At 42.3% G+C, this 568917-nt stretch overlaps 4 protein-coding genes, 3 long non-coding RNA genes, 1 other non-coding gene and 3 pseudogenes across 19 annotated transcripts; 6 read left to right on the top strand and 5 right to left on the bottom strand.

The window, feature by feature from the left end:
* Positions 1-32752: 32752 nt before the first annotated feature.
* Positions 32753-33766, top strand: LOC147370422 (UDP-GalNAc:beta-1,3-N-acetylgalactosaminyltransferase 1-like; annotated as a pseudogene).
* A 67593-nt stretch (positions 33767-101359) lies between these two features.
* Positions 101360-185448, bottom strand: LOC147370423 (uncharacterized). Of its 4 annotated transcripts, none has more exons than XR_015165264.1 (4): positions 185407-185448; positions 127782-127927; positions 116411-116634; positions 101367-102224 (listed from the first exon to the last, which is right to left on the bottom strand). It is a non-coding gene; the product is annotated as an uncharacterized LOC147370423 (long non-coding RNA). The 4 variants fall into 4 exon arrangements; XR_015165263.1 differs by lacking the exon at positions 185407-185448 and adding an exon at positions 162620-162906; XR_015165266.1 differs by lacking the exons at positions 127782-127927; positions 185407-185448 and adding an exon at positions 121890-122024 and having other exon boundaries at positions 101360-102224.
* On the top strand, positions 108094-108781 carry LOC147370424 (mitochondrial coenzyme A transporter SLC25A16 pseudogene; annotated as a pseudogene).
* A 32186-nt stretch (positions 185449-217634) lies between the features above and the next one.
* CCNG2 (cyclin G2) lies at positions 217635-227411 on the bottom strand. 3 transcript variants are annotated; one of them, XM_086405200.1, is made up of 8 exons: positions 227388-227411; positions 225663-225800; positions 224778-224915; positions 223091-223341; positions 222885-222963; positions 222706-222804; positions 220413-220618; positions 217635-219071 (listed from the first exon to the last, which is right to left on the bottom strand). In XM_086405200.1, exons 2-8 carry the CDS (start codon positions 225798-225800, stop codon positions 218948-218950), a joined length of 1035 nt encoding a protein of 344 aa, XP_086261326.1. In that variant the 5' UTR covers positions 227388-227411; the 3' UTR covers positions 217635-218947. The 3 variants fall into 3 exon arrangements, with proteins under 3 accessions (XP_086261326.1, XP_086261324.1, XP_086261325.1); XM_086405198.1 differs by lacking the exon at positions 227388-227411 and adding an exon at positions 226789-227072; XM_086405199.1 differs by lacking the exon at positions 227388-227411 and adding an exon at positions 225893-226282.
* A 23643-nt stretch (positions 227412-251054) lies between these two features.
* On the bottom strand, positions 251055-291932 carry LOC147370426 (uncharacterized). 2 transcript variants are annotated; one of them, XR_015165268.1, is made up of 3 exons: positions 290874-291746; positions 286839-287492; positions 251055-252736 (listed from the first exon to the last, which is right to left on the bottom strand). It is a non-coding gene; the product is annotated as an uncharacterized LOC147370426 (long non-coding RNA). The 2 variants fall into 2 exon arrangements; XR_015165267.1 differs by lacking the exon at positions 251055-252736 and adding an exon at positions 274886-276679 and having other exon boundaries at positions 290874-291932.
* Positions 291933-300155: 8223 nt separating this feature from the next.
* On the top strand, positions 300156-338961 carry CCNI (cyclin I). The gene is made up of 7 exons (XM_086405209.1): positions 300156-300696; positions 307242-307398; positions 325665-325793; positions 328565-328639; positions 328790-328930; positions 329479-329709; positions 337378-338961. The coding sequence occupies exons 2-7, from the start codon at positions 307285-307287 to the stop codon at positions 337819-337821; spliced, it is 1134 nt and encodes a 377-aa protein (XP_086261335.1). The 5' UTR covers positions 300156-300696; positions 307242-307284; the 3' UTR covers positions 337822-338961.
* Positions 338962-343868: 4907 nt separating this feature from the next.
* On the bottom strand, positions 343869-482250 carry SEPTIN11 (septin 11). 6 transcript variants are annotated; one of them, XM_086405204.1, is made up of 10 exons: positions 442105-442290; positions 390881-390995; positions 380298-380493; positions 372036-372222; positions 367983-368144; positions 365405-365501; positions 363850-364018; positions 355169-355301; positions 353009-353196; positions 343869-344292 (listed from the first exon to the last, which is right to left on the bottom strand). In XM_086405204.1, exons 1-10 carry the CDS (start codon positions 442129-442131, stop codon positions 344289-344291), a joined length of 1278 nt encoding a protein of 425 aa, XP_086261330.1. In that variant the 5' UTR covers positions 442132-442290; the 3' UTR covers positions 343869-344288. The 6 variants fall into 6 exon arrangements, with proteins under 6 accessions (XP_086261330.1, XP_086261329.1, XP_086261333.1 ...); XM_086405203.1 differs by having other exon boundaries at positions 343869-344944; XM_086405207.1 differs by lacking the exons at positions 343869-344292; positions 442105-442290 and adding exons at positions 345558-349508; positions 482045-482250.
* Positions 368990-371193, top strand: LOC147370429 (small ribosomal subunit protein eS24 pseudogene; annotated as a pseudogene).
* LOC147370430 (uncharacterized) lies at positions 443915-456859 on the top strand. The gene is made up of 2 exons (XR_015165269.1): positions 443915-444067; positions 456399-456859. It is a non-coding gene; the product is annotated as an uncharacterized LOC147370430 (long non-coding RNA).
* A 150-nt stretch (positions 482251-482400) lies between the features above and the next one.
* Positions 482401-486410, top strand: SOWAHB (sosondowah ankyrin repeat domain family member B). The gene has a single exon (XM_086405201.1). It carries the CDS (start codon positions 482661-482663, stop codon positions 484992-484994), a length of 2334 nt encoding a protein of 777 aa, XP_086261327.1. The 5' UTR covers positions 482401-482660; the 3' UTR covers positions 484995-486410.
* Positions 486411-509621: 23211 nt separating this feature from the next.
* TRNAA-UGC (transfer RNA alanine (anticodon UGC)) lies at positions 509622-509693 on the bottom strand. Its single transcript has one exon. It is a non-coding gene; the product is annotated as a tRNA-Ala (tRNA).
* Positions 509694-568917: the final 59224 nt, after the last annotated feature.

The raw sequence follows: 568917 nt of genomic DNA on the forward strand, positions 1-568917 counted from the left end.
TAAATATTTTCTGATTTATTTTTTCCAAGAAGAGTCCATGCTGCTGGTGCTGCTGCTAAGTCACTTCAGTCGTGTCCAACTCTGTGTGACCCCATAGACAGTAGCCCACCAGGCTCCCCTGTCCCTGGGATTCTCCAGGCAAGAACACTGGAGTGGGTTGCCATTTCCTTCACCAATGCATGAAAGTGAAAAGTGAAAGTGAAGTCACTCAGTCGTGTCTGACTCTTAGAGACCTGAAAGAAAAACCAAAAAAGTGCACAAGATACCAAATGAATCTCTCAGCAATTCAACTGTTACATCTTCAGGGTAAACAAAGTCATGAGTCATTCTTCACTGAGTCATAAGAAAATGTTTATTAAGACTGAGCAGGGACAGACTCTTTTTATGAAAGCTTCCAGGGCAGCCCAAGTCAGCCATGAACCAAGCCCAAGAATGTACTGCCCAAGAATGGAAGGAATGACTGTGTTGCTGACCAGGGGAGAGTGGAATAGTGCTGTGATCTAGAGAAAGTCTTCCCTCGTTCCTTCCAGGAAAAGCCTGCATGGGTCACTCTCATGCTACTGTCTGCTTCCCTCTCTAGTGAATGAACTGTGTGTTCAGTGTTATTCAATTTCATGGAAACTTTGTGCTCAAGATCTAAATAGAGAAGAAAACATGATGAAAAAGAAAGAACATCCCAGTTTTTGCAGAGGATGGAGAGAAACAGATGCAAAACAAAATACGTCTGAGTTGGCTTTCTGTCTCCAAGAGGAGATAAAATGAATCAGGAAAGATGGTCATTTGTGTTTGTCAATCCTCATTTAAGCCATATTGAGCTTCAAACATCTGAGTTAAATTCACCCATTCCAGTCCATTTTAGTTCGCTGATTCCTAGAATGTCGACGTTCACTCTTGTCATCTCCTATTTGACCACTTCCAATTTGCCTTGATTCATGGACCTGACATTCCAGGTTCCTATGCAATATTGCTCTTTACAGCATCGGACCTTGCTTTTATCAGCAGTCACATCCACAGCTGGGTTTTGTTTTTGTTTTGGCTCCATCCCTTCATTCTTTCTGGAGTTATTTCTCCACTGATCTCCAATAGCATATTGGGGACCTACTGACCTGGGGAGTTTCTCTTTCAGTATCCTATCATTTTGCCTTTTCATACTGTTCATGGGGTTCTTAAGGCAAGAATACTGAAGTGGTTTGCCACTCCCTTCTCCAGTGGACCACATTCTGTCAGACCTATCCACCATGACCTGCCCATCTTGGGTGGCCCCACAGGGCATGGCTTAGTTTCATTGAGTTAGACAAGGCTGTGGTCTGTGTGATTAGATTGACTAGATTTCGTGAGTATGGTTTCAGTGTGTCTGCCCTCTGATGCCCTCTTGCCACACCTACCGTCTTACTTGGGTTTCTCTTACCTTGGACGTGGGGTATCTCTTCACGGGTGCTCCAGCAAAGTGTAGCTGCTGCTCCTTACCTTGGACGAGGGGTATCTCCTCACTGCCGCCCCTCCTGACTTGAACATGGAGTAGCTCCTCTTGGCCCTCCTGCACCCGTGCATCCACCACTACTGTGGGCAGGAATCCCTTAGAAGAAATGGAGTAGCCATCATGGTCAACAAAAGAGTCAGAAATGCAGTACTTGGATGCAATCTCAAAAACGATAGGATGATCTCTATTTGTTTCCAAGGCAAATCATTCAATATCACAGTAATCCAAGTCTATGCATCAACCAGTAACACTGAAGAAGCTGAAGTTGAACGGTTCTATGAAGACCTACAAGACCTTCTAGAACTAATACCCAAAAAAGATGTCCTTTTCATTAGAGGGGACTAGAATGCAAAAGTAGGAAGTCAAGAAACACCGGGAGTAACAGGCAAATTTGGCCTAGGAATATAGAATGAAGCAGGGCAAAAGCTAATAGAGTTTTGCCAAGAGAACACACTGGTCATAGCAAACACCCTCTTCCAACAACACAGGAGAAGGCTCTACACATGGACATCACCAGATGGTCAACACCAAAATCAGATTGATTATATTCTTTGCAGCCAAAGATGGAGAAGCTCTCTATAAAGTCAGCAAAAACAAGACCGGGAGCTGACTGTGGCTCAGATCATGAACTCCTTATTGCCAAATTCAGATTTAAATTGAAGAAAGTGGGGAAAACCACTAGACCATTCAGCTATGACCTAAATCAAATCCCTTATGATTATACAGTAGAAGTGAGAAATAGATTTAAGGGACTAGATCTGATAGATAGAGTGCCTGATGAACTATGGACAGAGGTTCGTGACACTGTACAGGAGACAGGGATCAAGACCATCCCCATGGAAAAGAAATGCAAAAAAGCAAAATAGCTGTCTGGGGAGGCCTTACAAATAGCTGTGAAAAGAAGAGAAGCGAAAAGCAAAGGAGAAAAGGAAAGATATAAGCATCTGGATGCAGAGTTCCAAAGAATAGCAAGAAGAGATAAGAAAGCCTTCCTCAGTGATCAATGCAAAGAAATAGAGGAAAACAACAGAATGAGAAAGACTAGAAATCTCTTCAAGAAAATCAGAGATACCAAGGGAACATTTCATGCAAAGATGGGCTCGATAAAGGACAGAAATGGTATGGACCTAACAGAAGCAGAAGATATTAAGAAGAGATGGCAAGAATACACAGAAGAACTGTACAAAAAAGATCTTCACGACCCAGATAATCACGATGGTGTGATCCTGGAATGTAAAGTCAAGTGGGCCTTAGAAAGCATCACTACAAACAAAGCTAGTGGAGGTGATGGAATTCCAGTGGAGCTATTTCAAATCCTGAAAGATGATGCTATGAAAGTGCTGCACTCAATATGCCAGCAAATTTGGAAAACTCAGCAGTGGCCACAGGACTGGAAAAGGTCAGTTTTCATTCCAACCCCAAAGAAAGACAATGCCAAAGAATGCCTTTTCTAAAACAGCTTGAACATCAGGAAGTTCACAGTTCACATATTGCTGAAGCCTGGCTTGGAGAATTTTGAGCATTAATTTACTAGCGAGTGAGATGAGTGCAATTCTGCAGTAGTTTGAGCATTCTTTGGTGATTATCTGTGCCAGCCAGGAGAGAATAAACGTGCCTGTATTTCCTATGGCTCCTCCAGTCTTCTTCCAGCCTCTTAGCTCAAGCCTTGCCTATCCTGGGTTCAGCAACAGTGTAAACAGCAAGACAATTGGCATTGTGGACAGGATCAGCCAGACAGATACTATTCTCCTTAGTGGCTCTAACAGTTTACATTCCCATCAACAGTGCACAAGCTGTCCCTTTTCTCTACATCCTCTCCAACACTTATCTATTGGTTTTTGATGACAGCCATCTAACAGGTGTGATGTGATATCTCACTATGGTTTTGATTTACATTTCCTTGATGATTAGTTGAGCACTTTCTCATGTACCTGTTGGCCATTTGTGTATCTTATTTGAAAAAACAAAAATCTATTCAGGTTCTTTGCCCATTTTAAAATCAGATTATTTGGGTTTTGGCCATTGAGCTGTATGAGTTTTTATATGTGTTGGTCATTAACTCCTTATCAAGATATATGATTTGCAAATATTTTTCTCCCATTCTATAGTTTGCCTTTTCATTTTGTTGGTTGTTTCTTCTGATATAGTTATGCTTATTAATTTTTGTTGCTTGTGACGTTATATAAAAAATTGTTACTAAGACCAATGTAAACAAGGAGCTGTTCCCCATGTTTTCTCCTGGGGTTTTTATGATTTCAGGTCTCACGTTTTAAGCTTTTAGCTCATTTCAAGTTAATTTATTATTTTTTAATTTAAAAAATGTATTGAAGTATAGTTATTTACAATGTTGTATTAGTTTCAAGTATAGAGCAAAGTGGTTCTGTTTTTTTTTTTTTGCTATACAGTAGATCCTTGTTGGTTATCTACTTTCTATATAGTAATGTGTATATGGTAATCACAAACTCCTAATTTATCTCTCCTCCCTTTCTGCTTTGGTAACCATAAGTTTGTCTTCTGTGTCTGTGGATCTATTTCTCTTTTGTGTGAGTTCATGTGAATTTTTTTTTTTTTTTAGATTCCACATACAAGCGATATCATGTGGTGTTTGTCTTTCTTTGGCTTACTTCACTTAGTATGATAATCTCTAGGTCCATCTATGTTTTTGCAAACAGCATTATTTCACTCATTCTTTGGCTGAGTAGTATTCCATTGAATATACATATTGCTTCTTTATCCAGTCACCTGTCAATGGACATTTAGGTTATTTCCATGTTTTGGCTATCGTGAACAGTGCTGCTACAAACATAGGGGTGCATGTATCTTTTTGAATTGTAGTTTTGTCTAAGTATATGCCCAGGAGTGTGATTGCTGGATCATATAGTGATTCTACTTTTAGTTTTACTGTTTTCCATAGTGGCTAAACCAACTTACATTTCCACCAACAGTGTATTAGGGTTCTCTTTTCTTCACACCCCGTCCTGTACTTGTTATTCGTAAACTTTTTAATAATGGCCATTCTAGCTGGTGTGAAATGGTACCTCACTGTAGTCTTGATCTGCATTTCTCTAATGATTAGTGATGATGAGAATCTTTTTAGGTACGTACTTGCCATCTGTAGTCTTCTTTGGGGAAATGTCTATTAAGGTCTTCTGCCCATTTTTCAATTGGGCTTTTGTTGTTGTTGTTGAGCTGTATGATCTGTTTGTATATTTTGGAGATGAAGCCCTTGTTTATTGCAAAATTTGCAAATATTTTCTCCCATTCTGTAGGTTACCTTTTCGGTTTCTTTTTTCTAATGGTTTCCTTTGCTGTGCAAAAGCTTGTGAGTTTGATTAGGTCCCACTTCTTTATTTTTGCTTTTATTTATATTGTCTTGGAAGACTGACCTAAGAAAACATTGGTACAATTTATGTCAGAGAATGTATTACCTATGCTCTTTTCTAGGAGTTTTCTGGTGTCACATCCTATGTTTAAATCTTTAAGCTATTTTGAGTTTATTTTTGTAGATGGTGTCAGGCTGTGTTCTAACTTCATTGATTTACCTGCAACTGTCCACCTTTTTAAGTACCGCTTGCTGAGGAGACTGTATTTTTCCTGCTTTCTATTCTTGCCTCCTTTGTCAATGATTAATTGACTGTAGATGTGTAGGTTTATTTTGAGCTCTCTATTCTGTTCCATTTATCCATATGCCTGTTTTTGTACCAGTACCTCACTGTTTTGATTACTGTAGCTTTGAACAAGGCTGGAAGAGCTATGCCTCCTGTTTTGCTTTTTAACCCTCAGGATTGCTCTAGCAATTCACGGGCTTTTCCTAGATATTTTATTCTTTTTGATGTGATAATAAGTGGGGTGTTTCCTTAATTTCTCTTTATGATCTTTTGTTGTTAGTATATAGAAATGCAGCAGATATCTGTGTATTAACTTTGTATCCTGAAACTTTGCTAAGTTCATTGATGAGCTCTAGTAGTTTTCTGGTAGCATCTCTAGGATTTTCTATGTATAATATGTTATCTGTAAACAGTGACAATTTTACTTCTTCCTTTACAATTTGAATTCCTTTTATTTCTTTTTCTTCTCTGACTGTTATTGCTAAAACTATGTTAAATACAAGTGGTGAAGGTGGACATCCTTGTCTTGTTCCTGATCTTAGAGGAAATGCTTTCAGGTTTTCATGGTTGAGTATGATGTCAGCTCTGAGTTTGTCATATAAGGGCTTTATTAGGTTGAGGTATGTGGTCTCTATGAGCACTTTCTGGACACTTTTTTTAATATAATAAATGGTGTTGAATTTTGTCAAAACTTTTATCTGCATCTATTGAGATGATCATTTGGTTTTTGTCCTTCAATTTGTTAATGTGGTGTATCACACTGATTGATTTGTGTATATTGAAGAATCTTTACATCCTTTGGATAAATCCCACTTAATCATGGTGTATGATCCTTTTAATATATTGTTGGATTTGATTTGCTAGTACTTTGTTGAGGATTTTTGCATCTATATTCATCAGTGATATTGGCCTAGAATTTTCTTTTCTTATGGTATCTTTGTCTAGTTTTGATTTTATTATGTGGTGGCCTCATAGAATGAGTTTGGAAGTGTTCCTTCCTCTGCAGTTTTTTGGAAGACTTTCAGATAGAATTTGTCTTTGAAGCCATCTGGCCCTGGACTTTTGTTTGTTGGAAATTTTAAAATCACAATTTGAATTTGATTATTTATGATTGATCTGTTCATATTTCATTTCTTCCTGGCTGAGTCTGAGGAGATTGTACTTTTTTAAAGATTTGCTCATTTCTTCCAGGTTGTCCATTTTATTGGCATGTAGATGCTCGTAGTAGTCTCTTGTGGTCCTTTGTATTTATATAATAACAGTTGTAACTTCTTCTTTTTTATTTCTAATTTTATTGATGTGGGCCCTCCCTTTTTTTCTTGATGTGTCTGGCTAAAGGTTCAAGGTTCTCAATTTTGTTTATGTTTTCAGAGAACCAGCTTTTAGTTTCAATGATCTTTTCTATTGTTTTCTTCATTTGTATGTCATTTATTTCTGCTCTGATCTTTATGATTATTTTCTGTCTTTTGACTTTGAGTTTTGTTTGTTCTAGCTCTAGTTGCTTTAGGTGTAAGGCTAGGTTTTTATTTGAGATTTTTCTTGTTTCCTGAGGTGAGCTTGTATTGATATAAACATCTCTTAGAACTGCTTTTGCTGTGTCCCATACATTTTGGATCAAAATGTTTTCATTTTCGTTTATCTCTAGGCATTTCTTTATTTTCTCTCTGATCATTTCAAGCTAGCTTTTGTGAGTGGCGTAAGACAGGGGTCAGGTTTCATTCTTCTGCATGTGATTGTCCCAACACCACTTATGAAGAGACTATCCCTTCCCTTGAATATTCTTGGCTCCTAAGTCAAATATTAGTTGACTATATATGTAAGGGTTTGTTTCTGGCCCCTTAGTCCTCTTCCATTTGTCCATGTGTCTATTTTTATGCCAGTGCCATATTACTTTGATTACCAAAGATTTGCAGTATAGTTTGAAACCAGGTAGTGTGATTCCTCCAACTTTCTATTCTTTCTCAGGATGGCTTTGGCTATTGGTGGTCTTTTGTGGTTCCATATGACTTTTAGGATTGTTGTTGTTGTTTTCTATGAAAATGTCATTGGAGTTTTGAAAGAGATTGTACTGATTCTGTGGGATGGCTTTGGGCAGTATGGAGTCTATGCTGTTAATGATTAAGCTTTGGTAGTTTTTCATGATAAATGCCAGAGCTGAAAGACAACTTTGAAGTTACTTGCTTCAAACCCCTCGTTTTATAGATTCAACTAACGGATGGTGAAAGTACTGCTGTTTACTATTTATCCTATCCTGGCTCAAATTTAGGCATCCCAACTCTCATCCTGTTTACTTTCCATCATTACTGAAAGAAGGCAGTGTGTAAATGAGACTCCCAACTGTGCTGGTTGTCTGCCAATCTCCCCAGATGCTCATTCCACCTTGCTTACTGCCCCAGGAAGCTGATGTACATAGGCTGCTTCAATGGGATCCCTTGCCTTGTGATTTCCAATAGAGTTTGACCATTGCAGGGGTGGGTAGGGGCAGAAGATTCAGGGAAGAGGGTGAAGCCAGGGTATTTATTCTAACAAGCTCTAGAGTTATTTATTGCTGCTTAACAAACAATCCCAAATTTAGTGATATAAAATTACTATTTTATTAGGCTCACTAATTTTGTGAATCAGGAATTCAGACAGAGCACAGTGGGGATGGCTTGTCTCTGCTCCACTATGTTTACGGTCTTATTTGGGACTCAGTGGTTAATGTGGCTTCATAGCTGGGAGCTTATTATCTAAAGATATGTCCACTCATGTGTCTAGCAGCTGATATTAGTTATTGGCTGGGACTTCAGCTGAATGTATGGCCAAAATACCTCCATATTGCTTCACCATTGACCTCTCCACCTGGGTGAGTTTGGGCTTCTTCACAGTATAGCATCTGGGTTCCAATAATGAGGATCCTAAAAAAATAGAAACATATTTGGGGGAGAATGGATATACGTATATGTATGGCTGAGTCCCTTCACTGTTCATCTGAAACTATCACAGCTTTGTTAATTGGCTATACCCCAATACAAAATGCTTTTAGTGTTAAAAAAAAAAAAAACAGATAGAAGGCATGGTATTTTTATATTCTATCTTTGGGAGTTGCACACTGCCACTTCCATCTGTTGGTCAAGGCAGACACAAAGCTCTGCGAAGATTCAACAAGACAGAATAGAGATGCCAACACTTTATGGAAGAAATATCAAGGTCAGACTTCAAGAAAAGCATGAGGGGTGGGAAAGATTTTGCAATCCTGTTTGGAAAATAACAGGTCACAAGAGTGAGATCTGAGGACTAAGTCTGTATACACAAATAAAGCTTAATTAGAAAGGCATGCTTAACAGGGAAAGAAGTATATTATGGAATTTATGAAAATGTAGAAGAAATAGTATATTATAAAACTGTTATTCAAGGTACACCCAGGGCTTAAAAATAAATAAATAATTGAATTTAGAACAGAGTCCCTAAAATAACCCACAGTTCTTCCTGTTCTTGACCAAATGAATGTTCTTGACCAAACTGTGTCCTCAGAAAGCACTTCTTTCCTCCCTGTTCCTGGCTCACTCCCTCTGGAAGAGGATACTGTGAGGACAACATGGGTGGAGAGATCTCTTGGAACAGGAAAGAAATTGGTCAGTGCTTCCCCTTTTACAACTGCAGTAATCTTGCCACAGTATGCAAAGCAGTCTTTGAGGGTAAGAAGGCGAGATCTACTTCTTCTGGAATAATACTAGAAAGAACCTGCTGTTTCCATGAAGGTTTTCAGAAGGTCATCAATAAATATGAAAGTCCTGAAAACAAGGGTCCACAAACGTATATAGCTCACTCTACGTATGAGATTTGTTCTTGCCTGGAGAATCCCAGGGACGGGGGAGCCTGGTGTGCTGCTGTCTATGGGGTCGCACAGAGTCGGACATGACTGAAGCAACTTAGCAGCAGCAGCAGCAGGTATGAGATTATAGAAGAAAAAAGATATTTAGGACCTATTTATGGCCCAACCCCATTATTCTACAGGCATGGAAATTGGAAATGAGGGGGTAAGTGACACATCTAAGGTCCACACTGCTTGGACTTCTGCCATTTATGACAAAGCTGAAATAGGTCCCAACTCAAACTCCCCACCATTCTCAGAGGTATATATTTTAAATTAAAGTTTGTATTTTGAGATAATGCTAAATTCACATGCAGCTAAAAGAATAGTAGAAATCTCATGCTGTCCAGTTTCTCTCAGTGATAATATCTTGTAAAACTATAGTGCAATATCATAATCAGGATACTAACATGGATGCAGTCAAGATGCAGAACATTTCCATCATGGCAGGGGTCCCTTATGTTGCCCTGAAATAACCACACATACTACTTCTTGCCCCACCCTCTTCTTAGCCCCTGGTAACCATTCATTTGTCCTGTATTTCTATTATTTGTCATGTAAAGAAACTTATTTAAGTGGAATCATACAGTAAGTAAGCTTTTTGAGATCAGTGTTTTCCACTTGGCATAATTCTCTGGTGATTCACCCAGGTTGTTGTAAATCAACAGTTTGTTCTTTTTATCACTAAGCATTATTCCATGGTAGTATTCCAAATTCAGACTTACGAAGAGAGTATGGAAAACCACTAGACCATTCAGGTATGACCTAAATCAAATCCCTTATGACTATGCAAAGGAAGTGACAAATACATCAGGGATTAGATCGGATAGAGTGCCTGAAGAGCTGTAGATAGAGGTTCGTGACATTGTACAGGAGGCAGTGATCAAGACCATCCCCAAGAAAAAGAAATGGAAAAAGGCAAAATGGTTATCTGAGGAGGCCTTACAAATAGCTATGAAAAGAAGAAGCAAAAGGCAAAGGAGAAAAGGAAAGATACCCATTTGAATGCACAGTTCCAAAGAATAGCAAGGAGAGATAAGAAAGCGTTCCTCAGTGATCAAAGCAAAGAAATAGAAGAAAACAATAGAATGGGAAAGTCTAGAGATCTCTTCAAGAAAATTAGAGATACCAAGGGAACATTCCATGCAAAGATGGGCACAATAAAAAACAGAAATGATATGAACCTAACAGAAGCAGAAGATATTAAGAAGAGGTGGCAAGAATACACAGAACTATGCAAAAAAGATCTTCATGACCCAGATAATCACATGGTGTGATCACTCACCTAGAGTCAGACATCCTGGAATCGAAGTCAAGTGGGCCTTAGGAAGCATCACTATGAACAAAGCTAGTGGAGGTGATGGAATTCCAGTGGAGCTATTTCAAATCCTGAAAGATGATGCTGTGAAAGTGTTGCACTCAATATGTCAGCAAATTTGGAAAACTCAGCAGTAACCACAGGACTGGAAAAATCAGCTTTCAATCCAATCCCAGTTCAGTTCAGTTTAGTCACTCAGTCATGGACTGCAGCATGACAGGCCTCCCTGCCCATCGCCAACTCCCGGAGTTTACTCAAACTCATGTCTGTTGAGTCCATGATGCCATCCAATCACCTCATCCTCTGTCGTCCCCTTCTCCTCCCAGCTCAATCATTCCCAGCATCAGGGTCTTTTCAAATGAGTCAGTTCTTCCCATCAGGTGGCCAAAGTATTGGAGTTTCAGCTTCAACATCAGCCCTTCCGATGAATATTCAGGACTGATTTCCTTTAGGATGGACTGGTTGGATCTCCTTGCAGTCCAAGGGACTCTCAAGAGTCTTCTCCAACACCACAGTTCAAAAGCATCAATTCTTTGGTGCTCAGCTTTCTTCACAGTCCAACTCTCACATCCATACATGACCACAGGAAAAACCATAGCCTTGACTAGACAGACCTTTGTTGTCAAAATAATGTCTCTGCATTTTAATATGCTGTTTAAGTTGTTCATAACTTTCCTTCCAAGGAGTAAGCGTCTTTTAATTTCATGACTGCAGTCAACATCTGCAGTGATTTTGGAGCCCCCAAAAATAAAGTCTGACGCTGTTTCCACTGTTTCCAATCCCAAAGAAAGGCAATGCCAAAGAATGCTCAAACTACCACAAAATTGCACTCATCTCACATGCTAGCAAAGTAATGCTCAAAATTCTCCAAGCCAGGCTCAACAGTATGTGAACCATGAACTTCCATATGTTCAAGCTGGATTTAGAAAAGGCAGAGGAACCAGAGATCAAATTGCCAACATCTGTTGGGTCATTGAAAAAGCAAGAGAGGCCCAAAAAACATCTACTTCTGCTTTATTGACTATGCCAAAGCCTTTGACTGTGTGGATCACAGCAAATTGTGGAAAATTCTTCAAGAGATGGGAAAACCAGACCACCTGACCTGCCTCCTGAGAAATCTGTATGCATGCAACAGTTAGAACTGGACATGGAACAACAGACTGGTTCCAAATTGGGAAAGGAGTTTGTCAAGGCTGTATATTCTCACCCTGCTTATTTAATTTATATGCAGAGTACATCATGAGAAACGCTGGACAGGATGAAGCACAATCTGGAATCAAGATTGCTAGGAGAAATATCAATAATCTCACATATGCAGATGACACCACCCTTTTGGCAGAACGCAAAGAAGAACTAAAGAGTCTCTTAATGAAAGTAAAAGAGAAGAGTGAAATAGTTGGCTTAAAACTCAACATTCAGAAAAATAAGATCATGGCATCTGGTCCCATCATTTCATGGGAAATAGATGGGGAAACAGTGGCAGACTTTATTTTTGTGGGCTTCAAAATCACTGCAGATGGTAAATGCAGCCATGAAATTAAAAAATGCTTACTCCTTGGAAGAAAACTTATGATCAACCTGGACAGCATATTAAAAAGCAGAGACATTACGTTGACAACAAAGGTCCATCTAGTCAAAGCTATGGTTTTTCCAGTAGTCATGTATGTATATGAGAGTTGGACTATAAAGAAAGTTGAGAGCCAAAGAATTGATGCTTTGAACTGTGGTGTTGGAGAAGACTTGAGAGTCCCTTGGACTGCAAGGAGATACAACCAGTCCATCCTAAGGGAAATCAGTCCTGAATATTCTTTGGAAGGGCTGATACTGAAGCTGAAACTCCAATCCTTTGGCCACCTGATGGGAAGAACTGACTCATTTGAAAAGACCCTGATGCTGGGAATGATTGAGCTGGGAGGAGAAGGGGACGACAGAGGATGAGGTGATTGGATGGCATCATGGACTCAACAGACATGAGTTTGAGTAAGCTCAGGGAGTTGGTGAAGGACAGGGAAGCCTGGCGTGCTGTAGTCCATGGGGTAGCAAAGCGTCGGACACAACTGGCCTGAACTGAGTATTCCATGGTGTGAATGTGTCACTATTTAACCATTCACCAGTTGAAGAACATCTGGTTGCTTCCAGTTTCATGCTATTACAAATAAACCTATAATAAACATCATATTCAGGTTTTTGTGTGTAAACGTAACCTTCCTTTTGGGGGGATTAAATGCCTAGGAGTGCAATTGCTGGGTTATATGGTAGTTGCATATTTAGTTTTTCAAAGAAACTGCCAAACTGTTTTCCATGGTGGTTGTATCTTTTATCTCCCCACCAGCAATGTGTGAGTCGTCTAGTCTTTCCATATTCCCACCAGCATCTGATATCATAGCTGTTTTTCATAGGTGTGTAGTACTATCTCTTTGTAGTTTTCATTGGCATTTCCCTGTAGACTAATGCTGTTGGCATCTTTTCATAGGCTTAGTAGCCATCTGATTCTCTTCTTTGGTGAAATGTATCCAAAGTGTTTAATACGAGCAGTGTATCTACCCACTCTTCCATTCATCCTTAGGGTCTTGTTTGCCAAAGTTCCTCTTTCACGAAAGGAAACAAAATTGGTCACCATTTTCGGCCCCACTGGCCTCTGTCAGCATTGTTAACATGTCAAACTCTTCATATTTGACTAGCAAGCAAACAAAATAGCTCTACAACCAATCTGCTTGTTTCCCCACATGGCTGGCTCTTTTCGAGTCTTGGCTTCAAGACTGCTTCTTCAGAAAGACCTCCCTTGATTCCTTAAGCTGATTCTCTGTTGGTCTCTCTTGTAGCTCGGTTTTCCTCCCTGATATGAACCCCAGTCTTCAGTTTTACTTATCGCTTTGCTTGTCACTGTCTTTGCCTACATCATCTTACATAAACACCATCCGTCCAGGGACCTTGTGTCTTTTCTCACTCGAAGCCTTAGCACCTGGGCTGAGTGCCAAGTGTGTAATAAATCTGTAGATTTGCTGAATGAATGGGTACAAGTCAGTGTCACTTTATCCAGGTTTCAAGTTACCACAGACTTTTCCCCCTTCAATGTATTTCCTATCATTTCCCCTTTTTATTTACCTATAGTCAGCACCATCACCAGCCTTAGGATTAAGCTAAGACATACATCATATTTTACCATGTAAAACACTTAATAGTATGAAGGTCTATTTTAGATTATGTTGGCATTTAGTCACTAAATGTATTTCATGAATATTTAACATAGAAAAAATTTATTTAGTGTATTAATGTATGTTATTTGGGCTTCCCAGATGGTGCTAGTGGTAAAGAATCTGCCTGCCAATGCAGGAGACATAAGAGACACGGGTTTGTTCCCTGGGCTGAGAAGATAGCCTGAATGAGGGCATGACAACCCACTTCAGTATTCTTGCCTGAAGAATCCCATGGACAGAGGAGTGGGTTACAGTCCATGAGGTCGCAAAGAGTCAGACACAACTGAAGTGACTTAACATGCACACACTTATGTTATCTGGTGCACAATCCAGTTTCATAAACTCAAAATGTTTATGTATGATTGAATATATACAGGAATATATACTTTAGTTTCATAGACTGAATTGTGTCCCCTCCCAGATTTATATGTTGAAGTCCTAACTGTAGTACTGCAGAATGTGACTGTATTTGGAGAGGTATTACCCTGGTCGCTCAGCTGCTAGAAAATCTGCCTGCATTGCGGGAGACATGGGTTCAATCCCTGGGTTGGGAAGATCCCCTGGAGAAGGGAATGGCTACCCACTCCAGTATTCTGGCCTGGAGAATTCCATGGACGGTATAATCCATGGAGTTGCAAAGAGTGGGACACGACTAAGTGACTTTCACTTTCACTTTAAGGTTAAATGAGGTCCACTCCAGTACTCCTGCCTGGAAAAATCCCATGGATGGAGGAGCCTGGTGGGCTGCAGTCCATGGGGTCGCTAGGAGTCAGACACGACTGAGCGACTTCACTTTAACTTTTCACTTTCATGCATTGGAGGAGGAAATGGCAACCCATTCCAGTGTTCTTGCCTGGAGAATCCCATGGACAGAGGAGCCTGGTGGGCTGCCGTCTATGGGGTCGCACAGAGTTGGACACGACTGAAGCGACTTAGCAGTGAGGTCATTAGAGTGGGTGCTAAACCACAGGTGTCTTTATAAGAAGAGGAAATTTAGATACAGATACACACAGAAGGAAGACCTCATGAAGACATAGGGTAAGACAACTAATTACATACCAAAGAGAGAGGCCTCAGAAAAAACAACCCTGCCAGCACCTTGATCTTGGACTTCGAACCTCCAGGACTCTGAGAAAATTAACTTCTGTTATTTACGCCACTCCGCCTGTGGTATTTTGTTACGGTGGCCCTATCAAACTGATGCAAGTGGTAATAGCAGCAATATGTGATGGTAGAATTATGGGATTTACTATTTGATTCTCTTTTTTAATTTCTATAAAATTATCTACAAATTTTGTTATTAAAATTGTAGTAATGCTACCCTACCCTGAGCCAATAGATGGAGCTGGTCTGAGGTGAAACAAATGAGAAAATAATAAATGAAGAAGAAACAAATTGGCTAATTAATCCCCTTGTCATTGAGGAATATGAAAATAAAAAATCAAATTCATAGACGAAGTTGCTTAAGCCTTTAAAGTCTTGGTCAAAAGAAAATGTGCTACTGAATGGTTGGTCCTCTGACCAGAGTATGATCACCCAGGTAAAAAGGGCTGCATCCCTTAAGGGGATCTTCAGTGTAGTCTATGGCACAGTGCTCCAGGGATGGTGTGTGGAGCTTCAGACCCTTGATCTGAGGCTCCCAGAACAAACTAACCATATACATTCCTTACAAGTTACTTGGAAACAAGTTCCAGACGCGGCTGCCCATGCCAAGAGGGATGATGGACGTCGGCTCTGGAAGTCAACCAGGCAGTAGAGTATGTGGGACTGACACATTTAACCTCTCACCTCATTAGCAGGGTCAGTTTGGTCATACATCTTCTTTCACTTCCTTGAAGAAATATAACTGGCCAAGAGTAGCCAAAGATGATCAGATAAAATCTGCTGGACTCAAGGACCTTCATCAACTGGGCCAATCCTCATTTCACAAGGGAGAAAACTAGGACCCCAAAATGCTCAGAGCAGGGTTCACAGTGCTCACACATGTGCATTGAGAATATTTATAGCAGTCTACCTCAGTCTGAAGTTAGAGATAAAGACTCCTCAGAGACGTACCAAGCCTTATTGTTACGTACCAAGGCGTAACATTTCTCATGCTATGAACAGCACTTTGGATTCCCTTGCTAGGCCTTGTCTAAGATCTCAGAGGGAAATACATTTAAGGGATGTTCCAAAATTAATTGCTTATCTTATGACTTTGGGCTAGAAGTTAAAATCCTATCAGTACTACATCTGGAAAATATAAAGAGATTGATTAACGGCTGGAGAAATCTCTACTATCACTGACAAGTAACTCACTCTCACCAGTGAATATTGTTCAGTGATTACTCTTTTGAAAGATTATTTCCTCTCCTCAGTGTGCACAGGTACAGGTATTGGTTTTACAGTACTCTGGAACTGACAAAGCAGGGAGCAGATTCATCTGAGATCCAGGTCCAAAGGATTAAATATGTACTTAATTACCATGTATTTCTACCATATATACTGTCTTAGGCCTTATTTAAAGGAAGTACAAGGATAAAGGAATAAGTGACACCAACAGAAGGAAACAGATAAATCCAAAACAGGGAACTTTTTGAGGAACTGACTCATTTTCCGCAAAAAATACGATGGGGAAAAATTGGGAAAAGGACAACTATATGCAAAAGACAGCAATCAGATGTGACATGTAGACTTTATAGCTGATGCCAAAGAATTATTAATAACTTGATTAGGTATCATCCTGTACTGTGGTGAAGAGCTGCAAACTAAAGTATGCAAAGGAGAAATGACACAATGCTTGGTGCTTACTTTGAACTACTTTGGCAAAGAAAAAAGACAAAAGGGATAGTTAAGCTAAGATGGAAAACTTTGATAATTGTTCAATTAGGGTGGTGGGTAATTGTAATTCATTATTCTCTCTAATTTTGTTGATGTTTAAAATGTTTTGTAATAACCCTCCCGCCCTCCCCAAATTCATTGCTTGTGTTTCCAATGTCGGTGGGTTGATTTTCTCCTGATAATGCATTCATCTTGTGGTTCTGCTGCACCATAGGGCCTGTGAGTTCTTTGCATCTAAATGGGTAGAGGAAAGAAGAGAGCAGTGAAATTCACAGACTCATTTTCAAGGACATCCCATTAGCAAAAAAGGTGTCCTTTGGCTTCATCTAGATACAAAGTAGTTCCTGAGGGCACCGTCCCTTCCAGCTTCTACACTAAGAAAATGGGGTAAAGCTCTTTAGTGGATGGTTCATTGTCTCTGCCCCAGGTGGCTTCCTAGGAAGCTTCCTCCAACCACCCAGGGATTCTGATGTAGTAGGCACATGGGCCTCAGTAAGTCCCACACGATACAGGGCTCTCTGAATATTTTCTATTTACTCTCCCAAGCTGGTACGTTCCACCTTGGGTCACCCTGTGCTCCACCGAGCAGATGGAAGCTTCTTTGCCTGTGGCTTCAAGTGGGGTTCAGGCAAAGGTGGGCATTCCTGAAGGCTGTAAGAGGAGGGGATGGAAAGGAGGAGACTGCGGAGCTGAGACTTTGTCCCCCAACTTACCCGCAGGCAGAATTACCACCCTGCAGTTTTGCTGGCTCTCTGTAACCCTTTCTGTCTCTAGATTCTGATAAACATTCCCTCCTCTCACTCCTTCCAGCCTAGGGCCAGTATCAATGCCCCATCAGAATATTACTTTATCCATGTGATTTCTCTATACCTGTCCACACCCTAATGTTCTTGTGGTTTAGACAGAAAGTTGTGTCTGACTCTTTGTGACCTCATGGACTGCAGTCTGCCAGGCTCCTCTGTCCGTGGGATTTTCCCGGCAAGAATACTTGAGTGGGAAAATTCTTCCCACTATTTCCTTCTGTAGGGGATCTTCCTGACTCCAGGATTAAACCCGCATCGCCTGCATTGACAGGAGGATTCTTTACCACTGAGCCATCAGGGAAGCCTAACTCCCTAATAAATTGTGCTTTGATTCAATTTGCCTCAAATTTCCATCTGTATTTGCTGGGACCCTGGCTCATACACAGAGGATCTGTGGACAGCATTGTGAAACACCAGGTCAAGGCAGGACATGCCACATCTCCTGGGGAACCTGAATGACACATTGGAACTACAGGATGTCTAGTGCAGCTGGAGCAAATGTGAGGAGTGCCAGGTGAGAATGATGAAGTGAGAGGCATCCACACCATTGAAGGGCCTTTCTCCCACACTAGGTCTCTCTGACAGTAGCAGCAGGATTATTCAAAGAGGCTTTGTAGTAACCGAGGTGAGAAATGACAGTGTCGACTGAAAGACAGGAAACAGACCAGAGAAGGAGAAAGTCAAGGTCTTACTCTTGGACTCTACCTGCAGTGTTACTAGAGCTGCATTGTGGACCAGTGAATCCACAAGCAAGAAAAAATCGCCTCTGGAGAGGGAAACGGAGGTGGTAGGTAAAGGAGGAGCCTAGTTTTAGGGATAGTACAAGTTGAAAGGCACTACCAGGACCATAATGTCCCTTATACCACAAATCTAACCTCTACATTGATCACCAAAATGTTAATCTCCAATTTTGGAGGTTATTTTTCTCCCTCATCAGAATAAGATTGCCTATCATAGGATTATTTGTTACAGCAAAGAAAATGGAATTTTTGTGTTAGTCAGCTTTCCTAGGCTACACTTGTGGCAAGTGAGAAATATCTAAAACTGGAAAGACTAAAAGCTAATGAGAAATATTATTTGAAAAACAGCGTTAGTGACAGTGTTGCAGAGGCCCAATGTTATAGAGGGCTTTTCTAAAGTATTCTAAAGACACCCAATATATATGCCAAACTGGAAAGAATTCAAGACAGAAAGCTTATAATTCATTTAGTTGGCTGTGCCGGATCTTAGCTGCAGCGCGTGGGGTCTTTGATCTTTGTTTGGCATACAGGATCTTTAGCTGAGGCATGCGGGATCTAGTTCCCTAGACCAGGGATTGAAACCAGGGCCCCTGCATTGGAAGCTCAGAGTCTTAGTCACCGGACCACTAGGGAAGTCCCAAGACAGAAATTTTTATTTCCTCACTTTCTCTCATTCTCTACTTAGAAACTGACTTTATTACCTCAAAGTAAAAAACTTGTATTTTTCTTCCCTGATGCTTTAAACAGTAAAGAATCTGCCTGCAATTCAGGAGACCCAGGTTCGATCCCTGGATTGGGAAGATCTCCTGGAGAAGAGAATGGCTACCCACTCCAATATTCTTGCTTGGGAGATCTCATGGACAGAGGAGCCTGGTGGGCTGTAGTCCATGGGTTTACACACAAAGAGTCAGACATGACTGAGCAACTAACACACACTTCATGATCATGTATTGTTACACATTTGCATAATTATTTTCGATTAATTGCTTTGGGGTTTTTTTTTTTTTTTTTGCTCTTTCTTCATTCTGCCTAGAGTATCTTTTGATCTTTTAAAACAGAATCCAACGTGTACCCCAATGTTCATCGCAGCACTGTTTATAATAGCCAGGACATGGAAGCAACCTAGATGTCCATCAGCAGATGAATGGATAAGAAAGCTATGGTACATATACACAATGGAGTATCACTCAGCCATTAAAAAGAATACATTTGAATCAGTTCTAATGAGGTGGATGAAACTGGAGCCTATTATACAGAGTGAAGTAAGCCAGAAGGAAAAACACCAATACAGTATACTAACGCATATATATGGAATTTAGAAAGATGGTAACAATAACCCTGTATACGAGACAGCAAAAGAGACAGATGTATAGAACAGTCTTATGGACTCTATGGGAGAGGGAGAGGGTGGGAAGATTTGGGAGAATGACATTGAAACATGTAAAATACCATGTAAGAAACGAGTTGCCAGTCCAGGTTCGGTGCACGATACTGGATGCTTGGGGCTAGTGCACTGGGACGACCCAGAGGGATGGTATGGGGAGGGAGGAGAGAGGAGGGTTCAGGATGGGGAACACATGTATACCTGTGACGGATTCATTTTGATATTTGGCAAAACTAATACAATTATGTAAAGTTTAAAAATAAAATAAAATTTAAAAAATAATAATAAATAAATAAATAAAACAGAATCCAAGGAGCAGGTATGTAAATTTTAGATAACATGTTACCATCAGGTTTGGCCCTAATGCTAGGGCATTAGAGAATATTTTGGCTTCCTTCATTAATGCAAGGTGGTCCTTTTGTGATTGGGAAAGTACAAGCCTGCTTGCCTACTTTGTGTTGTGAGTATCATGAGTTCAATAAGATTTTCTAAGTTTCTAGGGCTCCAAACACTAAAGAAAGTCTTTTCTACTGCTACTTTCTATGTTATTTCAGTACTAGATTGGGGAGAGGAGTGATGGTACCAGCATCACTCTTCACTGGACTAAAGTTTGGTATATTTATTTCAAAACATGCTACATTTCTCATTTGAAGGTATCTTTTAAATCTTCAATTTGGCCAGGGTATGTAGCCTAATGGACATGTGCTTTTAAAAATTCAGGCCATGTTCCAAGCTGGAACTTAATTAGGATTAGAGAAGAAATTCAAACCATGTATCAAATTCATCTACTGAAAATGTCAGTACCTGCCCTACTTATAGCCCATGATGACTGGGCAGCTTTAGGTGATCATGCTTGGTATCACATGGCCAGTTGAGTACACAAAGATGGACACCCAGTGAAAGGGCCATCAATCCAAGAGCTAGATATTGATACAGCTCATCTTTTATCCAGGCCATGTTATAATCATGGTCTCTCTTGGGAATTTGAACTAGGAATTACTACCAAGGGGAGGGGATAAACAGCAGTAGCAGCAGCGGAAAGGTTAGAGTTAGAGGTTATAGATAAGAATTTACCTACTTACCAGAGTTACCTACTTTATAAACCTGAGGTAACCTTAGCAGTCAGAAGGGTCAAAGCAAGATACTATTCTTTTGTAATATCTCAGTCCTTTACTGTGTATAAAAAGGTTTGTTTAATGTCTAATATGTGATCTATTCTGGAGAATGTTCCGTGAATTCTTGAGAAGAATATGTTTTGCAATGTATTAGGTGTAATGTTCTGTACTTGTTCGGTCTTGTGGGTTTAGAGTATTGTTCTAGTCTTCTATACCCTTGCTGACATTCTAAGTAATTGCTTTATCCATTATATAAAGTAAGATATTGAAGTTTCCAGCTATTATTGTTGAATTTTCTGTTTCTCCCTCTAATTCTGTCAGATTTTGTTTCATGTGTTTTATTTAGGGTTCTGTTGTTAATATAATTATTTTATTTTCATGATGAATTGACCTGATTATGATCTTAAAATGTCCTTCTTTTGCCTTGGTAACATTTTGTTGTCTTAAAGTCTATTTTACAAGACATTTCTGTAGTCACACTTTCTGTCTTGTGGTTGATGCGTGAATATGTCTTTCTCTATCCTTTTATTTTCAATCAATTTGTACCTTTGACTCTAAAGTATATTTCCTGTAAACCCCATACAACTGGATATTGTTATTTTTCATCCAGTCTCTGCTGTTCATTACATTGTAAGTATTATTATTGATGTGGTTGGAATCATATCAGTTATTCTGGTTTTCTTTTTCTATCTCATTATTATTTTAGTCCTCTGATTCTCTTTTAAGACCACATTTGAATTTAAGCAAATATTTTCTAGGGTATAAATTAAACATTTTTTAACTATTAAAAATGGAAAATATAGCCTTTAAAAAAAGAGGCTTTAACAGATGGCTTCTGCAAACTATTCAGCCATTCTCACCCCCCACAAAAATCACAAAGTGAAATTAGTTCGAGCCAGCCACATTACATCACCTTGTCTTACCCAAAGTACCCGCTAATTCGAGGACTTCTTAAATTAGATATTCACCATACCTTTGGAGTACAGATTTTAAAATATATGTATAAAACCACATTTAAACATTTAAATGGAAAATAAATGAGAAAATACCTAATTACTCATCATTGCTTCTGGTCAACTCAATAGAATCACTGTTATCAAGGTATTCCCATCATTCCAGGCAAAAACAATATTTGAGGTTACTTATGAAAAAACTGTCATTGTTCAGTCGCTAAGTCATGTCCGACTACTTGTGACCCCATGGACTGCAGCACACCAAGCTTCCTTGTCCTTCACTATAAATGCTAATAAATTCATACACTCTTCTGTTTGAAACCTAGATGATGGACCACAATACAGTTTGGGTTCCTGGGAAACAAACTCAGAGATGGAGTCTAACATCCAGGATGTTTATTAAGAAGCACTCTTGAGATTCAAAAGTGTGGAAGGGAGGGGAGGAAGCAAGACTGAGAAAAGGGAGAGGTCTAGCTGTGATACAGGCTCAGATCGTCCCACAGGGAACCTCCAGAGCTAAAAAGTTCTTCAGAGATGTCCTAAGTGGGGACCAGATGGCCAGGTCTGTGTACTCCCTCACAGATCAGTCATGGGATGCGAGCCATGCAGAGAAGGAACATCCTTAATGCTGGATGGGTCTCTGCACCTGAACTGCTGAAGGTCCTGACAGCTAAAGACTGTCTCATAAGGTGTCCAGATTTCCCAGGACTATCCTGATTTCAAGCACTGAAAAATCTCAAGCAAACCAGAATGGCTGGGTACCCTACTGTCTGCCAATAGCACTTAGGCAGCTGAGAAAACAAATCTTTCATTGAATAGCTGTGTCCATCACAACAGCTTTACCATTCCCTTGGATTTTAGGGACCTCATGCTGGAGTCCAGTATTTGCCAGAGTTGTTAAAAGCTCCAAGTGTTAAAGGTAATTGATGTGTTTCCATGATCATACCGACTGAACTTGCTTAGAAGCAAGGAATAACCATAATATCTTCTCTCCTACCTCCCACGGATTGATGATCACATAAATTCAGATCATTTTGGAAAGGACTCAGTGGATCAGGAAACAATACAATATCGAAGTCTGATCCTCTGTCAAGTTACTCTGCAGGTGTGTTTCCCCATGACAAAGTCTCCTCTGCTGTGCATTTCCTGCTCTCTGCTGGGCATGGCCTGTCCCTCTAAGACAGCCTGAAAAATAGCAAATATGCCTGGAAACAGTTATTAATATTATATGTCAAAATTTAGAAGAAAACAGCCTGTCATAATGTCAAGAGAGGACAAACTTTATAGTTAAAATTTGCCGTATCTCACTGAATTCGTGATATTTCAGTAACTAGTGATGTTCCTTACTGTGCTTAAGTTCACAGAATTGATTTTGAGTTTATAATAATGACAGATGTACAGGTTGATAAAAGAACACGAAACAAAAACTAAATGAACCATTGATTGGTTGACATGTTACGAGAACACCTTTGGCCACAGAGGTGGGAGTTCAGAACAGAGTTTGACTCCCCTTCCTACCAAAGCATCCTGGCCTAGACCACTTCCCAGTGGTTGGTCTCCATTCAGCTCCTCATACTGAACCCAAGAAACCACTCTTTTATGCAATGTTTCTTCCTGGTGAACTGCAAGAGTTAGATCTGAGAAACTCAAGGAAGCAATAATCATTTACTAGTAAATAGCTAAGTGACATCCAGGGGAGAACTTAAAATAATGTGCCTCCCAAGTAAACTAGCAAGTCAAGATGCTCAAAACACTTCATTGATGGTTCCTTAAATTCAAGCTTAATTGGCTACCAATAAATGAAACATTTCTATAGCTATGAGAAGACATTGTGTGTGTGTGTGTGTGTGTGTAGGCTTTTGGGAAATGAATATTGACAGGAACTTGTATTATCAATCTTGGGAAGTATGTGCAAAAAATAAAAACATTTTCCCTGTTTGTCTTCTCATTCTTAAGATGATAGATATCCAAATAATTTTCTATTGAAATAACTATGAATGTAACTCAAAATGGTAAGTATATCTACAAGGATGAATCTGCAATTTTCATTAGGTTAATGTTTTTGGTGGTGTTTTTTTGGTTATAGCCTTTCTTTTTCAAACCTATGATTCAAATAGCAGCATTAATTCTAAGACACAAACCCTTTTTAACAAATGCTACCCTACTGTTCATTCTAGATGTATGAATAATTCATCATAATCACTTCAGTGAAAAATGAGCCTGCTCATAACCTTCATTTTTAAGAGATGGAAAATGAATTGTAATTCAGTGAATTTGGAGAGCAATCATTGCTTTTAAAAGGAAAACTAAGTTCTGATATTATAATTATAAAGAGAAAAATATAGAAGTGAAAATATTAAAAATTTGCATTTTGGGGTTAAATTATGAGAAACTTAGAATACTGCAAAACTGTTCTTTAACAAGAACAGAGAACAATCTTGTCTGATGCAGGAACTTTTACTCATTGAAGTCTTTTAAATTTTTTTATATTGAAGTATAGTCGATTTACAATGTTTCAGGTGTACAGCAAAGTGATTCAGTTATACATATATATATTTTTTCAGATTATTTTCTATTATGAGTAATTGAAAAATATTGAATATAGCCCCCTGTGTGACACAATAGGTCCTTGTTATCTATCTGTTTTTATATAGTAGCATGTATTTGTTAATACTAAATTCCACATCACCCCTTTCCCCTCCCCCTGCCCCTTCCCCTTTGGTAACCATGAGTTTGTTTTCTATATTTGTGAGTCTTTCTGTTTTGTCAATAAGTTCATTTGTATCATCTTTTTTAGATTCCACATATGAGATATCAAATGGTGTTTGTCTTTCTCTGACTTACTTCAGACAGTATAATCCTCTCTAAGTTCATCCATGTTGCTGCAAGTGGTATTATTTATTCTTTTTATGGATGAGTTGCATTCATGTACCACATCCTCTTTATCCATGCATCTGTTGATGGATATTTATCTATGTCTTGGCTATTGTAAATAGTCCTGCAAATAGTCCTGCAATGAACACTAAGGTGCGTGTATTTTTCAAATTATGGTTTTCTGCAGATATATTCCCAGGAGTGGGACTGCTAGATCATATGGTAACTCTATTTTCAGTTTTCTAAGGAACTTCCATACTGTTCTCCATATTCATTGAGTTTTAAAGCTGATAAAAATTGAACTTTCTAAAAAGTTAATTTTGTTGATTCGTATCAAGCAATTATATATTGGGAAGGTTTTCTTTCCCTTTTTTAAATGTGGTAAATGACACATAACATAAAATTTACCATTTTAACCATTTTAAAGTATATGGTTCAGTGGTATTAAATCCATTCACGTTGTCATGCCACTATCACCACCATCCACCCTGTAACTCTCTTGATCTTGTAATACTGAAACTACATCTTTGCTTTTAAATAGTAAATCCTCATACTGTTCTCCCCCACAGGCCCTGGAAACCAGCATTATGCTTTCCATCTTGATGATTTTGACTGTTCTAAATACCTCATACGAGTGGATGTAAGTGGAATCATAATGTATTTGCTTTATGTGTGTGACTTGCTTATTTTACTTAGCATGAAGTCCTCAAGGTTTATTCATGTTGTATATACTTCTTTTTTGAAGCTGACTAATATTCCATTCAATGTGTACACCACGTTTTACTTATCCATTCATTTCTTAATGGACACTTGGGCAGCTTTCATGTTTGTCACAGTGAATAATGCTGCTATGAACATGGGTGTACAAATATCTCCTTGAGACATTGCTTCTCAATTCATTTGAGTGTGTGCCCAGAAGTGCGATTGCTAAATCATATAATTCCATTAAAATTTTTTTGACATATTATTTACCACAGCAGCTATACCATTTTATATTCTCATCAATAGTGCACAAGTGTTGCAATTTCCACAAATCCTCACCAAGACTTGTTATTTTCTGTTTTTTGATAGTAATCATCTTGAAAGTGAAAGTTGCTCAATCCGTGGAATTCTCCAGGCCAGAATACTGGAGTGGGTAGCCTTTCCCTTCTCCAGGGGATCTTCCCAACCCAGGGATCGAACCCAGGTCTCCTGCATTGCAGGTGGATTCTTTAACATCTGAGCCACAAGGGAAGCTCTAGTCATCTTAATGGGTGAATATATTATAATTCTCAGATGCAGGGATTCATTTAAAAGAAAACAGAGAAGGAAAACAATGAAAAAGCCAGTACCACATTTGTATAGTATCGATAAGAAAATGTAACTATAAAATGATTCAATTAATATTACTCACATCAATTTAATTATACAGTTGTCAGAGTAATGTGTAATATCAATGAAGAAATATTTGTAGCATGCAGATGGCTCTGTTTCTTAAAAAATAATGTCATAGGGCTTTTAAATTTGTATTTTTTAATTTAAAAAAGGGGATGTTATCTCACTGGTGGCTCAGACGGTAAAGCATCTGTCTACAATGTGGGAGACCCAGGTTCAATCCCTGGGTTGGGAAGATCCTCTGGAGAAGGAAATGGGAACCCACTCCAGTACTCTTGCCTGGAAAATCTCATGGATGGAGGAATGTGTTAGGCTACAGTCCATGGGGTTGCAAAAGAGTCGGACACGACTGAGAGACTTTGCTTATGTCTCCTGCATTGGCAGGTAGGTAGGTAGGATATTATCTCATACATTTGATTTGCATTTTTTTAGTTATTAGTCATGTTGAACATCTTCTCACAAACATATTGCTATATATCCTTGTATATCTTCTTTGGAAAAATGTCTAGTCAATTCCTTTACCTATTTTAGATTGAGCGTTTTGTTCTTTTGTTGCATTTTAGGAGTTATTTATATGTCCTAACTATGAATCCTTTATCAGATATGTGATTTGCAAATATTTTCTGCCATCCTGTGGACTGCTTTTTTATCCTGTTGATAGTATCCTCTGATCCACAAAGCTTTTCATTTTGAAAAAGGCCAATTTGTCTAGTTTTTCTTTCTTTCTTTCTTTTTTTTTAGTTTTTCTTTTGTTACCTGTGTCTTTGGTGTCATATCCAAGAAATCATTATCAAATTCAGTCATGAAACTTTTACTCTACGGTTTCTTCTAAAAGTTGTATAGTGTTAGGTGTTAAATTGAGGTGTTTGATCCATCTGTCTTTGGTGTTGAGTAAAAGTCCAACTTCATTTTTTTTTTTTCATGTTTTATCTAGCATTCCCAGCAGTATTTGTTGAAAAGATTGTCTTTTCTCCATTGAATGCCCTTGTTGAAAATAATTTGGCCATATATGCCATTATTCCTGGGATTTCCATTCTGCTCCATGGTCTATGTGTCTTGTATACCAGTGCCATAGTGTTTTGATTACTGAAGCTGGGTGATAAGCTTTGAGACCAAGGAGTGTGAGTCCTCCAGTTTTATTCTTTTCAGGATTGCTTTGGCTATTTAGGGTCCCTCAAAATTCTATATGTATTTTTAGAATTGATTTTTCTGTCTCTGCCAACAGCATCATTGGGATTTTGAGAGGGATTGCATTAAATCTGTAGTTACTTTGGGCTTTATTGAAATTTTGATAATATTAAGGCTTCTAATCCATGAACATGAGATGTTTTCACTTATTTACATTTTTATTTTTTTGAGCAAAGTTTCATAGTTTTCATTCTACAAGTCTTTCACCTCCTTGATTATGTTAATGTCTAGGCATTTTGTTCTTTTTGATGTTATTATAAATGTAATTATTCTTGTAATTTCCCTTTCAGATTTTTCACTGTTCAAGTATAGAAATGCAACTGACTTTTGTGTGTTGATTTCATATCCTACTACTTTGATGAATTCATCTACTAGTTTTAAGAACTTTTTTGTGAAATCTTTAGGATTTTTTTATACAAAAGATCATATCATCTGGAAACAGATAATTTAAACTTTTCCTTTCTAATTTGGATATATTTTATTTATTTTTCTTGCCTAATTTCTCTCACTGGAACTTCCAGTACTATGTTGAAGAAAAGTGGCAAAAGCAGGCATGTTTGTCTCATTCCTAATCTTAAAGAAAAAGCTTTCAATCTTTCCCTATTGAGTATGTGTTTTCTGTGGGTTTTTCACGTATAGCTTTTATAATATTGAGATAGTTTCCTTCTACTCCTATTTCATTGACTGTTTTTATCATGAAAGTGTGTTGAATTTTGTCACATGCTTTTTCTGTATCAATTGAGATGATCATGTGTTTCTCCCCCTTCATTGTATTGATGTGGCCTATGATATTGACCAATTTTCATATGTTAATCTGTTTCTGCATTCGAGGAATAAATCCCACTCAGTCGTGGTGTATGATTCTTTCTATATGCTGCTGAATTTTGTTTGTTAGTATTCTGTTGAGTATTTTTTAATCAATATTCAAAAGAAATTTTGTGTAGTTTTCTTGAGGTGTCTTTATCTGGTTTTGGTATCAGGGTTATGATAACCTCATAGGATGAGTTAGGATGTGCTCCCTCCTCTTCAGTTTTTTGGAAAAATTTGAGAAGGATTAGTGTTGTTTAAATGTGTGGCATTTAAATTTATTCACTGGTGAGGTCATCTGGTCCAAGGATTTTCTTTTTCAGGAGATTTTTGATTACTGATTCAATCTCCTTACTAATAATAGGTCTATTCAGATTTTCTAATATTTTTATGTTTTGTGTTTCTATTTGTCTATTTTACCTAGATTATCCTCTTTTTTTTTTGGTATAGAATTGTTCATAGTATTCTTACAATCCTTTTTATTTCTGTAAAATTGATAGTATGTATGTGTTATTCGCTCCAGTTGTGTCTGACTCTGTGACACCATGGACTGTATAGCCCACCAGGCTCCTTTGTCCATGGAATTCTCCAGGTAAGAATACTGGAGTGAATAAGCTATTCCCTTCTCGAGGGAATCTTCCCAAGTCAAGAATCGAATGCAGATCTCCTGCATTGCAGGCGGATGCTTTACCATCTGAGCCACCAGAGAAGCTCCCAGATTGCTAGTAGTCCCCACATTTTCATTTCTTACTTCAGTATTTTCATCTTGTCTCTTTTTTCTTAGTCCATTTAGCTAAAGATTTGCCAATTTTTAAAATCTTTTCAAAGAACTGACTTTTGGTTTTATTAATTTCCTGTTATTTTTCTATTCTCTGTATTGTTTATCTCTGCTCTACCTTTTTATTTGCCTCCCTTTGATAACTTTGAGTTTGGTTTGATCCATAGTTTAAAGTTAGTTTGTTGATTTAAGATCTTTTAAATTTTTTAATGTTTTTCTAATGACTAACCTACTGGGGTATTGGGAGAATGTAATTAATAACATACATGGATGCAAAGTATTTATAGCTATAAACTTGCTCCTCAACACCACTTTTGCTGTGTCCTATAAGTTTTCAGATGTTGCGTTTTCATTTGTTCCTCAGTATTTTCTAATTTCCCTTGTGATTTATTTTTTGATGCATTGATTGTTTAAACTGTGTTGTTTAATTTGTATAATTTCATGAATTTTCCAGCTTTCTGTATGGTACTGATTTCTAATTTCATCCTATTGTGATCAGAGAAGATATTTTGTATGATATCTATCTTTTTTAACCTATTGAGTTAATTTATGGCCTAACTTATGGTCTATCTTGGAAAATGTCCCTGTGCACTTAGGAAGAATGCATATAATGGAATGTTCTATATAAATCTGTGAGATCTAGTTGATTTATTGCATTAAGTTCTCTTTTCCTTACTTATCTTCTGTCTTTCATTATTATGAGACAGGTATTGAAGCTCTCCAACTATTATTGTAGAACTGTTTATTTCTTTCCAAGTCTGTCAATTTTTGCTTCATATATTTTTATTGTTCTTTTATTAGGTAAGGGTGCATTTGTAATTGTTGTAACTTCTTGCTATATTGAAACTTCTATTAATATACAATGTCCTTCTTTGTCTCTTGTAAATACTTTTGATTTAAGTCTATTTTGTCTGATCTTAATATGGCCATTCTAGCTCTCTTGGTTACTATTTACATGGAATATCTTTTTCCATCATTTGCAATCTGTTTTGTGTCCTTGGGTCTCAATTGTATCTCTTGTAGATAGCATGTAATTGAGTCATGCATTTTTATCCATTCTACCAGTGTCTGTCTTTTGACTGGAGTCTTTTGACAAGACTCTTTTGGCAAGAGTTTACATTTACAAATGTAAATCCATTTACTTTTAAAGTAGTTACTTATAAGATGAGAGACTATTTGAACCTCTGTGGTCAGAAGCAGCACTCAGCAATCAGAGCACAGATCTTCAATATTTGGAGGATAAGGTACTTATTGCTCATCTTGGTTCCTGCAAGCTGTGTGAAAGGAACACATATACAGCTGCCTGCCATGTAGAGGGAGGGTAGGGGTGTGGGTGGGTGGCAGATGCTCCTGTGCTAAGAGCTGAAAATGACCAAAATTAATCACAATTTACCTTAGAAGTCTTATCCAGGAAGTCTAAGCCTTCTACAGATCCCAGAGTTATAAAATATTTACATCAGAAAGATTCTGCCTATGCAATTGTTGGGAGACAGATTCCTAGGGTCCCCTGCTCTTCTCTCTGCTCAGAATCCTTTCTCCTGGGTGAAGTTATATTTAACTAAAATATTTTTCCTTTTCATTCAGACATAAATATCCTTCACTTGGCACTAAGGGAAAACAAATGTAAAACTTGTTTGCCATGTAAAAAACCAAGCAATTTGAGAAGCCTTATACATACACACAAGATAAACATGGTTCACTGTAATCATATCAAATCACAGTCCATTTCTTATTACTGATGAGGTTGGTGTTCAATTACCAAGCACAAAGAAAGCCGAGTGGAACCTCTGGATTGAAGCAGCATGGATATCCGAACAACTCATGGAGCTGGAATCAGTTACTTACTGAGTTTTACATTCTAAGAAAAGATGATGGAGAAAAATAAAGGTGGAAACAGTCTAACCGTGCAATTGTCTGCACTCTTAAAATTTGCTGCTTAATAAGTATTTGATAATGCAATCTAGACAACTTATGGAAACAAATGTTTTGGAAGTACAAGTTGTTTATATCCCCTTAGTCAGCAAATAAGAGTACCTATGGTGTAGTAGACACTGGAGATACAGAGAAAATAGGACAAGAGGGCAATCTCTGACCTCAGGGAACTAATAGGAAAAGTAAATAAATGAGAAAAACCCTAAAGAAGGGAACTCTATAAATGAAAATGGGGTTAATAGCAGAGAGCTTGTCAGGAAAATCTGACTTTCTAAGAACAATAATACTTGATCATAGTATAATTACATGAAATACTCTGAAATTAAGGCACTGGATGAAGGGTAGCATTTCAGGCTGAAGATATGTGTGTTTGGGAAAGTTGCAAACATTTTGGTATGGCAGGAGCAAATGGTGCAAATGGAAGTATGACAAGAAACAAAACTGAAGAGGCCACTGAACTCAAACCCCAAAAGGCCTTTTAGAGCACGCAATGGAGTCTTGTGCAATTCCGTAGACATAGGTGAACTAGGCTGTGGTTTATATGCAAAGCAAGGTAGGTTAGCTATTATTCACCCTTTCTGTTCTATCCAAGAATATATCTGAAACAGGGCAGGATGTGATCCTGTTCAAAGTTCAAAGTTATTAACCAAGCAAGAGGAAATGGCTGAAGATTTGAAGTATTTATCTTAATAATAACTAACTTGTAACACCACGTTGTTGCTCATGACTTAGGCAATAAGTGTGCATTTGAGCTGAGACTGTTGTGGCTGTTGAAAAAGCATTAAAAGGATGACACAAGAGAATCAAGTGATGGAATTTGAGTAGTTGTATATTACCCACCCCATCCTCAGTTTCTTATATCATGTTTCCCAGATGAACCTGAGCAAGTGGGGAAGATGAAACTGGTCGTGGGTCTTTTTCCCCCATATCCAACAGGGCTGACTCTGAGGAATCCCACCCTACTTCCCAACTCACCCGGACTATCTTTCCCTGCCCTCAATTTTCTCCTTCCATGTCTCACCCAGGATCACTTAGATTTTTTATCTACTTGCACTTTGACAAGAGAATGGAAGATTCCAGTCCTAATAAACCCACTAGGCAATAGCAGTAGCCTGGGGGCAGGAGGAAAAGGGGACGGCAGGGGATAAGATGGCTGGATGGCATCACCTACTCGATGGACATGAGTTTGAGTGAACTCCGGGAGATGGTGATGAACAGGGAGGCCTGGCGTGCTGCGATTCATGGGGTCGCAAAGAGTCAGACACAACTGAGCGACTGAACTGAACTGAACTGAACTTGCCCTGCAGAAGACGCCACCTTGAAAAGGACAGCCCCTTAACTCGGAGAAGGCATCTCTGACCTTAGGATGTCAGTTCCCAAGGCTGCCTAGTCAGGGACTACTGTGTTGTGAGTTGAGTGGGTGTAGCTGGGAGGGAGGGATGCTATTTCTTCCGAGCCTCACATATCACCATCATTAGCATGGAAATCATCACTAACATGAACCTCCAGCCTTGGAGCTGTTGAATGTTCATGTATTCAGTTTCTCTCCTTTTGCAGCCTCTGGGCCTGCTGGCCATCCCTGATGTGTGAGTAGTAGGCTTTGAGCCAGTGAAGTGCTGCAGAGTGCTATTTAGGCATTCACACATGTCAGATGATGTGCTTTTATGCATTGTGAACAATTAGTCTGATAATGTGTCCTCCTGAAGCATCCAGCAAGGGCTAGAAGTGGATCAAGCTGTGGGCAGACAGGAAATGTGGAGGCAATAGCTATAGTGGAGGAGATAAATGACACACTGACAGCTCTGATAAAAATACCCTCATGGAGGGACACCGGGCCAGGGCTGATTGGCAGGGAGGCAGGCAGGGTGGTGCCACCTACTCCTCAGGCCCCTTCCTGAGCCCTGCTGGGGTGGAGCCATGATCAGCCAAGCCCTGGGGCTCTGGCCTTGGCAATGTTCAGCTGCCCCACCAGGGCAAATCTTATAATTAAAGCATGGAATGTGAAAAACAGAATACTTCAGCTGGTACTTTAGTCTCATCTGAAATTCTGCAGGCATGTATCTTATAAGCAGTATAAGCAGAAGCAGAATTTTAAGCCAATCTGCGAGTCTCTGTTTTTCAGTAGAAATTGCAAGCATTATTTTGACTGCTACTTGCTATCAAATGCTCAGTTCAGTTCATTTCAGTCACTCAGTCATGTCTGACTCTTTGCGACCCCATGGAGTGCAGCATGCCAGGCCTTCCTGTCCATCACCAACTCCCAGAGCTTACTCATATGCATGTCCATTGAGTCAGTGATGCCATCCAACCATCTCATCCTCTGTCGTCCCCTTCTCCTCCCACCTTCAATCTTTCCCAGCATCAGGGTCTTTTCAAATGAGTCCTTTGCATCAGGTGGCCAGAGTATTGGAGTTTCAGCTTCAGCATCAGTCGAAAGCTCAGTTGCTCATATCAAATGCTCAGTTGGTGAAATTGAAGGTCTTTCACTCAGAAGAGAAAAATCAAGAAGAACCTGAGGCTTGCATGCTTCTGAGCTGCTGTGAATGGCCCCAGCACTCCTGACCACCCTTCCAGCTAGGATGTCACTGAGATCCCTGAACAGCCTCCTGCTGCTGTCCCTGCTGAGTTTCCTGGTGATGTGGTACCTCAGTCTGCTGGTATCAGTCTACAATGTGATCGAATGTGTGAACTGAATGTACTTCTATGAGTATGAACCCATTTACAGACAAGACTTCCGCTTCACACTTCAGGAGCATTTGAATTGCTCTCTTCAAAACCCATTTCTTGTCATCCTGGTGACCTCACACCCCTCAGATGTGAAAGCCAGGCAGGCCATTAGAGTTACTTAGGGTGAAAAGAAGTCTTGGTGGGATATGAAGTTCTTTCATTTTTCTTATTAAGCCAACAGGCTGAAAAGGAAGACAAAGTGTTAGCATTATCCTTAGAGGATGAACACCTCCTTTATGGAGACATAATACGACAGGAGTTTTTAGACACATACAATAATCTGACCTTGAAAACCATTATGGCATTTAAGTGGGTAATTGAGTTTTGCCCCAGTGCCAGGTATATCATGAAGACAGACACTGATGTTTTCATCAATACAGCAATTTAGTGAAGTATCTTTTAAATTTAAACCACTCAGAGAAGTTTTTTGCAGGTTATCTTCTAATTGGTAATTATCCTATAGAGGATTTTACAAAAAAAAAAACCCATATTCATACCAGGAATATCTCTTCAAGGTATTCTCTCCTTACTGCAGTGAGTTGCCTTATATAATGTCCAGAGATTTGGTGCTGAGAATCTATGAAATGATGAGTCATGTAAAACCCATCAAGTTTGAAGATGTTTATGTTGGGATCTGTTTGAATGTATTAAAAGTAGACATTCATATTCCAGAAGACACCAACCTTTTCTTTTTACATAGGATTCATTTGGATGTCTGTGAGCTCAGATGTGTGATTGCAGCCCATGGCTTTTCTTCCAAGGAAACTATCACATTTTGGCAGGTTATGCTAAGGAACACCACACGTTATTATTAATTTGACATTCTACCCAAAGCCTAGAAAAGGGAGGGATATTTTGTGGAAAGTGTTAACGTTAGACTATGAAATCTCCAATGAAAAACTCGTGAGAAGGTCACGGTCTGGCTTACACAAAGCTGAAACTCATGTCAAGCCTAGAGACTGGAGGGTTGCACTTGATCTGTGGTTTATTTTGACAACAATCAAGTCAAGCCTTTTAAAGGTGATATTCAGAGGAATTAAACATCTTATAAAGGAAGGGGAGGTTTTTGTTAATAAAATTAATAGGACCAATAGGACCAAACAATTTGAATATGTCATTCTATAGACTAGAGCTTCTTAAATGGGTTTCATTGAATTATAAGCTCATTTATCCATAATAGCAAAACAGTGTGGAGTATTATTCATTGAGCAATCTAGTCAGTTCAGGGTTTTGTGTATATCTGGATTACTAGTTTTTTTAAATATACCGTTCTGTGTAAAAGAAACTGAAGTTATTTCTGAACAAAATTTAATCTGTTTTTGGTCATTTGGAAAGTATTTCAAGATGTTGCAGTATTAAAGAGTTATCAATTATTATTTAATAATACTTAGAGTTTTGCACTTTATGGATGTGTGAATGTTTTGGTTGTTTCAATACTGTATAAACAGAATAAATTTCTTTTCCAATTACTTCAGTGATGAGTTTATGATGAATAGCTCCATTAATGTGTAGTCATTGTTGCATATCAATAATCTCTTGGACTTTGATAAATATTTCACCAAGTTAATATAGAGAAGAATTAAAACAAGAAGGTCAAAATTACTGTCTTGTTTTTAAAAACATAATCCCTGGTGTTTTTAGATGTCACTTCATTTGTCTTATTTTTCCTCCTGGAAATTTGGAGTAATATAGAATGCCAGGTAGCATATTTCCTTTAGGAAAGGATTCTGAAGCCAAAAAAGAACGAACAAACATGATGGCCAGAATATCATGAAAAGGAGTATCCTATTTCGGTGCTTGAGTTGGAAAGAGAAGACTAATATTTGAGTTGCATTGTTAACTGCTCCATGTTTTTTCTCATTAGCAATCAGTTTGAGAATAAAAAAGAATAAAAAAAAAACACAAAACACTGTTGCTGGTGTTACTAGCTTCACATCAAGAGGAAAGCCCTACTATATGGTCTAAAATCAATTCTGATTTCCATGTCATAGAGAAACACATTATTTCATAGGAGTGGTAACGTAGGTCACCTTCGACCTGCTGGTTGGTCCAAGAAGAGCACTCCTTGTCCCGGTATTCTTGGGGTTGTGCAGTTTCCTGTTATGTCTGATAGGACAAGTGATTCTTCTTCTCTGGATTACATGATGGCAAAAGATCAAATCTGTTGGGAGAAAATGTGAACTTGAAAGTATATAGTCAGCTCTTAGAACATTCATACATTTGTAATTTTCCTGTAAAAAAGCTTAATTTGAATTAGAAGTGTTGTAATGTATGATTCCTTTGTAACAAGGCTGTTTCCATTTCCCTCATCTCAGACCTGAACCTGTCACAATAAAATCATAAAATAAATGAAATATTCTGTGGAATCTTTCCATGCCCTTGCTAATTCCCACCCATCCAGGAGTCACTTTCTCTAAGACAGATGGTGGTTATATTTGTAGGATTAGATTTGATTGAATTTGTGTAAATTTATATTGGTGTTTGGGAAGCTAACTCAAAGAAGTTTTAAAGAGAACTTGTGAAATAAAAGATAGCGTCCCTTCATTTTTAAGACTAAAAAAAGAAGTAAAATGTGAATAATTGCCAAGTTTTAGAAGACTGTTCCTTTTCAACTACAGATTGGTGCTTAATTATCTAAAGAATTAAATGATAATGAAAAAAAAAATTACTCTCATGGGAATGGGCATTTGACCCTCTCCTTCCCTTCTTTGCTATTCAAGAATTTGGGATCACAGACGGAGAGGTTAAACTATATTTAGACTCTAGATCTTCGAAGATGGTATGTACTGAAGTGAAAGTGAGCAGTAGATGATTGGCATTCTTAAAGGAGTTCTACTGTGTATGTCATGGTAGTGTACAGAATCAGCCACTTTTTTAAAAGCTTTATCTGTTTCAAGTAAGGACAATACAGAGCTATTCGGAATCCCAGATTCATAAAAAGCTCATTGCTTTATGTTGGTGCCATATTCTGGAACCTAGATGGAAAAAAAAAAAAAAAAAAGCCTTGAAATGCTGATGTATTGTGACATTGGGGGATTTTTGAACTCTTTCTAAGTTACACAATACAGTACTATTAAGAACCATCCATCAAAGTAAAGATACCCCAGGGACCACCAACTAAGCAGTGAGCAGTCTCTTGACCATTAATTGTGACTGCTAGTATTTGTTCCTTTTTATTTTTCTTTTAAACTTAAAACCCAACAATGTTCGAACAGTACCAGTCATCACAGGACTCAAAAATAAGAAAAGAAACTAAAGGAAAATGATACCCAGTTTTTCTCTTGTTTGGCAACAAATAAGCTTCAATTTATAAGGAAGTTATCTTCTAATGCATTAAGTAAAGCAGAGTGGCTTTTGAAGGAGAGTGCAAAAATGGCTGTATTGGTTAGGGTATTGGTCCATCCTAGACGGCTTGTCCCTGTGTGTTTCTAATAACTGGCAAATACCTAGATATAAAATGTTGTAGAAATTGTGGTCCCTGCATGGCCAATTCTTTACTGCCTGAGCCATCAGGGAAGCCCCAACTTCCAGATGTATGCATGAAGTCACAGTTTAGTCAAGTGACATTTATACCAGACTGTTTATGCATCTTTCCAGACTGCTCAACTCCAATCCCAACCTTGTTCAGTGGTCACTGCTACTGTAGCCTCAACTCTAAATACTACCAGTCATCTCATCCTCTTCCGGGGCACAGCTTCCATGGTGCCATCATAACAGCACCTATAGAAGACCTCTTATCAAGGTTTAACTTAACCAGATTCATGGAGGCTCTGGCTCACTTGGTAGGTACTTGGAGTGGCCAAGTAACATAGTCTGGTGGTGTGGGTAAGTTACTCTTCTATAGGAAAATTTTGACCAATGGGAGGTAGAAGGGAGTTGACACATTTTACATCCTTCCTCCAGATTCCCTATAAGACATTTCTCAGACCCAGTGGCACTTTTCACATGGCCTTCTCACAGATGTCCTCTGTATCCAAGTGACTCACTATGCATTTTTGTGAATTTATAGCTTGCTTATTAATATACCAGTTTCTAGTATTTCTTTCCCTATTTCCTTTTTCATGTCCCTATGTTGCCCTGGGATGGCAATCTCTAGCATTGTGTTTGCATGCAAACTTTGCCACAGTCTCTTGTTTTGACAGCTAAGACACTTATACTTTCTGTGTTTACCTTAAGTTTGAATTAAATACAATAAGTATGTATGTAATCAACTTTTTATCCCTAGATTTCTCCAAGCTGGGAATGCCAAGAGTACCCAGTCTGTGGTAATAGAAAAGGGATAGTTTAAGTCCATTGGGTATTTAGCTATTCATTAAAGCCATTGCACCAAAGGCATAGCTTTTCAAATCTTGGAACTGATGTGGTAGCTCCAGGGAAAACAAACTTGGAGTTCCCTTCTAGCATGTAATAGGGTCCTTTACTTTGAGATACAGCTGATATTGGTATTAGTTTCCTCTTCCTATATACCAAGAGCAAAAGCTCCCAATTAGGGATACCTTGTAGGAGACTGCTGAATTTGGCGAAGAAAGTGTAATCTTGTCTGTTCTTCTTTCTTAAATGCATGTGCTTTATCAAGAAGTAAGAGACTTCTCTGGTGTCTCAGATGGTAAAGAATCTGCCTGCAATGCAGGAAACCCAGGTTCAATCCCTGGGTTGTAAGATCTGAAGAAGGGAATAGCTACCCACTCCAGTATTCTTGCCTGGAGAATTCCATGGATAGAGGAGCCTGGCGGGCTACAGTCCATGGGGTTGCAAAGAGTCGGACCCAACTGAATGATTAACAATTTCACTATCAAAAAGTACAGTTTCAATGTTAATTTAGGAAATACCAATGGATAAAACCTATATAAACAAAAGTTTTTTGGAGTCCTCGATAAATTTTGAGCGTAAAGGAATCCTAAGACCAGCAAGTTAATAGATACCTCCAGAGCCCAGCATCAGAGAAGGCAATGGCAACCCACTCCAGTACTCTTGCCTGGAAAATCCCATGGATGGAGGAGCCTGGTGGGCTGCAGTCCATGGGGTCGCTAGGAGTCGGACACAACTGAGCGACTTCACTTTCACTTTTCACTTTCATGCATTGAAGAAGGAAATGGCAACCCACTCCAGTGTTCTTGCCTGGAGAATCCCAGGGATGGGGGAGCCTGGTGGGCTGCCGTCTATGGGGTCACACAGAGTTGGACACAACTGAAGCGACTTAGCAGCAGCAGCAGCAGAGCCTAGCATAATATCTGGAACAAAGGAAAGTCTTGTAGCACAGCCTTCTGGTGCCCATGTGGTGGCCCTTTAACCTACTTCAGTTAACCACTATTTTATGATGCTTCGCAACTTACAAATAGCTAATAAAGAGCAGAAATGCCAAGTTACCATGCATTGCTATGCTTATATATCTTCTTGCTAACAAAACTAGGGAAATTATTACTTTGAGATTTTAATGCTTCACAATTACATATCTAACCTCCTCTACTGTAAGACTTTTTAGTGTTTTTGATGCTGTTTTTCTTGGTACTCTAGTAGTGTAATAAGTTGCTTTCAACTACAAGTAGCAAAGGTCCTGATCTAAAAGAGACAAATATTTGGAGTGTACTTTTGCCCAGTAACAAGAAACCCAGAAGTAGCTGGTTGCAGTGTTGGTTTGAAAGCTCCACAATATCATCAAGAACTACAGAGTTTTCTGTCTTTTCTACCAACCACAGGGGCTGGTCAGAGCTATAGGATGACTGCAGTAGCTCCAAGCATGGTATCCTCACCTGACAAAATCCAAAAGCAGAAAAGGAGACTGAGGGTCTCTTCCCTGGCTTCTCTCCTTTTATCAATTAAGGAAACATTTCCGAAATTTTTTCTTACGTTTCCTTGATCATGACTGGGTCACTTAGCCACAAATAAGCTAGTTGTCAAAGAGGCTGGGTAACCAAGTATCAGCCTCAAATGAGTAAAGAATCTGTAGGGGAGTTGAGTACCCACAGGGCAGGCAGTCTACAGTATTTGCCACAAAGGCACATTCATGTTTGTCACATGAAATTCATGGGAATATATGGTTAAAAATAGACTGAAATAAAGGATGAGACAGTGACTTGGATGATGAATGTTTCTTGGGATGACTGGAGTCAAGTCAAAGAGTAGGACCATATCTAGATTACCAAATCCTCAGTGAGTTTGTAAGCATTTGGAAATTGAGGCAGAGGGAGGTTTCGTAAGATGATAGAAATAATGACAGGCATAACATGACACTCCTGATGAAGGGGATCAGAACAGCTAAAGCTCCATGCTCTATCTGTGGACAGGGCAGAGCCGGGATGTTAATACTGAGTTCAATGCCAAATTCTGAGGTCTTCTGTGAGAATAAGCAGATTCCTCTCTAATGAGTGACCAAGAAATTAGCATGTCCAGGTTTCAGTTTGAGGAAAAAAGTATAGAAGTAGTCTGTTTTGCTGTGATGTATATAGGAAAGCTTATTTATAGGAAAAATGAGAGTTCCAGTCAGCAGTGGACACGGTTGAAAGAACAATATCATAAAGATGTGGCTTGGAGGGTGTAGAGAAGCAGGCAGGAAGGAAACCAGGATAAACACATGGGCAAAAATCAATTTCCGGCAAGATTTCTACTCCAGACCCTGGCAGGAGTTCAAGAGCTTGAGAAGTCAGGATAAAGAGGAAGCTTACGGATAAATTTAACCAGCTCTATAAGTTATGACCCTCTAGTGTCAAGTAAACCAACTGTAATTTTTGTTTGTTTGTTTTTAAAGTGCGATGATGTTGAACAGACTCTTGCCGTAAGAAGTCAGCTAGCCCTCAGAAAGTGACAAGAATCTAAGCCTGGTAAAGTGCCAGAACTCTCCTATCTCTGTTTCTGTATGTCCAGATAATTTTTCTCTGTTCTCCTAGGCTTATTGATGGAATACAGCTACTCCACACTCCACACTTCTTAAGTTTACATTGTTATATTTCCAACCATCCACTCACATGCTGACTTAATTTAATGTTCTAGAATATCTTATTGATCCTCATTGGGTTAGACAGGGTCTATCCAACCTCTAATAATGCCAGGGAGACAGAATTATATAAGTATGGCTTCTATGAGTTTATTCCTAAAATGGGAAGAAGGGACAGTTTAAGAGAAGAGGATTATTAAGTGCTATGGAGACATCACTGGAGAAGGAAATGACAACCCACTCCAATATTCTTGCCTAGGGAATCCCATGGACAGAGGTGCCTGGTAAGCTGCTGTCCATAGGGTTGCACAGAGTTGGAGGCGACTGAGGTGACTTAGCATGCATGCATCCATTGGAGAAGGAAATGGCAACCCACTCCAGTATTCTTGCCTGGAGAATCCCATGGACAGAGGAGCCTGGTGGGCTGCCGCCTATGGGGTTGCACAAAGTCGGGCAGGATTGAAGCAACTTAGCAGCAGCAACAGCAGCGTGCAGACATCACAGTTATCTATTATAGCACTAAAACCAGAAACGTTTGAAATGATATGACTTGATATAGCTTTGTCTTCAGGAAACTCTGGTGACTACTGAGGTTGACAGTGGGATTTGAGTCTAACCTGTCCTTACATTAGATTTCCATTTCATGCAAAGGATGACCTAGAAAGAGAAGTCAAACATGGAACAGTTAAATCTAACTCCCAAGAGTTTGTCACCTGTGTCGCATAGAGGAGGAGTTCGGGTAAGAGAGGTGAAGGAGAGGTTGGAAGGAAGGGGAGAACCACACGGACACTAAGAACAGAGGTGATACTGACTCCTTCACCAACAGAGATCTCCGACTGGGCAGTCTTTCTACCACAGGGGGGAAAAAAAATGCATGGGTCTCACTTTAAGGATCATACAATATAAATACTAAAGGCAGAAAATGGTATTTTGGAAGTGGTCAATAACTGACTCCATAATCCTGAAGGTTTGTGCGTGCTCAGTCGCTTCTTCTTTTTTTTTTTAATTTTATTTTATTTTTAAACTTTACATAATTGTATTAGTTTTGCCAAATATCAAAATGAATCCACCACAGGTATACATGTGTTCCCCATCCTGAACCCTCCTCCCTCCTCCCTCCCCATACCATCCCTCTGGGTCATCCCAGTGCACTAGACCCAAGCATCCAGTATCATGCATCGAACCTGGACTGGCATCTCGTTTCATACATGATATTTTACATGTTTCAATGCCATTCTCCCAAATCTTCCCACCCTCTCCCTCTCCCATAGAGTCCATAAGACTGTTCTATACATCAGTGTCTCTTTTGCTGTCTCGTACACAGGGTTATTGTTACCATCTTTCTAAATTCCATATATATGTGTTATTATACTGTATTGGTGTTTTTCTTTCTGGCTTACTTCACTCTGTATAATAGGCTCCAGTTTCATCCACCTCGTTAGAACTGATGCAAATGTTTTCTTTTTAATGGCTGAGTAATACTCCATTGTGTATATGTACCACTGCTTTCTTATCCATTCATCTGCTGATGGACATGTAGGTTGCTTCCATGTCCTGGCTATTATGAACAGTGCTGCGATGAACATCGGGGTACACGTGTCTCTTTCAATTCTGGTTTCCTCAGTGTGTATGCCCAGCAGTGAGATTGCTGGATCATAAGGCAGTTCTATTTCCAGTTTTTTAAGGAATCTCCACATTGTTCTCCATAGTGGCTGTACTAGTTTGCATTCCCACCAACAGTGTAAGAGGGTTCCCTTTTCTCCACACCCTCTCCAGCATTTATTATTTGTAGACTTTTGGATCGCAGCCATTCTGACTGGCATGAAATGGTACCTCATAGTGGTTTTGATTTGCATTTCTCTGATAATGAGTGATGTTGAGCATCTTTTCATGTGTTTGTTAGCCATCTGTATGTCTTCTTTGGAGAAATGTCTGTTTAGTTCTTTGACCCATTTTTTGATTGGGTCATTTATTTTTCTGGAGTTGAGCTGTAGGAGTTGCTTGTATATTTTTGAGATTAGTTGTTTGTCAGTTGCTTCATTTGCTATTATTTTCTCCCATTCTAAAGGCTATCTTTTCACCTTGCTAATAGTTTCCTTTGATGTGCAGAAGCTTTTAAGGTTAATTAGGTCCCATTTGTTGATTTTTGCTTTTATTTCCAATATTCTGGGAGATGGGTCATAGAGGATCCTGCTGTGATGTATGTCAGAGAGTGTTTTGCCTATGTTCTCCTCTAGGATTTTTATAGTTTCTGGTCTTACGTTGAGATCTTTAATCCATTTTGAGTTTATTTTTGTGTATGGTGTTAGAAAGTGTTCTAGTTTCATTCTTTTACAAGTGGTTGACCAGATTTCCCAGCACCACTTGTTAAAGAGATTGTCTTTAATCTATTGTATATTCTTGCCTCCTTTGTCAAAGATAAGGTGTCCATATGTGCGTGGATTTATCTCTGGGGTTTCTATTTTGTTCCATTGATCTATATTTCTGTCTTTGTGCCAGTACCATACTGTCTTGATAACTGTGGCTTTGTAGTAGAGCCTGAAGTCAGGTAGGTTGATTCCTCCAGTTCCATTCTTCTTTCTCAAGATCGCTTTGGTTATTTGAGGTTTTTTGTTTTTCCATACAAATTGTGAAATTATTTGTTCTAGCTCTGTGAAGAATACTGTTGGTAGCTTGATAGGGATTGCATTGAATCTATAAATTGCTTTGGGTAGTATACTCATTTTCACTATATTGATTCTTCCAATCCATGAACATGGTATATTTCTCCATCTATTAGTGTCCTCTTTGATTTCTTTCACCAGTGTTTTATAGTTTTCTATATATAGGTCTTTAGTTTCTTTAGGTAGATATATTCCTAAGTATTTTATTCTTTTTGTTGCAATGGTGAATGGAATTGTTTCCTTAATTTCTCTTTCTGTTTTCTCATTATTAGTGTATAGGAATGCAAGGGATTTCTGTGTGTTGATTTTATATCCTGCAACTTTACTATAGTCATTGATTAGTTCTAGTAATTTTCTAGTGGAGTCTTTAGGGTTTTCTATGTAGAGGATCATGTCATCTGCAAATAGTGAGAGTTTTACTTCTTCTTTTCCAATTTGGATTCCTTTTATTTCTTTTTCTGCTCTGATTGCTGTGGCCAAAACTTCCAAAACTATGTTGAATAGTAATGGTGAAAGTGGGCACCCTTGTCTTGTTCCTGACTTTAGAGGAAATGCTTTCAATTTTTCACTATTGAGGATAATGTTTGCTGTGGGTTTGTCATATATAGCTTTTATTATGTTGAGGTATATTCCTTCTATTCCTGCTTTCTGGAGAGTTTTTATCATAAATGGGTATTGAATTTTGTCAAAGGCTTTCTCTGCATCTATTGAGATAATCATATGGTTTTTATTTTTCAATTTGTTAATGTGGTGTATTACATTGATTGCTTTGCGGATATTGAAGAATTCTTGCATCCCTGGGATAAAGCCCACTTGGTCATGGTGTATGATCTTTTTAATGTGTTGTTGGATTCTGATTGCTAGAATTTTGTTAAGGATTTTTGCATCTATGTTCATCAGTGATATTGGCCTGTAGTTTTCTTTTTCTGTGGCATCTTTGTCAGGTTTGGTATTAGGGTGAGGGTGGCCTCACAAAATGAGTTTGGAAGTTGACCTTCCTCTGCAATTTTCTGGAAGAGTTTGAATAGGATAGGTGTTAGCTCTTCTCTAAATTTTTGGTAGAATTCAGCTGTGAAGCCGTCTGGACCGGGGCTTTTGTTTGCTGGAAGATTTCTGATTACAGTTTCAATTTCCGTGCTTGTGATGGGTCTGTTAAGATTTTCTATTTCTTCCTGGTCGAGTTTTGGAAAGTTGTACTTTTCTAAGAATTTGTCCATTTCTTCCACGTTGTCCATTTTATTGGCATATAATTGTTGATAGTAGTCTCTTATGATCCTTTGTATTTCTGTGTTGTCTGTTGTGATCTCTCTATTTTCATTTCTAATTTTATTGATTTGATTTTTCTCCCTTTGTTTCTTGATGAGTCTGGCTAATGGTTTGTCAATTTTATTTATCCTTTCAAAGAACCAGCTTTTGGTTTTGTTGATTTTTGCTATGGTCTCTTTTGTTTCTTTTGCATTTATTTCTGGTCTAATTTTTAAGATCTTTCCTTCTACTAACCCTGGGGTTCTTCATTTCTTCCTTTTCTAGTTGCTTTAGGTGTAGAGTTAGGTTATTTATTTGACTTTTTTCTTGTTTTATGAGGTGTGCCTGTATTGCTATGAACTTTCCCCTTAGGACTGCTTTTACAGTGTCCCACAGGTTTTGGGTTGTTGTGTTTGCATTTTCATTCGTTTCTATGCAAATTTTGATTTCTTTCTTGATTTCTTCTGTGATTTGTTGGTTATTCAGCAGCGTGTTTGTTCAGCCTCCATATGTTGGAATTTTTAATAGTTTTTCTCCTGTAGTTGAGATCTAATCTTACTGCATTGTGGTCAGAAAAGATGCTTTGAATGATTTCTATTTTTTTGAATTTACCAAGGCTAGCTTTATGGCCCAGGATGTGATCTATCCTGGAGAAGGTTCCATGTGCGCTTGAGAAAAAGGTGAAATTAATGAATTTTGGGGATGACATGTCCTATAGATATCAATTAGGTCTAACTGGTCTATTGTATCGTTTAAAGTTTGTGTTTCCTTGTTAATTTTCTGTTTAGTTGATCTATCCATAGGTGTGAGTGGGGTATTAAAGTCTCCCACTATTACTGTGTTATTGTTAATGTCTCCTTTCATAATTGTTAGCATTTGTCTTACATACTGCGGTGCTCCCGTGTTGGGTGCATATATATTTATAATTGTTATATCTTCTTCTTGGATTGATCCTTTGATCATTATGTAGTGACCTTCTTTGTCTCTTTTCACAGCCTTTGTTTTAAAGTCTATTTTGTCTGATATGAGTATTGCTACTCCTGCTTTCTTTTGGTCCCTATTTGCATGGAAAATCTTTTTCCAGCCCTTCACTTTCAGTCTGTATGTGTCCCCTGTTTTGAGGTGGGCCTCTTGTAGACAACATAGGTAGGGGTCTTGTTTTTGTATCCATTCAGCCAGTCTTTGTCTTTTGGTTGGGGCATTCAACCCATTTACGTTTAAGGTAATTACTGATAAGTATGATCCCGTTGCCATTTACTTTATTGTTTTGGGTTCGAATTTATACACCATTTTTGTGTTTCCTGTCTAGAGAATATCCTTTAGTATTTGTTGGAGAGCTGGTTTGGTGGTGCAGAATTCTCTCAGCTTTTGCTTGTCTGAAAAGCTTTTGATTTCTCCTTCATACTTGAATGAGATCCTTGCTGGGTACAATAATCTGGGCTGTAGGTTATTTTCTTTCATCATTTTAATTATGTCTTGCCATTCCCTCCTGGCTTGAAGAGTTCCTATTGAAAGATCAGCTGTTATCCTTATGGGAATTCCCTTGTGTGTTATTTGTTGTTTTTCCCTTGCTGCTTTTAATATTTGTTCTTTGTGTTTGATCTTTGTTAATTTGATTAATATGTGTCTTGGGGTGTTTCGCCTTGGGTGTATCCTGTTTGGGACTCTCTGGGTTTCTTGGACTTGGGTGATTATTTCCTTCCCCATTTTAGGGAAGTTTTCCACTATTATCTCCTCAAGAATTTTCTCATGGTCTTTCTTTTTGTCTTCTTCTTCTGGAACCCCTATGATTCGAATGTTGTAGCGTTTAATATTGTCCTGGAGGTCTCTGAGATTGTCCTCATTTCTTTTAATTCGTTTTTCTTTTATCCTCTCTGATTCATTTATTTCTACCATTCTATTTTCTAATTCACTAATCCTATCTTCTGCCTCTGTTATTCTACTATTTGTTGCCTCCAAAGTGTTTTTGATCTCATTTATAGCATTATTCATTATATATTGACTCTTTTTTATTTCTTCTAGGTCCTTGTTAAACCTTTCTTGCATCTTCTCAATCCTTGTCTCCAGGCTATTTATCTGTGATTCCATTTTGATTTCAAGATTTTGGATCAATTTCACTATCATTATTCGGAATTCTTTATCAGGTAGATTCCCTATCTCTTCCTCTTTTGTTTGGTTTGGTGGGCATTTATCCTGTTCCTTTATCTGCTGGGTATTCCTCCGTCTCTTCATCTTGTTTAAATTGCTGAGTTTAGGGTGTCCTTTCTGTATTCTGGCAGTTTGTGGAGTTCTCTTTATTGTGGCGTGTCCTCGCTGTGTGTGGGTTTGTACAGGTGGCTTGTCAAGGTTTCCTGGTTAGGGAAGCTTGTGTCGGTGTTCTGGTGGGTGGAGCTGTATTTCTTCTCTCTGGAGTGCAATGAAATGTCCAGTAATGAGTTATGAGATGTCTATGGTTTTGGGGTGACTTTGGGCAGCCTGTATCTTGGAGCTCAGGGCTGTGTTCCTGTGTTGCTGGAGAATTTGCTTGGTATGTCTTGCCCTGGAACTTGTTGGCCCTTGTGTGGTGCTTGGTTTCAGTGTTGGTATGGAGGCATTTGATGAGCTCCTGTCAATTAATGTTCCTTGGAGTCAGGAGTTCCCTGGAGTCAGGGTTTGGACTTAAGCCTCCTGCTTCCAGTTATCGGTCTTATTTTTACAGTAGTTTCAAAACTTCTCCTTCTATACAGCACCATTGATAAAACATCTACATTAAAGATGAAAAGCTTCTCTACTGTGAGGGTCACTCAGAGAGGTTCACAGCGTTACATGGAGAAGAGAAGAGGAAGGAGGGAGTTAGAGGTGACCCAAATGAGATGAGGTGGAATCAATAGTGGAGAGAGTGGGCTAGCCAGTAGTCACTTCCTTATGTGCACTTCACAACTGGACTGCTCAGAGATGTTCACGGAGTTATACAGAGAAGAGAAGAAGGAGGAAGGAGACAGAGGCGGCCAGAAGGATAAAAGTGGGGAATGAAAAGGAGGGAGACAGATCCAGCCAGTAATCAGTTCCCTAAGTGTTCTCCACCGTCTGGAACACACAGAAATTCACAGAGTTGGGTAGAGTAGAGAGGGGTTAGGGAGGAGACACAGGCGACCTGGTGGAGAAAAAGGAGAGTCCAAAGGGAGAGAGAGCAGTCAAGCCAGTAATCTCGTTCCCTAGTGAAAAATGGGTCCTGAAGATTGGGTTCTTAAAGGTACAAAATTGGTAACAAATACATAGAAGCAAAAATTAAAAATCTAGAGTAGAGTTTGGAATTTCAAAAATACGATGTTGTAGAAAAGAAGAAGGAAAAGAAAGAGAGAAAAAACGAACAAAGAAAAACAAACAAGGTTGCGAGAATTATAAAGAAAATACAGGTACAAAATTGATAACTAATACCAAAAAGCAAAAATTAAAAATCTAGAGTAGAGTTTGGAATTTCAAAGATACAATGTTAAAAAAAGGAAGAAGAAAAATAAGGAGAGAAAACAAACAAACAAACAAACAAAAACAAACAATGTCGCAAAAATTATAAAGAAAATACAGGTACAAAATTGATATCAAATACCAAAAAGCATAAATTAAAAATCTAGAGTAGAGTTTGGAATTTCAGATATACCATGTTATATAAAACAAGAAGAGAAAGAAACAGAGGAAAAAAAAAAAAAAAGTCACAGAAATTATAAAAAAACTATAGGTACAAAATTGATAACATATACCAAAAAGCTAAAATTAAAAATCTAGAGTAGAGTTTGGAATTTCAAAAATACAATGTTAAAGAAAAGAAGAAAAAAAAAAAGGTCAAAAAATTATAAAATATATATATATGAAGTTTGCTGAAGAAGAAAAAAAATAGGGTATTTTTTTTTTTTGCAAAGTAGTAGGTTATAAAAGTGAAATTAAAGGAACAATAGAGGACTTAAAAAATATTTTTTTTAATTAAGAAAAAAAAAAGAAAGAAAGAATGATCATAAAAATAGTAAAAATATATCTAGGACTTTTTCTGGTTTTGTTGTGAGCATTGTGGGTTCAGTTCATTTTTAGCTAGTTCCTTGGTCCGACTTATATTTCTCAAGATCTATACGTCCCTTCCTATGTAGTCCGTAGTAACCACAGGGTTTTCATCTCCGAGGCGTTTCCCTCTGTTATAACTTCTTCTGTTTGCTGGTCTCTTCAGTATCTGGTTTCCGCCCTGACACAAAGGGGACGGTAGAGGACACTTTTTTTTTTTTTTTTTTAGGCTCACTTGTTCAGTCGCACTGTGGGGAGGGAGGGAGGGATGCTGAAAACAAATAACACTGGCGTGCGCTCGCAGTGCCTCAGCCACACTGGGTCTGCCCCCACTCACGGCGCGTGTAGCCACCCTGCCCACACTGCTCGGGCTCTAGGTTGTTCCACCGGGAACAATCCAAGGCCGGCCCTGGGCTGCATGTACCTCCCAGGTCCAAGCCGCTCAGGTTCAGGCACTCAGGTAGTCCTCAGAGGCGCAGACTCAGTTGGGCCTGCGTTTTGTGCTCTTCCCAGGTCTGAGCAGCTCAGGTGATGAGGTGTTTGGCGAGCGCCAATGCTGTGATTTATCGCCTCCCCGCCACTCGGTTATCTGGGTGTAAAACCGGCGCACCTTCTCAGGCAGATGTTGACCGTCCAGACCCCCAAGAAGTTTTGGTTAGCAAAGAAGCCTGCTTACAGTTTTATAGATAATGTCTCTCTGGGGCTGCGATTGCCCCCTTCCGGCTCTGGCTGCCTGTCACCGGAGGGGGAAGGTCTGCAGCCGGCTATCTCTGTTCAGTCCTTTGTTCCGTGCGCGGGCCTGGCGGTGTCTTAGGTTAGGGCTGGCTTTTCGCGTGGTAGATATCCCACAGTCTGGTTTGCTAGCCCAAATTATTTCGCTCAGATAGCACTCAGGGTATTCAGGCCAGATTCTTACTCTCAGCGATGCAGCCCGTGCCACGCCTCCCTGCCCAGCCCCCGCTTGCCAATGGCGTGTGCAGGCATCTGCGCTGCTTCTCCGCTGGGGGAGTTACCGTAGGGCTCACAATCTGCGAGTTTTAATTGTTTATTTATTTTTTCTCCCTGTTAAGTTGCCCTCTGTGCTTCCAAAGCTCGGCACAGATTCGGCAGTGAGAAGGTTTCCTGGTGTTTGGAAACTTCTCTCTTTTTAAGACTCCCTTCCCGGGACAGAACTCCGTCCCTCCCTCTTTTGTCTCTGTTTTTGTCTTTTATATTTTTTTCTACCTCCTTTCGAAGAGTTGGGTTGCTTTTCTGGGTGCCTGATGTCCTCTACCGGCATTCAGAAGTTGTTTTGTGGGATTTACTCAACGTTTAAATGCTCTGTTGATGAATTTGTGGGGGAGAAAGTGTTCTCCCCGTCCTACTCCTCCGCCATCTTGGCTCCTCCCTCCTCAGTCGCAACTGTCACGTCCCATTGTTTGTGACCCCATCAACTATAGCCCGCCAAGCTCCTCTGTCCCTGGGATTTCCCAGGCAAAAATACTGGAGTGGGTTGCCATTTCCTCCTCCAGGGGATCTTCCCAACTCAAAGATCAAACCTGCATCTCCTATGACTCCTGCATTGCCGGCAGATACTTTACCACTGGGCCCTAAGGGAAGCCCAATCCTGAAGACACTTTTTAGTAAATACCATAGAGAAAACATCTTTTAACTTTAAATTTCCCTGGTGGCGCAACTGTAAAGAATCTGCCTGCCAATGCAGGTGACCCAAGAGATACAGGTTCAATTCCTGGGTTGGGAAGATCCCCTAGAGTAGGAAATGGCAACCCACCCCAGTATTTTTGCCTGGAAAATTTCATGGACAGATGAGCCTGGCAGGCTACAGTCCACTGGGCCTCAAAGAGTCAGAGACAACTGAGTGTACACACACACAAATATATTCTTAAACACGTGGGAGGAAATCATGTAGTAAGATAGCATGAAACAGTGGGGAAAAAAAACCTGGATTTGATATAAGTCAGACTTACATCTTTGTGTAAGACATTAAATAGGTCAGACTTGGAATTCTAGTTAGACAATTTGAGTTACCTTGAGAAATCACTTATTCTTTTTTTTATTAAACAAGTAAACTAACAGAGAGATTAAGATCTTTTTGACTTAGGACTTCACATCGTTGTGAGGATCAACTAAATTGTCATAATAGCAGGGGGGAAATAACTGAACTCTATGCATATCACAGTAATCCAAGTCTATGCCCCAACCAGTAATGCTGAAGAAGCTGAAGTTGAACAGTTCTATGAAGACCTACAAGACCTTTTAGAACTAACACCCAAAAAAGACGTCCTTTTCATTATAGGGGACTGGAATGCAAAAGTAGGAAGTCAAGAAACACCTGGAGTAACAGGCAAATTTGGCTTTGAAATATGGAATGAAGCAGGGCAAAGACTAATAGAGTTTTGCCAAGAAAATGCACTGGTCATAGCAAACACCCACTTCCAACAACACAAGAGAAGACTCTACACATGGACATCACCAGATAGTCAACACCGAAATCAGGTTAATTATATTCTTTGGAGCCAAAGATGGAGAAGCTCTATACAGTCAACAAAAACAAGACCAGGAGCTGACTGTGGCTCTGATCATGATCTCCTTATTGCCAAATTCAGACTTAAATTGAAGAAAGTAGGGAAAACCACTGGACCATTCAGGTATGACCTAAATCAAATCCCTTATGATTATACAGTAGAAGTGAGAAATAGATTTAAGGGCCTAGATCTGATAGATAGAGTGCCTGATGAACTATGGAATGAGGTTCGTGACATTGTATAGGAGACAGGGATCAAGACCATCCCCATGGAAAAGAAATGCAAAAAAGCAAAATGGCTGTCTGGGGAGGCCTTACCAATAGCTGTGAAAAGAAGAGAAGTGAAAAGCAAAGGAGAAAAGGAAAGATATAAGCATCTGGATGCAGAGTCCCAAAGAATAGCAAGAAGAGATAAGAAAGCCTTCCTCAGCGACCAATACAAAGAAATAGAGGAAAACAACAGAACGGGAAAGACTAGAGATCTCTTCAAGAAAATTAGAGATACCAAGGGAACATTTCATGCAAAGATTGGCTTGATAAAGGACAGAAATGTTATGGACCTAACAGAAGCAGAAGATATTAAGAAGAGTTGGCAAGAATACACATAAGAACTGTACAAAAAAGATCTTCACGACCCAGATAATCACGATGGTGTGATCACTCACATAGAGCTAGACATTCTGGAATGTGAAGTCAAGTGGGCCTTAGAAAGCATCACTATGAACAAAGCTAGTGGAGGTGATGGCATTCCAGTGGAGCTATTTCAAATCCTGAAAGATGATGCTGTTAAAGTGCTGCACTCAATATGCCAGCAAATTTGGAAAACTCAGCAGTGGCCACAGGACTGGAAAAGGTCAGTTTTCATTCCAATCCCAAAGAAAGGCAATGCCAAAGATTGCTCAAACTACCACACAATTGTACCCATCTCACACGCTAGTAAAGTAATGCTCAAAATTCTCCAAGCCAGGCTTCAGCAATACGTGAACTGTGAACTTCCAGATGTTCAAGCTGGTTTTAGAAAGGGCAGAGGAACCAGAGATCAAATTGCCAACATCTGCTGGATCATCGAAAAAGCAAGAGAGTTCCAGAAAAACATCTATTTCTGCTTTATGGATTATGCCAAAGCCTTTGACTGTGTGAATCACAATAAACTGTGGAAAATTCTTCAAGAAATGGGAATACCAGACCACCTGACCTGCCTCTTGAGAAACCTGTATGCAGGTCAGGAAGCAACAGTTAGAACTGGACATGGAACAACAGATTGGTTCCAAATAGGAAAAGGAGTACGTCAAGGCTGTATATTGTCACCCTGTTTATTTAACTTATATGCAGAGTACATCATGAGAAACGCTGGGCTGGAAGAAGCACAAGCTGGAATCAAGATTGCCAGGAGAAATATCAATAACCTCAGATATGCAGATGACACCACCCTTATGGCAGAAAGTGAAGAGGAACTAAAAAGCCTCTTGATGAAAGTGAAAGTGGAGAATGAAAAAGTTGGCTTAAAGCTCAACATTCAGAAAACTAAGATCATGGCATCTGGTCCCATCACTTCATGGGAAATAGATGGGGAAACAGTGGAAACAGTGTCAGACTTTATTTTTCTGGGCTCCAAAATCACTGTAGATGGTGACTGCAGCCATGAAATTAAAAGATACTTACTCCTTGGAAGGAAAGTTATGACCAACCTAGATAGCATATTCAAAAGCAGAGACATTACTTTGCCAACAAAGGTCTGTCTAGTCAAGGCTATGGTTTTTCCAGTGGTCATGTATGGATGTGAGTGTTGGACTGTGAAGAAAGCTGAGCACCGAAGAATTGATGCTTTTGAACTGTGGTGTTGGAGAAGACTCTTGAGAGTCCCTTGGACTGCAAGGAGATCCAACCAGTCCATTCTGAAGGAGATCAGCCCTGGGATTTCTTTGGAAGGAATGATGCTGAAGTTGAAACTCCAGTACTTTGGCCACCTCATGCGAAGATTTGACTCATTGGAAAAGACTCTGATGCTGGGAGGGATTGGGGGCAGGAGGAGAAGGGGACAACAGAGGATGAGATGGCTGGATGGCACCACTAACTCGATGGAGGTGAGTCAGTGAATTCCGGGAGTTGGTGATGGACAGGGAGGCCTGGCATGCTGCGATTCATGGGGTCGCAAAGAGTTGGACACGACTGAGTAACTGAACTGATGCACATTTAGGAATGACCCAGAACTTGGAGGAGAAATGTTATATATGAATGAAAAGGGAAGATTGTCACTTTAGCTAATAGTTGCTTCTATAGCAGCTGAATGCCCTGGGGTTGGGGGTATGGATGGTGAGTACTGAAAGTACAGGACCCACAGCAGGTATCAGCTCTAAAACTTTATAAGAAGTATTTTTCTTAACCACCAAGCAGGCCTCTTTGCAGGATTTTTGGAGACACAAAACCAAGTAGAAACACTTGCAAGCTTGCGTAGTATAGATGGGACCCACTTGGTCAATAATACAGTTGACCCTTGAACAACTATGGGTTAGGAACCCTGACCCTCCCTGCAGTTGACAATCCACACTTAACTTTACAGTCAACCCTCTGTATCTATGTCTTGGATTCTACCAATCACAGACTGTACTGTAATAATACTAATACAATACTAATAGTACTGTAATACTATTTAGTGGGAAAAAATCCACGTGTAAGTGGACCCATGCAGTTCAAACCTGTGTTGTTTGAACTAGATAAGGGTCAACTAGATAAGGACCTCACAGAACAGCCTGATGGTTTGGAATAGAGAATTTTGTCCTCAAAGACTGAATTTGTGGGGGGTAGAGAGAGGGGGAGGGAAGGGTGGGAAAGCCCACACCCAATGTCTCTGCACCCGTTGTGCTCGGAAGCCTGTGAATGGGGATGATGTCCTATAAATAAGTGCTTGGGAACTTTTGGAGCCTACATCTGTTTGATCTAGAGGTCAGCTGGGCCACAACAGGAACATCTAAAAACAAATAGGTTTGTAGTCTACAAGAAAGAACCTTGCCTGGGGAGATCTGTTTGCTGGTCTCAGCTCTGCCAGGAGCTATTTGGGTTTGTTCAGGTGAGCCCCTAGAACCCACTTAGGATCAAGCCATGCATACTTGTTAAGTTTTCATTTTATATTTATAGTCAAGGATTTCAGGATCCTTGCTTAAAAAGTGAGATACTTGGAGTGGATAGAGCTTGAAATACCCAGGCCAACAGAGTCTCCTGTGATTCTCTGAAAAGTTTACTGGCCATAAATAGGGTCTTCTCTGAGAGTATCCCTCTCAAGCAAGTACAGTAGGACCATAGAACTCTCCTCACAAGATGCCACAGGACACTCTCACCCACTCCCCCAACCACTACTCCATCTTAGTCCCCTTCTAGCACCCGAAGCTGGGGTGGCATGAGTGGGGTGTTCACACCAAGATGTTTGGTGAATGATCTAACCACTGGACAGGGACAGGCCCATAAGTGCAATCTTGCTTTGTTTATTTTATAAAAGGAAAGAGGCAGGAAGGGTTGAAACAGGAGAACTGGAGAGGACAGAACATTATGTTTAGAACAAAGGCTTAAAACTCCACCGTGAGCCAAAAGGGGAATCCCACTCTTTTTGCATGAGACTAGTTCCTCTTTTACATATTTGAAACAACAGTATAATTAGCTGAGGACACTGAGCAACCTCAAGGCGTTTGGAAGTCCCCTCTGGCCCCCAATTCAAAAGGAGGCTCTTGATTTGGTTCAAAGTCCTGACCACGAATGTGCTGAATCAGGCTCTGGATGCCTTGTGTCTGCCAGCAGGAACGGGACTCTTGGAGGTACCCATTAGCAGGAAGCCTTATTCATTTTCTGGTAAGGAAAATAAAGGGAATGACCCTAAATTTTGGATTATACAAGCATGCTCAGATGATGGTCTGTCAACTGCTGGTTGTATGGTTGAACTTCTGCTTCAATCATTGCCAACTCTTTGTCAATCAAGGGGCTACATCCTCATTTTTAAAAAAAATATATAAACACACACACACACACAAAGATGCAATGAAAGTCAGACCCAATGAGTTTTTTTTTTTTTTAAGTTTTTGAATATTTATTTATTTTGGCTGTGCTGGGTCTTTTTTTTTAATTTATTAATTTTAATTAGAGGCTAATTACTTTACAATATTGTATTGGTTTTGCCATACATCAACATGAATCTGCCACTGGTGTACACATGTTCCCCATCCTGAACCCCCCCCCCCCTCAACTTCCCTCCCCATACCATCCCTCTGGGTCATCCCAGTGCACCAGCCCCGAGCATCCTGTATGATGCATCAAACCTGGACTGGCGATTCATTTCACATATGATATTATACATGTCTCAATGCCATTCTCCCAAATCATCCCTCCCTTGCCCACAGAGTCCACAAGACTGTTTTATACATCTGTGTCTCTTTTGTTGTCTCGTATACAGGATTATCGTTACCATCTTTCTAAATTCCATATATATGCATGAGTACACTGTATTGGTGTTTTTCTTTCTGGCTTACTTCACTCGGTATAATAGGCTCCAGTTTCATCCACCTCGTTAGAACTGATGCAAATGTTTTCTTTTTAATGGCTGAGTAATACTCCATTGTGTATATGTACCACTGCTTTCTTATCCATTCATCTGCTGATGCACATCTAGGTTGCTTCCACGTCCTGGCTATTATAAACAGTGCTGCGATGAACATCGAGGTACACGTGTCTCTTTCAGTTCTGGTTTCCTCAGTGTGTATGCCCAGCAGTGGGGTTGCTGGGTCATATGACAGTTCTATTCCCAGTTTTTTAAGGAATCTCCACACTGTTCTCCATAGTGGCTGTACTAGTTTGCATTCCCACCAACAGTGTAAGAGGGCTCCCTTTTCTCCACACCCTCTCCAGCATTTATTTCTTGTAGACTTTTGGATTGCAGCCATTCTGACTGGCGTGAAATGGTACCTCATTGTGGTTTTGATTTGCATTTCTCTGATAATGAGTGATGTTGAGCATCTTTTCATGTGTTTGTTAGCCATCTGTATGTTTTCTTTGGAGAAATGTCTGTTTAGTTCTTTGACCCATTTTTTGATTGAGTCATTTATTTTTCTGGAATTGAGCTGCAGAAGTTGCTTGTATATTTTTGAGATTAATTCTTTTTCAGTTGCTTCACTTGCTATTATTTTCTCACATTCTGAAGGCTGTCTTTTCACCTTGCTTAGAGTTTCCTTTGTTGTGCAGAAGCTTTTAATTTTAACTAGGTCCCATTTGTTTATTTTTGCTTTTATTTCCAATATTCTGGGAGGTGGATCATAGAGGATCTTGCTGTGATTTATGTCAGAGAGTGTTTTGCCTATGTTCTCCTCTAGGAGTTGTATAGTTTATGGTCTTATGTTTAGATCTTTAATCCATTTTGAGTTTATTTTTGTGTATGGTGTTAGAAAGTGTTCTAGTTTCATTCTTTTACAAGTGGTTGACCAGTTTTCCTGGAACCACTTGTTAAAGAGATTGTCTTTTCTCCATTGTATATTCTTGCCTCCTTTGTCAAAGATAAGGTGTCCATAGATGTGTGGATTTATCTCTGGGCTTTCTATTTTGTTCCATTGATCTATATTTCTGTCTTTGTGCCAATACCATACTGTTTTGATGACTGTGGCTTTGTAGTAGAGCCTGAAGTCAGGCAGGTTGATTCCTCCAGTTCCATTCTTCTTTCTCAACATTGCTTTGGCTATTCGAGGTTTTTTGTATTTCCATACAAATTGTGAAATTATTTGTTCTAGCTCTGTGAAAAACACTATTGGTAGCTTGATAGGGATTGCATTGAATCTATAAGTTGCTTTGGGTAGTATACTCATTTTCACTATATTGATTCTTCCAATCCATGAATACTGTATATTTCTCCATCTATTAGTGTCCTCTTTGATTTCTTTCACCAGTGTTTTATAGTTTTCTATATATAGGTCTTTTGTTTCTTTAGGTAGATATATTCCTAAGTATTTTATTCTTTTTGTTGCAATGGTGAATGGAATTGTTTCCTTAATTTCTCTATTTTCTCTTTATTAGTGTATAGGAATGCAAGGGATTTCTGTGTGTTGATTTTATATCCTGCAACTTTACTATATTCATTGATTAGCTCTAGTAATTTTCTGGTGGAGTCTTTAGGGTTTTCTATGTAGAGGATCATGTCATCTGCAAACAGTGAGAGTTTTACTTCTTTTCCAATTTGGATTCCTTTTATTTCTTTTTCTGCTCTGATTGCTGTGGCCAAAACTTCCAAAACTATGTTGAATAGTAGTGGTGAAAGTGGGCACCCTTGTCTTGCTCCTGACTTTAAGGAAAATGCTTTCAATTTTTCACTATTGAGGATAATGTTTGCTGTGGGTTTGTCATATATAGCTTTTATTATGTTGAGGTATGTTCCTTCTATTCCTGCTTTCTGGAGAGTTTTTAATCATAAATGGATGTTGAATTTTGTCAAAGGCTTTCTCTGCATCTATTGAGATAATCATATGGCTTTTATTTTTCAATTTGTTAATGTGATGTATTACATTGATTGATTTGCAGATATTGAAGAATTCTTGCATCCCTGGGATAAAGCCCACTTGGTCATGATATATGATCTTTTTAATGTGTTGTTGGATTCTGATTGCTAGAATTTTGTTAAGGATTTTTGCATCTATGTTCATCAGTGATATTGGCCTGTAGTTTTCTTTTTTTGTGGCATCTTTGTCAGGTTTTGGTATTAGGGTGATGGTGGCCTCATAGAATGAGTTTGGAAGTTTACCTTCCTCTGCAATTTTCTGGAAGAGTTTAAATAGGATAGGTGTTAGCTCTTCTCTAAATTTTTGGTAGAATTCAGCTGTGAAGCCATCTGGACCTGGGCTTTTGTTTGCTGGAAGATTTCTGATTACAGTTTCAATTTCTGTGCTTGTGATGGGTCTGTTAAGATTTTCTATTTCTTCCTGGTTCAGTTTTGGAAAGTTGTACTTTTCTAAGAATTTGTCCATTTCTTCCACGTTGTCCATTTTATTGGCATATAATTGCTGATAGTAGTCTCTTATCCTTTGTATTTCTGCATTGTCTGTTGTGATCTCTCCATTTTCATTTCTAATTTTATTGATTTGATTTTTCTCCCTTTGTTTCTTGATGAGTCTGGCTAATGGTTTGTCAGTTTTATTTATCCTTTCAAAGAACCAGCTTTTGGCTTTGTTGATTTTTGCTATGGTCTCTTTTGTTTCTTTTGCATTTATTTCTGCCCTAATTTTTAAGATTTCTTTCCTTCTACTAACCCTAGAGTTCTTCCATTTCTTCCCTTTCTAGTTGCTTTAGGTAGAGTTAGGTTATTTATTTGACTTTTTTCTTGTTTCTTGAGGTATGCCTGTATTGCTATGAACCTTCCCCTTAGTACTGATTTTACAGTGTCCCACAGGTTTTGGGTTGTTGTGTTTTCATTTTCATGATTTTCTATGCATATTTTGATTTATTTTTTAACTTCTTCTGTGATTTGTTGGTTATTCAGCAGCGTGTTTGTTCAGCCTCCATATGTTGGAATTTTTAATAGTTTTTCTTCTGTAATTGAGATCTAATCTTACTGCATTGTGGTCAGAAAAGATGCTTGGAATGACTTCAATTTTTTTTTAATTTACCAAGGCTAAATTTATGGCCCAGGATGTGATCTATCGCAGAGAAGTTTCCATGTGCACTTGAGAAAAAGGTGAAATTCATTGTTTTGGGGTGAACTGTCCTATAGATATCACTTAGGTCTAATTGGTCTATTGCATCATTTAAAGTTTGTGTTTCTTTGTTAATTTTCTGTTTAGTTGATCTATCCATAGGTGTAAGTGGGGTATTAAAGTCTCCCACTATTATTGTGTTAATGTTAATTTCCCCTTTCATAATTGTTAGCATTTGTCTTACATGTTGTGGTGCTCCTACGTTGGGTGCATATATATTTATAATTGTTATATCTTCTTCTTGGTTTATCCTTTGATCATTATATAGTATCCTTCTTTGTCTCTTTTCACAGCCTTTGTTTTAAAGTCTATTTTATCTGATATGAGTATTGCTACTCCTGCTTTCTTTTGGTCTCTATTTGCGTGGAATATCTTTTTCCATCCCTTCACTTTCAGTCTGTATGTGTCTCTTATTTTGAGGTGGGTCTCTTGTAGACAGCATATGTAGGGGTCTTGTTTTTATATCCATTCAGCCAGTCTTTGTCTTTTGGTTGGGGCATTCAACCCATTTACGTTTAAGGTAATTATTGATAAGTATGATCCCATTGCCATTTACTTTGTTGTTTTGGGTTCAAGTCTATACACCCTTTTTGTGTGTCCTGTCTAGAGAATATCCTTTAGCATTTGTTGGAGAGCTGGTTTGGTGGTGCTGAATTCTCTCAGCTTTTGCTTGTCTGTAAAATTTTGATTTCTCCTTCATATTTGAATGAGATCCTTGCTGGGTACAGTAATCTGGGCTGTAGGTTATTTTCTTTCATCAGTTTAAGTATGTCCTGCGATTCCCTCCTGGCCTGAAGAGTTTCTATTGAAAGATCAGCTGTTATTCTTATGGGAATCCCTTTGTGTGTTATTTGTTGTTTTTCCCTTGCTGCTTTTAATATTTATTCTTTGTGTTTGATCTTTTTTAATTTGATTAATATGTGTCTTGGGGTGTTTCGCCTTAGGTTTATCCTGTTTGGGACTCTCTGGGTTTCTTGGAGTTGGGTGATTATTTCCTTCCCCATTTTAGGGAAGTTTTCAACTATTATCTCCTCAAGAATTTTCTCATGGTCTTTCTTTTTGTCTTCTTCTTCTGGGACTCCTATGATTCGAATGTTGGGGCGTTTAACATTGTCCCAGAGGTCTCTGAGGTTGTCCTCACTTCTTTAATTTGTTTTTCTTTTTTTCTCTCTGATTCATTTATTTCTACCATTCTATCTTCTACCTCACTAATCCTATCTTCCGCCTCCGTTATTCTACTATTTGTTCCCTCCAGAGTGTTTTTTATCTCATTTATTGCACTATTCATTATATATTGACTCTTTTTTATTTCTTCTAGGTCCTTGTTAAACCTTTCTTGCATCTTCTCAATCCTTGTCTCCAGGCTATTTATCTGTGATTTCATTTTGTTTTCAAGATTTTCAATCATTTTCACTATCATTATTTGGAATTCTTTATCAGGTAGATTCCCTATCTCTTCCTCCTTTGTTTGGTTTGATGGGCATTTATCCTGTTCCTTTATCTGCTGGGTATTCCTCTGTCTCTTCATCTTGTTTATATTGTTGTGTTTGGGGTGGCCTTTCTGTATTCTGGCATTTTGTGGAGTTCTCTTTATTGTGGAGTTTTCTCACTGTGGGTGGGGTTGTACCGGTGGCTTGTCAAAGTTTCCTGGTTAGGGAAGCTTGTGTCGGTGTTCTGGTGGGTGGAGCTGGATTTCTTCTCTCTGGAGTGCAATGAAGTGTCCAGTAATGAGTTATGAGATGTCAGTGGGTTTGGAGTAACTTTGGGCAGCCTGTATATTGAAGCTCAGGGCTATGTTCCTGTGTTGCTGGAGAATTTGCGTGGTATGTCCTGCTCTGGAACTTGTTGGCCCTTGTGTGGTGCTTGGTTTCAGTGTAGGTATGGAGGCATTTGATGAGCTCCTGTCAATTAATGCTTTCTGGAGTCAGAAGTTCTCTGGTGTTCTCAGGATTTGCACTTAAGCCTCCTGCTTCTGGTTTTCAGTCTTATTTTTACAGTATCCTCAAGACTTCTCCATCTATACCATACCGTTGATAAAACATCTAGGTTAAAAATGAAAAGTTTCTCCACAGTGAGGGACACCCAGAGAGGTTCACAGAGTTACATGGAGAAGAGAAGAGGGAGGGGGGAGATAGAGGTGACCAGAGTGAGATGAAGTGGAATCAAAAGAGGAGAGAGCAAGCTAGCCAGTAATCACTTCCTTATGTGTGCTCCACAGTCTGGACCGCTCAGAGATGTTCACAGAGTTATACAGAGAAGAAAAGAGGTAGGAAGGAGACAGAGGTGGCCAGGAGGATAAAGCGGGGGATCAAAAGGAGAGAGACAGATCCAGCCAGTAATCAGTTCCCTAAATCAGTTCCTTTGTGTGTTCCGGACTGTTCTCCACAGTCCGGAACACACAGAGAGAGTCACAGAGTTGGGTAGAGAAGAGAAGAGGGAGTGAGGGGGAGGAGATAGAGGTGACCTGGTGGAGAAAAAGGAGAGTTTAAAAGGGGAGAGAGCAGTCAAGCCAGTAATCTCGCTCCCAAGTTAAAATGGGTACTGAAGATTGGGTTCTTCAGTTCACTTCAGTCGCTCAGTTGTGTCTGACTCCTTGCTACCCCATGAATCGCAGCACGCCAGTCTTCCCTGTCCATCACCAACTCCCGGAGTTCGCTTAGACTCGTGTCCATGGAGTCAGTGATGCCATCCAGCCATCTCATCCTCTGTCGTCCCCTTCTCCTCCTGCCCCTAATCCCTCCCAGCATCAGAGTCTTTTCCAATGAGTCAACTCTTTGCATGAGGTGGCCAAAGTGCTGGAGTTTCAGCTTTAGCATCAGTCCTTCCAAAGAAATCCCAGGTCTGATCTCCTTCAGAATGGACTGGTTGGATCTCCTTGAAGTCCAAGGGACTCTCAAGAGTCTTCTCCAACACCACAGTTCAAAAGCATCAATTCTTCGGTGCTCAGCTTTCTTCACAGTCCAACTCTCACATCCATACATGACCACTGGAAAAACCATAGCCTTGACTAGACAGACCTTTGTTGGCAAAGTAATGTCTCTGCTTTTGAATATGCTATCTATGCTGGTCAAAACTTTTCTTCCAAGGAGTAAGTGTCTTTTAATTTCATGGCTGCAGTCAACATCTGCAGTGATTTTGGAGCCCCCAAAAATAAAGTCTGACACTGTTTCCACTGTTTCCCCATCTATTTCCCATGAAGTGATGGGACTAGATGCCATGATCTTAGTTTTCTGAATGTTGAGCTTTAAGCCAACTTTTTCACTCTCCACTTTGACCTTCATCAAGAGGCTTTTGAGTTCCTCTTCACTTTCTGCCATAAGGGTGGTGTCATCTGCATATCTGAGGTCATTGATATTTCTCCCGGCAATCTTGATTCCAGCTTGTGCTTCCTCCAGCCCAGCGTTTCTCATGATGTACTCTGCATAGAAGTTAAATAAGCAGGGTGACAATATACAGCCTTGACATACTCCCTTTCCTATTTGGAACCAGTCGGTTGTTCCATGTCCAGTTCTAACTGCTACTTCCTGACCTGCATATAGGTTTCTCAATAGGCAGGTCAGGTGGTCTGGTATTCCCATCTCTGTACAAAATTGATAACAAATACCAAAAAGCAAAGATTAAAAATCTAGAGTAGAGGTTGGATTTTCAAAAATACAATATTAAAGGGAAAAAAAAGTCACAAAAAATTATAAAATATATATATATATATGAAGTTTCCTTTAAAAAATAGGGTTTCCCCTTTTTTTTCCCAAAGTAATAGGTTATAAAAATGAAAATTAAAGGAGTAACAGAGGACTTAAAAATTAAAAAAAAATTTTTTTAATTAAAGAATGATAGTAAAACTGGTCAAAATGAATCTAGGACTTTCTTTGGTGTTGTGGGCTGTGTGGGGTCAGTTCATTTTCAGATAGTTCCTTGATCCGGCTTATATTTCTCAAGATCTATAGGCCCGTTCCTAGTAGTCGGTACTAACTACAGGGTTTTAATCTATTGCATGTGTCACTTCCAAGGAAGTTCCCTCTGTTTTAGCTTCTGTTTGCTGGTCTCTTCAGTGTCTAATTTCTGCCCTGACTCAAGGGGGCGGTGGTGGACACTTTTTTAGGCTCACTTTTTCAGTCGTGCTGTGAGGAGGGAGGGATGCTGCAAACAAGTAACACTGGCATGTGCTTGCAGTGTCTCAGCCACACTGAGTTTGTCCTGCTCACGGCGTGTGTGCTTTCCCTGTGTACACTGCTTAGGCTCTAGGTTGCTCTGCCGGGGACTGTCTGAGGCCGGCCCTGGGTTATATGCACTTCCCAGGTCCAAGCCACTCAGGTTCAGGTACTCGGGTAGTCCTCAGAGGTGCAGACTCGGTTGGGCCTGCGTTTTGTGCCCTTCCCAGGTCCGAGCAGCTCAGGTGACCAGATGTTTGGCAAGTGCAGTCGCTGCGACTTATGGCCTCCCCCGTCCCTGCCACTCGGTTTTCTGGGTGTACAACTGGTGCACCTTCTCAGGGAAATGTTGACCATCCAGAATCCCAAGAAGTCGTTGTTAGCAACGAAGCCTGCTTGCATTTTGGTAGATAATGCCTCTCTGGAGCCACAATTGCCCCCTTCGGGCTCTGGCTGCCCTCTCCTGCCTGGAGGGGGAAGGGCCGGTCTGCAGCCGGCCAGCTCTGCTCAGTCCTTTGTTCTGTGAGCAGGCCTGGCAGTATCTTAGGTTAGGGCTTTTCACGTGGTAGCTATCCCACAGTCTGATTTGCTATCCTGAGTTAGTTTCCTCAGATTGCCCTCGGGCCATTCAAGCCCGGTCCTTACTCTAAGCAATGCAGCCCGCGCCTCCCTGCCCAGCCCCCACTTGCTAGTGGCAGGTGCAGGCATCTGCGCTGCTTCTCCACTGGGGGAGTTACCATTGGGCACGTAATCTGTGGGTTTTAATTATTTATTTATTTTTCCTCCCTGTTATGTTGCCCTCTGTGGTTCCAAGGCTCCCCACAGACTCAGCAGTGAGAGTGTTTCCTGGTGTTTGGAAACTTCTCTCTTTTTTAAGACTCCCTTCCCAGGACAGATCTCCGTCCCTACCTCTTTTGTCTCTCTTTCTTTTATATTCTTTCCTACCTTCTTTAGAAGACAATGGGCTGCTTTTCTGAGTGCCTGATGTCCTCTGCTGGCATTCAGAAGTTGTTTTGTGGAATTTACTCAGTGTTCAAATGTTCTTTTGATGTATTTGTGGGGGAGAAAATGGTATCCCCGTCCTATTCCTCCGCCATCTTAGCTCTCATGAGACCCAATGAGTTTAAAAGAAACCTTGCTTGAATCACTATCTAAACATTTGAAATTATGAAATTACATTAACATATCATAACCTTAGTTTCTACCCCAAATCTTCATTCTGAGTATTGTCTATCTAGAGACTTATGTAGAGCAGCAAAGAAGTAAATGTTGCTTCCGATCATTTGAGAAATTAGATTTCATAGGGTAGAAAACTCGGGAGAAATTGACGGATAGAAGCAAGGCAACTTGAAAGGGACCCCAGTAGACCATATGAACATAGTGGTGGGCACATGGACTCCTCCAAACGTGAAAGGGCTCATCTAGGAGCAAGTGTGCATCCCTGGTGGAAGAGCAGAAACAACTGTTCTATCTGGGAGAAAAAGATAGTGTCATTTGGGGTACCACATCCAACTCCCAAGTTAACTGAGTCCCCAGAATATTGTTCAGTTGGCCGTACCCAAACAAACTTTTTGGCCAACCCAATAAATTATGAAAAGGGTAGCAAGAGATCATGGTTTCCCGTGAGGGCAATTGACATCACACTTTTGCTCATGTGTTCCTGATTCTTTTTTATTATCTATGTTAAACAGTATCCTCATGGGTATGCTATTTTGTATGAATCATCCCCAGAGATGACTGTGGGTCAGGTCTCCCTGATGGTCATCCAACCTTTTGCCCATTATGGTCATTATACCCACTTTGTTTAGAGGGTTAAGTGTGGTCACTTGATCTCTGCTCTTCCTGGGTCCTATCATCCCCATCACTTTCAGGAAAGCATAACAGCATCTCTTACTGTCCATAACAGCATCTCTTACTGTCAGTTCTAACTCATAGAGCATACATTTCCATCAAGGTTGGTGCCCTTTTACTGGTACACTCATTATCACTTTGTTAAACAGAATGTCCTGCAGACCTGGCTTAGGAACATGATTAACTCTTATCAGTTCAGTTGCTCAGTCACGTCTGACTGTTTGTGACCCCATGGACTGCAGCAGGCCAGGCCTCCCTGTCCATCACCAACTCCCAGAGCTTGCTCAAACTCATGTCCATCGAGTCAGTGATGCCATCCAACCATCTCATCCTCTGTCGTCCCCTTCTCCTCCTGCCTTCAATCTTTCCCAGCTTTGGGGTCTTTTCCAATGAGTCAATTCTTCGCATCAAAACATCCAAAGTATTGGAGTTTCAGCTTCAGCATTAGTCCTTCCAATGAATATTCAGGACTAATTTCCTTTAGGATTGACTGGCTTGATCTCCTTGCAGTCCAAGGGACTCTCAAGAGTCTTCTCCAACACCAAGTTCAAAAACATCAATTCTTCAGCACTCTGCTTTCTTTATGGTCCACCTCTCACATCCATACGTGACTACTGGAAAAAAATCATAGCTTTGACTAGACAGACCTTTGTCATTGTCAAGTCTTTTGAAGTAGATCTGTTTTAGCACTATTCCTTCCTCAATAGGCTATCTGGGCAGTCCTGCCATCCCTACATCATTCAATATGGGCTGTCGTTTTTTCTATGCTTCCAAAAGCCATCTAGCACTGTCACTCAGTGTTCTTTCTAGGACATTAAGTCCTGTGTCAAGGGAGAGTTTGTTTATTTTGACCAAATCCCTCTTATCCAGATTTATATTCTTCCTCAGCTGGCCCTGGTGGCTCAGACAATAAAGAATCTGTCTGCAACACAGTCCCTGGGTTGGGAAGATCCCCTGGAGAAGGAAATGGCAACCCATTCTAGTATTCTTGCCTGGAGAATCCCCAAGGACAGAGGAGCCTGGCGGGCTACAGTCCATGGGGTTGGAAGAGTCGGACATGACTTAGTGACTACACCACTACAGGTCTGGTGGGCAGGAAATTAGGTGGGAACAGATGCTGAGGAGGGCAAGTGTCTTATCAGGCATGCATCTCATTTGAGGCTTCTGCCTAGTCTTCAAGGAAGGGAGGGAATTCCACCTTTGAACAAAGGGCATGAACTACTTCTAGAAGCCCAGAGGGCTCAGAGGGAACAGAAGATTCAAGTTTTTCAAGTCCATCTCCACAGATACTCTCATTCCAAATCTCAAAGTCTTATGTGCTTGCTCAGTCACTTCACTCATGTCCACTTCACTTTGAGACCCTATGGACTGTAGCCCCCCAGGCTTCTCTCTCCATGGGATTCTCCAGGCAAGAATACTGTAGTGGGTTGCCAGACCCTCCTCCAGGGGATCTTCCTGACTCAGGGATCCAAGCTGTGTCTCTCACATCTCCTGCATTTGCAGGCAGGTTCTTAACACTAGCACCACTAATCCTTCCCTATTAGGGGCCCAACTTTGGTGCAGGATTCTTTTTTTTTATTTTAACTATTTATTTGGTTGTCCTGGGTCTTAGCTGTGGCACACAGGCTCTTCAATCTTTGTGGCAGCACATGGAATCTTTTAGTTGTGGCTCATGAACTCTCAGTTGTGGCATGTGGGATCTAGTTCCCTGACCAGGGATTGAACCCTGGCCGCCTGCATTGGGAGCATGGAGTCTTAACCACTGGACTACCAGGGAAATTCGTGATATAAGATTCTTGATGAGGCAGGAATTCAAACTTTTCTGAAGTTCTGCTTCTGATAAAATTAACTCCTGTGTTTGATTTTCAGCTATAGTTTAAAGACTAGGCTGAGGTAAATGAAGCCCCTAGGGTACAATTTAAGGAGGTGCTCATACTCAAGGTCATGCAAGTACTGATGAATGACCTTGAGTGTAAATTTTATGCCCTGTGGACCTCTATTACCACCCTGGCCCTGACCCTGTTCACCTGTATCTACCCTTCAGCTGCAGAAGATATGGGTCTTTTTAAATGTTGTTGAGGCCATCTGACTCTTGAACCTTGCTTTTAAATCATTGATGAGTATATCTGAATCTGTCTTTCTTTCTTTCTTTCAGTTGCTAAGTTGTGTCCAATTCTTGCAACCCCATGGACCGTGGCCTGCCAGGCTCCTCTATCCATGGGATTCTCCAGGCAAGAATACTGGAGTGGGTTGCCATTTCCTCCTCCAGGGGATCTTCCCAATCCAGGAACCAAACCTGGGTCTCCTGCATTGCAGGCAGATTCTTTAATGACTGAGCTATGTGGAATGAACGTTTATTGCTGTCTCTACTGTAACCCCTCAAACGCCCAAGGCACTGTGCCAACTGAAGCATCCCCTTCCATCCCTACCTCATTCCAGTTAGTTTTAGCAATCCCATAGCTCCAGCATGCCAGGAACTATTACCATGTCACATTCTCAGTGCCATACAGACAGTGAGCAATCCAACTTCAGAATCTTATCCTTAGGGTCTGCTTCCTCTACCAACTGTCTTAGTTTGAGTTCCTTAGAAGCCGATCTATAGTGGGGATTTTTATGTGATTAATTGGGTGAGTATTCTTAAGAAAAGAGAATGAGGGAAGCAAGATAGAGCAGATGAAAAAGCTAAGCAAGAATGCGATCTCACTAGAGTCTCACTTAAGTGCAATCCTACAGGAATTCTGAAGCATAAATTGCACTGTAAAACTGGTTGCACCTCAAGGCAAGGGGACTGGCCTTTTATGCCCTGAGCTTGTCTTTGGCTAAGGTCTGGCCCAGGTGAGGGGCTGGAAAGAGGGAGAAGGCGTAATGCAGCCTCCTGTGGGTTTCTGTTTGCCCAGAAGCAATTCTCTGGGGAAGGAGCAGCCATGAACTTCACTGGCCAACATTCAGAGCATCTGGTGAATGGGTGCACAAGCCAGTAAAGGGACAGAGCACCAAGAGGATCAAGAACACTATCCACCTTAGAGAAATTATCTGTGTGATTGAAACAGAGGGCTTCTATTATACCTGAGCTTCCCTGGTGGCTCAGATGGTAAAGAATTTGCCTGCAATGCAAGTGACCCGAGTTCGATCTCTCATTGGGAAGATCCCCTGGAAAAGGGAACGGTTACCCACTCCAATATTCTTGCCTGGAGAATTCCATGGACAGACAAGCCTGGCAGGCTACAGTCCACGGAGTTACAAAGAGTTGGACGTGACCAAGTGACTAATACAATAACACAATTATACCTGGACTATCAGAAACAGTACTAGTCACAGGACTTATTTCAGGCTTAACTTTGCCATTAGCTAGCTGGAGGACCACTTTGGCCATGTTGTTTGACCTCAGTTTCTAAATCTTTAAAAATTAAAAAGAAAATACAGCAGACTCAGAATTTTGCAGTGATTTCTAACTTCATTGCTTGTGGTGAGTGGGATGGATGTGCTGTAGCATCACAGTCACTAAGACTCTCATCTGTGACCCACTGGGCAGGGATACAGGTAGGAGGGGATGCAATGGCTCATGCAATGGACAGAGATATCAGGACAATGATAAGTTTAGGGACCATGGAACCTGTTGGTTAAGTGACACTGATGCTCTCAAGGAAGAAAATGACAGATTCAGTTCAGCTAACTACCAACTTAGTCTGAAAGCTAAAGGGCCTCCCCAAGCAGCCTTTAAAGAAAGATCAGCTTGAGAGCAGACTGTGATGAAAACCAGATCCAACATCTGGTTATACAAGAGCAGAATTATAAACTTGTTAGGGAGAGTACTATTTGCCACACAATAGGCCAATTATCAAGAGACAAGTTGTTGGGATACGAAATAATGACTTTATCTGGAAAGGCAACAAACTTTCTTTGGGGTCTTGTGCCCCCAAAGAACCCTCTTGCCTGAGTTAGAATTCAGACTCCTTTTGTACTAAAAAGGGAGGGAGTAAAATCAAACAATTCCTGGTACCTCTCAGCCTCTGGAGGGCACATGTTAGTTTCTTCTGCCTGCAGTGATCACAGGTGGGTCTGGTTTAATGCTCATTACCTGGGAAGCAAGGTTCCTAGAAATGGGCTATTATGTATAATTTAAGCTTAGAGGCAACACCCCTTTAGAGATTAACTGGTAACAGAATACAAAGGGTTCTTCTCTGTTACAAACTTACAGTCCCAGAAAATTGCATATGCTAAAGTCTGGTCCTATGAGAAAGGAGTGAGTAAAGACCTGTGATAGGAACATCTAGAGGGATGCATTTAAGAACTCCCATCCCCACATTCCCCTGAACACTCGGGATGGTAGATTTGCCCCATGGCTCCCTGGTGGAGCATATAGAACCCCCACTAGCTGGAAACATGCAAAGGGCTCACCTGAGGCAGATGCCTTGCTAGATAATGCTTGTCCTAAATGTTGATTCCATCTCTCTTCATGGCTTCTAGACCAATAATGAGGATCAAGAGCCAGCATGGCCCAGTTAAGGAGGTACTACCCATGCTTCAGGAGCCAGAGCAAGAGAAGGCTCTGTAGCATATTCAGATTTGGCCCTTCATCTCATTGCCATGGGAATAAGGTTGGTTGTAAAATGGGGATGGGTAAAAGTACCAGAGAGTCAATATTCCCAGCAGTGGTCCTCAATCAGTGAGGAACAGAGGCAGATGGGTGAATACCCCCAGTTTCCTTGTCCCTCAGTAGAATGCAGGTGCATCCCAGGCAGTTCTTTGAGGGTCTCTAGTGGGACTCAACCCCAGTTGCCCACAGTAGTAACCCAACTGCTAAAGCACCTGTTGTTTGTTTATTTGTTTGTTTTACTCACTTCCCTGTCTCATCTTTTCTCTCTTCACTGTGCTTACTGGGATCCCCTCCAAAATAAACTAGAGCTTCAAATCCTTGTCCTGGCTTCTGCTTTCAGGAGCACCTGGTCTAAGACTAAGCTCGTAGTGTCAGGAATTCAGTGAAGGAGGGGAAATGGGATGAGGTGAAGTGAAGAAGCAGGTAGAATCCTGCAGGGTTTATAGTACTTTATTTTTTATCTGATTTACAGTGCTGTGCTAATCTCTGCTGTACAGCAAAATGATTCAGTTATATACATACACATTCTTTTTGTAGTATTCTAAAAGCTTGCATTTAATTTTAAGAGCAATGGGAAGTCAGGATATGTTTTAAATAGACAGATATCATGAATAAATTTAAGTTTCTAAAATAAGATTATGCTGGCAGCTTTGAGGAGAATTGTTTCAATGGAACAATAGTGGATGCCAGAGGGCCAGTTATGGAGAAATGACGATGCTTAAGTGAGAAAAATGGCAGTGGAGAGAAAAGAATGAGCTGATCCTAAATACCTTAGAGTTAAATTCTACAGGACTTGCTGATGGACCAAGGGATAAAGACTGTGGCATTCATTGAAATGAGGAAGATGGGACAGGGTATGCTTCAGATTAAATATATCTTCTCTATTCTTTAACTTTTCTGCCTAAATAGGTCCAGAATCCAGGAACTTCTGGCCAGATTGAGTTGGTGGGGTGTCAGAGCTCAGTGGGGCTTCCCTGGTGGTGCTAGTGGTAAAGAACCCACCTTCCAAACAGGAGACACGAGACACAGGTTCGATTCTCTGGAGAAGGTAACGGCAACCCACTCCAGTATTCTTGCTTTGAGAATTCCATAGACAGAGGAGCCTGGCGGGCTACAGTCCATGGAGTTGCAAAGAGTCTGACATCACTGAGTGACTAACACAACAACAACAAGAGCTCAGTGGGCACTGCCTGAACTTCTTTCAGAAGGTGGAGAGTTAAGTGGGCTGCAGATACCTGTGTTAATATTTTTTTTTCTGTCCTACATACTTCCTAGGTATAGTGATAAGACACAGTTGCCTTCCCCAAGTTCATGTTATTATATAATTACAATTTCTTCAGGACAAAAATAGTTGGAAACTTTACCTTGACTCTTAGCCAAGTTATTCCACACAGACTACTGGTAGTACATATTCTAAGAATGGGAAAATAATTACAAACTGACCATGTTCTCTTCATGCAGGAAGAGGAACAGTCGGTTTCCTGGATAGCACAGATGGCTCGTACATTATTAACCCTACAGGGCAGAAGGACACTGGAAAATAGTCCAGAAACCACTGCTTTCTAGGCAAAACACAGAAGTACTTCAAGCAGTCTGCCTCCCCAGCCAGCTGTTTAAGCCTCCCTCTCCACTGGATCCATGATATCCTGATTTCACAAGAAAGAAAGAGTTCCCTTTTCAACACTAGGGAAGACAACGGTCCTGCTGGCATCAGCTATCAGCCAACAATCACTTATATTTCAGTCACTAGAGATGTGGATTAAATGGATAGAAATTCTAGAGGCTTAGACATAGGAGTGGTGGGCCATTCAAGAAGCTCAGCTTCTGGAAACTTGTAGGCATTCACACATGTAACGTTCACTTCGGCGGATCACACCACCTATGGAGAGGTTGGGGAGAGAAGGGCTGCTGTGAGACAACCCCCAGTGAGCTGAGCACTTCAGGTTCAATCCCTTTCAGGATTTCTTTGCTGCGTGGTACAAAATGGCTAATACTGAACTCCTAGATGACTAGGAAGAGGCCAAACACTTCCCAAAGTCAAACATGTGTTCTTATAGAGTAGCCTGAACATCCCTACGGAGAATCAAAGATTGTCCTCAATGCAGCCTGAATTGCCCAGACGCCTGCCCTCAATGGGGCTAAGATCTCATATCACCCATGGCCCAGTCAGTTGTTATTCACACTCTTTTCATTCTCTGCTACTGAAATGAATATCAGAGCTCACATTTTATGGAACTGGACCAATCGCAGAATGGCAGACCCATTGGTTACAACCCCAAAATGCAGCAGAAACTCAAGATGCTATTTAACTTCACCATAGAACAGATGGCGTTGCTAGGCATATTCACGGATATGGCAGATGCTGGTCTTAGATCCCACTCTGCATCCCCCGATCTCTTCCAAGCTGGTCTGTGGCTGCAGTGGGCAGCCTCCCACCTCAAGCATCTTGTCTGAGCTGCTCTGCCTGAGGGTTTTCTCTGGTGCTAAAGGTGCTTGCCTGGAAGCTCCAAGGACTGAATACTCCTCGGGGTTTCCCTCAACGGATGACGGATGGAAGTCAGTAGAGAAATACTGCAGCCCTCCCATCCCTGGGTAGGATACTTCTGAGGCATAGTATTGGCAGATGCTCAGTGAGTCCCCAGGGGAATTGAACCATGGTTGCTACCCAGTATCCTGCTCAATTGTATTGGCTTTCCTCCTGTGGTAAATAACACAGTGTCCTGATCCAGAGAGTCAGACCAGCAGCTCCAGATGTCAGCACCTTCAGGATCTACCTTAGTCTCACAATTGTCTCATTTGAGGTCCCGCTCTTCCTGGGAAGCCTAGAGTCTGACGACTATGTGAGATGAGCGTACAAAAGTGTGACCATTTTGGTGCCATTCAGGCTAAGGCTTTGGGCAACATTTGCTCCAGAACACCCTCCCAGGCTGGGCTTGGCTTTGTTAGGCCTGCATCCACCGTGACTGCCCAACCCCACGTCCCCTTCCCTTTTGCAGGCATTGATCCCTAAGAAACATCTTACACCCCAAACTCTGCCTAGAACCTGCTTCTAGGAAAAAAACAGTCTGCAACATTTTCCCCGTCTTTCTACTCACACGTTCACTTCTGCTCCAGACACCACAAATGTACACCACCCTGTACTCAAGTCTGGTGGGAACTCAGACTAGAACCAGAAGGAAAGAGAAGGGTCCTCCCTTGCTCCTGATCTCTCCATGTCTCCTGCAGCTCAAGCCCTCTTGACTTTTCTCTCGCCACTCCTCCCCACCTCCCTGAAAAGGTAGACTGGGGATGAGTAGCCCAGCTTGTTCCTTTCCGTTTGGGAGTGAGGCTGCCCACAGGAAACGTGTTTTCCCCCATTCCTGCCTCTGTCTGTTTTCTAGAAGTAACTCATGATTTAGAGTCCTATAGTGATCAGTGTTGCTGGAATAGCTAAGTGTCTAATTCTGGGCCTCGTTTTGAGATGCCCACTTTCCTGCAAATCTAAGCCACTTTTTCCCATACTTGGCTTTTCAGTAGGAAAGATGGCATTTTGCCTACCGCCTGCTGGCCCTTGTTCTGTTTATATATTAAGAATTCAGGCAGGAAAGAAAAACATAATTTGTTAGGTTCCACCAAACTCGGTCACTCATCTAGAGAACAAACTCCAGCTTTGTTGTGAGTCACCTGGATTGTATCCAGGCAAGGAGGGTGTGATGGCCGTGAAGGTGCCTCACTCTGATGTTCCATCAAGAAACCAGCTGCGGGGACTTCCCTGGTGGTTCAGTGCTAAAAATCTGCCTTGCAATGCAGGGGACTTGGGTTCAGTCCCCGGCTGGGAAACTAAGATCCCACGTGCCATGGAGCAACAAGCCCCCAAGTCACAACTAGAGAGTCCACGGGCCATAAGGAAAGAAAAGATCCCACAGGCTGCAACTAAGATTCAATGCAGCCAAATAAATAAATATTTTTAAAAAGAAAGAAACCAGCTGCAGAAAATATAGTTGACTGGCAACCCCAGCTGCTACCTTCTGGATCTACCATGGGGATCACCCAGAGGTCAGGGGTTCTGAGGCTTCCGAAGCCGATGACAGGGCACATCAGGAGTTCTGAAGCCAGCCAGTCCTGCCAGATGCAGGTTTCATCTCACAGGCAACTTTGGCTCCAGAACCACATCTGCCTGGTCACAAATTGTCAGAGCTGTACTGCAGGCTAAGAGGCTCTTCCTAACCAACGCTTGCTTCCCTCTCTCCTTTCACAGGTGTCATGTGATGGTCTGAAGGCTCTCCTGCATACACCTGCTTCTTAGTAGCTTCTATACATCACCATCCCTTGACCGCCTGTACCCATTTTTGCCCTTCCCACACCCTTCCTCTCTCATAACCATTACTCTAACAATGTGTTTGTTTTTGTCTTTTGTTGTTGTTTTTCATTTATATTGCTTTGTTTTTTTTAATGAGGTCTCTTTATACACACCCATATCCTACCTAGAGAGATAGCCAGCTTTGGTCTGCTATGGCACTTCTCTCAATTTCTCTTATGCACAAGGAACCAGGGAGCTCAGAATGCACTTTTGGGATTCAGTAGGTGGAGGCAATGTTGCACGTTGGAGGAGAACTTCCCTGAGTGGAGTCTCCTTCTGCAAGTACCCCAGCAGGCAGAGGTCCACAGCTCTGGGCAAGAGCTATCTTGAGGACAGTGACCCTCCATGACCTCTGTCCTATGGGAAAGTGGCAAAAGATCATTTCAGGCAAAGCTCCTCATCTCTGAAGGAATGGTTTAAATGTCACTTTAGCTGTTTCACAACCTCCTCCAGAGAGAGTGTCCCTTCTGTAATAGACGAATAGATTCAAGAGGGGCTGGTGGAGCAGAAGGCTGGCTCTATCATTGAAATGAGAAACCAGAGTGGAGCTGTCCATGTAATAACTTACACATCCAGTAATGAACTTGGTTAGAGCAGCATCCTGTGTGGAGGGCAGCTTCCCTGCTATCTTCCATTCTAACCATTCAACCCAGTTCCCATCTGAATGGTGTCCCATAGCTTTAGTATTTTCACAGTATGCCCCTTAATCTCTTTGGCTTTGTTAACATTTTATCACTATTCAGTCTCCGCTTGAGAGAGTTGCCAGGGAGATGTTGTCCCTCCCCCTCAGCTGTCCATGCACACAAAGAGAGAGACATTCTTGCTCCAAGCTAGGTGCTATCTTCCCTATCTTATCGTGAGCAGAAAGAGTCTTGGCCACATGTTTCTTGTTACCTAATCATGGCCTGTGTAAAATTCAGATGTCTTGAGTTTGAATCTCCTCTGTTTCTTCTGAACCATGTATGTTTTTGGATTGATGGAACAATTTATGGAGAAGCAAGATCACCACCACTTGAATGTCATCTTAGTGTGACCACTGCGTGTTCATGTTCAAAGCAGACCAACCATAAGTAGAATATCTGGGGACTCTTGTTTCAAGGTTCATGGAGTATAGATCTATTAGATTTATTTTGATTTTGAATGATTTTAATCTGACATAATATTATTCCTAAACAGGAGCAAAAGTTATTGCGGTATCTCTTGTGTTCTCTAGGCCAATCTCTTAATTTGGGGGCCCCCAAAGCAGACTATGGAGGCTAGAATGCAAGTTATTTAAGAGGTAGACAGAACCGTGATAGGACCATGGGGAATGGAAACAGGGAAGCAAAGTAACCAATAAAGAGCATATATCAAGCCAGAAACCACTGAGGGCAACTGGAGAGTAATGTCAAGCAGGAATTTTGTGCCCTAGTGGCCATGATAGTTTGTAGTTCACTGGGACCTTTTCTGTATTATCAGGCAAGAGTGCTCCTACTTTGGAGACCAGGAGTTCTGAAATAGTGGAGCGATGAGAAGATGAGATTTGTGAGGATGAGATGCATCATGTTCCCCAGTGAGATATTGGAGATGATGATGAGTAAAGCCATTTCTGCTTCCAATTCTTGGCTCCTGGTCCAAATGTGCTCCCTGTTGGAGTCACCATGCCATCTAGAGCTCTCCCAATAGTATGTGCAGTTTATTCTGGAGCAAGGTACCTCATCTGAGCTGGAACCTTGGTTCTGCCTTCAGTAACCCTTTCCAAAGCTCTCTGAGAGAGGCTGATTCTGGGTGGTGCAGTGTCGTGTACCTAGGGAATCCCATGGTCAAGGCTCGCTCCCATATCTCCTTCACTGTAATGGGAGACCTTGGTCAGATACTGTGTTGTGGGGATCAGGAACTCTGTGATACTCTGGAGAGTGATGCAAAATGAGGTTCAGAAGGCAAGAAAGCACACCCACAGCAGGAGTGTCTTTTCCTGTGAGAGTGATTCACATGTTTTTCTGAGACAGAAGGGTTGAAGTGTAATTAATTTGCCTCCAAATGACTGGTTGGTCTCCTTGAGAAGAGCTCTATCTCAGGGGCTCAGTGTTGGTCTGTGTTGGCAGCAGGTTGGACATTCAGAAGCAGCAATAGCAGCAATGGCCTTTTGAATGAGAATCCATGTTGCTGGGTCCACTCATAGCCTCCTTGCCACTGTGGGCCCTCTGTCTGTATGCCTATGTGCTGTGTCTGGTTTGGCAGATGACAATGGTTAACAAACATCAATCAACTGGCAGAGTCATTGTGGCTCGATCTGGGGACAGGGGAAGCAACTATGACTTTTTATTGAGGTAACCACCATCAGCCTTCTTCTCATTTGTTTGTTCTTCTTCTTATAGGTAGTGATCAGTGCCCTCGCTGATTCTTCTGTATATTGCTTCTATGAATGCCATGTTCTGTTACATATCTCAGAACTCTCAAGGTCATTTCTGCATGGCTGTCATTCCAGCCTTGCCTGGCTTTGTAATAATCATGGCACCCTGACTTTTGCTGGTTGAGGGCTGCCACTTAGCCTCTTTTGCTTCAGGAACCCCACCATTCCATTATCAGAAATGAGCCAAGATCTTTAAATGCTCTGCCTAATGTCTGTAACTAGCTTTCAGAAGAGTGACTATGGGGCTTTTTACTGAGGCTGGTGTCCCTCTTGCCAGTAAACTACTAATGACCTTGGTAAAGGAGGGTCTTTTGAACTGTTCCATAGAACATCATTCCATGTTTCCAGGTAGGTCTTTTATCATCACAAAATCGATTTAATCCAGTATGCCCATGGGCTGTCCTTGGGCTTTATTAGTTCCTTCTTCTACTGTCTGTTATTGCAATTAAGGTGTTTCAGCTTGACTCAGCATGGGCCCTTGCATTTTCCAAGCTTCTAGAAGCCACCATGGAGAAGGCGATGGCACCCCACTCCAGTACTCTTGCCTGGAAAATCCCATGGACAAAAGAGCCTGGTAGGCTATAGTCCACGGGGTCGTGAAGAGTCAGACATGACTATGGGGTCGCACAGAGTCAGACATGACTGAAGCGACTTAGCAGCAGCAGAAGCCACCATAGAAGTAAGTTCACCATCCTCTGAAGCCCTTACCAGGGTGTTAAATCCAGTATCAGTGGTAGTACCACCAGTCAAAAAAAAAACTCTCCGTTATCTTGTCTAATGACCTGGTTCTCTAGATCAAGTACTCTCAAGCTTAAATCTAAATCCATGGTGCTCTCCTGACCCCTGCCAGTTCTTGGCTAATTTGCACAGGCCCATTACCTACCTGGCTGTGTTTTGCTTAATCCCAGTTATCTGCCTGGCTGCCAGAGGAAAATGACAGCACACCTCTGTTGCCTTACGGAGGGTGGGGGTGGGCTTGGGATAAGAGGTAACTCTCTTTATAGGAAAGGGAAGGGTGGGCTAGCCACAATCTGAAGTCTCTAAAGAATTCAGGGGATATGAGGAATAACAAAGACCCATCCCATACTAACGGTCTCAAGGGTATACAACCAGGTCTTGACCTTGGTATAAGAGAACTGCCTCTGCTGAACATTCCGTCAGCTTTGTCCTCTGTGCTCACTGCGTCTGACTCTTTGCGACCCCATGGACTGTAGCCCACCAGGCTCCTCTGTCTATGGGGATTCCCCAGGCAAGAATACTGAAGTAGGTAGCCATTTCCTTCTCCAGGGGATCTTCTCGACCCAGGAATCAAACCCACGTCTCCTGCACTGCAGGCAGATCGTTTACCGCTGAGGCAGCTGGCTTCTCAGCAACTCTAACTATGAAATCCAGAGTTTGGTCATCTACTTCTTTTGCTCTAAGGGCTTGTGGAAGGCAGTAAGGGCCTTTGGAAGCTTCTGAAGTTCTCTGGAATCAATCTCACAATTGATTTTTTTTCCCCTTCACACTTTTTAATGGGTTGTTCATTGCCTCAGCTTGTCACTCTCTCTTTCTAGTGGCTCACTGTGACTTAGCCCCAACCAGACAGTGCTATTGTTGTTTTTATTTTCTTTCATATCTACCCATGCCTGCTTCTCAAACGGTTAAGATTTCTCTGGCTGGGAGAAATGCTACTAGAGCATTCTACCAAGTCAACCCGGAGAATACTTCAACAATTGGGCTGCCACCTCTGCCCAGACAGGAGTCAGCAGACTCCCAGTCAAGGGCGAGATGGTAAGGACTTTGGGGCTTTTTGAAAACCAAACAGTATCTGCAACTCTCTTGTTTTAGTGCAAAACTAGACAATATGGAAACGAATGCATGTGGCCAAGAGCCAATACAACATTAAAAAGAAGAAAATAGGTGGTTGCATCATTCCAACTCTATGACTCTGGTAAAGGCAACAGTATGGAGACCATAAAAAGATCAGTGGTTGCCAGGAATTTGGGGATGAATAGAAGAAGCACATGGGATTTTTAGGGCAGTGAGACTGTTCTGCCTGATACTATAACAGTGAATACATGTCATTATACCTTAGTCAAAAGACATTGAACACACTGCAGAAAAAGCAAACCATATTGTAAACTATGGCCTATCTTTAATAAGATTGAGCCAGTACTGCCTCATCAGTTGTAACAAAAACACTGCCTTAATGCAAGATGTTAACAATAGGGTCAAGTTTGGGGGGAACGTGAGAGGATTCTGCTCAATTTTTCTGTATACCTAAAACTGCACCTTAAAAAGTCTATTAATTTTTAAAAACCTGAAGTTAAATTAAAGACTTTTGCATACAGATTAAAACAACAGCAAAACAGGTGGCAGGTGGAATCTGGCCCTTGGGACTGTAGTTTGCCCAACCCCCTCTCCCCAAACCTCCCCCCCGCAACACACACACACCCGCCCCACATAGGTTGTCCATGTGTGACATAACAACCAGCATAAGGTTTGCATTGCCAGCAGGGAAATGAAGGATCCAGTTCCCACCACCTATCTTGCTTTCTCAGACCATCCTTGATACTATGCCAGTTCAGATACCCTGGGAAAGAGACACTGAGATGGAATTTACAGTGTAAGAGGCTTATGGGAGGGGCGGGTAACACCTATGAGAAATGGAGGGGGAGAAAACAGGATTGGCAGGGAAGGTTTTTGCACCACATTACATAGCCAGAGAGATATTGGGCAACTCAAGGGGACTCTGGAGCCAAAATTATATCCAGAGGAGGTGGCTGCTCAGAAATGGCCAGGCAGGCCCTTGTGTTTGACCTGTACTGACCCACTGGCTGGGACCTGCTTCACTATGGGGTTAGATCCCAAAGCACTGCAGAGAGACTGTCAGCAACTGCTCTCCTCAGAGCTCCTTGGTAAGCTCTTTCTTGAAAGGTCTGAGACGGCATCCCCAGGGCTGTGGAGGGTGCCAGTTTCTCTCTTTTTTTTCTTTCCAATTTCACTGAGGTATAATTGACATGTAACACTGTACTACTTTAAGGTACACCACATAATGATTTGATATGTGTGTCTACTGGAGAATGATTACCGCAATCATGATTATGTAATACCCATCCTTTCACACAATTACAAAATTTTTTCTTGTTATAAAAACTTTTATGATCTACTCTCATAGCAATTTTCAAATATACAACACCGCAGTACTAACTGTAGTCACCATGCTGTGTATTACATCCCTGGGAGTTATTTATCTTATAACTGAAAGTTTATGCCTTTTTGACAACTTTCACACATTTTGCCCATGCCCTGCCCCACCCCCTCCTGTCTGGCAACCACACATCTGTTGTTTCTATTAGGTTTTTGTTTTTTTTTTAACATTCCACATAGAAGTGATAGCATACAGTATTTGTTTTTCTGTTTGTCTTTATTTTACTTAGTATAATGCCCTCAGGTCAATCCAGGTTGTCACAAAAGTCAAGATTTCCTTCTTTTTCATGGCTAAATAACAGATGACCCTTGAAAACATGGGTCTGAACTGTGCTGATCTACTTATATGTGGATTTTTTTCAATAAATAACCATGAACAGAGAGGGCTGTTATACACAGATTTTTTAATTAATTTATTTTTTAATTGAAGGATAAATGCTTTACAGAATTGTGTTGGTTTCTGCTAAACATCAACATGAATCAGCCATAAGTATATATATGTCCCCTTCCTAATGAACCTCCCTCCCACCCCATCCCACCCCTCTAGGTTGTTACCTAGACAACCTAGTTGTTACCTACTCCGTTTGAGTTCCCTGAGTCATACGGCAAATTCCCGTTGGCTCTCTATTTTACATATGGTAGTATAAGTTTCCGTGTTACTCTTTCCATACATCCCACCCTCCCCTTCCTCCCCAACCCTGCCCCCATGTCCATAAGTTTGTTCTCTATGTCTGTTTCTCCACTGTTGCCCTGCAAGTAATTTCATCAGCACCATCTTTCTAGATTCCTTGTATATGCATTAGTATATGATATTTGTTTTTCTCTCTCTGACTTACTTTTCTCTGTATAATGCACTCTAGGTTCATCCACCTATTTAGAACTGGCTCAAATGCATTCCTTTTTATGGCTAGTAATATTCCATTGTATATATGCTTCTTTATCCATTCATCTGTCAATGGACATCTAGGTTGCCTCCATATTGTAGCTATTGTAAATACTGCTGCAATGAACATTGGGGTACATCTGTCTTTTTCAATTTTGGTTTCCTCAGAGTATATGCCTAGTAATGGGATTGTTGAGTAACATGGTGGTTTTATTCCTAGTTTTTAAAGAAATCTCCATACCGTCTTCCAGAGTGGCTGTATCAATTTACATTCCCACCAACAATGAAAGAGGGTTCCCTTTCCCCCACACATTCTCCAGCATTTATTGTTTGTAGACTTTTCGATGATGGCCATTCTGACCAGTGTATACACAGAGTTTTGACTGCAGGAGGTTGACACCTCTAACCCCCATGTTGTTCAAGGGCCAGCTGTTTTCCATTGTATGTTTTTTCACTTGCTTTTTACCCATTCTTCTGTCCATGGATGTTCCCGTTGTTTCCATGGCTTGGCTACTGTGAATGATAATACAGTGAACATGGGCATGCAGATATTTCTTTGACATAGGAATATCGTTTTCTTCACATATATACCCAGACATCAAATTTCTGGATCATAGAGTAGTTTTTATTTTTTAATCTCATGTATCTTATTTAAGTCTCTGTGTGATCATATATCTGAAGTGAATCTCTTATAGGCAGCATAATTGGATCTTTTCAAAAATCTATTTAGCCATGCTATATCATTTCACTGGAGAATTTACTTCATTTACATTTAAAGATGTTATCAATAGGAATGGACTTACTATTGACACATTGTTCATTATAAAGCCTTCATTCTTATTCTTTTTCTCTTCCTTTGTAATTTAATGATTTTTCTGTAGTGGTATGCTTAGATCCCTTTTTCTTTATCTTTTGTGTATTTTTTATAGATTTTTACTTGTGGTACCATGAAGCTTATATAAAATATATTTGTAAGAGTATATTTTAAGCCAATAACAACTTAAGTTTGAACACATAATATAGCTCTGTAATTTTACTTTTCCTCCTCCATGTTTTATGTTTTTGATAGTACAATTTATATCACTTAGCCTTATATAGCCATTAACAAATTATTGTGGTTATAGTTACTTTTACTACTTTTTAGGTTTTAATCTTCATACTAGATTTATAAGTGATTTACTCTGACCATTACAACATTAGAATATTCTGAATTTAACTATATATTTACTTTACTGGTGAGAGTTATTCTTTCATATGTTTTTCAGTTACTAATTAGTGTCCTTTAATTTCAGTTCAAAGATGTCCTTTTAATATTTTGTAGGGCAGGTTTAGTGCTTGTCTAGAAAACTGTCTTCCTTCAATTCTAAATCACAAGTTTGCCATGATAAGTATTCTCAGTTGGCAATTTTTCCTTGCACTTTGATTACATCATGCCACTCCCTTCCAGCCTGCAAAGTTTCTGCTGAAAAGATCAACTGATAGTTTTGTGAGGTTCCCATATATGTAACAAATTGTTTTTCTCTTGCTGCTCTTAAGATTCTCTCCTTGTCTTAACTTTAGTCATTTAAATCATAACATTTCTTAGCAGAGTCTCTTTGTGTTTTCTTATTTTAAATTCTCTGGGCTTCCTGGATCTAGATGTCTGTTGCCTTCCCCAGGTTAGGGAAGTTTTCAACCATTATTCTTTAGGTAAGTTTTCTGACCCTTTCTCTCTCTATTCTCCTTCTGGGATCCCTATAATGCAAATGTTGATCCACTTGCTATTGTCCTGCTGCTGCTGCTGCTAAGTCGCTTCAGTCATGTCCGACTCTGTGCGACCCCATAGATGGCAGCCCACCAGGCTCCCCTGTCCCTGGGATTCTCCAGGCAAGAACACTGGAGTGGGTTGCCATTTCCTTTTCCAATGCATGAAAGTGAAAAGTAAAAGTGAAGTCGCTCAGTCGTGTCTGACCCTCAGCGACCCCATGGACTGCAGCCTCCTAAAAGGTCCCTTAAACTATGTTCATTCTGTTTATTCTTCTTTTTTTTTGCCTGCTGATGAGATGAATTCCTCTGCCCCATGTTCATGTTTGCTGATCTTTTCTTCTACTTTATCTAGTCTATGGTCAAACTGCCTCTATTAAATTTTTCAGTTCAGTTATTATATTCTTCAGCTCTGTGATTTCCAGTTGGTACTTTCTTATATTTTCTCTCTCTCTTGAAATTCTCACTTTGTTCATGTATTGTTCTCCTGACATGGTGAGCATCTTTGTAACCATTTTTGGAACTCTTTATCAAGTAAATCACCTTTGTTTCATTAAGGTCTGTTTCTGGAGTTTTATCTTGTTCTTTTGTTTGGAAAGTGTTCCTGTTTATTCATTTTCCTTGACACTTTGTGTTGATTTTTTCACTTTAAATAAAACAGCTACTCCTCCCAGTCCTAAAGGAATGGCCTTATGTAGAAAATGAAACTTATCAGCCCTAGTCCTTAATTCTCTCTCAAATATTTGTGGTTGTTTAAACTGACTCCTTTGTTTTAGTGGCTCTCAATATTTTTGAGTGTACCAAGACCTGTCAGTGTCCCAGAGGGAGGATCTCAGGCAGCACCTACATGCTGGTTGATTGGAAGCTGGAACCTCAGGCAGCAGTTTCTAAAGTGTGCGAGTAGATCTCTTTCAGAGAAAGACTGGGAGCTGGATGTTTTTGTCTGCTCCCACTGCACTGAGTCCTAGGGGAGATAGCTGGTTAAGAGCTGATTCTTGTTGGCTACTGTCCGGTGGGACCTGTGAACAGGAGCCCCACTGGCTACCATAGCCATGTGATCAAAGAGTGCATCTTCTGGCCAAGAGACAGAAAAGTCAGTGCTCCAGACATATGCAAAAGCATCTTTCAGGAAGTTATTAGTGACCTGTAAGAGGGCAGAGAAAGGATCCAGAGATGGCTCCCAGTGGCCTCCCTGGTCTCCAGAGACAACCTCTGTCACCCTAGATGTGTGCTAAATTAGGAGATTAACCCTCAGGCTGTACTGTTTAAGAATGCAAATAGGCCTCTTTCAGGAAAACACTTCAGGATGGGCATTTCTAATTGCTGACTCTGTACTGAGCCGATGGGATGTCCACGGGAAGTCCTCAGGGGTCTGTTAAGAACTGTTTGTTTGCTATAATCTGGTGCACCTCGTGGATGCAAGCCCTATTGGCTTTCTGAGCTAGGTATTTAGGGGGGCCTCCATAGCGCTTCCCTGGTGGCTCAGGTGGTAAAGAATCTGCCTGCAATGCGGGAGACCTAGGTTCAGTCCCTGGGGTGGAAAGATTCCCTGGAGAAGGGCATGGCAACCCACTCCAGTATTCTGGCTGGGAGAATCCCATGGACAGAGGAGCCTGGCAGGCTACAGTCCATGGGGTCGCAAATAGTTGGACACGACTGAGTGACTTTCACTTTCATCTCCCAGGTGGAAATATTAAAAGTTGGGCCACTTGATGTTGGGTCTAAACCATTCCACCTCAGGGAGAAACTGAAAATTGGGACCTCCCTTCTGATTGCAGGGTGGAGTTTATGGTGAGTATGTTTCATCCTGTCCTTTTTGATGTAGGTCTTTTTTTTTTTTCCTTATTCACCTAATGTACAGGAGCCACTCAGTTTCTGGAGGTTTTTTCAGAGGAAATTGTTCTGTGTGTCTGTGGGAAAACACGAGTTCAGGAGCTTCTGATGTCACCATCTTGGATTGGAACAGTCAACTAAAAAATAGTCACAATCTGAAAGTAGAGAGTTTTTTATTTTATTTGGTGGGATTGTTAAGGACTCCAAGCCCAGGAGACAGCATCTCAGTAGCTCTTAAAAAACTGCTCTGAGGAGGCAGGAGAGGGAGTCTGGCTACATAACAGTTTGCAACAAAGGGGACAGGCAATCTGAACATCAAATATTATTCATAAGTAGTGAGAGCTGGACCGTAAAGAAGGCAGAACGCCAAAGAATTGATGCCTTGAAACTGTGGTGCTGGAGAAGACTCCTGAGAGTCCCTTGGACAGCAAGGAGATCAAACCAGTCAGTCTTAAGGAAGATAAATCCTGAATATTCACTGGCAGGACTGCTTGCTGACGCTAAAGTTCCAGTATTTTTGGTCATCTGATGTGAACAGACGACTCATTGGAAAAGTCCCTGATGCTGGGAAAGACTGAGGGCAGGAGGAGAAGAGGGCATCAGAGGATGAGATGGCTGGACAGCATCATTGATGCAATGAACATGAATTTGGGAAAACTCTGGGAGATGTGGTGAGGAACAGGGAGGCCTGGTTGTGCTGCAGTCCATGGGGTCACAAAGAGTCAGACACGACTGGGCGAATGAACAGCAACAACAGTAAGGAAAACCGGATATCAAGCTAAGGAATTTAGCATTCTTCTATATATGGGAAGACGCAAGCCTCTGGCTCACTGAATTCATTCCTTTCATATGCACTTCAGCTATCTGGGGCCAAATCCTGTTTCCTGCCCCCATAAGGGGTGGCAAGTGTGGGGCTACTGCTTGCATCTGCTCACCAGCTCCTCAGCAATCATGGTGAGGGGTGGCTGGATCGCAGGCATTGTCTTCCCTTTGGAGAGCCCTCATTCACACTGAGAGGCCAGAAATCGCTGGTGTCTGTCACATTTCTTGCCTACCAATATGGCAGGAAATATTGCATTTCACAGAACTCTTTGCACAGGACACCAGTTTCTTAAGACAGTCTCCCTCAGCCTTTCAACCAGAATCATATAATCCTAGATCTACTTTATAATTGAGGCAAAAACTACCCTTTAAAAGAATGAGAGAAGAGCAGCTGCAGGGGGCAGCAAAGACAGGGTAGACACCAGAAGTCACCATTTTTTTCTATTCTTTTACTAACGGAGGAAGCTTAAAATATTGAACGGAGGTTCCCTGAAGTCAAGAATTATCCTCATCTCTAGTCTCTTCTTTCATCACTGAGTGATGCTTTACGGTGGTTTATAGCTCATGATGTACTTTTCCCTCACCCAGTTTTTAAAATTATAGGCTGTCTTTTCTCCTGAGTGATCCAAATTTCCTGAAGCTGGAGCCTGAGTCTTAGTTTGGGTTTTCCTAAAAGCTGAACCTGAGATAAGAATTTGGGATGACATCCTGTATAAACTGCCCCACACCTGGAAAACAGGAGTGTATGAAGGGAAGCATCAGATAGGGATGAAGGAAGCGCCACCTTGAGGTGCAGTATCGAAGTCCATGATCCAGCTTGTCACCCTTCTGCAAAGGTATGCTTCTCAGTTGTTCCTGAAAAACAACTTAGCTCTTCCAAGCTGCACATAGAAAAGGGTCTGGACTGGCAAAAGCCAAGCTCCTCAGAAGTCCGGTGTGAGCCTGGGGAGCACACTGCCAGCATGAATAAGACATAAACAGCTCCTCAGGTGTGAAGTCATAAGTGGCTGAGAGCATGTACCATGGGCATCTGGAAACTGCTGTGGCACACTTGCCTAAACTGTAAATATTCAAAATAGGTCATTCCTTTGGTTTAAAACTGTTTTGTTTAAGCAGAACATAATGGTGCATGTAAGGAATGCCACATTGTCTGGATGTGAGCTGCCGCAGTGGCTTAAGGAATCAGAGTAAGTTCAACAGCTTGGCAAGTTAAGGTAAATGTGAGGACAGGGTATTCTGAAAGCAAAGCACGAGAGACTCTTGATGTATGTTTTATTCAAATCTGGCCCGACAATGGGGCTTTCTAAAGTTACTACCAGGATACCCCCAAAGACCCCTTGAGTCACTAATTGCACGACCAATTAAAATTTCCTTGTGTCCTTGGGGGCTGACTATTTTGCTTCATTGTCTGGCTTCCTGCTTGGTGCTGGATCCTCCCCTAGGGGCTTTTCCATTTGCCTGACAACCATCTGACTCTGAAATACAAGTATCTAAGGTCAAGATCTGGTCTTCCATCTTGACATGAAGAGAGAACAGTACCTACAATGGGCATTGCAGTATTTTGGAGAGGCCTCAAGAATGACTGATAGTCTACAGTTGGGTGTCTAGAATGACACCCCGTGAAGAACTGCTAGGCTAGGACTGGGAGATGGAGCACCAGTTTCTTCAGTCCCATTGCCCTGAGCACAGTTCTGTGTCAACACAACAGTGCAGGTTTATTCACCTAGGTTTCCTGATCACCATCCAGTACCTTCTCACACAGGAATGTTACACAGAGTTTCAGTTCAGTTCAGTTCAGTCGCTCAGTTGTGTCTGACTCTTTGCGACACCATGAATCGCAGCACGCCAGGCCTCACTGTCCATCACCAACTCCTGGAGTTCACCCAGACTCACGTCCATCAAGTCAGTGATGCCATCCAGCCATCTTATCCTCTGTCGTCCCCTTCTCCTCCTGCCCCCAATCGCTCCCAGCATCAGGGTATTTTCCAATGAGTCAACTCTTCGCATAAGGTGGCCAAAGTATTGGAGTTTCAGCCTCAGCATCAGTTTACTAATGTTCAAAACCCCTACAGCTTAAAGTATGAACCCATGGGACCTGAAAGAGTATATGGGTACAGTTTCTGCCTGCATAAAGTAGACTGTAACACGATGTATGAACAAAGTTCACTGGACTGAATCAGGAGTTCTGGGACCCACAGCAAGTCCAGCTCTCAGAGATGACTTACTTTGGACAAATCATTTACTCAGATGCTCCAGATGAGGTTGTCAGTGTTAGAACAAGTGCCAGCAAGTCACTGATTACCAAATGGAGTTAAATAAAAACCAGTTTATAAGTATAAACCACTATTTTTAATAAGTATTGAGACTTTCTTGGTGGTCCAGTGGTTAAGACTTTGCACTCCCAGTGGAGGAGGTCTGAATTTGATCCCTGGTCAGGGAACTAGTCCCATCACTTCATGGGAAATAGATGGGGAAACAGTGGAAACAATGTCAGACTTTATTTTGGGGGGATCCAAAATCACTGCAGATGGTGATTGCAGCCATGAAATTAAAAGATGCTTACTCCTTGGAAGGAAAGTTATGACCAACCTAGATAGCATATTGAAAAGTAGAGACATTACTTTGGCAACAAAGGTCCATCTAGTCAAGGCTATGGTTTTTCCAGTGGTCATTTATGGATATGAGAGTTGGAGTGTGAAGACAGCTGAGTGCCGAAGAATTGATGCTTTTGAACTGTGGTGTTGGAGAAGACTCTTGAGAGTCCCTTGGACTGCAAGGAGATCCAACCAGTCCATCCTAAAGGAGATTAGTCCTGGGTGTTCATTGGAAGGACTGATGCTGAAGCTGAAACTCCAGTACTTTGGCCACCTCATGCAAAGAATTGACTCACTGGAAAAGACTCTGATGCTGGGAGAGATTGGGGGCAGGAGGAGAAGGGGACGACAGGGGATGAGATGGCTGGATGGCATCACCGACTCGATGGACATGAGTTTGAGTGAACTCCGGGAGTTGGTGATGGACAGGGAGGCCTGGTGTGCTGCAATTCATGGGGTCACAAAGAGTCAGACATGACTGAGTGACTGAACTGAACTGAACTGAACTGAACAGGGAACTAGACCTCACATGCCGCAACTTGAGATCCACATACCACAACAAAGATCGAACATTCTGTGTGCCATCACCAAGATCCAGTGCAGCCAAATAAATAAATACTAAAAATATATATATTGATATTATATTAATAAGAAATGAAAGTGAAAGTATGAGCCACTCAGTCATGTCCAACTCTTTGCGGCTCCCAAGGACTACAGCCTGCCAGGCCCCTCTGTCCATGGAATTCTCCAGGCAAGAACACTGGAGTAGGTAGCCATTCTCTTCTCCAGGGTATCTTCCCAACCCAAGGATCAAACCCAGGTCTCCTGTACTGCAGGCAGATTCTTTACTGTCTGAGCCACCAGGAAATAATCAGCACCCAAGGCCATTAAGTATTAGTTTTTAATAAGTAAAAGCATATTTAATAAGTATTTTAAAACCATTGTTTCATAATTATAAACCACCATTCTAAGTTATTTTCTTAGACTTATTTCTTAGATAGTTTAGTTTCTAAGAAAGTTATTTTCTTAGTTTAGTTTCTAAGCGAATCACCTAAAAGTTTACTGGGTTTATATTTTAGAACCAAAGTTGCTATGGTATAGTAGGTTGTTTTCTTTCTGTGGAACATAATATCTCTTATCTCATAAAAGTCCTCCCCCCCATCACCACCATTTCCATTTTAGTAGACCCCCAAAGCAGTGCATATAAGCCAGGGACCATCATGCTTTTGGCAAGCAGCACCTCCAAAGAAGAGGGATCCATACAGAAAAGATTGCTGAACTACAGTAAGGAATACCCCTCCCAAGGCAAGTAAAAGAGGTCACGTGCCTTAACCAGAAAGCAGAGATCCAAGAGGGTAGGGACAGTCTATGTCTTACCCACCTGTTTCCAGGTATGCTCATTCAGTATATGTTTGGGGCATAATCTATTTTGCAAGAGTTATTATTGTTCTTCAGTTGCTAAGTTGTGTCTGAGTCTTTATGACCCATGGACTGCAGCATGCCAGGCTCCCCTGTCCTTTACTCTCTCCCAGAGCTTGCTCAAATTCATGTCCATTGAGTTGGCAATGCCATCCAACCATCTTGTTCTTTGTCACTCCCCTTCTCCTCCTGCCCTCAATCTTTCCCAGCATCAGGGTATTTTCCAATGAGTTGGCTCTTCACATAGGGTGGTCAAAGTATGAAGCTTCAGCATCAGTCCTTTCAATGAATGTTTAGGATTGATTTCCTTTAGGATTGACAGGTTTGATCTCCTTACTGTGCAAGGGACTCTCAAGAGTGTTATCCAACACCACAGTTCAAAAGCATCAGTTCTTCAGTGCTCAGGCTTCTTTATGGTCCAACTCTCACATCTGTACATGACTACTGGAAAAACCATAGCTTTGACTATACAGACCTTTGTTGGTAAAGCAATATCTCTGCTTTTTAATATGCTATCTAGATTTGTCACAGCTTTCTTTCCAAGGAGCAAGCATCTTTTAATTTCATGGCTGCAGTCACCATCTGCAGTGATTTTGGAGCCCAAGAAAAGAAAATTTTTCACTGTTTCCACTTTTTCCCCTTCTATTTGCCATGAAGCAATGGGACCAGATGCCATGATCTTCATTTTTTGAATGTAGAATTTGAAGCCAGCTTTTTAACTCCTCTTTCACCCTCATCAAGAGGGTCTTTAGTTCCTCTTCACTTTCTGCCATAAGGGTGCTGTCATCTGAGTATCTGAGGTTATCGATATTTCTCCTGGTAGTCTTGATTCTAGTTTGTGCTTCATCCAGCCTGGCATTTCGCATGATATACTCTGCATATAAGTTAAATAAGCAGGGTGACAATGTACAGCCTTGTTGTACTTTCTCACTTTGGAAGCAGTCCATTGTCCAAGTCCAGTTCTAACTGTTGCTTCTTGACCTGCATACAGGTTTCTCAGGATGCAGGTAAGGTGGTCTGGTATTCCCATCTCTTTGAGAATTTTCCACAGTTTGTTGTGATCCACACAGTCAAAGGTTTTAGTGTAGTCAATCAAGTAGACATAGATGTTTTTCTGGAATTCCCTTGCTTTTTCTATGATCCAGTGGATGTTGGCAATTTGATCTCTGGTTCCTCTGCCTTTTCTAAACCCAGTTTATGTATCTGCAAGTTCTCAGTTCACATACTGCTGAAGCCTAGGTTGACAGATTTTGAGCATAATCTTACTAACATGTGAAATGAGTGCAACTGTATGGTAGTTTGAACATTCTTTGGCATTGCCCTTCTTTGGGATTGGAGTGAAAGGGGAGCTCAACAGAGCCATGTATGCTGGTGTTTTGAAATGCGGTCCCCTCCACGTTGCCGTTGACAGAACCGGTCTTTCCTCTGGCCTCCCTGGGATTCGTACTCTTCTGAGACCTACACCTGTTAGTCCAACTCTTTCCTCTTCTCTGGTTTATGTTTGCTCTGCTTTGGCCTTTCAGCCTCTCCTCTCCTTCTTGGGGTCCTCTGTTAGTCAGCCTCTGATTGGGCCGATTAGCTTAAAGCGGTCCTTCTCCTCCCAAGAACTATGTATCTTTACCCATAGTTGTGGGACCCCAGATGTCCTAAGACTGCATGAATCAGTCACATGCTGATCATTTCTTCCCAGGAAGCCCTCTCAGAAGCTACCCAGTTGCGGCTCCATCCAGCCAAGGTATCTCACGGCTCTGTGAGCTCTGCTGTGTGATTAGACACTGCCATCTCCTGGTCGAAGCACTGAGCCTGGTCCCAGCTGGTCTGTCCCAGCAGTTAACTCTTGGGCTTGTTACGTGCTCCCCGTCTACAGTGCTAGCCAGAATTGAAGAGATACTCCTGACCCCACCTCCCCACATCTTATAAGCCTTATGACTTAGAGAATTACTGCTGGTATTGCCCTGTGTGGTTGTTGTTCAGTCACTAAGCTGTGTTCAACTCTTTGCAACTCCATGGACTGCAGCATGCCAGGCTGCCCTGTCCTTCACTATCTCCTGGAGTTTGCCCAAACTCATGTCCGTGGAATCGGTGATGCTATCTAACCATCCCATCCTCTGTCACCCCCTTCTCCTCCTGCCCTCAATCTTTCCCAGCAACAGCGTCTTTCCCAATAAGTCAACTCTTTGCATCAGGTAGCCAAAGTATTGGAACTTCAGCTTCATCATTAGTCCTTCCAATGAATATTCAGGGTTGATTTCTCTTAGGATTGACTGGTTTAATCTCCTTGCTGTCCAAGGGACTGTCAAGAGCCTTCTCCAGCACCACAGTTTGAAAGCATCAGTTCTTCGACGCTCAGCCTTCTTTATGGTCCAACTCTCACATCTGTACATGACTACTGGAAAGACCATAGCTTTGACTATACAGACCTTTGTCAGCAAAGAGATAGATATCTTTGCTTTTTAATACACTGTCTAGGTTTGTCATAGCTTTCCTTCCAAGGAGTAAATGTCTTTTAATTTCAGGCAGTGACTGGCAGCAGTCACCGTCCGCAGTGATTTTGGAGCCCATGGAAAGAAAAGCTGTCACTGCTTCCACTTTTTCCTCTTCTATTTGCCATGAAGTGATGGGACCAGATGCCCCGTGGGCCCATCTAAAATCCATACCTCCCTCAGAGTCCAAGTACATCGTCCCCATAGAGGGACATTGACTTTGGATCCAGACCTCATTGTTTTATCATCAACTGAGCTGGTGAAATGAGTCATCTGAAAGGGATCTTAAAATGCACTGTTTTAATTTGGATGCATACTTGTCTTCATGTGGATTTCTAAGCAGTCTGTCTTAGTAACCAGGGTTAGATCAGGTTTTTATACAGTAGCTTTTAGAGTTAGCTTTCTGATGGATAATTCCATATAAATAGAAAACAATCTCTTGTGAAGTTGTTAATCTGTTTAGTAGATAAACTCCGCCAGGCATAAAAAGCCTACTTTGCCAAAAGAGAAACTAGCTAAATGGGATATTCAACATCTCTGTTGAAGGTAAGGAGCTGAGACCAAATGTGCTAAATATCCTCTGTCATCTAAACTCTTTAGCCGAACCTGTAGATACTATCCTCTCTCATTCTTCATTCCTAGACTTTCATGGCACAGGGGATCCTCATGGGCGGAGCTAGCTCTTTCCTGGCTTCCCTGGTGGCTCAGACAGTAAAGAATTTGCCTGCAATGAGGGAGACCCGGGTTTGATCCCTGGGTCCGGAATATCCCCAGAGAAGGAATTGGCAACTGACTCCAGGATTCTTGCCTGGAAAATCCCCTGGACAGAGGAGCCTGGCAGGCTACAGTTCATGGGGTCCCAAAGAGTCAGACACAACTGAGCAACTAACACTCACTCACATGGAATCACCAGCTCTATTTCAGGAATTCACTCAGGATCATAATAGGGAAAGATTTCTGTTCCTTTGGTCAGAAATAACCAGATACCCAAGGGCAGATATAGTCCCTGAAACCAAGCAGGCTTTCAGGAATTAAAAGAAACTGCCAGACATGTGTGTCTAGAACTGGGTAAAATGAGCCTTTAGCCTGAAGGTCTAAATGTATAGGAAGTTCTTTCCAGCTTATAACAGATTATTCAGTAAACTTGGGACATTAAAAACTTTGCCTTAGCCTGTGTGGACCTCCAAGTCTATCCCAAACAAAAGAGAGATGGGAATTCATCTGGATCAGAGGCTTCAGTTAATCTGCTTAGTTACTACGATGTTGGGTATTAACTATACCCCATGCTCATTTGATTCTTTGAAGGACTGGATAAACTTTGAACAAGCAAAACAATTCTCCTCTGCACCCTTAATAGAGATTAATTTCAACTTACCTGCTGCCGCTTTCCAAAAGACTAATTGAGAAAAGTGGTATTTGTAAAGAACTGATTAGTGGTTATGCAGCACATCCAATTCTTGTTATTCTACATTCCAGCCTCAGATTGAAAAGAACCCTCATGTACTTGGACGATATTTTCTTGGCCTCTCACACAATCACGTTTGCTGTGTTATATTTTGGTGTCACGCCTTCAGCTTTCATCAAGGGATGCTATTTAAAAAAAAAAAAAGAAAGAAAGAAAAAACAAACCCAGGCTAATGAAATCCCTCACTGTCTTTGCTCCAGGAATATGGAAGAGGTTGCTCACTGTATCCCTTAGCTCTTGCTCTAAAAACGTCCTCATGAAAATTGTCTGACAAATTTGCCTGCTCAGAGAATCTTGGCATCCCTTAAGTAACAGGCATCATTTTTCCTCGGTTGATAAGAGTGTAATAAATAACTCTTCTGGTACGTTGCCAATCAGGAACTTAGAGCCTTATTCAAAGGTCAGAGATGCAGGCACCAGTGGGAGGATATGGCTCATCTAGCCCTGATGGGGTTGTTTCCTCTATGGGGTTGGAGACACCAGACACAGGAGGCTAAAACATCTTGCTTTGGGCTGCCCAGAATGAGATCTCAATTGTGAGGCTCCTGAACTAAGTGATCATCAGAGATCATTTTGGAGGAATCTTTCCCTGCTAGTCTATGAAGTTACTGATATTGGGGCTTGTACAGGGTACACCATCAAGGTCCCTAGCTTGTAGCTATGTTATACTCTCCATAAAGGCCAAGTTATTGGCCTATCCCCCACAGGTTTGTTTTGGTTTTGTTTGTTTTTGCCAAATATTGCAGGGAAGAGGACACTGATTTCTAGCTATTTGCAAATGTACTATCTCACATGTCCCTGGAATAATTATCTCAAGTTTTTCTCCTCACCTGGCCATTGCAAGCTGCTGCTTTTCTGTTACCGATCCAGCTGTCTCTTGGTGACCCCCATGACCGTCTTCCTCCCAAACTCAGGAAGGCAAAGCAATAATTACATGTCAAAAATGCCAGTCTTGCTACTCAGTAGCAGGATCAGAATTCAGACCAAGGCCCTTGAATCTGGGGCCCCATGGTAGAGGCTGCTGCCCTGCGTCCCAGCTGCTCAGGAAGAGGTGTTTCCACAATGCCATTTTTGACACCAAGAGGATATTTGTGCATTCCCAGCACTCTTGTCTGTTTCCACATGGATCTCACCTCCACCCGCAGAAGTACTCCAAGCCTCCTTACTTCCCCTAGTCTAAAAATACATCTCATCCCTCACCCCAGAATTAACATGGAAATGTCTTTCCCCAGTACCTAGGACTCATGGTATAGCCTCATGGGACTGCTGTGGTGTGGTCTTGTGGCATTGGGCTTCCCTCATAGCTCAGTTGTTAAAGAATCTACCTGCAAAGCAGGAGACCCCAGTTCATATTTCTGGGTTGGGAAGATCCACTGGAGAAGGAATAGGCTACCCACTCCAGTATTCTGGCCCGGAGAAGTCCATGGACTGTATAGTCCACGGGGTCGCAAAGAACTGGACACGACTGAGCGACTTTCACTTTTCACTTGCATTTGTGGTACTTTGACATATTTCCCCAAACCTGGGTCATTCCACATTGACTATGGTTAGATTGTTATCCTACAAAAGGTCTCCTAGAGATGGATCAAGGTTTCAACAAAATAGAACTCCAAGTATGTAAATGTTTATATGTAAATCCAATACTTCCTACCTTAAGTATATCCCAGTATCAAACTATTATGTGATTTTAAATTGATCATTATACCAACTATGATCTTTTTTTGGATCATAGTTTTGATTTGGATCATAATTTTTCAATTAGTACATTGACATAATAAGCAAATTCTAACACAAGAATGAACACTATTAATCTCCATCATAAGCTTGACTGCCATGACCCCCCCAACAGAGAGTATCCTTTCAAAGATATTCCAAGTCTATACAATTTGATTAATAAGTTTTTATTAAAACCTTGTAAATTCATGATGAAATTATTGAATTTTCTGTAGTAAGGTCTAACTTTTAATATCTTGGAATGGGATACTTCCTTAACAAGAGTAGCTGACATAATTATTGGCAACCAGCCTGTAAAATTACACAGATATTATTTATGAACTGGTCAGTTGTGGTAGCCCCATCATTTTAGATATCCTTTGCCTTTTATCACAGTCTTCTTGATTTCATACTTTGGCATGCATTTTCCAGAAGATTAAAATCTTTAACTTACCCTTAGGGCTTGATGAGTAAATGAACAATAATTATAAAATATACTTGATTAATAGAGTTCATCCAAAAGCAGAGTGGTGCTCAAAGTTAATTTATCTGGAATCACTTTAATGTCTCAAGTTGTGTAATATGAAAAAGCAATGTGGGTTGTGATTCTTATCAACATTTTGTTATTGCCTGATTAAATACCAAGCAAGCCCTAGATTTAAAGAGATGCCAGTTGATGATTAAAAGCAATCCCACTGTCTAATGAATTCCACAACCAAGTTAGTTTCCTCTTGAAATATATACTCATGGGATTAAAATCCCCTCAAAGCCAAGTCAGTGATGGAGCTACCATCTTGTCCCCACTATCTGGGACAAATAACCCTTGGTCTTCCTCACACTGGATGTTCTGGCAGGATAAGCAGGGAGGTACAGTAGCTCAAGGACTCTTCACTAGCCTTGCCAAACTTTCCTTAGAGTTGCACTCAGTTTAAGAAGCTTCCACGCAACCTTACTTCTTTCCACAGGAGATTAGACATGCAATGTAGCCTACTGGCTCTCTCAGCTTCATCCAGCTCTCTCTCCATTTTCTCTGATAGGCGTTTTCTCTAATGTCTGACTTCATCCATATATAGTGGGCTATGTCACATTCTTCAGGGTGTCCTTCATGCACTTCGTGTCCTCGGGTCATGTCCTCATGACCTCAGATCCCTTTGAGCCAGACTGTAACCCTCTGGCTGCCACTCTGACCATCTGCTGATGACAGTGATTGTGTCCCCTAGGTTTCTGATGCTTATGCACTATTGCCTGCCTCTACTGTTTCAAAATCTGATCCTGCTCTTTGCTTCCAGTGGCGCCAGTCTTAGAGTGGCATCTCCTACTGTCAACTCTGGCTGGGGCAGCCACCACCGAACTTTTTAGTGATGCTGATGCCTTCCTCATTAGCTCATACTCAGTGCTTTGGTAGACAGTGTCTCCACCATGCCATCCTGTGAAGCAGTTTAGGCTGGCTGAAACTCTTCAAAGGACTGACATCTTTATCTGGTCATAAGGGACCCTGATGCTACCTAGGGTATGACCCTAGGGAACGACACAAGTGCAATAGTAATGAATGACCTGGAGGTCTGGCTGTCTATTTTGCTGTCTGTCCTCCAGCCTCATTCATACTCAATCCTAGTTGTACCATTCCATCCATCCAATCCAAAGAATTTGTGGGTTCTGGTTTAACCCAGTTTATGAAGGGCAATGTTGGCTGCATCGTCACTTGATATACCATGTTAGATGCTCTGTCTACAGCGAGGCCCAATAGTGAGCCAGAAGCTGTTTTTCAAACAGTAATTCTCTGCTGCAAATAACCTTGTCCAGAACCCTAGTAGACTAGGTTATGATTCTCCCATTGAGGCTTATGTGAATTCCCCATGGCATCCTTCTGGCCCAAGAAACTTCCTTTGGGGTAGAGTTCCCTTTCTCCCTAATCAGCCTAGCACTCCCCAGCTGGGTTATACTGTGACTGAAATCTAATTGACTGAGTATAGGTCTGGCAGGGGGTTGGGGTTCTGCACCATCATGAACCCCATTAATTAATCTTTAATAGGGAAGACTGCCCCTGGAGAGGGAAATGGCAGCCCACTCTAGTATTCTTGTCTGGAGAATCCCATGGACAGAGGAGCCTGGCAGGCTATGGTCCACAGATCACAGGGAGTCGGACACGACTGGGCAACGGAGCACAGGGAAGACTGGAAATGTTCTGCAGGATCATGGGTTCCCAGGGATCCAGGAATTTGAAAGTGACCCCATTCTGTCCCAACCAGAACCTTGACCTTGGTCTTCCATACTTGCCTAGCTGAGAACTGAACCTTCTTTGGAGCTCTGCTACCTTTATGATTAAGTCCAGGGCCTGGTCCTCCATTTGCTCTGCCTTCTGGGGGTGATTCAGACGGTAAAGAATCTGCCTGCAATATGAGAGACATGGGTTTGATCCCTGAGTTGGGAAGATCCCCCAGAGGAGGGCATGGCAGCCCACTCCAGTATTTTTGCTGGAGAATCCCCATGGACAGAGGAGCCTGGTGGGCTACAGTCCATGGGGTCACAAAGAGTTGGACATGACTGAGCAACTAAGCACACAGTGCTGGTGAAAGAGAAAAGAGCCTCTTCAAAAGCTAAGTGTGAAAGCCAGAAGTCCTCTTTATAGTATCTGATTATGGATTAAACACTCAACTTTTGGTTATTTTCCCAAAATACTAATTGTGTTTAGCAATATGTGGTTAGTATTTCCCCATATTTCTCAAATGCCTGATCCAGGGCACCCACTAGTTCATTTCCTTCCATTTCACCATCAGTGAACTTTTTAACAATTTCAGCCTTTGAATAATTCAGCCTTGCGCCAGGCGTTATCAGTACACTGCCTATCACCAGTGATGGAGTCTGTACTAGTTTTTAGAACTGTTGTAACTGCAAACAGGGCGGCTTAAAACAACAAGCATTTTATTTTGTCATAATTATGGAGGCTAGATCTGTCCAAAAGCAGTGTGTCATCAGGGTTATATTCCCTCTGAAGGCTCCTGGGAAGAATCCTTCCTTGCCTCTGAGTTTCTGATGGCTCCAGATGTTTTTGGCTTGTGGTAGCATCACTCCACTCTCTGATTCTATCTTCATATGGCCTTCTCTGTGTCCTCTTTGTCATTGGATTTACAGCCCACCCTAATCTACCATAATCTCATCTCAACCCTTAACTAAAATTATACCTGCAAGTACTGTTTCCAAATAAGATCACCTCCTGAGGTTCTGAATGAAGATGAATTGGGGGACAGTGTTCATCTCACCACAGGGTCCTCATGGCCAGCTGGCTGGTGACAATGTTTCTTAGCACTGACTTTCTTGGATCATTCCTGGGGACCCAACTTGCAACAGCTGGGTCCCCAGGGACATAATATGCTATTATTATGATACAAATAACAGCATACAGGAAGTTTATTAAGTGTTGCTCTTAAACTAAACACATGGGGAAGGGGTGGATAGAAAGAAGGAATCGGCATAAGGGGAATTTGGACCACCCTTGGTTATATAGCTTCCCTGATGTCTCAGACAGTAAAGATTCTGTCTGCAATATAGGAGACCTGGGTGTGATTCCTGGATGGGGAAGATCCACTGGAGAAGGGAATGGCTATCCACTCCAGTGTTCTTGCCTGGAGAATTCCATGGACAGAGGAGCCTGGCAGGGCTACAGTCCCTGGGGTCACAAGAGAGTCAGACACGGCTGAGTGACTAACACTTTCACTTTTCACTTTCATAGTTTCGAAAGGCCTCACCAGTGTTCTCGGGAATCTCTGAAACAGAGAGGATCCCTTGCTGTGGTTCTGAGTTGGATCAAAGAGGCAAAGGCATTAATGAGTAGGATAATCGGTCATTGAATGTGGACTGTTCTAGGGAGACTGTGCTGTCAGAGAAACTGCTTCTCTTCAGGCAAGACTTCAAGACTGACAGCTGAACATTCTCAGTAGTGGGTGAAAAGTACTTCACTCCTGAAGTACTTCTGGGTGACATAGGACTCCACCCACTATACCTATCGTTGATCAAGATTAAAAATTAACTTATTTTTATAAAATTGAAATATTTTAGGCTATTGTTTTCATTTCCAGAAAGATACACCAGAAGGGGGAAAAACCTAAGAACTCTTGAAAAGAAATGAATATTAGATGGATGAGATGACTGAAGGCAAGTTTTGAGACATACACATTGGAAAGTGGAGGGAACACTCACCCAAAATGGAAGTTGCTCCACCTGAAAACTGGGAGGATGGAGATTGCGCACTGGTGATAGAGGAGTTTAGGGGAAGGATATGGGAGATGCCTTAGCACCTCTTTCTCTGGTCTGTCTGTCTCTGAGAAAGGTATGTGCTCTCATTTGTTCTGCTTCTCTATACCATAAGCTTTTCAGGGGCTGGACCTTGTTAGGGAAACCTGCCAGAATCCAGCTTAGCCTATGCTGAGTGGGTAAATGTAACTTTGGGTGCAATATTTGCAAGTCTTTTTGACCAAAAAGCTAAACTGCATTTCTCCCAACAGCTTTATCAGCTTAAAAAAAAAGATTAAAAAAAAAAAAGTAATCTCTACATCAACCTTTCTATGTCCCAATCTGTTCTGAAGTCAGGTGAAGAAGAGTGGTTCTATTCATAGGTCCCTCCTTCAAACTCCTACATGGTCATCAGTATTAGTGATGAAAGAAACACTTTCTTTTCCTTTTCACTTTTGAAACTCTAAAATGTTGCTGTAGTGAAAGTTGCATCTCAGTCCAATAACCATGTGTATCCACTCAGAGTGAGGCACAGACAATTGAGCCTACTTGAGCTTGAAAAGTAGGCAGGGACTGAAGAGTTTTCTCTCATCAGCTCTATAAATCATTTGACACAGATTCTAGGGCAAGCTTCCAGCTATGATTCCAAAAGCCACACCATAGATTTTCTTTTTAGATACAATCAAAATAACATTATAATTAGTTTCAGGTGTACAAGGCAATGATTCGATGTTTGTGTATATTGCAAAATGATCAACACAATAATCCAGCTAACATCTGTCACTATACATTGGTACAAAGAATTCTTTTCTTGTGATGAGAACCTTCAAGATCCACTTTACTGCTGCTGCTGCTGCTGCTACTGCTGCTAAGTCGCTTCAGTCTTGTCTGACTCTGTGCGACCCCATAGACGGCAGCCCTCCAGGCTCCCCTGTCCCTGGGATTCTCCAGGCAAGAACACTAGAGTGGGTTGCCATTTCCTTCTCCAGTGCATGAAAGTAAAAACTGAAAGTGAAGTCACTCAGTCGTGTCCAACTCTTCGAGACGCCATGGACTGCAGCCCACCAGGCTCCTCTGCCCATGGGATTTTCCAGGCAAGAGTACTGGAGTGGGTTATCATTGCCTTCTCTGATCCACTTTACTAGCTACTTTCAAACAAGCAATATAGTATTATCAACTATAATCATCAGGCTATAAATTACATCTCCATTACTTACTAACTAGAACTGGAAATGTGTACTTCTTGGCCCTTTCACCCATTTCACTCACCCCCACCTCCACTCTGGCAACCACCAGTTTGCTCTGTTTCCATGAACCCAGGTCTTTGGTTGGTTGGTTGAAGATTCTACCTGTAAGTGATAACATGTGGTATTTGTCTTTCTCTGTCTGACTTATTTCACTAAACATAATACCCTCCAGATCCACCCATGTTGTTGTAAACTACAAATTTTTATTTTTTTATTTTTGGAAGAGAAGTATTCCATTGTGTATGTGTATATATGTGTGTGTGTGTGTGTGTGTGTGTGTATCTTTTTGAATAAGTGTTTTCATTTTCTTTGGATATATACCCAGAAGTGGAATTACTGGGTCAGATGGTAGTTCTCTTTTTCATTTTTGAGGAAACCCCATGCTGTTTTCCACAGTGGCTACACCAATTTACATTCCCACCAACAGTGTACAGTTTAGTTCAGTAGCTCAGTCGTGTCTGACTCTTTGAGACTCCATGGACTGCAGAATGTGAGGCCTCCCTGTCCACCACCAACTCCCGGAGTTACTCAAACTCATGTCCCTTGAGTCGGTGATGCCATCCAACCATCTCATCCTCTGTCATTCCCTTCTCCTCCTGCCTTCAATCTTTACCAGCATCAGGGTCTTTCCCAATGAGTCAGTTCTTCACATCAGGTGGCCAAAGTATTGGAGTTTCAGCTTCAGCATCAGTCCTTCCAATAAATACTCAAGACTGATTTCCTTTAGGATGGACTGGTTGGATCTCCTTGCAGTCCAAGGGACTCTCAAAAGTCTCCTCCAACATCACAGTTTGAAAGCATCAATTCGTTGGTGCTCAGCTTTCTTTATAGTCCAACTCTCACATCTACACATGACTACTTGAAAAACCATAGCTTTTACTAGGTGGACCTTAGTCAGCAAAGTAATGTCTCTGCTTTTTAATATGTTGTCTAGACAGTGTACAAGGGATCCCATTTATCCACATCCTTGCCAATGTTTGTCTTTTGTGGTCTTTTTCATGATAGCCATTTTGACAGATGTGAAGTAATATCTCATGTGGTGTTGGTTTGCATTTCTCTGATAATTAGCAATGTTGAGCATCTTTTCGTGTGTCCATTGGTCATCTGTGTGCCTTCTTTGGAAAAATGCCTGTTCAGGTGTTTTGCCCATTTTAAATTGTGTTGTTTACTTTTTTGAAGTTGAACTATATGAGCTTTTTATATATTTTGGATATTAACCCCTTATCAGTAATATCATTTGAAAATATTTTCTCCTTGTCCATTGGTTGTCTTTTCATTTTGTTAATGGTTTCCTTTGCTGTGTAAAAGCTTTTAAGTATAATTAGGTCAAATTTGTTTTTTATTTTTGTTTTCTCTTTGGAGAAAGATCCAAAAAAGATCTTACTACAATTTATGTCTAAAACCTATACAGCATATTAAAAAGTAGAGACTTTACCAACAAAGGTCCATATTGTCAAAGCTATGGTTTTTCCAGTAGTCACGTACGGATGTGAGAGTTGGATCATAAAGAAGGCTGAGCACTGAAGAATTGATGTTTTTGAACTGTGGTGTTGGAAAAGACTCTTCAGAGTCCCTTAGACAGCAAGGAGATCAAACCAGTCAATCCTAAGGGAAATCAGTCCTGAATATTCATTGGAAGGACTGAAGCTGAATTTCCAATACTTTGGCCACCTGATGAGAAGAGCTGACTCATTGGAAAAAAACCTGATGCTGGGAAAGACTGAAGGCAGGAGGAGAAGGGGATGACAGAGGATGAGATGGTTAGATGGTATCACCAACTCAATGGACACAAGTTTCAGCAAGCTCCACAAGATGGTGAAGAACAGGGAAGCCTGGAATGCTACAGTCCGTGGGGGTCACAAAGAGTTGGACATGACAAAGTGACTGAACAACAACAAATCCCTACCTATGTTTTCTTCATGAGTTTTATGGTTTCCAGTCTTATATTTAGATCTTTAACTTGTTTGGAATATTTTTGTATACACTGTGAGAAAATGTTCTAATTTCATTCTTTTACATGTAGCTGCCTAGTTTTCTCCCCAATACTTAGTGAAGAAACTATCTTTTCCCCACTGTATATTCTTGCATTCTTTTGTAGGTAAAGTGACCGTAAGTGTGTGGATTTATTTCTAGGCTCTCTGTTCTGTTTCACTGATCTGTGTGTCTGTTTTTTTCCAGTACTATACTGTTTTGATGACCAGAGCTTGGTGATAGAGCCTGAAGTTAGGGAGCATGCTACTTCTAGCTCTGTTCTTCTTCAAGATTCTTTTGCCTATTTGGGGGTCTTTTGTATTCCAAACAAATTTTAAATTTATTTGTCCTAGTTCTGTGAAAAATACTGAACCACAAAAGACCCCAAATTGGCAAAGAAATCCTGAGCAAAGTGTCCAAAGTTGAAGGTATAATCCTCCCAAACTTCAGAGTATACTGCACTGTAATAAAAGCGGTGTGATATTGGCACCAGAATAGACATACAGATCAGTGGAACAGAATAGAGAGCCAGAGATAAACCCACACACCTATGGTCAATCAACCTATGACCAAGGAGACAAGACTATACAATGGAGAAAAACAGTCGCTTAAAAGGTGCTGGGAAAACCAGACAGCCACATGTAAAACAATGAGATTAGAACATTTCCTCACACCATATACAAAGAAAGATACACTCAAAATGGTCTTAAAGACCAAATGCCATAAAACTCCTGGAGGAAAATAGATGGAACACTCTGACATAAATCATTAACAATATTTACTTGAATCAGCCTAAGGGAAAAGAGATAAAAGCAAAAATATGCAAACGAGATCTAATTAAACTTAAAAGTTTTTGCACAAAGGAAATAATAAACAGCTCAATAACAACCACAAAAAAAAAAAACACGCAATTTTAAAAAATGGACAGAGACCTTCTGAGAAATGTCTCTTCAGAAGACATACAGATGGCTAACAGGCACAGGAAAAGATGTTCAATAGCACTATTAGAAAAATGCAAGTCAAAACCACAAGGAGGTATTGCCTCATAACTGTCAGAACAGCTATCATCAAAAAATCCGGAAACAACAAATGCTGGTGAGAATGTGGAGAAAGGAACCATCTTGCACTGTTCATGGGAATGTGAATTAGTGCAGCCACAACGAAAAACAGCATGGAGATTCCTTAAAAAGCTAAAACTATAACAGCCATACGATCCAGCAATTCCACTCTTGGGTCTGTATCTGGAAAAAATACAAACACTAATTTGAAAAGATACATGCACCCCAATGTTTGTGGCAGTGCTATATACAATAGCCAAGACACAGAAGCAATCCAAGTGCCCATCAATATCTGACTGGATTAAGAAGATGTGGTATATATGACATAAAATATTACTTAGCCATAAAAATTGAAATACTGCCCCTTGCAGTAGCAAGGATGAACCTAGACAGTGTTATGCTTAGTGATATAAGTCAGTCAGAAGGGCAAAAACTGTATAACCCCACCTACAAATTCATATGTATGTGCAAAACAGACTCACAGATATAGAAAACAAACTTGTGATTACCAAAAAAAGAGAAGGAAGTGGGGAGGGAAATATTAAGTGCATGGGATTAACAGATACAAACTAATATATATATATATATATATATAATAGATAAGCAACAAGAATACACTGTACAGCATGGGGAATTATACCTATTATCTTGCAATGACCTACTATGGCGTGTAGTGTGCAGTGCTAAATCATTATGCTGTACACCTGAAACACAATATTGTAAATCAACTATACTTCAATTAAATTTTAAAAATAAAGGACAGTAATAGATTGTAATGCACTGAATTATATAAGCACATACTAATATAAACACATTAGAGAAAAGAAAATGCCTGCCCTTATAGTTGAATGCTGCTGCTGCTGCTGCTAAGTCACTTCAGTCATGTCCGATTCTGTGCGACCCCATAGATGGCAACCCACCAGGCTCCCCCATCCCTGGGATTCTCCAGGCAAGATCACTGGAGTGGGTCGCCATTTCCTTCTCCAATGCATGAAAGTGAAAAGTGAAAGTGAAGTCGCTCAGTCGTGTCCGACTCTTAGCAACCCCATGGACTGCAGCCTACCAGGCTCCTCCATCCATGGGATTGTCCAGGCAAGAGTACTGGAGTGGGATGCCATTGCCTTCTCCGTTACAGTTGAATATCAACTAATAAATGTAGAAGAAATGTGAAAAATACCAAACCATTTGGCAACCATTATAATGCTGATTGATTCAAGTAGGAATTGTCAATAGATGCTAGGGCTGGTGGGTAGATATTTGAAATTGGGCCAGGACCCCATTTCTTATTAGAAAACGTACCACAAAGGACTTTCCTGGTGGCTCAATGGTTAAGACTTTGCCCTTCAATGCAGAGGGTGTAGGTTTGATCCCTGGTTTGGGAGCTAAGATCCCACATGCTTCTCAGCCAAAAGTCAAAACATAAAACAGAAGCAATATTTTAACAAATTCAATAAAGATTTTGAAACTGGTTCACGTTAAAAAAAATTTTTTTTAATATAAATCTTCACTCAAAATACTTCTCAATTGCTAAGGAGGAAATGGCAGGCTTCTCCCTGTGTAAATTCACCAGACACCAACTCGAGCAGGTGATCAGAGTTAACATAGACAGTAGTGGGTGGGTCAATGTCATGTGCCTCCTGATGTGATAAACTGAGAAGAGCACACCATCACTTCTGAATAGTATTTTCTATCAGTGTTGACATCCTAATATAAAGCCACAATGCAACCATTCATAAGTAGGAGAGAGTCTTTGTATTCTAGATTTAGAAGTGAAGGTGCATCATGTTAGCAACTTGCTTTCAAGTGGCTCAGAAAACAAGTAATGGCAATAGATATTCATATAAAGTTGCTTACACAGCAAATACATGCATAATTGGGAAATCTTGATGAAAGGGATATGGCAGTACTTTACTGTCTTTGCAACTTTTCTGTACATTTGAAATTTTAAAATTTACTGAAATACCTTTTTAAAAATCATATTTGTAGTATAAAATGGTTTGATGATTGACATTTTGGCAAGGAATTGGAAAAACAACTGCATAGATTTCTAGGTGGGAAAGTACATAAAAGTACTATTTCTTATGGAGGGCAGTTCGTCACTATCAAATTTTTTAAATGCATATACACTTTGACTCAGTAATTCTACTTTTAGGAATTAATGCTACAGATGTATACATCTATGAATATGGGATATACTTCAAGTTGCATAAAATGCAAATAATCAAGTACAAAGTTGTGTGAAAATATAACCATTTGTGTGAAAAAGGACCCATGCATGCATATTTACCTATAATTACTGATAATATCAGAATAGAAAAGAAGCTGGTGGCTAGGTGGCTAAAATTAAAAAAAAAAATCAGATATAGGAGAGGTGGAGAATTGCGGCTGTTTTAGAATTAGTCTTAGATTCTACCTCTTCATGGGAGAAACTATAATTTCCCCATCCCTTGAATCTGGACCTTGGCCAGTTGAGTGTGGTAGAACTGACAGTGTGCCAAGCCTGGGTATTAGACCCATGCAATTTCCATGAGAACTTGCTCAGGGAATCTGGTTGGAAGATGAAATACATAGAATAGAGCCAATAACCCCAGCTGAGATCATTCTTGACTAGCCAGCACAAGCCAGTCACCAGACTAAGCCTAGCCAGGACCAAGTGAACTGCCAAGTTAAACCCAGCAGAACTACCCAGTGGACCCATTCTCTTGTGATCATAATAAATGGCTGTTTTAAGCCACTAAGTCTGTGGTAGTTTTTAATACAGCATTAGTGTGGCAACAGATTATACCCAGCACGAACGCATTCTTATTGGGTCCTAAGTGAGCCTTGGTATCTAACATTACTTACATCCTGCTGCAAATCTAGAAGTACTCAATTTTTCCTTGTCTTCTTGGCAACCAGGCATGGGCACATGACTGGGCCCTGCTTTGCTACATCCACTAATGTAAGTGTCAAAATTCTCCAGTGCCTTATTTCTTGGTGGTGTTTGTTCCAGATATACTGATTGCGGAATTGCCACCCACATGAGGTCCTAGCACTAATGCATTTATCTTCAGTTGACTCCTGTGGGGAGCTTTCAGCTCTGCCCCTATTTACACATTTTCTCAGCCTGATGCTTCTGCTCCTGGAAATAAGAAGGTATTAAGTAGCTCATGGAATTAAGTTTATTTTCTGTTTACAAGGGCCAGTGGGCCTTTTTGCTTTTAAATGGAACATCATTCATTTAGATTTCTGAAGTTGATTAGTCAGGAATTTGCTGGTGTGGACAGTCCAAACTATCACACTGGTGAAGTTAGAAAAAGAAGGTAGGAGAGAATTTTAGGAATGGGGATAGTATTAATGTTCCTCTATGTTATTTTCCTTTGAAACAAACATCTCAATTACTATGATACAGTACAAAGCAAGAGAGACATCATTTATTGTTGGCCTTTGCAATGGAAATACACTGTACCAAGACTCAAGTCCTAGCAACCTTTTACACTAGGATTGACCAGGATTCAACCTTTGAACTCTATCTTTAACCCATTACTTCAGGATTGTTTTGTAAATTTTAACTACTCTCACACTTTCCTGAAAAGCAATTTAGAATCCCATACACTGAAATGCCTTTTATTGTCCCTGAGAAAGTGCCTTGGACATGGATATATCAAGTAACTCAGGAAATCTTGAATCAGACAAGAAATTGGCTAACTACCAATTTTCCCATCTCTTGGCTAACTTTGTTTCCCAATTAGTTTGAGGCTCAACAGAACTAGGACCCTGGCTAAGTTTCAGCTGGCATTGATTCAATCTTTAAATCTCTCACATCTATCCTGTCTCATCCCACAGTTTAGGCCCTCATCTTTCAGCTAGATGATTACTGCAACATGAGACAAGATTGGAGGCAAGAGAGACCGAGTTTTTTCAGGGGACAGGCCTTCTGTGATTTGGTTTTTCTTACTTCCCACTGCAACTCCTGCCAATCCCAGGATAGAAAATAGACATTTGTCTGATTGTACCAATTATTTTCAGAACACCAAGCGCTTACATGCTGTTCCCTATGATTAGCATGCCTTCCCTACTTGAAAAATGTCTACTCATCCTTCAATTTTCAACTCAAGCATTACCAGCAATGTCCATCTCCAAGCAGAAAAGACTCTTCACCTTCTCTTATGGCCAAGCTATCCATTTAACCCTATCCCTACTGTAGAGTATTAACTTCCTTGTTGTCGCTCCCATTGTTCAGAGTTCTTTTGTATCCCCATTACATAGGCTAATGTACTAGAGTACTCAGATTATGCCTATGGGCAGCCTTGGATAAATAACCAAGAAAAGAAAAGGGAAAAAGGAAGAGAGGAGAGAAGAAAAGAATCTGAAGACCCAGGGCCTCAATTCTCTATTCCAAAAAAAACTTGTAATGTTCATCCTCCCAACAAAAACATCCCTGACGTTTAAGAACCATACTTAGCAAAAGAGTGACAAGATGAAAATACATGACAGTTACTGCCTTGGATTTCAAAAATTACTCAAGACATCTATCAATCACATTAATAAGAGTCCATTCTTCCTTATTAAGTATATAAGCTGAAAGGCTGGCAGCGTTTCATGGAAATTTTATGATCACTGGCGTCAGACATGGTTTAAATCTGGCCTTAGATAAATTTCTTGCCCTCTGTATCTCTCAGTTCCTTGAACTGAAAGGATTGTATTGCACTGCTAGCAATCTTTCATACATACACACACACACACACACACACATATCCTTAGTTTTGTAACTTTTCCAGTGAACAGGCTTACAAGAGCAATGAATTGGGCACAACCAAGATTTTCATTACATGGAGAAGTGTTGTTTTTTTAATCACATTGTCCATACTATCCAGTTTTATATAGCATTTAAAGAATACTGAAGTATAACTGAATGTACTGACTTAGAAACCTGTCCATGTGTTCTTTCATAGGAAAAATATTGAACATATGCAATTACAATCTTATTGATCATCTTGAAAAATATCTGTATATAGAGGTACATGTATATGTAAAGTGCTTAGGGATACAATCATCAAGACCAAAGTGTGTAATACATGAAGGAGGAAGAAAGCACTACCAGAGAAAAATAATTTCAATAAACAATTCTGTTTTAATTGATATAGTCCATTCAAGATGCCATAGCAAAATACCACAAATTGCATGGCTTATAAATGGATATTTTTCACAGTTCCAAAACCTAAAGCACCAGCATGGTCACATAGCAACTGCCAACCAAGAAAAGTTTACCCAGCAAAATTATCCTTCAGAAATGAAGGGTAGATAAAGCTTTTCATAACAACCAAAAGCTGAGGGAATCCATCACCACTATACCTGCCTTACAAGAAATGCTGAAAGATGTTTTTCATATTAATATGAAAGGATGCTAACTTCTAATGTAAGCTTATGAAAGTATTCGTCACACGTGTAGAGGCTTCCCTGGATGCTCAGTGGTAAAGAATCCACCTGCCAGTGCAGGAGGCATGGACTCCATCCCTGATCTGGGAAAATCCCACGTGCCATGGAGCAACTAAGCCCATTCACCACAACTATTGAGCCCGCACACCCTAGAGTCCAGGAGCTGCGACTACGGAGTCTATGCACCCTAAAGCCCGTGGTCCACAGCTAGAGAATAGCCCCCATTCATCACAACTAGAGAAAAGCAACAAAGATCTAATACAGTAGGTCTAGTGCAACGAAGGCCCAGTACAAAAATAAATACACACACATGCATCACACTGGTAACACTAAGTATATAGTCAAATTCAGAATACTTTCAATACTATAACCACGTAACTCTAGTATGGCAGTTAAAGGACCCTTGTGGCTCAGAACCTGTCTGCAATGTGGGAGACCTGGGTTCTTTCTATCCCTGGGTTGGGAAGATCCCCTGGAGAAGGGAAAGACTACCCACTCCAGTATTCTGGCCTGCAGAATTCCCTGGACTGCATAGTCCATGGGATCACAAACAGTCAGACGTGAGTGACTTTCACTCACTGCCCTACCTGCCAGTCAGTCAGTGCCCTGTCACTGCCCATTCTGGCCATGGCTAATGCCCTTGGGTTGTAATTTGACCAAAGCTCCCAAGGCAGCCCTGGTTTTGGCTAACCCATCTCGGCAGCTGGAACTTGGAGGGCCCACTGCAGTCCAGGACTTCTGGTTTTGCTTCTTCCTGGCTAGAGGTGTTGCAAGATGCTATGCCAAAACACTTGCCCCTGTGGATCAAGTAAAAGTTTTATTACAAGCTCACAGTCAATGCTAAAAACATTCAGAAGTATTTTCTGCATTGCCTGCTATTTCCCAAAGGATGGATACCTTGGATTGTATTAATATAAAGGGATTATTGCAATGATGATCTGAATATTTCCCTATGGTGCAATCCAGTTTATCACATTTGAGCATGATGGAACATTTACTACTACAAAGCTGAGTTTCTGGTCTGTACACAGATTAATGGCTGGATCTGTGGCAGGTTTAACGGCAGTTATCAGTACTTACCCTCTACACATGGTTAGAGTACACCGAACACTCCAAGTGAAAGAGGAACATACTTATACAGGAATTAGTCATGCTTTCAAAATTGTTTGAGCAAAGGAAAGTGATTACCTTGTATTTTACAGAGGCCTGATACCTGCTGTATTGGGAATGGTTCTTTCTATAGGCATGTATTTGGTTGGTTGGTTGCTTTTTTCCTTCTGGTACCTTTCCTGTGCTCCTTACATTCTTGGCAGAATTTCTGATAACAGTAAGTCCCCTACATACAAACCTTCCATTTGCAAACTTTCAAAGATGTGAGTGTGTGTTCACATGTCCAATCATGTTAGTTCCTGTGTCTGGCGTGCATTGTCACATGTGTGCATCTTCTACAAGTGGTTGTGATCGCGTGTACATCACTGTGTAGCACTGTAGAGAGTACAGTAGCACAGTATCTTTAGTTCAAGCCCAGGATGTCTAGAAGCAAGCATAAAAGCAGCAGTGATATAGCTGGTACTACTGATACAGCTGGTAAGTACTGTACTGTAAGATTAAAAATATTTTATTTTTGTGTTTTTAAGTGTATTTGTTTGCAAAGTTTTATAAACCTATCATAATACCGTACTACTATATAGCCAAATATATTAGTTGGGTACCGAGGCCTACTTTGTTGGACTTAACGAACAAACTGTGCACTCAGAATGGAACTCATTCATTTGTAGGGGACTTGCTGTATCCTAATGTCTTTGTTTTGAAAACTCACAAACTTACATTGCAGTGGTGTTACTGGAACAAAAACACAGAGTAGTTGTATCCTACTCATTTGTTGTATTCTTTGGTAATTGTAGTTAGGAACTGCTCCTTCAGAATTTGAAAAGTGCCTTACCAGGAAGGTGACTATAAAGTATGTCTATGGACACCATGGAATTCAAAGGGATCGTGGTTTCTCTCTTAATTATACCCACTGTGTTCTTCCTCACACAGTGGCTTTTACAATACATGAACTTATGAAGCAGTTTTTTCACCTCAACTAAAAAAAGTTATGATTTCCTTAAACTCTTTGAGAGAAAAATGAAATCTTAATTTGTGGGAAGAACATACTTGGAGGGAGACATTTACCCTGTCACTGAAAACCACTGGTATTTTAGCACTTGATTTTTTTGTTCATCATAATCAAAAGTGCTTACTATGCTTTCTGATGCTGAAAGTTATACCTTGGAATATTGGGGGGGGGGGGAATTTATAAGCTGATGCTGGCTAATCAATAGGTTAATTGAAATAATTTAAAAGTATTATTTGGAAATAAGGTTAATTTAAAACGGGATTTAAGAGGTTGCCATTAAGGTTACTTAAAATATGAAAACAGAGCTACTATTATATGATCCAGCAATCTCACACCTGGGTATATACCCAGAAAAGACAGCTAAAAGATACATGAACCCCAATGTTCAGCACTGTTTACAACAGCCAAGACATGGAATACACCAAGTGCCCATCAACAAATGATTGGCTTAAGATATGTTGTGTACATATACACCTACACATATGTATGTGTGTATATACATACAATGGAATTAGTATGGATTTCTCAAGTGGCGCAATGGTAAAGAATTTGCCTGCCAATGCAGGAGATGTAAGAGATGCGAATTCCATCCCTGGGTTAGAAGATTCCCTGGAGGACAACATGGCAACTCACTCCAGTATTCTTGCCTGGAAAATTCCACGGACAGAAGAGCCTGGCGGGCCACAGTTCAAGGGGTCACAAAGAGTTGAACATGACTGAGCACACACACATATTAAATATATACATGCATACAATGGAATTATTACTTAGCCATAAGAAAGAATGAAATATTGCCATTTGGAGCAACATGGACAGATTATCATGCTAAGTGAAGTAAGTCAGAGAAAGACAAATATTGTATCACTTAAATGTGGAATCTAAAAATGATACAAATGAGTCCATATACAATACAGAAACAGACTCAGACAGAAAGGAAATTATGGTTACCAAAGGGGAAAGGGGAGGAGGAAAGGATAAATTATCAGATACAAACCAGTTCATATAAAATACATAAGCAACAAGGATTTACTGTATAACATACTGAACTGTATTCAATGTCTTGTAATAAGCTAAAATGAAAAGTAATGTGAAATATATAAAGTCTTTATATATATATTCAGTTTTTCCATATATCTGAATCATTTTGCTATACACCAAAACTAGTACAATATTGTAAATCAACTAGATTTTTTTTTTAAAAAGTGTTACCTTTTTCTTTATCATGCTATTCCAAGCTTTTAATTGTAATCATGATGTTCAAAGACTGACATTGGTTCTTATCATAGACAGGCTTGGTTATATTGCAGCAGAATGAAGAGAATTGGAAATTTAAGGTATATAAAACATAGCTTAAAGCCAACATTGAACTATTATTCTTAATATTGCTCTTATGTAATTCTGCTGTACTCAATAAAAGGACATTTTCTCTTAATTTCCTTAATAAAAGTTGTATTGAAAAAGTAGCTGTGTAGAGAGACTTAACATGGTAGCTCAGATGGTAAAGTATTTGTCTGCAGTGCAGGAGATCCAGGTTTGATCCCTGGGTTGGGACGACCCCCTGAAGAAGGAAATGTCTACCTACTCCAGTATTCTTGCCTGGAAAATTCCATGGACAGAGGAACCTGGCAGGCTACAGTCCATGGGGTCACAAAGATTTGGACATGACTGAACAGCTAACCCACACAGACTCAACAATAAGAATTTTCAGGTATTGTGCAAATGTTACTTCCAGTTTCTATGAGTGATTTAAAGGTGTTTTTTAAAAGTCAGTGTATTTCCCAAAGGCAATAAAAATATTGAGTATCTTTTCTCTTGAAATAGATTAGTTATAGATTTGTTTTCATTAAATATTTTGGTATATACCAGATCATCTAAGTCCACTGTAAAATACCTACTAATATAGATATGAATATCAAATAATGTTTCTAAGGCATTATGTCATGATACATCAAATAGTTCTTCCTTGTGAAATAATTTTAGTGCAATATAAACTTAAGTAGAAATGCAACCCACTCCAGTATTCTTGCCTGGAGAATCCTATGCACAGAGAAGCCTGGCAGGCTACAGTCCATGGAGTAGCAAAGAGCCAGACACGACTGAGTGACACACACACACGGAAATGTAAAACATGATTTGAATTGCTATCCTTTGTATTAAAATGGTTTAAAATGTGAGAATTCCACTTATTGTGTTGAGTTATTTTTAAGTTTTATTATAAGCATGACAAAAATGCAAGGGAGAACAGTTATGGTTTAGGCTTCAGAAATAGCAATTTATAGTTTGCTAATGTTAAAAATAAAGCTCAACATTCAGAAAACGAAGATCATGGCATCTGGTCCCATCACTTCATGGGAAATAGATGGGGAAACAGTGGAAACAGTGACAGACTTCATTTTTGGGGGCTCCAAAATCACTGCAGATGGTGATTGCAGCCATGAAATTAAAAGATGTTTACTCCTTGGAAGGAAAGTTATGACCAAACTAGATAGCATATTCAAAAGCAGAGACATTACTTTGCCAACAAAGGTCTGTCTAGTCAAGGCTATGGTTTTTCCTGTGGTCATGTATGGATGTGAGAGTTGGACTGTGAAGAAAGCTGAATGACGAAGAACTGATGCTTTTGAACTGTGGTGTTGGAGAAGACTCTTGAGAGTCCCTTGGACTGCAAGGAGACCCAACCAGTCCATCCTAAAGGACATCAGTCCTGGGTGTTCAATACAGGGACTGATGCTAAAGCTGAAATTCCAATACTTTGGCCACCTCATGCGAAGAGTTGACTCATTGGAAAAGACTCTGATGCTGGGAGGGATTGAGGGCAGGAGGAGAAGGGGATGACAGAGGATGAGATGGCTGGATGGCATCACTGACTTGATGGATGCGAGTCTGGGTGAACTCCGGGAGTTGGTGATGGACAGGGAGGCCTGGCATGCTGCAATTCATGGGGTCGCAAAGAGTCGGACACGACCGAGCAACTGAACTGACTGACTGAACTGAATGTTAAAAATCGTAAGTTGAAAGTCTTATTTCTGCTTCAGTTTTTATTTTTTGCATAAAATATTTTTGTCATACCTTGGTAAGAAACTAGATAAACTGGTTTCATTTGCAAACTCTTAATTTTAAAATAAATATGTACCTTTGTATGATTTATAAGTGGATCTATACATAAAAATACATGCATTCCTAGAACTATTTTGTATATTTTCATTTCTGGGTTACAATGTATCTAAATACTGTTATCAAATCCTTAGATAATTTAAATGTATAAAATAAGTATCTCAGGTTACCAATTAAAGGACTGCAAATTTTTAAAATAAAATTTTACATTCTGTGTCTGTTACAGAATACATAGTATATTAAAAATAAATTTTACTCAAAAAGGTCAAAGGACAAATATATGAATAGCTATAGCTACGTAAGTCTTAATAAAAAATATGCAATATAAAAAAGATGTAATTTGTGAAATTAAAAACGGAATGTGTTTGGGGGAAGTAAAAGGGTAGAGTTTTCATATGCGATCAAAGTTAAGTTGCTATCAGCATAAAATAGACTATTATATCTATAAAATATTTCAAGGAAGCCACGGAGTAACCACAAAAAAAAAAAAACCTGTAGTAGATAAACACAAAACTATAGAATACATACACAACATAAAGAGAAGAGTATCAAAGCATACCACTATGGCAGATTATCGGTTCAAAAGGAAGATAGCAAGAGACCAAGAAAGGAACAAACAAAAAACTAAAGCACAGAGAACAGTTAACAAGATGGCAACAGTAAGTCCTGACCTACCACCAATAGTTACATTAGATGTAATAGATTATTCTCCAATCAAAAGGCACAAGGTAACTGGATGAATTAATAATTAAAAAAAAAAAAACTAGACCCAAACATAAGCTGCCTACAAGAGACTCTTCAGCTTCAAGGACATATGTAGGCTCAAAGTGATTTCATGCAAGTAGAAACTGAAAAAGGAGGGTTATCCTTATATCCAACAAAACAGACTTTAAGTCCAAACTGTAACAAAGAAGGTCATTGTGTAATGATAAAAGGGTCAACCCATCAGGAGGCTGTAAGAACCATAAATATATACGTACTCAACATCAGAGAACGTAAATACATTAAGCACACACTAATAGATACTGAAGCTGAAGCTCCAATACTTTGGCCACCTGATGCAAAGAGCCAACTCATTGGAAAAGACCTTGATGCTGGGAAAGATTGAGGGCAAAAGGGGAAGAGGGCAGCAGAAGATGAGATGATTAGATAGCATCACTGACTCAATGGACATAAATTTGAGCAAACTCCACAATAGAGTAGAGGATAGAGAATCCTGGCATGCTGCAGCCCATGGGATCACAAAGAGTCAGACAGGACTTAGCGACTGAACAACAGATATGGAGGGAGAAATAGACAACATACAATAATAGTAAGGGACTTCATTACCTCACTTTCAACACATGGTAAGTCACAAAACAAGTCCCAGAAAATTTTAAAACATTGAAATTATACCAGCTATCTTTCCTGTTCACAATGGCATGACTAGAAATCAACAGGGAAACTGGAAAATTCAAATATGTAAAAATTAAAACAGCCCTGAACAGCCAATGTGTCAAAAAAGCAAGAAGTTAAGAAAATCTTGAAATGTATGAAAATGGATACATGTTCAAGGAGGGGAGTATATATTGAAAAATGCTTACATTAAGAAAAAAGTCTCAATTTATTACTCAATGAACTGAAGAAACAATCAAAGCCCAAATTGAGAAGAAAATAAAGATCAGGAGGAGAGTAAATAGAGACCAAAATAGAAATTATCAATGAAATAAGAACTGGTATTTCAAAAAGAAACAAAACAAACCTTTACCTAGTCTAAGAGAAAAAGGAAGGTTCAAATATGACCAGAAATGGGAGATATTACAACCAATACTACAGAAATATAGAAGGTCATGAGCGACTACTCTAAGCAAAAATGTGCCCAAAAAACTGTGGAAACCTAGAAAATTAAGGGACCTGAGTCCCGCGGACTGCAAGGAGATCAAACCAGTCAATTCTTAAGGAAATCAGTCCTGATTATTCATTGGAAGGACTGATGCTGAAGCTGAAACTCCAATACTTTGGATGTTTTGATGTGAAGAACTGACTCATTGGAAAAGACCCTGATGCTGGGAAAGATTGAAGGCAAGAGAAGAAGGGGACAACAGAGGATAAGATGGTTGGATGGCATCACCGACTGGATGAACATGAGTTTGAGCAAGCTCCAGGAGTTGGTCAAGGACAGGGAAGCCTGGTGTGCTGCAGTCCATGGGGTCGCAAAGAGCCAGACACGACTGAGCAACTAAACTGAACCTAGAAAAGCTGGATAAGTTCTTAACACACTTAAACAACCAACCAAAACTACATAAGAAATAGAAAATATGAACAAACCAATAAAAAGGAGACTGAATCAATAATAAACACAGGAAAGCCCCGGACTGATGGCTTCACAGATGATTTCTACCGAACATTTAAAGAATTAATGCCAATCCTTCCAAACTTTTTGGGGAAAAAAAAATTTCTAAAAATGAAAACTCATTTTAAGAGGCTAGCATTACCCTGATACCAAAGCCACATAAAGGCATACAAGAAAACCACGGACCAATATCTCTGATGAATACAGATGCAAAAATTCTAAAGAAAATATTTTCAGACCGAATTCAAGAGCACATTAAGCAGATTGTTCACCATAACCAAGTAGGATTTACCCCTGGGATGCAAGGATGGTTCAACACAAATAAATCAATAAATGTAATACAGCACATTAATAAGTGAGAGACAAAAATCATAAATTCATCTCAATATATTCAGGAAAAGCATTTCAGAGTTTAACATCCTTTCAACATTACAAAAACACTCAAAACTTGAGCATATAAGGAACATACCACAACATAATAAAGGCCGTATGTGACAAATCCATAGCTAACCTCTTATTCAATGAACAACATTTTAATGCTCAGCTAAAGCAGGTCTCCTTGCGACCCCATGGACTATACAATCCATGGCATTCTCCAGGCCAGAATACTGGCTCCCTGATACCTCAGTTGGTCTTTACCTATAATACAGGAGATCCTGGTTTGATTCCTAGATTGGGAAGATCCCCTGGAGAAGGGAAAGACTACCCACTCCAGTATTCTAGCCTAGAGAATTACATGGACTGTATAGACCATGGGGTTGCAAAGAGTCAGACACGACTGAGCGACTTTCACTTAAGGCAGGTCTGCTATGCTCAAGTCAGGGTCCTGTTTGGAAAAATATTATCCACATTTCCCCATCCAGAGTCCCTTGAGGGGGTTGGTTCTGCAGACCCCCTGAACTCTTAAGTACACAGAGGTGGCCCACTCTTCCCTAGTAAGAACTAGCACTTCACACTTGAGCACTGTGTCACTAAGGCCATCAGGAATGTGTGGGTACATGGGAAACCAGCATCGCTCAGAACTTCCTTCTCCTGCAATATGTGACTTTGTTTGAAAGTCAGAGCTGATAGTAGAAGTAGTGACATGGCTGGGATCATATCTATGCATAGGGAAATAGCCCCTTCTGGTAATCAGAAACTCGGGGTAAATGTCTAGGCCACCGGACAAGTGGTCTAATCCAGCAAAAATACTAGCCAAAGGGGCAGGTAATCTAGAGTGTGTAGTAATGGAAGGAAAATGATGAAAATTATGTATGACCTTGGGACCACGTGCAGCAGTGAGAGTTAGAGCTAGTCTACTGACCCTGTTACAGGTTTCCCCCCAAATTGTGACCACCTTGTACACTTCTCACATCTGTTTGAGTCCCACTTTAAGTTTATCCTTACCTGTCACATTTTCAGGATGGTTCTTGGACTCTATCTAGAAGATGCTATGGGCATCCCACCCAGATTCAGTCGAACACTTGTTTAGCATCTCTGTCTCTCCCAGTCTCAGTATGCACTGTTTTCCTGGTGTCCACACTCATCTCTTCCGAGGCCTGTCACTGGACTCTGGTCCTGGACATGTCGGCAAGTTTGCATCCCTTGTGTTGGCCCTTATCCAGTGATTGCTGTTCAGCATGGGCCCACAGAAAGAGAGGAAACTCTGTGTAAATATACCCATATTTATACATGTATCGATTTAGTATATACACTTATGAAGTTATGCATTGTTAACATGAAATACAGGTTTATCAGGGCATCCTGTATTATGTGGGGTTTCTCTGGTGGCTCAGTCAGTAAAAAATCTGCCAGCAGTACAGGAGGTTTGATCCCTGGGTTGGGAAGTTCCCCTAGAGAAGGATCTTATCTGGCAACCTACCTTTTAGTAGAACGAAAGGTTCCCACTTTCTCCCTCTCTCATGACCTTATTAACCATCGGCAAACAATTTGGCCAATTTCATAGCCCATTTGTGCCTCAAAGGAGTATGTACGTACCAAGAAGGGCAAGGTCAACATTGAGAAGTTTCCTAGAGGGGGTGATGCTTGCCTTTTTCAGAATGAGATGATAGCACCTAATTTATCGGGTCAGCATGAAGATTAGTTATGTTTATGTACATGGTAAATGGTATACATCTGAAAGGTTTAGCCATTTCTTATTTGGCTTTTATAGCATATCCATCTTATGGCATTTATTTACATGGCCCTTCTATTGCAAAGAATTTGAGTTGAATCTCCTTAGTTCAGGGTAGTGAACTAGTACACTGAAATGAAGGCTGTTACAGCTCAGTTGGTAAATCATCTGCCTGCAATGCAGGAGACCAGGGTTCAATTCCTGGGTCAGGAAGATCCCTTAAAGAAGGAAATGGCAACCCACTCCAGTATTCTTGCTTGAAAAATCCCATGGACCGAGGAGCCTGGCAGGCTACCATCCATAGGATCAAAAGGGTCGGACACAACTTAGCGACTAAATAACCACAACCAAGATCACCAGCAGTGTTGAGATGTGGTTCGAAACACCAGTCACAGAGGCACCACTGAGAAAATCTTGCCCTCCCGGTTCAATTATCTGCCTTGAAATCAATGCATATAGCAGCTCCTGAGAATCGAGGTTCCTCGAAGGAGTCTGGTGGTGATTTGTCATCCTCTACCCTCTTCCCATTAGATTTCCCTTTTACCGTCTTAATGTTATCACCTTCTGACCAACAACTTTCTGCAGCAAAATTCATAAAGTCTGGGCAACAATCATCATGGCTCAGGTTTAAGAATGACATCAAGACCTTCTGAGCTGGTCGTCTATCAAGGAGAAGATGAAATGATGGTTCATTCATACAACACAGTACTGAGTAGTATGTAGTTCATACACAACACTTAAGGAATAAGCCACATCTTCATTGAAGAATGATCATGATATATTGAGTATAAAACGAAATTACATTTTTAAAAGTACATTGTAATTAAACTTTTGCAAGTTAATTCTTATGTTTCTCAAATCCTTTATGTTCATTTTGCATTTGCTCAGTCGCCTGAACCATGACCTTAGGTGACCTTTTGACAACTGAACACCTGTTGAGAGGGATGGTGAGGTAGATAGTGAGAAAGGAGGGACTTTGAACCTCAAGAGAGAAATTCATTAAGCTTTTCTACAAAGAAGGTGTTGCTTTTCTAATTCTAAACTTTTGATATAAAAATATTCATTCTGACTGTTGCCACAGATGTTCACATTCTAAAGTATGCTGTTTTCAGATAGGAACTTAACACACTGTGTGTTTAGGTACTCAACTCCCATCACTGGCAAAATAGAGAAATGTATATCACCTGATTGTAACCCTGGCATCATTCCCTATGAGATGGTAACTCAGCAGAATTGCTTAAGGATTTTCAGGAGTGTTCCTTGAGCAGTCATCACTGTAAATGTTCAAGTATCACCACAAGATGGCAGAAGAGGATTAATCATGGGACGCGGGTGCATGCTAAGCCGCTTCAGTCGAGTCCTACTCTTTGTGACCCCATGGACTGTAGCCCACCAGTTTCCTCTGTCCGTGGGATTCTCCAGGCAAAAATACTGGAGTGGGTTGCCATGCCCTCCTCCAAGGGATCTTCCTGACCCAGGGATCAAACCCACATCTCTTATGTCTCCTGCACTGGCAAGCAGCTTGTTTACCACTAGCGCCACCTGGAAAGCACAGCCAGTGCTGAAGGCTCAGACCTGTAAGGTTATAGAAATCCTTTTCACTCTCCTCTCTGTGTGGTTGGAATTACTCTTATTGAAAAAACTTATTTAATCTTGGAAGTTATGTACTTAAACAAGAGCATGTGTTCATTATGGTTCAACCAGAAAAACAGCCAGTAGGAGATATATATTAAGGTACTGATTGCAAGAAAATGAGTTATACAGTGGTAGTAAAGCAGATCCAAAATCTGTTCAAACTCTGTCCACAGACATCTTGAGAAATGTCTCAGCTCTCAGATCATTTAATCTGGTTGAGTCGGGCTCATAAGATTACCTAAAACAATCTACCTGACCTACAGACAACTGACTGTGGAACTTTAATTACTCCATAAATCACTTGCTTGTTTTTGCTCATGTTCAGTGATGTCCGACTCTTTGCGACCCCATAGACAGTAGCTGCCAGGCTCCTTTGTCCATGGGGGTTTCCCAAGTTAGAATACTGGAATGGGTGGCCATTCCCTTCTCCAGGGGATCCTCTAGACCCAGGGATTGAACCCTTGTCTCCTGCGTCTCCTGCATTGGCAGACAGATTCTTTACCACTAGTGCTTCCTAGGAAGCCCTACTCTATAAAAAGCTGCACAAAAACATCTAATGTTTAACTGAACAACTGGGGACTGTAGCCTGGCCAAGCTGACACATCGGAAGACCAGCATAGTCTACCCCTTGTCAATTCGGCACAATACAGCTGACCCTTGAGCAATGTAGGGGTTAGGAGCAGCCACGCTCCGCCCATTCAAAAATGCACATATAACTTTACAATCGGCCCTCCTCACTGCAGTTCTGCATCTGCAGATGCAACTAACTGGTGATCCTGTAGTACTGTATGCATGTATTCAGTACTGTAGTATGTATTTAGTGAAAGAAATCTGCGTATGTGGACCTGCACAGTTCAAACCCGTGTTGCTCAAAGGGTCAGCTGTACATCACTTTAAACCATACTAAATCTTGAGTGACATCACCAAAAATGACAATGTAGGAAACTCCACTCTGTCCCCCAACAGAGGTCAACCATTAGGCAGCTATCCATGAACACACAGCTCTGGGAGAGCTCTGGGGCCCACTTAGCAGCTTTAGTAATACAGTAGAACAGAAACTTCAATGGTAACTACACAAAAAGAAAGATGCTTCGATCAATCCATCCCCCAAGCTGGTGTTGCCCAGCACGAAGTGCTAAGTCCTCAACTAGAGTTTCCCTTGCTGGGAAATGAAAGCAGGGTGAACCATCAGTTTCTGCAGCCTTTGGGGCACTGTACGAATGTCCCGCTCCATCCCACCCCCCCCAGAGACTGGCAGACCTGAGATGTAGAGACAGCTAGGAACAAAGGCAGCAGGTGCTGTCAACAACAGCCATGCAGCAGGAGCAATGGTGTTCTCAGGGACCTGCTCTGCAGACAGACCCAGCTGACTTCACCACCGAAGAAGCTGACAGCCAGCAGCCTTTACAGAGCCCTGCAGATTCTACCCCACAAGAAGTTTTGTTGGCTGATGCAGCTACCCAAGCCCCTCCTTGCTGCCCTAGGGGAAGCTGGCACCCACACCAGCAGACACCCAAGGTCTCTGCAGCCACACAAGTGTAAAACGCCAGCCGCCTGAGTTCCTCCCTGCCCTCACCAGAGACCAGCAGTTGGTTTGGGCTTGCTGTTGTTAAGTCCCTCAGTCGTGTCCCACTCTTTGCCACCCCGTGGACTATAGCATGGCAGACTTCCCTGTCCTTCACTATTTCCGGAGTTTGCTCAAACTCATGTCCACTGACTCAGTGATGCCATCCAACCATCTCATCCTCTGTCATCCCCTTCTCCTCCTGCCCTCAATCTTTCCCAGCATCAGGGTCTTTTCCAATGAGCCAGCTATTTGCATCAGGTGGGCTGTGTGTAAATGAAAGAAGCCAACCTGAATCCCCCCATAATGACCCCCACTGCCATGCACACACTCAGGGCGAGCCCTCCAGCTGTACTCCTGAATGCCACCACCCTGATGCCTGTAATAAGCCTCCACGGCTGCATGCGTGCCCTGATTCGGGGCGTGTGAGCCACAGGTGAGTGCATGGGAGCCAAAGCCCCCTGAAGCTGCCTGTGGGCCTTCTGTACCTGGCTGGCACCACTGCGCCCACCTGTAGTGACCCCCTCCAGCCGTCACCTGCACATCCCCAGCCCAACACAGGTCACCTGCCTCCACCGCAGTAGGTGTGACCTGGGCAAGGCTGACAGCCAGGGCCCTGTAGCTGCCAGTGAGCCCAGAGCTGGTCCCAAGCCTTGCTGCCCCATCACTATGGGTTGGTGATAAGACAGAGGTTTAAAGGCCTGCAGCTGGCGCCTTGCCACTACATGGGCACATTCTGCGGGCCCCCGCAACTGAGAATGTACCAAGCACTGGCTCTGCAATGAGTGCTATCTACTCTGGTCCCTGGCTGCCAGACACGGAAGTGCCCTTAGAGCTCTGACAGTGCTGCAGCCTCAGAGAGTCCCTGCAGTGTGCGTCAAGGACCCATCAGTGATGCTGTGGATCCCAGAACCCTAAGCCAAAGAGATATCAAGCAGCAGAGGAATATGTTCCAGACAAAGAAACAAGATAAAATCCCAGAATAACTAAGTGATATGAAGATAGGCATCTACTCCCAAAGAGTTCAGATTAATAAAGACAAAGAACTTGGGAGAATGAGTGCACAGAGTGAGAAGCTAGACGTTTTAAGCAAAGAGTCAGAAAATATAAAGAATAACCAATTTAAGAATACAATAACTGGAATGAAATACACACTAGAAGGAAACAATAGTAGACTAAAAAAAGAACAGATTGAGTCATGGAAATCACTACCACAGGACAGAGAAAAAGAACAAAAAGAAACAAGGACAGTTTAAGAGACGTCAGGGACAATATCAAGGGGACTAATGTTTGCATGAAACAGGTCCCAGAAGGAGAAGGAAAGAGAGAGCCTGAGAAAATATTTGAAGATGTAATAGCTGAAAATTCCCTAACCAGGGAAAGAAAAGAGTCACCCACGTCCAAGAAGCACAGACAGTCCCATACAGGATGAACACAGTAGGAAGACCCTTTGGCCCCCAGAATTGAGAGGTAGGAGCTTGAGCTGTACTGCTCTCCATCTTGCCAAGAGACAGACCATATCATCTCATGAGTCAGAATTGTTACAGGCATACCTGACTGATCATCAAGAAGCTGGGCTACTTTTACATGATGGGAGCAGGGAATAACATATGTTAAGCCCAGGAGATCCTCTTGACCATCTCTTCAGACTTCCTTCCCTTGCCTCACTGTAACTCAGGTACGGTCAGCAGCTCGGGCTTGATGAGGACCCACTAGTGAGGGTTCAGACCACACTGACGATAGTTAGGATCACACCACACCAATCTTCAGATGAGGTGAGAGCCAAGACTGAAGAGAATTTTGAGGGGAGAAGGGAGAAGAGGGGTAGCAGTTGTGACCCAAGATCAAGCCCCCCAAGGAGAGCTGTATTTCACCTCACTCACACCCTCTGAAAGGGAGGAGTTGGGAACCATGATGGGCTGCTCTGCAGACCTGGTAGAGAAGTGGATCTGTGAGCACAAGGGGGCCTCTGATGACCATCGGAGCCACACCCCATGGGCTGTTTCCAACCAGTGACCGAGTGCAGCAGGGACCTGGGAAAGGTCCCTCCCTGGGAGACCTGGGTCTCCTGTGGGGTCATTTCTGGTCTCTTAGTTGCCATTGATGACACCAAGGCACTCAGTATTGCAGCACGGTCTAGCTCACGTCCTATCCAACATTTATTCCCTTTCCTTCACAGGGTTAGACCTGCACTGTAATTGATGGCTCCTACAGATACTCCAGTTCCCTCTGAATTTCCACTGCAGGCTTGTTTCTCACCACAAAAAAAATAAAAAGTTTCCAAATATCAATCCCCTCTTTGCATCTACACAGCACAGATTACAGAACAGTTTAAACATTTAGATCCCACTTAAAATACTAACAAATATATATAAGACACCTTTATATCTGTATAACTTATGCCTGCAGATGCCCCCAAAGCTGCTCCATTCAGAGAGACAATGACCACCAGGGGAGGGAGGTAGCAGGGATACTCCTGAATGACCTCATCACTGTGGATATTCATTCACCCCATAATGAGGGGATAAGCCTGAGATAAGAATACTTCTTTCCCAAAGTTTATCAAGAATAAGGATTAGGAGATAGGGGAACAATTTGCCAAGTTTCATCATGTTTTCTTGGGTCCATTTATTTTCGATTCTTCTGTTCTTGCCTTCTCATGTTCCACCATATGCAATTTCATTTTTCTATTGACCCAGACGAGCTACATCAGGGATGGTTGTGAGCTGTCAACTTGTGGCAGCCATCAATATCTCCATCCTGCCTCAAAAAGAGGCAGATCACTGAGCATCTGAAATTTAAGTCGCTGTAGGACTCAGCCTTCAGACCAGGGAAGCCAGGACTCAGATCTGTTTCTGTAGATAGGAGGCTCACTGGATCCAGGTTGACTGTTACCTAGGCAACTCTATAGATCAGTGCTAGCACAAGGGTTGATGTTAATATCCATGAGATTACTCAACTAATCCTCTCTTTGGCATACTTTTTTTTAAGCGTTCTCCTTCCTTGCTGTAAGTTTTATCATTTCTAGACAGAAGTCCTAGAAGTAGTAGTGGATTCCTAAATTTTCTTGACTTCATTTATTCATGACAGACTGTTTCCAAAGCACTACTAACTACCTCGTCTCAAAAATGGCACCTATGTTGGTAAACTCAACTGTAAGCAGGATAGCCATATGGACATAGAACTTTTTATATTGGCCTTAGAATAGATTTTCCAGCCTCTTTTGGGTTTTTTTTTTTCTTTCTCCCCTGACCCATTGTGACTTAGTCTGAAAAGCCTTTAAAACACATTTCTACCACTTAAATCCCCAAATTTAAGTTGCAAATTGGTTTTAATACTGCAAACAATGGATAAATCCAGTTTACTCAAATACCCACATCTTTGTGATGGTCCACTAAGCTCTATCACTTAGGATTGTTTTGCTTGCAAGTGACAGAAAAGCCCAATTATAATTTCCTTGAGACAGGAATACACTGGCTTACAAAATGAAGGTTCAAGGTGTTTGATCCACTGAAGCTGAATCAAGACATTAGTTTTTCCAAGAACCAGACAGCTTTCTTTCCTCCTCTCTCTTCAGCTCTCAGTGGTTTTTCACATTCACTCCTCAGGGTCCACATGGGGACCCACATGAGACCCCAGCTCCCACCTTCCAGGAAGTTCTCCCTTTCTAACAGCAGATGCTCTAGCCTTCATTATCATTCAAATATATTTTCCAAAAGGCCTTCTCAAAAACCAAAGTGGACCTTTCCAGCAATCTCTTCTTGGATTATAGGGGCTGATTAGACAGCATGTCCCCCACCCTGGGTTAGTCATTGTGGACATCGTCTATGGGAGGGAAAGTGGATACTCTAATGAGCTAGTCATACCCATGACCAAGACTAACAGACTAGATTGAAACCAACTCACAACTTAGATGATTTCCTAAAACAAAGTCAGGGATATATGTGACTAAAAATGTGGGAATAAACACGGAGGAAGGATCTGACAAGTCTCTTCTCTAAAACACAAGCTCAGTAGGATGGCTGGCCTCTGAGTTCACCACTCCTATCTCCCTGAGGTGATCCCACTCTGAAAAGCCCAGGTCTAACTTTAACATTAACTCTCATCCTAAGGGCTTCCCAGGTGGCCCTAGTGGTAAAGAACCCACCTGCCAATGCAGGAGATGCAGGAGGCACAAGTTTGATCCCTGGGTCAGAAAGAGTCCCCAGAGGAGGACATGGCAACCCACTCCAGTATTCTTGCCTAGAGAATCCCATGGACAGAGAAGCCTGGCAAGCTACAGTCTGGGGTCTCAAAGAATCAGGCACGACTGAAGTGACTTAGGATGCATGCATGCATCATCCTTTGAGACCTGTTGGTTAGCCTCCATGATCAAGGGCAAGGAGACAAAGTCTTAACTACCATTTGGTATTGGTTTACCTACTCAAAGACATGAAGTTCAGCTTTATGATCTATTTCTAAGTTAACTGGATAGGAGCAACATAGTTCAGCAACACCTAAGAAAATTATAGATAAACTACAATAGTTACTATGAGTTCTCTCATTCACATGGCCCGAAAGATGACCCAATAACAAAATCTGCAAAACATCTCAGAACAAAGCTTGCATTGTGTTTCCAATAACTTTCCCAACTACACATCCAGCCACTTGACCAGTTTTACAGAAGACTTACCGAGTTTAAACCTATCACACCAGGAACTGAGACATAGAACTAAGAGGGAAAATGTCTCAATTTCAACTACAGCTGGATCAGGAACCGTTAAACCAGTTGATAACTCCTGATCCCCTGGGCTCGAGGAAAACTTGAAGATTCAAACTTTCCCTCAGAGGTAAGCAGGTTTCTAAGCCTCTTTGGGGGAACTCAGCAGTTGGCAACACAGCTCTAAACTTCTTACACTTCACGCCCTATTCCAATGTCTACAGATCCATGTCCATACCAAGAGGGCCCCTGTAATAGACATAAGAGCCAGATGAGAGCTGGCAAATATTAATAGTTTGGGCACATGTAAAGGGAACTGTGAGACAGATACAGCCAAGGTCACTTTCTCTGTTCTGCCACCCTGCACTGGGTCCTAAGGAATCTCCTGTGAACCCTGAGGGCAGACCCTACACTTGCACTCAGGCCTCTGACCCTCTTGCCTACCAGGAACAGGAAGGAGGACTTCTCCCTAACCACGAGGCAGGGTCATGTCCCATGAGCACCCATCACATGGAGGTGCTGCCCAAGGTTCCCCGACCTCCTTCAGGGAATGAACTGCCTCATGTCCTGTGAGGTCATCACATGTTACACCCAACATGACTGTACCTTCAGAGGGCCTTGGTTTCTCCAAGGAAATCTGATATTCCTTTCAGCTCCAGACCAGAGAGGAAAAAAAGGCATTTAGTCGCATCACATCATAACCGACAGTGAGTTTCCCAGAATAGCTTCTGATATGTTAAATCGAGTATTTAAAAACACAACTAACTCTTGCCTCTTTCATTCCTCACACACCTTCTCTGCCAAGGTTTAATTTCTGCTAAGGACCTCAGATCTCAGACTTCAGGTCTTGGTGCACAAAAAGGTAGTATTCATAATGGTGCTGGATGAGATCGCCACATTCCAGTGCCACATGCGTGGATGTCGGCGGTGGCCACTCCGTCCTAACAGCCAGTAAATAACTGAGACTGAAGAGGAAAAAAATAGACAATCCTTCCTGGATGGTCTCAAGAGAGGGAGGTCCAGGGCAAACTGCGACCCCCTAGATTGGAGAGACAGGTAAACAGACGGAGCTCCTGCTCACATGAGCAGGGACTCAAGGGAAAAACCCAGGGAGAACCAGCAGAGGGAGGAAAACCTGAACTATACTTGAACAATTTCTGAAAGTTCAGTGCAGACACACTTGAGATTTAAAAACTACAGTGGGACCCAGCCATAGGAGGTCTTCAGAATATCATGAGATTTCCATGGACAAGTCAATGGGGTTGCAAACAGTCGGACATGACTGAGTGATTTTCACTTTCACTGTTCTCCACAGGACCTCAGCTGGGTTCCCACCGCGAAAATCTGAGTACAATCTGCTCTTGTGTCTGGCAGGGAAAGGAGAAAAAGCCATTTAGAAAGGTCAGTGCATTCTGTTAATTTTTTTTTTTTTTTTTTTACCAGTAGACAAGCAAATAATTTTAATTAGAAAGTAAAATGCACAATATACCAAATGAAAATTCCATTGTCTGATATTTTATGGCTGATTATTCTGATAAAGCCCCAGCGTAAGCAGGTATGTCCTAAGCCAGCCTAGTGATTGGTTGGTGACCCCCGTGTTCTGTGTTGAAGGCGTAACACTCTGCAGTCAGCCACATATGCTCAGGGAACTAGTATACCAGATTCTCACCTTCACATGAGAACTTATGTGACCCAGAGGGAAATACCCAACTCCAACTCACTTAAGCAGCTTGGTCCACCCTCAGAGGGAGAAAAACTACTGGGTAACTCTTGTGAAGGTCATAGTTCCAAAGCACAGAAACTGAAACCCTTAGACCTCATCCTATGATAAGGGAATACTTCTCCCATTGTTACCCAACTAATCAAAGTTCTACTCAGAGTATTTTTACCCCATACATCATATCTTGCTATCACACACACAAAAACCGCAAGGTATAGCGAAAGACAAAATGATATAATATAAAAGATAATGTGTTTTTTCTTCTATCTATTATACCCCCCTTTTCTTCTGTCAATCCCCTGCAAGGCATGGTTTCCACCACATGGGTATTCCTCAGAACAAGCTTTCCAGAGAAAAATCTACTCATAATGGGCAACATGTGGGCACATTGGACCTCAAAGTAGAACAAAATCCTGAGAATTTCAGCAACAAAACCAAATCATTCTTAATTCTACAGCAACACTAAGATATGAGACAGTGTTGAAATCTTAAATTGAAAATGACTTCATTATTACAAGAAAAATGAAAATGACTTTCAAGAATAAGTTCAAAAGCTATAACATATACGCAGAATCCTGCTCCAACAAGCCCTTCCTTTGGAATATTCTACAGAACAATCTTCAGAGCAACCAAAATGACTCTGAGATGCCCATATTTAGACAACAGATGGTCTCCAACTCATTAATACTACAGTTACACATGTGTTCAGTGGAAACCACAGAATGAACCACTTTCCCTAGTCCCTGGAAGAAGAAAGTAATGAAGATATCCTGTAGTTGCTGAGTCAGTCAATTAACTGTACCATCTCCACAGAATGGATGAGGTCACAGTTCATTTACATAAACATCTGAACCTGACCCTGTTGAATCTACATACCCACACCACAGATATATGCCCATCCCTGTGATGACATGGAGAACCACTTTCTGAAGATACAAAGCCTTAAGAGGAGTGGCTTCCTAAGCAGACAGTGCAGATAAGACAAGCCCCAGACTAGCTGGGAGAGGCCTTTCAGAGATACTCAACCTCAAGTTGAACAGGGTCACGTAGACTCAGCACAGTTCAACACTGTATTTCCTGTCTTCGTCTGACTGTTGTCCAAGATCTTAGCGGTTTAGCCTCATGTCCACTGGGTATATGATGCAGCTGGTTTCAAATCAACATTTCAATATCTGCAAGACCATAACCAAATTATATTCTATTATTTGGTATTTTGGTTATGAATATAGTACTGTAGCTCTGGAACAAAAGACAGAAGAGCAGCTTTTCTCACCATTTTACCCTTTGATCCGCTAGGAGGGGAGGTGCTTTCTGTCCCCACAACTTCAGGCCCTGCAGGATTAGTGGTTCGGAACCCCCAAAGAGGAAGACTTCCACCAGGAGGTACAGAATGGGATCCAGAGACCTAAAGCCATAATTGGTCAGGCTACGGACCTCATGCCAGGAGGCAAGTAGACCAAAGGAATGGTAAATAAAGCAGAGGTCACTGACCCTGAACATCATGAATAAACCAGCTTCTGCTACACAAAGGGGGACTGTGTATAGACTCGTTGGGATTAAGTGGCTCTGTTAGTGAGACTGGTGACAAGTACACTTATGCAGGAACCATCATGTGATTAGACAAAGTAGCCAAGTGCTTGGATGCTCTGTGGATATGTAATATATGTGTCCTCATATGAACAAACAGAGGGACTGGCAGAGGATCAAGAGGGATATAAAATGTGTAGTTAAAGAGGGAGATGAGTATCGACTGCAGTCTAGGAACTCATCATGGCAGCTGTGGGAATAGGGACTTCTCACACTAATCACCTTGTTGTCAATTTCCTTGTACAGGCTGGTTCCTCAAGTCAAGAGAAGAGAAGTGCACTCAACATGGGGCACAAGTGGTTCCAAATAGAATAGTGGTTCCAAAAGTGAACCAAGTAGACTGAGCAGACACTCGCTCCTCCTGCTGAATTGCTCAGCCCACCCAGAGGAAGCCTACAGACACGTCCACATGCCAGTGTTCCCTGTGTGTCTGTTCTGCCACAGGTCAATGCTGTGCAGGGCAGGCCAAGAGTCCTGGAGCAAGTGGCCCAGCAAGAACCCTCAATCAGTGAGGAGAAGTAGGTGGCCTTCCCTTTCAGAGTCTGCTAGATCATTCCTCAGAATTGTTCCAGCAGAGGTGGCCCAAGTGACCCCCAGTGGTCATTCCACTCGTGTGTGTAGTGGTTGACCTGCCTTCCCTGATTTGCTTTCGTAACTCTGTGTTTCCTGGCATCACCTTCCAGGAATTGACTTGCACCCAAATACTCGTCTCTCCTGGTTGCTTTTTAGGAAACCTAACTAAGCAGAAGCGAATCTGAATTGATTGATGGTAATTAAATCAGGTTTTAACCCAAATGTGACTCAAATAATTGATATATTTATCTGGGACTCAAAGGTAGAGGTCATTTCAAAGGTAGAGGTCATTTGGCCATTTAGAAATCAAGGATGCTGTATTTTTCCTAGCCTAGTAGAAGAATCATAAGCATGCTAGGCCTGGCCTGTCTGCTTCTTGCCTGTCACATCCAAGTAATCAGTCTCATATGAGACTCACATGAGACTGATTACTTGGATATGCAGATGACACCACACTTATGGCAGAAAGTGAAGAGGAACTAAAAAGCCTCTTGATGAAAGTGAAAGAGGAGAGTGAAAAAGTTGGCTTAAAGCTCAACATTCAGAAAACAAAGATCATAGCATCTAGTCCCATTACTTCGTGGCAAATAGATGGGGAAACAGTGGAAACAGTGTCAGACTTTATTTTGGGGGGGCTCCAAAATCACTGCAGATGGTGATTGCAGCCATGAAATTAAAAGACGCTTACTCCTTGGAAGGAAAGTTATGACCAACCTAGGTAGCATATTGAAAAGCAAAGACATTACTTTGCCAACAAAAGTCCGTCTAGTCAAGGCTATGGTTTTCCCAGTGATCATGTATGGATGTGAGAGTTGGACTGTCAGGAAAGCTGAATGCCGAAGAATTGATGCTTTTGATCTGTGGTGTTGGAGAAGACTCTTGAGAGTCCCTTGGACTGCAAGGAGATCCAACCAGTCCATTCTAAAGGAGATCAATCCTGGGTGTTCATTGGAAGGACTGATGCTAAAGCTGAAACTCCAATACTTTGGCCACCTCATAGGAAGAGTTGACTCATTGGAAAAGACTCTGATGCTGGGAGGGATTGAGGGCAGGAGGAGAAGGGGGCAACAGAGGATGAGATGGCTGGATGGCATCACTGACTCAATGGACATGAGTCTGGGTGAACTCCGGGAGTTGGTGATGGACAGGGAGGCCTGGCGTGCTGCAATTCATGGGGTCGCAAAGAGTCGGACACAACTGAACGACTGAACTGAACTGATGTTCATTTAGGAGACAAGGGCAATTGGAACCCTGAAGATCAAAGAGATCAAACCTATGTAAGCAGAAAAATCACACAGAAACCAGAAAAACATGAATGCTTGGTTATACAAAGCTAAGAAGATGGTCAGGCTACAGAGGAAGAATTTCAGCACCTGTCCTTAAGTCCGAATGTTCTGTATGCAGATACAAGAATGAAAAGTAATAGATCTAATAGCACCTCAAATTACAGCCAGACATTTGAAGAGGTAGGAAATATAAGGAAATCTCAAGAAAAGCTCATAGGACAAAGGAAAGGAAGATCAAAGAAGGATCATGTCCTTCTTCCAAGAGTAGCCACAGACTCTGGTACACAGATCTGTCCTTTCAGTATCCATAGGAACCAAGCTTTGGATTTGATCTCTACTGCAACGGGAGTGCCTGGCATGTATCCCACAGGAAGTGTCTGCATAGCTAGTGGACCTCAGTGACTCCTTCATGAGCACCTGTTCTTTCCAGGTAGAGACTGCTTCCCATTCCCTTCTATGGTAGAAGAATGGCCCCCCAAGAGGTTTACATCCTAACTCCCCAAAGCCATGAACAGATTAGGAGACATGGAAAGAGAGAATTAAGGCTGCAGTTGGAATTAAGGTTGTTCATCAGCAGAGCACAGAACAGGAAGATTATCCCACATTATCCCAGCTGGAAGGTACAGAGTCCTAAAACTAGAAGAGGGAGGCAGATGAATCAGAGTAATGGAATTAAGTATGAGTATGAATCCCACACAGGATAAGTGAAAAAAATACAAGAAGGTAGGCAGCTAAATAGACCTAGAATTAAGAATCTAGACCAGCCATCACTGGTGTTAAAAACAGATGCGGCCAGGAGCCAAGGAACTCAAAGCCACTGTAGCTGGACAAATGAAGAAAATGGATTAATCTCCCATCTAAAACCTCCCAAAAGAATGCAGCCCTGCCTACTTATTCGTTTTAGCAAAGTGAAACTCTCCTCAGACTTACACACAAAATACTCTTTGTAGTTTGGTTCTACTTTGTGGAAATTGAAGTGTACGCATAGAACATCTAGAAGGAAAGAAAGAGGGTTTCTTCTAGATGAGAGAATTGGTTTGTCTGCAGAAAGAATAGGGGAAAACTACATGGTTTCCATCCCACACAGGATAAGTGAAAAAAATACAAGAAGGTAGGCAGCTAAATAGACCAAAGCAAGTGAATTGAGAGAAATGTGATACACTCATGTCTAGTAGTCCTAATATAAAAAAATATTACAAATAAAATGTTTAACGTAAAATGTCAAAGGCCTGGCATAGGTCATTTTTAAGTACCTATTAAGCACTTTAAAAGCACTCAATTTCCTTGTAGCAGAATAGTCTCATTTCAAATTGAAGGACAGAAAAGATTAGAGAATGATGCAGAGTACTGACTTGCTTTCAGGAATTCTTAAATGCCCTGGTAATAGGAATGCATGAGAAGTTACTAAAGAATTGGAAAGTGCACCTACATTTTCAACATTCCACTCAAATTCCTTCAAATACTCACCCAGATATACTAGAGATCAGGTACAGTCTCTCAGAGAAAAACACAAGGACACTCAAAGTTTCCACAATCATACCAGACACTACACTGCTATGGTAGTAAAACAGCTTTCTCAGAGAACACTTCCAGCAAAGATGAGGACCTAGTGTTCTTGAGGAGTCGGAGCGGCTTCCCTGAGGATAAGAATCTAGAAATGGCTAAGTAACCAAGAGCAGTGCAGTTTACAGCTCATTCACTGCACAGTGGATCATTCTCCCTATAGGAGTCTCCATCAAGTGCTTCTACTTTTGAAAATAGTTGTCTCTGCACAGAGATCAGATCTCCTCTCCAGATCTTCCCTTGGTAGAGAAAACCATCACTCCCCAATATTCCCTGCTAGGAAACCCAGGAGTTCAATCAATGAGTTTTCCCACAGTGGCTACACCCACGACCAAATTCTGCTGATTACACCTCCTACTCAGTGGGCCATCACTTCTGCGGGTGCTGCTAATGTTCTGCTGTGGTCCCTATGTGGGCACTGCATCTCTTCTTAATCTTTTCTGCTTGTTAGGTCCTTACTGTTTCTGTCCTTTATCATGCCCATTCTTGCATGAAGTGTTCCCTTGATATCTCCAATTTTCTTGAAGAGATCTCTAGTCTTTCCCCTACTGTTTTCCTCTATTTTTTTTTTTTTTTTTGCATTCTTCATTTAAGAAAGCCTTCTTATCCCTCCTTGCTATTCTCTGGAACTCTGCATTCAATCGGGTATATCGTCCCTTTTCTCCTTTGTCTTTTGCTTCTCTTCTTTCCTTAGCTGTTTGTAAAGTTTCTTCAGACAACCACTTTGCTTTCTTGCATTTCTTTTTCTTTGAGATGGTTTTGGTCACTGCCTCCTGTACAGTATTATGAGTTTCTATCCATAGTTTTTCAGGCACTCTACCAGCTCCAGTCCCTTGAATCTATTTGTCACCTCCATTGTATAATCATGAGGAATTTCATTTAGGTCATACCTGAATGGTTTAGTGGTTTTCCCTACTTTCTTCAGATTAAGCCTGAATTTTGTAATAAGAAGCACATGATCTGAGTCACAGTCAGCTCCAGGTCTTACTTATACTGATTGTATAGAGCTTTTCCATCTTTGGTGGCAAAGAATATAATCAATCTGATGTTGGTATTGACCATCTGGTGATGTTCATGTGTAGAGTCATCTCTTTGGTTGTTGGGAAATGGTGTTTGTTCTCTAGACAAACTTGTGTTAGCCTTTGCCCTGCTTCATTTTGTACTCCAAGGCCCAACTTACCAGTTATTCTGGCATCTCTTCTTGACTTCCTACTTTAGCATTCCAGTCCCCTATAATGAAAAGGACTTCTTTTTTGGGTGTTAGTTCTGGAAGGTCTTGTAGGTCTTCATAAAACCATTCAATTTCAGCTTCTTTGGCATTACTAGCTGGGACACAGACTCAGATTACTATGATATTGAATGGTTTGCCTTGGAAACTAACAGAGATCATTCTGTCGTTTTTGAGATTCCACCCAAGTACAGCACTTTGGACTCTTTTGTTGACTATAAGGGCTACTCCATTTCTTCTAAGGGATTCTTGCCCACAGTAGTAGATATAATGGTCATCTAAGTTAAATTCACCCATTCCAGTTCATTTTAGTTCACTGATTCCTAAAACGTTGATGTTCACTCTTGCCATCTCCTGTTTGACAATTTCCAATTTGCCTTGATTCATGGACCTAACATTCCAGGTTCCTATGCAAATTGTTCTTCACAGCATCAGACTTTACTTCCATCACCAGTCACATCCACAACTGGGTGTTGTTTTTGCTTTGGCTCAGTCTCTTCATTCTTTCTGTAATTATTTCTCCACTGATCTCTAGTAGTATATTGGGCACCAACTGACCTGGGGAGTTCTTCTTTCAGTGTCCTATCTTTTTGCCATTTCATACTGTATGCAGGTTTTCCTGTATTAGGGCTTCCCTGGTGGCTCAGACAGTAAAGCGTCTGCCTGCAATGCAGGAGACCTGAGTTCGATTCCTGGGTCAGGAAGATCCCCTGGAGAAGGAAATGGCAATCCACTCTAGCACTCTTGCCTGGAAAATCCCATGGACAGAGGAGCCTGATAGGCTAAAGTCCATGCGGTTGCAAAGAGTCTGACACGACTGAGCAACTTCACTTTCACTTTTCACTTTCACTGTATGCAGGTCAGGAAGCAATAGTTAGAACTGGACATGGAACAACAGACTGGTTCCAAATAGGACAAGGAGTATGTCAAGGCTGTATATTGTCACCATGCTTATCTAACATATATGCAGAGTACATCATGAGAAACGCTGGGCTGGATGAAGCACAAGCTAGAATCAAGATTGCGGGGTATTACTCAGCCATTAAAAAGAATTCATTTGAATCAGTTCTAATGAGATGGATGAAACTGGAGCCTATTATACAGAGTGAAGTAAGCCAGAAAGAAAACCATCAATACAGTATAATAACACATATATATGGAATTTAGAAAGATGGTAACAATAACCCTGTATACGAGACAGCAAAAGAGACACTGATGTATAGAACAGTCTTATGGACTCTGTGGGAGAGGGAGAGGGTGGGAAGATTTGGGAGAATGGCATTGAAACATGTATACTATCATGTATGAAACGAGTCGCCAGTCCAGGTTTGATGCACGATACTGGATGCTTGGGGCTGGTGCACTGGGACAACCCAGAGGGATGGTATGGGGAGGGAGGAGGGAGGAGAGTTCAGGATGGGGAACACATGTATACCTGTGGCGGATTCATTTCGATATTTGGCAAAACCAATACAATATTGTAAAGTTTAAAAAAAAAAGATTGCCGGGAGAAATATCAATAACCTCAGATATGCAGATGACACCACCCTTATGGCAGAAAGTGAAGAGGAACTCAAAAGCCTCTTGATGAAAGTGAAAGTGGAGAGTGAAAAAGTTGGCTTAAAGCTCAACATTCAGAAAACGAAGATCATGGCATCCGGTCCCATCACTTCATGGCAAATAGATGGGGAAACAGTGTCAGGCTTTATTTTTCTGGGCTCCAAAATCACTGCAGATGTTGACTTCAGCCATGAAATTAAAAGACGCTTACTCCTTGGAAGGAAAGTTATGACCAACCTAGATAGCATGTTCAAAAGCAGAGACATTACTTTGCCAACAAAGGTTCGTCTAGTCAAGGCTATGGTTTTTCCTGTGGTCATGTACGGATGTGAGAGTTGGACTGTGAAGAAGGCTGAGCACCAAAGAATTGATGCTTTTGAACTGTGATGTTGGAGAAGACTCTTGAGAGTCCCTTGGACTGCAAGGAGATCCAACCAGTCCATTCTGAAGGAGATTAGCCCTGGGATTTCTTTGGAAGGAATGATGCTGAAGCTGAAACTCCAGCACTTTGGCCACCTCATGTGAAGAGTTGACTCTGGAAAAGACTCTGATGCTGGGAGGGATTGGGGGCAGAGGAGAAGGGGACAACAGAGGATGAGATGGCTGGATGGCATCACTGATTTGATGGGCATGAGTCTGAGTGAACTCCGGGAGTTGTTGATAGACAGGGAGGCCTGGCGTGCTGCGATTCATGGGGTCACAGAGTCAGACACGACTGAGCGACTGAACTGAACTGAAAAAAAAAAAAAAAAATGAACTGAACTGAAGTACAATATCTAAGGACCAAATCATGGTTTTCTGTTGGCAAAAGTTGAAAGGTAAGTTCCTTTTTTTTTTTTTAACTGAAAAAAGAGAAACCTCTGTTAGCATCACTAGTAGTGGTTTGGTGAAGAGAGTTATGTTACACTTGGTAGGTGAATACTAACTCTAATACCAAAGCATCTTTGATCCACACTACACGTGCAGCAGCCTTGACAATGCATCTCTGGGTCTTCCTACTTAAGGGAGAGTAGTTGAGCCATAGCTCCAGCTGCCGCTCTATAAACCAGCTTCATGTAAAAGATACGGTGAATATATACTGATTTCTGGGCGGTGGGCAAAGGCCCAGCCATCTAATCAGGATCTGGGTGGAGAAGGACGGAAGATTAAACAAGATGCAGGGAAGGGCATGTGGACATTCAAAGTATGCAGATTTTCATATCCACTACAAAGTACCATCACAGAAGAGGCATACTATGACCAGACAGAGAAAATGTCTCTGCCTGTTGACATCAGCAAGCCTTCAATGGGCAAATGAATGCAGTGGTCATGATTGCAGACATGGGGGTACTTTAGCACTAAACAACAGAGCTAGACTTTCTCTAGAACATTCTGCCATTCCCTCTGAAAGTCAAACTGGTCAGGCAATGTTTGAGCTCTCAACGTGGCAGGATTTGTAAAGACTGCCAGCCTGTAACTTGGTAGCAAGCTAACTACTTCAACTACATGGAGGCCTTTCCATTAGAGAAAAGCCATATATGAAGCCACCCACGAATGGATTCCTAATCTTGATGTGGGTTAGTATTTCCTACCTGTAGAGCCTCAAGCAGTACCAGTCTCTGGGGGCTTCTGCAATGCTCCAGCCACAGGCACATACCCTATTAAAGAACACACCTTACCAGTTATCAGTTCAGAAAAAAGAAAGTACAGAATGGGCCCCTGATCATGGAGTTCATGGCCCTATCACAAAAGAGCACTCGGAAGAGACTACCCTTTAAGTAGAAAGTTGAAAAAACTTCAGAAAGCTTGGTAGATGCACTAACTTAGGTAACCTAAGTTGTAAGTTTAGGATTGTCCTTTAGGAAGCAGCCTTTACAGTAAAGAGCATTTATGTGCTCTTGTATCCCTACTAGAAAGGCCTTTAGGGTCCAGTAATCAGGAGGTAAAACCTTGACCTGTCTACTACCCCTCACTTCAAATGACATGAAGGGGCATTTCATGAGTCATTGTTGTTGGCAAAACTGACTGATCAAGAGGCTGGGTTACATTTACATGATGGGAGCAGTGAGTAATGTGTATTGAACAAGAGTGATCCACTTTTCAAGTGATCAGACTTCCTTTCCTTGTGTCACTGTAGCTCAGATGCAGTCAGCTGTTCAGGCTTGAAAAGGGTCTACTAGTGAGGATTCTGGAGAAGGCAATGGCACCCCACTCCAGTACTCTTGCTGGAAAATTCCATGGACGGAGGAGCTTGGTGGGCTGCAGTCCATGGGGTCACTAACTGTCGGACACGACTGAGCGACTTCACTTTCACTTTTCACTTTCATGTATTGGAGGAGGAAATGGCAACCACTCCAGTGTTCTTGCCTGGAGAGTCCCAGGGATGGGGTCACACAGAGTCAGCCACGACTGAAGTGACTTAGCAGCTTAGCAGTGAGGATTCATGCCCTACAGATGATACTTAGGGCCACACCACACCAATCTTCAGATGAGGTGAGAGCCAGAACTCTCTTCAGCAGAGAGTTTTGAGGAGAAAAGGGAGAAGAGGCCTATCAGTCGTGACCCAAGACCAAGTCCCCAGGGGGAGCTGTATTTCACCCCACCCATACCCTCTGAAAGGGAGGCCTTGGGAACCATGATGGGCTGCTCTGCGGCCCTGGTAGAGAAGGGTGAGCACAAGGGGGCCTCTGGTGACCATTGGAGCCACACCCCATGGGCTGTTTCCAACCAATGACCGAGTGCAACAGGGACCTGGGGAAGGTCCATCCCGTGGAGACCAGGGTCTCCTGAGGGCTCATTTCTGATCTCCCAGTTGCCATCGATGACGCCAAGGCACTCAGTATTGCAGCACAGTCTAGCTGACTTCCTATCCAACATCCCTTCCTTCTTACCTTCACAGCATTAGACCAGCATTAAGGTTATGCTGGTCTACTAATATTCCAGTTCCCTTTAAATTCCCACTGCAAACCTGTCCCTCAACACAAAAAAATTTCTCATCCCATCTTGGCATTTGCCTCTCAGAGAATGCAAACCCACAGTAGAATTCTTCAAACCTCACCAAAATCTTAAGCAGCATATACAGGACAAAGCTATATCTGAATATATTGTACCTGAAGATACCCAGTCACTGGGACAGTGACCACCCAGAGCAGGGGGGTGCAGGTGTAACTCCTGAATGACCTCATCACTGTGGATATTCATTTATCCCGTATTGATGGGATGCCTGAGATAAGGATACTCCTTTCCCAAAGTTCCTCGAGGATAAGGATTAGGAGACAGGGGAACAATTGGCCAAGTTTCCACCTCACTGTGCTTGGGTCCAGTCCTTTTGGGTTATTCTGTGCTTGTCTTCAGTTTTCACCAGGTGCCACTTCATTTTCCTATTGACCCACGTTAACTCGCAACCACCCCAGATGTAGCTGTCAACACGTGACAGCCATCAACATCCTCATTGTGCCTCAAAAAGAGGCAGACCGTGGACATCTGAAATTTAAGTGGCTAGAGGGACCCAGCCTGACCAGGGAGACTGGATCAGAGCTGTTCCTTTAGATGGAGGCTCACTGGATCCAGACTGACTGATAGCTAGGCAACTCTATAAGACCACAGCTAGCACAAACCCTGGTGTTAGTAACCATGACATCACTCAGCTCATCCTCTATTAGGCATCTGTTGTTTCTATTTGGGGGCTTCCCAGGTGGTCTAGTGGTAAAGAACCCTCCTGCCAATTTGAGAGACTTGAGACATGTGAGTTCGATCCCTGGATTGGTCGGGAAGATCCTCTGGAGGAGGACACGGCAACTCACTTTCTATTTTAAGATTTTTTTCTTCCTTGCCTCAAGTTTCATAATTTCTAGACAGAAGTCCCAGAATCAGGGATGACTTCCCAAGTTTGCTAGACTTGTATTAGTCAAGACACGCTGTCTTTATAAAAATAGCACCATTATTTGTAAACTCAGTTATAAGTAGGATAGCCCTATGGATATAGGCTTTTTAACACTGGTCTTGGACAAGACTTGCCAGCCTCCACTTGAGGGCCTTTTCATTTTCCCCCTGCCCCACTGTGAACTTACTCTGAAAAGCCTTTAACATACATTTCTACTACATATCCCAAGTTTCTTAAGTTGCAAGTCGGCTTTCATATTGTAAACAATGGAATAATCCAGTTTATTCTAATACCAACATCTTTGTGATGGTCCACTGAACTCTGTCACTTAGGATTATTTTGTTTGCAAGTGATAGAAAACCCCAACTATAGTTTCTTTGAGTCAGGAACATACTGGCTCACAAAATGAAGAGTCTAGGTGTTTTGTCCACTGAGGCTGGATCAAGACATCAGTTTTTCCAAGAACCAGACAACTTTCTTTCCTCATCACTTCTCAGCTCTCAGTGGTTTTTCATATTTACTCCTCAATGTCAACATGGGGGACCCATACAAGGCTCCAGCTCCCACCTTCTGGGAAGCCTCTCCCTTCCTAACAGCAAATGCTCTTTTTCATTTTCATTCAAATATATTTTCCAAAAGACCTTCTCAGAAAACAAAGTGCACCTTTCCAGCAATCTCTCTGGGTTGTAGGGGCTGATTAGACAGCATATCCCTCCCTGAGTTAGTCACTGAGGACATCATCTGTAGGAGGGAAATGGGACACTCTAAGAGTTGAAGCCAGTCAGACCCATGACTGAGACTCACTGGGACTGGAAGGAAACCAGGGAACAGATGGTTTCCTAAAACAAAGTCGGGGGTGTGTGACATAATGTGGCAATAATGTGGAAGAAGGATCTAGCATGTCTCCTCTCTAAAACTAGCTCACAATAGGATAGCTAGCCTTCTGAATTCACACCTGCTATCTCCCTGAGGAGATTCCCCTCTGAAAATCCCAGGTCTAGCTTTGACATTAACTATCATCCTTTGAGACCTGTTAACCTTCATGATCAAGGACAAGGACACAAAAAATCTTAACTACCTTTCGGTGTTGGTTTACCTACTCAAAGCCATGAGGTTCCATTTTGTGATCAATGTCTAAGATGATTTTGGATGGGGTTATCATACTGCAGCAATACCTCCTAAGGAAATTGTAGATAAACTACAGTAGTTACTGTCGGTTTGCTCATTCATACAGCCCCAAAGATGACCCAGTAATGAAATCTGCAATACATCTAAGGCAGAACAGTGACATTCAGCCGCTTGACCAATTTCAGAAAAGACTTGAGTTGAAACCTATGAGACAAGGAACTCAGGCATAAAGGTAACATAAAATTTCTCAGTTCCAACTACAGCTAGAACCATTAAAACAGCTTGACCCCATGGGATGGAGGCCATGTGAAGTTTCAAACCCTCCCTCAGAACTAAGGCTTTCAACTGTCTTTTGGGAACTCAGTGGTGGTCTAGGAGACTTAAGTTCCATGCCCAGTTCCAAAGTCTGCAGATCCAAGTCCAGCTCAAGAGGATCCCAGTAACAGGCATAAGGGCCCAGACAAGGCCTGGCGTATAGAATATCTCAGACAGTAGTAAAGATAACTTGAAACAGATACAGCTCACAGCCAAAGTTGCTTCCTCTGTACTCCCAACCTGCACTGGTCCCAAAGAATCTCCTCCGCACCCCTGAGGGCAGAGCCTCAACTTGCACTCAGGCCTCAGACCCTCTTGTCCACCATGAATAGGAACAAGGACTTCTCCCTAACCACGAGGCAGGGTCATGTCCCACATGTACCCATCACATGGGGATGCTGTCCAAGTTTCCCTAAGCTCCTTCAGGGAATGAGCTGCCTCATGTCCTGTAAGGTCATCACATGTTACACCCGACACGGCTGTACCTTCAGAGCAGGGCACCTTTGCGTCTCCCACAAAAGCTGGTCTTTGTCTCAGTCCCTGCCCAGAGAGAACGAGAGCACACAGTGCCACCAGGCTGTAACAGAAGCTATTCTGGGAGGAACCCTGCTGATATGCACAAATATTTTCAAAGAAAGTCATCTCTTTGACCTGTCTACTACCCATCACTCCAAATGACACAAAGGGGCATTTCATGAGTCCCTGTTGCAGGCAAACTATTGGCCAACTATTCCTTCTTTTGTTCTTCACATTTCTTTTATTTCAAGGTTTATTTTTTGCTGAGGAACACGGATCTCAAGACTTTTGATCATGGAACACAAGCAGTTAGTATATTGAAGATGGTGGAAAAAGAGATTCCCACATTCCAGGGCCACATGCATGGAGACTAGAGGTGGCCACTCAGTCCTAACAACCAGTAAGATACTGAGAAGGAAAAGAAAAAGACAGTCCTTCCTGGATGCTCACAAGAGGGGAAGGTCCAGGGCAGACTGCTGACCCCTAGGTTGGAGAGACACCCAGGTGAATATTGGGAGTTGCTACACTTGGGCTTTCTAGGTGGTGATCATGGTTAAGAACCCACCGGTCAATGCAGTAGATGTAAGAGATGCGGGTTCAGTCTCTGGATGGGGAAGATCCCCTGGAGGAGGGCATGGCCACCCACTCCAGTATTCTTGTCTGGAGAATCCCATGGACAGGGGAGCCTGGCGGGCTATAGTCCATGCAGTTGTAAAGAGTTGGATGTGACTGAAGCGACTGAGCAGACACGTGCAGGCACTGCCCTTGTACTGAGAAGCCACAGGGAGAACCCCAGGCACTGAAATACCCAGCTGCAGGGAGCCCCACAATCTCATGAGGTTTCCTTGCAGGACACTAAGTTCCCACAGCAACTGCCTGCAAAAAAAAAATCAGCTCTTGTGTCTGGCAGGGATAGGAGAAGTGGAACCAACTAAAGGAGGTCATAGCACTCTGTAAAGAATATAAGAGAGCTTAAGGCAGATGGTTCTATAATAGAGCCTGGACCTACTTTTGGCCAAAGGCAGAGAAAAAACATCTTCCATGTTAGTCCCGACTTCCTGGCTCTAAGAAGAACATATTGATCTTAGTCATTCTGTACAAGCTCCAGAAGTGACATTTGAGAGGAACGCATACCACTGTTGAAGTGTTCTCTAAAATGGTCCCCCAAATTGGAATCCTACAGATGTAGTTCTTCTGCAATAGTTTCTTGATTCCCTAACATGAAGTGGGTTAAGTACATGGCAGTTGCAACCTGCTCCCCTGCGAGTCTCCAAGTCCTACTGGGAATAGGATTGACTCTAGTTCCCACGTAGCTCCTTTCTGCCCTGCCAGCATCCAGTAATGAGCGCTCCGATTCCATAGTGGGGGCTCTGTAGGAAAGGCAGGGGCTCTGGGGAAGACACCTGAGCTGAGCACACCCCTGTGAAGAGCAGGCCAGAGACTATGGAGAATGCTCCTGTTCACAGAGTCGCTAGATATGGAGGACTTGGAAATGCACCCCCAGTTCTTCTTCAAAGAAGGGGTCTTCCAGCTGCTGAGCTGGATGGCAGCTGCCTCCAGTTCTCATCTCCCTCAGGGTTTGCTTCACCCCAAGGATGTGCCGTCCCCCTGACAGCCCACATCCAATCCCTGACTGCAGAGCCCAAATGACAGCCATTTCAGGCCACTGTGGGGCAACTCTAATGGGTCATATACATGTTGATGCCCCTCTGGGTCCAGTGTCAGTGAGGACCAACACAGCCAGTGTGAGTAGCGGGAGTTGAGTGTCCAGATCACCACATTCCTACAACTAGAATATTCAGTAATGGAAACTCTATACCTCTCTCTTCCATGAGACCTGAAATAATGTAGATGCGCTTTCTGCCCATGTAAACTTCATGGTGTCTATAAAACCACTCTCAACAAGTCAGAACTGGGCTGTACACTTAGACCAACACCCGAGCTCAATTAACTTAAGATATTTACCTCTCACTTCCAGACTTAGTAACATTTAGATTCTAACCTCCTAGGCTGTCAAAAAAAAAAAAAAAAAAAAAAAACCACGAGGATTTTACAGTATAAAAACTACTCTAACTCATATAGAGCACTGTACTAGCATTCTTAATTTTCCACCCTCTTGGGAAGAGCTAAAAAATTTATTCTGAATCAATAGAGACATCTCTTCCACAGAGATACTGCTAACAATCTGAATTCACCATGCATGTTTTGTTTTAATGATTAGCATACCATTCTAATGAAGAGTCACTGTGCAAACAAAATGCACCTGGAGGAGCCTGGGATGTGGGGGTGGGACCCGTGAGTTCAGCTGTACACAGCACAGCACTGGGTGGCGTGGAGCAGGAGCCTGGGATGCGGGGGTGGGTCCCAGTGAGTTCAGCTGTACACAGCACAGCACTGGGTGGCGTGGAGCAGGAGCCTGGGATGCGGGGGTGGGCCCCAGTGAGTTCAGCTGTACACAGCACAGCACTGGGTGGCGTGGAGCAGGAGCCTGGGATGCGGGGGTGGGACCCCAGTGAGTTCAGCTGTACACAGCACAGCACTGGGTGGCGCTGAGCTGCAGTCTTCTGTTTCCCATCACGGGCCCCACCTCATGCTCCCGTGGCTTAATTTGCTGTACTTTATCCACAATTTTCCCCACGTGAGAGAATTGAATGAGCTCTGCTGCTGCTGCTGCTGCTAAGTCGCTTTAGTCATGTCCGACTCTGTGCAACCCCATAGACAGCAGCCCACCAGGCTCCCCCATCCCTGGGATTCTCCAGGCAAGAACACTGGATTGGGTTGCCATTTCCTTCTCCAATGCATGAAAGTGAAAAGTGACAGTGAAGTCGCTCAGTCATGTCCGACCTCAGCGACCCCACGGACTGCAGCCCACCAGGCTCCTCCGTCCATGGGATTTTCCAGGCAAGAGTACTGGAGTGGGGTGCCACTGCCTTCTCCGAATGAGCTCTAGAGGATAAGAAAACTCCCATGTCTGTGGAAGTGTTATATTTAGTAAATATCTGAAAGGTAGATGTATAAAAGACATTTAGCCACACACTGAATTCCTTCTGATGCCACATTTTTTTCTATGTTTAAGAGGAAAAGTTGAGTGATGAAAGAGCGTTGGACTCTGTGGGAGACGGTGAGGGTGGGATGATTTGAGAGAATAGCATTGAAACATGTATATTACCGTATGTGAAACAGATCACCAGTCTAGGTTCAATGCATGAGGCAGGGCGCTCAGAGCCGGTGCACTGGGACAACCCTGAGGGATGGGATGGGGAAGGAGGTGGGAAGGGGGTTCAGGATGGGGGACATGTGTACACCTGTGGCTGATTCATGTCGATGTATGGCAAAAGCCACTACAATATTGTAAAGTAATTAGCCTCCAATTAAAATAAATAAAAAATTTTTGAAAAGGTGAAAGAGTTGGTTTTTTGAAAAGGAATCAGACTTCTCAAGCATGGGTGCTTTCGAAAATGTGACATCCTCTGCTACGGTGACACTATAGCCACTCGTCTAGGTGCATCCCATTGTTACCTAAGAGCTCGCTCCTCCTCCTCAAATCCTTGGCTCTGCTCTAGGCTTCAGAGGCTATGCCCACACTGAAGTGTTCTTTCTGTTAAAGAACTTCAGCTTTGCATTAGTACCCTGAGAGTCAGTTTCCTTTTAGCTTATGCTTCATTTTTTTCCCCTCCAAAACCACCTCCATCCATGGTTGTATAACCAGGATATCCTTTAGGGTTGAGGATTCCCAGCCTCTGGGATCTAATGCCTGATGATCTGAGGTGGAGCTGGTGTAATAATAGAAATAAAGTGCCCAATAAATACAATGTGCTTTAAAATAAATAAATAAATACAGTGTGCTTGAATCACCCCGAAACCACCCCCTGCCTTTCCCTCCATTAATGGAAAAATTGTCTTTCATGAAACTGGGCCCTGGTGTCAAAAAGGTCAGGGACCACTGCCTTAGGCCATCATAGTCAACCACACCCCGGAAAACCTCCAGAAAGGGGCCCAGCTGAGACTTTCAACTCAGCTGCTCAAGGAACACAGCTCTGCTGTGTGATCCAGTGCTGCCATCTCCTGGCCAAAACACTGAACTCAGTCCTAGGATGTTAATTCCACACTTGACCTTTGGGCTTCCCGGGATTCCCCAATCTGCTCTGCCAGCTAGCAGGGGAGAGGAACTCAGGTCCACCCACATCCCATGAGGCATAGAACATCTTACAGTAAATTAATAGCAGCTTGAACCCAGAAACCTCATTTTTTTTTTTATTCTTAAGTCATTTCCCTCACTGAGGAAGATGAGCGTTATATATTGATCCCCTGGTCAGAGGAGCCAAGTGAAGGGGTCAAGAGAAGTGCTTTCTGGCTTTGAGGTGTGGCCTTGCTAACAGGGACTTCCCTGGTGGCTCAGATGGTAAAGAATCTACCTATAATGCTGGAAAACCAGGTTCAATCTCTGGGTCAGGAAGATCCCCTGGAATGAGGAATAACTATCCATTCAAGTATTCTTGCCTAGAGAATCCCATGGACAGAGGACTCTGGTAGGGTATCGTCCATGGGGTCCCAAACAGTTGGATACAACTAAGCAACTGACACTTTTTCCTTCACCTAGAGTACAAGCTACATTCACGGTCCTTTGAAGGTAAAGTTGATTGCTGAATGATAACATATGGAAAACAGATACTTTGATGTAAAATCTGATACAAATACAGAGCATCTCTTATGGATCTGACTGCATAGGTGACTTCTGCTTCCTCCAAAGACAATGAAAGGCAGCATTTCATTACTACCTAGGATCAGAGGATCTTCTACCAGGTATCTATCTTAACCAAGGCTGAGTCTTTAACAGCCCACTACATATAAGTTCAGTTTGAAATGTAGGTACAAAGGACTTTAAAAAAAATTTTTTGCACCGCATCAGTAACATCAGGAATTTGCCATGCCATCATTGGACAAAAGTGGCTTAATGGCAGCACCCCCATGTATATCCAAGCGTCCATTGTAAATGAATGAGCCCAGGCTCCTCCAACTAGACTCATAGGCATACCTGTGATCTAGGATTCTTCCAGGGACCTAGAAGTTCTCAAGATGGTTTATAGCACACTAATTCAAGAGACTAGATAGGCAGGTATGTTGTATTTCTTCCAAGACCACACAAGTCTGCTTATACCTCTTATAGAAATCTACCCAGCCTTAGAAACCTCATCTCTCAGGAAATTTGGAATAACCAATTCTGAGCAGCAGGAGGCTGGGCTTCTTTTACATGATAGGAATAGGGAAGAATGTGTGTGGAAACACACAAGTTTGGGATCTCAATGAGATACTAAAGCTGTGATCCACTTGGGTATGTCCTTACACTTCTTGCCCCATCATACTTGACACGCTCAGTAGCCCGGACTTGAAAGGGTGTGAATAGCAAGGATTCAGGCCCCTTATGATGCTGATTCTGGTCACACCAGACTTTAGATGAGGTGATAGCCAGGAGTGACAAGAGTTTAGGCTGGAGAAGGAAGAAGACAAATATCAGTTGGGACTCAAGAACAAACCCCCCAAGGGGAACTGTATTTCATCCTCTGCAAGGGAGGCCTTGGGAACCATAATGGGCTGTTCTGTGGACCTGATAGAGAGGTAGATCTGTGAACACCAAGGTGGCCATTAAAGACCACGCCTGTTTCCAACCAATGACTAAGTGTAGCAGGGGCCTGGGGAAGGCCCATCCTTGGGAGACCTGGATCTCCTGAGGGGTCATGTCTGGTCTCTTAGCTGCCAAGGCACTCTCCACCGTTTCTCCCTTCTTTCCTTCATAAAGTCATACCTGCATTGTTCTAACATCTCTACTAGAGTCCTCCAACTCCTTCTCCTCAGTTTCCTTTATTCTTTTCTGAAAATTTTCCTTAATGAATCTCATTTTGACACCTGCTCCTCAGATAACAAAAACAGTATACAATTTTGGGATCTCAATGAAAGACTAAATCTGTTCAACATGTTCAGCTGTGACGACAAGTTTCTGTGTCCCTGTAGTTGTTTAGAAGGCTATTTCATTCAGAGTGAAGAAGATCATCTATCTAAGGCAGAAGAGGAGGCCAGGCACAGTTCCCAAGTTACCTTGACACTACGGCTATTAACTTTACCCCATACTGCTGTGTTATTTGAGGTATGTGGGTCCTCCTTTGTAAAAGTTATTCTCTACCCCTTCCAATCCTAATATTGTGCTATTGGCCACATTACCACTTCACATTTGCACATGACCAATTATCCTGGATTCTTCTGTTCTAGTCTGCTCATTCTATCATCTGCCATTTCTCTCTGCCATTGACCTGATCAACTCATGCCTTTCCTGGGTGCAATTATCTACTTGTGGCCATCCCCCTCAGTGTCTACATCCAGCTACAAGAAGCTAATCACTAAGTATCCAAAAAAGGGGCTAGAGGAACTCAGACTGACCAGGGAAGCCAGGACTCAGATCTACACACTCAGGTTGGAAGCTTACTGGATCCAGGCTGATGGGGCCCTAGGCAACTGTATACCTTCAATGCAAGCACAAGGACCAGTATTATTAGCCATGATGTCACTCAGTTAATCCTTCATTTTTGTTGGATGTTTCCATTTCAAGCTTTTTCCTTCCTTGAAAACTTCTGGACAGAAATACCACCAGAAGCGGTGGTAACCTCCTAACTTTTGAATCATATCCCTCATGGCACTCTTTGAAAGCATCATCTTTATCAGATCAGATCAGTTGCTCAGTCGTGTCCGACTCTTTGCGACCCCATGAATCGCAGCACGCCAGGCCTCCCTGTCCATCACCAACTCCCGGAGTTCACCCAGACTCACGTCCATCGAGTCAGTGATGCCATCCAGCCATCTCATCCTCTGTCGTCCCCTTCTCCTCCTGCCCCCAGTCCCTCCCAGCATCAGAGTCTTTTCCAATGAGTCAACTCTTCGCCTGAGGTGGCCAAAGTATTGGAGTTTCAGCTTCAGCATCATTCCTTCCAAAGAAATCCCAGGGCTGATCTCCTTCAGAATGGACTGGTTGGATTTCCTTGCAGTCCAAGGGACTCTCAAGAGTCTTCTCCAACACCACACTTCAAAAGCATCAATTCTTCGGCACTCAGCTTTCTTCACAGTCCAGCTCTCACATCAATACCTGACTACAGGAAAAACCATAGCCTTGATTAGACGAACCTTTGTTGGCAAAGTAATGTCTCTGCTTTTGAACATGCTATCTAGGTTGGTCATAACTTTTCTTCCAAGGAGTAAGCGTCTTTTAATTTAATGGCTGCAGTTACCGTCTGCAGTGATTTTGGAGCCCAGAAAAATAAAGTCTGACACTGTTTCCCCATCTATTTGCCATGAAGTGATGGGACCAGATGCCATGATCTTTGTTTTCTGAATGTTGAGCTTTAAGCCAACTTTTTCACTCTCCTCTTTCACTTTCATCAAGAGGCTTTTTAGTTCCTCTTCACTTTCTGCCATAAGGGTGGTGTCATCTGCATATCTGAGGTTATTGATATTTCTCCCAGCAATCTTGATTCCAGCTTGTGTTTCTTCCAGCCCAGCGTTTCTCATGATGTACTCTGCATAGAAGTTAAATAAGCATGGTGACAATATACAACCTTGACGTACTCCTTTCCTATTTGGAACCAGTCTGTTGTTCCATGTCCAGTTCTAACTGTTGCTTCCTGACCTGCATACAGGTTTCTCAAGAGGCAGATCAGGTGGTCTGGTATTCCCATCTCTTTCAGAATTTTCCACAGTTTATTGTGATCCACACAGTCAAAGGCTTTGGCATAGTCAATAAAGCAGAAATAGATGTTTTTCTGGAACTCTCTTGCTTTTTCCATGATCCAGAGGATGTTGGCAATTTGATCTCTGGTTCCTCTGCCTTTTCTAAAACCAGCTTGAACATCTGGAAGTTCACGGTTCACATATTGCTGAAGCCTGGCTTGGAGAATTTTGAGCATTACTTTACTAGCGTGTGAGATGAGTGCAATTGTGTGGTAGTTTGAGCAATCTTTGGCATTGCCTTTTTGGGGGATTGGAATGAAAACTGACCTTTTCCAGTCCTGTGGCCACTGCTGAGTTTTCCAAATTTGCTGGCATATTGAGTGCAGCACTTTCACAGCATCATCTTTCAGGATTTGAAATAGCTCAACTGGAATTCTATCACCTCCACCAGCTTTGTTCGTAGTGATGCTTTCTGAGGCCCACTTGACTTCACATTCCAGGATGTCTGGCTCTAGGTCAGTGATCACACCATCATGATTATCTGGGTCGTGAAGATCTTTTTTGTACAGTTCTTCTGTGTATTCTTGCCATCTCTTCTTAATATCTTCTGCTTCCATACCATTTCTGTCCTTTATTGAGCCAACCTTTATAAAAAGTGGCAAATACACTGGTCAAGACGATAATTAAAAAGGACAGTCCTTTGGCTATAGGATCATTTCCTTTTTGTTGGCCTTGGCATAGCCTTTCCAGCTCCCTCTAGGGAATCCTCTCTTCTCTTCTCCTCCCCACCCCATTTAGAACTACTAATACATAGTCTGAAAGTTTTTTGTATTATGCTACTGCCTAACTACCCAAATATATTAATAAGCAAGTTGGCTTTGACATTGCAAGTGATGAAAAATTGGCTTATTCTGATACCCACATCTCAGGGATATTCTACTGGACTCTAACTGTTGGGATATTTTTGGTAGCTAGTGCCAGAAAACCCAAACTAATTATCTTAAGATAGGAATACATTGGCATGAATTGAAAAGTCTAAATTTAGAGTTGTCTCCACATATGACTGGTTCAAGTGGCTCCAACTTCTGGGAGGTTTGAATTTCCTCCTTGATGATAACAAGTATTCTACCTTGTTATCATTGATGTATTTTTTCCAAATGCTCCTCTTGAAAGTGAGTTGTTCATCGTCAGCAGTATTTCCTTGGGTTTATAACTAGTGAATAGATAGCATACCCATTTCTGAACTAGTCACTATAATCATGGGTATATGGGTAGGAAAATGGAATAAGCTGAAGACAGACCTATGCCTGAGAATGACTAAGGTTAGAGGGAAACTGGGGAAATCATTTCCTAAAAGAAAATCACGGGTATGCATGTCTGAAAAGGTGGAAATAGATGTTGAGGAAGGATCTGACAAGTTTCCTTTAAGACTCAAATCCAGAATAGGATAACTAGCCCTCCAAGGTCATGACTCCTTTTTCTTGAGTTCTTACTCTGAGAATTCCAGGTCTGACATTAGTTATTATTCCTTAAGAACTGTCCAGTTTACCTCCCTGATTAAGGGCAAGGGAACAACAACAACAAAATGCTAGCTAGCCATTTGGTGTTCATATGCCTACTCAGAAACATGATGTCCAGCTTTATGAACTATTTCTGAAATGATTTGGGATGAAGCTATTATACTGAAGACAACTTCCTAGACAGCTAAGGAAATTGTGAGTATTAATGTATTCCAATAGTTACTGGAGGTGCTCTCCTACTTGACACCAACCCTGCTAAATGACCACCAACTGATTCTGCAGTAATACCTCCAGGGCAAAACAGCAATTGTATCATATGTTTAGTAAGTTTCCATTTGGCAAGATTCTAAAGACTTGTGAGTTGAAATCTATGACACATTGAACTCAGGCATATAGGCCATTAGTAACGTTTGTCAAGTCCAAGTGCAGCGGGGACCAAGAACTGTTGAACCAGCTGATTACATTCATCCATGGAATCTAGAGATAGCAACTTCAGGATTCATACATACCCTTCCTCAGACATAAGTGGTTTTTATACCCTCTTTTGGGGACCCAAATATCGCCAGCCCATTTTCTAGGCTTCTTGCACTTCATGTCATGCTCCATTGCCTAGATTCATGTCCACACTGAAAGGGCCTCCATGGTAGAAACAGGGAACAGCTCTGGAGACCACAGAAAACTCTGGAGACCGCTCAGATCTCCTACAATGGGCAGGGTAATTGATGGGTCCAGTCCATGCCCTGTGGTAGGGAAACTAAGGCAAGCCCATCTCTACAAGACACAGGACCCCAGTCTCAGGCAACTTTGAAAGATTCCCTATCAGCCTACCCAAACCTGTTGTACAACTTTATTAAGTCTGAGGCTTTATCTCCACCTAGCTTCCCTCCTTCCTTGCATGATGAGAGCTCTACTGCCTTCTGAGGCTCCTTTCTTCCTTCATAGGAGTTTCCTTCACTGAGGTTTTGCCCATCCATTTTCTCCTAGGATTTTACTTCTAGGATATCTCCAGTTTTCCCCTAACCTTAGCTCAAGACCCTAGAAACAAGTCCCTTATACATCCCTCAAACCTACAGCTTTAGGTACCTGGCTCTGACAGAGACTGTGGTCCTAAATTCTCACTAAGTCTCTGACTTATACCAAATACAACCCATGCTGACCTATTCCAGTAGCTCACATCTGGAGATAAAGAAATACATAGATGATGGGGGTGATTCTAAAGCATTGAGAAGATGAGATCAAAGTTATGGAGAGGCCAACAAATGCATTTCATGTTCTGCTCTAGTGTCTGTGGATCCATGTCCATACCAAGAGTCCTAGTAGTAGAAATAAATGTGTGGACTACATTCAAGGGCTGGTAAGTGGAAACAGCTCAGGCACAAGTGAAGAGAACCATAACACAGATCCTGCTCATAGCCAAGGACAACTCCAGCCCCTCACTCCCTGTGTTAGTACCAGGGAATCTCTGTACTTGGTCAAGGCAGAGCCTAGAGTTGCACAAAGGCCTTGGGCCCTGTTGTCCACTAGGGAAGAACTTCTCCCTGACCACTAGGCAATCAAAAACCTGCACCACCATGCTGTGATACAAAGTGCTCTAACATGCTTCATCTCACCAGTACTGCCACAAATTTTACACGCAGTGTGGACACGCCTTCAAAGCAGAGCTCCCCAGATCTAGTCTTCTCAGGTCCCCAAACAGAGAGAACAGGAACATTTAGTCCTAGAGAACATTTAGTCCTCATAAGAGACAGTGTTCTGCCCAGATTAGCTTCTGACTTTTAAAATCGGATGTTTTAATAGACAGCATTTTTCATTCTTACATTCCTTCTATACCAAGGTTTAACTTCTTCAGTGGATGCAGATCTGACTGTTTTGGTTGTAAAGGGCAACCAGGTGGTATTCGAAATGGTAGAAGAGATTCCGCTTCCCACTTCTAAAGATATTTGCTTGGTCATCACAACTCTATCCTAACAAGTTGGAGATCAAAACAAACAAAAGAACACCTTGTTCTTCTGGGATTCACATGAGAAGGGAAGACAGAGAAAACTGCAGCCCCCTAGACTGAGGAGACAACAGGTAATCAGGGAATCCTAGGTTGTAAGAGGAGAGTTAAGGGGAAACCACAGTGGGGAGGATAATCTACACTGGTGTTGACAGTTTCTGGAAGTTTAATGCACCCAGTCTGAGAGTTAAAAACAGGGGGACCTAGCTGTAGGAAGCCCTGCAGTATCATGAGGTTTACTACCCAGAGATCAACGCGGTCCCCACAGTTAGGAACTAAGACACGCCCCTTCCTGTTTCTGGCAGGGGGAGAGGCAGAAGATTCATTTAAAACATGCCAGAGCACACTGTTCTTAACAAGGCCTGCCCTCATGGAAACAAGTACATCAGAGCCTTACTTACTGACCCAAAAGGAAAATACCCAACTCCAACCCACTCAAGCCATCATGTCCCACCTACAGGGGAGAAAAACCACTGACACACTTGTGAAGAGCATAGTCCCAAGACACGGATTTATCAAAACCCTGATACCTAGTCATGTGACTCTGAACCACTTCTCCTCACCTCACTACCACATTACCAAAGTCGTACGGTAATTCCTTTAATCTGGCATATCAGTCTATCACTGCAAGGCATACAAAAGTTAAATCAGAAGAAAAAGCACAAATTTTTACATGGTCTCCCATTTTATTCCCCCGCTTGGTATGACTTCAACCACTTAGACAAAACCATCATGACACCTACCCTCAGTTGGAAAAAAAAAAAAATCTCAAGAAAACTTACTCATAATGGCAACGCATGGGAGTAGTGCATTTCAAAGTAGAACAAAATCCTCTGGGCGCTTCAGCAACAAAGCCAAGTCACTTCACTTCAACAGGAACACTAAGCCAGAAGATAGTACAGAAATTTAAAGAAAGTATTACCCAAAGGTTTTGTAGAACAAAGAACTGACTTCCACAAATAAGTCCACAAACTATCATTAACATGCAAGGCTTAGGGACTTCCCTGGCAGTCCGGTGACTAAGACAGGGTGCTTTCACCACACAGGGTGTGGGATTGATCTTTGGTCAGGGAACTAAGATCCCCTAGGCTGCTTGGTATGGCCAAAAAAAACACAAGGTTTAGAATGCTGCTTTAACAAGCCTTCCTTAGACTCCTCAGAACAGAAGCGACAGGTGAGAGGCCAGTATTGAGACTCTGGTCCCCTCCAGGGAGCAGTGCCAGGATGGGCACTGAACAACAGGAAGTGCTTCCATATTGGCCTGTTGTCTCCCTCTCTCCCATGATGACCTGCCTCAGCTTCCACTTTCTAGTGTCAGTGGCCCTGACACGAGATTCTCTGGAAAATTCTCAGCCTGCAACTGATTGAAATTTCAGAGCATTCAAGAAGATGGTGAATTAGTTCTCTTCAGACCAGAGCAAGGGACTTCAGGAGTTTACCTGGAAAGCATTGCTTATGATTAAACCTAAAGGCAAGCCTCTGCACCATGAGGGGTCAGGTTTCTAAGACAGGCATGTAGGAAGGCATTGTGTGAAGGAGCAGAGGCAAGGAATCTTACCTCCCACTTATTAGTCTTTTTTCTCCTCTAACCACGGGCTTATAAGGGAACCATGTTAAGGCCACACCTCTCTAAGTTCCTGTCTATCATTTCTCTGTATCCCCTCAGCTCTGCTTTTTATGTGACTTCCAAGGCCAGCGCCCATGTTTCTTCCTGAACACTGGCCTTAGATTATTGCACCTGCCTGGCCTATACACCCTAAGATCCAGCTCTCCCTGAGGATTTACACTTTCCAGTCTCCAAATAAAGGGCATATAAACTAATCACTGTCAGAAATATGACTTTGAAGGTCCAACTCACAACTGATGTAGCTTGTAGTCTAGCGCTCCCCCGTGGGATCCAGGTGGATAACACAGAGAACAGGATTTTGCCTGAGATCAGCTGTCCTTGGCTTACATTCCAACCCCTACCTTGCCTCCTGTTCCTTCGATGATTTCTCCTGGGAATACTTCCATAATTACTTCTGTGCAAATCTTTCAAGATCTTTTTCTGAGGAGTCCAAACTAAATGACATTTCATCTCATTTAAAATTCATAACACTCATGGCACTTCTAGTTTGGGAGCTCTACTTCTTTATTTAGTCATTTAGAGAATGAACAGACTAGGAGTTTCCCTTTCTAGCTTCGGGCTTCAGAGAAATGCTTTCAGAAGCTGTCAACACTCAGCCCATACCTCCCTTCCATACCTCATCCCAAATTCAGGCCTAACAGTGCCTGATGATTTGACTGCCAGCAGCCAGGACTTGTGTCTTTGTTGTGAGGGGATGGGAGAGATGGGTTGTCTAAAGACAACCCAAGGGCCTGGGGATTTCTGTCACCCTGGTGACAAGCTTTAGTTCAAAAGGTACAAGTGAGACAGTATCAATACTTTGTTCTTTCCCTTGATTGGAATAACTGAGGTATGACCAGTACTGTCTCCAGAGGTCCTCTGCTATATGCCTGTTTGCCATCTATGGGACTCTGCTTGATATCACAGCACGTTTTCCCTCCTCTTGCCCATCCTACTTCACCACTTTATGGGGTTTTGCCTCATTATGTGTCCTGAACCTTCATGAATTCTCCCTCTAGGGTCTGCTTCTAGAAAACCCAAACTAACGCACACTCCTAACTTTGGTCAGTACTTTCTCTAAGTTTTACACACACAGCACCTGCCTCTCACAAGCTTCCACATATTCCACAGCAGTTCCATCTAAGCAGATGGTGCTGCCAACCACCTGGTCCCTTTGCATCTCAGCACCCTCTATGGGCTTCTGTTTTGTGCACAATGATGTTGCAGTAGAAAGCATGAGCCATTTTCTTTGATACCTGGCAGAAGAAAGTTGTGAATATATTGAGAACTGAAAATGTGTTGAAGTTGCTAAGTGAGTCCATCAGCTGCACCCTCTTCCCAGAATGAATGAGGTCACATCACATTTAAATGGACAAACATCTGAACCTAACACTGCCAGATCTATGAAGGCTGGGGTCTGAAAACAGTGAATATGACCAGCTCTATGATTACCTGGCATATCACTTCCTGGTACTTCCTTTGACTCTGTGGATAACAACAAACTGGAAAATTCTTAAAGATATGGGAATACCAGACCACCTTACTTGTCTTCTGAGAAACCTGTATGCGGGTCAAGAAGCAACAGTTAGAACCGTACGTGGGACAACTGACTGGTTCCAAATTGGGAAAGGAGTATGACAAGACTGTTTATTGTCACCCTGCTTATTTAACTTATATGCAGAGTACATCTTTCAAAATGCTAATCTGGATGAATCACCAGCTGGAATCAAGATTGCTGGGATAAATAAACAACCTCAGATATGCAGATACTACTACTCTAACAGCAGAAAGCAAAGAGAAATTAAAGAGCCTCTTGATGAAGGTGAAAGAAGAGAGTGAAAAATCTGGCTTAAAACTCAATTTTCAAAAAAAAAAAACTAAGATCATGGCATCCAGTCCCATCACTTCGTGGCAAATAGATGGGAAAAAGGTGGAAGCAGTAACAGATTTCCTCTTCTTGGGCTCTAAATCACTGCAGATGGTGACTGCAGCCATGAAATTAGAAGATACTTGCTTCTCGGCAAGAAAGCTATGCAAAACTAAGCATTTTAGAAAGCAAAGACATCACTTTACCAACAAAGGTCCATATAGTCTTTCCAGTAGTCATGTATGGATGTGACCATATGTGGACGATAAAGAAGGCAGACTACCAAAGAACTGATGTTTTCAAACTGTGGTGCTGAAGACTCTTGAGACTCTTTTGGACATCAAGGAAATCATACCAGTCAATCCTAAAGAAACTCAACCCTGAATATTCATTGGAAGGACTGATGTTGAAGCTACAATACTTGGGCCACTCGATGCAAACAGCCGACTCACTGGAAAAGACCCTGATGCTGGGAAAGATTGAAGGCAGAAGAAGAAGGTGACAGAGGATGAGATGGTTGGATGGCATCACTGACTCGATGGACATGAGTTTGAGCAAACTCCGGGAGTTGGTGATGGACAGGGGAGCTTGTCATGCTACAGTCCATGAAGTCACAAAGAATCAGACATGACTTGGCGATTAAACAACAAATGGCCAAAATTAGTGCTATGCTTAGGGATCAAGCAAAAGTGTTGGTGGCCTTTATATCTCAGTTCGCTTCTACCCTCTGGCCCATGAATAAACTAAATCAATACTGGAGAATGACTAGACAACTTCAACAAGTTCAGTTAAGTATTAGTCCTGGCTCCCAAATGGTAAGGTTTCCAGCAGTGCATTTGGCCTATTTCATATGAAGGGGCTGAGGTGAGAATGTACATAACACATGGGCAATAGCCTACCAGCCTGGTTACCAGTTTAGAAGGAAAACTGAAGGATCAGAGACAAGCAGGTATTGGTAGAGGAATATGGATTCATGTGGGAGAGAGCATGCAGAATGAAGATACTTTTATCTCATGTTAATAACACCAGAAAAGTTCCACAGGTCCTAAATAGCCAAAAATGTACAGTAGCTACTACCTAACATTGGCCAGCCTTTGAGTTGAACCACATGCTTGAATTAAGTGGTCACAGTAGCAGAGACACACTCTGAATATGTTTACACACTTCTCTTACTAGAGCCAGGCTCGCTACTGCCTATGGTCGTCCAACCTGCCAGCAATAGACATCAATACTGAAACCCTAGATTGTCAGCATTCCTTAATCCCTTGAGTACCAAAATGCCACTCTGCGGCAAGTCAACTTCATTGAGTACCTTTCAATGTAGAGAGGGCCAGAAGTTGCCTCTCACAGTAATAAACATCTGTTCCAGGCAAGAGGTTGCCTTTCAGCCAGGAAGGCTCCATCAGCACCCCATCTTGGTGTTTATGGAATCAAAGAACTGCACATGTCACAGCTAACAACCAGAGGACCCAATTCAAAGCAAAGACAGCATGGGATAGTTCCTGAGATCCACTGGTCACTTCACATATTGAACCATTTAGAGGCTGCTGGCCTCAGTGTTAATACATCCTACTGGAATAAAGCACAAAAAGCAAAGTCTACCACCTCGAAAGCACATCTCTGCATAGATGTGGTGCTATAGATGTGACATAGATGTGTGTGCTTCCTCCAGGAAGCAGTGCAGACACTAAATCAGAGGCCTAGATGGTGCTTTGTCTCCAAGAAGACAACTAAGTGGGTCCTAGAACCAGGGAGTACCTGACCTACCATCACTCCCAGTGACCCACAGAGGGACTTCAATTCTCATCCCTCCAACTCCTAGAACTGCAGGGTTATAGATCACTGATCACAAAAGGTATGTAGTCTTACCAAGAGACCCAGGATGGGATTCATTGAAATACAAGCTATAACCTGCAATCTGAGTACTTTTGTTCCCAGGAGCCAGCCTACAAAGAGTCACCATTTTGGCAACAAGAGCCATCAACTTTGATCATAAGGATGTAAGGCTGCTATTACAGTGATGACAAAGAATAATGTCTATTTAACTTAGGTGATCTAACTGGACATTTCTCTGTATACCCTAGGCCCAGTTGTAACCAAGTAGGTAATTATGGAAACCCTGGCCTGAAAAGAGAATGGTTTCTATTACAACAGATCCTCCAGGCATGAGGGATTCAGTCTTTACCACCATGACCTGTAGGGGTGATAACAGAGGGGGAGGAATGAGAATGGCCAGTGGAGGAGGAGGTAAGTATCAGTTACCCTAGAGAGTAGTTCCAACAATAAAGCTGTTATGCTGTGATGAGTTCTGCCCGCTCATCACCCCACCTGTCACACTCCTCTCAGGAAGAGGGGCCCACACACTGTGGAATTTCTTCCCAGATAAGTATGGAGAAGTGTATGTGTACAGAACAAAGGATGAACTTCTACAGTTAAGAGAACATGCCACTCAACTCCCCCCTCAATGCAGAACCTGCTTTGAACATTGGAATCAGCTGCAATGTTTCAGGATCTGCTGTAGCAAATCAAGCCTGAGTTATTCTTTCTGGGGAGCAATTAACCAAAGACTGAACACAGGGCAGTACTGGGGCGTCACCATTTCTACCCAACCCAAGTTTCCTCTCCTGGCTATCCCTGCACCCATCTCCCTCTTAGAATGGCTGAGACTCTACTGCAGAGCCATGCTGCTGTCTCACACCTTGTCCTTCTTCTTTCTCCGGTGTTATAATGAAATGTGAAGGTGTTCTCAGCCTGCTCCTCTGTAGAAAAATAATGGTTGGCTCAGATGGCAATGGTCAGGCTCTCTCGCCCCATGTTATCTCGTTCATGCCTCACAGTAAACAATGACTTAACATGGTTATGTAACAGCTGAGACCTTCTATAGCAATGCACATACACATCATGATGTAATGGCTTGGCAAATTGCTACTTTTGGTCATGTATACCAATATAAGCACCACCTGAAACATCCCTGGCAGCTACATCAGCCACTAAAGAATAAAGCATGTCTGCAGTTTCTATGAATCCTTGTATTTCCTTTCAGCTTCCCCACTTGAACCTTGCCTACCCTGAGTTCAGCAATCAGCAAGACAGTTTGTGTAACTGACAAGATTCCCAGCAGATAGAGGAGCCTAAGGCTCCAATGATTGGATGGAGGAAGCCAGTGCCCACCACATTATATGTGGTACCCGGTGGCCCCAGTGGAAGACTGGGAGGTGGTGGATGGGTCACCAGATAGCCTTGAAAAGGCATTACATGCAGTGAGTTCCCATTTGCCAGACAAACTGGCATATATACTGCTGCTGGCACAATGGGGTGGATTTCCCTGTCTGCCCTGGAGGCTAATACGGATAGTGTCCTCCGTGATGTTGTGCAAGTGTGTGAATTACAGAGACAGGAGGAAGAACTAGAATATTGTATACATACTCTGAAGCAAGAGATGTGTGACCTGGATGAAGCCAGTGCCTCAGACAATGAGGTAATAAGGGGTGGTAACAATGAATGTTATGAGACTGTGGGTTCCTGCTTGTTTGCAAAGACAATCATGCAGCAGCAGGTGAAACATGAACAGCCTTTGACCCAGGGTGGGCAGCCCCAAGGGGCCTCCAATGTGACTGAGTACACAATATATTGACCAAGTACCCAGGATTACCCAAGTCAACTTGGGTAATAAATTTTGGCAGAAGCAAGGAGGACCCCTAGCAATTTGCCTATTGTGACTCTAGGACAGAAGAGTAGATGGTATTGTTTGTTCCAGAGATGAGATAGAACAGTTGGCATTTGTAATCACTCACCCCTCACTGAGACAAAGATTACAGAACCTTAGGCAATTCATGCAGGGGCCACCTAACCACACACATACCTTGGTGGAATGGATTACACTGCCATCTGCACTCTGTGGTCGAATGCAGGAGAACTCCCAGACACTGAGTAAGTGGCATAACTTTTCCAAGTTAACCCAAGTTGTGAGAGATCTGGGCATGAAACAGTCTATGGTTAACCTAAATACTCAAGGCCCAAATGACGAGCGTTTTACAGGCAGCATTGAGACGCCATTTTCAACAATGCCCATCCACATTTTTCAGGTCCTTACCATATTCTTATGCCCTATGTGGGCCACACCATCTACGAGGTGACCTTGATCGTTGCAAGCTTGGGAGAAGTAGAAGGATAGTGGCAGACAAAGGGCATTAGAAGTGTGAAGACCCCGAATAGGGGCCAAGCTGGTAATGGCCCCATCTGGGTCCATGCAAATGCAAATGTGGGCCTGTTTGCTGGCATCAGAGTTGACAAATAAAATTGATAAACAGCCCAATGCTATGCTCCTAGAAACAGGAACAGCAACGTACCAAAGTGGGAAGCACCCACACAAGAGACACAGGCGGTTCAGTCAGAAGATTACATGGCACCCAAGAATGTTCCTCCAGATGCCCTTTTCCACTCTGAGTAGGGCTCAGGCAAAGGTACCTGCCCAAAGAGCCAGAGCAGTGACCAGAGGCCCCACGTACAGCTTGCAAGTCACTGGTCATCGGCTAATGTACAAAGAGTAATGGCTCTCATTGACACTGTTGCCATATGCAGCCTTATTTATGGCAAGCCAGAAGAGTTTCCCAGTCCTACTGCACGAAGTGATGGCTATGGTAACCACACAGTTAAGGTAAAGGCTATGACCTGGCCTTTGGAAATTGGATGACTCCCTGTGTGGTTGTATGCTGTGTTTGTGTCCCCGATCCCAGAACGTACTGTGGGGAATAGATGTTTTACAAGGCCTAATGTTGCAAACCACTGTGGGGGAATTTTGTCTCTGCGTGTGGTGAAGGCCATTGTGAGGAAATATGCCAAGCATCCACCACAGTTACTGCTGGCACTCAGAGGGTCAGTATCATTTACAAGTGGCCCTGAAGAAATAGGTGCCATCATTGCTGAGCTGGTGAAAGTGGGCATTGTACGACCCACTTATAGTTCGCTTAACCCTGCTGTGTGACCTGTTGGGAAGCCTGATGTTTCGTGGTAAACGACTGTAGACTATAGAGAACTGAATAAGGTGGTGTCATCTATGCATGCTGCTGTGCCATTGATTCACGACCTGATGGACCTATTGACCACAGCATTGAGCACTTATCACTACATGGTAGACTTAGCTAATGTCTTTTTCTCTATAGCTAAAGCTGATGAGAGCGAAGATCCATTTGCATTCACTTGGGAGGGACACCAATGGATGGTCCAGATACTTCCCCCAAGGGTACTTGCATAGCCCAACTGTATGTCACAGGCTGGTTGCAGAAGACTTAATAAAATGGAAGCAGCCAATTTCAGTGAAACTGCTCCATTATATTGATGATGTGCTACTAACCTCTGACCCTCTTATGGATTTAGAACAGTGGGCACCAGAGCCTATAAAGCATTTGGAATCATGTGGGTGAGCTGTGAATGCCACAAAAATCCAAGGGCCTGGATTGTCCATCGAATTCTTGGGCATTGTCTGGTCAGGTATGTCATGTCTGGTCAGATGTGTCATGACCAAAGTGATTGTAGATTGGGTACACATCTACTACACATTGGTACAAATTGTATTGGCATGTTGAATCTGCACCAAGCTCCCTGTTGGAGCTGCCATGGGGCTTCCCGGGCACATTCAGACTATAACTGTGACTAATTGGACCTGAAGACAAAGCACCTTTGGGTGAGATCAGAAAATGGGTGAATAGGAGGAGACAAAACGCCTGATTATACAAGATGTGAAGAAATGTTGGAAGTCCCTCTTGACCCTCAGCCCTTCCTGCTTCTTCCACAACAGGGCAGTCTTTCCAAGAGTATTTCAGATATCTTGCCACTGTGATCCCTCCTGCCTAGACTTGGCCACAGCAAAAGTATTCTTCCAAGTACTTCATTCAGTTCAGTCGCTCAGTCGTGTCTGACTCTTTGCAACCCCTTGAATCGCAGCACACCAGGCCTCTCTGTCCATTACCATCTCCCAGAGTTCACTCAGACTTACATCCATCGAGTCAGTGATGCCATCCAGCCATCTCATCCTCTGTCGTCCCCTTCTCCTCCTGCCCCCAATCCCTCCCACCATCAGAGGCTTTTCCAGTGAGTCAACTCTTCGCATGAGGTGGCCAAAGTATTGGAGTTTCAGCTTTAGCATCATTCCTTCCAAAGAACACCCAGGGCTGATCTCCTTTAGAATGGACTGGTTGGATCTCCTTGCAGTCCAAGGGACTCTCAAGAGTCTTCTCCAACACCACAGTTCAAAAGCATCAATTCTTCGGCGCTCAGCTGTCTTCACAGTCCAACTCTCACATCCATACATGACTACTGGAAAAACCATAGCATTACTGTCCTCAATTTAACCCACCAATCTTACTTTCTCCCTTACAGCAGAAACCCAAGTCTGTAAGACCTTAGCAAGAGTGTTTCCTTGAAACAACCCCTCAGATAGACTCTTCTCTTATGGATTTATTCTGACAGGAGAGTTGAAAACTGAATATAGCATGGGCAGTTGAACTGTGAACACCATCTTCAACCCACACACTGGCACAGGAAGCTGTTCAACACCCTAAGACCTTCTGAACAGACCAGACTTGGCAATTAAGTCTGTTCTCCAAGGGGATTTGAGTCAGATCCTAGTAGGCTGACAGGTCATGACACAACAGCAATTCAGATGCCAGCTCAGAGTTTGGTGTGCCCTTTGTCTCCCTTCTGCCAGTTGGTTCTGAAACAACTGAAAACTGGACCATGAGTCAGACTACCTTGGTGACCTGAATCAGAACCAAGCTTGGGAGAAGTGGTACCCCTGAACCAGGCTGAGGGAAGCTTCTGCCATCAGCTGGAGTTGGTGAGCTTATCCCACACAAACTGGAGAGGGCACTACTCTGAAAACCAAAGCTGAAAACCAAACAGCTACATATGTCCTGTGAGTTGTTCTCCATCTCATTAACCCAGTTTCTCTTCTTCCCTTGGATCAGACAGAGGAGACACGGAGGTGAGCAACTAAGCAAGAACTCCCCCATATTTCAAAGAGAAAAGGAATTCTACTTCACAGGGACAGCAAAGCCACCCTGTGAGCCACATTTTCTCCCAGTCTCCCAACTCACATGCCCAACCCCACTGGCCAGTTCATGGGACCGCTTTAAGGTACTCTGGGTGCACATCTCAGTGGGTCCTGGGAAAGCAACGCTGACATCACTCACAGTGAAGCCACTGCAGTCAGAAGCCTGCTCACTGCAATTAGAAAGCCTGCAAACAGCAATGAAGACCCAAGGCAGCCAAAAGAACTTCCTGAAAATGGCAGAAATGAGAGGATCCATCACTAAAATTTGACAGCATTCAGCAGAAGACAAATAACAAATCTCACTTAAAGCTAAGTGACCATTACTGGCCTGTTACACCAGAAAAAAAATTGCTCTAACACTAGATCCCGAGTTAGAGCTAAGAAGCTTTTATCTGTGAAGATACTGAGGAAACAAAGCCAAGCAGGTCATCTTTCCTGCCAACGCCCCATCTCCAACCACTAGCAGTAAGCATGTTTAAGAATGACTGACCTCCAAATTTCTCTAGCACGCAGAACGTAGTATGAACTTTTCTAGCAAGTTCTCTCCATGTTCATAGAGATCTTCTCCAATCAGTAGAGCACCTTGGGCAGTGCTTCCTACCTAGTTAGCCACAGGATAGCAGGTAATGTTCCTAGGTACACTATACAGCTCTCTCATTCCTCAAGAGCACTGGGCCTTCAGCCATGAGCAGCTTCATCTCCTTTCCAATCCCCTCCAGTGGGGTGCTACAAGTGAACGGAATCAGTAGATAGATCCATTGCACCTGGAACCTGCCTTCACCCATCAAGTTTGTTTTAACTGTTGCCACAAAAAAAAGACTTGCATGTGTTCCAAGTCAGAAAAGGCCTAAATGAGATGTTTGCCTGAGTTTTTTTCTCCAGGAATTTAGAGTCAGCTGTGTCTAGTGCAAGCGGCTAAGATTGGATGGGACCGACAACCTTCCAACTGGGCATGCGCAAGTGTCCAATTCCTAAATTTTTGATGTCAGGGAACCAAAAACTCAACCCTCAGGCCATTCTAGTGGCCTCATGCAGAGGCTTGTAGCTCAATTACTCCTGCTCAGAACTACAATTACCACGCCTTTCCCCAAGCACCTCCCCCAACACTCATTAAGCTCCAAGCCTCAGATGGTCCTGCTTCTTCATTCTTTATCCCATCAATACCCTGAGCCCTTGCCTTCAGGAAGGAATGTGAGATTTGAGAAAGTGAAGGATTGTGAGAACTCTCTTTTCAGGACTTCCCTTGTGGCTCAGCTGGTAAAAAATCTGCCTGTAATGCAGGAGACCTGGGTTTGATCCCTGAGTTGGGAAGATCCCCTGGAGAAGGGGAAGGCTACCCACTCCAGTATTCTGGCCTAGAGAATTCAACGTTTTGGCTTACTGCCTGCAAATCTTGCAAGATCAACCTGGTTCGGTAAAAGGTCCATGTGGGCCTTAATGGCAAATGTTTGGAAAGTGTGGTACTAGAAATATTCTCTGGGACTCGGTTTTTTGAGTAGCATGTTATAAATATCTCCTGTGTAGGCTCTGGATTTTAGCCATTCTGTCCTCTCCCCTTTGCTATTAAAAAACCTTATCTTAGACAGCTATAGCTGTAAGACATTAAGTCCTGTCACAGGCCAAAAACTTCCTCACCTTCTGAAATGAGCAATGTTGGTCATCCTCTGCAAAGTAACCTCTATATACTAATCCTGACAACTCTAGCATCTATTTCTAACCAGACAACTGAGGCTTGGGGAGGATAACTGATCTGCCAATAAGTTACACAGGCAGAAGATGGAAAACCTGGAATTCCAGCTCAGCCCAGGGTGCCAAGTCTTTTCTCCTCACTAGGTTATGTCATCTCCCAGCACGGCTCAGACTATTCCTCTGGAAAAGCAGCATCTCAAGAATTCCTATGTAGGATGGGTTTAGGTAGTGGTAGTCTGGTCTGCAGGGAAGTGCACTCATGGCTTGAAACCAAGTGTACATAGAACCATATTAAGCAATGACCAGAGGGCGGGGTATCATGGGAGTGGGGTGGCAGGATTCTTCAAGCCAATCTTTGGCATAATCACTTAAGGAACTTTGGAGACCTGGCATCCAGAGTGTAGCCATCTCTAGGATTTAGCCACTTTGAAATCTTTCCATAGTGAAATCTCAGCAACTTCAGTTCTCCAGTTTTAAAAAGTCCATTCCATATATTTTAGTCCTCTCTCAGCCACTTCAGACTCCAAAATTATAGTTTCCATAGTAGTAAATTAAACCTTAAAGTTGACAAGAAGATAAATCAAGGGAAGAGAAGTTCAGAATGTTTTAGCTTTACTTCTGCCCCCAAATTAATGTACAGCCATTTGGTTTTTGTTAAGATCAAACATTCCATATACCTATGAGTATTAAACATTATGAAAGTGTAAGATGTCATAAAGTATACCTTACTAAAATGTTAATTTTCTTTTTTAAAAGAATCTTAAATATTCAGTCTTTAATTAACCAATGCTTAGATAAATCCGTTCTGGCATATGGAAGTCTAAATTTTTCTGTATTGTGTATTTTTTACCCAGGGCTTTTTATCAAGAGATCCATGCAGGCAAATTCAGATCTGGAATCAATTTATCCTGAAGATAACCATCACTTTAAAGGATATGTTTGTAATTGGCTAGTGATGAAGGACTGAAGATGTATTTAGTACATTTCTTGATTATTTTGGCCAAATTAAACATCCCAGGCCTGCTGTGATGGTTTTAAAATCCTCCATTCTGATCAACATGCCTATAAGAGACTAGTCTTCCTATTATGAGTTATTAAAATGTAGTTTAGTTACATTATCCCTTGTGAGTAGTGTTGCTGTCAATCCAACATAGATTCAGTAAATTAAGGAAATTCATTGGTCATGTTAGAAACTGAGCACTTGAAGTACTGATGGTCAGTACTCATTCCATATCGTTTAGTGAAGTTTTCTTCAATATTTTGATTCTGCATGGATCTCTTTAACTGGAAGATAATTTCTTTACCATGAGTGTTGGTTTCTGCCATACAACAACTTGAATCAATCATAATATATATATCCCCTGCCTCTTGAGCCTCCCTCCAACCTCTCCCGCACCCCACCCAACCTGGTCATCACAGAGCACCAGGTTGGGCTCCCTATGATATATAGCAGCTTCCCACTAGTTATCTATTTTAGACATGGTCGTGTATATATATCTTCCCTTGTAGCTCAGTCAGTAAAGAATCTGCCTGCAATGCAGGAGACCTGGGTTCAATTCCTGGGTAGGAAAGATCCCCTGGAGAAAGGCATGACAACCCACTCCAGTATTCTTGCCTGGAGAATCCCATGGACAGAGGAGCCTGGCAGGCTGTAACCTACAGGGTCGCAAGAGTTGGACATGACTTAGCGACTAAACCACCAAACCACCACAATGTATGTATGCCAGTGCTATTCTCTCAATTTGTCCCACCCTCTCCCCTTCCCCTGGGTTTTCCTGATGGCTCAGTGTAAAGAATCCATCTGCCAATGCAGGAAACACAAGTTCAATCCCTGGGTTGGGAAAGATCCCCTGGAGGAGGAAATAGCAGCCTCCTCCAGTGTTCTTGCCTGGAAAACCCCATGGAAAGAGAAGCTTGGCGGGCTACAGTCTACACTGTCACAAAGAGTTGGACACGACTGAAGATGAATGCATATGTATGTTTGTGGACTGTGCCCACAAGTCTGTTTCCTATGTCTGCATCTCCAGTCCTTCCCTGTAAATAGGTTCATCAGTATCATTTTTCTAGATTCCTTATATGTGCATTAATATTATTTCTTTTTCTGACTTACTTCACTCTGTATAACAGGCTCTAGTTTCATCCAACTCACCACAACTGACTCAAACTTGTTCCTTTTTACAGCTGAGTAATATTCCATTGTGTATACGTACCACAACTTAATCCATTCATCTGCTGATGAACATCTAGGTTGCTTCCATGTCCTGCCTATTGTGAACGGTGCTGCAATGAACATCAGGGTGCATGTCTTTGACTTTTGGTTTTCTCAGGGCATATGCCCAGTAACAGAATTGCTGGGTCATATGGTAGTTTTATTCCTAGTTTAAGGAATCTACATACTATTCTCCACAGTAGCTGTATCAATTTACATTCCCACCAACAGGGCAAGAGGGTTCCCTTTCTCTGTATTTTCTCCAGCATTTATTGTTCATAGATTTTCTTGATAATGGCCATTCTGACCGGTGTGAGGTGATATTCATTGTAGTTTTGATTTGCATTTCTCAAGTAATGAGCAATGTTGAGCATCTTTTCATGTGCTTGACCATCTGTATACCTTTTTTGAAGAAATATCTTTTTAGCCTTCTGCCTATGTTTTTATTGGGCTGTTTATTTTTCTGATTTTTGCCAAAATGTAATTTTGCCTATTAAATCTAGTAAGATTTGGCTATAATTTTCTGCTAATTCTAATTTTTATTGGAGTATAGTTGCTTGACAATGTTATGTTAGTTTCTACCATACAGCAAAGCAAATCCAGCTATACATCACCCTGCTTATTTGACTAAAATGCAGAGTACATCATGCAAAATTCCAGACTGGATGAATCACAAGATGGAATCAAGATTGCTGAGAAAAAGATCAACCTCAAAAATGCAGGTGATACCACTCTAATGGCAGAAAGTGAAAAGGAAGTAAAGAGCCACTTGATGAGGGTGAAAGAGGAATGAAAAAGCTGGCTTAAAACATTAAAAAACAAAAACAAAAAAAAACTAAGATCATGGCATCTGATCCCATCACTTCATGGCAAATAGAAGGGGAAAAGTGGAAGCAATGATATATTTTTATTTTCTTGGGCTCCAAAATCACTGCAGATGGTGACTGCAATCATGAAATTAGAAGACACTTGCTCCTTGGGAGGAAAACTATGACATCTAGGTTTATCATATTAAAAAGCAGAGACATCACCTTGTCAACAAAGGTCCATATAGTCAAAGCTATGGTTTTTCCAGTAGTCATGTATGGTCTTGAGAGTTGGACTATAAAAAAGGTTGAGCACCAAAGAATTGATGCTCTTGAATTGTGGTGCTGGAGATGACTCTTGAGAATCCTTTGGACAGCAAGGAGATCAAACCAGTCAATCTTAAAGGAAATCAACTCTGAATATTTACTGGAAGGGCTGTTGCTGAATGGGCTTCCCAGGAGGTGCTAGTGGTAAAGAAGCCACCTGCCAATGCAGGAGATCTAAGAGACACAGGTTCGATCTCTGGGCCAAGAAGATCCACTGGAGGAAGGCATGGAAACCCACTCCAGTATTCTTGCCTGGACAATCTCATGAACGGAGGAAGCTGGCAGGCTACATTACATAGAGTTGGGCTTCCCTGGTAGCTGAGACAGTAAAGAATTTGCCTGCAATACAGGAGACCTGGGTTTGATCCCTCCATCAGGAAGATCCCCTGGAGAAGGGCATGGCTACCCATTCCGTGTTCTTGCCTGGAGAATTCCATGGACAGAGGAGCCTAGTAGGCCAAAGCCTGCTGCTGCTGCTGCTGCTGCTAAGTCACTTCAGACTCTGTGCAACCCCATAGACAGCAGCCCACCAGGCTCCCCTGTCCCTGGGATTCTCCAGGCAAGAACACTGGAGTGGGTTGCCATTTCCTTCTCCAATGCATGAAAGTGAAAAGTGAAAGTGAAGTCGCTCAGTCGTGTCCAACCCTCAGCGACCCCGTGGACTGCAGCCTTCCAGGCTCCTCCATCCATGGGATTTTCCAGGCAAGCATATGGGAGTGGGTTGCCATTGCCTTCTCCAAGGCCAAAGCCTACAGGGTAGCAAATTGTAGGACATGACTGAGCAACTAACACACTGTTGCTAAAGCTCCAATATTTTGGCCACCCAATATGAAGAGCCAGCTCCTTGGAAAAGACGTTGATGCTGGGAAATATTGAAGGAAATAGAAGGGGGAGGCAGAAGATGAGATGGTTAGATAGCGTCACTGACTCAGTGGACATGAATCTGAGCAAACTCCAGGAGATAATGACGACTGGGGAGCCTGGCATACTGCAGTCCATGGGGTTGCAAAGAATCGGACATGACTTAGTGACTGAACAACAACAAATACATATATCCCTCTTTTACGGATTTTGTTCCCATTTTTAGATCACTATCACTTTTAGAGCTTTAAGTAAAGTTCCCTGTACTCTACAGTAGTTCTCAGTTATTTTATATATAGTATCAATAGTGTATATATGTCCACACCAATCTCCCACCTCATCCCACCCTCTTCTTCCTCCTTGGTATCCATAGGTTTGTTCTCTACGTCCATGTCCTTGCTTCTGCTCTGTAAATAAGATCGTCTATACCAAATTTTTCGGATTCCACATATGCTAATACACGAAATTTGATTCTTTCTAACTTACTTCACTCTGTATGACTGTCTCTAGGTCCATTCACGTCTCTACAAATCACCTAATTTCATTCCTTTTACTCTATTTGAGGTGTTGGCCTATGATAGATTAGGAACAAACCAGTCCTGCACCAGATAGTCTGAGACACTCATCTGGGGCATGCCAGCCTTGTAACTCATGATAAAATCACTGCCTAGAAAATTAACCATTTTACTCCTGGCATCCCATTAGGCCCAGGTTTTAAAATTTCCACCTCAAAATAGGAGAGTTATTGGGGAGAAAGGGTTTATTAAAGACCAAGTGTGTTTACTCAAGAAGTCAGTGTGTACTGGGCCCCAACCAGCCCAAAATTTCCAGCTCGACCTATCCTCAGGTAATTTCAGCAGATGAGAACAAAGCAACTAGCCTTGAGTGGAAGATATGGAAGGATTCTGTTGGTAAGTATCAATACCAACTCTAAATGCATCACCCTCAGTTCAGTTCAGTCGCTCAGTCATGTCCAACTCTTTGCGACCCCGTGAATCACAGCACACCAGGCCTCCCTGTCCATCACCAACTCCCGGAGTTCACTCAGACTCATGTCCATCGAGTTGGTGATGCCATCTAGCCATCTCATCCTCTGTCATCCCCTTCTTCTCCTGCCCCCAATCCCTCCCTGCATCAGAGTCTTTTCCAATGAGTTAACTCTTCGCATGAGGTGGCCAAAGTACTGGAGTTTCAACTTCAGCATCATTCCTTCCAAAGAAATCCCAGGGCTGATCTCCTTCAGAATGGACTGGTTGGATCTCCTTGCAGTCCAAGGGACTCTCAAGAGTCTTCTCCAACACCACAGTTCAAAAGCATCAATTCTTCGGCACTCAGCCTTCTTCACAGTCCAACTCTCACATCGATACATGACCACTGGAAAAACCATAGCCTTGACTAGACGGACCTTTGTTGGCAAAGTAATGTCTCTGCTTTTGAATATGCTATCTAGGTTGGTCATAACTTTCCTTCCAAGGAGTAAGCGTCTTTTAATTTCATGGCTGCAGTTACCATCTGCAGTGATTTTGGAGCCCAGAAAAATAAAGTCTGACACTGTTTCCACTGTTTCCCCATCTATTTGCCATGAAGTGATAGGACCAGATGCCATGATCTTCATTTTCTGAATGTGAGTTTTAAGCCAACTTTTTCACTCTCCACTTTCACCTTCATCAAGAGGCTTTTTAGTTCCTCTTCACTTTCTGCCATAAGGATGGTGTCATCTGCATATCTGAGGTTATTGATATTTCTCCCGGCAATCTTGACTCCAGCTTGTGTTTCTGCCAGTCCAGCGTTTCTCATGATGTACTCTGCATATAAGTTAAATAAGCAGGGTGACAATATACAGCCTTGACATACTCCTTTTCCTATTTGGAACCAATCTGTTGTTCCATGTCCAATTCTAACTGTTGCTTCCAGACCTGCATATAGGTTTCTCAGGAGGCAGGTCAGGTGGTCTGGTATTCCCATCTCTTTCAGAATTTTCCAGTTTATTGTGATCCACACAGTCAAAGGCTTTGGCATAGTCAATAAAGCAGAAATAGATGTTTTTCTGGAACTCTCTTGCTTTTTCCATGATCCAGAGGATGTTGGCAATTTGATCTCTGGTTCCTCTGCCCTTTCTAAAACCAGCTTGAACATCTGGAAGTTCACGGTTCATGTATTGCTGAAGCCTGGCTTGGAGAATTTTGAGCATTACTTTACTAGCATGTGACATGAGTGCAATTGTGTGGTAGTTTGAGCATTCTCTGGCATTGCCTTTCTTTGGGATTGGAATGAAAACTGACCTTTTCCAGTCCTGTGGCCACTGCTGAGTTTTCCAAATTTGCTGGCATATTGAGTGCAGCACTTTCACAACATCATCTTTCAGGATTTGAAATAGCTCAATTGGAATTCCATCACCTCCACTAGCTTTGTTCGTAGTGATGCTTTCTAAGGCCCACTTGACTTCACATTCCAGGATATCTGGCTCTAGGTGAGTGATCACACCATCGTGATTATCTAGGTCGTGAAGATCTTTTTTGTACAGTTCTTCTGTGTATTCTTGCCATCTCTTCTTAATATCTTCTGCTTCTGTTCGGTCCATACCATTTCTGTCCTTTATCGAGCCCATCCTTGCATGAAATGTTCCCGTGGTATCTCTAATTTTCTTGAAGAGATCTCTAGTCTTTCCCATTCTGTTCTTTTCCTCTATTTCTTTGCATTGATCGCTAAGGAAGGCTTTCTTATCTCTTCTTGCTATTCTTTGGAACTCTGCATTCAGATGCTAATATGTTTCCTTTTCTCCTTTGCTTTTCGCTTCTCTTCTTTTCACAGCTTTTTGTAAGGCCTCCCCAGACAGCCATTTTGCTTTTTTGCATTTCTTTTCCATGGGGATGGTCTTGATCCCTGTCTCCTGTACAATGTCACAAACCTCAGTCCATAGTTCATCAGGCACTCTATCTATCAGATCTAGTTCCTCAAATCTATTTCTCACTTCCACTGTATAATCATAAGGGATTTGATTTAGGTCATACCTGAATGGTCTAGTGGTTTTCCCTACTTTCTTCAATTTCAGTCTGAATTTGGCAATAAGGAGTTCATGATCTGAGCATAGGGTTAGAGAAATGGCAACCCACTCCAGTGTTCTTGCCTGGAGAATCCCAGGGACGGGGAAGCCTGGTGGGCTGCCGTCTATGGGGTTGCACAGAGTCGGACACGACTGAAGCGACTTAGCAGCAGCAGGGTAAGAGACCAAGATTTGGAAAGGCCCACAAGCAATCAAGACTGTAGCAAATACTTCTCCAAGAACACAGGGAGATGACCTAATGGGGCATAACCTTCAGCCCCATTGTTTTTGGAAACTTGGCTTCTGTTCAAGGACTCAGGCTCTGGCTAGTTAAGCAAGACAGGGTTCCACCACCAATTAGAGCTTTAAACACATCCTCCAACAGGGGGCACTTAATAACCATAGAAAAAGGAAAGCTTGACTCAGTTATGAAACCTTGACTGCTTTTGTAAATTTGCCTGAAAACCAGATTGAGAGTGTGGGTTTGCAGGCATGCTCAGTCTTGTCTGACTCTTTACGACCCCATGGACTGTAACCCACTAGACTCCTCTGTCCACAGAATTTTCCAGGCAAATGGGTTGCCATTTCCTCCTCCAGGGGACCTTCTTAGCCCAGGGATTCAATTCTTGTCTCCTGTGTCTCCTGAACTGGCAGGCGGATTCTGAAGTGCGGATACTCTCATTTTAAAGAGGGAATGCTCTACCACAGTGATATTAAATGCAGGGAAACATTTTTAAATGGAGTCGACCAGAACATCCTTGTCCTCTAGACAACTGAAACGGAGAACAGGTAAGCAATGGCTGTCTGCTGAGCTGATTAGAAAGTTACCCAAGCCTTTTTTTTTTTTTGGCTGCACCAGGTCATTGTTGCAACTCGAAGGTTCTTAGTTGCCTGACCAGGGTTCCAACCCAGGCCCCCTGCACTGGGAGCACAGAGCCTTCATCACCAGGGAAATCCAAAGCCCTCTTAGGACAAGAGGTTCATAGCTGTGGAACCTCTTATTCGGAGGCCTGAGGTCTCTGGAACCACTTTGGAGAGTTTCTCACATTATGAGTCCCATCATCCTAAAGGCCCTCTCTCTTAGTGTCCCTGCTCACAGGGACACAGTCATGAGACTCCTCTCAAAGAGACTGATCCAGAGAAGGAAGTCAGTGCGTGGAGCCCATCTTAGAACATGGCAGCTACTTAGCGTGCTGAGTTTTATAAGAATTGATGAGAGTAAATGAAAACAAAATGTGAAATGTCAGCTCATGCTACATTGATTTGTAGCTAATAATGCACGCTTACCATCTTATCTATAATCTTTGAAAGCAATGGAATGCTATTAAAAGAACAAAGCAAAAGTTACCTGACATTTGGGTTTAAGAGAAATCTAAGCTCAAGATTGCCCAACAACTGTTTTTCTGGCTTCTCTTCCTCCCCTCTGTGACATCTGGCAGAGATCCTAAAGTCAGTGATGAGTTCAGAGGCACAAAAATACCTTGGTCTTTATAAATCCAGCCCAACTCTAGTCTTCCAGCATTAGGACAAAGTGGACACCTTGATTCACACAGGGTTAAAGTTTATCAAAAAGGACTAAAATAGAGGCACAAAACTGTTACTTGGGAGAAAAGACATGCTAACAAGAAAATTAAGGATGCAGCTAGGATACGGAAATAAAGGGGTCAACAGACTGGAGGTCATATGGAGACAACCATCGTAGTGGGAGTGAGGTGGGTAGAATTGAGTGAGCTGGAGAGAAGATCATTAAGTGAAACAACTAGATTACTTATTGGGGAAAACAAAGTGCATGGTATTAGTCACCTATTCACAAGGAAATTGAGTAGAAGCTTTCGGGAGTAAGGTTGAGTCAGGCTGAATGAGGTGTTTTGAAAACCATCCCAGCATCTCTTCATTCAATAAAACTAAGTACTTGACTTTGGAATGAGATCTGAGGTTCAAATTCCAGTACCTCTTATGAGGGAGACTGGGCAGTTGGCCTCAGAGCGTCACCTATAAAAGTGTATAACTGTCTGAAACTGAGGAATCGAGATTCATTTATCTGGCAGTGAGCCAGTACTTCAGTGTTTTCTCAGGTAAGTCAGAAGTAGAAACTGACTGTTGTAATACCTCAGAGTAAGATTTCTACATCAGTTCCAGTACATCAGGTGACAGCTACTGCTTGCTTCACTGAATCAGACAGGTATTCTGTAAAATGAATCTAAATCTTACTGTTCAGGAGAATTAAATACATGCATTTGTTAATCATAGATGACAAACATCAGACCTTAACTGATTTATTGAAACAGCCCAGAGATCTTAGGTAGAGTTAAGCCACCAAAAAATGCAAGGGAAAGACAGCAAGATATGTTCTAAGTTATGACGGATCTATTCTTCCTTATATCTATTTGGTCATTTAGTCTGACACAAACATGTTCGTGACTAAGCTCATGACATTTAACCCGTCATCTGGCCACACCAAATTTCTGTTCACATAATGATAGAAACCACACGTTACCCACAGTTGACATTTGAGTCAGTGTACACAGAAGCTGTGTAAGCAGACAGGACATTGTGATACAGGAAGTGACTGTTGTTTTAAGACAACTAGCTACTCACTGAGCAAGACAGGAGTGACAGCTTCCCGACTATGTGTAGTTTGGGGCTAAGATTCAGTCTGATATTTATGTCTGATATTATTAGTCTGATTTATTATAATACCTAACCCTTAACTATAAAATTCAGTATTAGATAAAAGGTTTGTTCTACAGGCCCATGATAGCAAATCACTGTAAGGGCAATTTAATTGTGTACATAAAGACACTTCCTAGATGGAGAGATTGAGAAAGTGGCAAACTCTAGGCCTCCATTTTTTTTTTTTAACTTAAGAAGTGTAAATAACCACTCTTTAGGAGTTACTAAAATCAACCAGTGTATAAAGCTTTCGGAACAACGGTATAAAGGCTCAGCTGCTGCTGCTACTATTGTTTGTTCATATGCACAAATTTTATAATTAGTCATGACTCTGATCTACTGCTCACATAACCACCACGGTCCCGTGTATTTGAGCAATGGACATGTGTATAGACTGTTTACAACACAAGGAAAATGGGGAACCAGAACTGTCAATACTCCTTAGTCTTTGTGCCATGCCACACAGCTTGAGGATCTTCCTGAACCTGCACCCTCAGCAGTGAAACTGCAGCGTCCTAACCACTGGGCCACCAGGGAATTCTTCCCACTAGAGTTTAAGGCAAATGGTAAAGCAAAGAATAGAAAGCGAACATAAGAGGTCAAGAGAGGTGAAAGAAAAGGTGATAAGATTAGGCAAGTGTGTAACTAGTAGGAGCATGAGACTGGAACCAGGAAAATGTTATAGAGAACCCAAACAAGAAGGGTCCTATGACCATGAGACCGACAGGGCGTTTAAGATCCCTGCTTGGAGTCAACTGCTAAAGAAGGGTAACTTCCGCTTATGTGAAACCTAGTAGGAATGTGAGCAGAAGCTGCAATCAGTGGGGAAATTCACCATGAAGTGCACTGAAGATAAACATGGTTTCCTCAGCCTGAAGAGGCTCCCATGTGTTCTTTGGAATGTTAACATTGAGTAGATTGGCATGTAAATGGCACTGTTTCAGTTGTCCTACTTTAAGATCATCTGGGAGTTTGTGTCTATTAATCTGATAAATCTTCCCCACCCCAGTGAGGTACAGAAAACTTCAACATTCTAAAACACACCCGATTCCAACAATGGGGATGGAGAATGAGAAGGCACCCAACAGCTAGCACTTCATGGATCTTCCAAACTCTCTCAACAGGTGAATCTGTTCATTCAAGGTTTTAAGTGTCCCCACAGAACCATTGGCTGGACATACCAGCTACCAACCAGGTTACAAACATTCAGGCTATTAATTTAGTACACAATTATAAACAAACCAGCTTTTAGGTTTGTAAACTAAGAAAAAGCCCAGTGAATCATGATTTTCAGTATCTCTTTGAAGAAGCTTAAAATCAGATGGGGTCATTACCCATTTACCTAGAGCTTATATATTTTTGGATGAAGCAAAATATTGACCAGACTTCATCTGTTTGCATTGCCTGACCTGAGGTGACAAGCCAGGTATTTGACAGCGAGGACCACAGCAGATTGTTTCTTTCAGCCTGCTAAGTGTTGAGTCAAGTCAGATACAAGTTTGCCCAGTTATCTTAAAGCCTGCGCCCTTTGTGTATTGCTGGGGCTTAGGTATTTACACTGAGGTATTTTCAATAGGCAAGAGCAATTATATAAGATGACATTTAAGAACTGCCTTCCATTCCATCAGAAGGTTCTAGCCAGTCTTTGATTTCATCTTTGAGTAATTAGTTAAATGAGCTCCGAAACACAATTGGCATTTGCAGACTCATTTTAGACCTTTTTTTTTTTTTAACTGCCGAAGTAGTGGCCAAAGTTTAGCTTAGGAAAAACATCAGAAGTGTGTCTCAAGACTGAGTAGAAGGGACCACTGTTATTCTATGGAGTTTAAATTTCTAAATTTTTGAAAGAACAAAGTGCTGCCTATAAGAACAGTAACTTCTCAGAGGTTAAGGTAACTTGCCAGGTGGTAGTAACTCTTCCAGTTGCCATGAAATAATTCTTGGTTGTCTCTCTAAGAGCCTAACCGCTGATGACCCACAAACAGCTCTTGCTACTAGTTTGGCTGGTCAGTTGGCTCCTAGTCACAACTTGGCCTAGTCATTATACAAGCTAATGTTGAATTCATTTGGAAGGCGCTTTAAGTATTGTACATAATTTTAAAAACTGAGCCAGACAAAACTAGGCACAGTGTTTGCTGAGATTCTTCACTAGCTTTACTATCAGCCACACGAGGATCAATCTAGCATATAGAGGCAGCAGAGTGAGGAGAAATAAGCATCTGAGCTTCCAGGTTAAGAGGAGTTAACAACACTTGGTAAGGTCATGGGATCCTGGCTTCCTTAGATATGTAATGTATATGTAAATAAGAGGCATATGTACATATATGAGGCATATGAGGCATATTTGCATATGTAAATAAGAGGTTAAGGCACCTCTTACAAGGTTAAGATCTAATTAACTAGGGATATTGCTCAAGGTTTAGTAACCAGATCAGCGATGTTATAGTAGTAATAACACCAAGTGATAAACCATAGTTATTCAAGTGTTTGACTCCCAGTCATTCATGAGTTTTATAGTATAGCTACAGGTCAGAGTGATGTTCCCATCTCGCTCTGATATAACAACGAAAGCTACAATTACCTCCACGTGACCTTGCAATTGGCCTCATGATCATTAGACCTGAGGATTTATTGCATCTGGAGGGTGGCTGGGCATTTGGCACAGAAGGTGTGACAAGGTGTGGACTGCTTGCTTGCAGATATGTACAAGGTCTAGACTTTAAAATCTGTACCTCACCACCACCTGAGGATACCCCCAGTCTCTCGTGCTCTTCACCCTCACCGTATCTCCTTGATGTAGGTCTGAGGAACAAATACCTTCTGTCTTCTCCAGCTTCCTGCTCCAAAGACAAAAGCTTCCTCTTGGGAAAGGTAGATGCTGCCAGTAAATATAAACACCTAGGGAGGGCGAGTGGTGGGGGAGCCAGGCCAGCTGTGCTAAATTCCAGTCCAGGCTGGATAAGTTTAACTTGAAAGAAGTTTTGAGTAAGGAGCTGTGTTGCAAGCGGAAGACATTCCCCCCCGCCCCCACCAAAGGAAACTTAGTTGAGTTAGATATCCATTTACACTGGTCCTTATACAGGTACATCATCTCGGGTCGCCTAAGAAGGTCCATACCCCTGTTGGTTTATGAGAAGTCTCCTTGACACAGCCCATCCTGAAAAGCACACTCCAAGCCCAATTTGAATGTAGCACAGTAGTAAGCCACATGATTCCTCCGCTGTGAGGAGACTCTAGCCGGGTTTTGAAGAGGGGTGGAGGGTGAGGCCCTGACGGTAGATATCAAGAGCTTAAGTACTTGATCTATGGGCTTCCCAGATAGCACCCGTGGTAGAGAACCTGCCTGCCAATGCAAGAGACTTAAGAGATACAGTTTCGATCCCTGGGTCAGGAAGATTCCCTGAAGGAGGAAACGGCAACCCACTTCAGTATTCTTGCCTAGAGAATCCCATGGACAGAGCCTGACTGGCTATAGTCCATGGAGTCACAAAGAGTCAGACACAACTGAAGTGACTTAGCATGCGAGTACCTGATCTATAGATTACCACCAGCTCAAATATAATAAAAAGGACTTCCCTGGCGGTCCAGTGGTTAAGAATCCACCTATGGGGACACCAGTTCAAACACTGGCCCAGGAAGATTCCACCTTCCATGGGGCAACTGGGCCCATGCACCACAACTTCTGAAGCCCACATGCCCTAGAGCCCATGCTCTGCAACAAGAGAAGCCACTGTGATGAGAAGCAAGTGCACTGCAACTAGAGAAACTCCACCTACAGCAACCAAGACCCAGGACAGCAAAAAATACATTACCCCCAATTCAAGTTGGAAAATAGTCAAAGATTTCAAAGGTAAGAGGTACTTGTATCTTCCCAGTGTCCTATCCATAGGATAGTCAGGAGTTACTAAAATAAAGCTGTGGAGTGTGTGCTTGGGTCCATATAATGTAGAAGATTCCAGGACAAAGTCTGCCAGCAATAATCAAATAAAGTTACTCCTTGGAGTATGGAAGACATATTGTGGGTGTAGGCTGGTGTTAAACACAAAGGCAGTCATTCTTACAAAGTCCAAGTAAACAGTTTATGTGATTCCAATATTCTGGTTCCTGGGAACTCTTGTTAAAGGGTTTGCACTCAAGTGACAATATTCAAACTGCATTCTACCTAAGTCATTTTAGACTAGTGTATCTCTAAATGCATGCTCAGTTGCTAAGTTGTGTCTGACTCTGCAAAACAGATGGCAAATGAGGTTAAACAGTAGGACCCAAGGTTATCTTTTACCTAGCCTAACATGACTAGACACTAGCCATTGAGCACTTAAGATGGTGCTAGATTTGATGTGGTATAAATTTAAAACACATACCAAACTTCAAAAACTTAGTACCAAAATAAAGGCTTATTATTTTATATGTTGAACTGCATCTACTGAGTTAATACTAAACTTCAGTGTTCTGTTAATTTTTATTGGAGTAGTTGCTTTACATGCTGTGTCAGTTTCCGCTGAACAGGAAAGTGAATCAGTTGTATGTTTACATGTAAACCCTGTTTTTTGGATTTCCTTCTTGTTTAGGTCACCACAGATCACTGAGTGGGCTTCCCAGGTGACAGCGGTAAGGAATCTGCCTGCCAATGCAGGAGACACAAGAGACGCTGGTTCAATCCCTGGGTCAGGAAGATCCCCTGGAGTAGGAAATGGCAACCCACTCCAGTTTCTTGCCTGGAAAATTCCAGTGACAGAGGAGCCTGGCGGGCTATAGCCCTTGGGGTCTGAAAGAGTCGGACATGACTAAGCATGCGCACACACAGAGCATTGAATTTCCTGTGCTATACAGTAGGTTTTCCATTAGTTATCAATTTTATACATATTGGGTTGACCAAAAAGTTTGTTGTTTTTACTGTTACAATAATAGCTCTAGTAGCAGTTAGTTGTCTTTAACTTCATTCAAAACAATTTTGTTAGATTGTATTGTGATGGCTGTCATATCAGCATGTATTTTAAAAAACTTATCAAAACTGATAAATTTATGTGTAGCCATTTTAATATTTAATATGGAATAAAAAAGCTTTATTACTTAAGAAAGGTAAAGATACAACTGAAACCCCAAAAAAAGACTTGTGCAGTGTGTGGAGAATGTGCTGTGACTGACCAACTGTGTCAAAAGTGGTTTGTGAAGTTTCATGCTGGAGATTTCTCACTGCAATGTTCCCCACTCAGGCCAGTTGAAGTTGATAACGATCAAACTGAGACATTACCTAAAAACAATCAATGCTATACCACGCAGGAGATAAATGAAATAATATCCACATCAAATATTGAAAGTCATTTGCACCAGCTTGGTTATGTTAATCGCTTTGATGTTTGGGTTCCTCAGAAGTTAAGCGGAAAAAAACATTCTCAACCATATTTCTATATGCAATTCTCTATTTTAAAAAAATTCATTTTTAAGACAAATGACAGGTGATGAAAAGTGGATATCATACAATAATGTGGAACGGGAGAGATCATGGCACATGAATCACCACCACCACCAAAGGTCGGTCTTCATCCAATGGGGATGTTGTGTATATGGTGAAATTGGAAAGTGAAGTCGCTCAGTCGTGTCCGACTCTTTGTGATCCCATGGACTGTAGCCTACCAGGCTCCTCTGTCCATGGGATTTTCCAGGCAATAGTACTGGAGTGGATTGCCATTTCCTTCTCCAGGGGATCTTCCTGACCCAGGGATCGAACCTGGGTCTCCTGCATTGCAGACAGACACTTTATCGTCTGAGCCACCGGGGAAGTCCCTCTATTGTGAGTTCCTTCCAGAAAATCAATTACTTCCAACATGTACTGCTCCCAAATAGACCAAATGAAAGCACACTCAGTGAAAAACGTCCAGCGTTAATCAACAGAAAACACATAATCTTCCGTCAGGATAACACAAGACTGCTTCCCAGGTGGTGCTAGTGGTAAAGAACACAGTTGCCAGCTGTGAGAGATGAGGGTTTAATCCATGGGTTGGGAAGATCCCCTGGAGGAGGGCACGGCAACCCACTCCAGTATTCCTGTCTCGAGAATCCCACAGATTGAGGAATCTAGCAGAGTCGCCCAGAGTCAGACACAACTGAAGCGACTTAACACGCACGCGCACTGCCAGCCAATCACTGGCTCCAGTCAGCGGGTCTCACGATCTAGTGTGTGAGGTGGGGAAAGGGGAAGTCACTTGACCTGGGTAGCCTCTCTCACCTCAGGCTTCTAATGGATTCCTGCAGAAGATACCAGCCATTCCTGTGAAACAGAATCACATCCCTGAAAGGGATGGTAAGCAAACTTGTTGGTAATCAAACTGCTTCATGGATCAAAGAATTCAGAGTTGTATCTAAGGCTCAAGTTCCTCTGTGAAAGCATTTTCTCCAGCTGTACCCCCATCCCATTTAAGACCTCAGACTTTTGATGTACCAAGAAACAGACATCATGGAAGCCATAAGACCCAGGGGGTGACTCAGTTCTCAGTTTGATACAGGAATAAAGAAGATTATGCCTAGATAAGGAGTTTCCCTAGGAGAAGCCCGAGAATTTGGAGAAGTGAAAGCCGTGACCACACTTACCAGCTTGAGGTGTTTCCCTTAATAGGAATGATTTTTAAGCACTCAAGTAGACAAGCATCTTTCAACAAGTATCATGTTTAGGCACTTTCAGAAGTATCATTCTCCCCAGCATCGTGGGCATTCTCTAGGCCAGTTACGACAGTAGGCTAGTAGAAGATTTCTGCATCTGTTCTCCCCTGCTACTCCTACAGTGGGCTTCTATTTTGTCATGTATCAGGATTCTCAAAGTTTGAAGCCATTGGCTTCAATTACATCATCGAGTATTAGCCTCCTACATGTAGGTTTATAGGAGGAGTGTCTTGATCACAGACAGCTGTCCTTAAGAAATCCCTCTAAAGAAAATAACAGCTTCTAAGGCACAGGTTTTAGCTCACCTGATTCCAATTTCTATCATTAAATTTTCTCACCTTTGACTATTTTCTTACTATACCCCTTTTCAATATTTAATACTTGTCTGAGTGACAATATAATTAAGATAAAGATAGTGTTCAACTAGACAGTTTGAGTTTCCCTAGGAGCTCAGCTGGTAAAGAATCTGCCTGCAGTGCAAGAGATCCCAGTTCAATTCCTTAGGTCAGGAAGATTCTCTGGAGAAGGGATAGGCTGCTGCTGCTGCTAAGTCACTTCAGTCATGTCCGACTCTGTGTGACCCCATAGATGGCAGCCCACCAGGTCCCCCATCCCTGGGGTTCTCCAGGCAAGAACACTGGAGTGGGTTGCCATTTCCTTCTCCAGTGCATGAAAGTAAAAACTGAAAGTGAAGTGGCTCAGTCATGTCTGACTCTTATCGACCCCATGGACTGCAGCCTACCAGGCTCCTCCGTCCATGGCATTTTCCAGGCAAGAGTACTGGAGTGGGGTGCCATTGCCCTCTCCAAGGGATAGGCTACCCACTCCAGTATTCTTGGGCTTCCCTGGTATCTCAGACAGTAAAGAGTCTGTCTGCAATGCGAGAGTTCTGGGTTCAATCCCTGGGTTGGGAAGATCCCCTGGAGAAGGGCATGGCAACCCACTCCAGTACTCTTGCCTGGAGAATCCCATGGACAGAGGAGCCTGGCGTGCTATACAGTCCATGGGGTTGCAAAGAGTCAGACACAGTCGGAGCAGGTAAGTACAGCACAGAGACAGTTTGGTGCTAAGACAGATCTGGTGCTAAGAAATGATACATGGCTACATCCAACCTGCTGGAAAGGTAGCCATTGTTCTTCGGTGTCGGTGTTGACCAGCTCTAGGTGAACAGTTAATACTAAGAAACCCAAAAAATGAGTTGAACTCAAAGTGGCCTTGGCAAAACTGAGGAATTTTTGATTAAGGCCTTCCAAGTTGGCACTAGTGGTAAAGAATCTGCCTGCCAATGCAGGAGACACAAGAGATGTGGGTTCAATCCCTGGGTCGGGAAAATCCCCTGGAGAAGGGAGTACCAACCCACTCCAGTATTCTTTCTTGCCTGGAGAATCCCATGGATAGAAGAGCCTGGTCAGCCACGGTCCATAAGGTTGCAAAGGAGTTGGACACACTGAAGTGACTTAGCACATACACACACAAGGGTTAGTCAGGGTCTGAGCTTATAAGAGCTGAATCCCAGACAAATTTTAAGAGGAGTCATAAGCAGAGATTCAGGCTGGACTGAGCACAGTGGCCAAAAAGCAGGCAAAATGCACATCATGCCAAAGCTCAGAGGGACATCCACACAGAAATAGCCTAAGGCATGGCCAAATTCCCATGGGCAGAGTGAAATCCTGTACTATCCCGTGTCTTGTTGTAAAAGTTTACAACTGATGTGATGCTGTTTAACCTCTTCTCTCTACTCCCCAGTTACGGCTACAGCTACAGTTGCCTCCTCCTAATCCATCACACCATAGTTTGATATCTAGAGCCACATGACAGACCAGAAGCCTATGCAGTAACACCACCTATATAGAGACACCAGTTTCACAGGACTCAGCTGCAGTGGAGTCCTTTAATTGACTAGCTAATTAAACAAGTGAATGGCAATTGTGCTGCCCTGTGTTTCTAAGGTGGGAAAGACAAACTTCTCAGTACCCCACTGTTGGTTTGCTATTGGAGGTCAGTATTTTCTTTGCCAACAATCCAGTGAGGGAGGTATTTTGTAGCTCTGAAGGACACTTATGTATATAGGTTGACTTTGTTTCCATTTCCCTTGGTTTTTAGAGTGGTTGATAAAGTTTATAGAAAAGGAGGGGATTGGTAGACAAAGCATACACACCATGTATTTAATACCTTAAAATTCACACTTAGATTTAACCAGATCCTTGGTTCACAGAATTAAGTCACTGGTATACCAGCTTTTGAATTTAGAAGCAGAAAATTTCAACCATAAATAGGTAATTACAAGTGAGAGCTCTCTAAGATAAGTAGTCATAAAATTGGTTTTCAGTGTTAGGCAGCCAGAGAGAAGGGGCACGCCTGTCCCCAGGCTTAATCTTCTGGGAGGCCCCCACATGCTCTAAAACCCCTCAGACTCCTTCATTCCCATTTTAACTACAACAGCGTTGCTTGGAAAGGCTGGGACTCTCTCAAGATCCCAGATCTCCTCTGTCAAATTATATATCAAGCAGACTGCTGGCCCAGAAATACACATTTCCTGAGCAGGGTTATCTACATGAAGCCAAAAATTTTTCTCCTTGAACCTTGCTTCTTTCATGAGTACCATGGAAACAAGATAACCCCCTCCTGGTGAGGAAGACAAAGGTTTATGTCTTTACTTTCAGACTTTTTCTCCACCTTTCCACATTTTTCTTAAGGCAGTAGGCCCAGGTGTTCGATTATAGGATGATTTTTAGCAGAAATAAATGCATGTGGTTGACATACAGAAGCTTCAGTGGAATTTGCTATGTAGCAGTTGTAAAGTCAGTCAAGATAATGAACACAGAATGCTCTTGATGCGTCTGTCACAAAGATGCCCTTTATCCCCATGATATTCATCTTGATAAGCTCAAGGAAGCCTCACAAGCCTCAATGATCTAGGTCACCATCTAACCAGATGAGATTTCCTCACTGCTGCTGCTGCTAAGTCTCTTCAGTCGTGTCCAACTCTGTGTGACCCCTTAGACGGCAACCCACCAGGCTCCCCCATCCCTGGGATTCTCCAGGCAAGAACACTGGAGTGGGTTGCCATTTCCTTCTCCAATGTATGAAAGTGAAAAGTGAAAGTGAACTCAGGCATGTCTGACTCTTATCGACCCCACGGACTACAGCCTACCAGGCTCCTCCACCCATGGGATTTTCCAGGCAAGAGTACTGGAGTGGGTTGCCATTGCCTTCTCCAGATTTCCTCACTACCAACTGCAAAAGCCTCCTCATGACAAGTCACCTAGCAGACGAGTGCTTTCAGGTGAGAATATTTGACACTGAAAAGCCCAAGGTGAAGTGATACATCTACCTGGATGTGGGGGAGGTTGGGGGTGGAAGGTGTCAGCCCTCAGGTTTTTTATTTTCTTCAGATCAGATGATTGCTGTCAAAAGGAATGTGGTTACGACTAACTCCCTGGTAAGAGGAATTCACACCATGCTTGAATTTCACTTTAGTTCTATCCTTCACTAATAAAAAAGGACATTTCCTTTCCTCAAAGAAGTCTAATTCAAAGGTGATAATCACACTTTTCTCCCGAGGCTTTCACCCAAGCTAACTCAATTTCTAGAGCTGGGAGGAGAGAAGCAAGTTTTTCCTCAATTTCTGGTTACTGTAACCAGGAGTTTCTCTCCAACAGAGCTTTTAGGATTTCAAATGAAGGGCAGATGAAAAGCATTTAGAAACTTCATGAAGAAATCAATGTTAGTGAGTTTTAAGTACAGAAGCCCTAAACCTATCTTTCATTGAAAGAAGGCTTGTACAGGTGCAGTCGCTTAGTTGGAAATGTGATTTTCCTGAAGTATCTATTATGCTAGAGATTAAATAAGAATAAGAAACAAGTGACTTCTCAGAAAGATTTGCACATAAGAAACTTCAAAATTCAAGATCCTATCTTAAGCTACTCCAAGAACTAACTCCTTTAGAGATCTCTTTAGTAACTAGAGACATCCTTATTGCCAAGTTCAGACTTAAATTGAATAAAGTAGGGAAAACCACTAGACCATTCAGGTATGACCTAAATTAAATCCCTTATGATTATACAGTGGAAGTGACAAATAGATTCAAGGGATTAGATCTGATAGAGAGCCTGAAGAACTATGCACAGAGGTTCATGACACTGTACAGGAGGCAGTGATCAAGACCATCTCCAAGGGGAAAAAAATACAAAAGTGCAAAAAGGCAAAATGGTTGTCCAAGGAGGCCTTACAAATAGCCGAGGAAAGAAAAGACGTGAAAGGCCAAGGAGAAAAGGAAAGATATACCCATTTGAATGCAGAGTTCCAAAGAATAGCAAGGAAAGATAAGAAAGCCTTCCTCAGTGATCAATCCAAAGAAACAGAGGAAAACAATAGAATGGGAAAGACTAGAGATCTCTTCAAGAAAATCAGAGATACCAAGGGAACATTTCATGCAAAGATGGGCTTGATAAAGGACAGAAATGGTATGGACGTAAGTGAGTTTAGGAAGTTGCCATAAACTCCTAAGAGGCATTTTTCTATCTGCACAAGACAGGATTCCCTTCTTTGCTGCTGCTGCTAAGTCGCTTCAGTCGTGTCCGACTCCTAGCGACCCCATAGACGGCAGCCCACCATCCCTGGGATTCTCCAGGCAAGAACACTGGAGTGGGTTGCCATTTCCTTCTCCAATGCAAGAAAGTGAAAAAATAAAGTGAAGTTGCTCAGTTGTGTCTGACTCCTAGAGACCCCATGGACTGCAGCCCACCAGGCCCCTCCGTCCATGGGATTTTCCAGCCAAGAGTACTGGAGTGGGTTGCCATTGCCTTCTCTTAGCGTTCCTCAATCTGCTTGCTCCCGTCTCTAGTCCTTTTTCTTTATTCAACCTTCACTTCTCAACTAAGCTAACCAAAACTTCCCTTGAGATCCAAGAAATTTGGTTCTCTCCGCCCACCATCTCCCTCATCCTATCATAAGAGAACTTCTTAGGACGCAGTAGTCTGTTAAATTCTAGACTATATTTCCCCACCAACCTCAGACCACACCGAGGAGCAGCAGACCAACCGAGGGCCACCACCACCGAACTTCCTCTTTTTTATACGCGAAGCCCTGCCTGCTTCTCATGTGTGGACCAATGAGAACGCTCGGAGGTATCTTCAGTTGTACAATTGGTCCCTGACTTCTCGCAGGTGAAATATAAGCCTCCGGAGGCCTGGGTGCAGAAGCTTCTGTTGTTTAGGCTTCCTATTTCAGAGGCACTGCTCACTCCTCCCGCCACCCCTTTTTTTTTCTTTAACTACGTTGTAAAGGATGATGATGGTTTAGTCACTAAGTCAAATCAATTCTTCGTGATCCCATGGACTGTAGTTCATCACACTCCTCTGTCCATGGGATTTCCCAAGCAAGAATATTGGAACGGATTGCCATTTCCTTCTCCAGGGAATCTTCTAACCCAGAAATCAAACCGGAGTCTCCTGCTTGGCAAGCCAATTCGTTGTAAAAGACGCAGTTCTTAAAGACACGGTTTAAGGAAATTAGAATCACAATTAATATGTGGCTGAATAAAAAAAAAATATGGCTGAATCATCTTCCCTTTTAGTACTAAGTCTTAATATGGAAGATGTTTAGTGTGCCTAGAGGAATTTCAAAAGAACTATGAATAGTTAATTGGTCAGACACAGGTGTTAGAGTCAAATTTCCTTACCTGCAGGCAACCCTAGTGGTTTTTATAGCCCACCTGTGTGTATCATTCATTTATTCTTCCATTTGCAAGTATCACTAAGAGGGGCTTCCCCAGTGGTAGCTGAGATGGTAAAGAATCTGCCTGCAGTACAGGAGATCTGGGTTCAAACCCTGGGTTGGGAAGATCCCCTGGAGAAGGAAATGGCAACACACTCCAGTATTCTTGCCTGGAAAATTCCATAGACAAAGGAGCCTGGCAGCTACAGTCCATAGGATTACATAGAGCTAGACACAGCTGAGTGACTAGCACATTCCCCAGTGGCTCAAGCGTAAAGAATCTGCCTGCAGTGCAGCAGACACAGGAGACTCGGGTTCCATCTGTGGGTGGGGAAGATCTCCTGGAGGAGAAAATGGCAACCCAGTCCAATAGTATTGCCTGGGAAATCCCATGGACAGACGAGCCTGGCCGGCTACAGTCCATGGGGTCGCAAAGAGTCAGACACAACTGAGCGACTCAACACACACACACACGTGATTCAAAGAAAGTGAGGATGTGGCCTAGTGGGGCTTTGGTTCTGTCTGTGCTTCTCAAGCAGTGTGCCGGGGGTATAAGAATCTTCAGGATACACATGTTTCTGGAAAATCAACTCCACTTGTAGATTTGGGGGTAAAAAGTGTTGTTTTAGGTTAAGAAAATAGCAATCCAAATCAACATAAATAAATGATTTAATTAACAAATAAGGGAGAAGAGACACATCTTCCTTGCAGAAGAATTTTAAATAACGTTTGTTCATACACCCTCATCCAGAAGCTAGAGTTTAACTCCCCTCCCCTTGAGTGTGAGCTGGACGTAGGGACTCAATTCCAAACAGCAGGGTAGGGAAAGCGGAAAATAATTTTACAGTGAAGAAATCTGGCAAACACTACCTTAACCAAATGACCCAGGTTAGCATGGTTATCGGAGAAGGCAATGGCACCCCACTCCAGTACTCTTGCCTGGAAAATCCCATAGACAGAGGAGCCTGGGAGGCTGCAGTCCATGGGGTCGATAAGAGTCGGACACGACTGAATGACTTCACTTTGACTTTTCACCTTCATGCATTGGAGAAGAAAATGGCAACCCACTCCAGCGTTCTTGCCTGGAGAATCCCAGGGACGGGGGACCTGGTGGGCTGCTGTCTCTGGGGTCGCAAGAGTCAGAAACGACTGAAGCAACTTTAGCAGCACCAGCAGCATGGTTATATTGGAGTAGCCAAAAAGTTCGTTTGGATTTTTCCCTAAGATGTTATATTATGGAAAAATCCAAACAAACTTTCTGGCCAACTCAATATAAGATGTTAATATTAGGAAAAACTGGGTGAGGGGTGTTTGGAACTCTTAAGTGCTTATTCAACTCAGTCGTGTCAGGCTCTTTGTGATCCCACGGACTGTAGGCTGCCAGGCTCCTCTGCCCATGGGGATTCTCCAGGCAAGAATACTGGAGTCGGTTGCTATTTCCTTCACCAGGGAATCTTCCCAACCCAGAGACTGAACTCAGGTGTCCTGCATTGCACGTATGTTCTTTACTGTGTGAGCCACCAGAGAAGCCCCCATGGAACTCTTTACTATCCTTGAAACTTTTTGGTAAATCTACAACTCTTCCTAAATAAAACATTTATTTAAAATAATAACAAGAAGAAAAGTGGAATAGATTGTAAAATTGCATGATTTTTTAAGATAAAATGTGAGCCTTCAAAGAAATCTTAAGCTTAAAGCAAACTGCTGTAAACTGTGCCTCTCCCCAACCTTCCCTGAGACACTTTTCCATGTTTAGGGTAATAGAGAGCGAAAGTTTGACAAGCAGCATATTTACCTAGATGACTCACAAAGCTGCACAGAGCATGCTTGCAAGGGGGATAAGACTAGAGGTGAGGGGTCAGCCAGAATCAAGGAAGGCAATAGGTCAATAGACAGCTACTTAGAAATTGCCTACTTATTCCTGTGATTACTACCAGTGCTTTCTGGGAAGTTACTGTTTTCAGCCATTCACTTTCATCTTGAGTTTTCATATATCTATAGTCAGGAGAAAGGAGATCCTCTCCCATGGTACAGCAGCAACCAAATTACCAAACACACTTGAGAATGTGTTTTTAAAAAACACCTAGGGACTTCCCTTGTGGCCCAGTGGTTAAGATTCTACATTTCCAATGCCAGAGCCCCAGATTCAATTCCTGCTAGTGAAACTAACAGCCCACATGCTTTACAGCGTGGCCCCCCCACAAAAAAAAACCCTAAAAACAACAAAATACAATTTCACAGTCTCTTTGATGAGGGACAGGATAAGTCATGGTTAAGAACGTGTGTTTCAGAATGAAACACATCTGTGTTTCATTCTGAATTCTATTGTTTACTTGCTCTGTGATCTCACATTAGCTAATTTCTCTAAGCTTCTGTTTCCTCCTCATCTGTGAAACAGTGATAAAAATAGTGCTTAGTGGTAAGACTGTTGTGAGGGTGGATTAGTAATATGAATGAAAAGTGTCTAGAATAGATCATGGTACAAACACATACAGCCCTACTCTCACCCCACTACCTCTCTGTGCAACACTTATTGGCTCATCTAATCCTCACAACAATCCTAGTATGGATCCTTACATTCCACATGAGAAGGGTGAGCCACAGGTGGGTGACTCGTTGGCCCAAAATGACAACATACAAGTGCATGCGTGAAAGCTCAGTCACTTCAGTCATTTTCCAACCGTTTGCAACCCTGTGGAATGTAGCCTGTCAGGCGCCTCTGTCCATGGGCTTTTCCAGGCAAGAATACTGGAGTGGGTTGTCATGTCCTTCTCCAGGGGATCTTCCCAACCAGGAGATCAAACCTGGGTCTCCTGCAACTCCTTCATTGCAGGCAGATTCTTTACGGTGGAGCTCAGCTCAAACCCAAGCAGTCTGGCTCTAGAGTATCTGCTCTTAGCTAGCGCATTGCATTGCCTCTTCTGTTATCAGAAAGGAAGGAAGAAGAGTACACCTGAAACTCATATAAAAGTGTAAATCAACTCTACTTCAATAAAACACTTTTTTAAGAAGTAAATTTTTTTAAAGCAGGAAGAAAGAAGAAAGGAGACAAAGTGTGCTGGGAGGTGTGAAAAAAGAGATGCCTTTATAAAAGAGAAATGGCCAGCCCTACATTGCAAATGTATAAATAATACAAGCATGAACTGGCAACAATAGCAAATTCATGTCCAAGAGCCATATGGAATAGTAGCCTTTGCTTCTGCAGGCCCAAACATCAGTGAGAGCATTCTCCTAGAAGTTATGTCATAACATGACAAAAGAAAAGCCTAACGAATTGGAGAAGCCACCTCCCTCCATGCTTGCCCCAGTGCTTTCTCAGTTGATCTCCTGGACACGAAGCTCAAGCACCAGATATTCCAGTTCAAACCTGGGCACATGACAATCCTCACTGCAGAGAAGCCAGCCAACATTCCATAATTAATCATCATTCTTCGAGGCAAAAGCCAGCCCAAGCCTGAGGCAACATTCTTGAAGGCTGCCATTGCTCCCCAGCCTAAGTGGGTGACAGCTGTACAAACAGAGATCCAGCTTGGGCTCCTAATTTGCCCACCCCATCTCTGATTTACTATTCAAATATTAAAAGTTACCATCCTTTGAGCCCCTACTCTGAGCGAGGTCATCTACATTCTTTGGTTCACTTAGTCTAGCTTGATCCCCATGAGCTAAATATTGATGTTCTAATTTGTGAATGAGAAAATTCAGGTTTAGAGAGATCAAGCAACTTTCCCCAAGTTACACAGCTAGCGAGAAGCAGAACCAGGATTTAAACCCAGGTTTTTCAAATTCCAAGGCCTTGCTCTTAAGCATTAAATGAACCAATCGAGGTTGTCAAGAAAGTGAGTTTGAAGGGCTGTTGTTTGTTGTTCCGTGGCTAAGGTGTGTCCAACTCTTTGTGACCCCATGGACTGCAGCACATCCGGCTTCCCTATCCTTCACTATCTCCCAGAGTTTGCTCAAACTCATGTCCATTGTGTCAGTGATACCATCCAACTATCTTGTCCTCTGTCATCCCCGTCTCCTCCTGCTCTCAATCTTTCACAGCATCAGGGTCTTTTCCAATGAGTCACTTCTTCCCATCAGGTGGCCAGAGTATTGGAGCTTCAGCTTCAACATCAGTCCTTTCAAAGAATATTCAGGGTTGAAGGGCTGTAGGGGGTGGCAGAGCTATTAACATCATGTGACCCTGTTTTTCTTTTTTCCAGTGAGAGATCCATGACCCACAAGAGAAGACAAAATACTCTTCCTGCCATGGGAGCTGTCTTTAGGGTCAGAGGCACAGAGGGAAAAGATGTTGGGAAAGCACTCTAATTGTTATTTCAACAGCTTTACTTCAATTCTATTACTTTTCAACCAAAGCAAATTGCTCCAGAATCCTAGTCCTACCCACCCGTTTCCTTTCCTGTCTCATTCTCCCTTCCCACCCCCTTACCTCCTACCTAAAAAGGAAATAGGGTTTCTGCAGAGGATAATTCCAATTTTCTTCTCTTTTTATATTTATTTATTTGACTGTGCTAGGTCTTAGCTGCAACATCTGACCTTTTTGTTGTGGCATGTGAGATCTAGTTGCCAGAACAGGGATCAAACCTAGGCCTCCTGCTTTGGGAGGACGGAGTCTTAGCCACTGGACCACCAGGCAAGTCCCGCAATTCCAGGTTTCTTAACTGGTATTCTGAGCTGGATGAATTCCAATAGGTTATTCACCAGAACCAACTGCCATCTCATTGTGTTCTGATGCCTGCCTGGATCCTGGACTTATTCTTTGGAGAACAATAGCAGCCAGGGGAACAGGTGGTGGAAAGCAGCTACCGTCCACACCAGCGCAGCAGAAGGACTCTGTGCTGGTGGTCTGCCCTGTGGAAGACTGGATTTGTTGCTCTCTGACTCATCTCAGGCATACCTCATTTTATGCCATTTTCATTTTTTACAAAGGGAAGGTCTGTGGCAGCCCTGCATTAAGTAAGTCTTTTGGCACTATTTTTTCCAACAGCACGTGCCCACACTCTATCTCTGTGTCATATTTGGGTAATTCTCTCAATACTTCAGCCTTTTTCCTTATTATGGAAGTTAATGGTGATCTGTGCTCAGTGATCTTTGACATTGTATGCCATGCTAAGTCACTTCAGTCATGTCCGACCCTTTTCACTGCTGTGGACTATAGCCCACCAGGCTCCTCTGTCCGTGGGATTCTCTAGGCAAGAATACCAGAGTGGGTTGTCATGCCCTCCTCCAGGGGATCTCCCTGACCCAGGGATCAAACCTACATCTCTTAGGTCTCCTGCACTGGCAGGCAGATTTTTTACCACTAGCACCACCTGGGAAGCCCCAGTCTTTGACGTTACTATCTACAAAAAGATTAAGGCTCAGATAATGATTTGCAGTTGTTAGCAATATAGTATTTTTAAGTTGATATATGTACATTGTTTTTTTTAAACACACTTAATAGACTACAGTGTACTGTAAACATAGCTTTTATATGCACTGGGAAACCAAAAAAAAATACGTAACTCGATTTATGGAGATACTTTATTTCGATCATCTGGAACTGACCCCACATTATCTGCAAGGTATGGTTGAATAGGGCTGGTGTTGTTACATATACAGTTATACCATAGCATGTATTTGATCTTTTACAACATTAATTGAACCTCAAAATGTACAAACCTAATTTGGAATATAAACAGATGGAGAACTTTCCAATACCTTCCCATGCCTATGTTTCTATATTCCCTTTTAAAACTGGAAAGCAGCTGCAAGTGATGACCCTATGGATTATAGCTTGCCAGGCTCCTCTGTCCATGGGATTCTCCAGGCAAGAATACTGGAGTGGGTTGCCATGCCCTCCTCCAGGGGATCTTCCCAACCCAGGGATTGAACCCATGTCTCTTATATCTCCTGCATTGGCAGATGCATTCTTTACCACTTGTGCCTCCTGGGAAGCCCCAGCTTAAGCCCTTACTTCTCACTTAATCCTTTATTCTACCCTCCCAACTGTCTTCACTGCTTCCACAGTCCCACTCCACATTGCATCCACAGAAATTTTTCTAAAATAAAAAAATCCTTCTTTGGCTCCCATAATGTTTGGGATCAAGACAATTTATTCCACAGCCAAAAACACAAGTTATTATATTGACTGATCCAGTCTAAAATCACTCATTCAAGCACCATCTGAACACTGGCCCCCTTCAGTCGGTCCTCCTAGCATTTTTCCAATGCTGTTTCTTCTAGTACATCCTGCTGTCTCTATCACCTTTACCAGACACCCGGCTAATTCCCACTCTCCCTTCAAGGATCAACACATTTTTTTGTCTCCTTCAGAAAGCACTTCTTTGCTAGCCTTCCCAAAGTGATTCAGGAACCTCCTCATGTCCTCTCAGAACAGAAATGCTCTTGCACCTCTTATCACAACCTCACTGTCACCATCTGCTCACTTGTCTGTTCCTTCACCGGGACTGAGCTCATAGAAATTAGAATATCTTATTCTCTTTTGTGTCCCAGTCCCTGGAATAATTTCTGGCCAGAAATGGTTACTCAATTATGATTTTTGAAGGAATGAAGGGAGGAACAAATGACTAGCTTGCTATATCTAGAAAAAAATGGTACACTCAAATGATATAATTGAGGAGATTTAAATGAAGGAATTTGCCTGGAGAATCCCAGAGACGGGGGAGCCTGGTGGGCTGCCATCTGTGGGGTCACACAGAGTCAGACACGACTGAAGCGACTTAGCAGTAGCAAATGAAGGAGTTACCGAGTCCAAGCTCTCTCTGCTTACCACACAACAGCACAATGAAGAGAAGAGGTGTTGAGGCAAGGAATACAACTTTATTTGGAAAACTACCTGACCAAGAAGATGGCAGACTAATGTCACAAAATAACCATCTTATTGGGATCTGGATGCCAGGTTCTTTTATAGATCAGAGATGGGGGAAAGTGAGGAAACAAAGTAAAAAGGCCATTAATCTTGCAAATATCTCCTAGAATGGCAAGCCTCAGGCAGGGAATGTGTTAATTTCTTCCTTCCTACCATCCACAGGTTGACAGGGTCCTGAACAAAGGCACTTTAACAGTCATGACCTGTATGCAGGTCAAGAAGCAACAGTTAGAACTGGACATGGAACAATGAACTGGTTCAAAATTGGAAAAGGAGTACATCAATGCTGTATATTATCACCCTGCTTATTTAACTTATATGCAGAATACATCATGCAAAATGCCAGGCTGGATGAAGCACAAGCTGGAATCAAGATTGCAGGGAGAAATATCAATAACCTCAGATATGCAGATAACACTACCCTTAAGGCAAATAAGGGTAGTGAAGAACTAAAGAGCCTCTTGATGAAGGTGAAAGAGGAGAGTGAAAAAGCTGGCTTAAAACTCAACATTCAGAAAACAAAGATCATGGCATCTGGTCCCATCACTTTATGCCAAACAGATGGGGAAAAAATGGATACAGTGACAGACTTTATTTGGGGGGGCTTCAAAATCACTGCAGATGGTGACTGCAGCCATGAAATTAAAAGACACTTGTTCCTTGGAAGAATATCTATGACCAACCAGACAGCATATTAAAAAGTAGAGACATTACTTTGCTGACAAAGGTCTGTATAGTCAAAGCTATGGTTTTTCCAGTAGTCATGTACAGATGTGAGAGTTGGACCATGAATAAGGCTGAGTGCTGAAGAATTGATGCTTTTGAACTGTGGTGTTGGAGAAGACTCTTGAGAGTTCCTTGGACTGCAAGCAGATCAAACCCATCGATCCTAAAGGAAATCAACCTTGAATATTCATTGGAAGGACTGATGCTGAAGCTGAAGCTCCAATACTTTGGCCACCTTACACAGAGTTGACTCGTTAGAAAAGACCCTGATGATGGGAAAGATTGATAGCAGGAGGAGAAAGGGATGACAGAGGACAAGATGGTTGGATGGCATCACTGACTCAATGGACATGAGTTTGAGCAAGCTCCGGGAGTTGGCGAAGGACAGGGAAGCCTGGCATGCTGCAGTCTGTGGGATCACAAACAGTCGGACACAACTGATCAATTGAACAATAAAGTTTAACAGTCAGGCAGAAGGGCAGGATTCTCTGAGGCAGGCCATTATGTATGATTATAATAACAAAAGCAACAAAAAGCAAGTCAAGGGAACACGGGTACACCCGTGGCGGATACATGTTGAAGTATGACAAAACCAATACAATATTGTAAAGTAAAAAAAGTAAAAAATAAATAAATACAATAAAAATTAAATAAATAAAAAGAAACAGCTCCAACAGGGAGTCAGAACTGACTTTTCCTTACAACAAAGGGACTATTTGTAAAGGTGTAGACAAGGTAAAGGAAACCCATTAAAAAAAAAAAAAAAAAAAGGCATATCTATAGTAGGCACAAGGACCACCTCTAGGCCAGAAGTTAAAAGGATAAATAAAGTAGTTCTCAGAACACAGAGAGAGTCACTGAAGGGGAGGACCAGCTGAAGGGGGATGTGGACACATCCAAAACATAGTGACCTGGCATGATGGAAGCTGGGGGAATAAATACCTAAAGTCACTTTCCTCCCATCCTCCAATCACTTGCTGCTTCCTCTCACTAGCCAAACCAATCAGAAGCCAGAAGGCAAGAGATCTAAGGGTATAATCAGCATGGTCAACCTCTCAGGGCACAGAGCAGGGGATGAGGGTGGGGAAGAGACCTGGAAGTGCAAGTGGAAACTACCCAACACAGCTTCTCTTCAACGAAAGAGTCTTTGGCTGATCGGAGAAAAATATATCTTCTTTAAGCTGATAAGAGAATTGGCTCTAAGGAGAAATACTTTGATAAGCCAGTTGTGATAAATATATCAAAAGACTGACACCCAGGTTTCCTGCAGAAGCTACGCCTTTCTCTGGAAAATGAGGAAAAGGGAAAGGTAGTGGGATTGAATGCATTTGGAAGCAAGTTTAAGAAGAAGAGAGGGGATTTCCCTGGTGGTCCAGTGGTCAAGAACCTGCTTGTCAATGCAGGGGACACTGATTCGATCTCTAGTTCAGGAAGATTCCATGTGCCATGGGACAAGTACGACACAACTAAGCCCTTATGACACAACTACTGAGCCCTCGCTCTAGAGCCTATAAGCCACAATTAGAGAGTAGCCCCGCCCCCATTCACAACTAAAGAAAGCCTGCATGCATCAACAGAGACCCAGGACACCCCAAAACAAATAAATAATTAATTAATTATTTCTTAAAAAGCACACACCTAAAAAAAAAAAAGAAGGAAAAAGAGGAAGACGGTGGCTGAGGACAAGGAAGAAAGAAAGAATTGGGAGAAGAGAGAAATCTAATGGAGTTTTCCAAGAGAAATGGTGGGCATTCTCTGTGATCTCTTCCTACGACCATTATGACCCACAGTAAGAATTAGAAACATGACGATGACCTCAGTGTGAATGGAGTTCTTGTGAAAGTTAATGAATGGATTGAATGTGTCTCCATCAAGACTTGTATTGGGCTGCCACAGACAAGGGTCAAAGAAGACACTCTTCTTAGTCAAATAGAGAAGGAACTGGGGTTCAGAGAATTAAAGTGGCTGAATGAAGGCACAGTGTCAGAGGAGACAGCAGGACTCGCCACCTGATCTGACTCCAACTTCTAGGCGTCTCCCTCTACCAACCCACCTCCTTGCATTATGTCTCTGTCATGGACAGGCAGAGGTGGGCACTGGAGAAGACTCAGGTTTCCCTGAATATAGAAACTGTGACTACATAACTCTTATAGTTTATAGACGCATACTAATCTAAGGGTTAGAATTTATGGAGTATGTACTCTATGCCAAGGGTTAACTTGTCTAATCAAAGTAACCAAAGAAAATTTCTGTTACTATTCCGCTTCACAGAGGAGCAAATAGATCAGAAAGATGAAGTGCAGAGTTTGAATTCCAAATTCAGACTCAGGCAATCTGTATTTCTAGATTTCTCTCAATCTGTATTTCTGTATTTCTCTCAACAGCAACCCTGAGTACATGTTTAAGCATTTGAAAAGCATTTATACCTTTCGATATGACAACCTGCACATCGAGGTAGTTTTTGAAGCTGAGTTGCTGCTGCTGCTGCTGCTAAGTCACTTCAGTCGTGTCCGACTCTGTGTGACCCCATAGACGACAGCCCAGCAGGCTCCCCCATCCCTGGGATTCTCCAGGCAAGAATACTGGAGTGGGTTGCCATTTCCTTCTCCAATGCATGAAAGTGAAAAGTGAAAGTGAAGTCGCTCAGTCGTGTCCGACCCTCAGCGACCCCATGGACTGCAGCCTTCCAGGCTCCTCCATCCATGGGATTTTCCAGGCAAGAGTACTGGAGTGGGGTGCAATTGCCTTCTCCGAGCTGAGTTGCTACCAGTTCCGAAATCCTATGGGTCTGTTACCACAAGTCTCCTTGATTTTTAGCCCAATTCCTCGTGTCTTGCAAACCACAGTAGCAGTTGTCTTTTTCACATTTTCTCTCTGAAATAAGAGAAGCAGTTTTGGAATCCCACAGAGCTTCCTCAGGATCTATATGTTAGAAAAGGCCTCCTGCAAGGATTTCGGTGACAGCCTATCTCAGCACTTGATCCTCTCCGCAAGTGCCCCTCATGTCCAGGAGTCAAAGACAGACAGGTTCTTTGAGAAACAGAAAAGAGGAAGCCTTATTATTCTCTATGATTTGTGTTCCTAACAGTCATTTCTCTGCATTCTTAGATTTTGGTAGTGTTTAATCCCACTCTTACTTCCTCCAATAGAAGTGATGTTCTGCCTTTATCTGGAATGTTCTTGGTGGGTACCATGGTAAAAAACACTCGTTTAAGCTTTTCCTTGCAACACCTTATTCATGGATATTAAAGCATTTGTTAACACTGTCCTTACATTTTACATCATCTATGTTCTGATTATGTGGATTATTTCCACTGTATAGATAATAAAAAAATCATACTAAAGAGTCAGAAAGTTCAAGTCACTGGCAAAACTAGAACCAATATCCAGTGTTTCTGACTCTAGATGAGATTAATTCCTTCCCTAAAAATACCCTGGTTTGTTTTTTCTCCATTTGCCCAAAGCCATCATTACCTACAGAATAAATGTCAGTCCTTTACCAAGTACCAGTATCTACTAGGTATCAAATAAACCAGTATTTCATCACTACATGTTAAGGTAAGAGGGCTTCCCTGATGGCTCAGTGATAAAGACTCCGCCTGCAGGGCAGAAGATGCAGGAAACATGGTTTCGATCCCTGCATCAGAAAGATTCCCCTGGAGGATGGCATGGCAACCCATTCCAGTATTCTTGCCTGGAAAATCCCATGGACAGAGGAGCCTGGTGGGCTATAGTTCATGGGGTTGCAAACAGTCAGACACAACTGAGTGTCTGAGCACACATGTGTTAAGCTAAGGGGCCAGCACCAAGCTGCCATTGCTACTCAATATAGTACTGCAGGGAAAATGCATTTACTTTGAAGTCCAAAAGGGAAAAATCCGAATTCCAGCTTCATCATTGATTAGCTTTTAATTTGGGGATAAATTCCTTCACATCCATGAGTCTTAGTTTTCTGTCACATGGTAGACATTACTAGTTGCCTGTCCAATAGCCATCCCCTGTCTTCTACCAAAAACCTGTCTTCGAGCAGAGCCTCCATGTGCTTAGGTGGAAACACTTGTTTTCCCAGACTCCCTCAGAGCCAGTGGTGCCCACCCTCATGTGACAAAGCTCGATTGGAGCAGTGAGTCATCAGCTGAGGGCTTGGAAAGCTTCACTTCCCCCAGTCAGTGCCCAGCCCTACATCCTCTCCCTACTCGTTCCCATTTTCCTTTTCTTCAACACTAATTCATTTCCATTTATTTTTGCATTACATTCTTTCTTGGCTGGAATAACAAGTTAACTAGGTGAGAGTTCTTCCTTTCATATCAGCCAAAAGTACATTTCCAAAAACCCCCTCAGTGCTTCCCCTCTGAGCCTACTGAATCTAAACCTACTGTGAGAGACTGAAGCTTCTCCTGATGCGGTTTCAGAATCTCTCAATTATGGAGGAACGAGTTATACCATCTTCAGATGATCCAGATGCAGTTTCTTTATCTTTCTCTTCCTTGACTTGGTCCTAGAGATGTTCAGTGCCACCTCTGTAAGGAGATAAAGGAAAGCAGTCTATCTTCTCTTTGTCCTTCAGACCCACTCTCAGCTCTTTGCCCCGTGCTTTCTTACCCAGGAAATGGAATTGACAGACTGTATCAGTGAGGCTTTCCTACGTACTCTCCGGCTTCTGGTCGGGGCAATGGGGAACCCTCACAGAAATTAGAGGAAGGGCAGAGTATGAGGTCAGAATATTTTAGTGCCCAGGCTCCTACAGCAAACAAAGGCACAGAGTCTCCCTCAAATCATCTTTTTCTACACAACTCTTTCCTTTAGTTTCTAGAAACCATATCCTCCTTCATCTCTTTGGGTCTAATTTAGTTACAACTTTGCTATTTCTGGCTCTGGCTCATTGCTCGGTCCCTTGTGCTTTCCCCACATCCTACCTTTACCTTTGAAATAATCCTTTTAGTAAACCCTCTTTGAATTATTCTAATTAGAATGTGTCATCTGTTTCCCTGAGAACACTGACTGGTACAGATGAGAACATCAAAACAGGCTCTTTTTGCTCCTAAACAGCACCCTCAGATGTCTCAGGCATCCAAGGTCCTCATTCTAAGGCACTGATATCCAGAACACCTCCTGCCACAGCCCAGGAACATGGTGGTCTCCAAACCCTATTCCCGCCCCATGCTTTCTTCAACCATGGTGAAAACTTAACCTTAATTTTCTGTATCCTTTTCCCAAGACCCTATCTTCCAGTGTGACAATTAATGAATTTGCTCATGGGTGCTGATACATTGATGAAAGAAGGCTAACACAATGCTTGTCTTACACACACACACACACATTACATTCACTACTCCTCTTCCTAGACAGTGCCCATCAGCCTTCATAGTGTGCATTCCATAGCATTCTATTACTGTCCCACATACTATAATTAATCAAACCTAAAGATGTACCTTAAAAGTATAGGCTCTGCTTCATGTCTTCACTGCAGAAAAGCCTCAGTTCAGTTGAGTTCCGTTCAGTTGCTCAGTCATGTCCAACTCTTTGTGACCCCATGGACTGCAGCATGCCAGGCCTCCCTGTCCATTATCAACTCCCAGAATTTACTCAAACTCATGTCCATTGAGTCAGTGATGCCATCCAACCATCTCATCCCCTGTCATCCCCTTCTCCTTTCACCTTCAATCTTTCCCAGCATCAGGGTCTTTTCAAATGAGTCAGCTATTCGCATCAGGTAGCCAAAGTATTGGAGTTTCAGCTTCAACATCAGTCCTTCCAGTGAACATTCAGGACTGATTGCCTTTAGGATGGATTGGTTGGATCTCCTTGCAGTCCAAGGGACTCTCAAGAGTCTCCTCCAATGCCACAGTTCAAAATCATCAGTTCTTCGGTGCTCAGCTTTCTTTATAGTCCAACTCTCACATCCATACATGACCACTGGAAAAACCATAGCCTTGACTAGATGGACCTTTCTTGGCAAAGTAATGTCTCTGCTTTTTAATATGCTGTCTTTGGTTGGTCATAACTTTTCTTCCAAGGAGTAAGCGTCTTTTAATTTCATGGCTACAGTCACCATCTGCAGTGATTTTGGAGCCCCCAAAAATAAAGTCTGCCACTGTTTCCACTGTTTCTCCATCTATTTGCCATGAAGTGATGGGACCAGATGTCATGATCTTTGTTTTCTGAATGTTGAGCTTTAAGCCAACTTTTTCACTCTCCTCTTTCACTTTCATCAAGAGGCTCTTTAGTTCTTCTTCACTTTCTGCCACAAGGGTGGTGTCATCTGCATATCTGAGGTTATTGATATTTCTCCCTGCAGTCTTGATTCCAGCTTGTGCTTCCTCCAGCCCAGTGTTTCTCATGATGTACTCTGCATAGAAGTTAAATAAGCAGGGTGACAATATATAGCCTTGATATACTCCTTTTCCTATTTGGAACCAGTCTGTTGTTCCATGTCCAGTTCTAACTGTTGCTTCCTGACCTGCATACAGATTTCTCAAGAGGCAGGTCAGGTGGTCTGGTATTCCCATCTCTTTCAGAATTTTCCACAGTTTGTTGTGATCCACACAGTCAAAGGCTTTGGCATAGTCAGTAAAGCAGAAATAGACGTTTTTCTGGAACTCTCTTGCTTTTTTGATGATCCATTGGATGTTGGCAAGTTGATCTCTGGTTCCTCTGCTTTTTCTAAAGCCAGCTTGAACATCTGGAAATTCACGGTTCACGTATTGTTAAAGCCTGGCTTGCAGAATTTTCAAGCATTACTTTACTAGCGTGTGAGATGAGTACAGAAAAGCCTAGTTGATTGCAAATAGGTTACTGGTTTCAGGCTTTTAATGTTTTTAAAATTATAGCTGACTGGAACACGGAGCTTAGTTTACCCTGGGGCTTGAATAAATACATTTGCTAAGATTGGAAAGCACAAGCTCAGGAAAGACACTGAGTGAATACAGATTGTCACCCTTTCCCAGGTGCAGTCTTTATCTTTTCAGGCCTCAAAGCCATTTTCTCAGTGCGCTCAGAGGATGTTGATTTCGTAAAGACTGGCTCACTCTACGTGAGAGAATAAGAAATGGATATGTAAAGCAGAATGCCAACTTGCTAATTTAAATGGGAATATATACATGCATGCTGTACGTTACGGGAACCAGGCAAGAAGTGTATCAGTCAGCTGCAAGTAACAGGAAAAATAAATGGATTAAACCATAAGTACATTATTGTTTAATCAACAAGAAGAGAGACCAGTGTCATCAATGTCATTGAAGAGCTATACCCTTTAGCATGTTTATTTATGGCCTCATTGCTGTAAGACTGCTGCTACCCCAGATATCAGTACTGCATGTAAAATCAGAAAACAAATAGCGGGTTGGGGGAGAAGGGGAAATGCTTTCTTTTCATAAGGCTTTACCTTTTTGCCCAGTTAACTTCCTTGAAGCCCCATTGACCAGAATAGGGTTGCATGGTCACACCAGTTGCCAAGGAGGCTGGGAAATCAACAGTGCTCTAGCCACTGTTCTTTATATATATATATATATATATATAATATTATTTATTTATGTTTGGCTGTGTTAGGTCTTCATTTGCTTTGCATGGGCTTTTTCTAGTTGCGGCGATCGGGGACTACTCTTGGTTGCCATGAGTAGCCTTCTCATCGCGGAGGCTGTTCTTGTTGCAGAGCACAAGCTCTAGACACGAGGGCTTCAGCAGTTGCAACACAAGGGCTCATTAGTTGGGGTTCACAAACTTAGTTGCTTCATGGCTTGTGAAATCTTCCTGGACCAGGGATCGAACCCATATCCCCTGCATTGCCAGGTGGATTCTTATTCACTGCACCACCAGGGAAGTCCCTTTTTTCTTTTATTAATTTTTATTTTGTATTGGAATATAGTTGATTGACAATGCTGTATTAGTTTCAGCTGTACAGCAAAGTGACTCAGTTATACATATATATACACGTGTATCTCAAATTCTTTTCCCATTTAGGTTATTAGAGTATTGAGCAGAGTTCCCTGTGCTATACAGTAGTACCTTGTTAGTTATCTATTTTAAATACAGTATTGTGTACGTGTCAATTCCAAATTCCCAATTTATTTGTCCACCCCATCCTTCCCCCCTGGTAACCACAAATTCTTTCTCTAGGCCTGTGAGTTTATTTCTGTTTTGTAAATAAGCTCATTGGTATCTTTTTTTTTAGATTCTGTGTATAAGCAATATAATATGATATTTGTCTTTCTCTCTCTGACTTATGAGCTTCTCAGGTGGTGCCAGTAATAAAGAACCTGCCTGCCAATGCAGGAGCCGTAAGAGACGCTGGTTTGATCCCTGGGTTGGGAAGATCCCCTGGAGAAGGACATGGCAACCCATTCCAGTATTCTTGCCTGGAGAATCCCATGGACAGAGGGGCCTGGCAGGCTGCAGTCCATAGGGTCACAAAGAGTCAGACATGACTGAAGCGATTTAGCACCCACTCCAACTTATTTCACTTAGTATTACAATCTCCAGGTTCAGCCACATTCTAGCAACTGTTCTGGAATGAGGGTTGGCATGGAGTAAGAGATATGGACATGCTTTGGAGAGTGTGGCAGCTGTGACGGTGTGCCACACCCATCTCCCTTCAAGGAAGTTTGCTATCCAGCTTCAAGGCAGGCAGTTGACTGGCAGCTTCGAACTGCAGTGCCTTCTGAGTCTGTCACACGTTTGAGCTGAGGCCAGGTTTTCTCCAGGTAGCCCCCAGCCAATACTGTACAAGCTGGGATTACCAGGGTCCATCCGGGTATGCCCAACACAGGACTCCTCTGACCTCTGTTCCAGAGCTGCCTTTTGAGTTGTTTAGAGACTTGTTCAGACGTTCATCACAGTCTGAAGCTCTTCCTGCCCAATCCTGCTTCCCCCACACTCCGCCCTACCTTTCATGGCCATTACCTCCCAATCCACCTCTTATACCGCTAACTCCACCTCAGGAGCTGAACTGCCTAGAGGAGCTGAGCTGACAGCAAAGGGCCGTGTCAGCATTTTTGTTCCCTGTAAGGAAATCTCCATGGAAATCAAACAATATTTGTGCTAAGAGAATACAGAATCAGAACAAGGCTACTCTGACTAATCCATTTTCACTGTGAAGACATTCCTAATGTGAGTGCTCTTTCTTTTCTCAGAAAGGATATCCACACCCCCAGCCTCCCCTGGTGAACACTGGCAACAGCTGGTCTCTGATTCTCTGACTCCCGCCTTTGGTTTCCACTCAAATCATTCCTGTTCTGTTGGCTCATTCGTCCTTAGCCATGCTGATTCCAACACAGAATGCTGTAGCCAAGCCCTGTTTTCTCCACCTTGGGACCCAGAAGACCTTGTTTTCCTTGTTAATCATTTGTTAGCTTACTTTGTTCTGCTTTAAGGAGAATTCTCCCCTCCCAGAGTCAGCTCCCTTCCATTATGTGTGGATTTCACAGTTTGAATTTTCAGAGTTCTGAAAGTACATCCTGCCACTCCCTTTTGCTTCATATGTAGTCCTGCTGTAGACCTTTAAAATAGCATCAGTTCTAGAGTGTGATTTCCTCTGAGAACCCCTCGAATAGCTTCATCTGTTGATTTGTTCATTTGACTTTCATTTCTTAAGCAGCTACTGTGTGACAAGCACTCTTGTAGGTGCTGGCCATATAACGATGCAGAGGACACAGGCACTCTCCCAAGAAGCTTCTGGAAACTGTTTCTAAGTTAAGCCAAGCTAGGAAAAAAAAATTGGAAGATATGAGGTTTAAGGCAAGGGAAGAGTGAATCGCTCATCAGAGCTTTGCTACAACATAAATATTTTAAGCTTTCCAGGCTCCACGAGACATAACATCAGAGATTTTTCAGACCAGCCTAGCCTCTCCACACATGATGGATATTAAATATGGATGTGTTTTATTTTCTGCTGGTCTACACTGCTCTCCAATATCTGGCATCACCCTCATATCCTCTCTGCTCAGAGCTACCTGCCTGAGATGGCCTTTCTCTCACCCGGGCTTGAAAAATAATGCAGCTGCCCACATGGTGCCTACTTCTACACCAGGCCCACCTGCAGCACAGCCCCAAGGACATCTCTGTTAAGTCTTTATCAGGGTCTTGGTTTCAGATGATATCTGTGCTGAATGGTTTCACCCCATTTATAAATGCTTATCATTCCATTTCCCACCAGAGATGTTTATGTGATCATGTATCAGTTCTGTCTTTCTAAGTGAAAGTTAACAGAGATCAAGATAAACTGCATTGGGTGTGATCCAGAGCTTAAAACAGACTCAACTGGATCACAGACCAGAGGTGGCCTTTCATAAAATGACAACCAGAAGTAATGATAATCCTCCAGCCTGGGATTTAAGAAACTCTTTCCCAGAAGATCAAAGTCTTGAGTTTCTCTAGCATTTTCTTCTTGACTTTAGAATGAGGATGACAAAGCTCCACTGGACCTCAGAAAGTTACAGAGCCCCATCCCCTCATTTTATAAGCAGGAAAGTCAACTCCAGAGCAATAGAGTAAATAGGTTAGGTCAGACAGCTGTCAACCATCTGGGGCTAAAACCCAAGATTCCTTATTCCCATTCCAGGTTCTTTCCAACAGCTGGTCCCTGCTGAACCTGCCTGAGCTTGCTGGCTCTCACAGCAAATTCCTCTCCTTTCATATTTTAATCCTCTTTCTTTCATCTTTTTTAAAAGCCTTTGTTGAATTTGTTACATTTCTTCTGTTTTATATTTTGGTTTTTTGGCTGGAGTATGTGAGATCTTAGCTCTCTGACCAAGGACTGAACCCACGCCCCCCATTGCTGCTGCTGCTGCTGCTAAGTCACTTCAGTCGTGTCCGACTCTGTGTGACCCCATAGACGGCAGCCCACCAGGCTCCCCGTCCCTGGGATTCTCCAGGCAAGAACACTGGAATGGGTTGCCATTTCCTTCTCCAATGCATGAAAGCAAAAAGTGAAAGTGATGTCGCTCAGTCATGTCCGACTCTTAGCAACCCCATGGACTGCAGCCTACCAGGCTCCTCTGTCCATGGGATTTGCCAGGCGAGAGTACTGGAGTGGGGTGCCACTGCCTTCTCTGCACACCCCCAGCACTGGAAGGCAAAATCTTAACCGCTGGACTTCCAGGGAGGTCCCTCTTTCTTTCAGTCCTTTGTCATCTGCAGCTTCCCTCTTCTTTCTCTCTCCACAAGAATTTTTACATTCTTTTTAGTCCTGTGTTTTTCCCTCTTCCTAAATTCGTTGTTTTTTCTGCCTTTGCTATCAGTAAAAGAAGAAAGCCAGTATGCATGTCTATGTTTGTGCCTTCCACATTTAGCACTAAAAAAAAAAAAAAAAAGCTGGGTATATATGAAAATTCTGAGCTATCTTTCAAATTACAATTCTATGAGTGTACTATAAAGCCAACTGGAAAAATAATACCAGAAAATTCCTGAGACTTAGTACTAAAGCACTTCTGAGTGGCAGTATAGGTTTTGAAATGGTTGCATACGGGTCCTCAAGACTTCAAGAAAAGATATAAAGTCTCTGTAGAGGAATTACAGTCTTCTGTAATATAGTCAGATCAAACTGTAATGGATGATATTAGCTCTCTAGAGTAGCAATAGAAATCAGTGACCAAAGGGAATAAGTAGAAACAAACCTACGACAAAAATAACTAAGTCCCATCAGGTTATCTGGAGAGGACTGCTTAGGGACAGGCTGATGGACCATATTTCATCAGCCCTGGATGAGACTGATGCTCAGAACCTCCCCAATTGTTCTCAAATCCTCAAACCTCCCCATGATTGTTCTCAAATCATGCTCTCCAAGCATGGACTTTCTGATCATAGTCAGTATCCTATGTATCCTGCTATTGGGAAGGGCATGCTTTGGATGGCAGGCATTAACATCCTAAATCCAAGGGAAATCATCTAAGACTAATTAATTAGTTGGTACCCCCACTTCCTTTCACTAAAGGCTGTCCTACTCCATGTTTTAGACTCTAGCTCTGGGCCTGCAGAGCTGAGGTACTGACCTTGAACTCTGGTAACCCCATGAAAGTGTTGCCACCATGAGCTCTGCTATGAAGTCCAGCCAGCTTCCCTCTTTAGCATTTGGGGCCCTGTCTAGCTTCTACAGTTGATAAAATAACAAATAGCATAATTGCGTGGGTTTGACTATGGTTGGCTAGTCACCCTCCAAGAGTGGGCAATCTTATTGATTTAAAGAAACCAGGATTTATGGGTATTAATGATCTGGAGAAACAGATAATTCGTGCCACCTTCCCTTTGTGCCATCTTCTTCTAATAGCATCAAGAAAGGAAAGGAAAGTAGCCCTAAAAATCTGCTGAGGCCAGCCCGGGGGTAAGCAAACACACAGTCAGTCCTCTCTGCTCCCAGACAAAGGAGAAGTGCTTTTCATAGGATCCTTTCACTTCTTTCTTGAGCAACCCTGACTGTTCCTGGATCTCAAGAGTCCTGGAAACTGCATTAAAAAACTGTGTCAGGACTCTCCTGGTGGTATAGTGAATAAGAATCCACTTGCCAATGAAGAGGACTTGGGTTCGATCCCTGCTCTGGAAAGATTCCACATGCCATGGAGCATCAAAGCCCTCATAACACAACTGCTGAAGTCCGTGCACCCAGAGCCTGTGCTCCACAGCAAAAGAAGCCACTGGAATAAGAAGCCCACACACTGAAACTAGAGAGTAGCCCCCACTCGCCGCAACTAGAGAGAGCCCATGCAGCAACGAAAATCCAGTGCAACCAAAAGTTAAATAAATAAGTGAAATACTTTAAAAAAATACTATAGCTCTGTAGTAAACCTTAATAACTGACATGGGAAATCTCCACCCTATTCTTTAAAAGAAAAAAAGAACTACGTCATGGAGTCTCAAACAGGGCTCCTGCTCTAAGTCCAGTCGACAGCTGTTAGGCAGCTGCACTATTATGTTCTAAAGCTGCTTGATGTAAGATGCAAGGGGCTAGCTCTCTGATGCTATGTGGACAATACAAACCCCTGTGACAATAGCTGGCAGGTAACATATATCATGAAGACATCTGTGGCATGAGAAAGGACTCATACTGGATAACCTTTAGAGTTGTGGGGGTCTTTTTCCCCATAAAAGTTATGCATTCATTTGCTCAGTTGTGTCCAACTCTTTGGGACCCCATGGGCTGTAGCCCACCAGGCTCCTCTGTCCATGGGATTCTCCAGGTAAGGATACTAGAGTGGGTAGCCATTCCCTTCTCTAGGGGATCTTCCGAACCCAGAAGTCAAACTCAAGTCTTTCGCATTGTGAGCAGATTATTTACCATCTGAGCCACCAGGGAAGCCCAGTACTGTGTTTCCCCTTTTCATGACAAAGAAATGAAGCCATTCTTTCCTTCTCTTCCATTTAAAAAAAAAAAGAAGAAGAAGAAGAAGGGAAAACAGAAAAAAAGGAAAGGGAAGAACCTGGTAACCTGTACAACAGAGGCATGGAGCCAGGTAAAATGGGACTGCCTGTTATCCCTCACCTCCTTCCCTGACCAGTTGTTCCACCCCAAAGAAAAAAGCATGAATGTCTTCCCCGGAGCAACCAAGATAAATGTCTGATGCTGGAGACAGGCCCAAGTTCAGGCACAGCACCCCTTCTGAGACTTGGCAGCATGTCTAGCCTTTGATCGCCTTTCCTTTGTGGGACACGTCAACCTTGCTCCTCTTTAATGTACAAGATGGGATGAGAGCTCGGGCCAGGCGAGTGTAGCTGCAGGCAGGGCTTTCTCCAGCACTGCGCAAGGGAGGTTTTTGCCTGCCCAGGCTCAGGGGGAGCAGCTGCAGCTGCTTGCCTGCCACATGCTATGGAAAGACCTTCAGTGTTCTGGTGGCTTAGCAAGCGTGATGCCCAGTGGAGGGCAAGCTGGGACTTGGGAGCCAGTGGAAGGCAGGCAGCAGGCTCCTTTCTGAGCCCAGCTGGTGTCTCTGCCCCTGCTATCCATTTTAGTGACACCTTTCTCTGGGTTCTTCGGGAATCTAATGATCCATCCATTCACTTTTTCTAAGTCAATCCTACTCCCACCCTCATCAAAATCCTCCAGCGCGAAAGTAAAGAAACTGTCACTGGTGAGCATTATGAGTGGAAGTGGAAACCCACATAACTTTTCAGGGGAGCAGGTCAACAACATATAAATTTTAAATATGTATTCCTTTGGAATAGACCCAGGAATTTCACTTCTAGAAAGGTATCCCAAAGAAATGACTAGATGGGTAAGCAGAAATGTATGTTCAAGAGAGTTTATTGCTGCTTTAATTAAAAATAATAAACACGGGACTTTCCTGGTGGTCCAGTGGCTAAGAGTCCATGCTCCCAATGCAGGGGGCCCTGGTTTGATCCCTAGTCAGTGAACTAGCTCCCACAAGCCCCAATTAAGAGTTCGCATACCAAAATGAAAGATCCTGCATGCCACAAGTAAGATCAGATGCAGCCAAACAAATAAATATTTTTTAAAACCACTGAAAACTTGGAAACAATGTAATTATTCACTAGAAGAGGACTTTAAGCAAATTACCACACGAGCATAAAATGAAACACTCCATAGTCATTAGAAATAAGTAGATCCTTATTAATTGACACTGGTATATGCCTCAATATATTGTTAAGTGAGTAAAGTGGGTTGTAGAAGAGTATATAGAGTAGGAGCCCACCTATGGAAAAAAAAAAAAGGTTATGTATTTATCCTTGCCTAAAAAGAATGAAATTATAAATGCCATTAAGTTGACAGCAGTATCTCCGAGGTGTAGCATTGTAGGCATTATCCACTTTCTCTATATCGTTTACATCTACATGTGGTTTACATTTTTAGGGAGGAGATATACAAACAGAAAAGATATTTTGATGTATTTTTCAAAACCTTTCAGGAAAATACATTCAATGCCTTCAAACTGGCAACTTGCACTTGTAAAGAGCTTCGCAGTTTACAAATGCTTTTTTTTTTTTTTCTCCATTAACTTCTTCAGTTCTCACAGCCCTGGGAGGTAGGAAAGTCAAGTTGTAGTATTGTCGATGATAAGCAAAGCTGGACGTAAGTGAAAGTGGTGAAAGCAGACTCTGGAAGGAGAAAGAGCTGGGTGCCCTCCACTTGGGCCAGAGGCGATGGGAAGTTTTAAAGGGAGAGAGAAGATGAAGGGAGGGGAAGTGAGTGGAGGCTCAATGAGAAAATTCAGTGTTGGTGACTGTGGATTTGGGCAATGTGTTTATCTGGCCACTATGGAAGTTAGGATTCTACCCCCCCCAACCCCAACAGAGACTGGGAGACAGAGACCCAGTCCTTCCTGATGGCTATGCGTCAGTGTAATGGCTTTCGGATCCTTTAGAAAGACCCTCCTGAGCTGTGGGAGGTACACGTCTCAAACCGACAGAAATAGGATTCACAATTCTAAACCTTTTTAAAGAAAGAAGGAAAGGGAGGTCGGGTGTCAGCTAGAACAAACAGAAGATTCTGTAGACAGCCCTGAGCTTTCTTTCCAGCATGCAAGGATGCTACATCGCTTCAGTTGTGTGCAACTCTTTGTGACCCTTTGGAGTTGTAGCCCTTCAGGCTCCTCGTCCATGGGATTCTCCAGGCAAGAATGCTGGAGAGGGTTTCCATTTCCTTCTCCAGGGGATCTTCCCCAGAGGAACTCAAAAGGCAGCAGGATTGTCCCAGGAATGTGGCCTCGGGCTGCGAGAAGCCAGCTAAACTTTGGCCAAGTCTCTTAGTGTGGGATTTGAACGGAGTGTTCTTGCCAAGAGTTCTTGCAGTTCTGAGTGTCTCTTTGCAGATTAAAAAACTAGTTCTCAGAGAAGTTATGGGGTGAGGGCCTTGGAGATGCACCCCACAGATCTCCCTTCTAGAAAGAACCACACTTTCCATAGCCAGGACAGCCTCCACCTGCAGCCTTTTCGGGAAGCCCCTGAGCATTTGAGCTGAAGCCACACTCTTCTTGAATAATCCTGTCAGTGACTGAGCACTGAGGGTACTAGACCTGGCCATTCCCACCCAACACAGAGCTCTTCTAATGGGCAACCTGTGTTCCCAAGGCCCAGGTTGGCTAAGTCTTGTCAGATTTGCCAGTTCTAGGCTCTCCCTGCCCAACCCTTCTTCCTCCCCATTTCTCATTCACATCCCCCAGCGTATTTATTGCACTTTTTTTTTTTTTTTTATTGAAGGATAATTGCTTTACAGAATTTTGTTGTTTTCTGTCAAACCTCAACATGAATCAGCCATAGGTATACATATATCCCTTCCCTTTTGAACCTCCCTCCCATCTCCCGGCCCATCCCACCCTTCTAGGTTGATACAGAGCCCCTATTGAGTTTCATGAGCCATACAGCAAACTCCCATTGGCTATCTATTTTATACATAGTAATGTAAATTTCCATGTTATTCTTTCCATACATCTGACCCTCTCCTCCCCTCTCCCCATAAGTCCATAAGTCTATTCTCTATGTCTGTTTCTCCATTGCTGCCCTGTAAATAAGTTCTTCAGTACCATCCTTCTAGATTCCGTATATATGTGTTAGAATACGATATTTATCTTTCTCTTTTGACTCACTTCACATGTGTTAGAATACGATATTTATCTTTCTCTTTTGACTTACTTCACTCTGTATAATAGGTTCTAGGTTCATCCACATCATCAGAAGTGACTCAGATGCGTTCCTTTTTATGGCTGAGTAATACTCCATTGTGTATATGCACCACAACTTCTTTATCCATTCATCTGTCGATGGGCATCTAGGTTGCTTCCATGTTCTAGCTGTTGCAAATAGTGCTGCAGTGAACAATGGGATACACGTGTCTTTTTCAATTTTGGTTTCCTCAAGGTATATGCATAGGAGTGGGATTGCTGGGTCATATCGTGGTTTTATTCCTAATGTTTTAAGGATTCTTCCATACCGTCTTCCGTAGTGGCTGTATCAATTTACATTCCCACCAACAGTGCAAGAGGGTTCCCTTTTCGCCACACCCTCTCCAGCATTTCTTGTTTGTAGGCTTTTTGATGATAGCCATTCTCACCGGTGTGAGGTGATATCTTATTGTAGTTTCTATTTGCATTTCTCTAATAATGAGGGATACTGAGCATCTTTTCATGTGTTTGTTAGCCATCTGAATGTCTTCTTTGGAGAAATGTCCATTTAGGTCTTTTCCTCTGCACTTCTGACTTCATCTCAGTATCTACTTCCTGGGGCCCCAAAATAATCACATGTGGCTTGTCCAAAACTATACTCACAGCAAATAGGTGCTTAAATCCTGACTCACACCATAGTTTCTGAATCCCATTAAGGGGAAAACCCTGTTGGAGATACTTGAATTTTAACCACTCAAAATCTTGAGCTAAAGGAAAGACTTTCTAAAGGTAGAAATGACAGAATGAGCTAGAAGAAAACAGGGATGTGAGGGGCACTGAAAAGAGGATGGATTATCAGGGCCTCCCTGGAATGACTGAAATCATGCCAAATGATCTTTTAATTCCAACCAGAAGACTAGAGAACCCATGCAGAGGTGACGCCAGGATACTAACCCCATGCCTTGTACTTATTTCAATGACTGTTTCTCACATTGCCTGGTAACTGACGTCTGCTTCTCCCTTTAGAGGCTGAGCTTCTCAGTGGTATGGACTGTAGTTTGATTCTCTATTGCATCCTCAGTGCTTAGAACAAAACTTAGCACATCATAGTAGCTCAATAATAGTTGGATTAAACAATTGAGTCTTAGCAAGGAAATAAGAGGATAGGGACAGGAGTGGGGTGATCATTTTTATAACCAGTGTTTACATAGGTACGTATCAGGCACTGTTGCAAATTTTTTAACATGTATCATCATGTCATTCAACCCACACAGGAACCCCACAAGGCAATATTGTAGGCAGTGATATCTGGGAAGCAGACTCTGAGAGAAAGTTTAGGGTGCAGAATATTCATTAGGAAACAGCACTGTGATCAACACCTATGGCAGAGAAGGGAAGGAAGAAACAAGCTTGGGTGGAAGCAACTGAGCTGCAACACAGTGGCTCAAATAGTAAAGAGTCTGCCTGCAGTGCCAGGGACCCAGGTTCAATCCCTGAGTTGGGAAAATCCCCTGGCAGAGAGCATGACATCCCACTCCAGTATTCCTGCCTGAAGAATCCCATGGACAGAGGAGCCTGGTGGGCTACAGTCCATACAGTTGCAAAGAGTCAGACACGACTGAAGTGACTCAGCACCAGCACCAAACCAGCGGCCCAGTAGCAGCCTCAGCTACCCCATGTGCAGCTCTGGGACCAGAATGATCCAGCTGAGTTGTCCTATGTTGAACCAAGGTAACCAAATCTTTATATTGGATTAGCCAAAAAGTTCATTTGGATTTTCCTGTAACATTCTACAGAAAAACCCAAACAAACTTTTTGGCCAACCCAATAGGTCCTCCAACCTCAATCAGTCATCAGATGCAGGTCCCCCTAGGAGGGTATGACTTTGGGTAAGGTTGCTGTCTGGGTCAGTAGTCTCAAAGGGGCTGTCAGTTGAAGACTGTGTGCCAAAAGCCCTCGCAGCAGCTAGGGAATCAAGGCAGTACATTTTTATGTCTGTCCATCCATTATCAACCCCTTTATCCAGCTGAAAAAGCAGGCACAAACACTTTAATAGGGGCTTCTCTGGTGACTCAGATAGTAAACAAACTGCCTGCAATGCAAGAGACCCAGTACATTTCTGTGTCTGTCCATCCATCGTCAACCCATTTATCCAGATAGAGAAACTGAGGTGCAAACAATTTAGCTAACACTCAATCAGCTCAGACAGTGAGTGGTCAAACAAGGATCAAACCCTGACAGTCCACTGGGAGCCTGTGTTCCTGTTCAGTACTGTTACTCTTGACTGAGGCATACTCAATGCTAGCAGTGGAAGTAGCCCTCCACATGCCCTAATAATGATGTGAAATCCTAACCTGGGAGAGAATGTGACTTCAGTCTTGCCTGCGTGGAGATTCACCTTTGTCAACTATGAATCGCTGTGATCAGGAATGGAAAAGACACACTGTCCGGTGTGGTACAAGTAGAAAAACGTTGATACACGCCCTTACCCAGCATTATGCCAGACACCGTGAAGGATATAAAGGTTTACGAGAAGCTTAGGATTTAGGCAAAAGGATAAACCAGACACACGAAGTAATTATTGGGAAAAAAATCCTAGAACAGTAGAAAGTAAGTAGCAGGTGATTGCTAAGTTGGATAATGGTAAAACAGGCAAAGGGCAAGCAAACCTTTAACAAGACAGTCCTCTGCTGTTACAAACTTCCACCCCCTTAACACTGATGACTGTGGGCCCTGGAATGCAAGATCATGATAAAGTATAACCTAAGTGTAAGAGGCACTTGATGTACAAGGATTGCAAAGGGCCCACAAACCTGAGTTCAAGTAAGTTTCCAGATTTTGATGAGACCTCCTTTTTTCTGCCACTATACAGCCTTGAACTTGACATTACCCTGTATGATGAAAGACATTTTAACTCCAGAGTGATTAAAGACATTTTAATTCTAAGTTTTTAGCCACTTATCCTTCATATGGGTGAGAGCACTTAAAAACTGAACAACAGGAGAATACTGTGGTTTACTTTACTGGTATTATCAGTAGGATTTCCTTTATAGGAACGTTTATTTTTTATTATTTCTTTCATTCCAGAACTGCTTAATGAGTACCATCAACACTGAGGTAGTAGTTTAGCACATGGTTTGGCAGACAGATGTGGTTTGAATTACAGCCCTGCTACTCACCATATCTGCGTCAAAGTACTTCTTTAATTGTTAGTTTCTTCATATGAAAAAGTGGGACTAAAACAGTTCTTGTCTAGTAGCATCGTGGGAAGGACTAAATAATTCATGTAAGGTGCCTAGAACATATTAAATGAACAGTGAAATTATTTTTTACCAGTAACAACAACAGTAGGAGGCATTTGGCCCAAATATTATACTGGGTGCTGGAGCTTCAACAATGACAAGAAAGACAAACATTCCCTGCCTTTCCAGGTCAGACAGGTAAGATAAGCAGACAAACAAGGTATTAACCACTAGGATAAGAAAAATAGCGAGTTTTATAGAAATATGTTGCACTGGCAAGGAGAGGGAAGTTAAGGTCCAGAAAGATTTCTTGGAAGAAAACACATCATCAGATCCTTCAAAAATATTATTTGCTGTATATTATTTGGTTCTGGACTAGAAAGTAAGTTACATGAGGGCAGGGATTTTGCACGTTGTGTTTGATTTTGTAATATCAAGCCCTTAATGTGGTGCCTGACACATAAGAGGCATTCATATAGCTGGTGGTGAATGAGAGAACAAAGCCACTCCTAAGGTGATAAGTAGGAGTTTTCCAGATGAGGAAGACAGGAAAGGTATTCCAGACAAATGCAGGAATGTGCAAGAAGTCACAAGAGGGAGTGAAAGCACAGTGAACGGGAGGAACTAAGACACAACCAGGTGAGATGTGTGTGGATATGGATACCATAAGAGATGAGGCTGAGAAGAGGCCAAATCAAGTAGGGTCTTGGAAGCTGTGCTAAGGAATCTGCACTTGATGCTCAAGAGCAATGGGAAACCAACAAAGATTTTAATCAAAGAAAGAGTATAATCAATGTGTGTTTCTTAGAGTTCATTGTTTATTCTGTCAATACACTAATAACTCAAATTTGAAGGAAAAAAATAGACACCACACATAAGCATCAGTTCAGTTCAGTTCAGTTCCTCAGTCGTGTGTGACTCTTTGCAACCCCATAGACTGCAGCACACTAGGCTTCCCTGTCCATCACCAACTCCCGGAGCTTGCTCAAACTCATGTCCATTGAGTCAGTGATGCCATTCAACCGTCTCATCCACTGTCGTCCCTTTCTCTTCCTGCCTTCAATCTTTCCCAGCATCAAGGTCTTTTCAAATGAGTCGGTTCTTCACATCAGGTGGCCAAAGTATTGGAGTTTCAGCTTCAGCATCAGTCCTTCCAGTGAATATTCAGGACTGATTTCCTTTAGGATTGGCTGGTTTGATCTCCTTGCAGTCCAAGGGACTCTCAAGAGTCTTCTCCAACATCACAGTTCAAAAGCATCAATTCTTCAGCACTCACTTTTCTTCATGGTCTAACTTTCACATCCATACATGACTACACATAAGCATAAGTAGAGGGGGAAAAAAAGTCACCTGTAATCTTACCACTCAGAGATAACCACCGTTTGATTCTAAATAAAAAGCAACCTGTCGCGGTTATCTACTGCTGTGTGAGAAACCACCACAAAAACTAGTGGCGTAAAATAACGAGTCTGTGGGTTAACTGGGATCAGTTGGGTGGTTCCTCCACTTCCTGTGACTTAGCTGAAGATGCTCACACAAGCTGCTGAGCTGAAACATTCCAAGATGGCCTCTCATTGCCAAGAGCCTCTCTCTGCGTGAGCTCTGACATTCAGTAACCCAACCTGCTTCTTTGCAGCTCAGTGGCTGGCTTCTAAGAAAAATAAAAGGGAAGCTCTTGAAGCCTAGGCTTGCACATGCATTGAACTTCTTCTACTGCACATTAGTAAAGGTAAAGCCAGGCACAAGGTTGGCTGAAGTTCAAGGGGAACGGACTCCAGCATTGATGTGAAGAGAACCATGTCTGCACAGGGATGAGAGGACTCATTGGCTATTGGGAAGCTATCTACCCCACATCCAATTTGCTAATCACAAAGTCAGTAAATATGTGGACTGTTTCTGGTACAAATAATTAGAGAAACTCAGTTCAAAAGGGACAAATGCAAAACACATGGTTTGGCCATATAATAATCTGATAAGTGGGTTGCTTAAATAAACTTGACACTTGGCACGCATGCAAGGGGAAGTGGGAAGCAGGGGAGAACATCATATTATTTAGAATCCAGTGTGCATGTACATCGGAGAAGGCAATGGCACCCCACTCCCATACTCTTGCCTGGAGAATCCCAGGGAAGGGAGAGCCTGGTGGGCTGCCGTCTATGGGGTCACACAGAGTCAGACACAACTGAAGTGACTTAGCAGCAGCAGCAGCAGCAATGCATATACATGGTCAGTCGAGTCCGTCATGTCCAACTCTTTGCAACCCTATGAACTATAGCCCACCAAGCTACTCTGTCCATGGGATTCTCCAAGCAAGAACATTGCAGTGGGTTGCCATGCCCTCCTCCAGGGGATCTTCCCGACCCAAGGATTCAATCTGGGTCTCTTGCATTGCAGGCAGATTCTTTACTGGGGAAGCCCAGTGAAAGAAACTGAAGGAAAATGGCAGATCCTAGACCAAGAAAATGGTTAAAATTGTTGTGATAAATATTCTGGAACCAATGCCTCTGTACTTAACCTGAATATTAACTCTTTTGAGTGTAACAGGTGAATGAAACATGTTATTTGTCCAATCTGGCTTCCCTAGGGTCAGATGGGTGGCAACCACAGGATCAGGGAGAGCCACAGTTCAGCACCATTCACTGACGGAAGCAGTGAAGTATGTGCACCACATCCTGGGAAATAATAGAATCGAAACCTGAAAGGCTAAATCTCTTGCCAAATCAAGGGGCAAGGATGAGACCAAAATGGCAGCCTTTTCCTCACCTCTGCTGTGAACGGGTCAGGAGACTTGATTTTCAATTTTATTCCTATTATGGGAAGCCACCTTGTTGAGTGGACCAAGAAGGGCTTAATCACGCTCTTGACCTTGTCTGTGAGTATACTTGATAAAGCCTACAAAGGACAGTGCCTCTCAAGTCCCACTTTGATTCTTCATCCCATCACCTTCATCACTTCTTGGATTTCTGCAGGACTCCTGAGTGGTCTCTTCCTGCTCCACTCCGTCTCCCACACAGCTGCCAGTTACTTCTTTTTAATACATATTTTGTAGCTCTAGGAAATGGCAAGGAAAAAAAAAAAAAGACCAGAGAGAGATGCGATGTTCTGATTAGGAAAAGACTTCTATGTCACAACATGGACTTTACCCTAATTGAGAGGTAGTTTTTCAGGACAAATTTGCATATTTGCATAAGATTTGCATATTTAAAAGGATATCAAGGCAGCGAGGGAACCAGAAGAAAGCCTTGAGTCTGACAGATCAATAAGATATGGTAGTATTCCTGCTGATAGAGTACAGGTCTGAACCAAGCTAGAGGAAGAATAGTGGCAACAGTAGATACACAGTATAAATAAATGGTGGCCTCCATGCAGGAGGCAAGAGGAAACAAGGGGTCAAAAAACCAAAACATTTTACAGAAGCAGCATTGTAACTCAATGAAGACTTTAAAAAAAATCTTAAAGTAGAATATATTGTCTACTACTTGCCAAAATTACTTGGTAAGAGGTTGAGGGTTACAGAGATTCTCCACCAGGAGGGTAGGAAACCATTTCCCTGTCTCCAGGGGAGAAGAAGTATTACAAGACAACCATATTCAGTACATCTCATTTTCTAACTAAAGAAAACAAAAGCCTACATACCAAACCAGCTGAAGACCCCATGCAAAAAAACAAAAACAAAAACCTACTACTTGCTTATCAAGCCTAAAGCTTGGAAAAGAGATCAGAAGAGCCAGAAGCTGCCTAGGTCCAGAGTTGACACCCCTGGTGTGCATGTTCACCAAGTGACCTTTTGAAGACAATCTGGCTTGGCTGCAGAAGACTGTACACACCTGCCAACCTGAGCGTTCTGGTCTCCTTGGTATCTGTTGGCTTCACTAGAAACTAACAGGCATTCAGGCTAATATGTCACTCTTTCATTTAATATGAGTTCTCCCCAGAGAGGTCAACTCTCCAATGACAGATGCAGTATCTCCAAGGCTCAGGGCCAAACTGCGGTGAGGAAACACTACCTGAGGGACTTGTAGTAACCAAGGGAGAGGGCTCTTTCCGTAGGCACTCCAGGCTTACCTCAAGCCTCCTCACTGAAATAGAGCACGCACTTTTTCACCAGAGTTAAAAATTAAAATGTGACTGCAAACACGGAGTAGCATTTGTTAATATTTTTATTTTGAGTTGTAATCTATTACTTCAAAAAGATTCACTTCAAAAGACATCCAATGGATGTTGATTTACCAGTAAAAAAGTCAGTCATCACTATGAGTTATAATACAGGATACACAATAAATTATATTTACATGCAATGACTAGACTATCACACACACGGTAAAAAAATACAGTATTTTATGTACATTTTTAAAGATTTACACTTTCATATACAGTTTATAAACTTTAAAAAAGTTCTCTGTACAAAATCTCATGTGTACAGAGTTCATAAATCCCTTTTCTTATGGCTGTACCACCACACAAATATGCTTAAAACTATAATACTACAAACACTTAGGTTTCTTTTTTACAGTTCATATTCTTGGCACCCATACACAATACCATTATTTTTGAAATGTGAATTACAAAGGAAATAAAACATAATCATGCAGACTTCTCTAAGAGAAGAAAATGAGATAAAATGTGCTACGAGATCAACATTTACCCATTCCATAGTTACCTAGTTCTGTTCAACCTGCTGCACTGCTTTCATACAAGTACATGCAAAACGAGCAGATTGTGGAGTGCTTTAAAAACATTAAAATAATACTACAGTCTGACAATACTTAAGCATTGGGAATGCAACTATCCAACTACTCTAGTCTGCTGCTTACTTCTGCTTTGGCAGAAACCTCAAAGAAATGAAGATACTACACACTAAAATCACAGAAATGTCAATATTCTAACTCCTACTAAATTTCTAAAGTCTGCATCAGAGAGTACATTGATCATTTAAAAGACAAAAACAACCAAAAAGGTGTTTGACAATTAAGAGTATATTCTCTGCTCTGAGAATGGGGGGGAGGGAGAGACCTAAGAGAAACCGTTAAAGGATCAGCCATCGCGCCTGCTAAAGCAGCACTTCCACACTCCCAATCTGTTTCCATAAAGACACCTGAAAGCTTTATAAAAAGTGGACGCTACACTACTCATCTTTTAAAAATCATCTTGAAAAGTAGTAAATTGAAGGTATCAGCACCTTCCCTCCTCCCCCAAGTAGCTAAAGATCAATGAGAAAAATAAAGTGCCAATGTCTAAAGTATTGTTATTATTTAAGAGGCACGAACCCATTTGATGGCTTAGGATTAAATATGAAAATAGGCCATATCTGATCTGAATAATTGACAGAAGGTAGGTATTCCAGAGTCGATGCAATTCCTGCCTGGATGGGGGTGGACCAGGAAGCTACCTACTCCATTTATTGCTTTGAAACCTGTACACACACTTAAAACTCGGGCCCAGGACAATGAGATTTCTAAGACGGAAAGCACAGTGTCTGTGCCACTTTGAAGCTGAAGAAGAACGTGCACTCTTGATCCCTGTGAGGGGAGCTGCTGAGGCTCTCTTCTCCACAACTCATGTCTTCACAAGAGTCCTCGCTGAAAGGAAAAACAAAGAAGAGAACCCCGTTATTTAAAACACACTCAAATGTCGCACAGGCAAAATTAAACTGCTGAACAAGTAGTTCTAGTCTCAGGATTTTTACATTCAAAATTTAAGCACTACAGAGACGAAATTTAACTTAGAAGGCCTTCCTAAAGGGAAGTCTATTGTAATCTCCTTAGAAAATACAGATTCGCTTAAGGGGTTTAAACTAATTACCTCTTGCCAAACTAATATTCTTTTACCAAGTAATACTAACTAGAATTCGAAAGTATTTTAAGCATTTTAAATCCAATGAAAAGTGAAGTGAAAGTATTAAGCTGCTCAGTTGTGTCTGACTCTTTGCGACCCCATGGATTGTAGCCTGCCAGGCTCCTCTGTCCATGGAATTCTCCAGGCAAGAATACTGGAGGGGGTAGCCATTCCCTTCTTCAGGGGATCTTCCCAACCCAGGGGATCAAACCCAGGTCTCCTCTACTGCAGGCACATTCTCTACCATTTGAGCCACCAGGGAAGCCCTTAAATCCAATAAATACAGACTAATGACAAAGTCCCATCACATGTCTTTCTCGCATCAATAATCTCATAACTGATCTTCTCAAATATCAAACCAAGAGACCAAGAAGCTATTAAAATGGTACTTCTGGTCTTTTCTCCCTACAGCATGAAATGGTCAAATTTAATAAAATTAAGTTCACTTTACTAACAAAAATAAATTCTGAACAAGACAAAGGCATCTGACAAAACTAAAAATATCCTCAGAACTCGGCTGCATCAGTGATGGCAGTTCCCTTTAGTTTCCAGTCATTTAACCCACAGCCTCTTCCCACAGTACCATTTTAGGAATTCATACTAATGTTAAAAGCCCAGAATGCTATTTGCTTGTTTTCTAACTAAACTGAATTTCAAAGAGCAACGGAGATGGGAAACAATCAGTTTTTAATAAGGGAGGAATGAAATAAGTCAGAGAACAACACAGTATGATGTCACCTATATGTAGAGTCTAAAAACAAAAAACAGAACTCACAGATGCAGAGAACAGATGGGTGGGTGCCGGGGGTGAGGGGAGAGGGTGGTAGCTGACGATGGCCAAAAGGTACGTGCTTTCAGTTACAAGCCCTAGGGAGGTAAGGATGTATAGGATGCTGGTTTCTGTTGTTTTTTCATAAAGTTGGGGTGAGGGGGTAGGATGGTGTACACTTCCCAACTACTACCTATAAAAACTATTTCTGGTTAATTTTCTCAACCAAAGAAATGATGCCATAGAGGTGCGGGCTGTGATATACAAAAATCAGTCTTAGTCTGGGGAAGTCTAATTAGTCAAGGAACCTGCTTACCTTTCACTTTCATCAAAACACCCCCCCTCTGGTATTGTTGGCAGCTCAGGAACACTGTAATAGCTGTTGTGGAGGTTCTGGGCTGTGCGCCTTGAAACGATCCAAACCAGCTTCTTAAGATCTGGTTTGCAACATTCAGGAGAAGAATATTCGGCTAGGCATTTAGAAACTAACTCCCTCCAGTAAACAAACTCGGAGTCATTCACCTGAAAAAAAAAAAAAATTTAACTGAAGAGGTTATGACAGTGGTTCCCAAACCTTGCTATACCTTGGACTTACTCCATGATTCTTAAAAAATACTGTGCCTGGCTCCCACCCCCTGATACTTTTACTTAATTGGTATGGGGGGGGGGGGTGTCAGCCAAGATTTTTTTAAAGCTCCCCAGATGATTCTTATATGCAGTCAAAATTTGGTAACCACTGCTTCATGCGAGGAGCACCACAGGTATAAATACTTCCAGAGGATTCGGCCTATTTTAAGAAAACACACTGCTTATAAACAACAGGTCTGTTAATACACCAATTATCAAGTATATTCTTTGATAGTCACAATGCAAAGGAATTTAACAGAATTTAGGTTTCTGTAACATAGCTTTAATTGGACTGCTAAAATATGCATTTACATTAAAATACCAGATATATGTGAAAGGAGAAGTTGGAAATACAAGAGAAGAGGAATTTCCCCAGACAGGCACAGTTCCTCCACCACTGGGGAGTGCCCCAATTTATTTCAAGGAATCAATTTTCACTGAAGATTGTTTCCAAATAATAATACTATAAAAGGTTTAGATCCAAATTAATAAATTCGTCACTAAAATAGCAGCTGGAAGTCAGCTGTTAAAATGCTTCACGCTGCATGTACCTGACCACAAACGGATGAGGATTTTGTGTCATCTTGGCTTCCATTTCCACCGAATCCAGCCACATCTTAATCCCCTTGCAACGTGGCTTCTATCTTTCTCCCGACGTCACCTCCTACATCCCAACTAAGCTCCTTCAATTCTCATTACACTGGGCCTCTCACCAAAATTCAATACTCTTGACCACTTCCTTCTTGAAAACCTCTTTCCCACCTGAATGCTTGTACTTGTGTACTTCACATTCCTTCACTTGGATCCTAACAGGGAAACTGCCAATACTGAAAACGCAGAGTTTTAACTGACCCCTAAGCAAGGGACTCTGAGGTTTCAACTAATATTCCTCATGAGAAATTCCTAATCTCAATCTCCAACTATAATTTAGACTGGCAAGAATCTGCTAGACACCTACCTATCGGGCAGGTATGAAAGAAAGTGAAGTCACTCAGTCGTGTCTGACTCTTTGCGACTCCATGGACTGTAGCCTACCAGGCTCCTTTGTCCATGGGATTTTCCAAGCAATAGTCCTGGAGTGGATTGCCATTTCCTTCTCCAAGTACCTAAAATCATACTCCTTTGACATTAACTTCTTTGAAATTTCCCTCAATGATGCCAGTATTCGCTACACCGTTAGGCCCACATCTTGGTCGTCCATGACTCCTTATTTCCATGCTTGGCCTCTAAAAACTAGAGTTAGATGCCCTTATTCCTGCTTGTGATTAGCACCTAGACATTCTATCTACAAACCTACCCTGAACTGATTCCCAAACTTTCAGTGTCTAAGATTCTTTTTGGTACAGCCAGGCTCCCAGTCGTCATGCCTCTCATGGTCTAGCTTACTTCTCTGCTAACCAAACTTTCAAGTACATCCTCTGTTTAGAGACACAGACCCTGCCTTGTGTTCAGTTCCATATTTCTCCAACCAGACCACCAGTTGAAGAAAAAGGACTGTGATTGTTTGGTTTACACCTCTTTCTGATTGAAAAAACTTATTAGGCTGGCCCGACAAAGCAGTTCAAAAGCAAAAACGCAGTTGATGTTATTTTGGTAATGCTACTATGGGACAATGTCTCAGTCCTACAGATGTACTGGGATGCTGTTGGTGTATTTACTGAGTTAACTTCTTAGTACGCATTCTAGAACAACGTGTGCAGGACAATACAGACCACTGTACTACCAACTGGCAAGAAGACGAGGGAAGGGATGTCTGAATACAGAAAGCGGCTAGGCTAAGTGATCAGATTCCGCTCCAGCTTAACACTGTCTGAGTTGAAGCTGCATTTGGAGAAGAACATCAACACTTAAGATACAAAGAAAAAATGAATAAAAGTTAAGAGCCCCATAAAGTGTTAATAATGATTAAGTCACCACAGAAAAAATAAAACACCAGGAAGAAAGCTGCTATAAAGAACAAGTTCTGAAGATACTTAATTTACCTTGGAATGTTTTTTAACAAGCAGGAGAATTTCCAACAATTCAATGGATTTCAAAGTTTCTACTTCCAAATTGAGAAGGCACAAAGCTAGTATGGATGGCTACAAGAAAAAAAAGAAAAATAAATATTTTTTAATTCAAAATAGAAACTGAGATATATATAAGTAAGAAATTGACTTACTTTTGCTTTTGAAAAGGTAAGTCGGCAGCAGCAAGCTTTCAGCTGAGCTTCTAATTTATCAAGGCTCAGTATTTCTTTCCTATACAATGAAAAAGAAAGAATAAAATGTTTATTAAACTGGAAGGTATAAAAATATTCACTGGCATTCTAATTCTTTACTTACAGCAAAGCTAAAGTACAAAATTTTCATTTTTAATCCCACTGACCTTTCTGAAGTATGACAAAGTACAATAGTATGGTATAAGTGCAAAAAGTTTAAGGCAGTAGTAGCTTCGAATTCATAGTGCAATTTTTCTGAAATTATTTTTTCCATCCGCTTTATGTCAGAAGCAGTACATTTACATTGGCTAATCCGGATCACGTCATGAGTAGACGGAATATTGCATTCTTCTTCAACTATTCTAGCAGCCAGCAAAAAACAACAGACTCCAATGCAAGACAAATGCTTAGGTTTCACCTGAAAAACAAGGAACAAAAGGTTTCTTCCAACAGTTGTCACTTTAACTTCGCAAAGCGGACACTTAAAATACCGTAATGAGCCCCTACTCTTAAGACAGAACATGATCAAACTGCTTCCTTGTATTTACCCTTACATAAAATTAAACTTAACTGTTTTTACATTTTAAGCTGTCTTAACCTCCCTTTAAAAAACAGAAAAAACATTTTGAGCATTTAATTTAAACACGGCTTAAAAAAAAAATTAATGCAAATTCAAAAGCTAGGTTTCTAAATACACTGTATTTCTAACTTACAAAACTCATAATAGTACAATCTCCCCCAAAATAAATTAAGCCTAACACCAAGAAAATATACTTCTTTGAATATAAAAGTAACATAGTCATCTTTTTATCTTCTTATCTATTTAAGAATCATCCTATGCCTCAATGCAAATTTGCCCCCAAGAGAGCTACTGCATCAGATGTGCAGAGTGGAGCAGATGTAAAAGCTGCCATGGACAGATGGCTGCCCTTTTCTTTTCAGTGCCCTGAAAATTGACCCAGCAGCTGACAAGAATCCTACTGGCAGAAGAATAACATTTTTCTAACAGTTACTGATCGATGTTTTTTTAAATTTATTTTTAAGTGAAGTATAGTTGAATTACAATGTTATATATATATTACTGCTATTCAGCAAAGTAACTCCGTCAGTATACACACATATATACGAACATACATTCTTTTTCATATTATTTCCCATTCTGGTTCATCACAGGATATAGAGTTCCCTGTGCTACACAGCAGGGCCTCGTCATTCATCCATTTTGTAGACACCACTTTGCACCCGCGAATTCCAAACTCCCAATCCAAGCCTCCCCCGCCCCTCTGGCACCCCCCAGTCTATTCTCTTTGTCCTTCGTTCTGTTTCTGTTTCATAGACAGGTTCATCTGTGTCATATTTTAGACTCCACAAATAAGTGAAATCTTATGAGTCGCTGGTAACTGTTAATAAGACTGTGGCTCCCTGCTTTGAAAAGGTTTCTCATAGGGAAGGCACTAGGTCACCTTTAACATACTGCTATACTGCTATTTGGCATGTTTCAGGTGTTTAAAAATACCTAGGCTTAACAGAAACATACTGGGAAATGAAAATATGAAAATCTTATTTTGAGAGCTGTGTAGATACAAAACACCCAAAAAAAAGTAGTTTTCATTGTGTCACATCTTCAAAGAAAAGTTATGTAGGAGATACATCAAAACCTAAGATACAACAATACACTGACTTTTGTAGTCTCTTAATCTGAACTAAAGATCACAACTCTGATCATTAAAAATGCTTATATATAATAACAAATACATTCATTTACCAAATAGTTACAGAATCCTTTATGCTAGGTATTGTGCTGGGCACCAGGTATTAAACAATGAAGTTGTGTTTACAAAAATGATTAAATACCTTCATAAGAGCCAAGAATCTGTCTAGAATATTGACAGCCAAGACAAAAGTTTCAGTGCAAGATCCAAAAAAGTTGGTCAAACTCCTCAAATCTTCGACTTTGGCATTTCTCAATCTTGGACACAAAGTGTTATCCGTCTGCAATAAAAACCAAGAGCCAAAGTTTATGCCCGTCTTAGAACTAAAATGGGTAATACACACAGATTCAAAGAAGGTAATTGTTTCACTTAATCTTCAAGAATATGGGGGGCAGAGTGCCATCACTGAATCAAAGTGCTGCAGTTTTTCAGACAGAAAATGTGTATACATCACCAATTTTTAAAAATATACATCACATAATTGGGCAAATCACACAAAAAACATATATACATCATCAGACATTTAGCAACTCAATATACTTCTGGAAGCCACACTTCCAGAGGGTTACATCAAACAGAATCCAATTCCCTTGTAATGGACACATAGAAGGTTCCTTGTTTCCTTTTATTAAAAAAAGAAAAACCACTTAGGAGTCTACAATACAGAAGTATTGCATAGGCAGAGGGTATTTCCACAAATGACCTGCTCAATTTCCAGGGACTCTCCCACTCAGAAGCCGGAGACTCGGGGTGTCACTTCTGAAGACACACTTCCCTAGAGTTAGTATCGCTCTCGTTCTTGCTAAGAAACAAAACCAATGACCCGGTATTAAGATTTATCGTAATATTCTAGGAAGATCGATTTTGGTCTTAAGAAACTTTGCAGCCTTTAATCCAGACTCAACTAAAATAAAAAAATAAATATGTGTCTGTGTGTGTATATATATATACACTCACATGTATTTTTAAAGTCACCTCCCCAAGCCCCGTTAGCGGCTGCCGCAAGATATCTTTCCTGGGAACTTACCTCCGGGGTAGCCTCGATCAAGCTCAGCCCTTTTTCTCGAGGTTGGAATCTCTGTTCCTGCTCTAGGTAGAGGTTCAACAATCCGAAGAGCTGGACACCTTCGCAACCGGCCAAGTACTCTGCTCCCAAATCCTTCATCTGCAGCAAAGACACCACACACACACAGTTCAGTGTATCCTGGGGGTGGCCGGGGTAAGCGAGGGAGAGCACAAAAGAGCAGGGGTTAATACCTCCAGCGAGGGGCGCACCAGCACACCCCGGCGAGAAGCGGGTGAGGGGACCAGTCACGTCCAGCCGAACCCGGCGGAATCCTCCCCCGCGGCCAGGGAGGTGTGCAAGGGGGAGGGGCCGTGGGCACGTCCGCCGCCAGCGCAGGGTCAGGCCGGCCAGCCCTGGCCTCCCGGCCGTTTCACAAGCAGGAAACTGTACCCGGGGCTGCGGTGTCCGAACGGCCCGCCCCACCTGAAGTCGTGGGGCCAGGGGCTTCTGCCCAGTGGACCGCACCCGGGGCTCCGAGAGCAGCGGATCCCTGGGGTAGGGGCTTTGCACAATGCGGGGGGATGGGGAAAGAAAGTCTCGCGACTGAACAAAGAACCGGAGGGAGGAGACTCCCAAGCCCCGCCCCTCCCGCGGAGCCCGGCTCTAGAAGCCCCTCTCGCAGGAGTCCAGCCCCTAAACCTTCCCCATGAGCATCGACTGCGCCTCCTCGGAACAAAACCGGAGTGCCGGAGACCTCGGTTCCAGAAAGCGCTGGCGGCGCGGCTCAGCCGATAGGGGTCCGGGGGAGGGCAGAAAATCCAGCCCGTCCCGTGCCCAGACAACACCTGTCCATCCATGCCCGATTCCGCCAACTGTGCGGAGACGAGGAGCTGTCAATCCAAAATCCACCCCAACGAGCCCGCTGTGACAAAATGGGGGGGGGGGGCGCACCAAAGAACTGCCTCCAGCTTCCTTGACACTGCACGCATCCCATCAGCATCTCTCCGCCCCCGGGTGCCCACTGCCCCAGGGCTGAGGGGCAGGACGGGAACTGCTCCCCAGGCTGAGGGGTGGCCACTCTGACATCAGTCCCCGCAGCTCCGACCAAGAACAAAGAAACTCTGCAATCCCGGTTGGGCCCACTCACCGTGCTGGAGCCGCGCCTCCACCGGCCCGCGGTGTCACGGTCGGAGGGGACTGGGTGCGGCGGGGGCGTCCGGACCAGTCTCCGAGGTCAGAGACCTGCCGCCTCAGCGGTCCCCCCAGACCGGCATCCGACCCTTCCCACCCCCTGCCACCGGCGCTTGTGGCCTCACAGCCCCGGCTTCATCCTGCTGCCCGCGCGCCCACCCTCCTGCTGGGGCGCTGCACCGGCCCCTTTAGCCCAGGCCGACTGCGGGCTCCACCGCCGCCACCGCCACCGCTGCGGATGCCGAAGCAAACCCCTTGTTTTTGTTTTGAGTTTCCGACGCCCCCAAGGGGGTGGGGCATGTGACTCCCCGCGGAGGGATCCGCCGCTGTCGCAGCAGACTTGGAAAAAGAGTCCCGCCCCTAAGCGTCTGTCTCCAGTCAGCTTTGTGGCTTCCTCGACTCGCTATGGCTTTACCGAACCAATCCTCCCTCTCGGTTCCAGGGCGCAAGATGGAATCTGGGCACCGACTTTATTCGTCGATTGATCCCAAAAAAGAAAGAGAGGGAGTGTTAGGAGCGAGGGGCGGAAGGAGATAGGTTGTGGCCGCATCGCACCTTTTAAAGGTCCCCGATTTGTTTTGTTTTCGGTGTTTTGAAAAGTCCGCCCAAAGTAGCCAGTTCCCTGATTGGATACTGGTGGGGCGAGCAGAATGCTGAAGCTCCGATTTAATCCCAAGTCTCGATTGGCTAACTGATTAGCCCTTGGGCCCTCTGATTGGTTGTTACCGTATCTTGCGCCTCTCTCTGCCTTGGGGGCCTTAGTAACTCTGAGGTCTGGATTGCGCATGCCTGAGTGGACCACTTGAGAGGAATTACTGACCTACCCTCGGGTCTGCGCATTCCTTCCCGCATTTCCCTCAAGCCCCTTGCCTGCACCGGTCTGCGGAGAATCTCACGTTGGGCTCTCACCTCCCCGTAGAGCTGAAACAGCTAGCCTTTGTGACAACCTCTTCCACCACGGGAGGATTTTTCTCCGTTCCTTCTTTGTTTTGTCCTTCAGGTCCATTTTGCATCAGTCAAATTATTGTAAAAATTTTCAGTATTTACTAGTAAAATGCTATCATCTTTGATTTAAAGTTTTCCTACCAAAAGGAAAAAAAAAAGATTTGTAAAACACGATTGGCAAAAAGAGTTGTTGAAACAGGGTGATGCATACAAGAGGGTTTGTTATTCTAGTCTTTATATTTGTGTGTACCTTGAAATTTTCCTGTAATAAAAATAAATATTCAGTGAAAGGACTTAAAAAGTTACCTGTGCACACTGATGGTGGCAGGCAATTGTCTTAATAATAGCACACCTCCTGAGGTTGTACTGTTGTTTTAATGAAGACTTGGAGAGGCTTCTTGGTCCTTGGTCACCTGTAAATTATCATTTATTGTCCATTATAATTAGACTTGTTACTAAGACGAGACACTTCTCTTAAGGCGGGGCAAAAAGCAAAGCAAAGAATGCCTTAGGCCGGAGAAACTTTCACACGGAATATCTCTGAGAGATGTTAAGATGCTCCCCTCCAACATTTATAGTTACTTTCTTTACCTTCTCTTGCTTGCTCCCTGGCCATCTGCTCAACAGGCAAATCAGTAAATAGCACATTCTCTTGTTCTACTCTAAATAATAATCAATTGGCCCCTAGGAAGTTATTTTTCTGCCCTTCTGTATATTTTCTGTGAATTGTTTGGTTATTTGTAAAATATGGGAAGGCATGTGACAGATTTCACAACAGCTTGCTCTTTTTTCCAGAGTAGCTAAGGAATTTTAGAAATAGATCCCTTTGCATATAAACCAGGGCTAGACATAGCAGCACAGAGCAGCTGCGGGGAGGCCAGCTCCAAGAACTAATCCTGCTATTTCAGAGTTGTGACTTTGTTCACGGTTTTGGAAAATTAATACAATTACATTAAGAGACTGCTTGTGATTAGCAGTTTCCATAATTTTATTCAATGTGTGTTTGATCTATAAGACTGAAAACAACTTTTGTCTGATATAAACTTGCTGGAAATCTATGCTGAAAAACATAAAAGAATGCATGTAACTAACATGGAAAATAGAACTAAGATTAGAATTACATATATATACATGATAGCTTGTTTTACAGTGTACAAGGAGACTCAGCAAACAGTTCAGAGAGACATAAAAGAGCCGAATGGAAAACATGCACCATGAAAAAGGAGAGTATGCTCTCCTTGAACATGATGGAGATTGTGGACTTTTCTTCAAGTAGAAGGGCAAAGATAGAAGAGGAACATAAAATATAGAGTAAGTGATATGAAGCAGGAAATGTGAATCTTCTATGTGGTAGAAGACTTTTTAAATAATAGAGAAGATATAAGACAAAAAGGAAGAGATGGAGATATTGACCTTTGCCTACATCACTGTTACAAAGGTCTACAAAATGTATAGAAACAGTATAGACAATGTATACTATTTATAATTGTGGTTTTATGTGTCTTCTAACAGGCAGCTTCTTGAATGATAAGCGATTCTCTCCAGAAAGCTTTGTAAATGGTGTTGAATTTCCTGCTCTTTAGAGGCCCTGTTCAGTATGGAAAAGACTGATCCAGTTGTCCGATATGGAGCCTCTTGTCCATTTTAGTCCACTTATCTTTTTAAGATAAAGGAAAGCAATCATTAAAAAATAATTAGTCCAGTATTAAATCTTCCTTAAAAAAAAACCTTTTAAAAAAATTTATTTTTAATTGAAGGATAATTGCTTTACAATATTTTGTTGGCTTCTGCCATATGTCAATATGAATCAGTCATAGGTATACATAGGGCCTCCTCTTTCTTGAACCTCCCTCCCACCTCCCACCCCATCCCACCCCTCTAGGTTGTCACAGAGTGCCAGTTGGAGTTCCCTGAGTCATACAACAAATTCCCACTGGCTATCTATTTTACATATCGTAGTGTTTATGTTTCCATGTTGCTCACTCCATTGGTGCCCCCCTCTCCTCCGCACCCCCTGCCCCACAAGTGCCCACAAGTCTGTTCTGTATGTCTGCATCTCCACTGCTGCCCTGCAAATGGGTTCACCAGTACCGTCTTTCTAGATTCCATATATATATGTTAATATACAATATTTGGGGGGAAAGAAAAAACAGACCTCTTTTTAACAATGATTATCTTCTGGAATAGAAAATGATACAAGTCTTCTCTTTTTACTCTGCTGATTTTTCTAGATGTTTGTGAATTTTTTTTAATTTTCTTAATGACAGCCTTTCTCCAGGCTCTATTTGTTCTTACCACATTGACTTACTTTACTGCAGCTTTAAGGTAAGTCGCTCACTCAGTCGTGTCCGACTCTTTGTGACCCCATGGACTGTATCCCACCAGGCTCCTCCGTCCATGGGATTCTCCAGACAAGAATACTGGAGTGGGTTGCCATTTCCTTCTCTAGGGGATCTTCCCGACCCAGGGATCAAACCCAGGTCTCCCGCATTGCAGGCAGACGCTTTAACCTCTGAGCCACCAGGGAAGCCCTGCAGCTTTAGATCTTAGGTATTAAAGACATTCTCCTCTAGGCTAATCAACCTTTATCTATCAGCTGCCTTTCAGTCTTTCCTAAGCTTTCTTAAGGGCAACTTTTCTACATTGTGTGTGAATGCAAAATAGGGAATCAGAAATCCAGCAGTCCTCAAGAAGGGGATTGAGGGGATGTGTCTCATTATAGACACGTGGTCTACAGCATAGTGATGGGGGTGCAGTTGGGTTGGGTGATACTCTATGCCCCATGAAGGCCTGACAGGGAATCAGCCGTCCTCAGTGACATCTGAAACTGTAAAAAGAGAAGATGGGCACAGAGCAGGAAGTAAACAGCAGCAACACCCACGTAGAAACAATGCCTCCCTTCAGCAAAACCTTGACTGGTGAGGAGTGTCCTTCAAACCTACCCACATTTAAGTTTCCACCTTGAAAAGAAAATAGAACATCCCCAAGCAGCTGCTGCCCTGGCTTCCCCAAATGCCTTAAACGTGACTTCCCTGAGCTTTGTAAGACATCAAAATTCCCACAGATCTATCTAGATAGCATCTTTCTTCTCAGAAATGAGAAGTTTTAGATAATACATCCTACTTTTATAACAGATGTTGAATGACTACAACACTAGATGCCAGACATGTTACTAGGGAGAGATAGAAAAACAGATAAATAAAACACAGTCCCAGAATATGCCCTGGTGTATCTAAGGTGTAGGGCAGATGCTCTAGAAGGTGATTGGAATGCCTGATTTGAGACCCAACTTTCCTATTCACTGGAGATAGTACCTCGAACGCTTTCAATAATTTGCTTTGTCCAGAGTGTCAAAAGGGGGATTACCATCATACATGGGACTTTGCCAATGCTGTGACTTCAGGAAGAAAGCAAAGTGATCATCCCTAACCTCATCAAAGGAATCAGGTAGAAAGCAGCCCTACGAGGGAAAGAAATTCAGGATCAGGATGGGAATGCTGACAAAAGACCCCATTTCCCCTTCCCCTCCACTCACTATGTCTAACTCCCTGCCTAGGCTGTTTTCTGTCCTTGAGGGTGGTTTGCAGTTCCAAATTTCCAATGCTTAGATTAACCTTGCTAGCAGAACCTATAAAGGAAACAGGAATGCTTGTCAGAGACAGAAGCATTGGAAAAGCCTAACCTAACTCGGGGTGCCATCTTGAAGTAATTTAGATCTTTTAACCAAGATTTCATTTTTGAATCTGAATTGGAAAGAATGAGACAATGTACAGGCAGACAGTTCTTTTCTTTTCCAAGTAATCAGAGACTAAATCAGTGAAGGGCTCATATATTCTGCTTTCTGACTTTCTCATGGACAAGACTTCAAATCTGAAATTAGCAAATCCAATATTCTATTTATCCCATAGTGTTTTGTTGCAGTTGTGTTTTAAAAATAGAAGTATGTTGCATCTTTCCGAGGGAGTGTCTGCTTATCTCTGTAAGGGTTCAGTTCAGTTCAGTTCAGTCGCTCAGTCGTGTCCGACTCTTTGTGACCCCATGAAATGCAGCCCGCCAGGCCTCCCTGTCCACCAACTCCCAGAGTTCACCCAGACTCACGTCCATCGAGTCAGTGATGCCATTCAGCCATCTCATCCTCTGTCGTCCCCTTCTCCTCCTGCCCCCAATCCCTCCCAGCATCAGAGTCTTTTCCAATGAGTCAACTCTTCACATGAGGTAGCCAAACTACTGGAGTTTCAGCTTTAGCATCATTCCTTCCAAAGAAATCCCAGGGCTGATCTCCTTCGGAATGGACTGGTTGGATCTCCTTGCAGTCCAAGGAACTCTCAAGAGTCTTCTCCAACCCCACAGTTCAAAAGCATCAATTCTTCAGCACTCAGCCTTCTTCACAGTCCAACTCTCACATCCATACATGACCACAGGAAAAACCATAGCCTTGACTAGACGGACCTTTGTTGGCAAAGTAATGTCTCTGCTTTTGAATATGCTATCTGTAAGGCTTAGGGATATTTATTCACACGTTGATGTGCTCGGCCTTCCCAGGTGGCACTGGTGGTAAAAAACCTGCCTGCCAACGCAGGAGACATAAGAGACGTGGGTTCAATCCCTGGGTCATGAAGAGCTCCTGGAGGAGGGCATGGCAACCCACTCAAGTATTCTTGCCTGAAGAATACCGTCGACAGAGGAGCCTGGGGGGCCATAGTCCATAGTGTCGCAAAGAGTCAGACACGACAGAAGCAACTTAGCACATACTCACGTTGATGTGCTCAGCTTTGGAACTGGGGGATTTATCGACACTGTAGGGGCTTCCCCAGTGTCTCTGTTGGTTAAGAATCTGCCTGCGGTGCAGGAGACCCTGGTTTGATCCCTGGGTTGGGAAGATCCCCTGGAGAAGGAAATGGCAAAGCGCTCCAGTATTCTTGCTTGGAAAATCCCATGGACAGAGGAGCCTGGCAGGCTACCTTCAATGGGATCACAAGAGTTGGACACAACTTAGCAACTAAATCACTAAACCACCACCACCATCAATACTGTAGAAACCCTGTGAATGACAAGGCTTTTTCCAGGTTAGCCCCTGCCAGCCCTGCTGGCTTGCAAGTGGGTGGTACGAATTATCTCTGAAACCAGAGAACTCAAAGCTCACTAGCCTGTATGGCTGACTCTTGTCTTTAGTATCCAGAGCATCTTCTGTTATGTTGAAAGTCAACTGGGATAAATGGGGTAGCCCTGACAAGTTGTGGAAAGACTAGGTCGGAGCAGGTGCAACTGAGAACACAGCAATTCCTGAAATCAGAGCTGACTATCTCAAAATGGTGGGTCTGTCCCAAAGCAAATATATTTGAAGTAGCCCAGGCTGCACTCTGGGACATTGTACATTATTATTTACATAACACATTCCTCTTTTATGATTTGTCCCAAGAACTATAACCTAAATCAGATACTTCCTGTCTTTTCTTGACATCACAGAGCTATGGGAAGTTGACACAGAAAAGAATCATTTCAGAGACATCTGTTGAAAATATCATCTTATTTCTAAAGGAAATCTTTATTTTCTGTGAAAGTAATTATCCCTTATGTTGATCCCAAATGAAGAAGCAGTTGACATTTAAAGTGATATGAACAAGTAACATAAGCTTAAATTTTGCTTTTGTTAAAATTTTTTTTAAGTGTCTTCAAAATGAAGGTTTTTATTTAACTTCTAAAAAGAAAGATTGCTTTATTTCAAGATTCTCAGGTCTGTTTAATTGCATGTATTATTATGTTTTTTCAACAGAATTCTGAACAAGAAATTATGGCTGCATGCAGGAATGGAACTAGATTTTTTTTTTTTTTTTGGTGATGAGCGGGGAGGAGGATTGAAACTTTACAATGCAGAGGGGGTCTCTGTAGGAAAAAGAGAAGAATTTAGAAATGCAAATTAGATATGAAAGTGAATATTTACTTTAAATGAGACAAATCCAGAAAAACTACATTTTCAAAAGCTGACATAGACTCGTGTTCCAGCTATCTGCTGTTGTGTGATGAATCACGCAACACTTAATGGCTTAACCAACAACAATAGATGTATTATCACCTGCCATAGTTCTGGCGTTGGCTGAGCTCAGCTCGCAGTCCTTGTTCAGGGTCTTTCATGAAGTTACGTTCAGATGGTGGCTGGGGCTAGAGTCTCCTTGTGGCTCACTCCTTATGTGTCTCCAGTTGATACTGACTGTGGGCTGTGACCTCAGCTAAGGCTGGTGGCTAAAACTCCTACTTACATGGCTTCTCCACATAGCCTTTCTACTTCCTCATGCCATGGTGACAGAGCTCAGAGAAAACCAGGTGAACACTGTATCTCCTTTTAGGAACCAGACCTGGCAGTTACACAGTTTCTACACTAGTTTTATATTGCTACTGTGACAAGCTACCACAGATATAGCAGCTTAAGACAACATATTTACTATTTTATAGCTCCAGAGCTCAGAAGTTTGAAACTGGTTTCACTGAGCTAAAATCAAGGCATGGACAGGGCTGTATTCCTATTAGAGGCTCCATGGAAAATACATTTCCCTGCCTTTTCCAGCTTCTAGAGGCCACTGCATTCCTTGGCTTATGGCTCCATCCTTCATCTTCAAAGCCCACATTGTAGTCTCTTCAGATCTTTCTCAATTCTGATTTCCCTGCCTTCCTTTTACACTTATAAAGATCTTTTAATTACATTGGGCTCACTTGGATAAACTAGGATACTCTCTCCATCTCAAAGTCAGGCAATTCCATCTTGGGCTTCCCTGGTGGCTCAGATGGTAAAGAATCTGCCTGTAACGCAGGAGACCTGGGTTCAGTCCCTGGGTCAGAAAGATCCCCTGGAGAAGGGAATGGCAACCCCCTCCAGTATTCTTGCCTGGAGAATTCCATGGACAGAGGAGCCTGGAGGGCCACAGTCTAGTTGGACATGACTGAGCAATTAACACACACACACCAAATTCCATCCACCCCCCTCCCACCTTGCCATGTAACATGACAGGTTTACAGGTTCTGGGGAAGAGGACATGGACATCTTGGGCAGGGGGCATTATTTTGCCTTAATCAACATTCCTTCAGTCACAGCTACAAGTCTGCTCATGTTCAAGTTTCAGGGGGAAAGAATATAGACTCCGCATCTTAATGAGAGGCATGTTGATTACATGGTGAGAAGAGCTTCTGAGATGTGAGATACTGTGGAGATAGTCAATGAAAAGTAAAATCTTCCACACTCACAAACATCAAAAGATTGAGGAAATTCCATGATAATTTGTATTAATAAATTTCCTGACCTATGGCTATAAAACTTTTGGTCAATAGTTTTGGCTGCAAATTTTCTGATCACATCTTCATAAGAATATTGTAATATACTTTTCTATGGAGAAAACAAATTTTAGTCTTCCCTAGCATGATGGATCCATTTTTTTTCAATCATTGCTATATTAACATATTTCTTTCAGGTTTACAGCTCATTATTGATATCATCTTTCAGTGTCATATCTTTTTGCATTTTCATACTGATATGACACTGAAAGATGATATCAATACTTTGGCCACCTGATGCAAAGAACTGACTCACTGGAAAAGACCCTGATGCTGGCCAAGATTGAAGGCAGGAGGAGAAGGGGACAACAAAGGATGAGATGGTTGGGTGACAACACTGACTCGATGGACATGAGTTTGAGCATGCTCCAGAAGTTGGTGTTGGACAGGGAAACCTGGCATGCTGCAGAACATGGGGTTGCAAAGAGTTGGACACAACTCAGCCACTGAACTGAACTGAACTGAATTGATATCATATGATATTTTAGAATTGACATCTGAGAAAATTTTTATCAAAATTTTTTCATGTTTAAGCTGTAAAAGTTCAGGTCATCAGTGAAGGCTGGCCACACTCATGATTAGCTGATATGTTTCCTTATTGAAGAAGCATATTTTGAGCTTTATGTTATCTTTGTCAACATCAGTATATCAAATCAACAAGAGATTTCAGTATTCTTCAAAATATTGTGATTCCTTCCCCTTCAGTAATGAGACTATCAACCAATCCAAGAGATCATCTATTACTTTTATTAGAAAGTCCCCTCTTCTTTTTAGGGAAGGACCACCTTTAGAATGATCTGGAAAAAAAAATTAGTGTCTTGATGTGCAAGTACATTCTGTTGTTTTATCATGCATTTCTATCACTTTTATTTCATATCTCAATTTTTTAATCAGAATTTTATCTTAGATCTTAAATAAAAATACAGATGTCAAAAGAAGCATCTTTCTTTTACATTCAAATTAGAGGTTTGTAATTTCTCAGTTGTTTTATTGGAATATTCCAAAATGTGTTTCTAAATTTCAAGTAAAGTGGTATGTCCCAAACTCAACTTCCCTTTAGCCAAATTCCCAAAATACTGGTGGACCCCAAGCACTTCCAAACACAAGGGAAAATGGTACAGGGAAATTTGACATGGAGAGAAGCATCAGTCTTGACTGCAGTTAAAATGTCTTACTTTTGGAAAACTCAAAAAAATGCATATGTGAACACTCTGCTATGGCCCCTCCTGAGATCTCAGAAAGAGTATGGGCAATGAGGAGCCCAAAACTACATGTCACTAGCTTCACAATAAATCTACACTTGGTAATAATTAGCTATCTAGCACTGTACTGAGTGATTTACACAAAATGACGTAATTGTAATGCCCACAACACACAGAGATGCAGACATGGAAATCCAGAGAGTTGAAGTAGCTCGTCCCCACAGTCAGACAGCAGTGGAGTCAATAGTCAATAGCAGACAGTCTGACTCTAGGACCCACATTCTTAACCATTACTTTACATAGTGATTCTGGTATGCAGGAAGAAGGAGAATAAAACTGCAAATTGGACATAAGCTTGATCCATTTGTCTATACTTTCTATTAAATTTACCCAAAATGGTTGTGTCAGTAGTTTACATTAAACCAAGGCAATTTGGATTTGGATTTTTTATTTATTTTGACTGTCATGTGCACAGGCTTTCTCTAGTTGTGGTGAGTGGGGTTGCTCTGTAGCTGTGGTGCATGGGTTCTCTTGTGGAACATGGACTCCAGGGTGCGTGGGCTTCAGGAGGTGGCAGTGCCTGGACTCAGTAGATGCCTCATTGGCTCCAGAGCAGAGGTTTAGTAGTTGTGGCACGTGGGCTTTGTTGCCCCTGGCAGATGAGATCTTCCCAAACCAGGCATCAAACTAGTGTCCCCTGCATTGCAAGGCAGATTCTTAATCCTTGACCACCAGGGTAGTCCTGGATTTGGATGTTTTATTAGGATATTTAATCAATGAACTATACACCTGCATGCTTTTGCGTGTGTCTTTTCTCTTTTTTTCTTTTATAGCAAGTGAATATATTTTTGAGAAATTTGGTTTCTCTCTACCAAGCAAATCTACCTATCCAGATAGAGACCAGACTTACCAGGATTAACTGCTCTTGCCCTGGAGTTTTGAATTAACATATTCCTAACAAAGCAGGCCAAGTGTTTCAGCATGGTTTTACCACTCAAATCTCAATAAAGCTGGTAGGAGAAGACTAAAAAGAAGTTTTCTTTTCTGCCTTCCTTTAGATATTCCAGGAAGATGTCTAAAGACTTTTGAACGTCACATGAGTATGTCATGTGAGTAGTTTGCAAATGTCTAGGCACCAGAGGGAAATTGCTATTGTGTTCCTATGGGTCCTGCTAGGGGCTATTTCGCAGTTGTTTGAGCTGTTTTCCATCTTATGACATGGAAGCTTTTTTTTTTGTCTTTTTATAATTGAAGATTATAACCAGCAAATATTTTGCCCTATCACAGCTGGTTCTTCTCTTATGTTCTCACCTGAAAACCATCCTTCTAGATGGAAGTCAAGCCCCTGTGATCACTCCCTGCTAAAAATAACAGGCTTGAGCTTTACAGCCTGTGTTGGACAGGAGGGTGGAGATGGGGAGGGGTGGAACAAACACAATACCCAGAAGTTACCAATTTACTTCTGTTTATAGTGCTGTGCAATGTTTGTAAGTTTTTATGATGGACATAATAATATTATCTCTAGAGCTTCTATTTAAACATTTTGGAAATGTGTTGACTCTTTCTGCACAAAGATTAGCCTCCTAAATATTCAGATTTCCATAGCCATGTGTTTTATAAAGGCAGACCATGCTGCTTTTCAAACGTTTTGTTGCTTCTTTTGTTTATTTTCATAAACATTATCTAGGCACCTACTCTGTTGAGGCACAGTGGTGGAAATTGGAGATGCAAAGTGACTATAGCTGGAAGCTGCCCACAGGGTGCTCAGAGCCCTAGGAGGGGACAGCCCGATTGGCAAATAACATTATAGTGTGATCTGTGCAACCATATAAGTGTGCAGAAAGCATAGCAACAAGATAGGGAGAGAATAGTTATCTCAGTCGGGGGAGGGAGATTAGATAAGTCTGTCCAGAGGAGGAGATTCTTGGCTGCTTCTAGAAAAATTGTTTCTACTGTGTGACTGTGTCTTCTCCCTTCAACTCAGAATGTTATATTCATTTTTTAAAAGGAATTCTGCTCTGAGAACAGATTAGCAGCATCTGAGCCACTCAAGACTACATGTTGCTAGAACTTGCATCTTCAGAATGTACTTTTAACATGGGCATTTCTCAGATATTTGTGAAATTCATTATCCTAACTAAAAGCACTTCATGTTATATTTTGTGACTTACTTTGGCTAAGTTGGAATATTTCCATTTCCCTATAAGTGGATTATTTAATATATTTTATTAGATTTAATATATTTAAATTATGAAGCAATTAAAACATATTACAGAAAATATGGAAAAGGGAAACAATTACATATAACCAAACAATCTAATACAACTAACATTATTACGGTGATGTAATATCTTCTGGTCTCTTTTCTGATAGATATTTTAATTATATCATGAAATATACAAGGGAGTGTATATGTATAGTGTGTGCTTACTTTAAAGGCCATTGATGAAACAAGGGATTGTTTATCCACCATCCAAGCTAAATAATTGAATAAAATCTGTACCTTGAACCCTCTGGATACCTTGCTCGGACCACATCCCCACTCTCTCTCCCTAAAAGTAGCCCTAGGAATATTTTCAGTTAATCATTCCCTTACTTTTAAAAATAGATTACTGGGACATCCCTGGTGGTTCAGAAGTTAAAACTTCCCCTTCCAATGCAGAGGGTGCAGGTTTGATCTCTGGTCAGGGAACTGATCCCACAAGCTTCAGGGTGCAGCCAAAAAAGAAATAAATAAAAATAGATTACTTTACATGGATCCCCCAATAATATATTGTTTAGTGTTTGAACTTCATATAAGTGGAGTCACATGGAAAATACTTTTCTGTGACTCCTTTTCCCCCTTAACATTAAGGTTGTTAATGTCGTTTGTTAGCTTGGGAGAGGACCTGAGTGGGAACCTGCCTGAGAATAAAGGTGCTGTGAGCTTTTGCCACCGTCTCCCACTGCACGTTATGTTTTTGACCTTCATCCATGTTTGCCTATAGCCATAGAAATTGTTCTTGCTATAAAATATTCCATCCTTTTATACCTTTATACACTCTATTTATCTGTTCCTATTGTGAATGGACTTTAGAAAAGTTTCCAGTATATCACTTTTATAAAAATTGCTGCAATTCATATTTCCCTTCCATCTCCTTATGCACACATCTAAGAGTTTGTCCATAAAAGATAGCCAGAGATGAAAGTTCTGGGTCCCAAGATATGTGCATCTTCAACTGGACGGAGCTGAGTAGCATTAGTTTCCAGCAGTTCTTTGTGAGTTTCTGCTGTAACACAGTTTCACCAACATGTGTTAATTATTTTCATAAAACTTAAAAACAAGGGTCAGAGTGACTTATACCTTTGTATCCTCCTCTTTACATAAAGCCAAGTACAGAAAAGATGCTCAGTAAAAATTCTCTGGTTTCTTGATTCTGGAGAATACATTTTATCAAGTTAAAGACAACTATACTTAAACATACAATTGCTATTTTCATGTATAGGAGAAAGCTTTGCTTTTATTTTTAGATTAATATATACATATGTAAGGAGTAGGAAATGACAACCCACTCCGATATTCTTGCTTGGAAAAATTCCATGGACAAAGGAGCCTGGCAGGCTACAGTCCATGCAATTGCAAAGAGTCAGACATGACTGAGCATTTGTCAGCAGCAGTAGCATACATATATATAAACATATATTCAGACATATGCACACAGAGAAACACATAAAAACAGAAATGCTTGTTTAGTAACACAAAACATGGGAGCAAGGAAATAGTATCTCTTCTAAAAAGAAAGAATTCTGAAATGTTTCTACCTTGCACACACACACACTTACAAGCACTGTGAGTAGGCGTGTGTTGGTGCATGTGTGTATGAGTGTGTGTACCACCTTTGATATTTGCATCTGGGAATAAAATGGGTTTTAAAACACTGTCATTTGAACACAGTAATCCATTTCAGAAGCTTATCATTTGGAACCACTGATTAGAGGTTCTTAACTGTCAATTTGTGTAGAAAACCAATTAAAAAGACACACTTTAAAGTGAGCTTAAATATACACCTATCCAACAGAAATAAGGATTTGGTAAGTTACTTTAAACTCTAAATTTACTTCTTCCCTATCTATAACAGATTTTCATCTTCCTACCATCCCCAGAAAATTTTTTTTCAAATGTTGAGCTTTTATTTTTAAACCAGTTTTGTTTAGCTTTGGCCATGCCATGCAGCTTGCAGGATCTTAGATCCCCTACCAGGGATTGAACCCTGGCCATGGCAGCAGAAGCACAGAGTCCTACCACAGAACCACCAGAGAAATCTCAGACCAGTTTTGCTTTTATATATATGTGTGTGTATATATACACACACACACACACATATATACTTTTATTCATTTGTCAAGGCAATCAATTTCAAGATAAACTGAGGTTTTAAGGGTAAAAATTGTGTACTAGTATAATTTCAACATATTTCAAAATCAAAATATAAAAATTTAAATCATAGTTCTAGAAAAGGAATGAAATAAGATTTTTTTTTTTTTTTTTGGCTGTACCAAGAGGCATGTGGGATCTTAGTTCCCCAAGGAGAAATTAAACCTGGAAGTGTGGAGTTTTAACCACTGGACCACCAGGGAAGTCCCAAGAAGTCATTTCTTACAGTTCAAGTACATAATTTTTATCTAAAGTATAAATAGCTGCTACATGATAATACATTAAAAAGGGTAAGACAAACATTTATTATGTAACAATATTAAGAATTATTAGAAAAACAATTCTTTTCAGATAACTCAATTGCATAGAAGTTGCATTCCATCAGTTAGGACACACAATAAAATAAGCAGTAGAGAGTATAAGCTTTCCCATTTCACACCTGAGGTATTCTATTGGATCGAAGGTTTATATATATGTATTATATATGTTTATTTTCATAGGTAACACTTCATGTTTTTAATTTCATTAAGCAAAAATGAAGTGTCTGCACCCTATAGGGCCTGAATAATCTGGATAATTATGAAATCCACATTGCATTTTGTACTGCACAGACTTTAACTTCACTATAAATATACATATGCCTGACCTCAGCTGTCCAAGAGTGGAAAGACCCTGCAATGTGAAATCAGCAGACTCAGCTTTGAATAGTGTTCCTGATACGTACTCACTGAGTGACTTCTCAAAGTCTCCACTCCCACATTTGTAAAATAGGATAATAACACCTAACTATCTCACGGAACTGAGATAGTGAATGTTGTTTTTGTCGTTTAGTCACCAAGTTGTGTCTGACTCTGAGCCAGGCTACTTTGTCCATGAGATTTCCCAGGCAAGGTACTGGAGTGGGTTGCCATCTCCTACTCCAAGGGATCTATCCAACCCAGGGATCGAACTTGCATTTCCTGCATTGTTGTTGTTGTTCAGTGGCTCAGTCCAACTCTTTGCAACCCCATGGACTGCAGCATGCCAGGCCTCCCTGTGGCAGGCAGATTCTTTACCACTGAGCCACCTGAGAAGCCCATAAATTGCCTTTCGTCATCGTTATTCAGTCACTCAGTCGTGTCTGACTCTTTGCAATCCCATGGACTGCAGCATGCCAGGATTCCCTGTCCTTCACCATCTCCCAGAGTTGCTCACTCATGTCCATTGAGTCGGTGATGCCATCCAACCATCTCATCCTCTGTCATCCCCTTCTCCTCCTGCCTTCAATCTTTCCCAGCATCAGGGTCTTTTCCAATAAGTTGACTATTCTCATGAGGTGGTCAAAGTATTGGCAGCTTCAGCATCAGTCCTTTCAATGAATATTCAAGGTTGATTTCCTTTAGCTTTGACTGGTTTGATTTCCTTGCTGTCCAAGGGCCTCTCAAGAGTCTTCTCCAGCACCATAGTTTGAAAGCATCAATTCTTTGGTGCTCAGCCTTTTTATTGTCCAGCTCTCACATCCATACATGACTACTGGAAAAACCATAGCTTTGACTGTGAGGACCTTTGTAGGCAAAGTAATGTCTCTGCTTCTTAAAATGCTGTCTAGGTTTGTCATTACTTTTCTCCCAAGGAGCAAGTGTCTTTTAATTTCATGGCCATAGTCACCATCCACAGTGATTATGAAGCCCAAGAAAACCAGTCTGTCACTGTTTCCATTCTTTCCCCATCCATTTGCCATGAAGTGATGGGACCAAATGCTATGATCTTTGCTTTTTGAATGTTGAGTTTTAAGCCAGCTTTTTCACTCTCCTCTTTCACCATCATCAAGAGGCTCTTTAGTTCCTCTTCACTTTCTGCCATAAGGGTGGTGTCATCTGCATATCTGAGGTTATTGATATTTTTCCTGGAAATCTTGATTCCAGCTTGTGCATCATCCAGCCCGGCATGTCACATGATGTACATAAGTTAAATAAGCATATAAGTTAAATAAGCACAGTGACAATATACAGCCTTGACGTACTTCTTTCCCAATTTGGAACCAGTCCTTTGTTCCATGTCCGGTTCTAACTGTTGCTTCTTGACCTGCATATAGATTTCTCAGGAGGCAGGTAAGGTGGTGTGGTTTTCCTATCTCTTTAAGAATTTTCCAGTTTGTTGTGATCTACACAGTCAGAAGCTTTAGTGTAGTCAATGAGACAGAAGTAGATTTTTTTCTGAAATTCTCTTGGTTTTTCTATGATCCAATGGATGTTGGCAATTTAATCTCTCATTACTCTGCCTTTTATAAATCCAGCTTGTACATCTGGAAGCTCTTGGTTCACATACTATTGAAGCCTACATTGAAGGATTTTGAGCATTACTTTGTTAGCATGTGAAATGAGTGCAATTGTGTGGTACTTTGAACATTCTTTGGCATTACCTTTTTTTGAGATTGGAATGAAAACTGACCTTTTCCAGTCCTGTAGCCACTGCTGAGTTTTCCAAATTTGCTGGCACATTGAGTGCAGCACTTTAAAAGCATCATCTTTTAGGATTTGAAATAGCTCAGCTGGAATTCCATCACCTCCACTAGCCATTAGTAAACCATAAAATGGGCAGAGGATGAGACAGTTGGATGGCATCACCAACTCAATGGACATGAATTTGAGCAAACTCCAGGAGATAGTGAAGAACAGGAAAGCATGGCATGCTGCAGTCCATGGGGTTGCAAAGAGTCAGATACGACTGAACAATAACAACGAACCATAAAATGCTAAACAAATATAAATTATTATTTTTGTGGAGGAGTTCAAATTCCAGCTTTATTGTTTAATATCTGAATGACTTATATGGCAAGCTACTTAACTTTTTTAAAGCCTGTTTCCTCACCTGAAAATGGCAGTTTGGTGAGAATTAAGTGAGACAATAGTTTAAGCACAGTGTATGTGGTAAAGGGCTCAGTAAGGCTAAGTATTATTTCCTATTGTTACTTATTTTGTTACCCATTTCAGGAGGAAAATTGCTTTAAGTTGTTCTCCCAATGATTATAACTAGCCATAAGATCAAAGACCTATGTTTGGGATAGACCTGAATTTTTTTTTAAAGAGACCTGAATTTGATAGCTCACAAGCTACTCCAGAGAAAGAGATCATTTCTCTCTATAGAGCTAACTGGCCAATCTGAAAACTAACCTTTGTTTTTATTAGGCAGCTGGGTGAACCAACCTGGACATGAACTGCGTAAACAAATTTCACATGCCAAGAACATTGTCACAAAGCCCAAGAATCAGCATCAGTGTAATGTGACAAATATTACACTCATAGAATGTTTGGATAAGAATTAATATTGCTTGTTTATTTCATAAAAGGATACTTCAATTATGACCTATTTCTTTCTCTTTGCTTTTGTTTTCATGTCGCCTGTCCTTGCAAATCTGTACACCATCTTTCCTTACCACTCATTTCTACAACCACATGGCTTTGCCTGTCCACCCAGTTGCCTTTTTTGCCATGTTTTTCTGAACAAAGATGAACAAAGTGGGTCACCATGGAAAAGAGCCATGTGCTGCTTCTCACAGGCTTAATTCACTTTATTTACTGCCCTAGAGGTCAGACATTTCCAAGATATTTATTTATGATCCCAATACAGAGGAGGAACATGCCAGGGAAACCAGACAGCTGTATGGACAATTCTGGCTCCAAATGATGCTAGCCCTTTGTTTAATGGCTCCATTAAGCAAAACAAAACAAAAACCTAAAGCAACACACAACTGAGAAGTATGAAGTTTTTGGTGTGCTGTAGCATGTGACACATAGAACAAGAGAAATGTACACCAAGTAGTTATCATGTTCTTCCTCCCTCGGTATACAGTAGCAGTGTGTGTTCCCAGAAGCCACTGAATCATAGCGACTGCTGATCTTATCCCAACCACTTGCACAAGTACTAGGAATCAAACACCTGTTTATTTGTTAATGCGACCGAGGGAACTCGATCACTGGGTTCCAATGACTCTAAACTATATACACGCATTGTATTTCAGACCAAACGTATTTCCTTTCATTCGTGGGTTCTTGGTGATCATTCCTTACTTGAAAAAAATCAGCCAGATTCATATGCTGCTGATAATTGCTTTTTTGTTATTGTTCTCAGGAAACAATATAAATTCTCTACAAATGCTATCAGCCAATTTGTAAGTTTTAGGAATTGTATGTGGTTTCAATAATTGACTTAGCATTCCTTAGGGGTGCAAGAGAATCAAATAAAGGCATTTACATTAGACCATATACTAATAGAGGAAATACAATCTTAGCATGCACATTATGGGCTTCCCAGGTGGCTCAGTGGTAAACAGTCCTCCGGCCAATGCAGGAGACTCCGGAGACAAGGGCTCAAGCTCTGGGTTTGGAAGATACCCAGGAGTAGGAAATAGCAACCCTCTCCAGCATTCTTGCCTGGAGAATTCCATGGACAGAAGAGCCTAGCAGGCTACAGACCGTGGGGTGGCAAAGAGTAGGATATGACTGAGTGACTGAGCATACATGATGCACACTATAAATTAATTATAAATTCTGACCTGTCCAATATGAGGAGAAAGAAGGTTTTCCCTCCTGCCCACAGACAGCTTATTTGGGATGTTAGGCATGGGGCCAGTATAGAAAATATAGGGGTTGCTCTCTGAGTTAGATGTCAGCTCTCACCATACCTGATAGCTTAAAAAAAAAAAAAAACACAAAAACATTGATAAGGAGAAAAACATTTACTTTGGCCCAATAAACACTTGATGAACAACTACTCTGTGCCAACCACAATGAACGATGAAGAAAAGAGAAAAAAAAGACACAGACCTTTACAGGTTGGTCAAAAGGCAAGTACATAAATAGGTCACTCAAATGAAACATAGTAAATACTGTGACAGAGGTGAGCACAGGGCCATAGGGGTACAGAGGAGGGGCTAGATCTTCTTTGCTGAATTTCAGAGTCACTAATTCAACAGTCTACTGAACGTCATTATCTTCTCAACACATTCAAAGCAGGACTCAGAAACTTCCATTCAAATAACTTTCTTGCAACACTGCTATATATAAAACAGATAACCAACAAGGACTTAGTGTATAACACTGGGAACTATAAGGGAAAAACATCTGAAAAAGAATATATATGTGTATGAGTATATATTTCTATATTGTTTACATATATATGTGTGTGTGTATATATGTATAACTAAATCACTTTGCTATACACCTGAAACAAACACATTATAATTCAACTAACTTTTTTAGAAAGTAAATGAATTAAATAATTTCAAACAAACAAACAAACAAAATAACTTTGTAGCATACACTGCAGGTGCCCTGTTCATTTTCTCTGGCCTCCAAAGTCAGCTCTGCCTGTATGTGAGAACAGCCCTCAACCAATGACTGAGTGGGTAGATACATAACCCAGCTCTTTCCTAACTCATGTGAAATAACTCTGCTATATACTCTACAGTAGTCTCATTGAATCTCTGCCCATTGAGGACTGTCATGGTAAAAATAGGTCAAGTGAAAAGTGTTAGTTGCTCAGAGTCTGACTATACAGCCCCATGGACTGTATAGCCTGCCTGGTTCGTCTGCCCATGGGACTCTTCAGCCAAGAATACTGGAGTGGGTTGCCATGCCCCTTCTCCAGGGGATCGTCCCAACCCAGGAAACGAACCTGGGCCTCCTGCATTGTAGGCGGATTATTTACTGTCTAAGCCCAGGTCAAGTGAAAGGCCCTGGAAATTCCTGTCTTTACCAGGATTGTAAACCAAAGCAATACCTCATATCTGATGGGACCTCAGAGCTGAGCACTACCAGCAACGATTTAACAAAAAACAGGGGTGTGAACCAGAGAATAGGTAAAACCTCGGGAAAATTCAGGGACCTATGTGAGATTCCTATGAGTCAAATCGTATGTTGTGACTGTATGTATGGATTGTAGCACGCCGGGCTTCCCCGTCCTTCACCATTTCCCAGAGTTTGCTCAAACTCACATCCATTGAGTCAGTGATGCCATCCAACCATCTCATCCTCTGTCATTCCCTTTTCCTCCTGCTTTCAATCTTTCCCAGCATCAGGGTCTTTACTAATGAGACAGCTCTTTGCATCAGGTGGCCAAAGTACTGGAGCTTCAGCTTCAGCATCAGTCCTTCCAATGAATATTCAGGATTGATTTCCTTTAGGATTGACTGATTTAATCTCCTTGCAGTTCAAGGGACTCTCAAGAGCCTTCTCCAACACCGTAGTTCAAAAGCACAAATTCTTTGGGACTCAGCTTTCTTTATGGTCCATCTCTCACATCCATACATGACTACTGGAAAAACCACAGCTTTGACTACACGACCTTTGTCAGCAAAATAATGTTCATGCTTTTTAATATGCTGTCTAGGTTTGTCATAGCTTTTCTCCCAAGGAGCAAGTGTCTTTTAATTTCATGGCTGCAGTCACTGTCCACAGTGATTTTGGAGCCCAAGAAAATAAAGTCTGTCACTGTTTCTACTGTTTTCCCATCTGTTTGCCACACAAATATTATTCAGCCAGAAAAAGGAATGAAATTGGATCAGTTGTAATGAGGTAGATGAACTGAGAGTCTATCATACAGAATGAAGTAAGTCAGAAGGAGAAATGCAAATATTGCATATTAACACATATGTAATCTACAAAATGGTACTAATGAACATATTTGCAGGGCAGGAATAGAGGTGCAGACATAAAGAATGAACTTGTGGACTCAGAGGGAGAAGAAAAGGGTGGTAAGAATTGAGAGTAGCATCAACATATATATACTACCGTGTGTAAAATAGATAGCTAATGGGAAGCTGCTGTATAGTACAGGGAGCTCAGCTTGGTGCTCTGTGATGACTTAGAGGGGTAGGATCGGGGGATGAGAGGGAGACTCAAGAGGGAGGGAATATATGTATACATATAGCTGATTCATACTGTTGTAAAGCAGAAACTAACACTGCATTGTAAAGCAATTATGTTGTCATTGTTTAGTCTCTAAGTCATGTCTGACTCTTTGTGACCCCATGGACTGTAGCCCACCAGGCTCCTCTGCCCATGGGATTTCCCAGGCTAGAATACTGGAGTGGGTTTCCATGCCCTCTTCCAGGGGATCTTCCTAATCTAGGGATCAAACCTGTGTCTCCTGCATTGCAGTCAGATTCTTTACCCACTGAGCTTTCGGGGAAGCCTAAGACCAACACTGAGTCCTCAATAAAGCTCCACACTCCAGGGGATGAGTCAGCTACCACACAGCATCACTCTGGTCAAAGTACTCATTTCACAGCCAAAGAGGTGCAGCAGGCAATTCACCACTCATCATACAGCCCATCACCCAGAAGCAGTCAGCTGAATAGAAGAGTAGAGTAGCCTCCTGGACTCAAAATGCCAGGTGAAGGATGGGGTTCTAGCTTACAAGATGAAAATGCTCTTTGAATCCACAACCAGGTGCTACCCACCCCGCTTCAGTAACCAAAATAATGTCTTCAGGGATCAAGGAGGAGAAGTAACTGGATCCCCTCAATATTACACTTAATGACCACTTACAGAGGTTTTTGTCTCCATTCTTGCAATTTTCAGTTCTGTCGATGTAGAGGTTTTGGTGCCAAAGGGCAGAATATTTTTGCCAGGACTTACAACACTGGCTCCATTGAATTAGAAGCTGAAACTGACATCTGACCCTTTGGGGCTTTTTGTACTACTGGCTGTACAATTTATACTACTGAAATGACTGAGCCAGGTTACTGAGGAAAAATTGAGTTGCTGCCATACACTGGGGGCTGGGAGGACTACATGTTGAACCCAAGGGGGTTCTCTGAGGAGCCTCTTAATGCTTCCATGTACAATAACGAAATACAATGGAAAACTACAGCTGTAATATAAAGTCAGGACCGCTGAACAGTCAGATGCTTCAGTATTAAAAGTTTAGATTACACTCCCAAAGAATCCTTATCAGCTGAGGTCCCACCTGAGGACAAATGAAAACTAGAAAGGAAGAGAGAAATAATAAATATCAATTATGGCCTTATGACCAGTTATAGAAACAAAGACTATGGCAGCTTTGTAGATTCTCTTCCTTGCTTATTGTGAATTGTGTTGGTGTATGTATACAGTTAAAGACAGGTGATTTTATTCTCTCTCCTTCTCCCACTTATTATTTTACACAAGTTTTGCTGGAGATTAGCTTTACAATTTAGTCTTCAGTAGAAGAATATTCTGGCTTCCCTGGTAGTTCAGTGGTAAAGAATCTGCCTGCCAATGCAAGAGATGTGGGTTCAATCCCTGGGTCAGGAAGATCCTCTGGAGAAGGAAATGACAACCCACCTCAGTACTCTTGCCTGGGAAATCCCATGGACAGAGAAGCCTGGGGGGCTACAGTCCATGGGGTAGCAAAAGAGACATGACCTAGCAACACTAAACCACAACAAAAGACTATTCAGGCAAGGCAATGGCTGAGTTTGACACAGTCCAGAGGTGGGTAGTTGTTTCAATGATTGTGAGCGAGAAGGAAAATGTGTCTTCATTTATATATAGGAATTGAATCTTTTTGGGTGGAAATATAGAAGATGTATACATGTAGTTGGGTCATTATGGATGCCGACTGGCCAGGAAGCACAGTGCAGCAGTTACTAAGCCATTATACTGTAGCTGCAAGTGCACGCTTCTATACTCTGCTTAATGATGCTGGAACAGGAACCCAAATCACATTTGTGCTTTGCAGCTGGCTTCCTGTTAGGCACCACCACGGGTGCTCTAGAAGGACACTGCAAGGCTGGAGGATAATGAACTGACTTTCTGCATGTGTTTTCTGTCTGCTTTCTGTGCCTTTGAACTGTGCTCTTACATCATTTCTTTACCCTAGGAGCATAATTCTTTTTCCTCCATAGTAGCAGCTTAACTCAGCTGGCTATTTTTCCTGTACTGGTAAACACCATCCTCAGGTTGTTCCACTTTAGAGACAATGGCACTAGTCAGCAGGTACCTCCTTCTCAGGGATTTGGCTCCCAGCCTAAAGGGCTCCTGTTCCAAACTCAGAGACACTGGCACCAACTGAGCAGGCCCCAAGCTCTGAGTCTCTCAATTTCAGCTTCATGGGCCCCCACCCAATTTTCTAAGTTTTAATAGTTCCAACCTCTTCTCTTTATTTCACCGACCTAGTAGCTGTCTCCCATTGCGCTTCCCGAACAATTTAGCAATTTCCTTTTGCCTTTTCTGTTACCTAGCTAGCAACTTTGTACCTGGTTAACAATTCCTTGTGTTAAATGTTGGTGCAATTTCTATCTCCTGACAGGATGCTGACTGATATAGACACCTTCCCAGGATTCCTTCACTTGCTCCCATCCTCCACTCCAGGTTGGAAATTTTTCTCCCATTTTACTGTTATTAACAACAAATCATCACAGAATTTTGTGATTGATTCCTAATATCCCAGCTAAATGGAGAACTTGCTACTCATCTTGACCTCTCTCTTTCCCAACATATTGTCTAGAAAATAGAGACAATCTGTGATTATTTATTGAACGAGAGAAAGAATAATTCAAGAAGATTCCTGTGGAAAGATGACAGAGGAGAGAGAGGGAGGTTGCCACTAGACCAGTAGCTTGCCCATTTTTTGATCTCAGGAGTTCTTTACAGAGTAGTGTACTGGTAAATGTTTAATAAACATTTTTTTAATCTCTATGTATTTCCTGATTTCTGTTTATAAATACGTTCCCCGTGTCCAATTTTAAGTCATCAATATGATGCTACTGAACTCAGAGTTGAAAAGAGATGCTCACCTTGGCTGCTGGGAGCCAGTGCCAGCCAGCCTGCACACAACTGCTTCACACTCAACCTCTCTGAGGACCTTGAAGAACTTTAGTTTATGTGGATTATATCGATAAATACTTACAGCATTAGAAATTAGAACTGAAATATTCTTTAAATTTTCACTTGTAAATTCTATCATAAATAACAATAATAATCCTACTACTTATTAGCCTAAATGCCATTTTTAGAAAGCATTTTTACAAAACAAAAACCAGTTAGTGCAAAAAAGGAGGTGTTGTTTTACATTTTGGCAGTTTTCTTAATGTCTGGATTCCTCGAAGACTTCTCATATCTCCTCAAATATTCATTCCATTATCATATGTTATTTTAAGCATATGAAGAAAATCTGGCTCAACACAGATATGTTATTAGAAAAGAGAGGAATACACACATTTTAATAAACCTTTTAGATAGTTGTCAATATTTTTCATTGATGCTACACTAAAACTCAACGAGCGGCCGTTTCCTAAAGGTTAGTTATAATGTGGAATCTGAAACCACAAAATGAGCTTTTAAACTCAATCACGATAAAATCCACTGGTCTAGCTTGCATTTTGATTGGATCTTTTATTGAGCATGAAACATTGGTCATTTGGAAAGGATTGCTTCACTGAGTTAGGCAGATCTTCAAAATGTTAACATAGTTCATTATATAGAAACAAAAATTCCATTCACTAATATCACCACCAATCTCATTAGTAAAGTCCTTAAGGGTTGGAAAACTATCAGGCTACAAGCTTCCTCAAATTCTTATTTTCACTCCTATTTTTCTCATTGGCAACAAACACTGTCAACTGTTTTCCATGAAGTGACAATTTCATTTCATGCATTTGTAGTGAAATATCTGCCAAGTGCCCGAGTGTGAATAACCATAGTTTTTCTATCATTTTTTTCCAAGTGAAAATGATGTCCCATAAGAAAAGCAGCTAGTTCAGCTTCAGTCTCAAACAGCCACACAACTGCTTTTACTCAAGACAACTACTCTATTCTTCTGTGTGCAACAGAAATGCTTCATGCATCTTTCCCATTTTTTAAACATAGAATAAATGTTTAACCAAGTGTCAAGATTTAATAATATACATTATTTTATTGCTCCATCAAGGACATTCTTAAAGGAAACTGGCTTTGTATTGGGGTGGGGTGGGGGGAGGGGGTTTGGTTTTCACTGCGTGTGCATGACAATAAGAAAACAATGATTTCTAGTACAATTTGTGACTGCTGCCTTGAGTCACACTGAGATGCCAGCAATTTTAACCACCATTGCTTTCCACTACTGGTGCAGATGTCAACCATAAATAAGATTGTACCATCTTAGCACTATAATAAAAGTAATTTTGACCCCACAGACTCCAGAGAGGATCTGGAGATCTCCCTAAGTCCACTGACCACACTTTCAGAAAGTGTTGCACAAAACAATGAAAAAACCACAAGTCATCTTGCATATATATAAGCCCCCATACCAATATGAAAGACAGAACATTTCTAGAAAAGGTATCTCCCCAGGTCACTATGCTGGAAAGAAAAGGAAAGAAAGAAAGAAAAGGCTTATTGAGAGCTGTATTAATCAAGGGAATTCTGTCCACGGTTTCTCCTGAGGAGGCAGCTCTGGGCCGCCACGACCTACCATGAGCCCTTGCGGCTCTTCCGTTCACACCCGTCATCCCTATTACCATTCAGCTTGGACTTCGGACTTCGGACAGCTAACATAGAGACTCATAAAAAGCAAGGTGCTATGAGGACAGTAATATAAGAGCTCCTCTGAAACCAAGATTAACTAGCTAAATCAGATTCCTTTCCACAATGTAGAAGGGGAAAAAAGAAGAACAATCAGCCAGGTGTAGGTGGGGGAAAAAAAACCACCCAGATAAGAAATGGTTCAGTTCAGTTCAGTCGCTCAGTCGTGTCCAACTCTTTGCGACCCCATGGACTGCAGCACGCCAGGATTCCCTGTCCATCACCATCTCCCAGAGTTTACTCAAACTCATGTCCATTGAGTCGGTGATGCCATCCAACCATCTCATCCTCTGTCATCCCCTTCTCCCGCCTTCAATCTTTCCCAGCCTCAGGGTCTTTGCAAATGAGTCAGTTCTTCACATCAGGTGGCCAAAGTATTGGAGTTTCAGCTTCAGCATCAGTCCTCCCAATAAATCGTAGTCAGGGCTATAAAAGGGCGGTGCACCTGTGGTTATGACGCCCGGCTTCCACTGCAGGGGGCACAGGGTTCAATTCCTGGTGAGGCAAGTAAGATCCTCAGAGGTGCAGGGTGCAGCCAGAAAAAAAAAAAAAAAAAGGCAAAACCAAAAAGAAAAAATAAGCAAAAATCTGAAATTCAGGTCAAGTTGGGAAGACAAATAAAATTACCACTAAATTTAAAAAAAAAAAAAAGGTCACAGACATTCAGAAGTTATAAGCTAAAGCTACAAGAAAGGAGACAAAATGAGTGAAGAGAAACAGCGAAGGAGGGAGAAGGGGGCTGAATAGACCATGAGCAAGTAGGTCAGCAAAAGCAGTAAATACAAAGAGGAACCAAGTCACCTAATAGTGTAAGGTCAACAAATTTCTGCTACTGAGTGGCTAACAAGAAAATCCAGTTCTTAGAGTTGCCAAGCCAGGCCTCAGCTCTTAGCTGAGATTCCTTCTGTCTATTAATATCCTTCCAAAACCCCACTGTTTAAAATAATAATAACTTGACTCTGTTCCTTGTATCCAGTGGAACTTAATTACCACCTAACTACTGGGAAGACATCATTCTAGATGCTTTCACATCATTATCTCAGTTTTAAACCATATTTCTTGACTTAAGCATAAGTACCAACAACACTCCCACACATCAGGTGAGTTGGGAATTAGCAAAGCTGATGTGATTTTCACGTTCCATCAGCCATAAAATACAGAGGCCACAAGCCAGAAGAATTTGTTGCTTTTTCCTCCTGGTTCAAAATGAGAAAACAAACTATAGAGCATTAAGATGATAAGAGAAAAGGGTGTATCAAGTTGAGATTCCTTTAATTATAATTTTTAAATACAGGTGAATTAAATTAAGCAAACAAGGAGACTATAACACTGCAGAGGGGACTCAGAAACATAATGGGATGCTCAGTCTCAGAAGAGCCACGCCTGAATTTCTTCTGTGGCTCTCTGTTTCTCTCTGTGTAACCGTCGCATTGTTCTGTTCCTGCACCCTGGCTTTCTCTGTTGCCCAATCTGTCTGGCAAGAAGTCTATGCACATCTCCTGAGTTTGCAGGTCATCACTCTACCTCACAAGGAAATTGAATCCATCTTCTCCTCCCTCTCTTTTTTCTTCCCTTTACTCCTCATTCACCTCAATTCCATATTTATAGGGAAAGTGCTCTGATTGTTCCAGATTGGGTCAGATAATCATCATTGGTACAGTGAACTGCAGCTGAGAGGCAGAGTGAAGAAAGCACCATATATGAAATGAAAATGATCGTAGACTAGCAAGGGGGTTGGGGGTGCTTGGTCTGGTCTTAACACTGTGGATCATCAGAATGGGGCAGTTGGGTAGAGGGTGGGTGCTTATTGTTAGTTGACTGATTCCAAAGAATGACCACTACAAAGGGTTAACCATTTGTCTCCACCACGTTAAAACAAAACAGCTCTTAAGTGATTCCAAATGGACACGGCTGCATCTCATGATGTCCTTGGAAAAGGACATTTGAGAGCCACTACCATCAAAAAAAAAAAAGGCTGCTGATCTCCAGCAAAGTCAAAATGTATTTTGAGAAATCTCTCCCTTTGCAGATTTCCTCCTACCATGTACTTTATGATCTCAGCCACTTCATCATTCAACATGGGTAGATCATCCCCTACATAATACCCTACATCTCCGACCTGTTCTTTATTTTTTCCTTTCACTCAAGCAAATCTATCTGTTCTGTATTATACTCTTTTGCGCCATTATAGTAGCTGCAAAAGTTACCTGTGTTAGAGCTTTAATGGTCTAATACTGTTAACCATCCCAAATAAAAGAAATGTAATAAACACACAGATATAAATATAAGAAACATAATTTCTTACTTTAGAGGAGTGGTTCTGATGGTAGCAATGACCTTGGACTAATTTAAGAAAAAAGATACATTAAGAAAGAAGGTCCATCACTGGGCGTATTACTTACAATACGACCCATTTCTGCTAAACTGTGGGGCTTGATACTGCGTTCTGTTTCCTTTCCAAACTGGTAATCTTGTTTTCCAGACCTCGTTTGTAACTGCTGTCTCTGTGCTTTCAGATTATAGCCGTAATACTGTGCTTTTTGTATAATAAATGACATTGTAAACCAGAGGCACTAAACACAAAATCCTAATGAGGCTGCATTTGTGCAACAGCTTCTAATGCCCTAAAGAATGAAAAAAAAAAAATCAGTTTTTAATGAGCCCTTAAGAGAGTTTTCAAAGATGAGCGGTTTCTAAAATTTGCAGTTCCTGTCCTCTTAAAATGCAGATATACAAATGTCCAGTAAGAGCTGTTTTTCTTAAAGGAAACATTAGTGTTCATCTGCATTTTAATAAGTATTACGCTACTGTCAAAATATTTTCAATTAAAAATTAAGTAGTACCCACCGCTTTCAACTCTCTTCATTTAAGGGGCTGCAGGTCATCTTAGAAATTGACCTACTTAATCTAAAATTCTGCCTGTAACGATGGTACAGTAACCAGCAAGAGGAGATTATAAATTATTCTACCAGACCTTCCAGCTCACTCTGTCAGCTATAAAACCTATCTCCAGATCTTTCGCTTTAATTTTTCTCTCACATACAAAAAGGCAGTGGGTCTCGATGGTTAGACCACGGACTCAGTAACCAGACTTCCTACTTTCAAATCCTTCAGCCAACAGTTGGGAGATTTGGGGAAATTTGCTTGAGTTCTCTGTGTCTCAGTTTCCTCACCTGTAAAATGAAGGTAATAGTAATTTCTATGGATATATTATTGTGACAATTAAGGCCAGGCCTGAGGCTTCACTCTCTATCCTTGTAGAGGCCATCTGAGCAAGAATCCTGCTGAATCAGTTTACTGAAAATTTCCCACTCTTCAAATTTTATCACTCTGTCCTGCCTTTAGCAAGAATTCTGTCAACCCTTCTCACATGATTCTACTTAACGCTGATGATTTCTCCTAGTAATTTTCCATCCACTAACCCCCATCCTCCTGCTTGGCTATAAATCCCCGCTTGTCCTTATTGGAGTGGGAGTTGGGTCAGAACCTCACTGAGTTAGCCTCCCGGGAATGAAATCTGCCTGCCTGTCGTGAATAATTTTTTCTTTAACACTGCCCTGTCTTTGTCTTTAAATAAGCAACCATCTCTTGGGCAGAGTGGGAGGAGAGGCACGTTTTGGAGATGGCTCCAATATTTTAATCTTGTCTCTAATAATCTAACCTCATTTATTAATATTTAAGGTGTTGGTGGCAGAACATTCATACCTTAGCTACATAGGAAACTGGAAAAGAAAAATGTGGTTGTTTAGAGGAATCAATCTGTGAGGAGAGTTAGGAGAATGGACAGCAGGAGCTACCCTCACCATAAAAGCTGGTATTGTAAGAAAAATATGTTTAATTTTAATAAGGGTGGCATTGATGTTGTTCCTTATCATGTCATCACAGTTCATTTGTTGAAATGCATGGATAAGGAATGCAATGGCTGAATCTCTTACCAAACATCTGATTGGAGGTTTGCTCAGGATGATTGCCCCAACAGTAAGATCAACAGTTTCCCCCTTGAGAGTTTTTATTCCACTATTCTATTCTATAATGAGAAAGGGAAACTTTTTTTTTTACAGAAATAGCTTTTAATGATGCCACAATTGTGCTGAAAATGCTAAAACACACATCATTCATGTAGCTACATACATATTTATGTTCTATTCTGTCAGTCCATTCCCCACAGAATGTCTCTTAACTGCCAAAAAATAGTCACTGAAAGGTCACATTGAAAAACCAGTCTGTTCAGTCTTTAGAAGAAAAATGGAGAGAAGGTGGGGTAGCATACTCAGTGTATGTGTGCTCATAGATAGTAGAAAATGCTGGGGTCTTTTGAGTTTGTGCAAACCTATGCAGGTTGTGCTGTGCACTGTCATGTCCGACTTTTTGCAACCCCGTGGACTGTAGCCCACCAGACTCCCCTGTCCATGGAATTTTCCAGGCAAGAATACTGGAGTGAGTTGCCATTTCCTCCTCCGGAGGACCTTCCTAACCCAGAGATCAAACCAGCAGCTCTTACAACTCCTGCATTGGCAGGATTCTTTACCACTGCACCACCGCAGACCTACATAATATTACTAATCCTATGCTAGACAATGCATCTAGGAGGTTACTCTGTAACCTAAAGAAACACCCGTGTTTAAGATTGGCTTTTATAGATGAAGAGCCTGAGAAAGGGGTTCTAGTACATGTACTTTATTGAGTGAATATGTTCTTTAGAAAAAGCTGGAGGGGGGAAGAAGCAGTATGGGAAAGAGCTGAATGAGGATATCTTCCTAGGTTGAGTCTGGGAAGGAAGATGAAAGAGAGGAAGTGAGTCAGTCCTGGTTATTCTTGGACTGGGATACTCCAGTGAAGTGGCTCCACTTGGCCAAGGTCAAGACTCTGGAGAAAGTCACAGGGATGAGCCCTCGAAGCTGTGAAGGGTGTCTGGGCTGGGCTGCAATGCATACCACATGGCTGTTCATTGTTCTGTGATGATTTTTAACACATGACGATAGGAACTTCATTTTGTGCATTCTTTGTATCCCTGGCACTTATCAGTGCCTAGCACATGGTAGGTTTTTAATAAGCTGTTTCCTTCACTTAAATTACATGGAGAGCCTCCTATTGAATTTACATAGTGACTTCTCAAAAGAGCCATCTAAATTCAGATTTGCTTTTGACTCCTGTGGAATACATTGTGTTTTCCTTCATGCCCTTGTCACCACCCTGGCTGCTTACATCGGCCAGTCTCCTCTGCAGATCAATGGGAGCGGAAGGAAGTGTGGTCTTGTGGTCGAAAGAGTAGCTAGCTTGAGAACCCGGAGATCTAGCCTCATGTCTTATTGGATGCTTTAAAGAAGTCACTGAACCTCTCAAAACTTCCCACTTGGGGAAAGGAGACCTACACGGTCTGTCTTACTTCCGTTTAGCTACTTCTGTCTGTTTTACTTTGCTGTTTAGGTTAAAACCTTTAATGTTACACATTGTGAATGAGAAATCTCTAAAGCACCTTCCTGCTGGAGAGAGAAATTTGGAAGTTGTGATGTTTAGAGAACGGATTCCTGGAGTCCTAGAATCCTGAGATGCTGGGCTTGCATGCTCTGCTGTGGGAAGAAAAGAGCTAAGATTCCCTGGTGGTTCAGCGGTAGAGAATCTGCCGTGTAGGAGACGTGGATTCGATCTCTGGGTCAGGAAGATCCCCTGGAGAAGGAAATAGCAACCCACTCTAGTATTCTTGCCTGGGAAATGCCATGGGTGGGAAGAGCCTGGCGGGCTACAGTCCATGGGGTCTCAAAAAATTCAGACATGACTTAGCGACTAAACAACAACTAGCTTGTCTTGGCTCATTCACCTTAATGCATGTGTGCTAAAGGACCTCATTTGGTAGCTACAGATGTATGAAAGTCATTCAGTTGTGTCCGACTCTTTGCAACCCCCATGGACTGTAGCCCATCAGGCTCTTCTGTCTATGGAATTTTCCAGGGAAGAATACTGGAGTGGGTTGCCATTTCCTCCTCCAGGGGATCTTCCCAACCCAGGGATCGAACCCATGTCTCCTGCATTGCAGGCAGATTCTTTACCACTGAACCACCTAGGAAGCCCAGATGTATAGAAGTGGGCAAAGAGGGACCTGAGGAGTGGAATCTGATGAGGTTACTACCAAAGGGACATCACTCCCTTAATAGAGAGGCTGTTGCTCCTCTTCAAATTCCTATTTAACTCTCCTTTAGATTTCAACCAACATTCTCGTAGATGTGGAGAAATTATCTGCTATTTTCTCCCTGTCTGCAGTCAGATGACTGCATACCCACTAAGTAGGGATCTGGCTCATGGTCAAGAAAGTCCAAACTTTTCAAAGGAATGGAAATAGGTTGCCAAAAATTATGGTATTGAAACTGTAACTGAGGGTATTAAATCATTGAAAACTAGGGAATAAGGACCAATGAGGAAAGCACAAAAATCTTGTTGCAGAGGATATATAAATCCAAGCACTCCAATGGAATTAATAGCCTAATTAAATTGTTTGCTCACAGATGACATCTAGATTAAACTATGAATTAATGAAGGCTTTTATAACCACAAATTATACCTGTCATTTACCTCATGGATAATCATCTGGCTCAACCAGAGCTGAGGAAAGTTGGACTTAGGGGGAAAAAAGAGGAACTTTGGAAATTGATTTGGGGAGAGGATTTCTGAAGCTGACTCTGAGTGTGTGTGTGTGCACGTGTGTGTGTTCACTATGAACACAGCTAACTCTGTGAAGCGGGAGGGAAAGCTGGGGTGGGGAGGCAGAATAAAGAGGCGTACGATACTTTAGACATAAATAAACAGAAAGTTCATAGACCTCTACAGATAAATCTTCAGTATTTCAAAAATTCTCCTACATTATTATCTATTCTCTTCTCAAGGGCTAAGCAGAAATCAGATACTTCTCTCTAGAAATTGATGCTTACAGGAGAAAACTGCACAACCCCCTTATTATACAGTGGGAGAATCGGATAGAGAACTCTATTAACCTGTCTACTGCACCATGGTAGGGCTGGATGGTAAACAGGTTTGGGGAGAGGAAAGTTGATTTCTGTTGGCTAGTCCCTTCTCATGGATGGGGATCTTACCACTCAAGAGATTTCATTCCTTCCTTATATCACATTCACAATCCAAATCTTCTCCTTTCGTAGCCTCTAATTTGCCTCAGAGAGCTTACTGCTCAGGAATGGGTATAGAGATACCAACAAACAAGTAGGACATTTGAGATCATCCTGGCTTAGTGTCAGGGCTCTAGGTCTGAAAAAACATCAAGGAGAGAGGGAATATGTAGAAATTTAGCAGTGGCATCATAGTTATTTTTCTTCTCGTTCCTGGGTACACAGGAAAACTTCCTAGCCTCCCTCAAAGTTCATTTGTGGCCATGCACAGGGTTTGGCCAACGAACGGGAAATGGAAGTGATGTGTGTCATTTCCAGCTTTCAACACTTGAGAGCATGTGTGAATTCACTCAACCCCTGCTTTAGTGTCTGAAAGTCTTGTGTTCCAGGTGGAGTAGCTGTAAGGTGAAAGCCGCCTGCATTTGCAAGTCATCACTTGGAAGGAAGCTGCCCGGAAAAGCTGCTGAACCTGCAGTAGGTTCAGCACATGTGAGTTGGGTGAAGTTTGAGGAGCTGTTTATTGCTGCAACAGAACATAGCTTCTCCTGACTAATACCGGAAAGGATACAGAAAGAGGTATGAGGAAGGGCTCAGAGCCGTCCCTGCTCGCCTCACCACTTCCCAGAGCCACAAAGAAAGGGCCTGTCTTCTGGAAAAGGAGGCATTAAAAAATATCCACAGAAGGTGAACTTGAATATACTTCTGTATTGTCTTTTTAAAAATATTTATTTATTTATTTGGCTGCCCACCAGGCTCCGTTGTCCCTGGGATTCTCCAGGCAAGAATACTGGAGTGGGTTACCATTTCCTTCTCCAGTGCCTGAAAAGAGAAAAGTGAAAGTGAAGTCGCTCAGTCGTGTCCGACTCCTAGCGACCTCATGGACCACAGCCCACCAGGCTCCCCCATCCCTGGGATTCTCCAGGCAAGAACACTGGAGTGGGTTGCCATTTCCTTCTCCAATGCATGAAAGTGAAAAGTGAAAGTGAAGTCGCTCAGTCGTGCCCGACTCCTAGGGACCCCATGGACCGCAGCCCACCAGGCTCCTCCGTCCATGGGATTTTCCAGGCAAGAGTACTGGAGTGGGGTGCCATTGCCTTCTCCTTATTTGGCTGCACTAGGTCTTAATTGTGGCATGTGGGATCCAGTTCCCTAACCAGGGATCAAACCCAGGCCCCCTGCACTGGGAGCACCAGGGAGGTCCCTCTATACTGTCTTTTACAATAAAAATATACTTCTTGTGTCATTTAAAAAATTTTTTTAAAGTAGGAAAAAAAGGTTTGGGGTAGCTTTGAGAAGAAAGCTTTGTGGTAAGGAATTTGGAAGACTGCCACCAGCCCTCAAAAATGTCTCTTGCGTTTATATAAAGATTTATTTGGGTTACCAAGTGCCCGTTTAAAAAATGACTCAGTGAGGCAGCATAAACAGTGAATTCCTGCAGTGGTATGATTAAAATCACAAATGCTGGTGGTTGCTGACTGAAGACACTCAGCCTGGGTCAGGTCCACTGGGTAGATTGACAGCATAGAACGCCAACTCACTCTGGGTGGAAAAACCTGACTTTTGTTCCCTCACAATGATAAACAACAAGACCCAAAACTCTTTCAGTAAAATGGGATGGTTTGTGTTATGAAGTGTATTTCTTGCAAGTAGCCTGAAGTGCTTTGTAGAAAGAGAATGTTAAATAAGATAGTACCTATTAACTAAGTGCTGCTGACACAAAAGATGTGGGATGACTACTCTTCTGAATAAATCATAAGAAATCAGAGAAGCTGGTTTGCATGCATCCATTGAAACATCAGTTCCCTGTTCTCTAGGAAAATGAACTTCTTTATTCATGCTGTCGGTGACACCAGGAACTGAATGAGACAATAATGAAATCAGTTTCATAAATTCTGCTTCATAACCTTGGTAGCCCCATGGGGCTTAGACACGCCCATCAAGTCTGCCACATAAACATACCTTCACAGTTGAAACATTATATACTACCATGTGCAAAATAGCTAGCTAGTGGGAAGTTGCTGTATAACACAGGGACCTCACCTGGTGCTCTATGATGACCTAGAGGGGAGGGATGGGTGAGGGGGGGTCAAGGGGGAAATATATGTATGTGTGTATAGATATAGATGTAGATATAGATATAGCTTCCCTGGTGACTCAGATGGTAAAGAATCTGCCTGCAGTGCAGGAGACCCAGGTTTAATCCCTAGGTCAGGAAGATCTCCCAGAGAAGGGAATGGCAACCCATTTCAGTTTTCTTGCCTGGAGAATTCCATGGACAGAAGAGCCTGGCTGGCTACAGTCCATAGCGTTGCAAAGAGTCAGACATGACTGAGCATCTTCCACTTCATAGCTGATTCATGTTGTTGTACAGCAGAAACCAACACAACATTGTAAAGAAATTATCCTCCAATTAAATTTTAAAAAATCACCATACAAAAGTACCTTCACAGAAACTTCTATTTGTCACCAAATACTCAAGAGAAAGAGGCCCAGATAGAAAAGAGAATCTTGAGTTCTCCTCTCACCCCACCCCTTGACTTCCTCTGCCACCTACACTTCCTAAACCAGGACAACCTCTGTTGTCAGTCACCGAGTCTCCTCAGTGATCAACTGTTCACACATGGGTAGGAACACGGTGAATTTTCCCTGTAAGCCTTTTATCTCTCATTGTGGGGCCATGTCCGTTTGACCCTTGTTTGGGGGACTAAAGGCCTATGAAATAGCATGAGGATTATTAACAGGTTGATCTAGAAATGGAAACTAATCAAGATCATTTCATGCTGTTGTGGTGGGGTAAAACAATCACAGCTCTGCCAGTTTCTCTTCTTCAAGTCATCTCACTCTCCTAAATGGAGACCTAGAAGGCTTCCAGGAGGCCTGTCCCCATGAGACTGTTGGTGGTGGCCACACTTTTTCCCTTGCCCTTCATAGATTTCTCTAGAACATCCCTTCTTCTAACTCCAGGCCCCTCCCTTTTCTTAGCCTCCTGAGCAGGAGTTTGGGCTCCCTTCCCTACTTTCAAATTTTAACATTTCCCCTTCCTATGCTTTTGGCTCAGACAGTAAAGAATCCTCCTGCAATGCAGGAGACCCAGGTTCAAGCCCTAGGTTGGGAATATCCCCTAGAGAAGGGAATGACCACCCTCTCCAATATTCTTGCCTAGAGAATTCCATGGACAGAGGATCCTGGCGGGCTACAGTCCACGGTGTCACAAAGAGTCGGACATGACTTGAACGACTAACACACACCCTACTTCCAAATTTTAACATTTCCCCTTCCTAGGCTTTTAAAACAGAGCTGGATACTTCACTTTTTCTAGGAAGCTTGATTTTGTTTTCACTATGGAAATATATTTTCATCCCACCTCTTTTCTGAAATTTTGTAAGGCTCTGATTTAATAAGGAAATGCCCTAGGTCACTCAGTATAATAACTTGAGTTTGTTATTATTTTTTAAAGCCTCATTTTAGGATTCACTCATTATTAAAGGGCCTCAGAGTTCCCAAACTCCCCAATCAAATGTGTACACATATCATCACACTCTTTTCGCATATTGTGAGGACACTTTCATTAAGCCTGAGTAATTATACTGAAGTTAAATTGGTCTGAAAGAACAGAAACTGTGACTCACTCAGTACTTAGACCCAATTCTGACTTACTCTGATAAAACAAGTATTTGTTTTTGATTCTCCATCTGTTTCTGTGTTACATCTAATTGTCTCCAAAAATGATCTGAATTTTTTAGAAAATTCTTCCTAAGATTTCCATTGAGTAAAATTGATTCATTGCCTATGTTGTAAATTTTTAACTAATAGAAGTAACAAATAGCAATTCCTTTAAGTTTTCTAAGTTTTTATTTTGGGAACTAAAATTCCTAAAATTAGATGGGCTGCTGCTGCTGCTAAGTTGCTTCAGTCATGTCTGGCTCTTTGCGACCCCATAGATGGCAGCCCACCAGGCTCCTCTGTCCCTGGGATTCTCCAGGCAAGAATACTGGAATGGGTTGCCATTTCCTTCTCCAATGCATGCATGCATGCTAAGTCGCTTCAGTCATATCCAACTCTGTGTGACCCCATGATGAGCAGCCCACCAGGCTCCTCTGTCCACAGGATTCTCCAAGCAAGAATACTGGAGTGGGTTGCCATTTCCTTCTCCATTAGATGGACTAATGGGTGGTTTTTTAAATTTAAAATATCTTAATGATATAACTATTGAATATAACCATCCTGATGGTTTCTCTGTTGCAATTTTAAGTTGTTGATGCTATTTGAGTAGCTTGAAACCTTCATGGATCTTGAGCAATATACAATGCATTGTAGGTTGAACATTGATGTATGTAGTATCATTTATAACCAATAAAACAAGAGGCTGTATTATCGAAATATTTAGGGTCATACAGAATAATACATAGGGTTATGCAAAAACTGGACTTAGCCTGAAGTTTCCTCCCCTCCATTATCACACTAATAACATGGGATGTTAACTAGGAGGTACAGCAGAAGAACTGGGGTTTTTTTTTCCTCTATGTTCCTCTCCTGTGAGTGTTGAAAAACCATGAAATGGTCAAAAAGGAGACAGCAGGGACTTCCCTGGTGGTCCAGTGGTTAAGAATCTGTATTTCCAATGCAAAGGATATAGCTCCAATCCCCAGTGAGGGAACTAAGATCCCATATGCCGTGTGGCAAGGCCAAAATAAAAAAGAATAAAGAGAAATTACATATTTTAAAAAGGGAGATGGCAAGAGAGGTTAGAAAAAACAGAAGTTGCAAGAAATACAAATTGAATAGCGTATCCCTTAATTAACCAAATAAGTGAATGCAGTGGAAAGTGAAGTGAAAGTGGTGTAGACTCTTCATAACCCCATGGGCTATACAGTCCATGGAATTCTCAGGCAAGAATACTAGAGTGGGTAGCCATTCTCTTCTCCAAGGGATCTTCTCCACCCAGGGATCGAACCCAGCTCTCCCACATTGCAGGTGGATTCTTTACCAGCTGAGCCATCAGGGAAGCCCAAGAATACTGGAGTGGGTAACCTATCCCTTCTCCAGCAGATCTTCCCAACCTGGGAATCGAACCAGAGTCTCCTGCATTGCAGACGGATTCTTTACCAGCTGAGCTACTAGGGAAGCCCAAATGCAATGGGGGTTTCCTTTATTAGTTTGCTTGGGCTGTCATACAGAGTACGTCAGATTGGGTGCCTAATCAACAGAAAATTATTTTCCTGCAGTTTTGGAGGCTAGAAGTCGAGGATCCAAGTGTTGACCTCGTTGGTTTCCCTTGAGGTCTCTCTCCTTGGCTTGTAGTCTGCCTTCTCTCTCTGTCTTCGTATCATTTTGCCTCTGCACTTGTCTGTGTCCTAATTTCCTCTTCTTAAAAGAACACAAGTCATATTTGATTAGAGCCCACTCGAACAGGCTCATTTTAACTTGATCATCTATCTTTAAATAGGTGACTTTAAATCTTGTCTTTGAATATAGTCACATATGAAGTACTGGAGGATAGGACTTCAACATATACATTTTAGGAGGTACCAAAGCTCAGCCCACGACAGGGTCCTGTCCAAGCCATCTGTTGAAAACCACCAAAAATTCCATTTATCCTATGCAAATCATCTTTTTAAATGCATCAAAGAACTGAGAGGTTAAAAAATTATACATATACACACATGGGCCAAAACCCAAAGTGAAATGAGAAACTAGGCAAATAAACAAAGCAGTGAAACTGGTTTCACTTTGAGGGCACTTGTCAAAACCTGGTGACTTTAAGCACCTTAAGTTTTGATTTTTCTGTAATTTTAAGGGAGCAAAGAGGAGAATAGAACCTACCCAAAGTGAGGAGTCTAATTAAAGCGCACCTAAACCAAAGGGATGGACACCCAATGTAAGGTGAACTAGAAATAAGCCAGTCCCCTACTCATGCACCAGTTCATGGGATCACAAGGAGAACTGTCACACTTAAACCATGGCATTGAGTAGAGGGAAAATTATTCCTTTTAATCATACACAGTTACAAACCAGCCTCAAGTAGTTCTCTAGCCTGTATTTATAATTCTTCTGTTGCCCTTAAACCCATAAACCCTAGAATTTAAACTAGTCTGAGCTTGGTCTCACCCCAAGGTGTCTGGCAGAAGTGTTCTGTTATTGACTGCTGGATAAAATCCATGTTCCTCCCAACTTGGTATCATACACCAGCAGGATTATTGTACTCACAGAGTCTCCAGGTTAAGAATTTGGAAAAAGCACAACACAGACAATTTACTTCTTCCCCCAATGTATCTGTTGGCTATCAGAGAAGACTTGAAGACCAGGAGGTGACTCCAAGGCTAGAACTGTAATTACCTGTAAGCTAGTTTATCTGAAGTTCTGGTGGTTGATACAAGTTGTTGGCTAGGACTTCAGCTGAGAATTCTCTTGGTGAAAATACCTAGATTTGATCTTTCCATTGGCTACATGGGCTTTCTCACAGCATGGTGGCTGCTTCAGAGTGCAACACATCTATAGACAAGTAGGGTTAAATTGTTCTGCCTTTTATCTCCCAGCCTTGGAAATCACATGGAATCACTTCCATGGACATTACAGATCTTCCCAGATTCAAGGAGAAAGAACAATGACTTCGTTTCTCCGTGGGAGGAATGTCAAAGTCACATTGTAAGAAAAGCATGTGGAATGGGAGATATTGTGACTGCTATCTTTGAAACCTAAAATTCACCATCCAGAAGGATATGAACCAATAAAAAAGATACCAGCTGACAGTTTTAGAATTAGCCATGAATTCCAAGCCAGATATATAAGAGGAAATCCAGGCCTAGATATATCATAGTGTGGCAATCCAAAAACAAAGAAAATATTTAAAAGTCTATCCTTCCCAGGAGTAACAATTACACTAACATCACACTTCTCAGCAATATATGAGAGTCCTAAGGCAGTAGAATAATGTCTTCAAAGATGTCATCCTAAAATTATAAACCTGGCAAAACTATCATTCAATAATGATGATGAAACAAACACATTTGCAAAAACAAGAATATGCAGAGTTTATCACCAATAAATCTCAACAGAGGATGGTCCAAAAGATTGAAAGAAGAAAAGTGAGTTGAAATGGAAAGACTAAAATGCAAGGATGAATGGTGAGCAAAGAAAGTAGACAACTCTAGATAAATATTGACTGTGTATTATAAAATATATTCATATCACATATAAATATATTTACCTATAAAACAAATATACCCAACATAAATCAGGAGAGGGTAATTGAGCAAAACGTTTCAAAGATCCTCCTCTTGTTTAGGAGGGAGTTAAACATTCAGAAAACTAAGATCATGGCATCCGGTCCCATCACTTCATGGGAAATAGATGGAGAAACAGTGGAAACAGAGTCAGACTTTATTTTTGGGGGGCTCCAAAATCACTGCAGATGGTGACTGCAGCCATGAAATTAAAAGAAGCTTACTCCTTGGAAAGAAAGTTATGACCAACCTAGATAGCATATTAAAAAGCAGAGACATTACTTTGCCAACAAAGGTCTGTCTAGCCAAGGCTATGGTTTTTCCAGTGGTCATGTATGGATGTGAGAGTTGGACTGTGAAGAAAGTTGAGCGTTGAAGAATTGATGCTTTTGAACTGTGGTGTTGGAGAAGACTCTTGAGAGTCCCTTGGATTGCAAGGAGATCCAACCAGTCCATTCTAAAGAAGATCAGCCCTGGGATTTCTTTGGAAGGAATGATGCTAAAGCTGAAACTCCAGTACTTTGGCCACCTCATGCAAAGAGTTGACTCACTGGAAAAGACCCTGATGCTGGGAGGGATTGGGGGCAGGAGGAGAAGGGAATGACAGAAGATGAGATGGCTGGATGGCATCACCGACTCGATGCACAGGAGTTTGAGTGAACTCTGGGAGTTGGTGATGGACAGGGAGGCCTGGCATACTGTGATTCATGGGGTCACAAAGAGTCGGACACGACTGAGCAACTAAACTGAACTGAACTGAAAGATACTATTGCTGCTGTTGTTTAGTTGCTAAGTCATGTCCAACTCTTTGTGATCCCATGGACTGTGGCCCTCCCAGCTCCTCTGTCCACGGGATTTCCTACCACTGAGCCACCAGGGAAGCAAGATGTTATTGGGTTGGCCAAAAAGTTCATTTGGGTTTTTTATGTAATATATTATGGGACAAGCCTGAACAAACTTTTTGTCCAATCCAGTACATGATAACTTTCTAAAGTCACCACTAAAATAATAGAAATGGAATGAATAAGATAAGAAAAATCACTCAAGTATTCAAAAAAATAGTCAAGACAGGAGAAAAAAAAACATAAATAGTGGGAGACATTATCTAAAATAACATCTTAGAACTAAATCATTCTGGTAATCTCAACAAATATAAGTAAATGGGCTAAATGCTCCATTTAAAAGAAAAAACCCACAACCCAGCAGACTACATAACAGCAACAAAATCCAGCTATGAGCTGTTTACATGTTTGCTGGCTCTTCTCAACTCTATCCTGCCTGGCTCTGGGGTCAGCTCTATGCTCTGCATCCCTGGAAATCTTTCGCGGTCTAACTTCTGCTTGGGTTTGGCCAGCAGCAGATAGTGGTAATAGACCACAGGTCAGGGGAAGAACGAAGTAGGGTATCAGTTCCCCCCGTTTCCCTCCCTGCCAGGACAGTGTTTTTCAGTGGTTGTGTTATCTCTACTGAAGACCACTGATCCTGCAGGTGCCCCTCTCCCAGTAACAGTTTATACTGGGTTCCACTATTACTGTTCCCTTTCTTTGACCTTTTTGTGCTTAGAGTACAAATGCTTTTCCCTGTTTCTAGTGCCTGGGTATGTCACTGTCTTTTATTGGTTCCCTTAATGCTGTCCACACCTCTGTAAAGAATTTCTTCATTAAATTGTCTTCAATTAGCATTTTGAGTGCACTGCCTATTTCCTGCCAGGATCCTGACTCACAGAAGGAGACACACCTAAAACATAAGGATTCTAAAAGATTGACAGTAAGATGTTGAAAATGTTACAGCATGCAAATACCAACCCCCAAAACATTAGACTTTAAGATGAAAAAACAATATGAGATAAGAGATACATGATGAAAAATTCAGTTAGTCAGTGATAGAGCATTACTATCATAGCGTCAAATGATATGAAGTGAAAAAAATTGAGAGGAGAATTAAATAAATCTTTCAAACCTAGAGTAAAAAAGATAAAAATGATCTGCAAGTAACAATTTGTTTTTTTAAAGTACACTAAACATGGAGACTTCCCTGGAGGTCCAGTGGTTAAGACTCCATGCTTCCACAGAGGAGACATGGGTTCAATCCCTGATCAGGGAACTAAGATCCCCTATGCCATCCAAAAGGAAAAAAAAAAAAGTACACCATACATTTGAATAGCTTTATAAAAGGCATTTATTTTTTCTAATTTTATGTTTTTTAGAGTAATATAATCCTTAGTTTGTATTTACCTGAGCAGAAATTGGTTGGCAGCAGAGATACGAAAGCAAAACTGTGGAGGTGGTCAGAAGAAACCAGTTATACCGGAGCACAAATGGACAAGAAAATGGTAATTTATGATAGAGAAGCTAAAAATGACTAAATAAACAAATGGGAAAATGTTCAACCTCACTAGCAAAGAAACAGAAAATAAAACCATACATTATTTTCACCGATAAAGTTAACAAAAAGTTCTTTTAAAATTAGATGTAATACCCAAAGCTATCTAGGATAGAATAGACACTGCTATGTGCTGCTGGCAGGAGTAAAACTTAAGTTATTTAGCTTATGACAGTTGACCCAATAATTCCATTTCTGGGAATCTAGAAAATAGTTTGAATTAATGATAAAGATTCATGTACAAAAAGGGAATGCTGTTGATAATATACATATTTTTTAAAATAGGAATGCTCTTCTCTTTCTTTTCCCCTTTCCATATCTTTCTCCCTGCCATTCAGTTGTTCACTTCTTGAGCAATTCAACCACAAGCCCATTAGATTGAGGCTATACAAGGTAGGTGTCCCTGTGGGTGAGTTGGGGGAAAGCCATGGTAGCCCTTATGGAATGGCAGACAAGCACTGGAGAAGAGGGTCACTGTAGTTCATTGACTCAGCTCAGAATGCAAGAGCCCCAGCAGTGAGAGGAGAGCATCTGTGGGAGGGAGAGAGAGAGCCTAGAGCAGGGTGTCATAGCCCAGTCAAGGTGAGGAGGGCATTTACACGGGTAAGAGTGTGGTGGCTATTAGGAAAAACAGTTGCATATAGGGGATTGATCAAATAAGTAAATATACTGAAGATAAGGAAGCCAGGTTTCTCATTTCTAGAGAAACAAGTTACAATTATTACAATATATACAGGCAGAACATAAGAATGAGATATTGGCTTAGAATTGGGGATATTGTTGTCAACTCCTGGCTCTTATAAAAATAGATACAAAACATAAAAATAAACACAGATATAAACACATGTATGTATACATACATAGTCTGTTATGAGGGTCTAGGAACAGTGTCACCCTTATAGCAAGGAGCCCACTAGTGCCTAGATGTTGGTTTCTAAATATTCTTTTCCAGTAAAAGGAACCAAGGCTCTTGAGAGAAACAGATGAGTCCAGTGCTGGGGCAGGGAATGTACAATAAGACTGGAGTATCTCTGCCAGAAAAAGTGAGGGTGGGTTCAGAGAGTAATGGGAACATTTCTAAAGAACACATAAATCATTGACGAAGCTACGAGTCCATACTTATTCAAGTGATATAAACAATTGGATGAATTGACTCTTTGAAAAGAAATGACTCTTTAAATATTCTCTAAGTATCTCCATACAAAATATTTATTATTTATAAGGGGGAAGAAAAGTACCTGTGCACTGGAAAAGCCTGGCAGACATCACCTTCATAAAGTTATCAAAGTTAATATCACCAGTGATGGGGCAAATTGAAATCATGTATCTGATAGGGTGCAATGAGAGGAATACAGCATTGCTTCTGAAAAACACCTACCAAAGATGCATGATTGAATCCAATTGTGAGGAAAGATCTAACATACTCACTTGGAGGGGCGTTTTATAAAATAACTAACTTGTAATCTTCAAAAGGATCAAGGAAATGAAAATCAAGGGAAAGGTGAGGAACTGTCCTGGGTTGAAGGAAACTGAAGAGACCTGACAACTAAGCATAAGGATTTATTCTGAACTAAATCTTTTACTATAAAAAAATATGGTTTTTCCAGTGGTCATGTATGGATGTGAGAGTTGGACTGTGAAGTAAGCTGAGTGCCGAAGAATTGATGCTTTTGAACTGTGGTGTTGGAGAAGACTCTTGAGAGTCCCTTGGACTGCAAGGAGATCCAACCAGTCCATCCTAAAGGAGATCAGTCCTGGGTGTTCAATGGAAGGACTGATGCTAAAGCTGAAACTCCAATACTTTGGCCACCTCATGTGAAGAGTTGACTCATTGGAAAAGACCCTGATGCTGGGAGGGATTGGGGGCAGGAGGAGAAGGGAACGACAGAAGATGAGATGGCTGGATGACATCACCAACTCGATGCACATGAGTTTGAGAGAACTCCGGGAGTTTGTGATGGACAGGGAGGCCTGGCGTGCTGTGATTCATGGGGTCGCAAAGAGTCGGACACGACTGAGCAACTGAACTGAACTGAGTGGATCAACATTACTTTCTTAACTGAGTGGATCAACATTACTTTCTTAATGTTGGTAGTTGTATTAAGGAAAATGTCCTTGTTTGTGGATATTATACACACTAAGGCATTTAGAGAGACGAGATGATTAAGCATCATGTTGGCAACTTATTCTCAAATGATTCGGGGGGGGGAGTTATTTGTTCTATTCTTTCAACTTTCTCTAAACTTGAAGTTGTTTGCAAATAGTTTTTAAATGTAGAAACAATCTAAATATCAAATAGACCAGTTCCATAATCTGGGTCCAACTTCTCTAACTTCATCTGTCATCGATCCACCAGGCACCCATCCCAACATTCAATCACCCCATCAATGATCTCACATACTACACATGTAGTTCAATTTGGCTTGACCATATTTTGTCTCTTTACACAGGTGAATAGGTTTTATTTCCTTCAAAATTTGACTCAAAAGACTTCCCCTAGAATATGGTTCTCTCTTCCTCAGTGTGATTAGTTGTCCCTTCAGCTCTCACAGCATCTGGGGCTTCTCTTGATCTTACAGGGTGCACTTCTCACTTATCATCATGAATGCACTCAATTCTATTCTTGCCTGAGCTTCTTGAAACAGAGATTATGTCTTCCTTCCTTTTTTTTTTTTTGGGCCACATGCAAACATTCCCTGAACCAGGGATGAAACCTGAGTCCCCTGCAGTAGAAACACAGAGTCTTAACCACTGGGCCACCAGGGAAGTCCCAGGGGCTATTATTCTTTGTCCAATAATCCTCATTGTCTGACATTGAGTAGGTTCTCATAAAACTTTGTGAAATCAAAGGATAAACAAATAAACTCATCTTCCTGCAAATACAGTCAGTCCTTCCTTCATAATCCATTCCCAATGGAATAGCCAGACTGACTCATGCCTCTTTCTCCTGAAATGTCTCTCTAGGGCTCTCTACAAAGCCTAACATTATGCCAGTTGCAAAAGGAAACTGTTGAGATTCACTTTCATTGAGCAGGCTATGAAGGGTGAATTTGGAGCTAAGAGGCAATAAATTAATAACTAACATAGAGTATATAGTAATTCTTTTAGGATTTATTAATTAATAGAGTATAAAGTACCAAAGACTCTAACTTCAGAAACCCCTTAAAGTACGTTGATATTTTATTAATTAGAATCAGATCTATAAGAATCACAGCATGTATCTGAGCCACTGTGCTTTTTTAATAGACAGATACTACTTGATAAGCCTACGGATTTGGAAATCTCTGACACACCAGCAAGAAGATCACCATTGCTGAGTGTGGACAAATTGAATATCTTTGACTTGTAGGGAAAAAAACTTCTGATTGTATATTTACAGGACTCTCTTGAGGATTAAAATACTTAACCCATGTAAAAAAGAACTCAGGATAGCAGTCAACACAGAGCAAATACTCAGAACATATTAGTTGTTGATTTTGTAGTTCTTACTGATTGGAGCCACATTCTAAGTATTTATCTGTTTGGCTGTGCCAGGTCTTAGTGGTGGCAGGCAGCACCTTTGGCTGCAGCATGTAGATCTAGGTCCTTGGCCAGGGATTGAACCTGGGCCCCCTGCATTAGGGGCATGGAGTCTTAGTCACTGGACCACCAGGAACTCCCAGAGTCACATTTTAGAACCACATGATATTAGCAATATTCTAGAAATCTTAATCCCTCCATAGGAATGGGGGAACCTGGAATTTGAAGACAAGTTAGGTGACTGTTGAAATAATCTTGGCCTATGAATGGCACCCCACTCCAGTACTCTTGCTTGGAAAATCCCATGGATGGAGGAGCCTGTTAGGCTGCAATCCATGGGGTCGCTAAGAGTCGGACACGACTGAGCAACTTCACTTTCACTTTTCACTTTCATGCATTGGAGAAGGAAAGGGCAACCCACTCCAGTGTTCTTGCCTGGAGAATCCCAGGGTCAGGGGAGCCTGGTGGGCTGCCGGCTATGGGGTCGCACAGAGTCGGAAACGACTGAAGTGACTTAGCATAGCATAGTTAAATCGGGGTGGGGTGGGGGGGGAGTACAACAATGAGAACAGAAAGAAAGAACTCTGAGAAGTGAGTTTAAGAAAAAATAATTGAATTCAGAAAGTAATTGCAGTTGAGGGGTCTAGAAAATGGAGGCATTTAAAAATAACTTCAATAATTTAAACTCTTGAGATCAAGAACTATAGATTCCATTGGAAAAAATACTGACAAATGGGAGGAAAAATCTACTTGAGGAGAGTGAAATCATATTGGATTTGAGGAAGAGGAGATCATTGGAAATCCAAGTAAAATATTTAGTCTAATTGGAGAGATAAAGGACTGCACTTTAGTTAAATGAATAGGACAGCAAGTATATAAAAATTATCTGAATATAAGTAATAAACAAAGTAGTAACAATTGATAAGCTTTCTGCTTTTAAAAAAATTGTTATGGGAAAAACCAAGGTTTGACACATCAGGAACACCCAGAGTTAAATTGTAGGAGAAGGGAGAAGAACCAATAAAGGAAAAATGTTCTCAGAAGCAAGAGGAAGACAGGGTAGAGCCCTGCTATGAGCAAGATACACTGTGTACTCTGAGAGGCAAGATTAGACATGAGAGCAGGCCATTATATAGACTACTTTTAGTAACCTGATGATACATGGCCATCTGAGGAATGCAAAGAAAGCTGATACAAGACCTTCTCAGTAAAAAAAAAAACAAAGAAAAGAATGAGGCAAGGCTATTTGCTGAGAGAGATGAAAGAGGATGTGATTGAGTGCTTAGTTGTGACCTTGTAAGAAAAGATATGGAAGTTTTGAGGAGCGTTAGTGGCTCAGCTGGTAAAGAATCCACCTGCAATGTGGCAGACCTGAGATCGATCCCTGGGTTGGGAAGATCCCCTGGAGAAGGGAACGGTTACCCACTCCAGTATTCTGGCCTGGAGAATTCCATGTACTCTATTGTCCATGGGGTTGCAAAGAGTCGGACATGACTGAGCGACTTTCACTTTCTTTCTTTCTATAGAGTTGTGAGCAAGGATGAAAAAAAACAAAGGATGGCATGCTCCCCCAGGACTAGTGGGCGGGAGAACTATTACCTTTCCCAGGCCTGGAGAAGAGGGAGGAGAGAGCACTTACCCAGAGAAAGCTTTTGGGAGAGGACCCCCTGCAGGAGTTGTGGGCCTTTAGGTAAAGGGATATAGCCAACCTGCAAGACTGGTAAGGAGGAAGCTGGGAGTATAAATGATCTGGCCTCATTTTCTCTTGCCCTGTAGATTTCAAGTAAAGGTTGAAACCTTTGGTATCTAGAGGACCAGGGAGCCAGATTGTTGGAATCTCATGGGACAGCTTCTTATGGCACGTGCATATGTACATGCTAAGTTGCTTCAGTCATGTCTGACTCTTTGTGATCCTATGGACTGTAGCCTTACAGGCTCCTCTGTGCATTGGATTCTCCAGGCAAGAGTACTGGAGTGGGTTGCCATGCCCTCCTCCAGGGGATCTTCCCAACCCAGTGATCAAACCCAAGTCTCACACGTCTCCTGCATTGGCAGGTGGGTTCTTTACCAATAGCGCCACCTGGGAAACACTTCTTATGGCACAGAGGAGGGTAAAGATGGTGGGAAATGGATCCAGTGAGACTTTAAAAAGAGTGGAGAAGTTTAAAAAGAGTGGAGAAGGTTTGGCAATGCCACTGTTAGAATGGAGTTGCAAAGAGTCAGATACAACTGAGCGACAAACACACACACACACACACACACACACACACTGTCAGAAAAGGGATGGGGAGCCAAGAGATGAAAAAAAACTGCCAACCTTCTCTAGAAGATCAGATTGATGATAGTCAATACTTTAAAATAAAGGTACTTATAGCAGAAATCAACACAACCTTGTAAATCAAATATACTTCAATAAAATAATTTTTAATTTAAAAATAAAATGAAATAAAGGTAGTTATTTTTATATTATTACAAGGATCACATGTAGTCATTGTAGAAAATTTCAGAAGTATTAAAATCAAAAAAGAAAATGAAAATTACCCCAAATCCCACTCTTCAATGGTAATCACTTCTAATATTTTTGAACACACATCCATTCTTTTTTATACACACAAAAAAATTTTAAAACAAAAGGAGACTACATTGTACACCCCTGAAACCATCTAAAGTTCTTTGGAAATAATAATAAACAGAAACCAAATCAGATCAACTTAAGTATTGATTAATTAAATGTTTATTGACTGCCTACAATGTATAGAGTTTCATAGCACTTAAAAAGATAGATTGTGATTTTATGGAATTTACATTCTAATGGAGAGAGACATTCAGTTCAGTTCAGTTCAGTTGCTCAGTCGTGTCCGACTCTTTGCGACCCCATGAATCGCAGCACACCAGGCCTCCCTGTCCATCACCAACTCCCGGAGTTCACTCAGACTCACGTCCATCGAGTCAGTGATGCCATCCAGCCATCTCATCCTCTGTCGTCCCCTTCTCCTCCTGCCCCCAATCCCTCCCAGCATCAGAGTCTTTTCCAATGAGTCAACTCTTTGCATGAGGTGGCCAAAGTATTGGAGTTTCAGCTTCAGCATCATTCCCTCCAAAGAAATCCCAGGGCTGATCTCCTTCAGAATGGACTGGTTGGATCTCCTTGCAGTCCAAGGGACTCTCAAGAGTCTTCTCCAACACCACAGTTCAAAAGCATCAATTCTTCAGCACTCAGCTTGCTTCACAGTCCAACTCTCACATCTATACATGACCACAGGAAAAACCATAGCCTTAACTAGACGAACCTTTGTTGGCAAAGTAATATCTCTGCTTTTCAATGTGCTATCTCGGTTGGTCATAACTTTTCTTCCAAGGAGTAAGCGTCTTTTAATTTCATAGCTGCAGTCACCATCTGCAGAGATTTTGGAGCCCAAAAAAATAAAGTCTGCCACTGTTTCCACTGTTTCCCCATCTATTTCCCATGAAGTGATGGGACCGGATGCCATGATCTTCGTTTTCTGAATGTTGAGTTTTAAGCCAACTTTTTCACTCTCCACTTTCACTTTCATCAAGAGGCTTTTGAGTTCCTCTTCACTTTCTGCCATAAGGATGGTGTCATCTGAGGTTATTGATATTTCTCCCGGCAATTAGTAAGCAAATAAATTATACAGAGTATTTTAGGGGGTCATAAATGATGTAAAAGAACAAAGTTGGGGCTGGGACTTTTTTGGTGGTCCAGTGGCTAAGATTTCGCCTTCCAATGCAGAGGGTGTGGGTTCAATCCCTGGCCAGGAAGTTAAGATCCCACATGAATTGTGCCCCAAAAAACAAAACATAAAACTATAAGCAGTACTGTAATGAATTCAATAAAGTCTTTTTAAAAAAATGGTCTGCATCAAAAAAAAAAAAAAACCTTTAAAAAGTAAGTAAATAAAAAAATAAAGCTGGGGAAATGAATAGAAGCTAATTCAGTTGTCCAGGTGAGAAACAGTGGCTTGGATCAGGAAGAAATAAGGGAGGAAGAGCTTGAGAGCTGGATTCTGGATGTATTTCCAGCAGAGCAGACGGACTCACTGATGAGGGCACACAGGGAGTCCAACTGTCCCTTCAGATGCACCTGCTCCTCCCTCCTGGGCACTGGTGATCTGACCTCCGTGGACCACACACTTCGACTCTCCTATCCTCCTTTGGTTGGGTTCAGACAATGAAGTGAACTGGAGGGCGGGAGACCAAGACAGAAATGTTTATTCGCCTGACATCTGCCCTGCCAGGCTACAGTATGGCAACACTGCCCTTCTCTCCTGTCAGGCAGCTGTCTAGGACACCACAGCTCTTGCTGGTTCTGGTAAACCCTGCTCATCCCTGCTTTGTTCCGGCTTTGGGTAGCAATGGCTTCCCACAGTGATCCCTTTTGGGTGCTTCATCATTCCTTATTACTTTCCCTGACCACAAGGACTTCCCAAGTGGCTTAGTTGTAAAGAATCCACCTGCAGTGCTGGAGATGCAGGAGACATGGGTTTGATTCTTGGGTCAGGAAGATCCCCTGGAGAAGGAAATAGCAACCCGCTCTGGTATTCTTGCCTGGAGAATCAAACAGACAGAGGAGCCTGGCAGTCTACAGTCCATGAGGTCACAAAGAGTTGGATGTGACTGAGCAACTGAACAACAACACCTTTTAGTGTGCTAATTGCATTCTGCCAGGACTCTGAGTGACACAGGATGTGAGAAAAAAAGAATCAGAGATGACACCCAAGTTACTGGTCTGAGCAGCTGGAAGAAAGGGTTGTTATTTGCTGAACTGAAGGAAAACTTGATAGTGTAAAAATGAATTCATGGGAAAGACAGGGAGTAGCTCACAGAATAGAATCAAAGGCAGAAATACAAAGGAGTGGGTTGAAGCCCCTGGCCTGCCGAGAGCTCAGGATGGAAGCTGGCGATGATTGATCAGAGCTTCTAAAGGGGAAAAGGGTTCAAAGCCTTTCATTGAAGGGAAGAGGCCAGATGTAGGCTCTAACTGTTTAAAGGTGGGAACAAAACTATTGATGACTGCTTGCCTGGGCTGTAGCATTTAGCATGCTTGAGGCCTTGAAGAAACTTGATACTGCTAAACTTCCTTCAGTGCATGAGACAACTCTTTGACAAAGAATTACTCAGTATATAGGTTATCGCAGAGTCATGAAAAAGCTCAGCTATATGTATATGTGTAACTGAATCACTTTGCTGTACACCTGAAACTAACACAATATTGTAAATCAATTATACTACAATCTCCAGTACTTTGGCCACCTCATGCGAAGAGCTGACTCATTGGAAAAGACTCTGATGCTGGGAGGGATTGGGGGCAGGAGGAGAAGGGGACGACAGAGGATGAGATGGCTGGATGGCATCACTGACTCGATGGACGTGAGTCTGAGTGAACTCCGGGAGTTGGTGATGGACAGGGAGGCCTGGTGTGCTGCGATTCATGGGGTCGCAAAGAGTCGGACACGACTGAGCGACTGAACTGAACTGAACTGACAATATAAAATAAAAATAAAAAAAGAAAGAAAACTTCAAAAATCAAAATAGATGACAATGAAAAATAGATAAATAGGGAATTCCCTGGCAGGTCAGTGGTTAAGACTCTGCACTTTCACTGCTGAGGGCACGGGTTCAATCACTGGTTAGGCAAAAATATAAATAAATAAAAAGAATTAGCCCAAAACATCCATAGGGTTCAGGCTGAGAACCCCTTCTCTGTATGAAGGTTGCCAAGGACTGTTTCAGTTCTTTTTTTTTGGCCGTGAGGCATGTGTTAGTTCCTCAACTAGGTATGGAACCCATGCCCCCTGCAGTGGAAGCAGAGTCTTAACCACTGGGCCGTCAGGAAAGTCCCTGTTCTCCAGTTTCTATGTCTTAGAAGCCAGGTCAGATTATGCTAGATACAGGGCCTCAAACTTTATTGGAAACCAATTTTTAAAGTGACTGTGGCAAATATATGGGTACTGTCCGAACAGGCTCAGTAAACAGTTGGAAATTTTTGTCTGAGAGCCTGGAGCTGAACTTGACAACACGATGGCAAAGTGCAAGTGTGCAAACAGACACAAAGCCCCTCCGTGTAGTGCAGGTTTATTAATCGCTTAAACAGAGTATTCTGTATGTGCTCAGTTTGCAACTGAAATTAATAAGGTTGTAAATCACATTACAGCTTTCAAACTCATGCAGGAATCTTTCCAGGGAGCGGAGAGCTATGGCATTGTCTAATGACGGGTTCTAAAGCAGGCCTACCAAGAAGGCTGCATTCATGGGCCACAATATGCTTTCTGTGTCCCAAGGATTCTCCTGGGACAGCCTGACTTACCTGGAGGAGGTAGACAGACTCACTGGAGAAGGCAGGCTACGCTCCAGACGTGCCTTTGTTCTTAGCACAATGGTAAGTCTGAGAACCCGGGCCTGGCCCAGGGCCAGGGAGGCTCTGAGAGCAGATTAAGAAGGCGCACTCTGCCAACGAGCCTCAGGGCTTAGATGGCTCAGTGGTTTCCTAACATTCTGCCAGAGAGAAATATTTTTAAAGTAAGAATTTTTTTTTCTTTTTTGCCATTTGGAGCTAGAAAGTTTTCTGTTGAAAATAAACATGATTCATGTCCCAAGAAAGCTCCGTTCTAGAGAATGCTACAAACTTCCTTGACTGACATATCTCCCCAAACACTTAGAATCTGATTTCTGATTCCCAACTCCGAGGTGATGGTTCTTCCCTTTATTTTCCTGGTCCAGGAAGACCTGAATCCTCAGGAGGAACCAGTCTTCGGGGTAGAGAATATGCAGCTGTGTCCCAAGAATTTGAATTCCAATTATTAGAAAAGTGTGATAATATGATGGTTTCCCCCGTCTCATTTTTGCTACCTCTGGAAGTCCCCTAAATTTACTCAAAAGTATTTCCCTGAAGCTATAAAGTCAGGCTTTTCCCCCCTCCTTAAGACAAGAATGTTTTAACTGTAAATATGAATTCTACAGAGATTGTGCTTGAGTACTACAGTTAACCCTGTCAAATTAGTTCTGTAATTCAGTAAACTCCATTAACTGATATTTTTCTATCACAAATAAATATGTAGGTGATTTCTTCAGATATGTATGTTTTGAACTTTATGCATATTAGCAATCAGTTAATGTGATAAGACCATTAATTCACTCACAAAATTGTTCTTAACTCATAAGCCTAAGCAAAGTTTATTTATACTATTATTAAATTGCTGTGGGTGTGCATGTATTATACATATACATATACATAAAAATTTGTGAAACACATGCAATAAAGTACAGTCATCACAGTATTGGAGTTTTTTAACTTAGTCTCACTTTTTAAAAGTTACATTTAGTATTCATATGTTTACTCTTATTTTATGATATGGAAAAATGACATCCTTGGGGCATTTTCTCCTTCAAATAATGTAAATATCCTGTGAAATATTATGATATTGATTATTATCTTTGTCAGCTTCTGCTTTTCCTTCTTTACATTGGTTTATTCTTTCTGGTTACAAAACAGCTAAATTAAAATGTAAGTTTATGACAAATTTCTGTTAAACCTTGTATACAAAAATCGTAGTCTTTCTTTCACACAGTAGGAATAACTGAAATTCCTAGTAAATGCACACACAAAAATATATCATTAAAATCTTATTAATTCACTACAATAGTCACTTCGTTCACTTCAAAATGTAGCCTTCAGATTACCAGCGGATGCAGGTGCTAACATGTAGGTTTAGAAACTTACCCCAGAAATTCTGATTTAGTTGGTCAGGAGTGGACCCAGGAATTTGCTTTCTTTTTTATTTTTTCTCTCAGTGTGGTAAGTAGCACTCTTACAACATCTTTTTTACATGTGTGGGTTTTTTTCTAACTTAATTGAGGTATGATTGACAAATAAAATTGCAATATATTTAAAGTGCATAATGTGATTTGATTTCACTTTAATTGTGAAAAGATTCCTACACTCAAGTTAATTAACACATCTGTTACCTCACAGGGGCTTCCCAGGTGGCATTAGTGGCAAAGAACCCACCTGCCAATGCAAGAGATGCAGGTTTGATCCCTGGATTGGGAAGATCCCCTGGAGGAGGAAATAGCAACCCACTCCAGTGTTCTTGCCTGGAAAATTCCACGGACAGAGGAGCCTGGCAGGCTACAGTCCATGGGGTGGCAGAGAGTTGGACATGACTGAGCGCGCGCGCACACACACACACACACACACACACACACACACACACACGGCTTATATCACTTAGCATAATTCCCTTCAGGTTCATTCACGCTGTCACAAAAGGAAGGATTTCCTTCTTTTTTTAAAAGGCTGAATAGTATTCCTGCATGTACACACACACACACATTTTCTTTATCCATTATCTGTTGTTTAGACTCTTAGCTTGTTTCCATACCTGGCTATTGTGAACATAGTTGCAATGAACATTGCTCTGGCTAGGATTTCCAGTACCATGTTGAATGAAAGTAGTGAGAGTGGTCATCCTTGTCTAGAAATCTGTATTTTAAGAAAATGACTGCATTGTATGCCCAATGAAACTTAAGTACCATTTATTTAAAAGATTTCTGTTGTGTTCCTTTGGTCATTTGAAATAGAGAATTAATTTCATACCTAATTTTGATGACTTAATAACTTTATATTCTTATTTTTCTTCAAAAGAGTTTCTAAAACTGTATAGATTTCAAGCCCACAGAAACCTCAATCTACTCCTGCTGTAGGTAAATTTGTAATATATACTTTTGTGTTTCTAAATGATATCCATGGGTAATTTAAGAGAACATGATGGAAAACATGAGAGATTTCAAAAGGAGATATGAAAAAGCAGTGTTCAAAATAAGAAATAAGCCAGGGATTAAATGTACCACATGTCCAGAAGCTGATACCAATTTACAAGCATCTACAGCTGCCAATTCTTGAACATGAATGCGTGAAAGCAGTAGGCAGCAATTATCTGGTCAGGGGAGCAGCTGACCTAATTCCTCCGAAGGATCATCCCCTGGTACCAGTTATGGTAGTTAGTCAGACGATATTCTGCAACAGATGTTTAACTCTTATCATCCCAGGACTAACTCTGTTCAGCCCAAATTTGGACTTGAGTTAAAAACATAAAAAAGATGATGTCTTTTCTAGATCTATTGGTCACCTTTCCACTTACTATCCATTCTAAGAGACTGCCTTCTACGCTTTGGTCATTATTTCAGATGAATCTACTTTCCTGGTTACAACTGCTTGAACCAGGTAAAGACAGGATTCAGACTGAGCTGACTGGATGTTCTCAGTTCAGAAGTTGGACCAAAATATAGATTGAGGCTGTTCATATTGTGCAGAGGAGCTCTCAGCTGTGGGAATGTTGGTGCAAACATGATGCTGTGGCAAATAGAAGCCTCGTGTGAGAATTGGTGAGGGGGAGTGAACCTCAAAAAGCCGTAGAAAAATCAAAAATGCCTGGAGTAGAGGAGAAGGAACAAATGGATACACCCAGAGAAGCAGAGATGAGAGACCATCTGATCCCAGAAGCTATTGGATGACTTTCTCATTCCTGTGAAGCAGGACTCTGTATTCTTCAAAGTATAGATATCCTTCAATAAATACCCTTTCTACCTCTACTTAAAATGCTGAGTTGAGGGAATTTCTGTTCCCATCAGCAGAGATCCCTCATGGAGACAATGGTGTACTTATCAGCCTCCGTTTTCAGAGTAGTTAAGGAAGGAAGCACGCATCCTGTGGAATGTGCTAACGTCTGCAGGCTTCCTGTGCGATGCAGGCAGAGTGCTGAAGCTCGGCCTGATGAGCATCAAAGAAGCAGGAGGTTGAGGGTCAATAGGGCATGAAGCTAGAATAATGAGGACCCCGAACAGGAAGGCTCCCTACCTACAAAAAGTAAAGTGAAAGACATTCAAAAGTATGGAGATTTTAGTTACATTAGCAAAGGGACACATTCAGCTTCAGAGTCTTACTTGTATTGGTTATATCTTTAATATGTTATAGTGTTAATGTACATTCAAGGTATAGTGGCTAAAGGGTCATAATCTGGCTCTTTGTGACAGTACAGAGGTTACACTTTTTTGCAGGGAAGTCAGCATGGTTAAAACTCAGTATTAAAAAAATAAAGATCATGTCATCTGGTCCCATCATTTCACGGCAAATAGAAGGAGAAAAGGGGGGAACAGTGACAGATTTCCTTTTTTTGGGCCCTAAAATCACTTCAGATGGTGACTGCAGCCATGAAATTTGAATATGATTGCTTCTCGGTAGGAAAGCTATGACAAACCTAGACAGTATGTTAAAAAGGTCCATATAGTTAAGGCTATGGTCTTTCCAGTAGTCATGTATGGATGTGAGAACTGGACCATAAAGAAGGCAGAGTGCCAAAGAATTAATGCTTTTGAATTCTGGTGCTGAACAAGACTCTTGAGAGTCCCTTGGACTACAAGGAGATCAAACCAGTTAATCTTTTTTTTTTTTTTTAACTTTACAATATTGTATTGGTTTTGCCATATATCAACATGAATCTGCCACAGGTATACATGTGTTCCCCATCCTGAACCCTCCTCCCTCCTCCCTCCCTGTACCACCCCTCTGGGTCATCCCAGTGCACCAGCCCCAAGCATCCATTATCGTGCATCGAACCTGGACTGGTGACTCATTTCATATATGATATTATACATGTTTCAATGCCATTCTCCCAAATCATCCCACCCTCTCCCTCTCCCACAGAGTCCAAAAGACTGTTCTATACATCAGTGTCTCTTTTGCTGTCTTGTATAAAGGGTTATTGTTACCATCTTTCTAAATTCCATATATATGTGTTAGTATACTGTATAGGTGTTTTTCTTTCTGGCTTACTTCACTCTGTATAATAGGTTCCAGTTTCATCCACCTCGTTAGAACTGATTCAAATGTATTCTTTTTAATGGCTGAGTAATATTCCATTGTGTATATGTACCACAGCTTTCTTATCCATTCATCTGCTGATGGACATCTAGGTTGCTTCCATGTCCTGGCTATTATAAACAGTGATGAACATTGGGGTACACGTGTCTCTTTCAAGTCTGGTTTCCTCAGTGTGTATGCCCAGCAGTGGGATTGTTGGGTCATAAGGCAGTTCTATTTCCACAAACCAGTTAATCTTAAAGGAAGTCAACCCTGAATACTCTGGGAGGACTGATGCTGAAGCTGAAGCTCCAATACTTTGGTCATCTGATACAAACAGCTGACTCAATGGGAAAGACCCTGATGCTGGGAAAGATGGAAGGCAGAAGGAGAAGAGGGCAACAGAGGATGAGATGGTTGGATGGCATCATCAATTCAATGGACATGAACTTGGGCAAACTCTGGGAAATAGAGAGGGACAAGGAAGCCTGGCTTGCTGCAGTCCACAGGGTTGCAAAGAGTTGGACACTGCTTGGCAACTGAACAGCCACAGCAGCAGCATAGTTATGACTATTGCACCTTGGACTGAGATCAGATCAAAAAGTTTTGCTTTATTTTTTTCTTCCTACCTGCACCCCTACCCTACTCCAAACACTAGTAAGAATATCAGGGGAACTAGGATGGACATTATGCATCTGCCAAAATGCCAACTGCTAGCTCTTTTATTTTTTATTTGTTTTTATTTTAAATTTTATTTTGGGCTGTGCTGGGTCTTCATAGCTGCCCTCAGGCTTCCTCTAGTTGTGGTGAGCAGGGGCTACTCTCTAGATTTGGTGTGTGGGCTTCTCATTGTGGTGGCTTCTTTTGTTGCAGCTCTTGGGCTCTAGAGCGCAGGCTCTGTAGTTGTGGCAATGAATGGGACAGCTGCCCCGAGGTATGTGGGATCTTCTCAGACCAGGGGTCATATGCGTGTCCCCTGCATTGGTAGGTGGATTCTTAACCACTGGAACACCAGGGAAATCCAGCTGTTGCTTTTTATAAACAAATTTTTAATAGATCTAGATCATATTAGTGTGGGGCAGAGTTTGCTAATCATCTTCTCAATATCCTTTATCTCCCATACTACTAATAACAGTTTAAGCTGGATGCAAACATACCCAAAGACTGCATAGGAAATAGAATATAAGCAGAACTGATGTATGCAACTTCTGGGCTATGTGCTTCTTCACTCTTACCCCTCCAAATGTGATGGCTTCAGTATGTGATTGTGAGCTAGCTCATTCTCAAGCACAAAAATGAAGCTAACTCCTTAACGATGGGAAAGCAACAAGATGGACAAGGCTCTATATGATAGGGCCTCTGGTGTTTGTATTTTTGAGTATGTTGTTTCAACAGCCTAACCAGTGTCCTAAACAAGGCCATCATTATGCAGGCCTTCAGATGATTCTCTCCATATATATTGGCACCTGACATAAATCTAGGAGACAAGCACAGAATATTTCTAGAGAGATGATTGACATCCCACTCTACAGTGAGCCTATATCAAGGGCAGTAGACCAAGGTCTGGGAGTTGAGACAGATGTGCTAAGCCTTCCATAGGATCTTAGAATAAAAGAGTATTTAACAGTCCTTAGGAAAGTGGGAACTCTAAGTATGTCCTAAGAATACTTCTGGAAGTGTGATAAGAGGTACAATTTTAAGTAAGTTCAATATGACTAAACAAGGGACTTCCCTGGTGGCCCAGTGTTTAAGACTAAATTCCCAGTGCAGAAGGCAGTTCAATCCAGTTCAATCCCTTCTTGGGGAACTAAGATCCCACATGGAAAAATTAAACAAGAAGATTAAATAAGGAGAATAAGAAAATAAGGAGAATAAAAGCACAAAATAGTTGACAAGTTACATAGTTTCCTGATGATGATAAATTTTTTTATGATGTTTTGATGTTTCCCTCAGGGAAGAAATAATTTGGGATCTCCAAAAATGTATAACCTAGTGAAGACTTGGAGAAGGCAATGGCACCCCACTCCAGTACTCTTGCCTGGACGATCCCGTGGACGGAGGAGCCTGGTAGGCTGCAGTCCAGGGGGTCGCTAAGAGTCAGACACAACTGAGCGACTTCACTTTCACTTTTCACTTTCATGCATTGGAGAAGGAAATGGCAACCCACTCCAGTGTTCTTGCCTGGAGAATCCCAGGAACGGGGGAGCCTGGTGGGCTGGCATCTATGGGGTCACACAGAGTTGGACATGACTGAAGCGACTTAGCAGCAGCAGCAGCAGTAAAGACTAGAGGCCAAGGTCCTATTAGAAATGCAATAGGAAGCTTTTGCTTTACTTAGAAAAATTTCAAACCAGGCCACTGGAAAATGGTAGACTTGCCTATGAGTTTGGGGCCATTTGCTTCCTTTCTATCTGGTCTACCTCCAATTCTGAAGAACAGTAAGTACAACAAGCCCAGTCCAACACTGGGCCAGATGAAAAACGCCTTCTGAATTAAGAGCTCTATGACTTCCTGGATAATTTCATTCCAGAGGTATACAGAAATTTCTAGTTTTGTTGCACAAAATATTTGTATAGTTGTTCCCAACTTTCCCTTAAAATCAGGATCACTGCATATATCCCAAAAGGCATATACTTGTTTTTGTAACATTATCTCCTGGCTTTGTGGTCACTTGATATGTAGTCCAAGGCCTTGGAGAAGGGCTTCCCTGGTGGCTCAATGATAAAGAATCTGCCTGCAATGCAGGAGATGTGGTTTCGATCCCTGGGTCAGAGAGATCCCCTGGAGAAGGAAACGGCAACCCTCTCCAGTATTCTTGCCTGGGAAATCCCATGGACAGAGGAGCCTGGTGGAATACAGTCCATGGGGTCACAAAGAGTTGGACACAACTTAGCCACTGAACAACAACAAGGCCTTGTAGACAGCTGATGCTCAGTAAATATTCAGCTATTTGTTTACTGAGTCAGAAAGAGTTTCACATAACTCCAGCTTTTACTAGTAAATGTAGCTGGCAAAATCAGCTGAAACCAGCAACAGTCTATACCATACCATGCCATGTTTCAATTGTGCCTTTGAGAAATGATTGCATGCTGAGTCTCAAAGAATTTGCTGCTGCTGCTAAGCCACGTCAGTCATGTCCGACTCTGTGTGATTCCATAGATAGCAGCCCACCAGGCTCCCCCTTCACTGGGATTCTCCAGGCAAGAACACTGGAGTGGGTTGCCATTTCCTTCTCCAGTGCATGAAAGTGAAAAGTGAAAGTGAAGTCGCCCAGTCGTGTCCTACTCTTTGTGACCCCGTGGACTACAGCCTACCAGTCTCCTCCGTCCATGAGATTTCCCAGGCAAGAGTACTGCAGTGGGGTGCCATTGCCTTCTCCCAAAGAATTTGAAAGGTACTTAAAATTCACTTTTTAAAATGTCTAGTCTCAGAAGAAGAAGAAACAGAGACTCTACCAAAATGACATCATTTCATCGACTTACCAGCAAATACAACGTGGAGTGGTGTTGCTCTGGCCAGGATACTTCATCCCAGGAGATAATTCTTCCCAGGAGCTTCTCTGAGGGTCTAATTTAGAAAAGAGACTTGACAAAAAAGCTACTCTGTTGCTGTTGTTGTTGTTCAGTCACTCAGTCATGTCCCACTCACCCCATGGACTGCTGCACAGCAGGATTCCTTGTCCTTCACCATCTCCCAGAGCTTGCTCAAACTCATGTCCATTGAGTCGATGATGCCATCCAACCATCTTATCCTCTGTCACCCCCTTCTCCTCCTGCCCTCAATCTTTCCCAGCATCAGGGTCTTTTCCAATGAGTCAGCTCTTCGCATCAGGTGGCCAAAGTATTGAAAGGACTATAACACCAGCCAAGAGAGGGCCCCTTCTTCACTTCACACCGCCTTTACCTAGACCAACGTAGACATTGACCACAAGGGACCGGATCCAACATCAGTCAGCCACTGAGAAGGGACGATTGTAAGTCCAAACTCTGAGACAGTGACCCCCAAGTTTTGTGCCGAGGTCAGTACATATCTGAAGAGAGCCTGCAGGGCAGCTGTGCCAAAGGAACCAAGCAGATAACAAAGAGATGGGATTCTTTTGAAGACTGGCAAAGAGATCAATTGAACTCCTCTAGGACCTGCCAAGAGAAAAGAAGAATTTGGAGTTCTGGAGGAATTGGGGTGCCTCCAATTATATAGGGGGATCTCAAAGCCAGAAATTACTGTTGTCATTACATTTACCCCCCAAGCTGCTGTGGAAGATAAGGATACACACTAACTGCAGTGTACTTTACTGAATTTGTTTTTACTGAATTTTTAAATGTAAAACATAGACTTTTACATTACATGTTTATAATAAATGTATACATTTACTCAACAATACAAAAAATAGAGTATTGAGTAGACACTCTACCCAAAAAATCTTTTGAGAACCTTTCCCATTGTTGGTTTTTATACTAATTTAAGGCTTTTCCGGTGGCTCAGTGGTAAGGAATCCAGCAAAGCAGGAGACGGAAGGAGAAGGATTCCATCCTTGAGCAGGGAAGATCCCCTGGAGGAGGGCATGGCAACCCACTCCAGTATTCTTGTTTGGAGAATCCCATTGACAGAAGAGCCTGGTGGACTACAGTCCATGGGATCACAAAGATTCAGACATGACTGAAGCGAATGAGCATGTGTGCACTGTAACTCTTAATGTTAGGCATAATTTTAGTATTATGATAAAGGATCCTGGCATTGTTAGCATGGAAAATTACATTTTTGTCTCACTTCCTCTGTTTAATGTATACCTAACTTATTGTGGCTCAGTTTGATCCCTGGGTTGGGATGATCCCCTGGAGAAGGGAAAGGCTACCCACTCCAGTATTCTGGCCTAGAGAATTCCATGGACTCTATAGTCTATGGGGTCACAAAGAGTCAGACAAGACTGAGCAACTTTAACTTTCAACTTTCCTTTCAACTTATAAAAATCAACATATACTCCCTAACATCATTTTATAACTTCAATTTTAATTTAGCGACTAATGAGAACTTGGTGAATAATCCCTTGGCTTTTGAACAGTTTTAAAACTAAGGCAGTAACATATTTTAAAGTCAGGTAACGAGACACTGATACATACAAGATGTATAAATATAAAAACAACGTTATTAGTAACATGGGCTTGTTTTTTTTTCATTTGGACAAGATTCCATTTCTATGACCTTAGCTGTAAATTTCTATAGTAGAGAATATGGTGCATATATTATAATGCATGTGGGAGTAGCTGTCAAAGGAAGCCTGTTCTATATTCAACAATTCTCTGAGTGGGAAAAAAAAACTGACTTGGCATTCAAATCAATCTTTTAATATTCATTACTGATTTGTATGTACACTGTAAATTCCTGATAGTGGTCAGGAGGCCAGGTTACAATGGACTTATAAAAATTGATCAGTGGGCCTCTCTGAAAGTCTTGATGGAAGAGTTCTGATATAGTGGGAGAATGGGAAAGTCCATAGAAAACTGCAGTTTCTTTAACATAAAGCTTGATTTCTCTCACAATACTTCTCCAGCATTATTTTTTTCTCCTTACCCAACACTATTCTTAAACATTCAGAAGACATTTTGGATTCAGGAATGGAAATTATAGAGTAGTGAATTTTGAGTATGTAATTTTTAACTCTAAAATGCAGGTGGTTATATGATTTATGTCAAAATAAGCTGATCATTTTCTAAGATTTAAGTCAAAATTAGCTGGGTTGATGCAAAGAGTACCTTGTATGGTTAGATCTTTCGGAGACCTGGGTTCGATCCCCGGGTTGGGAAGATACCCTAGAGAAGGAAATGGCAATGCACTCCATTATCTTGCCTGGAGAACCCCATGGGCAGAGGAGCCTAGCAGGCTACAGTCCATAGGGTCCAAAGAGTAGAACACAACTGAGTAACTCAACACTTTCACTTTCACTTTCACTTTGGATCTTAGTTTCCATTATCATGGTTCAAATGAGCAGTATATTAAAAATAACTCTCTGAAATATGCAAAGGAACATATCTAAAAGGGGATCATTCCTTTGGAATGGAGTACTTAGAGAATTTATAAATATACCTCCACTGGCAATCTTTCAAGGCAAAGTAAGAAAACTATCAATATTTCTCCAAGATGGTTTAAGTATAACTTTATTAAAAATAGAACGATTACATAAACTATCAAAATCTCCTATCATTGACATATTTGTGTTGATATAAAAGAAAATAAAAGAAACTGATTTTGGTAAAACCTTTATTTGGTCTTTCATGCTATTAATGAAGCCCTTCTCTGAAGACGGAATTCACACTTGACTGAGTTTGTAGGATGATCAGTATAGCAACAGGAGATAGAGGAGAAAGAGAAGGAACACAGAGAAACACTGATGCATTGAATTTTTCCTTTTTTAGGAAACTAGCTTCTCCTCTGAATGGTGTTGATGTCTTTACTCACACAAAATCTGCTCATCAGCTGCTGCTGCTCCTGCTAAGTCACTTCAGTTGTGTCCGACTCTGTGCGACCCCACAGACAGCAGCCCACCAGGCTCCACCATCCCTGGGATTCTCCAGGCAAGAACACTGGAGTGGGTTGCCATTTCCTTCTCCAATGCATGAGAGTGAAAAGTGAAAGTGAAGTCGCTCAGTCGTGTCCGACTCCTAGCGACCCCATGGACTGCAGCCTACCAGCCTCCTCCGTCCACGGGATCCTCCAGGCAAGAGTACTGGAGTGTGTGCCATTGCCCTCTCCGGTTCATCAGCTAGAACTCACCAAACCACCTAGTGGTGTTATCCACCTGCTGGGTGTTTTGAAGCTCACAAATTATATCCTGCTGTTCTTAAGAAGGAAAGCTGAAAATGTGCTATTATCTAGAGCCCGAACTTTAGCTCCCAAACTCTCTTACCTTGCTTTATATTTTACTAGCAGGTCTCAGCTCCTATATATTTTGCAAATCGGGTTCTGCCTTCCTTGCCAACTTGTTGCACCCTTTGCTCTACGGGTGTTCTAGATTTTGCTCTTTCCCAGGTGGCGCTAGTGGTAAAGAACCCGCCTGCTAATGCAGGTGATGCTAGAGATATGGGTTTGATCCCTGGGTCAGGAAGATCCCCTGGAGGAGTGCATGGCTACCCATTCCAGTCTTCTTGCCTGGGGAATCCCATGGACAGAGCAGCCTGTCAGGCTACAGTCCATAGGGTCGCACAGAGTCAGATATGACTGAAGCGAAGCATTGTTCTTCTCTCCTGGTAGGCTGTATCCATAGATTTACATTCCATATCACTTTCAGATGGCTTCATAACACTCCCCAGCCCACTCCTTATCTGTGTCATGTCCTCAGTGGGGACTCAGACTGAGTAGGTTAAAGAAAAAGTTGGGACCATTGCATTTTTAAATTCTGAGGCTCCACAAAAAAGTTTCCTGCTCTGTGTTAGTTACAAAGAGAAATATCTCCACCAGCAAGATTGAAACAGTTTTTCTTATGCATCAGCAGCAAAGAAATGACACTTGAACAATATTTATACCTTTGGAATCACCAAGTCCAGCTGGTCCACAAACTGGTTTCTCACCCTCATTTTTGTCTTCTTTCCTGATGTCACATTTCACTGTGGTAGGAGGTATGACTAAAAGGAAACCTTGACGGCTTCCCCTGTGGCTCAGTTGTGGGGAATCTGCCCGCCCATGCTGGAGACGTGGGTTTGATCCCTGGTCCAGGAGGATTCCAGATGCTGAGGAGCGGCTGAGTCCATGTGCCACAACTGTTGAGCATGCACTCTAGAGCCTGTGAACCACACTACTGAGTTCATGCACTGCAACTACTGAAGCCCATACACCCTAGAGCCCGTGCTGAGCAACAAGAGAAGCCACCGCAATGAGAAGCCTGTGCGCCGCAGCTAGAGCATGGCCCCTGCTTGCTGCAACTAGAGAAAAGCCGGTGCAGCAACGAAGACATATCACAGCCAAAAATAAATAAATACAATTTTAAAAAGGAAATCTTGAAATAAGGCATCAAAGGGAAGAAAAGAGAGAAAGGTCCAAACGGGAGAAAAATACTTCTCAAATGAAAGTCATTTCGAAATATGTGAAAGGCAGATAGAGGGCAGGAGGAAAAGGGGATGACAGAGGATGAGATGATTGGATAGTATCACTGACTCGGTGGACATGAGTTTGACAAACTCCGGGAGTTGGTGATAGACAGGGAATCCTGGCGTGCGGCAGTCCATGGGTCACAAAGAGTCAGACACAACTGAACAACTGAACTGAACTGAATTACTGAAAACACATGGACTAAAAAAGGAAAACACTGAAAGGAAAAAATATAATGTTAATAAAAACCATATTTGTCATTTGTCAAAACATGATTGAAGATCAAGCATGATAGACAAATATTCCAACAGACATTTCCTAAATGAATTACAGTATTTCATGGGAACACCCCACCCTTGAACATCATATGTTCAAGGTTATATTGCTCACAGAGAGCTATTGGTTCATCTTCTTTTTTAACTTTTTAATTTTCTTTTTTACCTTGTTATTTTATAGAGAAGTAAAGCCAATTAACAATGTTGTAATAGTTCCAGGTGGACAGCAAAGGGGCTCAGTCATACATATACATGTATCCATTCTCCCCCAAACTTCCCTCCCATCCAGGATGTCACATAACATTGAGCCCAGTTCCCCGTGCTATACAGTAGGACCTTGTTGGTTATCCTTTTTAAATACAGCAGTATGTACACATTGATCCCAAACTCCCTAACGACCCCTTCCTCCATCCTTTGCCCCTGGCAACCATAATTTCTTTTCTGTGATCTGTTTCTGTTTTGTAAATAAGTTCATTTGTATTATTTCTTTTTAGATTCCAAGTATAAGGGATGTCAAACAGTATTTCTCCTTCTCTGACTTACTTTACTAGAGTATGACAATCTCTAGACCCATCCATATTGCAACAAATGGCATTATTTCATTCCTTTTAATTGCTGAGTGATATTCCATTGTATATACGTACCACATCATCTTTATCCATTCCTCTGTCAACAGACATGTAGGTTTGGTTAATTTTCCTAAGTCCAACAAACTGCTTAGTATGACATTCAGGGCCATTTGTGATCTGGACCCCAAGTTGTCATCTTTGTAGAGGGTAGTATAATTTCATGTGTTGATTTCATGTGTCATCTTGGGTCAGCCATGGTACCCAGATACTTGGTCAATGATTATTTTGGAAGTTTTTATGAAGATTTTGTTTGTTTTGGGATGAGATTTATCAACTAAGTTGGTGGACTTTGGATAAAGCAGATTACCTTCCATAATGTGGGCAAGCCATATCCAACCAGTTGAACATCTCAATATAACAAAGGCTGAGCAAGAAGGAATTCAGCCAGCAGACTACATTTGGACTTGAACTGCAGCTCTTCCAGAGAGCTGCAGTATTCCTCTGCAAATTTTGGACTTACCAAGCCTCCATAGCCATGAGCCATTTCTTAAAATAAATCTCTCTCTCAAAATCCCTCTATATATATAGAAAAAGAGACAGAGATGCAGCCTCTTGGTTCTGTATCTCTGAAGAACCCTGTCCAATACAGGTAGTGATAAGACTGTAGACTCTATAATCGGAATTATATGGATTTAAGATCTGGCTCTGCCATTTACTAACTGCAGAATATAAACTGGGAAAGTTACTTTACCTCTCTAAGCCCATTTTCTCTGTATAAAACCAGGAGTAAAAACAGCCCCCTCGATTCTTTAGCCATGGCCAGATTACATGTCATGAAACTTAGATCTCTCTACTCCTTTGTTTCTGCTGCTCACTGGCCTTTATAAATGTTTTTCTGTGCAGTGAGCAAAATGGTTACTTTTCCCTCCATACCTGCAGTGGTTTTAAAACTATGTTCACAGATTCTTAGATACTCTTCCCTTCAAGAGTATCTCCCCTCCTCTTTACTACAGGCTGGATTTACTGAGTTGCTGCTGCTTCTTTTTTTTCTTTTTAGTATTTACTTATTTAGTTGGCTGTGTTGGGTCTTAGTTGCATGTTGCATCATGTCAGATCTTTCCTTGTGGCACATGGATTCTCTAGCTGTGGCGCAAAGGTTCAGTAGCTGTGGTGCAAGGGCTTAGTTACTCCCGAGCATGTGGGAGTTTAGTTCTCTGGCCAGGGATCAAACCCACGTCACCTGCATTTCGACGCAGATTCCTAACCACCGGATCATCAGAGAGGTCCCTATTGATTTGCTTCTAGTAAACAAAATATGGCAGAAGTGACCGTAGAACATGTCCCACATTAAGTTATAAAATGACTGCAGTTTCCATCTGGGTCTCACGCTCTGTCTCTCTCTCACCACCCGTGCAGTCACAGGCGACTGTGGTCACTTGAGCAGCCCTATGGAAAGGTCTAGTGGCAGTCTGAAGCCTCCTGGCCACAGCCGACACTGAACCTGAAAGCAGATTATCCAGTCCCATGATGACTTCAGCTCCTGTCAACAACTTTGTTGTAGCCTTATGAGAGATCCTAAATCATAACCACCCAGCTAAGGAACTCACAGTTCTTGAGCCTCAGAAATGGTTTGAGATACTACATACTTATTGTTTTACACAGCTAAGTTTCAAGGTAATTTGATCAATAGCAAGTAATTTATGAAACTCCAGTACTTTGGCCACCTCATGCGAAGAGTTGACTCATTGGAAAAGACTCTGATGCTGGGAAGGATTGGGGGCAAGAGGAGAAGGGGACGACAGAGGATGAGATGGCTAGATGGCATCACTGACTCGATGGATGAGTCTCAGTGAACTCTGGGAGTTGGTGATGGACAGGGAGGCCTGGCGTGCTGCGATTTACGGGGTCGCAAAGAGTCGGACACGGCTGAGCGTCTGATCTGATCTGATCTGAATGCCACATTCAAGTCTATAAAAGCCTTTTCTGACCAACATAAAGAATTTCTCCTCTCTGTTTCTTCCCTTGTACAAGGCAGGGAGCTCATGGAGGGTAAGCCATTTTTAACTCTATTAAGTGGGAAAAAATAACCAAACTCAACCCTGGTACATAAAGGGTTAGAAAAGTTAAGCTAACAATTAGTGTTTTCTATGTGTCCTATGCTGGTCTAAGCCTATTGTAAACATTATCCCATTTAGTCCTCATAAAAACCTAGGAGATATACTATTATTATTCCGTTTTACAGTTGATGAAACTGAGGTGAAGTTACAGAGAAGCTGGTTAATTTGCTCATGATCACACAGCTAATAAATATTGAATTAAGAAATGAATGAATACAAGTTTCTTACAAACAGGACCACATATGCTTCTTTGAACCTCATACAGTTTCTAGCCCAATATTCAACTGGGTCTCAAATATTTACTAACTCACTGTCTGCTAACAAAAGAAGCTGATGTATGTGAAAAAGAAGTCTTGGAAACCCTGATTGTGGATAATTTAAATTGATTTCCCAAATATAATTCTTTTCCTTCAGTGAGAAGAAATAAGGATTACAGTAAATATATGCTGTGACGAAACTAAAAACACACTTTGGAAGATGTTTACCTGTCTCTCCATACCTCCCACATAAGTGCTTCACAAGAAATAATGTGTATTGGTAGTTTGATTACATAAGATACACAAAAATATTTTTTGGTGGTTCAGGATTCAAAACAGTTTGTGAGAGTAAAACAGTGTTATTTTAATGGTTTATTTTCTTCCCAAGAACTACAAGGAAAGAATGTTTCTACTGAAGTCTTTTTGATTTGTAAATTTCAAATAGCAGCTTCTGGGGCTCCTTTTAGGAAAGCGTGCAACCAATGGTCCCTCCTGGTGAAGTCTTTCTCAATAAGCACTTATATACCAAGAAACCTAAAGCAAGTTTTTATTCAGAGTTGGTCAAACTCTGGAAAGCAGCTTGTGGTTTCCTATTTTAGAACTTTTGACTTGTTTTCTCTGAGCACTTTCTCTCCAGTTAATAGTAAGTAGGAGGTATAAACAAACGACAAGTACCTACTGTATAGCACAGAGAACTATATTCAATATCTTGTAATAACCTATAATGGAAAAGAATTTGGAAAAGAATATATATATGAAACCAAATCACTTTGCTGCATACCCAAAACTAACACATTGTAAATTAACTACACTTCAATTAAATAATAGTGAGTAGGTGGTCTTTTATATTATTTGGTGAATGTGGATTCCTTTTCTCTTAATGTCTATTTGACATTTAGAGAATGTCAAACTTTACATTTGTTTACTTTACTTTTTACTCCTTTACTCCTCTTACATTTTCTCTGTAGAGATTAAAGAAAACAAGTAATTTGGAGGCTGTAAAAAGGATCTTGAAGCTAAACACTAAAGATAAGTAATTATAAGGACATTAAATCACTTCTTTTGATCTTTTGGGGTTTCTCTTATAGGATGGTACCTTCATAAATTGTCTGCTGAAAACATTACCCTAAAATTTCATTTAAGACAAAGGAGACTAGAAATTTCTCTCTTTAAAGATTAAACAAAGCCTTATCTTCTATATTCACAAAAAGGTAAGCAGTCTGTTTCTAATTATTTTTCTTGAAAGATTATAGATAGCAAACGACTTTGCTCCTCAACTTGTCCTAGATTTCTGGAGGGGGGTCTTACTTCACACTATACTGCATTTCAGAGCAGAGCTTTTATTTTGACAGCACTCTGCTTCGCAGCTTCCTCCTTACTCTGTCACTCTGCACTGGAAGCAAGGCACGTTTCTATTTCAAGATCCCATATTTTAGTCATGAAATAAAACAAATGTAAGAAAATGTTAATAACCTGTTTTCAGGCAGAACTCAACTCTCTAGAAACACAAATATGAACTACTCACTAAAAACTTTTGTTTGAATATTTGTTCTAAGCTTAAAGGCAAGGCAAAAATAACCAGAGGGTGAGTATTTTTGTTCAGACTTCCACACAAGCCAGAAATACCTGTAGGGGAGGCAGTAAAGACTGGTAACTAAAAACACTTCAGACTCCGGAGTAAGACAAGCTGGAATCCTGGCTGTGCCTCTCCAAGCTGTGTGACCCGTCTTGAGGATTTACTTTACCTCTTATTTTATTATTGCTGTTGTTTTTTACTTTTTACTTTACTTCTTTATCTTCTGAAAAATGGGGATGACAAAAATACCTATAGTAGAGGACTGCCGTAGGAACAAACACAAGAGAATGCAATAAAAGTGCTCAGTGCCTGGTACATAGTGAGTAATCAATATATTTCATTTATTAGTACTTAACATGCAGGAGCTTCCCAGGTGGCTCAATGGTAAAGAATCTGCCTGCTAATGCAGGAGACTTGAGTTTGATCCTGGGTGGGGAAGATCCCCTAGAGAAGAAAATGGAACCCACTCCAGTATTCTTGTCTGGGAAATCTCATGGACAGAGGAGCCTGGCGGGCTACAGTCCATGGGGTCGCAAAGAGTCGGATGCGACTGAGCACACACACACACCATGTGCAGAAAGGTAGTTTATTATTTGGGACAAAATATTCCTAAAAATTTTTAATTGAAAAAATATGAATTCCCTATCAATACAGTAGTATTAACTTTTTCTTTATATGCCTTATTTTCTCACAGAATTTCAAAGACTTTTCATTTGTTATAACTTCAATTCATTTTAAAAATGATATTAGTTATTAATAAAAAAGTGATGGTAATAAAATGTAAATTCTTGTGAATGCATAATGAAGAAAAAGAATGTCCATATTTTTTGTTAGGACAACTGGAACAAGTTCCTTACTTACCAATTACTTATAACTACAGATTAAACTGTCATTGGCAATCTCACAGACAGTAAGACAGTTTTATTAAAACTAAGTTTCACAAAGGCTATGTAATGAAGTAAGAGCTCTTAAATACTCTGGGTTAAATTTTAATTGAGTCAAATCTTCTGCCAAGCACTTTGGCAAACTGGTATTCATCAAAAGCCATAAAAATGCAAATAACCCAGAAAAAAGTTACACGTGAAGATGTTAATTGTTCTTTTTGTTTTTTCCCTTGGTTTTTTGGTAACGGCTTTATTGATATATAATTCACATCTCAGATAATTCACCCATTTAATGTGCACCATCCAGTAGCTTTTAGTAACTTAGAGTTTGCAACCATCACCCCAATCAACTGTAAAATACTTTCATCAAAAAGAAACCCCAAAACTTTTACTCATCATTTCCCAATCACATCTCCATTCTTAAGCAACCACTAATCTACTTTCTGAGGCTTCCCAGGTGGCACTAGTGGCAAAGAATCCGCCTGCCAATGCAGGAGAGGTAAGAGACATGAGTTTGATCCCTGGGTCAGGAAGATACCCTGGAGGAAGACATGGCAACCCACTCCAGTATTTGTGCCTGGAGAATCCCATGGACAGAGGATCCTGGTGAGCCATGGACCAGAGGGTCATAATGAGTCGGACATGAGTGAAGCCACTTAGCACCTGCACAATCTACTCTTGTCTATAGATTTGCCTATTCTGAACATTTCATATAAATAGAATCATTATGCTAAGTAAAAGCAGCCAGCCACAAAAGACCGCACATTGTTTACAACGGTTATCCATGTTACACCATGTATCAGTACCTCCTTATGGCCAAATATCATTTCACTGTACAGACATTTGACCATGCATTCACAATTGTGTGTGTTGTCTGTGTTGTCTCCCTTTTCGGTCATGATAAATAATGCCCTTCTGAACATTTACATACAAGTTTCTGCATGGACATGTTTACATTTCTTTTGACTACATACCTGGGAATGGAATTGGTATTATTCTTACAGTACTGAAAATCATAAGCAATTTCACTGTCCAACAAAGAATGGTATTATGCAAAATAAATGTTGCCTATGTAGAAGGAAGACCATGCAGCCATACAGACCATGCAAGAAAAAGGATGTGAGTGTGCTAAGCCGCTTCAGTTGTGTCAGACTCTGTGCAACCCTATGGACTGTAGCCAGCCAGGCTCCCCTGTCCATGGGGATTTTCCAGGCAAGAATATTGGAGTGGGTTGCCATGCCCTCCTCCAGGGGATCTTCCCCAATCCAGGGATTGAACCTGTCTCTTCTGTCTCCTGCATTGGCAGGGGGGTTCTTTACAGCTAGTGCCACCTGGGAAGTCCGGGGTAAAAAAAAAAAAAAAGCAAAGTACGACCTTCTTAAAATCCTTTCTGGGTTTCCCTTCCCTGTTCTGTCATAGGGACCTGCCCTCTGCCTCTGACCTCAGAGCTCTCCCCCTCAATTCTCTGAAGACCAGCCACACTGCTTTTAGAGATTTTTTAAAATATCTAAGATCCAGAGTCTTTGCATTTGTTTCCTCTGCTTGTATCACAGTTTCCCCACTTTGATGACCACTGGTTTCAAGTATCATCTTAAATGTCTCTTCCTCAAAGAAACCTTCTCTGATATCCCTAACTAGTCTAGGATTAGGTGTTTCCATAGCAGCCTGCAATTTTCCATCTTAATACTGCTAACTGTTTATTCAGTCAGTGATCAAGTATTGAGAGCCTTTTACATGCAGGAATACACGGTAAAATAAAACATGCAAGACCCCAGACATCCTAGACCTTATATTCTACAGAGGGAATGCAACATACAAGTAAACAAATCACCCTACTGGGTGATTTTAGTTAATGATAATTAGCTCCACGGTTTTCCTCTGTGTTTGGATAGTAAACTCCACGGAGGTAGAAGCTATTTGTCTTAGTTACTTCCAGTTTGCTAGAGCTTATTAGCACCTAGCTGGCTGAATAAGCTAAAAACAAATTTAAGTGACTGTTAAAAACAGGCATATAAAAAACAGAAATGGAAAACACAAATGTAACTACTTCTGTAAACAGTTCAGTTTGAGGGTTTTTTTCCTTTTTCAAAACTTTCTGTAATTCTATTCTTTTTATAACTACAACAATTTTAAAAGATAAGCAAAAAATCACCAAAGTCCGTAAAGAAACCCCAAATAAAACACATTTATATGTTATCACACACTCATTAACAGACGTGGTAGTAAACCTACACTGAAATACTCAGATGCGTTGGTTAACAGTATAGAATTTCCTTGGCGCCTTACCAAGTAGGTTCCCGGCTGCCAGCAATGTAATTTACAAAAAAAAGGTGCTTAAGAATATGCCCCCCGCAATTTCCCCGATCTCTAATACACTTGAGAATCTCCCTACCCTGGACGTGGCAGCAAAAAAAAACAAAAACAAAAAAACCCTGAAATTCTATTTTTCTGTCAACGATGAGAAGAGAACACAGAACTTTTTGCGAGGTCAACAAAGAATGCAAGACTTTTACACAACAGATCGCCGGCTTTTCCCCAAAAGATCCTTTTACAAGCCCCAAAGACAAAAGATGGGCTGGTAAAACTAGGTAGCCCTAGGTTTGGCCAGGAGAGCATCCAGATAAAACCCCACCCCCTACCAGAGCACTCAGCCTGGTCTTTCTTTCCCCCGGGCGCATGCGCAGCGCACTCTCCTGCCTCCGCACGCCTTTTCCAGCGAGACGAGGAGGCGCTTACGTCACCATGCCGTCGAAGAGAAAACCCTTCCGCTGCTCCACGGGAAAACGAGTCCACGCACCTTTAGCTTTCCTTACCCCTCCTCCTACCCCAATGCCAAAGACTTTCCCAGTCCGTTGCCAACATCCCAGCTTTTTGCCGAACTTCTGAGTATGTTCGTTGGACGGAAAAGGCGGCGGAAAGGGAAAATGGGAGGATGAGAGACCAGACCAGGGTTGTTTACGGAGAGCGAGCGAGTCTAGGAATCGGTCCGCGAGGGCGGAGCCGAGGAAGCCGGCACTTCTTTCTCTCTTCCCCTCCCTCCCCAGCCTTCCCCGCGAGCGGACGCGGCATCGCCTCTGTCTCGCTTTTTTCTTATTTTTCTCCCCCCTTTCCCCTTCCTTTTTTTTTTTCTTTTCATTTTTTCCCCCTTCCCCCCCTTTCACCATTTCCCCTTGGAGGCGCTTCCCCTGGGCAGGGGCAGAGCCGGTCTCACCCCCCGCCTCTCCCCGGCCCCCGCCGCCCTATGGCGAGAGGGAACCCCCTCCCCACCCGGGCACAAGCGGCGGCGGTTGGAGGAGCGGGACCGGCGGCGGCGGCCTCAGGTCCGGGGGCGTCATGGAACTAATTCGCTGACCAACCCACCGGCTGCAGCCGTGCGTCCCGCTCGAGCGCCAGCTCCCGCGCCCTCCGGCCCGCTTCCCCCTCTTCTCCCTCCTCAGTCGGCCCGGTCCTGGTCCCGCGCGTCTCGTCGCCGCGCGCAGAGGAAAATGAGGTGGTAACGGGCCCCCGGATGACCCCTCGTCACCACTTTGAGGTCTACAGTTCTGCCGGGGAGGAGGAGGAGGAGGAAGAAGAAGAGGAGAAGGTGAGGGGCGGGGACGGTCCCCGCCACCCGCGCGCGACCCCCTCCAGCGCCGCGCGCTCCGTCTGGGAAATCTGCCGGACACCCCCCACCCCACCCCTCTCACCAACAACTCGGCACCTGCCCAGTTTGGAAACAGCTCCGCTGGGTTCCCTTTCGGGCCAATTTTTTCCGTCAGCGCGTAACTTTTTTTGTAGCTGCAGCAAATCGCCTCCTAGTGCGCGTTCTAGGCTCCGCGAGCCCGGGGGATACACAAAGAAGGGGACACACCCCCAACCCTAGACCTCAGGGGGCCCGGGGGAAGATCGTTCACTTTGCAAAGCAGGCGGTGCCGGGGACGGGACGGGACGGGGCGGGGCGGGGCGGGGTGGGGTGGGGGGGCAGATGATGGGGAGAACCTACGGGAAGGCGGGGGAGAGGAACGTTACCCTTGGTTTTGGGTGGTGGGGAGATCTGGCGAAGGAGCTGAGCTTAGAGTTTGCACCCTAAGGGCAGATAAGAAGACCGAAAAGTTGAAGAGGGCGGAAGGCCCTCTGCCGAGCTAGTGATTCCACTGCAGATCGTTTGGGTAGGAGTTGCGAATTAGATAGCAAAGTAGTGGAAGTATCTTTCCGGAGGTAGGATGGCATTAGACTGGAGATCTTTGAATGTCAAAAGTATTCAACTTTTATTCTGTCGGTGGGAGCCACTCAGCGTTTGAACAACAGCAGTGTGACATGATGTTAATAGTAACACTTGTTGAGGCTTACTATTGGACAAGCATGGTTCTAAGTGGTTTGGAACTTACTGAATCTTAACAGGGGTAGGTGGGTCAGAAACATTTTACAAATGAGAGAAACTGAGGCTCCATAAAATTAATTTTTCCTACTAGATGACAGCCAGGACACGGTGGCCAGAATTCCATCCTACACAGTCTGACTGTGCTGTACAGTCTGTATCTCGGAAAAAATTAAAGTAGTGTTATCTGCTTCTAGCTTTTCCAGGTCATTTGTGGCAGACAAAGTAGAAGGGAACAGACAAGGAAGAATGGACAGGATTCAGATTTGCTAGTCTGGGACCAGACATGAGAAATTCCGAGCTTCTGAACTAGAAGTTTCTAAATACTGATGAAGAGCAGACCAGTAGAATCAGCGTGTTTGGGGAAGGTGCACTTGGATGGTTTGCAGTTAAACTGAGTTAATTGAGTTTTCATGGCAGTGTGACATACTAGTTTAGAATAGAACTCTCAAATGTTTCTTGGTTAAGATTGGAAGCTTAACGGTGTGTACGTGTTTTATTCTGATTGTATGCCACAATCAAAGGTGAAAAGTATTCACCTTTCTGTGCATGTTTCTTCGTCTTTAAAAGAGGCTTAATAAAAATACAAACTTAATAATGTGCTTCCCTGGTAGCTCAGTCCGTAAAGGATCTGCCTGCACTGCAGGAGACGTGGGTTTGATCCCTGGGTCCAGAACATCCCCTGGAGAACAGCAAGCCCATGGAGTTGAAAGAGTTGGGCACAACTTGGTGACTAAACTCCCACCACCAAACTAATACCGTTCTTTGAGTTTGAGGAGTTAATATGGCAGTATTTTGAACAATACCTGGCCAAGTGATAAGCACTTAACTATTTTTTAGCTAAGCACTTAATAAGTGTAAACTATTACTATTATTTATTTAGCACAGTGCTGAACTCTGGAGAGTGTTTGCCATCAAGGTTAATAGGAGAGACCATCCTACAGATAATCAGTTATCACAGTAAAGTTATCCACTTCAGTAAACTTAACATTGATACTTTTACTTTTGTCATATCTGTTGGAATTCTCATTATATCAGTTGACCCAAAAGTGACCCTCTCTCTACAGGATCCAGATATTGAGTTTATATCTTATCTGCAATAGCCAGATCAGATACTGCAGTTTCACTTTTCTGTAGGTTGGAAAATCTGGAACATCCCTACGAATGTTCTCCATGCTTGTATTATTTATATCCCCTTTTTTTGAAGTTTAAGGAAATATGACATCTTTGTTATGTTTCCCTGTTGTGTTTTGTTTTTTCTGTTGATATGGTGTAGGGCTTCCCTTGTGGCTCAGCTGGTAAAGAATCCACCTGCAACACAGGAGACCTGGGTTCAATCCCTGGGTTGGGAATATCCCCTGGAGAATGGAAAGGCAGCCCACTCCAGTGGCAGAATTCCATGGACTGTATAGTCCATGGGGTTGCAAAGAGTCAGACAGGACTGAGCGACTTTCATTTCACTTCGTGGCGTGTTACATTGATTTCTGAATATTAAACCAACTTTGCATTCCTGGGCTAAATCCCACTTGGTTATGGTGTGTAATCCACTTTTTATGTTTTCAGATACAGATTGCTAGTATTTTGTTGATGAATTCTGCCTCTGTATTTAAAAGAGATATATATTGGCCTACAGTTTTCCTACTGTAGTCTTTGGTTTTGGTAGCAGGATCATAACTGGCCTTATAAAATGAGTTGAGAAGGGCTCCTCCTCTTTATTTTTAGGAAGAGTTTATGAAGAATTTGTCTTAATGTTTCTGTAAATGTTTGGTAGAATTCACCAGTGAAGCTATTTGGGCATGGGGTTTTCTTTAGTTTGTCTTACTAATTTTATTTTATTTTATTTTTGTCTTACTAATTTTAGAAAGCTGGCAGATCCTAGTGAGCCACCCTGGTGAGAGTACCTAAAGGAATGAAAAAAGTTTTGACAAGAGATAATTAATTACTGATTAAAATTAGGTTTAGAAGAAGTCTTAGAACCTCAAGAGTTGAGTCTGTATCCCGTATAGGTATTTCTTCTAAATAACCTCTTGACAGGTGATTATCTAGTTTACACTCGTGTTTCTGAGGTTGATATTTATGTTTACTTTAAATGAAATTATAGTGAGTCTGTTTATCTCAGATTGTGGAGAATTTGGAAAAGTACCAAGGCAACAAAATTGGAATCTCAGAACATCTCAGCAGAGTATAACAGTAAATGGAATTTGACAAGATGACTTTGTTTAAAGAAAGAATGCATTTAAAGTCCTGAACAAAGATGTAATGTCCTCCCCCAACCCCAAAAAAGGCACCAAAAGCCCCCAGCACAATGAGGCGGGGAGGTAGAGAAGTTTGCCTGAGAGTGTACCTTAGAAAGTCTTAAGAGTTTTAGCTGAGCATAAATTTTGTCTCAGTAATTCAATAGTTTCTTTAAAAAAAGTAGCTAGTGATCTTAGAGGGCATTAATAATTAAATTGGTGCTAATTTTGAAGCGCTAAAATCATGTCACATGAGGAACTCTTGAATAGTTTTTCATTTCTGCAGAGGATGAACTGATGAGCACGATAACAGCCTTCAAACATTTGAAGGCTTGATCTTTGAAAGAGATCAGACTTGGGTTTGTTTTGGTTATAGTTTTTTGGTTTTGGCCCCAAGGGCTGAAATGAGCCTTTGATTCTATTTCTGTTTCATCAGGATGCTGCTGTGGGCCCAGTGGGTTACGAAAACATGATATTGATGGATATGATTGCAAAGGAATTTATAGGGAAGATAGTTCTTGGAAGAAATTACCTTTTAGATGGATCTTTCAGGATAGTCTTTCAGGATAGTTTCTATTTTCCACTAAGTTACTTAACTTGTTTCTTAAAAAAGCGCTTCATGCTTGGTATAAAAAATTTGCAAAAATCCAGAAGTTTAAAGAAACAAAAACAAAATCACTGTCCTGTTAACCAGAGGTAGTTTGCAGTAGGTTAAGCAGTAAGTTAGTGAAATATGTGGGGTGATTCATAGGGAAGAGGATATTAGCTAGAGTTGGGGCAGAGGGAACACAGAAATTGAAGATTAGGCTTGTATATTTTGTTTTTTCAAATTTTAATTTTTATAAAAAATTAGGGACTTTGTTAAAACTAGACATTAAAACATTTTTTTAAAGAATCCCTGGAATCTGAAGCAAATAGGTAATACAGGTACGTAGTTGATAAAATGGAATAGTTATTCGAGGTCTTCAATGAAAAACAGCATTCCCCTGCTGCTTGACTTCCCCACTCTCTTCTCTCCTCATTTCCTAGAGGTTTTCTCATTCCATAGAGGTTAACCACTCTTAGCTTTTTCTCTTGTTATTTAAAAACCATACTTTCAAATAACTACTGCTGTTTTTTGATGTTTGAGTTTTAGATATTATTTATGTTTTCTTCTGAAATATAAAGATGAGGCTCTCTTTCTGCCTTCTAGCTCCCTCATCCTACCAGTGTAGTTTTATCACAGTGTTTGTGTTGAAATCTCTATTCAGTATTTTCATTATTATTGCTTTGTAAATATTGTGGTATATTATTATATTTCAGTTCAGTTGCTCACTCGTGTCTGACTTTACAACCCCATGTACTGTAGCACGCCAGGCTTCCCTGTCGATCACCAGTTTCTGGAGCTTGCTCAAGCTCGTGTCCATTGAGTGGTCATTGATGCCATCCAACCATCTCATCCTGTTTCGTCCTCTTCTACTCCTGCCTTTAATCTTTCCCAGCATCAGGGTCTTTTCTAATTAGTCAGCTCTTCACATCAGGTGGCTGAAGTATTGGAACTTCAGCTTCAACATAGTCCTTCCAATGAATATTCAGAACTGATTTTTTTTAGGATTGACTGGTTTGATCTTGCAGTCCATGGGACTCTCAAGAGTCTTCTCCAACGCCACAGTTCAAAAGCATCAATTCTTTGACTTTCAGCTTTCTTTATGGTCCATCTCTCACATCCATATATAACTACTGGAAAAACCATAGCTTTGACTATACGGACCTTTGTTGGCAAAGTAATGGCTCTGCTTTTTAATATGCTGTCCAGGTTTTCATAGCTTTTCTTATTATATTTTCTTATATTTACTTTCTTGCATAATCTCTTTTTCTGAATTTAATAACCTTTTTTAGTTGCTTTGTTGTTGTTCAGTCACTAAGTTGTGTCCAACTTTTTGCAGCCCCATGGACTGCAGCATGCCAGTCTTCCCTGTCCTTCACTATCAGCGGGAGTTTGCCCAAAAAATCTATCTGCCAGTGCAGGAGACTCCAGAGATGCAGGTCTACCCCTGGGTCAGAAAGATCCCTTGGAATAGGAAATGGCAACCCACTCCAGAATTCTTGCCTGGAGAATCCTATGGTCAGAGGAACCTGGCTGGCTACAGTCCATAGGGTTGCAGAATCTGAGCATGCATGCACATACATGTCCATTGAGTTGGTGATGCCATCCAACCATTTCATCCTTTGTTGCCCCCACCCCCTTCTCCTCCTAGCCTCATTCTTTCCCAGCATCAGGGTCTCTTTCAGTGAATCGGCTCTTCACATCAGGTGGCCAAAGTATTGGAGATTCAGTATCAGTCCTTCCAATGAATGTTCAGGGTTGATTTTCTTTAGGATTGACTGGTTTGATCTCTTTGCTGTCCAGGGGACTCTCAAGAGTTTTCTCTGGCACCATAATTCGAAAGCATCAATTCTTTGGCAGCTAACTTTCATCAAATCTAATTACGTTTTCTTCACATCCTTCCACAGTGTCTCCAGTTTTCTACATACAGTTAAATCTCTGTGGTTTCCTTTTTTTTTTTTTTTTTAACTTTAATGTAGAAACATCTCTCAGACTCTCAGATGCTTTGTGCTGATCTAGACTTTGCTTTTTAGACTTGCTCATTTTAGAGTGCCAGTTACCTTGCATGCTAAGTCACTTCAGCTGTGACTGACTCTTTGCAGCCCTATGGACTGGGGCCTGCCAGGCCCCTCTATCCATGGGATTCTCCAGGCAAGAATACTGGAGTGGGTTGCCATTTCCTCCTCCAGGGGATCTTCCGAACCCACGGATCAAACCCATATCTCTATGTCTCCTGCATTGGCAGGTGGATTCTTTACCACTAGTGCCAGTTACCTTACTGTTGGGCTTTCTAGATTGGCATTGTCAAGTAGAAATTACTGCCTTGATAGAAATGTTCCTTTGCCGTACTGTCCAGTGCAATATTCACTGTCCACATGCAGCTGTTTAGTACTTGAAATATGGCTAGTGTGACCGAGGAATTTTAACTTTATTCATTTCTGATTTTAATAGCTACTTGTGTAGCTAGTGGATACTCTATTGGGAAGCACAGTTCAGGATGGTTTCATACTTAAGGGGATAGTTTCATACTACGTGGAAATGGTTTTTTTTTTTTTTTTTAATGAAGAGACTGTTTAGCCCTTATCTGATTAGATTTTAAACAGGAATATTTGGGACAACTAGTTCTAAAAATTTCTAGTTTAAAAAGCCTATGACTTAGTTTTGACACATTGATGTTTTGATCAAAGTCCAAAGATTCTGTCAATTATATGGTCATGTTTTTGTCTCTCTATAACTGAACTTCAGATTTAAAGGGAGAATGTTTTAGATAACTGATGATTATTGTAAACATTTTAATATATGGTATTTTAAAGAGTTGTAAAATCCTATATTGCCTCATAACATTTTTATTTTATGAATTGCTTAATAAGTACCAACATATTTATACAATGCTACACTTACTATATATGTGTAATTAAATATAGAACATTGTTTTATATTTGCTTTTATAGGTAGCTACATCAAGCTGGGTGGCAGGCAGATCCATAGGATATCATGAAGTTTCCAGGGCCTTTGGAAAACCAGAGATTGTCTTTCCTATTGGAAAAGGCAATCTCTAGGGAAGCCCAGATGTGGAAAGTGAATGTGCCGAAAATACCTACAAATCAGGTAAAGATTTCTCTCTCTTCACTCTAGATAGGTGGCTTTTATTACCACTATTATGTGTAACAGTATCTTGACACTGAATTGGAGAAATATGTATATAAATATGTATATAATACATAAAGATATTCTTTATATGAGAAAAAATGAACTGTTTGCTTTTTTGTTTTATCTGGGTTACACCTTTAGGAATATAAGTATGTCCCTTCCCTTTCCTTGTAGCACAATACTTAGAGTAGGAGGCCTTCTTTATTTCTAGGTACATAGCTCACCTTAGAGGCTGAACATAATCACATCCTTATCTTTAGTGATCAAAACCTTTTTCCTTCATAAATATTAGTAGAGAATTACATAACCTACTAAGGTCGTGTCAGTGTTGAAAACTTCTAGAAAGATAATCACCAGCTTACCTCTTAATTACTGTTGGCTATATGCCTTTTGCTGAGCACTGAAGAATTGATACTTTTGAACTGTGGTGTTGGAGAAGGCTCTTGAGAATCCCTTGGACTGCAAGGAGATCCAACCAGTCCATCCTAAAGGAGATCAGTCCTGGGTGTTCATTGGAAGAACTGATGCTGAAGCTGAAACTCCAATATCTTGGCCACCTCATGCGAAGGGTTGACTCATTGGAAAAGACCCTGATGCTGGGAGGGATTGGGGGCAGGAGGAGAAGGGGATGACAGAGGATGAGATGGCTGGATGGCATCACCGACTCGATGGACATGAGTTTGGGTGAACTCAGGGAGTTGGTGATGGACAGGGAGGCCTGGCGTGCTGTGATTCATGGGGTTGCAAAGAGTCGGACACGACTGAGTGACTGAACTGAAGATATGCCTTTTCTCTTAGAAATTTCATATAATTAGAGTTTTTATTTTTTTAACAAATAGCTGTGAATATGTCTACTCTCCAAAATTTACTGGTATAACATGAGAGTGAAAAACTTGGCCTAAAACTCAACATTCAGAAAATGAAGATCATGGCATCCAGTCCCATCACTTCATGGCAAATAGATGGGGAAACAGTGGAAACAGTGTCAGACTTTATTTTGGGGGGCTCCAAAATCACTGCAGATGGTGACTACAGCCATGAAATTAAAAGACGCTTACTCCTTGGAAGGAAAATTATGTCTAACCTAGATAGCATATTCAAAAGCAGAGACATTACTTTGCCAACAAAGGTCCGTCTAGTCAAGGCTATGGTTTTTCCTGTGGTCATGTATGGATGTGAGAGTTGGACTGTGAAGAAGGCTGAGCGCCAAAGAATTGATGGTTTTGAACTGTGGTGTTGGAGAAGACTCTTGAGAGTCCCTTGGACTGCAAGGAGATCCAACCAGTCCATTCTGAAGGAGATCAGCCCTGGGATTTCTTTGGAAGGAATGATGCTAAGGCTGAAACTCCAGTACTCTGGCCACCTCATGCAAAGAGTTGACTCATTGGAAAAGACTCTGATGCTGGGAGGGACTGGGGGCAGGAGGAGAAGGGGACGACAGAGCATGGGATGGCTGGATGGCATCACTGACTCGATGGACGTGAGTCTGAGTGAACTCTGGGAGTTGGTGATGGACAGGGAGGCCTGGTGTGCTGCGATTCATGGGGTCACAAAGGGTTGGACACGACTGAGCAACTGAACTGAACTGAACACATCGTTTATCCCTAGTACCTAGCTTTGTGCTTGGGATAAAGAATATGGCGAATAAATTTTCAGTATGTGTAAGCAAATGACAGTATCTAAGCTTCCCTGGTAGCTTAACAGTAAAGAATCCCCCTGCAATGCAGGAGACTTGGGTTCAATCCCTGGGTTGGGAAGAATTTCTATCCCCTGGAATAGGAAATGGCAACCCACTCCAGTATTCTTGCCTGGAGAATTCCATGGACAGAGCAGCCTAGTGGGTTGCAGTCCATGGAGTCATAAGAGTTGGACATGACGTAGTGCTAAACCACCACACCATAGGTTATTGATGTCTATGTGCTTTTTCTAATTCCAGCCTACTTTTATCTTCTTTCCCACAAGCTGAAGAAATACATGTTTTGCTTTTAGTGTTACTTAATTGTTGTTTTGGGAATTGGGAAATTAGTTAATCTGAAAGCCTTTTATACTAGGACCATTTGCATGTGTTATCAAATACATTTAATATCTTACTTGATCCTTTGAGGGCTTCCCTTATAGAGTCCATAAGATCGCACACACTTGATCCTTTGAAAAAGGCAGTAGTCCCAAATTGCTCAGGATTTCAAATAGTAAGTAGTAGAGTTATAATTTTGAACTTGAGGCAGTTTTCTTCCCATTATACTTTTTATTTTTATATGCTTGTGTGATTCAGTCATTCAGTAAATGTTTAAGTGTGATATTCTGAGCACTGTTCTAGCATTGGGGATACAACTGTGAGAAAAACAGAAATTTCTGCTCTTATGTTCTGACATTCTAATAAGCCTCAAAGCTTTATTACATCTGCTTTTAAAACCATTTTTTTCTCCTATTATCTCAAGTCAGCATGCAACCAGCATGCATGATAAACTTTTATAACATGGTCTTTGAAGGTGATTTCTATCAAGATGATAGTATATTGCTATATTGTCACTTATTCTGACCTATTTTTATAGCTATTTTAACAGATATTATTAATGTGTAATACCAGAGAACAGAACAGGATCAGAACTTCTAAGACGGATCTTTTTAAGGTTTTGCCTTTGGTAATGCCAAGTAGAAGCCCTACTTAGTGTTAGTCACTCAGTCGTGTCTGACTCTTTGTGATTCCATGGACTGTAGCCCTCCAGGCACCTCAATCCACAGATTCTCTAGGCAAGAATGCCGGAGTGGGTTGCGATTCCCTTCCCCAGGGGATATTCCCAATCCAGAAATTGAACCTGGGTTTCCAGCCTTGCAGGCAGATTCTTCACCATCTGAGCTACCAGGCAATCCTAGAAGCTCTACTTAGTTCCTGTAAAATGTATGTGGGCTTAGTCTGATGGTGATAGGAAATAAGATAGAGATGGGAGTGAAGAGCTATAGGGGCTTGAGCTGCTTGACAGAAGAACCTCAAGGACACTTACCTGTTCTAATTCTTTTATTTTCTTCTGCAACTCTCAGGGACTGGTTTTCTACTTCCCTTTTCACAATTTCTTCTAACTGTGATTTCCCTCCTTTTTCACTCTTTGTGTAAGAGAAATAGTCTTGTCTCTAAACCAATTTTTTTATTTTGGGGCTTTTTTTTTTTTTTTTGGTGCTGGTTAAAGCGGAAAAATAAAATATTTTTAAGCTTTTTCTCCTCTAGTTTTCTTCTCCCCACCTCTACTTTCACCTAAACACTACTACAAGGTCATTTTCTTAAAATTTTCATCTCCTGTCTTACAGTTTAGGACAGAGTAGAGTGGTCACGCAAGAATATATTACACATCTATCACTTCCCTTCAGTTTGCTTCTACAACACTCTGTTCTTCACATATGATAGCACACACTATTATAATTTCCTGATGATTTGACTTAAGTTTCAGTTCAGTTGCTCAGTTGTGTCCGACTCTTTGCGACCCCATGAATCCCAGCACACCAGGCCTCCCCGTCCATCACCAACTCCCAGAGTTCACTCAAACTCACGTCCGTCGAGTCGGTTATGCCATCCAGCCATCTCATCCTCTGTTCGTCCCTTCTCGTCCTGCCGCCAATCCTTCCCAGCATCAGAGTCTTCTCCAATGAGTCAACTCTTCGCATGAGGTGGCCAAAGTACTGGAGTTTCAGCTTTAGCATCATTCCTTCCAAAGAACACCCAGGACCCAATCTCCTTTAGATGGACTGGTTGGATCTCCTTGCAGTCCAAGGGACTCTCAAGAGTCTTCTCCAACACCACAGTTCAAAACCATCAATTCTTTGGCGCTCAGCCTTCTTCACAGTCCAACTCTCACATCCATACATGACCACAGGAAAAACCATAGCCTTGACTAGACGGACCTTTGTTGGCAAAGTAATGTCTCTGCTTTTGAATATGCTATCTAGGTTAGACATAACTTTCCTTCCAAGGAGTAAGCGTCTTTTAATTTCATGGCTTTAGTCACCATGTGCAGTGATTTTGGAGCCCCCCAAAATAAAGTCTGACACTGTTTCCACTGTTTCCCCATCTATTTGCCATGAAGTGATGGGACCAGATGGCATGATCTTCGTTTTCTGAATGTTGAGCTTTAAGCCAACTTTTTCACTCTCCTCTTTCACTTTCATCAAGAGGCTTTTTAGTTCTTCCTCACTTTCTGCCATAAGGCTGGAGTCATCTGCATATCTGAGATTATTGATATTTCTCCCGCAATCTTGATTCCAGCTTGTGCTTCTCCCAGCCCAGCGTTTCTCATGATGTACTCTGCATATTAGTTAAATAAGCAGGGTGACAATATACAGCCTTGACGTACTCCTTTTCCTATTTGGAACCAGTCTGTTGTTCCATGTCCAGTTCTAACTGTTGGTTCCTGACCTGCATATAGGTTTCTCAAGAGGCAGGTCAGGTGGTCTGGTATTCCCATCTCTTTCAGAATTTTCCACAGTTCATTGTGATCCACACAGTCAAAGGCTTTGGCATAGTCAATAAAGCAGAAATAGATGTTTTTCTGGAACTCTCTTGCTTTTTCGATGACTTTAGTTTACTGGCATATAATTGGCTCACAGTAAATGTTTGTTAAATGAACGTTTATTATCATTTTTTTATAATTCATTCAGGCTAGAGAAGTTCTTTTATATATTAATAGTACTTTCAAGTACACAAAAATTTTGTTACAAATTCAGGGGAAAAAACTGAAGACTGGTTAAAGTGACATGTACTTTCAGACATATTTTTTTTTAATAGATACAAAGATAAATCTGCCTCAGACTGTTTATATAAAGATGATTTTCATTAGAATTTTGAAAATCTAAGGATCCTTAAAGGCCATCTAATTTTGTGTTTCCAAATGTAGGATCTTGAATCACTGGGCTCCTCGGTGTATGAGAATCACCAGGAGGTGTCCTGCAGATTCCTCTCCCAGACTACTGGACTTGGGTGGCAACTATGGGAATTTGTATTGTAAAAAACATCATAGTTTTGTTATAGCTCAGTTGGTAAACAATCCGCCTGCCAGGAGACCCCAGTTTGATTCCTGGGTAGGGAAGATCCACTGGAGAAGGGATAGGCTACCCACTCCAGTATTCTTGGGCTTCCCTTGTGGCTCAGCTGGTAAAGAATCCGCCTGCAATGTGGGAGGCTGGATTCAATCCCTAGGTTGGGAAGATCCCCTGGAGAAGGGAAAGGCTGTCCACTCCAGTATTCTGGCCTGGAGAATTCCATGGACTGTGTAGCCCGTGGGGTTGCAAAGAGTCGGACATGACTGAGCAGCTTTAACTTCACTTTGTTAATATGTGTTAGGTCTGGGAAATACTGATTCGGTCTAATCACATAATAAAAAAAGTTTTTTGACATCTCTGATAAATGATCCTCTACTTTGTCTATTCCACCGTAGAAAAGCTCTACCAGTTATTGGAGATTTTTTCCTGAATTGAATCTGAAAACTGCTTCTTTCAGTTGGCTATCTGTTGGTTCTAATTCTGTACACTGAAGCAGTACAGGATAAGTTTGTTCTCTTTTGTCTACTTATAATCCTTTTAAGCTTGAAAAGTCCTCTCTTCCAATTATATATCCTTTGTTCTTGAACCATTTTTCACTTGACAAGGTTTCCCCTTTTTACCATCTACTTTTTTCCCCTCTGCATACACTCTTTTTACCATGTTTCTTAAATCATTGATATTCAAGTTGTGCTCATTAATAAGCAGTGGAATGAAACTATTACCTCACTTTATCTTGGCTTGATAATTTCATTAGTATAGCCCTAAATTAAAAAAAAGAAATTGTTTTGGCAGTAATGTCTTGTTGTTGGCTTATTATACTGAACTTGTTTTTAAAACCTTTTCTGTTTTGTTTCTCTGCTTTTAAGTAGAATTTCCCTTATCCTGGATGTACTTTTTAAGTTTTTGACTTAGATGCACTGTTTCATATTTATTCTTAAAATTTTAAATTGTTGACATTTATCTGTTGATAAATTGATGCTGGCCTATTTTTCTAGCTTTAAAATTATTACCTAATATATTGGAGCTTCTCTGGTGGCTCAGCAGTAAAGAATCCACCTGCAGTGTGGATCCCTGGAGAAGGAAATGGCAACCCACTCCAGTATTCTTGCCTGGGAAATCTCATGGACAGAGGAGCCTGGTGGGCTACAGTCCTAGGGGTCACAAAGAGTCGGACACGACTTAGTGACTAAACAACATCATCATCTAATATATTCAGTTCAGTTCAATCGCTCAGTCGTGTCCGACTCTTTGCGACCCCATGAACTGCAGTACGCCAGGCCTCCCTGTCCATCACCAACTCGAGTTTACTCAAACTCATAACTATTGAGTTGGTGATGCCATCCAACCATCTCATCCTCTGTCATCCCCTTCTCCTCCTGCCCTCAATCTTTCCCAGCATCAGTCTTTTCAAATGAGTCAGCTCTTCCCATCGGGTGGCCAAAGTATTGGAGTTTCAGCTTCAACATCAGTCCTTCCAATGCACATTCAGGACTGATTTCCTTTACGATGGACTGGTTGGATCTCCTTGCAGTCCAAAGGACTCTGAAGAGTCTTCTCCAACACCACACTTCAAAAGCATCAATTCTTCGGTGCTCAGCTTTCTTTATAGTCCAACTCTCACATCCATACATGACTACTAAAAAACCCATAGCCTTGACTAGATGGACTTTTGTTGGCAAAGTCATGTCTCTGCTTTTGAATATGCTGTCTAGGTTGGTCATAATTTTTTTTCCAAGGAGTAAGTGTCTTTTAATTTCATGGCTGCAATCACCATCTGCAGTGATTTTGGAGCCCAAAAAAATAAAGTCTGCCACTATTTCCACTGTTTCTCCATCTATTTGCCATGAAGTGATAGGACCAGATGCCATGATCTTTGTTTCTGAATGTTGAGCTTTAAGCCAACTTTTTCACTCTTCTCTTTCACTTTCATCAAGAGGCTCTTTAGTTCTTCATTTTCTGCCATAAGGGTGGTATCATCTGCATATCTGAGGTTATTGATATTTCTCCCGCAGTCTTGATTCCAGTTTGTGCTTCCTCCAGCCCAGCATTTCTCATGATGTACTCTGCATATAAGTTAAATAAGCACGGTGACAATAAACAGCCCTGACATACCCCTTTTCCTATTTGGAGCCAGTCTGTTGTTCCATGTCCAGTTCTAACTGTTGCTCCCTTACCTGCATATAGGTTTCTCAAGAGGCAGGTCAGGTGGTCTGGTATTCCCATCTCTTTCAGAATTTTCCACAGTTTATTGTGATCCACAATAACAGTCAAAGGCTTTGGCATAGTCAATAAAGCAGAAATAGATGTTTTTCTGGAACTCTTGCTTTTTCGATCATCCAGCAGATATTGGCAGTTTGATCTCTGGTTCCTCTGCCTTTATCTAAAACCAGTTTGAATATCTGGAAGTTTATGGTTCACGTATTGTTATATCCTGGCTTGGAGAATTTTGAGCATTACTTTGCTAGCGTGTGAGATGAGTGCAATTGTGCAGTAGCTTGAGCATTCTTTAGCATTGCCTTTCTTAGGGATTGGAATGAAAACTGACCTTTTCTAGTCCTGTGGCCACTGCTGAGTTTTCCAAATTTGCTGGCATATTGAGTGCAGCACTTTCACAGCATCATTTTTTAGGATTTGAAATAGCTCAACTGGAATTCCATCACCTCCACTAGCTTTGTTCGTAGTGATGCTTCCTAAGGCCCACTTGACTTCACATTGCAGGATGTCTGGCTCTAATATATTAACTTTGTCATTTTTGAACCATCTGTAGATTTGGTAAATAAATATATCTGTTTTGCCCCTAGGTTGGTTTTTTTCTTTTCCTTAAGTAAACAGTTTTCTTAAAGTATATATAGATCATAGAGTGTACAACTCATAAATTTTCACAAAATGACACTAACCACATTACCAGCACCTTCAGAAGCTCTTCTTATGTCTTATATTTACCATCATCTATCTTTTCCCCACAAAGAAACATTAGCCTATATATATCAGAGATTAGTCTTTCTTTGTTTTGAATTATATTTATATATGGAATAATAAAATATGTCCTGGGCTGCTTTGCTCAGCATTATTATTTATTTTATTTTTTTTGTTGTAACATCTCATCATAGGGATTCATTTATCCATTCTTCTATTGATGGTCATTAGAGTCTTTTTGTGTATGTCTTTTGGTGAACATACTTGTACATTGCTGTTGAGTATGTTCTTAGAAGTGGAAATGCTAGAACCTAGAATATGTGTATTCTCAGGTTTAGCAGATACCACCAATTGTATTACTTACCCCAGTCGTTATACCACTTTTACACCCCATTTTTTTCTTTTTACTCTTACAGCAGAGTATGAAAGTCCCAGGTTGCCCTGCATCCTTGTGAACCTTGATATTGTCTGTCTTTTTCATTTTAATTATTCTCTCGTGAGTGTGTTAATAGTGTCACATTGGGTTTTATTTTGCATTTCCTGGGTAGCTAATGAAATTCAGCTTTTCATGTGCTAATTGGCCATTGACTATCTTTTTTGGTGAAATGTGTGTTCACATCTTTCACCTGGGTTCTGTTGATTTCCTTTTTAAATTGTTAGAAGTTTTTTGTTTTGCAGGCTCTGTGTATTATACATATCTTCAGCTCTGTATATGTTGACTTTTGATAAATAGATCTTAATTTTTAATGACCAAATATCAGAAATTTTTTCCTTTTTGCTTAGTCCTTTTAAAGAAATGTTTGCCTCACCCAAAGTAGTAAATTTTTTTTTCCCTTTGTGATATGATGTGAAGTAGGAGTCAAAAATAATTTTTCTCCATTTAGAAAACCAGTACTATTGATTAGAAATACAGTTTGTGCCACTGCTCCATAATGTATTTTTGTTATTAATGACGTGACTGCTGTATATGAGTAAATACATTTGTGGGTCAGTTTCTTGCCTCTCTTCATTGATCTCTTCACTTCTCTTAAATACCACACTGCCTCAGTTATTGTAGCATAATAATGTCTTTGGTGGCATATACTTTTTTTTTTTTTCCTTAACAGTTGTCTTGGCTGTTTAAAGCCCTTTGCTCTTCTGTATGTATCAATACTTTTAATACACTTGCCAGTTTTCAAAAAACAAAAAAATTGTGGGGTTTTGGTTTTACTGAATCTGTAGATTGATTTGGGGAAGAATGAACATGTTTATGAGTCTTCTAATCCATGAACATAGAGTATTTCTCCATTTTTCTTTAAAGATGGTCTTCAGTTTCTTTTAATAATGTTTGATAATTTAGGTTTATTCCTGGGTATTTGAGACTTGTTGAGGCTATTACAAATGGTATCATTTTAAATTTTTTATGTGCTTGCTTCTGTATGCTGGTGGATTTTTATATAGACTGTACTAAATTAACTAACTTAGTAGTTTGCAGAGTCTCTAGGATTTTCTGTCTAGTATACTCTGTCATGTCAAATGTGAATAATCGTGGTTTTATTTCGTTCTTTCCAGTCCTTACAACTTTCTTTTTTTCCTGTTTGTCAGAATTAGCTAGGGTTTCCAGAATACTGCTGAAGTCTCCATTTGAGGAGAAAGCTTTCAGTGTTTTACCATTAACTCTACTAGTTGCTATATATTTTTTAATCTTTATCAGACTAAGAAATTCCTTTCTCTGCCTTAGTTTGCTTGGAGTTTTTTTTATGAATAAGTGTTGAATTTTTATACATCATTGGATTTTATTAACATTTTGGCTAGGAGTCTTCCATCTAAGGTCATGGGTAAGATTGGTTTGTAATGCCTTTATTAGATTTTCATGATACAGTTATGCTGGCTTTGTAAAATGAGTTGGGAATTATTCCTGCTTTTTTTCCCCCAGTGCTCTCCATTTGTTTAAATTGATACTATTTCTTTCTTAAATGTTGGATGGTTTCACTTCAAAGCCCCTGGGGCCTAGAGATTTATTTGTGGGTAAAACATTTACTAAGTAATATCTTTGGTAAGTATGAGGCTAATCGGGTCTTCATTTAAATGTTGTCTCAGTTTTGGTGAATTGTGTTTTTTAAGGAATTCATTTCATCTAAAGTTTCAAATTATTTGTATAAAGTTATTCAGAGTATTCTCTCTTTAACATTCCCTTTTTTATTCCTTAGTTGGCATGTGGTTTTTCTTGATCACTCTTTCTAGAGGTCTGTCAGTCTTTCAGTTCTGTTGATTTTTCCCTATTGTACATTCTTTTTTTTTTTTTTAAGTTTTGCTCTTTTTCCATTATTTTTACTTTTTTGGTATAGTTTTCTGTTCTTTATCTTGAGATATAGATGCTTTATCTCAAGAGAAATGTTTTCTTTTTTAATTCATTTAGCGCTATAAAGCATCGCTGTCTACTCTTACTGAGTTTGTTGTTAGATTTCATATTAGGTTCTTAATTTGAGTTGTTACATGTCTCAGTTCTAAAATTTCCCTTTTGGATTTTTTATAGATTTCATTTCTTTAGTGAACATTTTCATCTTCTCATCTGTCTTCCTTCCTCTCTGTGTATCAAGTCCTTTTCTGATAATGCAAAGACCAAGATCTTTGTTGTCCCCCTTTTTTTTCTCCCTTGTTTTTGATTACTTGGTTCTTTGTCTTGTCATGCCTGGTTATTTTTGATTGGTTGCTGAACATCATGAGAAATTGTAGAGGCTCTAGATGTTTTTTTTTTTCTGCAGGAGGGTTCAATCTTCCCAGTGCTGGGCAAACTGAAGAAGAAGCTTGAATCCATTGAAGGACTGTGCTGATGGGAGGCTGGGTTGCTGTTGAGTATGGCTTCATCTATTTCTGGTTGTCCCCAACTTCTAGAGAGTATCCAAGGATTCCAGCGGAGAGCTTGGAGTGTTTACTAGTGCCCTTATTCCTGGAAGGGTGCTACATTCTTCCCTGAGCTCATTCTTACTTTTCAGAGACTTTCTGCTTAGCCACTTAGAGCCTTGTCCTTCCCAACTTCAGAATTTCATTCAGAAGATTAATTAAGAGGAAAATCAGCTGAGTGTCACATTCAGATTTCTGACCCTCCCTCTTCCCACTAGGTTCTTGGCTCTTCAAGTCACCAAATTTTGACTCTTGCCTTGTAAGACTCCCCAAAACTCTGTTGGTTTCTTTGCTCATACTTTACAGCTCTTGCCATACTCACAAGATGGGCAGATGCCTGAAAGGAGAAGCTATGCAGAGTGTTGACTCATCTCTAATTGTTGCCTCCTCTCTGGAGTCTCGGCTCCTCAAGGCCTGGCTGTCCTAGCAGTTCTGATGCCTTTCTGTCAGTGTTAGTGGCCTTTTTAGCTGTTCTCAACTAGAGTGTAGGTTTGCTGCTCCCTACTCAGTCATAGCCAAAAGCAGTAAGGTGATTTTTTTAAAAGGTATTGAACAGTCGTGACAGGAGATGATGTGGGAGCACAGGAAAGTACTTAGCCCAATTTGAGTAATCAGGAAAAGTGTCTGGTAGGAAGTGATGGTTGAAAAAGCTCTTAAAGGATAAATAAAAAAGCAAGTAAAAGAGCAAGAAGTGTGTTTCAACCAGAGGGAGCAGTGATATAAAATACCATTACAGGAGTAAGGAAGAAACCCTAGATAGAAGTACTGCTCTTGCGCATTTTAAGGCAGAAAGGGATGGAAGGTGAGTGAGGCTGGAGAGGTAGGTCAGAGAGGGATTTGCATGCCCTGCCTGGGGGATTATACTTCATCTTTTAGGTAATGGTGAACCTTTTAGAGTTTAAAGCTAGACAGAATTTGTGTTTTAATAATCAGAATAGCAGAAAGCTCTGTGTTTTACCATGTTGAATCAAACCATTATAAATTCTCTTTGGGATTAGTTGTTCAACAACTATACTGAATTCTCTTAACCCTATTTGAGCAATCCATATAAGAGAAAACAGATCTCTTGATTAGGAAATATGAGTGAGTCTTTGCAAACTGATCTTTTGTGGGAGTTTTTTGGTTTCTGTTAGTTTTGGCTAGTAATGATAATACTAGCCATGCAAGAATGCTTTCTTGGCTCCATTCTCAGATTTTTTAATACAAAGTATGTTAAAGTCCAAAGAGTGTCATGTTTTCTTTCATAATTATTTGCATTATAATTGGTTTGAAAGAACTATTTATAAGTAACATTTTGTAAATTTGTTTCTTCTGGCATCACAAACCACTGGGTATTTGTAGAGGAAGGAAAGGACAAAACTAACGTTTAACTGCTGTTTGCATTCTCTGTGTTTCACACAAGTTAAATCACTTAGTTGTAATATGTAAATCTCTATTTAGCTATGTTCTCGTGTGTTCTACCTCTCCTTACAGCACATTATGTCCTCCTCCTGTGAGACTTCTTACAGTTATATGTTTGTGTTATTTGTTAACAAATAACACGATGTCAAACACGGATAGTCACATTATGTGACTATCTGTAAACATAATGTCAAACACAGATAGTCACATTATGTAATGTAATCTGTTATTTAGGGATTTTTCCCCCCTATATCCGACCTGAAGGTATTGAATTAATGCTGTTTTTGCTCCTTATTGCTCTTCTAGATCACTATTCTTTCACTTCCCTAAAAGCCTACCCACTTTCATCAGATTGTATCACCCTCTGCCTCTCCTTGTATTAATTTATTTCATTTTCATTGAATTGTTCGGATGGCTTAATTAACATTGCTATTTTTGTTTTTGCATTTTTAAATAAAAGCTCCCCTTTGTAGAAATTTAATTTCTCTTGAATGTTTAATTATCTCCATCTAAAAGTTTTGTGGCTGCTTCAGTTGGTTCTCAGGGACCTGTGGGGCTCCTGGTCCAGCTCCTAAAAGTAACACCTCACGGCTCTGTGGAAAATGGAATATTTTAAAACCAGTACCGAGGGACTAGCTGTAGGGCTGTGTCTACTTCTCCCACCTCTAGAGAAGCCATAGATCCAGACAGTATTTTGCTGACTTTTTCAGACTCCTTCTGTGAGAGTGAGGATCCAACTGCTGGCTTTAATATCCTGGCTTTAATAACCTAACTCCAGGTTCCTCTGTCAAGTTGGAAAGTAGTCTCTTTAGGACGTTATTTTCCTGTTACCCGGTATACCCCAAGCATTTCAAGCCCACAACTTCAGTCCCATGAGCAGCTTTATGTTTCTTTTCGATTCATTGAATTGTATCACTAGTTGTTAGAGTATCCATTCTAGCGGTCTTTTCCATCCACCTTGATTTTTATTTGCAAATCTGAGGAGCTTAACACTAGGTTATTGTGTTGACATTAGTCCTGTTGACATTAGTTGATTCCAGGTTGACATCAGTCCTGTCCTTCAGAGTAAAGTTCACAGGTTTAAAATACTTAGTTCTTTTCCTTGCCTTGTGAGTGATCACCCCCTGCCCTCACTCTTAAGACACAAGGTAGTTGCTGTCTTCTCTTAGAGCCTTTTGTCCTGCACCCACACTGGGCCAGGCGCCCTTCCAGTGTCCCCCCTCACCCTGTGCATACCTCTGTTCTCACGTTACCATATTTTATTAATGATTTCTGATTGTTTGCCTCATCATGAGGCTTTGCTTTAAAGTTCAAACAGGGAGATTGTCATTCTTCATTGTATTCCCATGGCCTGTTGTATGATCCACACTTAATGTTCATTATTATGAACTGAGTTAAATGTCTTGAGTATCAGATGTTTTCAAATTATTGTTCATAGTCTTAACACCACTTTGGTGGTGAGATATTAATATAAAAGGTTGTAAACCATCTTTGTCTCATTTTCTTGTCAGTATTTCTTGTGTAGTATTCTAGAGTCAGTTTTTATATAACAAAAGGAATTGACCAGGAGGCAAATATATATGGCAGCTAACCATCATAAATGCCAGTGATAACTGAGTTTAGAGCTAAATATAAAAATTATGTATGTGTGATTAGTTGGTTTGGCCACAAAGAAATACTTTACTTTTGGGGTCAAAGCTGAAAATTGACAGAGGAGTTGGAATAAAGGAAACTGGCCAGTGCACTATCAGAGGTTACAAGGAGCACCTGGCACTGTTCTTGCAACGCTAAAGAAAACCAAGAGGAAGGAGAGAAGGAATTCTAGCTGAAGTGCCTATTTGAGGAGATCCACTGTCAAGATGTACAGCCTTTCATACTTTAATAACTCTTAATGCATCTCTCTGTGATAGAGGAATTAATTTCATAAAGTTGACTCTGAGTGATCAGGAAAAAGGTTTAAGCTGTGGTCTCTGTGCTTTCTGAGGAATGAGATGAATAATATATTTTTAAAGAGATTTCCATCCAAAATGGTTATGATGGTGAATCCTGCAGTGCTTAGGTTAAACCTTTACTTGTCTGGAACCTTCACTTATTGAAAATGGTCTTTTCCACTAATCACGGAGCCATTTCTGTACTTTTGTGTGTTTACCTGACAGCAATACTTACCCACTCCAGTGTTCTTGCCTGGAGGATCCCAGGGACGGCGGAGCCTGGTGGCTGCCGTCTGTGGGGTCGCACAGAGTCGGACACGACGGACGCAACTTAGCAGCAGCAGCAGTACTTACGTATATCTGTTCTATTTATTAGTAGTAAATTAAGTATTACTAGGTTTGTTTTGTTTTTATGGTTCCTATAAAACTGAAGAGTAAATAAATATTGCTTTAAAGTATGTACCTTTTGAAAATTAAGCCTGAATCCAAAACTTAAAAATAATATGTAGGAAGATTAAAATGATAATAGTGTTTGTATAGTAATCTCTAATGATAAATTCAGATTCATTTCCCCTTCAGTATCCTTTCATCTTTAAATGTATATTCATCTTTTGTCCCTGGTATCTTTCATTTATTCCTGTTGAGTTTAGTTTTGTTTTTAATGGACTATCAATCTGTTATCATGGCCCATTTAAGATAGTTTAATGTCTGTTTGCTGCCTTAGAAAGAAATTCTCTTATTCTTACTAAATTTTCTTATTCTCAGGAATTGAGAAAACTTAATTCCAAAATTACTATAGTTTGTAACAATGTTACCTAAACTTTAAAACCTTAATTTGATTATATAGATTTGTGGTGTGATGACATCGTGAAAATTTTATTTAATAAATAAGAGAATACTGGATATTGATTTCTATTAAATGCTGTAACTAGTACACTGCAGTTCAAAACAATCAATTCTTAGGTGATCAGCCTTCTTTATGGTCCTACTCTTATATTCATATATGACCATTGGAAAAACCTTAGCTTTGACTACATGGACCTTTGTTGGCAAAATAATGTCTCTGCTTTTGAAGATGCTATCTAAGTTAGTCATAGCTTTTCTTCCAAGGAGCAAGCGTCTTTTAATTTCGTGGCTGCAGTCACCATCTGCAGTGATTTTGCAGCCCAAGAAAATAGTCTGTCATTGTTTTCATTGTTTCCCCATCTATTTGCCATGAAGTGATGAATCCGGGTACCATAATCTTAGTTTGTTGAATGTTGAGTTTTAAGCCAACTTTTTCACTCTCCTCTTTCACTTTCATCAAGAGGCTCTTCTCTTCCTCTTTGCTTTCTGCCATTAGGGTGGTGTCTTCTGCATATCTGAGGTTATTGATATTTCTCCTGGCAGTTTGGATTCCAGCTTGTGCTTTATCCAGCCTGGCATTTCGCATGATGTACTCTGCATATAAGTTAAATAAACAGGGTGACGGTAGCCTTGACGTTCTCCTTTCCCAATTTGGAACCGTTGTTCCATATCCGGTTCTAAGTGCTGCTTCTTGACCTGCATACATGTTTCTCAGGAGGGGTATAAGGTGGTCTGGTATTCCTATCTCTTTAAGAATTTTCCACAGTTTGTTGTGATCCACACAGTCAAAGACTTTGGCATATTCAATGAAGCAAAAGTTAGGTATTCTGGAATTCTCTTGCTTTTTCTATGATCCAGTGGATGTTAGCAATTTGATCTCTGATTCCTCTGCCATTTTTAAATCCAGCTTGAACATCTGGAGCTTCTCAGTTCACATACTGTTGAAGCCTAGCTTGGAGAATTTTGAGCATTACTTTGATAGCATGTGAAATGAGTGCAATTGTGCAGTAGTTTGAACATTCTTTGGCATTGCCTTTGGGATTGGAGTGAAAACTGACCTTTTCCAGTCCTGTGGCCACTGCTGAGTTTTCAAATTTGCTGGCATATCGAGTGCAGCACTTTCACAGCATCATCTTTTCAGATTTGAAATGGCTCAGCTGGAATTCCATCACCTCCACTAGCTTTGTTCATAGTGATGGTTCCTAAGGCCCACTTGACTTCACCTTCCAGGATGTCTGGCCCTAGGTCAGTGATCACACCATCATCATTATCTGGGTCGTGAAGATCTTTTTTGTACAGTTCTTCTGTGTATTCTTGCCACCTCTTCTTAATATCTTCTGCTTCTGTTAGGTCCATACCATTTCTGTCCTTTATTTTGCTCATCTCTATAGACTTGTGTACTCTGGACATTACATGTAAACATGATCATATAATACATGGTCTGTTGTGACTGTCTTCTTTCACTTAACATATTGTTTTCAAGGGTCTTCCATGTTATGGCATGACTGTACTTCATTCTGTTTTTTTTTTTAAATATATTTATTTATTTAATTTGACTGCTCCAGGTCTTAGTTGTAGCATGTGAGATCTTAGTTGCAGCATGTGGGATCTAGTTCCCTAACCAGGAATTGAACTTGGGCTCTTGCACTGGGAGCTCAACGTTTTAGCCACTGGACTACCAGGAAAATCCCAGCACTTCATTCTTTTTTGTTGATGAATAAATTTCATAGTATGGATATATCACACTTTATTTATATCCATTTATCAGTTGATGGGCATTTGGGTTGTTTCTGCCTCTTAACTATTATGAATAGTTACTGTTGTAAACGTTAGTGTACAAATACTTGTGAACATTAGTGTACAAATACTTGTTTGAATACTTGTTTTAAAATCTTTTTTGTATATGCTTAGGAGTGGAATTCCTGGGTCATATGATAATTCTGTGTTTAAACTTCTGAGGAGCTGCTAGATTGTTTTCTGAAGTAACCGTACCATCTTTCATTCTTAGTAGGTGAATGAATGAGGATTCTAATTTCTCCGTATCCTTGCCAGAATTTGTTGTTACTAATTTTTTTTATTGTAGTCATTTTTGTGGGTGAGAGGAGATACTGCCTTTTGATTTTGATTTGCATTTCCCTGATATGTAATAATGTTGAGCATCTTTTCAAGTGCTCATTGGCGACTTGTGTATTTTCTTTGGAGAAATATCTATTTAGACCCTTTGCTCATTTTAAAATTTGGTTTCTGTCTCTGTTAAACTCTCAGGAGTCTTTGCATATTCTAGATATAAGTACCTAATTAGATATATGATTTACAAACATTTTCTTCATTTTGTGAGGAACCATTTCACTCTTCCCATCGTTTACATGTTGTTTGCTTATGAAAAGCTGAAGATAAAATAAAGATATTTGCTTTGTTATGACTCTGACAGTAACTAAGTCAACTTTGTACTCCATAGCCAAGTTACACGAGTTTTATATTTTCTATAGTTATACTGGAATGACTTAAATGATAGATTGAGAAAAGAAGTACTTGGGACATTTTTAATTCTCTGATTTCACATTAAAAAAGAGCAATGCTTCATTTACTTTAAAAACTGTGTGAATGACTCAGTTATTTATTTACCAAAGTAGCAGAAGGGTATATATTTGTAAAGTAATTTAAAGTGAGCTGTATCACCCGAAAGTTGATACCCTTTTTTAGCTGATTGAGATATTGATTACTGTGTTATATCAGCATAGGGTTCTTAACTGGGGCCAGTTGTGCTCACCAGGCAACATTTGGAAATGTCTGGAGATATGTAGGTTGTTCTGCTGGAGAAGTATCTAGCATCTACGTAGCTTCGCTGGTGGCTCAGAATCCACCTGCAATGCAGGAGACCTGGGTTGGGAAGATCCCCTGGAGGAGGGCATGGCAACCCACTCCAGTATTCTTGCTTGGAGAATCCCATGGACAGAGGAGCCTGGCTGGCTACAGTCCACGGGGTCACAAAGAGTCAGACATGACTGAGTGACTAAGCACAGCACAGCAACTAATACATAAGGTTTTATCTTCCTTTATCTCAAGTTTGTTAGATTTTGAATAAACTTAGAAACATTTTCTAACATGTAAACACATATTCCATAGCATTTGCTAACCTTTTATAAGTGAGAATTGCAAATATATCTTGATGATAACTTGAAACTTATTCTCTTTTATTTTTTAATTGTTCCCTTATAGAATGTTTCTCCATCGCAGAGAGATGAAGTGATTCAGTGGCTGGCCAAACTCAAGTACCAATTCAACCTTTACCCAGAAACATTTGCTCTGGCTAGCAGTCTTTTGGACAGGTTCTTAGCTACTGTAAAGGTAAATATTCTAGAATATACTTACATACAACTTCTGTTTTAATGGTTTATATGCCGCACCAGGGGCAATTAGTAGAATATTCTACAAGGTGGAAAGGAATGGAAAACCTTCTTAAAGATAAGATATATATCTGTAAGAAGACATGATGTCTTCTAGTATTGCTTTAAGTCTTCAGAAATGTTTCCGATTATATTCTGTAAGTATTCATAGCTTATACTTAACCAATGAAATTTATGTCTTTCTTTTATAGCATTGGTAGAAAGTTTAGTCATCTTTTTAACACGTTGAATACTAGTTGTGAATAGTGAATCAGACTAGAAAAGTATAATAAGCCTATTGCATATTTTTCTGTCACTACTTATTTATTGAATCTCTTTTTTGTAGTTTTCTGAACAGCATATAAGTACTTTCTAGCAGCATACATTTGGAGTATAACAAGATGAAAACTGAACTGTTTTACATAACTTTGGTGTTTTTTTGTTCAGTGGCAGTATTACAAATAAGTTTTATGTTATCCCTATTGGTATATCATTGGTTATATGATGTGAAATCAGTCATGGAGGCCCTTAGCAGATCTAAAGCAGAAAGTCAACATTTATTCAATAGCAAGACATGAAACAAAAAAGCAATTCAGTTATCGTTTGTATCCCTAGGAATATATATATGTTGCAGGAACTATGAGTTCAGTGCTGAGGGTACTGTATTTTTTGTTATTTGGTATAACAAATAGAAGCCAAAGAATTATGGAATGGAAGAATTTGGATGGCCACTCAGTTACCTTTTTATGTTTCAGACTCCTACTTTTGAGAGACTTAAATTATGATGATCCTAATTGCCTGAAGTCTGGGTTAACTGAGATGCCAACAGTTATTTCAGCATCAAGTCCTCCTCCCCTCTCCCTGTTCCCCTGCTGTAGCTAAGCTCCCTTTCACAGAGAAAGATACCATGGGGCCTGATGTTACTAGCATCAGATGCTTACTTAGAGATGGCTAATCTATATTGAAACAATTAATTTAAAATGTATTCATAGTTTAAAGGTGCTTAAAGCAGACCATAAAAGGATTGCAACAAGAATGGAGCCTCAAGTCTAGCTGTGCAGAAAAAGGTGCTATGAACTTTAAAAGTACAGACCTTGAACCTTATCCCAGACCTACTAAATCTGAATCTCTAGTAGGTGAAATCTGAACATTTTTATTTAAATAAAGAAACTACATAGATGATTCTGATGTACATCCAGGATTGAAAATTACTGTCTGTTTAAACAAAAAAAACCCCACATATTTGCTGTTGGGGTTCTTTACAGTACTAAGTTTACTCTTGGTGCCCTTGTTTTGGGGATTTCATTGCCTACCCAGAGTTGCTAACTGTTGGACTGTCTGTAATGAACTCTGATTTCCTCAAGGATATGGAGTTGATACGTTGTTACACAGGGAGAAATAAGAGAACCTGAAAAACTGTCAGAGCCACAAGATCTGACTTCACTTTCTGGATCACTTGTGGTATCTCTGTTAACCTCTGAGACTGTTTTCTCATCTGTAAAGCAAGATATAATATTTATGGCAATGTTTTCTAAACATAGTATTCTGATTAATATTAATGATTACTTTAAAATATTGATAGAATTGAACTGGCTTTTATTTCTCATATGGGCTTCCTTGGTGGTTCAAATGGTGAAGAATCTGCTTGCAATGCAGGAGACCTGGGTTCGATCCCAGGTCGGGAAGATGCCATAGAGAAGGGAATGGCAACCCACTCCAGTATTCTTCCCTGGAGAATTCCATGGACAGAGGATCCTGGTGGACTACAGTCCATGGGGTGCAAAGAGTCAGACATGACTGAGCAACCAACCCTTTATTTCTTATACAGGAAGAGGGATGGAAGATTCCTAGACTGTATGCTACTTCCATTGAGGCATTGGTTATTGACTGGCCTATTTATTAAATAATTAATCAAGGCTAAACTATCATGATTATTCATTTGGCCACACCATATAGCTGTGGGATCTTAGTAACCCAACCAGGGATTGAACCCAGGACACAGCAGTGAAGGCACCAAATCCTAATCACCGGACCTCCAGGGAAATCCCTGTCCTGATTATTTAAAACTGAATTGGCAAACTCTTACTCTACCAGTTGGGTAGAAAGTTATTATAGATACGGAAAACAGGCAAACTCGAGCCCTCCTAAGGGTGTCAAATCTAAGAAAGATTTTCCCCACCGTGATTGATTCTGTATATATTTAGGAGCCTTTCATTCTTATCATGGATTTGAATATATAATTTTTTGGGTGAACGTTTAATTAGAAAATTGGCTAGCATGTCACTTTGTAAAGTATGCAATATAATAGCCTTCATTTTATATTCCTTTCTTAATTCCCCTAACATCTCGTATGTTAATCTTAACTGATATGACAGATAAAATAAAACCAGCTTTAAAAATACACAAATATATTTTTAATTGGGGGAATTTTATAAGTAAAAAAATGTCTTCTAAAATCAAGCTCACCTCTGATGGATAGAAATTAGCTTTGGCTAACTAGCATTGGTTGAACTTGGAAGAGAATGATCTTAGTATTTCCGTAGAGTGTGTAATATGGCTGGGGTTATAAGTTATCTCTGATCCTAGAAAGCAGTGAATGAAAGCCAGATTAATTTGAATTCCACAGGGTTGTGTGCATACTTGCCTCGTCTGCATATCTAGTTTCCAAAAATAAACTCTTTTTAACTTTTTGACAAATCACTGAAGTTGTTTTTTCTCTCTTCCTTGTTTTAGGCCCACCCAAAATACCTGAGTTGTATTGCAATCAGCTGTTTTTTCCTGGCTGCCAAGACTGTTGAGGAAGACGAGGTAACTATTTTCAAGATTAGTCATGTCTCTTTGTTGAAAGTTTTATCCATTTATTAGCTTGTTTTCTGTTTACCAAAACAAAAACTGAAAAAACGAGTTAATTTTTTTCTGTCCTGCCCTCCCTGCCTCCTCCCCTTTTGCTTTGTCTAGAGAATCCCAGTACTGAAGGTGTTGGCAAGAGACAGTTTCTGTGGCTGTTCTTCTTCTGAAATTCTGCGGATGGAGAGAATTATTCTGGATAAGTTGAATTGGGATCTTCACACAGCCACACCATTGGATTTTCTTCACATTGTAAATTCACCTGAAGTCTTTCAATTTCCTACTTGAGTATATAGTCCTGTTTTAGTAACTTGAAAAGTAGATTGCCCACTCTTTTGGCGGGGACGGAGAGCTGCACTGAGTCTTTGTTGTTGCTTCAGCTTTTCTCTAGTTTTGGGGAGCAGGGGCTGTAGAGCGTGTGGGCTCAGTAGTTGTGGCTCCTGGACTCTAGAGCACAGGCTCAGTAGTTCTGCTGCACGGGCTTAGTTGCTTTTACAGCATGTGGGATCTTCCCAGAGATCAAACCCATGTCTCCTGTATTGGCAGGCAGATACTTTACCCCTGAGTCACCAGCGAAGTCCTTTTTTTTGTTGTTCTGATTTTTAGGAAAAGGAAAATTACTGCAGTTAGCCAAGGAAAAAGTAGAAATTAAGATATATGTCAAATCACTGAAGCTAAAATTGCAAACTTAGAAATTGAGTAATACCTGAGATTACATGAACTTTTGTACATAGCTTATCTAGACATTTAAGTAACTAGAATGATGTTCTTGTGATTTAATTTTAATTTTTTTTTTTTAGTTCCATGCCATTGCAGTGTCAACTAGGCCTCAGTTACTTTTTAGTTTGCCCAGTCTGAGCCCATCTCAACATTTGGCATTCCTTACCAAGCAATTACTTCACTGTATGGCCTGCAGCCAACTTCTGCAGTTCAAAGGATCCATGCTTGCCCTGGCGATGGTTAGTCTGGAAATGGAGAAACTCATTCCTGATTGGCTTCCTCTTACAATTGAACTGCTTCAGAAAGCACAGGTAGGTGTCAGTCTAATTAAATGGCATTCATTTGTCTCTTACTGGGAAAATAGGGTTAGCAGATAGTTATAAAAGTAAGATATTTTTAATCTTGTAATGGCAGCTTATTTTTAAGGGCAGACGAAGTATTATTACACACTTTAAATGTATAGGTTAGACGTCTTTTTTTCTCTTTTAAAGCCTAGACAGTATTTTCTCGATTCTTTTCATCCCTCCTCTAGGTGGTGGTGGTTGTTTAGTCACTAAGTCATGTCCAACTTCTTTGCAACCCCATGGATTGCAGCACTAGGCTTTCCTGTCCTTCACTATCTCCTGGAGTTTGCTCAGAATTCATGTCCACTGAGTCGGTGATGCTGTCTAACCATCTAACCTTCTAGGTTGCTGAAAATCTTAATCTTAAAAGATAACTAAGATTCTTGCTAATATAGTCTCCATTGATTTTGTATGAAGAACCTTACTACCTATTAGGCTTCATTACAGTACTTCTGTAGTTAACTCATTTTTTTAAAAAGATAAGGCAAAAACATAAACCGCAAGAAGTTGCTTTTTAGACAAGCAGATAATTTATTGTTGGCTAGAGAAGGAAGTATTTGGCAAATAGAAAGTATATTCCTGAAGTTCCAGGACTTTCTGAAGTAGTTGCCTAAGGTTGGTGAGTAGCTTTATCTGCAAATTGATATAAAATGTTTGAGGTTGGTTAAATTTTTATCAACTATCTATATAAAAACTAAAAATTTAGTGGAGAAAATTCTCATTCAAATGAAAATTTGAAATTCAAATGAAAAGTTAATAATGGTTACTCTGTTAGCAACTATTTGGAGAGGATCCTTACTGGTTCTGTTCATGGCATTAAATGGAACCTACGAGTTTAGATCTGCTGCATACCATACCCCTTAGCCAAATGAGTCCCTAATAAGACTTTTGAGCCTACTTTCCCTTTTATATGTCCCTGTTTGTTCTCATTTGGCAATAGTTATTCTGATTTGTTTTATTAAATTTTATTTAGAGAAGAGACTGCTAAATTCTGAGCATAAAAACATTATGTAATATAAAAACCAACTTCAGCAAACAGCTGCAATCTTTGAGTTGATAAAACTTATTAAAGAATTCTATAAAATAAAAATGAGAATAATACTTGAATTTGGTATTTTGTAAGACAGTAACAGTTGATAGATACAAGCTGTAAAAGCTAACAGACCAAAAAAAAGTTAGCAGACATATAAAATATACTTTAGGGCAGCCTCTCAGCTCTGAGAATTTCATGCTTTAGTTTGTGAGCAGAGAAGGGCTATCTTTTCATAAAAAGAATGATGATAATAGAGCAATATATCAACTAGAGCTCTATTCCTCTTAGCTGTGTTTTATTCTGCTTTAGCATAGCCCAGCTTGTTCTCCTTCCCTGGGACCCATGATATTAGTGTAATACAGGCTGTTTCTCCATACACAAGGAGATACCTTCTTTTACTTGCGTTTGTTACATTGAAATAATTGAGAAATGTTTTTTTCTATTGAAATAATGCTATAATGAAAATAAACCCTGGGAGATAGTTGCTAGTTAGTGAGAATTTTTAGAAAGTAACATCAAAAACTACCACTTAAGGGAATAGTGTGACACAGAGCATTTACTTTGCCTACCTTGAGTGTTGGAAAAGGAAGTTGAATGTTAATCATTTACATTAGACTCTGGAAGTGGGGGAAGGGACATTAAGAGAACCTCCTACATTTTTCATCTTTATTGGAATGAAGGACATAGCTCTAAATGCCTCCATGACTTTGTTTCTGTGCCTGTTTCCAAGTTAGTGCAGAGAAAATTTGCTATGTGAAGAGTTACTAGCACTGAGAAAGGACAAGCTTTGAACCGTAAATAAGAATATTGTAAATAACATGTATATTCTGTAGCTTTGATGGCTTGTTCTTTGCTGAAGAACATTAGAGAATATGCTTATTCTCTATTGTAAGTCTTCTGGTGCTAAAAGAAAGTGTTCACCAAAACTGTTCTCCCCAGGTATTATTATAAGCTTGGAATTTGAAGGAACCTTCTTAAAAATCAGATTATTCAAACTCTTTATTTTATAGCTGCAGTGCAGAGAACTTGGGATTTTCTCAGAGACACACAAAACTTGGTAGTAAAGAAAACTAGAAAAACCCCAGTGCTTTATCTATACCATAAAAATCTTGAAGATTGTAGTCCAGTGGTTTTCAGTGTTTTCTTTAGAAATAGAACTCTTCCTCACCCACCTCCCCCCAGATCTTGTACACACACAATTCCCAAATCCTAAATAGTAAAGTATTACTTTGTAATATGTGTTTGGGGCAGAAGCCTATCAGATGCAGTCCTATTCAACATGGCCTCTTCTCTTTCATAAGCTGTTTGGACATAGTTTGAAAACCACTGTTCCATTGTCTTATATATGTATATAGTTATGTTACATTTATTGAGAAATCTATGGTCAAGGTATTGGGGATACAGTGATTCCAAAAAAAGTCTCTGCTCCATGTAGTAGTCAAGTTATAATGAGGAAGACAGTTAAAAACACACATAAGATCACAAAACTTCAGAGAGTTTGAGACTTGGTCTTAGCAATTCTCTGAAATCCTAGTGGCCCAAATCTGTGCTTAGTCGCTCAGTTGTCTCCAACTCTTTGCAACCACATGGACTGTAGCCCGCCAGGCTCCTCTGTCCATGGGATTCTCCAGGCAAGACTACTGGAGTGGGTAGCCATTGCCTTCCCCAGGCCCAAATATGAGTGGCTCCTTATTCTTTAAGACAGTTATTTTTGCTAAGTTCATCTCTGTTCACATAGGAACACTAAGTCTAGTATCTTTGTAATTAGACCTGTGACAAAGCCATAGTAATATCAGATACTCCTCCTGGATTTCTAGTTGTTGTATAGGAAGTTCTTGCATCAGATTGCTAAGATGGTACCGACATTACTTCTGACATGTTTCCCAGTGTCGTGGTTTGAGAGGACTGCTATTGGTCCATCACAGGCGTCCATGCTGTGAGGGGCCCCATTGTCAGCAGCTCTGCCTGTGTTCCCTCTGGACTTCAGACAAAGTACAGGGAGTGTTTCCTGGTTTGAAAGGCAAGCCTTCTCTTGTCTTTTCTAGTCCCCTCACCCACTCTACTGCCACATCACCACCCCTCTTACCTCTTATGCTACCTTTTGGTCATCATTTTGAGCTGGCCAACCCTCTTTCTTCTTACTCCTCTCATTGCTCTGTTTCTGTGGCTGTACTCATGTTCTCCTCTGATTGATGCCATCTGCCTTGATAATCTCAGGATGTTAAATCTCCCCAGATGAGCTTGGTGGTCTTCCTGTCCCTAAAGCGATAAAGCATCTGCCTGCAATGCAGGAGACCCGGGTTTGATCCCTGGGTTGGGAAGATCCCCTGGAGAAGGAAATGGCAACCCAATCCAGTATTCTTGCCTGGAGAATCCCATGGACAGAGGAGCCAGGCGGGCTACAGTCCACAGGGTCGTAGAGTCAGACACGACTGAGCGACTTCACTTAACTTTAACTTCCTGTCCCTAACCAAGGTCCCTAGTCAAAGTATAAGTTTACCTCTGTGGTGTAGTGTTAAGAGTATGGAGTTCAAGAAGCAGGCCCTCCCCACCAGGTCTTCTAGTCCTTCCTGAAGGTGCCTCGAGTCTGACTCCTTATGGCACTAGTGTTTTCAGGGCTTTGGGTCCATCTGAATCAGTTACATAATGCTATTCCGATCTCCCTTTCCCATCAGTAACCTGTTCAGCTGTCTTCTCTGTAAATGTTCAAGGCTATTTGCCTTACCTCCTTGGTAAGCTGAATTACAGTTCTGTTTGTTTTTCTAGCAAGGGATACTGGAAAATAGTTACCCTTGAGGGAGATGGTCGTCCTAAAAAATAACAATAAATGTTCTCTTGACACTCTGCAACTAGAACATGTTCATTTTAAATCATTCTATGAGTTTCATTAGAGAACTTGTCTGGTGTCTAAAGTTGCAGTAATTCCAGTATATATGCTTATTTTGTTTCTTCCACTGTATCTTAGCAAGGGCCATATTTTATTTTCTTAGAACAAACTCAGGTTGCAATAGAAGGAATTTATGTTGATGAATTACTTTGGACAGAGGATTTAATTTGGGTAGACCATCATTAGATGGTCTGTGTGTGCTTGCATGCTCCGTTGTGTTCAACGCTTTCTGACCCCTGGATATAGCCTGCCAGGCTCCTCTGTCCATGGAACTTTCAGGGCAGTACTGAAGCTGGTTGCCGTTTCCTACTCCAAGGGATCTTCCGGACCCAGGGATCACACCCGCCTCTTGCGTTTCCTGCATTGGCAGGCAGATTCTTTACCACTGCACCACCTTGCGAAGCTTCATTAGGTGGTAGCAGTTTGTAAAACCTTCAGTGTCTTTCTAGTCCTGTTTTCTGCCAGTCCTCACATTTACTTACTACTTCCACAGAGAAAGTTTTTAGTGACACAGTCTTCTTTTTACTTGAAAAACATGTTTTTCTTCAGGCTTCTTCTGTGATACTATGCCCAGTGACTAAGGCATTAGAATATTTGTGATATTTTTACTTTTCTCGGCCATTAGTGTCATTCATTTGTTGAAGAACAACATAATAAACTGGGTACTTACTTTTTAGACATAATTTTTTTTACACTGTAGTCTTCTTTCCATGTCCCAATTCCTTTTTCTCTGTTACCTGTCTTTTGGAGGCTATTTGAAGAAGTGGGGTCCTGGCCTGGAGTACCAGGTGCCTTAAAGAACTCTGAAGCCCCATCCCTCTCCTGTGTGCTTTGTTCCACTGTCTTTGTTTTTTAATTTGGCTGCACTAGGTCTTATTTGCAGCATGTGGGATCTACTTCCTTCACCAGGGGTCAAACCCAGGCCTCCTGCACAGTCTTTTTAGCCATTGGACCACCAGGGAAGTCCCATTCCACTGTTTTCAGCATGGCTTAGCTTGCTTCATATCCCTGGGACATGATAAGCCTTAGCCTACAGTTACAATCTTGAAAGTTATTATATAACTTTTTTTGTTTTAAGAGAAAATAAATTCTAATACTAGTTAATAATATCTTGCCTGTTAGGGTGTTAGCTAGAGCCTTTCAAACTAGGGGAAAAAAATTGGTGAACAAAATACATATGAAAAATGGTCATTTTCATATGTAGTTTCTGGTAATTTCAGACACTGTTACATTTGTACATGATGACTAACACTAGCCTCTCATCTTTGTATACTTTCCTGGGTAATAGGTAATGAGCTTATTTTAATGCATTTTATGATTATTTAAAAAATTTTTGGCCACACCACCCTGTAGCATGTGGGACCTTAGTTCCCCAACCAGGGACTGAACTGTCACCCCCTGCATTGGAAGGTGGAGTTTTAACACTAGACTGCAGGGGAAGTTCCAGCAAGGAGTATATTTAGAGATAAAAAGTTTTGTCACCAAATATGTTCTTGCAGAGCATGTTATTTTCCTTTATTTTCTCTGTGGTGTTGCAAAGTCATACTGTGTGCTACAGGGTTTTTTAGGTATGAATAAGAATTGGTTGAGAAATGTCCAAAGATACCTATAGAATACATCAGCCTGAAAGTGATCGCTGGTAGTTAGTCAAGATAGACTTCCTGGAGGTGGTGGCAGTTAGCCAGACCTGGAAGGAATACATAATACAGTTTCAAAAGGGTAAAGTAAGAAAGGGCAAAATTTGTGCAGAGTAGAGAGCATGTTTGTTTGAAAGGAATACAGAGCACAAATTGGGATATGTTAGAAGGAAATACAGAGAAGGCAATGGCAACCCACTCCAGTACTCTTTTGCCTGGAAAATCCCATGGACAGAGGAGCCTGGTAGGCTGCAGTCCATGGGGTCGCAAAGAGTGGGACACAACTGAGTGACTTCACTTTTACTTTTCACTTTCATGCACTGGAGAAGGAAATGGCAACCCACTCCAGTGTTCTTGGCTGGAGAATCCCAGGGACGGCGGAGCCTGGTGGGCTGTTGTCTATGGGGTCACACAGAGTTGGACACGACTGAAGCAACTTAGCAGCAGCAGCAAGAGGAAATAAGACTGGAAAGGCTTCCCAGGTGGCACAGTGGTAAAGAATATGCCTGCCAATGCAGGAGACTCAGGTTCGATCCCTGAGTCAGGAAGATACCCTGGAAAAGAAAATGGCAACCCACTCCAGTATTCTTGCCTGAAAAGTTCTGTGGACATGGGCTATAGCCCATGGAGTTGCAAAGAGTTGGACATGACTGAGCACACAGCTCACACAAGACAGGAAAAGAAGGTTGGGTCAGATTGTGGAGAGCCTTCTTAATTCCGAACTAAAGAAGTAGATTATTTCTGGTAGGCACTTGGGGTGCTGAGGAATTAAATAGAGGAATTAATTTAAATTTGTGTTGTATAGGAATTTTGACTAAGGCTATAATTGTAGGGAAAGTAAGGCAGAAAGAGACTAATTAATTTAATTAGACTCTATCACAAGATTTTGAAGGCCTTCCATGTAGTCATTGGTGCTAGAAACTTAAAATCAATATGATACAATGGCTACCTCTTGGGATCTTATAGTCTGTAGTAGAAAAGCGTAAATGGTTAAATAGATTATTCTAACACAGTGTGGTAAGTATGATAACAGCTTGATACAAAAACGGATGATCCTGGGATTTGGGGTTTGGGAGGGATAAGGGAAGTCAGGGGTGGCTTCAAAAAGGACTGATACCTGAATTATTCTGAAGGATAAGAAGGAGTTGAATTATCCTGAAGGATAAGGAGTTAGTGAAACTTCCTCATTAAACAAAAATCTTAGCAAAAATGTTTTTTGCTAGTGCTGTCAAGCCTGCTATTTGCTACAGAAATACAACTTGTGAAAGGTTTTCATTTACTCTGTTTAAAAAAAAAAACAAGTTGTTCAAAAATTCTTAGACAGCCTTCCCCATCCCTTATTTAAATTTTTTCTTGCCTCTGGCTGCTTCTCTAAATTCTTAATGGATTTTGTTTATCTATACATTGAATGTTAGTCACTTAATTGTGACTGACTCTTTGCAACCCCATGAACTGTAGCCTACCAGGCTCCTCTGTCCATGGGATTCTCCAGGCAAGAATACTGGAGTGGGTTGCCATTTCCTTCTCCAGGGGATCTTGCACCTGGGTCTTCTGCATTCCAGACAGATTGTTTGCTGTTAGAGCCGAAAGCATGTGTATGTATGTGTGTGTGTCTGTGTATATAGATACACACACATATATAATATGTATCTTTATAATATATATATATATAAGGGAGTATATATATTAATATCTAATCATCTGTATTTTGGTCTTCACTAAAGACGTTGGAGGAGGCAAAGAGGGTGAGGTGAAAGGCCTTCTGGACAGGGGAGATAGCCTGAACAAAAAGCAGATGTTAGATATGTATCAGTGAAAAAAGAATAATTTCTACTTTCATGAAGATGTCCAGCATATAATTGCAAATAGAGAATTCAAGTTCCAAAGTGGTTTATATTATAAATACAGATCTGGACACACATTCTAAAAATGATGGGTTAGGCTGGAGGAATTAGATGAGTTGGAGGTAAAAGATGTGAGGAGAGAAGCCTTGGGGGACGGGGCATGAGGAGAAAAAGTGGCTAGCAGAAAGGACAGAGCCACCTCCACTGATTATTTTTCTTTCTCGCCTGGCTCAGATGGATAGCTCCCAGCTGATCCACTGTCGGGAGCTTGTGGCACATCACCTTTCTACTCTGCAGTCTTCCCTGCCTCTAAATTCCGTTTATGTCTACCGTCCCCTCAAGCACACCCTGGTGACCTGTGACAGAGGAGTGTTCAGATTACACCCCTCCTCTGTCCCAGGCCCAGACTTCTCCGAGGACAACAGCAAACCAGAAGTGCCAGTCAGAGGTCCAGCAGCCTTCTGCCACCATCTCCCAGCTGCCAATGGGTGCAAGTATGCCTCTGCCAAACGCAAAGTGGAGGAAATGGAAGTGGACGACTTCTACGATGGGATCAAACGGCTCTATAACGAAGATAACGCTTCCGAAAGTGTGGGTTCTGTGTGTGGCACTGATTTATCACGGCAAGAGGGACAGGCTTCTCCTTGTCCACCTCTGCAGCCTGTTTCTGTCATGTAGCTGCAAGAGTTACCTTCAAGTGCAAACTAAGGTAGACGACTCGGGATGGGAGCATGGAAAACCAGGATAGGCTACGTAAGGTATATATCTTTTCAGGCTGATTTGAAATGAGCCAGAGGAAAAAACCCAGTTGATTTGTATGACTAATTATAATTCAACAATATTTAAGCACTTAAAGACCAAAAAAAAAAGTCTAAAGATCAAAAAAAATTTTAGTAAAAAATTCCTTTGTAGTATTTGTCAGTTCTACCCTTTTCTCTGCTAAAATGTAACGTGTAGATTGCCTTGTGTCAGAAACTCACATTCAGTGTTTTTTTTTAAATTCCAAAATTCCTAGTTAGCAAACCTTGTCCCAGAATCCTGATTTAATTTTCTTCTTGCTTTTGCTTGCTTCTTTGAATACTAAATGAATTTTATGCATGTTGATCTATGGCCTGTTGATGAGGAAACCCTCAAAGTTTATTTTTAGCAATCTAGTGAACAAATTATTTCAGTGTGACAGCCATGTTTAATCCATGATTCAAATACAAATTAATCTGGAAAAGGTACTTCAAAATTGCCCCATATGAATCAGGTGGTAAAAAGGACCCCTGTTACCATTGTTGATTTTTGTCTCCTTTCAATTTCTAGAGTTTGAAAATAAAATTATTTTCAGTTTTTGTTTATCTTAAATTGAAGCTTAAAAGTGGCACGTGATTAAGACACTCTTGGGTTTGTTGAAAGGATTTTTGACATTTGTATAAAAATTTGTGATAAAGACTATATCGAGGTGCTCACTAAAGAAACGTAACAGCTAAAGTTAGGTTTTTTAAACTGCTCAGTTCACTCATTTATAATCAGCAGGAGAGACTCTCTAGATGTTGGGGCAGCTCTGTGATTGGGATCTGTAACATGTATTAACTGAATTCAGTACCCTAGTTTTATGTTAAGCCATTAGGATTTTTCTTGATCAGTTAACCCCCTGCCTCCCCAGCCTACTTGTATTTCTTGATCAGTTAATCCCCCTGCCTCCCCAACCTACCTGTATTTCTCTTAATGACTTCTGGATTCTGAGCTCCCTGTGCAGTCTGAAGAAGGTATTGCAGTCAGAACCATGTACCGATGATAAAAGCCACTGGTAGCAATAAATGTTGTCCTTAACCTTTTTATCTTTTTTTTCTGCTTGTGAAGAGGTACAAATTCTTGATTGGTTAAGCACTGCTATTTCAACTATAAAAGATGATAAAAATACTAATATGCTTGCGGAAAATAAAACATAAAGGGGGGAATTAAATGTGACTGAGTTTAGGGTTTGACATTATTTTTCCTTCCTTATATTTTCTAACTGGTGGACTGTGACCTTCCAAACAATAAATTCTTAGCTTAAGTAACTGTGAGGGCAGGCATTTCCCTTGCCTTGATAACCTGTCATTTTTAACCCACTGATTTTGCTCTGGTTTAGCAGACCACAAGTATTCTCCAGTCTGCATTTGACTTTTAAATTCTTGTGGTAGGGTTGGCTACCTGCTACAGTCCAATCAAGGGGGAAATGTCTCCTGACATCGAAGTACAAGGGAGTGAATAGGACAAGGTTCAGCTTCTGACATATCAAATATAAAGCTTTCCAATATCATGAAGTTTTGTTGAACATGTAACTGTAACTTCTAAAGACTCAAATTATTGAAATTAGTCTATAAGCTCTTAACAGGAGAATGTCTCGTAAGCCTATTAGTATTTTGAGGTTTGGCCACTAGATGGTGCTTTTAGAAAAACCATCTTTTTAAGTTTCAGGAGAAACTGGGCTTACTGTGACGGAATGAGCAGTTTAAGCCCTCACCTCTTGTTGCTAAACATCAGCATCATGTGCAGCTGTAAGTTCACGTCACTTAAGCCATGGGAGGCCTGTGCACGTGGAACTGATGGGAAATTACCAAGATCTGCCATGCTGGGACTTAGATGTGGCTAAGTATGTCTCAACACAACAAAAACATTCTAAAAATTAAAGATCCTAATGTTTGGTTAAGTTGTTTGGTCCTGCACCCTAGAAATACGTTTGGGAATACTTGAAAATATCCAAGTCCCAAAAGCTTGCTGCTTTTATTTTCAGTTGGATTTGACCGATCATAGGACAGAAGGCGATGGCGACCCACTCCAGTACTCTTGCCTGGAAAATCCCATGGATGGAGGAGCCTGGTAGGCTGTAGTCCGTGAGGTTGCGAAGAGTGGGAAACGACTGAGCCACTTCACTTTCACTTTTCACTTTCATGCATTGGAGAAGGAAATGGCAACCCACTCCAGTGTTCTTGCCTGGAGAATCCCAGGGACTGAGGAGTCTGGTAGGCTGCCGTCTATGGGGTCGCAGAGTTGGACACAACTGAAGCGACTTAGCTTAGCAGTAGGACAGAAGATGGAAGTATAGGCTTAAACGTGGTAAAGCTAGGAACAAGGAGTTAAACTGACAGCTTCCCCTCACCGTATTAAGAAGTTTACAGACCTTCCTCTATTTACAACAGAGTTAAATCTTGATAAACTCATAAGTTGAAAATATCCTTAAATCAAAAATGAATTTAGTGCACCTAATCTACTAAACACCATAGCTTATGAACCTAGTCCACCTCAAGTGCTCAATACACTTAACATTAACCTCCAGTTGGGCTGAATCCATTTAACACAAAGCCTGTTCTACAACACAGGAATCAGATATCCTGTGAAATGTGTTGAATCCTGCCCTTAAGTGGAAAACTGGTTCTAAGTCTGTCAGTTATTTTCCTTTCATGAGTGCATGGCTGACTAGGAGCTGCTGCTGCTAAGTCACTTTAGTCGTGTCCAACTCTGCGACCCCATAGACGGCAGCCCAACAGACTCCTCCGTCCCTGGGATTCTCCAGGCAAGAGTACTGGAGTGGGTTGCCATTTCCTTCTCGAAGGCATGAAAATGAAAAGTGAAGTCGCTCAGTCGTGTCCGACTCTTAGCGACCCCATGGACTGCAGCCCACCAGGCTCCTCCGTCCATGGGATTTTCCAGGCAAGAATACCGGAGTGGGGTGCCATTGCCTGCTGCTACTGCCCAGCAAAGAGTATCCGTACTGCATATGGCTAGCCCAAGACAAGATCCAAATCCAGAACTACAGTTTCTTCTTAATGTATATCACTCACACCATCACGAAGTCAAACCATATTAAGTCAGGGACCTTCTGCAGTGGTTTGCGTGATGTAAGACCCATGTGTAGTACAGAGACATGCCTCTCCCTGTGCCACCTCTGGGTCATTGACAAGCTGTCCTAAGAGATAACCAAGAACATCTTACCAGATAGAGAAGTTTAGATAGCCCACAACTCTAGGTTTTTCAGGTTCTAGGAGGCTGAACCTCTCCATTTCTCTCAACTCAAAGTATGAGTTTCATGGCACATCAAATGTCAAAACTTTTGACCTTACTATGTTACATAACAGTAGGCCAGTGAACTTAAAACTACTGAAAAGCAATCAGTGTGTTTTGCTTTTTGGAATACTATCTCTTGCAGTTTAGCCCAAAAAGGGCTTACCTCTTACTCCCAGTTTGCTGTATGAGGTATACAGAGACATGCAGTTCATAGCATGTGGCTACATCCCCCAGTGCCTAATGTTGGCCTAGTGTAGTATAAAAGTATTTGGGGAGAGGAAAAGAGTGGGAAGACGGATGGATATAAAGCAAGGGCAAGGAGAGCTAGAGCTGCACCTCTTCAGCATTCTAAAAGCCCTGTGCAGGGCATGGTTAGGCAGAGTTTGTAGAACGCTATTGTGCATCCTACCCCCGTCATACCCAAAATTTATTTATTTTTTTTTGGACAGGAACCAACCTTAAAGTAATAGCTTCATGCCTCTCGGTGCCATAATTTGCCAAGAAAAAAGCTTTTCTTTGGTGCCAAGAAAGTTTCCGTAGTGGACTGACAGGCCGTTTCAACTCACAGTACTGCAAATAACTGATTTGAGGAAGACATGAAATCTTCATCTGTACCTCCAACGATGTTCCACTAATAATCAAAAGATCTCATTTATTTACAGCTACCTGTCAGAATAGGCAGGTTGGAAAAGGAGGTGAGCAGATACCCAGGCTTGCAATTAGTCTTTTCATATTAACACATTCAGCCCTAAGGGTGCCACTTGTTGGCTAGGGACTGATCTGAAAGCTACATGGTAACAATCACAAGGACTAAATACCACAGTCTTAAGGATTCAAATGCAAGGATCTTCAAAGTGAGCCATGTTGCCAACACTGTCTCCAAGGTGGAAAGATGGCAGTCATCTGCAAAGCAAAAGGTTTTGCATAGAACTGCCATTTAAGTACAGTGAAAATTACTTAGTTTTTCAGATGTCCAGAACTGTTTACCCATACAGGACAATGATAAGTAGAGAAGTCAAAATAACTAAGAAGGAAGCTTAGGTTCAGTCGATGGGAAAAAGTACAGTCGAGCCTACTGGTATGATGACCTAATTTTATCTCACTCAGCTCAGTGCATACTAATTCAGAAGATCAGGTTTCTCCTTTATACATGTGCTGTGCCAATCTCAAAGAGATCATCTAGGATACACTTTGAGCAATAAGGCAGAGTCTGTAGCTGAAGCAAGGTTTTTTGTTTTTTAAAAGACTATGAAAAATAAAAAGCCTGTTATCAAAATAGGTTCAGCTGGTTCAGTTCTCCCTGCTTTTCAACAATCTACTTTGGGACAAGCGAGTAATGTTTATTTTTCATCTCTCTTAGCTGGTCAGCCAAGAGAACTTGAGAACCTACCAGTTTTATCAACACTTGAGAAAAAGAACCTGAAGTAAACGGGAGGTTAGCTGTGTGCTTGACCTGTGCTGTCCATTACCCACGCTCCCTAGATAACTGAACAGAAACCAACCTGGATGGAACAGCCAGCTCTCTCACCCCTCCCACTAAGATGTCACCGTTACACTTCTCTAGCCTGAGGCCTAAAAGGGGAACAGCAGTAATAGATTACACATTTCTCTACTTAAGGACAAAAATACTGCCTAATTTGAGTTTTAAATATTGCTCAAAAAATGTCTTTACAATCTGACACAAAATTTGTTTTCAAAATGAGTGACAGGGTAAAGTTGATATTAAAATAATGAAAGGAGCTTAAAAATAAATCCAATTATTGTGCTTAGTAATCAACAGTGGTTTCACACAATAGGATGTCTGTGTTCAACTTACAAGACTGATAGTATGTCATGCTGTAGCATCAGTTAATGAGTTGATACCCACCCATCCATCCATCAAACCACTGATCACATCTTAGCAGATTTCTATCCTTGCAGATTATAGTGTAATATGGAGGGGACGGCTCTCAACTCATATTTTAACTATTTAATGGCTCAAATGAACTTGATTTTAATAACACGTAATAACTGTCTAAGTAAAGGAAGCCTCTCACCAGTATGCTTATCCAGTTAGACTAAATAACCTCTTTCCAAGAATCAAATGATTCAAGAGGCAGGCACTGTTGCTTCATCATTTCACCTTTCAACCAAAGCATATGTTTACCATTCTTAAATAAAGCGGGGAACTCTCTTAAGGATCTTTACCAAATGCAACTCATGCCACCAATATCCATCTGCTATGGAGCTAAAAAATGATGGAAATAAGCAAAAACTATTGACGAGAAATGAAAAGGTAGCAAACTGCACGTTCATGCTTAAAATAGAAATGAGTTTGGAAATTGCACCTTGACTACAAAAATTGCCCCTAGGAGGTGACTGCTGACAAAACAACCTACCCCTGCATCCAGCCCATCACAAACGAGTCAACATCAGAAGTCACTGACTCCACAGCCAGAAGTGTGTGTGTGTGTGTGTGGGTGTACTTGAAGCAATTTTCAGCATTTTTTTTTTCCTCATTTGGCAAACGTGGAGAAAGCCACCTGGCTGACTGGCAAACGTGCATGAGAACCATTGTTTACAACGCTCCTGTTGTCTGGGACAGGATATGTACTTGGGGGTTTGTTTCCATGGTCCAGGACACAAAAACTCTGGACATGTGGTAAAGAAGAGCTTCACAATAAATAAAAAGGCAAGCATGGGCCAGAAAGTTATTTTAACGTACCTTTAAATATAAATTGAGTCCCAGAGGCAGAAAAATCACCTACCCAACACTGGCACATTTTAAACATGATTAAGACTTGCAGGTCAAAATCCCAGTGACAGCACTGGGATTTGTTGCTGTATTTGAGATGAGAGCATCTTAAACACAATTCTGTGGCTTAAATGTCACTTAACTTTCCCCTTGAGCTTAAAATTGGCATAATTTTGATACCAAAACTAAGTCTGAATAACCAATACATAAAAACAAACTGGCTAAGTAGAAAAAAAATTTTTTTTTTCCAAAACAGAATCCCAAACCCCAAAAACTTATATATAGGATGCAGGTAACAGAAAGAGTCAAATAAAACAACAGTGGTTCCTGAATTTAAAGGAAGGATGCCCACTTCTCTCTCTCAAGAGGCAGACGATCAGCTGAAAAATAAAAATATTGTATCAATAGAACACTCCAAATTTAAAACTTGCAGCCATCTTTGTTCATGCAATATCAAATGTTTAGAAAAATACCCCAAACTTCAAAACAACCCATCAAGCTACCAAGAGGAAGGAACCTGTTGCCCCAATCTTATGACCTGATGGATGGTTGAGGGTCCTGATGGGACTGTTCAGAAGGTCGCTCATGGGACAGAGGTCTGGAGTTTACACGAGATCAAGTTTGTGGACCCTCAGACTAGGGTCCATGCTGTCTTCAGTCCATGAGTTCTTGGGTCAGCAGCTTCAAGAACGTGACAGCTAAGCAAGATCCCAACACATGGCTACTTTGGGTTTTGGCCCAAGTTCTCTGTTTCACTCAATTTCCTTTTAAGGAGTATTATTAAGTATTACTGTTTTTGGTGACGATAAGTCATTTTAGTAACCACTATGGGCAGTGGTTTGTAAACAGACATTGACAAATACAAACAGCAGTGCAATATTTGACCCAGACTTTAAAAGAACAGGAGGCGATGGTGGAAATGAGGTAACTCTTCCCCAACACGTGTGAACAGACAGCTCCTGCTCTTCTAATGCTCTATGTCCATTAGGAGAGAGTAGGGCTTGTCAACAGGATGGTTACATAAAGAAGAAGCTACAGAAGAGAAAAAAGAAAGGTTCAGATTCAAAGTTGATTCTTAAAAGGCTTTAAAATAAAAAAAAAGGAGCTTCTCTACAACAAACTGAAGGAACAGTGGTGTGTCAGTAAAAGGATGATCAGTCGAGGTGGGGAGCAACAGCAGTAGAGCTGGCACCAGAGGCCGAGGAAGAAGAGGCTGCCTTGGATGGGGCGGTGGGGTGCTAATCAGGGTAGAAGGGGATGGGAATGGAGGACAAAGGGTGGCAGAGACGGTGTATGAAGTACAGAATACCACGTGGCAAGCGTCTTGGAGGAGCTGGTGCTGCCCGGATGGTAGCATTTCAAGTCCAGACAAAGCAGGAAAGCATGAGACACTTCCTTCCCTATTTCTTTTATCCAGTATTATAAACGTGTACATTTGTATATCAAACAGTGACTAAAAAGAACTCACAAAAGGGCACACAATGTTTGGGTAAAAATATATTTTCCCCACTTTATGTTCTTGGCACTAGTGATACGCATAGATTACCTGTCCACCACGCTCCTACCTCCACAGATACCAAATGACCGAGCCAGTTTGCTACGGGATTACTTTCATACTTGAAAAAAATGATATGCTTCACACCAATACAATTGTTTTAGTTTTTTAAAAAAGACAAGTGTCTAACATGCAGTTTACATATATGACAATTCTGCATTAACACTGAAAGGAGATTACACAAGTTTTAAAAAACACATTGGTTATTTTCCAACAGCAAAATGACAGTGATCTACAACTACAGTTTAAGGCATATCAGCATATTTTAAAATTAAGGAATAGACAAAGTTCTAATGCTGTTCACAGCTTAATCTTCCATTTATTTAAAAAATTCCCTTCATACCTACATACAATCTAGACTTTACGTCAATTCCCCCTAAAGAGTCATCACATACGTATCCTGTCAATGGAACCAAGACTTCTGGAAGTTGAGACTTGACAACTTCAGACACTTGCAAATGGCAAAGCAAAGGGATCTCAATGCACAGATTTGGTAGGACCACACAGAGACAGTATGACATGAGTTGGTAACAGCTGAAAACCTGATTCAACAGTCTGTATTATGAAACACCGATGGATATGTCAAGCAAGTGAGGAAACCAAGTCTGTTTGAGGTGCACAAGATATGAGGTGTTATTGCTGGTGAGATCACAAAGCAGAGAAGGAAGATGAGTAACCTGTGCCCAACATTCTGTTAAATGTTCCCCTGGTTAAGGTGTCCTTTCTGGACAAAACCTTCACCAATTAATAAAGAGCCTAAGCTGGGAAAAGGTCGTCTCTCAACTGCCTGTAAATTCGCATAAGTGCTTTTCCATCACATCCTTCTTGAAACTGTTATAGGTATCTAAAGTCCAGAAGAAGCAAAAGCATGGTCATAATGGTTGAACAAAAGATCTGGGGAAGGGCCAGCAAGAGCTGTCTTGGCAAAAAAAAAAAAAAGGTGATCCCTGGTCGTAGTTAGCACAAGGGAAAGATCATTAAACCAGGATCACCAAAAAACTAAGCAGTCATAAAGGCAGTGTAATATGAAAAAAACTTTCTCTTGTTTTTCTCTAGTGGAAGGTAGTAGTTTCTCATTCTAGCTTTACTTACACAGTCAGAACCAAGGACCCTCTGGGACTTCCCTGGGGGTCCAGTGGTTAAGACTTCACACTCTCATTGCTGAGGACTCAGGTTCAATCCCTGGTCAGGAAACTGAAGTCCTGCAGATCACATGGCACAAGCAAAAATAACAACAAAAGAGAACCAAGGACCTTCTGTAATATCCAATGAACCCACAACACTATGTAGAACACAGACTGGGATTGATAATTTCTGACTTCCACACTGACACCAAGGAAAAGTCAAATCTCTGTGTTTCTTGTGAAAAAGAGAGAAATGTGAGCCATTTAAAATACAGTTTTCTTTCTTTTAAAAAAAGAAAACAAAGGCTACTCCAACCAATACCTCCCTACCCCCATCCAGGAAAAAAAAAATAATTCCACCTATCCCATTTGTTTCTCTAAAAAGCCAAAAAGATCTCAAAGATTTCTTACTACTGTACTTACATGCAAAGGCGAAAGCACATCCAATTAGATTTGAGGGTATCATTTACTCCGTGCAGAGCCAAGGACTACTGTGAAAAAAGGCACAGATACAGAAAGAAGAGAGGGCAGCAATAACAAACCAAACAGGGCTGGGGAGCAGGGGCAGAAAAAAGTTCAGAAGCAACGCAGTTTAAAAAAAAAAAAAGCTTTTATACGTTTCTTTTGACTTTTTATTCCCTGACTCTCCATGATTTGTTTTTCTGTGAAAAATTTAATGGGGGGAAAAAATCAATCAACAATCTTGGAATCAAAAAGTCAGCTGGATGCCTTTCGCGGTTGGGCTCACTTTAAAAAGGCTTTAGCGATGCATGTAAAATGGTCATTTTCAAGGGATGCATTCTTAGGATTTGGAAGTGTATTTCCTGTTACAAGGCACAAAAATGAGCACACAAGCAATGACTGAAACAAGCATACAGCACTAGTATTCAAGCTTCTGTCTGGTGCACAGCGTCTGAGCAAATTCAGCCCACGGTTAGAATCAGCATGCCACCTGATGTCTGGCTGCTGCACAGCTAGCTTCAGACTAGAATCATTCAAAAACAAAAGCAGAAACACTGATCCAGGAGCTTCTAAAGCCTGTCTTTATACCTCTATTGCTGCTTCTGGTTTGCAGTTTCTATCCCAGCAGAGTTTGAGCTTCCATGAAAACTGATTCCTTGCTTTGCCTAATTAAGCCTAAATCAGTTCATGGAAGCCCATTCCTTCTTTCCCTAAGAGTTGAGGATAAAGAGAAGGTTGAAAATGTACTGAAATCAACTAGAGACTATTTAAATTTTTTTTTTAAAAAGTGTGTATGTGTGTTCTGTTCACTTTATGTATGACTTAATGAAGACCCTTCACCAGGGGATCTTCCTGACCCAGCGATTGAACTTGGGTCTCCTGAATTACAGGTGGATCCTTTACCATCTGAGCCACTAGAGAAGCCCATCTAATGGATGACTAGGGAGGGCCAAAAGGAAAACGCAGGGGTGAAGGGTCAGATTCATAAGAAATGTTATTCTTTCAAGTAAGAAGTTGGAGACTATGGAGTCAGAAGCTGGGAGTGTTTGTTTTTATGGGGGTGGGGGGCGGATAACTAAGAAACTGAAAGGATAAGCTTCAAGAAGGAAAAGTATAGAAAAGAAATTAGGTATGCTCCTTTCCATACAAATCTGGAATATGTAGTCTATGTCCTGAAATGTGACTAATTCCTAATTCTTGTTGATGGGACAATGGGTCTTAAACGTAGAGGGCAGGTTGAGCGAGTCTTGGTGAGGCCATTCCTTCAAGACAACTGGATTTGAAAGATCAGATGTTCTATTCCTTCATCCCTCTTTTGGCCAAATATCAAAATATGCAAGGAAATTGGGATGTGAAGTTGGATTTCTGCTTTCTTGACTCATGGGTTTGTGTTATGTCCCTTCCCATTTCTATCTTAAAATGACAAAATCTCCTCAAACTTGTGCTGCAAGATGATACAGTTTATAACAAATTTTCTATTTTAAGTATTTCTGGAAAATTTCTCCTCGGAATTATTGAAAAATGTTACTCAAAGCACTGATATCCTGGAATCAGTCATTAGGCCCTCACCCTCAGCCTACAGAGAGCAGATTTAGGTGTGTTTATGAAAAGATGGGGTATTGTTAGTAGCAAACAGGTTGCAGAAAGCCCATTAATTTTAGTAGAAGACTCTTCTACTAAGAACGTTGTATGATCAGCCTTGGAGAGGGCTATCTGTGAGAGGGCCAAGGCTGCCCTGACACAAGTAAATATAATCACTGATTTCTTATTACAGGCCAACTTGGCTAGGACTTAAGATAGGGGTTCAGACATGTTTTTAAAGCCATAAGAGGAGACAAACCAGTCTGAACAGATCCACAATCCAGGCCAAATAATGTTATTATAGTAATAATTTTAAAAAATCCATGCAAGGGTAAAAGTCAGGTAAAGCTTACCCACCGTTCTGCCTACATACAAAGCTACCTTGGTTTGGGGCAGGTGAGGAGAAGCAGCAGAAGGCATTCAGAGCCTTTCCATCATGGAGATGAATAATCAAGAAAAGCAAGTTGTCGGGGCTATTCAGGTTTACAGTTCAGCTGCTGAGGTGATGAGAAGTTTTCCTGTCAGACGTACATGGAGGAATTTAGCCTCCTTCCCTTGGTCCCAAGCAACACTCGAGTCACAGGACAGGCATGCTTGCTGCCGCCACTCTGAACAGGCATAAACGGCAAGTCATTTGCGTTTCCAGAAACAAAGTCCCACTGCACATAGCTTTTGCTGTGACTCCCTTGTTCTATCATTTTCCACCCCCCAACAACATTCAGCAAAATGAGTTAATAGTTATATGGTGTCTGGGGAAGGGGGAAAAATAAAAATAAAAAAATAAAAGGACACAGATGGCAGAGATACAATATTACTGCAAAAGCAGGTGAATGCGGACCATCCTTGGCTTGCCAGGCTTTATGTGAAGCTTGCACTGCAAGTTAAAAAACAAAACAAAAAAGTTAGAAATAATAATAAATTAAAAGAAGGAAAATTAGGAGCGCCAGCACCAGCATTCGGTGATGGTGAATGCTCATGCAATGATTATGGAATCGACAGAAATTAAAACCAAAAATTTGAGTAAGCTATATACTACATGACAAGCAAAAGCAAAATTTTAATACTGAATTAAAGAACACATGGTTAGTTTCCATTTGCAGGTCATTCAGAATTCATGAGTGACTTCTTGAAACCATTACATGTTCTACTGGGAAGATTTGCAGTTTGATTTTTCATTTTCTCAAATAACACAAAACCATGATCTATTCAATTTGGGCATCACAGCAGTACTGAATAGGAGCTGAAAATTCCATTTCTGAGCTGCTAGAGTCAGAGAATAAATAAATATACAATAAATGTCTTTGAACAAATAATTTGGCGGTTGGAATATAGTGGATGGAGGACATGCTATTGATCTATTTGGGAGGGGGAAAAAAAGGATGATCATTATATGGTTACAGCTATAGCAATGCCAGGAGCCTTCCCCCTCTTAGGTATAAAGCAACACCAAGATCCACACGTCTAGTTTTAGGCAAACCCAAAACATGCAACTTCATTCCTTAGCAAGAATCAAAATATGTTTTAAAAAAGAAAAAAAAATGAGTGGATGATTCTGTAAACTGTCATTATCAGATGCCAGGTATAGTTTTAAAATGAGATTTTAAAACTTTCTTTTTGGAATGGATGCGTCTTTAAACCCCCAAACTGCCGGCTGGCAAAGTTTTCAGAAAAGATGAACACTGTCTACTGAACAACTTACCCTCGGGCACTCCCACCACTGAGGTGTAGCCGCGAGCAAGGAAAGTGACTTGGTGGCCAGAGATGGCAGGAGGTGGGGTCCAGTTAAAGGCAGTACCAGGGTTAGTTCTACCTTGTCTGTAATCTTAGGACATGTTATGTGCTCTCATGCCACTACAGGTCAGGGAGGAAGTACAAAGCCTTACCTACGTTAAAGAGGGAGCGTGTCATTAGAATAGAAAAAAACAAAGAATTTCAAACTATTAGAAAAACTTAGTTAAGCTCTGAGGTGGAAGCATAGCAGGTGAATAAACACGCATCTCTTTTTACATTTTATCCCTCGAACAGCTCCCATGCTCCTCCTCCAGCTACACAAGGAGGAAAGAGCCTCCCATGTATTTTCAAAGTACTGTTCTAGTTCCCCTGGTCACTGTCTGTCTGTGGTCCTCTCTAACCAAAACTCTCCACTGGCAGTAAGAGAAGTAATTTTTTTTTCCCACTTTTACACTTCCGGCCTCCAACTGGCAATTGCTTTCACTGTTCAAATGGGAAAGTGAGCTTAAGTTCCTAGAAGAAGTTACCAAAAAGTTCGTGCTGTTGTCAGGCACAAAATCTGGTGACTCTTACACACCAAATTAAGTCTAACCCTATTAATAATAACTGAGAATGTATAAATAAGGCTAAAATAGAATTCACACACACTTCACATAAAACTTGAAAAGCATTATAAATTTCTAAGGCCCAAGGCTGGGAAGAAAATAACCTAAAACGTTCTAAAGGATAAGAAAAACCTCCTTACATGGAGAAGTCTGTTATTAGAGAGACTGTTGAAAATGGAGGCACAATGCTGATCAGCTCTTGGAATATTTATTGCTTAAAGGCACATCCAGTATAAATGAGATATCCTTGGAACACTGCTGGTCTTTTATAAACATTTTTAGTCCTAAAACATGTACCTTTATGCACTTTGTGCTTCAGGGTAAGAAAACTTGACTTTGGGTTTCCTAAAACATGAGTCAGCAGCTTTTTTCTATTTCGTTCATGCCTATAGATGTGTGTACACACACACACACACACACACACACACAACCTATTTTTATCCTGGGTTGGTTTGGATCAACAAGGGTATGATGCCAAATGGCTTTCGTTGTGTCTTCCCTAAAGGAATCACCAATCTCTGACTGCATGGGGATCGTCACCATTAGTGACCGACACTGCCCCCAACGTGTAGAGCGACTACAAAGCGCATTCTTCAACTGGATTATAATCTAGGCAGCTGTCACTCAGAATTAATACAGCATGACTCAATTTTCAGCCCCTGGAGTCCTTCGATCGCTTGGGTCTGTACCAACCCCATTCAACACCACAGCTCACCTACACTGACTACCTTCTATTGCTTAGAAAATCTGCTTGCTCCCCTGCTCCCTTCACACATTGCTTGCTGGCTCAGAGCTTGGAAAGTCAAGGTCTGCAGAGGAGAACTGCAAACTCTCTGCATGTCACTGGAGCAGTGCATGTTGGTTTCTACCACAGACAACATAACAGTATTCCTTTCGGGGGCAGGTCTGCACACTGACCAAGATGAACACCTCACTGCCGTGCTCACTGTCCACTGATCAGACCTGACGACTGCGCAGGCTCCAGCCTGTCTGCCATATTACATCTAAGAACGTAATTTTCTGCCTGCTCCAGTACCAACATTTTTAGTGTTTACTTAGTTGTCAGCCTCTCCCCTGGCACCTTAGCATCTGAGGGTGGAGAGCAAGAATCCTGAAACATGCTCTGAGTTGGCTCCTCACTGCCCTCAGAGGGTCATGTATTAAACAAAGAGGGTGGCACCCATGGGCTCACCACCCGGCCGCCACTAAGGTTTTCTTCTAAGGTAACTTACTGACCACTGTGCTTACTGTCAGACCAACAGTAATTGTCATAAAACGGCACCCTTGAGTCTTTCAGGTGATTTCCATAAAGCTTCAAATTACAGGAGAATTTCAAGGCAGGCCCAAACCCCCCACTGGCTTCAGGCCACTGCTGCTGCAATATCATAGGGAGTGATAACTCAGGAGCAGAGTCTGACCCCTCAGCACATTAAATCAAGGCTATATTAAAAAGAAATTTCTTTGTGTGTGTGGATACAGGTATGTCTTGAGAGCTGGTGGAAGTGTCTTAATAGGATGGGCATTTTGATTTCATTTTCACAATAAAACAATTCATCATCTTGTTCAGAGGAAAACTAGTGGCCACTGGCAGTTCTTCTGAATCTTTCATTTTGGGAACAAGACGGTCAATGACTGGCTTCTCAAGCCTTACAAGAGAGAATAGAAAAATAATTCTAACAATCATAATTTTAGGATGCTCTTTCATCCAGAGCCAGGAGGATTGTCTCCAGAGAGTAGTGAAGAGAAACACACTGTCTTCTCGAGAGTCCTAGTATTGGTGCAGAAGATGCTACTGGAGACGACAGGTGGCTCCAGTCCTGACTGCTTGATCGTGTGGTCAAGTTTTAGACATGAGTGTTTGTGTACCCTTTAGATATACTTTAAAAACCTTTATCGTCTCCCCTGCACTGTAGAGAAAATACTTGCTTTTATCTTTCTGGTAACAGACCAGTTTCCAGTCTGCAAATGGGAAAAGTAGAGACATGCAAGAGGAATAAACTGTTAGAGAGCCCCGCTGCGTGGGGGTGACACCGCTTACTTTTTCTTATCCTTGTCTTTCTTGGTTTGCTGGGCCCCAGACTGTTGGGCCTGGGATTGGAGCAACTGGGCGGCTGCCTTCTTCTTCTGGAAATTGTTCACCTCCTCCTCCAGCTCCTTCTTCTTGTCTTCCACTTTCTTCTTCTCTTCTTGGTGTGTCCGCTTGAGGAGGTCGAATTTCTCGTGGAGCTGAAAAGGAGAGGAGGAGAACAAGCTTGAGGGAAGGGCTGGGATGCTTGCTGGTCTAAGGCTGCTTGCATATGTTCAGAAACACACACGTGGTGCTGCCTGTGGTCCAGTTCCCAGAGGGGATCTGGATCTAGGGCTGAACCAGGCAGAGGTCTGAAGAGCATCCTGTGGAGCCCTGTGCTCTATTGAGACTTGGATCCCTTAGGACTAAGAGAAATCTCTGTGCAGTTTTTCGGATAACAGAATACAGTCATCGTAAAAAGCATAAAGAAGAAAATTAAAATCATCCATGCTCCTAGTAAGAAACTTACCTAATGATAAGAGTAGTTCTTTTCAAAATAGATAATACATATTTACTTGGAGACTTATATAATGACTACAGATAGACGTATACAGACTATTCAAATAAAAAGAGCATGTAGAGAAATTTCTGAACCCTGACAAACTAAATTTAGAAAAATAACACAATGCAGAAACAAAAACAGGGGGAGAGGGAAGAAGGGCGGGTGGGGAGGCAGGAAGAGAAAGGGAAGGAGGGACGGAGGGAAACGTCCTCACTGAATGATTCTAGATTTTTTACCCAGCATTCACTTGATACTTAAAGCCAACAGCAAATAAGGCTCAACTTTCCTTTCTCTGCAGCAAAACTATGTTGAGTACTTAGCTATTAAGTAAACTCTAGGTTTTTCATTATCTACCATCAAGGCAAACCTATGTCTTTCTCTCAGTGGGATAAGTGTTACTCAGAAATCCATGAGGCCCGATTCCAATTGATGTCCATACAAACAGACTCATAAATTTTAATGTACCTCAGTTTATCTTTTAACAGGAGAAAATGAGTAATATTCATTAAGCTATATCAGCTAAAGAATTGGGTCATTTTAAAATCTGAACAGAATTGATTCCTTCATTCTAAACTCTGAAAACTCTTACTGTATTGAAAATATTACTTAAGATGAAAACAAATTACTCATTACCATGTGAAATAATTCATATGTCTGAAAATGTTCAGTTATTTATTTTACAATATACTATGCATACATTTAGCAGTATATTTAGGGTATTATGTATAAGAAACAAATACAAATAAAAAGGATACATTTACATTTAATTAAGTGATCTTAAAAGCTTCCACACTACATTAATCTGCTGCTGCTACTGCTGCTAAGTCACTTCAGTTGTGTCCGACTCTGTGTGACCCTATAGACAGCAGCCCACCAGGCTCCCCTATCCCTGGGATCCTCCAGGCAAGAACACTGGAGTGGGTTGCCATTTCCTTCTCCAATGCATGAAAGTGAAAAGTGAAAGTGAAGTCGCTCAGTCGTGTCCGACTCTTAGCGACCCCATGCAGCCTACCAGGCTCCTCCGTCCATGGGATTTTCCAGGCAAGAGTACTGGAGTGGGGTGCCATTGCCTTCTCCAACATTAATCTAATGGCAACTAAATTAAGTTCTTGGTTTAATTTAAATAATAGGGGCATATATGTTTATATAATCAAATATATGTTTATCTGTGCAGTTTTAGGCAGATTTTGTGTGCTTAAACTATTTTAAAGTGGTAATGATTTAGTGTGTGCTTAATTATTAGAAAGAACTTCCATATCAAAAGTGATAGACCAAAAGCTCTAATTTGTATTTTAAGAAACTTCTCAAAATAAAACTAATATAATCAATAAATACTGCTTAAAAATTTTTTTTAAAGAAATAAAAAATCCAGAAAGCAGTTACCCTGGCCTGGAACTACAAGGGCTTTGGGATCAGGCCTAGAGATATAAGATCTAGCTTTAGTCTTGGCTTTGCTGCTAAGTTGGTATGTGACTGCATAAACCCCTTAATCTTTAGGACACTCAGTGTTGCCATCTGTGAAACAGGAATGAGACTGGCTGTCCTGCTCTTCACACCAGGCTGGTAGGCCACTCCTCTGATAGAATACACGTGGCAAGTGCTTATCTCCTCTGTCTCCCCTGGCTCACCTCTTTCTCCGCCTCTTTAAGTTCAGCTTCTTTCTCCTTCACTCTCATGACAAACATCTGTCTCATCTCTTCTTCTTTCTTCTGAAGTTCTCCCAGAAATTCATTCCTTTTGGCTTCATATGTCTCCTGAAGACTACTCAAAAGCCACAAACCAAGGACAGTGTTGTGAAGTTGCATGATAAGACATTTCAGTTCAAACAATTTCTACCCAACTGCTTCCTCAAAATAGATAAGGCTGCCGCTTACCAGGTTCAGGGACACATAAAATGGCACCATCTTTTTTTAATTATGTGAGGATCAGAAAGACAAGTGTATAGGAACCAGAGATGTGGCAGTAAGCACAGAATAGCACTAATGCTGATGTTGTTTAGTCGCTACTCTTTTGGGACCCCATGGATTGTAGCCCACCAGGCTCCTCTCTCCATGGGATCTCCCAGGTAAGAATACTGGAGCGGTTGCCATCTCCTTCTCCAGGGGATCTTCGCCATTCAGGGATCAAACCCGAGTCTCTTACACGGGAAGGTGGATTCTTTACCACTGAGCCACTAGGGAAGCCCCTAGCACTAGTGGGATGCCTCTTACTGCCCAGGCTGTCTGCTGTGTATATTCACACAGGGTCAGCCTGGGCGGGCCGGTGTCTCCCAGATGAGTACCAGGTGGACACTGAAGACATGATTAGAATTTTAGAAGGTTAGAGGGCGTGTGGGGAGAGACGTGCATTGGCACTGGAGCCAGACAGAGCCATCAGAGCTGGTTTGGGGTTCACAGCAGTTTACTGACTGGTCTGAGGAAGGGCACAGCCTCGCAGTTCAATGTTGTCTACATAAATGTGAATACAATGCCTTCCAGGGATATGATTATGGGAGGTGAATGTGGGCAGACCGAGAAAAGCATCTGACATAACATTAGTGCTGGATAAATGTCATCTCCCCCACTCAGCTCCCTCCAACCCCCCAGTTTAGAAAACAGACTCAGTGAACCATTTAAAGAGACAATAGTATATCTAAAGATATTATATAAAATTACTACTCTTCAAGTGATATTATGAATTGTAAATAGAGCAGGGAGGAGTTTTACTTTTATTTTAAACCTCATCCACCTCCTGACTGTCTGCAGAACTTAGGGCCCAATATTTTAAAGCAAATGCCATGGACTCAGTTTCACCTCCAAATCAGAACAAATATATTTACAGAAAAAGCACCGTTGGTGACACAACTTAGAAAAACAGACACCCACACCCACTCACACAGAGAAACATTTGTGGGTAAATTACTATTTCTAGCTCTCCCTTGAACTATCCCTAGAACAAGAGTTGTTACAGTAACACAGGTCTGCAGAGCTGTCCACCTTTACCCAGGGACCACTTTCATCCATAGAGCTGGTTCCAAAATGCAGAGCAGCTGCGGATGACCCCAGGCTCCATGTGGAGCCACCCCAGCATTCACACTTGTCCATGCAGAAGGAGGAAAAGGACATGCAAGTTCGGGTGCCCCCCCCCCTTTGCAGGGGAATAGCAACATACTTACAAATATCTTAATTAGGTTTGTTTCTATTTCTATAATCAGTGCTCTTACTGGCCCTGAAAAAATCAGTTCTCCTGCCCTCAAGTGTATCAACACTACCTACCCAGTAATGGACAATTAGCAGTCTCAAGTTTCTGGAGGTATATTTGGCTTTCACATTATCTTAGAACACAAAAGCAAGTGTAGCCAACATTAGTGCTGGCTAACAATAGCAATATTTGGACTTGACATTTAAACTCTACAGCCACAGATACAGAGAAATGCATGGGATAATAAAGGTACAAAATAATTTAGAAATTTGATTTTGTTTGCTAGCTTCCAGTAAACTCTTCAACAGCATTACTTGGGTCAGAATTGCCAAAGGCAGAGGATAACCTGTCCCTGCTATTAAATTTTGGGAGGTCAGAATTGCCAAAGGCAGAGGATAACCTGTCCCTGCTATTAAATTTTGTTGATTTTAAGATAATGAATATGTCTCCCTTTCCTAACAAGCAGTGGAACACCCACTGGGTTTGCCAAAAAGTTTCATTTGGGTTTTTCTGTTAAGATGTTAGGAAAAAAATCCAAATGAACCTGTTGGCCAAGCCAATATTATAGAAACACTATCAAGAAACATGACCCAGAATGTGTTCCAAAGACCACTAATTTCAAGAAATCTTCAAAAGAAGGGATCCCAGGTTGAAAGAACAAAAGGAAGGTGCAATGTGTGACCCTGACCTCTCTTTAGGAGAGCCCCAGAGTGCAGGGGCTCCCAAGACCTGCAGCACGTCAGCACTGCCTGGGTAGGTTTTATTGGACTTTTCTAAACTCCACTCCTGGAGATGCTGTCTCAGGATGTCCGACAAAGGCAAAGCAATCTGTACTTCTTAAATGCTTCCAGGTGACTGGACAGTAACTAGTATGCCAACCAAGGCTTAAGTGCTCTGAAAAGGCCTTTAGTTTCCAAACAAAACAAAAACCTGTTTAAACTGATTAACTTAGAGCTCTCCAAATCTGTTTCATCATGGAAAGTTTTGTTAAGTGACCCACAGAGAGAATCTCCTTTGGGTAACACTACTAGGAATTCTGAGAACTCTCAAAATGACTCTGCCTTCGCCAGTCCCATACACAGCCTAGCCTAGGCTCCCGTTTTGGGAAATCCATTTTCAAACTGAGTCATGACCCAGTCGAGGGACTTAACCCATCTGTTAAAAAGTTTAGAGACTAGGACAGAAAAAAAAAAAAAAAAATGCAGTGCAAACACGAACAGCAGATATTGTTTCGTGCAATGTGTATACTGGATCATGATGTAGAACGTATTTCATAGTCAAGTTTGCGGCCCCAAGTTGGAAAACACGTATCCCAGAGAAAGGATAGAGTGATGCTGCTGCAGCCAGATGATCTGAACACTGGCTGCTTATGAGACAGCTGCATCCGGGGACAGGAAGCGGCTCTGGAGCTCTGACACTGGAGATGACAAGCAACATGCTGGAAAGAGAAACCCCATTCCAAGGAGTCCAGTGCAGTAAGTTTCTTAGATATGCATTCACAGATGACACTCCCCAGGCACGTGCAGAAATCCATGTGTGAACGAGAGACACTGGACAGCCTCCCCAATGCCTCCAGCCAGTGAACCCCAGTCTAGAAGGAACTGGCCCTATAGTATATCCACTCAGACACCTAAGGGGATGACACCTTTTGCAATTTTTAGCTCTTCCAACTTCATTTGTAATTGTACTTACTAATACACTTTTCCAAGGGAGAAGTGAACAATATTTTCATGAGGCTTTAAGCCAGCCTGAAACACAGGCTTTTCTCTTCTCATTTCCTCTCAACAGGTCTGAGTAGAAGATGGCTCTGCCCACGGAGGTCAAGGCAAAGGAGAACAAGCACTGACACTCCGGCCCATCCTTCACTCAGGGTAAGTCACGCAGCTCGGCTCTCCCCGTCAGGTCTCGTGGACCACCAGGGGAGGGCAGGCTGGAGTCCCACACGTCACCGCGGTTAGTGGAGGAATGTACACACGAAAATGCGTCATCCTCACAACCACACTGGGAAGTGGGTATTATTATCACCACACGTTTCATAGATGGAGAAACTCAGACACAGAGGAGCTCAGTAATCTGTGCAGGTCACACAATGAAGAAATGACGGAGCTGGGACAGGCGCCTCGGCCACCTAGCTCAGGTGGGAGCTCACCTCCCACGGCCGGAGAAGCAAGGCTTTGGTGCTCCTAAAAACAAAGACATCTCAGGGGACTGCAAACTGTGGACCTCGAGAGAAGGGCAGTAACGCAGCACTATATAGGACCTGACAGGCAGAGCGCAGGAGAGGGTGGTGTTTGGAAGCGTGCAGGAGAGCTGGGAAGAGGGCAGTGGCGTCCAGGAGACGAGCGGCAGAGACAAGACCCATCCCCTCGTCTGTGAACAGCCCGCGCCCACTTCTTCCCCAAATGCCAGCCAGAAGGGGGCCCGGGTATGAGGGACCTGAGTCCTGGGAAGGCACGGGTGCTCTGGCTGGAGTGAAGCATGAGCTCCAAGGCTGCAGGGCAGCAGGTGGGAAAGATGCGGACCAGAACAAGCAGGAAGGGACTTTCCGGGTGGTCTCCAGGCTCCCAGTGCAGGGGGCCTGGGTTCGATCCCTGGTCAGGGAACTAGATCCCACAAGCTGCAACCAAGACCTGGTGCAGCCAAAATAAACATTTAAAAACAGAAAAAGCAGGTTGACACCTGGAGATGTGTATGCATAGTGACAGAGAGAAAGAGTCTGCCACAAGACAAAAGAGACAATACTCTGAATGCAGGCAGGTTGAAGGACAGTACTGGGCACAGACTTGGCTTCTGTGCCTGGGACTCACTTCCAAGGCTCAAATGTGGCCTGTCCCTGAACTCACCTGGCTCCTGGTTTGGTGTAATACTCAGGGGAGCCGCCACTCATGAGCCTCGGCTTTTCAGACCTCTCTCTATTTTATGAACACGTGGTATAAACACAAGTGGCGCCCAGAGGGGAGGGTGGCCTTCACTGTACCCCTGAGAAGGAATTCTCTACTTTGAGAACATAAAAGCCCGGAGTCCTTCACTGATACTCCTCCAACCTCACCCTAAATGCACAGGGAAGAAATGTCTTCTCTGAGCATCCAGGCGTGATGACTTTGATGGTGAAATCCCAGGAAATCCCTCAGATTAACTGTGGCTTTTGCTTTTCCTTAACTGTGTCATCGTTCACGCAGTGAACCCTCAGGGTCAGGCCCACAGGAAGTGCCCAGGAGGCTGGAAACTCCTCTAGGAGAGAGGCTGGGCTCTTTGTAAAGTGGTGGTTTCCAAGGAAAGGAAAACCAAGTTCATTTCGCCTTACAACCTGCCAAGACTTGTGATTCAGAGTTGACTTTTACATTCCAAGGATCTTGCCTGCACCTAGAGGGCCACCTGAGGTTGAGTGAGTGGGTCTCCAAGAGGAGAAACTGCTTCCAGGGTTCCCAGGAACTGAGGTGATGGGAGATGTTTATTTATAGAAGGTCTACTTCTGTTTCTTATTTTCTTATACAGGGAAGAGAGTAAAGGTTTTGGTGATACAGATATATTGGGTTGGCCCAAAAGTTCACTGGGGTTTCCATACCATCTTACATAAAAACCCAAACGTTTTGGCCAACCCAATATTATATATTTCCTGCTTTTTTGTCCTCAAAAAGGAACCCTCAGGCCAGTAGAAATGGAACCAAATGGGGAAGGGGAGATGTGTGAATAAAACATGTTCTCTCCAAGTCTCAAGGACCTCCACCGCCGGACTGGGAGGCCGAAGCAGTGGGCTGGATCCCGCTCTGCCAGGAACAGCCTGCTGGACCCACCCAGCAATGCTCCTCATGGTGGGCACTACCCTGGCCTTGCAGGAGAAACTGTCGTTCAAATGCAGAGATAGGGGCAGCAGCAGGAAACCCTCACCATCCAGGGGCCTGCATTACAGACTCCAAATTCCAGAGTTGAAAAGAACACAGCTGTGCCGAACGCTTAACATTTGGGGATGTAAACTACCTCTAACACACTTAAGAAACAGTCACATGCAGTCTAACTTCTGCAGGCAGCTCACTGGCTCCAGGTGATGATGATCTAGTAGTCTGCTGCTGCTGCTAAGTCATGTCAGTTGTGTCCGACTCTGTGCAACCCCATAGACGGAAGCCCACCAGGCTCCTCTGTCCCTGGGATTCTCCAGGCAAGAACACTGGAGTGGGTTGCCATTTCCTTCTCCAATGCATGAGAGTGAAAAGTGAAACTGAAGTCGCTCAGTGGTGTCCGACTCTTAGCAACCCCATGGACTGTAGCCTACCAGGCTCCTCCGTCCATGGGATTTCCCAGGCAAGAGTACTGGAAGGGGGTGCCATTGCCTTCTCCCGATCTAGTAGTCTAGGGGCTGCCAAATTAGAGCCTGAGAGGGAAATCTGGCCCCTCCTGTCTTTCTAACTACAGTTTTATTGGAACACAGCTGAGAAGTGGAATATTTCCTGCCATATCAGAAAACATGGATGTCACAGTCATCAGCCATTACAGTCCTTCAAGGTGAGCTGGTGAGCCCTGAGGGAGCTCAGGAAGGAGAATACCTGGGATCTAGCAGCCATTGGACTGCAGCCACTCCCCGCCGTGAGCCCCAAGGGAGCTCCGGCTGTGAAAACCACAGGATACTGGCCTGGGACGGCCAAAATGCAAATGAGAGGGACGACTTCAGTGAGTCCAGACTCCTGCATCTTCCCACACATAGAGAAGCACTAAATTCCTTCACTTAGGTTACCTAGTTTTCTTTAATTAACAATGATCACTGCCATCTATGGGGTCGCACAGAGTCGGACATGACTGAAGCGACTTAGCAGCAGCAGCAGCAGTTCAGACCACCTGCCCTTTGTGGCAAAACTTCTATATAACCTGATGGATCCTCCCCTCATCTCCTCAGAGCAGTTCTCTCAGGGTTACTTGAGATGCTGTCTCCTGGGCTTGAAGTCCCACCAAACATTAAAACATAACCCTCCACTTTTTAGAATGGGAATATCTTTTTTAGAGCCACGCAGCCACACCTGTTCTTTTCGTTAGGGCTTCTGGCTGCTTTCATCCTCTAAGGGTGGAACTGAACGACTGGGGCAGAGACTGCACTGCTCATAGAATCCACCGCATTGATGTCCTTGGGGGCACATTCTGGAAAAAGTACTCCTACCAGATCTTACTATCCCCGGATCCAGCCCAGTTCCTCATTTTACAGATAAAGAACCTGAAGCCCAGACAAGTTAAGAAGTCCGGTGGTAGCAGGACCAAGACTTGAACCCAGGCTGATGCCCCCTCACCCTTCAGCGCTGTCTGGGTTTGAATGAGAGTGGAGGCACATGGGTCCCATTGTTCTGTGGTTCCTTCTGTTCCATGTCTATGTGGGTGGCGGGGCGGGGAGGGATGAGGAAAGAAAACCTCTATGAAAAAATAAAGATGGCCTCTGCCACTATCAACTACCATTTTCCTCCAGCTTAATAAGCAGGACTGTGTTGAGGCTATTTTGGGGTCAAGTTTCTATCAGCTGAACCTGTATACACAAAAAGGGATCCTCTACGCTGCCTCAGAAAGCACATTCCCGTGGTGGAAGACGGTCACTTTCACAAGCCCCCAGGGCAAGACTAAATGGTGCAAACCTGGCTAAAAGTGAACATCTTGGTTAGAAGCCCTTTGTCTGGGGTCTCCACTCATTCTTGCAGGATACACAGGAGCACTCTACCAGGAAACCATCCCAGATCTCACAAAACTATCTCTAAAGCGATTCCAAGAAAATAACCTCCTCCCATCCTAAAGGCAGCTCAGATCCCAGGGACAGTCTGCCACACGGCACGCAGGCTGCCTCGGGCATATTTTGGGAGGTAAATGTGTGGCCAGCGGCTCCTAGACATCCAAGTGTGAGTTAGAGGTCAGCCACAAAAGCAAAGGAAAACAGTCTTTTCCAATGAACTGTAGCCCCCAATTGGTACAGCCATAGAACAGACACCTCGTATCACCTCAACTCAAATCCCCATTAAGAAACTACAAGAGGGGCTTCCCTGGTGGTCCAATGGCTGAGAGTCCACCTGCCAGTGCAGGGGACACAGGTTCCATCCCTGGTCTGGGACAATCCCACATGTCTCAGGCCAACAGGTCCTGAACCTGTTCAGGCAACTACTGAACCGGAGCGCCCCAAGTGCTGAAGCCCGTGCGCCTAGGGCCCATGCTCCAAAACAGGAGAAGCCACCGAAAGGAGAAGCCCGTGAACTGCAACTCGAGGGCGGACCTCGCGCAACACAACTAGAGAAAGCCGGTGTGCAGGAACAAAGACCCAGCACAGCCATAAGTAAGTAAATACGTATTTAAAAAGAAAAGAAACTGTATGAGTTTAGTATGGAAAAGTGATTCTCTCCTGTACCAGGAGGTGGCGAATCTAGCCCAGCAGCCCACCTTCCTCTGCCTGGCTGACCCTTCCCCACCACTGGGTTCTCACCGGGCCTGGCCTTTGCTGGGCCACTAACTCTCTGGCTCACAAAACCTGGGATGCAGAAGTGCATGGGGTTGCAAAGAAGCAGACATGACTTAGTGACTGAACAACAACAACAAAACTCTGCATTGATCTCCACACTCTCCCCTTCACATTTTTCCTCTTCATCTCCATCCATCAACGGTGTGGGGAAATACATAACAGACATTCTGTAAGTTATTCCCTTTCCTACTCACTCGTGTTCTTAGAACTGTATGGATTCACTGAAATCTAGTAAGAGCACTGCCAAAATAGGACTGCTGGCAAGGTTCAACCTTAAATCTGTCTGGCAAAAATGAACAGGGCCAACTGTAATGAGCAGCAACACCTTTGTAAATGCCTGAACCAGGTCCTATGCTTCTGTGAGTGTAACAGGGTTCAAAACTCATGCCCATCACTTCCAACTTGGGCAGGTTGTGGTGCCTTCGCTTCCTCGACTGTAAAATGAGGATGCAGGAATGACATCAGGAACATCAGTTACTCGAGGTGATACAGACAAAGTGGTACTGCAATGCCGGGCAATACGTGCTGTTAATCTGCCCTCGCCTGACCCCCTCCCGCTTGGATATCTCAATCCAGTGAGTGTTTCTGTGATGCACCAGCACATCCCAGAGACTGCTGCCTGGGGGAGCTGATTGCTAGGTGCCCGCATACCTGAAGGGCTTGCTGTCAGGGTCAGTGTCCTTGAAGCCCATCTCCTCGAGCTTACAGCGCCGATACAGTTCATAATGGCGGGTGTGAGTCTGTTCTCGTAAATCTTCCATGTTCACACGGATCAGCATCTCTCGGAGTTTCACAAAGTCACAGTGGTTTTCATTCTCCACTGTGAGAGATGGGGAAGAAGGCAGGGAGGGTTCTCAGCAGCCATGTCATTAAGATCTGAAGTGATGCTTCTGAGATGTTGTTACCATGGCTACTGAAACCTCTGAGGTCTCAAGGTCACCCGAGGATCCTCTACTGGATCCTCCTTCCACCCTTAACATAGACAGGATTTCTGACATCGGTGATGACTGTGACTGATGATGAGGGTGACCGCTGAGTGCATACTGACTGCTGAGTGCAAGGCACCCTAGGAGGAGCTCTGCAAATACTGTCTCGACTCTGTAACAATTCTGCCAAGCAGGCTACGTGACTCCTGCCCCCCAGATGCAGAGCATGGTTCTGATAAGCAGGCTGACCTCCCAGACAGATGGAGCAGAGTCTACATCCAGACCTTGTCACATCTGGCAATTTCTACCCCTCCATGCTGTCAGGACCTGTACAAGGCAGCTTTTATGTACCACCTCCTTTAATTTTACCAACAACTTGTTGCTGTTGTTGTTCAGTCACTAAGTCGTGTCCGACTCTTTGCAACCCCATGGACTACAGTACACCAGGCTCTCCTGTCCTTCACCATCTCCTGGATTTTGCTCAGATTCATGTCAATTGAGTCAGTGATGCCATCTAACCATCTCATCCTCTGCCACCCCCTTCTCCTTTCCATCAACAACATGAAGAATGTCTTCTTATTGCAAAGAATTTAGGAAGATTCATAAACACTAGAATTTTCCTAAACATCTCAAAGGTACTGTGGTTTCTGAGTTCTCATAGATTTGCTGCCTTTATTCAGAACAAGAGGACTGATATATCTTAAACTGATGAAGGAACTTTCTTTCTGCAGCCACCCTACTTAATCCATAGCATTGGATAACCTCCTTCACAACACACAAGGGCAGGCAACAGAATCAGAGACCTCGCCCAACAAAGTGACACAGGAAAAAATATCTTCAGGTTAGAGACTGTGGTCATGTCCCCAAGTGCCAATTACAGGTCACTTATTCTCATAATTCTCAGATACTGACTGAGAAAACATTTCATTAGAAGACAATTTTTCAGGAGATAATGGAGAAACAAGTATCATGTTTGCAAGAAACTGTTTGCAGCTTTCTGATACTTGGCTGATGAAACTGGTTCAAACTCCCAGGGAAGAACTCTCTTCGCTCAGGAATTTATAGTAAATTCCCCACACCACCCAGCATTCCTGACGGGCTGCCTCGTGGGCACAAAGCCTCTGCAGACACTTCTCTCTGTTGTGTACTGGCCTCCCCATTTCTTTCCTTCCTCCACGACTGCCAGCGGCCCCCTTCCATCCACCCATGTCGAGTTCCCGCATGGTCACTCTGGGGGTGACAGCTGAGGAGCGCCTTTGCTGTGATGCCCACGTACATACCCTGCACCACACCCCAGGGGTACTGCCTGGCCTTCGCCATCTTGTTGCCGATCTTCACCTCTTCGGTGCTGCCGACCACCGCAAAAGGGAGGTGGACCTGCCAGCAACAGAAGACAGAGTGGTTACCCTCCCCAAGCAGCAAAGATGGGCCCCCCATGCTTCCACACGCCCCCTCCTCCCGCAGGCGTCTCCTTGGGGCAAGAGGAAAGGCGGAGTGAGGGCAGACGAGGGAGGGGGCTCAACAGCCCAGTGTGGGTAGGTGTCATGGATCCGACCCTCCTGCAACCAGCTCCTGAAGCTCTGACGTGGGCTAGACTCCGGGGCAGACGGGAGTCTTTGCAATTATATGTATGGTAAGTGAGGGAACTCCAGTGTCTGACAGTAGCCACTGATCTATGCTTATCTATGTGATTAAAAGCACTTGATGTGAGGCTGATTAAGAATAAATTTTTAATTTTATTTACTTCTAATTCAATTACACTTAAAAGGAAGCAGTGTGAAACAGTTTTCCCTTAACTACAACTTTATGGTTTTTGTAGGACTGCACTTCACTTGGCATCAAATTCAAATCTTCTAAAAAAAAAAAAGAAGAGGAAGAAGCAGTTATGTCAATGTGGATGTAGACATGAAGGAAAATTACTCTTTTTGGTACTTTTTTCATACTGAAAAACTTTGAAGTATGAGAGGAGTAAGTTAGGCAGGTGTCCAAGTTGGGATGTATGTAACTGTGAAATGTACATTCGGGAACTCCCTGGTGGTCCAGTGGTTAGGACTCTGAGCTTTCATTGCCATGGCCTGGGTTCAATCCCAGGTCAGGAAACTAAGATCCTGCAAGACTTGCAGTGCAGGCAAAAAAAGACAAAAAAAAAGAAAGAAATACACACACACACACAGAAATGAAATTTTTGACATATTAGGTTAAATAAGTTCTTAAATTTATCTTCTTACTTTTTAAAAATGTGGCTACTGGAAAATTTTAAATTCCTTGTGTGGCTCATATTTTATTTCTATTGATCAGCGTTGCTTTTGACAGGTGATCACTGCACAAAATTCAATTGAGAAAATTACTGGCTCAGGCTTTGCCCCCAGACTCACCTTGAGCAGAGCTGCTATATAAGATACCAGTCTGTACCACGCTCTGTGCCACGTTGGTTTATTTGGTAACTATGGCTACATTCTGGGGCGAAAACAGTGATTCCATATTTTTCCTATTGGCAGGTAAGAATAACATTTGAAATGGCTGATCTTGGATTTATTGCTGATAAATAATAAATCAGTAATTATTTACCGATTTACTGCTCCCCGATGCAGGGTCCTTCTGCTACAGATAAACTGAGAAAGATGATGCTTTTAAAGCCGGATCCTCTCCCACAGAGAGCCTGGCAGAACCCTTGGCCCAGGCTGCCCAAGTGCTATTCTGTCTGGTGCTCATGGTACTTATATTTTCCAGTTGATTTCTCACTGTGAACGAAGGGAAGAAAGCACATCTTCTTCCCCAGCATCTGGAACTGCAGAGTGTTCCCTAGAGTTGGGGCAGCAGGACCCTTGCAGCCCACACTATGATGTCGCGACCTAGGAAACCACCTGCTCCATCGGCGCTGAGGGACAGAAGCCGCCACTGGCCCCTAGGATAACCTTCTTTCACATGCTCTCGTGGCCGTTTCCCAGGAAGCATCTCTCTTGGGTTTCGTCCAGGGACTCCAGACCCTTTACTATCCTGGCCACAGCAGCACGACAGCCAGAGGGGCTCACACAACTCAGGGTGAGCAGACCCGGGTGAAGCAGAGCTGGGCTGCCTCTGCAGCAATGAGATCCTTCAGTGTTAAAGGCAATGCTTTCCAGAGAAGGAAAACATTCTATTCCCTTCCAAAGTCCTGATTATGGTGGGGATGACTAGAGGGATTGATAATAGCCCTATCCAGAGAAGTCCATATGCTGAACAGAAGGAGGAAGAAGCAGTTCTGAGGAATTACTCTCATCTCCTAATTACGACGGCAAACAGCACAAATCGGGTTGAAATTTCGGTTACGTTGAAATCTCAGTGTTACTATTCACGAGATGGCTCTCACCAAATCATTTAATTTTCTAGCTAAGCTTCAGTATGACTTTCTTTACATAAAATGTCCAGAAGAGGCAAATCTACAGAGACAGGAATGTACAGACTGGTAGTTGTCAATGTCTGTATATGCAGATGTGCTAAGTCCCTTCAGTCGTGTCCAACTCTTTGCAACACTATGGACTGTAGCCCACCAGGCTCCTCTGTCCATGGGATTTTTCCAGGCAAGAATACTGGAGTGGGTTGCCATGCCCTCCTCTAGGGGATCTTCCCAACCCAGGGATCAAACCCGAGTCTCTTATGTCTCCCGCACCGGCAGACAGGTTCTTTACCACTAGCGCCACCTGAGAAGCACCCACCAATGGCTGGGATGGTTAGAAGGCTGACATCTAGAAGGTACACAGTTTCTCTCTGGGGTGATGGAAATGTTCTAAAATTGATTGTGGTGATGGTCACACAATTCTGTGAATACTAAAAACTACTGCGCCATCATCACGGGATGGTCCTTACATGAGGACTTACACTCATCGTTGCGTTAATCTCTGCCACCGTTTCTTCATCTGTAGGGAACTGATAGATCTGGACCCCGTTGCTGACTAGTTCACTCATGATCTTACTCTTGAATTTGTGCAATTCGTTCTTGGCAATGGTGTCCGCTTTTGCAATTATTGGAATGATGTTCACCTGTAAACCAAACACAACCATTTTTATTTAATTCCAACATGAAAAACAGACAAATGAATAAAATATAGAAAACACAGAAATGGAAATTGTACAACTTCACTTAGAAAATATAGAGATGATATTGAAAATTGCACTTTCGACCTAGATGCAAAATTCAGAAGATATTCGATAACCTTTTAATTCCATCTCTGAACACTTTACTTCCTCCCATCTGGCACTGAAAGAAAGCATCCTTGTAATTTCCTCTTCTGTGCCACCTCATTCTTCCTTACCGTGTAAAAGGAAGTGTTACTCTATAACAAGGAAGCCTATTCTTTGAGTAACCAGCCACTCCTCTGTGACTCCTCCCAGCTACTTTAGGAGCTTGATTTTTGCATGTTTCTAACAGTCTAATACCAAGGTTTTTGGTAGTTAGAATAGTGGAACATTCAGCTCTATGAGGAGAGCATCCTTTCTTTCTTCTGATGACCTGAAAATTGCTAGGAATAGGGAACCTAAGCATTAACCAAAACAAAAATGGTTTCACCTACTTTTAAATTTTTCAAAATCACATCAACTAATTCTCTTGAGAACCAGCTTCTATCAGATTACTTTGTGCCAGAATGAGACCTAGTGCCAAAGACAAAACTCGCTTTCAGAGCATCAGATACAGAGAGCTCAGGATTTGACAGCCAAGGCAGAAAGCCCGGGACAAGGCCTGAGGACCCTCCAGCTCAAGCCCTAAAGCCCAGGGTGGGCCACTCTTCTAGCTTGCCCTGACACTGTCCATAAGGCACATTTTTTGAAATTCACTTTTAAAGAATAACTTCCTTCCACTCCCTGTTTGGTACAAAGGTTTCACTAAGATGCTATTGACATCTGATACCGAAGCCAGGTCAGTTGAAAAGGGAACAGAAAGTGGTCCCAGCCAGAGAAAAGAGAGACTTCTGGGAGGTTTTCTGGGTCATGTCCGCATTCCTTTGCTTCTCCTTTTATCCCAAGAGCCAAATCAAAAATCCCTGATAAACCAGAATGAGATGGTCCACTGATGGAAAAAACCTCTTCTTCCCTATTCCTTTACCCACTCCTAACCTTATCACGCGTGGGCTCCCTCCAGCAAGTTGGAGGCTGAGGCAGACATCACTGAGGGCTGGTGAATGTCTGAATCAGGACCTGGGCAACAAACTCCTCCCTGTTTTTCATATTGGCTAACTTTTGTGCACATTTGGTATTCGGTTAACACCAACATGCACAAAATGGCAGAGGGTCATACTTTCCTGGCCAATTTGATGAGAGTAGACAGAAGAACCAAGCAAATTTAGATTTAAAATCTCTTCTTCTTCAGAAGAAGGTGCCTGGAAATCTTTTCTGAAATTATATGTTTGCCTTAATTCTTCACTTCACTAGTACCAACAAACCTTTGACAACATCATTTTCAAATTCTCTCCAGCATTACTCTACAATAATATTAATCCTTTGAAAGCGGTTCAACTTGCTTTATAGTGATGGCTTTGTTTTTATTAACTGCATTTGCCTTTTCTTTCCCCTTTGAAATCAACTCTACGAAGCATAATCCTATTGTTGGATATCACCCTGACGTGGTCTACAAGCTCTGCCTCAGTGAGGAAGCCACCTCCCTCTGCCTGCCTCCCAGCCCTGCTTTCAAGGACCCAAGAGTGCAGGGAGCAGGGTCCCCCTGCCCATGACTCCTCACCCTCAATGGCTCACTGCAGCTGAATCAAATGAGGTGAGGGAAGGTTTCTATTTATTCTCCCAAGAATACTCTAGCTGCAGGAGTCCTTTCTGGCTGGTAGAATATGTTTGTGTAAAGCAGTGCGCCTGTGCAGGCTGGGGCCTGGGGAGCCTGGCATGGTATCAGCATGCGGGCCTCCTGTGGGCTGGTTCAGGCAGAGACCTTGGGGACAGGCAGATCTTCTCAGCGGTCTCTATTATGTCCCTCCAGGGAGAAAGCATCCTTTAAACAGAGTTGTTGGACAGAAAATAACACCCAACAAAGCCCCGTAAAGATACTAGGACTTGTTACTGATCTCAAAAGCAGGTTAGAATCTAAGAGGAAACACTAGAGCAGAATTCTGTGTTTGTTCTTGTTGCCGTTTGCTGCTGCTTTATTTCACAATGTATTGTCTTCCTACTTATTTCAAAATGGAAAATCAAATTAGTCGTCAAGTACATCATCAAATGCGGTCAAACTTAGCAGCCCCTCTCTCAAATGTTGTGAAGGAGAGAGGTTACACATGTGCAAAGATCAGGGGTCAAACGCATTCTGAGACACTACTTCCTTTGAACACATGGTACAGATCTGTTTTAAAATCTAAGAAATTAGACCAACCTTATCACATAGATAAAGAATTAACACTTTTTAAAAAATTTTTAAACTTTAAGTTAAAGCCAAACCTATACAAACCCTTCAAAGAGAGGTTTAAAGCAAGTTTTTTTAAAAAAATAAATCGTGAATTACTGTTCAATCTCCCTAAATTTAACCCTTCCTACGACCCTTTAGGTGTCTCCACTATCTGATTCCCCTACCCTCAACAGAGCACACATTAGTGCTAATTTAAGAACTGAAGCTCTCTTTTCCTCCCTGGCTGCTTGAAGATCAGCCGCCATCACGAATGACGCAGCGACTATCCGGACCAGTAAGTTCACAACCAACCAACTACTTCAGCAGAAACAATGTCCTTCACCCCAGAAAGGCAATAGTCCCTAAGACAGAAATTCAGGAAAAACTGGCCAAAATGTCCAAGACCAAATGTCATCTTTGTATTTGGATTCAGAACACATTTTGGTGGTGGTGAGACAACTGGCTTTGGCATGATTTACTGCCATTCCTTGGATTATGTGAAGAAGAATGAGTCCAAACACAGGCTTGCAAGACACGGCCTGTATGAGAAGAACAAGACCTCAAGAAAATAGTGCAAGGAACACAAGAAGAGAGTGAACAAAGCCAGGGGGGCTGCAAAGGCCAGTGCTGGTGCTGGCAAAAAGTGAGCTGGAGCTTGGACGACAGAAGGAGTAAAGATTCTGCAATGACTCTATCTGTGGTGATTGTACAGATTTTTCATGAAAGAGAAAATAAATGAAGACCTCTTACCTGAAAAAAAAAAAAAAAAAAACTAAAGATACTTTGTAATAAGCTACATCATTTTGCTTTGTCCTCTGTCCAATATCTAGAGGTTTTGAAACATTTTTTTTCATATTGTTAAACCTTATGGTTCTGTAAGCCAGTGAAAATAAATACAGGGTTAGGAAGCAGAGGTGGGGATGAACAGGTGGAGACTTCTAGGGTAGTGAAACTACTCTATTTGATACTCTAGTGATAATTACATGTCATTATAAATGTGTCCAAGCCCACAGAATGTACAATATCAAGAGTGAACCCCGGTGTAAACTATCGACTTGGGGTGACAGGGACGTGTCAATGGAGGTTTTTTGATTGTATTAATAACAAATGCACCATTTTGGGGGGATATTGGTAACGGGTGGCTATGCATGTGGAAAATAGGCAATCTATTGAAAATATCTGCACTTTGCTCTTAATTTTGCTGTGAACCTAAAACAGCTTCCCTGGTGGCTCAGATGGTAAAGAATCTGCTTACAATGCGGGAGACCTGGTTTGATCCTTGAGTTGGAAAGATCCCTTGGAAGAGGGCATGGCAACCTACTCCAGGACTCCTGTCTGGAGAATCCTCATGGACAGAGAAGCCTGGTGTGCCATAGTCCATGGGGTTGCAAAGAGTTGGACATGACTGAACGACTAAGCACACACAAAACTGTAAAAAATAGTCTTTAAAATAAAACACCAAATTACACCAAAAGCAGAGGTCCCCTGGGGCCTCTGGACAAAGGTGATCTTAGGGGAGAGTGGACGGCACCTAGAGCAGCAGTGAGTACCTTACTGTCCAGCTTCTTCATGGTGACCAGGTCCAGGGACTTGAGTGAATGGCCAGTGGGGGCAATGAAGTAGAGACATGCGTGGATCCTGGTGTCATGGTAGTTGAAGAGAGAACGTTTGATCTTCAGTTCCTCTTGCAAGTAGGCCTCAAACTGGGCATCGATATATTCCACGATCGGTTTGTAGCTAGAAGGCAGAAGACGGTTATTAAAACACATTTTTAAATCAGCATGTCGCTAGTCTCAAACTCTTTGTACAGTCCTCCAGGAAAGTCCTTAGTGGTTCCCTGTTCTCTAAGAGCTAGAGTCCAAGCTCCTTACCTTGGCAGCCCAGACCTTTGGCCATATGACCCCTAAACATCACCCCAGGCTCCCCTATCCTTCTCCTTCCTAGTTCATGCTTTCTGCCCCGCATGGCAAGCTCCCGCCTGCCTCCAGGCCTTTGCTCATGCTAGATCCCCACCTGGAATGGTCTTCTTCCTCTTAATCTCCTGGCTAACATTCATCCTTTTAAAACAACAATTAGAAATATGTAGGATACACTGTCCCTGCCCCCATGGCACCCATGAAGGTATTGCTAAGAGACTGTGGTATTCGTCCCTGCTGGGCCAAAACTGAGCCTCAAAATCTGTCCCAGTAAAGTGACTTTGACAGGCTCTCCCAACTGACTGGCATTGGTGCCCAGAGTGAAACTCCTCTGTGGTTTTAGGATGTGGCACCATCTCCGGCTGGCAGCCTCTCCCTGCTCCTCTGCCCAGTCCTTCGGGGAGGAGGGCTAGCTACTCTGTACTCTCAAAAAGCCCTGTGCCTGCCATGACCTCATCTATAAATGGAAGTGCCTGGTCTATTAGGATCAAGGTTCCTTCCAACTCTCAATTTTATGATTTGAAGGTAAACTCTCTTCTCACCAAATCCTAATTCAAATCTGTTTTGAATAATTATGCATGACTCTATGAACTGACCACAAACACTATCATTAATAGCATATGCGGGATATATATTCAATAAACCACATGTTCTCCAGGGACAAAGTAGTTCATTAGGTCACTATGGAAAAGCCACGAATTCTTCCAGGTCTCCACAGGGACTGCTCAGAAGCTAGTGTCAGCACCAATGAGATGGGTGGATTAGGAATGAAATGGGTTAATCCTTCCCCAGACTTACTACCTTGCTGAGGAATGATTTAAGCTTTAAGAAAAATAAAAACCTCTCAACACTCAACTTGCAAACCCATAAATTAAACTGAAATCCCTGAAAGGGAACTATAAATCTTTTATAATGAGGATGACAGCAGATGTCCTAAAAGAAAAAAAAAAAATTTATGACCAAAACTGAAAACAGAAAAAAGTTTTCTTCTATTTTCCTTTGGTGATTTACTACAATCCATTGATTCAACCTGAGCAAAGCCTCTAGAGGTTTAAAGAAAAAGTAGACTGTGCCTGAATAAAATCCTTAACATAATAGAAATCCCAATTGAATTCCAATAGAAAGGATGAACAAGCAATAAGATTCTTCTACATGTTCCAATTTTAAAATATAGGCAGGTAGGGCTTCTCTGGTGGTTCAGTGGTTAAGAACCAGTACAATGCAAGGGACACTGGTTCGATCTCAGGTCCAGGAAGATCCCACATGCCATGGACCAACTACCACGCCACAACTACTGAAACCTGCATGCCCTAGAGTCCGTGCTCTGCAACGAGAGACGCTACTGCATGAGAAGCCCACACACCACAACTAGAGGAGTCCCTGCTTGCGGCAACTAGAGGAGACTCTCACACAGCAACAAAGACCCATTGTAGCCAAAAAAATTAACAAATACATAAATTAAAATTTTTTTAAATATAAGCAGGTATTATATAACAATATTAATAATCATTATTATGATAGGATAGTTATATAAAATGGTGGTTAGAAGCATGGACTCAAGTCAGACCAACTAAGATCAAACTCCAAATCCACAACTTTCTAACTTGCTTTGGACAAGTTACTAAACCTCTCTGTGTTTCAATGTCTTCACAGGTAACATCAAGAACAAAAATATCACCTATATCAGAGCTAATGTGACAAATAAGTGAGCTAGCATATGCAAAAAACTAGCACATAAAAGTGTGAGATTTAACTATTTCACAGTAATTTAATAAACCACAAATAAGAGAAAAGCAAGCCTCAGTTTTCAAAAAAGAGGAAAAAAAAGAAAAAGGAACTTTGTACTGACCTAGATCCATGGTAACTCTTCTGCCACTGACTCATGCCCTGTAGGGCAGTGGCCCAGGCCACTTCAACGAGGCCCACTCATGCCCTGTGAGTCCAAGGCCAGACTTCGGGTTCCCTGACACTGAGGCAAGTGCTCGGGGAACCAGGGACCCCCCAGCACCCTCTGAGCCCGGAAGGGAGGAAAGCAGCTCATGGTAGTTGCTCCTTCCTATCCCCGCAGTTCCTGATTTGCAGTTTCCTAGCACCTCCCCCAACAGTGGTCCAAGAATGTTTCTTCTTTCTAGTAATTTCCTTTCTGCCTTTGGTCTTGATTCTGTTCCACCAAGATTATGGGAGGCCTTGCACCTCTCCTTTTCCAGTGAGGAACGCTTTCTGCCCTGGATTCAGCATCTCCGAAGCCATCTGTGGTTCTCGGCTTACGTTTCAGGCTTCCTGCCGCCTTCCCCTGTTTAGGAGTTTGGGCCAATCTTTTCAATCTCCTTTTCCCTGTATGCGGTTTCCTTGGAAAATCACATTTCCTCTTGTGTTTCACTTAACCAGATCTCTTACCTAAGTTTCAGAACTCCATCCAACTGCTTACCAGATATTTCCACTTGGTCTTTTAGCTAAGTGCCCAAAATCACACTTCGTCTTGTCCCCAAACCCTACTAGCCTGTATTCCTTAGCTCAGCAGATGGCATCTCCATCCACACCACTGGCCAAATCAGAATCCTAGGTTCAACCCAGAGACTGATCACACAGAGCCTACCTCCCACACATAGCCAAGCACAAGATCCCATCTGTTCTAGCCTCTAGAGCATTATAAACAAATAAATGTATTTCAGGAAAACTATTGACCAGAATCACTATTCCCTGCATTCCAGATTTAATTGTGTTGATGAAACAGCCTCTCTTGATGCATATAGTAAGTCAGCCTAGTGGCTCTGTTCTCCCTTCACATCCTTCAAATAACCCCTGCCCTCTCTCCATCTCCTGTCCACGTGTGATCTACACTCAAAGTCACAAAATAAGGAAATTTCATCCTTATTTTTGCCTTTTGCTAGTTTCCATTCTTATAGCGAGGATACCTATTTATATTCTGGTTTTGCCAATTCAAACTTCTTTGGATTGTAGCCATATCAAGCAGAGGAAAGGGGGCAGGTAAACCAAATCAAGTTGTATGTTTACACATAATTTCCTTTTAAGGCATGAGGATATCCCTTTTTATCCTCCACTCTTTTTTTTCCCCCCATAAATATCCAGCCATTAAAAAAAAAAAAAACACACACACAAAAAATTGACAGTGGTTGACCCTAAGAGTGATAGGAAAAAGTATTTTATACAAAGTTTTCTAGCCACCCAAGGTACCCATTGATCATGCTTGCAAAATAGCCCATGCCATTGTTCAGGGACTGACTCTCTATTTTGTATATGAACAGATAAAAGATACCTGCCATATATTTTCCTCTCTCTTGCTATCTATTAGCCAAAGCTAATTTTCCTTATCCTTCTACTACCTCTATCAGAAAGTGTGACTAAGACAGAATTTAAAGATCAAACAGACCACTCCATTACCACTTTATAACTCTGATAAAGATTCGGCGAGTTTGAGGAGTCTCTCAGTGGGCTTTAATTAGCCATGCTTTTTGTGCTATCATCATAGTTTGTAAGACGCTACTAACATTCTCCCATCTCCTAAATATGCAGAATATATATTCTGCAGCAGAAGTAGAAGCATTCTTCCAGTAGAAGAATCTACTATAGCAGATTGCGATTTCCCTTCTCCTCTAGACCTCTTTCCTTCTTCACTGAATAGTAGAGACAGCAGAACAAGAATGTCCTTAGACCACGAAGAGTTAATCATGCTATTAAACAAAACAGGAGACCTTACCAGACCTCTCTTCCTGCCTCCTTCTAGCTAGCCTGGTCCAAGGCAGACAGTGATGCAGGAATGCTGACATGTCCAAAGCCTACATACACAAACTGGGACATTCTTGAAGTCTTGCATCGATGGCAGAAAAGCTTGCCTAATCCTCAAAGTAGTAAAAATAATCATGGGTTTGGAGAAACAACACATCCCTTCGCATATGTTTACATACTGATACAAAAATGCATACCCCACTTCCAATTTTTTTGATGGAAGCAGACCCTATCTGAATGAGTAGTGTTTTTTTGTTTTTTTTTTAAACAAAAGGCATTTGGGTTTATAGTCAACAGTGTCAACAATCCTTCTGGAGCACAGAGTTCTAAATGCCACTCAAAGAGGTTATGCAATAGCTGTCAAGAAATTTCAGAAGAAAAAAAAAATATTTGGTATCTAGGTTAGGTTAATACCACACTTCCTCTCTTCTAAGTCTCCTTGGAAACTATTATTTGACCCAAATGAGTCAGAAATTTTCTTAAAGAGGCCTCCAGCTGCAAATGTGTGGGTCAGCCTTGTACTGGCCACCTGCTGCTCAGGGCTGGCGAGTGAAAACCCACCAGAAGGGTAGGAAGTCACCATTTAAAGGAGAAGTAAAAAATGTAATGGCAGTGCTGGGGCGATGACGAGCAGGAATAGCTCAAGGAATCTTAGCAGCAAAACGCGAGAGGATGGTTCTCATTCCCTCCAGAAGGCATCCCGAAAAAGTCCGGCTGCTGCCTGACCATCAAGCAGTGCACACGCCTGGCATTCCGCAACCCCAGGGAGAAACCTGCACAGGTCAGAGACAGAGACCCGCCTTGTTTCGATGGGTCCTCCTGACCACAAGAGGACCAGGAGCCCCCTGGCTTGCTTCCCGGCTCCCATAATGCAATTGTGCTCTTCTGCTTGTCATCAGGGTTTTCTCTTCATCTGTTCTACTGAGCATGACACACAGCATTCAGACAAGAACCTCTCCATCATTCCTTGGAATTGAAGTCATAAATCAAGAGCAACTGCTCAGCTGCAGGAGCTGTGCTTAGCTGATCCCCACTCAACACAATGTACAGATAGTCCATTTTGACAGATGCAAAATAAAATCTTTCTTACTGTGTCTAACAATTGCTCCTGTTATTCCAGGCCAATGTTTACTGAAGAGCATATAAACTGCTCTATAGATAAACTAGAGCTCAGTGCTCAGCTAGAGCGTGCATTAAATATTTCTCTGTCATTACTATGGGTACATCTTTATATCAGAGACAGTTAAAATGTATCTAGACAATACACAGCTCTAGATTTTTAAAAAATGGTTAAAAGTCCTCTTTAGAAAACACACACATATACCATACACAGTTCAGAGGAAAATGAAGCAAACAAAGAAACAAAACCTGGTATGATACAAGTGAAGTGTCTGAGCCCTAAGCAAACAGACTGTAACTTAAAGTGCTGGTTGTCTTATTCCCATTAAGTTGTCACTGCACAAAAATGTCTCTGGAAGCCTCCTTCTAGAATTATCTTTGGGCCTGGGACAGTTTAACTTTCTCAAACTTTTTTTTGGAGAATGAACATAAATATTTAAAATAATCATAAGGGATTCAAAGATTAGTGAAGAAGATGAGTGGTCTTGAGATGAATGCATGGGCGCAAACCAGGAAGGTTTAAAACTTAAACACCTCCCTCAAATAAGGACTACAGAAACTCAAAGAGTCGAACTGGCTTGGCTCTATCAATTGAGAAGGTTTGTTTTATAAAAACAAAACTTCACAGTATTACTTTATAATTAGGTGAAGTTTTGTCAACCAGTTTTAGTGAATACATAAGATGGACTTACGGGCTACCCTGGTGGCTCAGCTGGTAAAGAATCTGCCTGCAATTCAGGAGACCCCTGCTTGATTCCTGAGCTGGGAAGATCCCATGGAGAAGCGATAGGCTACCTACTCCAGTATTCTTGGGCTTCCCTGGTGGCTCAGCTGGTAAAGAATCTTCCCACAATGCAGGAGACCTGGTTTCAATCCCTGGGTTGGGAAGATCCCCTGGAGGAGGGCATGGCAACCCACTCCAGTATTCTTACCTGGAGAATCCCTATGGACAGAGGAGCCTGGTGGGCTGCATGCAGTCCATGGGGTCACAAAGAGTTGGACACGACTGAGTGACTAAGCCCAGCAAGACTGACTTATTGCTAATAGCTTCTGTCTACATATAAACTATAGGATCAAAATTTTGAAGGAAAAAAAAAAAAAAAAGACATTTTATTTCTTAAGCAGGTTAAACATGTCTGTTTTCTACACTGACAAAGACGTTTGTTATAAATACATTATCTGGTTAGCTTAACAAACCCTCGCTGGATAGAGAATGATCTGAATTCCTCACTAGGCTCCACTGAGACCACACTCATTATTCAGACTCAATGTGGCCATTCTGCACCCAGCAGGCCACCCAACTGTGAGCAGCCTACAGGAAGACTCGGACAATGCATAAAGGAGCCACAGTGCTCACACCACAGCTCCAGCATCAGTACTAAGATCCTGAGCCGGCTGGAGATCAGCTACGATATTTCCCATTGAGCTTTCACAAACACGCTTTCTTCACTTTGGGTTTTAGGAGCGGATACCCCTGGCTGCCAAAGCCATCAAAATACAGGATTACCCCCTATGATTATCACACCCCTCCTCCAGGCTCAGCCATTCACAGTGCCCTTCCTTAGACCCCACCTGAAAAGAGATTGTGTGCAGATCCCACTCTGAGACCTGAGAGTATCTAGTGTCATTCTCTTAGAGTGAGATAAACTGCCAAGGACCCATAGCTGGTTATTGGCAGAATTCAGACCACAACCCGGGTCTACTAGATCCTGGGCTCTAGTTTCTTGGGCAAAATCATTATTGACTCCAAGTTTTCACTCAGAGCTATAGGAATTTGGGGATTAAGTCAAATATCCCAATCTGTCTCAGTGACTAGGAGAGCATGAGTACCTGCATGCATGCTAAGTCATTTCAGTAGTGTCCGACTCTTTGTGACCCTATGGATTATAGCCCGCCAGGCTCCTCTGTGCATGGGATTCTCCGGGAAAGAATGCTGGAGTGGGTTGCCATTTCCTCCTCTAGGGGATCTTCCCAAGCCAGGGACTGAAACCGTGCCTCTCATACCTCCTGCGTTGGCAGGCAGTGTCTTTACCACTAGCACCACCTGCGAAGCCCTAGGAGAGCAGGGCAGATGCTCATTCCAAACTCCTTTTACTTTTTAATGCCTGGTTTTTGTTGTGTTTTCTTGGCAGAGTTAAAGTGACAACATCAACAACAACAAAAAACAAACCAGAAACCACATTCCCCAGACCCTCTTGCAGCTCGTGTTCAGATGTGGCCTACTTTCTGCCAAGCAGCTGCAGCCATACGAGACCTGGAGGCAGGGGGCATGTCCCCCAAGGCAGAGGCCACACACAGGGAAAGGGGTTCTTCTTGCAAGTGGTGATGAAGGCATTCGGTTAATAGGAACAGATTCAGTGGAGGTTCTGGAGACCTGTCCCCAGCATCACAGGTACCAAATATATACAGTAATTTGTGGCAGGAGTTCCATTAACCCTAGATGTTTCTCTAGACTGCTTTTCTAGATGGGAAAGCCCCCAAACCTGGTTCCATGACTTTTCCGGGAAAATATCATAAGCTAGCTTATTCCTTCTAACAAATCCCTTTTCTGCTCATACTAGCTGGAATCACGGAGAAGGCAATGGCACCCCACTCCAGTACTCTTGCCTGGAAAATCCCATGGATGGAGGAGCCTGGTAGGCTGCAGTTCATGGGGTCGCTAAGAGTCAGCCACGACTGAGCGACTTCACTTTCACTTTTTCACTCTCATGCATTGGAGAAGGAAATGGCAACCCACTCCAGTGTTCTTGCCTGGAGAATCCCAGGGACGGGGGAGCCTGGTGGGCTGATGTCTATGGGGTTGCACAGAGTCAGACACGACTGAAGTGACTTAGCAGCAGCTGGAATCAATTACATCAGCTGATTCTGACCTCAAGAACATTCTAAGAAAATTTCTCAGAGGGCAACAATGTCTTTTAGGTGACAGGAGACCAAGCCTTACAACAAGCTAACATTTAGTCTTTGTATTTACCCAGGATGAGTCTTGTTACCTCCTCATTCATTACATCCCCACAAAATCCCAAGATGTACCTGTCATCTTTATTGATCTGATCTCCAAATCCCACGGTGTCAACGATGGTTAACTTCAGCCGCACATTGCTTTCCTGAAGCTCATAACTTCTGGCTTTTAACCGGACACCTGGTTCATTGTGAGTCGCTGGGTCACTTTCAAATTTCGTGTTGAATAACGTGTCCATTAACGTGGATTTGCCGATGCCCGTCTCACCTGCATGATCACAACAGAGAAATCAAAGAAGGTGTCAATGCCTCTGAGACATCAGTTCACATCAGCAGCAGTGTTTTTTCTTTTTTTTTTAAATCATCGTGTTAGAAAAAATTTTTGAAAAGTCAGTCTCACCAGATATCCCACCACACACAAAAAATAGCTCTTTCCATGTGTGATCTATGGACTCCCTCTCTAGAAATGCTTTAATGGATTTCAAAAACCATTCGGCAGAGAAGATCTTGAATTTATAGATCAAGATGCTCTTTTTTACCTCTGAATAGAGAAACAGAACTTAAAAGCTTGCCTGTGGTCAGTCTGTGGTCATTTCAAAGACATAAACTGTAGCTCTTCCTTCCCTAAATGTTGGCATGCAAAACTATCAATATAGTACTTAAAAAAAAAAATCTATATTACTGAGTTTCTGTTACTAGGAAAATGTAAGAGACTGATTGCATTTATATTGAATTATCTGATACCATCTAATGTTGTGGGAAAGAATTACATCTTTTTCAAAACAACACTCTTAACAAATAACAACAAAAATAACAAACCCAGCTACAATTACTGAGCACTTACTTTCTACCACGTCCTGTGATAAGAGCTTCCGATGTACTATCTCATTAAACCCTAGTACTAATTCCTGTGGAATAAATGCTACTGTTTCCTCCCTTTTACAGATGAGGCATTAAAGCTTAGATAAGGTTTAAGTAACTTGTCTAAAGTCATATTGTTAAATGACAAAGCCAGGTTTCTAACTCGGGTTTGTGTGGTTCTAACACCTACATTCAACCAATTCTGACATTGTTACAGAGAAAACTGACTGCCTAATATTTTCAGGTATGGTTATGAATCTGTGAGAATCCTTTATATTATCTCCATTTGCATTTCCCAATTCAGTAGATGGCAAGCATTTGTTAGATGCCCTGGTATTCAGGCTGATGTTTGTGACAATGAAACTGAATGATGTTAAATGACCTGCAACGATGGCCTTATTGGTTCACATTATAGTTCAAGTCATCAGGTTTCACTGAGCCTCTAATATATGCAAATCAGAGTGGCAGGTATTATACTAAACCAATCAAATGGTAAGACCCAAATGTGGAGCCATGGAGAACTTTAACCTCCTCTTTAAAATAAAGCCAAGAAAAACTTTCTCTTGATACTAATTCTTGAGTCAAAAATAGTTGGCAATGAAAAAGAACCCACCCACTTCTGTGGCCGTGGCTGAGTGTGTGGGGGTAGAAATCAAGAAACATGATCTACAGGAATGCATTTTTTAAAATAAAATTTGGAAAATTTCCCCAATTAGATTTTCAGCTCAATTTAAACATACCAGTATACTCTAGCCCTTTCAACAAATCTCAATCCCATGATGTTCCTAGGGACAATATCTTGCATCTGAAGGGAGGGTTGCTGTAATGCCTTTTAGGAAGGTGACAATTCTATCCGAGAAAAAAAGAGCTCTGGGATTGGCAGCCTTAGGGCAACTTTCCCATTGAAAAGACAAAATCCACTTACTAATTAGAAGTTCTGTATTACTCATTGCTTTCCAACATAGTACAAAAATGAAGTAGAACGGAATTTCTCTGTAACTGAGCTTTCTCTAATTAGAAGCCTTCTGTGGTTTGCCACTGACTACCATGATTCATTTGTAGGATAAAAGTTAGTCAAGAACATTTGCCCAACTCTTCAGCTTTACCCATTGGACCTGATACACCTAAGATCAAAGAACTTCCTCCTTCATCAGTCTTCATTCAGCCAGTATCTTTTCCAGCTTTGTGCCAAGTGTTGGGAATACAACAGTGAACTGGCTGGATATGGTGTGCTGCCATAGCGTAGAATCTGATCTGGAACATGACTGAATACCAACCAGACTCTGATTTACTATTATGGAATGGTATTTACATGTCTGCCATAACCACCTTCCTCTTACAAGCAAGACCATAGTTTATTCCTTGGCCCTTGCTAATGACCACAGGTAACTGGACCAGTGCTACCCCTCTGCTGCCCCCTGGGGCACCCCCAGGGCTGCACCCATGGAAGTGCAATTATGACGCTGAGAGAATGCTCCATATTGAACAGTGATCTGTGTATCTAATCACACTTCTCTCTTTGGGACTTTGAGTCTGCACACAGCATGATGGCACGAGAAAGAAAAGATATACTAAGAGAAGTGAATAAGCAGATGCCATGAGGCTATAAATAAACAGAAGACATGTTGTTGACAGACCATTAGCCAGGCATATAGGAGAAAGAGAGCAGACAGATACAGTAGACGTTAGTATCTGAAATTCATTCATTTATAATACTTCAGTATTTACTATGTAACAAGCACAGGTGCTGGGGATAAAATGGTAAATAACAGTAGCAACTGAAACGTCTTGAATTTCTGTGATATCCTGCATGTTGTTCAGAATCTCCATGAAGTCTGGCTGTGTAGCAGTCGAGACTGTTTCCTGTCTTCCTTACTTTCTTTAATATTCTAACCAAAAAGACCCATCAATAAACATAATCAAAAGTAGGCTCTGTTTCCTAATGCTCAACAAGCTCATAGCCATGATTGGTAACTTAACAAAATAACTCTTGAGCAAAATAAAGTTACTAAGTAATGGATACAGAAACAAAACAGGGTTTTCACTCATAAGATACAGAGAATCTGAACAGCAATTCAGTATTGAAGGTACTCCAGTCATTTTAAGTACATGAGTATCTTTCTCCATACAGCAAACTTCTTTTCAGAATTTACTGGAGTGGGTAGCCCTTCCCTTCTCCAGGGCATCTTCCCCACCCAGGGATTGAATCCAGGTCTCCCGCATTGCAGGTGGATTCTTAACCAGCTGAGCCACAAGGGAAGCCCAGAGTAAAGACAAAGGAAGAACCCCAGAGCTACCTTCTAAAATTTCCTCTATAAGGTCAAGGTTCTGACAGTGGAAAAGTGACCCATCTTCCTTCATCTCTTTCCCTCAGCACAGCAATAAAGACTACAATTTACATGGCAAGAATTCTAGGTTACCTGGACAGCACTGAAATCACCATTTACTAAGTTGAGAATTAGTTAAGCATATGTGAATCAAGAATATGATGCTTTTTTTTTTTTAAGGCAACATAATTTTAATTATTTGCATTAAGGTGGACATTATGAACAATTAGCATTCCAGGCCCTACTTACAGCACAGGGTTAATCAACGGGTTGGAAAAACCGCTGTTCTCTAAATTTCAGAGTGCTTAGCTTTCCATTTCTACGCTCTGTGCTTTGAAGAGCCCTAATTAGACACCGCTACCCTAGCAGCAGTGCAATTCACCAAAAGTATTTCACGAAGAAATGACAGTTTGGGGAATAAAAGGAATTCTAGAGAACTAGGAGAGCTTTCCAATGCGTTCATTGTTGAGGTCAATCTCTAGCCTCAGAAAAGAAGGCATTTTCTATACTTTTAAGGACACACAAGAGCAAAAAGGCTTCTTTTGAATTGAGTAACTGAAAGCCTACCTGGCGTAGGTTCCAACTCAAACCCAACAACCGCAACAATATTTCGAGACAATTAATGACTAACAGCAACTCTAAAACATCTCAGAACACCTGGCTCCGAGGAAGCCTTCCATAAAAAGTAACTGAAAAGTGGTCATAGTGATCACTTATACTGAGATTTGCCACTTTGGTAGATTTTTCTGAGTCTGTTGTTTATTCTGTGATAAGGTCATCTGCCTAAACAGTTGTTAGAGTAACAGGAGATTTACTCTTGAAGTGCTCTCTGGGGCTTCTGCTTCTCCTGCTCCTGCCAGTGCTGGTAAGCTGGACACACAGCACAGTGGCAGGCAGGTCTGCCTCTTCCATTCTCCTCTCAGGCTTACATAAATCTCAAGCTCTAAGCTGGACACTGTTAAAAAAGAAAAAGGAAAACAAAAAGAGCACAGAGGAATGTATTATTAATTAGAAGGTAATTACAAATAGTTGATCGGTGATTCAGCATTTTTACTCTGATTGCCAAAACTGGCTACTTGGATAATTATTATTATATCTACTCAAATAACTGTGAATGAAGGTCTGTCTGTCTCCTCTAAACAGTCGAGGTTTTATTCTTGGATGGAGCCAGATAATCAGAGAGTTATGTTGTGTTATTTTAACTCCTCATAGAATCCCATTTGATGAAGCACACTTTGGCTAATACCACCAGGGACTTGGAAGACCTGCATGTGACCCTCAGCATCGCATGCCTCAGTGACCCCCAAGTAGGGGAAGCTCAGGAACCCAGGTTTAAATGGAGGGACAGCCACATATGTCTTTTCTGAAAATTTACAAGAGACATTTCTCCAGGTAAACTGTGCTTCATCTGGAGGAACCTGTTTTTACTTTATAGTTCTATAAGTCTGTCCTCATTAAATGTTTAACTTGTGTTTGGCACATTTGTGTTTAACAAATATCCATAGACTGATTGGGCCTCCCATGCTCTGGCTACACCAGCTAAGAGATGAATGTGTTCCTGAGAGAATCAACTCCTACAGGCAGATCTGACAGCTTTGCTCTGACTCCAACCTTCACTTTGTTTTCTGGGGTTAATTTTATCTTTATTCATTTATTTCTTCATTCCACCCTTAAACCACTTACACCCTTTCCTGGAAAAGCAAGCTGGGATAAAAACGTTTAAGATCTGATTGCAAAATTCCACAGCTAATGATGACACTATGGCCTTAGCTAAAATGATCTTAAACTCGTCTGCTTCCTATTTCTCTTCTGCCATTCTCTCAAAACAATCAGTGAACTTATTTTCTAAAACTCTGCTCTCAAAATGTGCTATTAATTTACTTTGACCCTACTTTGAACTGGCTGCTCTTCAAAAGCCGGGATGTCTCAGTATTTATCCCTCTGTGTAGGTGCACAAAGAACCACATACAGCAGATCAGTGGTGTAGCTTCTCACAGAGCTGGTGTCATTTTGGAAGGAGAATGACAACGATCAATAAATTTTGAATTGTGAAAACAGGCTGGGTACTAATTTAGAAATACAGTGTGGGTAAGAAAGAAAAGTTTATTAAAAAGAATGAAATAACGCCATTTGCAGCAACATGGATGGACACAGAGAGTGTCATAGGGAATGAAGTATCAGACAGAGGAGAAATACTGTATGACATCCCTTATATGTGGAATCTCAAAAGAAATGATACAAATGAACTTACTTACAAATCAGAAAGAGACTCACAGTCTTACAAAACCAACCTATGGTTGCGGGAGGGTGGGGGGAAGAGATCATTAGGGAGTTTGGGAAGGTCCTGTACATACTGCTATATTCAAAACAGATAACCAGCAAGGTTGTATCCATTGTACAGCACATGGAGCTCTACTCAATGTTACCTGCCAGCCTAGATGGGAGGGGTGTTGGAGGAGAATGGATACAAGTATAGGTACTGCTGAGTCCCTTTGCTGTTCACCTACCACAACTAGAACAACACTGTTAACTGGCTATACCTGAATACAAAATAAAAAGTTTAAAGTTTAAGAAAGACATGCTTTATTTAAACTGAAGTACAGTTTTGGGGATAAACTGGTGTGTTACAGGCAAGATGGAGGGTAAGAGAACTATGAACCCGTGGCTGTCTGATACCTGATTTAGCATCAAGAATTCTCTTCCCGACTTCAGTGGTTGAGAATCTGCCTGCCAGTGCAAGGGACATGGGTTTGATCCACACGCTGCGGAGCAACCAAGCGCATTCGCAGCAGCTACTGAGCCCGCACACCTAGAGGCCATGCTCACAGCTAGAGAGGCCACCACAGTGAGAAGCACACGCACCGCAGCTGGAGAGTAGCCCCCACGCGCCGCAGCTGGTGAGTAGCCCCCACCCGCCGCAACTGGAGAGTAGCCCCCACTCGCCGCAGCTGGAGAGTAGCCCCCACGCACCGCAGCTGGAGAGTAGCCCCCACGTGCCGCAGCTGGAGAGTAGCCCCCACCCGCCGCAACTGGAGAAAGCCACGAAGAGCTAGTGCAGCCCAAAAAAAAAGAATTCTCTTCCCAGTTAAGTGAACACTGCTCTCCTGCTCTCTGTTACACTTCTCTCCAGGACTGAGAGAGAGAGGCTCTAACAATATTTAATTCAGTGCCTCTAAAACTAAACTAAGTGCACACCAGGATTATTTCTGCCCTGGTTTGTTTCCTCTCTCTTTGCAACCTGTAGGCTCTTGCCACAAAACAAACTTACGATTCTAAGACCTTTTAGAAAAACATCAGCTTCCTTACTAGGATCCTAACTTTTTTTTCAGTCTTTAATTTCCTTCCATATCTTTCACCCAAAATAATGATGCTGTAAACACCATGGGTGTGCATACTGTGTAAAACACATAAATGCACAGTAGGATGACAAGGAGAAGAGAAAGTAGCATGGATACTCAAATATGACACCCACTTCTCTAAGTGGCTGTCAAAACATTTGGATCAACTAGAATGCTTTTCGTAGACTCTTACTTTAGAAACAGAGCATTAATTGACACTGAGAACTGTCTTCTTCTACAGATATTTTGCTGTAAAGTATTTGTGAAGGGATTTGATGTGTCTTATCCTCTGAAGAGAAGTACATTTAACTTAATGCTGACACTCCCTGTTTCTCAAAGAACTAAAGCTTGTTCCAACCAAAGGACTCCAAAGTGCTGTGCAAAAGAACCCGGATTGCTAGATATACGGGCAGAGAAGGAGGGGAAGGACTTACTATGAAGTAAAAAAAGGAAAATGTGAAAAACAGAACAGCATGATCTCATCTGTATAAAACCAAAACAAAACAGCACTTACCCAATCACGAGAGACCTGTTTATATCTGCCCAGTGTGTGTTTCCCCATGCTCTGCCTGCCTTCTGCCCACGTCTCCTCTCCTCGGGACCCTTGTGTGTTTCAGGGTAGATAAACCCCATCTCCCACCTCGGGTGGGTGGATGACTCAGGCCTGGTGGATCAGACAATCCCGTGACTATTGAAGAAGCTGTGTCAGGAATGGCTGCTTCTTCCCCCTGAGGTTGCTAAGCTGGCGACACCGCCGGCGGCCATACCACCTCAGTGAAGAAAAAGCCCAAACACAGGAAAAGCCACACAGAAGGGAGCAGGATCGGAAACTGGAGACGGAGCCCTGGAAATCCTCTTTGAATTCCTAGACCAGGCTGTTGTTAATTACACAACGCAGTATAGGACCTTTGCAGTGTGTTTTAGGGTTGAGGAAGAGCCTTAATTCAGTTTAAACTAGATTTCTGCAATTCTCGGTGGAAAATTTCCTAATCCAAGACCAGTCAGAGAGAGGTGCAACACTGCTGGCTCTGAGGATGGAGGAAAGGGTCCAAGCGTCAAGGAATGTGGGCAGCCTCTAGCAGAGGGGAAAAAAGGAAGTGTCTTCTCCCCTTGAATTCCACAAAGGAGCACAGCCTTGCAGAGGCCTTGATTTTAGCCCTGCGAGACACATGTTGGACTTCAACAAAACTCACATGCTCAACGCTCTGTGGTGACCTAAATGGGAAGGAACTCCAAGAAAAAGTGGATACATATATACCTGTGGCTGATTCACTTTGGGGTACAGTAGAAACTAATAACATTGTAAAGTTAACTACACTCCAATAAAAATTAATTTTTAAAAATTAATTAATGAAAAAGCTGTAAAATAATAACTGGTGTTGTTTTCAGCCTCTGAAAATAATTTCCAAGTGTAGGAAGTTTCTAGAAGGATTCTACAGTTTTATCTCTGTGGAATGAAAATGAGGGTGGGAGGGGAAAAGTAGGGATACTTTATAATTTTTTAATTAGAAATACGCATTATATTAGAGCAACCCTTGTGGTTCATATGGTAAAGAGTCCGCCTGCAATGCAAGAGACCTGGTGGGGAAGATCCCCTGGAGGAGGGCATGGCAATCCACTCCAGTATTCTTGCCTGGAGAATCCCATGGATGGAGCAGGCTGGGGGGCCACAGTCCACGGAGTCACATAGAGCTGGACACAACTGAGTGACTAACACACACACATGCATTATAATGGACTTCCCAGGTGGCGCTAGTGGTAAAGAACCCGCCTGCCAATGCAGGAGACATGAAAGACTTGAGTTCGATTCCTGGGTCAGGAAGATCCCCTGGAGGAGGACATGGCAACCCACTCCAGTATTCTTGCCTGGAGAATTCCATTGACAGAGAAGCCTGGCGGGCTACAGTCCATGGGGTCTCAAAGAGTCAGACACGACTGAAGCAACTTAGCACTCATAATATTAAGTAAGTGAAAAACTAATTTTAAACGTGGTTAAGAATGGAGTCCAAGGGGTCTCAAAGAGTCTGACACAACTTAGTGACTAAATAACAACCAGGAATGGAACCAGAGTAAAAACCTAAGAATCTCAGGAATCATCACCCACCCAGGAGAATCAGAATACCAGCTGCTTTCCAAATGCAACAGCACAGCATGGATGTGTCTTGTGAGGAATTCCAACTAGTATCATTAATTGCACTAGTAACACAATGGTGAGCCAACGAGCCAACACTTGCATAGCACACACCAGGTCAAACCAGATCCTTCCAGTCTGGTTCCACTGGACCAGACAGCAGGGGCTGGAGCGTAACTCTCAAATGCATTCTAGAAGCTGACTTTGAAGGCAGGGCTGGGGGAGACAGACAAGAGAAGCCAGAATAGTAATTGGCCTACAATTTAGCATACTTTTCAATAGAAAAATCAACAAATTGCCAACAAATCACTATGCTAATGAAGAATCGCTCTGCTCTGCAATGAGCATTTAGCAGAAGAGAAAAGACAACTCATTTATGCCACTCTGTAGAGCAAGCTGCCATTCCAGGGGGTCCCCTGCTGAATTTTAATGTGGGGAAAACAGAAACAAGGAGAACTGGCGGCTCTGCTCATGTTCCTCTCTGGTGCTCGAGCCAGAACGCCAAACAGTGAGCTGGCTGGGGGGCAGGTTGGCGGTGGCTTTCAACACCCACGCAGATGCCACATTCAACATGCCCCTCTCGAAGATTTTCAGAAAGGAAGATATCTACCCCTCCCTCTCAACAACTGACTTCCACTGAATTCTCTGCTAAATTCACTTCATTTTACTTAGACAAGAGAAGTAAGTCAGGTACATTCTGCTAAGCTTACTGTAGGGAGGAGACATACAGAATATATATTGGCTACAGGTAGAATTCCTTTTAGTTTGTCTTGAAGTCTATACCCAGAAGACAATGGCCATGAAACAGTGTAGCCCGAGCCACTTCACTGCTGGGCAGCCTGGTCCTCCATCAAGAGGGACAGGAAAGCTGAAGCAAAGGCCATTATCTATTTCAAGGACACGTCTGCTTCCAATCAACAGGAGAGTCCTGTTTCTACTTTCCTCTTTTTCTCCACCTTCTTTCCTACCTTCCTCCTCTTGGTTTAAAAAAGATATGGCTAAAGAAGAAAAATACCAAGACCAGAAGCATAGGCCAATACATCACACTTAAAGGCTATGAATAAAACATACTGGAGACGCAAACACTTAAGTCAGATCTCTTTGGCCTTTTCCCATTTATCTACCAGGAATAAACGGAGATCAATTTCAGATTCCAATTGAAAGTCTAAAGGTTAATTCAATAATTCAGGTGGAAAATTTATTTCAAGTATAAAATAGGATTTAAGATTGTCTTTTACTCTAAAAGCAAAATTTTAAAGTATTCTCAGTTTATCAAAGTGGTTAAAGTAATTGCAGATTTTACCTGCAGTAGGTAGAAGCATATCTTTGAAAAGATTTCAATGCAGATTACTACTGCAGCCTATTCAGAAACCCTGGAAACAAATTTTGAAAATGCTTTTGAATGATCTTCCTGTGTATGTGTATCTCAGTTCCTTCTTTCAACTTCCTACAGTCCAGTTATGGGCTTCCCAGGAGGCTCAGTGGTAAAGAATCCGCCTGCCAATGCAGGAGACACAAGAGATGTGGGTTCTAGTATTCTTGACTGGAAAATTCCATGGACAGACAAGCCAAGTGGGTTACAGTCCATGGGGGTGTAAAAAGTTGGACATGACTGAGTACGCATAGTCTAGTTAGGATCTAAGTCCCTCCCCTATGAAAAATTAAAATTTTCAACAGCAATATTAAACTGATCATTCCTTGACTATTTGACATAAATAAAAATAACACTTTGAGTAACACCACAAAACTGACAAAGCATTTTATCTAAATATGTCTGTATCTTTGAGTTGGCCAAAAAGTTTGTTCAGGATGAACTTCTTGGCCAACCTAAGAACTGTGTGACATATGTGGAGTGGAGATATTATTATCTTGCTTTACAGATAATAAAAGAGTGAAAATATCATTCCCCTTATTTCCTGAAACATGCCCCTCTGACAGTCACCTGCCGACACCTAAGAGTCAGACTCGTTGCTCAGCAGCAAGCGACGAGTCACTTACCAACACACAGGATGTTGAAACAGAATCCTTGAGAAGTCGACTTGTTGACCAGCTGGTCGGGGAGACTGTCAAATCCAACATGGCCAGAAAGGGATAAGTTTCGAAGCTCTTCATTCTGGAATGTCAGAGGGGAAACATTTGAGAACCCATGACAACGCCCCCTGGGCACCCCTCCCTCTCCCATCCTCTCTTCTTGGCACGTGGGGAAAAAGGCGACCCCTCTGTGCCCACTCCCTCCATGGCTTCTACACAACTGAAGCTACCAACTCTAGAGCCATACTCTTTCCACAAAATCACAGCGACTTGCAAAGCACACCGTCTCCCTCCCAAGCAGCTCAGGTATGCTTATCGGTGCCCCAGTTCAGGGGAAATACGCCTCCCAGAGGCAGCTGATACCGACATGCTCTAAGTGACACCAAAACTCCAGTCCTCTGACAGCCTCAAGCGCGCAAGAAAACTTTTCAACCCAGAGGGAAAAAATAAAGGACTCTCTTCCAGACACAGGAAGGAGCTTTCAGAAGCTCACAGTGGAGGATGCATTCCTGTTACTATGCAGAAATTCTGTAACCACCATATTGAACACATTGAAAATGGCGCAACACAGGGCTTGGTTCCTTCTCTAGCGTGAACTGGACAGGTTTGGGGGGCCTCCTTGCTCTCCCCCACAGGCTCTGCACTCCCCACGCCTGCTCAAGAGTCTACTGAAGGAGAATGGGGCTAAGGTAGTTAGCATACTTTAAAAGCTGGGTGACTTAGGCTGTATTACTATATGGTGCTAACTTCCTCCACTACTACTCCACTCCACTATCTACTACTGCAGGCAGGAATCCCTCAGAAGAAATGGAGTGGCCATCATGGTCAACAAAAGAGTCCGAAATGCAGTACTTGGATGCAATCTCAAAAACGACAGAATGATCTCTGTTCGCTTCCAAGGCAAACCATTCAATATCCCAGTAATCCAAGCCTATGCCCCAACCAGTAACGCTGAAGAAGCTGAAGTTGAACGGTTCTATGAAGACCTCCAAGACCTTTTAGAACTAACACCCAAAAAAGATGTCCTTTTCATTATAGGGGACTGGAATGCAAAAGTAGAAAGTTAAGAAACACCTGGGGTAACAGGCAAATTTGGCCTTGGAGTACAGAATGAAGCAGGGCAAAGGCTAATAGAGTTTTGCCAAGAGAACACACTGGTCATAGCAAACACCCTCTTCCAACAACACAAGAGAAGACTCTACACATGGACATCACCAGAGGGTCAACACCAAAATCAGACTGATTATATTCTTTGCAGCCAAAGATGGAGAAGCTCTATACAGTCAGCAAAAACAAGATGAGGAGCTGACTGTGGCTCAGATCATGAACTCCTTATTGCCAAATTCAGACTTAAATTGAAGAAAGTAGGGAAAACCACTAGACCATTCAGGTATGACCTAAATCAAATCCCTTATGATTATACAGTGGAAGTGAGAAACAGATTTAAGGGACTAGATCTGATAGAGTGCCTGATGAACTATGGACGGAGGTTCATGACATTGTACAGGAGACAGGGATCAAGACCATCCCCATGGAAAAGAAATGCAAAAAAGCAAAATGGCTGTCTGGGGAGGCCTTACAAATAGCTGTGAAAAGAAGAGAAGTGAAAAGCAAAGGAGAAAAGGAAAGATATAAGCATCTGAATGCAGAGTTCCAAAGAATAGCAAGGAGAAATAAGAAAGCCTTCCTCAGCGGATCAATGGGATCAATGGAAAGAAATCGAGGAAAACAACAGAATGGGAAAGACTAGAGATCTCTTCAAGAAAATCAGAGATACCAAGGGAACATTTCATGCAAAGATGGGCTCGATAAAGGACAGAAATGGTATGAACCTAACAGAAGCAGAAGATATTAAGAAGAGATGGCAAGAATACACAGAAGAACTGTACAAAAAAGAGCTTCACGACCAAGATAATCATGATGGTGTGATCACTCACGTAGAGCCAGACATCCTGGAATGTGAAGTCAAGTGGGCCTTAGAAAGCATCACTACGAACAAAGCTAGTGGAGGTGATAGAATTCCAGTTGAGCTATTCCAAATCCTGAAAGATGATGCCGTGAAAGTGCTGCACTCAATACGCCAGCAAACTTGGAAAACTCAGCAGTGGACACAGGACTGGAAAAGGTCAGTTTTCATTTCAATCCCAAAAAAAGGCATTGTCAAAGAATGCTCAAACTACCACCCAGTTGCACTCATCTCACACGCTAGTAAAGTAATGCTCAAAATTCTCCAAGCCAGGCTTCAGCAATACATGAACCATGAACTTCCAGATTTTCAAGCTGGATTTAGAAAAGGCACAGGAACCAGAGATCAAATTGCCAACATCCGCTGGATCATGGAAAAAGCAAGAGAGTTCCAGAAAAACATCTATTTCTGCTTTATTGACTATGCCAAACCTTTGACTGTGTGGATCACAATAAACTCTGGAAAATTCTGAAAGAGATGGGAATATCAGACCACCTGACCTGCCTCTTGAGAAACCTATATGCAGGTCAGGAAGCAACAGTTAGAACTGGACATAAACAACACACTGGTTCCAAATAGGAAAAGGAGTACGCCAAGGTTGTACATTGTCACCCTGCTTACTTAACTTCTATGCAGAGTACATCATGAGAAACACTGGGCTGGAAGAAGCACAAGCTGGAATCAAGATTGCAGGGAGAAATATCAATAACCTCAGATATGCAGATGACACCACCCTTATGGCAGAAAGTGAAGAGGAACTAAAAAGCCTCTTGATGAAAGTGAAAGAGGAGAGTGAAAAAGTTGGCTTAAAGCTCAACATTTAGAAAACTAAGATCATGGCATCTGGTCCCATCACTTCATGGGAAATAGATGGGGAAACAGTGGAAACAGTGTCAGACTTTATTTTGGGGGGCTCCAAAATCACTGCAGATGGTGACTGCAGCCATGAAATTAAAAGACGCTTACTCCTTGGAAGGAAAGTTATGACCAGCCTAGACAGCATATTCAAAAGCAGAGACATTACTTTGCCAACAAAGGTCTGTCTAGTGAAGGCTATGGTTTTTCCAGTAGTCATGTATGGATGTGAGAGTTGGACTGTGAAGAAGGCTGAGCGCCAAAGAATTGATGCTTTTGAACTGTGGTGTTGGAGGAGACTCTTGAGAGTCCCTTGGACTGCAAGGAGATCCAACCAGTCCATTCTGAAGGAGATCAGCCCTGGGTATTCATTGGAAGGAATGATGCTAAAGCTGAAACTCCAGTACTTTGGCCACCTCATGCGAAGAGTTGACTCATTGGAAAAGACTCTGATGCTGGGAGGGATTGGGGGCAGGAGGAGAAGGGGACAACAGAGGATGAGATGGCTGGATAGCATCACCGACTCGGACGTGAGTCTGAGTGAACTCCGGGAGTTGGTGATGGACAGGGAGGCCTGGCGTGCTGCGATTCATGGGGTCGCAAAGAGTCGGATGTGACTGAGCGACTGAACTGAACTGAACTTCTTCCACAATGCTCAGTGCATTCTGTGGGTATTGGAGATCATCTGTAAAACCCTTCCTTCCCAGGGAAACAGAGGCTACCTATGGTCCTTCAATTAAGAACCACAGTTATGGTATGGGATTCCAGAAACTAGTTATTGAAAGTCTTCCTGGTGTCTGGCTATGTTGCCAATGAGCTTTATACTCAAGATACTGAATTTGGGGTAAGAAAACGAGCCTCAGAGTTCCATTTTTAAATAAAGAAGGGAAAACCTTGCACAGAATCAATTGGTCAATAGTTTTTAAAAGACGGTCTTCGTTATCCTCCTCTGTGTGTTACACAATAATGAGAGTGATGTCTTTGAATACTCAGACTGAAACTCCATTTCCAAGTCGTTTCAATCACTAAAGAGAAGGAGAAACGTGACTCCCTAAATGTTGGGATTTCAGTGCAACGTTTTATGGACAAAATGACGTCTAAGGGCCTTGCAAGCACTAAAATTCTGATTCTGTGAAATACGGTTGGAAACCACCACCACTCCCCCTGAATACCATGGTGGCAGCTGCAGGTTTGAGGTCACTGGTACAGAGAACAGATGCCGAGGCTATGAATAGCCTCCTTGAAACCTGCCAGCAGTGAATATGAGACTCGAGAGTGGGCTCTCATCCTTGACAAGGATGGCCTGGCCGACAGCGCACCCAACAGCTTGGGGAGCGGCCCCTGGGGGGCAGCAGCTCTGGTATCTGGCCAGGCCTCTCAGCACCACCACGGGGCCCCAAGGCTACCACCTGCCCTTTCCTCTCCAGATACCTCAAAGGTTCAGGCAGCAGGTATTTTTAGGGTGTTTACCACATCCGCCAAGACTGAAGGAGAAGATTTGAAACAAGTCTGGGTTATATTTAGAACTCTTTCCATTCAGCGGCTGCTGTGTAGCCGGCGAGAAGACACCATCATACCAGCCTCTTTCCTGATGTACCACCGCCTTGAGCAGGCAACGAGCAGCAGGAAAGGAGACCAGGCAAGGAAGAACTATCTCCCTACACCCCCTCTCCTTTTTTGCCACAATAATTCTTTTAATTTCTGGGGCGGGGGAGGAAAGAGTGGTTTATTGCTCTGGATTCTGGAGGGTTGTTGGGTTTTTAGATTCAGATATGCACCCAGGAGCCAATCCGGGGAAAGAATCAGAGTTAGTAATTATAGCTCTCATCCCAGAACCCAATGCTCAGCATCTCATATTCTCACCATTTCCAAAACACGAGAAACCACCCACACACCCACTGAGTATTTTTGTACCCACTGAAAACCACATACAAAATGAAAGGTTATAAAACAGTTTGGTCTTAAATTTTTTTTTTACTTTGAATTTATGTCTTCAACATCTCTGTCTTCTTTGTCATATAAAATATGTAAATTTTATAATGCCACTTCAAAAGTCCATTAAAGGACTGCCCAACATTAAAGGAATCTTGAGGGCTGTTGCCCAGCAGTGGGTGATGGGGCAATGGGAAATGGGAGGCTCCTCCTTTGGTTCACGAACAGGCTTAAACACTAAAATCAACTGCAGGATATGTGAGGGGAGTCTATTTAACTCATACACAGCAGCTGAAATGAATTCCTGCACTCTGCATCTCATAGTACCATGCCTGTAACTTTATGCCTTAGCTGCCTAGACCCAAAGAATGTGTGTGGGGCTCGAGTCTAGATATGATCGCGGGGAATCTCAGATATTCTCATGTCTTTACTGCTATCATATATTAGCAACGACTCAGAATTTTCTGTCTAGTACTGAGCTCTGTCTGCATTCCAGTTCTGAATTTCTACCCCAGAGGCAGTTCTCCTAGGTTTTCCTACTTGTACCTTAAATCGCTGTTCACCAAACTTGAAATCATCTTCCTTGATTGCAAACCCACCCCTACTCCAGGGTTTCCTACTTCTCTTAATGGCACTAATCTGTGCCTGAGTCCCACCCATCTCATTCATTCCAAAGTGTTATTAATGCTGCGCCCTCCTCCTCTTTATTCTCACTAATTCAACAGCCTTCCAACCGGTCTCCTTGCTTGGATCTCACTCTACTTGGCTGCCAAAGGGATCTTGGTACTCAAAGGCCCTCAATCCAAACTTCTTACTCTGCCTTCTCAGGAGCTTCTGTAGGCTGATATCAAATCTCTATTCCTATCAAATCTCCCATTCCTCCCAGAGGAGGACCTTCCACTGCAGTTAAATGGAATTACTTATAGTTCCTGGGAGAGCCCCTGGTTTCTCCTCATCAGACTTTATTCATATTATGATATTTCCTCTATCTGGGAGGATCTTATAGCCTCCAACACATCCAAACCTTCCAGATCCCATAGAAATTTTATCTCCAGTCTTGTCTTTACTGGGCTTCCCTGGTGGCTCAATCAATAAAGAATCTGCCTGCAATGCAGGAGACCTGGGTTCGATCCCTGGGTCAGGAAGATCCCTTGGGGAAGGGAATGGCTACCCACTCCAGTAGTCTTGCCTGGAGAATTCCATGGATGCAGGAGCCTGGTGGGCTACAGTCCATGGGATCGAAAAGAGTCAGACATGACTGAGCGACTAACACACATCCTTGTCTTGACTATGAAATCTCAGGGTGAATTTCAGTAAACATTCCCTTTACCAATAAAAGGAAAAATGATTGGATAAAGGTGCCTCGAGCTATCTGGCGTTCCACCACCATATGACGGCTAACATTTATTGATCAAGGTTCTAGGAAAGCCCTAAACATGAATGAACTAGAGAATTTAACAGTTCTATGAGGTAGTTAACTATTGTTACCCACTCTCCACTGCCAGATGAGAAAACAGAGGCCCACAAAGTTTATTAACTTTCCCAAGGTCATACAGCCAATAAGGTGAGAAGCTGAAAAGTGGACCCAGGAGGTCAGATTCCAGAGTCACTGTTAACCACATGATGATCTAAGTTCCTAGGTAGTTCCTAGGTAGACAATACAGTGACTTTAGCCACTATTGAAAGCCAATATATTAAACTAGAAAGAAAAAAAAATAATAATTCTAAAATAACTCTAAAATAATTCTCTGGCAACCATAAGAGGTGGAAGTTGAAAATTAGAATTGGCAAAGTAGCTCTTAAGTATATTTTCACGGGTCCTGGCAATGCTGAGACTTTGATTTTTTTCATCTACGGCACATGAAGCCAATAATAAAAGGCTTAGTTTGGACCATTTTTGAGATGCAAGTGCCAACTTGGAGCCACCAAGCAAGTAACTATAAGATCTTAATTGATTCAGTTCTCCATTTGCTAATCTACCCAGGGAGGGGCTGTACTTGGATGATTTCTAGGCCCAATCCATCCTGAAATGAGTTATGACTAAATTCTATAGTATAAAATAACCAGTCTTTAACACAACAACCTCATTTTTCTCTTCCCAGATCATCGTGACATGAACACCATTATTCATTTATTCATTCAAAAAAAAAAACACTGCTCAAAGCACTAAGGGAACAAAAATACATTACTTTTGTTATTCACTGATAAATGCTCTTCCTGCCCTTCAGAGGCTTACCGCGTAGTAGTAGAGATAGGACACAAGTAGTATTAAGGATAAGAGAGATAAGTACTATGGGATGACAAAGGGAAAACAGGAGCTTTTGGCTAGGGAAATTCAGGGGACATCTTTCAGGAAGGCTGGAGTTCTCCAAACCTACCAGGAAAATTAAAGTCCAGCTTGCAGAAGCCTGCCAGAAAAACACTATCTTCTGCCCAAAGGGTTACTTTACTAGGAATGTGGGTACTCTGAAGATTACAGTCAACAAGTTTTGCAGAAGATGTCTAGCTGACTTCATTATGGAAATAATTATAAAACAAATTACATAAGAATGTGCACCAACACCTACATTCTGAATGCTGCTTTAAAATATGTTCCACATTTCCAAATCTTGCTTAGCCAAAAGTAGGATGGCACAAAGCTTGGAGTCAGACAGCCATGGGTTTCAATCCCTACCTGTTTTAGTCCCTGTTCCTCCATCAGTAAAAATGGTCCACTTGGCAAGGTGGCTGGGAGGAACTAAGGAAATGGTACATATGGGAGAGCCTGCATTTAATAGGTTGTCAGGAAACCTGTGTTTCCTTTCTCTGAATTAGGTGGGAGGAAGAGAGGAGTTCTCCTATTGCTGCTGGGCCCCCAAAGAGTCAGAGATAACAGAGGACTTTCACTTCACACTTCATGCTGGGAGTCTCTGCAGATGGGCAAAGCCCTCAGACTACTCAGGGAGGAAGAATCACTAAGGATGAACAAAGAGGGGAAAAACAGAACATGGAAGAAAGAATGAGACTCTAGCATGAAGAAAACCCACCCTAAATAGGATGCTCATTTACAAAGCTGCAGGAAAAGCCACAGAATTCCATTCCTGTTTGCAGGCATCAACATCCTCCAGGGCTGGAAACCATTAAGGATTCCTCAGCTTCACTCTTCTATTTTAGCCCAGCCCACACCCTCTTGAAATTAACAAACTGGCTGTGCCCAGATGGATTCTATTCACCATATTCAAACTGAAGGGGTAGCCCAAAGTTACTGGGTTCCTTTTAAAACCAAAGCCTTCAATAGATACGGTTAGTAGGTAGTCAACATCTGCCGATCTTAATCAGCCAGTGTGGGTGGGGAGCATGTTACCAAGGTGATATGTTGTGTCCGTTTTCATGTGTATTGAAAACAATTAGACCATTTTCCGGGGGTTTTTTTGTTTTTTGTTTTTTTGTTTTTCTTTTTTTTGCCTTTAAAGACATACTACAATTGAAGTTTAGAAAGATTCTGCCTCTTTTATTTTTTTTTAATTTAAGAGATAAAATTTTATTATGTATTAGACAGCTGGAAATTACATTGTTCTCAAAGCCTCATTTTATGGAGAATTAATTTTATTGATCCAAGTCAATCTCCAAGTTTATGTTTCCTCATCTGTAAAATGAGATTTAATCAAATGACTTCTAAACAATGTCTTTGGTTTGCTAATTCTAAGATTTCTTGAGTTTGGAAATCAGAGATGCATAAATCTAACTGTCATTCTGCTTGAGGAAAGGCCAACACAGGGCAAAAACTTCTTGTAGTATATCTTCCCTTGTCAGATCTAAGATGGCTAAAGTTTTACATAACCCTTAAAAGGGAGTTTCTGTCAGTTACCCTGGTTAACTCCAAACATAACAGAAATCTGTGTGTGTATCCCCGTGTTTTCCACATATATTTTTCATTTTCACTTGCTTAACTGTGGACCCACTCCCTATAACTGTCCTGCTTAAAAACTACCTTTTTCTTCAGCTGTATCTGCAGTCTCCCAGAAATTTTTTGAAAAGTAGATTTATAGCCTCAAGACAAAACAGAGAAAATTCTTCTATGTAAGTTAATCATCTGTCTTCATGAAGCAAATCTTATTTTCATGCTTTCATTCATTCAACAAATATTTATTGAATACTAGCACGTGCTAGATACCGCAGTAAATGCTAACGTGATGATGGTGAGAAAACAAAGCATTGGTAAGTCATGGAACACATGGGACAGACAGCAATGTTAATCAAATAGTCACAGGGATTTCCCTGGTGGTCCAGTGGTTAAGACTGTGCACTTCCAATGCTAGGGGCACAGGTTTGATACCTGGTCGGAGAAATACCATCCCAAGCTTTGCAGCTCGGCTATTAAAAATCAAAAACAGTCACAAATGTATAATCATAAGCTATTGAAACTACAGGATGCAATGGCAACCTTCCAACTCATGTGATTAACTATCCATCCAGTGGATCAACCAGCTTCTAGGATATAAAAACATGTATTTAGTCTGCAGTACTTTTCAATATTAATTTAGTAGACAACTCCTTAAGTACGGCTGACTTGCAAGTCTTATGTATTCAGATGAATACAAAGAGTCATTTTGCCCAGCATTGCCTGATGGGAGGAGGTAGAAACAATGAAGGCTCGAGTCTTAAAATGAATGTCCAATTTTAAATAGAGCTGGGATGGAACCATGGGGCATACTCCCTTTACTTTGTTCCCATAAAGAAGATGTTCACTCAGAGGAGAGGTACATATTCCTTCATTAGTCTTTTTTTTTTTTTCCGGGCTCTGTTTCAGTAGGACAGATGCCACCCAGCTGGAGACAGTCAAAGAGAAGAACCTGTTTTCCTCACACAAAACCCTTGACTGAGCACCAGCCACTTCCCAGTATTTGGAGAAATCCTGGCCTCACAAACTGCCCAAGAAGTAGGTTCTACCCAAGTGCCTGACTGTTTATTTTTGTAAATACATACATTTATCTAAATACATTCTAGAGAGCATTCAGCTGGTTTCATATTCTCTTGTAAAGAAAGGAAAGTTAGTGGGAAGATGGGAAACGCCCTTGGTTCTCATGCAAAAAAGGAAAACACTGGAATGCAAAGTATCAACCCAAACCACAACTATGAAGCCTGCGTTGGGCTGTTTTGAAGGCTAGGCATGGCTAGGGTCACTTCCATAATATGAAATAATATAAAACATCTGAAGCATCTCATTACCAATTGGGATCACGTTCTTTAAGGATGACTTGGACAATATTTGCTACTCTGCTTGTCATCTATACTATAAAATCCCAAAATCAGAGCCAAGAAAGCCTCCAAGGAAATTGTCTCACACTAGCAGCAGAAAAGACAGCCAAGAAGAGGGGATTGTCCAGAGGAAAACCATAGGAGGAAAGAACTTGAGAGCATTCAGCAAGAGGTAGGGACTGAGAAAAAAGGCATCCAGGGGCCAGTCCCCAAGTCACAGAGCCAGGGATGCCAGCTGCAACTACCAACCCAGGAGCCACCCTTGAAACAATACCAAATAACCAGAAAAGATCTTGATTAATATTAAGTAACTGCCCCAGTATCAAGTACCATGTCTAAGCAACTGTCTCCAAAAGACTCCTAGCAGAAGGACAAATTTTGCTTTTCCAAATCCTAACAAAACTAATACAGTGGAAGGGTTTTCTCTGGGGACTGCAGGATTATAGGGAAATTTTACTGCTATGTTTCCGTAATATGAGAATTATTATTTTAAAAAACGCTCACATTTTTATAGCGGAAAATAAATATTAATAAGATTTTAAAAATCAGGAAATGTGAGTGACAATAATAAAAATCTTTTCAAAGGGGCTAAGGCTACAATTTTATTGCAGCTAATAGATGGGCCTGGAGTGCTGTGATTCATGGGGTAGCAAAGAGCAGGACATGACTGAGTGACTGAACTGAACTGAACTGAAGATAAAATATAAGTATTTATTTTTTATAATAACCGAACCAAGTCACATAGAAAGCAATGAAGAGTAAGCAAAAATATCAGAATAAGACAGTAGAAGGTACTTGACACGTGAAGTCAGGAGACTTGGGGCAACTCTACCATTGTTTATCTGGGTAACCTGGGGTAAGTCATTTAACTTCTCAGCTTCAGTTTTGCCAACTTTTAAAAAAAGTGAAATATACCTAACTCACAATGTTGTATGAGTATACAGCACAGTCGTTCCAATTATACACACACACACAGACATATTCTTTCTCGGATTCTTTTCCATGATAGATTACTATAAGATATTGAGTATAATGAAGGAAATGGCTTCAACTCTGTCCAGTATTTCTTGCCAGGGAAGTCCCATGGACAGAGGAGCCTGGCAGGCTACAGTCCATGGAAGCACAAAAGAGTTGGACGCAGCTTAGAGACTGAACCGCCATCCTGTGCTGTACAATAGGTCCTTGTTGTCTGTCTATTTTATATGCAGTAGGGTGTATCTATTAATCCCAAACTTTATCCCTCCTGCCCCTTTGGTAACCATAAGTTTGTTTTCTATGTCCTGAGTCTATTTCTGTTTTGTAAATAAGCTCCTTTGCATCACTTTTTTAGATTCCACACACGTGATGTTATGTCTTTCTCTGTCATATATCTTCACTTACTTCACCAGTATGACACTGACTAGGTCCACCCATGCTACTGCAAATGGCATCATCTCCTTCCTTTTTATGGCTGAATAATATTCTATTGCATATATATGCCACATCTTCTTTATCCAATACTCTGTTGACGGACACTTAGGTTGCTTCCATGTCCTGGCTATTGTAAACAGTGCTGCCAGGAACACTGTGGAGCATGTATCTTTTTGAACTATGGTTTTATCCAGATAAATGCCCAGGAGTGGGACTGCAGGATCATATGGTAGGTCTATTATTAGCTTCTTAAGGAACCTCCACACTGTTCTCCACAGTGGCTACGCCAATTTTGTCAAGTCAAAAATAAACTAGCTCACCAAGCTGTTGCAAGAATTAATTAACATAATTCTCTATCCTCAGCTCTTTTGACACACTATTCTTGGATGACCTCATCCCTGCCCACGATGTTAGTGACCAATCAGAGGCTAACAACTCCCTAGTCACAACTTGCTGCCCTGCCTCCTTCCTGGGCGTCCATAGTCCATAGTCCAGGTACCTCAAAGCCAACATCGAAAGTGGAATGCACCCTACCCCTGATTCTCAATTCACATCTGTCCTTCCTCTTATTTTCTTGGCAACCTCATCTACTCCAGGGTAATTAGACACCTCTAGAATAACATCTGGAGAAGGCAACGGCACCCTACTCCAGTACTCTTGCCTGGAAAATCCCATGGATGTAGGGGCCTGGTGGGCTGCAGTCCATGGGGTCACTAGGAGTTGGACACGACTGAGCTACTTCACTTTCACTTTTCACTTTCATGCATTGGAGAAGGAAATGGCAACCCACTCCAGTGTTCTTGCCTGGAGAATCCCAGGGACGGGGGAGCCTGGTGGGCTGCCATCTATGGGGTCGCACAGAGTCGGACACGACTGAAGCGACTTAGCAGCAGCAGCAGCAGCAGAATAACATCAATTAGTGTGCATACTGTTAAAAACCTACATAAATGTATAGGCCTCCACCCCCTTGTAGATAAACCCTCCACTGTCCTCCGAATTAGACGGTGAAGACTTCGGGAAGCTGTCAGTCTCGGGTTAGATTTTCTCCTCTGCGCCTAGATGTAATAACCACCCATCGCCCTGAACCTCACCCACCCAGCACTCTTCCCTGACAAGAGTGCATCCATTCCACCAGCTGATTTCTATTTCTGAGCCTGGAAATTCATGACTCGGATGGCCCTTTTTTCCTAACATTACCCCCGTTAGACCTCACCCAGATTTGTATCCAGTGTGATGTCTCGCGGAAATTGTATTTTCCGACCTTCTCTTTCTTAGATAAGGAGGCAGGTCCAGAGGGATGCACGGGCCGGGTGGAGGGGCAGAGGGGCAGGGAATACCCACCGCTCTGGCACCTGGCCCACCCCATCCCCCTCCATGAGGGTTAGAATGCACACCGCTGCTGAGTAAAGCCCGACAGCACAGGCCTGAGGACATGCAGCCCTTGCCTTCCTCCACCCAGGCCTCCTGTTCCTCTCTGTCTTTTCTACATCCTCCTCTCGAAGAAAACAGTCCTTGCCCACACTTCCTCCAACATCTTGCTGCTTTCTCTGTGATGAACGGTCTCACTTTTGTCCCATTAGATATCAGATCTCTCAGCTTAACCACTGGGAAATACCCTGCTTGAAAGCAGACCCCAGAAATGGGTATCTGAAGTCAACAAACCCCCCAGCTGCTACCCACAGTCCTGGGTCCTGGGGAGGTGGGGGGAAGGGCAGCGGGAGTCGGGTGAGGTAAGCCGGAGTCGGTGGGGTACTGGCTTATTAGTAAAACAGCCTTGCAGCCAGGAACTACCAAGTGTGACATCCCCAAATTGCAAAAAGGGGCAGTACTTTTTCTTACAATGTTTCTTTTCTAGAAGCCCGTGTAAATTCTGAAGGGCTAAACCTAACTGGATGCCAAGAATTAATGACAACAGCAAAAGACCTTTTCTGAAGTTTCCAAAGACCGATTTTTCTATTTGAGTCAAAGTGACTAATGCCTGTAAGAGCTTAATGTTACAAAGTGCTGATCAGCAGAAAGTCTCCTGTTTGGGAATGAAGGGGCCCACATGTGCATTCCAGGGACTCTCACAAATTCAGCAGTGCTGGGGAGGGGAGAGGGGGGGAGGTGGGGAGAGCAATGTGACAAGAAGGCCAGAATACTCAGAAAGGCACGATCTGATTAAAAACACATGCTACAGCTGCTCCCTCACACCACTCTGTCTCCACTCTCACCCCGATAAAGAGAAGCCCTTCGCTCAGCCAACACCAAGGAAAGCTAAAGAAAAAACCCTGAAGGAGAGTCACTAACCATCTCCAAACCCTCAGCTTTCCAGTGGGATCCCAAAGAGCCCACCACCCTCTCCCAACATGTCACCTACCTTGCAGGGGAGAAAATCATGCAAATTTACACAGCTGTGTGGTACTTTTTTGGGCCTTCGGCCCTGCCTTTTTCGCTTCCCAGGTGGCGCTAGGGCTAAAGAACCCACCTCCCAGTGCAGGAGATGTAAGAGACCGGGGTTCGATCCCTGGGTCGGGAAGATCCCCTGGAGGAGGGCACAGCAACCCACTCCAGTATTCTTGCCTCGAGAATCCCATGGACAGAGGAGCCTGGCGGGCTACAGTCTATGGGGTTGCAAAGAGTCAGATACAACAGAAGCGACTGAACACACACACATACCCTGCCTTTACAATATGCTAGATCTTCCAGACAAGCTTTCTCAAAACAGTGATGCACGGGAGGTCTAAGATAATCAAGGGTCCAGATCACTTGGAAGTTTCATTCTCAACTCTGTATGTACAGTTCTCCTCCTCGTATTCATACATCAATTCCTCTATTCTTCCTGTCTGAGAAATAGTGTGGCACGGTTCACATACTTCTATTCACTGAACATATTCATCAGCAAAAAATGAAACGTGGATGGGACACTTCCTTCCCTTTGCCACCATTTCTATCACCGGATATAAATTAGCCACTTCCTTTCTGAAAGACATCATTTATTTCTGTCCCTGTCTGATAAACGGAAGGGGCTTTCAGTGACTGTAAGGCCCACGTAATGGCAGATTCTGAGAAACTGCCACCCAAGTTGGTTCTACGGCAGTCATAAAAGCACCAAGGATCTCCTCCCTAAGCATCTTCAGTTATTCAGCCAGGCTGATCTGGAACATCTTTGCATGCCTGCTAAGTCACTTCAGTTGTGTCCGACTCTTTGCGACCCTATGGACCCTGTAGCCTACCAGGCTCTTCTGTCCATGGGATTCTCCAGGGAAGAATACTGGAGTGGGTTGCCATGCCCTCCTGCAGGGGATCTTCCTGACCCAGGGATCAAATCTGCATCTCCTGCACTGCATGCAGACTCTTTACTGTTGAGCCACTGGGGAAATCTGCAACATTCTTGAGGGAAAGGATTCATTTCTAGGCCCTGAAAATTGAGAGACTGTACCAAAAATGACCCAAGAGCCTGTGAAGATGTGCTTAGGAAATAAACATACAAATTAACATCTGTTATCACTCTGCCAATATTACTAAAAAATCCTGGCCAAAAGCCTCAAGCCTTCCTAAGATAAATGTAGCATCTTAATCTCAGCCCTGGCTGAAATGAGATCAGGATGCAAGAGAGGTTGTCTGCATACACCTGGGGTGTATCTTAGTTTCTTATTGCCATGCAACAAATACCCACAAACCTGGTGGCTGGAAACAACACCTATTCATCAGCTCTTGGTTCTGTAAATCAGAAGTCTGGGTATGGCATGGCTGGATTCCCTGCTGGGGGTATCACTGAAACCAAAGCACTGGCCAGGCTGAGAAGCTTGGCCAGGGCGGGGACGGGCAAGACGGGGCTGCGGAGGTATAGAATTCCACTTCCAATCTCATGCAGGTTGGGAGAATTCAATTCCTTGCAGCTGTAGGAGTGAGGGCTGCCTCTCCTCGCTGAACGTCAGCTGGCGTTGTACTCAGCTCTAAAACAGTCCTTGTGGGCTAGTCACCCACAGTCACTAGCCATATGGCCACCTATCTTCCAAGGCAGCAACAGAAAACCCCTCATGTCCCTCTCATATTTCAAATCTCCTTTTTCAGAAAGAGTCCAGTCCTTTTTAAGGGACTGATTGAGTCAGATCCCCCCAGGAAAACCATATCTTAGAGTCAACTATGCCATAACATAAGCTCATCAAAGGAGTAATTACCCCCTCATACCCCCAAGTTCTGGGGGTATACAGGGCATGGAAACCGAGGGCTCGGATCATGGGGCCACCTTAAGATTCTGCCAACCCTCTGTGCACTAAAATGTTCCTATGTTCTCCTGTGTCATTTTAAGATAGAATAAAATAATGAATATTAGCACTTCCCTAACTCAAAACACAACTAAGTCTCCAGGGAGGAAAAACACAGAAATTGGTTAAAAAAAAAAAAAAAAAAAGTCATAGTAAACTAGATCTCCATCAGGTCACCAAGGCATTTCCACCCTCGTTTACAGCAAAAGTGATAAGGCAGCTAACAAGGAACTAGCCGGAGAGTCGCTTTGCCTTTGGAGGAAGTCTTCCCCAACAACAAAAGCAAACTCTGCAAACCTTTAGGGGGGCTGCAACATCACAAGAATTCTAGGAAATGCAAAAGTTTTTTAAGGAACTTAAGCATTATTCAGGAGAAAAGTCATTTAGACAAAACAGAAGATGACTGTGACCTGTTTGCTGATGAAATACAGAACAAAGGTTATCAGGGGGAGACAGTGGAGAGCAACATGGACCATGGCAAGAAAGTAAGGCTTGTCATAGAGGGGTCAGACCTCATCTAGCTCATGATAAGATGAAACAGATTTGGTGAGTTGCAGAGATAGTCAAAGCTATGGTTTTTCCAGTAGTCATGTATGGATGTGAGAGATGGACCATAAAGAAAGCTAAGTGCCGAAGAATTGATGCTTTTGAATTGTGGTGTTGGAGAAGATTCTTGAGAGTCCCCTGGACTGCAAGGAGATCCAACCAGTCCATCCTAAAGGAAATCAGTCCTGAATATTCATTGGAAGGACTGATGCTGAAGCTGAAGCTCCAATACTCTGGTCACCTGATGCAAAGAACTGACTCATTGGAAAAGACCCTGATGCTGGGAGTTTGAGCACGCTCTGGGAGTTGGTGATGGACAGGGAAGCCTGGAGTGGTGCAGTCTATGGGGTCGCAAAGAGTCAGACATGACTGAGCGACTGAACTGAATTGAACTGAGCTGAGCTGCAGAGACGGAATGGAGATGGAAGGAAAGAAAGAAGTGGAATCTGTCAGGGGAGGCAGTAGGAAAAGAAAGAGGTCCCATGGGCATGGAAATCAATGAATTGGGAAGAGCAAAGAATAATTCAGTGTAGAGGATATAAAACTTTAAATAAATCTGGCTCACATTTTAGTCTATTGGAAATAACCCTTAAAGTGAAACATTACATACACACATCTAAGCAACACATAACTAAACACATGTCCAGGATCTGTCACTGGGTGTCCCAGTGCTGAGGGAGGAGGAGCAAACACTAGATGATCACATCATGAGAGCAAGAAAGATTTTTCTGTTTCCTACCCCTCAGTGCTCTTTGAATAGATCTTCCCACCAGAGCAGCGGCTCAAGGGATCTTGGATACAGTACTGCCTGCTAGCCAAGGTTTTAACCCAGATTACCAGCCTGGGCAATCATCCAGTGGTAAGCTATTTGATGCAAACGTCCTTCAGAACATTAAAAAAAAAAAAGGTGTATCTTGCAGAAAACCTAACAGACTCCTTTAACTATGGCTACAATTTCTGCCATCCTAATCAAACTAAAGCTTTCTTATTTCTTCCTACTCTGTTCTCTTTCTCAAAAAAATAGAACCAATTAACCCCTAAAATAAATAAATACTCCCACCAGCAGAACAGACAATTTTCTGCCTTCTAGAAGACATACATCATAGAAGAGTCTGCTTAGCTCTAAGAGAAAGTTGGTGCGGAGTTTTGTTGTTGGTTTTTTTTTCCCCCACACCTATTGCTGTGCTTAGGAAAGCAGACCCAAAAGGCTCTCTAAAGTTTCCTCTTGTTGGATGGCTTTAGAGGCTGGCTTTCTGGCCTTGATCAGCTAATGCAAAACAAACCTTCTTTTCACAGGCTGTCACAGAGGAATGTTCCCACAGTCCCCTCCGCCCCTCCACTGTCTCTTAAAGAGCCATTTTCATTATCATCATCATCACGTTATTTCTGAAGAATCAACAAGAACCCAAATCAGATACTGGGAAACCTCTGCTACATCCAACAATCTGTTACAAAATCCCATCAGCTTTCAAAACCAGATGATAAAATACATTCAACAGCAAAGGTTATGTTTTCTCGATGTTGTTCCCACAAAGCCCAAAGGGGCTGGGTCGGCAACCCAGATGCATCACTGAGATGGGGTCCAGTCCCAGTTCAATGCTCCTAGGTTAACAGATGAAGAATCGTGGGATCTGTGAATGGGAACGTGTTTCTGACAGTCTTTGATAGCATGATTACAGGGCAGCATTAAGCTGAAATCGAAACTTGAAAGACTGTAACTTGGCAAGAGATCCTTGCTGTAATTCATACGTTCTGTAGGAAGGAGAAACAGAAAGTTCAATGAGACCCGGGGTGAAAGAATTAGCAAAAGTCTTTGGCACTGATCCAAGTCGCTGCCATTAACCTCTTCCAGAGCCTTAGTGGTTCATTAGAATAATTATTATTCACATAGTGAAAATGAAAGGCAGGCAGGGAAAATAAGTGATAATTACACTGGCAAAAACAAGAAGAGCAACTTTGGCCCTCTGGAGTTGAGAAAGATCCAAGCCTCAAATCCCTCCCACATAGAGAGGGTCAGACTATATATCTTACTGTAATCATGGCTACACAGAGTTAAACCCCTTTGGCCACAATTTCACCAACTGTACATACTTAGGTTGGTTATTACCAGGAGTGGGTTTTGTGCAGTGCGGCAGCTGCAACCACGAATGTAAGGAAATAAGGCCTGAGAGCTCTACCCCAGGATTCCTTCTCAGTCCAACTTCCTACCTACTCTTTAGCCCAGATATTAATAATTCAGAAGGCAGTGTGACAGCCCCAAGTCATCTGGCTGCTCGCATGCCCAAATACTCAAGAAATAAACACTGTAAAACCAGCTCTATCTGGACAGTGGCGTGAACGAAGGTTTAATCCTCAAGAAAACTGCACCTCCTTGTTCATCTCCTATTCTGGGATCAACATGGAAAAGTCGATTGATATCTTTTAAAAGTATGAATTCAAAGCTGCCTGGAATACCTGAATCATTGTTGTTTAGTTGCCAAGATGTGTCTGACTCTTTTGTGACCCCATGGACTGTAGCCCACCAGGCTCCTCTGTCCATGGAATTCTCCAGGCAAGAATACTAGAGTGGGTTGCCATTCCCTTCTCCAGGGGATCTTCCCAACCCAGGGTTCAAACCTGAGTCTCCTGCATTGGCAGATGGATTCTTTACCTGCCACTGAGCCACCAGGGAAGCCCAGAATAGTGAAGGTTAAAAATTCAGAGTAGGAAAAGCGGAAACAGGCTCTACCATTCTTTTAGCCAGAGAACTACAAGAAAGTTCGAACATTTCCTTTGATCAATCAACCAAAAATCAATCACCAAACACATACACAAAGACCACAACGCTAAGTACAGTTTAGCAGAAATGAATGAGATACACCAAGGCTGCCATACTTGGACTGCCCTTCAAGCTTTTCAGTATCATCCTCCTTCCACGACAGCCTGTGGTTTGAACACTAAAGAATCGGCTTGCAATTCAGGAGACCCAGGTTCAATCCCTGGGTCGGGAAGACCGCCTGGAGAAGGAATTGGCAACCCACTCCAGTACGCTTGCCTGGAGAATTCTATGGACAGAGGAGCCTGTCCTCTAACTTTTCACTTCTCTTTTCCACTGCAACCGTCACTTAAGTAATAATTTCCTAGCAGTTCTGTGCCACACACCATACCTAGACCTTTAAAACATCTTCCCATTTATTTAATCCTAACTCTGTGAAGTAGATACTTTTGGCTCCGTTTTATAGATGAGGAAACCACAGCTCAGCTGAAAAGCAGAGGCAGCATTCAGACCAGTTTTTCCAGATTCCAAGTCTACCACCACCTACCTAGACTTTAAACTGGACAGCTGACTCTTTTCAAAGTATACTCAACTCTGCATGGAGAATGTCTCATCCTCAGTTCCACCTGTCAAATCCTACTCATCCTTAAAGCCCCAGGCAAAATGCCACCTACTTCATTAAGCCTTCCCTGTTCCCTGAATTAGACACCATTGCTCTCTATTCTACAGGCAGTCACTGTAACTGGGTCATCCTGTACCTAGCACCACACTTAGTTTTCCACTGGTCCAGGCCCCTGGAAGAATGCAAATTTCCTGAGGACAGGAATCCCATCTTATGTATCTTACTTTGAACTTCACTTACCATAATGTCACCCTTAGCCTGGTCTGTGTTTTAGGATGAACAAATGCAGAGAATCAGATCTCACAGAGTTAACAGTCTTCCCCTGTCTTTCCCAACCAAAACAACTGCCATGCAAGAAGGAGCATTATTTCAAGATGGGGGATGTGTGATGGAGGGAGTGAGGTTGAAGACAGCCCTTGGGAATTAGAAAAGATAGACATTAACACTTTGGCTACATTTGTCAGTTTAATCCCTTGCCAGCACTTTGAAGGCTTCCCTGATAACTCAGTTGGTAAAGAATCTGTCTGCAATGCAGGAGACTCTGGTTTGATTCCTGGGTCAAGAAGATTCCACCGGAGAAGGAATAGGCTACCCACTCCAGTATTTCCTGTGGCTCAGCTGGTAAAGAATCCGCCTGCAATGCGGGAGACATGGGTTTGATCCCTGGGTTGGGAAGATGCCCTGGAGAAGGGAAAGGCTACCCGCACCAGTATTATGGCCTGGAGAATTCCACGAACTTTATAGTCCATGGGTCGCAACAAGTCGAACATGACTGAGTGACTTTCGCTTTCAGCACTAGGAAGCAACTCATTGTGCATGAAGCTAAACAGTACAGGGCACTTGGTCTCAGGAAATATATATATTTATTTATATAAATATATGTGGGCTTCCCTGGTAGCTCAGCAGTAAAGAACCATCCTGTCAGTGCAGGAGATGTGGGTTTGATCCCTAGGTTGGGAAGATCCCCTGGAGGAGGAAATGGCTACCCACTCCAGTTTTCTTACCTGGAGAATCCCATGGACAGAGGAGCCTGGCGGGCTACAGTCCGTGGGGTTGCAAAAGAGTCAGACACAACTGAGCAACTAAACAACAACAACATATAAACATATATACACACAGATAAATATATATGTGTGTGCCAGGCACCATCCTGAGCACTTTGCATTGATCTCACTTATCTCCCATCATCGCCTCTGATATAATTCTCATCTTATAGTTGAGGCAACTGATGCTCAGAGATGTAACTGCTCAGGGACACACAGCAAGTAAGTGATGGTTTAAAGCCAAGCAGGCTGCTTCCAAAGCCCTCACCACTGCATTAGCAAGGCCTGAGAGCCGAGAAAAGCAACTTCTGGTCAACCTTTTATAAACCACAGAATGGTACATGTGTGTTGGCCACTGGGGGACAGCCACAGCCTCACACGAGCACATTATACTACCATCTCCTGAGATCAGTAAGGGCCGGGAAGGCAGGCCTACCACAATACTTGTGCCTGAACCCACCCGGTGGAGCAGGGAGAGAAAGTGATGGGGAGACTTGGGGAGGGGGCAGGGTGGGTGGGTGGGAAAGCAGGCAGCAAGGGGAGAAAGGATCTGAGAAGAAATGCCTTTCCATCCCCGGCTGTTGAGCACGTTCTTGTATTTCTTAGAAGGAACACATCCAACGGGGAAGATTATAGGTTAAAGTTAAGCAGCCTACAGCCATCACTCTCTTGCTCACCTGAAAAGCAGCAAAGATTATCCAGCCTCCCTTCTTTGTTTTCTCTGGGGATGCTAGAAAAACCAGCTGCAGAGAAAGAGCAACTGAAGCTTACACAGAAGATGCAAAGAAGATGCATCAGAGGCGGAGAAGAAAGACAGGATGCCGTCAGCAGTCCTGACGGATTAAAACCACATGGGTCGCATGCCGGATAAGCTCCCATCACTTCCTCCTTAGCCTCTCGGAGAGCGCTGAGGAGTGCACACACGCATGGCTGGCCTGCCACAAAGCTTTCGGGAACAGGGCACAGCGAGCATTTTCTGGACCCCTGCTACCATATGCAAGGAACCGGCGAGACACCAACCTCACTATCCTAAAAAGAGATGCCCCTTTGGGGATGAGAGAACATTTCCAGATTCATTCCCTCATCCTGTCCAGAGGGGAAGGCTCATCGCCCGGGGATTTCAGATTAGACGAAAGAGAAAATGATTATCTCCTGACTTATCAATGGAATGCCATTATCCACTTTGTCTGAGTTTATATTAAAAAATAAAACTTTTAAAACTAATGACAATTTTACCCTCAGGGAAACTAACATGATTCTAAAGCCCACCCTGAGCTAGGCATTCGTTGGCAATTCCACTTAAGATTTACTTCGACTCCCCATTCTGAAGACATTTTAATTGCACCCACGTTCCTTTACACCCACTTGTCTGCGGCTCACAATTTGGAACACATGTGGTATCAACACAAGACACTTGCTTTTTGATTTCCTAACAATCCATGAGGTTATTACTAATATAGTATTAGTTAATACAATAACAGACCCAAGGAAACCATACTCAGATGTCATATATTTAGACAATAATATTTCCGCAAGTGCAACAAATGGCAAAGCATTCTAAAATCAGATGTTAACAAATTCAAACGCACATATTATTTAATATCATTTTCTCCCCCTCCGATAAAAGTTGTTGGTTGCTTCCTCTTAAGCTTTTTCGTATGGTCTAAATTTCTGTCCCACCAAATACGCTTTCTTTACTTACAATACTATAATCTTCTTTCCATCTCATCCCACATTATATCATGAAGCTGGACTTTAACCAACCTTAAAACAAGTAAGCACCCACACATAAAAAGCTACTTTAGCCATTACACCAAAAATCCTCCAGGGCTTGCAACCAGACGCAAGCTAGGAGCCACTTCGAATGACAGCAAGTACCATTTCTCTCTGCTTTGGTTTCATCTTCTGTAACACAGATGAGGGGACAGGGGCTGTTGGGGAAGGGTGCATGAACACTCTCTAGTTCTTAACACTAGTTCTTATCACTCACAATGGGGAAAGAGAAGAAAAGGATGCCAGCACCCACAGAGAGTAGATATCAGGCTCCAAAATAAAACCCAACTAGAAGCAATCAGTCATCAAAACAGGAGTAAACAACATGAAGCCAAAGGAGAAGACACAACAGACAGAGGAATGGATCCAAGTCCAAGTCAAACAGAGTGTTACCCTGTCCAAGAAGCATGACTTTAGTTTTTGAGACCACAAAACCAGTCTATTATCTAGCAGAAAGCAAAACAACCATCCAGCCCTTGTGGGCCAAGATCAACATGACACAGAAGGCCGTGGGGGCCACTGCCACCAAACCATTCCCACACCAAGAGCTCTCACAACTCTGGCCCCACATTTGAGCTTGAGTTTCGGATTTTCCTGATTCTTACAACAGTGACGGAATCATAAGCCTTAGACCTTAAGTGAACACAAGCATAGGAAGTGAAAAGTAACTGTGATGGATATAGTTACAACTCATGTATCCAAACAGGGGTTTTTTAGACTGGAAGGATTCAAGCGCTCCAAGCCAAAAAAGCAGAAGAGACTGAATGAGGGAAAAAACAGTTTCATTGTTTCCCCAACTGCTAGAAACCAGAGCTCTCTTTAAATTATGTCTATAAAATATCCTTGGGAGAAGGCAATGGCACCCCACTCCAGTAGTTTTGCCTGGAAAATCCCATGGACGGAGGAGCCTGGTAGGCTGCAGTCCATGGGGTCACTAAGAGTCGGACACAGCTGAGCGAGTTCACTTTGACTTTTCATTTTCATGCATTGGAAAAAAAAATGGCAACCCACTCCAGTATTCTTGCCTGGAGAATCCCAGGGACAGGGGAGCCTGGTGGGCTACCATCTATGGGGTCACACAGAGTCGGACACGACTGAAGCGACTTAGCAGCAGCAGCAGCAACATAAAATATCCTTATCATGTAAAGATAATAGAACACATACCAACATATCTAACACCCAGCCCAAGAGACAGAACATCATGTAAAGCTTTGAAGCTCCAGAGTCCCCCACATGGAACAGTATTCCTCTCCCTAATGCCCACCACTACAGGCAAACACTTTTCTTAAATTGGATTAAATCATTTTCTTCTAGTTGCTGTTGTTTTAATAGTGTTACTTTATACACCACTATCAGCACATAGGAAGAGTCCTAACTTTACCATAAGGAAAGTGCCCACTTTCTTCTCCAAACCATCTATCAGGAAATTCAACACTCCTCCCTAGAGGGAAATGAACGAGGATACAGAGCAGGGAGAGTTACTTTAAAGCAGGGTGGGAGGAACTGGGAGGTGGAGATTGACCCACATACACTTACTGATGCTATGTATAAAACAGATGCCGAAAGAGAACATAGTGTGTAGCACAGGGAACTGTCTCTAATGCTCTGGGGTGACCTGAATACGAAGAAAGTCCAAAAGGAAGCGGATGTGTGTATATGAATAGCTGATTCACTTTGCTGTACAGTGGAAACTAACACAACAGTGTCAAGCAACTATACTCCAATAAAAATCAATTTAAAAAAAAGTTAAGTAGTTCTCCAAGCGTGGTCAGAGACTTTCTGGCAGCTTTCCAGGAAACTTTTAAGGGTATACAAGTTCCTTCTTTTCAACCACAGTATCTATGAAGCTAGAACTTCTTCATGTACTTCAACCAAAACAATATATTGCATCAGAGTAAATGAAAAGCAGACCTGAAGACCCAGCTGTCTTCTATTAAGTCAGCATTAAAAAGAATTACAAAAGTGTAAAACAATGCATCTCATCTCAGTGACTGGCTTGAAAAATTTACATTTCATAAAACCATTATTTATGTCAACAGGCAATACAATTACTGTCACATAAAATGAATTAATAAGTAATTTTTTAACATGTAAAAAATTAATATACAAGTGGACTGAAGTTGCAACAAAGCCCCATGGTAATGGCTACGGGGAGCACTTTGTTTTGACATAAAGAATGCAACTAATAAAAAAACAGGTCCCAAACCGCCCGTCACAGGATGCACTTGGAATGGCAGAGAGCTTCCAGACGGTGTCCTGTGTCGTCTGCAAGGCATTAGTTATTCTCGAGTCCACAGGCTGGAGGTGTGCACGTGTGCAGCACCAACAGTAACTCGAGCTGTGTTATGTAGCTGTATTATGTAAGTCTTTCATGAGGACTTTTTTTTTTTTACAAAGGGTGACTCACCATAAATATTCAACTGCATTGAAGACCCAAGTTAAACTGGATTCATTGCATCTGAAGCTCCAAAACTGTTAAGGTTTTTTCCACCATAGTCAGTGACCAGGGTCCCAAACATGAGATCAGCAATTGGAAAGGGATTTGGGCTTTCCTCTGCTGGGTAATGGGAAACCAAAGAATTTGCCTACAAACTACCTATCTAGAACACCTCTGTTCTGCTGTCCTTGGGTTTGTAGTATGAACAGAAGTCAGAGGATTTGGCTCCTGTTCTGAGTCTCTGGGCTGTAAGCAGGTCACTGACTCTCCTGGGTCTTGGCTCCCTTCTCTGTACACTGAAAGAGCTGGATGAGATGGTTTCTTTCAAAGTCATTCCTGCTTGAACGCTCTCTGAAAACCCAAAACACAGAAACCTGCAGTGGTGTTCAGTTTGTCCTCCACAGCATCTGGACAGGGCTTGGCGGAGAGTCAGTGCTCAACATGGGTCACTGAACTGTCAACAGTCTACAACTACCAGCACTAAAGGGGCAGGCTCAACAAGGAAGAGGAGGCAGGGAGAGTCCACACGGACAGCCAGGATGCTTTAATCCTGGTTTCAGCAGCTAGGGTCAAAACTCATGGACACGCTGCCAATTCTAGATGGGGGAGAACCTATTCTTGAGGCTTAAATGGGGGACTACATCTGGGTGATCAAAGGGACATGGCCATGGTGAGAAAACATGACCGAAAGCCAGCAGCAGTCTCCCTGGGGCTCAAATAAACTTTTCTATTTTTCTAGAGACTGCAGAGATGTCTTCATCTACAAGGGGAGGTAAAAGTGATATCAATTCACCAAAACTCTCAGAGATAAGAATGTAAGATTTCCCTGAGGCACAATGAAATAGTAACAGGACCACCGCCCTGGAAACAGTGACTTATTGCTTGAAATCTATAAAATAGCAAACATTCATAAGGTACCATCTATCCACCAGGCACTATTCTCAATGATTTCCACACATTAAAGTTTACATCCTCAGAACCCTGAAAGTTAGATAATATTATCCTCATTTTACAGAGGTGGACATTAAGTCATAAGGATACAAATAAACCTGGCCAAGGTCTCATAGGAAATAAGCAAGAAAACCTGGATTTTTAACCTGTGGTGTTGGAGAACTCTTGAGAGTCCCTTGGACTGCAAGGAGATCCAACCAGTCCATTCTGAAGGAGATCAGCCCTGGGATTTCTTTGGAAGGAATGATGCTAAAGCTGAAAGTCCAGTACTTTGGCCACCTCATGCGAAGAGTTGACTCATTGGAAAAGACTCTGATGCTGGGAGGGATTGGGGGCAGGAGGAGAAGGGGATGACAGAGGATGAGATGGCTGGATGGCATCACTGACTCGATGGACGTGAGTCTGAGTGAACTCCGGGAGTTGGTGATGGACAGGGAGGCCTGGTGTGCTGCAATTCATGGGGTCACAAAGAGTCAGACACGACTGAGTGACTGAACTGAACTGAACTGAACAGTAGGGAATTATATCAGTGACTCACCTCAGCACTAGTTCCATATAAACAGATTGTAGTTTCCTGTTTGCTTGCTATGTGTCACATTTTCACTAAAGTAGGCTATGGGACTCCCCTGGTGGTCCAGTGGTTAAGACTCCATGCTTCCACTGCAGAGGGCTCGGGTTCAACCCCTGGGGAACTAGGGTTAGGGCCCGAATGCTGTGCGGTGTGGACAAAAAAAATTGTTTTTAATTAAAATATAAACAAAGTAAAACAGTACGTTTGGGTCGGCCTGATGAAATACGTGCTGAGGTGGGGAGTGGACTGTTGATGAGGAGCCCTGGGGAGATGGCCATGCTCTGAGTGTCCCCTCTAGTGTGTGTGGGTCATGTATTACACACGCAGGGCTTCCCTGGTGGTCTAGTGCTTAAGAATCCTCCTGCCAGTGCAGGGGACCTGGGTTCGATCCCTGGCCAGGGAAGATCCCACAGGTTGTGGAGCTCACCCATGAGCCAGTTCTGAGCCCTCACTCTAGAACCCAGGCACCTAGAGACTGTGCTCCGCAACAAGAGACACCACCATGATGAAAAGCCCATGCACCACAACTAGAGAAAGCCCACACGCAGCAATGAAGACCCAGCACAGCCAAAAAATAATACATAAATCTTAAAAAAATTAAAAAAAAATAATACACACACAGACAAGGTTCATCCAGTCCCCTTGCACCATGGCAGCATGTAGTTTACCTGAGGCCTGAGTAAAGGGCTGCTGGAGAGCCAAGCCAGGGCTCGGAAGGAAAATAACCCACTCGTCACCTTGCAGACCCTTCATTGGCGTCAGTGGCACTAGTGGTACAGAACCTGCCTGCCTATACAGGGAGACGCAAGAGATGCGGGTTCGATCCATGACTCAGGAAAGAACCCTGGAAAAGGAAATGGCAACCCACTCCTTAGGTTTCTTGCTTGGAGAATCCCATGGACAGAGGAGCCTGGTGGGCTACAGTCCATGGGGTTGCAAAGAGACGCAACTGAAGTGCCTTAGCACATAGACACACACACACACACACACACACACACCCTTTGCAGAAGGTACCAAAGCCTGCATAGAAAAGCAGGGCCCCCAGAAGGGAAGTGGCTTTTTTTTTTAAGGGTGAAAAAGCCCTTCAGAAACTTCTCACTCCCACTGAGAGCAACGAACTTCAGCCTTGCCAGCAGATGCTTGATAGAGCCCAGTTTCACAGCAGAACGGCCACGGTCATCAACGACAAGGACTCATCATGCGTCATCTTCACAAGTACTTTATTATTAAAAATGTGTAACAATCACATCTAATTGGTCCTGAGGTCAGAAAACAGTGAATTCAAATCCTGGTCCCATTTACTTACTTACTTTGGGAAGGTTATTTATCCTTCTTGAGGCTGTTTCCTCATTTGGAAAATAATACACCACCTGCCCAGGAGTTTATCGACGAAATGAGATCATGCATATAAAGTGCTTAGGCACAGTGCATGTTGTACAGTGAGTGTTCAACATTATCACTCATTATTTTCAAGAAAATACTTAGATCAATAAAGCTGGAAATAACCCAAGTGAAATGAACATTAAAATGGGATCTCTTCCCCCTCAATCAACACATTTCTAACTCAGAGACCCCATCACTAACTCAAGGCCTCCCTTGCTTGTCCTCCATCTAGTCCAGTGTGTACTGAACTGCTAATGACAAGTTAGGTGTTAACTGTCTCATAAAAGTTTCTTCAAATCACAGAGCATTAAATGCCTGTGCCCCTCTAAAAGGCCTGGATCTTGAGTTCCTTGTCACATCTTAGGTTCCAAGCTCTTCCCTTTCTGTCTCCTCTTTGAGTTGTTTCTAATTTATTAGTTCAGGACATCTCCCACTGGATGAATGGACTCTGTTTCTCAACAGTTGCTACATTCTTGTCCTCTTTAAATTACTGAGCAAAAGACAAAACAGTTGTTAAACATAATTAAATGAACTTCAGTGAAAAGGGAGCTCAAGATTTCCCAAACAAGACACTTAAATACAAACCAAAAAGAAGATGGTGCAATTGAAGCTTCAAGACACCAGAAAGAAAAGTAAAGATACAAGGCAGACTGAGAGGAGATTATTTCCACATATAAAAAGGATGAATGTCAACAGGACAGAGAGAAATAGCCCAAGTGGGGGGGCAGAGGAGGAGAAGGCAAGGAGGTGAAGAGGTCATTCACAGAGAAATGAAAACAAATGCCCAATGGCCACCCAAAAAGAGGTTCAACCTCACTACAACCATGGTAGTTAAATACTATAACCACCTAGAGGTTGCTGTTTTATCTTGCAGAGCCATTGGCCATCTTTATTAAGAATTACTTTAGAAAAGTAATTAGGTCCCCATATTTTAAAAGGCCCATTTTTTACAGGGCTGCATGAAGCTGGACAGAAAAAAGACACTGTGACAGCCACTTGGCATTTCACACCCAGACCCTCACTGGCTTATTCTCATCTTTTTTTTTTTTTTTTAAGGTGGACCATTTTTAAAGTCTTTATTGACTTTGTTACAACTTTGCTTCTGTTTTTTATGTTTTGGTTTTTTTGGCCACAAGGCATGTGGGATTTTAGCTCCCTGGCCAGGGATCAAACTTGTATCCTGTGCACTGGAGAAGTCTTAATCACTGGACTATTAGGGAAGTCCCCCAATCTTCCTTTAAGATAAACAGTATACGACTGAATAGTCCTGAAGTTGTCCATTTTCAGATGTTTTCCTTTTTCCCAAGTGAATACTACCCCTCTAAAAATCTCATAAAATCTTGGCATGTTCCTAAATGTTGCACTGCACCCAGCCAACATTTAAAAATCATAACTAAATAGTATTTAGGGGAAACAAATGCTTCAGTATTTTGTTCCAGACAATGCATAAAGTGATTTAAATTTTGAAAGTAATTAGTGTTACCTTTCACCCACATATATCTTGGGCAGGTCTACAGGAAGTCGGTGGTGCCATTTTTAATGGGCTTCCCAGGTGGCGCGAGTAGTAAAGAACCCACCTGCCAACGCAGGAAATGTCAGAGATGTGAGTTCGATCCCTGGGTTGGAAAGATCCCCTGGAGGAGGGCACGGCAACCCACTCCAGTATCCTTACTGGAGGAGCCTGGTGGGTTACTGTCTATGGGGTCACACAGAGTGGGACACGTCTGAAACGACTTAGCAAGCAGGCACACACTTATCTTAAATGTGTCAACTACAAACTGGCACTTGCCAAGAGCATTTGCAGTGATTGAACAAGAAGGGCATCTGCTATATTCCTCTGCGGGGATTGAACTCTATGCTGCTGCAGCTGGCGACCAATCAACAACCCCGAGGGGAACTCAGGGTGGAGAGTGAGATACTCTGTGCTCCACGGAAACTGGTGGAACGGGTCTTTAGATAGATATTTTCAGGAACTGATTTCATGACCCAAATCCTTGCTTCTCTTCCAAATCTAGAAGAGCACTAAATCCCTTCGTGGTGACATCAGCTCCTTGTGACTAGCAGGAAACCTTTTGTAAAGTAAGTGCTTGATTACACTGAACTCCCCGCCTCACCAAAATTTTATATATTGACCTTTCCCCACTACTTCTTTGGGGCTTCTCTGGTGGTTCAGTGGTAAAAAAAAAAATCCGCCTGCCAGTGCAGGAGATGTGAGTTCAATCCCTGGGTCAGGAAGATTCCCTGGAGAAGGAAATGGCAACCCACTCCAGTATTCCTGCTATGATAATCCCATGGAGAGAGGAGCCTGGCCTACAGCCTATGGGGTTGCAAAGAGTCGGACACGACTTAGCGACTGAACAACAACGCTACCTCTTTGGAGCAGTATCTCAGAGCTATCTGAGGTGCTGTCTCCCAGGCTACAGCCCTCATTTTCCCACAAATAAAACTTAACTTGCAACTCTCACATTGTGCATCTTTTTAGTTGACAAATGATAGACTTGGGTAAAAACTCTCTGTAATTGATACAAAAAGTAAAACAGCATGGCTGCAAGTCAGTCACAAATAAAAATCCCAGCTCTGCCACTTCTGAGCTGAATGACTTCGGGGCAGATGACTTCTAGGTCTCTTTGCCTTTCATTGAAAAGTATGGATAGTGTGTACATCATAGGCTTGTGTGGAGAAGGCAATGGCACCCCACTCCAGTACTCTTGCCTGGAGAACCCCATGGACGGAGGAGCCTGGCAGGCTGCAGTCCATGCGGTTGCTAACAGTCGGACACGACTGAGTGACTTCACTTTCACGCACTGGAGAAGGAAATGGCAACCCATTCCAGTGTTCTTGCCTGGAGAATCCCAGGGACGGGGGAGCCTGGCAGGCTGCAACCCATGGGGTCGCTAACAGACACGACTTCACTTTCACTTTCACTTTCACGCACTGGAGAAGGAAATGGCAACCCACTCCAGTGTTCTTGCCTGGAGAATCCCAGGGACGGGGGAGCCTGGTGGGCTGCCGTCTGTGGGGTCGCACAGAGTCGGACACGACTGAAGTGACTTAGCAGCAGCATAGGCTTGTGATGTAGGAGCGTGGCTGCTACAATGAACCACCAGAGAAGCCCCAAAGAAGTTAGTGGGGAAAGGTCAATATATAAGATTTTGGTGAGGGTGTTGTTCAATGCAATCAATAGGAAGCGTCTGGTACAGTCTTGCCTACTGTAAGCAGTTCCATTGTAAACAATATTTAAAATGTTTTTCCCTATCAATTCAATGTCAACTCAACTAGACATTTAAGGATGCCTATATAAGAAACACATATAGATTTCATACACAAACTTTAAAAATGTAGGTATTTATTGTCCCAATGAATCCTGTAGTCTCATTTCCACAGGATAAAGACAATCATGAATAACCACCTCACGCTTATTATTGCTAGAACTTTCGCCAACCACACTGGCAGCTCTCTGGAAAGTAATAAGTAATAAACATGAAAAGACTGAAAGCAGCCCACCAATTTCCACACAGAAGCGCTTCAGGGATCACTGTATACATATAATTTCAATAATTAGGAAAAACACGCCCAGAGGCAGGCCCTGAATGCAATACCAAAGAGAACCAGCTGTACCATTCACGGAGGCCGCCTCACCCAGTCACTCTGCAGTGTCTTCTGATGAGCAGGAATAAATTATATTACACTTTGTCAACCCCAACTGGGATGGCCTGAGCAAACCAGGGCTATGAAAAATTGAGCAGAGACAAGAAACAGGTGAAGTGAAAATTAAAATCTTCAGCCCACTGCATCTGTGTTCACTTCCCAGCCCTCTACAGCTTCTTACTGTCAGGAGCTCAACCGTTAAATAACGATGACTGAGAATTCCTGAGAAAAATTGAGTGGATCGTTAAATTCTTTGTTCTGTCACCTCCTTCTAGGATGTTCTACCACAGCAATTTTTACTGGTTAAGTCCTTCTACATTAGGCAGAAACCTAGGCCTGTTATGGCTGAATTATTTTGAAATGTTTACTGAGGATCTCTTTTGTGCCAGGTACTATTCTCTACTGGATTTAAGACACAAAAATGAAAAGGTCACGAAAATTGTCATGGTACAACAAGGTATCCGCTTATTATGGGACCCAAAGATAAATGAGAAATGAGTCTTCCCAATTCTGCCTGGACGAGGGGAAAGTTAAGAGGCCTGGAGAGTCTTGCAGGATGAGAAGGCGTAGAGGATGGAAGAGCCAGGGAAAGGCATTCCCGTGATGTGCAAAGACAAAGTTGGCATGGAGATGCAGCCTCATAGGGATTAGGGGAGGAAAGCCTGCACCCCAAAAAGAATAGAGTGGCAAAGGGCAGGTATGCAGAGATAAAGTAAAAGATTCAGCCTCTCTCATACCTTTTTCCTTTGGAAAACCTTTTATACCAATAAAAGAAAAAAAAAAGAAGTTAGTCACTCAGTTTTGTCTGACTCTTTGCAATACCGTGGACTGTAACCCACCAAGCTCCTCTGTCCACAGAATTCTTTGTGGGGGAGAAGGGGAGTCATTCCCTTCTCCAGGGAATCTTCCAGACCCAGGGATCAAATCCGGGTCTTCTGCATTATGGACAGATTGCTTACCATCTGAGCACTAGGGAAGCCCTATATCAGTAAAAGGACTCCTTAGTTCTACAGCTCATATACAAGTACTATGAAATGAGTTAAGAACTGAGTAAAAGTGTGGACCTGAAGAGTCAAAACGAGCTGAGATGTCAGAAGTGAATTTCTTCTTTTTTTTTTTAAGCTTCTCGAAGCTTTTTTTTTTTTTTTAAATTTTCTGCTTTTCCCACCAAGACCTAAGTTGTACAAACAGGTGTAAAATTCTGACCTCATGTAGTCCAAGTCCTTTCTGCTTTCTTTGCCACGTGTTTTCCAGTTGTGTCCCAGTCAGTGCATCACTTTCTTCTGTGACATATCAGCCATAGGTGGCAAGAGCACTTGGGAGACATGGGGACAGTGGGGAGGCAAGCGTGCGGGGAGCAGCGGGCTCCCACCCCAGCTGAAAGCCCTGCAGAACAGCCTCGGCTGGGGGATGCACAGGGAAGGAAGGTCATGGCTGTACCAGCCTCCTTGCACTCGGCTGGCAGCTGGAGCTACCTTCTAAGATGAGGAAGGCCTAGGGGCTCCCATGGAGAGTGAGCATTTAAGAACAACTAACAGGTTCAGGACGGGGAACACGTGTACATCCGTGGCAGACCCATGTCAATTCATGGCAAAACCAATGTAACACTGTAAAGCAATTAGCCTCCAATTAAAATAAACAAACCCATAAAAAAAAAAAAAAAAAAAAGAATAACTAACACCCAGGCAAGGTGTCAAGTTAGGTTAAAAGTTCTCTAACCATCATTTTCTCTTGGCGAGTGGAGGAAAAAAAAAAATCAAGAAGAGTTGAATCCCCTTTCATTCTTCCATTTCTGTCATTAATTTGGTATTGCTTGGTTTTGATACAGCAGAAATAAAAACAAAAAGGCTCAAACCAACAGATCACCTGGGTCCAGGCTGCTGCTGCTGCTGCTGCTAAGTGGCTTCAGTCGTGTCCGACTCCATGAGACCCCACAGACGGCAGCCCACCAGGCTCCTCCATCCCTGGGACTCTCCAGGCAAGAACACTGGAGTGGGTTGCCATTTCCTTCTCCACAGAAGTGAATTTCTAACTAATCCTCTGATTCAGAGGAGTACAGAAAAACCCCATTTCCAAGTTGCTCTTTGTGGTGGCTCTCTCATATTTATGCAGCTGCAGTGCACGCTGACCTTTATGAGCCATGAATTTGGTAGAGTTTGGCTTTCTCCTATTGCCTGGATCTGGGGTGGATTTCTTTTTTAAAATTTCTTAAGAAAAAGGAATATACATTTTCAATTCCCTTGATGCCTCAAGTCAAAAGATTTATTCTATTTTGTCAGAGGTCTGAAATATTATTGAGATCACAACATCTCTCAAGTAACAATTTCAGAGTTAAGCTTAAATGTCTCATTTTATACTTATTTTCAGAATCTGCAAAATGCCAAGATGCCACTTCTTTTACAGAAGTTGGTTTGACAAAGGCAATACTCAGTGGATTCGATTTAGAAAACTAGCAGAAGAAAAAATCTAAAGTTTAGAACACTGCTTTCTGTGGGCCCACTCACCACCCCCCATTACCACTACCATGGCCAAATACAGTTAGGATTAAATTACAGTAACAGGGCAAAGTTTCCAAAAGTTTCGAATCCTCAATACAAGTTGTAACATTACTATGACTGCCTATCAAACTATACTGCTGTGGACCAAGGCTTCCATTCCAACTGGCTTCTGTTGGCCTGAAAACTTAGACAAATCTAGCATCTGACTTCAGCTGGACAGTCTTTTCTTCAAGGCAAGGGAGGCTTTTCAAGCCAAATATAACATGTGGAAGGAAGACTGTTCCACGTGTGCACAGGGAGCTTTCAACCCACATCTCTCAGTAAAAGTGTCCCAGCAGAAGAGTGCTTGAGCCGGATAAACCGAGAAGGGCTAAATGGTCAGTGACCATGGAAAATGCTAAGGATAGTTTTAGAAGACTGGAAAGATAGCCCAGTATAAGCTGGCCCTTGAATAACCCAGGGGTTAATCCTCATATAATTTATAGCCAGCCCTCCATACCAGTGGTTTCTCTGCATCCTTGGATTCAACCAACTATAGATGTATAGAGCTGCAATATTTACTATTGAAAAATATCCACTTCTAAGTGGACCTGTGCAGTTCAAACCCATGTCGCTCAAGGGTCAACTGTACTTAATCACCCTTTTGTCAAGTTACTATCCTGACTCACAGGAAACTAGCATTTTCTTAGTTTAAAAACAGCTGAAATCAACTAGTTCATGTGGTTGAACCCACCAGCAGGAAATAGGACACAATTAAAGGTAATTAACTGCCATATTTTTCTTTAATTTTATCTTTAGCTGCACTGGATCTTTGTTGCTTTGTGTGGGCTTTCTCTAGTTGCGGCCAAGTGTGGCTTCTCTTGTTGCGGGGCACAGTCTCTAGGGCGCACAGGACTCCGTAGTCGTGTCACACAGGCTTGAGAGCACAGGCTCTGGAGTTGTGGCGCACAGGCTTTCGTTGCTTCTCGCCATGTGGGATCTTTTCAGACCAGGGATGGAACCCGTCTGTCCTCTGCACTGGCAGGCAGATTCTTAGCCACTGCGCCACCAGGGAAGTCCTGCCACATTTTTCTGTTGATGATCCAACTAAATTTTTGCTTCTTATAACCACTGGGCTTTACCACGAGCAGTGGTAAAGAATCAGCCTGTCAATGCAGAAGACGCAAGAGACTCAGCTTCAATCCCTGAATCAGGAAGATCTCCTGGAGCAGGAAATGGCAACCCATGCCAGTATTCTTGCCTGGAAAATTCCATGGACAGAGAAGCCTGGTGGGCTGCAGTCCATGAGGTCACAAAGAGTCAGACACAACTGAGTAACTCAATACACACAACCATTAGGGACAAGTAGTCTTTTGGAAAGAAGGGAATCAAAACTCAAAAAAACCATCACAGAAATTTTTGTCATAAAAATCTTCTGATGATCAGAAGCCTCAGAAGTTGTTTTCTAAGTATTCTGTTCACCAAGCACCTGCTTTTGTTTGTCTGATTGTCACAAATAAGTCCTAGAAGATACATTTTCCTCCAGGCAGGAAGAAGAGAGGAGAAGCTGGTGTGCTGGCTTCCTGCTGGGCGGGGAAGGGTAAATGAGAAACTTCAGTCTCAGCTGAACTCCCCAGAACTCGACTTCCCATCTCAAAGGCAGGCCCTGATGAGGTGACCTCTAAAGTCCCTCCTGGCTCCAGCACTAACAATTTCTTGGAATCTGGTAACAGACCTTATTCTACCTGTATCCACTTGCGTTTTACATCATCCTACTGCCAAGCTCATAAATTATTTCACAGCCTGCAAGGAACAGCCATTAACTGTCACTGGACCTCAACCAAAATGAAAAATAGAAAAAAAATCCAACCCCATTCACTATGTATAGCAAATATTTTCGCAGAGGAGTATTTGCATCGGACACCACACTCTCAAGAAGGCCTCCCACTCCCTCCGCCGTGGATCCTGGTCATACCACCCAACTCTGGTTCTATTTCTCCCAAATGGATCAAACCTGTCTGGAGAGATCCTGTGAAGGACACAATCTACAAGTTTTGCTGCTGCCTTAAAACTATGCAGACATTTTCATATCAGAATTCAAGGAAGTGCTTCTGTTTTAAAAACCAGCATATTTCCCACACAAAGTGCTTTAATTGCTCAAATGTTAAAGCATTCTAAAAGACGTACCAAAACAAAATTTTAAAACTTGAATGATTTCTTTATTCAAATACAAGAAAAATAAATGAATTATTTCCAATGGAAATCAGACTGCAAACTGGCAGGCACAGCCCATGAACATGTGTATGTGGCCCACACAGTATTTTAAAATATTTGATTCAGTTGCCAGCATTTTCAGATGGGAAGATTGCACCTCAAATTCTTAAATGTCCATCTTCTTTTGAAAAATTGAAAACTATGACATCTCTAACACCCTCATTTCAACAGCTAAAACCAAGAGGTGGCACATGCTTGGGCATTTATAGTAATTTAATTGAAGAATCGGAGCGTTGTCCCTTTTGGTACTTTTTTCCTGTCAAATAAATGAACCAAACAATGAAGCTCCCCATGGTCAAAGATGGTTTGATGCACCAGTATCTCTCCCCTACTATCTCACCATGTCTCCCCCTTACTGTGTCTCCATACCATAAATAATTCACTCCAGGACAAAATTGAGGCCCGGTGGTTCGGATGGCAAAGAATCTGCCTGCAGTGCAGGAGACTCGGGTTAGAACTCTGGGTCAGGAAGATCCCCTGGAGAAGGGCATGGCTACCCACTCCAATATTCTTGCCTGGGAAATCCCATGGACAGAGGACCCTAGTGGGCTACAGTCTATGGGGTCGCCAAGAGCCGGACACAACTGAGTGACTAACACTTTAAAGACTGCTAGACTGCTAGTAAACTACAGTAAACCATGGCTCATAACTATTTTAAAGAGAACATGTAAGGTAAACTTCTATTTCTTATTAGTGTTATGGTTACATTAAATTTGACATTTTTCTAATGGTAATTAAGTATAAGAATGCTTGAGATCTAGATTATATGAATTTCTTTTTCAAGGCATGTTATTGCTAGATATGTTTATGTATTATAATATATATAATACATGAAAAAAAAAATAAAAGAACTTGCTACTCTTGCTAATCTTATGTCCTCTTTACTGAAAATAGTTGCTATATTCTCCTAATCAGGTCACAGTCATTTTAAAAGCCTTAATAGTTTGTCTCTATCCTGCATGAAAAGGACAGAGCAACTGATTTGACAAATCATTTCCCTAAATCTTGCCCTACCATGGATTCAAGTATCTCTTGTCAAGTGGAGATAAGGAGGCTCATTTCATGGGAGTATTATGTGCAAAATGGCATAAATCTTGACTCCTGGCAACATTTATATGGAGGGTATTAACCAGCTATTCACTGTCTCCACAAACCATGAGACAAAAAACTAACTGGACTAAGCAGAGACGTAGATGATGAGATCAGACAAAGCTCTTCCCTCCCTCCCAGGAATGTGGATAACAAAAGACCAAGGGAATACAAAGGGCAGACTCAGAGACAAGGAAGAGGAACAGCATCCTGTTGCAACACCGGGCTTGCAGTTGTTCAAAATGTTGCTAACATCTTTAATAGCTCTTCTAAAGCATATTATCTTTCTCCATCAAAGGACAGCTGAGCCAAGGCCTGGGAGCATTTCTGATGATACGAGATCCTTTTACCATCACAAATTCATTCCCCTTGAATCCTGAGATCATAAGTATAGGGTTCCAAATTTAGAATATACATATGCTGCACTCTATCCTAAGGAAGAAAATCATTATTAGCCCCTAAATTGAACTACAAACACACAGCAATAATTCTTGCTTTATGTTGTGAAGGAAAAATGCACTTTTAAGAATCATTGATGCCAGCACTATTTCCTTCAGTGTGTCCATATGACCAAAATGTGCTTGCGACAAGGGTTTCTTTTATAAACAGAAATATAAAAAACAAACAGGCATTTCCTGTAATAATCTCCACCAGTAACAGGCATCGATTTTCAGCCCCAAAGATACAATTTTCACACATGACTTCTTCATACTCTTATAGAAACATTTCCCTCCAACAAGAATATCTGCAAAACTGCAAGCAGACTTAGAAATAATGTATCTGCTCTAACAGAGATCATAAGAATCTGGCATTTTGAAAAGTAGGTAGGCATGACAGAGGTCTGTTTAGTGAAAGCTATAGTTTTTCCAGTAGCTATGTAAGGATGTGAGAGTTGGACCATAAAGAAGGCTAAGGGCCAAAGAATTGATGCTTTTGAACTGTGGAGCAGAAGAAGACGCTTGAGAGTCCCTCGGACAAGGAGATCAAACCAGCCAATCCTAAAGGAAATCAACCCTGAATATTCATTGGAAGGACTGATGCTGAAGCTCCAATACTTTGGCCACCTGAGGCAGAGAGCTGACTCATCGGAAAAGACCCTGATGCTGGGAAAGATTGAAGGCAAAAGGAGAAGAGGGCAGCAGAGAATGAGATGGTTAGACAGTATCACTGACTCAACAGACATGAATTTGAACAAACCCCAGGAGATAGTTAGTGAAGGACAGGGAAGCCTAGTGTGCTGCAGCCCATGAGGTGAAGAAGAATCTGACATGACTTAGCAACTAAACAACAACAACACAAGGAGTGACTTAGCGCTGCAAGCTTTAACTTAGCAAATCAGTCCATCTGGCAAGTGTGACAGACAGCTCTGGACTCAATGTGAGCTCCCATCAAGCTAGACTCTCTGCAACCAAGTGATGGGAGGAGACTGGGCTGAAGAAAAAGATCCTCACCTTCCTTTCCACCTTTTCAGATCCTATGACTCTATAGTGCTGCTGCTGCTGCACTGCTGGCATTCAATTAAGCTCAATGTTAAATACCATATGTGAACAATGTTTAATGTTTAAATTACCCATGAACTCAAAGTTCACAGTAGGCACAGGTAAAGAAGGCCTGGTACAGTGACTGTTCAATCTCTGGGCTCAAGCTTGGCTTTTTTCTGATTATGATAGTGATGAAATGTTTCAAGCATACAAAACATAACACATCTGTATACTCATTACCTAGCTTCATCAAACCATAGCTTGTCCCATCCATATACTTCAAGTCTTTTTTTTTTAAATCATAGATACATTTGAAGATACCTGAGTACCTCTCTGATACCATTCCCCTACTTCCCCAGATCACCTTCTTAGTTTCTAAAACAAAATGAGATTGGACTGCACCTGGAATTTACTTCAAAATAGTTTGAGGGACTGATGGGTGGGGAAGAGAAGAGAAAAGGAGAACTAGATGAACTAAGACTGGTCTGGGTGATGAGAGAACATTACAATGAACACTTCCATCCCTACTCTGTCTATGATATTTTCTTCAACAAAAAAGTTTTCTAAAAATTGAGACAGACATCAGGTTGTAAATATCTCTAGACTATACTCCTAAAGGTTCACTATTCAGCGCAATAGCCACATGTAGCTATTTAAAGCGAATGAATTAAACCAGACAAAAAATTTAATTCCGTAGTTGCACCAGCCATATTTCAAATGTTAAACAGCAACCTGTTTAGCAGCTACCATACTGATCAATGCAGTAGGAGAACATTTCCATTGTCATAGAAAGTTCTACCTGACAGCACTGGTCTGCAGCCTAGGGTGGTATCTGGAATCTCTATTTGCTAAGAAGAGGTATAACCAATAGTCAGAAGACTTGGCCTTAAGATCATCAAGTCTGAGTCCTGATCCATCAAAACAGGGGCTGATGGGCTTGGATCAAGAATAATATCTAATCAAACTACCTCACAATGTTATTTCGAAAATTAACTTTCACCCATTGAAATCTTATCACAGGAAAAATGTATGCAATCGCACAACTTCAACTAGGACATCACTGCTGTCTGTGCAGTTGAGTTTAATGGCAAAGCCAATGTGCAAATTAGCAACATTTCAAATGCATATTTTGAAATATACATATATTTTGAAGACCCAAAAAACCAACAAAACTGAAAAATGATTCCAGTTTTAGTTTGAAAAAAGGAGAAATCACACATTTCAGCTTCCAATTTATTAAGTTTCTCCTCCAACTACCTTTATTTTAGAATAGGAAAACAACTTTTCACTTTTTTAAAAAAAAACACTTAATTTTCTCATGGTTGGGATTAAAAATTAAATCAAATTACTGATGGAAGATTACCTAAGGTCAGTGGGAAGAATGAACACAAAAATCCAGGCTGATGACTATGGGCTAAGCTTTCATCTATATCTAATGAGGTAATTTCTTCTTCCCAGACAGACTGAGTACATCTTTATTTTTATTTATTTACTTTTTAATTGTGGGCTATGCCATGTGGCAGGTGGGATCTTCATTTCCCCAACCAGGGATTGAACCCAGAGCCACGGCATTGAGAGCACCCAAGTCCTAACCACTGGGCCACCACGGAATTTCCCTTCAAAATTTTTAATCTCAGTGACAGGGAGCTCCATATGCCAAAAAAGATTTTTGGTTCTGGCTTGGTTTAGTGGGAAAATGAAAAGGAATAAGATTTTGACATCTTCACTCATGCATGGTACTGGCCCAGGCTCAGTGTCTGTTGACTTAATGAAACAGGGAAACAGGAAAGACCTTTGAGGAATAAGAAAACAAAATCCTTAAAAAAGAAGAAGTAACATTTAGCAGTATTCCTAACTCCGCAATATGCCTACATAAATCTCTGTTAAAGAAAGTCCCTGAGAATTCTCATCTCTCTCGGCTCTGACTGGGTTATAAAATCCAGTTTAGACTAAGGTCTCTTTAGCTTTAAAAGTCAGCTTTGGAACGGCAGCTAGTGACAACAAATTAATTATCAGTCATTTCAATGGCTGATCTTAATTTCATATTCTGCCTTAAGTTCATAAAATACCTTAGCATTCTGTTTTCTGAATCAGGAAAACTTGATTACCAGCAACTAAAAGACTTCTCCAGAGGGCCAAAGAGATAAATCTGTGCTTCAGGACCAACAAATATCCCCCAGGGGAGAAGTGATTCAAAGGTTGACGAAGGATTGGAAGAGTCTGAAAACAAAGAAGTACCTAATAGGTAAACAATCAAAGGGTTCCAGCATAGTCTCTGATTGCCCACCCACACAGAAAGTCAAACCACATCTCAGGGTAAGAGCAAAGGCGACAAGTTTGGTGAGATTTGGAGAATCAATCAGTTTGGCTTCTATGTTTCCAAATATCTCTTCCACATCAGAAACCACCTCTGAGCTAGGCTTCTACAAAGAGCCAGGATGATTTGAACAATTATCCTCAGAACTCTCGGGTACATACATAAATTAATCTGGGCCCTTAAAATCGCCCAACATTAATTAATGAAAAACTCTTTCAAGAACTGCTACCTCATTTTTCCAATCTTTGCGGACAGTGTAAGCTCCCAAATTTCTCTTTGTCAAAAAGTTTTAAGCTTTGGCCCAAGTTCACAGCCCAGGCATATATCAAAAACACTTTTTCGTAGCTGAGTAATATTGTAAAATAGATAGCAAGTGGGAATTTGCTATGTGACACGGGGCGTTCAACCCAGTGCTCTCTGACAGCCTAGAGGGGTGGGATGGGGCAGGGAAAGGGAGGGAGGTTCACAAGGGAGGGGACATATTCACAAGGGTCATAATCACAAGGGAGGGGACGTATTAGGTATACCTGTGGCTGATTCATGTTGATGGATGGCAGAAATCAACACAATATTGTAAAGCAATTATCCTCCAATTAAAAAATAAAAAGGGACATCATAAGGAAAAACAACACACACACACACATCTTCCCTCATACATTCTGTGTCTAGTTTCTAGGTAACAAAATATATGTCACTGACTTGAAATCAGTATGATAAATAAGTTACAGCACAAAGTAGGCTCCATACCCTCAGAAAAAGCACCTGCAAACTGGGGAGTGTGAGAATTCCATCCCAAGGATCTAGGGAGGAAAATCATAGAAAAGTTTAGGTGACGGAGAGGCCTTTTTCCTAAGACCAGTTTTTTCCTAAGACCAGGTCAGAAGTTTGAAGTCTGACCTCTAGTAAATAGTAAAAATCTGATAAAAGATCAGTTTGTTGTGAACCTATTTTTTTTTTTGATGTCCAGAATGCTTTGTTATGTTACAAAAGTAACATGCAAGCTCCCTCATCTGCATAAAGCAAAAAAAGAGACCCAAACCAGGAAACAAGGTGTTTTCGCCCAGTTTTCCCCAAAATGCAGAAACCTGAGACAAGAGCGTGTGTGCACGCAGCTATTTTGAAAAGGGATCCCAAGGAACAGGAGTGGGGACCTGGAATAGTTTAATAGGGAAAGAGGAACACCATCTTAAAGGATGGAGCCAGTCATTCCTGTGGGCTGGGGCCCACGTGGAGCCTCTGAGGAGCCCTATCTATTGTGTTTCAGAATTGTCCAACTTAGTAATAAAAAAGAGAAGTATTTCTCTACCAGCTTGCATCCCCAGCAGTCAAAGGTGGGCCCACGGAATGGTAACAACCTTGGATATCCAGATTTGTACATAGGTCAGAGTAGCTAAGCAGAACCCAAGTGGCTACAGCAGAAAAGCTTAGGGAAGAAAGCTGTAGAGATGAGGTCTATGCCTGCCAGAGATCAGCACAGCACAGCTGGAATTAAAATAGACTGCATTACTGAAAGCACCTGGTGTACTAACTCATTTAATCCTGTAAACCTTTGAGCAAGGTACTGTAATTATTTGGGGCTTCCCAGGCAGCTCAGCGGTAAAGAATCTGCCTGCCAATGCAGGAGATGCAGGAACCACTGGTTTGATCCTTGGGTGGGGAAGATCCCCTGGAGGAGGAAATGGCAACCCCCTCCAGTATGCTTGCCTGGAGAATCCCATGAACAGAGGAGCCTGGTGGACTACATCCATGGGGTCACAAAGAGTGAGACACCACTGAGCGCGCACTGTATTTCTTTTACAGATGAGGACTGAGGGGTAACCTAAGGTCATAAAGGAGGTCAAATGGCAGAGCTGATACCCAAAGATTCTTCCAGCAGTCTGGCTCTAGAGCCCACATTCTTAACCAAAATGCTGCATACAGTCCTCCATCCAAGTGGTCTGCAGGGACCACATCAGCGGCTGGGTGAATCTAGATACGTAGCGCAGACTACACTAGGCTATTCTATATAAGGGGCTTGAGCATCCGCATATTTGGGGATCCACGGGGATCCTGGAACCAGTCCCCACGGACACCGAGGGACAACTGTACTAGTATCTCTCAGTGGAGAGAAAACAACACAAAAAAGAAGGGGGTCATAGATGCATTTAGAAACAGACAGGCCTGGGAAAAAAAGACTGATTTGGAAGCATCCTAAGGGAAATCAGCCTATCAAGCAGCTGGAAGTCCTAATGGCCTCAAAACCAGTTCCCAGAGAGTACAGTCCCAGAGCTGGGGCCACCAGAGAGCAGCACAGAAGGTCTCTGAGAAGGTCACCGCCCATCCCTTATCTGGTGATGAGGCTACTTGGAAGTTCACTGTGAAAGAACAGGCACAGTCACACTCTCAGCCTTCAGTTCATCCTGGCTGAACACTTTCTCCCTCTCTCTTCAGTTTACAAAATCCAGCAGGAATCACAGAAATCAAACAGACCGAGAGAAATCACTACCGACAGGAAGACAATTTTACAAAATAAGGACACGTGGCTGTCCAGAAGACACCCTGACTAGGAAGGGGAACGTATTAGTCACTCAGTTGTGTCCAACTCTTTGCAACCCCATGGACTGTAGCCCGCCAGGCTCCTCCATCCATGGTATTCTCCAGGCAAGAATAGTGGAGTGGGTTGCCATTTCCTTCTCCAGGGGATCTTCCCAACCCAGGGATCAAAGCCAGTCTCCTATACTGCAGGTAGATTCTTTACTGTCTGAGCCACCAGGTATGGTGAAATCTCACTATTGAACACCACCACTGGCCCTTCCTAGGCGAGGGTTGACTTCCCCCATCCCCTCCAGCTTGGCCATGTAACCAGCAGAGCCCCTCTCTGCAGAAGACTATCCACCTCCATCCTGCTGAATTTAGAAATGACCATTTATTTTGGCCAGTGAGGTTCACAGTGGAAGTGACTCATCTAAGAGCCTGGAAAGTCAGTTCAGGGTTCAGCCTGCCTCTTTCTCCTCTGCTGCCAGACTGGCAACATCCAGCGGAGAGGACAGGACACTCCCTCAGCTGGGTCCAAGGGTCAGTTCAGCATGGAGCGGATCTCAGAGGAAGGAACAGACAGGGAGTCTGCGTGAGAAACAAACCTCTGCTGGGTAAGCCACCAGATCTTGGGAGCAGTTTGTTTACCTCAACAGAACTGAGTCTCCCTGACCAACAGGTGTATGCATGTTGGTTAACAGCCATGGGTTCCAAAGCCAAGTTGTCCCACTAACTGGTTGTACCAGATCAGGTGAGTGATGACTTCTTTGTGCCTCAGTTTCCTTGACTACATTATTTCTTAGGAATTGAGGATTAAAAAAGAACTGTCTTGACAATAATTTAAACAGAAAACACTTTAAAAAGTCAAGATGCTACACAGGTTTCCTGTACAGAGAAGTTGTGAGTTAAGCCTTTTCCTTGCAACAGCAGGTCTGAGTAAATTTAATGGGCACCCTTAATGAGATTCATGAAGTTTATACTGGCATGAAAATGGTACACAAAGGGAGATGAATGAAAAAGGATTAAGTCTTAGGAGGACTCTGGGTTTTTTTTATTTTATTTTAGTTCTACCAATTTATTGCTACCAACCCATAACCCTCCACTCTCATGCACACATGCTCAGTCATGTAACCCCATGGACTGCAGCCTGGCAGGCTCCTCTGTCCATGGACTTTTCCAGGCAAGAATACCGGAGTGGGTTAGGACCCTGGTTTTTAAGACGTGGGTCGGGAAGATCTCCTGGAGAAGGAAATGGTAACCCACTCCAGTATTCTTGCCTGGACAATCCCATGAATGGAGGAGCCTCGTAGGCTACATACAGTCCATGGGGTCACAAAGAGTCTGACATGACTGAGCAACTTCACTTTCTTTCTTTCCTGTCTTCATAGGATCCAATGGGTTTTTAGTTTTCTTTACGGACAACACACAATCTGAAGCGGGAGGAGTCCCAGCATTCTCCCCACCCCACCCTTTGGGACTCAGTTGCTTCAGGTCTAAGACTAGTTCTGCCTTTTGAGGAAGAGCTCAATACAGATAACTAGACAGGGGAAGACCTGGTGATTCTGTTACTGGATCCCTCTCCCTCTCCCTGCCCTTCCTCAGGCTTCCTCTGTTCTTTAAGGGCTAGATTTGGCCATGAAAGGAATCAACTCCCCTGAACCTTCCCTGAAACCTGAAGAATTAGTGTTCTGAAGATTTTCAGTGTCTTCTATCAACCAAGTGCAAGAATCTGGGATACTGTAAGTCGTGGGGCGGCAAGACAGCATCGAAAATACTGGAAATGCTGTGCAGTCAATACCATGTCCCAAAGAATGTACCACAAACGTGATGCGGTCTCTTGCCATCACCTCCCCAGCCTCCTATCTGTCTACCAATCCCCCATCTTGAATGCTGATGTCCCTGCTACACTGGATTTAAGAGGCTCTGCCTCACCTCAGAGCTTTGCACACGCTGTTCCCTTGGCTTGGAACACTTTTCCCCACCTCGCTTTCCTTGCTAAATCCTAGTGCTTATTCATCTGTTAGATAAATTTGATGAGAGCAGCAGGAACAGCATCTCAAGTACTCACATCATAACCTCAGCACCTGCACAAAGAAAAGTGCCCATGAAATATCTGATAAAGCAGCTGGATTAGCCAAGATGAAGCCAGATAAAGCAAGAATGACTACTGATGCATTAGGGTGTTGAGAGTGGTTTTGTTTTGCCACTTTTAACCTATCTGTATTACAATGATTCTACTTCCACGAGGAAAAAAAAAAAATTAGAAAGTAAAAAAATTCATAATTTCTTTCCAAAGGAATCTTAGTCATCAAAAGTAGACACATTTTATGTCTATTTTCACAACAATTTTAACATAATAATTTTTTTTTTTAAAGGCAGGAATGAAGCTGCCCCCTGTCAGACACCAAAGATGCCCTTTTGGAGCTTGAAGTCATTGCTACTTCTCCAGTGCAGCCTGGCCCCTCCATCAATACATCACACTCTGTCCTGTGCCATCCTAGCCCAGCAGATAGACAAAGTACATCTACACAGCTCAACCTCCTGCATCCTTTGACTTGAGTGCCATGCTGACTCTCATTGGCATGGATCCGGAAGAGGTGGCTCTGATGCCTGGTCATTCAGGCAACAGACCTGATTTCTACCTCAGGCCAGGCCTGAGACAACGCAAACTTGCTTCTTAGAGCACTAGGATTCTTTTAGAAACCTGTTTCACCTTAGCACCAGTTCTGTTTCTCTTTGTTCAACAGCAGCTGCACTGATGGGCTGCCAACAGGCCTGAGTCGGTAGAAGAGGTATTATTTAGTTGGAAGGGAGTTTTCTGTCAATCTGGATTAAAACAAACTAACAAACCCAAAACAGAGGCGGTATCAATTATATTGCAAAGTAGTTCTCCTTGGGAAAAAGGATAGAAGCTTTAGATCTACTGGGTCTTTGTTTTAATAATGGTTCAGCTTGGCTGACCCCGGGTGAGACAGTCTAACTAAGGCTATGAAAGACAGTTCCCCCAAAATGATAAAATGCAAGAGCGGTCCCTACCCTGCTCCTCCCCCAACCAAGTGTAGGCCCTGTAAAGAGAAAGAGAGGCACAGAAAACTCTGTGGCTGGCTCCACAGGGAGTCAAAACCCGAGCATCACTATCAGTTGTGGTACCATCAATGAGTGGCAATAGACACTGAGTCTTCTGGTAATTAATCAAAGCAGGCCATCCAAATCATTCATTCTTTCGTCTGGACACAGACATACGGTGGCCCCTGTGAAAGCACTAAGCATCTGTTTCCTTCACTATATGAACCTCCAATTAGTCACATAGGGTCTTCCCAGGCACATAGTTTGGTTTATTTATTTTTTACATATATCCCCCCTGTTTTGAATTTCCTTTCCATTTATGTGACCACAGAGCACTGAACAGAATGCTATACAGTAGGTTCACATTAGTTATGTATTTTATTGTTGGTGTGGTTTAGTTGCTCAGTCACGTCTGACTCTTTTGTGACCCCATGGACTGTAGCCCGCCAGGCTCCTCTGTCCATGGGATTTCCCAGGCAAGAATACTGGAGTGGGTTGCCATTCCTCTCTCCAAAGGATCTTCCCAACCCGGCGATCAAAAACACGTCTCCTGCACTGCAGGTAGATTCTTTACCACGGTGTATATATGTCAATCCCAATCTCCCAATTCAACAGTTTGGTTTCTTAGTAACAGTTTATATGGTACGGGTTATGCTTGCTGGTATAAACCTCAAAAAATGGATGAAAATAACACTCTAAATACTGTTATATCAGGACAATGGGATTATGAGTAGCTTTGGTCTTTTAATCAATTACTTGGGTCAATTTTTCATTGTGATGTAGAGACATCATTTCTAAAGATATTTTAAAAGACAGAAAAATATTCCACAGCTTTCAAAAGATTTACTCCTTCTGCAACAACCAGAGACCTTCATGTAGGGGCCACATCCTCAAGTCATAAAAATGGCAATTTTACAACAAGGGAAAATAACTTTTCACTGCCAGTCCTCACCCTCTGGCTGAAGACAGACCATATCTTAGGAACTGCCTATAATAACCCTCAAACAGATAATAACACTCAAACAGATAAGATCCTTCACCTGCATCATAGCTATTCACTCAGCAATAGGCACGTGATTTCCTTTCTCCCTAAATGGCTTACATACTCTGTTGAAATTTGTTTCTATAATACACACGGACACTAAATCTTTCAGAAAATAAAAGCTCTAGGTAAAAAGGAATTTCTCGGTTGTCCACTACTGTATCCCGAAAAGTACTGGCACAGAGAAGGTGTTCAATAAACAGTGTTAAATGAGCTAATGAACAAACATGATTTTCTATTCCTTTGGGTACAGTGAATAAAACAACAATTAAACTTGTTTCTTGAAAAAGTTTCTTGATATCATAGAGGACTCTCCACCACTGGAAAAGTTTAACACTTCTATTAGGGATAATGCAGAAAATATTTCTGCATTGCAGAGGAGGCTGAACCAAATGACCTCTAAAACCCCTCTAAACCCCCAGACCCTATAACTTGATGAACACCACTGGGTAAGAGGATCAGCTACTTAAAGCCTCTTCCCAGGTAGAGTGAATTACCATGCTCTGATTAAAATAAAGATAATAGCTGCCCTGGGACTTGGATGCCAAAATACTAACTCATCCAAAATGTGGACACATCCCTAGGGAAGAAATGCTCTTGCTAATCACCAGTCACACTCTGGAAACAGCAGATGTGCCTCAGGGGCCTCTGAGACCCTAATACAAAAACCACGCTTGGGAAAATGGCGAAGCTAGGGGTCGAGATCAAAATGGAAATAAACAGAATCACACCAGACTGAAGCTCCTGTTGCCCAGCCAACAATAAATCCACTTGAGACATCTCAATTTAGCCTTGAAATTAAAATGGATATAACTGAATATAACCACTTCAGAAGACAGAAAATACTACCTCTGATATGTAAAGATTCTTGCTCAGTAAAATGTCATATTTACTTGGGATATCAGATTAAGATATTCAAGTCCAAGAATGTCAGTCTCAAGCTGACAGCAACTTATTTTGACTGAAGTTTTCTTCAATCTGAACGAGAGGCAGTTTGTAGGGAAAGGAGATTTGTTCATGGTTTCCTAAACAACTTAAAAAAACAACAACTAATTCTAAAGGAGTAACTGGGGACATTCCATTCACAATCAACTTTGGAGTAATTCTTTTCTCTCAACGCACCCTTCCCTTCTTTTGTTCAAATCACAGACTAGATAAGGGAAAAGGAGGGGGCAGCGAATTCTACCATCAAGGACTCTATATGAGACCTTGGGGCTGGGTTTGGAGAATCTTTTGCATTCACTGGGGTTGTTTTGAAGACCTAAGTGCAAATACTACACTAAGACAGTACCTGAATGAACAAAGTGAAACCATTCAACAATTCCTTGCAAGTTGCATGAAAAGACTTTGTAACTTTGTAGTCAACTCCTGATTACCCCTACCACAACTTGATCCAAAAAAAAGTCCTGTTTTCAAACTGTAAGTAATTTAATCTTAATTCTAGTGACAACAGGGAATGTGCAGAGAAAGCAGGCACCTCCTCTGTGCACATATACTTTGTAAAGTCGCCTCTGTTTTTGAATGAGCAAGGTCTTACACAAGAATTCTGAGGGATTACGTTCACATCTGGTTGGCAGACCTGGTGTTGGATATGATTACGGCCACACAACTGAGTCTTAAATCCACATACTGTTCCTATTTAGCTGACATATATGAACTAACTAATTTATAGAAAATGTGCAGCAAATTATTTCTTCCACCTCCCCCTTGCCCCAAGAATGCACCAGTAATAGGTGTCACTGAAAGACATCCTCCCCCTACACACACAGAATATTTGCATTCCTAGCCACTGTCCAATTATCTTGTTATTTTAGTTATCTGAATCACTGCTCTGGAAATGAGAGAGAGAGAGTGTGTGTGTGTGTGTTAGGGAAGGGGTTGGGGTAGGGGGATGGGGGTAGTAATTTAACCAGATGAACTTGACCTCTCTGGACCTCAATTTTCTCACCAGAAAAATAAAGGGATCAGCCCAGAGACTGCAAATTCCCTCAGTAACAACAATCTATGACCACTAATTATCAAGAGGAGACCTGAATTCTTAAGAGTATGTCATTAAATATTAGAGTTTAAAATGCCTACAAGACCCACAGTTACGCTTCAATATGACCACTGCACATGTTCCGAGGGTGGAGAATACCTTTGAAAACATCTCTGGCAGCTGAACCACCAAACCAGGTTAGAACCCGGAGAGGGACTCCGCTAAATGATGGGGAAGAGGTGCAAAAAGAGAGGGTATCTGGGGGAGGAGTTGCAAGAAGAGCCGGGGCGGGCGGTGGGGCTGGGAGGGTGGGGGTAGGATCTGAGAGCACAGTCTTGCATTTTGCACTTCTGGGCTTTCAGAGCTTCCAGGATCTCCCGGAGACTTGGGTCTATATACCTACAAACCCTCTGCAGCCACCACCTGCAGCTACACAGCGGTGAGCAGGCGAAGAAGAGGAAAGGAACAGGCGGTGACAGAGCGGGAAGAGCCTCTCTCAGAGAGCCCACAAGCCCATGGGACGAAAATGGACTTTGAACAGCGACAAAGAAAGGGGGAAAGAGAAAGAAAACGGACTCCGCCTTCCCCACCCGGCTCTTCTCCTTTCAGTAAAAAAAAAAACAAAAACGGGGGCGGGGGGGGAGAGGCCGCCGCCGCCCCTTCCCTTCGCCCTTCACCCGGGATGAGGAGCCCGGCTGAAGCCGCGCCCTTGAAGTCCCGCTGCCGTCCAGGCCGGGTCCGGAGTCGCCCACTGAGCCCTGCACCCCCCGCCCCGCCCGCAAACTCGCGGCCTGAGCATCCCCTTCCCTCCCTCCCTCCCCGGCTCCCTCGTCCCAGTCCCGGGGCACCCGATTCTCCACGCACCCGCCATCCCTTCCTCTTCCCGCGCCCCCGCCTCCGGCCTTCCAACCGCAGAGCGCTTTAAGACTTTCACCCATCCGGACAAGGGGGCCCTTTGAAAACTTTGTCTGTGTATCTAGGGCTTTTGTCCACATCCTGGGCAGGGCCCGGTTACCGGCGTGGGTGCCGGAGGGTGTCCGGAATCTCTGAAGGCTGGAGAAGCCACCACGGAAATCCCTCTCCTTTATTTTTGAGCCGGTTTCTTCCACCCTAAGACACGGCGCTTGGACTAACAATTCCCACGCCCTGGTCGCCCCTCGGCGCGGGGGAGCCGGGAGGAAACCCCCGCACCCGGCGCCTTTCTCCACCGCCACCAGAGAAAAGGTGTGCGCGGGGAGAGGGAGGCCGAGAAACACCGTGGCCAAAACGACCCTGTTAAAAGAAGAAAAAAAAAAAAAAACAGGAAAGGGGTCCTTTTTCTCCCACATCCCCAGAACCGGGGCGATCCACAGTTGCATCACGTAGTAGCCGAGCCTCCCGGCTCCTCGCCCTCCCCTTCGCCCCAGACGCGCGCCCAAATTCATGCACACTCCCAGAGCCACCGCCGCAGCCGTCCCGCGCCCCCGCCCCGGCCCCCGGGGTCCCGGCCGATACCCTCCGGCCAGCGGGAACCTCCCACCCCCACCAGCGCCGGAGGAGAGGCGGACGAGGAAAGCGAGGCCCCGGCACTCACAGATGGTCTCCCCACGGCTACGGCCATCGCGGCGGCGGCGGCTCTGGTTGCGCCCGGTTGCTCTCCGCCAACACTAGCGGCTGCTGCTCAGGCTCGGGCTCCGGCTCCGGCTCGCCACCCCCGCGCCTCCCTGGCGGCTGCGCTCTGCTTGCGCCCAGCTCCCGCGCGCCACCAGCTGCATCTACTGCCCCCACGCCGCCGCCCCTCCCGCTTTATTAGAGCAACATGGCCACCCGCCTGGAAGGGACCATTTGCTTCCCCAGGAAGGGGTGTGAGCCGGCGCGCCCAGGCTGAGGCGGTGGGAGGGAGGAGGATGGGCGGGTCTCCAGCCCCGGTCAGCCAGCCCCGGCCGTCGGGCTCGCCCTCCCCGAAGGGAGCGATCGGCTCCGAAAGGACGCGCTCCAGTGCCACCCGGAGCGCCCTCCAAGCCTGTGCGCTGCCCGCCACCCCCCGTTCCACCACGTGCTGGAGTCCGAGTAAAAGCCTGGGCGCAGAGGTCCCAGCCCTGGGTCCCGCCACGCGCTTCCCCAAGCTGGTAGTTGGAGCGCCTGCGGAGAGGGAGACGGGGCCCTGGAGCGAGACAGGTCCACGCGGACAGCATCTCGCCGAGAGTTAGCCCCATGGCAAGCACGCCCTCCTAGGAGGAACAGGCTTGAAAGGGGAGTGGGTCACTAGGGAGAGCGGCGGGCGACCGAGGTGGTGTTGGACAGACGCATGCGAGGGGAGAGTTGCCCCTCCACAATTCTCTCCTAAAGGAGAGACTCAAATGCAGGCAGCTGGAAGCTGTCACTGTAGCGTGCGGCCGGGTAGGCAACCCCACCGAAAAGGAAGAGGCCGGAGTAGTTGCAGCCGTGCACCGCTAACCACCGCCTGCCAGAGAGGAAGAAAAGGACGCCCCAGCCGGAGAACGAAAGCAGCTGCTGACTGCCCTAGAGCGTGGGGGCCGAGGCCTCCCCTGGGTGTAACCGGAGAGCTGGGCACAAGTGAGATCGCTGGAGACCCGACCCCACGACCCGGAGGCGGGCGCGCGGGGCGGCGGCGGCGCCAGGCGGGTGACCCTGGAGCGGGCGCGACTCTGAGCGCGTGGGACTGGAGACTGCTTTGCGGTGGGGAAGGGCTTTTCCGGGACGTGTTGGAGCATTGCTGCGTGTCTGTGCTGCGGGAAGAACAACAGAGTCCCGCTGCACGCGGGGTGGCGCGGCGCCTCGGCCAGGGCTGGGGTGGCGAGGTGGGGCTGGGGTGGCGAGGTGGGGCTGGGGTGGCGAGGTGTGTTTGGAGTGCTGTAGATGACCGCGGCCCCTCGTGGAGTCGCGGTGGCGGCGGTGGGGGGGGGGGGGGGCCCAGACGACACGGTGATCGAGGATAGCGACCGGTGGGGGAAAGGGAAGCCGCTGGATCCTAGCGCAGGGAAGGTGTGGTAAGGCTCTCTGTGATCAGCCCACGGGATTGCGCCCTTGAGGAAATCCTGGGCCTATTGAATTAGTTGAAAAGACAAACCGCCTCTTCAGACTGGGGCGCCTCAGAGTCTGAGCTGAGACTTCAGCTACCCGGGTTTCTCGGGGCCTTGGGTTTGCCGCTCCAGCTGTCTCTGCCCCCAAGGGTGCAGGATTCAAACTGGCTGCGCCACCTTTGCCTAAGTGTTGAGTGAGCTCTGGGTGCGCTTCCCGCTGTTACGAGACAGACACTGGGTTGTCCCGGGAGGGGTTGAGGGGCTAGAGACAACCCAGGCTGAAGTCCATCCGCAGGGTGCCCATGGGACCGCCGGGAATGAGAATACGATGAAAGAGCTCTCAGTGAAAGGGCTTCCCAGGTGGTTCAAGTGATGAAGACCCCGCCTGCCAATTCAGGAGCCACTGTTCCATCCCAGGGTGGAGAAGATCCTCTGGAGGGAGAAATGGCAATCCACTCCAGTATTCTTGCCGGAAAAATCCCACGGACACAGGAGCCTGGCTGGCGAGTGAAGGTGAGGTTGCAGAGAGTTGGACACCACTGAACACACACACACTGGATGAAAGAAAGATGAGCAGCTCCTGTCTGTAGCCCAGACCCTCAGAGCACTAACCTCTTCAGTTCTGACCAGTGTCTTCCCCTAGGCTTCAGATCTTTGTAAGACAAGACCACCAATTTATGTCAAGCAGACATGAGGCACCCTAGGTACTGAGTTAGGATTACCAGGTGCATGGGTGCTGTGCAAAGGGAGGGGGAAGAAATACTTATCCGCAGCTCTCTGTGGTATATGGACATTGGGTTCCTTCTCCTGGAGGGAGGATTTAAGAGCAACACTGCCCTGGACCAGAGGGCAGGTCCCTCCACAAGCTGCCAACCCCATAAGGGCAGCCGCAAACCAGCCCTCCATTTTGTGTTATATTGACCAAACCAGACTGCAGGGTTTTATTAATTGTTTTTAATTTTATTGACTTATTTTGTTTGCAAATGCTTATATTGAAAGGGGCCAAAGGTAGCTCAGATGGTAAGGCGTCTGCCTACAATTTGGGAGACCTGGGTTCGATCCCTGGGTTGGGAAGATCCCCTGGATATGGAAATAGCAACCCACTCCAGTATTCTTGTCTAGAGAATTTCATAGAGAGGAGCCTGGTGGGCTATAGTCCATGCGGTTGCAAAGAGTCAGACATGACTGGGCAGCTAAGCATAACAACAACTACAACCTGACTACCTAGATTCAAAATCCTGGCTTTACTGTTTGACAGCTGTGTGACCTTGGGCAAATTACTTAACATTTCAATGCTTCAATTTTCTCATCTTTAAAACCTGTTTAGTGATCAGTCCTTCCTAATAGGGTTGCTAAGGGCTTAGATTACCTTTTTAATTCTGCCCAGCACTGTGCTAGCAACTAAAAAACTATTTTTTAATGAGGATGCCTCTCTGACTCTTAACCAGTACGTAGTCTGCTGAGAGACAGATGTTGAAGAACTCTAATAAATAGGCCAAATCCTGGAAAAGATATTCGAATTATGGGATTTTAAAGCATAGAAGGAGCCATTCACTCTGCCTGTCAGAACAGGAAAGGCTTCACCAAAGAAGTGGAGGGGAGAGGGCAAGGAAGACATTCCAAACAAGGGATGAGAATGAGCGAAGAGTCAGTGGCTTCAGGGGTAATGATGCTGTGGCGAGGATAGGTATTGGCATTTGCTAGTACATAGGAGCGTAGAGAGAGCCTGGTAGAGTTGGGGAGCACACAGCACTCCGTATTATCACTTACCAGCTTTGTCACATTGAGCATGTTAGCCTTTCTTCATCTCATTTTTTTCCTATTGCAAAATAGGGTAGTAACAGTGAGTCCTGATGCAGGATATCCATGTTCCTGCCCCCAAGAGAGCCTGAATGTAAAGGGCTTTCTTTCCCTTAGGTTCAGTTAGCTGAGTTCGGGCAATGGGGAGCAACAGCAATACAGCAGAGGAATCTGGTTACTTATTCCTCTAGGCTCCTTTGCTATGGTGTGACTGCAAGCTGGCTAATTCTGAAACTCACAGTGACTAGGTTTTTCTAGGGTAACCCAGGGTAACCTGGAGGAAGAATGGCAATCCACTCCAGTATTCTTGCCTGGAAAATCCCATGGATGGAGGAGCCTGGTGGGCTGCAGTCCATGGGGTCGCTAAGTTCAAACTTTCTGGAAACTTTTGAGACTGAAAAACAGCATTGGTACCATTAGTAACTACACTAGAACAATAGGCAAAAACCAGGACTTATGGTCACCCTAGCTATTATTATAAGATGTTATTAATTGAAAGATGATCATACTAATACACATCTTTTACTGGACTATGAATGTCTCAAGGCAAGAGTGCTTATTTGTGTTACATGAAGTCTGATATATTCAGTAAATGTTGAGCTGTATTAGAATAGAGATGAGACTATTCCTTCTCCAGGGGATCTTCCTGACCCAGGGATCAAACTGCATCTCTTACATCTCCAGCATTGGCAGGTGGATCCTTTACTGCTAGTGCTACCTGGGAAGTCTGCACACACAAAGTCTGATACATTCAATAAATGTTGAATTATATTGGAATAGAGATGAGGCTCGGAGAAGGCAATGGCACCCCACTCCAGTACTCTTGCCTGGAAAATCCCATGGACGGAGGAGCCTGGTGGGCTGCAGTCCATGGGGTCGATAAGAGTCGGACACGCCTGAGCGACTTCACTTTCACTTTTCCCTTTTATGCATTGGAGAAGGAAATGGCAACCCACTCCAGTGTTCTTGCCTGGAGAATCCCAGGGACGGGGGAGCCTGTTGGGCTGCCGCCTATGGGGTCGCACAGAGTCGGACACGACTGAAGCGACGCAGCAGCAGCAGAGGTGAGGCTAGGGGTTTAAAAAACCCGTTATTGCCATGCTAAGGATTTAGAAAAGATTTCCTGATGCTGGGAAAGATTGAGGGCAGGAGGAGAAGGGGCGACAAAGGATGAGATGGTTGGATGGCATCATCAACTCAGTGGACATGAGTTTGAGCAAATTCCAGGAGATAGTGAAGGACAGGGAAGCCTGATATGCTGCAGTCCATGGGGTCACAATGAGTCGGACACGACTGAGGGATTGGACAACACAAATACAGACAGAACGTAAATTAACAGTTACTCGGGACTGATGTGGTAGAGAAGTAATAACTAAGTAATATCTAAGGGGTATGAGATTTCTTTTTGAAATGATAAAAATGTTCTAAAATGTATCATGGTGACATGTAAGGTTCCAGTTGTTCTGTTCTGTATCAGCAGTAAGTATATTCAGTTTTTAAGTTTTTAGTCATTCTAGTCATTTTTCAGTGGTACCTCAGTGATCTTTTAATTTGCATTTCTCCAGTGACTAATGGTGTTGACAGTCTTTCCATTTGCTTATTTTCCATGCATATACCTTCTTTGGGCTTCCCCAGTGGCTCAGACAGTAAAGAAACTGCTGACAATGTGGAAGACTGTGGTTTAACCCCTGAGTTGGGAAGATCCCCTGGAGAAGGGCAGGGCAACCCACTCCAGTATTATTGCCTGGAGAATTCCATGGACAGAGGAGCCTGGTGGGCTCCAGTTCATACGGTCGCAAAGAGTCAGACTGAGTGACTAACACTTTCACTTTCATACCTTCTTTGGTTATGTGGGGTTTTTTGCTGTTTTTTTATTAAACTGAGTTATTTTATTGTTTATTCTTATGCTTGATGTATGTTTTACACATATTTCTATGGTTTGTCATTTCATTTTCTTCAGTTCAGTTCAGTTCAGTCACTCAGTCGTGTCCGACTCTTTGCAACCCCATGAATCACAGCACGCCAGGCCTCCCTGTCCATCACCAACTCCCGGAGTTCACTCAGACTCACGTCCATCGAGTCAGTGATGCCATCCAGCCATCTCATCCTCTGTCGTCCCCTTCTCCTCCTGCCCCCAATCCCTCCCAGCATCAGAGTCTTTTCCAATGAGTCAGCTCTTCTCATGAGGTGGCCAAAGTATTGGAGTTTCAGCTTTAGCATCAGTCCTTCCAATGAACACCCAGAACTGGTCTCCTTTAGAATGGACTGGTTAGATCTCCTTGCAGTCCAAGGGACTCTCAAGAGTCTTCTCCAACACCACAGTTCAAAAGCATCAATTCTTTGGGCGCTCAACTTTCTTCACAGTCCAACTCTCACATCCACACGTGACCACAGGAAAAACCATAGCCTTGACTACATGGACCTTTGTTGGCAAAGTAATATCTCTGCTTTTTAGTATGTCATCTAGGTTGGTTATAATTTTCCTTCCAAGGAGTAAGTGTCTTTTAATTTCATGGCTGCAATCACCATCTGCAGTGATTTTGGAGCCCAGAAAAATAAAGTCTGCCACTGTTTCCACTGTTTCCCCATCTATTTCCCATGAAGTGATGGGACCAGATGCCATGATCTTAGTTTTCTGAATGTTGAGCTTTAAGCCAACTTTTTCACTCTCCTCTTTGACTTTCATCAAGAGGCTTTTGAGTTCCTCTTCACTTTCTGCCATAAGGGTGGTGTCATCTGCATATCTGAGGTTATTGATATTTCTCCCAGCAATCTTGATTCCAGCATGTGCTTCTTCCAGTCCAGCGTTTCTCATGATGTGCTCTGCATATAAGTTAAATAAGCAGGGTGACAATATACAGCCTTGACGTACTCCTTTTCCTATTTGGAACCAGTCTGTTGTTCCATGTCCAGTTCAAACTGTTGCTTCCTGACCTGCATACAGATTTCTCAAGAGGTCAGGTCAGGTGGTCTCATCTCTTTCAGAATTTTCCACAGTTTATTGTGATCCACACAGTCAAAGGCTTTGGCATAGTCAATAAAGCAGAAATAGATGTTTTTCTGGAACTCTCTTGCTTTTTCCATGATCCAGCGGATGTTGGCAGTTTGATCTCTGGTTCCTCTGCCGTTTCTAAAACCAGCTTGACCATCTGGAAGTTCATGGTTCACATATTGCTGAAGCCTGGCTTGGAGAATTTTGAGCATTACTTTACTAGTGTGTGAGATGAGTGCAATTGTGCGGTAGTTTGAACATTCTTTGGCATTGCCTTTCTTTGGGATTGGAATGAAAACTGACCTTTTCCAGTCCTGTGTCCACTGCTGAGTTTTCCAAATTTGCTGGCATATTGAGTGTAGCACTTTCACAGCATCATCTTTCAGGATTTGAAATAGCTCAACTGGGATTCCATCACCTCCACTAGCTTTGTTTGTAGTGATGCTTTCTAAGGCCCACTTGACTTCACATTCCAGGTTGTCTGGCTCTAGGTGAGTGATCACACCATCGTGATTATCTTGGTCGTGAAGATCTTTTTTGTACAGTTCTTCTGTGTATTCTTGCCACCTCTTCTTAATATCTTCTGCTTCTGTTAGGTTCATACCATTTCTGTCCTTTATCGAGCCTATCTTTGCATGAAATGTTCCCTTGGTATCTCTAATTTTCTTGAAAAGATCTCTAGTCTTTCCCATTCTGTTGTTTTCCTCGATTTCTTTGCAATGATCGCTGAGGAAGGCTTTCTTATCGCTCCTTGCTATCCTTTGGAACTCTGCATTCAAATGGGAATATCTTTCCTTTTCTCCTTTGCTTTTCACTTCTCTTCTTTTCACAGCTATTTGTAAGGCCTCCTCAGACAGCCATTTTGCTTTTTTTGCATTTCTTTTCCATGGGGATGGTCTTGATCCCTGTCTCCTGTACACTGTCATGAACCTCCGTCCATAGTTCATTTTCTTAATAGAGCAGAAAATTTTATTTGGTGGAGTATAACTGACTTTTTTTCTTTTATGGATTGAGCTCTTGGTGTCTAAGAAATCTGTCAAATCTTTGTTTTTTTCTAGAAGTCTGTAGGTTTTGTCTTTACATTTAAGTCTGTGCACAGTTTTGAGTTAATTTTTGTATATGGTGTGAGATATGGATGAACGTTTATTTTCTCACATATGCAATTTTTCCAGCTTCACATATTGGAAAGATTATCCTTTCTCCACTGAATTGCCTTTCTACCCTTGTCAAAAATTGATCAAGCATATATATGCTTGTCTAGACTAATTTCTATTCTGTGTATTGGTCAATGTGTCTATCCTTTTGCCAACACCACACAGCCTTGGTTTCTGTAGCTTTCTAATAAGTCTTGAAATGAGGAAATATGAACTCTCCAACTTTATTCTCTTTGAAAATTACTTTCACTAATCTAAATTGCTTGCCTCTGTATAAGCTTGTAAAATCATACCAAAAAATCATGATTGTATTAAATCTATAGAATCACTTGGGAGAATTAACATCTTAACACTATCGAATCTTCCAATCCATGAACATGGTATTTATTCCCTCTGCTTGCTTTTTTTTAATATTTTAATTTCATAATACAGATTTTACACATATTTTTTTTTTCCCAACAGTTTTATCAAAATACAATTCACAGGCCATCTGGTAGTTGTTCAGTCGCTCAGTCGTGTCTGACTCTTTGTGACCACATGGATTGCAGGACACCAGGCTCCTCTGTCTTCCACTATCTCCCAGAGTTTGCTCAAACTCATGTCCATCGAGTCGGTGATGCCATCCAACCATCTCGCCCTCTGTTGTCCCCTTTTCCTCTTGCCTTCAATCTTTCCCAGCATCAGGGTCTTTTCCACTGAGTTGGCTTTTCATACCAGGTGGCCAAAGTATTGGAGTTTCAGCTTTAGCATCAGTCCTTCCATTGAATATTCAGGGTTGATTTCCTTTAGGATTGACTGATTTGATCTCCTTGCAGTCCAAGGGACTCTCATGAGTCTTCTCCAGCACCACAACGCTCAGGTTTTTTTATGGTCCAACTCTCATATCCATACATGCACATATCATACAATTTACTCATTTAAAGTATACAATTCAACTTTGTTTTTAGTAGATTCACCAGTTCCAGTCTCACAATTTCCTCCCTTTGTTTTCCTTCAGTCCTAAGGATGATTATGATTCCTAATTTTATTGGTCTTTGGGTGCCTTGCCATCCTTATTTGTTTGGCTTCAGTGCTTCTCACATTTTAGTACATATGAGTCACTTGGAGATCCTGTTAAAATGCAGATTCTAAAATCAGTAGGTCTGGGGCAGGAGCTGGTGCTCCTTGGGTCCATCAGTCTCCCAGGTGATGCTGACGCTGCCGATTTGGTGATTATACTCAACTAGGAAGTGTTTATAGTTCTACCCTTTATTTAAGAGGTTTTTTGTTCATTAATTTTTTTTATTTGAAACATCTGCTGTAATGCTTTCCCCCCCACCATGGAGACTTTGGTCGCTATATAAGGAAACAAGAAAAAAGTTGATATTGTCATTCATGAGCTCAATTTCTTTCCCTGTTATTGAAACAATTGGTTAAAAATTCATTCTAGGCAATGTTAAACTTACCAGTAACTCAAACTCTGCCCTGTTCCTGTTGCTTTTTTACTATTTGAAAATCAGGACAATATTAGCCCTTCTTCAGTCCTTGGCATTTCTTATTTTTCTCTGGTTTTCCAAAGCTGACTGACACTAATCTACAATCACTTATGCAAAGTCTTTCATGGATAATTCATTGAGGCCTGGAACGTTTAACTCACTTAAAGAAAGCAATTGGTTGCTCACTTACCACATTGGATTTCAGTAACCTTTTAATCACGTTAATACTACATTTTTCATTTTAAAATTATTCTCTCTGAGAGAGGAAACGAAATTAAATTTGGGTAGCTTTTACTTTTCTCTGTCATCTGATAGCATTATATCATCAGCATCAATAGGTGACTTTATTCTCCTTTTCACCCTCTTATGACAAGTATTACTTAAAAAGCAAGAAACAATTTTTGAAAAATTCTTGATTTTCTTTTTAAAAGCAAAATTAAGTCTGTAAGTATTAATCCTTGTAGGCTTGTGCTACTCCTTAATACATGCTCCTTTTTAAAATCTGATCTTATTAAGGAGCATTCTGTGAAATGATCTGCTCCCTGGAGTATGATGACTTGGACTGCTGGTCACTCTTTGGCAGCCAGCCCCAGAGTTGGGTCAGTTCCCATAGTTCTGGCATCTCTAATTCTCAGATAATTCCTTTCTCCCTGTAGCCAATTATTATAATATTAGTTATTACTCCTTTTTTGTGAGCCTAAAAATTTACATAGTTGAAGTCCCTTCAACCATTAGATATTGACACTGGATTAGAACAGATTCATACATGCTGCTGCTGCTGCTGCTAAGTCGCTTCAGTCGTGTCCAACTCTGTGTGACCCCGTCCCTGGATTCTCCTGGCAAGAACACTGGAGTGGGTTGCCATTTCCTTCTCTAATGCATGAAAGTGAAAAGGGAAAGTGAAGTCGCTCAGTCCTGTCCGACTCTTAGTGACCCCATGGACTGCAGCCCACCAGGCTCCTCCATCCATGGGATTTTCCAGGCAAAAGAACTGGAGTGGGGTGCCATGCCTTCTCCAGATTCATACATACATACCTGTATATTCGAGCAGCAATATCACTTCTACATTTTCACCTTTTGTCTCAGCCTGTTTGCAATCCATCATTCTACCATCATCAATTTCTACCAGCTGAATAACTCTCTGGCCCATAAGATTCCTCTGCACTGCCATCTCTCTTATTGTCAACTCCTTCCTTTTGAATGAGGTAAAATTTTCTCTCCATATTTCAATCATCTATCAATATCTTGATTCCTCATCTATCAATATTTATTAGATTACTTTCATTTCCTTTTGTTAATTTATCTGGCTTGAGGGCATTGCTCAGCCAGTCCATCCTAAAGGAGATCAGTCCTGGGTGTTCATTGGAAGGACTGATGTTGAAGCTAAAACTCCAAAACTTTGGCCACCTGATTCGAAGAGCTGACTCATTGGAAAAGATCCTGATGCTGGGAAAGATTGAGGGCAGGAGGAGAAGGGGACGACAGAGGATGAGATGGTTGGATGGCATCACTGATTCAATGGACATGGGTTTGGGTGGACTCTGGGAGTTGGTGATGGACAGGGAGGCCTGGCATGCTGCGATTCATGGGGTTGCCAAGAGTCGGACACGACTGAGCAACTGAACTGAACTGAAAGTTCAGTCATGTGGGAAGGGGAGAGGGTAGGACTGTACTCCTAAGATGCAGTTGATTGTTGACAGAATCTGCAGTTTACAGAATGGAGTCAGTATAGTTCAGCCACATGACATCATAAAATATGTTTGGCCAAATGCACATGAAATGCTACTCAACATCACTAGTCTTTAGGGAAATCCAAATTAAACCACAATTATTTACCACCTCCTAGAATGGTGAAGGAGAAGGCAATGGCACCCCACTCCAGTACTCTTGCCTGGAAAATCCCATGGACGGAGGAGCCTAGTAGGCAGCAGTCCATGGGGTCGCTAAGAGTCGGACACGACTGAGCGATTTCACTTTCACTTTTCACTTTCATCATTGGAGAAGGAAATGGCAACCCACTCCAGTGTTCTTGCCTGGAGAATCCCAGGGACGGGGGAGCCTGGTGGGCTGCCCTCTATGGGGTCGCACAGAGTCGGACACGATTGAAGCGACTTAGCAGCAGCAGAATGGTGAAAGTTAGAAAAAATTGGCAATACCAATTGTTAGGGAGGATGTGGAGTAACAAACTCTGATGTATTGTTAATGAGAATGTAAAATATACAACTACTTTGGGAAACAACTTGGCAATTTCTTACAAACATTAAATAATAAGTCATATGATTCAATAATTCCATTCAGAGGTACTTACAAGAAAGACAAGAACTTGTAGCCACAAAAAGAATATTCATAGCAGCTTTATTCATAGTAGTCCTGAAATGGAAACAATCCAAGAGTCCCTCAACAGTTTAATCGGTAAATAAATTGTGGGCTATCTGTACAATTGGATACTACTCAACAATAAAATAGGGGCTTCTCCAGTGGTTCAACGGTAAAGAACCCACCTATAATATGGGAGCTGCAGGAGACATGGGTTCGATCCCTGGGTCAGAAGATCCCCCAGAAGAGGGCACGGCAACGTGTTCCAGTATTTTTGCCTGGAGAATCCCACGGACAGAGGAGCCTGGCAGACTATGTCCATAGGGTCTCAAAGAGTTGGACATGACTGAAGTGACTTAGCACAGTCAAAATAAAATAAAATAATCCACAGATAATGCAAAATGTGGATAGGTCTCAAAAGCATTATGCTGAATGAAACAAGCCAGACACAGAAAAGTGCATACAATATGATTCCATTTATATAAAATTCTAAAAACCCAAAACGTACTTATAGAAAGCAAAATAGTGATGGCCTGGGGTCTCAGGTAGGGTGGATTAACTTGAAAGGGCACAAAAGGAATTTTTGAAGTAATAAAATATGTTTTAAATTCTTTTCTTAGAGCCAAACTGATGGATCTTTTTTTAAAATTAATTAATTTACTTTTGACTGTGCTGGGTGTTCATTGCAAGAGTTGCAGCTAGAGGGGGCTACTCTTTGCTGCAGTGCGTGGACTTCTCATCGCGGCTTCTCTTGTTCTAGAGCACGGGCTTAATAGCTGTAGCCCATGGGCTTAGTTGCTCCGTGGCATGTGGGATCTTCCCTAGCCAAGGATCAAACCCATGTCCCCTGCAATGGCAGGTGGATTCTTAACCACTAAACCACCAGGGATGTCCCCAAAGTGTTCTTTATTATGATTATGGTGGTGATTACATGAGTGAATTAATTTGTCACAGTTCACTGATCTCTATACTTAAAATGGATATGTATTATTGTCTGTCAGTTATACATAATAAAATTTATTTTTAAAATTATTGTACCAAGGTAGCCATTGTTATATCAAAAACTATAAGAGTAGGTCTCTTTTGTCTATTTAGATTTATTGAATATCTACTCTGTTAGACATCAGGCAAGGTATTTTGCATGCATATTTCATTCAGTCATCACAACATGCTTAGTCACTCAGTCGTGTCCCGCTCTTTGTGATACTTTGCCCTGTAGCCTGCCAGGTTTCTCTGTCCATGGAGTTTTTTGGGCAAGAACACTTGAGATGTTTGTCATTTTCCTTCTCCAGGGGGTCTTCCCGACCCAGGGATTGAACCTGTGCCCCCTGTGTCTCCTGCATTGCAGACATATTCTTTTCTTGCTGAGCCATCGGAGAAGCCCAAGTTATCACAACAGCCCTCTGATAACTGCTCTATTTTACAGATGAAGATAATGAAGCACAGAGATTTTAAGGAAATTGCCTAATGTCCAATTATCATTGTGACATTTGGAAGTGGCAGAGACTCCATTCCCACCTTAACACACACATCATTCTTCATGCAGCTCTTTGAAATTTTACTTACCAAGTGTAAGAGAATCACCAGCATTACTGAAACACTAAGGAACATAAGGTTTAGCATTTGAAGGAGAATCCTCAGATATGAAGAGACAGTTAGGCAAACCTAACTCTGTTGTTACTGAGGGTATGTTTATCACAGCTTGGAACACCTCCATATATGCACTCAACATGCCTCACTATTGTTGTTTTGCTACGTTATTTCACCTGACCCTTGAGACTCCCTTCCTTCCTGCTGCCACTATCATATCGCACCCAGGGTCTGCTGATCCCTTTTAACACTCTGATCCCAATCCAGACAAAACCCCTCTTTAGGACCCCTTTGCATGCTTTTCTGGTTTTTTTTTTTTTTTTTTTTTTTTTCCGTGTGTGCTTAGTCACTCAGCCATGTCCAACTCTTTGCAACCCTTTGGACTGTAGCCTGCCAGGCTCCTCTGTCCTTGGGATTTTTCAGGCAAGAACACTAGAGTGGGTTACTATTTCCTTCTCCAGGGAATCTTCCTGACCCAGGGATCAAACCTGCATCTCCTGTGTTTCCTGCATTGCAGGCAGATTCTTTACCCAGTGAGCCATATTGTTCCCCTTTAGCCTAACAGAACTGAACAAAACTTAAAACAAACAAACGAAAAAGACTTTAATGCTGCTGCTGCTGCTGCTGCTAAGTCGCTTCAGTCGTGTCTGACTCTGTTCCACCCCATAGACGGCAGCCCACCAGGCTCCCCCGTCCCTGGGATTCTCCAGGCAAGAACACTGGAGTGGGTTGCCATTTCCTTCTCCAATGCATGAAAGTGAAAAGGGAAAGTGAAGTCGCTCAGTTGTGTCCGACCCTTAGCGACCCTACAGACTGCAGCCTACCAGGCTCCTCCGTCCCTGGGATTCTCCAGGCAAGAACACTGGAGTGGGTTGCCATTTCCTTCTCCAATGCATGAAAGTGAAAAGGGAAAGTGAAGTCGCTCAGTTGTGTCCGACCCTTAGCGACCCTACAGACTGCAGCCTACCAGGCTCCTCCGTCCATGGGATTCTCCAGGCAAGAACACTGGAGTGGGGTGCCATTGCTAGTGGAGTACAAAAGGCAAATAAGCAAAGTGGATAATTATGATTAAAACCATCTGACTTACAAAATATTCTTACCATCTGTTAATTAAATGTTTATCAGTCATGTATTATGGGAAGAAGAAATTATTCACTGTAAGACGTGTGTATAGTTTATCATTTCTGTTAAAAGGAGGATAGAAAAAGGCTCCTAAAACAAGTGTGCATAGAATGTCTTCAGAAGGAAGGATGCACAGGAAATTGCTAATAGTGTTTGCTTCTGTGAAAGGGCATATGGGGCAGGTGTGGGCCAAGTTAATAAACATTGTGGGTGCCTCATCCATATCCATTTTACCCAAATGCATTTGGAAAACTGACTTTTTCTCCAGGGATGTCTCTGATTGATATAAATATGGTTCCATTTTCTTGACCTGTTACATGTGACCCAGTTTTGTCTGGTGAAATGAGAGGATAGTATTGCTGCAAGCTTCTGAAATTATGCTTTTTCACTCTTAGGAGAGATTAACATGACGCTTGCCTGGTGGTTCAGACAGCAAAGGATCTGCCTGCTAATGCAGGAGACCCAGGTTCGATTCCTGAGTCAGGAAGATCCCCTGGAGAAGGAAATGGCAACCTAATCCAGTATTCTTATCTGGAGAATTCCACAGACAGAGGAGCCTGGCAGGCTACAGTCCATGGGTTGCAAAGAATTGGACATGACTGAGTGACAATCGCTTTCGCTTTTCATCAGCTTTTCTCTTCTGCTGGACACAAACAAGAGAGAATGAAGCCAACTGTTTCCATTTTACAACTATGCAAGAAATCAGCCTCAGGCTAAAGCCCATGAACTAGAGAGCAAAGTAGAAAGACAGGAAAAATCTGGTCCTTGATGATACTGTTAAGCAGCTAACTCAACTAATTCTTCAACCCTATCTTGCATTTCTTTGATAAATGAACTGATACATTTCCCTATCATTTAAGCCAGCTTTGGTCAAGTGTCAAGTTTCTGCTACTTGTAGCTGAAAACAATTAATGGAGATGGAGACTGTTTCCCTTCTATATACTTTCTATCTTTTCCTTTTTAAATCATGTGCATGTACATCTACTTTAAAAGATTGTAAGAATTTACTGTGTTCCAGGCACTGAGAAATAGAGTATTCAAGTGCCCTTTAATCTTAAAATCTCTTTAAGAGATTTGCTTCTTTCTCCTCAATGAGGTCAACCATCCCAACTCCTCTACAAGGAAGATATGGATTTACACTTCACAGAGTGAATACAAGTTGGACTATATTAAACTGACATTTTTGTAGGTCAAGATGGTCAAATATTGGCAATTTTACAGTATAAATCACTAAACACAGTATTCACATAGAAGAAATTATACATAAGTTACACACATTACTAGGCTCATCAGACTCCCAAGCCAATGCCCTGAATAAGCTTGGCCATTAATCAACTTTCCCTTAGGCTTTCCCCAGTTGCTGGCTATTTTCATCATTTCTACCCCTAGATCTCAGAGAATTGATGGCAAAAGACCAGATCAATACACATTCATGTTGTCTACTCCTATTTTTTTTTTTAATATATATATTTTCTAGTGCCTATCATTCCCCCTGGCTGCTATTCCATGCTTTCTACTGACAGAGAAAACCAAATCTTCCCAGCAGGAGTGCCCTGAAAAAGTGAAAGTGAAAGTCGCTCAGTTGTGTCTGACTCTTCGACCCTACGGACCATTCAGTCCATGAAATTCTCCAAGCCAGAATGCTGGAGTGGGTAGCCGTTTCCTTCTCCAGAGGATCTTCCCAACCCGAACCCAGGTCTCCCACACTGCAGGCGGATTCTTTAAAAGCTGAGCTACAAGGGAAGCCCAGGAGTGCCCTATCCCTGCTAATATGCAAATTGGCACATGTATCTATAGCTCACAGCATCCCTTTTCCTTCCCAAAGATGCTGATCCCCAGACCCTGCCCTGTCACTTGTCTGATAGTGAAGCAGAAAGTAAAAGAAACAAAAAGACACTAATATATCATGACATAGAGTATTGGTTAGCTGCTGCTGCTGCTGCTGCTAAGTCGCTTCAGTCCGACTCTTCGATCCCATAGATGGAAGCCAGCCAGGCTCCCCCATGTATTGCTGCATAAAAAATTACCCAAAGTGTAGTGACTTAAAACAATAAACACTGAGACTGATTATCTCACAGTCTCTGCAGGTCAGGAAGTCAGAAGCAGCATATCTGGGTGGTTCTGCCTCAGGGTCTCTTATGACATTACAATCATGGTGTTGTTGGTTGGGGCTGCAGTCATCTGAAGCCTTGGCAAGGGCAGAAAGGGATGCTCCCAAGGTGGCTCACTCAGATGCCTGGCAACCTGGCACTGGTTATTGGTGAAATGATGCGGTTCTTTCCCATGTAGATGTCACCATAGGGCTGATTGAATATCCTTGTAATATGGTAGCTGACTTTCCCCAAGTAAGTAATCCACAAGAGAGAAGTAAGCCAAGTGGAAGTTATGAGGTAGACAGTTAGGAAAGTCACACACACACTCTGCAACATCCCATTTGTTATCAAGTTATCTCTATTCAATATAGGAGGTGACCACACAGGGGTTACCAAGAGGCAAGAATTGTAGGGACTATCTTGGTGGCTGATGTAGCTGTAATTGTCTCCATTTCACAGATGAGAAAACTGATGCTTGTAGGGTCTATAGATATGTCAAAGTCACACACTTCATGAGAATTTGGTAGATGCTGATGGGAAGCCAATGCAGGCTGACTTTCAAGCCCAAGCGCTGGTTTCTGTCATCCTGCCCCTGACATACTACCCCAGAATGACTTCACATTGCTTTGTCACCGTTAAATTAGTGTTTAATTATTTTATAATTTTTCAGTTTTCTTATAAGGCTATACATATGATAGACCTTAAGTGAATAGTTACATATACATCCAATAAAGTAACTTTTCAAAGTAAAAGGATTAACACCCTTATTACAAAGTGTTTCAGTAGCAAATTATATTAATAATTGTTATCATTATTAAGGGAACTGGAAGAGTGATTGGACAAGAATTAGACTGATCCTCACAGAGAGGATTGAGGAGGAAAAAGAAGCTAAATCTATCGATTCTTTTTAAGGTTAATACAAAACTGAGTCTGATCACCTGTTTTTCTCTGATCCTTATTATCATCAACCTTCCCTATCAGATAAAACAGATTAACCAGAATGTGACTGAATTTAAATGTGTAATCAATTCTTCTCTGGTTCTATGCAATGACAAAGTTTATATTTGTGTTTTGATTGAAAACTTTTTTTTTTACTTTTAATTTTTGTTTAGATAAATTACATATGTGTATACATACAATTTATTTATAAGAATCTTTAATAATCCAACCTCTCAGAGAAAAGCACATTAATACACTGTTATGTTTTCTCCTACAACAGTGATTTTTTTAAAAAATTGAAGTGTAGTTGATTTACAACGTTATGGCAGTCTTTGCTGTACAGCAGAGCAACTCATTGCTTTGCCAACAAAGGTCCGTCTAGTCAAAGCTATGGTTTTTCCAGTAGTCACATATGGAGTGAGAGCTGGACTAAAAAGAAAGCTGAGTGCTGAAAAATTGATGCTTTTGAACTGTGTTGTTGGAGAACTCTTGAAAGTCCGATCCCACCAGTCCATCCTAAAGGAAATCAGTCCTGAATATTCATTGGAAGGACTGATACTGAAGCTGAAACTCCAATAATTTGGCCATCTGATGCAAAGAACTGATGCAAAGAACTGACTCATTGGGAAAGACCCTTATGCTGGGAAAGATTGAAGGCAGGAGGAGAAGGGGACGACAGAGGATGAGGGGGTTGGATGGCATCACCCATTCAATGTACATGAGTTCGAGTAAGCTCTGGGACTTGGTGATGGACAGGGAAGTCTGGAGTGCTGCAGTCCATGGGGTTGCAAAGAGTCAGACACGACTGAGCAACTGAACTGACTGACTGAAAGCGACTCAGTTATACACATATAGACAAACTTTTTTTGTACTCTTTTCCATTATGGTTTATCACAGGATATGGAATATAGTTCCGTATGCTATACACTAAGACATTGTTGTTTATCCTTGTATATGAAATAGTTTGTGTCTACCAACACCAAACTCCAGTACATCCCTCTTCCTCCCCATCCCCTTGGCAACAGCAAGTCTATTCTCTATGTCTAAGAGTCTATTTCTGTTTTGCAAATAGGTTCACTGTGCTATATTTTAGATTCCACATATAAGTGATATCATGTATTTGTCTTTCTCTTTCTGACTTACTTCACTTAGTATGATAATCTCTACTTGCATTAAAACAGTGAATATCTTTATATAAATAAGGTGATGCTAAAAATAGTACTTTATCCTTTTTTTTCTCCTTAACATTTTTATATTGTTGAAGATTCAAGAACATTGCTTTTTAAATAGCCCCTTGATTATTTCTGATTGCAGAGGTACTATGACCTCTGCAAAAAATTTGGAAATTTCTGAAAAATACAAAAACAAGGATCACTCACAATCCTACCATTCAGATAGCCATTGTCAGTATTTCTTTATATTCACTCCTAGATTTTTCTCTACACATATTTACATATATAGATAAATATAGTGTTAAGCCATGTCCGACTCTTGCGATCCCATGAACTGTAGCCTGCCAGGCTCCTCTGTCCATGGAATTCTCCAGGCAAGAATACTGGAGTGGGTTGCCATTTTATATAGATAAATACATATTTGTAAAAACAAAAGGGGTATTTTGTTTTATAGTCACCTTTTCACTTAAAAGTATATTAGAACATCTTTCCATATTAATGCATTAATACAAGCCTTCATTACATTTTTGATGAGCACAACTACCCATTGATATCTAGATTATACCTATATTTCATTTTTATAAATAAGCCTGTGGTCAATAATCTAGCACATAGATCTTTCACTACTCATTGAGTTATTTCCTTAAAATATATTCCAAGTAGTGATGTTGATGAATATTGTAGGGACTTGAGAAAAACCCCTCATCTTTCGCCTCCTCTCTCTGCCTCCAGTGCTTCGCAATAACTCCCTCTACATTTCAGGAGTCTTGTAGAAATATCTCTGGTGCTTCTGGGCTTTGCAAGTCCCTATGCTCCAGAGGAAGCCCAGGGGCAGGGAAGGAAATAGAGGCAGGCAGAAGTGGGCAGCTGACTGGGTGTGAGCATTGCCCCTCTAGTTGTACTGAGCTGAGGGGCTCTGGAGCATGGCATCAACAGTGTCTGCTGTAGTATTGCTAACCTGGTTTTATGTTATGTTTTTGTTTTTAAGTTTTTGGCTACTTCCCTTGGCATGTGAAACCTTAGTTCCCAGACCAGGAATCGAACTCTTATCCCCTGAATTGAAAGGTGGAGTCTTAACCACTGGACTGACAGGGAAGTCCCTAACCTGGTTTTTAAGTTAAATAAACTTGAATTCAGGAAGGTTACCTGCCCAAAATTACATTGTAAGTGAGTGGCAGAACTGGGGATCTATTTAGTGTGACTACAATCCCATACTTCTTGCTCTTTCTAAATCACGTTAATGTTGTAGGTACACTCTGGATATTTTGGAGTTAATCCCAGAAATTTGGAGCTAAGAAATACATTATACATTTTTGAGTCCGTTCCTTAGGATGAGAACTCAGGAGTCAGGAAGGCTTATTAGCCTCTAAGTCTGAGATTGTAGAGCTGGATGGTTTCAGAGTAGGATCGACTCTGCAGACTGCCATACACTGCTCCTTCCACAACAATGCACAGCCCCGCTCTGTAAATATATTAACTCATTAAGAAAATTAAAAGATACATATTATCTACTTTTATTTCAAATCTAATATACATTTGAAAGTTAAAATTACAGAATGGCCTCATTTCTTCTAAGTAGTATCAAGAGCCCTGTGTCTACTGGAATCTTAAAGATTATTCCACATTTGATTATTCCTCTTCTTGCTGCCGCACACTTTCTCCAAGGAAGTCATTTCCCAAATAAAAGTGTTATTGCTGAAATTAAATTAGCAATTAAAAATAAATGAACTACTTGCTATAGTCTCTAGGAGCCACTTTGTATGAACTAAAGTGTTATTCATTTAGCAAACTAAAAATCACCCGCATAATTTTATTTATATTCACCCTTTCCTCAGGTGCTATGAACAGGGACTTCTGTAGCTTTAAAATATGAGGCAAGTAATCTAAGATGTTTTCTCTAGTGCAAAGCACACTATAAAGACCCATCATAAGACTATAATGGCAACCATTTAAAATGCAGGGGGAAATGTCGTTACACCATTTTTATCATTTGATGAACTAATTGAAAGAAGCACAGTGGGATTTCCCTAGTGGTCTAGTGGTTAAGAATCCACCTGCCAACGCAGGGGAGATGAGTTCAATCCCTAGTGTGGGAAGATTGCATGCCACAGAGCAACGAAGCCCGTGTGCCACAACTACGGAGCCTGTGTGCCCTAGAGCTCATGCTGCACAACAAAAGAAGCCGCCAAAATGAGAAATGTGCATACATACTGCAACCAGAGAGGAGCCCCTGCTCACCACAGCTAGAGAAAGCCTGCAGCAGCACCGAAGACCCAGTGCAGCCAAAAGTTAATTATTTTTTTAAAAAAGGAAGCACAGTAATTCTTATCTAAAATTACACTAAAATTAGACACATTGCTTGTATCTAGGGGAGAACAAATATTTTATTAAAATTTTAGCTTGAAAATTAATGCCATATGTGGGGATTCTGATTTAATGCAAAGTCACACTAACAATACAATTCCCCATAAGGAATCCAGAGACACTGACTAGTTTCTTTATTATTTTTGCAGTTTTTAAAAATCCTCATATTATTTTTACTCATTTTATAAGTATTTAATTTATACTATGCAACATGAATTGCTTTGAAGCTTCCTCCTTCTGTTCCCTGACCCAGTGCCACAAAGAGCAGGATGTAACATTCTTCATTCTTATCTTATTGGAGTCATGTAATTTTTTCATAGTGGACTTTTTCTTGTCCCTGTATGCACGTGTGCTCAGTCACTTCAGTCGTGTCCGACTCTTTGCAACCCTATGGAATGTAACCTGCCAGGCTCTTCTGTCCATGGGATTCTCCAGGCAAGAATACTGGAGTGGGTTGCCATTTCCTCCTCCAGGGGATCTTCCCGACCTAGGGATTGAGCCCATGTCTCTTATATCTCCTGCATTGGCAGGTGGGTTCTTTACCACTAGCACCACCTGGGATTTGCTGGAGTCCCTGTGTAGTCTTGAGTATTTCTGCCATCTTATATGTGAATTTCCAGGAATGTTCTTCTTCCTATCTAGGAGAAGAGGGAACAACAACAAAAAAAAGACCAAGGAAGAGAGGATGCTGCAGAGCTTTTCAAAAGAATCAATGTATTAAAAATATTTATTTAAAGAAATAGAATATGTTACATTCATACACATTTGGATAACAGCAGCTTCTTTGTTTCAAGATCCAGGGATGAGTTTTCCCCTGATGGAAATATGTAATACATAATCATACGGCTAAAAGAAAGTCTCTAATTTCATCTTTTCACCTTCAGACAGACCTATCCCTAAGTCATTTTGGGTAGATAGACTTCATTATTTGTGAAAAGGTTGGTAAGAAGAGAAAGTGTCTTTTGAAAAGTACCCTTAGTAAACATTTATATTGTAAAGTACAATTCAACTCTAAAAATGTTACATTTTATCTCTCACTTTGAGAAGTGCCTCAAAGTAACACAGTTGCTACTTTCTATCTGTAGTCAAGATTCTGTACTAAGTACCTTTCTGCAGTGTTCTCAGACTTCTTAGATAATGTCCCATTCAACAAATGTTACCTTCCCCAGAGCTCTCCAGCAAATCTTCAACACCAAATGCGTGTCCAACAATTCCATTCAAATCTGACACTACACAGACACCACAGATTAAGGGCTCAGTTCCCAAAGACCGCCCCTACTTCAGACCAGCTACAAATTCAGGGGGTCATCTGCACTTCTTATGGGCCAGCCTAACTACTAACGTGAGGGTTTCTATGACCCCTCTGCAAGTTTGACAATTGGATCGAATGACTCATAGCACTTAGGAAAGCACTATACTTAGAATTATTATTTTATTATAAAGGATACAACCCAGAAATAGCCAAATGGGAGAGACACATAAGGCAAGGCTGGGAATGAAGGAAGCCTGGGGAGCTTGTACCAGCCTCCTGGTACATTGATATACCCACCAATCAGGAAACTCTCTGAACCTCCTTAGAGTTTCTATCAAGGTTTTATTACAGAGGCATTATTGATTAAATCATTGGTCATGTGGTTGGACTCAATCTCCCCATACCATTACCATTCCTCATTCTCTGCTCCCCCCAATCACCAGTAATCTACTTTCTATCTCTATGGATTTGCCCATACTGCCCATGACACATAAATGGAACCATATAATACGTGGCTGTGATCGGCTTCTTTCACCTGGCACAATACTCCCAAGTTTCATCCATGTTGTAGCACATTATCAGTAATCCATTCCTTTTTATTGCCAAATAATATTCCATTGTATAGATGTACCACATTTTATTTATCCATTGATCAGTTAATGGACATGGGCTGTTTCTACTTTTTGGCTACTGTGAATAATGCTACTATGAACTTTCACATACAAGCTTTTATGTGAAATGTGTTTTCATTTCTCTTGGATATATACCCAGGAATAAAGTGCTATATTCAATCTTTTGAAGAGTTACAAGATTGTAACAGGAGCACCATTTTACATTCCCACCAGTGGTGTATGAAGAACACTAGATCTTGTATCTCCCCCCACCTATGAAGAAATTAAAACTCTTGCCCTAGGCCCAGTTTTTTAAAACCTGGGAAGAGATTTTATTTGGCCTGGCCTGGGTCAGATGCTGACTTGTTTTCTCATCTCTGTTGTTAGAAAAGGGTCATGTAAAATATGGTTTTCCAGCTTATGGCCATGGGAAGGAGTGTTCCCTGGAAAGGGATGTATTGCTATATAGAAGGCCTGCACAGGGACTTCCCCGGTGGTCCAGTGACTAAGACTCTCTGCTCCCAATGCAGGGGGCCCACATTCAGTCCCTGTCAGGGAGCTAGATCCCACATGCTGCAATTGAGACCCAGCACAGACAAATAAATAAATACATGTCTTTTTTTAGATGCCTGCACAGAAACCTAAGGTGTAAAAATAGTGCTACCCCCTAAGGGGAACTGTCACTGTGTGGGAGCATTGGGTTGATACAATGACTGGGAGGATGCCTCTGAGGTTTAGGTGGCATCTGGGGCCTGGAAGCATAAATCCCCTGAAACAAAGCAGCCTCACTCAATAAAGAGTTGTCCTGCCCAAAGGCCAATAATGTTCCAGATGATCAACTCAGTTCTGTAATAACCAACTTGTCATTTCTTAGATGGCAACATGCCTACTCAAAATTTTATTTGCCAGCCTGCCTTTGTAACTACATGTAGCTATGTGATCAAGTTCTGGTCAATGACATGGAAGTGGAAGTGATGTGTGTGGCAGCCGAGAAGAGTCCTTACAAAAAAGTGTGCCCTCTCTTTGCCATTCTTCCTTCCTGCAAGCTGGGATACAGATATGATGGCTGGTACTGGAACAGCCATCAGACTATGGAATGGAAATCCCATTTTAAGAAACAGTGGAACAAGATGAGAAGAAAAGGATGATCAGAGATTGTCATACACACTCTGGGCTGAGTGTGGTTATATGGGAAGAAATATACTTCTATCTTAATAAGTCACTGTTTTCTGTCATTCTTAGCTGAACCAAAGCTAATCTAATATAACTGTGTCCTACATGCCAGGCACTTTCTCTGTGTACCAAGTACCATTCTGTGAAAACACTTTAAATGCATTAACTCAATGTCTTCTCATGTCAAATCAATGAGATAAGTACTTCAACCTACAAGCCACATTTTGAGATGGAAAAACTCAAAACTTGAGGCTCAGAAAAATTAAAAATTTGCCCAAGTTCATCACAGATTTTACATGCAAGACACAACCTCCAGAGCCCATGTCTGAAACTATCACACTAAGAAACCAACAGATGAATGACTCCCAGAATACACTGATGATGAGAAAATGCAAATAACAGCAATACATAATTAATAAGCAGGAGAAACTATAATCAGAACCTCAGCTATCTCAATTAACAGTGACCACGCTGCTGCCGCTGCTGCTAAGTCGCTTCAGTCGTGTCCGATTCTGTGCAACCCCATAGACGGCAGCCCACCAGGCTCCCCCGTCCCTGGGATTCTCCAGGCAAGAATACTGGAGTGGGTTGTCATTTCCTTCTCCAATGATGAAAGTGAAAAGTGAAAGTGAAGTCACTCAGTCGTGTCCGACTCTTTGCGACCCCATGGACTGCAGCCTACCAGGCTCCTCCGTCCATGGGATTTTCCAGGCAAGAGTACTAGAGTGGGGTGCCATTGCCTTCTCTGAACAGTGACCATGCATAAAAAATAGGCCTTTTGAATTTGGGAGGGAAATCCAACTATCTGCAAGTGTGTATTTGCCAAGCATTTTTGTGACTGACAGACTTTTGAGTAGAATGCTAAATTAGAATCTTTAGCACTCTTTCAATATGTGACAACTTGCAGTTTATAAATATCAAATTTTAATAAGTCATTTAGTAGATTACTAAGCAGCCCTTGGTTGTATGCAAAAACGAAAATCTGTGGAATTACACATCCCTCACATATAATGAGTGAAGACTGTGCATTTGTTAAATTTATAGTCTGTCAAGAGGACCTACATACCATACCTTGTGGATCATTCTTATAAAATGCTATATGCGAAATTAAGCCTCTTGCTTGAAATTTGTAGCCCTTTATCTCTTTATATCTCATAATTGTTTCATATATTTCTATATCTGTCAGATTAGTTTGAAATTTAGGACACAGAATTTTGTGAGAGGATTAAATTCAGTTAACACTTGCAACACCCCCTACTTGCAGCTGTGGGACACTGGGGATAAAATGATGAGTGAGAATGATTCTTATCATCTAGAAACTCACAATCCACTAGGGGAGACCCTGACAAGACAAGTGGAACCAAGTGAGATGGACCTTGAAGGTATGTTCTAAAAGGAGAGAGGGAAGAGTGATTCTTTGTGCCTTTCGATATCGGGGAAGGCTTGGATAATCCTTAGAATTCTGCCAAATGGAGAAGAGAGAAAACACACTGAGAAAAAAAGTTTAAAAACAAAAAAAGCACAAAGCTATAGGAAAAATGGAACAGTATTAGGGAGTGACAAGTAACTCAGGGCAATTTATTTATTTAAAGTTATATGCATGTACTACCATACTAATGACATTGTAAAGAAAAGAAAGTGAAATCACTCAGTCATGTACAACTCTGTGAGACCCCATGGACTATAGTCTGCCAGGCTCCTCCATCCATGGGATTTTCCAGGCAAGAATACTAGAGTGGGTTGCCATTTCCTTCTCCAGGGGATCTTCCCAACCCAGGGATTTAACCCAAGTCTCCCACATTGCAGGCAGACTTTACCATCTGAGCCAGCAGGGAACATGTGAAAACAAATATGAATAGAACTTCTAAGGAAAAAATAAGCAATTATAAAGATACTGCTAATTATGAACATGGGCTTCTCAGGTGGCTCAGTGGTAAAGAATCTGCCTGCCAATGCAGGAGATGCAAGAGACAAGCATTTGATCCCTGGGTCAGGAAGATCCCCTGGAGTAGGCATTGGCAACTCACTCCAATATTCTTGCCAGGAAAATTCCATGGACAGAGGAGCCTGGCTGGCTGCAGTCCATGGGGTTGCAAACAGTCAGACATGACTGAGCACCCACGCAATCATGAACATGGTAAAATTAAGTAGTTTAAAAAGTGAGAACTAAAAGCTCATTAATTTGTTTTCTAGTTTTGCAATGTTTAACAATAAGAAACTAAGCAATTTATTTGTACTTATCTGGGTGCTTTATTTTTCCAGGAGAGAGTTATACTAGCAAAGGTTGTGAGAACTAATAAAAGCTTGATACTCTACTGGGGAATCTTTATGAGCCATCCCTTCCATAAACACAAAAATTAGAGTCACATCAGATGCTATTTATACTTTGCACACACACACACACACACACACACAAAAAGATATGGCTAATCATAATGGCATTATCAACTAAAACTTCAAACCCCAATATATGCTTAAGCAGGAGCCTGTCATTAAAGATGGAGACTGTAAATCTCTATTTCAAAGGTTCTTTAACCATAATTTAAATTTTGAGGGCCAGTTTTTGTCATATGTGATTAGGAGTTTATTGTCTTAAGTCTAAAATTGCTGAAGGCTCACATTAGATGTAGCCCCAGTCCCTTGGGCTGACTGTATTATTTTCTTGGCTTAAAGTTTAGTATTGTCTTTAATTCATAGTTTCTTTGTGAGAACTACTATTATTTTTTTGTGTTTGGGTGTACTGGATCTTAGTCGCGGCTTGCAGGATCTTTAGTTGTGGTAAGCAGGATCTAGGTTCCCGACCAGAGATCAAATCCAGGCCCCCTGCATTGGGATTGTGGTGTCTTAGCCACTGGACCACCAGAGAAGGCCCAGTGAGAATTATTTAAAATTATTTTCCTTCTTGGTTAAGATTAATTTGAAACTAGATAAACATCATCTGTAAAGCTACTCCACAGGCATGTAAATAGCAATAAAGTGACAATATAACCTGAGAGCAAACAGCAAGGATGCCACTCTCAGCCTCTTCCTGTTGTAGAATATTCCTTAGGGTACTTCCCTTACTGCCCAAGACATGAGGTCACCCAAGTGAAAACAGCTGTGTCCATCTGTAGCTTGTGGGGCATCTCCCTCACCAGTACATGAATGCAATGAGCACAGTGCCAGAAACACAGCAGACATTCAACACACATAAAAAAAGTAGATCTTTGTAGTCAGGTCTCGAAGACCTTGATCTTATAAGCAATTAAGAACCACTGCAGAGTTGTTTTGGAGTTTTGTTTATTTATTGTTTTAGCAAGAAAGTGAATTATCAGATCTGGTTTTTAGGCTTATAAAGTGAGCAGCAGAGTGGAGAATGGGCTGGAGTTGGAGAGGAAAGAGTAGAGGCCAGGAGACTGGTAAGGAGGCTAATGCAATGGTCCAGGTGAAAGATACAAGAACCTGAACTATGGCAGAGGCCAAGGGAATGGATATGAGATAAAGTTCAGGAGATGGGGTTGACAGCACTTGATGACTAATTGGAGTAGAGTCAGGGGGTGAGGAAAGTGTTTGGGATTAATTCAAATTGTCTTGTTTGGATGCTTGTGAGCTCAATAACACAGGAGGAGTGAGTTTAGGGGAAGCATGATGAAGGCTGGTCTGGACATGATGAATTTGAGCCTGGAGAGACCCAGCAAGAAGCAGGCAGTGTGAGACTAGAGTTCAGGAGGAAAGCCCGGGGGAGTTGGTGATTTGGAGGTGATAATTAAAATAATATTTGATAAGATTTCTCCCAAGAGGAGGATATATTTGAAAGAGGGATCCATCCTATCACTTCTTAGCTTTAAAATTATTGGCCACCTGTGATCTAAAAGATGAAATCCAAAGGTCCTTTTTTTTTTTTTTGGCCCTGTTGCATGGCTGTGGGGTCTTTAATTGCCTGACCAGGGACTGAACCCAGGCTACATCAGTGAACGTGTCGAGTCCTAACCACTGAAGGGCCAGGGAATTTCCCAAATCCAAACGTCTCAATCTGATAGTCAAAACCCTGCCCAGTTTAGTACCAGCATATCTCTTGCTCAGTCATTTATTCAACCCACCAGCCTTGATAAAGAACCTGGCTATACCATGGTATATGCTAGAGACAGAGAGATAATAAGTCTTGGTTGTTGCCTTGGCAGGAGGCAGGGGTCTACTGGGGAAGAGACACTAAAACAGACCATTAGGCATGTAGTTGCTCAGCTGTGTCCAACTCTTTATAACCCCATGGACTATAGCCTGCCAGGCTCTCCTGTGCATGGAATTCTCTGGGCAAGAATACTGGAGTGGGTTGCCATGCCCTCCTCTAGGTGATCTTCCAAATCCAGGGACTGAACGCAGGACCCCCACTCTGCAGGCAGATTCTTTACTGTCTGAGCCAGACCAGGGAAGCCCAAAACAGACCATTAGCTTTCGATCTCATAGGGTTGTGGCAAGAGTTAAGTGAGTTTATACACATAAAGCCCTTAAAATGGTGCTGAATATGCAATAACTATTATCATTATAGGAGAGGCATATACTAGAGCTGGTGGTGCGGCTCCCTTGACTGGGCAACCACTGAGCCGAATCTTGAGGGGAATTTAAGCTAGCCAGGATAAGCAAAGACCTGCCTGAAAGTCTTTCTGTTTCCTTGTGTAGTGGGTTGAATAGTGGCTGCCCAAAATTTATGTCCAAATCTCTGGACCCTGTGAATGTCACTTTATTTGTAAAAAGGTAAGGATTTGCAAATGCAAGTAAATTCAGGTTCTTGTGATCAGATCATCCTGGATTATCTGAGTGAGCCCTAAATCCTAAATCCAAATCTTATAAGAGATGGAAGAGGAGAGGCACAGAGAAGAAAGACCAGGTGAAGATGGAGCCAGAGATGGGAGTGAGGTGGCCACAGGCCAAGGAATGCAGGCAGTTACCAACTGTGGTGCTGGAGAAGACTCTTAAGAGTCCCTTGGTTGGTCAATCCTAAAGGAAATCAACCCTGAATATTCATTGGAAGGACTGATGCTGAAGATGAAGCTCCAATACTTTGGCCACCTAATATGAAGAGCTGACTCATTAGAAAAGACTCTGATGCTGGGAAAGATTGAGGGCAGGGGGAGAAAGGAGTGACAGAAGATGAGATAATTGGGTGGCATCATCAATTCAATGGACATGAGTTTAAGCAAACTTTTGGAGATGGTGAAGGACAGGGAAGCCTGGCATGCTGGAGTATGTGGGGTCTCAGAGTCGGACACAACTGAGTGACTGAACAACAACAACATCCAGGAGCTGGAAGAGGGAAAGGAGGATTCTCTCCTAGGGTCTCCAGAGGGAGGGTGGCCCTACCCACAACTCGATTTCCAATGTCTCAGCCCCTGAGCTGTGACAGAATAAATCTGTTATTTCATGACACCCACACCCCAGTTTGTGATAATGCATTCTAGCAGCCCCAGAAAATGAATAGATCATGCTATTCTGAGTCCTCTCCACAACTAATTCTTTGTCAGTGGGGAACACAGTCCTACCTACAGAACACATGATCTTGTTGAGGGGACCACATGGAAATGAACAAATACAGAAGTTATTGTTAATAGCAGAATGTTAGATGCTGTTCAAGTTAAGTGCAAGAACTGTGTATCCAATTGCTCACTTGCCATCTCTACTTAAATGTCTAATGGACATCTCAAACCTCACTTTCCCCAAACAGAAGTGCCTGGAAGTGGAAGCTGATTTATCCACATGGTCAGGAAAGCCCTCTGGGAGAGGGTGACATCTGGAGGAATGATGAGGGTGAGCTAAGACGGTGACCAAAGGCGAGCGGTTCAGAGCAAGGTGCTGGTGTCTTGTTTTGTTTTAGGAAGGAAAGCAACCCTTGGGGATGAAGAGAGGAAGAGGATGAAGACACAAGGAGAGGGGCAACAGAAGGAGTAAAGGTCCCGTGGAGGCAGGGGGGATGTGGGGCTCAGGTGAGAGAGCAGATCAGGGGTCAGGGTCTTTGAAGGGAAATAGTAAGAAGAGGGCAGGGGCTAAACGATGCTGGCTCTACTCAAACTTTCAGGGTCTGAAGCCTGGCTCTGCCACTTACTGGTGATGAAATAGTAGGAAATTACACTATTTGGATCTTGAAGCCTTCCACTATAAAATAAAGATACTACTAGCTCCTACCTCATAGAAATCTGTTGGGAGAAATAAATATATTCATAAGTGTAAAGTATTTGGCTCCATGTCTGGCACAGAGCATAAAATCAATGTCATTATTACTACAGAGATCATGAGAAGAAACACCAATTCAGAGTCAGAATGTGAGCACTGGAAAGAACTTCAGAATTATCTGTTCCAATTTCCCCATGAAGAAATGGAGGTCCCAAAAGTTTGTACATTGGCCAATTTAGAGATAGTTACATGGAACTTCCCTAGTGGTCTGGTGGTTAAGACTCTGCTTCCAATGTAGAGGCTATGGGTTTGATCCCTGGTTGGGGAACTAAGATCCCATTTGCTGCGTGTGGCCATACATAAATAAATAAAATTTAAAAAGTAAGGCGAGTCAAGACTACAGTAGTTACTTGAAAGTCTGTGCCTTTTCTAGCTGAGCGTCACAGACAGATTTGGGAATCTTAAGAATGTAGGTGGTAAGTGAGTCTGGGAAAACAGACAACATCCTTCAGGTAGAACCCAGAGAACAAGCAAAGAACATGGAAAGAAGAGTTAACAAGGGAGAGTCAGAGTTGGGTCTGAGAGGTGAGAGAAGAACCAGGAAAGAGTAAAGATTGTAGAAGCCAAGACAGAGATTCCAAAGGGAGAGAAAATAGTCAACTGTGTCAAGTACTCCAGAGAGTTGAGGAAAGATTATGCCTCTGGTACAAAATGCTAGATTTGATGTCAACTTGATGTGAGCACCGATTCCACAAGACACTGAGCTCTGAAACTTGATTTTCCTATACACAGAAAATCAGAATATACATGGAAAATCTGTTGACTCCTTTAACAAACTTTTAGCCTGTATCTTGTAAAGTTGGCAATGGAGGGAGACTTTCCAATCAGGGAGGGTTCAGTGGACCTTCCTCCAGACCCTGAAATTAACCTCATTCTTGGGGTGTCTCACCCTAAGGTAAATTACAGCCACAACAGCAGACTGGCCTTAGCAGGACAAACCAGGATTTTATAGTTCCTCTCATTGCCATAGTATGGCTGAGATGGGTCAAATATTTAAGCAAGATACTAAAGATTAGATCTCTAATGCTGGGGCTAGTTATAGATCTTTTTTCTTCTCTTTCTAGGCTCCCTCCCTGTGTGTGTGTGTTTGTGTGTATGTGTGTGTGTGTTAGTCGTTCCATCGTGTCCAACTCTTTGTGAACCCCATGGACTGTAGCCCACCAGGCTCCTCTGTCCATGGGATTCTCCAGGCAAAAATACTGGAGTGGGTTGCCATTCCCTTCTGGGATCTTCCCAATCCAGGGACTGAACCCAGGTCACCTGCTTTGCAGATAGGTTCATTACTATCTGAGCCACCCGAGGAAGCCCCGGGTTCCTCCATAGAAAAATTCAAATAATCCCATAACTTTTAAATGCCATTTCAATGCTCAAGACTCCAGCTCTGACCCCATCCTTGAATAACTGCCTATTCTAGATCATTCCTTAGGTGGCTAATGTTCATCCCAAACTTAACCTTTCCAAAAGGGAATGCTTGACTTCCTGTCCCCAAATCAGATCTTACCCTGATAGTTCCAATCTTGGTGAATTTATATTCAACCCACCAGCACATTCTCCAGATCTCAGTCCTTCTCTACATCCAATACCTTGCCATTCCAAGCTACCACCATCTCTTGCCTGGCCCTCTGCAACTGTCTCCTAATTTTGTTTCTACTTTGCATCCCCGATAATCTATTATTAACACAGCAGCCAGATATTTTGTTATACATAAATCACATGCAGCTCTCTTGATTATAAACCCCCAATAGTCTCCCATCACACTTAAACTAAAACCCAAAACCCACTAGGTCTTGCAAGACCCAGATTCTGCTCATGGCTAAGACTTCTCATCTCATACTTTCCTCTCTCATTGTGCTCTAGCTTAGCCTCTGGTTTTCTCTGTTCCTCAAATACACCATTTGTCGTTGTTCAGTCGCTCAGTCATGTCCAGCTCTTTGAGACCCCATGGACTGAAGCACACCAGGCTTTCCTGTCCTTTACCTTCTCCTGGAGCTTGCTCAAACCTATGTCCATCAAGTCAGTGATGCCATCCAACCCTCTCATCCTCTGTCGTCCCCTTCTCCTCCTGCCCCCAATCCCTCCCAGCATCAGGGTCTTCTCCAATGAGTCAACTCTTTGCATGAAGTGGCCAAAGTATTGGAGTTTCAGCTTTAGCATCAGTCCTTCCAATGAACACCCAGGACTGATCTCCTTTAGAATGGACTGGTTGGATCTCCTTGCAGTCCAAGGGACTCTCAAGAGTCTTCTCCAACACCACAGTTCAAAAGCATCAATTCTTTAGTGCTCAGCCTTTTTTATGGTCCAACTCTCACATTCATACATGACTACTAGAAAAACCATAGCTTTGACTATAAAGACCTTTGTTGGCAAAGTAATGTCTCTGCTTTTTAATATGCTGTCTAGGTTTGTCATAGCTTTTCTTCCAAGGAGCAAGTGTTTTAATTTAAAACATATATGTAATTTCTAATTTGTCAGTTATACCTCAATAAAGCTGGGGGAATATAATGAATGCTTGATGGGAATTTTCTGTTGGTCCAGTGGTTAAGAATCTGCCTTCAGTGCAGGGGATGCAGGTTTGATCCTTGGTCAGGGAACTAAGATCCCACATGCCACAGAACAACTGAGCCTGAGCACTCTGGAACCTGTACACCACAACTAGGGAATCCATGTGCTGCAACAAAAGATCCCGCATAATGCAACGAAGATGCCAACACAGCCAAATAGATAAATATTTTTTTAAATAGTGTATGCTTGGGCAACTCTCCCCAATTAAAAAACCAACAACAGTTTCTTTCCTTGTTAGGAATATACTTGATAATAAAGCATAAACAATTATAAACACTTTTTTTTTTCTTTTTTTGATAAGAATTTTGTGAAATAAGACAGAGAACAGACTTGTGGTTGCTGGGGGAACAGTGGGGAGGGAATGGATGGGGAATTTGAGGTTAGCAGATGCAAACGGATATTTTATATAGAATGGATAAACAACAAGGTCCTGTTGTACAGCACAGGAAATTGTATATTCAATATCCTGTGATAAGCCATAATGGAAAAGAACATGAGAAAGAACATATATATGTATATAACTGAGTCACTTGCCTGTACAGCAGAAATTAACACATTTTAAATCAACTATCCTTCAATAAAATAAATTTGAAAGAAGAGCTTGGTGAGATAAATGTATCAGAATTCTTGTGCTCATATGACAAAAATTTATAGCAGTTCTACAACCAGCATTTTTGCGTGTGAAGTGATACGCTTTAAGCATCCGAACTATCAATCATAAAGCGTAAATAAGAAAAGAAAATGAATTATCTTTTCATTGTGAAAATTTTGATTAAATGATCAAGAGTATATACTAAATAGAAAAAGTTGTCATAGAAGTTTATTGGGCAATTAATTTATAAACACATCATGCTAATTTATATGGAATTCATGGCATTTTGCTAGCTTTCTATAATATCACATTCAGTTCTTGTTTGATTCTTAAAATCTTTTGGTCATACCCAGCAGCATGTGGGATCTTAGGCCTCTGATTAGAGATCGAACCCACACCCCCTGCTTTGGAAGCAATCTCTTAACCACTGGGCCATTTGGGATGTCCCACATCACACTCATTTCTGACATAACATTAGTTAGTCCTTCTGAAATGTTTTCCCATCCTGCTCCCCTCTCCTCTACCTTCACCTGACTGTCTCCTCATCACTGAGATCTCCACTGATTGATATCTTCAAAGAGAGACCTTCCTCGTCCATCCTGGCCAGAATAGCTCTCCAGTCAATATCTTATCACTTGGCCCTTGTACCTGATCACTGACATTTTCTTATTTATTTTTGTGTTTATTTTCTGTCTTTTCCCTACTGGACCTAGGTTTCCTAAAAGAGAATCTGTCTGTTTGGTTTATCATTGCATTCCAGCTCCAGCAAAGTGCATATATGGTAGGCCCTTGATAAATATTGATGAATAAATTAATGACTAAAGGCTCAGGACAGGAGAAGAGAAATAAATGCAGTGAGCCCCATATCATTAGATCATCTGACTTGTAAATTAGTGCCCTTGACCTCAGCTTGTAGTCCAGCATAAAAATGCTTTCCCCTGGCTATTTCAGAGCACCCTGGGGAGTATCCAGGCTTCTGGAAGTCCAAATCTGAGATAGAGAGAGGAGAATGAGGAGAAAGGGTGGGGGCGGTGAGGAGGAGAAGAGAGAAGAGAAACAGAAGGGGAGGGGGAGAAGGAGGAGAGAGAGAAAGAGGGAGGGTGGGCTAGCACCCTGGGGGTCTCTCCTGCCTTTTGTGGTGCACCTTAGCTCCAGCTTTAACCTGGAGGGTTGACACTGGGCAGCTCCACCCTCTTGGGTGGAGATTTCCACTCTACAGCCACAGTAGAAGTTTGGACAGAAGGCAAAGAACAAGCCCATCAGTATACATCCTACAAAACATACGTATATATTAATAGCAAGGAGAGCTACTTCCTACAAGACAATGATCTCTGTCCTACACACTTCCCATACTTGTTCTGAGGATCAAATAAAGGAGAATAAGCTGGAATGTGACACGCATTCGTGAGTCACTATACTACACTGTTAGCTGAGCGATTGCTCCTGGCAAAATGCCATTTGTGTTACTCATACCGTAGTACTAAAGATTTACGTCAGTGATTCCATGGTATCCTCTCACTCCTAGATGACTTCACTATCCTCATTCAACACCCCAAGTCACAGTTCTGTGATGGATCTCCTCCAAAGCCTCTCACTTCCACTACATGTGGTCAGGCTCTTAATCTCGTCATCAAGTCTAAATCATTTTATTTTGAAAGCCTTAAGCCTCAAGACCTAAGAATATCTGATGTCCTACTTACAGTAACCTAAACTTCTAGCTCTATATACACTTACTGCCTTGTACCTACTTTTCAACCCCACCAAGACATCCTCAAGTACCTCCTCCCCATCTCTTAGCCCCCTAATTAATGCAATAGCCATTTTTCTTCTTTCTGTTCTCAGTGGAGGAGTGGCTCTCTATCCTCTCCCAGGGAATCTCTCCATCTGAACTCTGGACTCCAGCCCCACCCCCACACCCTGTTTCATCAATTATTTACCCTCTCCTCTAGGTCTTTCAACTTATCCTTTCTTGGCTTTTTTCCCTCAGCACATAGACATGATCATATCTCTTCTAACAACTACCAAAAACAGATCTTAGGTTACATGATCTGATAGTCTCCATATCTAGAATTCTCTTTCTCCTCCTTTTTTCAGGGTCAAATCTTTCTCCCTGCTAATCACTCCACACCCCTCCATAACCTGAGATCTGTCCTCAGCATTCTCCGGAGACTGCTCCAGACCTGGCCCCAGTGACCTAACAGGCTAGGGTCACATTTCACCTCTTATCTAACTTGGCATCAACTCTAGAAGGCTGCTCCCCCTTCTAGTTCTGTGCTTCCTTGATACCACTCAGGGGTGTTCCCCTGCCCCCTCTAACTGCTCCTTCTAAGTCTCCTAACAGGTTTATTTCCCTTTTTCACTCTCCACCCCCTCCCCTTCCCACTGCTGGCATATCTCTTTCTAAGCAATTTTATCATCACCTGTGGCTTAAATGACTGCTTGTATACACTAACAGCATACATTCTTGGAGCCTCCAATCTATATGGCCAACTGTCTTTTAGACATTCCTGTTTTTAAGGCCTGTAGCCATTTCAAACTTAGTGTGACCCAAGCTGAACTGATCATCTTTCTTGTTTCCAAAACTGACTTTTTGTTCTACATTTACTGTTTGTGTATATGGTTAACACATCCATCTAGCGAGCTGGCCAGGTACGTGAAAGGAGCCAGCTTGTTCCTTACCTCCGACTCCTCTGGCTCCGGATCCTATTGACATGGCCCGTCTCTCCAATCCATCCATTCATCTCTTTCTCTAACACTGTTGAATGTAGACCTTTTGGCCCCCTTTTATGGATTATGTCAGTCATTTCCAGACTGTTCTTCCTGCTGGCCTCCATCTCCCTCCTCCAGCCTAAAGATTTGACATTGCTTTTTTTCCCCTTTGTCATTGTTATTCAGTTATGTCTCTTTTCCTTCAGTGTCTTTTTCAAACTAAAAAGGAGTATACTCTTATTGTAAAATAGCCAATCGCGTATAAGGCTGTAAAGAAAAAGTTAAAGTTACCCTGATCCAGATCTCAAATCTTACTCCCAAATACACTTGCATTTCTTCTACTTCAACTTTTTTCTTTTTTTCTAAAGTTTTTATAGGTCTTTCTTTTTGTGGCACACTGTCCAGTATGTGGGATCTTAGTTCCCCAAGCAGGGATCCAATCCACGTCCCCTGCAGTGGATTCTTAACCACTGGACTACCAAGGAAGTCCCTCTTCTACTTTAAAAGGCACTTTTTTCCCCCTCATATTTTAATATCTCTGAAATCAAACTGTATCATACAGTCAGTGTTGTCTGAGATTTGATTAAATACATTATTGCTCTGCAATGTGCTATTTTTACTTATTAATATGGGTCACGATTCCAAACCAGCACTTATCTCCAGGATGCTCTTTCTAAACATCAAATCTGGTTGGGTCACTACCCTCCCCCAAATTCTTCAAAGCTCCCCCTCCTTAGCCCACCTCCACTTCCTAGGCCCCTCACCATCTGACTCTCTCCTACTTTTGCAAGTTTTGTTTCCAGCACATCTTCACACATCCTCTTCCTCAAAGTCAAGGATATGTATTTGCAGTTAGTTCCCCAAATAGACTCTGTTGAGCCAGATCTTGGTGCTGTTGTACCTTTGTTTCCTCTGCCTCTTCCTCACCTCTTCTACTCCAAGTTGCCTCTTACTGGAAAACTGTCCCCGATCCTCTGCAAGCTAAGCCTGAGTTCTTCCTTTACGCACTGTCTCTCAGTTTCTCCAGCATCAGATGCATGTCTTTAAGTTACTTAACACACAGGTTTAAGCCTCTTTTACTTGTTGCTTCCAATAAATCATTAGCTCTCAAGTACATGTTCTTCTTTATACTCATTTCCAGCAGTGCCAGGGCAACATAAAGTGTTAGTTGATCGGTTGTGTCCAGTCTGTGCGACCCCATGGACTGACCATGCCAGGCTCCTCTGTCTAGGGGATTCTCCAGGCAAGAATACTGGAGTGGGTTGCCATGCCCTTCTCCAGGGGATCTTCCTGACCCAGAGATCAAATTTGGGTCTTCTGCTTTGCAGGCAGATTCTTTACAGTTTGAGCCACCAGAGAAGCCCTCTGAGCTACTAGGAAAGCCCAACATAGTGCCCCATAAATATTTCTGGAAATAATGAACTGTGTATGAGGGAAGCATAAAAATGTTCCCTGAGATATGGTGAAGAGCATTCTTATAGACCATCACCTTAACCTGGGACAAGAGAGAAAAAGGAGGAGAGAAGGGGGACTTCCCTCGTGGTCCAGTGGCTAGGACTCCATGCTCCCAATGCAGAGGGCCTGAGTTCCATCCCTGGTAAGGGGACTAGAGCCCACACGTCTCAACTAAGGGTTTGCATGCCATGACTAGGACCTGGCACAGCCAAATAAATAAGTAGACAAAGAAGAAAAGAGCAAGGAGAGAAAGTCTGGATGTTAAACCACCTGGGCACCCAGAAAGCTAAATAATGGGGGGTTTTCTTCCTTTTCCCCCATTTTCTACTCCTCCAGACCTAGTTGCACCCTCAGCCAAAGATAATCTGATTTCAACAACCATGACTTTGATGACTCCTTCCTTTCTTTCTAGTCTAAGTGCTTCAAGTTCAAATCTCTATGTCATCACCCTCTCTTGCCACAAGTACCCTATCCAGTTTTGAAAAGTACTAAAGGGGGATTCTTTCCACTTGCCACCCTTCAGTGCCCATCTGAGTTCTCCGTTTGTCTTCCCTCCTGTCCCAGGTGTGGATACACCTGGCAGGTCCATCAAGACTCCCTTAGGGAAAAAAAAAAAAAATGAAAAGAAACTAAAGTGCAATACAAAACCTTTATTTTAATAACTATTCTAAAGGCTTGAATATCTGGGCTTCCCTGATAGCTCAATTGGTAAAGAATCCGCCTGCCATGCAGGAGACCCCAGTTCGATTCCTGGATCGGCAAGATCCGCTGGAGAGGGATAGGCTACCCACTCCAGTATTCTGGCCTGGATAATCCCCATGGACAGAGGAGCCTGGCAGGCTGCAGTCCATGTGGTTGCAAAAAGTAGCTTTCACTTTCAAAAGCTTGATGTTAATGTGGAGACCTCAGTGGGAAACACTTACCCCCTCTTAACCCTGTTTTGGGTTCAGGTTCAAGAAAATGACAAAAATAGACAAAAATGTTTCCCAGTTCTTCTTTCTGACCTAAATAATTTAAAGCCAAGGGTTCCAATTCATTCATGGAAAAGTACCAGGGTATATTGGAGACTTAAACCAAGCTCAGCTAATGTGACCTATGTGTCAGTCAGTAAAACTGGCCCACAGTAACACAAATTGACAATTGTGAGGCCGAGATACTTTCAATACCTTCCCTTAGCAAAAAGGACAGGGGCTTATGAAACAATTAAAAATAGGAGAGCAAAAGAAGAAAAAGTGGAAAGATGAAGGGAGTACAAGAAGGAAGACTGGCACTGATGTGGAGGAGAAAATAGGAAATATGGCCAGCAGAGGATATAAAAAATAAGCATATTTGCTGTTACAGTTGGGGTGAGGATAAACAGTCACAACAGAAGGAAATAAGAAGGCAGCTAAAGAAAAGAATGGGAGAGGGCAGGGAATCAGATAGGTAAGTAGATAAAACAAGAAAAGTATTTGGGCCTGTGTATAGCTGAGCGCCAAAGAATTGATGCTTTTGAACTGTGGTGTTGGAGGAGACTCTTGAGAGTCCCTTGGACTGCAAGGAGATCCAACCAGTCCATTCTAAAGGAGATCAGCCCTGGGATTTCTTTGGAAGGACTGATGCTAAAGCTAAAACTCCAATACTTTGGCCACATCATGCGAAGAGTTGACTCATTGAAAAAGACTCTTGAGGCTGGGAGGGATTGGGGACAGGGGGAGAAGGGGACGACAGAGGATGAGATGGCTGGATGGCATCACCAACTCGATGCACATGGGTTTGGGTGAACTCTGGGAGTTGGTGATGGACAGGGAGGCCTGGCATGCTGCAATTCATGGGGTCGCAAAGAGTCAGACACGACTGAGTGACTGAACTGAACTGAAAGACTAATAAAGAAACAGAACAGGACCAGAAGGATTATTTCAGGATGAACATGTGGACAGGTAAAATGTAGAAGAAGCAACGGTTAGGAAACGTGCTGTAATTCTACTGTCTTGAAGAGGCCAAGATTTTCATACTACAGTTTGTCAAGATCTAGTCTACAAATGGGACTTCCCTGGTGGCTCACTGGTAAAGAATCTGCCAATGCAGGAAATGCAGGTTCTATCTCTGGGTCAGGAAGATCCCTTGAAGGAAAAAATGGCAACCCACTCCAGTATTCTTGCCTGGAGAATCCCCATGGACAGAGGAGCCTTGTGTCCATGGGTCGCAAAGAGTTGGACACTATTTAACAACCACAAAGTCCATGCATGGGTCGCAAAGAGTTGGACACGACTTAACAACCACAAAGGCACACAGGCAGTCTACCAGTCCCTGGAAGTAGGAAGTTTACAGCCCCTCAGTGGAGAATGAGAGTCAAGCTGAATGCTGGGGACAACCTGGTGGAATCCAGCCAGCCTGTACTGCTCTCACATTCTGAATGCCTGGAGGAAATGTGACATTTGGAGGGAACCAACTTCACCACTTGAGCCAACACAAAAGAGACTGTACAAATCTCTTCTGTTCATAAATTTTGGAGTAAATAAGAGCAAGGGCACCAGATAACTTAACTGTCCATTTCAGCTACTAGGAAATTCACACATCAAATTTGATTTTTTTTCAGCAGCTTAGCGTGAGACTGCTAGGAAGGAAAAAGGCCTTCCTGTAACCGACCTGTAACCTTCAGAGTGATTTCTCTTTTCAGTGCAGATTTTGGGCGTATTCGGACCCCTAGGAGCAAGCGTCCGGAGGAGTCGCCCCAGGGGTTATCCCGAGATCTAGATGGGCTTGCTTTGGAAGCGAAATTTGTCCCCCACCCCACCCCCCCGCACCTCGATGCTGCCTCCGGGTATCTGAAATTATTAGCCTACAGCGTTAAAGTAAGGTGTGTTTGGAGAGATCGCAAGACGCTGGTTAATTTGCACATTTTCCCCCACCCAGCGACTTCAGCCCGGACTTACTCTAAGAAAGGAGCGGGCGAGAACACCTCTTCTATTGTTTTCATTTCCTACGTGGCCGAAACCTAGAGGAGCGGCGGGTCGCCTACCTGCCTTCCCGCCCCGGGCCGGGAGCGGCTGCGCGACCGGCCGCGCGGTTCGTGGCCGCCGCCGGGTCGCCGGCCACCTCACCTATGGCGCTTTCTTCCCGGTTCGGACCCGCCTGACTCATCTGGGATGGGTGGCAGGGGTGGGGGAGACCTCACAGGGCGGAGGGACAGGAGGAGGCGGGCCAGGCCCTTCCCCCAGAGCCGGGGAGGAGGCGTTGCCAGGGCGCAGGTGAAGCCGGCTCCGGCCGATCCCGGGAACTTTCGCCGCGGGGAGTCGCGGCGCGCGGCGCGCAGGGCCGGCCCAGGGAGCCGCTCTCTCCCACCTGGGCGGCGCGCGGGGCCTGTGGCCGCGGGGAGCCCGCCACCCTCTCGGCACGTTCTGGGTCTGCCCGCAGGCCGCGGCTGATGGAGGCGGGTGGCGCCACTCTGGGCGCAGGTGACACACTCCAGGCCGGGGTTTCCGCTGGCGCGGGAGAGCGCCGGGAGGGCGAGACGCAGACACCTCGGGGTCGGGGGACGACGGGGCCGCGATGGCCCGGGAGCTGAGCCAGGAGGCCCTCCTGGACTTTCTCTGCCAGGCCGGGGGCCGGGTGACGAACGCCGCCTTGCTGAGCCACTTTAAGAGCTTCCTCCGCGACCCCGACGCGCCCCCCAGCCAGCAGCAGCGCCGCCGCGAGCTTTTCAAGGGTTACGTCAACTCGGTCGCCGCAGTGCGCCAGGACCCCGACGGCACCAAGTACGTGGTGCTCAAGAGGAGGTACCGGGACCTTGTAGGGGAGGAGGAGGGGCTGCGGCGACCCCGCGACCCGCCTGCGGGCGCCGCCCCTGCCGGGGGAGCTGCGCCCGGCTCCCCGCTCCCCGCGCGCCGGGGGGAACACCCGCCGCAACCGCAGCCGGGGAGGCGGATCCGCCGTGAGGAGGCGCCAGCAGGTGCCGCAGCCCCGGTCGCAGACGCAGGGTGCAATGGACTCCCCGCGGGCCGCGCCCGGGAGGCGGCGCGGGGAGGCGGCAGGCCGAGGGGCCGCTCCGGACACCGGGCGCCGGTGCCCGCGGCCGCTGTGGCGGCGGCTGCTCAGGACCGAGCCAGGTGCGCGGCGGCAGAGACGCAGGGCCGCTGCTGCTGGGAATGCCTCCAGAACGGCCTGGGGGGGCTCCCGGACCCCGCCACCGCCAGCGCCAGCGCCGCGGAGAAGCTGGCCCAGGACGACCGCGGGGCTCCCAGGCCGCAGTGGGAAGGTGTTCCCGCGGAGCCCCCGCCAGGGCCTGCCACGCCCCGCTCGCCTCCTGCCACCGTCGAGGCTGCTGCACCGCCCGCTGTCTTGTCCAGTCCCAGTCCCGCAGGAGATCCTCCCGCGCCGGTGACCCCGGGCTCCGTGCATTACTCCACTCTGCAGCAGCAGCAGCAGCGCACTCGCGAGTGGGTAGCCAGACACCCCCAGGTACCCGAGACCCGGGACCACGGCCCAGTCCGAGCCTGGTCGGTGCTGCCAGACGACTTCCCTCGGCTGCCCTCGGAGCAGGGCTCCTGGGTCCAGGAATCTGAGTCAGCGCCCGCGGAACCCCCTCCTCCTTCTCAGTCTCTCATCTTTCCCACTGTTTCGGAAGTCTGGCCCGGGGATTCTCAGCTGGCAGTCTTTCGCAGCATTCGTTGTCAGCTGTCCCTCCAGGATTTGGAGGACTTCGTGGAACAGGAGAGCCATGGCAGTGAGGAGAGCAGCAGCGGCCCCAAAGAGTCCTCTGGAGGTTCCGAAGACGGGCTGCGTCTGGCCCTGGGAGCCCCAGATGGGAGAAGACTCAGGAATCCAGCCGGGGCTCCTCCAAAGGAGGCCAGGCCCACTAGGAGCCCCCAGGGCCTCAGGAATGTAGGGGATGCTCACACCTCTCAGCCGGTCTCCACAGGAGCTGATGGTCCTGCAGGCGACCCCCAACCTTTATCCTGGCCAGCTCCCAAACTAAGGAGATCCCTAAGGAGGAACTCCAGGGCTGGGAGAGCCAAATTGTCCTCCTCTGATGAAGAGTGCCTTCAGGAGGATTTGCTGAAAAGGAGCCGGCGCCCACCCCGGTCCAGGAAACCCTCCAGAGTGGGAGCCATGTCCAGCCCAAGGGTGGATGCTGCATTGACACTAGCACATGCAGACATTAAAGCTGCTGCTGCCGCTGAGCGGAATCATCCACACAGCTGGCAGGTCCCTGGAGGGGACAGGCTCGCGGCCTTGGTCCCCCACAGATCTTCGGAGCACAAGTCATCCCTTGTCCCCCTCGATGCCAGGGAGCATGAATGGATCGTGAAGCTGGCCAGTGGCTCTTGGATTCGGGTGTTGAGTTTGTTCTGGGAGGACCCCCAGCTGGCTTTGCACAAAGACTTCTTGACCGGGTACACTGCCTTGCACTGGATAGCCAAGCATGGTGCCCTCAGGGCCCTTCAGGACTTGGCCTCAAGTGCACAGAAAGCAGGGGTTGCTCTTGATGTCAATGTGAAGTCCAGCTGCGGGTACACCCCACTGCACCTTGCGGCCATTCACGGCCACCAGGGGATCATCAAATTGCTTGTGCAAAGGCTGGCATCTCGTGTAAACATCCGGGACAGCAGTGGGAAGAAGCCTTGGCAGTATCTGACCAGCAATACCTCTGGGGAAATATGGCAGCTACTGGAAGCCCCACGGGGCAAGCCCATTTTCCCCGCCTATTCGTTGGTTCGTAGCTCTTCCCCCACCAGGAAGGTCAAGAGCCAGGAAGTATCTCGACATGTCACCCGAAAGACTTCCTTAGCTGCACTCCTCAAAAGTCAGCACACCAAATGGAAGCTGGCCAACCAGTATGAGAAATGCCCCAATCTGAGGGAAAGAGAAGAGGACAGTGCCTGAGGGGAGCCCCTCTCTCCAACATGGCCTCCACACCCCCATCCTTGAGCTATTCAGTGAGAGAATCCAGGGAGAGTGGAAAAATTGCTGAGGAGTTGGTTGAGAGGTCAAGTGAGATGGCCTGCCTGTTTACCTCCCTTTATTCTGTGTCAGCACATCCTGGGCCTTCAAGGTCATCCAAGCTTTCTAATGGTGAATGTAGACAAGAGTCAGGTGCCTAAACCTGGGTGTTCTTCCCCTTCCTTTGCCACCTGGGCACAGGTGGCCACGCCATTCTCCCAAGCAGCCACCCCAGGCCTTGGCTAAAGAGGGAACAGATGTCTAACAAGAAGAGAGGCAATTCAAGGAACCGACAAGCCTCAAACAAAATCCTCTCGCTGGCTAGGAGCTCTCTGGCTTCCATTCATTTGGAGAATATATCTTGGCTGAGAGGAAAAGTACCAGGTTTAAAATCAGATGGTTCCTCTTCTTTCCTCTCTCTCTCTCTTTTTTTTTTTTTTTGCATTCAAATCGGTGCAATAAAATTATTACTGGAGAGTACAAGTTGCACTAAGAGATTCATCTACCCTATCCTCAGGTTTTCCTTTTAATGCGATCTTTGGTGGCCAGTGCAAGAAAAGATTAATGCCTCTTTTCAGAGAAGCAGTTGGGTAAGATCCAGTTGTGACTGACATTCAGGCCCTGCTTTTAAAAAAAAATCAAAACTAAGGGGAACTTTCCAAATGTAAAAACTGTATGGCTCATTTGCATAGTGACTGAAACCATCTTTTATGGAAACTCCTGTGACAAATGGCAGAATTAGCATTAGTAGTTTTTAGTAGGTCTGAATGGCCAATATTCATACTCATGAAAAGAGAAATGATTTTGTTCTGGGGATGCAATAAGGGTTGTGAGGTGAATGCATCCCCACCAGGAATTCTCTAAGCTGCTAAATATAATTTTATTTGCACTAAACTCGTTGCCAATTAAGATTAAATATTAGCCTTGAGTTAGTGCTGTGTCTAACAGGAAGTGCTCTTTTATTTGTTTGTGATGAGACTGATCTCTGTGGATCCATGGAATAAAAATGACTAGTTTATAAACTGCAGCAGGACATCAAGATTTCAGAATGTCAGTTCAAAGAGAGTTGCAAGGTTAAGTGTCCAATTCGAAATAGTTAATTTTTTATGGAGATATTTTTATGTGCTGTGGCAATGATGTTGTATTTTTAACGTATTTTTGTGTTTCTTCTGGCTCCCCCCCCATTAAAATATCAACAGATATTTGTAGTTTATTGTTCTTCAATAATGCTGATTACTGTTAACTTTCTTCTTTACAAAATTGTGTCTCAGTGAATGTCAAATATTTTTGTTTCTTTGTAGTTTTACTTTATAATTTTGCTGAAATAAATATCTTTCTGTTCTATTAAAAAACAAAAAACAGGCAGAATAAATGAATCTAAGTATTACTTTTCTCCAAAAAGGCCTATACTCAGGATGAAACTTTAGCAAATCAAATCAAGAAAGCTACAGGCACAGATGGCAGGTGTATGGTTAGGAGAAATGAAATTTTTAAAGATAAAAGATAAACACTTATGTGAATACTCTAGTAAACCCGGTGATCTCCAAGGGTGGAAAAAATCACAAAAATGTCAACTTCTTTTAAAAATCAAGGAAATGTTTTTACTTTACCATGTTGTTATCACAGTGTCAATTTATTCAACAAGTATGTTTTCATTAGTGCTGTGGAATTTATAAAGGTGAGTGGGAAACGACTTCTCCCCTCTTGAACTTAAAAAATCTAACAAGAGTTTTTGCTGGTTGATTTATACCATACCTTTCTCCCAAAGTATCTTTTGAAGTTGCATTATATTAGGTATAAGCTTTTGAAATGAGACAAAGGAAAAAACAAAAAGATGCTACCAGGAATGAGGACAAAACCACTGCAATGCAAGAAGAAAGTTTTTTTCAAAGTGTCGTAAGTACAAAATTAAGTGCTCCAAAGGGTTTCTGAGGAGAGACTCCTTTGGGCTAGGAAAATTAGGGCGGGCTGCTGGAAGGCCAGGCATCTTTAGGTGAATGATCTTGGCTTTCCACAGAAACCAGCTGTGTTGGTTCTACCACATTCTTGACTGGCTGCCACTGTGATTTCATAGCACAGCATTGACTGATTGCTCAATGGTTAGAACACAGTCCCAGGTTCATTCTTAGGAGGATCCATCAGGTCCCTCTGTCCACACACCACACCTCTCACTCTGATCAACTTTCTGACGTGGTTAACATGTATTTGGGGAGAGGGTGGGGCAGAAGAGGGTTTTGAGAGCAGAGGAAAGCACAGACCTGATGGAGTCACTCTTTTGCTCGTGTCATAAAGCACAGACTAGGAGGACTGCCCGGGCAATCTCCTCCCGGCCTCTCTCTTCCACACACCCCACACTGATGCCTCACCAAACTACCGGAGTGCGAATGCTCTTACCCTCAAAGTTTCTGTCCTGGTGCCGAATTCTTTCAGCTTAGAATCCCTTTTGCTTCTTTCCTGGAGATAATGTGTGTTTCATAGGACAGCTCAGAGGTCGATGCCTCCGTGAAGACAAAGCTTGGGGATGTATTTGGAGGACACGTAGCTGCTCATGACTGTGCGGGGTATGTGGCATCTGCGGTGTGGCAGCCTGCGGTGGTGTGGAATAAGGTGAGGATGGAAAGGGAATGTAAGGTCAAGTTGAAAAAGATCTTTTATGATGTGTGTGTGTGTGCTTAGTCGCTCAGTCGTGTCCCAGTCTGTGACCCTTTGGACTGCAGCCCACCAGACTCCTCTCTGTCTATGGAATTTTTCAGGCATGAATACTGGAGTGGGTTTCCATTTCCTCCTCCAAGGGATCTTCCCAACCCAGGGATTGAACCCAGGTCTCCTGCACTGCAGGCAGATTCTTTATTCACTGAGCCATCAGGCTTCCCTGATTTTACATGTCAAGACAAATAGTCATAAAAGAGACTTCCCTCATAGTTCAGTGGCTGAGACTCTGTGTTCCCAATGCAGGAGGCCCAGGTTAGATCCCTGGTTGGGAACTAGACTCCAATGCCACAACTAAGACCTGGAGCAGCCAAAGAAGTAAATAATTCTTAAAAAAAAAAAAAAAAAAAAAGCCTATTAAAGATAAAAAGAAAAATAGGCATTTTCCAGAAAGCCAAGGATTGTCCAATCTCCTCCAGAAAACCTTAGTGTAATCCAAGTATGGAAACTTTCCTAATGTCTTAATTTGAAAGCAAATAAGTAGAGACAAATTGAAGTACTGTATAGGATGTATTCAATTTTGAAGTTTCCCTTTCAGATTTTCCTTGCCTTTGATGTTAATGCTGCTTTGCTGGCAAATAGGGGGAGGCAATAAAATAATTTAAGAAATAAAAATTTATTATTAGAGGCAAACATTAGAAACTGGTGATAATCTTAGCTCAACCACTTGCTTTTTTGTAGATAAAATTGTAAAGTGGTGAGTTTTAATCTTATATGTAATATCTACTGTACTGTTATTTTCTGCTAGCAAAACTGCTTTTGGTTCAACATTTCAGGATGTTCCACACAGCATGCCTTGACTTCCAGAGGATTTGATTTCCTTAATGCATTTTTTAAATCAAGTAAGGCATTTTTTAAAGTAACAACTTTTACCTATATTTAATAGTTCACATACCATACAATTCGCCTATTTAAAGTATACAGTTAAGTGGTTTCGAGTATGTTCACAGAGTTGTGCAACCATTACCACGATAAATTCCTGTATATGTTTGAGAACTACTGACCCAGGGAATGAGGAGCCACTGACAGTTTAATGAAGACACATATAGACTAGGGTAAAAAAAAAGAGATTCCTCTTGCTGCAGCCAGGGAGACAAACTAGAAGCAAAGATCAGTTAGGCTATTGTCATGTCTTAGTTTCATACTGGAAATAGGATTGTTGACTCCATCAGCTGGATGAGGTGAATAAGTTTGAATGTCTAAGATGAGGAAAGAAAATTTTAGTTGGAGGGGCTGCCTTACTTGATTAAAATCAGAAAAAATTAGGTAAGCCCCAGAAGGATCTCTCCATTTCCTCTCATCTCAATGCCCTAGTTCAATGACTAGACCTCTTCATTACTGTGATGATGGTCGAGGTTCAAGTTGGCACTGACCTAAGAGTATAAATTCAATCTCTGTATAGGCTGTTATACCACAGCAGTATTAGTGTGTGTGCTTGTGTTCGCTGACATCAAACAAATAATTTAAAATGTGTGACAAAGGGTAGATTGTGTAGTATTTAGGGTCGTGGCAATGAGCTAGGGTGCCTGGGTTCCTGTTCTGGCTTGGTCAACCTTTAACTTCTTGGTTTTCTCATGTTTAAGATTTTTTATTATTATTATTTAAAGATCAAGTGAATGAACACAAAGTCTTTAGAAAATATCTGGTACATAGTAAATCCTCAATAAATGTTAGCTATTATTATTTTAAACACCATTCAAAATATACAGTTCACTTAAAATTTCCATCCATGCTAAAGATAAAGAATTCTCTAGTTGATTAAAAAGGTGCTACAAGAATAAGATTTGCTGATAAAACCAAACACTTTTCCTTGTTTTGGATATAAAAAGAACTTTTATGTCTCATTTCAAATGAAAAAGATCTTTCAACTGTCTCTCATATGTAACAATCATGAGCTATTATGGTATGTCATTAAACAAAATTAGGTTTTAATTGAAGTCATGTAAACTTATTAGCACCTGTCGAATTAGCAGCTCTGGTTTAGTCTGGAATAGAAACCCAGGCAGAGGTCTGAAGGGGTAAGGCTTATGGGGAGTCAAGTGTGTGTCTATGTAAAGCTACCATCACTCGGGAAATTTGAAATATCTAAATTCAACCATGCAGTAAACCTTACCAAAATTCCACTAACCTGGTCAAGATGAAGTCTCACTGATTTGAATTAAAAATTACTGACATGTTGAAATATTCTTCCTCTTTACTCTAGCACTTCTTGATTCCTAGCTCCCAAGTTGGCCTCCTCTTTTCTACTTTTAAGACTTTTTTTTTTAAGGCATTACTGTATGTAAGTTATGCCTCAAACAAGAAAATGATAGGACAAATAAGGAGAAAGATATTTTTGAAGTTACGTGTTGGCGTCAAAGCCAGAATTCTGTTTTTAGAGTGTCTAATTCTTCCATGTGTTCTATTTCTCCTTTTGAGAAGAATGAAGTGACAATGAAAATTGCTCAGTCGGGTCTGACTCTTTGCAACACTCTAGAGTCCATGAAATTTCATAGAGTCCATGAAATTCTCCAGGCCAGAATACTGCAGTGGGTAGCCTATCGCTTCTCCAGCAGATCTTCCCAACCCAGGAATCGAACTGGGATCTCCTGCATTGCAGGTGGATTCTTTACCAACTGAGCTACCAGGGAAGAGTGAATATTCCCAAATCTGCTGCTGCTGCTGCTGCTAAGTCGCTTCAGTCGTGTCCGACTCTGTTCGACCCCATAGACAGCAGCCCACTAGGCTCCCCCGTCCCTGGGATTCTCCAGGCAAGAACACTGGAGTGGGTTGCCATTTCCTTCTCCAATGCATGAAAGTGAAAACTGAAAGTGAAGTCGCTCAGTCGTGTCCAACTCTTCGTGACCCCATGGACTGCGTGCAGCCTACCAGGCTCCTCTGTTCATGGGATTTTTCAGGCAAGAGTACTGGAGTGGGGTGCCATCGCCTTCTCCGTTCCCAAATCTAGCAGCTATTAATAGGTATTTTAATGCCATCACACTTTCTGAAACCATAATTGTTACTCTTATAGAACTTTATTTATTTAAATAAAACCAATTCAGTTTATATTCTTATACCATAAGATTTATTGCTTTTATTTGAGATGTATCCAAGATTCTTAATAAAGGAAGGCATCTGCTTGAAGCAGCTGACCAAGTGACCATGAAAACTCCTAATCCTGGGACCAATCTGTGACTCTTTGAGAAAAGGACACAGACAGAAGTTGTATTAGGTGCCACCTCACCGTAACCCTATGTCCCTTATGTGAGTGTCACCTTACACGTTCTGTGGTCTCTTGGGTCCAGGTGTTTTCCTGCTAAAAGCTTCTTTAAGACCACCTGGAAAAGCAGAGTGAAAGAACAGGTGGACTAGTATTACCTGGCAATCTCGGATCGTGGGCACAGGACTGTTTTTATTCTACCAGAGTTAACGTTTTCTCTTTATTGTGGTAAGCATCTGACTCAAATTCCACTTTGGAGATGTTTCCTCAGGTTCAAATTCCTTATGTCTTTATTTTCTATGAGTTAAGAAGAGAAAATCCTTATCCTTTATAAATTTAAAGCCACAGCATCCAGATACTGGCTTATGATGGAAATTGGATTTGCAGTAATGAACTGTTGGTGTTCCTTAAAAAACAAAACAACACAAAACTACAATAGGAAGTTTACATAGACATTGTTATATTTTGTGATGTGGCAAGGTACCACAGTACTCCCATTATCTGGTAGCTATGGGAAATGGATTGCTTTGAATAATAAATTATTCTATTTCATAAGAATTTCTCACATGTACTTCACATAATTAATAGTTTAAGAAAATTGAACTATAATTAAATACACTCAGCACTAAAACTGAACACAAAGTAATTTATGGTTTCAAAAAGCCATACAAGATCCATAATGCTTTGTGATTATTACTATAAATATCAATTATCTTTGCATTTAAATACACAGAACTAAAGTCAGTTGATGAAAGGTTGGGTTTGATAAATTTTACATCTATTTTCATATTTTTAAAGAATTTTAAAATCATATAAATGATACACGTTTATTTAAAAAAAAATCAGATAACACAGATAAAAAAAGAAAAAGAAAACCAAAACTTACCGAATTTTACTACCTTAGGGTAATCACTGATGATATTTTGGTGTGTATCTTTCCAGAATTTATAATAAAAATGAAGCTATACTGTGCATAGAAATTACCAGCCTATTTTATTGCTTAATATATTATTATTTTTCCATTTGAATTGGGTATTATATACTGAGTGCAAAGTCAAAGTTTAGATCTTTAAATGGCTGAAAGTGGGGCAGTTCAGAATTCATCTGTAGACCAGATTTTGCTTCAATGTCATTTCCTTTCCCATATAGGACTAGATCCTAAAGGTATTAAGTTTTAAATCATTTTAAAAATCATTCTTTGCATTCATTTGACTCGAAGCGATGATTTTCTTTTGTTTTTCAGCAGATTTTTTTTTTTTTCTTTTTGCCCAGTGTTCTGGGTGCATGACTTTTTAGGCAGGAGGTCCCTCCTCCAGGAGACTGGTTGCCTGCTCCTGTTCATGGCAGGAAAACAAGAAGGTACTCCTGTTACTGCCCATCTCAAACCTGTGATTGTTCTGTTTGCTTGTGGGGTAGTGGAGACGTGAGTCAGGTGTGAGCCAGATATGACTAAAGAACATTTATCAATACTGTGCTTGATTGTTACTTAAAGTGGGCTGGATCTACCAGTATCACTGGTCTGGTTTTTTTTTTTTTTTGATAGCTAGGGAGAATATTTTAGAATGACTTTATCATTCAACATAAGAATGGGGAAGGGAATATAGTTATACCAAAGGCTTTTTTTTTTTTTTTTTCTGATTGTATGCATCTTTTACTTAAAGAATTTCCTGAAGATGAAATTTGCTCCTAGTTTTTTATTTTATATTAATAATAATAAAAAAATTCATAGTTACAAAAGATATACTCTAAGGAGTAATAAGTTCTAATCATTTTCAATCCCATCAATTACTTTTACTTTTAATTTACTTTTAACTAATGCTAACTAGCATGCTTTTTTATTTTATCTTCCACTATTCTCATTAACAGCATACTCCATATATTAAAGCAATTTTACTAGCTTTTTACTAGCAATTTTTACATTTTTAATGGCCAGGAGGTATATCACTATGTTAATATATAATAGTTTGCTTAGCTATTTCTCTACTTTTTGACATGCGGATCATTTCTCACTATAATAGTACTGATATATCTTTTTGAAAATAATTGTGAGGTCCTTTCATTTCTTGGCTATTTTCCCAGGTGCAATTTAATAGCTTACATTTACATTTACCACTTTGAACTTCAAAGGGATTGAGTCAAATTAAAGTGACATGAGCAAGGAAGTAAAAACTAAGGAAATCTGAGTAAACTATAGACTGCAAATAATGAATCAATGTTGGTTCATTAATTGTAATAAATGTACTATACCTATGTAATATGGAAAACTATGTTAGGGGATATTTTAATTCTATGTGCTATCTGCTGAATTTTCCTGTAAATCTAAAGCTGTTCTTAAAAAGCTTCTTAGTCAAAAAAAAAAAAAAGTATAGAGCAAAGATGGTAAAACCTTAACAGAATAGGAGTAAAGGGTAAATAGTTCTTTATACAGTTCTTGCAGCTTTTCTCTAAGTTTAATTTATTTCAAGCCAGAAATTTAAAAATATAACTGATTATCCCTTTTTTGGAACCACATCTATCCTAGATGCTCACCAACAGTTAATCTTGCAATGTAATAAGGGGAGTTGTTATTATTAAATAAAATTGGTTCCCACCAATGGGAATCTCAAATGGCCTGTTACTAGGCGGAATCTGGGTTCTCCACAACTGGGAAGGGGACAGGTCTGACCAAGGATAGCCAGAGGCTGAATGTCTCCTGGCCAGGTAAATAAAGATACAAGTGCCATCCAACAGGTATATCCCAGAAGCCATTTGAGTTTTAAAAATGTATCTTGAGCCTCTGTCCCCTCTGGTATCAGTTTTCAAAGGACCCCGAATTCCCTGTAGTCTGTTGCCCACCACCTCCTCTCTAACGACTCCCCCACCCACCAACTTCATAGAGGTACTGTCTGGGGCTGGGAAGAGGTGGACCTGCATGCATGGACCAATACTTTAGCTTGTGGTTAAAAAAAAAAGTATCAAGAACAGCAAAAAGATGAGACTTTCCCCGGTGGTCCAGTGGCTAAGACTCCATGCTCTCAATGCAGCGGGCTTGGGTTCCATCCTTGTCAAGGAACTAGATCCCACATGCTGCAACTAAAGATCCCACATACCTCAAATAAAAGTTTTAAAAAGATCCCACAATTAAGACCCAGTGCAGCCAAAAAAAAAAAAAGCAACAAAGAGCAGTTAACAGATTTAATAGATAACTGCAGTAAACAGATTTTGTTGAAGCCTTTTTTTTTTTTTTTTCCCCTTACAAGCTCTTCTTTGTGGGTCTAACACTTGACCAATCATTGCACTTGAATTACATGTCTGCTGGAGAAGTAGAACAGGGCTGGCTACAAATGCAGTGAAATTCCCTTTAGAATTAGGTGAGCGCTTCCAGCACAGATTTCCTTTTCCTTTCATCACCGACTCCAAGCAGTCAGACATGTACTTGGCAAGGGTTGGGATTGTGATCACATGGAATATTTGGATGTCCCTCTTTCTCACCTCCAGGGCATCTCTGGGAGAGAGGAGTCCCTGCCAGACAGCCGGAGTCTCACTGCACTGTCCAAGTTTTAAGATGATAAAATTACACTGAAGTGTGGATGAGATGTTATCATTGTTTATCTAAAGTCTAAGTCTAAACAAATGACTGAATAGCAAAATTTCTCAGAATTAGGAAAGAGGGTTTAAAGTCGTTCTTTAGCTTGTTTTTTTTCCTTTTTTTTAATGTTAAATTTATCAAAGGAGTCAGTTTAGAAAAGATAAGTGACTGTTCACCTATTGTATTCTTGTCACAACATGACAAGACACAAGGCATTTGTCTGAATTGAAAACATAGGCATTTTCTCTATTTTTTCCTCAGTTCAGTTCAGTCGCTCAGTCATGTCCGACTCTTCGTAACCCCCTAGACTGCAGCACGCCAGGCCTCCCTGTCCATCACCAACTCCCGGAGGCCACTCAAACTCATGTTCATTGAGTCAGTGATGCCGTGCAACCATCTCATCCTCTGTTGTCCCCTTCTCCTCCTGCCTTCAATCTTTCCCAGCATCAGGACCTTTTCCAGTGAGTCGGTTCTTCACATCAGGTGGCCAAAGTTTTGGAGTTTCAGCTTCAGCATCAGTCCTTCCATTGAATATTCAGGATTGATTTCCTTTAGGATTGACTGGTTGGATCTCCTTGCAGTCCAAGGGACAGCAAACTAAGGTGAAGTGCTCTGTAAAACTTCCAGTTTGGGCATGTCCCTGGTGGTCCAGTGATTAAAACTTCGTGCTTCCAATGCAGGGGATGAGGGTTATATCGTTGATTAACCTTGATCAACTAAGATTCCACATGCTGCAGGGCAACTAAGTCTGCCCGCTGCAACTACTGAGACCATGCACTCCCTCTGGAACCCCTTGTGCCACAGTTAGAGAGAAGGCCCCTTGGCCACAATGAAGTGTCCCGCGTGACGTAACAAAGATCCAGAATGCCCAGTGCTGAACGAAGACCCAATTCAGTCAAAAATAAAAAAATTCATTAATTATAAAAAAAATAACCTTCCTATTTGGGGTCATTGATGTCCCCAAATTACAGTTTGGTGAATTTTGCAGGATTCATCTTTCATAGCAGAGCTCATTACAGCTGGCCACTTCTGAACTAGAAGTAGGTCAAGACCTTGGAAGATGATGGAAAGCAGGTTTTCTCACATGTGGTCTATGGCTCATCTGCATCCTTACTTTGCTTGTTAGATAAAAATGATGGATGCCTGAACTCCACCCCAGATTTAACAAAGGCAAATCTTTGGGGCCTGGTCTGGGAAATCTCTCTCAATCCAAAGGCTCTGGTGATTACTATGCTCACTGAAGTTTGAAGAAGAACTTTGCTTTACATTCCTCAGGCACTGTATAATAATTAGAAGTGTGGAGAATTATAGTGGCAAAGAACCTGCCTGCTAATGCAGGAGACACAAGAGACTCGGGTTCGATCCCTGGGCTGGGAAGATATCTTGGAGGAGGACATGGCAACCCACACCAGTATTCTTGCCTGGAGAATCCCAGGGACAGAGGAGCCTGGCAGGCTACAGTCTATAGGGTATATTCTAGATACTAGTTTCTTATCAGATATATAAGTTCCAAATATTTTTTCCCATTCTGTTGTTATCATTCAATTCTTAATAATATCATTTGAAACAAAAATGTTCTAAGTTTAGATATAAAGTGCAATTAATTTTTTCTTTGGTTGCTAAACTTTTAATATTGTATTTAAGAAACCATTGCTAGGAATTCTCTGGCAGTCCAGTGATTAGGACTCCACACTTCCATTTCTGGGGACCCGGGTTCAATCCCTTGTCAGTGAATTAAGGTTCCACAAGCCGCAAGGCATGGCCAGGGAAAAAAAGAAGCCATTGCTCATGAAGGTTTACTCCTATGTTTTCTTCTAAGAGTTTTGTAGTTTAGATCTTACATTTAGGTCTTTGACTGATATTGAGTTAACTTTTGTATATGACATGATGGTGAATTTTGTGTCAACTCGACTGGGCTAAGGGATGCCTAGATGGCTGGTACAACCTATCTGGGTGGATATGTCAGGGTTTATCCAGAAGAGATTAGCATTTCAATCGATATACTAAGGAAAGAAGATCTCCCTCACCAAAGCAGATGAGCATCTTTCAATCCACTGAGGCCCTGAATAGAACAGCAAAAAAAGGGAAGGGCAAATTTACTCTTCTGTTCAAGCAGGCACGTCCATATTTTCATGCCCTTGGACATTAGCACTCCTAGTTCTTGGACCTTTGAAATCAGATTGGATTTATATTATCAGCCCCTGCAGCTCTCAGACCTTTGGATTCTTACAACATTAGCTTTCCTGGTTCTTAGTCCTTTAGGTTTGGACTAGAACTGCAGCCCTGGCTTCCCTAGGCCTCCAGCTATCCTCCAGCTTGGCCGCCGTAATCTTGTGAGCCAATCCTTCATAATGAATCTCTTTCTCCACATCTGCATATATCCTATTGGTTCTTTTTCTCTGGAGAATCCTGACTAATGTAAATAGGGTTCCAATTTCATTCTTTTGCACATGAATATTCAGTTGTCCCAGTACCGTTTGTGTAAAAGACTATTCTTTTTTCCAGTGAATTGTCTTGGCACCCTTGTGGAAATCAGCTGACCAGAAATGTAATAATTGATTTCTAGATTCAAGATTCAGTTGCATTGATCTATACATCTATCTTTACACTAATACCTCACTGAATAGATTACTAGAGCTTTACAATAACTTTCAAAATTAGAAAGTGTGATTCTAACTTTGTTCTTTTGCAAGAATGTTTTGTCTATTCTGGGTCCCTGGAATTTCCATATAAATTTTAGGAAGTTTGTAAATTTCTGCAAGGAAAAAAAAAAGGCATATGGGATAGGGAGGACTTCCCTGGTGGTCCAGTGGTTAAGGATCCACCTGCCGGTGCAGGAGACAAGGGTTCAATCCGTGCTCTGGGAAGATCCTACAATCAACAAGGCAACTAAGCCTCTGCACCACAACTACTGAGCCAGTGCTCCAGAGTCCATGAGCTGCAACTACTGAAGCCCGTGCTCCTTACAGCCTAGTGCTCCACAACAAAGAGAAGCCGCCCTAATGAGAAGCCCAAGCACCGAAACTGGACAGTAGCCCCCACTTGCTGTGCCTAGAGAAAGCCCACACGCAGCAATAAAGACTCTTCAAAGCCAAAAATAAAATAAAAGCAAATAAATAAAACCTTAAAAAAAAAAAGCATGTGGGATTTCAATAGGCATTATCTATTGATCAACGGAGAGTATTGCCATCTCAACAATATTAAAACTTCCAATCTATGAACATAAGATGTCTTTCAATTTATTTAGGTCTTTCCTGAAGCATGAGCCCAACCCTATCATTTGAATCCTTCTAGGTTTCTAGAAATATGTTGGACCTTTTCAAAGCTTCCCGTGGATATCTTATTGCCTAGCCTTTCCTTCTAATTTTTTGGTCAATTTCTTGTTTGTCTCAACTGTTATCACTACCTTGGGCAGCTGTGATGTTAAATAACTGCTGTCGATTGTTTTTGACAAGTGTTCCTGTGGAAAAAGCTGTTCTGAGTCAGATCAAATAAAGACAAGTCCTTAGAACAGAGTTTTCCAGGGAACTGCCTGACATGTCAAATAATGACAATTCCCTGAGAAAGGTTTTCTAGGGAGTTGCAGCCCCCTTCTTCCCCTTCCAGTGGCTGCCAAGATGCTGGTTTTCACTGTGAATGTGGTGCCATTTGTTTTCAAGTCTATTGTGGAGCTGGGGAAAAGGGGAAGGAATGAGGCAAGGTAAAATTCCACAAAGTTCAGTGTTGTACTGACATTCAGCCATTTGTTAAGAATAAATCCTCCCCTGTGGTCAGTTTCCAGAGTTCTGTGACAGTTGTCTTTGACAGTTGTTGCCAGTGTTCACGCTCTTTTTATGGAAGAGCAACTTTTCATAGGTGCTTCCCCCCACCATCCCCACTATTGTCACTGCCTCTCCAGTTCTAACTTGCCATTTATTTTTGAGGAAATCACTTAATTTCTCTGAACCTCTATTTCTCCATTTGGGAAAAGATGAAGATAATAATTCCCCAGAATATCATAAAGATCAAATTACACACACACACACATCAGTCCACTGGGGAAGCTACAGAAAACCACAAACACATGAGTGTAATTGCTGTGTCCCTTGTTGGCGAGGATTCAAGTTCTCTACATTCTATCCCATGTCAATCCCACTTCTTTAACCTTTCCTGGTGTGTGAGTTCGTCTCACTATTTTTGATTGTTCAATCAATGTACCACTTTACATAGTATTGGTTATTGAGAATTGTCTCTCTCACCCCAGTGTCTAGACTATGAGGAGTCAGGAAAGCTCCTTTATCTCCCTTTGCAGCAGAATGAGCAGTGTGTGTGTGCATGTGCAGTAAGTAGCCTGCCTGGCTCCTCTGGCCATAGGATTTCCCAGGCAAGAATATTGGACTGGGTTGCCATTTCCTTCTCCAAGGGATCTTCCTGACCCAAGGATTGAACCTGCATCTCTTGTGTCTCATGCATTGGCAGGCAGATTCTTTACCACTAGTGCCACCTGGGAAGAACGAAGAACAAGTCAAAAATTGCTGAAGCAAACAGAAGTAAAGTGATTTGTCTAAGGAATCCACCCACTCCAGTATTCCTGCCTGGAGAATTCCATGGACAGAGAAGCCTGATAGGTTACAGTCCATAGGATTGAAAAGAGCTGGACAAGACTGAAAGGACTTAGTGTGCACACAGCTAACAGTTTGTAGACTCAGTACTGATTACCTGGCCTGAATGACTTGCTATTTCCATTATGTCGTTTGGTATCCCCAAAGGTTAGGGAATGGGACCGACAGAGTTCTTTTGATACAATTTATTCTCCATCATATGTGTTATTTTTAGAGACAGTGGGGAAAGATGGGTAATCTGACCCAAAGCCATTAAGATAGAAGTAACATTTTATTTACAGCTGATGGACTTTCAGTTTCAGCTTAGAAAATATAAGTAAGAAACTGATTTGACTTCTTTAAATTCTTGATTACTGGGACTTCCCTGGTGGTCCAATTGTTAAGACTCCATACCTCCAATGAAGGTGATGTGGGTTCCATCCCTGATCAGAAACTAAGATCCCACATACCACATGGCACAGCTAAAACAAACAATTCTTAACTACTTAGTTTATTGTCAGTTGCAGATGAGGTTTACAAAGGGGACTAAGAAGTTCTCCTGGAAGTCTATAGCTACTAAGTTGCTATGGATCACTATTACTTTCTTCCTTTCAATCCATAAAGTGTGCATCATTGCCCAAATAGTACAGATAATTATTGCACAGTTACTTTTTGACCTAGTGCGACACTGTTTGGTCTTAATTCACTGGTCCCAATGTTCATCACTGGTGCTTTTTATGCCACAATTTTTTCTTTATTAAGTTTACTTTATTCCTCAGTTTGCTGAGTGTGCCTTAGAGTAGTTTTTACAGAAATGATATAAAGGTGGTAGATCTTCTTGGCCCAGGAATAACTGGGAATGCATTTCTGTTGGCTTCTGGTATGAACACCTCAGCTGGACACTGAGGCTTGGATCACAGGCCCTTCCCTTTCAAGGTGTGGATAAAGGCATAGACATTCTGTTTATTAGTATAGAGCTGCAACATTTCAGAAGTGCTAGAGGAAAAATCTGTGTAGATTACAAGAGGGCCAGTGCAGAAAGCCTCGGGCCCTGGTTTAAGACTTTTAAATGCTTCTGACGGTATTTATTGATGTCTTTAAAAGTCTATTAAGCAGTAGTGACTCAGACTGAAGGATGCGGACAGAAGTTGGAACAGTGTTCGATTTCCATGGCAACAGGAGTAAAACATCCCCAAATAAACTGCCCTCCCTTTGTTGTAGTTGCAGGTTCAAAGGTTCTCAAATACAAAGATCTGAGGTCTAGTCTCCTCCCAACAATGGAAAGGTAGGGAGGCTGAGGCCTCGTCAGACCCAGTGGAAGACAGAGCCCAGAGTTCATTAACTCTTGCAGTGGGTCCTCCAAGCAAGGCCAATAAATGCCAGGATAACAATCCATGTTCATTTCTATGACATAAGCAATGCATACGGCTTAGCATACCACACTAATAATGATAATAAATAATAGCTGCCTGGAGAATCCCAGGGACGGGGGAGCCTGGTGGGCTGCCATCTATGGGGTCGCACAGAGTCGGACACGACTGAAGTGACTTAGCAGCAGCAGCAGCATGTTCTAAATATTTACACATCTTAATTCATTTAATTCTCATGACAACTTTAGGAGGCTATCAATCACTTTTATATCATTCCCATTTTATGGATGAAGACATTAAGGCAAAGAAAGGACAAATTGTTAGCTCAGAGTTATACCCTTAGCAAGCAGCAGAGCTGGCAATAAAATTGGTTGAGTCTGCTGTTGAAGAATCTGATTCTCTCCACCATACTATATTAATATAATAACATAATAAATACTTTATCAATGTAAATATATTTTTAAACAATTTTTTAAAAAGAATCTTTGGCCTCATGCACAGCATATGGGATCTTAGTTTCCAGAGGAGGGATCAAACCTGCACCCTTGCATTGGAAAAATGGAGAATTATCCACTGGAATGTCAGGGAAGTCCCAACATAACTGAAATCCTTTTTACCTGAGTTGACCTGCTTCTTCTCCCAGCTGTTAAATCACCCTTTCCCCTTTTGTGACAACTTCTGTTACTCATAAACACATTTCTTAAAATTGTACATACTGTGAAGGGGTTTAGATGAGATAATCAGGTTTCCTCTAACTAAAATCCTGTGATCCTGTGAGATTTGTTGTAAAGAAAGATGTTATGCCTATTACAGTCATCCAAATAAACTGAAGTGATAAAATATATTAGAAATGCTGAGGGGAAACAGGTGTACTCACATATGACATAATTCATTCATTAAATTTCTTTTAAGAGCAGTTTGAATGTGTCTGTGTGTGCTTGCATGCGTAGGTATAAAAATCTGGTATTTCCACTTTTAGAGGATTACGTCAGTTAGGAATGTTGTGGCCATAAATAACAAAAATCTTGACGGGGCTTATGATGGCTTAAATGTGTAGGGGTTTATGTTGCTGGCCCAGCACGAGGTCTGGAGGTAGGGTTACTGACAAAGTGTTCCACATCCAGCCTTGTTCAGGTTGGACCTCTGGGACACTCTTGCTTTCTTGTCTAGTCACAGGAAGACTACTTTTGGCAGCCACAGATGTCCACCATCGAAACCCCTTGGTGCGGAAGGAGAATTCACTGGCAGCCTGTCTTTCTGGATTCCTGGATGGTGTTTGTGTTGCTGCTGCTGTTAAGTCACTTCAGTTGTGTCCGACTCTGTGCGATCCCATAGACGGCAGCCCACCAGGCTCCCCCGTCCCTGGGATTCTCCAGGCAAGAACACTGGAGTGGGTTGCCGTTTCCTTCTCCAATGCATGAAAGTGAAAAGTGAAAGTGAAGTCTCTCAGTCGTGTCCGACTCTTGGCGACCCCATGGACTGCAGCCCACCAGGCTCCTCCGTCCATGGGATTTTCCAGGCAAGAGTACTGGAGTGGGGTGCCATTGCCTTCTCCGGTGTTCGTGTTGAGCAGGCCCATTTCTGCAAGATGTTTGTCAAAAGGACATTAGGGGATGGGCGACAATTGAATAAGGTCTGTAGATTAGAATATAGTAATGTCCTTTGGCCACTGGATTCGAAGAACTGACTCATTGGAAAAGACTGTGATGCTGGAAAAGACTGAAGGCAAAAGGAGAAGGGAGTGGCAGAGGATGAGATGGTTAGATAGCATCACCCACTCAATGGACGTGAATCTGAGCAAACTCTGGAAGATAGTGAAGGACAGGGGAGCCTGATGTGCTGTAGTCCATGGTGTCACAAAGAGTTGGACATGAGATTGAACAATAACACCAACAACAGTGAATCAAAGTTAATTACTTGATTTTGATAATTGTACTGTGGTTATGGGGGGGGAAAAGTCCTTGTTTTTATTTTTAATTTTTTGGCTGCACCGCACAGCTTGTGGGACTTTAGTTCTCTAGACAGGGTCTGAACCCACGTCCCTTGCACAGGAATATGGATTCTTAACTCCTGGACGACCAGGGAAGTCCCCCACATATCCTTGTTTTTAGGAAGTACATACAGAAATCTTTAGAGCCAAAGGGACATTATATCTACAACTCAATCGCAAATGGTTAAGGAACAAGTGTAGGAAAGAACGGTAAGCAAACATGGTAAATGTTAATATTTGGGGAATCTGATATACAGAAATTTTCTTTTATTTGCAACTTCTCTGTAAGTTTGGAATTGTTTCAAAATAAAAAGTGAAATATATTTAAAAAATACTCAGATTCAAACTCAGTCTCACAATACTTGTGAATTTGTTAGGGATAGTTAGCGGAAACATATGATAAATTGTTAGCTGTTTCAGTTCAGTTCAGTTCAGTCGCTCAGTCATGTCTGACTCTTTGTGACCCCATGAATCGCAGCACACCAGGCCTCCCTGTCCATCACCAACTCCCGGAGCTCACTCAAACTCACTTCCATCGAGTCAGTGATACCATCCAGCCATCTCATCCTCTGTCGTCCCCTTCTCCTCCTGCCCCCAATCCCTCCCAGCATCAGAGTCTTTACCAGTGAGTCAACTCTTCGCATGAGGTGGCCAAAGTATTAGAGTTTCAGCTTTAGCATCATTCCTTCCAAAGAAATCCCAGGGCTGATCTCCTTCAGGATGGACTGGTTGGATCTCCTTGTAGTCCAAGGGACTCTCAAGAGTCTTCTCCAACACCACACTTCAAAAGCATCAATTCTTTGGCACTCAGCCTTCTTCACAGTCCAACTCTCACATCCATACATGACCACAGGAAAAACCATAGCCTTGACTAGACAGACATTTGTTGGCGAAGTAATGTCCCTGCTTTTCAATATGCTATCTAGGTTGGTCATAACTTTTCTTCCAAGGAGTAAGCGTCTTTTAATTTCATGGCTGCAATCACCATCTGCAGTGATTTTGGAGCCCCCAAAAATAAAGTCTGACACTGTTTCCACTGTTTCCCCATCTATTTCCCATGAAGTGATGAGACCAGATGGCATGATCTTAGTTTTCTGAATGTTGAGCTTTAAGCCAACCCCTTTTTCACTCTCCTCTTTCACCTGCATCAAGAGGCTTTTGAGTTCCTCTTCACTTTCTGCCATAAGGGTGGTGTCATCTGCATATCTGAGGTTATTGCTATTTCTCCCAGCAATCTTGATTCCAGCTTGTGCTTCTTCCAGCCCAGCGTTTCTCATGATGTACTCTGCATATAAGTTAAATAAGCAGGGTGACAATATACAGCCTTGACGTAATCCTTTTCCTATTTGGAACCAGTCTGTTGTTCCATGTCCAGTTCTAACTGTTGCTTCCTGATCTGCATATAAATTTCTCAAGAGGCAGGTCAGGTGACCTGGTATTCCCATCTCTTTCATAATTTTCCAGAGTTTATTGTGATCCACACAGTCAAAGGCTTTGGGATAGTCAATAAAGCAGAAATAGATGTTTTTCTGGAACTCTCTTGCCTTTTTGATGATCCAACGGATGTTGGCAATTTGGTCTCTGGTTCCTCTGCCTTTTCTAAAACCAGCTTGAACCTCTGGAAGTTCACGGTTCATGTATTGCTGAAGCCTGGCTTGGAGAATTTTGAGCATTACTTTACTAGTGTGTGAGGTAAGTGCAATTGTGTGGTAGTTTGAGCATTCTTTGGCATTGCCTTTCTTTGGGATTGGAATGAAAACTAACCTTTTCCAGTCCTGTGGCCACTGCTGAGTTTTCCAAATTTGCTGGCATATTGAGTGCAGCACTTTCACAGCATCATCTTTCAGGATTTGAAATAGCTCAACTGGAATTCTATCACCTCCACTAGCTTTGTTCGTAGTGATCCTTTCTAAGGCCCACTACCCTTACTTAAAAGTTTCGCTACTGATTGATCTAATGCCTATAGTAAATTGCTACTCCTCAACATAAATTAAAAACAAAAATCCTGGGACTTCCCTGGTGGTGCAGTGGTTTAGAATCTGCTTTGCAATGCAAGGAATACCAGTACGATCCCTAGTCTGGGAAAATCCCACAGGCCTTGGGGCAACTAAGCCCTGTGTGCCACAATTACTGAGACTTCGAACCTAGAGCCTGTGTTCTGCAACAAGACAAAGCACTGAAGTGAGAAGCCCGCACCCTGCAACTAGAGTGTAGTCCTCACTCACCACTACTAGAGAAAGCCCATGTGCAGCGTCAAAGACCCACCATAGCCAAAAGTAAAAATTAAAAAAATTAAAAAAAAAACCCAAATTCCATTTTTAAAGCCCTAATCTTACAAGGGGCTTCCTTGGTGTCTCAGACGGTAAAGAATCCGCCTGCAATTTGGGAGACCTGGGTTTGATCCCTGGGTTGGGAAGATCCCCTGGAGGAGGAAATGGCAATCCACTCCAGTATTCTTGCCTGGAGAATCCCATGGACAGAGGAGCCTGGTGGGCTACAGTCCATGGGGTCACAGAGTCGGATCATGACTGATCAACTTTCACTTACAAGGGGAAGTTGGCAGGAAGCAGAACTTGTTCAGGTGTACCCCTGCTGATGCACCTGCCTCCGTTTCCCTCTGCTCACCCGTGGACCTTACGTCCAACCTCTGGGCTCTGTGGTCCCACCCTTAGTTCCTTTCTGCCAGCCACTTTGGTCTTAGTGCTTTGTGTTTGCCCAGGCTGAGGACCTTGAATCTCCTCTACATTAAACTCCCATTCTGATTATGTCTTTGCCAGATAGCTTTTAAATAAATTCCTTGCCTAACCCTGGACCCTAGAAGCCACCACTCCCTCCTGTCCATTGGTTCAGCAGAGCTTCAGCCGTCCTATCCTCCCATCCCCAACCTGGAGAGAAACAAAACCCTTGTGTTCATCCCTTCAACAAATACTTACTAAAAGTCTACTGAGAACCAGGCACTGTTTTAGGCCAGAACAAAACAGACCAAAGCTATGCCCTCATACAGAACCTAAATTCTCGTGAAGGAAAGCAGAAAACAATATAAATAAGCCAAGATATAAGGAAAAGGCAACCCGCTCCAGTATTCTTGCCTGGGAAATCCCACGGAGAGGGAAGCCTGGGGTTATGCAAAGAGTCAGACATGACTAGTTACTAAACAGCAACAATAGTTTGATAGATGGGGATAGACTCCTACCGAGAAAAATAAAGCTTGCCTTTTGGAGCCCGAGGTAGAGAGAGGTTCATTGTGAATCTTGAGAGGTGACCAGAGAACACTTTTCTATTAGGAGAAACAGAATACCTATGACACCAAATCAAGCTGGTACAAGTGATTAAGTTCTTTCTAGAGAGGAGAAGTGTAATTGGACCTTCTTGGAAAAAGTGATAGGATCATCTGATAGTAAAGATAAGAAGTACCTCTCTGAGAGCTGACATCCTGATTTCCCTCTGGGTGGCCTGTGTGCTGCTACTATTGAGATTCCAGGGATGGGAAGATCCAGGGTGTGATTTGCTGTCTTCACCAAGGTAGTATGTGCTGCAGTTTACAAAGGCATTTACAACACTGCATAACTGTTCCAACCGGTTCTAATCGTCAGCCACATGATCAGTGTTAGGGTCGGGGCTGGTGTTTGGTGGAGTTTGGACAGAGCGATTGTCAGGAGGACTGGAAGAAATGGAACTTCTCTGTCGAGGCTCCTCCTGCCTCACCCCTACTCCAGCCTCAGCCCCTAAATATTGCAGAGCCATCCTTAGGTTTCCCTGTACCCCTCATCTTGCTCGACCTTCCCCCATAGCAGAGATAATGGTCTGTTCCAAAACTGTATCCACTCCAATATGACATTTCATTAAAAAAAAAAAAAAAAGGCAGGGCTTCCCAGGTGGCTCGGTGGTAGAAAACCCGCCTACCAATGGAAGAGACAGGGTTCGATTCCTGGTCAGGGAAGGTCCTACGTGTGGTGGAGCAACTAAGCCTGTGTGCCACAACTTCTAAACCTGTGCTCTGGAGCCAGGGAGCCACAGCAAGAGAAGCCACCACAGTGAGAAGCCCGAGCACCACAAATAGAGAGTAGCCCCTGCTTGCTGCACCAAGAGAAAGCCCTCGAAACAACGAAGACCGAGCACAGCCAAAAATAAATAATTAAAAGAGAGTAGCCCCTGCTTGCTGCACCAAGAGAAAGCCCTCGAAACAACGAAGACCTAGCACAGCCAAAAATAAATAATTAAAATAAAATTTAAAAATTCGGTCTTTCATGGTAGGGAATTGCAGAAGCAAAATAATCTGCTGAAACTATCTCATTCTTGGCTGTTCTCAAAGTTGAGTGTTCACATCAGACACCTGGGGGCATAAAATGATGATTCCTGGGCCCCAGACCAGATCTACTTAGAATCTCTGCAGTGGACCCAAGGAGCTGGTGTGGTCATGAAGATGGAAAATCTCTGTCCTTTTCCATACCTTGGATATTCCAATGGCTTTGTAAAACAGGTATCACTTTCTACACTGCTCTGGTGGCTCAGGTGGTAAAGAATATGCCTGCAATACTGGAGAACTGGGTTCAGTCCCTGGGTGGGGAAGATCCCCTAGAGAAGGGAATGGCAACCCACTCTGTATTCTTGCCTGGAGAATTGCATGGACAGAGGATCCCAGTGGGCTACCATCAATAGGGTTGCAGAGTCAGACGTGACTGAATGATTAACACTTTCACTTTTCACTGAGAAGACACACCTAGAAACTCATTAGCCAAACTAATTCACAAGCCCCATCCAAATCTCTGAATCAGAATCTCCAAGACAGAGAGGCCTGGGAATCAGTCTTTTAAAATCAGCCCCTTGTATTTTTTTTTTTCCCCCAATCATCAGAAAAGTATGATCATGCTCCTAGATGATTAAAAAAAAAAAAAAAAAAAGGACAGGGAAGCCATCATCAGTCTAGCAGAAAACACACATCACAGATGAACTATGAATGGCTACCTTTGGATTAAGTATCCAATTCCAGTTCAGTCTGCTGTGGCCAGTTAGGATGGGGTCACATGGTATAAAATATGACCATTTATATCATGGAAAGAAATGCCAGGAGTTCTGGAACATAACAAGGACGACAAAAAGCAAAGGTAGGACTTCCCTGGGGTCCAGTGGCTAAGACACCAATGCAGGGGGCAGGATTCAATCCCTGGTCAGGGAATTAGATCCCACATACCTCAACTAAAGATCTCACATGTTGCAACTAAGACCTGCCACAGTCAAGTAAATATAGAAATATTTAAAAAAAGAAAAGAAAAGAAAAAAGCAAAGGTGTAATCTAACTTCTAAGTAAAGGTTTGAGTGGTTTTCAGTTTATTGCAAATGAAATTGGCAATTCCAAGATGAATGAAGTGAGAAAGGATGTGAAATAAGGGGAGTTTGTGCTGGAAACCAAGTACAAGTAGAGGTCACAGTCTGTGTTCTCAGCGGTGGACTTCATGTTCCCCTTTGCTTGCACTGTCCTGAGTGGTTCAATGACTTTTACAACTAATGGAGCTCTGCCCTAATCGGAACAGTTGCTCAGAAGCCAAGGAAACGGATACATCATGGAAACTTTGATTCCAGGATCCCCATAAAATTCCTAAAAGTCTTGCCAATGATGAAATAAGCTCTGAATATAAAAGTAGAGCCCACTTCAATCCAGTCATTACCTGCTACAATGCCAAACTATTTGGCCCCAAGATATGTCATGTGCTCTTCTAGGCCAATTTTTTGGGTTTAGGACCCTCACACTATTAAAAAATGAGAATTTAAGAGCTTTTCTGTGGGTTATATTTATTGATATTTACTGTACCTGAAATTAAAGCAGAAATCTTTAACATTTTAATCTATGTATTCATTTTAAGTTAACAGTAATTAATGTGTATGTTGAGTGCCAAAGAACTGATGCTTTCAAATTGTGGGGCTGAAGAAGACTCTTGAGAGTCCCTTGGACTGCAAGGAGAACAAACCAGTCAATCCTAAAGGAAATGAACCCTGAATATTCATTGCAAGGACTGATGCTGAAGCTGAAGCTCCAATACTTTGGCGAAGAGCTGACTCATTGGAAAAGACCCTGACAATGGCAGAGATTGAAGGTAACAGGAGAAAGGGGAGGCAGAGGGTGAGGTAGTTAGATCACATCATCCAATCAATGGACATGAGCTTGAGCAAACTCCTGGACATAGTGAGGGACAGGGAAGCCTGGTGTGCTACAGTCCATGGGGTCTCAAAGAGTCGGACACAACTCAACAACTTAACAACGGTGTTCACATAAATATTTTTCAAAAAAAATTAATCAATAAGACTGTCATTGTTTTACATTTTTGGCAAGTATTGTTAATGTCTGGCTTAATAAAAGACAGCTGGATTTCTCATACCTGTTTCTGTGTTCATCAGGTATGACATCATATGTTCGTAAGCCTCTAGGAAATGCCAGGGAATGTGAGTGAAAAAATGAGAGTGAAAAAAGGCGTCCGTGACTTCCTCAAAAGTTTTGGGGGATTCTCAGATGTCCCCAGACTACATTCTGTGAATTGGTGCTGCAGCTATTGCAGTGAATAGGAACTGGATTCACAAATTATTGAAAAACATAAATTATTTTTCCTTCTTAAACCTAAAGTGTCTTGGTTGATTCTTAACCTCTTAGTCTTTAGCTTCATAACTCTTTCCATCCCCTCACCGAATTCATTTTCCACTGCTAACAGCATCTTAAAATAATGAGTTAACATTTATGCAGCAGTTTTTACATGCCAGTAAGAAAGAAAGATAGTGCTAAGTCATGTCCGGCTCTTGCAAATCCATGAACTGTAGCCTGCCAGGCTCCTCTGTCCATGGAATTCTCCAGGCAGGAATACTGGCGTGAGTTGCCATTTCCTTCTCCAGGGGAACTTCCTGACCCAGGAACTGAACTCAAGTCTCCCGCATTGCGGGCAGATGCTTTACTGACTAAGCTACAAGGGAAGCTTCAAAGCGAAAGTTGCTTAGTCGTGTCCAACTCTTTGTGACCACATGGACTGTGGAATATTCCAGGTCAGAAAACTGGAGTGGGTAGCCTTTCCCTTCTCCAGGGGATCTTTCCAACCCAGGAATTGAACCCAGGTATCCCTCATTGCAGGCAGATTCTTTACCAGCCGAGTCACGAGGGAAGCCCCAAAATGTGGAGATGTCGGGGATTGAACCCGGGACCTCATACATGCAAAGCATGTGCTCTACCACTGAGCTACATCCCCTACCCTCTGTATGCTAGGTCGTAGACAAAGCACTCTACATGCATTATCTCTTTTCATCTTCAACCTGTGAGATGTTAGAAAAATATATATTTAGTTTCTGTCTGTGGTTCCTGGCACAGAGCTTCTAAAACCATTGACATTTGCTAAGTGATAAGAGCATCCCTCTCCAGTACTCTTGCCTGGAAAATCCCAGGGACGGCGGGGCCTGGTGGGCTGCCGTCTATGGGGTAGCACAGAGTCGGACACGACTGAAGCGACTTAGCAGCAGCAGCAGCAAGAGCACTGGGAGGAGCATCTTTTGTTTAAAGATGTTCCTAAATCCCTTGGAATTTCCTGGGTAACAGCAGTGTCTTTTGTTCTAGTCAGGTGGCCCTGGGTGGGCTCCTGCACGGGGCCTGGTCACCAGAAAGATCAAGCCACAATCAGAAGCTTGGAATTTTCAGCCACATCCTCCATTCTCCAGAGAAGGAAGAGGGCTGGAAATGGGTTGATGATCAATCATGCCTACCTGATGAAACCTCCACAAAAGTCCCCAAAGGACCGGGTTCTGAGAAACTTCTACGTTGGTGAATGCATGGTGATGCTGGGGGAGGGCACACCCAGAGAGGGCAGGGAAGCCCCCACGTATCTGACCCTACACATTCCTTCCTTCTGGATGTTCACCTGTAGCCTTTATCATATCTTTTTACAATCGACTGGTCAACAGTAAGTGAACTGTTTTCTTGAATTCTCTGAGCTGCTGTAGCAAATTAATTGATCCTGAGGGGGGAGGGAGTCGTGTATAGTTCATCAGTCAGAGCACAGGGAACAACCTGGACTTGTGATTATCATCTGAAGTGGGGTTGGGACAGTCTTGTAGGACTGAGCCCTTCACCTGTAGGAGTCGACAGTAGTGTTAGGAGAAGCACACTGATTGAAACCGCCCACCCTGGCCAGGTACCATAGTAACCATTGGCATGAGTTGTTTTATGACAGGAGATCCTGGTAAGAAATACGGAACTAATGAGCCACCACCAACCGGAAGAGTTCGGGAAAGGTTGAAAGGAGACACTGCATGTCTGTCCGCTTCCCAGAATTCCTCTTGCTAGCATCCATCTTGGCTGAGCGATGCCTGCGCCACCAGGAAAGACTCTGAATTAGAATGATTGGCCAAAGACCACCTGGAAACTAATCCCATCGCCATAATACCTGAGACTGCAAGCCACGCAGCAGAGCAGTTCTCCTGGGTTCCCTTACCCTACTGCTCTCCACCCAGGTGCCCTTTCCCAATAAAATCTCTTGCTTTGTCAGCACATGTGTCTCCTCGGACAATTCATTTCCGAATGCTAGACAAGAGAGCAGTTTCGGGCCCTGGAAGGGGTCCACCTGCCTGCAACAGTATCTCCAGGCAGAGTGTCAGAACTGAGTAGGGTTGTAAGACACAAAACTGGTATCACAGAGAATTATTTGGTGTGGGAAAAACAGCCACTCATCTGGTAGCAGAAGTTTTGAGGGACTTCCCCATTGGTACAGTGGATAAGAATCTGCCTTCCAATGCAGGGACACACATTCAATCCCTGGTTCAGGAAGATTCCACATCCCAGGGCCAGTGGGGGTGGAGGTGGGGGCAGCAGCTAAAATCTGTGCACAACTCCTGAAGCCCCTGAGTCCAGAGCCTTTGCTCCACAAAAAGAGAAGCCACTGCAATGAGAAGCCCAAGCACTCAATGAAGAATAGCTCACTGAAACTAGAGAAAGCCTGCTCAACAGCAGGACCCAGCGCAACCAAAAATTAATTAAAAGTGAAATAGATTATTGTGAATTAAAGGAAAAACATATTAAAAAAAATATTCTGAGTGTGGCAATAGTGTGAGACTAAGGGAGACACAAAGGAGGAAAACTGAGAGTGTTTTCTTTTTTTTTTCCCCCACAATCCCTGAAGACAGTTTTATCCTGGGGAAAATTATTATCCCTAATTTACTGATGGGGAAAACAGGTCTGGAGAAAGGCAGCAACAGGCTCCGAATTACAGATCAAGTAAGTTAAGAAATTAGGATTCTAACCCAGGGAAGCCCCTGTAGTGAAGGACAGTGAAGCATTTATTGCAGGGCACCAAGCGAGGAGTCCTGGCTTCCCTGGTGGCTCAGATGATAAACAATCTGCCTGCAATGCAGGAGACTTGGGTTTGATCCCTGGGTCGGAAAGATCCCCTGGAACAGAAAATGGCAACCTGCTCTGGTATTCTTGTCTGGAAAATTGCACCGACAGAGGAGACTACAGGCTACAGTTCATGGGGTCTTGAAGAGTTGGACACAGTGGAATGACTAACACTTTCATTTTGAAGCAAGGACTCAAGGACAGTTGGCGATTAAAAGACTCTGAACTCCACAAAGCTTGCAGGGAAAGGTTTTTAAAAACAAGATAAGGGAGGGGGGTGGTATCAGCTCAAGTACATACTTCTGACTGGTGGTGAGGTAATTGTGGGAATCAACATCATCAGCCTTCTGGTTCCAACTGGTCTGGGGTCTTCATCCTTGTGGGCGGCAGACAGTTAACTTCTTCCGTCTGGTAGGGGTTTCAGTATTTGCAAAACAGCTCAAAGGACGTGACTCAGAGTATCATGTATAGCCCTCAAGGAGGAACTAAAAAGTCCTTCACTTTGTTTAATGGCTGAACTGTTATTATTTTGTCTTGCTTGACTGTTTTCCTTTCTGCATTTTCTTTCCTCTGATTAAACTCACTTTGTGGAACTCAGGGAAGGCCTACAAGGCTACAGTTTTTCTACAGACTAGGGGCAGGCAGAGGACAAGGAGACTGGGGGAGTCTGTTCCAGGAAAACCCCATAGAATCCTGCTCAATTACAATTTTATGCATTCCAAGTGCATTTTAAATTGTTTTAAGTTTTTAGAAGTTCAGCTCAGGAGATTACATGTCTATTGGGAATCCTTCAATTTGAAGTTTTCTGTTTTTCTGTGTATTCATCAGGGTTGCTCTTTAATCTAACTTCAGAAAGTTTTCAGTCTTTGGCTAAATATTGGTTTTGGGGAAACCTTTTCTTAAACATACTTTGCATTTGGGAGGAGTATTTTCGTCAATACTGTTTTTTTTTTTTCTGGCCACACCATTGTAACAGGAAGGAAAGGGGCAGGGCACAGCTTTTGAAAGAATGACATAGCCCAAGGACACAACATAAACCAGTTAGAATCAAGTGGGACAAAGATGGCAGAAAAGACTAGACCTTGATCCTCAAGCAGCAAGTGAAATGACACAACCAGAGGTGCCATGACAGTTCCAAGGGGCTGTCAAAAGATCAAGGAGTGGGTGGTGGCCCCAAACCTGGAAATATCTACCCCTTCCCCCAAATAGTTGGAATAATCCTCCCACTGATGCTGAAGTTGAAACTACAATCCTCTGGCCACCGGATGCGAAGAACTGGCTCATTTGAAAAGACCCTGATGCTGGGAATGATTGAAGGCAGGAGAAAAAGGGGACGATAGAGGATGAGATGGTTGGATGGCATCACCGATTCAATGGACATGAGTTTGAGTAAACTCTGGGAGTTGGTGATGGACAGGGAAGCTTGTTGTGCTGCAGTCTATGGGGTTGCAAAGAGTCAGACACGACTGAGCAACTGAACTGAACCAAATCCTCCCACTCGTTAGTATATAAAATTCAGCTCAGTTCAATTCAGTTGCTCAGTCATGTCTGACTCTTTGCAGCCCCATAGACTGCAGCACGCCAAGACTCCCTGTCCATTACCAACACCCAGAGCTTACTTAAACTCATGTCCATTGAGTTGGTGATGCCATCCAACCATCTCATCCTCTGTCGTCCCCTTCTCCTCCCACCTTCAATCTTTCCCAGCATCAGGGTCTTTTTCAAATGAGTCAGTTCTTTGCATTGGGTGGCCAGAGTATCGGGATTTCGGCTCCAGCATCAGTACTTCCAATGAATATTCGGGACTGATTTCCTTTAGGATGGACTGGTTGGATCTCCTTGCAGTCCAACTGACTCTCAAGAATCTTCTCCAACACCACAGTTCAAAATCATCAATTCTTTGGTGCTCAGCTTTCTTTATAGTCCAACTGTCACATCCATACATGTCTACTAGAAAAACCATAGCTTTACTAGATGAACCTTTGTTGGCAAAGTAATATCTCTGCTTTTTAACATGCTGTCTAGCTTGATCATAGCTTTTCTTCCAAGGAGCAAGCATCTTTTTCATTTCATGGCTGCAGTCACCATCTACAGTGATTTTGGAGTCCCCAAATTAAAGTTATGGCAGAAAGTGAAGAGGAACTCAAAAGCCTCTTGATAAAAGTGAAAGAGGAGAGTGAAAAAGTTGGCTTAAAGCTCAACATTCAGAAAACTAAGATCATGGCATCTGGTCCCATGACTTCATGGGAAATAGATGGAGAAACAGTGGAAACAGTGTCAGACTTTATTTTTTGAGGCTCCAAAATCACTGTAGATGGTGATTGCAACCATGAAATTAAAAGACGCTTACTCCTTGGAAGAAAAGTTATGACCAACCTAGATAGCATATTCAAAAGCAGAGACATTACTTTGCCAACAAAGGTCCATCTAATCAAGGCTATGGTTTTTCCAGTGGTCATGTATGGATGTGAGAGTTGGACTGTGAAGAAGGCTGAGTGCCAAAGAATTGATGCTTTTGAACTGTGGTGTTAGAGAAGACTCTTGAGAGTCCCTTGGACTGCAAGGAGATCCAACCAGTCCATTGTAAAGGAGATCAGTCCTGGGTGTTCATTGGAAGGACTGATGCTAAAGCTGAAACTTGAGTACTTTGGCCACCTCATGCGAAGAGTTGACTCATTGGATAAGACTCTGATGCTGGGAGGGATTGGGGGCAGGAGGAGAAGGGGATGACAGAGGATGAGATGGCTGGATGGCATCACTGACTTGATGGACCTGAGTTTGAGTGAACTCTGGGAGTTGGTGATGGACAGGGAGGTCTGGCATGCTGCAGTTCATGGGATCACAAAGAGTTGGACACAACTGAGCCACTGAGCCACTGAACTGAACTGAACTGAAAATAAAGTCTCTCACTGTTTCCACTGTTTCTCCCTCTATTTGACATGAAGTGATGGGACCAGATGCCATGATCTTAGTTTTTTGAATGTTAAGTTTCAAGCCAGCTTTTCCAGTCTCCTTTTTCATGTTCATCAGGAGGCTCTTTAGTTCCTCTTCCATTTCTGCCATAAGGGTGATATCATCTACATATCTGAGGTTATTGATATTTCTCCTGGCAATCTTGATTCCAGCTTGTGCTTCATCCAGCCCAGCATTTCTCATAATGTACCCTGCATATAAGTTGAAGAAGTAGGGTGACAATATACAGCCTTGACGTACTCTTTTCCTGATTTGGAACCAGTCTATGGTTTCAAATGTCCAGTTCTAACTGTTGCTTCTTGATCTGCATACAGACTTCTCAGGAGGCAAGAAAGTTGGTCTGGTATCAAGAGATGGTGTTCCATCTCTTGAAGAACTTCCCACAGTTTGTTGTGGTCCACACAGTCAAAGGTTTGATATAGTCAATAAAGCAGAAGTAGATGTTTTTCAGGAACTCTCTTGCTTTTTTGATGATCCACCAGATATTGGCAATTTGATCTCTGGTTCCTCTGCCTTTTCTAAATTCAGCTTGAACATCTGGAAGTTCACAGTTCACATACTGTTGAAGCCTGGCTTGGAGAATTTTGAGCATTATTTACTAGCATGTGAGATAAGTGCAATTGTGAAGTAGTTTGAACATTCCTTTGCATTGCCTTTCTTTGGGATTGGAATGAAAACTGACCTTTTCCAGTCCTGTGGCCACTGCTGAGTTTTCCAAGTTTGCTGGCATATTGAGTGCAACACTTTCACAGCATCATCTTTTAGGATTTGAAATAGCTCAACTGGAATTCCATCATCTCCACTAGCTTTGTTTGCAGTGATGCTTCCTAAGGCCCACTTGACTTAGCACTCCAGGATGTCTGGCTCTAGGTGAGTGATCACACCATCATGGTTCTCTGGGTCATGAAGATCTTTTTGTATCATTCTTCTGTGCATTCTTGCCACCTCTTCTTAATATCTTCTGCTTCTGTTAGGTCCATACCATTTCTGTCCTTTACTGTGCCCATATTTACATGAAATGTTCCTTGGTATGTCTGATTTTCTTGAAGAGATCTCTAGTCTTTCTCATTCTATTGTTTTCCTCTATTTCTTTCCATTGATCACTGAAGATATGAAATTACCCAGCCTATAAAAACTAACTGCACCACATTTCATGGCACACTTGCCCTCTGCAATGGCCCACACTCTGTCTGTGGAGTGTGCTTCTCTCTGAATCTGAATAAATCTACTTCTTACTTATCACTTTGTCTCTCACTGAATTCTTTCTGTGATGAGATATCAAGAACCTGAGCTTCATTAGGTCCTGAAACCAAGTACTGTGTATTTTGACTGGGTTTTCATCCCAGACACGTGGGTTCAAGTCCCAAGCAGGGTTTTGGCTGGGTTCGAGTCTCAATCTGAGGTAAATGGTTTCACCATGAAGCTTGCAGGAACCTAGTTCCTGACCAGGGACTGAACCCATACTACCTGCATTGGAAGCATAGAGCCTTAACCACTGGACTGCCAGGGAAGTCCTTGTTGTTAATGGTGTTCTACTCATTTGTAGTGGGTTGGATAGTGTCATTTAAAAACCCAGGTTGGGATGTGATCTTATTTGGAAATGGGGTCTTTTGCAGATGTAATTAAGATATGGCTTAAAATGGTATCATACTGGATTAGGGTGGGCCCTAAATCCAATGAATGTCCTTAGAAAAGACAGAAAAAGACACAGTAATGTTGGGAAGGTCCATCTAGTCAAAGCTATGGTTTTTCCAGTAAACATGTGTGGATGTGAGAGTTAGACCAAAAAGAAAGCTGAACACTGAAGAATTGATGCTTTTGAACTGTCATATTGGAAAAGGCTCTTGAGAGTTCTCGGACAGCAAGGAGATCAAACCAGTCAATCCTAAAATAAATCAGTCCTGAATATTCACTGGAAGGACTGATGCTGAAGCTCCAATAATTTCACCACCTTATGTGAAGGACTGACTCATTAGAAAAGACCCTGATGCTGGGAAAGACTGAAGGCAGGAGGAGAAGGGGACGACAGAGGATGAGATGGTTGGATGGTATCACCGACTCAATGGACGTGAGTTTGAGCAAGCTCAAGGAGTTGGTGATAGACAGGGAAGACTGGTGTACTGCAGTCCATGGAGGCACAAAGAATTGAACATGACTGAGGAACTGACCTGAACTGAACGTAGGGAAGAGGGCTTTCCTGGTGGCTCTAGAGGTAAAGAACCTGCCTGCCAATGCAGGAGACATAAGAGATGCCAGTTCAGTCCCTAGGTTGGGAAGATCCCCTGGAGGAGGGCAGGGCCTCCCACTCCAGTCTTCTTGCCTGGAGAAGCCCATGGACAGAAGAGCCAGGTGGGCTATGGTCCATGGGGTCACAAAGAGTTGGACACGACTAAATCTACTTAGCACACAACCCAGGAGAGAAGGACATGCAACGAAGGGGACAGAGATGCGAGTTGGCTGCCACTGCCAAGGAGCCACCAGCACGAGGCAGGGGCAAGGAAGGATTCCCCTTCAGACTTCTGGAGTCCAGAACAGTAAGAGAAATTTCTGTTTTTTCACATCTCCCAGCTTGTGGTACTTTGTTACAGCAGCCCTAAAGAACTAATATACTAGCCTTCGAGATCTGGCCCCAAATTGACCTCCTTTCTATGGCCTTCCCTCGTCATTTAATATATAACTATTTCTCCCTCCTCTGAACCCCAAGCATCCTTGGTGTCTGCACCATTCCTGAGGACTCAGGGTTTTATTGTGTATGTGTCAGCTTCTCCAGAGAGAAAGTTTGGTTTTTAACCCTTCCTTGAGTCTCTGGTTATCTCCTAACTCAGTGATGTTGTTGCAGGAAAAGTGGAGAGCAAGAAAATGGTCGTGTCCCAGGTCTCAGGCGAGTTCCTGGGATGGCTGCCAAGTGAGGGTCCTTGGCTTCACGCAGGAAGGAATTCCAGAGAGAGCCGAAGTAGAGTGAAAGCATGTGTTTATTCGAGAAGATACACACTCCACAGACAGAAGTTTGCACTGTCTCAGAAAGTGAGAGTGGACCTGAAATACGGCCTTGCCGTGCCAAGTCACTTCAGTATGTCCAACACTGTGCGCGATCCTGTGAACTGTAGCTCTCCAGGCTCCTCTGTGTGTGGGATTCTTCAGGCAAAAATACTGGAGTGGATTGCCATTCCCTTCTCCAGGGCATCTTCCCGACCCCAGGGAAAGAACTGGCGTGTCTTACTTTTAACCTGCAGTGGCAGGTGGGTTCTTTACTACTAGCATACCTGGGAAGCCCGAAATATGGGGTGGTTTGTTTTCATGGGCTGGGCAATTTCACAAGCTAGTGAGTAGGAGGTTTATTCCAACTATTTTGGGGCATAAAAGTGAAGTCGCTCAGTTGTGTCTGACTCTTTGCAACCCCATGGACTATAGCCTACCAGGCTCCTCTATCCATGGGATTTTCCAGGCAAGAGTACTAGAATGGGTTGCCATTTCCTTCTCAGGGGATCTTCCTGATTCAGGGATCAAACCCAGGCCTCCCGCATTGCAGGCAGACACTTTACCCTGTGAGCCACCAAGGAAGCTCTGATTTTGGGGAAGGGGCGGAGATTTCCTGGAATTGGGTCACTGTCCCTTTTTTGACCTTTAATCATCAACCTCTGAACTGTGAAGGCACCCGAGGGTATGATTTAGCTAATGTGTTACGATGAGCTCATACTGAGGCTCGCCGTCTAGTGGAAGTTGACTTGTCTGCCATCTTGGACCTAGTTAGTTCTAACTAGTTTATGTCATGCCCTCAATAGTTATCATTCTTTTAAAGGTTGTGCCCTGCCTCCTTCCTGTCTCAATATATATTAAGCACATATATTAAGTCCTTAATATGTGATTGTTGAATATAGTTTCCCCAATACTTTCTTCTCATTTAATGAATCCATTCAACAAATAATTATTGAGTGCCTACATTGTGTCAAACATTTTTTTTTACCTCTGGGATAAATCTGTGAACCAAAAAGACAACATTCAGTCCTTATGAAGCTTACTTTCTAATGAGAAGGTAAGTTTCTGTGTTGAAATTCACATGCCCTAGTTGCAGGTTTTAGACTAGTTTCTGCAGTTTTTCGTGTCTCTTTCTTGTCCAGAGCCAGTTTCTAGTACTAGGACTATCCTGGCATCCTTTCAGATCTTCTCCTTGACTGCCAAGGACAGAGAGGAGGGGGTGAAGTGATTTGAAGAGCTCTCAGTTCATGCAGAAAGTTTCTCTCTCATAAGCCATCCTTGTCTCCTGAGCTTCTCTTTGCCCACTGAAACATGCTTGTAAGCTGTGTTGGAGCCAGCTCGTGGAGACCTTTTTTGTAGTCTGGATGCAAGCCGAGAAAACAGGAAGGCACATGCAAATCTGGGCACAGTGTTAGCTTTGGTCTAGTACCAGGCAGGCGGCTGGTGCCACTTTTGCCAGGATCTGTGGCTCATCAGCTGTCTTCCATTGCTGCCAAAATAAGGGATTCTTGCCTTTCTAAGTGGGTACAAATTCTAGGCAGCAGGACCACAGGTGTGGGATAAGTAGGGTGTATTTCCTTTAGGAGAAATATGTAAAACAAAGAATGGTGTTGTTCTCTAGTCTTATTTTGATGTTCAGCTCCAAGTAAATCTGATGAGAGCCAGTTGCTCTGTAGCTAACTGAAGGGTGGGGGCTGGTGACTGTACAGAGAGAATGGCAGTGTGTCAGTCAACCTTCCAGTAGGCAAATGCATGTTTATAGATCCGTGTGTGCATGCTCAGTCGCTCAGGTGTGCCCGTGGGACACACAGAATCTATAGGATTCTCCAGCCAAGAATACTGGAGTGGGTTGCCGTTTCCTTTTCCAGGGGGTCTTCCCTGACCCAGGGATCAAACCTGTGTCTCCTGCCTTGGCAGTTGGATTCTTTACCACTGCGCCACCTGGGAAGCTCCTTGTATAAAGATTAACGCTTAGTTATTTGAGAATGTGGTGAAATACACTCAGAAACTGTTATTGGGAGGAAGTAAGGTAAATTAACACAGACTTTCTAATATGTATTTTGTGAACATATTTCAAAAGCCTTAAAGTATTTATCCTCTTTAATCAAGTAATTTTATTTTCAGGAATTTATCCTGAGGAAATAATCTTATATTTGTGCCAAGACTTATTCAGAAAGATCTTTGCAGTGTTATTTACAATAATGAGAAACAGCACAAAGGTTCAACAACAGAATTGGTTGAGTTAAAAATGTTACATCTATGTGTTAGAATATGAGCCATTAAAAATTATATTCAAAGGTTGAAAAATGTCCATTTTAAAATTAAGTGAGAGTTACATGTACAGGAGGATTAACTATGGTATTCTGTGTTCCTTGGGGGTATGATGGAAATTTGTGATAATAGAAACTAAAATATTCTCAAAGAATGTTTACATCTAATCTCCTCCTCCAGGGGATCTGATCTTCCCAATGCAGGGATCAAACCTGCATCTCTTATATCTCCTACATTGGCAGACAGATTCTTTACCACTAGTGCCACCTAGGAAGCCCTTACATCTAATGGAAAATGCTTATAAGGCATGATTGAGTGGAAAAAACAAATTATTAAGCAGTATGTATTGAGATAGGGTAGGATTCCATAGGATTTTAGTTTTGTAAAACAAACTAACCTTTCTGTTCATTTTATATATTATATATATACATATATAATGTTAATAGTGGCTGTCAACGGATGGTGCAAATACAGGACCTGCAGATTTTTTTCTCTCACATTTCTTTATATTTTGAAACATCTATTTAAAAAGCATGTAATAATTTTTTATACAAAAAAAAAATTAAAAGGGAGGAGAGCCTTTTAAAAGAAGAGCGGAGAGTCCAACAGGCTTCTGAATACTGTTTCATAACTTACTGGCTACATAACCTGGGGCATTTCTTTGACTTCCTAAGCCTCAGTTTTATGTCTGTAATAAGGGAAAAAGTTCCCTACTTTGTGGGGTTTATATGAAGATTATATAAAACAATGCAGATAAAGCTTTTAATGTGATATTCTAATAGAGTGAGGCTTGGTAAATGTTATTTTAATAAAACCTGTTTGACTTCTGCTGTGGTCATGATAGCATAACTGGTATTGGTTAGCCTCCCTGCAGTAAATAACTAGAAAACTGGACAAAGTATGTAAAACAACTGTCCGCAGGCATTGAACAGCAAGCACTCAGAACTCTGATTCCTGAGAAAAATAAAACAAATTTGGTGAGCCCTCTGATTTCCCAGGCTTTCTGGACGATAGTACAGGGGAGAGAAGCTGCAAGCCGAACGTAGCAGTCTCACTGAAGTGAGGAGACAGATATATAAACAAATCTGAGTTTGTGCAGGTTGAGGCAACTGGAATTTGTAGGGCAAGTTCCCAGACCAAGTGAAGGTTTACAGAAAAAGGGCTTTTTAAGTATATTCTTTTTTTTTGTTGTTTAGTTCCCAAGTCATGTCCAACTCTTTGTGACCCCATGGACTATAGCCTACCAGGCTCTTCTGTCCACAAGATTCTCTAGGCAAGAATACTGGAGTGGGTTGCTATGCCCTCCTCCAAGGGATCTTCCTGACTCAGGGATGGAACTCGAGTCTCCTGCATTGGCAGGTAGATTCTTTATTGCTGAGCCACCAGGGAAGCCCATAAGTATTCATGCTGCCAAGTCACTTCAGTCATGTCCAACTCTGTGCGACCCCATAGATGGCAGCCCACCAGGCTCCGCCGTCCCTAGGTTTCTCCAGGCAAGAACACTGGAGTGGGTTGCCATTTCCTTCTCCAATGCATGAAAGTGAAAAGTGAAAGTGAAGTCGTTCAGTCATGTCCAACTCTTCCCGACCCCATGGACTGCAGCCTACCAGGCTCCTCTGTCCATGGGATTTTCCAGGCAAGAGTACTAGAGTGGGGTGCCATTGCCTTCTCTGATAAGTATTCTTAGGATCCCCTTAAGTCTTTGCCCAAATATTAGGCTGTACATGTGTAAAGTGAGACTCCATAAGCTGGGCACATAGAATAATTACCAGAGAAATAAAAATTACCGAGAACTTGCAAAATAAGCAATAACTGAAGCTTGGAGAGGGTTGAGAGACATTCTAGTTCCAATTAGTCAGAACTCAGTAGACCCTAGAGATGCCATACCTTAGGAGCAAGGCTAGAGTAGTCTGAAAATAAAGGGGACTTTAGATCCTCCTAAGAAGAGCTTGAAAATAAACCTCAAAAAGACCAAGCTGATCCTCAACTAAATTAACTGCCTCCAAGAATAAAGCTCAGCACTTTTTAAGGGAAAGCAGAAAATCAGACACTCAACAACATGACACAAAATCCAGACTCTGGTAAAAAGATTACCAGATATGTGGGAAAACATGAAAATATGATCCTTAGCCAGGAAAAACAAGTTAGCTGAAACAGATACATAAATGACAGAAATGATGAATTTAGCAGACAAGGACTTAGAGAGAGCTATTGTAAATATGTTTAAGGATCTAAAGAAAAACTCAGTGAACACAATGAGCAAGTGTGTGTGAGTGTTTAGTCATGTCTGACTCTTTGTGATCCCATGGAATTTTCCATGCAAGAATACTGGAGTGGTTGCCATTCTCTTCTCCAGGGAATCTTCCCCACCCAGGGATCAAACTTGAATCTCCTGCACTGGCAGATGGATTCTTTACCACTGAGCCACCTGTGAAGCTTGAACATGATGAGAAACATGGAAAATAATAATGAAAGAAACAAATGTAACTTCTAGACCTAAAAATCAGAGATGCATAAATCATGGGATGGGCTTAGCAGATGACTGCACACAACAGAAGAAGAAAAAGGGCTTGAAGATACAGCCCCCCAAAAAGTTCAAACTAAAGCTCAGGAAGAAAAGGAGAAAGAAAATTAGCATGTACATACTTACATACATACAGAAACAGAACCCCAGTGACCTGTGGATCAATATCAAGCAATCTAACACATGTAAATTGAGTATGGGAGAGATATTTAAAGAAATAATAACTGAAATTCCAGATTTGATTTTAAAAATATATACTTATCAAGAGATGCAATAAGGTCAGCAAACTCCAAACAGAATAAATAGGTACAAAGAACCACATCTAGATATATCTTAATCAATATTCTGAAAACCAATGGTAAAGTACCTGTATTAAAAGCAGCCAGGGAAAGAAAGACACATTACATTCAGGGGAACAAAGATAAGGTTTTCCACTAACTTTATATCAAAAATAATGTAACCCAGAAGACACAGAGTGGCATAGAAAGAAAAAATTATCTGAGAACTCTAATATGCAATGAACATAACCTTTAAAAATACAGGTGAAACAAAGATGTTTCTAGACAAATAAAAGCTAATTAATAGAAAGTAATTATTGCTTGCATTATAATAGCTAATGATTAAAATAAACAGCTGCTGCTGCTGCTGCTGCTAAGTCGCTTCAGTCGTGTCTGACTCTATGCAATCCCATAGACGGCAGCCCACCAGGCTCCCCCATCCCTGGGATTCTCCAGGCAAGAACACTGGAGTGGGTTGCCATTTCCTTCTCCAATGCAGGAAAGTGAAAAGTGAAAGTGAAGTCGCTCAGTCGTGTCCGACTCTTCGTGACCCCATGGAGCCCACCAGGCTCCTCCATCCATGGGATTTTCCAGGCAAGAGTACTGGAGTAGGGTGCCATAATAATTATTACCTATAATGCAAGAGATAGAAAAGGAAGTTCTTTATTTATAAGGAAAAAATACCAGCTTTACACAAAGGAATGACTGTCACTGAAAATCGTAAATATGTGGGTAAATTTTTTTCATTAAATTTTTCTTTAAAAATAATTGAGTTTTTAAAGCAAAAGTAATATCAATATACTTGTGATCAATAATTTCATGCAGCAGTTCAATTTGATGGTAAACTGTGATAAGGTAAAGATGCATATTGTAAACACTACAGAAACCATTATAAAATTTTAAAAGGTGTACAAACTAAAAGAGAAGATTAAATGACATATTAAAAATACTCAGTTTAAAAGAAGGCAGGAAACATGAATAAAAAAGAACAAAGAAGAGATGGGACTATTAGAAAACAAATACAAGATGGTTCATGTAAAAAATACATCAACATTTGCATTAAATACAGAGGGACTAAGGGCCTTCACTGATTGCTCAGTGGTGAAGAATCTGCCAGCTCATGTAGGAGACATGGGTTCGATCCCTGATCCAGGAAGATCCCACAGGCTGCAGAGCAACTAAACCCATGCACCACAACTATTGAGCCTGTGTTCTAGAGCCTGGGAGTCACAGCTACGGAAGCCCAGGTGCCCTGGAGAACCACCACAATGAGAAGTCCTACGGAAGCCCAGGTGCCCTGGAGAACCATCACAATGAGAAGTCCTACGGAAGCCCAGGTGCCCTGGAGAACCATCACAATGAGAAGTCCTACGGAAGCCCAGGTGCCCTGGAGAACCACCACAATGAGAAGTCCTCGCACCACAACTCTAGAGGAGCCCCCACTCACCACACGTAGAGAAAAGCCCTCATAGCAACAGAGACCCCGTACGGCCAAAAATAAATAAAGTATTTTTTTAAACAAAAAAATATATATAAATGGACTAAACATATCAACTAAAAGCAGAAATTGTTATACTGGAAGAGGACAAGATTCACATAGGTTGTCTAAAAATAAAAGAATGAAATAAAATATACCATGCAAAATGTTAATCAAAATAAGGCTATATTAAGGGCTATATTTGAACTTCAGGACAGGGACCCTTATCAATGACAGAGGGACATTTTATAATGATAAAATGGTGAATTCATTACAAAGACATAACAGTTCTAAATGTTTATTCACTTAGCAACAAGAGCTTCAAAATCTGTGAATTAGGGACTTCCCTTCTAGTCCTGGGCTTCCCAGGTCGGGCTTCCCTGGTAGCTCAGATGGTAAAGCGTCTGTCTACAATGCAGGAGACCTGGGTTTGATCCCTGGGTCGGGAAGATCCCCTGGAGAAGGAAATGGCAACCCACTCCAGTATTCTTGTCTGGAAAATCCCATGGACTGAGGAGCCTGGTAGGCAACAGTCCATGGGGTCACAAAGAGTCGGACACGACTGAGCGACTTCGCTTTCTTTCTTTCCCAGGTGGTGATAGTGGTAAAGAACCCGCCTGCCAATTCAGGAGACGTAAGAGACTTGGGTTCGATGTCTGCAATATCTAAAATCAATATCTAACCCAACACTGGGTTGGGAGGATCACCTGGAGGAGGGCACAGGAACCCTTTGCAATTTTCTTGCCTGGACAATCCCATGGACAGAAGATCCTGGCGGTCTATAGACCATAGGGTCGCAAAGATTTGGACACGACTGAAGCGACTTTGCATATAGCACTGGTAGTCCAGTGGTTAAGACTTCATGCTCCCAAATCAGCGGCCTCGGTTCCATTCCTGGTAGGGGAACTAAGATCCCGCATGCCACACTGCACAGGCCAAAAAGAAAAAAAAATGCATGAGGTAAAAACCGATAGGATTAAAAGAAGAAATAGACAAATCCACAATATTCAGAGATTTTAATACTCCCCTCTATATAATTGATAAAATAAGCAGATAAACAATGGACATCTATTTCTGCTTTATTGACTATGCCAAGGCCTTTGACTGTGTGGATCACAAGAAACTGTGGAAAATTCTGAAAGAGCTGGGAATACCAGATCACCTGACCTGCCTCTGGAGAAATTTGTATGCAGGTCAGGAAGCAACAGTTAGAACTGGACAGGGAATAACAGACTGGTTCCAAATAGGAAAAGGAGTATGTCAAGGCCATATATTGTCACCCTGCTTATTTAACTTATATGCAGAGTACATCATGAGAAACGCTGGGCTGGAAGAAACACGAGCTGGAATCAAGATTGCCGGGAGAAATATCAATAACCTCAGATATGCAGATGACACCACCCTTATGGCAGAAAGTGAAGAGGAACTAAAAAGCCTGTTGATGAAAGTGAAACAGGAGAGTGAAAAAGTTGGCTTAAAACTCAACATTCAGAAAATGAAGATCATGGCATCCGGTCCCATCATTTCATGGGAAATAGATGGGGAAACAGTGGAAACAGTGTCAGACTTTATTTTTTTGGGCTCCAAAATCACTGCAGATGGTGACTGCAGCCATGAAATTAAAAGACACTCCTTGGAAGAAAAGTTATGACCAACCTAGACAGCATATTGAAAAGCAGAGACATTACTTTGCCAACAAAGGTCCATCTAGTCAAGGCTATGGTTTTTCCTGTGGTCATGTATGGATGTGAGAGTTGGACTGTGAAGAAGGCTGAGCGCCGAAGAATTGATGCTTTTGAACTGTGGTATTGGAGAAGACTCTTGAGAGTCCCTTGGACTGCAAGGAGATCTAACCAGTCCATTCTGAAGGAGATCAGCCCCGGGATTTCTTTGGAAGGAATGATGCTAAAGCTGAAACTCCAGTACTTTGGCCACCTCATTCGAAGAGTTGACTCATTGGAAAAGACTCTGATGCTGGGAGGGACTGGGGGCAGGAGGAGAAGGGGACGACAGAGGATGAGATGGCTGGATGGCATCACTGACTCGATGGACGTGAGTCTGAGTGAACTCTGGGAGTTGGTGATGGACAGGGAGGCCTGGCGTGCTGCGATTCACGGGGTCGCAAAGAGTCGGACACGACTGAGCGACTGAACTGAACTGAACTGAAGGATATATGATTAATTTGAAAACACTATCAAGGTGACTTAATTGGCATAGATGAAATGTTATACCCAATTGTGGCAGAATACATATTCTTTTTAAGTACACATAGAATACTCACTGAGAGACCATATGCTAGGTTGTAAAATGTCTCAGTAATTTTAAAATAAGTATATTTTTAATGACAATGTAATTAAATGACAAAAGTATACTTGTAAAATCTCCAAATATTTGGAAATTAAAGAATACATTTCTAAGTAACCCATGGGTCGAAGAAGAAATTATAAAAGAAGTTAGGAAATATCTCGAGTTGAATGATGATGAAAGTACAAAATATTAGAATTTGTGGGATTCGTTTACAGCAGTGCTTAGAGGAAAATTCATACTGTTAAATGCTTATATTAGACCCAAAGAAAAATTCTAAAATCAATATCTAAGAATTCCACTTAAGAAGGTAACAAAGAAGATCAAATTAAACTCAAAGTTAAGTTAGAAGGTAGGAAATAAAAAGAGCAGAGATCAATGAAATGAAAATTGGGCAAAAATAGAAAAATCAAGTGAGACAAATATTGGTTTATTTTAAGAATCAATACAGTTGATAAACCTCTAGCTGGACTGAGGAGAGAACACAGGTTACCAGTATCAGAAATGAAAGAGGGGATTTCACTTCTGACTTAGAGCATTTATTATGCCAGCACATTTAACAATTAAGATGAAATTGAGAAATTCTTTAAAATACAGAGACTGCTATACAGAGTAAAGTAAGTCAGAAAGAGAAAAACAAGTATCATATATTAATGCCTATATATGGAATCTAGAAATACGGTACAGATGAAACAATTCGCAAAGCAGAAATAGAGACACAAGCATAGAGAACAAACATGGACACCAAGGGGGAGATGTGGGGTGGGATGAACTGGAAGGTTGGGATCGACATATACACACTTCTATGTATAAAACAGATAAAGAGGACCTACTGTGTGGCACAGGGAACTTTTCTCAATGCTCTGTGGTGACCTAAACGGAAAGGAAACCCAATAAAGAGGGGGTATATGTATACGTATAGTCGATTCCATTTGTTGCAAATCAGAAACTAACACAACTTTGTAAAACAACTATACCCCAGTGAGACTAAAAATAAACTGCAAATAACTGAAACATAACAAGAAATGCAGTATTTTAGAGTCTGGTTACGAGGATTCGCAACTCTGGTCTTCCACTCATCAGCTGTGTGAATTTGGGCAAATGCCTTAATTTTTCTGTGCCTCGGTTTCTTCCTCTGTAAAATCAGGATAATAGGGTTTTTCTAAAGGCTAAATGAATTATTTTGTAAAGTAGTGCATAGCACTACGTAAATGTTAGCTTTGATCATTTCTTAAATCTTAAATGGTTTTTCTGGATTGAGACTTATAATTGGCTCTGATGGCTCAAATAAGAGAGATTTGGGGTTAGTGCTAGAGCTTTTTTTGGTCAATAAGATGGACTATTAATGGATACAGCTAGAAAATTCATATATGGAGTTCAAAGTCTATTGGCAGTTTAAGTTCAACATAGGAAATCAATCGACTTCAAAAAGTAAAAAAAAAAAGCAAAGAAACAAATCCTGATGTAACATAGTCCCCTTTGCCATGACCCCCCTACCCCCTGACATCACTCCCTTCCCCACATAATACTTGACAGCGAAAAGGTTGACCTCATGGTGCGTTGGGACAGAGATGTGTGTTCAGCAGTCAAAGTACAGCTAAAAGTGGCTGTTGGAAACTGGAGGGCTTCCTGGGTCAGCTGGCAGATGGAAGGAAATACAGCTTATCTTCTACAGTTTCCAATCAATTAGGAAGGAGCTTCTCATCCCAGTTCTGAAATACTGGAAACGTTTTGCCCATCCAATTTCCTGCTTCTGATGAGCCCCAGAGTCTGAGCCAGGCCATGCACAGTCTCAGGTCACGGCTGTGCAGTGGGCCTGCCAGCCTGCCCCCATCCATCATACTGAAAGCCCTGGCGAGAGGCCCAGGGCTCTCTGCCAGCAGGACTGGCAGCCAATGACACGCCAATGGCCGAGGCCGGCTCCTCCCTAGAGCCTCTGCCTGCTGCCTGAGGAAACCAGAGGTGGTCTCCTCGCATGCCCTGCTCAGCAGGCTGTGGTCCTCCTCCTTTGCTTTGTGGGGACTCAGTCTCCACCAACCATCAGTTGGGTGGCAGTGCCTCAGGCAGAGAGGTGAGCCAAGGAATTATCCACCGCAAAGGAACATGAACCCAAGCTGAATTTGAACATCTGTTTCCTATGTAACGCCCTTCAGAAAGCATGGCATTGTTGGCTTTCCAAATCAGTTCCCGGCAATCCAGGGAAAAAATAAACGATATTAGTCTTTGCAGTAAGGCTGGGTCTTCTCCGAGAGGACAACAGAACTTCTCTTTGAACCTTGTGGCTCAGCTGGTAAAGAATCCGCCTGCAATGTGGAAGACCTGGGTTCGACCCCTGGGTTGGGAAGATCCCCTGGAGAAGGGAAAGACTACCCACTCCAGTATTCTGGCCTGGAGAATTCCATGGACTATACAGTCTATAGGGTGGCAAAGAGTCGGACATGACTAAGCGACTTAAAAAAAAAAGTGATCACACAGACAGTTGTCCTGGCAGGGTCTGTGAATGTCGCTCTTCATGAGAACCCTGCTGAACTTCTCTAGGGAAGGGAGAGAAATAGGCAGGCACTTGAAATCTTCAGAGAACTGGGGCAGGGACTAACTCCTTAAGGCAGAGTATAGCAGTCAGTCTAGAGTCAGGACCTGCTGACCTGGTGAACATCTCATGGCCAGAGATTCCATGGTCATAACAACCAGGGCACTGGCGTGAGGTTACACAGGCCCTGGAATTTACGAGCCATGTGACCTTGGGCAAGTAATATAACTTCAAGGAATTTTTAATGGTCAAACGGAAATAATAATGCTAATTTATGAGGATATTGTGTAAAATAATGACCCAGTACTTAACAAAGCACGTAGATAGCCTGGTGTTGAGTAGATGCTTAGTATTATCAGCTATTTTTATTATTGTCATTATTAGGTTTACATCATCAACAGTTAATCCTCATGAATCCTGTTTGGTACCTTCATTTTTACAGAATACTATAGAAATATTCTGATATAGTCAGTCTTCTGCGAAACTCATGGCAGATCAAAAATACCTGTGAAAGGGACCTCCCTGGAGGTCCAGCAGTTAAGACTCTGTGCTTCTACTGCAGGAGGTATAAGTTCAATTCCTGGTCAGGAAGCTAAGATCCTGCATGCCACATGGTTTGGGGAGTTGGGGTGGGAGAACAACTTGAAAAAAAGTTCCAGAAAGTTCCCAAAACCGAAACTTAAATTTCTGTGAGTTGGCAACTATTCACATAACACTTACATTGTATTTACAACTTTTTATGTAGCATTTACAGTGTGTTAGGTATTATAATGGAGAAGGAAATGGCAACCCACTCCAGTGTTCTTGCCTGGAGAATCCCAGCGACAGGGGACCCTGGTGGGCTGCCATCTATGGGGTCGCACAGAGTTGGACACGACTGAAGTGACTTAGCAGCAGGTATTATAAATAATCTAGGGATGATCTAAAGTAACAGGAGGATGTGTGTTATATGCAAATACTACACTATTTTATATCAGAAACTTAAGCATCTGTAGATTTTGGTTTCTAAGGGGGGCCCTGGAAGCAATTCTCCAAATCAGGGACAACTGTATATAATATTACAGAAATAGTCAGAAATATTCTCTAATAGAATATAAAAATGCATGTTGGGTTTTCTTCAGAACATAGAAATATGTAATTCTGCCTTCAAAGAATTTATGTCCTAGGAGATTTAAGATGGTCTGACACAAACGGTGATATTCACTAGTTTATAATGGTGGGAAGTCAATTAGGAGGGGAAAGTTTTAGGAAGGAAACTGGAGAATAGGGCCTCAGTAGCCAAAATGACCATTCTACTGCTTTCAAATTCCATCTATTCGTTCACTTAAGTCATTTAGTTATTTATTTATTCATCAAATGTGTTAACCAGTGTTTGCTAAGGGACTTTCTATGCATTAGCCATTAACTCGCAATATGAAAGGCCTGGAGTGTTGCTGTCATGGTATGGAGTGGGAATTAGGGCCTGGTAGTGAGATTTGAAATGAGACACTTTGGTCAGCAAACTTGTTGTTGATAGAAAGTGGTAGCCCCTAAAGAAGTTTTGAGGAGGGTAAAAGCTGGTTACTTCCGGGACTTCCTTGGCGATCCAGTGGTTAGGATGCCACACTCCTAATTCATGGGGCCCAGGTTCCATCCTTGATTAGGGAGCTAGATCCCATATGCTGCAACTGAGAGTTCTCATGCCATAACTAAAGATCCCACATGCCGCAAATAAGACCAGGTGCAACTAAATAAATAAATAAATATTTTTAAAAAAAGATTGGCTATTTTCCTATATTTCACTTCAAGGTTATAATGAAAGCAAGTTTCAGACCAAGTCCTGCCACATATACTGACATAAGTAGATAAATATTTGCTAGTCAACACACACAACAGTTCATCTAACGGTTCTCGGAGCTTAAGTCCAAGATCTCAGCCCTTTGAGGTGTTTCCACTAGTTGCACGGGAAAGGTTTGTTCCAGGAAAGCATCTATGGTTTCTAATGGGCACCAGACAATCAGAAATTCTCACAAATCAGTACCTCATCATGGAACCAGTTAGCCTCAGATACCCTCAGTAAAGATCTGGGCGCAGGCCTCGCCGGATTTTTATACTTCATTCGTGGAAGGATAGGGATTACTTTTATTATTTTCTAGCCACTCTGTCTACTTAGAATTCCTTTAATTTCACCACTGAAAGCCCATTTCTAACATCAGTTATGTGCATTAAAATATCATTACTGGGACTTTCCTCGTGGCCCACTGCAGGGGACACATGTTCCATCCCTGATTGGGGAACTAAGATTCCCACATGCCACTACCTTTTACCTTCCTAATAAAAACCCATTTCTGACAGTGAGTACAGCTTTTGGAAAATAATTGGTTGTTGATTGAAGTATGATAATCCAGATACTGGCTCTAGAGAAGGACACTTTGATGAAATGCTAGCTGCCCGATGCTTCACTGAGCTTTCTTGGTTAGTCCAAGGATTTTGGCTTAAGAAACACACATGTAATATCACATTGTAAACACTTACAGGTGTGCTAAGTCACTTCCATTGTGTCCGACTCTGCAAACTTATGGACTGTAGCTCAAGAGGCCCCTCTGTCCTTGGGGTTTCCCAGGCAAGAATACTGAAGTGGTTTGCCATCCCCTTCTCCAGGGGATCTTCCCGACGCAGGGATCAAACCCACATGTCGTGCATTGGCAGGTGGGGTTTTTTTTGTTTTGTTTTTAAACCACTAGGGCCACTTGAGAAGCCCTGTAAACAAATGCTTTAGAATAAATTACAGACACTAGAACACCTGGTGGAAAGAGGACTCACAGGATGATCTCAACATCCTTTGAGAACTGACCATCAGTTTCCTGGGCCAGAAATTTTTGTCCTCGAAGCACAAGAGGAAAGCTCAAATTAAGCATGCTTAGGGAGCCTGATGTATAAAACCAGAAAGGCAATGTATTTGCTTACGGTGAGATCTCAAATCATTGTGCAGCTTTAATTTTGATGGGATAAATGCATTTTCTCCTTGGGCACTATTTCAGGGGGAAGTTATCATCACCAAGTTATTTGTTGAATATTGCAGTTTGAACTAGAGGCTGTGGTTAGCTCATCCACAACAGGTACAGATCTGCCGGAAGTACTTGAATCTCTGAGGGAGCATGTTGGAATGCTTTATGTCTGGTTTTCAGGACATCCTCCACACCCACATTTAGCCGTACCTACCATTTTGATCCCTGAGCCAGGAAGATCCCCTGGAGAAGAAAATGGCAACCCACTCCAGTTTTCTTTCCTAGAGAATTCCATGGACAGAGGATCCTGGCGGGCCACAGTCCATAGGGTGGCAAAGAGTGGGACACAACTGAGTGATTAACACGGTTTTGATAGAAATACCCACTTCCAGTTACACTTTAAAACCCATAACCCTGGGACTTCCCTGATGATCTAGTCATTAAGAATCCACCTCTGACGCAGGGGACTTGGGTTCTATCCCTGGTTGGGGAACTAAGATCCCACGTGCCTTAGTGCAACTAAGCCCAAGCACTGCAGCTAGAGAAAGCCTGTGTGCTTCAACAAAGCCGGGTGAAGCCAAAACACACAAACAAAAAGTCTATAGCCCCTCCAGACTGATTCCTCTGCCCTGCCCTGCCCTACATTTATGGCTTTGGCTGGAACCAGAGCCCGGGTGTCACAGCCTCTGGGCTGAAGAGGGCAGCTGAGTTGGATCCAGGAAGCAGGCAGGGTACAGGCCTCTCTTGACCTTAAGGAAGAAAGCAAGAGCCTTATCAGATCTACAGGACTGGCCAAGTGGTTCTTCCTGGGGGTATGGTACAGACCCAGAGGAAAGGATTTCAGAGTTTGCTTGAAAAAACCCAGACTGTGTGACCTCTGTCAGCACTTAATCTCTGCGGGCAGGGAGTCCTGACAGGCCCAAGCTGCAATTCCATGGCCTCCAACCCTCGTAGTAGCCGGTAGGTTTACATTCCAGGTGAAAAAAACACACTTCTATTTAGCACACTTTGCCATTAGTTATCATTTTTGCCCGACACCCCACTCTGCACTGGTTAGCTTGAGCATGATTGTTCTAAATCAAAGGCTGTTTCCCCGGCAGAAGGAGGCCTGGGCACACCCGTGGCTCTCTACAGCAGCTTTTCTGAGTTCCCGTTCCCCTTCTGTCCATCTTGGGAACTGTGTCAGCATTTGGGGTTAGAATAAGAGAGTGGAAGGTGGGGAATTCCCTGGCAATCCAGTGGTTAGCATTTGGCGTGTTCACTGCCTGGGTTGGTTCACTGGTCATCAAACTAAGATCCCACAAGCTGCTCAGTGTGGCCAAAAAAAAAAAAAGTGGACTGTGCTGTTTTTATTATTTAAACTGAATGACTAGCTCCCTTACAAAAGCTCTCCCGGAAGCGGAAGAGATGGAGCTGAAGGGCAGACAGACCCCGGTGAGCCTCTCCATTTTCTTCTCTGCCTATTAGTGCAATGCTTTCCCACCTGGTTTCCCTGCTGCTCTGCCTTCTGCAGTCCTCCCACCTCTGCACACTCCTCTCCACACTCCTTTTCCTCCCTCTTCAGAGTTGGGCTAAATTTGGAGAGCTGCCTGGAGTCCCCTTCCCAGGAATAGGGGCAGGAAGGGGGCACCCAGGACTGCTTCCTACCCACAGGGGAATCGCTCAGCCAGAGTGCCTTTCAAACTCTGACCTGTGCTTCTGACCTCTATACCCTGGTGTCCTCCCTGGCCCCAGGTTCTTGCCACTTAGCTCAGGGCAGGCAAATTCAGGCTTTGGCTCCCAGACAACAATATTTGAGCCCAGGAGAGCCTGCTTCACTGCACTGACTCTCCTGGGCTTGAGATGCTCACTGTTTTCTTTCCCGTAACTCCGCACACTTCCTCCTCCCCATTTCATTCTGTTCTCAGTTTTCACTCTCTTTGGAAGAGAAGTGCGGTTCTAACTCCTCCTGTGCGACGCCTGGTACACGGATGGCTTCTTGCTTTCAGCTTCCTGGCTCTGCTGCAGTGACCTTTGGAATTTCATGGCTCCCTGCCACAGACCTCCCTTCTTCCCAGCATCTGTTTAAACACCACGCTTCCGGTGGCAATGCCCTTTGCCTTTCTAACCTTTTTGTCATCTGGCTCCAAATTCCAAAGGGGATTTTACTGCCCGTCAGGTCAGAAACCATGCCCTGTGGCTGGAAGAAAAGCCTTAATAGTACATTTTCCTTGGATACGGGGTTGCCAAAATCTTAAAGGCTGGCACTTGGGAAAATTTCAAGACTTTTCCTCACAAGCTGAACAAAAAACCACAGCCTGTAGCCCAATGTTCGATGCTTTCCCGCATGAGGGCCAGTTTGCCTGCAAGCCTTTCCTCCAGTCCACCCTCCCTTCCTTCAGCTAACACTTGAACTTTATCCAGTACCCTGGCTTCCTGGACTTTGCTTAAGCTCTTACCTCTGCCTGGATCACCTTCCCCCACTCCATCTTCTATTTCTGCATGGCACAATTTCTACTATTTTCTTTTCTTTTTAAAAAATATCTATTTATGTAGCTGGACCAGGTTTTGGTTGGAGCATGGGGGATTTAGTTCCCTGCCCAGGGATCGAACCCCGGTCCCCTGCATTTGCAGCTTGGAATCTTAGCCACTGGAACATCAGGAAAGTTTCTCAACTATATTCTAAGTATTAATGCCCATGCCTAAAAGTTTTCCTTGGTCCCTTCCCATCTGACTTAATCTCTCCCCAAAACCCCTGCCCTTCTATTGTGTTATTTTGAACTATAGCTTTCTTGATACAGCTATTGAGATATAATTCACATACCATCTATTTAAAGCATACAATTCAATGGTTTTTAGCATAGTCACAGAATTGTGCCACCATCTCCACCATCAATTCTTGAATATTTTCATCACCTACCTCCATTCCACACTTTAACTGTCACTCACCAATCTACACCCCTAAACCTTTCCCAAATCTTCTCCGGCCCTAAGCGACCATGGTCTGCTTTCTGTCTCTATAGATTTGCCCATCAGGACATTTCATATAAATAGAATCATATTGTATGTGGTGTTTTGGAACTGACTTCTTTTAATTAGAATAGTGTTTTCAGCACTACTTCATCCAAGGGGCATATTTTAAAAACATCCTAACATCTCTGAAATAAGAGTACATCTTCACATCAAGGCTGTGTATAGGGTAATTAGCAGTAGTCTTTCTTTCTTAGTAATATCTAAAATAAGGATGCACCTTCCAATCAAGGGCATCAAATTCAATGAAATGTTTTATGTCTCTGCCTTACTGCCTATCACAATCTGCTTTATAGTGAACTCACTTGTTTATGAGCTTCCCTGGTAGCTAAGATGGTAAAGAATCTGCCTGTAATGCAGGAGATCCAGTTTCAATCCCTTGGTCAGGAACATCCCCCGAAGAAGGGAATGGCAACCCACTCCAGTATTCTTACCTGGAGAATTCCATGGACAGAAGAGGCTGGTGGACTATAGTCCATGGGGTCGCATAGAGTCAGACACAACTGAGCGACTAACACTTGTTTGTGCATCTATCTTGTCTTGTAACCTATAGACTCCAAAAGGACAGTATCTTTTAAAGGATGTAGCAGAGTACTTGGCTTTCAAGAAATGCTCAGTAAATATGAAAAAGAGCTAATGCTATGTTCAGAGACATAGTCTCCAATAACAACACAACAGAGCAGGAGAAAGGTACAGATCTTCATGCATACTTGTTAAGAATGAAGTGTTCTTACTGTTGTAAAGTTTCTGGTGACTGATATCATCTGAGCACCTGTGTGCCAGTTCCTGTGTTCTGAGAAGAGAGTGTTACAAAGATGGTCATGTTCCCACTCCTACTGCTACTGCTAAGTCACTTCAGTCGTGTCCGACTCTGTGTGATCCCATAGACGGCAGCCTACCAGGCTACCCCATCCCTGGGATTCTCCAGGCAAGAACACTGGAGTAGGTTGCCATTTCCTTCTCCAATGCACAAAAGTGAAAAGTGAAAGTGAAGTCGCTCAGTCATGTCTGACCATCAGCAACCCATGGACTGCAGCCTTCCAGGCTCCTCTGTCCATGGGATTTTCCAGGCAAGAGTACTGGAGTGGGGTGCCATTGCCTTCTCCGTCCCACTCCCAAGGAACTCATGTTTTGAAAAGATATTTATATAAATGGTTATACAACAGGGAGGACAGATAAATGTGGCATAGGGGCTGCCAATGCTATGAGACAGAGGTGGAAGAGAGAGAGAGAGAGTGGCATCTGTACTTGAGGCAGGAGGCAGATGCCACCCCCTACAGGGTAAAACAATTACAGATTCATGAAATGTCAAGACAATATAGGACAATTAAGGGAGGAGACTGGGCCCTGCCCAGACCACATATTCTCCATGAAGTCAGGAGACTTCTCTGACCACACATAACCAGAAAAGGCTCCTTGCAGGCCAAAGGGGAGTTATGTCAAGGGATGTTCTACCCAGATGTCTTTTCAGTAAAATCCATCTTGGCTAAGAGATGCGTGTGCACACACAGGAGGATCCTGAGATCTACCAACTATGGACCGTGATCCAGGCAAATCAAAGTGATTGGCCACAGGAAACCCGGAAGAAATATCCCATAAAAGTGATTCAAACAGCCATGAGGGCGTGACTCAGTTGCTCTCTCTCTCCCTGAGTCTGCCCCTGTGTCTGTCCACATGGACTGTACTCTTTTCCCTTCTAATAAATACTTTACTTGCTTCACTACTTTCCATCTTTGTGGGAATTCTTTTTTGCAAAACCAAAGCGCCAGGGCCCTTGTCACTGACCATTGGTGTAGTGGCTAGGATTTGGTGCTCTCACCGCTGTGACTTGGCCTCAATCTCTGGCTGGGAACCCAAGCCCCACTCCAAGCCATTGGAGGCCAAGACCACCCGAGATCTTACATAACTCTTAAGCACCTAGAATGTGGGCTTTATAGTCTGACAATCCTGGGTTTTGCCATTTCTCTGTAAACTCGGCCATGATAGTGAACTCTCCATGGCTCCATTTTTTTTTTTTTTTTTTTAATGTATTGATTTATTTGGCTGTGCTGGCTCTTACCTGTGGCCTGTAGAATCTAGTCCCCTGACCAGGGATTGAACTCAGGCCCATTGCACTGGGAGCTCAGAGTCTTAGCCACTGGACTACCAGGAAAGTCCCCATGGCTCCATTTCTTTATACAATGGGCATTTAAAAAGTGTGTATCTCTTATAGCCATTGTAAGAGTCAATTGAGACAATGAGTGTAAAACACCTGGCATATTAGTAAGTGCTCAAATAAATGATAATTATTCTTGTGAATTTTATTTATTTATTTACTTTTGGCTATGCTGCCAGATCTTAGTTTCTTGATCAGGGATTGAACCTGGGCCCCAGCAGCGAAAGCACAGAGTCCCAACCACTGGACTGCCAGGGAATTCCCTCTTGTGAATTTTAGATCATTAAACCTTTGGGGATTTTAGAAGTTATTTAATCAACCCTTCTCCTGTACACCTAACTTTATGCTCTAGGATCAAAATAGTACATGGTTTAGTATTGTGGAGGAGGAGGTAGGAGCAGGCTTCCTGGAGGGGAGATGCTGGAAGACTGAGAGATGTTAAAATGTGGAGAATTTTCACAAGTGAGATGGGCACTTTGAAGGTGAGTTTGAGGAGGCCTGTTCCTCTAGCCCAGCCCACTGGCTCGCCTTTTCTTCTCCCCATTTGCAGCCACTTAGTGTATTTTAATGGAGACTTTACATTTACATATGTAAACTCTGCCCTGTATTTGAGCGGTTCTAGGCAGGAAAGTCTCAGCCGAACGTGAATGACAAGCTCTGATCCTTCTTGTTGTGTATTATTTTTCCCTTCTCAGCAAACTTTTCTCTGGACTGTCAGGGGCTGAGCTTGCTGCATTTTCATTCCTCTAGTATGATGCGCAAAGGAGTCTTATGTAAGTGTTTTTGGTTTTCTTTTTTTAACTTTTTCTTAATACTAACAAGAGTTGTTGAATGAAAGAATGACCATTGAAATATTAACAAGAGTTGTTGAAAGAAAGAATGAATGACTATTGAAATACTGACAAGAGTTGTTGAATGGAAGAATGAGTAACTATATATTCTGAATAAATAATGAATACATTAACGAATAGTTACTGGGTGGCCTTTAACAATAGGCTCACCAAAAAAATTACATTTATTTTCCCAAGGAAAAATCAGGTGTAGATGAAAGCTAAAAGAATTCATTCATTTATTAACATTTCTTTTCAGTTTTAGGGATAATATTTCACTTATATCAGTTTAATCAACAGAGCTAGAATGATTCAGTTTATATAGTTGGCTTCTTTCCTGATAGGTGCCTGGGAAACAGTGTTTTTTAATTTTTTTTTTCTGCTAGTATACAGACTAATAACATTGTTAGTCCTGTGGCTTCCAAACTATGTCTAAAAGAAGATGTTGAAAGATACACCAGGCCAAGAAACACTTTTGGAAACCGAGTCTATGCTCTTTTCTCCCCCTGGGTGTAGAGCAAGGTGGTCTGGCTCCAAGACCTGCTTATGGAATTTAGGCACAAGCGATAAGGTCTCCCTGGGAGCTCCCACCCATCCTCTAATCTGTTTAAGATCTTGATCAAAGGTTTGTAAATTTCACCAGGATCTGAACCTTTTGAAGGTCCCAAACCTTCCTGCCCTTCCCCTCCTTTGTAACTTTCTGTCTCTTACAAAATCCTTTTCACTTGGGTTAATGATCAGTTACTCAACAAATATTTGTATCTAGAACCAGTTTTTGTCTCTTAAGAATTGACAGTCTTCGTGGGGAGATAAGTTAAACACAATTAAACCGTGTGATTCAGCAATTGTATTTCTGAGTATAACCCAAAAGAATTGAAAGCACAAACTTGAACAGGTATTTGTATACCCACATTCATAGCAGCATTACTCACAAGAGCCAAAGTGTATAAACAATCCAAATGTCCACTGATGGATGAATGGATACACAAAATGTGGTACATACAGGGACTTTCCTGCTCGTCAGGTAGTTAAGAATCCACCTTGCAATGCAGGGCACACAGGTTCCATCCCTGGTTGGGGAGCTAAATCCCACAAGCTGAGGAATGACTAAGCCCGAGCTCTGCAACTAGAGCCCGTGTGCTGCAAAGAAAGATGCCACATGACACAATTAAGACCCAAAGCAGCCAACTAGATAAAAACAAATAAAATGTGGTATATAAATACAATGAAATACTATTCAACCTTAAAAAGGGAGGACATTCTGATACATGGATGAATCTGGAAGGCATTATTCTTGGTGAAATGAGGCCAAAAGAAGAGGACACACAAGATTCCACTTATTTGAGGCACATAGAGTAGTCAGATTCATAGTGACAGAGTAGAATTGGTTGCTAGGGGCTGGGGGACGAAGAACGGGGAACTAGTGCTTAACAGGCATGTGGTTTCAGTTTGGGAAGATTGAAAAGTTCCGGGGATGGATGGTGGTGCTGGTGGCACAGGTATGTGACTGCATTAAGGCCACTGAACTGTACCCTTAAAGTGAAGTCACTCAGTCGTGTCCGACTCTTTGTGACCCCATGGACTGTAGCCCACCAGGCTCCTCCATCCATGGAATTTTCCAGGCAAGGATACTGGAGTGGGTTACCATTTCCTTCTCCAGGAGGTCTTCCTGACCCAGGCATTGAACCTGGGTCTCCTGCATTGTAAGCAGACACTTTACCGTCTGAGCCACCTACTAGAAATAGTACCCTTAAAAAATAGCTGTAATTGCTAAGAAGGGCTTCCCTGGTGGCTCAGTGGTAAAGAATCTGCTTGACAACGCAGGAGACGTGGTTTGACCCCTGGGTTGGGAAGATCCCCTGGAGAAGGAGATGGCTACCCACTCTAGTATTCTTGCCTGGAGAATTCCATGGCAGGGTATAGTCCATAGGGTCCCAAAGAGTTGGACATGACTGAGCAACTAAACAGTGACAACATTGCAAAGAGGCCACATGACTCGAGCAACTCCGTCTGCTCATCTACTGAGTCCACTGATAACTTTGTCTCTTCAGCTCCTTTTCCTTGGCTGGTCTGGAGGCTTTCCTCTCTCTTGGCCCTCAGTGTTGGCCTATGGGGACTGTTAGGGAGGTTAGCCTGGTTAGTGCTGTAGGTTAGTGCTGTAGGAATCCTGCAGCCAGTGTGTGGGTTGCTGAGGTCTGGACTGGGACAATGTGCAAAGAGTCTAGGCATACAGGCTGAGGCTTGAAGCCTTTACAGCTGTCATTTAGCAATGCAGGTGTGAGACGATGGGAGCCTGCATCAGATGTGGGGTTGAAGAGATGGAGCGAAGTGTAGAGATTTGCGAGAGCTTAGTGGTCGCCGACAGGAAGAGCAGCATAAGGAGAAAGAGCACTCGAGGCAGACACCAGATTTCTGGTTTGGGTGACACGGTGGATGAGAAGGCTGCTGCTGAGAGGTGGTTACAGTGGGTCGAAAGTTTTAGGGGAAACAAAGACGTCTGTTTTCTGTTTTTGGACATGCTGAGTTTAAGGGGCTTGCAAGATATCCAAGTAGCCATTTATTCTAAAGGAAATAGCAGTTTTAATTTCATACAAAGAAGACTCAGAAGGATCCATTAGAAGAGCAGACTGAGACTAAAAAAAAAAAGGGAGAAAAGTAATGTTCAGAAATCTTCCAAAGAGAATATAGGACCAGATGTGCAGCTTGAATACTTTTGGCATCTTCCAGTACAAGTCTGATTTCTGATTTATGTTTATTTTCAGCAAGTAACCACACTCAGTTTGCTTCTCTTGGTTCTCATTAACAAAATCACTGATTGGGATCCAGAACTAGTTCTGTGGTCTTGCTGATTGAAAGCCAAGCCATGATTTTCAGGGCTTAAAAGGAAAGAATAAGACCCTTTAGTTGTTCCACATTATAAAATGCAACCCCCTAATTTTATCTCATTGTGAATGGTTTCTTTGTTCTAAGCTTGACTTGCCTTCAAAAGGATTTTCATTGGGGAGGCATTTCTATTATTTAATTTGCTTTGTTTTTAGATTATGCATACCTCCCATTTTACATCTATCATCACTGTGGCTGCAAACTTCAGACATTACTTCTGGGATCAGTGATTGGCCTTGGCTTTTCCTGCCTGGCCCTGCTTTCTCAAGGCCCTTGCAGGCTTGAAGATTCAACCACATAAATCATCAAGCTTATACCTGAGACCTTCCTCCATCTGCCTAAACTTGGCTCAGTTTCTCTTCACACGCTAGGCGTCCATCTTTTGAGACCCCGTGCAGAGAACACTGAAGACAGAACATCTGGGTTCTGGATACTGTCTCACTGCTAGTCAGTCTGTGTAACAAGAAACAGTCTTGCTTTTGTGTACTATGTTGCAATATACCAGGTACTTTTGTGTGTGTTCAGTGGCTCAGTCCTGTCCAGTTCTTTGCAATTCCATGGATTGTAACCCACCAGGCTCTTCTGTCCCCGGAATTTTCCAGGCAAGAATACTGGAGTAGGTTGCCATTTCCTACTCCTAACCCAGGGATCCTCCTGACCCTGGGATCCAAACCACACCTCTTGCGTCTCCTGCATTGGCAGGCAGATTCTTTACCACTAGTGCCACCTGGGAAACCCAAGGTACTTTTACATTCTTTATTACATCATCACCTCCTGGGCCTCAATTTCTTCATCTGTGAAATGGGGATAAACATATGTGCTTATCAGAACACTTGTAAGGATCATGACTGATGAGATACAGAGTTCACAGGAAGACACCAAACATGATTTTAAAATATATACAGTATTAAATTTACAGCTCATGTTTCTGAAACTCCTCAACAGTTATTCTCCTGGTCTTCTTTCCATCAAAAGTAACCGGCAGCTCCTATTCCAATGCTCTTTTTAATATTAGCTATAGTAAACCTGCCATTCATCAAGTTCTTACCAGGGTAGATTATTATTGCATTAAGAATCCCTGTTAGGGACTTTCCTGGTGGTCCAGTGGCTAAGACTCCTCATTCCCAACGCAGGGGGCCCAGGTTCAATCCCTGATCAGGGAACTAGATCCCACATGCTGCAAATCCGGCAGGCCACAACTAAAGATCACACATACTGAAACTAAGACCCGGCACAGCCAAGTAAATAAATATTAAATAATAGAATCCCCATTTAGTTCACAGTCTTGAAAGTAGGTACAAATATGTCCATTTTGCAGATAAGGAAACAGAGGCTCAGCGAGGTGAAAGTAACCAACCCTGTTTCACACAGTGAACACGTGGCAAAGACAGGATTGTAAACCGGGTTGGCTGTGAATCTGGACTTCTGCTCTTAATCATTACCATTTACTGACTCACTCAGCTCTCCACTTTTCAGTTTAGTTTTTCTTTTTTATATACTCTCTTGAAAGTGAAAGTGAAGCTGCTCAGTCGTGTCTGACTCTTGGCAACCCCATGGACTGTAGCCCACCAGGCTCCTCCGTCCATGGGATTGTCCAGGCAAGAATACTGGAGTGGGTTGCCATTTCCTTCTCCAAGCTCTCTACTTTTCAAAGCAAACTCTTCTTTCCTTCTTCTTCCTCTGCCTCCCTCTATCTCTTTCCTAAAAGTAACTTTACTTCCAGGCCTTGAAAACGCCTATTTTGGAAACCACAAGTACATAAAAGAAACCTGGTTGGTGTTCTTCACCGACTTGGGGCCAGACGGAGGTGAGGGGGTTAATGGACAAAGGGAAAGCATGTTTGCCATGTTTGCCTCACCCTGTGGTCTTTATCCGGACAAGAGATGCCAGAGCAGTGGACCAGGTCTTGAGAAGAGAAGTGGATCCTCCTCTGCCTTTCAGCTGCCCACTCTCTGGACTCCTCCTTTTTGACTTTCAGGCTTTCTACCCCAAATCTTGTATGACTTGGGGGCTGGCCAGAGGTGGGAGGGTTTGGGAGCCCAGCCGGAAAGGGGGATGGGGAGAGGAAGAAGATTAAGGAAAGAAAAGCAGCTGGAACTCATCTCCTGGGGACTGGCCAAGAAGGAGGCCCAGGCCCTGGGAAATTTGCTTGTCTCCTGTCTCCTGTTACACAGCCCCCTCCCAGCCTCCTCTGCAGCCTGTGTGACACAGGACTTAGCCCACTAGTGGCGGCTCCCAATAGAAGGTGCTCCCGCTGCCCAGCAGATATGGAGACCCCCCCCCGGGAGAGGAGACATGCTTCCAGGCTGCAAGGAGCTCTTTGCCAAAATGGAGAGACATCCTTCCAAGTGTCAACACTGCAAATCAGAAAATTAAACAAATCCCCGGGTGGGCAGGACTGCAGTCAGCAAGGCAGTGTGGTGAGCAAACATGTGGGTATTTAGGGATGGGAGGACAATAAAGGTACTGATCTCGATAGAAGGCGAAGTCTAAACCTTCAGTCTTTTCTGCAAAACTCTGGTCTCCAGAGGAGCCCAGCAGAGGGTAGAAGCTGGTGCATAAGGGAAAGAACCATGGAAGGAATTTGACGGAATGAATTTGGGGTGAGAAAAATCCTCTGGAGGATCTTAAAGTCATTCCAAGCTTGTTTTCAATTTAGAGAAAATTAGGTCATTCTGGAATCATCCTTGGTCTGTGCATGAGGTCAGGAGAAACTATTTTTGAAAATAGATTATGTCATGTCACTTCCCTGCTTGAAGCCACTGGAGTTTCCGTCAGAATAAAAGTAAATCCCAAAGTTCCTGCCGTGGCCTGCAGACTTCATGACAGGTTCCTGCTGATCTTTAACACCTCATTTCCCATCCAACCAGCTCCAGCCCTGCTGGCCTTCCTAGGTTCTGAGAACTTCAAACTTAGGGCCTTTGCATCGATATTCCCTTTACCTAGAAGTGTCCCTGGCCTCTGCTTATGATAGTACTTTTTAAACGACAGGTCATGACCCATCAGTGGTCAGTGAAATTAATTTAGTAGGTCATAACCAACTTAAAAAATATTGTAGAAAATGGAGAATTCTTAAAGAGATGGGAATACAGACCACCTTAGCCACCTCCTGAGAAACCTGTATACAGGTCAAGAAGCAACAGTTAGAACTGGACATGGAACAACAGACTGGTTCCAAATTGGGAAAGGAGTACATCAAGGCTGTATATTGTCACCCTACTTACTTAACTTATATGCAGAGCACATCATGAGAAATGCCAGGCTGGAAGAAGCACAAGCTGGAATCAAGACTACTGGGAGAAATATCAATAACCTCAGATATGCAGATGACACCACCCTAATGGCAGAAAGTGAAGAGGAACTAAAAAGCCTCTTGATGAAAGTGAAACAGGAGAGTGAAAAAGTTGGCTTGAAACTCAACATTCAAAACCGAAGATCATGGAATCCAGTCCCATCACTTCATGGCAAATAGATGGGGAAACAATGGCAGCAGTGACAGACTTGATTTTCTTGGTCTCCAAAATCACTGCAGATGGTGACTGCTGCCATGAAATTAAAAGATGCTTGCTCCTTGGAAGGAAAGCTATGACCAACCTGAAAGTGAAAGTGAAAGTCACTCTTTGCAACCCCATGGACTATACGGTCCACGGAATTCTCTAGGCCAGAATAGTGGAGTGGGAAGCCTTTCTCTTCTCCAGGGGATCGTCCCAACCCAGGAATCAAATTGAGGTCTCCTGCACTGTAGGCAGATTCTTTACCAACTGAGCTATCAGGGAAGCCCCATGACCAACCTAGACAGCATATTAAAAAAGCAGAGACATTACTTTGCCAACAAAGATCCATCTAGTCAAAGTTATGGTTTTTCCAGTAGTCATGTATGGATGTGAAAGTTGGACCATAAAGAGCTGAATCCTGACGAATTGATGCTTTTGAACTGTGGTGTTAGAGAAGACTCTCGAGAGTCCCTTGGACTGCACAAGGGATCAAACAAGTCCATCCTAAAGGAAATCAGTCTTGAATATTCATTGGAAGAATTGACGCTGAAGCTGAAACTCCAATATTTTGACCACCTGATTCGAAGAGCTGACTCCTTAGAAAAGACCCTGATGCTGGGAGAGACTGAAGGCAAGAGAAGGGGATGACAAAGGATGAGATGGTTGGATGGCATCACTGACTCAATGGACATGAGTTTGAGCAAATTCTGGGAGATGGTGAGGGACAGGGAGGCCTGGTGTGCTGCAGTCCATGGGGTCACAAAGAATCAGACACAACTGAGCGACTGAACAACAACAAGAAATATAATAGAGAATATATAATAAGGACTTGTCTTATGAAATCTATGTGGATACATATATTCTGGATTATGATATAAAGTAAAATTCTTACTAATGAGTCTGAGTCCTTAAACTTTGACAGTCACTAGCTCAGGAGTTGGTTGTACATAACTCAGGCTTTTATTTTCCTAACAGGGGTAACTTTGATTTACAAGAAGCTTTCTCATCTCTTTGGAGAGCCACTACTATGAATGTTTGATAGAAATGAATTGATCCTGGCCTCAAAAATGAATCAGATCAGATCAGATCAGTCGCTCAGTCGTGTCCGACTCTTTGCGACCCCATGAATCGCAGCACGCCAGGCCTCCCTGTCCATCATCAGCTCCCGGAGCTCACTCAGACTCACGTCCATCGAGTCAGTGATGCCATCCAGCCATCTCATCCTCTGTTGTCCCCTTCTCCTCCTGCCCCCAGTCCCTCCCAGCATCAGAGTCTTTTCCAATGAGTCAACTCTTCTCATGAGGTGGCCAAAGTACTAGAGTTTCAGCTTTAGCATCATTCCTTCCAAAGAAATCCCAGGGCTGATCTCCTTCAGAATGGACTGGTTGAATCTCCTTGCAGTCCAAGGGACTCTCAAGAGTCTTCTCCAACACCACAGTTCAAAAGCATCAACTCTTCGGCGCTCAGCATTCTTCACAGTCCAACTCTCACATCCATACATGACCACAGGAAAAACCATAGCCTTGACTAGACGGACCTTTGTTGGCAAAGTAATGTCTCTGCTTTTGAATATGCTATCTAGGTTGGTCATAACTTTCCTTCCAAGGAGTAAGCGTCTTTTAATTTCATGGCTGCAGTCACCATCTGCAGTGATTTTGGAGCCCAAGAAAATAAAGTCTGCCACTGTTTCCACTGTTTCCCATCTATTTCCCATGAAGTGATGGGACCAGATGCCACGATCTTCGTTTTCTGAATGTTGAGTTTTAAGCCAACTTTTTCACTCTCCACTTTCACTTTCATCGAGGCTTTTTAGTTCCTCTTCACTTTCTGCCATTAGGGTGGTGTCATCTGCATATCCGAGGTTATTGATATTTCTCCCGGCAATCTTGATTCCAGCTTGTGTTTCTTCCAGTCCAGCATTTCTCATGATGTACTCTGCATATAAGTTAAATAAGCAGGGTGACAATATACAGCCTTGACGTACTCCTTTTCCTATTTGGAACCAGTCTGTTATTCCATGTCCAGTTCTAACTGTTGCTTCCTGACCTGCATACAAATTTCTCAAGAGGCAGATCAGGTGGTCTGGTATTCCCATCTCTTTCAGAATTTTCCGCAGTTTATTGTGATCCACACAGTCAAAGGCTTTGGCATAGTCAATAATGCAGAAATAGATGTTTTTCTGGAACTTTCTTGCTTTTTCAGTGAGCTACAAATGAAAGCCTACTCAAACGTTGTTGGAAAAGTTTTTTTTTCTAATAAAAGAAGCTCTAGTTGGCATTGTGTATACCGCTCCTTCCTGCTTTGAATGAAGATGTGATTCCTATAGTTATGGATCTGCAGCCATATTTTGATGATGAGGAAAAGTCCTAGGGACTTCCCTCGTGATCGGGTGGCAAAGACTCCATGCTCCCAGTGCATGGGGACCAGGTTCCAGCCCTAGTCAGGGAACTAAATCCCATGTGTCACAACCAAGAGTTTGCATATGGCAACTAAAGATTCTGTGTGCTACAATGAAGAGTGAAGATCCCACATGCCGCAATCAAATAAATACATAGATTTTTTTTTTTTTTAAATAGAGAAAGTCCTAGAAAATCAGAGCTGCTGGCTCTGATAATTGGGAGTTCCGCTAGCTTTGTTCATGTCACATTTGTTGATATCCCAGTGGCTAAAGCCAAGCTCAGAGAGCTACACAAGACTGATGATACTGGGAAACATGATTCATTGGAGCTGTTACTGTAACAAGCTACCATTCAGTTTCTCAAGACACTTGATTTCCATCTGTTGGAAAATTGTTATAGCATATTCATTTTATTGGAACAAGACACTTCACAGTTATCTGCTTTAAAAAAAATCATTGTAGTAAATATGTAAATGTGTGATATATAAAATGGACAAAGTACCCTTTTAGATGTGGCATCTTGGTGCAGGGCACAGCCTGTATGACTATGCCTAGTGGCCCTAATAAATCTTATCAGCACACTTTGATTGTTTATGTGAGGGTTAGGTTCAAGTTTTATGTGTCATTGGTGCTTCACATTTAATAGCGTGCCTGACATTTTAGGAATATTTGTCTTCTGTCACTTTCTCCAAATTCCTTTTGCCTACTACAGAGCTGCCAGGGTTAACTTTTTAAGCAAAATAACAATAGCAACAAGTATATTTTGAGCTAATATATTTTCTAATATTCCAGACACTGTGTTAAGTATCTCATTTAATACTCACAGCTACTTTAGGAAGCAAGCATCTTTATTATTCCCATTTTATGGGTGAGAAAGTTGACATTTAGACATATTATGTGGTGGTGATGGTTTAGTTGCTAAGTCATGTCCAACTCTTGTGACTCCATGGACTGTAGCCCACCAGGCTCCTCTGTCCATGGGATTCTCCAGGCAAGAATACTGGAGCGGGTTGCCGTGTCTTTCTCCAGGGGCTCTTCCTGACCCAGGAATCGAACTCAGGTCTCCTGCGTTGCAGACAGATTCCTGTAATCGGGTATATTATTAATATGTGCATGAAGACCAAGGACCTCATTGGGAATGTTAGAGAATATATATGTAGACCCTGTGTTACTGTTTCTTGTTGCCCTTTAGTCTCTAAGTCGTGTCTGACTCTCTGTGACTTCCAGGCTCCTCTGTCCATGGGATTTCTCAGGCAAGAATATCGGAATGGGTTGCCATTTCCTTCTCCAGACATATTATGTAGCCTGTCACAAATTTGTCAGGTAATACAAGGCAAAGTAAAACTGAAATTCAGGTATGTTTGCCTCCAAAGTACATCGGGCATCCTCTGAATAGTATTTCTTATAGTGATCTCTCTGGATCACCTCCATCAAAATTATCTAAGGTTCTTGTTAAAAATGCAGAGTCCTAGGACCCATCCTAGACCTACTAAAGCTTGAACTTTTTTTTGTAAAACTAAAAAAATTTTCATTGCAAGATAGTTGATTTACAATGACATGTTAGTGTCAGGTGTACATACAGCAGAGTGATTCAGTTATATATATGTATATTCTTTTTTAGATTCTTTTCCCTTATAGGTTATTACGAGATATTGACTATAGTTTCCTGTGCTATAGGACTTCCCTGGTGGCTCAGACGGTAAAGCGTCTGCCTACAATGCAGGAGACCCGGGTTCCATCCCTGGGTCAGGAAGATCTCCTGAAGAAGGAAATGGCAATCCACTCCAGTACTATTGCCTGGAAAATCCCATGGACAGAGGAGCCTGGTAGGCTACAGTCCATGGGGTCGCAAAGAGTCGGACACGACTGAGTGACTTCACTTCACTTCACTTCCTGTGCTATACAGGAGATCCTTCTTGATTATATTCTTCTCCAGCCACTAGGGAAGCCCCATTTTATATATAGTAGTGTGTACATATTAATCCCAAATTCCTAATTTATCCCTCCCCACTTCCCCTTTAGTAATCATGTTTGTTTTCTATGTCTATTTCTGTTTTGTAAATAAATTTATTTGTACTATTTTTTAGATTCATATGAGTGATATCATATGGTATTTATCTTTCTCGTCTGATTTAATTCACCTAGTATGATAATCTCCAGGTTCATCCATGTTGCTGCCATTGTATTATTCATTTTTTATAGCTGAGTAATGAGTCTGAGTGAACTCCGGGAGTTGGTGATGGACAGGGAGGCCTGGTGTGCTGTGATTCATGGGGTTGCAAAGAGTTGGACATGACGGAGTGACTGAACTGAACTGAACTGCATATTCATATATATATATATATATATATATATATATATACACACATATATGTCTTCTTTATCCATTTAACTGTAGATGGACATTTAAGTTGCTTCCATGTCTTGGGTATTGTAAATAGAGATGCTATGAATATTGGGCTGCATATGTCTTTTCAAATTACAGTTTTCTCCAGATATATATCCAAGAGTGAGGTTGCTGAATCATATGGTAGTTCTATTTTCAGTTTTTTAAGGAACTTCCATACTGTTCTCCATAGTAGCTGTACCAATTTACATTGCCACCAACAGAGTAGGAGGGTTCCTTTTCTCCACTCCATCCAGCATTTGTTCCTAGACTTCTTGATGATGGCCATTCTGAGTGATACCTCTTTGTAGTTTTGATTTGCATTTCTCTAATAATTAACGATGTGGAGCATCTTTTCGTGTGACTGTTGGCCATCTGTATGTCTTCTTTGGAGAAATGTGTATTTAAAGTTTCTGCCCAATTTTTTTATCGGGTTGTTTGTTTTTTTTGATATTGAGCTGTGTGAACTGTTTGTATATTTTGGAACTTAATCTTTTTTTGGTGGCATCATTTGAAAACATTTTCTCCCATTCCATAGGTTTTTGTTTTGTTTTTGTTTTGACTCAATGGTAAAAGAATCTGCCTGCAATGCAGATGTAGGAGAGGCAAACTTGATCCCTGGGTCTGGAAGATCCCACCACGGAGGAAATGGCAACCCACTCCAGTATTCTTGCCAGGGAAACCCTAGGAGCAGAGGAGCCTAGCGGGCATGGGGTCGCAGTCAGACACATACACATACACATAATAATCTGATACTTGTATTAATGGTGAAATAATCACAATAAGTCTAGGTAACGTCTGTCTCCACACAGTTACAAAATAATTTTTTTCTTGTGATGAGGACTTTTAAGATATACTCTCTTAGCAAATTTCAAATATGCAATACGATATTATTAACTGTAGTCCCCATGCTATACATCGCTTCCCATCACTTGTTTTATAATCAAAAGTTTGTACCTTAATAAGTCTTAATACATGTTTTTCAATAAGGTCAAATGCTTTAAAACAATAATAGCTCTAATGTAAAAATCACAAATTAATAATAAACTAGACCTTATATTTCAGATTATACCAAAACAAACAAACAAACAAACAAAAACACACAGCCACTTAAATAAAAGACAGGAAATAGAATGGAGTAAAAAGTTGTTTCTCAACTTATAAAAAAAATTCAAAATAATTTATTCTAAATGCTAATATTGAGAGTAAATATAGATTCAAGAAGAGTTACTTGTTTTTATTTTATTTTTGTTATAGAAAATCACATATACACAAAACTATAAACTGGCACAGTGTCTTTCATCTAATAATTACCAGCATTCTGCTGTTTTTTCAAATGATTCCTGTTTTAAAACACTTTTATTAATTCATAGACAAAGGGCTACAAGCAATTAGGTTGATTAGAGAATACCCTTCTTATTCTTCTAAGTCACTTCAGTCGTGTCCAACTCTTAGTGACCCCATGGACTGCAGCCCACCAGGCTCCTCCGTCCATGGGATTTTCCAGGCAAGAGTATTGGAGTGGGGTGCCATTGCCTTCTCCGAGAGAATACCCTAGTGTGTAATATTGGAAAACCAGCCTTGGTTTGAAAAGAATGACCTTAGCAGCTATTATCTAGTCATCAGTGGTGAACACCTAAAGGCAAGAATCAACAGTTTCCCACTCTAAGCATCTTTTGGGGAGGAGTGAAGTGTGTGTGTGTGTGTGTGTGTGTGGTGGGATGGAGAGGAGGTGTCAGAAGAGATGTCTCAGACTCCCCTGGCCTGGGTGCTGGGCTGGTAGCTGGAAGGAATCAAATACGCTTTGCTCTTCTGCTCCAACTCATTAGTGGCTGGTTGAAAGCTAGATAAGAAGAGTGATGATAATTGGGCTAGAAGTTTCTCTGAAGGGAAATGGTATCAAAGGTTTTGACTGGATTTTGACAAATTCACAATGAGTCTTACATTTAGGCTTCTGAGGACGTCTTCTGAAAGCAACCCAATTATGTTGCTTTGTGAATGTGTAATTTAATGTAAACATTAAAAATATTCTACAATTTGTAGCTATTTGGCGTTTATAAGTTTTAAAAAAATATTCTGAGAGTTTCAACAAATAGAAGAGTCCTGGGGTGCTCTTGATCCCTGCAAGACTCCAGTGGTTAGAAGAATTCAGAAAATGTTGCTCTATTCTATTCAGTGTTGATCTGGGGGGTTTCTTCACAAGTGGCTCCCTCTGAAGCTGGTGGAGATAGTGCCAAAGTTAGAGTTAGGTCCAGGAGTGGCAAAAAAAAAAAAAACGAAAGGAAAAAAAGATCAAGAAGCCTTTCGGTAAGGAGGGAGAAGACATTTGGTTGGAGAAACAATACCGAAAAAAATAGAGACGGGGTGGACATACTAAGACCAGACCTAGGAGAAACAGGAAGAGTTCCATGGTCTCTGGGTCCACAACAGGAAATCTGGACTTTAATTCAGATTTGTGTGTGTGTGTGTGTGCCTTTCTTAGAAAGGAGAAACCAGGGAAGATACAAAGCCAAGGTCTTATTAATTACATTTTTTTTTTTTTTTTAAAATCTTGAAAGCACCTCCCAGGGTGCCTGCCCTAGGGGGATGTTCAGGGAGAGCCTGAGTTCCCTTGTTTTAGGAGAAAAGCCCTGTCACTTCCTTCTCCCCTCACGCCAGGCAGGCAGCTCTGGTAGCTCTCAGATCCCTGGAAGCGATACCCAGCTTCACGGTCAGGGGAACAAGGAGAGGAATTCAGGGTTTCCTGGTAGGTGCGCTGACCCGCGAGGGGAAGCAGCCCCTTGGCAAAGCAAGGAACAAGAATTGCTGGTAGGTTCACCCTCCCTCCCCAGAACCGGGGAGGGTTCTGGAGAGCTGGTGGTGTTCGGGAGAAAGGGGGGCCTTTGTGAAAAGTGTAACTAACGTCAGCGGGTTGCTCGGAATGACTGCTCCCACAGCGCGTTCAAGTTCTCCTCCTGGAAACGCGAGGACTCTCTCTGCGGGACACCGAGGGCCTGTTAATCTCAGCCGGTGAAGAGGACTGGCGTCTGGGAGACCCGCCAATAGAAAAAGCCCCTGGGGCTGCTTGCTAACGAGCTCATCCATCCAGGCAGGTTAAATGACCGGCAACTGGGTCGCCCGCAGACACAGCTGAAGGTTAGAGAGCCAAACCTGTGTGACCGTAACCGTGACGGTTTCTTCTACACGTGATTCACAGTGGGGAGGGCGGGAGAATAGACTAGAAGGGAGAGAATGCCTCTTTTTCTTTCTTTTCTAGTAGTGGGTGTGGTAGAGCCTGAGCATCAAGTCAGAAATGTATTTCTCAGAAATCTAAAAATAAAGTGTCACAGATTTAATTCTTAATATTTCAAAACGATTTTTGACTTGCACCATCTAACTAATTTCATTGATTATAAGATGGCAAGCCTCTTGTTAGTGAATGAACATATGGTCTTGGGGGTGTTCCCCCATCCCCCCAATATAGGCAGAAAACAGAACGCTGGGATTTGCTGTCTGACAAGTATATGCGATCTTTGGCATCCTTTTTTCTGTTTATGCATTAAGAGAGGCCACATGGAAATGTGGATGAGGCATGGCATTCCAAGATGTCAATAAATACCAAACACGAAAAACTAAACTACTTGTTTGGGATGAATGCTGTTCTTTGCCTCTTGGTTTCAACTCAGAAAGTTGAGAAGGAAGGGAGGGAGAGGGGCAGGAAGGAAGCCTCTTCAGAGGGCATGCTGTAATGCGTTCCTGCTTTCCACGCGCACTCACTGGTGACTTTCTTCTTTAGAACTCTGTTTTTATCTTTGTTCTCTTTATACCCTCTTTCAACATTTTTCAGCTTAAAAATGGGTGAGGAGGCATGACGAAGGTGAAGTACTCAGTCTGGGTCCCCATATGACCCTGGTTTCAAGGAGAGTTTCTTTAGCCCTTGGGTAAAGAATCCACCTGCCAATGCAGGAGACACAGGAAATATGAGTTCCATCCCTGGGTCGGGAAAATCTCCTGGAGAAGGAAATGGCAGCTCACTTCACTATTCTTGCCTGGAGAATTCCATGGACAGAGGAGTCTGGTGGGCTACAGTCCATGCGGTCACAGAGTGGAAAGCGACTGAGCATGCGTACTACACCCCTGGCGCAGGTTTAATCTCCCACCCACTCCCTCAGGCTACTTCCTCTCCCATTCCTGGGCTTTCGCAGGCACAGAGCCCCTCTTAGGGTGGGCAAGGAGCAGAAACACCATTTGTTTCTGGCCTCATGGACATCAAGGGCCTCACATATGGCCTTTGGGCATCATCTCCAGATGAGTACCCACATGGGGTCACTGAATTTGTGCATACATGTCAAGAGCATTGGTTTATTAAAGGATCTTTAAAACACACCACCATTCGAATTCTTGTAACTGTTTTGGCATGTCTTCATTTCAAAAATAGGCTCAGAGCGCTCACTGAAGTAATTTAGGCCTCTTTCACCCTCTGTGAAAGTGCACCGAGGTGCGCTGTCATCCAAAGCACAGAGTAATCGTTCCTGCACACAGCACTATCCTCGTTGAACTAGGGTGGGGTGTAGAAATTCTTCGCCTGTGAATATATATATTCGTCCCCACTTAGAAGCCAAAGGAAAGATGACGGAGTCTCCGTCGTAGGCGCACCCTTGGTCTCCAGGAAGATTTTCTGCGCTCTGTTCACAGCCTTCTCCGGAGCCGCCAGTGGAGTCTGTGGGTTCGGGCCCGAGGTGGCTGGTCCCCGCCAGGCTCCATCCTCCCTGCGCCCTGCGACCCCTCACGCAGGCCGGCGCGGGGTTTCCTTACTCTGTTCCCTCCTCCTCGAAGGACAGCCGCACCACCAACCACAGACGGCCCTTGTTAAAAGGAAACATGACGAACCACGGCTGTTTCCCCTTTGAGATAATGCCCACGCCCGGAGAGGTGCCCAACCTGGGGTGGGTTATCACAGAGGGGTTTAGATGGAGCCGGCGCTGGCGACCGCGTCCAAGCAGCCCAGAGGAAATGCGGGCTAGTTAGAAAAAGAAAACGAGATTGGGGACCTTGATAGCGGCTTTTCATCTTCGGATGCCCTAGAGTAGCCGAGGAGATAGGGGAAGGGGTTCCCGGTGGGAGCAGACCACGGGCTACTGGAGAGGACCACTGGTTACTGGAGGAGACTGCGACCTGCGGAGGGAAGGGCAGGGTCGCCTCCCTCCCCGGTCAGTGCCGCCACCAGAGTCTCGCTCCTGCGGTCACGGAGACGGAGACTATCCCAAGGGCCCGGGGGCTGCGCTGCCAGCGCCTCGCTAGGGCAGGAGGATCCAAAGGTAAGGAACGTGGGATCTCCCAGGCATCCCGAGGCCCGCAGGCCTGGGAGGAGATAGGCGGTGGGAAGAGAATTATGCCAGGAGCGGGGGTGCTAGTGTAGACCTTCTAGACCTATTCACCGAGGGGGGTCGGCGCACAGGAGTGTTAGTCAGTGTTGCCACGGTTATTTATTTAAAGATGATTATCTAGGAAGGCCAAGCACCTGGAGGAGGGCTGGGGGACAACTGTGTTTTTCTCACTGCTGTCTTACTGCCATCTAGAATAACTGCTGGGAACTAGAATGGGAGCGTCCACTGACTTAAATGCCTATGAAATATATTATGTACATATGTACAGTATATATGTATAGTGTGTATATATTAGTGTGTGTATATACCTTATATCGGAGAAGGCAATGGCACCCCACTCCAGTACTCTTGCCTGGAAAATCCCATGGATGGAGGAGCCTGGTAGGCTGTAGTCCATGGGGGCGAACAGTGGGACACGACTGAGCGACTTCACTTTTACTTTTCACTTTCATGCACTGGAGAAGGAAATGGCAACCCACTCTGGTGTTCTTGCCTGGAGAATCCCAGGGACGGGGGAGCCTGGTGGGCTGCTATCTATGGTGTCACACAGAGTCAGACACGACTGAAGTGACTTAGCAGCATACCTTATATATATATGTTCATATATATATATATATTCACATATATATGAAGTCATCTGACCCTTGGCATAATTGCATATTAGCCCCATTTTACAGATGATCAAACTAAGGCTTGGAGTGATGGAGTAGCTTGCACAAGGGCACATAGTGAACCTGGGTTTGTATATAGGCTGTCTGGCTACAAAACCTGTGCTTTAAGTCTAGATGAGAAATAAATTTTGAAATGAGAAATTGATTTACCAGGGAGAGTGGAAAGCCTTCAGAGATTGGGGAGTGCTTGAGTTTTTCTTAGGATGAAGGATCTTTGCTTTTATGCTCACATTTCTGCTCTTCCAGCAGTTGAGAGTAGGACCCCTAAAAGTCTCCCTTCTGTTTTGGATTCCTGGTTCCAGGAGAGTTGGGCCAATTGCCTGTCTTACTGAATTCTGGAGCAGGTGGCTCAGGTACCTTTTAAAAATATATATTTATTTATTTTATTTTTGGCTGCATCGGGGTTTAGTTTCCTGGGCTTCTCTCTAGTTGTAGTTCGTGGGCTTAGTTGCTCCAAGGCATATGAGATCTTCGTTCCCCAACCAGGGATCGAACAGGCATCCCCTGCGTTGGAAATAGGATCCTTAACCACTGGATCACCAAGAATGTCCTGTCTCAGGGACTCTAGTTTATAGTATAGTGAATAAAAAGGGGAAAACTAAGTTCTAGTATCTTTGTATAGAATGATATTCTGGGTAAAACAAAGAGGTGAGGCCAAATTCAGCTGGACAAATAAGAACTGAAAGGAGTTTGTTTTTGCCCACTCTGAGTTATTTACATTTCCCCAGTAGACTTTTCTAATCTCCTAGATACTGAACTGTTTTCTTTGTCTAGATCTGTAGAAGGGGATGACAGAGGATGAGATGGTTGGGTGGCATCGCCGACTCTATGGACATGAGTTTGAGCAAGCTCTGGGAGTTGCTGATGGATAGGGAAGCTGGCATGCTGCAGTCCATGGGGTCGGAAAGAGTCGGACATGACTGAGTGCCTGAACTGAACTGTACGTGAAAACAGAACTGTAACTCGTTCGTGCATGTGTGTGTGCTAAGTCTCTTCAGTCATGTCTGACCCTTTTCTACTCTATGAATTGTAGCCCGCTAGGCTCTTCTGTTCATGGGATTCTCCAGGCAAGAATACTGGAGTGGGTTGCCATGCCCTCCTCAATTCATTCATACTAAGGTGCAAATTGGAGAAGGAAATGGCAACCCACTCCAGTGTTCTTGCCTGGAGAATCCCATGGACGGAGAAGCCTGGTAGGCTGCAGTCCATGGAGTCGCACAGAGTCGGACACGACTGAAGCGACTTGGCAGCAAGGTGCAAATAGCTAATAGCATTTAATTTTCAACAAGCATTTAATGAGTCTACCCTGCAGGATAGATAGGTGGATAGAAGGAATGGGTAGATTAGTGATAAAACAAGAATAGTAAAATGTTAGTAGTAGAATCTAGGCAGGGAACATATTGTTTTCACTGCAAAATTCTTTATTTTTTGTTGATTGTTCGAAAAATTTCAAGGCCTTGATAACTATATGGGAAAGGGGAGGAAGAAATACTGGTAAGGAAAGAAATAAGACAGATCTTTGTCTCCAACGAGCTTTTAGTCATTAGAGAAGATAAAGTGTTAATCGCTCAGATGTGTCAGACTCTTTGTGACCCCATGGACTGTAGCCTGCCAGACTCCTGTGTCCATGGGGTTTCCCAAGCAAAAATACTGGAGTTGATAGCCATTCCCTTCTCCAGGGGATATTCCCAACCCAGGGATCGAATCCCGGTCTCCTGTATTACAGGCAGATTCTTTACCATCTGAGCCACCAGGGAAGCCCAGAGGAGATAAAGCACATACACACAAAAAACTGAGTTCTAATGCTAAGATATTTTGAGATCAGAAGTCAGGTTTTTTACCTTTCTCTATGCTCTCCCTTCCTGCCTGCCCCCGTCCCAAGCAGTGGATATGGCTGAATGCGAAAAGTAGGAGGAGGCTGTAGCTCTTTTTGGCTTTAAATTTTTTTTTTTTAATTTATTTTTGGTTGTGCTGGGTCTTCATTGCTGCCTTCTCTAATTGTGGCGAGCTGGGGGCTACTCTCTAGTTGCGGTGTTCAGGTTTCTCATTGCAGGGGCTTCTCTTGTTGTGGACTGTGGAGCATGGGCTCAAGGCTCACAGGCTTCCACAGTTGTGGCTTGGGCTTATTTCCTCCACGGCATGTAGGATCTTAGTTCCCAGACCAGGGATCGAACCCGTGCCCCTCAGCATTGGCAGGCAGATTTGTAACCACTGGACCACCAGGAAGTTCCTTATTTTGGCTTTTATGTCAAAAAGTCCAGACTCTTAGGAGAAGGAAATGCCCTAGAACAGAAATTCACCCCTAAAAGAGCAGAGAAGGAGCATTACTTCCTAATCCCTCGGATTATTAATAGAAAGAGATTCAAGAAACAGAGTGGCTCTGCTGGCCTGCTGGTTCATGCTAAGTAGTTAAGTGCTCAGATTAGAAATGATTGGTTTAGGAGAAAGTAACCACCTGCTTCTAATTTATTGATCAGATTAGGACACATTTGACAGTGATGAGGGTACTATCGATAATTATACCAGGGCGGTAAGCATAAGGCCTCCCTGGTGGCTCAGGCTGTAAAGAATCTGCCTGCAATGCAGAAGACCCAGGTTTGATCCTTGGGTTGGGAAGATCCCCTTGAGAAGGGAGAAGCCACCCACTCCAGTATTCTTGGCTGCAGAATCCCATGGACAGAGGAGCCTGGTGGGCTACCGTCCATGGGCTCGCAGAGAGTCAGACACGATTGAGCAAACCTTCACTTTCACAATAAGCATGAATCAAAACTGGCCTGGCCCAGATAAACTGGGATGTATAAACTGGGAACAGGGGCTGCCTCAGGAAAGAACAGAATATCCTAAGCGTGGGCGCATCAAGCACTGGTCCGGAAGGGGCCCTGCAAACAGAACTGATGCATGGAGTCCCAGTGGTATCTTGGGTAACAGTTAATTGATGGTGTTCTCCCCTCCCTCTGGGGCCTTTGCTTAAGTTCCCTGGAACCTTGGCATAGCTCAGGGTGATGCTGGAGGAAGGGAGTGGGCCTAGAAGTCATCAAGATAAAAATGAATATTACTCATCTATTCACTAAACTTGGAAGACGAGAGAAGGGATAACTAACTAGACGGTAATAAACTACAAGTCTCATAAGAGCAGGGATCATGTCTGTCTTGTTCAACACCTAGCAAAAGCATTTCAAAGTCAACTTTAAAAAAACTATTTGCTGAATAAATGAATGAATGAATGAGTGAATGAGGTAAATCTGTGCCCTGGGAAGAAAGACAGTGTTAACAATAGAAACAGAGACAGGAAGTGAAATGGGTTTAGAAAGGAAGATAGTTTTGGTTTGAAAAGCCTTGCTTTGAGGGGCCAGTGGTATTAAGCTCAGTATCTAGATGTGAATCAGCTGGGCAAGTGCAGATGGAGCTTTAAGACTGCGGTCGGTGCTGGGTTTGGGAGCCAACTACATGTTGGTAGTGAGTGTCATGGAATAAATTCAATCATTTAGGAAAAACAGAATAACACTGAGCTTTAGGGATGGGGGGCTTCCCTGGTGGCTCAGATGGTAAAGAATCTGCCGCAATGTGGGGGACCTGAGTTCAATCCCTGGCTCAGGAAGATCTCCTGGAAAAGGGAATGGCTACCCACTCCACTATTCTAGCCTAGAGAATTCCATGGACAGAGGAGTCTGGTGGGTACAGTCCATGGGGTTGCAAAGAGTTGGACATGACTTAGGGGTAGGGGGAGTGAAGGAAACAAAGCCAAAGGAGACAAAAAGGAACAATCAAGCTATTTGAATTTCAATAAGGTCAAATTTAAGTCAAAGGAGTGACTCTCTAAGAGTGGAATATAATTCCCAGGAAAGGTGGGATGGAAGGGACTAGGCCACCTCAGTTAGCAAGTAAACATTAACCACTAAGGAATGCTGTTAACTGTCTCCAGTATCCATTTTTAAATTAAGTTTTAGTAATACAGGACCTTTGCCCTCACTGAGTTCCCCCTACCCTGCCCCATGACAATTTATTTCAAAACACTTTAAACATAAAACAAAAAGAATTTTACAATGAACAGACATAGACCCAGATTCTACCACTAACATTTTACTTTTTTTGTTTAATCACTAATCTATCCATGCTATCTCTCTCCACCCATCCATTTGTCTATTTTAGTTTTTGACAGTTTCAAAGAAAATTGCAGACATCCCCTATATCCTTCAACATACCTGTTATCAACCAGAATTCAGTATTTATTTTTTCTTTTGATGTAAAATTCGAATACAATAAAATGCACCAGTCTTAAGAGTATATTCACTGAGTTTGCCCCATACATTTATTATAGAGGTTTTCCAAACACACAGCAAAGTTGAAAGACTTTTATAATGATCGCTTACTCATCAACTAGATTTTACCATTAATATTAACATATACTTGCTTTATCATACTCTATCCATTCATCTGTTTTTCTAAATCCATTAATCTACCTCATTAAAAATTTTTGTTTGACATTCTACAGTTCTTATTTCATGCTGGTCACACAGAAGACTGTGTTTCCTAGACTCCACATTTTTAGAAATGACATATGGTTTCTTCTGATAAGCAGTATCACTATGATAAAAAAAAGTAAAAGAGAATGTGTAAGATCCCTATATCCTGTTTTTAATTAGAGGACTGCTTTACCAAGTTGCGTTAGTTTCTGCCATACCACAACACAAATCAGTCACAATATGTATATCTCCTCCCTCCTGGGCCTCCCTCCCACCCCTCTAGGACATCACAGAGTGTCAGGCTGGGCTGTCTGTGTTACACGGTAACTTCTCACCGGTTATCCATTTTACACGTGATTGTGTATATGCGACGATGCTGCTTTCTCCATTCGTCCCATCCTCTCCCTCCCTCATTGTGTCCATAAGTCCATTCTCTACATCTGCGTCTCCATTCCTTCCCTGCAAATAGGTTCGTCAATACCATTTTTCTCGAGTCTGTATAAATGCCTTAATATATGATATTTGTTTTCCTCTTTCTGACTGACTTCACTCTGTATAACAGGCTCTAGGTTCATCCACCTCTGCTGCTGCTGCTGCTAAGTCGCTTCAGTCATGTCCGACTCTGTGCGACCCCACAGACGGCAGCCGACGAGGTTCCCCCGTCCCTGGGATTCTCCAGGCAAGAACACTGGAGGGGGTTACCATTTCCTTCTCCAGTGCATGAAAGTGAAAAGTGAAAGTGAAGTCACTCAGTCGTGTCCAACTCTTAGCGACCCCATGGACTGCAGCCCACCAGGCTCCTCCGTATATGGGATTTTCCAGGCAAGAGTACTGGAGTGGGGTGCCACTGCCTTCTCCACATCCACCTCACTAGAACTGATTCAAATGACTGAGGATTATTCCATTATATATGTATGTGTGTGTGTGTGTGTGTATATATATATATATATATATATATATATACACCACATCATTTTTATCCATTCATCTGTAAATGGACATCTAGGTTGCTTCCATGTCCTGGCTATTGTAAACAGTGCTGCAGTGAACATCAGGGTATGTGTGTCTTTTAGAATTGTGGCTTTCTCAGAGTGTATGCCCAGTGGTGGGATGGTTGGGTCATATGGTAGATTTATTCCTCGTTTTTAAGGGCTCTCCATGCTGTTCTCCATAATGTCTGTATCAGTTTACACTCACATCAGTAGTGTAGGAGGGTTCCCTTTTCTCCATACCTTCTCCAGCATTTATTGCTTGTGGATTTTTTGATGATGACCGTTCTGACTGATGTGAGGTGATACCTCACTGTGGTTCTGATTTGCATTTCTCTAGTAACTAGTAATGTTGAGCATCTTTTCATGTGTTTATTGGCCATCCGTGTGTCTTTGGAGAAATGTCTGTTTAGGTCTTCTGCCTATTTTTTTGATTGGGCTGTTTGTTTTTCTGATATTGCACTGTATGAGCTGCTTATATATTTTGGAGGTTAATCCTTTGTCAGTTTTTTCATTTGCAATTATTTTCTCCCATTCTGAGGGCTGTCTTTTCATCTTGTTTTAAGGTATGTAAAGTCCCTCTTTCAGGGAAGACTAGGCGATGGGCATTTCTGTCTCTTCCCTTTGCACTGAGCCCGAGGGTGATAGCTGTTAAGAACTGTTTCTTGTTTACTACCGTCCTGTTGAGCCCATGAACAGACATCCTGCTGGCCACCAGAGCCAGCGTGGGATGTGTCCTCTGGGCAGCTGCCATGAAAGCCAAGATGCCAGGTGTGTGTACAACATCCTTTCTATGGAGACGCAGGTAGCCTGGAGCAGGGTAGAGGAAGAGCATGGAATGGTTCCCACTGGTCTCTGGAGATGATTGTGGTAGGCCCCCACATATGTTGGATTAGAAGCCTGACCCTCAAGCTACAGCTTTTAAGATCTGCAAATAGACCTCTTTCACAGAAAGATGGGGCTTTTCTGTCTGCTGTCTCTGTGCTGTGTCCTGGGTCAGATAGCTAGTGAGTCTGTGCAAGCGCTTTAAACACTCTTCTTCCTTCACTGTAGCCTTATGAGTCTTAGGGACAGGAAGCCCTGCTGGCTTTCAAAGGAAGGTACTTTGAGGGGCCACTTCTTAAGTGGAAGTCTTAAAAGTTGGGGCACAAGGTGTGTAATACAAATCCTTTACTCTTCATGGAGAAGCTAGGAGTTAGGAGTCCCCCACCCCCAGTTGTTGTCAACTACACCCCGGTGGAGTTTGGTGAGACGGTGTTTCAACCTCTCTAGCCTGTTTCAATGTGTGTGTGTCTAAGAGTTGCTCGGCTAGTTTGGGAATTGTTCTATGCGTAGCTGTAGATTCAGAGGGAGGAGGTAAATTAGGGAGATTCCTACGTTGCTGTTTTGAACTGGATTCTATTTTTAAAAATCTATTTGTTATAGCAGCTTGAGCTACATCCTAGCCATAATAAAAAATAATCCCTGGGAGTTTCTATCATTATGATCTCCAATAATTGTATGAAGGATAAAAACCAGTTACCTTTTTTGTTGTCATTCGATGTTGTGTCAGACTCTTTGTGATCCCACAGACTGACTATAGCCCGCCAGGCTCCTCTGTCCAAGGGATTTCCCAGGCAAGAATACTGGAGTGGTTTGCCATTTCCTCCTCCAGGGGCTCTTCCCAGACCAGGGATCGAACCCACATCTGCTGCATTGGCAGGAGGATTCTTTACTACTGAGCCACCAAGGAAGCTCAGTTACCTATTTAATTAGTATCAAATAACTAATTTGCCATAATTTCTCACTTTTCCTCATCACTGTTTTTTAAACTAAGGTATAATTAACAATCAGTATTATGCATAGATCTTAGATGTTTAGTTGGAAGAATTTTGACAATTCCATATACCTGTATAACCACAACTCAAAGCAGTATACGAAATATATCTGTCATCTTGAAGGTTCTCTTTTGTTCAGCTTGAATACATCAACTTCTGTTCATCCCCAGGCAATCATTTTATCATTTCTACCATTACAGATTAGTTGTGCCCATTCTTGATAGTTTTGCCTGAATTTGATAGGAATGGAATCATATGTGTAATTTCTTTTGCTTAACATAATGTTTTCATCTACATGGTTACATGTATCAATATTCTTTTTTTTTTTTTTTAAGAAACGGATTGGTAATATTCTATCGTATTAATATACTGCAGTTCGGTTGTCTGTACCTGTTGATGGAGGTTTGAATTGTTTCAGTTTTTTGATATTGTGATTCAAGCTGCTACAAACATCTTTTTTGTGGAGATATACTTTAATTTCTCTAGAGTAACTACCTAAAGGTAGAACTGCTAGATCATGGGGTAAATGCATATATATAATTTTTTTGTAAAGAACTACCAAACAGTTCTCTAAAGTAGGAAAAGAATGTGGAAGAACTCCATTTGCCCCCCCCCCCCCCCCCACTAAGCTGATCTTAGTCATTTTAGTGAGTGGGCAGTGGAATCTCATTGTGTTTTAAATGTCTGTTTCACTGAGAATTTGTAATGTCCATCACCTTTCTGTGTGCTTATTGGTCATTCATATATCTTCTTTTGTGAAATGTCTCATTACTTCTTTTGCCACTTTTTTGGGAAATTTATTTTATTTAGTTATTTTTGCTATTCTGGATCTTCTTTGCTGCACTCAGGCTTTCTCTAGTTGCAGTGTGTGGGCTTCTCACTGAGGTGGCCTCTGTGTTGTGGAGCACAGGCTCTAGGGCATGTGGGCTTCAGTAGTTGTGGCTCCTGGGCTCTCTAGAGTCCTGGCTCAACAGTTGTGGTGCATGTGCTTAGTTGCTCTGTGGCATGTGGGATACTCCTGGACCAGGGCTCTAATCTGTGTCTCCTGCATTGGCAGGCGGATTCTTCACCACCGAGCCACCAGGGAAACACTGCCAAACTTTTAATTTGATATTGGGGTATAGCCAAATAACAATGTTGTGATAGTTTCAGGTAGACAGCAAAGGGACTCAGCCGTATGTATACATGTATCCATTCTCCCCCAAACTAACCTTTGCCAAGCTCTTTAAACTGGGTCATCTTTTTATTGCTGATTTGTATTCATGTGTTATGCATATTTGTATTTGTGCATGATGGACAGAAGTCCTTTTGTTAGCTACCTCCCAAGGATTTTTTAAAAATATGTATTGATTTTGCCATGCCAGGTCTTAGTTGTGGGGGATCTTGGATCTTCGCTGCAACATGCAGGATCTTTAGTTGCGGCATGTGGGATCTACTTCCCTGACCAGTGATCAAACCTGGGCCGCCTGCTCTGGGAGCGGGGAGTCTTAGCCACCGGGCCACCAGGGAAGTTCCCCTCCCGCTGATTTCTGATCAATTCGATCTGAAGAGCTGTGGTTCTGCCTTTGTTGGCAGGCACATTATAGACCTTCTCAGCCATGCCAAAGCACGTATCCAGAATAATGGCACACATGCACACTTGCTGCTGTACTTCTCAAAGATGCTTTTCTCTTAGCTACCTGGGGAGGCACATTATTTAACCGCATCTTGAAATTATTTCCTTACTTATTCCTAAGCACATTATTCTTTAGTTAGCTTTTAACTGACATTTGCAAGATGGCCTTACAATTTGTTGTTCAACCCTGTTAATATATCACCTTCAAGTTTTACTGTTCAAAAACCAAGAAGTCTTTGGTAAGATTTGTAAATGGAAGATGTGAAGGATCTGCATCCTTACGGTAAAGAATACGTTTCTATTCAGGGTTTCAAACATGGATTAAAGTCATTATTCCTTAATTTGAGGAAAGTTTCCTCAGAGTATTAAACAATAATATCAAAACATGTCTAGTGATGTAGTATTATTATGTTGGTGTAAATGTAATTGTGGTTTCAGACTGAATTTTAAATCATCATACTTAGGCTCAAACACATCTTTATTAAGCAAAATAGGAACCATTACAATCAACACATTTTTTGCCAATGAGAAATAAGTTGGTTTATTCTTGTAGCATAAAATTCTGTGCTTTGGGATTTGATGAACTCTTGGAAAGCATTTTCTGCTTCCTGCTGGTTGTAGAAGTGTTTTCCCTGCAAAAAGTTGTCAAGATGCTTGAAGAAGTGATGGTTGGTTGGCAAGAGGTCAGGTGAATATGGCTGATGAGGCAAAACTTCGTAGCCCAATTCGTTCAACTTTTGAAGCGTTGGTTGTGTGATGTGCGGTCAGGCGTTGTCATGGAGGATAATCGGACCCTTTCTATTGACCGATGCTGGCTGAAGATGTAGTTTTTGGTGCATCTCATCACTTTGCTGAGCATACTTCTCAGATGTAATGGTTTCACTGGGATTCAGAAAGCTGTAGTGGATCAGACTGGCAGCAGACCACCAAACAGTGACCATGACCATTTTTTGGTGCAAGTTTGGCTTTGGGAAGGGCTTTGGGGCTCCTTCTCAGTGCAATCACTGAGCTGGTCATCACCGGCTATGGTATAAAATCCACTTTTTGTCACACGTCACAATCTGATTGAGAAATGGTTCCTTGTTGTTGCACAGAATAAGAGAAGATGACACTGAAAAATAACAATTTTTTTGATTTGCAGTCAGCTCATGAGGCACCCACTTATCAAGCTTTTTCACCTTTCCCATTTGCTTCAAATACCGAACAACCATAGAATGGTTGACATTGAGTTCTTGGGCAACTTCTCTTATAGTTGTAAGAGGATCAGCTTTGATGATGGCTCTCAGTTGGTCATTGTCAACTTCAGATGGCCAGCCACTGTGCTCCTCATTTTCAAGGCTCTCGTCTCCTCTGCAAAACTTCTTACTGCACTGTACATTTGTTAGCAGTTCCTGGGCCAAATGCTTTGGTGATGTTGCAAGTGGTTTCCACTGCTTTAAGACCCATTTTGAACTCAAATAAGAAAATGGCTTGAATTTGCTTTTTGTCCAACATTTCCATTGTTGTTGTTCAGTCGCTCACTTGTGTCCGATTCTTTATGACCCCATGCACTGCAGCACGCCAGGCTTCCCTGTCTTTCACCATCTCCTGGAGTTTGCTCAAACTCATGTCCATTGAGTTGGTGATGCTATCCAACCATCTCATCCTCTGTCACTCACTTCTCCTGCCCTCAATCTTTCCCAGCATCGAGGTCTTTTCCAGTGACTCAGCTCTTTGCATCAGGTGGCCAGAGTAATGGAGCTTCAGCATCAGTGCTTCCAATGATTATTCAAGGTTTTTCCTTTAGGATTGACTGATTTGATATCCTTGTAGTCTGAGGGTCTCTCAAGAGTCTTCTCAACACCACAGTTCGAAAGCATCAGTTCTTCAGATCTCAACCTTCTTTATGGTCCAGCTCTCACATCTGTACATGAGTACTCTCACATCCATACATTTCCATAGTCTAAAATATATATAAAATAAACAGCAAGTAGTAAGTCATTAATAAAAAAAATGTAGAGTGAGAAATATACATTAAAATGATGTATAACATAATCACACTTAAGAATATATTCCAATATCAAATGGCAAATTTCAACAATGCAAAACCGCAGTTACTTTTGCACCAACCTAATAAACTGAGTTGATTATTGAAGTCATCATTATGCTTTTTGAGTAAATTTGGGAAATGTCTATTTACATCCTAAGCTGAAATTTACCTTCTGCCCACCTACCTGCACAGAATCCTAACCTTGGAAGGGATGTCAGACCATCTTCTTGCCTTTTAATAAACTGCTTCCAAATCATATCATACCAGGTAGACCTATATTTTATTTTTTTAATTGTCAGGGAAGAAGATTAATGTTCTTAAGTTCTCAGTTCAGTGCCTATGAGTCCTCTTTGTTGGGTTGTTCCTTCCTATCCCCTCAGTGCCTGAAAAATAAAGCAAATTCCTATATTCTGTTCTCATTAGAGAAGGGAAACAGCTCTCACTCACTCTTATACATATTACAGATTTGGAAAGTCATCCTGTACCTGTCTCTCTCTTTTTGTATGCGCTTGAATGCAGTGAAAATTTTTTCCTAAACTGGAAAAAAGAAACTCATCCTTAACTTTACACTCAGGTCATCTTCCCTTCTAGCTCTTTAGTCATTCACACTATCCTAAGTTACCCGCCGCCCCTCCCCCCCCCCCCAAAAAAAGAAAATTGGACTCATTTGGGAAATGAAAGAGCAGAGAGATGACAACTGTAGAGTGAGGTAGACAAATACAGAGAAAGAAAGGTATCCATGTGGAGACATATCTGGAGATGGACAGATTCACAGAGGTGTGCCGAGGCAGCAGGCACAGAACTTCTGCGAGAGCATGTTCAGTCATGTCTGACTCTTTATGACCCCGTGGACTGTAGCCCGCCCGGCTCCTCTGTCCATGGGATTCTCCAGCCAAGAATACTGGAGTGGGTTGCCATTTCCTCCTCCAGGGGATCTTCCGACCCTAGGAGCGAACCCACGTCTCGTGTCTTCTGCATTGGCACATGGGTTCTTTACCAGCTGAGCCGCTGGGGAGGTGCCCCAAACGTAAACTAGTTCTCCAGGAACCAATACGTGCACAGCGCAGTCTCCGTGCAATGTGAGGATTTTAGAGATCTTCTAAACTTGATCCACAGTGCGTTCTTCATGACAGAACTTCCACATGCTCTTAAACAGGCCTCATTCTATCACTTTAGGTGTTTTGAGGAATCTGAATGTGTGCCACACATTTAAAGTAAAGTGAGAAACTGCTTTCCTTTTGATACCTTCTTCAAAAGATAGGAATTGTCCATTGATGTTTTTTTATCATCAGAAGAATAGTTCTTACAGAAACAACAACTACAAAATTCTATATGATACCAGAAGATAATGTTAGGGCAATGATCTAGAAGAATAAATCTGTACCAGTTACCAGTTATCAGTTTATCGCCTCTTAGCTTCACAGTCACCCTTTGCTCTGCGTCAGTGGGCGGTCACTTTAATCACCTTCACAGTGAGTGTGATGCTGGGCTTTCTCAGTAGAGGGCGCTAGAGGGCAGGCGAGGACTACCCTGATGCCTGGGCTGCTGCCTGGTGCAGGCGTGGCGAGGGTGTGAGGACATTTGATGGAGTTCGGCTCCATCCATGGGTCGCCTCAGTCTCAGCTCTGTGGTCTAGAAACTACACACCCTGAAGGATTTCTGCTTGCATCCATGTCCCAGAGGCATTCTGCCAGCACCCACCCCCAGACCCTGTGCAGATAACCTGACTCACAGGCCACTGAGCGGCCACCCCCCTCTGTAGACCCCCACTCCCTGTGCAAAGCTATGCTGTGGGTTGCCTCCTGCCTGCCCAGGGACTGCAAACTGACCTCTGTTCTGGGAAAACCAGCAAACTTCTCTGGTGTCAGTGGACTGAGTTCTCCAAGGAGCTCTGAATCCCAGCCTTTGTGAGGGAGGTGGGGGGGCTTTCCAAGTTTATCTTTCCTTGGTTACTCCTCCATAGCTCAAAGGTATTTTAAAGAATTTTGTTATATTCAATAGACACTTGTTTATCAGAATTCAGTAATTTCTTAAACTTCCATGGGTAAAGTAATAGCAATACTGAGGTTTTAGAAAGAAATGCAGCTACTTTTCTACGCACAGAAGATTTGAGAATAATTTTTAGAATGACGTAAGGGATAAGGGAACTGGTTTCTTCATTCACAAATTTTTCTTACCTACTTTCGATTTTGCTTTTGAAATCGGGTGATGGCATCTTTTACTTCTCAAAGGAAATGAACATAGTTTTGTTTCATTAGCTTGACTGTCAGATTCAAGTCAAGAGAAATTTTAACTCATAGATAGTATGAAACTAGTGGTAAAGCAATAGAGATCTGGGTGTGGTCCCTGGTGGGATGGCAGTCATGATTTCAGGTTAGTACAGGTATCATGTATGTGCTTGGGACAATGGCTCAGATGGTACAATCTGCCTGCAATGCAGGAGGCCTGGGTTCAATCCTTGGGTCAGGATGATCCCCTGGAGGAGGGCATGGCAACCCATTCCAGCATCCTTGCCTGGAAAATCCCATAGACAGAGGAGCCTGGCAGGCTATCGTCCACTGCTGCAAAGAGACATGACCGAAGTGACTGAGCATGCACGCACAGGCATCATGACAGCACTTCAGATTAGTGACATTGTGTGATAAGCTGATTCCTTCAGGGGAA

The sequence above is a fragment of the Bos grunniens genome, chromosome 6 (assembly GCF_055505025.1).
Source record: "Bos grunniens cultivar Pamir isolate PY7600 chromosome 6, Bosgru_T2T1.0, whole genome shotgun sequence".
Taxonomy (NCBI): domain Eukaryota; kingdom Metazoa; phylum Chordata; class Mammalia; order Artiodactyla; family Bovidae; genus Bos; species Bos grunniens.

Bases quoted from the DNA above. Each gene is read 5' to 3' on its own strand.
- CCNG2 (XM_086405200.1), bottom strand. From the start codon at position 225,800: ATGAAGGATTTGGGAGCAGAGTACTTGGCCGGTTGCGAAGGTGTCCAG. The intron at 222,964-223,090 runs GTCAGTGGGATT...TTCATTGTATAG, and splicing joins CTTTGTCATACTTCAGAAAG to GAAAGAAATACTGAGCCTTG. The intron at 220,619-222,705 runs GTAAATTAAGTA...TTTTTTTTTCAG, and splicing joins TTGTTAAAAAACATTCCAAG to GTGAATGACTCCGAGTTTGT.
- CCNI (XM_086405209.1), top strand. From the start codon at position 307,285: ATGAAGTTTCCAGGGCCTTTGGAAAACCAGAGATTGTCTTTCCTATTG. The intron at 325,794-328,564 runs GTAAATATTCTA...TCCTTGTTTTAG, and splicing joins GGTTCTTAGCTACTGTAAAG to GCCCACCCAAAATACCTGAG. The intron at 329,710-337,377 runs GTAGGTGTCAGT...CGCCTGGCTCAG, and splicing joins AACTGCTTCAGAAAGCACAG to ATGGATAGCTCCCAGCTGAT.
- SEPTIN11 (XM_086405208.1), bottom strand. From the start codon at position 442,131: ATGGCCGTAGCCGTGGGGAGACCATCT. The intron at 372,223-380,297 runs GTACATCTTGGG...TCTGCCTTCTAG, and splicing joins CAGATCAATAAAGATGACAG to CTACAAACCGATCGTGGAAT. The intron at 368,145-372,035 runs GTACTCACTGCT...TTTGGTTTACAG, and splicing joins TGAAGAAGCTGGACAGTAAG to GTGAACATCATTCCAATAAT.
- SOWAHB (XM_086405201.1), top strand. From the start codon at position 482,661: ATGGCCCGGGAGCTGAGCCAGGAGGCCCTCCTGGACTTTCTCTGCCAG.